This window comes from Dromiciops gliroides, chromosome 3 (genome assembly GCF_019393635.1).
Source record: "Dromiciops gliroides isolate mDroGli1 chromosome 3, mDroGli1.pri, whole genome shotgun sequence".
NCBI classification, from domain to species: domain Eukaryota; kingdom Metazoa; phylum Chordata; class Mammalia; order Microbiotheria; family Microbiotheriidae; genus Dromiciops; species Dromiciops gliroides.
This window is the reverse complement of record NC_057863.1, coordinates 575,091,919-575,668,634: the sequence shown is the minus strand read 5'-3', so window position 1 is coordinate 575,668,634 and position 576,716 is coordinate 575,091,919. Positions and strand designations below refer to the sequence as shown.

Here is a 576,716-nt window from a genome sequence, read left to right as displayed (position 1 = left end):
TGTGCAGATTGTTGCCAGGGAAGTCTGTGGGAAGAGTGATCGATTGGCAATCAGGAGGCCGGGGTTCAAACTCTGACTGACATTTTTTAGCTGGGTGATCCTAGGTAAATTCATTAATCTCTCTAAATCTCAGGTTCCTCATCTGGAAAGCAAAGGTTATAAATGTGCTGTCTGCTGCATGGTTTTATTCTGAACCCTAAAATGATATATAACTGTAAGTTATTCACTTACATTTATATTTCACTTTAAATTTGCCAAAATACTTTATAAACTTCAATTATCTCACTAGAGCCTCCCCTCACAATGGTCCTGAGAGGTAAGTGAAATAGGTATGATTATCCCCATGATAAAGATAAGGAAATTAAGGCTCAGAGAGGTTAAATAATTTATCTAGAATAATCTAGGTAAAAAAAGTATCAAAGTGAAGGTTTGAAACCAAGTACTCCTAATTACAAACCTCTTTCTCACCATACCCTACTGCTTATTCCAAAAGTTAATTTTAAGTTAGGTATTAAGAATTCACAATATCTGTAGAAATGTAAGGTGGCCAGTAAGTCTACATAAGTCCATTTAACTGATGGTACCTCTGAGCTATGGTACTATAAAACTTAATTGCCATTTATAATATTTTATCTATAGTAAAAAACATTCTATGTTTAAAATGTAAGTATCAGAGATCATCAAGCTTAGCTTCCTCATTTTTCTAAAACTTAGGGACTTGCATAAAGATATATAGCAAGTTTAGTGGCCATGCTAGAAGTGGGAACCAGTTTTATTGACTTCCAATCCAATTTTCTCTGCTAGGCAGCGTTGTCTTCCGTACAGTAGTCAGCCCATTCATGAAGAATGCTTTCTTCAAGGTAATATGGTGCCTTGATTGTGCTATTTCAAAAGCCTCCTGGGCCAGGGATCAAACTAGGCCAGAGCAGTGGGTGGGCTGCATATTTCTCTCTTTGTAAATGCATTTCTTTCATGTGGCCCAGAGTTATACCTGGAATAACTGCTACCAATTTCTAAGAAGTGCTACTTTGACTTCTCAGAATCAGAGAAGGCCTGAATAAGAACTGTAGAAGAGGAGAGGAATATAAGCCTTCAGGTCTTGCATGCCTCTTTATGTTACCCTCTTTGTCTCTGCCTCTCCTTTTATCTGTCTGTCTGTCTATGTCTTTCTCTCCTCATCCCTTTCTGAAGAGTTCTCTAGGAACTCAGTGTTTCTGTGCCACTCCCTGCCTACAGCCTCCCATTGGGACATCTAAACACACACTAGTCTCCCATTTGGCAACTCATGCTCTGGTCCTTTATTAAACCTACTTTTCCTTCCATCAAAAGTGACAACCTCCTACCTAAATTTCATTAATGTACTAAATTAATTGGAGCTCAAGTTTTTGTGAACTTTACGTGTTACAACTTCCCAGACAACATTTGCATTGAATTGAATTTGAATTTGGCCTTAACTCCAAGGCCAAATGATCTATGGATTTTAGGCCCTCTGGTGATTCTTGTGGAAGATGGTTGGGGACAGGGTGAGAAGTCTTGGTGCTTCTTCAAGTCACACCACACAGGTAGTTACTTGCTTTGCCTCTTCATAAAGCTGTCCCTTCCTTAGCCCTTAATGAGAAATAAGGAAATCAGTCTTACTGCAGCCACAACATGAATAGATCACAGGGCTGCTGTACATATCAAATGAGGTCACATACTTACAAACTCCATACACATGTAGGTAATTGCCCCTGCTAATTGAACAGGACCGGGACAAAAGGAGGCAGTGAAGTGGAAATGAATAAACCCTGGACTTGGCATCAAAAGACCATCGATCTAACTGTGTGGCCTTGGACACACCACTTTTTCTTTGTGACTCAGTTTTATGTCTAAAATGAAAACGAGAAACCTTAGACTACCTACTGCCATAGGGTTGTTATGCGAATCAAATTAGATCATGTATGTGAAAGTACTATATTCATTTAAACAAATATTTATTAAGTTCTTACTATATTGGAAATCAAAAATCAACTGAGACACAGTCCCGTTCCTCTAGGAATTTAAATTCCAGGCAGGGAGATGATATAAACACAAATAACTACATATAAGATAAGAAAATAGGAAAAGTACCCCCTTGCCCCCCCTAAAAAGTTTTTTATGAGTGATTCAGGGATGGAGAAATCACTTCTAGATGAAGGTCATAGGAATATTCATGGAGGTAAACACCTAAGCTGGGCTATGAAAGAAGAGGGAAAAAATTGAGTGGGTACATTGAAAGTCCAGGAAATTTTAAGGGGAAGGGAGCCCATTCCAAGCATGATGACAGCATGAGTGGATAGTGGAGTCAGATGAGAGCAGAGGAGACCTGAGCATGTTCATAGGTAGAATGGAAGAAGTCAAGAGAGGGGTATAGGTTGAAGATTCAAGAAATAAATACGATGGTCAATGAAGTAAGGTAGAACCCTCTGCTTGTATAACAATTATAAAACAGACCTCAGTGTTTTTTTCAAAATGTACATTGTGACTTTACATTCTCACTATCTTGGAGAAAATATGTTTCCAACACTCAAATGCCACCTCCTCGATGCAATATTTGCTGATATCACAATGAGGCACCAGGATGGGACTTATGTGTAACACAAATAACTATAATATGTTATAAGCACATAAGAGAGGCAAGAATAAAGTATAAGACATCCCTTTTTTAAAAGTTATTGCCAACTTTTTGGCCATGGAGCTCTATGGAATGGATAAAAGTACAAAATGTCCCTCAGTTCTATGTGGTGTTCTTGTACTTCTGTAGTGATGGTAGTAGAGTGGTCAAAAAACTCACAAGATCATAGAATAAAAACTGGAAGGAACTTAGAGGTCATCAAGATAGAGGGTCATGAGAATCATGGTTTTAGAATACTTAACAATGAATTTAATTGTTGTAATTCTTAATAAGTAATTTTTGTCCAATATTCCAAGTCTTTTTTAATGACATTTTCCTCAATTATATGTAAAGGCAATTTTAAACATTCATTAAAAAATTTTTGAGTTCCAAATTTTCTCCACCTCCCCCCTCCCTGAGACAGTAAGCAATTTGACATAGGTTATATATGTGCAATCATGCAAAGCATATTTCCATTATTAGTCATGCTATGAAAGAAGAAACAGACCAAAAGAAAAAAATGGAAAAAAAGAATAAGTGAAAAATAGTATACTTTGATCTGCATTCAGACTCCATCAGTTCTTTCTCTGCAGGTAGATAGCATTTTTTATCGAGTCCTTTGGAGTTGTCTTGTCTCACTGTATTCAAAGTTTATCATAAAACAATGTTGCTCTTACTGTGTACAATGTTCTTCTGGTTCTACTCATTTCACTTTGCCTCAGTTCACATAAGTCCACATTTTTCTGAAATCAGTCTGCTCATCATTTCTTATAGCACAATAAATAGTATTCCATTAGAATCATATATCATAAGTTGTTAAGCCATTCCTCAATTTTTGGGCATCATCTAATTTTGTAAGGGCCAAATTTAATATGGGAAGAGTTAATTGGGTGGCTCGCTGTAATATTGGGGTTCAAAAAATAATGAGGGACCTCCAGGTCCAAAGTTTCCTCCCTTACACACTGCCTTTTTTAGTTATTTCTCCCAGGCTAATAAGAAAGGAGACTAACAGCCTCTTTTCCACCAACAAATCAGGTTTTATTAATGGGAATGAAATATATAACAAAGATGAAATTAATAAGGCCAGTGACAAGGGAATAGGTGAAGAGAAAAATGGATAAGTTCCCTGCCTCTAGCAAAGACTGACTCAATGCCCAAAACTGCTTCCAGCTCAGCTAATTCAAAGAGCTGGCATAGTTTCTATTAACTCACCACCTGGAGTTCATAGTTTCTATAGGAGTCAGCTGTGCAGCCCCTCTCCAGTCTGCTCTCACAGGAAAGCAAGCTCCCGAGCTCCCATCCTCAGCGTTCTCTTTTCTACCTTTTATCTCCCTCCCCCAAAAGGGAGGTCCTTCAAGTTGCAAGGCTGATATTGGTCCCCCTGATGATGTCAGTAGTATATGTCACTGAGGGCAGGCCAGGTGTGGCCTTTATCTAATCATCTCCAGTAGGTACTTAGTCAGTTTCTCAAACAATACTAGATCAATCAGGTGGGATGCCTGGGTGTCTGCCAAATTCCATTATTTTATCACAATGTCCAGTTCCTTGCTACCACAAGAAGAGTTACTGTAGATATTTTTGTATAAATAGGTTCCTTTCCTTCTCTTTTTATTTCCTTGTGATATAGACCTAGTGATGGTATTGCTGGATCAAAGGGTATGCATAGTTTGAGAGCCCTTTGCTCCAGATTGCTCTCCAGAATAGTTGGATCAGTTCAGAACTCCACAAACAGTGCATTGATGTCGCAATTTTCCTACATTCCCTCCAACATTTATCATTTTCCCTTTCTATTATATTTTGATAACCAAGTCTTTTAAAAAAGGCAAATTTAGACTTTATGGCAGGAAAAACTTCTTAACAACTAAAATTGTCCAAAAGTGTAGCCTCAGGAAGGTAGATTCCCCATCCCCAAAAGGTGTTTCAAGCAGAGGCTAAATGACCTCTTGTCACATATTTTGCAATGGGGATTTCTTCTGAGTACTTTTTAGGCTTATTGGACCCTGATACCACTTCCAAATCTCAGATTCCATGATTATGAGTAGATACATTCCTAGAACTGACTTACATTGCTATGCCCTCCCCATAAAAGAGGTGAAAAGGCATAAAGAAATTGTATATAAACATACACTATATCCTTAGAAAGGGGAATAAAAGATTAACAGAGTTGACTTTTCCCAGAAAAGCTGGTACTGACAGAACAATAGAGTTTATTTCATCACACACAAAATTGAGTTGTTTTTTTTTCAATCTCACCTCATGTTGCTCATCATGAGTATGTGTAAACACACCACTATGAAGGTAATTGAAGGTTATGTACTGACACCAATTACAAGAATGTAAAAGTCAAGAAATTCTTTTTTTTTTCTTTTTTTGCAGGGCAATGAGAGTTAAATGACTTGCCCAGGGCTACACAGCTATTAAGTATCAAGTTTCTGAGGACAGATTTGAACTCAGGTCCTCCTGAATCCAGGGCTGGTGCTTTATCCACTTCACCACCTAGCTGCCCCAAAAGTCAGGAAATTCTATCAAGAACTTGACAGCATGCTTAAAGCCAAATATACATATTTTTTAGTTTATATTGTAGTTATATTTTGATACTGTAAGGAATTAATTGTGATTTAGGATTTCTATGACCACATCTTTGCTTCATTATGGTCAGACTGAAAAGATATAATCTTGAAAAGCCTAAGAAAAGATGGGTGTGTACTTGAAAAGATTATAGAAAAGAACAACTAAGTATCTAAACCTCCTCTAGTAGTTCCCCCTATGCCCACGTGGGCCTGGCCAAAATATAATGGGGACAGCCCAGGGGGTATGTTGAACCAATTGGAGACTCAGCATGGCTAATAACCTCCCCTTCCTGTGGGAGAGGCAAAAAGTAGGAGAGAGGAGCTGTGTGGTAGAGCTTCGACCTGAACCAGGGAGAGACTGAACAGCTGACTCTCATTGAAACTATGGACCCCAGGTGGTGGTGAGTTTGTGTTGTGAATGTGAAGCCAGATCTTTGAGATAGCTGAGTTGGAAGCAAGTTTGGGGTTTGAGTCAGTCTTTACTAGAGCCAGGAAGCTTATTTGTTTTCTCTTCCCATATTCCCTTGCTCATTGTCCCTGGCTTTATTAACTTCACCTTTGTTGTAAATTCTGTTCCCATTAATAAAACCTGGTTTGTTTGTGGAAAAGAGGCTGTAATCTCCTTTCTTATTAGTCTGGGAGAAATAACTAAAAAAGCCAGTTTGGAAGGGAGGAAACTTTGGACCTATAGGTTTCTCATTATTTTCTGAACCCCAATATTACAGCGAGCCACCCAATTAACTGTCCTCATATTAAATTTGGCACTTAAAATACTTGACTAAAGTGGGCATGAGAATGACTGAAAACTATTAGGAAATGTTTTGGTATGAGGCAAAGAAATGGGCCAAAGATTTGTATATTACAATTGTACCACACAAATACTTTCTACAAGAAGAGAACTGGGAAGCAAGGGAAGTTGCAAAACCCAACATCATAAAAAAAGGAAACTGACTACATATTAATGGACAAGAAATGACTGGTTACAGATGTAGCAGTCATTTTAGAAGCATATATCTTTGAGCTGTTAGAGAATTGATGATTAGAGCAAAGGTCAATGTTAATAACAATTTAGAAGAGATAAAGGCAAGAAGATGGCATTGAACACCAATTACAGGAGCTAGAATCAGACATTTAAACAAATCCACAGCTGAAAATGAGAAATGGGCAAAAGACACTTTATCATCACTTCTTAGAGAAGTTTAACTTGGGCAAAACAATCACCACAATAAGGAGACGAGAAGAAATTAGAAAATGTATCTATCACCAAACATGTCGTCTCCATTCCAAACAGAAAGAAAAAGGCAGCCAAAGGCAACATTGGTTTAGAATACAAGTTCATTTATAAAATGTTGTAGAGGAAGATTTTGATGAACCATGAGCAGCATCTTCACAAAACAATTCAAAGCTGTAAAAGAAAAAAATGAACTTACAGATAATGTGGCAATGCAATGGAACTAAGCCATATTATCCCAATCACATTTGTAGCTGATTCCAGAAGGAAGACTACATTGAAGCTATGCAACAGATGTATTGGTAAGCTTATAGTTATGTTTTCATCCACGACAATACTGGCATCCCCACATTTGAACTTTACTGCCACGGTATCTGATATATTCTCTGAAGAGTACAAATGAGGAAGACTAAGTAGAGGAAAACAACTTGGCATGACTAAGTCCATACTGGAGGGATCAATCCCCACACTTGGGGATCAGTTTTTACAATATCTCAAAGGGGAAAAAATTCCAAAAGAATGGAAATAGAGATGGTTCTTCTTACAAAGAAAAGCTATTCAGTAGACATAAGTAAGCAAAGACCCATACATTTTGTTTTCTAACCTCTGTGAAATAGATATAACCAACCAACAATCATTTATTAAATTATCTACTATGTGCCAGGTAGCATGGGATAGTGGATAGAGAACTGACCTTAGAATCAGGGAGACCTAGGTTAAAGTTTTACTAATGCCGTACACTAGCTGTCTGACCCTGGATGGATAACTTAGCCTCTTAGTGTTCTGGTCAACTCTCTAAGGCTATAGGTTTTAGAGAAGGTGCTGACTTGCATAAGTAGAAGGAGCTTCCTCATTTGGAAGTTCCCCCTAGCAACAAAATGATCAGAGTAGTCCCTATCCCTATAAAATCTTTTCATCAGTGGTTTTTCCATACATTGACCATATCCTCATTGAAAAACATGAGAAGGGAACAGGCAGATTTTTGTAGACAAGTGTATGCATAAAAACCACATGTTCATCTACATCAATTACACAATTGATAGCATTTAGAGCAGTGGTTGCTAACCTTTTTTGTGTCATGGACTCCTATGGCAGTCTAATGAAGCCTATGAACCCCTTCTCAGAATAATGGGTTGTTGCCTTCCTTCCTAATTGGAAGAAATGCTAAATTTCTGCTAAGGCTAGTGAAAATACATATGTATTTTCCTCCTGTCAATTTCCTAGACCCCTCACATCTATCCACAAGCATTTGGGGTATTTGGGGACTGCAGGTTAAGGGCCCTTAGTTTAGAAAGTGTAAAATACAATCTATTGCTTAAAAAAGATTTGATTCAATGGCACAAAATTCAACCATAAAAGTTCTCCTTAAACAAGGTGTCTCCTACAGTTATGTTAAATTTATACTAGACTCTGTGACAGATGTGAATATGCATGAACTATGTTGAATGATCTGCAAAGCAAAACAGGAGGCATCGGCAAGTGTCATGATGGTTTGCTTGGAAGCCAAATAAAAGAAATATCCCCTACTGATGGTGATATTCTCCATATGGTTCTGTTTGCAGATAACATATTAACTGCATCGAGTCTTATAATACTACAAAGCCTCCTCAGGGAATTAGACAGCACAGCTAAGGTTTAATCATTTATCATGGAAAAAAACAAAATGAATGAGAAACAGGTATTGCCACAAAATCACATGTGAAAAGCGCATATTGACACAAAACTAGGTGATCATAAAGTTAGAGCTGGAAGGACCCTTAGAGGTCATCAAGTACAATTTCCTTATTTTAAAGATAAGGAAACTAAGATCCAGAGAGGTTAAGTTATTTGTCAATGCTACATTTTGCAACCGGATTTGAGCCCAGGTCCTCTGACTAGGAGGGAGCAGGTGGCAGGTAGGCAGCTAGGTGGTACAGCACCTAGAGCACCTGTTCTGGAGTCAAGAACACTCATCTTCCTGAGTTCAAATCTTGCCTCATACACTTACTAGCTGTGTGACCCTTGGCTAGTCACTTAATACTGTTCGCCTCTGTTTCCCCATCTGTAAAATAAGCTGGAAAAGGAAATGTAAATCCACTCTAGTATCTATGCCAAGGAAACCCCAAACAGGGTCACAAAGTCAGACACAACTGAAACAACTAAACAACTTGTCCAGTGCTCTACCCACTATACCCATGTTGTCTCCAAAGGAGGCATGTAGGAAGAATATGGTGAAGATTAGTAGATTTTGACAAAGATTATGAAAGAGGGATACAATCTGATGGCAGGGACAGAGTAGTTGAGTTGTAGTAGCAGAGTGAATATCTAGAAATGGCAGAGGAGAGAAAAGAGTGGTTTGAGATCTACCTCCTTACTCTGTGAGTTGGTGGAAAGGAGGGGTGGGGGAAGGAGAGGCCATATTGTAAAAGGTTATCAGAGATTGGGTGCTTTCAGGAGATATCCAGGTTTCAAGTGTTGCAAGGAGGTAGAAAGAATATGAGAAAAATAAGACATCAAGGATTTTAGGGAGTTAATTTGCTATGGAATGTAGTTTCAAAAGCACACAGTGAAAACAGCTTATAAAAGGGCAAACAAGAGGATGTGATAAAGAGGAGGCAGGGCTGCACTGAAGAAGTCTGAAAGTATGAAAAGGCAGCAAGGGAAGATGGATCAGACAATCACCCATTAACGCTGTATGCATATATATCTATATCCAACTATATGCACATGCACACACATATTTATATACATGTATGTGCATATACATACATACATATACAGAGACTTACATATATACTGTATGCATATATGTCTATATCTAACTATATACACATGCACATATATTCATACATGTATGTGCATATATATATGCATAGACTTACACATATGCTATATGCATACATGTCTATAGCTAACTATATACATGTGCACATATATTTATATATTTATATACATGTATGTGCATATACATACACACATACATAGACTTACATATACGCTGTATGCATATATGTCTATATCTAACGATATACACATGCACATATATATATATAAATGTATGTGTGTATATGTATGTACATACACATTTGTACATAGTTACATGTTATGTCCCCCATTAGAATATGAGTTCCTTGAGAGCAGGGACTATGTTTTTGCCTTTTTTAAAATCTCCAGAGCTTAGCATAATGCCTGGCACTTAGTAGTGCTTAATAAATGCCTGTTGATGGGTTCATTGGGATTATGGGAGCAGTGGGTTAGTTTTAAAAGTTTATACAATTAATTAGTCCCAAGGTTTCAAAGGTAGGCAGCTGGATGATTCAGTGGATAGAGTGCTGGGTCTGGACTTAGGAAGATCTGAGTTCAAGTCCAACTTTAGTCATGAGTTAGTTGTGTGATCCTGAGCAAGTCATTTAACCTCTGTTTGCCTTAATCCATTGGAGAAAGAAATAGCAAACCAGTAGCTTTGCCAAGAAAATCCCATACAGGGTCAGGAAGAGTCAACCATGACTGAAAGAATGAACAACAATAGGGTTTCTAATAGATAGTTGGCATAATTACAGTTTGATGATAGGGGAAACTTCCTCACCATTAGAGCTGTCCAAAAGTAGAATAGTCAGTCTTTGGGAGATAGTGGGTTTCCCATTCCTGAAGATCTTCAATCAGCAGTTGGATGACTGTGTGTTAGGGATTTGGTGGAAAAGAGACTTGGTCAGTTATGGATTGGTCTCTGAGGTCCCTTTCAGATCTGAAGCTCTATGAGTCATTGATAATATTGCCTTTATAAACTGGCAGGGCTAGGTCTTAGCAGTGTATCCTGAATCATAATATTTCTCAGAGTATGTATGTTATTATGTATGTATGCCCTTTGCTTTTTATCCTGATTTGGGGGATTGGGAGGAAAGGGGCAATGGACTAATGGTTCTGAAGCATTCTACAGTTAAATACTTGAAGCTCCAAGTTATACTATTAGAGATGGAGACGGAACAAAACTCAGCTATCTGAGCTCTCTTCCTGCCATTCACTCTATCCTTTGACCATTCTGATACTGCTCAACTCCCAACCATCTGTAAACTATATCACCTTTGACAAACTAAACTGAACTAATAAGACATCTGTCAGGAATTGGGCAGTTTCTACCACTTTTTCTTCTCATTCAGGCATTTGGTTTTTAAGAGGCTTGAAATATGAACCACTCTGCTAATGTTATGGCACTCAGTTAGATTTGATTCATAACTCTGAAGCTCTTTCTTTGTAGATTTCATTAATAAAACAAAGGATTATGATGCTTCACAAAATATTCTAAATATACCTTCATAAGTTATTTACTATTGATCTAAAAGTTTTAATTTTTATTGCTCATTTCCATTAGGAATATATTGAATGGTACTCTTTCTTACGAATGAGTTGGACAATTGTGTGGCCCATAGAGTAAACTGTAAAAACAAAACAAAACAAAACCTCACTCAAGGGAAGTTTTTTGTGTCAGATAAATGTTTCCCCCATTTATTCGTATTTTTTAAATGATCAATTCTCTCACCATGTCATGTATTCCTGGCCTAATTTGTGCACCGTGTGTGTGTGTGTGTGTGTGTGTGTGTGTGTGTGTGTGTGTGTGTGTGTGTGTGGTGGGGGAGAATCAGTTTGTTGTGCATATTTTTTTTTCTTCCAATCCGGTTTATATTCTTCCATCATTTGTTTGCCTTTGGAGCTTGGCATATGTAACATGCACACTCCAGTCCAACTTTCTCAGGGCCAGCTGGTGTCTATTTGAATCTTAAAGTTCTTGAGTACCTTGAGGGGTTGGAGGTGTCCCTTTTCTTTACCATAGTCCACAGCTCCTGCCAGCTACATTCCCCTATCTGTTAGGGGCCAGTCACTAATACCCCAGTTCTATTTAACTACTTAACAATGGGTGGCTTTTATAATGGGCTGTTTATTTCATAGATACAAGATAATACAAATAAGACTACAAACAATTTCCACAGAACTTTGGAGCATAATCTTCCCCCCTCCCCGAATATACATACACACTGTAAACACCACACTGCATCTTGGTATCTGGGTAGGATAAAGATTTATATTTAGCTCAGTTCTTACTTAGCATTATTCCTACCAAACTTACAATCAAAGGTTGCTAGATGAGTCCTTCTGTTGGGCCAGGGTCACTGCATATTGACCCTTTCTCCTCAAAGTATCTATGCTGGCTATAACACATAGAACTCCTGGAGTTCTGTAACTCATGCTTCCAACCCAGATCAGAGAGTCTGATCATTTTACCCAGAACAGAAAAGAATAAACAGACTGAGGAGGGTTTTTTTGTTTATTTGTTTGTTTTTATCAGGGACCAAGTGGCCTAAAGGGGTAAAGAAAGACTTGAGGCCTTTCTCCTTACAACATAATCTCTCACTTGTCACTATGAGAAAAGTCACCTTACTCCTCTAAATGTGAATGAAACAAAAAGAGGCAAAGAGGAAATAAGTGAAGCTGAACGTCCTTTTGGAATGCCTATAAATACAGCCAGAAGGTCTCCCCTTCATCACGTGGCTATCTGACCAGAACCATACCCAGATGTTTCAGGCACGCTTCTGTTTCTCAAAGGCCCAAGTCATCACAATTCTCCTGTAAGCAGTCCCTGAACATCCTCCATTAGGAGATGGACTATCTCAGGTGGTCTGGGCATGCTCCAGACTCCATTATACATGCACAAAAGTGATTCTTTATTCCTGTAACTCTAGCAGGAACTCGTTCTCCTTGGTGCCTTATTCCCTGAGGAAGCCACAAGTGAACACTGCATTTTAATCATAGGGGCCAACTTTAAAAGAATTCAGCAGTAGGAACGAGATACATCAAAGCAATGTTGACCAGTTGGCTAGCTATTTCATTTTCTTTAAAGCCAGAACAACAGGTCCTAATGGATGTCGTTCCTTTCAAATGTGGGCTCCTTCTGATCCCGGGTTACTTCTCTGCTGCTGGTGGGGATCACTAAGTATGGATTATGGCATAATTGAGACTGGGTGTTCTCATTTCTCCTAACCTTTGGCAGCTTGTTTCAATTATAGTCTCAGCATCAAGGAAACTAGAATATTAAGAGAGCTTGTTTAGTTCTCCCAGCCCACGCCACAGTGAAGAAGCTAGGCGGTAGTGTAGATTTGAATGAAATATGTGTGCCCATAAAAATACTTCAATTCACAAGGCTATTGACTCTTAGTAATGAAACAAAAACACCTGCCAAAAGAGTTTTATTTTAACTTGTTAATGATGCTGCGGATAGACAGACATAGGACGAAGCCATCATTTAAAAGGACAGATTTACACGATCGGCTTGCTACCAGGGCCTTTCAGCATGCCACAGGCTATCTCTAGATCCTAATTAGAAAGGCAATTTCAGGGATGTTATAAATCAGTTGTCATCAGAGACCTGTCTTCCCCTCTATTCAAAAAGTGTTGTGTCTATTAACAGAGAGACCAAACCCTTTGGTGATTGTCACTGTCTTGTTGGTCCTGGAAGGGAATCATTGCACTTTAGATACCTTACTATTTTCCTCTGGTTCTTGGAGGATCAAATGACTTGTTGGGTGTCATTTTGTCAATCATATCAAGGTAATTCTCATCACACCAAAGCTTTGAACTTGTGAGAAACAACCTGCCAAAGCTGAAATTCCTGGCCATGTTCTAATATTAATAGCTAGCTTCTACCATTCTAACTTCATGTAAGTTTCACTGGGAAACTGGGATTGGCTTCTGGTCTTAGCTTGTTGTATGCATATTATAAAAAACAGTTGTCATTTTCCATTCCATAGGAATCACACTGGATAACAACACTAATGATGCTGCCCCAAAGGTTGTTTCAGCAGTGATGTGAACCACCAAAAGATGTACATTGTTGGTAAGTAACTTTACACAATGTCTATGTAAATGTTTCTTTAAATGAATCTTGAGCATCTGATAATCAATTTGCCTAATCTGGAGGTGTTGAAATAGCCCATGAGCAAAATTTTTCCAGATTCAGGACACGTCTACACACCCACACCCTACACTTAAAAGTTTTGATTAAATTGACCAATTGGTTTTAGTCAAATGAATGGTTAGATATTGTTCTGTGACTGGTGAGTGAGCAATCATTTTAGTAAAAATAGTTCAACTAGTTTTTGTTTAAGTCAAGTCAATAGGCACTTTAATTAAATACTTGCTATGTGGTAGGTTACATTATCAGTTCAAATATAGCTTTAAAAAATTGGGGTTGGAGTACTTAGTTTGCCTTGAGAAACTCTAGTTTTTCAGGAATCCTATGGATTCCTTTAGAAATGGCTGCTTTGAGGAATAACTATAGAATCTGTCATTATTCTAAACATTTCCCTGTGGTACAGTGTGGCAGATGAGAGTGAAGAGCATGGAGAGATGGATTTTAGAGGCTGTCAGGAGAAGAATGGTATGTGTTGCTCTCTGTTGCTGTTCTTTGGTAGGTTGGATTTCCCCCCACCCTCTATACCTATTGGGCTTGTGATCTCTCCATCTGGTAAAAACTTCACTGTGAATATTCAACAGAAATGTAGCCAGGGAAACACAGTTTAACTTGGGCCTCTGAAAGGATTGTTAGATTATTATTTTTTAGGTACTTCCTCATATGTATCTGTCACTTTCAAGACAATGGATTTGTGTGTGGGGTTATTTATTACCCAAACCAAAATGAAATTATAGAATCATAGATGTAGAGCTGAACGGGGCCTAAGAAGTCATCTAGTATAAAACCATCATTTTAAACATGAAGAAGCTAAGGAACAGAGAGGGAAGGTGACTTAATGAAGGTCAAACAGGTAGTAAATGGAAAAGCTAGGATTCAAACCCAGCTCTTCTGATTCCCAGTCTAGCACATCTTCCCCACTCTTTAAACCTCACCTTTAAACAAAATTGGGATTGCTTTTGGAGAAATAATGCCTACATTTTATGCCATGCTCTTTATTCTAGAGGTCCTTTACAGATGTAAGGTCATTCATTCAGTTCTGATATGCAACATGCAGGAGGCCAAAACTAAACAGCCATTTGAAGCCAAATGGGTACGATTGTTTCAAAGTAAAGAAACTGAAAAGTAATGTAGATCTTTGAAAAAGAGAGGAAGAATGTCAGCGTACCAAATGTCATTGCCTTGGGTTTGACTTTTACAAGGTTTGTTTTTTAAATTATTGGGGCTAAACTGTGCTTTTAAAAAGTATTATTACTTATATATTAATAGCTATTTATATGATGGTGGATATTGCATCCATCTTGGCAGTATTTATTATTAATTAATATTGAATATCAGTAAAGAATTGACTGCATAGCAGTTTAGCACAATCAGGAGAAAGGCTGCAGAGAACTCATGCTGTCTCTCAGAGAGCTAGCATGTGGTCTCAAGCAGAGTTCAGAAGCCCTACATTACCTACTCTGTCCTAAGAGGAGTGGGACAGCATACCTAGCCAAGAGCACAAACCAAGATGGCAACCTCATGGTCTCAGTTTTTATCCTCTTTAGAGGTGGGCCACACCATACACTGATCAAAGATAATTGGCTAGCATCATTCAGTTCCATTGGTTGACATGATCTGAGGGTTGTCCAAATTAAAATAGGTTCTACAGATGACATCATGGCCTAATGGGAGAGACACCCTGAGGGGTAAAAGCAAAGTCCAGTTAGGGTGGTACAATCCCATCAGTTCACTGAGTTAGACAAAAGAGTTTATCTCCATTCCTTTTGTTCCCTTGAGCTTGACCTGGACAGGATTAAAACTTTCTGGGGTCAAGGGGAGAAAGCAACTAAGCTAATCTTTCACTTCCCCCAAGAAATCCATTATTAAGAATTATTTTCTCAAAAAGGCTAAGTAGGGTGACTCCTCTAACCTCTAATTCAAGTTATGGTGGGTGAAACGCAATGTTAATAGGGCCAACACCATGGTGTCAAACTCAAATATGACTCAAATACTCAAATGGATTTATAATTGTCATTGATTCTGGAGTTCCCTACAATAAAGCAGATCCTAACCCATCCATACTTACCCATCTTCTGTTACTATTGTCCATGTCCTGCTGTAAATATACTACCTCAGGGCATTTACCCAACATATAGAAGCCTTCCTCACTTTCCCCCTACCATTTCCATGGTTTCAGTAGAACAGACTGGCTGTCCACCTGCCATCTCTTGCCCTCCCCATGTGACCAACCCATCTTTTCTTCTTATCATAGGTTACTCTAATGATTTTTTAAAATTCTTATCCTTCCTTTGAATCTCTTATTGATATTCTGAGTCTCTATAGCCAATATATTGCAGCCTGCTCATATTTGCCATAAGTTTCTCTATTGTTCTCTATTCAATACACTTTTTAAATCTTCAGAAACCTGTATCCTATGCCTCAGTCCTATACAGCAGTACTAGTAGAATGCTCGCAATAACAAGACAAGGCAGCTAGGTAGAGCAGCCCTAGAGACCTGGGCCTGGTGTCAGGAAGACCTGAGTTCAAATAGAGGCTTCAAATAGTTACTGGCCATGTGCCCTTAAAGAAGTCATGAAACTTTGTCTTCCTCAGTTTCCTCAACTATAAAATGGACATAATAAAAGCACCTACCTCCCAGGGTTGCTCTGAAGATCAAATGAAATTATAATGTATTTAACACAGTGCCTGGCACAGAGGAGGCATTTAATAAATGCTCTCATGAATATGATTAATTAAATTTAATTATTATTAAATATTATTATTAATTTCCATTGGAAGCTTGGGGTCATTGAAGGGACTTTGCAATTTCTTGAAATTTCCTGAAGGCAGTCCAGCCTATCCTCCTTTTTCTGTTCAACTAGAAGTCTCTCTCTCTCTCTCTCTCTCTCTCTCTCTCTCTCTCTCTCTCTCTCTCTCTCTCTTTTTTATTGGTGGGGCAATGAGAGTTAAGTGACTTGCTCAGGGTCACACAGCTAGTAAGTGTCAAGTGTCTGAGGCCGGATTTGAACTCAGGTCCTCTTGAATCCAGGGCTGGTGCTCTATCCACTGCTCCACCCAGTTGCCCCCTCAACTAGAAGCCTCTATAAATGTGTGTGTGTGTGTGTGTGTGTGTGTGTGTGTGTGTGTGTGTGTGTGTAAGGAATACTAAATGGTACACTGGATAGAGAGCTGGCTCTAGAGTCAGGAAGACCTGAGTTCAAGTCTGACCTCAGACACGATTGAAAACAAAGAATTTTATATATATATATATACACACACACACATATACATATATATACACACACAAAAAATATGTACATGTATTCACAATGCACATATACATACACACATGCATATGTAATATATTTCTGTATATATGTATATACATACACATATGTTCATATACATACATATACATATATATGTATAGTTGTTATTGTTGTTGTTGTTTGTCCTTTGTTATTAAAGAGGACCATGGCATCAGGAAGTGATATCATGACTTGCACTGAATTAGATTCAAGTGAGGGAGGTCACCTTGTGAAAGGTCACCAACCTCACTCTCTCCTCCAGATCCATCTGGGTCCAGTATCAAGATATACATCAGGATGACTGGAGATGGCCCTGCATATTTAAGGCAATTGGGGTTAAGTGACTTGCCCAGGTCACACAGCTAGAAAGTGTCTGAGGTGTTATCTGAACTCAGGTCTTCCTGACTTCAGGGTCAGTGCTTTATCTTTTTTTTTTTTTTTAACAGGGCAATGGGGTCAAGTGACTTGCCCAGGGTCACACAGCTAGTAAGTGTCAAGTGTCTGAGGCCGGATTTAAACTCAGGAACTCCTGAATCCAGGGCCAGTGCTTTATCCAGTGCGCTACCTAGCCGCCCTGGGTCAGTGCTTTATCAACTGTGCCACCTAGCTGCCCCCCTCCCCCATATAGATAGGTAGGTAGGTAGGTAGATAGATAGATACTATTTAAATGAATTTCATTATCTCAGCAATAGCATTAAATATTCTTCATCCACTTGGTCTTTCCTATGTGAATGGGTATGTTAAACTCTTTTGCATAGTTATAGATCTCCCTCAGGATGCTCTATAATTTTCTAAGGTTTAATGTCATTCACAAGCAAGAACATTTGGAGGACTTCACCATTCATAGAGAATACTTCTTCAATTTACTCTGCACTGGATCTCCTATAACACAAAGGCATAAATCTTTGGTAAACATACATCTCCCTGTTTTATGCCTTCCTTGATGTTTATGGTTATGGTTATTTCTGTTGTATTTTTCAAAGATTCCTAAAAGATTGGGTATTTTGTTGGAAAAGAGCCTTTAAGTTGGCATTTTCTCCATACATATTCTTTTTCTTATTATCAACAAAAAAACCCACTGTGAGATGTTATATTCTTTATAGTCAGTTATATAAGGGTAATTATTTTGTTCATTGTTAACTAAGGAGTTGAGACTAGGAAGGGAGGAGAATGCATACCAAGAGCAAAAATGATATATTGGGGAATATAATAATGAGGGATGGAATCATTGAAAATTATGGGGAGGATGAAGAATAGGGTGAGGAGGATCAAAGCATGGGGAGAATTGGAAAGGATTATGATTAGCTGTGATTAGAAAAAGGAATTTCGGAGATCTTGATCAAAGAAGTAGAATACCTACAGATGACAACAAGATCCAGGGTATGCTCAGACCTGGGTAGAGCTAATAGATTGAGGAATTCAAAGGTTAGGGTGTTTAATGGAAGATAGATAGATAGATAGATAGATAGATAGATAGATAGATAGATAGATAGATAGATAGATAGATGATAGATAATTGATAAATAGTATGGAGATTGATATACGTTTATTTGTACACATATTAATATATCTCTTAATATAATAATAATAATAGCTAAATTTAAACAGTACATATTATGTGCTAGGCATAATGCTAATTGTTTCCTAATTATCTCATTTGACCTTCACTATAAGTGAGGTAAGTGCTATAATTATCCTCATTTTACAAAAAAGAAAATTGAGGAAAACAGAAGTTAAGTGACTTGCCCAGGGTCACATGGCTAGTAAATATCTCAGGTGAGATTTGCAGGAATTGGGATACAGAGGGAGGCTATGAGCCCAGAACTGATCTCATCGAGAAAGGAAGAAGAATGTTTCCAATGAGTTTTTGCCAGATCATGCAAAATGACCCATGAAATGAGAGCAAAATGCATTTGAATAAAACAATGCAAGGTAATACATTTTTACAACTTATAGTGACATCTTGCATAATGTATGCCATTTCCTTGCAAAATTTGCAATAGTTAACGTTTGAGCTTCTTAAGTATGACCTTTTCATAATTTCTGGTAGCAATGACCTAGATTTATACTGACCTAATCAACCCTACATTTCTGTAAACAAATATTCACAACCAGAACATCTATTTGATACTTCTTTATTAACATATCCTAAATTGAATTCATGTGGTTCCCCAATGTGGGGTTTTTTGTTTACATTCTTGAATATTCGCCATTTCACAGATTCCATCTTTCTGTAAACCTGAATTGGTTACATTAAATAAGATCAATTGCAAGTACCTGTTGCCAGTCTTTACTATTGCTCTGAGAAGCAGTGTCTATTTTTCCAAAATTTTGTGTAAATGTTTATTTATCATGTGATCTAACATGAATCTATCAGTCCATTTCCTCTCTTTCAGTGAGGTGGTGTCAATAATTCTATAGTTATCTTGAGGCAATAGGCCCTGTGTTTTGTTAATATTATACAGGAGTTTTGATATTTTCTAAATCCTTTGTCATCTTATTTTACTATTCAAAAATATATGTTAAAACTGGTATTGCATATTTGAGTTTGCTATTTGTCATTTAGTTGTTAAATTTAACTACTCTATTATCTTGGAGTTTGCAGTGATTTTGTTTTTTGGAGATTTGTGGTGTCTTTATATAGATACATTGTTCTCTGTGTTCACAAGTTCTGGGCAGTTTTGTTGTATTAATTATTATATTATGATGTTTGGGTTTTTTGAAACTTAACATGTTATTTTGAGAGACCTAGGGTCCTTAAGTTGTTTTTACACATCCTGACTTAAAACTAATTGTGTTATGCTTGCATAGAGATCATGGCTGTGATATTTGGGTTGGAAACAAGACTGGTAGACTTGGTAGGTGTGTTGCTACTCCAGGGATTTTATGCTCATTTGTCCTTGATTTCTTTCCCTCTGGAAGGAGGGATAGAGTTTGAAATTCAAAACTTTAAATAAAAATATTAAACATATATATTGGGGGCAGCTAGATGGCACAGTGGTTAAAGCACCGGCCCTGGATTCAGGAGGACCTGAGTTCAAATCCGGCCTCAGACACTTGACACTTACTAGCTGTGTGACTCTGGGCAAGTCACTTAACCCCCATTGCCTAAAAAACAAAAAAAACCAAAAAAACATATATATCAAGGTGTCACAAACAGATTTTCATAACACTGGAGAACAGTTGGCACACTCCTCAATCAAGGTTTCATTTATTCCTTGATCATCATCAATTGAGCCCATTAATTTGAAATAAACTGCCTTCTTTCCTTTGTTACTATCATATTACATCTCAGTAAATAATTGAGAATTTGAATAAATAATATTGAAATTTTTAAAAAGAGAAAGATTGTGAGGATCAAAGAAATGGTCTTGTCTGCCATCTTATTGATCATGTGACCTTGTAAGACTATTCTTTTCTATAAATGTGTCTTTCCACTGAACTTTGATTTCAGGATGCCAGTAAGTCTCTTGAGATACAACATTATAACTTTCTCTCTGGTAAATCTTTACCAGATTTAAATTGCTTACCAAAACCCAAGTTATTTTAAAATATTATTTATAATAATTGATTGTATGTTCTATCAAAAAAAAAATCAAGCTAAAAGCCATTAGTCTTTATTTTTTCTTGATACCTTATCAAGTCCAAATGATATTTTAACATTATTGAAGAAAGTTTTTTATAAAATGAAGAAACTGTTTAATGTGTGTGGGGGGGTTGGTTTAGCTATCTTCATTTCACTTTTGTATATTATATAGTTAATATATTTTGTATGAAATATCATTTATTATTGTTATTTTATTATTTTGTAAATGTTATCATTATTTAAGGAACTTGACATAGAAACTGCTTCTAGTGCCTTGCCTGTGGTCACATAAGCAATATATGTCAGGATTACTACCAGTATTAAATAAAGCCTTTCTCAGTCTAGGCTGGCCTTTTATCTACTATATCATGCTGCCACTGTCAACTATTTTTATAATCATGATATTAGGAATTGTTAAACAGAAAGTAAGTAGGGATTATTTCATTCATTGTATTTATCTTCCCAGTGCCTAGCACAGTGCCCGGCACGTGGTAGGCACTTAAACAGATGCAGATTAATTGTTGTTGAATAGTTTTGATTCTCACAAAGGCCATTTAGCTTTCCAAAATGATAAACTCTGTGTTCTACTGTCACAGGCTAAACCCTGCTGGCTCTCAGATCTGAGAAAATGGGTTCAAAACCTTCCTTTAATGCTTTATGTCCTATATAACCTTGAGGAGATCACTTCACATTACTGGACCTCAGGTTCTTCATTTGTAAAATGAAGAGGGTAGACTGGAGGATCCCTGAGTCCCTTTCCATCTCTTGACCTCAAATTCTATGATAATCAGCAGTTTCACAGATTCATTCTATTGGTCTCAGTGGATTTAACTAAGAGACCGTTGATGGTTCAAAATAACATTCACCTCTGGGGAAGGGAGGGTTAGGAAACAACTTAGAGCATATTTCAAATGAATGTTGTCCAGGAAAGCAATCTTCTTATGTGCAGAGCAGGACATTTGGTGAGAGCATACAATGTAAATATTTAAGCATTTTAATGTCAATCCAATGGGACTAACACTTACTCAAAATGGATTTAGAATAAAGCTCTTGGAAGGAACATACTGCGGAACTTGACATCTCCCAAAAGTTCACAAGGGAAAGTTAGAAGGATCATAACAAAAGGAAATTAAGGAGACAAGCCAGTGTGGGCTATGCCTGCCAAAGGCTACAGATTTGATTTCCAATGGCTCTGCTAATATTTGGGGAGCTGGAGTTGGCTGTTCTGTTTAAATAGAGAGAAATAAATAGAAGCTGACATGGAGCTCAAACTAAGCATAGGGGGTGAGGGGCCAGTTTTCCTTTCCATTTTAGCAAAGGAGTTAGCATCTCAGGCCTGTCTAGAATCTTGTCTTTCAAGAGACATTGTAATGTATTATCCAGAATAAATTTCAGGAGCTATTGGTCCCTGAAAATGGGCTGCCTCTGCAGAATGACCTGTACAGCTCTTCCCCTGGCTTTTTGGGATTTCTTTTGGAAATTGGAGCCATAGTCTTAACCCAAAGAAAAAAGTCTTGGGTTGGTGTGGGAACCTCAGCAGTATTTCATTTAGCATTCTCATCTGTTAAACAACAAGGTAATTGTATTTGAAATCTGTCAATCGACATAATTTGTGCTAAATGAGACCATACAGAAGGCTAGTTATAGTCCCCATAGCAGAACACAAGAGGAATACCCAAGGTAAAGTCACTAGGACAATCTAGGAATGAAAAGTCTTAAAGACTAGAAAGTGTGTCCTCTCTCAGGTTTCCTTGTAGCTTATTTGGAATTATATGTACACAATGCTCATTTTCGTTTCCCTTATCCTATTACTATCACACCCCTAAAAGTCTGTTCTTGATTTGGGGGACTGACCCTATCCTCTTCACCATTGGCAACCAGACCTTCCCCATTCCTGAGCACACACATTCATATACACTGACACAAATTCAATCTTGAGCTCACATAATTGAACTCCCAGTACATCATAATCTCTTTGAGGTTAAGGACTATTTGGTCTTACCTTCATATTGACAGGACTTTGCTCAGTGCCAACCCCAGGAGAATCACTTTTTAAAAATGCTTGTGCCAATAACAGCTGTAGGACAAATGCTCTAAATCACAAATAAATAGAGAGATTCAAGTTGAGACAGCTCTGATATTCCACCTCACACCCATCAGAGGGACAAAGTTGACCAAAAAAGGAAAATGACAAATTCTAGAGAAACTGTGGAAAAACAGGAACTTTAGTGAACTGTTGGTAGGATTGTGAACTGGTCCAGCTGTTCAGGAAATCAGTTTAGAACCATTCCCCCAAAGCTATTAAACCCTACATACCCTTGGACCCAGGCTTCTAAAAAGCCTATGCCCCAAAGAGATCAAAAAAAGAGGAAAAGAACTCATATGCACACTAATATTTATAGCAGTTCTTTTTGCGAAGACTTGGAAACTGAGGGAGTGCCTATCAGTTGGGGCATGGCTAAACAAGTTATGGTATGTGAATGTCATGGCATATTATTCTGTTATAGAGAAAGAAAAGGATAGTTTCATAGAAACCTGGGAAGATTTGGATTAGCTGCTACAACGTCAGGCGAGGAGAGGCAGGAAAATGATTTCTATAGCAACAATATTGTAAAGACAAACAACTTTGAAATACTTAAGAAATCTGATCAACTACATTTCCAGTGGAAATAGTGAAGCTTGCTCCCCACCTGCAGATAGAGAGTTGATGGACGCATATATGTACGTGTATGTGTGTGTGTGTGTGTGTGTGTGTGTGTGTGTGTGTGTATACACACACACCCCGCTACATTATCCTATATCCATAATACACATACACATATGGGCATGGATAATGTGAGAATTTGTTTGCTTGACTATACATGTTTGTGGAATTTTTTCTTGCTTTTTTCTGTGAAGGGAATGGGGAGGGAGAGAGATTATTAGGACTGGGAATAAAACATATTTTTAATTGACCCAAAGTGACTTCTACATTCAAGCACCCCAATATCCCTAACATTCATTGACTCACATATGGTCCTACTTGTTACTTTGTATTTATTGAGTAGTTTCTCTCTGAAACTCCAGAAACTATTTCCACTCGTTTTCCACCTTGCTGTAACAGAGACATCAAATGCCAAGCAGCCCATGGGCCAAACACAGCCTGCCCAACTCTATCTAGAGTGGGGCGTGCTGGAGATTTTTAGCACAAACATTTTTACTAACTAATACATGAGAACTAATACAATTTTAGGAAGCCTAATCCATGGAAAATTTTGGCTGTGAGTCTAATTTCTGTTCAAAGTCTGACTCTTTGAAAATGTTCCTTTCCTTAAGTTGTTGGATTGAAATGGAAAACCACTAGCGATGTTGTAAACCTTGGAGTATCTCATTTAGCAGACTTGCCACATCCAGAAATCAACTTGATATAAAAGTTTAGTAGTAATAAGTGTAGATAGGGCTGGTGGGATTAAGAGGGATAATAAAACCTAGGAGAAAAAAGTTTCAAATAAAACAAAACTTTGTTTTACACCACTATTTTTAGGGACTGTGATGTATAGGAGAAAGTATATGTCAGAGATAATGCCAGTTTGGTTCTAGACTACCACAATAAAGCAAATATTGAAATAAAGAGTCACATGAATTTTTTGCTTTCCCAGTTCATATGAAAGTTATGTTTATTCCATACTGTAGTCTACTAAGTGTGCAATAGTATTATGTCTAAAAAAAATCCCAATGTACACACGTTAATAAAAAAAAACCATTATTGCTAAAAATGCTATCATCTGAACCTTCAGAAAGTCATAATCTTTTTGCTGGTGGAGTCTTGCCTCAATGTTGATTACTGATGACTGATCAAGGTAGTCATTGCTAAAGATCGGGGTGGCTGTGGGAAGTTCTTAAAATAAGATAATAATGAAGTCTGTCACATTGATTAACTCCTTTTTTTTGGTTTGTTTTTGTTTTTGGATTTTTTGGTGAGGCAATTGGGGTTAAGTGACTTGCCCAGGGTCACACAGCTAGTAAGTGTTAAGTGTCTGAGGCAGGATTTGAACTCAGTTCCTCCTGAATCCAGGGCTGGTGCTCTATCCACTGTACCACCTAGCTGCCCCACATAGATTAACTCTTGCATTCACTTGAATACTTAGAGACTGTTGGACCATTGTAAGGTTATTAACTGGCCTAAATTCAATATTGTTGTGTGTCAAGACTAGGGAGGCTGGAGGAGAGAGAGACACAGAGAGAGAGACAGAGAGAGAACAGCTAGTTAGTACAGCAGTCAGAACACATACAACATTCATTAATTAAATTAGCCATTTTACATGGGTGCTTTTTGTGGCACCCCAAAACCATTACAATAGCAATATCAAACATCAATGATTATGGATCACCATAATAGACATAATACTCAAGGTCTGCCATGTGCCACTCAAGGTGGGCCATGTGCATGCACAAGTATGCTGCACCCAAAACCCAGATTGAAAGGAAAAAGAAAGGGAAGGTGCCTGCTGCCATCTCAAAGCCAGTTGGTGGGGAAAAGAATGAAGGAAATCGAGTGGTGAAGATCCACAAAATGCCTAGGTATTACCCTACTGAGGATGTGCCTAGAAAGCTGCTAAGTCACTGGCAAAAAGCCTTTTAGCCAGCCTGTGGGGATACTCCAATCTAGCATCACCCCAGACACGGTTCTGATCATGCTCACTGGCCGCCACAGGGGCAAGCGAGTGGTTTTTCTGAAGCAGCTGGCTAGTGGCTTGCTACTGATGACTGGACCTCTGACTGTTAACTGTGTTCCTCTGCGAAGAAGCCATCAGAAATTTGTCATTGCCACCTCTACCAGGCTTCACCTTTCAGGTGTGAAAATTCCAAATCATCTTACTGAAGCTTACTTCAAGAAGAAGAGGCTCTGCAAACCTAGACACCAAGAAGGAGGGATTTTTGACACAGAGAAAGATAAATATGAGATTACAGAGCAGTGTAAGGCTGACCAGAAAGCAGTGGACTCTCAGATCCTGCCCCAAATCAAGAAGATTCCTCAGCTCCGTGGCTACCTGTGTTCTGAATTCTCTCTCTCCAATGGAGTCTATCTTCACAAACTGGTGTTTTAAATGCCTAGAAGAGAACTCTTATTAAAATATTTGGAATAAGAAAAAAAATCCAATGAGAGATTATAGTAAATTACTTTTTCTACCCAAGAACTATACAGAGTCAGCCAGAAGACTCCTTGTAACAGGAATTTGCCAGCATAGGCTTAAAAATAAAGTCAGTAGCATCCCAGAGTGACCAGATGAATCAGAAAAATGTGTAGCTGGTAAAGCTCTACGTCAAGAGATAAGAAAAATGGAGGGCTCCCTCAAGAAATCCCTGGCACATTGAGGCAGCTAGGTGGCATAGTGGATAGAGCACCGGCCCTGGAGTCAGGAGTACCTGAGTTCAAATCCGGCCTCAGACACTTAACACTTACTAGCTGTGTGACCCTGAGCAAGTCACTTAACCCCAATTGCCTCACTTAAAAAAAAAAAAAAGAAATCCCTGGCACAGTTAGAAAGCCTCAGGGTCTGGAAGAATCTATAGTGGAGAAACTGGAAGCCACCCATGTGACTCTAGAGCACTGAGGTGAGCCCAGGAATTACGAGGTCCTTGGCAATCTCTCCTGAAATACCACAGAGTATCCTTCAGGAACGTCAGTTCCAGTACTCTGAACCGCAAAGATCCAGTGGGGCCTAACCCTGAGAGACAGAGGTCAACACAGGAACTCAAGTGAGCCAGAATGAGACCAATATTGGTCAACAAGGGTCCCTTCATAACTTTAATGTCTTCAGTGTGTGTTGGGGTAATTAAGTAAGGAAAACAGAGGATATGGAAGTGGGATTAGTTCTATTCCGAAGGGCTTAAAGAGGGAAATAGAAGGGAGGATAAAAGTACTACGGGAGTGTAGAAAGGAAGAAGAAGGGGATAAAGCTTGCTATTTCTTATAATTGGGGCTTCATGAAAAGACTATATAAACAGGAAAGAGTTAGGGGAGCAGACATAGTCAGAAAGACCTGAGTTCAAATGCAGCCTCACACTAGCTCAGTGACACAAAGCAAATCACTTAACCTTCATTTGCCTCAGATTCCCCATCTGTAAAATGGGGATAATAATTGTACCTACCTTGCAGGGGTGATTTGAGGATCAAATGAAATAATAATTGCAAAGAACTTAGTACAGCAACTGATGCATAATAAAGGCTATATAAATGTTAGCTATTATTGTTATTATTAAATGGTTAAAGGAGAGCTTACAATACCTATGCACATGGATTTTTGAGGGGGGGCAATGAGGGTTAAGTGACTTACCCAGGGTCACACAGCTAGTCAGTGTGTCTGAGACCAGATTTGAACTCAGGTCCTCCTGAATCCAGGGCTGGTACTTTATACACTGTGCCACCTAGCTGCCCCCTACACACATAATTTAACATAAAAGTACATCAGATTCAACAGAAAAACAAGTGCAGATAGGATTGGAGGGGATAAAAGGGGGCTTAATACATGGGAAGAGTCTCAAAATAAGGTTCCGTATCTTTAAGAGGGAAATACAAAGAAAAAAAGTAAAAGAAAATGACTGGATTCTAAAGAGGTATCCATCAATTGGGAAATGGCTGGACAAATCGTGGCAGATGGATGTAATGGAATAATATTGCATTTTAAGAAATGAAAAGATGATTTAAGAGAATTCTGGGGAGTATGAACTGGTACTGTATGGGGCTAAAATTCTAGCTAGTCTGTCTAAAATATCCAATGAGTGGTCACCAGTAAATTATAAGCTTTAGCAAGAGTTAGACTTTTAAGCATTTATTAAGGAGAATAAGAATTTGGTGAAGAGAAAGAGACAGGCCTAGATTCATCTATCTATTAAAGGGAGAGCACGTTTCTTGCTCCCTTCTCCACTGAGTCCTGAGGAAAGAGAGTGAGAGAGCCAGCCTCGCCCCCTCTTCCTCCCACAAGTAAATGGCACTTCCTGACACCAAAGAAAAGCTACATGGCCTTGCCCTCAGAGACCTTCTCCTCATGGTGGAGCTTTTCTACAGTGAGTCTCCAGCAAGTGGCGTCATTCCAATTGTTACAGTACAGAATGAAATAAGCAGTACTAGGAGAACAATTTATACAAGGACAATAAACATTGAATAGAAAAACAATTTTGAAAGACTCTAATTGAAGCTCTCACTAATTATGTCTCCAGAGGACCTATGATGAAGCATCTCCTGACACTAAGGTGATGGATTCAAGTTGTGTAATACTCCTTTTGCTCCACTCTTCTTAATTTTTTAGTTAGGGTTTTATTTTGTTTTTATCTCAATCAAAGTTTTTAATTGGGTAAGTGACAGGGTCAATTAAGAATAAAGATGCTAGTGGTGCAGTGGATAAAGCACCAGCCATGGATTCAGAAGGACCTGAGTTCAAATCTGACCTCAGATACTTGACTGCTTACTAGCTGTGTGACCCTGGGCAAGTCACTTAACCCTCATTGTCCTGCCAAAACAAAAAAAAAAAAACAAAAAACAAAAACAAAAAAAAACCCCAAAGCAAAAACAAAAAAAGAATAAAGATGCTAAAAAAGAGGTCTACTGAAATAGTTTTTTAAAAATATGCGGAAGAGAACAGAAGGAAGTTCAGAAGGAATCACGGATAGGCAGGGCAGTTTTGAAAGGAATGTGTGGAATTGATATATACTTTAAAAACAAGATAGTGATAGGAAATGGAGATTCACTGTTTCCTATGTAATCTTCTTTTTGTGTTTTATGGTATATGTGGAAATGCTCTTTCTTATGATAAGTTCAAAATTTTGGTTTTTTAACACAGTAAACATTTTTTCCCAATAACAATAAAAATATGGAATGCTTCATGAATTTGTGTCATCCTTGCACAGGGTCCATGCTAATCTTCTCTGTATCGTTCCAATTTTAGTATATGTGCTGCCAAAGTGAGAATGATCATAAATATTTTTATTTAAGGTTCTGAGTTCCAAATTTTATGCTTACTTCCCTCCCTCCCTTCCTTCCTTCCTGAGGCAGTAAGCAATCAGGTATAGGTAGGTATACATGAACAATTATGTAAAACATTACCGTATTAGCCATTTTTTTTTTTTTTAGTGAGGCAGTTGGGGTTAAGTGACTTGCCCAGGGTCACACAGCTAGTAAGTGTGTGTTAAGTGTCTGAGGCCGGATTTGAACTCAGGTACTCCTGAATCCAGGGCCGGTGCTCTATCCACTGCGCCATCTAGCTGCCCCTGTATTAGCCATTTTGTATAATAAAACTTGAATAAAAATGAAGGAAAGTGAAAAATAGCCTGCTTCAGTCTGTGTTCCATCAAAATCAGTTCTTTCTTTGGAGGCGGATAGTATATTTCATGATTAGTCGTTTGGAACTGTCTTGGAGAATAGCTGTCATTCACAGTTCTTCATCAAACAATATTGCTGTCTCAGTGCACACCATTCTCTTGGTTCGGCTCACTTCACTATACATCAGTTAATACAAGTCTTTCCAGGTCTTTATGAAATCATTCTGCTTCTTTCTTATTTCTTATAGCACAATACTATTCCATTACCATCATATACCACAGCTTGTTTAGCCATTCCCCAATTGATAGGCATTCCTTTGATTTCCAATTCTTAGCCACCAGAAAAAGAGCTACTAGAAATATTTTTGTACAAATAAGTCTTTTCCTCTTTTTTGGGATATCTTTGGGATATAAACCTTAGCATTCGTATAGCTGGATCAAAGGGTATGCACAGTTATATAGCATTTTGGGCATAGTTCCAAATTACTCTCCAGAATGGTTGAATCTTTTCACAACTCCACCAACAGTGGATTAGCATCCTGGTTTTCTCATATCCCCTCCAACATCCAATATTTTCCTTTTTTGTTATATTTGCTACTCTGATAGGCATGAGTTGATACTTCAGAGTTGTTTTAATTCGCATTTCTCTGATCAATTCTGATCTAGAGCATTTTTTCACATGCTTACAGATAGCTTTGATTTCTTTGTCTGAAAACTGCAAAATAAAAATTTTAAAACCTCCAAAGAGGAAAAGCAACAGCCAGACTCCCTGCAGGATGGAAAGGTTTACTCATCCACTCATTACCCACCAGTTCTCCTCCATCTGCTCACCCTTGGCCTCTGGTGCCAGTTTGAGTAACACTAGGTTGTTATGGCTACTGCTGCTAGATCTTTAGAAGGAGCCTGGGGAGGAGTAAAGCCCATTCCAGTAGTCTCCCCTACCTCTCAGCTCAAGAGGGAAGAAGTTCCCTTTAGATGTACCATAGATTTGTGTTGAAGAGAAGTGGTCAGTGCCTGACCTTCCTCTTCAGGGAGATTCAGAAAAGAAGACTGAGAATGAGCCAATTTCAGTTAATATGATTTCTCAGTTATCTGCCAATAAGTCACAGTGGTGAAAAGGGGGTAGGGTGGGGGAAGGGAAGGCTGTGTATGGTAAGGACAATTCTAAGACAGAGGATCATGGAAACAGTTGGTGTTGCCTTGATGAAAATGCTATCAATGCCCTGTTAGAGAAGGATCCATCACCCACAGGGCAGAGTGGGCTGGTCCAAAGTCCTTTCTCATGGGAACTTAGCATTCTCAGCAAGGAACTTAGCAACAGACCTTGGAACTTCTGTATTACCAAATATAAAACCAAGATTAAAAAAAATAACAAAATAACATTGCTCTAAAATAGTGTCAAAAAAGGTCTTTGTACAAACACTAAATAAAATTTTATTGGTAAATTATTGTTCATTTCATCTTTATCTCATCCATTTTTTATTTCTATTTTTTGTGAATATTTTATGGGATAGAGATCAGGACTTCATTAGCATACAGAACTCTGGGTGAGGAAACTTGCAACCAACAGCAGTACTTCCTGTGCAATTTATAGTCTTAGAAAGTTGAAGACTGAGAGGTTAAGTGATTTGTCCAGGGTTATACTGTCAGTAGACAAGGCATCTAGGAGGCTCAGTGGACAGGATGCTACACCTGGAGTCAGGAGGACCTGAGTTCAAATCCAGCCTCAGATACTTACTAGCTTTGTGACCCTGGGTAAGTCGCTTAACCTCTGTTTGCCTTTGCCTTAATCTGCTGAAGAAGGAAGTGGGAAACCACTCCATATTTTTGCCAAGAAAACCCATGGACAGTATGATCCACAGGCTCATAAAAGGTCGGACACAACAGAACAACAATGATGCCACCAGTAAGTGGTAAAGACAGGTGGTTTTTTGTTTTTGTTTTTGTTTTGGTTCTCTGGATGTTTGATAAGACACATGTACATAGATATCTTTATAGCTAGATATACACATATATTAGTTCAGTAGTATGTGTATATAAATTCACAAATAAATAGATATGCAAATATTGGTGTTGCCATGCTCAGACAATGGGTTAGTGATAAGGGTTCACACAGAAAGAGGTCTGGTATGTGGGATAAAATTCAGAAGGGAGTCAGAGCTTTATGAAAAAGATCATAGCCAGGGGGAACAGTTCAGGGTAGAGATGGATTATTCATCAGCAAATTCCTAATATGTTCCTGCTGCAGTCTGAGAACTGTATAACGTGTTATTGTGATGTGTAGAAGAAATAGAAAACGTGATTGCTGCCCCCTGGGTACGTATAAACTTGAGGAACCTAACAGAATCATCACTACCCTCGCTATCTCTTATCAGGACTCCTCCTTACAATTTCTTTTTCCCAGAGAAAAACTCATGGTTTCTCTCATGCAAGAGAGAATGACAGTGGGAAACAGGAAACGAGGCTAAAACAAAAAGGGAAGCAGGGAAGAGATGAGGACCCAGATAGATTTAGATAGAATAGCGACCAGCCTGAAGATTAAGATCAGAAGAGAGAAAAGAAGCAAGACCTGCCACTGAAGAGAAGATTTCACAAATTGGAACCAGTTTCTGAAATGTCAAATGACCGATTTGTTTGACTGTATTTTGCTCATCTAATTCTATTTTCATTGTGAAATAGAATGGATGTGTGCATAGAAATGTTCTAGAAAAGAAGGTTGATAGGGAAGAGACTATAACAATTAGAAACTATAGAATTTCTCAGAATGAGAGAAGAGACAGGCTGCAATTACACACTCTTCACATACCCTGTTTATCTTAATGCCTAGAACTCACTCAGCTAAATCCCACAGAGATCAAACAAATAGGCTTTGTGCACTCTCAGCCAGTAAGTACTGATGTACAGATATATGTGAAAGCTGTTCTGAATTATTCAATTTCAGTTCTTGCTAATGCAGAGTTGCTTTCTGAATGTGCTCAGAAGTCATTTGTCACATCAATTTTAGAACTGGCTTTTATGAGGAGGGGTTTTCCATAACATCTATCTGAGTTTCTCTCAGTTCATCAACAGCACATCTATTCCTTTTTATCCCACCCCCAAATGACCCAAATGTTTTCATATCGCCTTAAAATATTTATCCTGGACTAGTTTCCCATCTTACTGGATTCATCTCATCTTGCTTCAAGCAGAGAACTTCCTTTGAAGTCAATAGTAAACCACTCTCATGAAAAGCCCCATGGGGGCATCCAAGAGGACAAGAAAGAAAATTAATTTGATTATTCCATCGTTGAGCCAAGTAGTGATACCTTCAATTCTTTCCAACTTAACCCCAAGAAAGTTTTCTTAAAACCTTTATCTTTAGTGAATTCATGTAGTTCTATTTCTCAATTCTTTTCTTTCTTTTTGTTACTGAAATACTCTGAGAGATATGCCAAAACAGTCATAATACTACTCTTCATGGTAGCAAAGAATTGGAAACAAAGTAGATGCCCAACAATTAGGGAATGGCTGGAAAGGTATGTTATATGTATAAGAGGGATGCTAATCAATGAGAGCCCAATACTTAAATCATGTACAGTATGCTTTCATTGGTCCCAACCCACACCAACATATACCTACTTCCAGGCATTTGTAATGGAGAGGTCCTGATTCACACTTCATAGCATATGGACTTTTTCTTGATTGTTTCCTTTTTGCTTATTACATAATGATGAAGAGACTTTTCATTGGCCCCTGAGCTGGAAGTGAGTGTAGATTTAGGGATCTCTCTCTCTCTCTCTCTCTCTCTCTCTCTCTCTCTCTCTCTCTCTCTCTCTCTCTCTCTCTCTCTGTGTCTCTGTCTCTTTGTCTCTCTCTGTCTTTCTCCCTCCTTCCCTGACCTCACCATGGTGACTTTTGAGTAAGATGAGATGTTATAGATGTTTTGTCTCCCTATCCAGCTTCCATATGCCTCTGAAGACGTGGTAACTCATTTCTTTTGTTTCCTTGAGGTCATCATTTCCTGATCTTAGGTGAATGAGTACCAGAGGTAGAATAAACAAGCTCATGCCCTTGTAAGTTTTTAAAGATTGAAAGAATCAGAGTTTCTTTCAGCAACTGGAACTGATAGAAACAGTAACCAATCTAGGGAAGAACAATCCCTGAGAACCCACCTGCTTGACTCAGGCCAGCAGTAAATTGACCTGACAGTCAGGATACCATGTCCAAGTAAGAGAGAAACTTGCCCACTGGCTTTTCCACATCCGGAATGAATTTGTTTAGTGGTGGTGGGGAACTCCTAGGGTCAGGAAGTACCCTTCCCCCTTGAATTAGTGAGAGTGGATGTTTTATAGCAACAATTTAATTCTGAGACTCCTTTCCCCAGGACCAGAATGGGATAGAAGGGAGAATGTGTACCTGGTTTGGAAGGAGATGTTTTTGTACTTCAATATTTACTATATTTTCTCAGTAAATATCCCTTTGTAAGGGTTAATTAGTATCTATTAGTTTGTTGATATTGGGGAGAAGTTGACTAGTTAAATATTGGTATTTTTGAACACATCTAGCCCATCAGGCTTATCCTTAGCACCCTGAGGAGGTAGTAGCCAGCTATCTCATAGGGACCCAACCTGCAGCTGGGGATTGGGGTTAAGAGAATGATCCCAGAGACTGCACGATATATGAATGTAGTGAAACCTTAGTGCTCATAAATATGATAAATATAAAGAATTCAGAGAAACATGGGAACATTTGTCTAAATAGGTGCAGCATGGAATGAATAGAAGCAAAAGAACAAAATGCAAAATGACTACAATAATGTAAATTTAAAAAAAAAACACTAAAAGGAAGTCAAACTCTGAAAAATTGTAAAACCAGTGAAGGTTTGAAAGAAAAAGATAATAAAATATATCTTCTTTCTTTTAACAGTGGCGATAAGGAGCGAATAAGACAGAAAGTTGTATACATTGTCAAACACAGTCAATACATCAGATGTTTCTGCTTAATTTTTTTTGTTTGATCACATGGGAGAGTTCAATCTTGAGTGAGGGAAGAGGTTTCAGTCAGAATCAGTGATATAAACATAAAAGTTATCAACAAAATGCTGAAGGAGAAAGAAGAAGAGGAGGAGAAAAATGCAATGAGTTAAGTATTATAATCCGTTAAGGAAACATTTACCATCTCTTTCCCTTACACAATAAAAATACAAAATAAATTTTTAAAACCCACAATGGGAACCATTTGAAACTAATTTGTGCCCTGCCTCAGAGGTTGGCTCTGTCTCCTATATCATACTTCTCTACATCAATAAAATCATCCCTATCCCTCCATTGTGCCCAACAACAGAGAGGGTCAGAAAGGGCATATATATCATTGTTGTATATAGAAAAAAGAAAAAAATGTTTCCATACAGCACCTGGTTAGGTCCACACAGTGGTAGAATAGCCAGGAATAAGCAACACCAGAAATCAAGCTAAAGAGTCCAAGAAGGCCAGCTGTTTATTTCATCTGTGCTATTTCTTGGCAGGATCATTGAAGGGGTCAGGGACAAAAGGGAAGCAAACCAGCTTACAATGTGCCAAGCACTTTGATATGGACTTTAAGAGATATTATCTCATTTGACCTTATTTGATTATTGAAGGCCTATATTCATGTTCCGGACTCCCCCTGAGTCATCGCTTTACTGCTAAATGCAGGTCAAAGTTGTCCGCCCTAGTTAACTTTGTCCCTGACTCACCTTTGGTTGCTTTTCACCAAGTCACTTAAGTCAATGTGATAAAATTTCAGGAAAAAAGGGCTTTCTCTTTGTAGCTCTCCTAGCTCTCATTCTAGTCACTGCCTTAAGAATAAATGATGGCCGGCCCATTCTGTGCTCTACTTATGTGTCTCATCACGGACTAGATTCATGTAGTTCCATATCCCACCTTCTCTGCCTTCTATATCATGAAGAAGGAAACCAGCTTGTTCTTTTCAGAGTGGCCCATGAAAGCCTATAAACTTTTAATAGGCTTATAAACAGGATACATGCAACTTGGTAAATATTTCCTGTTCTTTTGAGTGACTGTCTGTCTCTTCTACCTCATCCCTGATGGCTGTTCAAGCAATACAGTATGAAGAAAAGAGGGATCCAGAGGAGGCTGGCTCTTGGTAATGCATCAGGCATTAAAACTTTGAGGCCAAAGCATCATTAGAGTTTACTACTCTCATTTTTCGCCAGGGATATGAGGCATTAAAATTCTGTTACTGTACCATATTTTTGTGACAAAGGTTGTAATGGGAAGGAGGCATCAATCCAAGTGAACCTATTCTAATGGGACTGGCAATAACAGGAGCAAGAAAAGGTACCTATACAACGAAGGTTTGTTTTTGTCTTAAAATGAGATTCTTATACTCTTTCTCCAGTCTATGAGCTTTGAACAGTATATCAAAAAGTAGCATTATTCGTTGATCAATAATGTCAAACTATAAGGCATGCTCTGTTAGTGACCATTACTCAAATATCTAAATATATCCATGATCTCATTGATTCACATGTTGCAGATTGAAACTCATCCATGCCTGCCCATCCTACGCAACTCCAGTTCATGTCCTCCCCAGAAAGGATTAATCATTCTAATAATAATAGCCAGTGCGGCACAGTAGAGAGAACACTGGAGTCAGAGTTGGGAAAAATCTGATTCTTGTTTCTGACATTTGCTAGGTATATGATCATGGGCAGTATGACTCATTGGATAGTGAGCTGGCCTTGGAGCCTGCGAGGCCTGCATTTATATCCTAGGTAGACAACCCTGGGCAAGCTATTTAGTCTCATAGTATTCTGGTACTCTAAGTCTATAAGTTATAGAGATGGTGCTGACCTGCATTGGTAGAAGGAATTTCCTCATCTGTGAGTTCCCTATTTCAATGAAATTACAAGCCTCATTTCTATCCTTATCCTATAAGCAAGACACTTAATCTCTCAGCCTTACTTTCCTAATTTACAAATTCGAAATAAGAAGTCCTGTAGCACTTGTCTCTCTAGCTGGTGAGATAAATAAACAAGAGGTATAGAAAATATTTTGTGAGCTTAAGGGTGTTATATAAATATCCACTATTTTGATCATATAATAATGCCTATGTCTAATCTCTTGCTTAATTTTATTTATTAATTTGTTCATTCATTCATTCATTCATTTGCTTGCTTGATTATTTATTTATTTGTTTGTTTGTTTACTTCTTTGTTTGTTTGTTTTTGCAGGGCAATGAAGGTTAAGTGACTTGCCCAGGGTCACACAGCTAGTAAGTGTCAAGTGTCTGAGGCCAGATTTGAACTCAGGTCCTCCTTCATCCAGGGCTGGTGCTTTATCCACTGTGCCACCTAGATGCCCTCGTGCTCAATTTTAAACCATGCAAACTCTCATAGTAGCAAAACCTATGTCATACTGTCAGAAGATAGGAACTCAGGTTCAGAGGTAAAATACTGTGCAAATAATTGGGCAGCAAGGTGGTACAGTGAATACAATGTTGGGTCTCAATTCAAGAAGACCTGAGTTCAAATCTGACCTCAGATATTTACTAGCTGTATGACTCTGGGGAAGACATTTAACTTTTGTTGGCCCCTCTTTCCTTAACTACAAAATGGGGATACGAACAGCATCCATTTTTAGCCAAGTCCCTGGCATATAGTAAGTGTTATATAAATGCTTTCTTCCTTCTCTAATTGTAAACAGCAGAAGACTTGGAGTTAGAGGATGGGGGCTTAAATCTCTAACTCTATTACTTACGAGGTAAGTTATCTCTTTCTTTAGAGGTAACATTGGATAATAGATTTAGGGCTAGAATGGAAGTTGGAGACAATCTAGTCCAACTTCAATATTTTATTGAAAAGGATACTGAGGCCCATGTGAGGCTGAATGAATTGGCCAGGGTCCCAACTAGCAATTGGTGTATTGAGGATTGAAACCCAGATACACATTTAGAATTCAGCACTATTCATACTGCATCACATTGTATCCAGCTTCCTCATCTCCAAAAGGAGATAGTTGAACTAGATCAATGGTTCCCAGCATTATTGTTCTGCAAACTCCTTTCAGAACAGCAACAGTAACAAAATATATTACATGAATCCAAGATTTAATATACTAATCACAATATTATTTTAGATTTTTTCATTAAGTCCTTATAACTACCATGTTTTTTTTTTCCCAAAAGCTCCATATGTGTGTGTGTGTGTGTGTGTGTGTGTGTGTGTGTGTGTGTATTCTTTTTGGTAACATGATTAGGCAACTATTTGGTGCTTAAGGTGACATTAGAGGATTTTTTTAGCACAACCTCCTTGGACCATCACTGGGAACCCTTAAGGGTAAGCAAATTGCTAAATGGGAACCACTGAACTAGATTATCTCAACATCAAAATCCTTTCCATTTCTAAATACTATAAAACACAATCACAATGAAGCTCTTCACATAAGAGAAATATTTCAAAGTTCTAGCCTATGACCTACTTATTTAATTACTTTTATGCTTTGGTCAATCTGTAATCTCCTCAATGTGGGTACTCCATCAAACAGAACAGATTGCAATCTATACATGACCAGTCATCCTAGGTAACACTTTTCCATGTTCTTTCATAAATCTCCCTTAAGAAGGCTGACGTCCTTTCTATAGAGCTCTTGATATTACATGAACACTAATGTAACACACAATTTATCCATCTTTCATCTCTCATTCCTATGACTAGGATACATAACTTGCTTTCTTCCTTTTCCAGTCCTATCTCTCCCTAATGATATTCTTTGAGTCTACTAAATTAGGTCCATAATTACTCAAAAGAGTTTGACTCAAATACACACTCAGGAAAAACCAAGTGTATGAAGAATGTCTCTTGTCCCAAACATAATATTCTATTGAATAGACAACACATAGAGTCAGTCCATCAATACACATGTTTTGGATTGATGCTGTGGAAGAACAATGAACTGAATAGGAGGAGAAGAGTGGACTGGATTGTCCCAGAAAAATGATGTTTTTAAAGATCAGTCTTCTATTGATACTTTATCTCTATGAATTATGGGATACTGCTTTCTCCAAAGAGTTAAAGTTATGGATTGGTCAAAGGGCAATAGAATGGTATGTGGCAAGTGAGTAGGCTGTACTATATTCTTGATGAATGATCATGAACAAAGCTATCATAAAGGTTAGAGTGTCCCATTTATTTTAAGCAGTATTTCATATAAAATTCATTACATAAAATAATTATCTACTTGTAGTTCTTGGTAACAGACTTTGGAAGGTACCAAATAGGTATCTTTTACCTATGAAAATGATGCTACTGACTCTGCATCAGTAGGGTATGCACTTGAGTTGGTTTTCCAAGTGATGAATTTGCCCTGATGATAATTAATAATAATAATTAATAATAATGATAATACCTAACATTTATGTAGTGCTTACTATGGTCCAGGCATTCTGATAAGTGCTTTTCCAATTATTAACTCATTTGATCCTTACAACAACACTGGGAGGCAGATACTATTATTATCACAATTTTACAGATGAGGAAACTGAGGCAAACAGAGGTTAAGTGACTCACCCAGGATCAAAAGAGTGTCTAAGATAAGATCCGAACTTGAGTCTTCCTGATTCCAGGTCCACCATTCTATTCACTGTGCTGTCTATCTATTTGATCCTCCTTATTATAGGGAAGAGTGTGTGGTCAGAGAACAAAATTAATTTTCTCATAAGGAAATAATAAAGAACTATATAGAAGCTTCACAATATACTTTATATACATACATACATATATATTGTTTTATATATAATCTTTTAGTTTACACAACAATACTATGAGGTAGGCAGTGTAAGAAATAAGAGCCAATGCTTCTTGTCTCTCTATCACAGAGATGACAGATATGATCGCAGATTCATTAGTACTATACTTACCAAATGAGCTAAGGAAAATATAGGGCCCACATATTTAAACACAGTATATATGAATCTTGAGTTTTAAATTTGACTAACTCCTACTTTTAACTCCCTCTGGATATTTAAACTCTCATGTCATATCTATAGATATGATTGATTATAGGCAAACTTGCCCATTTGGCCCATTATATTGATTGGCTGGCCCAAGACACCAGACTATATATCATCTTCACATATTATAAAGCTAATCACCCAAGCCATCTCACCACTGGTTGCTACCATACAAGAACCTTCCCCACCCCAAGCTCCTTTCACTTCCCCAGAGTCAAAACACACCTCCCCAGTCACCACTCCCTTATATGTATGGTCTCTCTCTTAAAATGTTTCTTGAGTTCAGGGACTCTCTTTGTCAAAACTTCTATATTCCATAAACATAGCACTGTGCCATGCACAAGAGTTGGCACTCAATAAACACTTTTTCATTCATGTATGGTCAATGCATGGCTTTTCTTTGGAACTATGTTAATAATGAGATATGATTCATCAATTGGTCAACCTGATTGATTTTCTTTTAATCAGATTTCTTCTCTGTGTCAAGCACTGTGCAAGGTGATAGGAACATAAAGATCAGAAAATCAAGCTATTCTTACTGTCATGCTACTTTCCAACCATCTTCAAACTAACATGTTCCTGCATTCTAGGCTCCACTTCTGACCTATAATCATGCACCCTATCAATGTTCCAGCTCTTGTCCTGGGAAACCTCAGTCACTTCCTGTAGACCCAGGCCCACTAGACTATCTACCACAGTCATTTCCCCTTCTTATATAAACACTTTTCTTTCCATCTCTAACTCTGAGCACAGTAATAAAATCAACAGCACCGTTACTTGAGAAGACATGTCCCTCAATTGTCCCAAGGCTAGTTTCCATCCCTCTCCTTTCCCTATCTAAAACACTTCTCCCTGGATGTCACTCTTCATATATATTTTTCTCGTTCAAATATAAGCTTCTTAAGGACAGAGATTGTCCTGCTTGTAATTATATCACCAATAATCAAAATCAATAAACATTTATTAAGTGCCTACTATGTGCCAAGCACTGTGCTGAGTGCTGGAGATACAAAAAAGAGGCAAAAGACAGTCCCTGTCTTCAAGGAGCTTACAATCTAATTGGAGAGGCAACATACAAACAAATATATACAAAGGAAGCTATGTATTGAATAACAAATGTAAAGCACTGAAATTAAGAGGGGTTAGGGAAGGCTTCAATAGAGGTTAGGATTTTAGTTGGGATTTAAAGGAAGTTAGGGAGGTTAGTAATAGAAGCAGAGGAGAGTGTTTCAGGCATGAAGGACAGCCAGAGAAAATGGCCAGAGTCCAGAGATAGAATTTCTTGTTCATGAAACATCCAGGAAGCCAGTGTCACTGTACTGAAAAATATGTGACAGGGAGCAAACTTAGCACATAGTAAGTGCTTCATGAATACCTTAAAATTCATATACTCAGCCCGGGGGGGGGGCAGCTAGGTAGTGCAGTGGATAAAGCACCAGCCCTGGATTCAGGAGTACCTGAGTTCAAATCCAGCCTCAGACACTAGACACTTACTAGCTGTATGACCCTGGGCAAGTCACTTAGCCCCCATTGCCCCCCCCATTCATATACTCATCCTCAAGAAGCTTACATTCTCTCAGAGAGACATGGACATTTATAAATATATGTAAAATAAATATATACTGAATAAATACAAAAATAAATAAGAGATATATAATTATTAGGTAATTATAGAGGGACGACACAAACAATTGAGGGACATTAGAAAAGACAATGTTAAAGGTGCTGTTTAAGCTGAATCTTGAATGAGGTGAGAGATTCCAAGAGGAAGAGATGATGAAATGGCACATTATAAGCAGGAGGCATGGCCAGTGCAAATGTATGGAGAAGGAAGTTCCATGTGTCATCTGTAAGAACTGTCCCCCCCCCCCATTAATCAACTGAAAAATGATCAGTTTGGTATTGAAATTTTTTGCTCCTTTTTTCCCTCATCTAGTAAGTTTGATAGGAATCCTTCAGTCTTGTTTGACCTGAAACACAATGGAAAAGGGTAAAGTTTTTATATTCTTGAGATATGTAGCATGTTTCTTTAGGCACACATCTGTCCTGCCTATTAGTCAATATAATATTAAACAACACTATAATCATCATACTCTACTTGTGGAAACATTCCCTTGAGTTATCTTTTTCATTCTAGTTGCCAATTAGTTGATATCAGAAGATGTAACTCTCTAACTCTATGTCTGGAATATCATGTAAGACATACTCCATTTTTAGTAATCTATGTTACTGTAGTGCTATCTCAGAAAAGATAATTTTTTAAAATGGAGAACAGAAACCAGCCATTATTTCTTGTTCAGTCATCCAGTTGTGTCCAACGATTCATTATCCCATTGACCACAGCATGCCAGACCCTTCTATCCTCTGCTATCTCTTGAAATCTGTTCAAGCTCATGTTCTTTTTTTCCATGACACTACCTAACCACCTCATCCTCTGCCATCACCTCTTACTTTTGACTACAATCTTTCTCAGCATCAGGGTCTTTTCTAAAGAGTCCTGTCTTCTCATTATATGACCAAAATATTTAAGTGTTTTACAAGTATTATCTCATTTGATTCTTGAAATAACTCTAGGAGATAGGTGCTATTATTATCCCCATTTTACACCCCAAAAAACCGAGGCAGACAGAGGCTAATTGATGTGCTCATTGTCACACAGCTAGTAAAGATCTGTATTTGAGGTTGGATTTGAATTCAGGTTTTCCTGACTCCAGATCCAGTAATCTATCTACTTTACCATCTGGATAGCCAAGACAGTTAGTAGACACCAAGATATACATGGATTAAACAGAAAAAAAGAAGATATTTAGCTTGATGAACTAAGACTTACAGAGTAACATACAAGTCTTCAAACGTGGGGAAAATTATTAGACTTCTTCTGCTTGGTCCCAAAGGATAGAACTGGGAAAAATGGGTAGGAGTTGTAGAGGAGATTTGATCTAGATATATGGTAGGGCAGGAGCGGGGAGAATTTCCTAAACATTAGAACTATTGAAAAGTGGATCTGGGCTTCCTTAGAAGGTATTTCACAAAGGATAAACAATGATCACTGGGTGCTTAGGATTATGGTACGAGCATGTGTTGGACAAAATGATCTCTATCTTCTGAGTGAGATGTCCATATGGACTTCCAGGGCCTATTCTTCTGTGTAACTAGCTCTCACTTGAGTACATAGCCACTGTTCTTATTTGCTGCCAGAGATGTCACTCTTTGAAGCTGTTTCCAGATTCAAATGACTGATTTTTTTCTTCCTACCTAGAAAGTATATGTCTCTGCTTTATCAATTATTCCTTGAATTATCTTGAACTGACTTTCCGATTTCTGTTGTTTGACCTTCCACTCTCTCTTGAATTAACTCTCCAACTGATATTTCCTCCTGGTTGAGTAGTTACAATGTTGGACCTCATAGTTAATAGGAGGGGAGAGAGAAATCTTCTTTTTTCCTACACACTCCACAAAATACTCTGGCTTGGACTCTCTTCAATTCCCAAATTGCCTGCAAGTTGATTGACTCCAGCTTTAGCTATATAAATGCTTTCAAGGGTATAGCCAATTTTCAGCTAAACCAATGGTATAGCTGCTTCAAATTAAATTAAAGTGTTCTTATTTTGTAAAGGGATAACAGGGTGTTAATCTTGCTAACATGTTAACACCTTATCATCTGTGATTACATTTGGGTATTCTTGGGCTTGTGGGTTGGTTTAAGACCAAGCACCCTATATCGTCATAGAGTTATTGAAATAGTTCAGTAAATGATTATTAAGTGCCCACTGTACATGGGGATTTTTGTTAGACACAGATATGGAAAGCTAAATAACATAGTTTTACCCTCAAAGAAGTTCTCCTCATTTGGGTGAATGAATTCAAGAATACAAGGTTTTTTAAAAAAATCAGTCTTCTTATTTATAGTCACACTTTGTGTAATTTTAAAAGTTGCTGTTGGGGCGGCTAGGTGGCGCAGTGGATAGAGCACCGGCCCTGGAGTCAGGAGTACTTGAGTTCAAATCTGGCCTCAGACACTTAACACTTACTAGCTGTGTGACCCTGGGCAAGTCATTTAACCCCAATTGCCCCGCCCCCCCCCCAAAAAAGTTGCTGCCTTCCTAATTCTATTATAAAAGTTCCTTTTTTCCTCCACTTCCTACCCACTTCTATACCATTCAGCTGTTGCTCACCTTTTATTGGAATACAAGAACACCTTTTCACCTGATATGCCAAAAATAAGCTATGAGTAATGATGTTAACACTTCACCTTTTTGAGAGTATAGGGTGGTTGTTTCACTAATAATACCTAATCTAACATACCAGGATTGATTGATTAGCAAGTTTTGAGAAGCAGAAAAACTCCATTTCTAATTTGCAAATTTTTCACTTAAATGAAAGTAATAAAGGGATAGAAAAGGAAAAGTCATACATAAATACTATAAGTGGTATGGGATAATGGAACAAACATGTGACCAGGAGTTAAAAAGTGTGAGTTCAAATCCTAACTCCATCAACTCATATAACCCCTCACAGCCAGAGTTTCTTTTTAAAAAAATCTTAATAGTATTTTGTTTTTTTCTAGTTACATGTAAAGTTTCCAACCCTTGTTTTTATAAGATTTTGAGTTCCAAATTTTTCTCCCTCCATCCTTTCCCCTCCCCCCTCCCCCAGACAGCAAGCAATCTGATATAGGCTATATATGTACAATCACATTAAACGTATTTCCACATTAGTTATGTTGGGAAACAAGAATCAGTACAAAAGGGAAAAACCTCAATTAAGGAAAAAACAAAAACAACAAAAGTAAAGATAGTATGGTACAATCTGCATTCAGTTTCCACAGTTCTTTTTCTTGATATGGAGAGCATTTTCCATCATGAATCCTTTGGAATTGTCTTGGATCATTGCATTGCTGAGAAGAGTTAAATCTATCACAGTTGATCATCACACAAAGTTGCTGTTACTCTGTACAATGTTCTCCTGGTTCTGCTGCCAGAGTTTCTTCTTTGGCACATTGGTGGTTGTAATGCTTGCATCACCTCACTGTGTTGTTATGAAAAGTGTCTCTTTATTGGTATATAATACAAATTATTATCGTAAGGATGATACAACTAGCTTACTTCAAGGTTCGCCCCAAGTGCCACCTCATAATGAAGTTACTCTTGGTCCCTAGTGCCTCCCATCCACCTTCCCCCAAATTACCTTCCATTTGCTTTGTACATAGTTTCTACACATATGTGCACACATTCTCTTTTGAAAAAACATAAATTTCTTAAAGGTAGGGACTGTTTTATTTCTGCTTTGAATTTCCTGTTCTTAGCATAGTACCTGGCATATAATAGATGCTTAATAAGTGCTTATTGACTGATTGTGTAATAGGGCAAATGGTTGAGATAACATTCTATCAGAAAAATTTTGAAGGCGGAGAAAACTTTCAGCCTGGGGATCTAAGGCATGGTTAGCAGAGGTAATAGCAACTGAAATGGACTTTTATGGAAAGCAAAAACCATATAAGAGCAAGATAGAGCAAATAAGAGAGGATGATAACAAAGAGGGGGCTCCTTAGGAGCTTTGGAAAAAGGATGGAGTAGCAACAAGAAAGTTAGTTTTCCTTATGCAACTTAGCAGTAGTGAGATGCTCCCCCTCTGAAGACCTTACAGGTAGTCACCTTGAATACCCCTCCCCTCATATCTGAGGAGATGCAAGAGAAGAACCTTAGAGAGTGTGCATTGTTAAAGTGAGATGATCGTGGGTTAAAAGTTGAAATGTCAGTCCTAGGGGGTTGGTTGTGACTACCTGCTCTTCCATTTAAGAGGGTCTAAGATGTATATTTGTTGCCGGTGTTAGGCTTTGTGGTAGAAATAATCCCTACCTGGGTCTGAGTCAGAACAGTTCCTTAATACTTTATGTTTGTAGTGACTATGCCCTTGGGCCCACTCTCCCATTTTCTTATTTTGTCAATCAAGTGATCACTCAAAATCTAACAAATGGTCATGGAATAATGTGACTCTAGTAACAGTGATGGTCATAGCTCACATTGTAAAGGTTACAGAAGATAATCCTGTGAAGCAAGTAGTGCAAGTATTTCTATTTACAGATGAAGAAACTGAGGCTCTGAGAAACTAAAATAGGACTATTTATGTTTCTGATTCAATGTCAGAACTGGAACTCAAACCCAGGTTCCCTAACTTCAAGCAAAGAATTATTTCATCATTTTGATCCAGGCCCACTTATCAGTTCTTTTGTCTTTAGTAAAAGAAAACACTATGCTGTGTGGGTGGGTGGGGGGAGGGGTGCATCATGTTTTTGTGACTAATTTTAGGAAACAAGAGAGTTAAACTCACTCTAGGGCTCATTGAATCTATTCCAATGTAGTCACAGGAAATTTGGACCCACTCCACTGTTTCTCTTTGAAATGGTTAGTACTTTATATTTTGGTTTCCTTTCACATACTCTATTTAACAAAAAGCACATTTTCTACTGAGCCTGTAGTTAACATTGTACTGCTCTTGGAATTCTTTGAACTCCTAAATCTGGAATCAAAACAGGCCATTGTTCCACTAATTAAGTGCCACTATATTTTTTTGTTCTACTCCAAATAACCATTATGTGTTTGTGATGTCTGTGGCTGTTGCTTTGAGTGATTAGGGTCTCTTGTTGTTTTTTAACATATTCCCAATGCTTAAACTTCCCAGTTAAGTATTTCCTTGGGAAAATTATTTTTCCCCCAAAAGCCATCCTTTGCATGGGAAATAATCTTTTACAGAAGAACACATCTGTTTTCCTACTGTCCTTCTAACCAGTCCAAGTGGCCCAGATACTGTTTGATCTTCTAGCAGAACCATTCAGAAATTAAGCTCTTAGTTCTAACAGACAGAACACACAGGGAAGAAATGACTGTGGAAGCCTCAGGCTTCTTTCCATCGACTAAGGCCCTTGTATTGTGGTTTTATTTCGTGTAAGTACTTTAGGTGACATGGTTCATGTGACTATCAGTTAGACTGTCTTGAGGCATCATGGAGACAGTGATGGATTTGTTCAATCTTTTCGATACACACAGACTTTGGCCTTAATCCTTGTATAGTACAAGAGTGCTGAAATATTAAACTAGTTAAATACTCTCAGATTCCTTTTCTTTCCTCATGAGGATGGTAATGAGGGTACTGCCTAATTTGGAATTATGCCACCAAAGTCAGGAAAGTACATACCCTTTGACCTAGCAATACCAGTACAAGGATTAAATTTCAAAAAGATGAAAGAAAGAGATAAAGGATCCATATATAGGAAAAAAATATTTTAGCAACAATTTCATCTTATGGCAGACATGGAAAACAAAGGAGTTGCCCATCAGATGTGGAACAGCTGAACAAACTATGGTTATCTGAATGTAGTGGAATACTTCTGCAGAAGAAATAAATAAGAAATATTAACATAAGAAATGACAAAAGGGATGGTATCATAGAAACCTAGAAAGACTCTTATGAACTGATACAGAATAAGGTGGGCAGACCAGAACAATCTATACTGTAACAATGACATTATAAATCAGGCAACTTTAAAATTTTTAAGAACTCTAATCAATGCAATGAGCAAAAATTACTTACTCCAGAGAACCAGTGCCGACACATGCTACCAACCTCCTGATAGGAAGGTGAAGAATAAAACACACACTTTTGGACATGGCCAGTATAAGAATTTATTTTGCTTGACTTCACATACTTTTTGCTTTTCTTATTTTCTCCCAATAGGGGTGAGTGGGAAGGAGATAGAGACTAACATTAGGCTAGCCAAGATAACTAAAGATAGAAAAAAAGAAAATTGGGTTATTGAATCATTTTTAATGCAGAGAAGAGAACAGAAGGAAAGTGATAAAGAATTACAGATGAGGAAAGCTTTGAAACTTGCCTTTTGAATTTATTACATATTTCAAAAAGAAAAACAAGCTATGAATAAGATATACATAGTTTCATTGCAAATTTTTGTCTGTTCTGCTATGTATGTGGAAATACCCATTTTATTTGGTGTTTAAATTCAGAATATATATTTTTTAACATTCATGTTTTACATTTTTAGTTTCAAATTTTCTCCTTTCCTTCAGTCCCTCTCCATCCATTGAGAAGGCAAATCATATGGTATCAAATATACATGTGAAGTCATACTAAACATTTATATATTATTCATGTTGCAAAAAAGTAAGAAAAATAAAGTGAAAAATAATATGCTTCAATCCACTCAGATTTATCAGTTCTCTCTTTCTCTGGAGGTGGATAGCATTGTTCATTAAGAGTGCTTTGAGGGGCAGCTAGGTGGCGCAGTGGATAGAGCACCGGCCCTGGATTCAGGAGAACCTGAGTTCAAATCTGGCTTTAGACATTTAACACTTACTAGCTGTGTGACCCTGAGCAAGTCACTTAACCCCAATTGCCTTACCAAAAAAAAAAAAAAAAAGAGTGCTTTGAAATTGTCTTGGATCTTTGTAGCAGAGTAGCAAAGTCTTTCACAATTGGTCATTGTTACAATATTTCTGTTGCTGTATACAATGTTATCCTAGTTCTTTACTTTACTTTGCATACGGTCATAGAAGTCTTCCTAGGTTTTTCTGAAACTATATCCTTTGTCATTTCTTATAGTATAGTGATATTCCATCACAATCATGTAACAGCTTATCCAGGCATTCCCTAATTGATGGGCATTCCCTCATTTTCCAATTCTTTGCTATCATAAAAAAAGAGCTACTATGAATATTTTTGAATATATAAGTAATTCCCTTTTTTCTTTGATGTCTTTGGAATACCAACCTAGAAGTGGTATTGCTGGGTCATAATTTTGTAGCGCTTTGGATGTAGTTCCAAACTGTTCTTCAGAATGGTTGGACCAGTTTACAATTTTACCAGCAATGTGTACCTATTTTTTCACATCCGCTCAAGAATTTGTTCTTTTCCTTTTCTATCATGTTAGCCGATCTAAGAGGTATGAGGTGGTATCTTAGAGTTGTTTTAATTTGTGTTTCTCTAATTGTTAGTGATTTATAGTATTTTTCATATGATTATTGATAGTTTAAATTTTTTCTTTTGAAAACTACTTGTTCACATCTTTTGACCATTTATCAATGAGGGAATGGCTCTTATTTTTATAAATTTGGCCCTGTTCCCTATATATTTAAGAAATAATAAGCTTTATTGGAGAAAGTTGCTGTAAAAATTTCCCCTAGTTTCCTGTTTTCCTTCTAATTTCTGCTGCATTGGTTTTGCTTATGCAAAATCTTTTTAATTTTAAGTAATTATCTATTTTACTTCCCAGGATCCTCTCTATCTTTTGTTTGGTCTTAAACTCTTCCCTTATCCAGAGTTATGACAGTTCATTTCTTCTATGTTCCCCTAATTTGCTTATGATATCACACTATATGTCTAATTCATGCATCCATTTTGACTTTATTTGGCATACAATCCTGAATAAAAGTTAATAAATTTATTTGAAAATAAGATTGCTGTCTTTGTCACATGGTGACTCTTTGTGTTTAAGAAAAATTTATGTACCCATGTTCATCAAACAATAGATTTAGAATTAGAAGGGACTTTAGAAATCATGTAGTCCATCTCCCTCATTTTACAGAAGAAATTGAGGTTCAATAAGGTAAGGTGACTTGTTCAAATTCACTTTGGTAGTAAGTAGGACCCTAGATTTAAACACTTTATCCTCTTGATTCCAAATCTAGTGTTCTTTACAACACACCACTCTCCCTTTCCTGGAGATATAGAAGCTGAAAGGCTTAGCCAGCATGGCATCACTTTCAGGGGCCTTACAGCCTTTGGATGCCAGAGTAATTTAATTAAAAGCTGAGGCAAAGGCCATGTTGAATGTACCAGCCACCCATTTATTCATTTATTAATAATTTCCTACCTGCAGTTCACTGTATTGGGTGATGGGAAATATAGAAAGGTAGGATAAGACATAACACCCATCCTTAATGTGCTCATTGTAGATTACACGACCTCAGTGATGAAGATGTATTAAGAACACCTCAGAAATGTTGCTGCTATTTTTGCTGTCTAACTAGGGTTGAGGTTGAATTTTTTCTATCTTCCACTGATTTGGTGATTGAGTATGAGGGACCATATTGGTTTACTTGACTTTTAGGTCTTTAAAGTGGGTCACTGTTTCCAGGCTGCACTGTCCCAAATTTCAGGGGGTCCCAGGTGGTATGATTTAAGGAAGGGCAGGTTCTTCACTCACCTTGCCTGTTCCCTGGTCTGTAGATAACCTGAGGCCAAGTTGCTAATTAACCAGACAGCAAAAATTTGTGTGCTGTGGTTGTTAGCTCTGACAAGCCTGCTCCCCTCCCCCACCTGGGCCACTGCTACTCAAGTTTACTTCCTGGTTCCTAGCAGGGGTGAAAAACCCAAGTTCTGCCTCAACACCAGCAGAGACCCCTGCAATCTCCTCCCCTGCCAGCCTCTCAGCCTTCTCACCAGACTGTGAGCTTAGTTCCAGACAACACTGGGTCAGCAGCTGATTCAGAGGCTCTGGGGGTCTCTTTCCCAGGCTCAGCCTGTCTGGGACTGGATCTGTGTCAGCATGACTGTGGGGTTGGGCTCTACTTATGCCCCAGCACAGCAGCCCCCTCCTTTTGACCTTCTAAGCTGTCTGGTTGGAAAATGTTCTCAGCATGTTCTTTTGTGGGTTTTGGTGCTCCAGGAATTGTCCTATGGCATTACTTGGAGGTTTTTTGGAGCAATTGTGTCATGAGTTTGAGGGTTTACTGCCTTTCTCCGCCATCTTGAGGGACTATATTGATTTATTGAGGCTGTGTGGAAGCTCTTCATTTATATATATATATTTATATGCACATATTTATTTATTTATTTTAATTTTTCTCAATTACATGTAAAGATATTTTTTGAGTTCCAAATTTTTCTCCCACCCTTCCTTCCCTCCCCCTCCCAAAGCCAGTAAGCAATTTGATTTAGGTTATACATTACAATCATGTTAAACATATTTCCACATTAATCAGAACAAAAGGGAAAATGCAAGAAAAAATAAACAAAAACAGTAACAAAAAAGCAATTTCAAAAGTGAAAATAGATGCTTTGGTCTGCATTCAGACTCCATAGTTCTTTTTCTGAATGTAGAGAGCATCTTCCACCCTGTCTTTTGGCTTTGTCTTGGATTGCTGAGAAGAGTCAAGTCCATCACAGTTGATCATCACAAAATATTGTTGATACTATATACAATGTTCTCTTGGTTCTGCTCATTTCACTTGGCATCAATTCATGTAAGTCTTTCCAGGTTTGTATAAAATGCATCTGCTTATCATTTCTTTTTTTAGTGGGGCAATGAGAGTTAAGTGACTTGCCCAGGGTCACACCGCTAGTAAGTGTCAAGTGTCTGAGGCTGGATTTGAACTCAGGTTCTCCTGAATCCAGGGCTCGTGCTCTATCCACTGTGCCACCTAGCTGCCCATGCTTATCATTTCTTACAACACAATGATTACATTCATATACCACATATACTATTACATTCATATACCACAACTTTTTCAGCCATTCCCCTATTAATGGGCATCCCCTCAATTTCAAATTCTTTGCTACCAGAAAAAGAACAGCTATAAATATTTTTGTACATGTGGGTCCTTTTCTGTTTTTCATGATCTCTTTGGGATATAAATCTAGTAGTGGCAATGCTGGGTCAAAGGGTATACATAGTTTTAAAGCCTTTTGGGCATGGTTCCAAATTGCTCTCCAGAATGATTGGATCAGTTCACAGCTCCAGCAACAGTGCATTAGTGTTCCAATTTTCCCACATCTTCTTCAAAATTTATCATTCTATTTTTTGTCATATTAGCTAATTAGATAGGTATGAGGTGGTACCTCAGAGTAGTTTTAATTTGCATTTCTCTAATCAGTAGTGATTGAGAACATTTTTTCATATGGCTGTAGATCGTTCTAATTTCATCATCTGAAAACTGCTTGTTCATACCCATTGACCATTTCTCAGTTGGGGAAAAGCTCCTCATTTTTATGACAATACTTTGAGAGAACCATATTACAGCTATCGGCACTCCTTACATACCTGAACAGAGGATCTTTATGAGTATTTACTGCTAGGTGGCACAGTGGATAGAGCACTAGGCTTGGACTTGGGAAGATCTGAATTCAAATTCAGCCTCAGATCTTACTAGCTGTGTGATCCTGAGCAAGTCGTTTAACCCCTGTCTACCTCTGTTTCCTCAACTATAAAATGGGGATAATAATAGCACTTACCTCCTCAGGTTGTTGTGAGGATCAAATGAAATAATAATTATAAAGCTCACAGAGCCTGTCACAAAATAATTGCTATATGAATGTTAGTTATTATTATTCTTTTTCTTTCTTTCTTTTTTGGTGAGGCAATTGGGGTTAAATGACTTGCCCAGGGTCACACAAGCTAGTAAGTGTCAAGGGTCTGAGGCCGGATTTGAACTCAGGTCCTCCTGAATTCAGAGCTGATGCTCTTATCCACTGCACCACCTAGCTGCCCCAGTTATTATTATTCTTAATCCTCATCTACTGGTCAATCTTCCAGTGACTCTCTGAAACCTAGGATGTCAGCCACAAAGTCTATCACTGAACCCAGGGCTGCACCTAAAGTCCAGAAGTCCTAAGTTCAAATCTGACCTCAGATATTTAGTAGTTGTATGATCCTGGGCAAATCAATTAACTTCTGTCTGATTTAGTTTCTTCAACTGTAAAATGGAAATGATAATAGCATCTACCTCCCAAAGCTGTTGTAAAGATCAAATGAAACACTATAAATAAACTATACATATATTCTATCTATATATGTATAATTATCTATCTCATTTATTATGAGCTGAGCATTGTACTAAGTGCTTTATATAATGTAATATGTGTGTGTATATGCATACACATATATCCCAATGCTTTCATTTATATTACTTAACAATATCTGCCACAAAAGCTTTTGGGCTTCCTTAGAATGTATTAGTAACTAAAAATTAATTTTTTTTAATGGTCTAAGAACTTGTCAGTTCCTTCATGTGTTTTGTTATTCCACAAGAAAATCTTTAGTTGGGAGATTCAGGCACAGCTGCTAAGTACCCTCTCTGGTTATTAACACTTTTATATGCACCATAACTATTTTATAAGGACCTCATTAGTTCAAAATTCTTGCATGGCCCCTTCCCAGTTTTACTGTGAATACTGCAGCCTTGATCTTCACTGTGTTCAACCCTTTAAAGTTAAGGACTCTGCTGCTAGAGTGTCTTCCTTCTCCTGAAGTAGCTTGGATTGAACTCAACTGAAAATCTTTCTGGTGAAAAACAGACCTGATTTTTTGTGAGAAGAATCTCCCCTGGAAGTAAATGGCAGGCTCCCTGACTCTTTGCTAAACCTAAATCTCATTTGTGAAAATGTTTGACCTTTGACAGCAAATGGTACTTGAATGCTAACATCTGGGAAAGAGTTAACAAGTTCCCAGTTTCTCTTGGCAATCCTTTCTCAAATTAGACTCTGAGACAAGGAGAGTAAGTGACCTACTTTGGCTTCATGGTATAGCGGAAAAAGCAGACTTTGACATCAGAGGACTAAGGTTCAAATCCCACTTCTGACATTTATTACTTGTGTGACCTTGGTCAACTCACTTAACCTCTATGGACATCAATTTCCTCATGTGTAAAATATGGGTGTTGGACTTAGATGGCTTCTGAGGTCCCTTTCAGCTCTAAAGCCGTGATTTTGTGAATGCTCCTCTCCAGAGTGAGCATTTTGGTGCCAAAGGATAGATAATCTATTAAATGGAGCCACCCACCTCTGACACGAGGACCATTAAAGCATCACTATGGCTACCCTGCTGGAGTTCCGTCGAGCCACATATGTAATCATTTCCTATCATCAGAACCATATTGAGCTAATAAATTCAATTGTTTGGGTATTCCCATACTTCATTGTGAATAATGGAATTGAAATGAAAACCTTTAATTGGCTATATCATTCTTCTTAATGATGGCCCCCAGATCACATTGGAAAAAACACAAGTTTCAGAAATACTGAGTTCTGACAATTGCTTAATAAAGAGTCAGGATATGTAGTAATTCTGATATTAGTTAATTATCATATTCCACAAGGCTCAGACTTAGAGGTTAAATTACACAGACCAATGCTAATACTAATTAAAGAAAAACAGTGAATTCCCAGTGTGTGGATAGACAAAGCCTCCTTCATGCACAGAACTCAGAGCTCTTCACAATACCTGATCCTAGACACTAGGCAAAGGACAGAAAAGAGGTGAAGTTCTCTTTTTTTTTTTAATTTTTTTTTCTTTGCAGGGCAATGGGTGTTAAGTGACTTGCCCAGGGTCACACAGCTAGGAAGTGTGAAATGTCTGAGGCTGAATTTGAACTCAGGTACTCCTGAATCCAGGGCCAGTGCTTTATCTACTGCGCCTCCTAGCTGCCCCCTGAAGTTCTCTTTGATGCTCACAAACTTCTTGCTGTCTTATTCTTCTGGGCTGTCCTGCTTCCAAATTTTCTCAAGTCATAAGGTGATTAGCATGAATCATTACTGTTAGTCAGCCATTTTTAATGGTTCTTTAACTAGAAGCCTGTGAAAAGGTGTTTTGTTGTTGTTGTTGGGGTTCTTTCTTTATTCTTTTTTTTTTTTGGTGAATAGTTTTAAAGAAAGGATTTAACCCTAGGCCAGAATTAAGGCAACATAAAGAATGCACGAAGCTGGGTCACTAGAATATCCAGGGGAGTTCAACTCAGCTCCCAAGGATGCCCTCTACTCACTATTTGTATATATAGGCACATATGCACAGTGCATGAATATATGTGGAGATATGTGTATATGTATGCATATATATTATATAACAACACATGCACACATACTTCCTTTCAAAAGAAAAATTTTAGAGGAACAGCCTATATTTAGAGGTAGCATATATTCAGACCAATATTGATAATTAGTTGTCTCATTGGATAGAATGTTGGAGTTGGAGTTAAGAAGATCTGAGTTCAAATCCTGCCTTAAACATTTACTTAGCTGGGTGTACCTGGGCAAGTTACTTATTTTCAGTGCCAGTTTCCTCTTTTACAAAATGAAGCTGATAATAATGCCCACTTAATAGGATTCTTGAGAGAATCAAATGAGATAACATTTTGCAAATCTTAAAGCACTCTATAAATGCTGCTGCTGCTGCTGATATGGAGCATGGGAGTAGAGAATAAAAAAATCTGGCACCAGAATCATGAAGACCTTTGTTCAACTGATCCCTTTGAGATATACTGGCTATGTGACTGAGCAAATCATCTAAACTCTTAGTGTCTCAGGAAACTTTGCAAAACTCTAAGTTACAGAGCAGTTTCCAATCTATACTGGTGGATAGTTTCTTAAATGAGAGTTCTTTACCTTAATAAAATTAGAGATCTAATAAAAATTGTTAAAAGACTTATTGTGGGGGGCAGCTAGGTGGCACAGTGGAAAACACACTGGCCCCGGAATCAGGAGGACCTGAGTTCAAATCCAGCCTCAGACACTTGATACTAGCTGTGTGACCCTGGGCAAGTCACTTAACCCTCATTGCCCTGCCCCCCCAAAAAGTAATAAACATTTTTAAAAAAGAATTATTGGTCTTATTTTTCAGTTAGGCAATATAATATCACAGTTAGAGAACTGGCTTTGGAAGCAGGAGCACCTTGCTGGATATCTTTGATACATTAGAGACAAATCATGTCAACTATCAGCATCTCAGGCAACTGAAACGAGAAGTTACAGAGTGTACCAACACAAATTAGCAGAGGGAATTTCCTCAACCAGGAATTCCCTATACCAATGAAATCACAAATCCAGGGTCTATCCCGATTTTATAGATGAGGAAGCAGATTCAGAAGTTGACTGACATGCACAAAGGTACATAGAGATACATGCTCAGTTCAAGCTTTATGCAGGTCATGATCTCTCTGGATAACAGAAGTAATGGCTGGCAACTGAGGAACCAAGGATTTGATCTTTGAAAGTAGTGAGCTCTGGGGGCGGCTAGGTGGCGCAGTGGATAAAGCACCGGCCCTGGATTCAGGAGTTCCTGAGTTCAAATCCGGCCTCAGACACTTGACACTTACTAGCTGTGTGACCGTGGGCAAGTCACTTAACCCCCACTGCCCCGCAAAAAAAAAAAAAAAGAAAAAGAAAAAAAGAAAGTAGTGAGCTCTGCCCACAGAAATGAGCTGAATGAAAAGCATAACCTTCTCAGATGATACTCACCAGGAAGGCATTTTTGCATCCTTGTTTCCTTTGAGGTAAAAATCTCTGGCTTTTCAGAAAAAGAGTTACCAAGGAAGTAGACGACCAATATTGTCACTTTTCTTGGAAATCACTTAATGGATGTTCCATTCTTCTCCACGTGGAATCCCACAACTCCCAACCCAAACAAGTAGAAAGGAAGTGAAGTCAGTGGATGCACTGCTTCTTGTGTCTCGTTCACCTGCTTATTATTAATAATTTAATTTTAAAAGAAAGAGAAGAAAAAGAATAACAACAATGACAATGACAACAACAAAAGATATTTTTACTCTGCACTGGTTGTGATTTCAGAACAGCTACTGATGTGACCAATGTCAGCAGGTAATGTGGAACACTATTCTCCAGTTCCAAGGTACAGCATAAAAAGGAAGAATAAATATAAAAATACAAAATGAAGATAGAGAATAACTGCATTCAGTCGCATGCATAGTATATCTTATTGGGAATGACATCTAGGAAATTTTATTTTTTAAGGCAAACATTTATACATTATATTTTATTTATCAAACAAGTAAAATTTAAATTTATTTTTATAGATTAGACTTACCTCAAAAATATAGACTTTAAAAAATGAGATTTAAAAACTCCACATTTTTTAATGTGACATTAAGCTGTTCTGCCTTGCACATTTAGCTATAAATATACTATAGAGAAAAGAGTGGTAGTTTAGGAGCATAAGCCCTAAATTATAGTCCCATATTTACTGTTTACTGTGCGATTTTAGTAAGTCACTTAATTACTTAGTATCTTCATCCTTTAAATGATAGAGATTAGGCTAGATAAAGTCTAAGGACCCTTTCAGTTCTAAAACTCTATGAGAGAAAGCAAGATTTTATATAAGCAACATTAAAAGAGCAGAATGTTAAAGAAACAAAAAAATGGCTAAGAAGTATGGAAGCACATCAGGGAAAATGAAGAACTCAATGCTTAGTTTTCTATCGATCTTAAACATGAAGTTTATCACTTTTATGATTTTAATATCAGATAGAAGTTCCAGATAATATGCAATTACATATATTTTCTCTTTAGTGCAGGATGCGGGCAGTCTACTCAGAGTATACCATTTCAGTCGTCTGTGAATACCATCCTTTAATGGTTCATTGATCTACAGCCCCTTATTATCTTGTGTTATCAGCACAAAGCCACACACTTATCAGCCATTTTCCATTGGAAATGGAACAGTCTATTTCTGTCTCTGAAAACAGAGGTTGTGGGGTCCAATTAATATAGAGGTACTTAGTCCATGTCAGAGATCATTGAACAACTGTCAAAAAGTGTTTAGCCAATATAACAACATAATAGTGTATGTATGACACCCATTGCTACCCCAGGGGCAGCCTTCTGAGGTCTGTCCAAGGAGCCTGCCTGCATTTATAAAGAATTATGATTGTAGGGAATCTTTCCAAGAAGAGTTTTGGGTGATGCATCTGTATCTCTGTCTTAAGGCTACTGCAAAAGAAATAATCATGTTGAAAATATTTTCATTATGGTTCATTCCTTCCTTTTCCCCTCTTGTACACTCTTCCCTCTGATGCACTTTTTCTAGCTCTGTCCATCAGATGGACAAAAAAATCCTACAAGGGAGACTTCTTTGCAAGGAAAGAGTTTTTCTTTGGGGGCTAACTTGCTAATGGGAAGTATTCATCAATACTTAATAAAGTAATTTATATTGGACTTCAGCTGAGGCTCTCAAGGGGCTTTGCAAATATTATCTCATAAATCTTTACCCAAGAATATTATTATTCTATCAAAAGATGGAAAGACTGAGGCACAAAGGTATTAGGAGATTTTCTCCAAGTACCATACCAAGCTAGTATCTGTGCCAAGAAAAAGCATACCCCACATCTATTTTGCTCTTTTAGGGGAATTGAGAAGCAAGTCATACACAAGAAGATGGATGTAGTTAAGCCACTGATGCCTTCCTCCCCCAACTCTAAAGACTGGACTGATTCTGACCTTGCTTGGGTAGAGTGGCTATGAATTAGGGCAGACTCAAGTAATTTGTCTTGTGCCCTGGAAGGTCTCACAGTTCTAGTTCAGATGACCTTGTCTGGGTTATTTCTAGGAGCCCATGTAGGTTTCTGGGGTGGCAGGGTGGGGGGGGCTTAAAGTTTAAATTTACTGCATTGTCAGCTTGAATTGAGTTTTAGGAAACCTGCACTGTCAAATTACCAGGTCAACCATGAAATACTCATGTCTCATTCAAACCAAAGACTGGCCTCGATTTTTCTGGACATTTTCTGGTCCAAGATTTCTGAAACTCCCTAAAATTTTTCTAATGGAGTTCACAGTCACATCTCAGATGCTGGGTTCAAACTAGTGTTTCTTCTGGGGTGGGAGAGAAGGGTGTTCTTCAGACTTCTTTTTTCTTTCCAATACCAACTCAATGTTCCTTTGGAAATCAAGCTATTTTTCAGTCTTCCAAAGTGATCATCATAAGTCATCATTTCAGTATGGGATAGAATGCCTTTATAACATTTACATTGTTGTTCAGTTATTCAGTCATGTCAGACTCTTCATGATCCTGTGGACCATACTGTCTATGGGGTTTTCTTGGCAAAAATACTGGAATGGTTTGTAATTTCCTTCTCCAATGGATTAAGGTACTCTACCCACTGAGTCATCTAGCTGCCTTTTTATAAAATGGGGGATGATGATGATGATTTGTCATATTTGAATATAAATTAAATCCTCCCCATTGCCCCTTCAAAATAACTGCATATACTAAAAACCTAACATGCCTCAATTATTCTAAGGTAATTAACTGATCAACATCACTTCTTAAGTAGCTGCCATTGGTGGGGGTACAAAATCATATATGTTAAGTTGTTTCCCCAAACCAAAGTTATAACAAGGATCATTGTTCTATCAGTTGTTCTATTGTCAGAGCATGATGTGTAAATAGACATTTATGTACATATTTTGTGTTACCATATTTATAAACAATTCCAAGAACATTTAAAATAGGCCCCTTTTAATATAATGCCATTTTCCCAACTAAATAGAATGTAGTCCTCTTTGAAAGCATCACGAACATCTTTTCAACAGATGTGTGTACTTATATTTGTAAATATAGATGTGAGAAAAACCACATTATATCTCTATTTAAAAACTGAATGATGTTCCATTTAAATGTACTGTGAAAAAATGTGGTAAAAGGGATGTATTATTTTTTAAAAATCAGAAATAGGTTTGAAAGTAAATGAAGTCGGCTAAAGCAATTAATAAGGACATCAGTTGTATCTAGGTGTAAATAATTAAGCAAAAGAAGATCTAATAACTGCTTAGCTGACAGAAGAGACAAAGTCCTCTCCACTGAGGACCACCCTGTGTTCATATGGCCAATATAACAATGCATGGTGGGGCCACTTTTCTTATTTCAGTTAACTCACATGGAGCAAAAATCCAGTTTCTTGCTCATTCAAAAAGACAAAAAGGGATCAGATAGTGGGATAGTGATTTTCTTGAGGACAAATCAACAAAATGAGAGCCTGCAGCAAACACATCACATAGTTAAAACCTGTAGCAGAGGAAAACCTGTAAAAAAAATTCTTAATACTTGGTGGCATCAAATTGGGGTTCCATGATAGTGCAAAGTTCTCTAATATTTTGGGGGAGGATGAAGCAATTGGGGTTAAGTGACTTGCCCAGGGTCACACAAGCTAGTAAGTGTCAAGTGTCTGAGGCTGGATTTGAACTCAAGTCCTCCTGAATCCAGGGTCAGTGCTCTATCCACTGCGCCACCTAGATGCCCCTCTAATATTTTTTTAAATTCAAGTAAGTCATTGTACTCAAACTCAGAGTTCCAACCAGGGCCCATTTAGCTAATAACTCATATTTCTAAAACACTTTAAGCTTTGCAAAGTGCTTTCTTCATAGTGATCCTGGGAAGGAGGCATTACAAGCATTAGTATCTCAGCCTAACTGGCAAGAAAACCCCAAATTATAAAAGTAATACAACGAAGGAATATTATAATCCTTGGAAGGCTAGTCTTGAAAAACTAAACCTATAATGGAGCAACAAATGTGTACAAGAAGATTTTCATAGCTGACATTACATGTGTGGATAGTATCTTCCAGATAATATTTGAGTCATTCTTGCCCATACATTTAAAAAGAGAAATTCCTTTGAATTTCTTAGAACCTCAATAAATATTTGTTCGGTGAAATTAAAAGCCTACAATTATAATGGCCAAGCTTGCCTCAAAAGAGAAAAAAATGTACCTTCCTCCCTTCTATGCAGAAGTATGGGATCACATGGGTGTGGAACATTACTTACATTGTCTGACTCAGCTTCTCTGTAGGTTAGTTCTGATGACCAGAAATTTAGATTTTAAATCTCTCTTATTTTATTCTTTGTTATAAGGGATGGTCCTCTGGTTGGGAGGAGAGATATTTTTGGTTTGCCCAAGGTATTGAATGCTACTGTTTAGGCTAAAATTCTAGCTAAACTGTCTAAAATATCTAATGAGTGGTCACCAATGAATAATAAGCTTTAGCAAGAGTTAGACTTTTAAGCATGTATTAAGGAGAATAAGAATTTGGTAAAGAGAGAGAGAAAAGCCTACATTCATCTATCTATTAAAGGGAGAGTGCATTTCTAGCTCCGCTCTCTGCCAGAGTCCCCAGGAAAGAGCCCTAATCAGAGAGCCAGGCTCCCCCCTTCTTCCTCCCACCAGCAAACGTCACTTCCTGATGCCAAAGAAAAGACTCCTGGTCTTGCCCTCAAAGACTTTCACTTCATGGTGGAGCTTTTCTACAGTAAGTCTCCAGCAGGTGGCGTCATTCCAATTGTTACACTACCCAATCCAGGATTCCCATTCACGTTCCATGTCTATAAATTCGATGTTCTTTTTAAAAATTTTTTTGCATGTGTGAGGCAATAGGGGTTAAGTGACTTGCCCAGGGTCACACAGCTAGTAAGTGTCAAGTGTCTTAGGCCAGATTTGAACTCAGGTCCTCCTGACTCCAGGTCCAGTGCTCTATCCACTGTGACACCTGGCTGCCCAAGGAGAGGTATTTTTGAAAATGAAAGTGATAGTAAAATGGTAATAGTAAAAAAATGAAAGTTTTTTTATAAAAACAAAGGACATCAAGAAAAATTGAAAAATGTGTATTTGGGATATTTATGAACATGTCAATTTGTCACAGTGATAGGTTAATACATTTGTTATCTAAGAAATCACTATGATTGTGTTTGTCCACAAAATAAAAGCTATCGTTCAAATAAAGAAATCCATGAATGTGTGTTGTCGGTATATAATGAATTGGGAGTGAAGGCAAGGGAAAACAGCAAGTATTTATTAGGCATTTACTATGGGCCAGACAAAGTGCTAAGTGCTGGGGATACAAATGTAAGGAAATAAGAAAGACAATTCATACTTTCAAGGGGCTTTCATTTTAATGGTGGAAGTCAACATAGAAAAGGGAACTGAAAAGCAGGGGGGTTGTGATGGGAAAAATCGAGGGTATTGTGAGGCTCAAATAAGATAAAGGATATAAAGCACTTTGCTAACCTTAAAGACATATATAAATGCTAATTATTATTATTAATATCATTGATGTTATTATTATCATTAACCAATAGTCACCAGACTTCCAATATGGTGTTGACTTCATTCCCTGAGCCTTCTATTTTTTTGCTGAGCTCAAGCAAAGTTTATTGATCAATACAGGGGTGTGCTTATAAATGTTTAACAACCAGGTTGCCCAGGAGAAAATGTATATACCCAGACTTTTTAGTTTAATCTGCATTATCAACATTTTCTTAAATCTAGACAATCAATACAATAATACATCAAACCCTGATTTGTAGGATTGCCAATTTCTGAGGTATAAATGCTCACTCTGAACCAGCAGAGCTTCCCAGCTGACTGATAGTGGCAGAGTTTAACAGAAGTCAACTGGAACTCCAATCAGGGTATGCTCACAGTCCTGTTGTTTAGACCTAAATCCAGGTCAGAAACTTGTTGATCTAGGATTAGGGAGGCAAAAGTCAGACTTTGTCCTGGATCAAACCACTTTAAGAGCACTGAAAACTTTCAAGTTTTCAGTCTGAACTAAATCAGATATCTTGGAATAACACAATACTCAATACTCTAAGAAAATAGCAGTAGGGCCAATTCGGACATTCTCTCCAGAAGTTCACAGAACCTGGACCTAGGATCAAGTCTGAAGTCCAGAAGTAGGCTAGAATAAAAACAAACAAACAAATGGAATCCCACCATAAAAAACTATTATGGTGACAGGAATGCACAAGACACAAACCCAGAAGAAGACAATGACTATAAAACACACACACACACACACACACAAACACACAAACACACACACACACTTAGAGCTTGGGCACAAATTCAACTAGAATTCCTAGAAGAGATTATGCAAGTTTTTTTTTTTTATATAAGCAACAAAATTGAAGACAAGACATTTTTTTCTTTTTTTCATTCCTCTCGAGCCTCAAAAAATAGAAATTATGCACAAAAGATAAATCAAATTTGACTATCTCCAAGAGTTTAAAATGTTTTTATAAATGACATGAGAGTACTAGAGTAAAAAAAAATGGAAAAGAAAGTATAGAAGAAAGAAGTAGAAAAGGAATTAAGAGTTTACCACAAAAGGTACAAAACTTTGTCTAAGCAACAAGCTCCCTGAAAAGTTGAATGGACCAAATCAAAACTTATGACTCCATGAAACAAAAAAAAAATATTAAAAAATCAAAAGACTTAAAAATTCAAGAAAAAGTAAGATATATTATTGCAAAAACAACTGATGAGGAAAAAATCAAGGAGAGAAAAATCTAAGAATCATTGGGCTACCTAAAACCATGACAAATAAAAAAGAGCCTAAAGAAGTCATAAAAGAAAATTGCCCAGATCTCTTAGAATCAGAGGGAAGAGTGGAAATAGAAAGAATCCACCAGTCATTTTCTAGAAGAAACCCCAAAATGAAAACCTCCAGGAATATTATAGCCCCAAATCCAGAACTTCCAGGTCAAATAAAAAATTATTGCAAGCAGTTACAAATAAAGAATTTAAGTATCTAAGGAGCTATATTCAGGATAATGCAATATCACATACACACAATAATAGCCACTATTGTAAAGAAATGAAGAACTTAGAATATAATATTCCAGAAAGCAAATGATGTAGGCTTACAACCAAGAATAATTTACCCAGCAAAACTGAATATAATCTTATAGGTGTGATAATTGGAATGGCACCCCTGCTGGAGAGATACTGTAGGGAAGCTCCGCCATGAGGAGAAAGCGTGTGATTTAGAGAACATGTGACCTTAGCGCCTGGAAGTTACATCTATAGAACCACCTGTGGGACTTGTCAATCAGAGCTACCAGCCAATTAGCTTGGAGCTGTGTGTGTGTGGATGGCCCTGTTTCCTCTTGAAGAGGAGGTTTCTGGGAGAAGGAAGGAGCAAGTGAGCTCTTTTTCCGGGACCATTCTGAGTGGAGCTGAGATGCTAGCTCCCTGAGATAGATAGATGAAGGAATCTTGGCCTCTTTCTCTCTCCTCACCAAATTCTTATGCTCCTTAATAAATACTTAAAAGTCTAAACTCCTGCTAAAGCTTATAATTTATGGTGACCACTCAATAGATTTTTAGGCAGTCTAGCTAGAATTTTAGCCCCATACATAGGAGAAAAATGCACTTTTCCTGAAATGGAGGACTTCCAAACTTTCCTGATGAAAAGACCAGAGCTGTGTGCAAACACAAGATTTAAGAGAAACATAAAAAGGTATACATGCATGAACAATTTTAAAGTACTGGAAAAGCTAAATTATTTATATTCTATGAAGAGATGTTATATATGTCTACTCTGAACCCTATCATCATCAGGAATCATACAGGGAGACTAAATAGACAAAAGGCCTGGGAGTTGTCCTGTTATGTTTTGATTATCTTAAATGAAGAAGAGAATGGAACTGGAGAGGAAGAGGAACACAGTGAGGTAGTGGAAGAAGTAAAGAAAAGTTAGGGAAAATTATCTGATATATTCAGGGTAAACAAATTGTTTCATCTAAGAACACCTGTTCCTAGAAGAAACAAAGGGGGAATGTGATGAATTAATGGGATTTAGCAGATACTCAAAGACCCACCTGGAGATTAATCTATACTGATTGAATCAAGTGAGAGTGATTGACTGCTGATTAAGCCTACTTCAAGTTAATTGGATTGTAATCACACCTGGCTATCTCTTAAGAAGGTATTGTTCTCAGAAACTAGACTGTGAACTCAACTTGAGAACACCTTCAAAGCCAATGGATTTAGATGACGCCAACCAATCACTATAAGGACCGCCTCTGTTCCAGATCTATAAAAGAGTTCCTGATTAAAGCAGGCTCGTGGAGGAGGACTTCAGGAAGAACCCAACCAGGCTGGAACTCTAGGCTAGGTAGGACTTTTTTTCCTTAACTCCTTGTGAATACCTCTATGCTTTAATAAATGTTTAATGCCCAAAGACTGGTGCTGAAGCTTCTAATTTAAGGGGACCACAATTTATATTTTAAACATCACAAAATATAAATCAATACTAATGAAGAGACAGGGGTGAGGGAATAGAAAAAACTTGAACTTCATCATCTGAATTGATCAAAGGAAACATATAGAAATGGGTACAGAAATAGATTGTAGGATAACAGAAGGAAAATGACAGAAGGAAAAGGTGGACAAAGAGGTAATGCAGATTAAGGGAGGGATTCGTCCTATGCAAAATAAACTCTAAGAATCTACAAAAATATTTGTAGCAGTTCTTTAATGGTGGCAAGAAATTGGAAACTGAAGGGGTGGTCATCAGCTGGGGCATGGCTATACATTTGAGGGTATTTGAATGGGATGGGATACTCCTGTGACCTAAGAAATAACAAAAGGAATGTCTCAGAAAGACCTGGGGAGACTTGTATGAATTGATGTATAGTGAAGTTAGCAGAACCAGGAAAGCATTTTATACAATGGCAGCAGCAATATTGTAAAGACAAACAGTTTTGAAAGATTTAGAAAGTGATCAGCACAATGGCTAACCATGATTCCAGAGAACTAATGATGAAACATTTTGCCTTTATTCTGATAGAGAGGTGAAGGACTCAAAGTGCAGAACAAGACTTTTTTTTTTGACATGGCCAATGTGGAAATTCATTTTGTTTGACTATACATTGTTTATAATAGGGGATTTGCTTTTCTTTCTTTATCAGTCAGAGTGGAGATGAGATGGGGTTAGAGTCAAAGAACATGGACTTTTTTCCATCTGAAAAAATAATATATTATTTTAAAAGGAAAACAATAAAAGAATTGGAAATATGCAGTACTGAACAGAAGGAAAATAGGTCAATGTAAGATTTTACAATTCTAGATACAAAAGAAATTACTGACATATTCACTGCCCTGAATTCATTTGCTCATTTAACAAATGAATATATCCATTTAGTGCTTTATCTTTTTGTTTATATTTGCCTTTTTATGTTTCTCTTAACTCTGGTGTTTGCACACTGAAGCTTCTACACAGCTCTGGTCTTTTCATCAGGAAAGCTTAGAAGTACTCTCTATTTCATAAAAGGTCTATTTTTCCCCTATAGGATTATAGTCAGTTTTGCTGGGTAAATCATTCTTGGTTGTAAGCCATATCCTTTGCTATTTCCAAGCTCCCTGCTTCTTTATACTAGTGGCTACTAAAACTTATATCATCCTGACTGGGACTCCTTGGTACTTGAATTCTTTCTTTCTGGCCACATGTAATAAATTAAGCACTTCTTTAAATGCTTACTGTAATTGAAGACCAGGACATGGACTCTGATCTCATGGAGCATATAAACCAGAAGGAGATATAAATGTATGTAAATATATGTGATATATACACACACATATGTATGCAAATAATTATAATACAACATAGTCAATACTTCAATATTTCAAAAGATCCTTGATTTTATAAGGGTGGATCCCGGTCCCCATATGCATTAGTAAATTAGTTCACAAGTTTTTGTAGTCAAACAATAAAATCAGCTGATAGCCAACATTCTGGTGATAAGTCAGAATGGACTGAATTAGGCTAATCATTTGAAAACAGGTGTTTGTTGAATTAAAGTGAATTGGCAGAAATAGAGTCCATGGGTCCATAGTTAATTAAATAAATGTAACATTCTTTCAACAAAACTGAATATACTGGCTATATGGCCTGAAGTAAGTCACTTAACCTTTACATGACTTAGGTAAATCTCTATGGCTACAAGTTGAAGAGAAAGTGGCATCCTGCATTGGTACAGGAAGTATAATTTACACCCATGAAATCATATTTAATATTACTTGTTGTGTGTTTTTTCTTCCACTAAAATTTTGCTCCAATATCATATTGGGTTATAGAGATGAACAAAGACACTTAAAGGATATGTCAGGGCATTGTAAGCTCTGCCAGCTCCTACCAAGCTGGACAGGCTTCAAATATAGGCTGGGCTATGGCCTGCATGCCTACTATTTGAAGACCATTCTGGCCAAGCTTAGTTAAAGAAGTTCATCACCAGTTTGCCCACAGGTTAAAGGATTTTTGGTCACAATAACTCTTTTTTTGTTTTGTTTTGTTTTGTTGTGAGGCAATTGGGGTTAAGTGACTTGCCTAGGGTCACACAGCTAGTAAGTGTTAAGTGTCTAAGTTCAGATTTGAACTCAGGTCCTCCTGAATCCAGGGCTGGTGCTCTATCCACTGTGCCACCTCGCTACCCCTCACAATAATTCTTTAAAGCGATCTATAAAGTTATAGATGGATTGTAATCTGCAAGGCAAAGAGGGAATATTCGTGCTAATGAAGTTAACAGATCTTAAAGTAAGTGCCCACTGTATAGGGAAAAATGGTACTGAAGTGAGTGCCTACACATAGCACACTGGGAAATACAATGATAGCTACTTAGACTCTTTCCAGCTTGGTTTGTCCTGACGGAGTTTTGAGAGCCCAGAGACATCTCCAGACCATTATGAGAGAATAGAGTAGAGCTTCACTGAAAGACTCAATCAACCAATAAAACATGTATTAAGTGCCTACTATGTGCCAGGCAAAGTGCCGGGGATATAAAAAAGAAGCAAAAGACAGTCTCTTCCCTCAAGGAGCTTACAATATAATGGGGGAGACTGAAAATAACAGCTTATATTTATATAACCCCTTAGAATTAAAAGCACATTGCATATGTCATTTGAATTGATCCTCACAACAACCCTGTGAGTTAGGTAGAACAAGTGTTATACCCTCTCCCTCTCCCCACCCCACCCTTTTTCTTTTTAGAGCTGAAGGGGGAAAAGTATAGAGAGATTAAATGACTTACCCAAGGTCACACAGCTAGGAAGTGGTAGAAGCAGGAGCTCCTATTCAGGTTTTCTTACACTTAGTTTGATGTTCTTTATAATACTGCATGAGACCTCTCAGTACAAAGTCTCATGGGAGGTCAGAGGATGGAATGACTACTTAGGGGAGTGGGTAGGAAGGTGATTGGGGGTATGAGCTCATAAAGATGCTGCCATATGAATTAGGCCTTGAAACATAGGGAGAAATCAGACAGGTAAAAGTGGGGATAAAGGGTATTGTAGGTCAAAGTGCGTGAGAGAAGGTACAGTGGCAAGAATGTGGAGAATATATTTGGAGAACATTGAGTACTGCCTGTTCCAAGGAAAATTTCTTTTGTACTTTTTTCTTCCTAATTTATGTGGCATGTGGGGACAGAGTGAAAATCCATAAAACCTTCTTTGCAACTTTTAAAGTTTTCTGTTCCTTATGCCCCTTGTGAAGTATGTGGTACATTTCAGTACCATCACCTGCATTCTACAGATAAAGAAACCAAGGTTCTGTAATTTGCCTAGTCACAAGGTCTAGTAAATAGCAAAGGTGAAATTCTAATATTAATCCTTTTAATATGAGGTTGGGAAAAAAAAGAAAAAAATATAAGATTGGGATTCTTTCTACTTCACTTTACTGATGTTCAACCAGAAATGTTGCTGTAATGCTTTTGGAATTTAGAGCTGAAAAGGAGACCTAGAGAGAGCAAGTGACTTGACCAACATCAGACAGATATAAGTGTTGCGGCCAAGATGCAAATCCAGGTTCTCTAATCCTGAATCCAGTGGTAAATGTACTGCCATGTGAACAATTACTAATTTAAAGCAAATTACCAAAGATGAATCCCCTGTTCCCTTAAAGACACCATTGTGGACAGATCAGAATGTGCAATATCAAATTGTCCTATATATAAAAATAAAATTCACATGCACTTTACCTGTATCCCCTTCAATAGGTCATTTCCCTGAGCTTTAATGACCTCATCTGTAAAATGAGGGATTTGAACTAGATGATTCTTTTTAAATTCACATATCTCTATGAGAGTAGGTAGCTCTGCCATCTATCACAAAAGCCCCAGAACACTTCCACCTGAAAAATGTTCGTGTTAGACATAAATACTCCAATTTACAAAATTCTACCACCCTAAGATTGATCTGGGAAAATGTTTGTTTGTAGTAGTGGGACAGTACCTCTGCCATCCACTGTACATGTTGTTGATGAATGACTATTGATAAATTACCATATTTTGTGTTCTGAGTTATTTCTTTGCCTTAATTGGGTATATGATGTCTCCCTTCACTGTTGCATTGTTTGTTGGTAATATACACCAACCCCTCCCCCAATTCCAATGAGCCAAGATATATTGAGAACACTGCCACGTGGTAAATCACAGCTGGCGGGGGGTGAAAGCTCACAAAAGCATTCATCATCCAGGCACAACCTGAGACATCCCTGCATAAGCAACTTATTTCAGGTATGACTCTGGAGTTACCCCAGCAGAGTCAGTCTTTTCTATTTCATGTTATCTTGGGCATCAGGATGAAGTTTTAGACTACAGATGTATGTAGTGGACTTTCACACATGCCAGTTCCTAAAGCAAACTTGCTGGCAACTCTCAGGATTTTATTTTATTTTATTTTTTAGTAAGTATAATAATACAACAGATTAAACTTGTACAGATTCAGTGCATAGTTTCATAGTTTGATATTTTAACAAATGTTACTAGATTATTCACAAAAAAAGGCATCCCCAAATTTCCCCTAAACTTTGCTAGTGAGTTTTTTTCCTTGAAAGTTTCTCAGAGATATTTCACATCCTAATTAAGGATGTGCTGCAGCCAGCTTGAATTGGCTCGAGAGCCAACTTAAATGTTTAATGTAAGCATTTATACCTTGGAAATCAGCAAATAATACAAATAAGGACTTGTTTTATTGTTTTGTTGGTAGTCTAGACAGAAGAAAGTGAAGTAGAAAACATTATTAATGAAGATTAAGCTTAAAAGTATGTTGTGTGTGTTATTATTTTTTTCTCCAGAGAGCCAGTTGTTAAACTTTTACTAGCATACCACTAATAAAATTCTTCAAAGCTGTATTTCCCATGTTAGCCTAAGTCTCAAAGCAGGCTCCTGGTAATTTATTTCAAGTGATCATTAATGCCACTCTGCAGTAGATAGTTCGAATTGATGCTTTTAAATCTAACAAACATTGATTAAGCTCCTACAATATACAAAACAAAGTGCTAGATGTTGACAATGTGAAGATGGGGAAAATGATGTAGGCTTGTCCTTGAAGAACTTGATATCTAGAGGAATGAGACAAATAGAACACTCATATATTCAAATGGATTTGGGATCTCACCAATTTAGGAGTTTCCTTCAATGGTACAGGTTATAATCCACCCTTGCTTGTCCATTCTATTCAATTTCTGTCCATATCCTCCCATAAATTTATGACAAGGGAGTCTACCCAGCACTTGTTAGGCCTTATCCACTTTCCTCTGACATTGTAAAGATACCTGCGAAGCATTTTGTTCTCCTGTCATTTGTTGCTCTTGCACTTGACCAGTCTATCTTTTTTTTAATTAAAATTTTTTTTTAATTTTTGTGGGGGGGCGGGCAGCTAGGTGGCACAGTAGATAGAGCACCAGCCCTGGAATCAGGAGTACCTGAGTTCAAATCCAGCCTCAGACACTTAAGACTTACTAGTTGTGTGACCCTGGGCAAGTCACTTAACCCCAACTGCCTCACCAAAAAAAAAAATTTGTGGGGCAATGAGAGTTAAGTGACTTGCCCAAGGTCACACAGCTAGTAAGTGTCAAGTGTCTGAGGCCAGATTTGAACTCAGGTCCTCCTGAATCCAAGGCCAGCACTTTATCCACTGCACTACCTAGCTGCTCCTATCCATCTTTCATGTTCCTCATTTTTTATATGTCACTGCTTGCTCACATTTCTCTATTCCTTTCTGTGGTTTTCTTTTTCAATTACTGTTGTCTTCAGTGCCCTCCTTCAAGGCTGGTAAAATGTTGGAATTAATAAGATGGATTTTGGGGGCAGCTAGGTGGCACAATGTATAAAGCACCAGCCTTGGATTCAAGAGGACCTGAGTTCAAATCTGGCCTCAGACACTTGATACTTACTAGCTGTGTGACCTTGGGCAAGTCACTTAACCCTCATTGCCCCACAAAAAAAGATAGATTTTTGTTTCAATGGGAAGTATGGAATCATTATAGGAACCTTGTAATTTCCTGAAGGCAGTATAAAGCACTTCTGCCCTCCCCTTCAACTCTAGGTCCTTAACGTCCACAAAGAAACACTCTTGAACTTGATTCTTAGTGTCTCTCCCCTGACTCAATGGCAAATACTTTTGTGAACATATATCTTCCAAATGTATGCCTCACCTGATGCTTGTGATCAGAGTCATTGAACAGAATTATTTCTGTTGTTATGTATTTCATGTACTCTTGAATGATTTTGATTTATAGATGGAAGGTATTTTGTTTAAAAGAGCCTTTACACTGGCATTTTGGTCTATCAAATCAAATGTGTTTTCATAATCAACAAATTATAAACACAATGAGTTTTTCTCTATAACTTTCAGAAAAATATAAAATGTACCTCAATCCTACATCATTCCAGACCACTATATGGCTCCAGTCCACTGTAGTGATGGTAAGAAATGAGCAGAACAATAGACAAAACATGTTAAGAATCAGTTTTTATGAAAGTATTACCTACCAAGGAGCAATGTCAAATTCTACAAAAATTTTGAGGACCTCAAAGATTAAGAGGAATCCTTTGATCAGTCACCAAAGAGGTGACTTTGTATAGTACAGTTTCAGTTGAATGATGGGACAAGGACCAGGTTGCAGGAGAAGAGTGAGTGAATGTTGAGGAAATGGAACATAACTTTTAATTTGACTGACGGGACTACAAAAGTGAAAGCCTTATCCAAGGACCAACAAGTAGACCTACTTCCATAGGCATAGTATAAATATTAACAGTCTTTGTATAAGCAAAACCAGAAGAAAGTCAAGTCAACAAAGAGTTATTAAGTACCTACAATGTGCCAGGCACTTCACTAAGTCTGGTACTAGGAGGGAAGTTACAATTCTCTTTTAGAACCAGGTCATATGAGCGACAAGATGAAGAACTAGACATTTTCTCTGATCCCAACAACCTCTCTAACGTCTCCAAAATAGAAATTATGTGTCAAAGATACAGCAACCTCAGCTATCTCTATAGTCTGGGATACCCAGTATCCAAAAGAAGGTTAAAAATGCCTCAAAACCATGAGCTGATATTCACTGACCTTGAGCTCACTCAAGCATTCCTCCTCCACTTCCCATACTACTGTCATGGAGGCTTCACTCATAGATCCAAGAACACAATAAGGTTTACAATAAAACCCACTCCCACATTCCAGTCCCCTATTTCTCTTTCCACTGAAACTCTATCTCCAGGTGCATAAATTTGCCCTGGTTGCAATAGAAAGCCAGGCAGCTACAACCCTTTAGGATCAAAAGCCTTTCAAGGGCTACAACCCAATAACAGCAGTGCTACAAAACTTGCAACTTCTTATTCCAGACCAGAGAACTAAGAAACAGGTCATCAGGGCAGGAAACCATATGTGTGTGTGGTGGGGGGAAGGGGTGTTGAGGGGGAGGATCAACTGTGTAGCACTCCACTAAGCCTGAGGGAAAGAGCACATCATGCAGCTGGCACCAATGCTGACACCCAAAAGTCACTTGGGGAAGAGACCTTGGTTGGTGAACAACAAATAGCCCAGTGTAGGAGAAGGCTGAGACACTTTGAGATCCAGGTCCCAATAGGAGTGAGGGAGTTAGAGAGTATGTGGTAGGAAAAATATGGAGGGGAGAAGGAAGACTGGAATTACTAAAGATCACAGGAAGAGGAAAACAAAAAAAATTAAACATAGATAAAACAAGAGGAAAAATAGTAACAACAGAAGAAAATTTGGCCTCCCATTCTAGTAAATGAGTTTAGGCAATCAAGAACGAATACTATAAAACAAAGGAAAATGATACAACACTTGATAAAACAGAGAACTTTGTGAAATTGGAAAACATGAAACCACAATATGATATTCCTGAGTGGGAAAAAAAGAAAAATGAGAATTATGAGAACAGGCTTTATGGCCCATACTGTAAAAAATACTGAAAAATAAACACATAAACAACAACAACAATAAAAACCCTGAAATCTGCGAATCACCAAAGAAATAGAAAAATATATAGGGAATACCAATATGCAGAAGTGAAAAACAATCTAGAATAAGAGAAGGGGGGGGAAATCCAATAATGTTAACAGAAAATATACTCACTTTGCAAGCAATATGTGTGGATTTCAAAGACAGGATGCATAGAGACAATCTAAGGATCGTGTGGCTTCCCAGAAGAATACAGCAGGAGGAAAAATCTTAACACCATAATGAAGGAAATAATAGAAGATAACTGCTCAGAACTGTGGAACATTGAAAATGAAATTCCAATTGAAAGTATTCATAGACCACCTCCAGAAAAAAAACAGAAAAACAAATGAGGTTCCAACGTCCAAGACATATAATGGTTAAATTTAACAATTCAATTCAGAAATAAAAAGTTATATGTGCCATCAGGAGAAAAACCTTCAAATACAAAGGAAAGGACATTTGAATAATGTAAGACTCTTCTGCATCCCCTAGAAAACATAAGAGGGAATGAAATAATGTATTCCAAAGAGCAATTTAACTCAGGATACAGCCCAGGTTGACCTACCTGAAAATCTGAGTTTAACCATATGAGGGGAAAAACATGGACTTTCAATAATAAAGAGTTTGAAACATTTCTAGAAAGAAAACCAAAACTAAAGAGATTTTTTCCTCAAACATCTCAAAAAATAGAAAGGCAGGAAAAGTAACAGAAAGAGCAACACAGTAACTTCTTTCTAAATGTATATGAGACTTCTTTCTAAACTGTATGCAAGAAGACAGAGGTGAAAGTGGAAATCTGGTAGAGATAACAGTGAAAAGGCTAATGGGGGCATCATTCAATGAATCAATAAACATTTATTAAGTGTCTATCACGTGCCAAGCACTGTGCTAAGTGCTTGGGATACAAAGAGGCAAGAAATGGTCCTCGACCTCAAGATTTTTTAATCTATTGTTGTTGGGGTTTTTTGTTGTTGTTTTTGTGGGGTAATGAGGGTTAAGTGACTTGCCCAAGGTGACACAACTAGTAACTGTCAAGTGTCTGAGGCCAGATTTGAACTCAGGTCCTTCTGAATCCAGGGCTGGCGCTTTATCCATTGCACTACCTAGCTGCCCCAAGATCTTTTTTTTCTTCACATTTCTGCAACTGTCATGTTATAAAAGAAGAATCAGAGCAAAAAAGGAAAAACCTCAAAAAAGAAAAACAACAGCACCAAAAACAAAAGAAGTAGTATGGTTCAATCAGCATCCATATTCCACAGTTCGTTTTTTTCCCCATGGATTTGGAGAGCCTTTTCCATCATGAGTCCTTTGGAACTTTCTTGTAGCATTGTATCGGTGAGAAGAATCTAGTCTATCACAGTTGACCAACACATAATGTTGATGATACTGTGTACAATGTTCTTCTGGTTCTGCTCATCTCACTCATCATCATTTCATGCAAGTCCTTCCAGGTTTCTCTGAAATCCTCCTGCTCATTGTTTCTTACAGCACAAAAGAATTCCATTACATTCATATACCACAACTTGTTCAGCCATTCCCCAATTGATGGGCAACCCCTCAATTTCCAATCCCTTGCTACCACAAAAAGAACACCTATAAATATTTTTGTACAAGTAGGTCCTTTTCCCTTTTTTATGATCTCTTTGGGAAAAAGACCTAAAAGTGGTATTGATGTGTCAAAGGGTATGCACAGTTTTATAGCCCTTTGGGCATAACTCCAAATTGCTCTCCAGAATGGTTGGATCAGTTCACAGCTCCACCAACAATGCATTAGTGTTCTAATTTTTCCACAGCTTCTCCAACATTTATTATTTTCCTTTTTTTGTCATATTAGCCAATCTGATAGGTGTCGGGTGGTACCTCAGAGTTGTTTAAATTTGCATCTCTTTAATCACTAGTGATTTAGAGCATTTTTTCATACGGCAATAGATAGCTTTGATTTCTTCATCAGAAAACTGTGCCAAGGGGCATTGATGTGGCACAGTGGATAGAGCACCGACCCTGGAGTCAGGAGTATCTGAGTTCAAATTCGGCCTCAGACACTTACTAGCTGTGTGACCCTGGGCAAGTCACTTAACCCCAATTGCCTCAACAAACAAACAAACAACCAAAAGAAAGAAAACTGTGCCAAGATCTTTTTTTTTTGGTCAGGCAATTGGGGTTAAGTGACTTGCCCAGGGTCATAGGGTCACACAGCTGGTAAGTGTTAAGTGTCTGAGGCTGGATTTGAACTCAGGTACTCCTGACTCCAGGGCCAGTGCTCTATCCACTGCGCCACCTAGCTGCCCCACCCCAAGATCTTTTAATCTAATGGGGGAGACAACAGGCAAATAATTATATACAAATCAAGCTATATGAAGGATAAATAGGAAGTAATTAGCAGAAGGTGGCAGTAGAATTAAGAGGAGTTAGAGACAGCTTCCAGTGAAAGATGAGATTTTAGTTGAAAGAACTTGACATCCCACTGAATACAGGTGAATCAATGTTTTGTTTTGTGGAATTACATTATAACATTGGAAGGTACATAAAGGGGAGGGGGATGCAGGGCAATAGAGATAAGGATGTGAAGTGTTGGGGTCAAATCAAGGGCTAACAATGCAGGGAAGGTGATGTCTGTGGTCTCAGAAAGAGAAGAACCTACAGGAGAATGGGCAAAGGACATGTAAAGTAGAAGGAAAGGAAGGTTCCACTGATAAATGCTCTTATGGGTAAATAAGATGGCCTGTGAAAGGAAAGGAAGCCCTTATACTAAGTAAGCTTAACTTGGGGGATTTGGTGCTTGAAAAGTCTACTCATCCTACATTATGTGTGCGTGTGTGTGTGTGTGTGTGTGTGTGTGTGTGTGTGTGTGTGTGTGTGTGTGAGAGAGAGAGAGAGAGAGAGAGAGAGAGAGAATCTCTGGGAGGCGACTGGTATCTGAGGGAGTAGGAAAACATGGAAACAAGAAAGAGGTTTTGAATCAAATGTGTAAAAAAAAAAAGTAGCTGGGGGAGGGTATAGATCAGCAGTGGGCTGAATGATCAGGGACGTGATTAGAGAAGGGCCCTGCCATCGAACAGTGTCCTTTCTGACCCCTCCAATAATTTACATTATTCTGGGAGTATGAAACAATGGAAAGGGGCAATTTCAGAAAAGGAAATAGACGTAGCTATAAAAGAACTAAGGACTTTCGGTCTTGATGGATTTACAGGAGAATTCTATCAAACTTTTAGAGAATAGTTAGTACCCATACTTCATAAATTGTTCTCAAAAAGTGAGAAAGCATCCTACCAGAATCTTTCCATGAGACAAATACAGCCCTAACCCCTAAACCAAGGAAAGATAAAACAAAGAAAGAAAACTATAGACCACTATTATCAAAGAACAAACAAAATCCTACCAAACAAATTACAGATTTATCCTAAAAATCATTCATTATGATCAAGTGGGATTTATACCAGGGATGCAAGAATGATTCAACATTAGAATAATAATCAACATAATTAATAATATTAAAAACTAAAACATTCCAAACCACATGACCACCTCAATAGAGGCAGAAAAAGCCTTTGACAAAATACATCATACTTTATGCTAAAAACCCAACAAAGTATAGGCTTAGAGGGGTCCTTCTTAATATTCTAAAAACATCTTTCTGAGACCTAAAGCAAGTATTTTATGCAATGGGGTTACACTAGAACCTTTTCCAATAAATATGAGAGTTAAACAAGAATACTTACTCTGCTATTATTTGCTATCATTCTGGAAATGCTAGCAAAAGAAAGATAAGAGAAAGAAATTAAAGGAACAGTAATAGGCAAAAAAGAGATAAAACTATCTGTATCTGTTGATAATCTTGTTTAAAGTCATTTTGGAAAGCAATTTAGGATTATTTATATATTATAAAATTATATATTATAAAGTGATTAAATGTCCATACTCTTTGAACCAAAAACTCCATTATTGGACTCATACCCAATAGAAGCTATTGATGAGAAAAAATTTTATATATATACTCTAGAATTTAAGTTTAACAAAATTATAAAGATCAGGGAGGACTTGAATGAAGAGATATGAGAAGGCACCCCCACCCTACCCTTTTGTGGTGGTGGGAGGTCCATAGGTATTACACATTGCACATATTTTCAAACTTCTCCACTGTATCAACAAGTTCTGCTGTCTTTTTCCCCCTCTTAAAATACTATTTTTATATGTAATGGATCTCTTGGAAGGAACAGGAGAGAGATACTTGGGATAACTATGAGAAAATATTAATGAAAACATTTAAAGATTTAAAAATGAAGAAGGAAGGTAAGTGGGAAAATGGCTCATAAGTACTCCTTGAAGAGGCAAATAAGGGAAGTTGGCAGAGTTGATTTTATCAAATGTCCAAAGATCTCAAGAAACATTTAATGTTATGTCTGGCCATTTCATATTGTAGTATAAGTATTTATGAAAAGACCACCACAAAAGTAATTGTGGCTCCTGACTTATCACAACTATCACACAGATTGTAATCTGATGAGCTACACAGGAAAAAGAGATTTAAGTAATGAAGCATTTCTTACATCCATCGCACACAACAAATTCATAGTATGTAATCTCCGCTGGCACCTTTTTGCTACTTGGAAAACTTTCTCCTCTCCCCTGATATGCTGTTTATCTTATTCCTCGCAATAACTTTACCAAACCTTTTCCTTTCTCCTCCTACAATCCATAACACTCTCAACTACTTATATAGTGGATAGCCCCCATCACAGACAAGATTGAGGCTATCTGCCATGAATAAAAATCACTGACTGTCAGGCACTTCAGAAACCATCTAGTACAATCCACATCTGAACAAAAACCTCCTCAACAACATACCTGACAAGTGGTTATCCAACCTTTGACTGAAGACTTCTGGAAAGGGAGGAACCTCCTACCTCTTGAGGTACCTCACTGCATTTTTTTTTTTGATAGCTCTGATGGGTAGGAAATTTCTTTTTCACAACTTCTACCCATTTTTCCTGGTTTTGTTTATTGGAGCCAGACAGAACAAGCCTCATCCTTCTTTCACCTGAAAGCCTTTCAAATACTCAGACAGCTATAACCAAAACGGCTTTAAACTGAAAGAAGGAACATACACCCAGTGAGGCATTATAGAGAACAGCTGTCATGTAGGAAGAATAGAAGTGAGAAACACAGTTCATAGGAGATGAAATTCAAGAAAGGAGAAAATAATAAAAGCCTATGGTTTATATACAAATTTACCAACTATAGGTAACAAGCAAGATGAACCTGAGATCCTAATGCAAAGGAAAATTTGATCTTACAGGTATCAGTGAAACTTGGTGAGGTAAAACCCATGACTGGAATAAACTCTTACCCTTGCCTAACTCAAAAGAAATACAACAGATAAATGGGGTAGGGAGCAGAGAAGCATGCTATAAATGAAGACTATATAGTCCTGAGTAAGTCCAGGCACTAGAATGGAGAAGTACTGTGAGAATATTTGAGTAAAAATCAATGGACACAGAAAGAGAAGTAATATATCCCTTGCTGTATATACCATAGACTACACAGACAGAAAGAGGAAGTAGATGATAAGTTCAGTAAATTAAACAAAAACTCATCCCAGGGAAGGCTTGTGTTATATATTAGCTACTGGGTCTCTTTCTCAATGCCAAAAGCATAATAGCTAATAACTTCTTGCTGAGACAATGAAAAAGTCATTCTTTGAAAGATAAGAGATTAAAATAGGGAAATGTTTTTTTTTCACATACAGCCTCTTATCACTATCTTTTTGTACTAGTGTTTAAGCTATGCCGGGAAGGGGAAAGGAAAAAGCAAGGAAGAATCCTACTACTTAGACTCTTGGACTTAAGTTTCTCTCCAATCAAGGTTCAATATACCGAGAGAATGAGGCAGTTCATTCCAGTACTCACACTCTTCCTCATTCACTCACTGCTTTCTTTTAAAGTACTATAGATATTCTTTCCACTCAGATGCTTATTAAATCCTCTCATGTAGAGCTTACTCCCCACTTGATTCTCCAGCCATGCTGACTCTATCTTTCACTACACTGAGACCTGTTTCTACTTTCCAAAAACCAACACCAAACCTGGAAGTCACTTCCTGATGCTCTTAAATAATCCCAGGCGATGAGGGTGGGAGCCTGTGACTATGGAATCCTGCAGCTTTGGACAGAGAGCTGTTCCTCCTTTTCAACACAGCCTCATAAAACCCTAAACTTTTGACAGCCAAAGGAGATCCCCACATTTACAGTGTTGGATGGAGAAGATAAATCAATGAAAGGGACCCAAAGGGTCACTCAGAGAAGTAAGAAAATAAGTAAGATGCAAGAAGCAAACCAGGAAAGCACAGTGTTATGGGAATCAAAGGAAGAGTATCAAGTATCAAGAAGGAGGGGATGGTCAAGAGTCAAATCCTGCAGAAAGATCACGATCTGTGAAAATTGAGAGACCATTGGAACTGAGAGATAAGAGGTGACATTTAGATAAAGCATTTTCAGCAAAGTAGTGGAACCAGACCAGATTTTAGAGAGAGGAATGAGGGCATGGTGGGGAATGGGCATGATTTTGTAAGTGCAGTCTAGTGAAAATCATTTATCCTGACATAATAGTTGACCCCAAAATGTAAAGAATCAGGATTTACATCCAATTTAGCTGCTGCAGATCTGAGAGCCTCATTTGGAACGAAGCAAAAAAAAGGGGAAGTAAGGCTCCAGGATCATTATAAAATTGTACCACATGTCACAGTAATGAAATGCTTTTGCCATGATTTCAGAATTGTGATTTTAGTGAGAGGCAACCTGGTGATTTCTCTTTTGAGGATGACAAAACTTATTAAATCAGCATAACCCTAAATTATATGCCTGACACAATCTATTCAACAAATATTTATTGAATTGTATGAGTTAACAATGTGGCCTGGTAGCAAAAAAAAGCTAATGTAGTTTAAAGGTACAAAAAGAGAAGTATTTCTATGCCTATTTGTGTCTAATGGTAGCCATCTCTAGGGTGGGGGGAAGGAAAGAAAAAAAAGGGAAAAAAAAGAAACTTACATAATTTTGTTGTATATTTGAAAGGAATAGCAAGTTGTGCATAATAAATTTGCAGTTTCATGGACAATCATTTTTTTGTTTATTATGTTATGGAAATGCTTGTTTTATTCCATTAATTAAAACAAAATAAAGTAAAAAATAAATAGAATGTTTATTGAATACCTGCAATATGCAAGGCTGGATATGGTAAGGATAAAAAAAAGATGATAAATTCTGCCTTGAAGGAGCTTATCATAGTTAAGGGCTAAGACATGCACACGAATAAAAGGAATTGAACATGTTTGAAGTATATTTATGATATATTTATTAAATACTTCTTATGTGTTTTTTTATGACCAACACAAGTGAATTGGTTTATTTTCCCTATGTTCTATTTGAAGGCCATGAAGTTACTTTCTTCTCATCCCTTTCCCCCACAGAAACACTTATTTTAGTAGTATAAGGTTAGATGGCCATGTGTCATGACAGTATTTAGAGATTAACCTAGTTAATCAACTTTTAGCAATATCCATACTTTGAAAAAAGTACATCCTAAGTCTTAGTCTCATTATTTTTGTCCAGCAAGTTATTTGCAGTAGAAATGGCTCTCAGTGGGGAGAAGCTGAAAGAAATAGAAAATCACAGAAAAATAGATAGGGTATTAGATTGCCACTGGAAAAAAGTGGACTTGTTGAGGACAATTCAACAAGTTGTCTTTCTGTGCCACAGAGAATCACAAATTATTTCTGACATATAGTTCCCTAGAAGTTCTCTAGTCCTGAGGGCATAGATTATTTGACATTGAAAGAGATGTTAGATAGCTAGACCATTTCAAATTCCACCAGAGATACTTACTAACTGTGTGATCATGAGCAAATCAACTAACTTCTTCAGGCCTCAGTTTCCTGATGTACAAAATGAGGGGATTGGACTAGATAATCTTTGAAGTCCCTTTATCTCTGAATCTATGACCCATCTTCTGAAATATTGATGGACTGGGTAATAGGGAAATGGCACCTTTTGAATTTAAAAAAGTTACTATTTTTAAAATTATCTCTCTATGATGAGTGATATGAGCAGAACCAGGAGAACATTGTACATAGTATCATTAACATTTTGTGTTGATCAACTGTGATAGACTTGATTTTTCTCAGCAATACAATGGTCCAAGATAGTTCCAAAGGACTCATGATGGAAAAGGCTCTCCAAATCCAGAAAAAGAAAAAAAAAAAGAACTGTGGAATATGGATGCCGATTGAACCATACTATTTCTTTTGGTTTTGGTGCTGTTGTTTTTCTTTTTTGAGGTTTTTCCTTTTTTGCTCTGATTCTTCTCTTATAACATGACTAATGCAGAAATATGTTTAATGTTATTGTACATATATAACCTATATTAGATTACTTATTGTCTTGGGGAGGTGGGGAGGGAGGGGAGAGGGAGAAAAATTTGAAACTAGAAATCTTATTTAAAAATGTTGAAAACTCTATGTAACTGGAATATGATAAAATACTTTTATAATTTAAAAAAATATCTCTCTGATCAGGGCACCTACTTCTAAGCTATACTGTCCTAAGCTTTAGAGGGTCCCAGGTGTTTCAGTTTAAGGAAGGGCATGTTCTTCACTCACCTGGCCTGTTACTTGGTCTGTAGATAACCCCAGGCCAACTTGCTAATTAACCAGACAGCAAAAATTTGTGTGCTGTGGTTGTTAGCTCTGACAAGCCTGCTCCCCTCCCCCACCTGGGTCACTGCCACTCAAGCCTACTTCCTGGTTCCCAGCAGGGGTGAGAAACCCAAGTTCTGCCTCAGCACCAGCAGAGCCCCCTGTAACCTGCCCCCTGCCAACTGCTCAGTCCTCTCACCAGACACTCTGGGTGTCTCTTTCCCTGGCTTGGCCTGCCTGGGACTGTATCTGTGTAAGCGTGACTGTGGGGTTAGGTTTCACTCCTGCCTTGGCACAGCAGCCCCCTCCTGCTGACCTTCTAAGCCATCTTTGGCTGGAAAATGATCTTACCACGTTCTTTTGGGGGTTTTGCTGCTCCAGAAATTGCCCTATGGCATTATTTGGAGGTTATTTGGAGCAATCATGTCATGAGTTCTAAGAGCTTACTGCCTTTCTTCCACCATCTTGGCTCTGCCCTGAAAATCCCTCTGATCAGAGGAAAAGGAGACAAAACAATGGCTCTTGCTGACTACATACAACACTTGCATTTTCTCTTGGTAGCAAGGAAAAAAAGGGAGAAAAGAGAAATTTACTCCACTCACCAGGAAAGGAGTTTGAGTGAGGTAAGTTTTTACAATATCGTCCTTTTAGGTGTTACCTATTACTCTCCCCCACCTCCAAGTCCTGTCATACTGAAATTAGAATAATTGTTTTTAGGTATAGATCTGATCATGTCATTCTCTCGATCAAAAAATTTCAAAGGCTCTCTATTGTCTCCCAAATAAAATTTTGATTCCTGTGCTTAACATTCAGAGACCTTCATAGGTGGGCATCATCATTAACATCATCACATGACTGTATCCAGTCACTCCATATTATTGCTCTCTATATTCTACACTTTAAATAAACTGAACAATTCTCTCTTCCCCAAATGCACACTGCATTCTCATGCTTGCAATGCTCTGTCTTCTTACCTTCACCTTTTGAATTCCTGCCCATCCTGCCCAACTCAAATCCTACTTCTTTCATAAAATAATCCCCGATGACTCTATTCATTAATGACTTTCCTTCTGTAAACCTCACACATCAGTCTGTTTTGTAATTCTGATGTGCTTATCACTTAACATAGTATATTATAATTATTTTTGCTGGTGTCTTATCCTCCCACTAAACTGAAACTTCCTTTAGGACAAATACTATGCCTTATTAAAACTTTAATCTTAGCTCAACATTTTGTATATGGTAGGTGTTTTTTAAAAGTTTGCTATATTTTGTTTTATTAATTGCCTTGCTCCCTCTGTTAGTTAGTGTAAGCCAGTATTTGAGCTCAAGTCTGTTATTCATTTTATACATGAAGAAATTTAAGTCCAAGGCAGATGCTTTTCAAAGTTACACAGTTATTAAGTGGAGGATGAGGGAAAGGAGGGGAAATGGAAAGAGAATATGCATTTATATAGAACCTACTATGTGCTGGGCGCTGTGCTAAGAACTTTTTACAAATTTTATATCATTCGATCCCCACAACAACCCTACAAGGCAGGTGGTATTATTTATCTGTATTTTACAGTAAAGAAAACTGAGTCAGAAAGAAGTTAAGTAGCTTGCCCAGAGTCACACAGCTAGTAAGTATGTAAAGCTGGATTTGAATTGAGGTCTTCCTGATTCTAGGTCCAGTGCTCTATTCAACTGTGCCACCAGCTGCCTCAGCAGTAGCACTGCTGGGATTTCAGGCCTAGGTTCTCTGGTTTTATATGCAGCATTTTTTCTAGTAAGTACTCAAAACGATAAAAAATTCTGATGGTGATAAACTAATCAATTATAACAAAATATTTGACATTAACTACCTGTATGTTTGGTTGTTTTTTCCTTGTTTTTCAGCTAATTAAGCAATGTGGACTCTGAATTATTAATATTATTCTGTGGCCCAATTCACTTAGTAAAGGAAGTAGCAATGTTGCTTCTGTAAGTTAAGGATATTGTGAATAACTTATTCTTCTCAGTATTATCAATGGTAGATGAAAATTTAAATGTCATTTAGAATCAATGTGAACCGAGTGAAAAAAAGACAGGTTGAACAAAGTGAACATAGAAAAGGATGAGGGTAACCCTAACCAGGAGGCCACAGGACTTCTATCCTGAGTAATGCAAAAGGGGCCTACTGCTTTTTTTGCCAGCTTCCAGAAAATTCTGCTGGTGAAATTTTGGGGAAGATAGCCAGACCTGGTCCTCTAACCTCTAGGACATCCCTGGGATTGGTTGCCCTATCATTTGTACACAATTTTAGCTGCTTTTAGGGGGTCTGAAAATTAGCTTGGATGGCCACTAAAACTCAGAGGTAGTCACTGGTTGTCAGAATTGCAGTATGTAAGAAAAATAAGAGTGGGAACTATCATTTATTTAAAAAGGCATGTTCTAGATATATGAGTAGACCAAGTCATCACAAAACTCCATGGTAGGCAGTAGGGTAGAATAATGACCTTGATGGCAGGTGGCCTGGTGACAAAGATACTATTCCAGAGTTTAGTTTTGCTCTCTGTCCATATGAGTAGGGGGATAAGTGGGCAGGGGCTCAGAGAATCACAGAACATTAGAATTTAAGAACTTTACAGATTGCCTAGTCCTACCCTCTCATTTTACAAAAAAACCCCAAAACCAAAAAAAACAACCCCCCCCCAAAACTTCCTTAAGCCTCACAAGAGACATATATGATCCAGACCAAAAATGGGAGAAAAGTTAGGGACCATGGTTATATGTGATGTGAGAGGGAAGTCTATGGAATCAGAAATTTTCTTTCAGGAAATGGTGGGCAGCCTTAGCTGAGATGGAAAGTTAAACATAGAAGAAGGGAGTCAACTTGGTCAGGGTATCTACTTCCACCATTAGATAAGCGAAAACCTATGACAAAATCTAGCTTTATTACCACCCTGGGATGTATGGGAGTTGCAATAGGATTATTGGCAACTCTACCACATGTCCAGACAATCTAATCAATTATCATTGTTATGGCCAGGTGAAGACTCACAAGGTTGTTCTAGTAGACATGGAATCTTTCCCCCTGAACCTGACCAGAAAGGAAACATAGGCTTAAGCTGAGGTACAGGAGCCAGTCTGAAATTGCTCCTTCCTTGAGAAGGCATTGTGCCTTCTTGGAGGACAAACAACTGGACCCTGCACATGTGACTGGAAGGTCAACATCAGTAGATCTGATTGAGTTTTAGCAGTTGGAAAGTTTACAATTTGTAGAAGAACTTGTCATTGTGATTAATCTGTTAGGCTCCCAACTTCTGGCTTTTGTGACAGTACATCTACCAATAAATTATGATATCCAGGAATAAAGGTGATGTTGAAATTGAACCTACTGAAAAATAATGTCCAGCAGATCTGACATTGATTGAGCTGCGGTGGGGTCTGAAGGTGCCCTGGTTTCATCAGAGAGTGTTGCTGTGCTCCATCAGGTGGTGCCTTCACATCTCAAATATAACTTTCCCTGTGGCTCAAGGCAGATCTCCCATTTTATAAAGTTCCTTCCTCTATGGTCACCTTTCAGGAGAAGCATGCTCAGGATTGTGGCGTGGAAATGAGATGCTATGGCTTTTGAGTGGATGACTCCCGAAGTGGTCTTGGATACATCAGTCTCCCCATCTCATTATTTCTGCAGATTCAAGTATACCAAGATAGTAGATAAGTTGAACTAGTACTTCAGTGCATTAAATGCACATTCTTTCTTTGATATCCAATGGAAAGTGTCGGAGGCTTTAGGATATTGGCAAGTTATGACATCAGGACATGGAACCTGGGGATAAAATGAGGGTGAAGCCAAGAAACCATTACAAGTCTTTCACTGAGGCAGGATGCCACTATAGTATGTTCCCCACCTCCCATAATGCCCCCCCAACTCCACCCCCCTTTATTAAATTGATTTAGCCAATTTGCTAAACAGTTGGTGCTGGCATAAGTTTCAGAGACTGCCTCAGAAGCAGCCTAAGAGTAGATCGTTTATGTAAAGCACAACTCTAGTCCAGTAGGACTTCAAACACTGGATTCATGAAAGTCTAGGGTCATTGTGCAGATCAAATGACATAGGATGACCTATGCTATTTGTTAATATATGCCATACCAATTCTGAATGGCTATCTTAAATATTCTCTCCTTCTGTATCTGGACTGTTTGTCTTCTGATGGTCCAATCTGGTGAATATCACTTCTGTCAACTGGTTCAATAAGTCAGTTATCAATGTTATTAGTCTGACATGGTGAAGACATTTGGGAGCTTTACAGTTGTGGCAGAATTTATAGGAACAGAGGATCTTAGATTAGAACCAAAAGAGACCTCAGAGGACAGCTGGTCTAGCTCCCTCATTTTACAAATGAGGAAACTGAGGCTCAGAAAAGTAAAACGATTTACCCAAGGTCACAGAGATGGCAAGCTATTGTAATTCTCTGCTTCTCTTTAAAAACACCATATCTAGGGGCAGCTAGGTGGCACAGTGGATAAAGCACAGGCCCTGGATTCAGGAGTACTTGAGTTCAAATCCGGCCTCAGACACTTGACACTTACTAGCTGTGTGACCCTGGGCAAGTCACTTAACCCTCAATGCCCTGCCAAAAAAACCCAAAAAAACAAAAAAAACAAAAAACATCAAATCCTCTTCCTGACATGCCCTCCTCCAATGCCTATTTGTTATCATGGATTCTTAGATGATTTGTTTCTCCACATTTCCTTATATTCCCCAACTTCTTATCCTGATTCTGACTTTCTCTATATATAAAATCTACAGTCAACCGTAAAAGCTGCATGTTGCATGTTTTTATATTGGCAGAGTACAGAGAAGGTTGATGGGAGACCTGACTATTTAGTTGAAATTCAGACATGATTGTAACATGGCAGAAATTGCAGATAATTGCATAATCATTAACTGGGGGTTCAGGAGCTATATTATTATTTTATTAATAATATGATACATTTCCCAACAGTAAAAATTTAAAGTGGACCTGGGGTTTTTCTTTCCCCCACTGCTTAACAAGCCTATTGTTATAACAAAGTGATTCTAATTGAAACTCTAGTCCAGACTCCAACTAGAGAGAGAGAGAGAGAGAGAGAGAGCGAGCGAGTGAGAGCAAGCAGGTAGGGAAGGAAAATCATGAGGGCATTAGATAATAGATTTAGCAACTGAGGAAAGGAAGTGGAGGCAACAGAAGGTAATTACCAGAAGAAAAAGTTATTCCAAAAAGCCAAGCTATGTGGGTGGAGATAAGTAGGGTCTTCTGGGCTTTAGCTCCATCTCTTTCTAGAAGGGGGAAAGGATTAGAAATTAAGATATTGGGAGCAGCTAGGTGGTGCAGTGGATAAAGCACTGGCCTTGGATTCAGGAGGACCAGAGTTCAAATCCAGCCTCAGACACTTGACACTTACTAGCTGTGTGACCCTGGGCAAATCACTTAATCCTCATTGCCCTGCAAAAAATGATGTACCACCCAGCAAACCATTCTTCACAGCAATCTCTATATTAGTTTTATCTATATCTTGTATTAACTTACCCATGAAAATGTTATATCTCCCTAAAAGGAGGTAAATAATTTTTTTCTTTTGGAGGTAAACTTCTAATGGCAGGGACCAATTTCATTTTGTATTTGTCTCCCCATCACCCATCACAGGGTCTGGCATACTAGAGACACTCAATAGGTATTACTTGGAATGGCCTCCTGGTCTCTGGCCTGGTTAGTGAATAGATACAGCTGGTAGATACCAGGGCTCCCTGAACATGGTTGATCACACAGTGACCTGTCTGGTCTATATGGAGATGCATTCTATGGTTGAACCACACTAAACATTCCAGTGATTCTGGGACTGAGCAAGAAACTTTGTTTTGGGAATTCAGCTAGATTTTATGCATAAATCTATTCTAGGTTTTTGAAGGTCCTCCACGATTTAGGCTATACTTCAAGGCAGACCATGATTTGCATACTTTGTTAGATAAGTGGGAGCAAGTGAGTAATCATGTCCAACCAGATTATTTAATCACAGGTCAAATACTGACTTAAAGTGTAAATGGTATTGGCACGTTCTACCCCAGCCTTCTCCCCACTTCCCCAATCTGGATCTGGTGAATTTGCTGTTTTGTCATCTCGGTTTTAAAGTGGGAGAGTCTCAGAAATCCCCATGAGCTCCTAAAGAAGCCTTTCACCACATTATGAAGGCACTATTTTGAGTGAGGTGAGGTGAGGTGGAGAATGACCCAATAGGCATCTTGCCCTAACAAGAAACCACAAAGGCCAGGACAATAGGGAATCCCTAGTTGTAAAGGTCTTGTGTTCTCTGCTCACTCGAGAAGAGTCAGCGGAAACTCCATATATTGTCATGGGCCAAGGCTGTTGATTCCAACTGCTGCTTGAACCAGGAGTTTACTACCTTTCGAATAGAAAATGTACTTTGTAGCTCAGCTAATTCTACCAGTTCCAAGGTCTCTGAGAATTCCTGACTTATAGAGCTTACAATACAGCCAGCCAACATCTCAGCGATGTTGTTCACAAGCAAGCTACTCAGTAGTCTGAGAATATTGTCATACTCTCTATAGGAATCATTCAGGTGATCATAGATTTTGGTGTGGGCATGGAGGAAGAAGAGGGACTCCCATCCTTTTCTGATAAGAGATGGGCAGAGTCTGAAACTAGAATCCAAAGAAGCATAATCTGAATGCTGGACTGAATTGGGAAATGTTTCTTCAGAGCATCACAATGCAAAATGCTGATAGAGAACTGGAAGTTAGTCACAGGGGTGGAGATTCAAGGCCGACTTGAGTACTTTGCTAGATAAGACCAGGAGGCAAGATAGCTAGCATGCCAAAACCTCAGTTTTCTTCACTCAGTCCCCCTTCTAAAACCTTCACCCTTTTCAGGAAGCAGAATGCATCATCTACCCCTTTGTTGACATGGCCCAGATGTATCTGTCATGCCCAATCCTGGTTCAGCTGTGTGTGAGATTGTAGGTTCTGACAACCAATGGATAGTGATCCATCTGCTGCATGATAACTTCCTTTGTTAAAAGAGTCACTACCTTCCAAGGTAATCCATTCAATTTTGGGAAGTTCTAGTTGTTAAAAAATAGTTCCTAAGGTTGAGTTGAAATCTGTTTCCTTACCACTTCTACCCATTGCTCCCATTTCTGCCCTCTGGAACCAAGCAAAATAAACTTAATCTCCCTTCTACACTAGAATGCATCTCGCTAATGCCTTCATCATGTAGTATGCATTGTTACTTCTATACCTCCCATCACTTCATCCAAGGTCGGGAATAATGGTGAAAAAAACCAGATATATCTATGTTTTATTGTCCCACATACCTCCAACTAGCACCTATTGGCAACAGACTTTGTAGTACATAGCAGAGCAGAATTCCAACTTCTCCCAGCTAATTAATTATATTCATGAAAAAACATTGCTTCTTCCTTGACACATTCCAGCATTGCTGCTCCCTCACTTCTCCCCAAATGCTACTCAAACAAGGGTCCAAGATGCTCCATTTCTACCATTGCTTAACCTCTTTGTAATACCAATGACATGGTTCTGCATGTGCCCAGGTCAAATTCCTATGTAAATCCTGGTCTCAATAGTTTTAGGTGCCCCTGGGTTGCCTTGACTGGTCCTCATTAGTTTGGCATTCCTGTGGGCTCTGGAGGTTAGCTCTCCTCCTGTTTCTGATATCCACTGAGTTTTGTTTATGTATTGGCTCCAGGGACTTTTCTTTTCAGCACCTATATTTTTGAGATAAAATACTTGCTAAAAATAATAATGACCCTAGACAGCTATAAAGATATGCCATAGCTACCAAGGTTAAGTTCTAAACTATAAAGGACTTTGGGCCTGGGCCAGCCTCCTCTTTCCTAAAACAACTTTCTTCCTGGCTTCTGCTATTTCTCCTGTTGATTAACCCCTTGGTTATTATAACATTCTTCATGTTTTGATAAATGGGATGAAAATAAGCTATAATGCTCCCTCACTTTTTAGTAAATACAATGAGTAAAAAAAGTACCAACTCCAAGTTAGTTCTTCAATATGAGTCTATACTATAATGATCCATACTTATTTCCCTACTTAAGACCTATTATAGTTCTTCTAGAGACCATCCTAACATAGATTTTGGAGGATTTAACAACTAATCCAGGCAAGATCATTCCCCAGCAGAGCACTCGAAGCTACAATTTAATGAAATATCTACCCCCAGAACAGAGAGACCCAATCAATCGGGCCAAAACACAAGATCTAAAATAGTCCCAGGACCAACTCAAAACCTTTCCATCTGTATCCTTGTCTACAGCCTCTAGATGGTGCCAGAGGTTTCTAACCCAGTCCCAAGACAATTCTTTTAGAGAAGAACTTGCCAGGAAACTACCTGAGACTGAAGGGCATATTGGCTGGTTACCATTGGTTCTCCACACAAGTATTGTTATAAATAATATTACTCATTTCAGGGGATACTTAATGGGTATATCTATGGTTTCACAGACCTGATATTAGCACTCCAAAAGGTAACACAGAAAGCATGAGTCAATAACCTATAGAGATTGATTATTCATGAACCACAACTTCTTCTCATCTGCTGTGCATCATTCTGCCTTCTGTCAAAGGTCTCTCTAGAGGATTACTGACCAAGTTACCAAGGCCAAATATATGGTAACCATCAAGGTTAAATGGGACCTGGGAATCATTTATAAGTATATCCCTAGGGGCTATCCTGGTTCTGTTGCTTGAAACAACTCCCATGCCCACTAGGTGGGCTCTAAGGTCTTATGACCATTGGACTCTATCATTTCACATACTGACCAAGTACACTTGGATCCTTCTGCTAGATGTCCCCAACACCTCTGAACTTGTTCCTGGGCACTCTCTTAGATTAAAGCAAACAGATGAACGACTATTGCTGAGTTATTTAATGTTGATTTCTCCTATAATGTTACCTCATTGGGCCACTATTTCATGAGCTTACACAGCCATAGTACATATGAGGCTCAAATGATAGAAGATTTACAGACGACTTTCCAAACCGTAGAGTAGAATGCAAATGTCAGTTGTCATTGCTATTATCTCTATCTCTATCTTCTATCCTCCATCATCTTTGTCCTGATACATCCCATCCTCCTGTATTCACTTCCCAATTATTTAATTCTAGTCAATCTGGCTGAGTCAACCTATCTCTCAAATCTTACCTTGAGTTTGAGACCAGCTGGCTTGTGAAAATACTCCTAACCCACATTCCTTCCTCCCTCCCTTCCTCCCTTCCTTCCTTCCTTCTTCCCTCCTACTTAGCATCCTGAGAACAGTTCAAAGGGAGGCTAGCCAAAATTTAACGATATCTCAAAGAACTCTTGTAGTTGCCCATATAACTTGCCACATGATGTCTTGGCAGAAATGTAATTAGGAATTTTTACTCTAAAAAGGTAACACACGCCCAGGGCAATTGGGAAACAAAGAAAAAATAGCCTCTGGTGAGAGGAGATAACAATCCTGGCATGAAGAGGATACTCTGCTGGGGAGGCTCCCCTCCTCCTTCTCCCTAAACATACTTCTCTCTTCCACATGGAGGTCATTTGGTACCTTCCTATTTTAAATAATTACCTTTATAACCAGGTGCTAAGATTAGTTATTTCTCAATACCTAGAATCCAAGAAAGGACCCTAAAATTCTTCCTCTTGCTCCTAATAGGTCAGAATGCCATACTTTCCACATGGTCCTTCTTCCTAAACTCTCCAAGGAAAAAATTGGGAAACTAGGGGGGATAAAAGTTCCAAGGAAAGAAAAGGTTCCCTGAAATTAGAAATGCATTTATCTCCTGGAATGCATGGTGCTTCAATGGGTACTAAGAGGCCTGCTTCCTTCTCCCACCTTGCCCCTTTTCAAGCCCCTCTTCTCCGAGAGTCAAATTCTGGGCAGGGCTGCTTCCCAAGCTGATCATGTTCTCCAAAATATCTGGAAGGACAACTATGCATCAAGAAATGTTTCATGGCCTATGAAGGACGGCCCCCATCTATTCAGATCAACCCCTACCCTATCTCCAGGCCTGTACTAAAAATTGCATCAGTTGCCCTCTCTTCTTCCTAAAACCCAAACGACAGGTTAGCTATAACACCCACCCCCCCACCCCAAAGGGTAGTCTGTTCAGAACTCCACTAGGCCTAGCCACAGCTCCATCCCAGACCCACCACCAGCCTCTACCTTCAACCTCAAATCAAAATTGACCACAGCATTCTTTCTTTCTTTCTTTCTTTCTTTCTTTCTTTCTTTCTTTCTTTCTTTCTTTCTTTCTTTCTTGTTTGTTTTTGTTTTTGCAGGGCAATGAGGGTTAAGTGATTTGCCCAGGGTCAAGTGTCCAAGGCTGGATTTGAACTCAGGTCCTCCTGAATCCAGGGCTGGTGCTCTATCCACTGTGCCACCTAGCTGCCCCCCCCCCCCCACAGCCTTCTTTCTTCAAGGAATATAGGTATTGTCAGCGGGACTATTTAAACCTTTCATCCTTAGGGAAATTTTTTTTTTGCATTAAAGCACTTTCCACCAAGAGGGAAGGAATGATAATGACAACATCAAGAGTAAGCATTTATTTAGACTTAAGGGATTACCAACTACATGAGTTATCTCATTTGATCCTCATAACAAACATGTGTGAGATAGGTGCTAGTTTTTATCCCCATTTCACAGATGAATAAATTATGGATGAGAAAGAGTAAGTATCTTGTTCAGGGTCACACGCCCATTGAGTGTCTAAGACATGATTCAAATAACAGAGCTTCCTGAATCAAAACTAACAGTCTAACAACTGAACCAAAGTACTCTCTTTCCACAGGCAAAAACCCCTGTAGTCCTGGCCTAGTTATATATTTACCATTCAAATAGGTTCTCCTTCCCCATTGGCTGTCTTTATCCTGTTCCTGGTAGCTACTACCATTTCTACCATTTGACCCTTTGCAGACTTTAAAAGTCATTATCTCCATTCAATTTCTCATCCCTCACTAGAATTCAAGCTTCTTGAGAACACTATAGTCTATTTAAACTTTGAACTCCCCTTAGTACCACAGTCCCCTGTATACTCAGGTGCTTAATAAATGCTTATCAAATTACATCAAATGCTAGGTTCTCAAACACTGGAAGACAGAGATGGAGATCAGTACTAGTCTGGCTTCCTCCCTCTTCACCTTAAATCCCAAAGCTCTTGGATCTCCGTTAAAGAAATGAAACAAAATTGAAGTCTTCTTCAGTCTGCAGAAGGATACTCCTTCACCAGCCTATCCAACGAGTTACCACTTATAAGAGATCCCTGTTAAGCTGCTTCAACAGGCATGGGACAAAAATGAAACAGGAGAATGGCAGAAAAATGAATTTCCTAAGAGAGGTAGCTTTTTCTCCTCGTTATTAGAAGGATGTTGTTGGAACTGATAGCTTCTATGTCCTAATCAGCAAGTCAATTTATCTCATATCTCAAAGCAGCCAGCATCCCAGATTACTGGGCCTTACCACAGGAAAGCAATTTTTTTTCCCTTGATCAAACTTCCACTGTGATCTACAGCCCTGCCAAGGCTCACAAAGATTCTCAGTGTGATAACTCATACTTCACCAGTCAGGGAGAGAAAGGGCTAAAATCCTGCATGGGGGGAAATGATCAGAACATAAGCAACAGGCTCGGCACTTCCTGCCGGTCTCTAATTTCAGATATAAGAAGAGCTCCTCTGCCTAACTCTGTGTCTGTCTTCCCCGGGTGGGTCACAGATTGTGATATGTATATGCAGGTTTTATCACACATTTTCCCCCTTGTGTGTCAAAACACTCCCAATGCACTGAAGGAGGAAAATTTATTTTATGTTGCTCATTCTTAGGAATATTTTTTTTTAATCTGGGTAAACATTTTCTTTCTGGAACAAGCTATTATTTATTTATAATTGTTTATTAGCAGTATGATAGATTCAGCATGTGCTGCACAGCAGGAAACACATAATGGAATGGAGATCTCGGCAGCTAGGCTGCGGTGCAGCCAGATGGCTTATTTTCCTAAAGTGCCTTCGGAAGATATTAGGGTCATTTGTTAAACTCTGTCTTGTGTTGCTGATTTAAAAAAAAAAAATGTTTATTATCCGGGTTCATAAAACAAGGTTACCTCTTCCTGATTTAATGGCACCTCTCACACAGTGGCAGCTATAACCCACGAGCGATGAAAGTTAGTTCCAGAAAAGCCCTTGAAGGCCAAGAAGGCCAAGCTTTTGCTCTCAGGGCTATGTCTCCTCTTCTTCTCAGAGAATAGGATCAATGTTTCTATTGATAGTGTCCCAGTGACCTCTCCCTTTTTCCTTGCTAATGAATCTTGCTGTTCTGAAGCTTGTCCTTAGAACCTCCTTAACCTGCCCTGCTTGATTTAACATCATTGCTTCTGAGCTCACGGAACAATGGGACAACAAATTGTTAGATTCTTTTCAAAGACTCTATCATTAAAGAGAATGTGACAGTCTGTGTGAGTGTGAGGTTGGGAGCAGGGTACAGGGGGACTCATCTTCACTGGCAGCTTAGCCAGTGAAAGTGCTTTGAAGAGCATCAGATTCGAGAGTCATAGAATCTTAAAGCTGGAGAGGGCATTAAAGATCAACTAGCCAAATTATAAATGTGAAAGTTCTAAAATATTCCACAAAACATTTTTCCCAAGGACTTTTTTAGGTTTTTCTAAGGAAAAAAACCTTAAATACACAATATAGTATTACAAATTATGTGTATAAACTAGATATAGATATAGATATAGATATAGATATAGATATAGATATAGATAGATATAGATATAGATATAGATATAGATATAGATATAGATATAGATATAGATATAGATATAGATATAGATATAGATATAGATATAGATATAGATATAGATATAGATATAGATATAGATATAGATATAGATATAGATATAGATATAGATATAGATATATGTAGAGAGAGAGAGACAGACAGAGACCGAGACAGAAACAGAGACAGAGATGTATTATTGTTCAGTCATTTTAGTCATGTCTAACTCTTCCTGATCCCATCTAGGGTTTTCTTGGCAAAGATAATGGAGTGGTTTGCCATTTTCTTCTCCAGTTCATTTTACAGATTAGGAAACAAGGGAAAACAGGGTTAAGCAACTTACCCAGGGACACACAGCTAGTAAGTGTCTGAATCCAGATTTGAACTCAGGTCTTCCTGACTCTATGTCCAGTGCCTTACCTGTGCTATGTTGCTCTGCATTGTAATGATTGTAATGACTTCACCTACTGGAGACTTACTATAGAAAAGCTTCACCATGAAGTGAAGGTCTTTGAGGGCGAGACCAGGAGTCTTTTCTTTGGCGTCAGGAAGTGACGTTTGCTTGTGGGAGGAAGAAGGGGGGAGCCTGGCACTCTGACTGGGGCTCTTTTTCCTTTGGACTCTGGTGGAGAATGGAGCTAGAAATGTGCTCTCCCTTTAATAGGTAGATGAATGTAGGCCTTTTCTTCTCTCTTTACCAAATTCTTATTCTCCTTAATAAATGCTTAAAAGCCTAACTCTTGCTAAAGCTTATAATTTATTGGCAACCACTCATTAGATATTTTAGACAGACTAGCTAGAATTTTAGCCCTTAATAGCATGAATGCATGCATGTGCATCTGTGTGTACATGTATGTGTGTGTTTGTAAATATGCACATACACATATATGTGTATGTGCATATATGTAAATATAGGTATAAATATGTGTATCTATATCAATATCTATCTATCATCTATCTCTCTCTCCTTCCCACTGGTTTTCTGTTATACTACCCTTCACTGGAACATTCACATGGCTCAAACTATGTTATGTACTATGTCTTTCTGTTTTTAAATTAACAAAGTGCTTTAGATCCACAAAAGTATTTGTAGAGCAGCAGAGATGGCAGCAGCATTTACAACCAAGCTGCACAGCCAATATGTGTGACTTCACAGTGGATCAGACTGCTGGGTTCAAGGAGGCCTTCCAGCTGTTTGACTGCATGGGGGATGGAAAGATCTTATACAGCCAGTGTGAGGATGTGATGTGGGCCCTGGGCCAGAACCCCACCAATGCTGAGGTGCTCAAGGTCTTAGGGAATCCCAAGAGTGATGAGATGAATGTGAAGGTGCTGGACTTTGAACACTTTCTGCCGATGCTGTAGACTGTAGCAAAGAATAAGGACCAAGACACATATAAAGACTATGCAGAGGGGCTTCAAGTGTTTGAAAAGGAAGGGAATGGCACAGTCATGGGGGCTAAAATACGGCACGTCCTCATCACTCTGGGTGAGAAGATGACAGAGGAAGAAGTGGAAATGTTGGTAGCAGGGCATGAGTTCAGCAATGGTTGTATCAACTATGAAGAGCCAGTCTGGATGGTGCTGAACAGCTGAGAACAAAAGTCCCCTTTTCCACAAAGAATCCCCTAACTTTCTCAGTGAGAAAATGATCCTCTCGCCCCTGAAGCAACTAACTACATTGTCAGGGTTACTAATATCCTTCTTTCACGTCCTCTTTGGCCTACTTGCTCTCTGCTTTCACCAAATAAACTTTCTAACTGCTCCTAAAAAATTGTATTTACTCCACAACTTCCATTTATTTTCATGGTTTCAAAAGTTGCAGACGTTGTCCATCTCTAAGTTAATTTTAGAGCTCCAGAGGTGGATAGTGGGTAGGGTACTGGCCTTGGAGTTAGGAAGACATGACTTCAAAGTCTGGCCCCTGTTGTATACTTTGGCCATGAGAAGTTATTTAGCCCCTCAGCTACTCAGACAGATCTATAAGACTTTAGAAGTTACAGTTAAGTTGCTTGTCAGTGACTTGGAGAAAGGAGTTTCCACACTGATGACATTTTAGACTTGGCTGTCCTCCCCCCTTTAGGTTACAGCTAAGGTACCTGAGGGACAAATGAACTAATTTATTTACCCAAGCTCAGTCACACAGCTGAAAATAGAAATCTTGTCTCCTGATAACAAGTCCAGTCTTCCTTCCATTTATACTCTACTATGTGAGAGAGGATTGGTATTATAGGCAGTGAGATGGTACAATGGATATAATGGACTTGGAGTCAGGAAGAATTGACTTTAAATCCTACCTCAAGACACTTATTAGATGTAAGCTCCGAAACAGCTCACTCAACTTCAGCAAGCCTTGATTTTCTCATCGATAAAGTAGGGATAATAATAGCACCTCCATCATAGTATTATTGTGAGGACCAAATAAGATAACATATGTATACATGCACATATGTGCATTATACACACACATATTTTATATATATATGTGTGTGTGTGTGTGTGTGTATACACACATGCACATATATAAGCAACTAAGTGGCTCAGTGAATAGAGTGTTGGACCTAGAGTCAGGAAGACTTGAGTTCAAATCTTTCTTTAGACACTTACTAGTTGTGTGACCCTGGGCAAGTCATTTAATCATATTTGCCTCAATTTTCTCAGCCATAAAATGAGCTGAAGAAGGTAATGCCAAACCATTCTCATATCTTTGCCAAGAAAACCCCAAATCAGATCTGACATGACTAAAAGAAGTAAACAACATCTATATGAATATAGATATATCTATATAGGTAGATCTAGAAAGACATAGGCTTTGAAAACCTTAAAGCATTATATAAATGCTAGCTATTAATATAGTTATTATGAAGGATCATCAGCAAGGTTTATTCTTGGCACTATTTTTCTCATTATGATTATGTCATTGTACTGACCCCTTTACACACTTGCCCATCCTGTTTTCCTACCAAAGATATTCATTTGTTTTATATTCTTGTGACTCTAGAACAGATTTTTAATCTATGTAGACCAACTAGCTCACATAGTAACTGTTGCTATAGCCTCATGGAGTTAGGAATCTGTCTGACTTCCCAAGATCTTGACAAAAGGAGGCCTGTGGGTCAGCAGATGCCTAGTTCTCAGGTGGTAGAGGTCATTAAATTACCACACACGACAATTTCACTTCTCCTTTTAGAACATGTTTAGGTAGCCTACATCCTTTATTTATGTTAAACTTGTAAGAACAGCACTGACAGGAGTGTGTGCTTCAGTTCTAGTACTGAGGTAATACACCTTTGAATGAAGGTTGCATTACTGAGAGCATGCTCACCACTGTCATCAACAAGGTCTGGTAAAGAGTTAAGGTTGAAGAGGAACTCCCCGTGGATGAGGGGGGCAGGATTCTCAAGAAAGTCCTGTTTATAGATAGCATTGTGCTGGTTGCATCAGGCCTAGCAAGATCACAGAGCCTTCTAGATGAAGTTCCTAACCACTCCGACAAATTTGTCATAACCAGCCCTGCAGAAAAATCTAGATGGATAAATAATGCTATTGTTCACATTATGACATGCAATTAGAAAGCTTATTCATTAGTATATATACACCTTTGACAGACACACCAAATGGACAATAAGTTGGGCCCAACGTTTTTAAAATGGGGAAAAGAATGCACTAGGCTGCCTTCAGGGAAGGCATTCCTTTAATGATTCTATTCTTCTCCCTGAAATGAAGGATCATTTTTTCAGAGCTACTCACATTGTTATATCATTGTAAATCATGAAACACTATGGTCTCCATCCAAAGATTAAAAGCTAAGAATTATTTTGAGGGCAATGGAGAGTCGTTTGGGGAATGTGAATGGGTTATAACACATAACAAATAAGAAATGATTAAGAATAAATAAATTTTACATGTATCTGTTTGGGGCCAGGTACTGGGAAATCAAATTCAAAGAATGAAACGATTTCTCCTCTAAATGAGCCTACAGTCTAACTGGAGGTGGGGGTGGGGAACCATAACAGGTACATATTAAAAACATATAACATAATTATAAAATTAGTACATGTATGTGTGTGTATGTGTGATGTACATATATCCATGCACATACATACACATGTATGTGTGTTAGTTTGGGAGGGAGCACGGTAACAGTTAGAGGCATCAGGAAGGGCTTAATATGTCTAAGAGAGAGACCCTATGAGGAAGAGTAAAGGTTGGAGAGCATTACACACATAGACAGCCAATGCAAAAGCATGGAGATAGGTAATGGAGTGTTGCAAGTAAGGAATAGAGATAGGTTCAGTTTGGCTGGATATTAAAGTGCAGAGGGAATAAGTGTTCACTGAGGCTGGGAAGGTGGGTTGGGTCCAGGTTGTACAAGGATTTAAAAACTAAAAAGAGGACTCTATATTATATACTACAGTCAATAAATAAGAAGGCACCATAGTTGGTCGAGAAGATTCTTATGGCCAAATCTGGGGTTAAAGAAAATGATTTTGCCAGCATTTTGTTGAATGGACTGGAGTGGTGATTTGTGGCAGAGACCAAGTAGGAGGCTGCTGTGATAATTTAGATGAGAATTGATGAAGCCCTGAGCTAAGCTTCTAGCTGTGTGAGTGGAGAGAACAGGGTGGATACGAGAGATGCTGTGAAGGTAGATATGGCAAGAGCTGGCACCTGATTGGATATATGGGGTGAGGGAGAATAAGGAATCAAGGACAATGCTGAGATTATGATCCTGAGCCACTGGAAGGATGACCATGCCTTTGACAAAAATAAAGATGTTTAAAAGGGGGAAAGTTAATGACTTTAGTTAAAATCATGCTGAGCTTAAAATATCTTTGAGACCTCCAATTTGATGTATCTCATAAGCAATTGCTTATGTGGGACTGAAACTGAGGTGAAAAGAACCAGAAAAAGAATATTGCTAAATGCATGTATGCTTAAAAATAAGATTAGCTGGTCACAAGGCATCAAGCAATGGATTGACAAGTATACTTTGCTGATATCCTCATGATACCAAGAGAAACTAAGGAAGGCCCCCCAGGATTGGGTATGCCTGCTTTGGAGAACTTAAAGGTGGACTTCAGCAAGAGACATACAGGATGAGCAGGCATGGATAGGTTGTGATCTGTATTGTTGTGGAGGCAATAGCCACATCCATGTGATCAAGAATCCATCTGAGAATGGGAGATCTGCTGTCATCAGTGAAAATAATGACTACTTTTCCCTTTTGGACAATGTGATAAATTGGCAAAAGTGCATTTATCTTCATGGGGTATCCCTCTACTAATGGAGCCACAGAAAAAAAACTGCCTACCTGCCCCATAGGATTGTCATAGAGAAACATTTTATAAACTACAAAGGACTATATAAATGTGACATCATATAATCCTTGTATATTAGAGCTAGAGAGGTCCCTGTAAAACATCTTGGTGAACATCTTCCTTTTACAAATGAATTAAGTGAAGTGAAACCAGAATGTTGAAGTGTCTTGCCCATGATCACTCAAGAACATTTTAAATGATGTGTTTCAAAAGCATCAAATTAATTTTTTATTCAGTCATTTCTGACTCTCTATGATCCCATTTTGGGTTTTCTTGGGAAAGACATGGGTGTGATTTGCATTTCCTTCTCCAGCTCATTTTGCAGATGAGAAAACCAAGGCAAGCAGGGTCAAGTGACACAGCTAGTAAAGGTCTGAGGCCATATTTAACTCTGGAAGATGTCTTCCTGACTCCAGGCCCAGCACTCTATCTACTGTGCCACCTATCAAATAGATGCTACATTGATGAAAGGGGATTTAAAAATGCATTTCTTTATTCAAAATAAAAAGAAGCAATGTACCTGGCAAACAGTTGCCTTGCCAAATAAAGTGCTGACTGAAAGACAGAGACCTGGGTGACAGTTCTTGATGCATATTGGGTTGCTTTTCTTCTTCTCTTAACTCATTTTTCCCCCAACTATCATTGACCTCTCTACTACCTGTTATCCTTTCCAACATACAGGAATATTGAGTGATTTAATTTTAATTAGAAAAAGTAGTTCAGAATGACTTTCAGATTGTTTGCCAAGAGTATGCTAAAAATATAAAGCAACATTAGCTGTTTAATCTGAAGGAACTGTTCAAGATCCAAATGCACCCCCACCATCACCCCAGGATTTCTGCTAAATTCATTAACCTGACAATTTAAAATTCCCACCTCTGAAGAGATTGTTGCATGCTGCCCATCCACTCCAAATATTCAGGCCTTGAGAATAATAAACTTGTGTGAAATCAACTGCCTTGATCTAATTTATTCTATTCAGAATTCACAAAGTCCCAGTAAACAGAGCTCCTAAGTGGTTTACCAATTATTCTTAAGCATTTTATAGCAGTCATGCAAATTACCCCAGGGCATGAGCTGCATTAAAGCCCACTGGAAAATATGTCAAGCTGTGAATATCCAAATATTTTAGTAAAAATGTGAAAATATGGCTGATAGCCTTGAAGAAAACTAGCATTCATGGCTATCAGATGTGTCATTCTCATGGTGTCACTGGTAAACATGGTGAAAATTGGCTTTTAAAATCATTCATGTCTCTTGATGTGGTTTTAAATCTCATCAAAAAGACAGGCTTAGAATTATAGTTGTTGTAGGTAAGAAGTTGGTGGTTCCACTCAACTCCTTTGAGGATGTGGGAGGTCCTTGGCTGTGGTTCATTACATACATTTTAAGACTTTTTAATACACTTCTCAGTTTTGCTGATATTTTCCTTTATCTTCTTTCTTTATTTTTCTTTGTTTCTTTTGGTATATGGGTTGGCTGGTTTTCTGGGAGGGGAATATATAAGTCATGCTGGATAGATTCTGATATAAAACAACGATGTCAAATTCAAGTAGAAACACCAGCCACTAAACCTATACATAAAGATCCCTGAGGACCACATACAGAAAGTCGCATATTAACATTACCTGTATTCTATTGGGGTTTTATTTCTTTTGTTCTATATTTCCCAATTACATCTTAAGCTAGTTCAGGCCCCACTCAGGAGTGTTTTGATCTGCAGTATTTGATATTTCTGATACTTAAAAAAGAAGTTAGGAACAGAGGATAAGGAGGAGGAAACTAGTTGTTTCAGATTGCTCTTCTCTTGGGTTTGAATCTCACTAGCAACACTGCTGGTCTAGTGTCTAAGTCTTCTATGTTCAATGACTCTATTTGATCAGTTCACACACATGTAATCAGTTTCTAGCAAATGGGTTCATGGTGACCAAACTCACAAGGGACTAATGAACAAACCAAAGAAATTCCTTCACAATGGAGAGTGTAGCTTTTTGGTGACTAGAATATCCACTATAGAACACCTTCTTCTTAGTACCTAAGTACCTAGAAAATCTTCAGAAATCACTCAATGGGCAGAGAAACAAGGCACCAGTATTTATACAGTTTCTCTAGTACATTTCATCCCTGACTATGGTAACCCTGGTACTGGCTACTGGGGTAAACAAACTCTATTCCACTATAGAGAACTCTCTCTGGACAGCTCATTCCTTCTACAAACAATGTTTCTTTCCTTTAGTCAGTGCTAGCTCACAATTGACCAAATCACCACCCTTATATTATGACAGCATTCCCTCAGAAATGTTAAAGTTAATAGAATCACATCTTATCTTAGGTATGAGCAGATTTGGAGTGATGGATTTTATATTGGATGAGGGTTCAAAGGAAATTTGTGCCTTCTAAATATGATCAATTAAAATGACACACAGAAAATCCTAGAGTATAGTCTGTTTTCTCTGCCAAAAGAAATCATTTTTGTACAGGAAAGGATCGAATAAAAATGTCTAATGTATTATCAGGTGCCCAAGATAAGTAGGGAGAGAGTAAGAGAATATCTAGCTGCCTTTTATGAACTCCAATCACTAAAACCAGACAGGTCACATCCCTGAGTGCTGAAAGAAGCAGAAGATATAATTGCTGAACCACAGTGTTTAAAAGATACCAGAGGGGGCAGCTAGGTGGCACAGTGGATAAAGCACTGGCCTTGGATTCAGGAGAACCTGAGTTCAAATCCAGCCTCAGACACTTGACACTTAACTAGCTGTGTGACCTTGGGCAAGTCACTTAACCCTCATTGCCCTACAAAAACAAAGAAAACAAAACAAAAAAGATACTAGAGAAGTACCAAGACTGTCCCAACATCCCCAAATTGAAAGAGAAAATAAGAAACAGAGGTGCTTGCAATCCGGAGCCCAATGAGTTTGCCTTTGATTTCTGGAAAAATTCTAGATTATATAATTTAAAGGATGTTTAGTGAACATCTAGAAAAGGAAGTGGTGGTCACATAGATCTAGCATGGCTTCATCAAGAATAGGTTATGATCAATGAAATAGATTGCTCTTCTTGATAGGGTTACTAAACTAGCAAATCATGGGAAATAAAGTACAGCTTCTCCCAAATCACTGGACAAAGCCTTTTCATGGAATTCTTGGGGGGTAAATATGATAATATAGGGAAGTGATTCAGTTGGTTGAATGGCTTCATCCAATGAGTAGCCATTAATGGTTCAATATCACCCTTTAAGGAGGTTTCTAGCAGAGAATGAAAGAACTGTTGGACATCATCATGGAAAACTGGAAAGATAAGTGAACCAAGTCTGAAAACTATATTGATGAGCCTGACACCAATTCCTAAAAAAATTCCAGAATGGATCATTAAAAAGATGTTTGAGAAACATTTAGATAGGAAGCACCGATTACAAAGAGGCAATATGTACAATTTACCTTATTTCCTTTTTTGACAGAACTACTAAAATAGTAGATGAAAGGAATCCTGGGGATATAGTTTTCCTAGATTTGAGTGAAGCTTTTGATAAAATATATCTCATACTGTTTTTGTGCAGATGGGAAGATGTAAGTTAGACAATAATGAAGTTCACCAGATTCAGAACTAGTTGGAAGATGAAATCAAAGAATAATTGTTGATGGGTCACTGTTCAACACAGCAGGTGTCTCTAGTGGAGTGTCCCAGAGAACTGTGCTTGACTCTGTGTCACTTAACATTTTTTATCAATGGTTGCATGAAGACATAGTTGGCATGGTTATTAATTTACAGATGATACAGAGCTGGAAAGTTGACTAATACAATTGATGACATAGGATTCAAAGAGATTCTGGGTGTCATATTTTAGTAAGGATACTGGTAATCTAGAAAGTGTCCACAGGAGGGCATCTAGGAAGGTAAAGGAACTCAAGGTCATACAAAACAACACAATATGGTATAATACAATACACATTCAAAGGCCTATTCTGTGCCAGGCACTGGGGATACAAAGAAGAAATGAAAGACAATCTTTGCTCTGAAGGAACTCCTCATCTAAGGTGGAAGACAGAACAGAAAAGGAAGCTGAAAAGAGGAGGGGCAGGGAGAAGTGATTCAGTAGTGGGAGCTTCATGATGTTGGAATCCAGAAGAATCCATAGTGCAGCTAATAGGAAATTAATAGTTCACTGGCCAGTGAGACCTCTTTAAATGGAGGCTTTGGGAGGAGTGTTTGGCTCCACCCTCCAACTTGCCAATCAGAAGGACCGAGGCTACTGAGGGTCCTGATGAGATGTGAGTCTCAAAGCTGAAGCAATGATCAAACCGCATGAGCATCAGTTGAAAGAACAGGGGATGTTTAGCTGAAAGAATAGAAGACATAAAGGACATGTGATAGGAGGTATTTGGAGACCTGTTATGTGAAAGGAGGATTACATCCGTTCTACTTAGCCACCTGGGAAAGACTAAAGACCTAGATGTACTACCAATTGCCTTGTGACCTTGGAGGAACCTAATTGCATAATGCAGAGTAGTAGGACTAGGAGGCAGGCACAGCTGAATTTGATTCCTTCCTGAGGCTTCTTAGCTGTCTAACGAAGTTAAGTTGCTTAAACACTCTCACTTTCAATTTCTTCATCTGTAAAATGGGGGAAATAACAGCACCTCCCTCTCAGGGTTGTGAGATCAAATGATAACTTGTTTCACTTTGCAAACCTTAAAGTATTATATAGATACTAGCTACTTGGGTTGGGCTGGATGAACTATATAGTTTTTCCATCTCCTCTCTGGTTTTTTTCTACTTTAACCACATAGTTACAAATCATCTCCTAGGGTGACATCTTACTGCCTTTTCCCCCAAGACAAGAAGTAGATTTTTGTTTGAAACTACTCAGTGTAATGATTTTATGTTATATTCAGCCAGATGTTTCCAGAGCCCAAACCCTTGAGCAGCCATCAGAGAGGAAGTTTGCAGAAGTTCATTCTGTTCGATTCAAAATACCACAAACATTTGACAGATGCCAACTACATGCAAGGCAGTGGGCTTCATTACTGTAGACCACGTAACGTGGTTTTCTTTTGTTGTCATTATTTTTTGTTGTTGTTGTGTCTGACTCTCTGTGGCCCCACTTGGGATTTTCTCAGCAGAGATACTGGAGTGATTTGCCATTTTTTTCTCCAGCTCATTTTGCAGATGAGGATTTGACGTAAACAGGGTTACCTGACTTGTCCAGGGTCACACAGCTAGTAAGTGTCTGAGGCCAGATAAGAACTCATGAAGATGAGTCTTTCTGGTTTCAAGTCCAGGACTCTATCTACTGTGCCACCTAGCTGCTCTGTATAAATTGTATCTAATACCAAAAATAGACTAAATGGTGACAGCTTGAAAACTGAAAAGAGTGTTTCTTTTGGAAGTTGTAGAAGCTTTATATTGGTAATTTTTAAAATGAATCCTTTGCTCCTTTTATTATTTTTGGAATCCAGTACCATGATACCACCACAATACAAAAATTCACCTGAGGTCACTGGAACTTGGCTTAGAGAATTGAAATACGTTTGGTATTGTTAGTTGGTGATTAGGATTTGCTTGCGGAACCAGCAGGGTTTCTAGAACATCAATGGATTTCAGGCAGTATCTAGTCGGTCAATGGAGCTGTTTGCAAATGTATGGAAAAGCTTGTCAAGATCCACCAGTCAATCCCACAGGCCACTGCATCTTGCTAAAGGCATGTTCTAAAACTTCTCCTTTAGTGAATTAACAACAAGGAAGAATCAGACAGGAATTTTCCTGATAAAGTTAGATAGATGACAGAGTTGCTAAATAAGAAACACCAGAGTCTTCACATGCAGCACAAAGATAAGGGGCTGGCTAGAACTACCCATACATTTTATACCTCTGTCCATACATTTTTAAATAGAGGATGTTTGAGCCGAGCCATCTCTGGCTCAGGATTTTAAACTTGCAGCTGTGTTCTGTGATAAGAAGCACTTTGGTGAAGAGGTCAGTGAGGGCTTTGTCAACTATAGTGAGGACACAGCTCATCCTAAAAGTGTTTCCATATCCCTACGGGGAGCTGTTCAGATACTGCGGTATCAACCTAGTCAGAGGAGAATAAATGGCATGAACTTATTAAAGACTCCTCTATTTCCATTTGAACATTCAAAGGACCCTAAGAACTGCCGTGGTAATAAAGGTAGGATGACATCGTGCAAAGTGCACCAAACTTGGAACTGGAAAACCTGGATTATGATTCCTCCATGAGACTTGCTTGTTAGTTGAACAGCAAAATCCCTTCGTTTTTAAAAATAGGGTTTTTTTGAATCTTCCTTTTAGCCCTTTTTATATTTACTTTTTGTTTACCAAGACGTAGCTTTAAAATTTTTTCACTTATCAAGCATTTATTTTCTCTTTCAACTTTCCCACCAAAAATAAAAATAAAAGAGGAAAAACAAAACCCTTATAACAAATATGCATAGTTAAACATAATAAATTCCCCCTTGATGAGCCTCAGCTTCTGTATCTGTAGAATGGGGATAATAATACTCATACTATCCACTCAATAGGGTTATTGTGAGGAAACTGCATTATAAACTCTAACATGCTGTAGAAATGTGAAATATTATTTATACTATAATAAGTAGACCAAATGAATAAGCAAACAACAAATAAACAAAAGTTTGTTTATTTATGGACTTGGAGTCAGGAAAACCTGAGATCAAATCCTGCCTCAGATACTTTCCAGCTGTGTGACTGTGGGCAAGTCATTTAACCTCTCTGTGACTCAGTTCCTTTATCTGTAAAATGCTATTCTTCATCTATAAAATGAATAATACCTTCCTTATAGGGTTGTTGTCAATATCAAGGAGTTAACATATGTAAAGCATTTTGAAAACCTTAAAAAATTTATAAGCAGAACCAAGAGAACTTTGAATATAGTAAGAGCAATATTGTTTTAAGAACAACTTTGAGCAAATAGGTAATTTTTACCTTTATAAATGCCTGTGAGAAAATGGGTAGTTGTCTCCTCTCAATGAGGATATAACAGTCAATCATACCCCTCCTGACCTGCTTGTAGGACAAAGGTCTCAGATACTTTCCTCCCCCTCTGGTAAACAAAATCACATGGTTCTAGGAGCCCGAGCTGCTTTCAATTAGGTCCAACTGGTCTCAATTAGGTCAATAATTAGGTTTGGGAATACTGCATTCTGATTAGCTGGTCTTTGCTGGTAGATTGTAACCCTTGAGTAATGAATTAGTGATGAAAAAGGGGAGGGTCTATTCGCACTAGGGACTAGGGGATAAAATGGGGCCTTCGAGCCTCCATTCTGAGGTACCCATTAACTGCACACTAGGGTGCCTCCTTCTCATGAGAAGGAAATAAAAAGAGCCTTTGTCACATTGCTGCTGAGTTCCTGAGAATTATTGAGAAGAGGACTGAGTTTTCCCTCTCGTGCCCAAATTAACTACAAAGGTCATATGAAGGAGGATGCTATCTGCATGCAGAGAAAGAACATCTCTAGGGTGGGTGGGAAGAGATTAAAAAAGATTTTTAAAAAAGAAACATATATGATTTGCAGTTTCACGTGGAATCATCTTTTTATTATTATGTTATAGAAATGCTAATTTTATTCTACATATTTAAAATATATTTTAAATAGCTGTATGCTATTGTTATTAGTATTATTATTATTATTAGCTATTACTCACTTTCACGATCACAAGGCACTGGAAAAACAAAGTATCATGAATTTAGAAGTGGAAAGGACCTCAGAGGATATCTCATTTGGGCCCTTCATTTTACAGATGAGAAAACTGAGGCTCAAAAGATTAAATAACTTACCTATGATAATAGAACTAGTAAGCAGAAGTATCAGGATTTGAACTCAAGTCTTCTGATTCTAAAAGCCAGCTAATTCTCCTATGCCACAAGGAAACTCAATTAGAGAGAGAGCAGTTGAGAAAATACAGCATTAAGGGAACTTAAACTAAGTAAAACTCATGGTTGTTTTTTTTTATAATATTTATTTCTCAAAGGAAGTTCAGATGGCAGAACTTACTCCTTTGAGGAAGAGGTAGCACTGCACCTGAAAACTCCAACTGAAATCAGAAACTAGACACAGATTATAAACTTCAGTGATTTTTGGCACCTAGTAGTAAATGTTGATTGATTGGCTGAATTGATTAATTAAGAGAAACTTCACCACATCATGCCCTCCCAACAACCTGGAGTTATCTCTGCTTGCAGTAGCTACATGGTACTAACAAGGAGCAATTCCTGATAGAGGTCATATGTTCAACAGAGACTGCATTCCCAGCAAAACTGTATATCAGAAGGGAACAGGGCCAGGAGTAAAATAAATATTACCAAAAGATACTAGCAGCCCTGAAGGCTTGGAAGCATGAGAAACCATTCCACTCACATGCCCTTTCATACATATACCCTTGAAACACATGTTCCCTTATTTGTATGATCATCCACATATATACCATGGCCACATATTTCTTAAGTGTGTGATCCTCTACATGTGTCTTATGTGTGTACATTCTTCTCACTGATGGTGTGTCTATTTACAAAAGTGCATTTCATGTTTATGGGCTAACTGTTTTATTGCTATTTTCTTACTTTGCTATTTTATTAAATGTCTTTAATTTGAATTAATTGTGTACTCTGTTTACTAGGAAGGTAAAATACAGATAAGCACTTCTTATATTATGGTTTTAAATACAAGAAGAACAACATGAATTTGTTTTTCTTCATGCATTTTATCAGAGTATGTGATACTGTACCTTGAAACTAGGGAACCCACTTTTCAAGTCAGGACATGCCATGAGATGCTCTACTATTTATGATGAGAGTTAGGCTCTCTCCTGGAGAAGATAAAGTGACTTAAGGAAGATGTCTTTACTCTTTAGCTTATGGGGGGAAATGAAGAAGAATTCCTTAAATCAAAGCAAATAAACAAAAAAAAACTAAGAAAAATTACAATGTGAAAATCAAAAAGAAAAAGCATCTTACTAGGCAGATAGGAATCCTGACATGTACCAGTAAGTTAGAGGTTGAAAGTGTCACACAGAGAAGAAAGGGAAGAACTACTAAAAACTTGAACTAAAAAAATAGATATAAGGTTCTCCCCAAAGAAGAGGGAGCTACAAAATCTGAAGAGGAAACTTTGTCCTCCAAGGGAGGATCTTATGGATTCACTGGTCTTTTCAAGAGGAAGATCATCCAGTTAGAATAAAGTAAAAAAAAAAAATGACAGGCAGTAATGTTTGGTTACATTGTGTTCTGGAACAGTGACACAGATATTTGTTGATCTAATAAGATCAATAGATAGGTCTGATGTCTTCCAGGATCATTGATCCAAGACTTGACAGGGAATCAGCAAAAGATTTATCAAAGTATCAGGTAATTAATACCCCTTTCCAATGATTCATATGGGCACAAATGAAGATACTAGAAGGAAACTAGAAAGCTACTATCTGATATTACTAAAGATTATGAAATTTCGGGTAACAAACAAAAGAGCCTTCAGAATATAGGTGATGTTTTTGTTAACACTACCTAATGAAGGTAAGAGATTTAGAAGATGAAGGCAAACTTGGGAAGGGAACAGCTGATTAAGAAAATGTCTGACAATGAGATTTGGATTTTTGAACCACATTAAAATCTAGAAATAACAGGTTTCTGATCAGGGATGGAGTAAACTTAAGAAGGGATGGGAATAAAGTATTTGTAGGATTCTAAACATAATCAAAAGGTCTTTAAATGGAAAAGAAAAGGCAGGGAGAAAACCATTTATGTCCTTCATATGAGAATATCTGCAGTAGATAAAGAATAAAAAGAATAGAAAAGCCCAAAAGTTCACAGGAGACAAAATCCAAGAAAGGAATCAATAAAAAAACCTGTTGTTATATGTCTATACACAAATGAACTATAATGGATAAACAAGTAACATGATAACAATAATTCAAGGAGGCTCATTTGATCTCATAGGTATCACTGATACTTGGTAAGATTTATGTCTATGATCAGAATATGATTATGGAAAGGTGCTGTTTTTTCAAAGATAGCATAAATGAAAGGTATAAGTGATGGAATAACCTTGCATATTAACACTTATTTGTATGAAGAAATCATCTGAATATAATACAGACCAACTGAAAGGAAAGAATCATGAAGAGTCTGGAAGGAAAAATTGCAATCCTAGTAGAGAAACAAGATATATCAATGTCATGGGATTTTGATTATGCAGACATCCTCTGTGTGGTAAAAAAAATATGAAAGTTTTTTAACAGTCAGTTAGGATAACTGAAAGACACCAGTTTTTGTTGTTTTTTTAAGGACCACCCTTTCGGGGAGGAGACCAATGGCATGAGCTACACACGCCAGTCCGCCTGCTTCGCACGTCAGACTGCCTGCTAGCACTCCACTTCCGGGGTGCGAGCTTAAAAGGCAAGGAGAGAACGGAAGTGGAAGTTTTCTTTCCTGCTCTGCTGGTCTCCTGACTGCGCTGCACAGGCTAATGCTGATGAGAGTTCGAGTGGGCCCGGCTCGCGGTTAGCAGCAGCACACGCTTGACACAGTCTCTCTCTCCCCAAAGGTAGCCTTCAGCTTTTGGTGAGTTTTATACGGAATATAGACTAAGCTTAGACTTAAGATGATTTGTATTGTGTTTCTACTTTCCTATCCTTCTAATCAACATCACCTTGTGAATACCATACAATAAAAGCTCTAACTAGAAAACCAGAAGCTTCTTCCATTTACTAGTCTGGGAGATAAATTAAGGGAAAGGTTAAAGAAGGGAGATTTATGATCTAATATCCAATTTTAAATCTCAAATCTGGAATGTTCTCTCTGCCAAAAGCAGAACAATAAATAATTTCACATTGTGCACTAATAATAATTTCATCATTCAAAAAGTGGAAAAGTCCAGAGGGGTGAATTCCATTCTGGTGCTACTTTTGGCCAAATTGAGGAACTGGTTGCTGAAACAGAAAATGAGGAATGGATGGGCTTGGAATATGATATTCAAGAAGGCAAAGAAGCTAGGCTTACAAACAAGAATAACCTACCTAACAAAAGTGAGTATAATCCTTTAAAGGAAAAAATGTATATTTTAAGAAATAGAAGAATTGTAAGAAATCCTGATGAAAAAATGAGACCTAAATAGAAAATTTGATATTCAAAGACAAGATTCAAGAAAAGAATAAAAAGGTAAACATTAAATAGAAATCATAAGAGATTTAATAAGGTTAAACTGTTTATTTTTTATACAGGAAGATAATATGTGTAACTTCTAAGAACTTTTTCATTATTAGGGCAGTCAAAAGGAGTCTACATAGGCAGTAGGCATGGGTGTGATGTTAAGATGTTAAGATGATCTGAAAAAAATGGAGGGATGAGAAAGAAGTATGCACTGGGAGAAGGGGGAAGAGAGGAAAATGTGGAAGATTATCTTACACAAAAGAGGTGTGCAAAGAAGAGCTTTACAGTGATGAGTGAAATTGGGGGGCAATGCTTGAACCTCATTTTCATCTGAACTGTTTTAAAGAAGGAGATGGGACAGCTAGGTGACACAGTGGATAGAGCACTGGCCCTGGAGTCAGGAGGACCTGAGTTCAAATGCAGCCTTAGACACTTAATAATTACTAGCTGTGTGACCGTGGGCAAGTCACTTAACCCAAATTGCCTCACCAAAAAATGTGTGTGTGTGTGTGTGTGTGTGTGTGTGTGTGTGTAAGTATACTCACTTGGGCATAGAAATCTATCTTACTCAATATGATCTTATCCAATATGGAAGAAGGAGGGAAAAGGGAAAAGAGAATGGGGAGAGTGATAAGAGAGAGGGTCAACTAAGGGAGACAATAGTCAGAAACAAATGGACTTTTGAGGAAGGAGAGGATAAAATGAAAGAGAAAGAGAAATAGAAGAAAATAGGATGGAGGGAAATATAGTTAGTAATCATCACTGTGAATGTTAATGGGATGAATTCACCAATAAAATTGAAGTTAGCAGAATGGATTAGAAACAAAAATGCAGCAATATATCATTTTAAGAAACATTTGAAACAGAAAGATACACAGTTTGTGTATATAAAGGGCTGGAGAAGACTTTATTATGCTTCAGCTGAATTAAAAAACAACAACCCATGGGTGGCAATCATGATCTCAGAGAAAGTGAAAGCAAAAATAGACCCAATTAAAGGAGAGAATTAGGGAAACCACATTTTGCTAAAAAAAGTATCAAAAACTATGAAGTATTGATATTAATCAATACTAAACATATATACACCAAATGGCACAGCATCCAAATTCTTAAAGGAAAAGTAAATGAGTTATAGGAGTAAATAGACAGTAAAAGTATTGTGATAAAATAATTGAATTTGGCAGATGCCCAGGGGCCCCACCTGATTGATTTAGTATTGTTTGAATTGGGTGAGAATGAGAAACCAACTAAGTACCTACGTGGGGATGATTAGATATAGACCACACTTGGCCTGCCCTGAGTGATGTGTTAGTGTACTACTGATGTCACTAGGGGACCACTCTCAGACATCCAGCTTGTAGGACCTCCCCTTTGGGGGAGGGAGAGAAAAAAAGGTAAAAAGGGGAATGCTTGTGCTGAGGGGTTCTTTTCTTTTGGGTGAGCTTTGAGAGTGGACTGGAGAGGAGCTGCACAGCTGACTCTCATTGAAACTACGGACCCCAGGTGGTGAGTTATTAGAAGCAAGGCCAGCTCTTCAAGCTAGCTGAATTGGAAGCAAGTTTGGGGTTTGAGTCAGTCTTTGCTAAAGCCATGGAGCTTATCTGTTTTTCTCTTCTCCTATTTCCTTGTCCCTGGCTTTATTAACTTCACCTTTGTTGTAAATTTTGTTCCCATTAATAAAACCCGGTTTGTTTGTGGAAAAGAGGCTATTAATCTCCTTTCTTATTAGCCTGGCAGAAGTAACTAAAAAGGCAGTTTGGAAGGGAGGAAACTTTGGACCTAGGGGTCTCTCATTATTTTCTGAACCCCAATATTACAATGAGTCACCCAATTAACTCTCCCCTAATAAATTTGGACCCTACAGTATATTCGTGGGGGAATTAACTTCCCCTCTCAGAATTAGATGAGTCTAAACATTAAAAATTAAGAAAGAAGTTAGAGAGATGAATAGAAATTTAGAAAAATTAGATATGTAGACCTCTGGGGAAAATTGAATGGGAAAGAAAGGAGTATGAACAAGCCATAAATGATCTCCTTAGAAAAAAATCCTCAGCATCAAATGAATTCACATGTGAATTCTGCCAAACATTTAAAGAACAACTATGTCCAATAATATATAAACTATTTGAAAAAAAAAAGGAAGTAAAGGAGGTTTGGGGGTTTTGTTTTGTTTTGCAAGGCAATGAGGGTTAAGTGACTTGCCCAGGGTCACACAGCTAGTAAGTGTCAAGTGTCTGAGGCTGGATTTGAACTCAGGTCCTCCTGAAACCAGGACTGGTGCTTCATCCACTGTGCCACCCAGCTGCCCCAAGAAGGAGTTTTACCAAATTCATTTTATGGCATAAATATGTTTTTGATATCTAAACCAGGGTGAGCAAAACAGAGAAAGAAAACTATAGAGCAATTCACTTAATGAATAATGATGTAAAATTTTTAAATAAACTACTCACACTCAACATTTTAAAAATAAGAGCAACTCCTCAATTGATAGATGTTCAAAGGATATAAATAGGCAGTTTTCAGAAGAAGAAATCAAAGTTATTGATAGTCCTATGAAAAAGTGCTCTAAATCACCATTGATGAGAGAAATATTACATGACAGAAAAGGAAAATGATAAATGCTGTTGGGAATGTGGGAAAATAGCCATACTAATGCACTGTTGGAGTTGTGAACTGGTCCAACAATTCTGGAGAACAGTTTGGAATTATGCCCAAAGGGGCTTAAAACTGTGTATACCCACTGATCCAACAATGCCACTACTATTTCTATATACCAAATAGACCGAAGAAAAAAGAAAATTATATACATATGTGTGTAGAAAAATATTTAATAACAGCTCTCTTTTTTGGTAGCAAAGAATTTGACATTGAGGGTATCACCATAAAATGGAGAATGGATGAATAAGCTGTAGGATATGATTTTGATGGCATACTATTGTGCCATAAATAATGATGAAAAGGTTGGTTTCTGAAAAATCTGGAAAGTCTTAGATGGACTGATTCAGTGTGAATAGAACCAAGAGAATACTGTATACCATAAGAGCAACATTGTAATGCTGATCAACTGTGAATGTCTTAGTTACTCTAATCAATGCAGTGATTCAAGACAGCTGCAAAGAACTCATGATGAAAAATGCTATCTACCTCCAGAGACAACTGATGAACTCTGAGCATATTTTTTCATTTTCTTTGTTTTTCTTGCTCTTCTTTGTTGTTATTTTTTCAACATGGCTAATATGGAATGTTTTGCCTGATTTCACATGTATAATTTATACACAATTCTTGACTTCTTAAGGGATATGAAAGGGACAGGATGGAGGGAGAGAATTTGGAACTCAGAGTTATTAAAAATGAATGTTATTAAATAAATAAACAATAAATTTATGAAAGGAACTAATGGATGATATTGCTAAGTCATTATAAATGATCTTTGAAAGATCTTAGAAAAATGGAGAGGCAACACACAATTGGCAAAAGGTAAATATTATACAAGATATCAAAAACAGAAGGCAATTAGATATTCAAACTATAAGACAATGAACTTAGCTTAATTTGTTGGCAACATTTTAGAATTTAATATTAAAGGAATGTTTCATTAAAAGCAAGTTTTGATCACAACTTGCCATCCTAGATTCATCAAAAACATGTCATTCAAGGTGAGTTTTTATTTCCTTTTTAAAAATAGTTCCTATACTGATAGATTAGGGAAATGCTGCAGGTATAGTTTATCTAGACTTTAGCTAAATATTTATGTCTCTCATAATTGACAAGATGATACCTAGAGGCAGATAGGTGATGAAGTGGGTAGCATGCTGAACCTGAATTCATGAAGATCTGAGTTGAAATCCAGCCTAGTTGTGTGACTATGAGCATGTCACTTATCCTCTGTTTGCCTCAGTTTCCTTATCAGTAAATGGAGATAATAATAGCACATACTTTTGGGGGTTATTGTGAGGATAAAATGAGATAATTATAAAATGCTTTAAAAACTTCAAAGTGCTATGTAAATGCTAGCTATGATCATCATGATCATGACTTTGAGGAGGAGGAAGAAGAGGAAGATGTAGAAATGAAGGTTAGATGATGAAAGAGCTTGGTTAATTTAGAACTGATTAAATAGTTAGACACAAAGAGAAACCATTAATGGTTCAGGCTTGACTTAGAAGGAGGACTCAGGGATTGTGCTTAACTTTATGCTGTGTAACATTTTGATCAGTTACTTGGATAAAAATACAGGTGGATATGATGGTTTCCAAATTTGAAGGTGGTGCAAAGCTTCTGGGAGCCACTTAATACACTGGATGACAGAGTTAATATTGATAAAGATCTTTACAGGAACAATAGAATGAGTCAAAGATGCTGAATTTCACTAAGAGGAAATATAAAGTCACATATAGTTTTGAAAATTCAACTTCACAGATACAAAATAGGGGAGATGTGTCTAAATAGCAAATAATCTTTAAAATATTTAGTAGTGATAAATATGAGTCAATAGTACACTTTTGCTGTCAAGAAATTAATACATTAAAAGAGAGATAGGCTATGGAACTTGGGAAGTGATGGCCCTATGGTACTATGCCTCGATCAGAGACTACCTCTGAACTTTGTTTAGTTTTGAGGGCCACATTTTAGTTTGGATATTGGTAGGCTGGAGAACAACCAGAGGATAGTAATTCCAACCAGGATAATGGCGTTCATGCCCTATTAGGATCATTGAAGGAACTGGAGATGCATATCCCAGAAGAGACAATACTTAGCCTATATGTTTTAGCTGTCTTCAAATGCTTGAAGGTTTATCCTTTGGAAGAATTAAATTTGTTCTGCTTGAGGCTAGAGAACAGAATTAGGAGCAAAGCACAGAAGCTGCAAAGAAGCCAATTTAGATGTGATATAATAAAAAGCTTCCAAATTATTAGAGCTCTCCCAAAGTAAAATGGGCCAATTTAGGAGGAAGTGGGTTCTTCCTCACTGAAGGCAAAAGCTAGATGACCCCCGAGAAGTGTGGTGGAGAAAGAATTCTTATCCAAATATTGGTCAGACTCAGAGGTGATTTCCTGCTCAGAAATTCTATGATTCTGTTTCCATTATTTAAATATAAATTCCTCACATGAGAAGTTAAATTTAGAAATATTCAAGTGGATTATCAGGTATTTTGCAACCCTCATGCACAGCATGTAATGTGGCTTTGGACCTGAGTTTTGTGTGCACTCAGTATCTTGCAGAATGAAAGATGGATTAATCCACTTAAGTCTCTCTTCACTTCTTGCTTTCATCTTCTGAGTCTTTTCATCTTATTCTTATCTCCTCCTCCCACCCTGTGCTTTTGGAATATAAAGTGATGCATTTCCAGAAAGGCAATTCCTATAGCAACTGTAAATTTAACCACATTGTATCATATGCCATAGTAGAAAACCAATTTTAAACCACATTTTCTAGTATAAAACATTGCATGTTGTATTAATACAATACTGAGCAAAAGAAGTTAATAGCCTTTGGAGATTTGTGTCTCTATATGTATATATATATGTGTGTATGCATATATAATCTGAAATTTTACTTCTTTCTCCAAATTCACTTTGACCATCTGCACATATTTTGTATTAAACACCCACACCCAGGTGGTATTGTGTGTATCACCATATCCCCAACCAGATGAAACTGCCGAGTTAGCCCAAGAAGTTCCTCAGAATCTCAGGATTACTTTGAATAAGATCACATTTTCTGGTTCTTCTTGACTTTGGATCAATCCCCTTGGACCCAACTCATCCTATGTTAGTACAGATGTGAGTTTAATTTACTTTCAGGGTTTTATCAGATATCCTTGCAGACAAATAAGCAGAAGAAGAAGCTGGAGCTAATTCTCACACCCCTGACATGGGATTTAGGAAGCCTTGGTACTAATCTGGGTTCCAATTTGTCAATCAACATTTGCCGATCATTGCTAATGTAACAGTTTTGGAGCTAATCATCTGGGACCACAAAAGAGAAGAAAAGGATGTGGTCAGTACAACATCATTCTTTTTTTTTTCTCCCTCCCTTCCTTTCCTTCCTCTTCCACAATACAGCAACCAATCTGATATAGGTTATATCTATATACAATCCACAAGTGCTCTTTTTTTATCAGTTCTTTCTATGGGGGTGGATAGTATGCTTCATCATTAGCCCCTTGGGATTGTCTTGGATCATTGTATTGCTGAGAATAGTTGTCATTCACAATTCCTCATTGAACAATACTGTTGTCACTATGTACAATGTCCTCCCAGCTGTGCTCACTTCACTATACATCAATGTTCATTAGTCTTTCCAGGTTTTTCTGGGATCAAACTGTTTGTCATTTCCTATAGCACAATACCATTGTACTACAATCATATACCACAGCTTCTTCATTCTTCAACTGATGGACATTCCCTTGATTCCCAATTCTTAGCCACCACAAAGAGTTGCTATAAATATTTTTGTACAGTTTCCCCCCCTCTTCTCTTTTTCACAATTACTATTGTTAACTCTTTCCCTCCATCCTACTATTCCCTTCCCCATGATATTTACTCTATTATCTATCTTCTTTCACTTTATCCTTCTTCCAAAGATATTTGCTTCCGACTGTCCCCTCCCCCAATCTGCCCTTCCTTCTTTTGCCCCTCTCTCTTTATCCCCTTCCCCTTCTATTTTCCTGCAGGGTTAGATAGATTACTCCACCCATTTGAGTGTGTATGTTATTCCCTCCTTGAGTCAATTCTGATGAGTGTTAGGCTCATTTACTGCCCAGATTAAATAGATTATTCCACCTAAATGGGTGTGTGTTAATCCCTCCTTGAGCCAACTCCGATGAGATTAAGGTCTTTGAGCCTATTCTGATGAATGTACAGTTCATTTACTGCCCTGCTCCTCCCCCATCTCTTCCCCCACTCCATAAGCCCTTTCCTGTTTTTTTCATGTGGGATTTCACCCCCATTTTACCTCTGCCCTTCCCCCACCCCCAGTGCATTCTTCCCACCCCTCAATTTTACCCTAAAGATGTCATCATAGGGTGGCTATGTGACACAGTGGACAAAGCATCCACCCTAGACCCAGAGGCACCCCAGCCAAAACCCAGCCTCAGACACCCCCTGCATGACCCCAGGTATGTCACCTAAATCCAATTTTTAAGAATTTTTTTTTTGAGGCAATTGGGGTTAAGTGACTTGCCCAGAGTCACACAGCTAGTAAGTGTCAAGGGTCTCAGGCCAGATTTGAACTCACATCTTCCTGAATCCAGGCCTGGTGCTCTACCCACTGCGCCACCTAGGTGCCCCTAACTCCAATTTTTTATTGTTCTTGTATTTGCAAGTCAAATTTTCTATTTAATTCAGGTCTTTTCATCACAAATATCTGAAAGTCCTCTTTTTCATTGAAGTCCTATTTTTTCCTCTGAAAGATTATACTCAATTTTGCTGGATAGGCTATCCTGACTGGGGCTCCACAGCACTTGAATTCTTTCTCTTTGGAAGCTTGCAATATTTTCTCCTTGATCTGGGAGCTCTGGAATTTGGGTATAATATTCCTGGGAGTTTTCCTTTTAGGATCTCTTTCAGGAGGTGATCAGTGGATTCTTTCAATTTCTATTTTACCTTCTGCTTATAGAATATCAGTACAGTTTTCCCTGACAATTTCTTGCAAGATTATGTCTAAGCTCTTTCCTTGATCATGGTTTTCAGGTAGACCAATAATTTTCAAATTCTCTCTCCTAGTTCTATTTTCCAGGTCAGCAGTTTTTCCAAGAAGATATTTCACATTGCCCTCTATTTTTCTATTCATTTTGTTTTGCTTTATTGTGTCTTGGTTTCTCATAAAATCACTAGCTTCCATTTGTTCAATCCTAATTCTTAGGCAACTATTTTCATCAGAAAGCTTTTCCATTTGGCTTTTCAAACTGTTGATTTTTTTCTTATGTCTTTCTTGTATCACCCTCATTTCTCTTTCCATTTTTTCCTCTGCCTCACTTAACTTTATCTTCAAAGTCCTTATGAGTACCTTTATGGCCTGAGACCAATTTGTATTCTTCTTGGAAGCTTTAGATATAGGGACCCTGAAATTGGGCTCCTCCTCTGAGGGTGCACCATGATCTTCCTTGTCACTAAAGAAACTTTCTATGGTCCTCACCTGTCTCTGTCTGCTCATCTTGCCTTTCTTTTACTTGGCTTTTAGCTCCTTAAAGTGGGGGCACTGTTTACAGGCTGCACTGTCCCAAGCTTCAGGGGTCCCAGGTAGTATGATTTAAGGAGCGACAGGTTCTTCACTCTCCTGGCTTGTTCCCTGGTCTGTAGATGCTCCCAGACCAACTTGCTAATCAACCAACTTTGTGTCTTGTGGTTGTCAGATCTGACGAGCCTGTACCCCTCCCCCACCTGGGCCACTGCTACTCAAGCCTACCTCCTGGTTCCCAGTGGGGGTGAAAAACCCAAGTTCCACCTCAGCACCAGAAGAGACCCCTGTAATCTCCCCCCTGCCAAGGGCTCAGCCTTTTCACCAGACTGTGAGCTTAGTTCCAAATAACACTGGTGCTGCAGCTGATTCAGAGGCTCTGGGGGGGGGGGGTCTCTTTCTCTGGTGAGACCTTCCTGGGACTGGATCTGTGTCAGCTTGACTGTGAAGTTCGGCTCTTCCCCTGTCTCAGCACAGCATCTCCCTCCTTCTGAGCTTCCAAGCCATCCTTATTTGGAAAATGATCTCAGCACATTCTTATGTGGATTTTGCTGCTCCAGGCATTATCCTATGGCATTATTTGGATGTTTTTTGGAGCAACTGTGTCATGAGTTTGAGAGCTCACTGCCTTTCCTCCACCATGTTGGCTCTGCCCTGGAAGTCTATAATTCCTTTTCTTTAAGTACCTCAAATAGAGGACTTATGGGGATCAAACTATCACTTCACCAAAAGCTGCCACTCAGATGCACATTGTGTTTAATCCATTGTTTCTTTCCTGGCTTTGGACTGCTGCTACAAACTCCATGTTCTACCTCCTTCCTAGTCTTGGGTTTGGTTACTTGTGATTGCTGACTATGAGCAGCACCTTCATTTCTTCTCTTAATTAATGACTTTGGACCTAATGTTCTCTCCCTCAGACATTTCTACTAATTCATTTTCAAACACACTGACTTAGATCAGTCCCATTCCTTCCCTGAAAGTTTTTCACTGTGAGTTAATGGGGAGAATTTCCACTCTGTGACAGTGTAATATAAATTAAGACCAATGTTTATAAGCCTCAACATCCTGATCTGTGAAATTGGATGATAATGCCTGTGTCCTACTTAATTGTAGAGATTAAAATGTGTGCAGTGTATGGTATGTTTCAGAAAAAAAAAAGTGGGATTGAGTATTATCAAAGAATAAATTTCATCAGTACCCAGATCAAGAACTAACCTGTCCAAAACTATTTCCGACTATGAGATGTTTCTCTTAGGATTTCAGTAATTAGATACTATACATGACCCAGTCAAATTAATTTTAGTTTCGGCATTATGAAATTAGGAATTCTAACCATAACTGAACATTAGTTCTACCTTCCCTCCTCCCCAACAGAGAAAGAAAGCATCCATTAAAATGCTTCCTGATCACTAAACTACTTGTTTCTGGTGTGAACATTGTTACAGGCCCTCACTGATGCCAGATCAAATGTTATAAGAATCTACAAGTGATTGAATATTTTATCCAGCATGGGAAATATTGAAGGGAAATCATGGATAAAATTGGAGCAGAGCATACCCTTTTTAAATAGGTATGAAATGAAGGATTTAGAAATGCTCTCTAACTTGGCCAGGGCATACCCTGCCTATGAGCATGCACGTGCAATTATTAAATCCATGATACAGAAGCAATGTGTCAAAGGAAATTATACATCAGATAAATGACAAATAAATCATGTTTAGCCTCCAGTGTGTAATATGTACCTCTTCTCTAACTGATCCAGAAATCGTGAATCCCCCCCCACTCCACACACACACACACACACACACACACACACACCATCTATGGCATCTAATGACAGATCATGCTAATTATTGTGGAATATTTCGATAAAATTCAAGGATACTGAATTTAAGGAAATATTGAAGTGAATGTTACATGAACACAATGATAAGGTGTTAGATTTCTGATTATCTGGAATCCTGTGGCTTTCCTATCCTCCTTTTTTTTGTTCTAAAAAGAAAGACAGAGGAGGCACCAATGTCTCTGGTTACACTAAGAATTATGGTGCTAATTAAAGCTGAAATGTGCATTACTACATGAATTACACTATAATATTAATGTTCACTTCTCTTAATTGATGCTTTCAGGGCAGTATCATCAGCAGCTTGCTTATCAGTGCAAATAGCAATAGCACTGTGCTGTCCCATTTTCTATGTGCCATCATCCCCTTGAGCATGTGCCATGTAAAAATAAGGATCCCAGTCAGGACATTTGTGCTGCAAGGAAACCAGTTTTGGAACATGTTATTCAACCCCTTGAGCTCATTACCAGGCATCTGTTACAAGGTCAGTGAAGACCAATCCATCCACGAATTTGTTTTGGCTGAGTAAGCAGAAATGTGAGAGTCCTTTGGAGTCCTTGTTGAAAACGCCTGAGGATGTCCTTGTGTAGCTGCTTCAACCCTTAACTGATATTTAAGACTACATCATATCCCAAAAGGGCAGCACAGTACAATAGAGCATAAGGCTGTCATTTAGGAGACATGGATTCCAGTCTTGGATCTGCCATCAACTGCCTATGTAACCTACAACAAACCATGTCTCTGCTCCCCAGTTTTCTGATCTATGAAAAGTGACTGAATGAGATAATCTCCAAGGTCCCTCCAGACTTTATAAGCCTTTGTCTTTATTAAGGATAGTACCATAATAGTCGCAGGTGCTGTAGGTGGCAGTCGGCGGGGCTGGCCAGGAGAGATGCCACTATGGCAGATGAGATCAGCAAAGCTCAGACTGCCCAACCGGGAGGAGACACCATATTTGGGAAAATAATTTGCAAGGAAATCCCAGCCAAAATCATTTTTGAGGATGACCGGTGTCTTGCTTTCCATGATGTTTGCCCACAAGCCCCACTCATTTCTTGGAGATTCCTAAGAAAGCCATTACCCAAATATTTGTAGCAGAAGAGGATGATGAAAATCTTCTTGGACACAATGATTGTTGGGAAGAAATGTACAGCTGACCTGGTACTAAAGAAAGGATATGGAATGGTGATCAAGGAAGGTGCAGACGAGGTGGGGGGCAATCTGTCTATCATATCCATCTGCATGTCCTTGGTGGACGTCAGATGAAGTGGCCTCCTGGACAAATTGTTCAAATGATTTCTTTTATTTAGGGAGCAAGGCAGGTTTACAACATATATGTTAAACTGAATATAATTAATGTTTCCTGTAAAACAAGAAATTGGGTAATTACTTCAAAATGTATACAATAAAAGACAATTATATGTTTAAAAAAAGGATGTACAAGACTCCCTCATGGAATTATGGATTATGATTATGGAATACTATTTTGCATAGTGGCAGAATTGTTAGATTTGTTTGCTGAGTCATTGTCTTTGATTTCTTTTTTTAAAATGTTGGAGAAGAGAAAAAGTGCTTCAGAATTAGGGTGAGGCAAAAAGGGTAGAGTATAAACAAAATGAAGAGTGTGAAGTCTATAAACTAAAGATTATCAAGTTTGACTTTGATTTCTGGTAAAATTATAAAACATTCTAAAAATTCTAAAAAAAATTCTAAAAATTATGAGTCTAAAATTTCTCCAGCTATGCAGTCTAGTTTGGGTATAGTCTATGAAGCTTGTCTTTGATTCCTGGTAAAATTCTAAAACATTCTAAAAATTCTAAAATTTCTCTCTAGCTGGAAAGTCTAGTTTGGGTTTCCAATCTGACTATAAGATAGGGTGGTGGCATGCCTTTAAATCCCATTCCCATCTTTTGGGGGTACCTCACCTGTTCATGCTCCCACTAGTTTTCCTTTTATTTCCCCACCACGTGTGTGTGTATGTGTGTGTGTGTGTGTGTGTGTGTGTGTGTGTGTTTAAATCATAAACCTACAATGCCCAGAACTTATGGAGGGAGAATAATGGGAAGACTACTCAGCTGGGGAGAAAACATGCAAGCAACTGCTTGTTTGTTTGTTTTCCCCTTGTACTTCTAATTTGTCCTTTTACAGGGTCTTGAGGTTCCTCCTGTTCTCAAAGGGCCTTCTAGGTCCAGAACTGAAGGTTGTACATCTCATCCCAGCCTACTTAGGGCTCCTGGCTAAGCAAAAATCACATGTTCCGGGGGTCAGGTGTTTACTGATCCTTGATGACTGGCTGATCAGTCCCAATTCAATGCTCATCTCTTTCCTTTGAGCTTCATGCCTGATTGGTAACTCTCCCCTGGATGCACTAACTTCCTTTTATTTCCTCTTGGACTGGCCTGAGTGTGTGAAGATCATTGTTTAAGGAGAACTCCCTATTTTTCAAAACAAAAGTTCAGTTATTATACTAATGTGAAATAAGCCCTGTTGCACCTTTGGATAAAAAGAAAAAAAAGTGGTTTTATGAACATTTAGAAAGTGCAGTAGTGATTATTAAAAGGCACAGCATGGATATAGCAAGAGAGAGAATAAGTCATAGCAGACCAGTTTTGGGTTTGTTTGTTTGTTTGTTTGTTTTTATGGGGCAATGGGGTTAAGTGACTTGCCCAGTGTCATGCAACTAGTCAAGTGTCCTGAATCCAGGGCTGGTGCTTTATCCACTGCCCCACCTAGCTGCCCTCAGACCAGTTTTTTTTATAGCAGGATTGCTAGATTAGTAGATCTATGACTTATTCTTGCCATAGATTTAGTATACCTGGATTTTAGCAAGGTATTTGACAAAGTCTTATGTTGTCCTTATGGATAGGAGTAAAAGATAATCGAATAGATGATTGTATTGTTAGATTTAGATTTTATTGAATGAATGAAAAGTAGTTATCAATTATTTGATATGTGAGATTTAAAATTGACTATAAGAACATTAAACTTCCCCTTTAACTTTTTTCCTTATATATCTCCCAGACCACAAAGAAAAGAAGCCTCTAAATTTTAATCAGTGAGGGATTAGCCTTTATTGTTTAGACAACAAACAGGTGATACCAATTAGGGAAATAGGAAAGTAGAAATACAAATAAATAATCTTAAATCTAAGCTTAGTCTATATTCTTTTATAAAACTCACCGAATCCCAAAACTGCCTGCCAGGACGAGAACCAAAGCCGATCACCAGAACTCGCCATCACCGCTAAACTCGGAAGCCAGAGTGTGCGAGACCGAGCTCCAACTTCTGTTCTACCCTCCCTTTTAACTTGGCGTCCTGGAAGTATGGCATGCTTGGCCACGGTCTCCGGGTAGCAGCAGGCACATGGCTGTTCTTCAAGGTCTCCTCCCCAAAAGGGCAGTCCTTCAAAAGCCGTTTTAGTAGTATGCTGTTTTTTACCACAATATCACCTACTGTGATGTTTTCTAGTGGAGTGCCCATTCTTTCCTTGGCCTTGTGATATTCAACATTTTCGTCAGTGACTGGGATGAAATCGAGGAAGCACTTTTCAAACTTGCAGATGACAAAAGGGATCACCAAAACAGTGAAGGCTTGGAGCAACTAGGTTGCGCATTGGATAAAGCACTGGCCTTGGATTCAGGAGGACCTGAGTTCAAATCCGACATTAGACACTTGACACTTACTAGCTGTGTGACCCTGGGCAAGTCACTTAACCCTCATTGCCCCACAAAAAATAAAAAATAAATAAATAAAAATAAAACAGGGAAGGCTGATATCAGAATCTGAAATTATGTCAACAGGTTAGAAAGATTAACCAAAATGAACAGGAAGAAACTTTCGGGCTTTGGGTCTGGTAGATCTGTGATCTCATCTCTCCATGGCATAGTTGCAATCCACTCATCCATTCTCGCTCTGTTAAGTCTTGTCTGTATTCTCCCCATAAATCCTTCACAGGGGGGTCCACTCAATCTATTGGAGGCCTTCCTCTAGATCTTGTGATATTACATAGACACCAGTGGAATGTGGAGGCCACCCAAGCAGGCAAAAGTAGTCCTTACTTTTGCTTTATGAACGGTACCTCTCCTTTCTCAGTAATACATCTTGGATGATGTCTTTTACCTCTGTTTCTACTATGTAGTTCTTTATTGGTAATGTGTTGTGGCCTACTCATGCCTACCACAGATTTCTCCATTGCCCTTGATATCACTTTCGAAGTTTGAGATGATTAAAAACACTGTATGATTTCCCAAACCATTCCAGTTCACATTTTCAATTATGGCCTAGTTCATTGTCCAACTGCAATATCTGTCCAAGGTTGGCCTGGAGTAAAATCTGGCTTCAGATATTTATTAGCTGTATGACCCTGGGCAAGTCACTTAACCCTGCTTGTCTCAGTTTCCTCATCTGAAAATGAGCTGGAGGTGCAGGTAGGTGGCACAGTGGATAGAACACCAGCCCTGGATTTGGGAGGACCTGAGTTCAAATCTGGCCTCAGACACTTGACACTTACTAGCTGTGTGACCCTGGGCAAGTCACTTAACCCCAATTGTCTCACACACACACACAAAAAAAAGAAAGAAAAAAAGATCTGGAGAAGAAAATGGCAAACCACTTCGGTATCTTTGCCAAGAAAATCCCAAATGGGGTCACAAAAAGTTGGACATAACTAAAACAACTGAACAACAAATTTTACATATATACACATATATATATATATATATATATATATATATATATATATATATATATATATATATATGTGTGTGTGTGTGTGTGTGAGTGTGTATACATAATATATGTATATTTACACACATATATTTATGTATATATACATACTTATATGTATGCACATATACATGCACAAGCATGTGTGTATAATGTTTTTTATCCATCTGCATATCATGTTCTGGACAATGGGTATTCTTCATCCATTTGAGATTCCCTGTGTGGAAACTTAACCTTGAACTCCTTTGAGTGATTATGAATTTCACATAAGGAAGCACCATTATGTTCTTGAGTTAATGCTATCAGAATAATGCCACCCACAAATAGAAGAACATGGGGAATATTACTATCTACAATGAATATCTTTGCATTTTAAATCCATGCTGGACATCCTCCAGTAGAGAAGTAAACACCTTTACTGAACATACATTTCCTTTTTTTTTCCCTTGGTTAATATCAACAATCAGATGGAGCATTTAAGAATTTCCGGGGGCAGCTAGATGGTGTAGTAGATAAAACACTGGCCCTGGATTCAGGAGGACCTGAGTTCAAATACGGCCTCAGACACTTGACACTTACTAGCTGTGTGACCCTGGGTAAGTCACTTAACCCTCGGTGCCCCACCAAAAAAAAAAAAAAAGAATTCCTCAAACCCAGAATTCAACATTGGACCACACTTTTCATTCTCATTCTACATAAATTCAAACTGATCTATCTTCCTGTCTATCTGTATGTCCATTTGCCTGTCTCCTGTTCTGCTTTATTCAATCAAAAACAGCATGTGTTCACAAAAACTTTTATGACTCAAGTGGCAAGGACCTATTGGAGAAAGGTACACAAACATGCATTCTTCTCCATGCTGTTTGTTTACTGTCTTTCCCTGAGAATTAGGAAGAAATTGTGGCTTGCCTCATCTGGTCCAGGAGGTGGGCAATGAGTGGGAGCAGGCTCCAGTCCTTTATGGCATCGAAGACCAATAAACTATAGTTCCTGCTCTCTTTTTTAAACAAATACCACTAGTGACACAGTAGGAAAGGAAGAGGAAAGGAAGAGAGTTCAGTCAATTGCTTTTTATTTTACAGTTTAGGAATTTCTCCAGTTTGGGTGTTTCTGTTCCTAGGGAGGAATAAACACTGCATGGTGAATACCCCTGGAGCTGGGTTGATTGTAAAATTGTGGGTGCAGAGAATAGACAGTGTATCTGTTTTGATAGGGTTAACTATGTACTGGTATTCCCAGCATTTGTTGGGAGAAAAGGAGCATCTGTGTCTATTGGGTTGGTGTGGCTTCCAGTTCTGTGAATTTATTAGAGATATTACTGAGAGAGGGGGAGACAGAGACAGACAGAGAGACAGAAACAGAGAGGGACAGAGATTAAGACAGAGACCGAGAGAGACAAAGAGACAGAGACACACAGAGAGAGACGGGGGAGGGGGAGGAAGAGCAAGATGGAGGGAGCATGCAAAGGAGGGAGAGAGGGACGGAGAAAAAGTAGAACAAAATTCATTTTAATTCTCATGAAATGTGGGTATCATGCAAGGTCATTCAGCAGATTCTATTAACTACTAAGGGGAGAGAGACAGAGAGGGAGGGGGGGAGAGAGAGAGAAAGAGAGAGAGAGAGAGAGAGAGAGAGAGAGAGAGAGAGAGAGAGAGAACACTACAATAGTGAGGACTTTTTTTGGCGATTCCTCATATGGACTTTAAGGGGGCAAACTTCATATGTAACTGTGAACATTCATTTCATTTCCATTTCTATTTGATCACTAGGCAGCTAGGTGGCACAGTGAATAGAGCACTGGGCCTAGAATCAAAAATCAAAAAAAAAAAAAAACCCCAACCCTCAGTTCAAATCTCAGTTTAGATACTAGAGATGTCATCCTGGGCAAGTCACTTAAACTCTATTTCCCTCAGTTTCTTCAACTATCTGATGGGGATAATAATAGTGCCTACCTACTTCTGATGATGAAACAAGATAATAGCTATAAAGTGCTTAGCACCATGCCTGGCAAATAGCAGTTACTTTATAAATGATTATTGCCATCGCTGCTTGCACCAGGGTGTTTTCACTTTTTCTTTGTATGACCAGTGCTTAGCACAGTGCCAGGAACATAGTAAGTGCTTAATAAATGTTTGTTAATTGGTTGGTATAAGACTCTACAGGGACACGGTCCCAATGGGTTTTGTCATGGACAATGAAATTGCCAAAAGCCTCTCTCTGTGATGATACGGAGTTCCAGAACAAGACGCCAGTAAGTAACAAAGCTGATAGAAATAGCAATCAGTGCCTGGGTGGCTCTGCAGCGGAGTTTCTTCATGCAGGACTCAGGCATTTCCATTCTATTCCATCAAGGTTCATTTTCTTGTACGTAAGTGTTTCTCCGTGAAGCAACTTCTACTGAAGTGCCCAGACTGAAGCCCAGATGAAGATAGTACAGACTGAGGCCTTAGGCAGGTAAGTACCGTGTCAGCACCATGGAGGTCTTCACCTCTTGCAGTCAAGACCCCTGAACTACATGCCTCCAGTGTCCATGGACGGGGTGTGGACCTGTAGCTTCCAAAGTGAATACAAAAGTCACCCCTTTCTGGGTTGTGATCACAAATCTCTCTTAGTTCTCATAAGCTCTTGTATGAGGGAGCAGCATTTTGTGGCATTCATGAGCCCTTTGGATGGATAATTCCTTGGAGTTGAATAGACCTGAAATTAATTGGTGAATAGCACTATACCCCAATGTTAATGGTCAGGAAAGAGTTGATACATTTTTTAAAAAACAAAGAAGCAAAGCCTGAGTCTTGGGATAGTTGCTAGATCTCATTGTCAAGAAATAGCCTGCAGCCCTCTTCCTTTTTACTTCATTCCAAAGAGGTGAGCTAACCTCTGGGTGCAGGCCAACCCACAGCCTGCTCTCTAAGACTAGTTGTAGCCCTGGTAAAGTGGTGGGCAAGGAGCCTCTGTCTCAGAAGTCCCCAGACCCTTTATCAAGCGGCATTCTTACTGCAGACATTCTATATCTTTTACTCAAACTGCTGGTTGCCCTGACCTTTGGTTGGATTTGTGAGCCTTTGTTCCCCAGTTTCACAGCCCAGGTTCTCAGTACCTACTGCCTAATTTAGTGAAGACTAGACTTTACCTGCTAGGCCTTGTGTTACCTGACTGATTCCCCTGGATTTTACTGACTTTTCTGGATTTTACTTCTACCTCCTGTGACTTGGGGTGTCCTCCTCATACCCTCCTATCTAGCTTGTCTTAGACTTTCCTGACAACCTGTGTCCTATTACTATACAAGCCCTGGAATGGTGAATGCATACCCCTAAACCCACAATGGGTTGTGCTCTACTGGCTTACTTGAATGACAGGGAGTTATCTTTCCTTCCTACATTCAGTGGTTCTACATATAGCCATATATTCCCATTCATTTGCCCAGCTCACAGAAAAATGTATATTAGATGGTTGATGTGGATAAGGATCATGGGAGGAAAATATACATGATTCAGGAATCCCCCAACCAATCACAATGCCACTTCTTTAAGTATTTCTCTCTAAATCATATTCAGAACTGGAAAACCTTAGAAAATATATTGTCAAATCACCTCAAAAGACAGACTGAGGCTTGGAAGGGTTAAGTAACTAGCATAAAGTCATGAAAGTGGTTTAAATAGTAGAGCCAGGATTTGAACACAGATCCTCTCATTTCAAAACCTACACTCTTGAACCAGATGAGGAGCTGGTGTGAGCCAAAAAGTTGGGATGGAGGAGAAAGGAAGATTTTTCTCTCCTCTGCTAGAAGAATAAAGATTTCCCAATGCAAAGGAATGAAAAGAATCATTGTGTGAGGTCTATGAAGGGGAAGTATTTTTAATAACAGGTTTAGCCTTTTAAAAAAAAAATGGCACCAGCATCTGGGAAACAGAACGAGTTATCTATAGCTATCAGTTTGTCTCACAAATAAAGTGCAGCTTTTAATGGGGATTGCCTTTTATATCCACACTTCTCCAAGAAAAATAATTATCTCGGAAGTTGCATAATGAATTAGCAATAAATACAAATGGACAAAAATCATTTTTCTCTCACTTCAATAAATGATAGCTTTCAATATGACTCACAAACATAACTCTATAAATGTGTTCTTTTAAAAAACCCCATCGGTGAAGGGTTCTGAATTCCTTGCTGAATAAACTCTTCATGCCACAGGGGCAGAGAGTTTATTGTTCACAACAATGTTAGCTTATGGCTTTAGGCCTTGGAGAATCTCAAAAGCATCATTTTGCAATAATCTTTACCAACCAGGAATTTGGATTTAAGCCAACATTTGATACAGAAGTGCTGTGGAGCAAGGTAATTTTTTTTTAAATGAAGAGCTACCCATCCATGTTCATCCAATTCATTTTGCTTGAAACCATAAAAGCAAATGCAGAACTTGTTGTTACAGAGAATGAATACACAATGACACAGTGGAGACCTTTCAAGCAGCAAGCATCTAAGTCCCAAAGTCATTTAGGGACTTGTCATACTGTTTCTCTCTGATCATTGTGCCTCTCTCATTCACCTGTTGGTTTTTCATATTTAAATATTTTTCTTGGTTTCTGAGGGGTTTTTTTCATCCTAAAAGTCTCCTTTATTGTCCCTAGTAGGATCTCTGAGATATGTTTATGTGTGTGCATGTCTCTCCATATATATGTGTATGTATGTATAAGCATATGTGCATGTGTACATATATACATGCATAGTGTACACATATAACATACATATATATTTCATTGTGTTATTAAAATATGACTTGATATGATGTGAAATGACATGATATATAGATGTTGTAATGATATAATAACATGACAGAGTATAATGTAATATAAAACACTATGATATAATATAACATTATGCTATATTATAATGTAATATAACATGACACAATATGACATGGTAGGACACATTACACATATACATACATAAATGTATACATGCCTACACTGGCTGAACAAAGGACAGTGAACTGTTTAAGATACTTGAAGATAGGGGGCAGCTAGGTGGGGCAGTGGATAAAGCACCAGCCCTCCTGGATTCAGGAGTACCTGAGTTCAAATCCTTCCTCAGACACTTGACACTTACTAGCTGTGTGACCCTGGGCAAGCCACTTAACCCCCATAACCCTGAAAAAAAATAATTGAAGATGCTGCAAGCATCCTGATTTGAAATTGAATCAAATGAACTCAAATCAACTGAATCAAATCAAATCAACTGAAATCAAATTGATTTTGGTTCAGTTCAACTTTCCCATTTTATTCATAAGTTAATTGTAGCCCAGTTAAGTTCCAGTGGCTTAACTGTGCCAAATAGCTGGTTATTAACAGAGTTAGAATTTGAACCATAATCTCCTGGCTTGAGTACAATATTCTTTATACTGCAATATGTTTCCTTCTCTTCAGATAAAATTAGGCAACATTTAAGCATCACTCCTCTTTTAGATGAAGCAGTTAAAGCCAATTTTTCCTTGGTTAATAAAATCTGGGGCATTGTAGTTTAAATTTCAGCTTTCTACATTAGTTGATGTGGAAGACTATATTGACAATGCTCAGTGAAAGTTTCTAGTCCAAGACAGTCTGATCCTTTTATTTAATTAAAATACTAAAATGTATTTTTAATATTTTAGGCATTTTTAGATGAAAACTCATATTCAAATGAAAAGAAGGCATTTTTACTAGAGAAAAAATTTCCCTCCTCCTTCCATAGTTTTCAGGATTATATTTAACCTTTAGAAATGCCTACAGGGTACAGAATCTACAGAGTTCAGTACTACCTTCCCTTTTGCAAATATATAGACCTATGTAAATGTTAAAAGGAAATCACCTCTGAAAATTGGGAAAAGCCCCAAAACTGGGAGTGAAAAAAAGAGTCACCTTTTGGAACCTTATTGATCCTGAAGACTGGGGTCTAAAACTAAACTGCTTCAAAATTTTTCATAAGGTCTTGAGTCTTCATAAATCTTAACCTCCAAGGTGGGAATTTTCCCTCTTTGTTTTAAACAGCCCAACTCCTGGATCAAAATCACACCAGAATGTCAGAATTGAAAGGAGCCCTTGGGGGGGGGGGTTAACTTATCCTAGCCTATCCCTGAGTCATATATAACCTGCCTGACTGGTGGTTATCCTGTCTTTATTTGAAGACATCTGGTGAGGAGAAACTCACTGTTTCCTAAAGTGGTCCCTTCCATCCCAGGAGAGCTTTAATTCTTAGGAAGATTTTTTTTTCTAATTGTACTGAAATCCATCTCTCTACAATTTCTACATATTCTCCCCAGTTCAGCCCCTTGGGACCAAAAAAGAGCAAGTCTAGTCCCTCATACATAACACAACCCTCCAGATATTTGAAGGTAAGCATCTTGTGCCCCCCATGAATCTTCTCCAGACAAAAGCTCCCAGTTCTTCCACTGAGCTTCCTGTGGCATGGGCTTCAGTGTACTCTTCCTCCTGGTCACCCTTCTTAGTCACTTTCTATACTGTTCATGTGTTCCCAAAAGATGGTGCCCAGAAAGAAATATAATACACAAGATATGGCCTGACCTAATGGACAGAATATGCCAGGACTATTACTTTTCCAGTCCTTGAAACTAAGTCTTTATTAATACAACTTAATATCCTGCTAGCTTTTTTGGGTTGCCATATCCCACCTGTCAAACATTAAATTCACTCTTTCTATAGTCTTCAGATCTTTTCCTTATGTTTTCTAGCAAAACTTCCCCCATTTTGTAGCTATGAAGACAATATCTTAAACCCACATGTAATGCTTTTTTTATACTTATTTTTTCTTTTAGAAATGATTAACCTGAGAAACACAAGCATTTTAATAAAGAATAGTAAAGATGATTGTTTATGAAATGATGACCTATGTGAGGTAGCTAGGTGGCACGATGGATAGAGTGTGGGACTTGGTTGGAATCAGGAAAATCCAAGTCTGAATACTTCCCCTGAAACTTACTATCTTTGTGACCTTGGACCAGTTACAGAGCTTCTGTGTCTCAATTTCCTCATTTGGCAAATGGGGATAATAAGTATGTGTGTGTGTGTATATACATATACACATACATACATATATATGTGTGTGTGTATATATATATATATATATATATATCACAGAATACTCATGAGGATGAAATTAATGTATGGAAACTACTTTGCAAAGCTTGAAATGCCATATTATGTTATTATTGTTATTGTTATATTTATTATTCCATGGTTTTCATGTTGGCTATTATTTTTTTTAATATATAATAAAATTTAAAAGGGAGCAACAAAACTGCCCTCTTTATGTCAAGTAATCGATCAACAATCATTTATTTAGTGCTTTTGATGTGCCAGGCCTGGAGTCAGTAAGACTCGTCTTCCTGAGCTCAAATCTGACCTCAGACCCTTACTAGATATGTCACTCCAGGCAAGTCACTTAACCCTGTCTGCCTCAGTTCCTCAGCTGTAAAATGAGCTGGAGAAAGAAATGGCAAAGCACTCTAATATCTTTTCCAAGAAAACCCCAAATAGGGTCACAAAGAGTCAGACATGACTAAAATAACTGCAATGCATTTCATGTTTCATTGACACTCTTCTCCTCCTCTTTTTCCACTCCTGGTACCTCCCTCCAACTCCTCTTTCTCCCAAAAGAAGTATTCTCTTGTAACAAATAAAACAAATCAGCACTTACTATATCTGAATATATGTGTATATATATATATATATATATATATATATATATATATATATATATATATATATACACACACACATATATATACATATATATATACACACACGTATGAATGTATGTATATATGTATATGTATTTGTATATATCTTTTTCTTCAACTCTTGTCCAAGTCCTCTCTGCTAAGAGATGCATCTCTATTAAATTTCATTTTATGATACATGGTCTGGTCCCAGACTGTCAAATCCTGATGCTGTCATGCAGTGTGTTAGCTTTCCCTCCTAGCTTTGTATCATCTGAAAAAATAGCTTACCACTATGACATTTAAAATAATATGTGGTCGCCTTATTTCTGTCCCAAGTTTGGGGAAAATTAACTGGGGTTCCTAATATAGTGCTATACCAGTTTGGGGTCATTAAGCATTTATTAAAGCATACCAAATATTAGTAAAGAGAGAACATTTGGCTCAGAAAGTTAAGAAAGGCCTATCTAGCCTAGATCTCAGCCTGTCCTGCTTCTTCCTCCAAGTACCCCTCCACAAGTGCATCCAAGAGCCTACCTGAGAGTAGAAGCTTCCTCTGGGTCCGGAGGAGAGGTGGCCCTTCCACACTGCTCAAAGAGAATTGGCTATCATCATTCAAGTCTACTGGTTTACTGGACTTGAGGGTGGTCCATGAGCAGAATGTGCTGAGGTCAGAGTTTTGAAAACACACCCCCTGAGGGCCAGGCTCTCAGGTCAGTGTGGTTTCAATCAAGTCAACTTTAAGTGAGTTAATCAGTAAAATCAATCCAATCAATCTTAATATTATCCCCTGTAGAGGGCCTCTGGGCATCCCAAAACCTATTATTTTCTCACACCACCTACAGCTACATACATGTCATTGATAACAATGTTTAACAAACCCAGAACCTTGAGGAATCTCTCCTGTAGACACAGATCCTTCCAAAGTGAAATCAAACTATTATGGACAACTCTTTGCATCCAATCATTTTTCTGGTTTTAAATCCACAGAATTGTACTACCAACTAGCATACATCTCTCAATCTTGCCCACAAGAATATGAGACTTTATAAAAATGTTTTTCAAAAATCTAGATAAACTGAATCACTATTCTCCTGATATATCGTATAGTGACTATTTTTAAAAGTGTTCTTAGTATAACATAGCCTGTTTTTTTTTTTTTAATTTTAGTGAGGCAATTGGGTTTAAGTGACTTGCCCAGGGTCACACAGCTAGTAAGTGTTAAGTGTCTGAGGTCGGATTTGAACTCAGGTACTCCTGACTCCAGGACCGGTGCTCTATTGACTGAACATAGCCTGTTTTTAATAAAGCAATGCTACCTTTTTGTGATCATTGATTTCTTTTCTAGGTGTTCACTAACAATTCCTTTAATAATACATCATTGACATTTCCAAGGTTCCAAAGTTTCTTGGTCTATCATTTGTAGGTCCCACTCTCCTTTCTTTTTTGGAAATAGGGAGAACATTTGCTTTATTCTAGTATTGAAGTAGCTCTCCTACTCTCTAAAGTATTTGAAAAAGCAATTGATGGTAGCTTAGCAAACATACCTAACCTTTCTTTCAGTACCGTGGGATGGAGTTTGGCAGGAGTCTTCAAGGACAATTAGGTGTTCTGTTACTATCTTCCTATTTGTCTTGGGTTTTGATTCCCTATTAGCCATTTTTGCTTTGTCCTTTTCCATATGAAGATTTTTCTCCTTAGGTGTGAAAGTGAAAGCAAAATATTCATTTCCTGGAGGTGATGGTATAGACGAGTCAGAGGCACAGAGGTGGCAAGCAAATGACAGATGGAAAAGTTGCCACAGTGCCAGGAAACAAAGAGAAAATTAGTGACAATCATACATGAAGGACAAAATGAGCAAAAAGATGTACCAAGCGTTTTTAACCCACCTCCATTCCAAACCCTGTGAGGGGACCATATAATATATTCATATTGCTTCAAAACCATAACTATGAGAGTTCTTGATTTTATTCCTTAATTATAACTTCTAATGAACTTATTACTCAAAACTATATATTTAGCATTTTTCTTCATTTTATTTGTCTTGACACTCAAAGACATGTCTTTGTTGGAGATGTTGTAAGCACACATTTGAGGAGAGGTAATGCACTTAGGCTGGCAGCTCAGTGGTGTAGTGGATGGAGCACTGGGCTTAGAATCAAGAAGATTCATTTATATGAGTTCAAATTTGACCTCAGACATTTACTAGCTGTGTGACTGGGCAAGTCACTTAACACTGTTTACCTTAGCGCCTCATCAGTAAGATGAGCTGGAAACAGAAATGGCAAACTACTCCAGTACCTTTGCCAAGAAAACCCCAAAATGGGGTCACAAAGAGTCGGATACAACTGAATCACCCTCTTGGATCATTGCCTTCTCGTGACAGAAAGGCTTGAATTGCTCAATGAAACTAATGAGCTATGCCATGCACACTTACCCAAGATGGACAGGTCATAGTAGCAAGTTCTGACAAAAGGTGATCCACAAAAGAAGGAAATTGCAAACCACTCCAGTATCTTTGCCAAGAAAACCCCATGGACAGTATTAAAGTGATAAAAGAGATGACATCAGAAGATGAGCCCCTCAGCTTGGAAGGTTTCCAATATGCTACTGGGGAAAGTAGAGGACAACTACAAGTAGTTCCAGTACTAATGAAGCAGATGGACCAAAGCCAAAAAGAAGCTCAGCTCTGGATGCACCTGTTATCAAAAGCAAAATCTGATGTTATAAAGATGAATATTACATAGGAACATGGAATTTAAGAACTATGAACCAAAGTAAGCTGGGTATGGTCAAATAGGAGATGGAAAAATCAAACATCAACATCTTGGGTGTCAGTAAACTTAACTGAATGGGAATGGGTGAATTTACTTCAGATGATCATTACATCTTCTACTATGGGCAAGAATTCCTTAGAAGAAATGGAATAGCCCTCATAGTCAATAAAAGGGTGAGAAAAGCAGTACTAGAGTATAATCTCAAAAATGACAAAATGATATCTTTTTGGATCTAAAGCAAACCATTCAATATCATAATACAAGCCTATACTCCAACCACTGATTACAAAGAGGCCAAAGTTGATCAGTTGTAGGAAGACCTACAACATCTTCTAGAAATAAAACCCAAAAGGTGACTCTACATATGGAGATCACCAGATGGTCAGTATAGAAACCAGATTACTTACATAGCCAAAGGTGGAAAAGCTCCATACAGTTGATTAAAACAAAACCTCGAGCTGACTGTGACTCAAATCATGAGCTTATTATTACAAGATTCAGGTTTAAATTGAAGAAAGCAGGGAAAATCATTATACCATATAGAAAGCAGGGAAAACCATCATGCCATCACTAATATTCCTTATGAATATGAAATGGGAGTAAAGAATTAGAGCTGGTAGATACTATGGACAGAGGTTTGCAATACTGTGCAAGAGACAGCAATAAAAAGGCATCCCAAAGGGAAAAAAAAACCAAGAAAACAAAATGGCTGTCTGATGAGTCTTTACAAATAACTGAGGAAAGAAAGCAAGCAAAAGGTAAAGGGGAAAGGGAAAGATATACCCAACTGAATGTAAAATTCCAGAGAACAGCAAGGAGAGAAAATAAAGTTTCCTTAAATGAGCAATGCAAAGAAGTAGAAGAAAACAATAGAATGGGAAAGAAAAGAGATCTCTTCAAAAAAATTAGAGATATCAATAGAAAGTTTCATGCAAAAATGGGCATGATAAAAGACAAAAACTGGTAGAAACATAAGAGAAGCAAAAGAGATTAAGAAGAGGTGACAATAATACCCAGAGGACTACACATGAAAGAGTTTAACTTCATCAGTAACCATAGTGGTGTGGTTATTGATCTAGAGCCATACATCCTGGAGAATGAAGCCAAGTGGACCTTAAGAAGCATTGCTAGCAATAAGGCTAGTGGAGGTGATGGAATTCCATCTGAGCTATTTAAAATCCTAAAAGGTGATGCTGTTAAAGTACTGGAGTCAATATACCATCAAATTTTGACAACTCAACAGTGGCCACTAAATTGGAAAAGATCAGTTTATGCCCCAATATTAAAGAAGGGCAATGCTAAAGAATGTTCAAACAATTTCACTCATTTCAATGCCAGCAAGTTTATACTTAAGATTCTGAAAGCTAGACTTCAGCAATATGTGAACCAAGAATTATCAGAACAAGAAGCTGGTTTTTTGAAGTGGCAGAAAAGCTAGAGACCAAATTGCCAGCATTTGCTAGACTATGAAAAAAGCAAGGGAGTTCCAGAAAAAAAACATTTACTTCTGCTCCATTACCTGCACTAAAGGCTTTGACTATATGGATCACAACAAAATGTGGCAAATCCTCAAAGAGATAGGAATATCAGATCACCTTATTTGTCTTCTGAGGAACATGTATGTGTGTCAAGAAGCAACAGTGAGAACCAAATATGGAAAAATTGATGGTTTAAGATTGGAAAAGGAGTATAACAAGGCTATATGTTATCACTTTATTTATTTAACTAATATGCAGAGTACATCATACAAAATACAACTCTGGAGAAATACCAACAATCTTAGATATGCACATTCTGAAGGGAAAAAGTAAAAAGGAATTAAGAAGCCTCTTGACGAGAGTAAAAGAGAAGAATATAAAAGCTGGCTTGAAGCTTAATATAAAAAACAAGCAAACAAAAAGACTAAGATCTTGACAACTGGTACCATCAATTCCTGCCAAATAGAAAAGAAATGGAAGCAGTGTCAGATTTTATATTCTTAGGCTCAAAGATCACTACAGATGGCTAAAAAATGTTTGTTCCATAGAAGAAAAGCTATGACAAATCTGGACAGCATATTAAAAAGCACAGACATTACCTTGTCAACAAAGGTCTGTAAAGTGAAAGCTATGGTTTTCCCAGTAGCAATGTATGACTGTGAGAGTTAGCCTATACAGAAAGCTGAGCAAAGTAGGAGCAACGCTTTCTAATTGTGGTGCTGGAGAAGACTTTTGAGAGTCTCCTGGACAACCAAGAGATCAAATCAGTCAATACTTAAAGAAAGTAATTCATACTATTAAGGTTAAATACTTATGTTGAAACTTAAATACTTTGGCCATGTAAGATAGGACTCATTGGAAAAGAACCTAATGTTGGGAAAGATTGAAGGCAAAAGGAAAAGGAGACTACAGAGGATGAGATGGATAGATAGTGTCATGGAAACAGCAAACATGAACTTGGACAGACTTGGAGAGATAATGGGAGAGTAGAAAAATCTAGCATGCTCTGGTCCATGGGGTGATGAAGAGTCAGACACAACTGAGTAACAACAACCAAAAATATACTTAGGCAGATGCAGTGAACAGGGGGTTGGGCCTAGAGTCAGAACGATCTAAGTTCAAATCTGGCCTTACTTATTTGCTGTATGACCTTGGGGCAAGTCATTTAACACTTTTGGCTCAGTTTCCTCATCTGTAAAATGGAGATAATAATAATAGCACCTACATCTCAGTGTAGTTGTAAGGATCAAATGAGATCATAATTATAAATCACTTAGCATAGTGCCTGGCACATAATAAGCACTATATAAATATTAGCTATATTATTATTTCATTGTATCTATTATATGAAACTCAATAGGTATTGCTCTTCATTTTATTTGCCTTTACCCTCTAACGTTATTGTTGGGGATGTTGTTGCAAGCATATATTTGAAAAGACATGGGTACTTAGGTGAAAGAGTGAATAGGAAGCTAGACCTGAAATTAGAAAGCCCTGAGTTCAAATCCTGCCTCAAACACTAGTTGTCTAACCCGGGGCAAGTCACTTAATTTCTGTCTACCTCAGTTTCCTCATCTGTAAAATGTACTGGAGAAGGAAATGGCAAACCACACCAGTAGATCTGCCAAGAGAACTCCAAATGGGGTCACAAATAGTTGGTAGATTGAAACTATTGAACAACAACAGGTACTGTGTTGAACACAAGGGATGCAAATATAAGCAAAGAAGACAGACCCTACCCTCAAGTAGACTGCATTCTAATGGGGATAATTTAACATATAAAAGGAAGCTGGAAAAGGGAAGAGGTTGAAGTGGGGAAGGTTATATGCATAGGAGGCAAAGTGACAGGTGAGGAAGATAGTAAGTGAGTCTAGTAAATGAGTTATGGTGTTAATAAGGTGAAGAATGGTTGGGATCCCTTCTAAAATTGTGATCCCAAGGAAGGAGTCACCAATCAGAAGAGCAGGGCTTCAGGGCAGAGGTTTTTCCAGTGTGGCAAAGCCACAGTTAATGAGGAAGCCAAAATCCATTATGAGGCCTAGCCCATCAAATTTCAGTAACACTTAATAAGGCTAAATTTACTTTAGTGCACTTGGCTCTCTAGTTCATCTTACTTGTTTCCTTTATTTGTGTACAGTAGTCTGAAGTCATGGGCTTTGTTACTGTTCAATGTTTTATAGGCCCCTGGGTACCTCAGAATTCTCTGGGGTAAATCAAAAACCTTCTCCTTGAGAAACTAAACCAAAGGACAGACACACCTAAAGAGATAAGTGGCACTGGATTGGGACTGAGCTAGCTCCAGGACCACCACCCTTCATTCCAGTCTCCCCCACCCCTCAGGGAGATAAGATTAGGTGTGGCTGCTTCCTTTGTGGCAGGAGGAGGACAGAGATGGCTTGAGAGATCCAGAGCCGCCCCTCACCTAACTTCCCCCAGCCACCACCAGTGAGGGATGGTCCTCCTCCAATAAGGGAACTTTCCACAGTCAGATAATCACCCCCATCAGGCCTCTATAAAAGTATCTGCATGTCTCCTGCTTGAGGAGATAGGTATCTCATAGCCATGGCTCTGTGCCATGCCTTCTCCCCATGAGAAGAAGTCCAAGGATTTCTCTCTTGGTTTCCTTTCCCTAGCACCCTAAATAAACTATTATTTTATCCTAATTTGATTTGTGTGCAAGAGGGTGTAATTCTTTAAAGAAGAATTCCTAAGAACCTCTATCCCAACCCCCCATCTATTTCCCCATAACACATTATTGGATTTTTGTTTCTTATAAATTTTCTGAGTGTCACTACTACTGTTCTGGGCAGTAAACAAGATGAACTAGAGATTCTAGAGCTCTTACTCACTTCCTATTTGCTGCTTTCTATTGCAGATTTCTCTCCCTCCACCCCTTACTTTTCAGTTTAAAACACTTTTGAATGATTCACAAAACTCTAGGTTAATATGGGGTGGGGGGGTTGTTTGTTTTTGTTTTTTAAACTGAATCTTGTTAGGTGAATTCTCTTTCTGGCCAAGTTTGTCATTTTTATATTTTAAACAAGGTCTTGAAATCCAAAACCTCTTCTCAGGTACCTTCTTTTTAACCATCTGTTCATTTCTCCGATCCTTTTTCTTTTGAAGTACTTGCTTTCAATCAGGAGCAGTGATTAAAATGCCACCAATGTCCCTAAGATATGAATTTCTTGCTGAGGACTTGATAATCCTTTATAAAGATTCATAATCCATCATAATATCCCTTAACTCTAAGTTACCACTAGCATCCTTTGGCAAAATTCAGAAAGAAGAGCGAGAGAGAGAGCGAGAGAGAGAAATGAGAATAGGGTAGAAGAAATTACCTGAAAATCAGAAAATATTTTCTATTTACAAAGACATTTGGAGCACTTTGGTATGTACTGGAAATATGTAGAATGTCATTGTTTAATAAGCTATGTGGAAAGTCTTGCTTTTATAAAGTTTTTCTTAAATAATGTTAATATGCAATGCAATTAATTCCAGTAAAATGCCAGTCATAAGTATGTGTTAGACAAGCATTTATAAATAAAAATTTATATATAAACTGTGAAAATGTGTTGTCTCCTTCAGAAAAGCAGTAAATGTCTCATTAGTAAAGTTGTGAGATTGTTTATCTGTTCTTGGTAAGAGGGAGAAGTTGGTAACAAATCTCTCATAGCTTTTTTGGAGGGGAGGGGAAGGGCAATGAGGGTTAAGAGACTTGCCAGGGTCACACAGCTAATAAGTGTCAAGTGTCTGAGGCGGGATTTGAACTCAGGTCCTCTTGAATCCAGGGCTGGTGCTTTATCCACTGCATCACCTAGCTGTTCTCTCTCATAGCTTTTAAAATATACTTGTTAACTATAATTTCAGATATTCCATTGCTGATGGAAATTTCTCCCAAGGGAGAATAGCCAAGAAAAATTTATAGATTGAAGAATGACTTTTGGATTTGGAATCAAAGGTTGTGGGTTCAATTCCTGATTGTCATTTATTATCTGTGTGACCTTGAATACTAAAACTATATGGGTCTCAGTATTCTCAACCATAAAATGCTTCCTCCCTTTGGTTTCTGGATTGGACTAGAGAAGCTTTAAGATCTAAAGCTATGGTACTATTAAGAAAGAAGAAGAAAAAGAAAAAGAAAAAAAAACAAACCTTTGTCTTAGGGCAATGTCTTTATTTGGAATATCTTTCTACTTCACCACCTGGTCTTTCCTGCATGCTAACGTTGTTGGGTTTTAAATATTAATTTCTATGCTTCCATTTTAGGGAATTGGGGGCAAAATGTATTTACCAACACTGGTTTTACATTGAAGCCAAGGTTTAAAATATTCTGAAATGCCCATGAGTTTAAATTTTTTTTTAAATCTGCTCAGAATGCTTACTTTTAAACAAATGTTATCTTTCTAGGACAGCTGTTGACACTTGTAAGTTATGTTGTTGCCTTGCAGTGGAAGCTATTGTCCACAAGGGACTGAGCTGAGCTAAGCCTGGGCCTGGGCCTGTCTGCCTAAGCCAAATTCCAAGCCATGCCAAAGCAGAGTTCAGAGAGTGCAGAGTTTCTGCCCTTTCACATGCTTCACACATCACCAGTCTTTGCAGAGTTGGCAGTTGCAAAGCTCAAAAGCCTCGACTTGCCTCTATGCTGATCTTAGCAATAAACCTCCTTATTTATTTATAGGAAGTCTTTTCACTTCTCTTTTGCTCTGAGTATCCCAAATAGCTTTCTGGGCAGGGAGGCAAGAGTATTCCCACTGTACATGATTAGGTCAAGATCTTACCAGTAGCCATCATCTTTGGATCATTTTCAAATTAAATTTTCCAGAACAAAAGAATTCATAGGGGTGGGGAGGGGAGTACTTTGGGGGGAAATTGGGGGATTAAAAGCAAGCACTAAAATGATCTCTTTGTTCTTTTCTGGCCAAAGTTGTGCTCATCAACACAAAAATGAGAACTATAATGGCATTTCCATTGACTCCATTAGATTGTGAGTTCCTCAAGGGCAGAGACTATCTTTTGCATTGTTTAGCACAATGCCTGGCACATGGTAGGTGCATAACAAATGGTTACTGACTGACTTGGAAAATGTCTCTTTTAACATTATGTTTCCGACTGCATTGAATTTGGTCTAGACCTGTGATTTTATTGGTGGAGGAAACTTCAAATGAAGAAACTCCCTCTGCCAATGCAGATTGGCAACTTTGCTGTAATTGATTGTCTCAGGAAGTTGTTGAGGGCATTTGAGGCTATGGTAACACAACCAGCAGGCATCAGGGGTAGAACTTGAACCCTAATCTTCTTAGTTCTGAGGTTGGCTCACTAAAGCACTGTGCCGTGTTGCATCTTTGATGAAACATAGAAGTGTGCACTATTAGGGCTATTAGATACCCTAATCACTTCACCCACTTCCTTCATTTTACATGTGATGACACTGAGGCCCAGAGAAAGTAAGCACATTGTACAAAGACACATAGCAACAAAGTAACAGCAAATTAGCAAGAGAGCTTGGAATAGAATTCAGCTCTCTCAATTCCCAGACCAGAACACTTTCTACTTTAGAATGTTCATCTAATGTCTCCTGGTTGAGCCCAATGCCAATTGATTTGACTAAGTGTAGCTGATTTTCTTTTTTTTAAAGTGATTTAAATAAACAAGCTGAAGTTGTTTTAGCTGCAGTATGTCAAATCAGTGGGGTTTTTCTCCACTTTGAAGTCAGCTGTTTTGGTAGGTACCACCCAAACCATACCCATATATCTTGGCACAAGCCTTATATTGAAGAATAATTGTAAGTTATCAGGAAAATTGTCAAAGATGAACAGGCTGTCCACATGGTCATTTTTTTGTTGAAGCAAAACTCTTAGACTTCATCACAGAATCACTATAGGAACCCACCCAGAACAAAGCCTAAACGGAAATCCAAAAGACATGAAAACATTCCCATTAAACTACATCACCTATCATGTATATACCACCACTACCCTGGCTTAGCTAGCAGAACTTTTAAACCATCAAGGAGATCTAACTTGGCAAAACTTATCTCTGAATTTTATCAGTGGGTAGCAAAACATGAGATGACTCCACATGAGAATTGTATTGAGGAAAGGATGAGCTCAGCTTCCTTCATTTTTTGGCTCTGGTGACCCTTCAGGAAGTAAAGTGGAAGATCAATGTCTGATAGCATTTTGGGAGAGGTATTGCTCATAACGATGCCATTCTCAAGGCACCTAGTTTACTGCTTGGCTATATTAAATGTGATCATGAAAAATTAAACAGGGTCTCAGCCTAGTCACTTTTTTATGATGCAGCCTTGGCTAGGCCTGAATGACTATATCATATCAGACTTTTGGTTATGAAATAGAGTCCTTACTTCCCTCTTATCCAGCATTGCTCCACTCTTGGGAAAGTACCAAAAACAAGGGATGATAGTGTACAATGGAAATGTTTTTATGTCTTTTCAACTTCTGTGATGTTTTTGGTCCCTATGGGTTCCTCTAGTTGTATACTGACATAATTCTATGATGGAGTTTGAGCAAAGACATTAGACAGTAATAAAAAATGTCCATATAAACACAAGTTGCCAATGAGAGAGTAGGAGATACAAGCATATCATAGCTGCTGTCCCAATCCCCCAGTCCCACTTACCTTCACTTAGGTTAGTACAATAGCAAAGCACAAAGAAATATCCCAGGGCACAACCTTCACAGTACATTCACCATGCCTGGAAATCTCATTAGGTTCAACTTCTCTTTCCAACTGTAAATTGGGTCTTTCCAAAGGCAACAACATTGAGAACAGCTTTATAAACATTAGCAATAATCACTACCCTTCTCAATGAGCCACAAAGGTGGAGAAACCTGGTCTCTGTAGATCTGTTGTTTTTTCCTCTTGGTATTTCTAACCCCTGAAAGTGTTCATAGTTGATCAGGAGAGATGCTATACCATGTTATCCGTATGCTGGACCTCAGAGTACCCCTTCTGGTACCTGACTTGGCATCAGATTATGTGAGATGTTTCTCTTTCTGCCTTCCTTTTCAGTTTAAAACCTCCTTGATAGGATTTACAAATGTCTGGGCAAATGTTTTTAAAGACCGATAACTTATTATTCTTATATCTTAGGACTATGATCCAGAAATTCAAATTTAATTCTCAGGTGCCACCTTCTTAACCAATTACTTATTTCCCAAATCTGCTATTACATTCTTAATGCATTACCCTTGATGTATACCTAAGTGCTTCAGGTTTTTTGGTTGGTTTGGGGGGTTGGGTTTTTTTGGGTTTTTTACCCAGGATTTAAAAATCCCTTATAGGACTTTCTCGGTTCCTTCCAGTGTGATATCATGTGGATCAGAAGAAATAGTTAAAGGTCATCAGATCTGAAAAGGTCTCCTTCTTCATTGACCAGTATTATACTATTTCTTTATTACTATTATTTATAGATGCTTGTTATTTCACAAGAACTGGCTGCTTCTTCATAGCATCCAAGTCTACCTTTTATGGGGAAAAATTTCAAACAGGTCACATAGTTCCAGAGGACTAAAAGCCCTTATTCCCCTCCTTTTTTTGTGTCACTTTTTTTTTTTTCGTTTTCTAACCTTATGACAAAAATTCAGATTTTTTCCCCAGGCTATTCAAATTCTTTTCCCTCTGTTTTCCCTTTGATTCTTTTTTTTTAACCTTTTAAAACCAGTTTTATTTTGCTTTTTATTTGTACATCACAATAATTTCTAATTAACTTTTTTACATTGAACCCTTCCTTGAAACAACAAAAAACAACTAAGCAATGTCACAGCAAATGACCAACACAGCAAATATATGTGACAGTATTACAGCATTCTACATTTATAATCCCCTCCTCAGCCTCTCTACTTAGAGGAAGAAGGTGTGTTTCATTATTGGCTTTCCAGAATTAACATTATTCATTACAATTAATTCTGCTACATTTTAGTGTTGGTTTATATTATTGTTTATATTATTGTAGTCATTGTATGTATCTTACTCTTGACTCTCATTCTGTATTACTTTATAGAACTCCCTCCATGTTTCTTTGAACTCCTCATATTTGTCATTTCTTAATGTAAATAATGCTATTTCATTACCTTCACACATAATTTATCCAACTATTAAAAATTGCTAAGTATTGTCTCTACCTCTCAGCTTCTCCTGCCTTTTTTTTTTTTGGCTTAAAAATACTATTATGAAGATTTTGTTTTTGTAAAACTGCTAACGTCCTTAGGATATATGCCCAGTAGTGATAATATATATGAACAGTTTAATTCCTTTCTCAAATAATTACAAATTGATATCCAGAACTGTTGAACCAATTGTTAGCTCTATGAATGATAAATTAGTGTTCCCATCTTCTGATAATCTCTACCACCGTGACTATTTCTGTTTTTAAAATTATCTTTGCCAATTTAATGGATATGAAGTGAAACTTCAGAACTTTTAAAATTTGCATTTCTCTTATTAGTGATTTGGAACAAACTTTCATCTAGTTTTTGATCATTAGGTTTTCTCCTGGAACCTACTTTTTCATGTCTTTTGATCATTTATCTGTTGGGAAATAAGTTCTGGTCTTATGTATTTGTGTTAATTGCTTACATATCTTGGACATCAGATCTTTATCAGAAATACTTAATGAAAAGATTTTTCCCACTTAGCAATTTCTCTCCTTTGACTAGCTGCATTATACAAAAGCATGTTAATTTCATGCAATCAAAAATCTATTTTCTTTTATGATCACCTGTATCCCTTGTTTGTTTAAGAATACTCTCCATATCATAATTGTAAAAGGAATTTCCTTTAGTTTTCCTCTTTTTAAAAAAAAATGACCTTTTAAATTTAAGTATACATAAATCATAAACCCATTTGGAGTTTATTAGGTTATAACCAATTCCCAGCTCTACCAATAGAGTTCCTATCTTCCTAAGCCTCTCTATAAGGGACTGTTTCAGTTTTTATTATCTTTGACAGTTTGGTGAGAATGAAGACTAAACTTCACCTTAATTTCTACCAAATTTCTTTGCAATTTTCCCAGTTATTCATATCCACTAATGAGTCCATCTCCCTCCCCTCAAGCCCCATTGATTTGTGTCCTTAGGTTTAGCAAACACTGAACTAATACATTTACTTATTTCTGGGGTCTTGATTATCTCGTCTGTTCTACCAATCTTATTATCGTTTGTTTGGTTTTTTTTAACCAGGACCAAATAAATAGTTTTAAGGATTACTGGTTTATATTCTACTGTGAGATTTGAAAATGCTATATGACCCACTTTTTCACTATATCACTTGAAATTCTAGATCTTTTGTTCTTCAAATAAATTTTATTTTTTAACCAGTTCTAATTAGAACAATGACCCCTTGGCAATTTTACCATATCTAAATATTAATGTATTTATTTATTTATTCATCCATCCATCCATTCATCCATTTATTTATTATATTATTGTGACCTAACCATGAACCAGGGGTGTCCCCAATTATTTAAATCTTTATTTCTAGAAAGAGTATTTGTAGTTATGTTCATATAAATATTGATTATATCTTAGTGGGTGACCTCCAGGACATCTTTTATATTACATACTTAATTTGAATGGAATTTCTCATCCTATAATTTCCTCCTGTGTGTGGCTTTTTTGTCATTTTTGTATAGAAATGCTGATTATTTTTGTAGATGTATTTTGTAATCTGGTTTATTATTGTAGCTTATGATGATTTTGATCAGTTTCTTTACTTATTTTCTGTTGTTCTCTAAAAAGAGAGATGTTTGTCTCTTCTTTCCAAATAAAAGTATGCTAAATTTGTAGTCAAAGGACAAAATTCAAATCTTGTCTTTACCACTTACTATTTTGTGACCTTAGGCAATTCATTTAACTTATCTTGGCCCCTTTCCTCATCTATAAAATGAATTTTCAGTAAGTGGCCTCTAAGGGCATCTAGTTTTTTCTATTTCTAACTCTAGGATTTTATGATAATCTCTTTTTTCTAATAGTATGGTTCAAAGAAATATGTTTAGGTGTGGGAAGAGAAACCACCTTTGCTTTACAGCTGAAAAAGTTTTTAGTGTTTTGCCATTGCAGATAAGACTAAATTTGAGTTGTACATATACTTTAAATGTCTATGCCTATTTTAAGAATTTTTAGCATAAAAGAGTGTTCTTTTTCCCAAAACTTTTTCTGTGTCTACTGATCTAACCATATGGACTTTTTGATTTTGTTGTTTATAAGACTGGTCATATTCATTGACTTTCTAGTGACAAGAAATCCTTACATAACTAATATAAATTTATCTTTGTCACAGTGAATTAATGTTTGAATATATTGCTATAATTTCTTCACTAAACTTTTTTAAAATTATACCAATATTCATTAGGGAGATTTGTCTATAGATCTCTTTCTTTGCATTGTCTCTCTGTGGCTTGGATATCATAGAAGAAATGTTATTGAGTGTTTTTTTTAACAAGAATTGGGAATAATTTTTTAAATTCAGTATCTTATTTTAATCCAATTACATGCAAATTGTTTTCAATATTTGTTTTTTTTAAATTGAGTTCCAAAGTTTTAAAAATTGAGTTCCTAATTCTCCCTCCCCACCACTCTCATTGAGAAGGCAAACAATTTGATACAGGTTATACAAGTGTAGTCATGCAAAACATATTTTCATATTAATTATATTATAAAAGAAAACAGACCAAAATAAAAAACCCAGGAAAAAATAAAAAAAAATTTAAGTATGTTTTGATCTGTATTCAGACTCCATCAGTTCTTTCTCTGGGGATAGATAGCATTTTTCATGCTTTTCTTAGATTAATGTATTGCTGAGAATAGATAAGTCATTCATAGTTGATCATCGTATAATATTACTGTTACTATGTACAGTGTTCTCCTGGTTCTATTTCATTTTACTTTGCTTCAGTACATGTAAGTCTTTCCAGGTTTTTCTGAGAGCATTTATCTCATCATTTCTTATAGCACAATAGTATTCCACCATGTACCACAACTTGTTCAGCTATTTCCAATTGAGGGGCATCCCCTCAATTTCCAATTCTTTGCCACCATAAAAGAGCTGCTACAAATGTTTTAGTATATATTTGTGTGTATACATATATATATACACACATATGTGTATATGTATGTACATATATATTCATACACACACACACACACTTTCTATTTTTTCATTATTTTGGTTTTGTTTTATTATTTATTGATGTCACATAAAGTTGGTAGCTACCACAAACTCAATCCTAATTTTTAAGGAATTATTTTATTTTGTGAGTTTTTGTGCCTCCTTTTCCATTTGATCAATTTTGCTTTTTAAGGAGTTCTTCTCTTCAGAAAATTTTGGTATATCTTTTTCCATTTGGCCAATTCTGCTTTTCAAGGCATTCTTTTCCACATTGGGTTTTTGTACCTTTTTTACCATTTGGCCCATTCTATTTTTGAAGTTATTATTTTCTTCAGGCTTTTTTTTTTTTTTTTGGTGCCTCCTTTACCAAGATGTTGACTCTTTTTTTCATGATTTTCTTGCATCACTCTTATTTCTCTTTCCAATTTTTCCTCTACTCTTATTTGATATTTTTTTGGTGACTAACCCAGGGTCACACAGCTAGTAAGTGTCAAGTGTCTGAGACCAGATTTGAATTCAGTTCCTCCTGAATCCAGGGCTGGTGCTCTAACCACCACACCACCTAGTTGCCCCTCTTACTTGTTTTTTTGTTTTGTTTTTGTTTTTTTGCAGGCAATGGGGGTTAAGTGACTTGCCCAGGGTCACACAGCTAGTAAGTATCAAGTGTCTGAGGCCGGATTTGAACTCAGGTACTCCTGAATTCAGGGCCGGTGCTTTAACCACTGCGCCATCTAGCTGCCCCTCTTACTTGATTTTTAAAAGCCTTTTTGGGGAAGCTAGGTGGTGCAATGGATAAAGTACATACACACACACACACACACACACACACATACATATATATATGTGTGTGTGTGTGTGTATACATATATATGTATATACATTAACATTCATTTTTTTAAATTGTGAGTTTCAAATTATCTACCTCCCTCCTATTTCTCCCCTACCTATTAAGAAAGCAAGCAATATGATAACAATTATATATGCAAAGTCATGAAAAATGTATTTCCATAAGAGCTATGTTGGAAAATAAAGTAAGTTTTAAAGGTTTGCCTTAATTTGCACTCAGAGTTCATCAGTTCTTTCTCTGGGTTTAGATAACATTTTTCATCATGAGTTCTTTGGAAATGTCTTATATCATTGTATTGATTAAAATAGCTGAGTCTTTCACAGTTGATCATTGTTACAATATTGTTCTTACTGTGTACAATGTTCTCTTGGTAATACTTACTTCATTTTGCATCATCAGTTTATATGTCTTCCCAATCAACTAGTATTCTTGGAAGAGAAAAAGCAAGAATTTTTTAAAAGAGTTTTTAAATATGGTTATAAATTAAATGAGAGCACTTAAGGGAAATGATGGAAAGGATATAAGAGCTCTTGAAAAAAGAATTAGAAAAGGAATTAACAGCTTGGCACAAGAGGTACAAAACCATGCCAAGCCAAAACAAAACAAAACAACTCCCCCCAGATCAGAATAGACCAAATAAAAGCCAATGACTCTATGAGGCAATAAGAAATATTAAAACAGTCAAAAGACTGAAATATAGAAGAGAATGTAAGATATCTCATAGAAAAAAATCTGTGCCTGAAAATAGATTGAGAAGAAAAAAAATCAATAATCATTGAATTATCTGAATGCCATGATAAAAAAAGGACTTTGATATCTTATTTTGAGAAATATTAAGAAAAAACTGCCCAGATCTTTTAGAACCAGAGGGCAAAGTAGAAATAGAAAGAATTCACTGGTCACTCCCTTAAAAAATCCCTAAAATGAAAACTGCTAGGAAAATTATATTAAAAATCTGGAATTTTCAAGCCCAAGAAAAAATACCACAAGCAGTCAGAAAGAAAGAATGAATTTGGGTACTGAGGAGCTATAGTGAGAACCATATATGATTTAATAGTCATCATTCCAAAAGAGTAGCGAACTTGAAATACAATATATCAGAAGGCTAAGGATATGAACCTACATCCAAGAATAACTTACTCTATAAAACTGAATATAGTGCTATGGAGGAAGGGGTGTGTAGAATGGACCTTTCATGAAATAGAGAAATTATAAATATTCCTGATGAAAAGAACTTAACTGCATAGAAATGATGAAGTTCAAACACAAGAGTGAATAGAAACAAGAAAAGATAAATATGAATGAACAATGATAAAGAACTAAATAAGCATAGACTGCTGACATTCAAATATGGGAAGATAATGTGTCCCCTCTGAATTTTATCATCATGGGGGTTAAAAGAGGTTCAAAGAGGGTCCAACTAGACAAGACCTGGGAGTGGTTCCATTATGTTTTGATACTTTTAAGAATAGAATGAGAGGGATACACTGGGCAAGGGAGGGAAGGGATGGAAGGTAATATAAAAATAAGATCTTCATAGAGATGTGCACCTATTAAGATAGTAGGTAGAATGAAAGGAAGGGGGAATAGAGTAGAAAGTGTAATGGATCTGAAGTATGAACACCTGTGTTCTCAGATCCTCCACTTACTGGGTGGCTTTGTGCAAGACATTTAAGTCATCTGAGCTGATATGAGGAGCAAATGAGATAGTGTGGAAAAATTTTTGCAAAAAAAAATGTCGTATGAATGTGAGCTGCTGTTATTTTTTAGAGATATTATAGCGTAGTTGATAGAAGAATATATATATATATGTATATAAGGATCTTATAAACATATATATATATGTATGTATATAAGGATCTTATAAACACTATCAGGGACTCCCATGGCCTCTGACCCAGACATACTTGAGAGAATAACCCAGGGATTATAATGTGCTATGAAGGATGCAGCTGTTGCTAATTTTGTAAGAGTTACTCACTTCCCTTTAGCCAGTTTAATGTCTGAAACATTAAACAGCTTATTTTGTTATTCAATCAATTTTCAGTCACATCCAACTCTTCACAACTCCATTTGGGGTTTTCTTGGCAAAGATACTGGAGTGGTTTGCCATTTCCTTCTCCAGCTTACTTTACAGATGGAGAAACTGAGTCAAACAGTGCTAAGTAATTGCCCATGGTCACAAGCATGTGACTAAGGACAGAGTTGAACTCAGGAAGATGAGTGAGTCTTTCTGACTCCAGGCTCATCACTCTATTCATTGTTCCACCTAGCTATTCACCAAGCAGTTTATAACACAATCCATTGTCTTGTTCCCAGGAAAATAAATATATAGGGCAAGTCATCCCTCTACACATAAGGAATAGAAGGTAAGCTCCTTAAGGACAGGGACTGTCTTGCTTTTGTATTTTTATACTGTGATGTTTAAAATCTAATGTGTGGTCGCCTTAAATTAGAAGCTTTAGCCTCAGTCTTTGGGCATTAAGCATTTATTAAAGCATACCGGGTATTCACTTGGAGTTCAGAAAGTTAAGAAAAGGCCTATCTAGCCTAGAGTTCCAGCCTGGTTGGGTTCTTCCTCAAGTTCTCCCCATGAGCCTGCTTCAACCAGGAACTCCCTCAAATTGAGTATGGAATGGAAGCTCTTTATAGGTCCCGAGCAGAGGCGGTCCTTACACACTGCTTCAAGCTGATGGGTAGGCATCATCCAAATCCACTGGTTCACTGGAATTGAAGGGCATCTCGAATTGAGTTCAAAGTCCTTAGCTTCTGAGAACAATACCTCCTTAAGGGCCAGCCAAGTGAGGTTGCAATCTAATTAACTTGAAGTAGGTTAATCAGCAAAGTCAATCACTCTCACTTAATTCAATCAGTTTAGATTAATCTCCAGGTGAGCCTTTGAGTATCTGCCAAATCCCATTATTTTCTCACAATACCCAGTGCCAGACTCATAACAGTCACTTAATAAACGTCATATAGAATTATATATAAGATAATTTTACATCTATATGCAATGCATAAATACATATACATACATAGATGCATACACACACCTATTTGTGTCTAATGGTGGCCATTTCTAGGTCAGGGGGAGGGAAGAAAGAAAGGGGGAAATTTACATGATACCTTTGTTATATATTTTAAAAGAACAGAAAGCTGTATGCAGTAGACTTACAGTTTCATTGCAATCATCTTTTTATTACACTATGTTATAGAAATGATTCTTTTATTCTACAAATTAAAAATAAAATACACTTTTTAAAAATTTAAAGCAAATGTTTGTTGATTGATTTCATACTGTGTAAATTTCATACCTCAATGGCACTGAACACTTCATTTTTTCAACCATTTACAACCCTCACATGGTTATGATTAAAAAAAAACAACATGAAAAGTACTTTGTAAACCTTAAAGTGCTATATAAATATGAGACAGGGTTTTTTTTGGGGGGGGGGTATGTTGGAGGAGTGTTGCTGAAAGAGAAACATCTTTTGTATGATGGAAAGAAAGAGCAATGGATGCAATCTTAGCTCTATTTCAGAGTTGTGAGGAAAGGCAAAAGGGAAAACGGTATAAGTTATATAGTGCCTACTATGTGAGAAGCATTTTAAAACTATCATCTCCTTGGACCCTCACAATAGCCCTGGGAGTTAAGTACTATTATTATCACCATTTTTCAATGGTGGAAACTGGACATTAAAGAGCTTACCCAGGGTCACATAGCTAGTAAGCATCTGTAGCCATATTTGAAATCAGGTCTTCCTGACTCTAGGCCCAGTGCTCTTTCCAATGAATTACCCAGGTTCCTCTAAGAAAAAAGGAAGGAAATAGATGTCTTAACCTTCAAGTGCTAGAGAAATATGTGCTGTTATTATCATCATCGTATTGTTATGTGGACGCATCAGACTTTTCTTTCCTTTGGTATTCCCGAAAAGCCTTGAAAGTTGGAACTGCAATCTAGGCAGCATTTTTGTTTCCTTTCCATTTCCATACCGTGTATACCCTAGACACCTAATAAATGCTTGTTGGATTGAATTGAGTCTTTTTTAATCTTTGACAGCTTGGTTATTTTGAAGCCAATGAAGTAGAAAAGGCAGCAAGGTTCCAACCATTTTTGCCCCTTGTTGTTACTGATCTGTAATTGGTTACTTTTCCTGAAAAAGTCAAGTAATGGACAAATCTGTGGCTCTGGGTTGTTAAGTTGTTCTTTGTGTTTACTTTGGCTCTAGCTACCCTCCACTGAAGGGCTTGTGATAGATTTAGTGTTGACTAATAGGGTCCTGTGACAGATGGTATGCATTTTAGTTTCTCAGACAGATAATGATTACTTACACACAGCAGTGGAAAATATGTTAGTTGAAAGATTTGGAAGGGTCAAGGGTCTTATTCAAAATGTGCATATATAAAATGCACAAATATACTCACATATATATATATATATACATACACACACATATATATGTATATATGCATGTGTGTGTATATGTGTATCCATTTATGAAGGGTCATGTGGATTTCATTTCCCTACTAAATGTGCAGATGTGGAATGTATATAAGTTCATGGCTAACTCCCTACCTCGGGGAGTGGCAAATCTGTGGTTCTATAAGTTATGAATATATTTGCCAAGTAAGCAATAATGTCTCAACCAGATAACAGAGTCTGAACAAGGAAAACCAGAATTGTGTGCCTCAGTGACCCAAATGAATGCACTAGTGAATGGGGCCAGACAGACAACCCCTCTGAGGTCTTTAAGGTAATTTGCTTTAATAATGTTGTTTATAGAGCCAGCAAAATTCAACATATAATCTGTGTGTTCTCATTTGAAATTCTTTCTATTGACCTCCCTCCCTGAATAAACTCCTATTCTCACAAAACAATGAAAATTTATCAGCTGTGCCACCAGGAAAGGAACCAAGCAATTGCTAGTGAAGTTGTTTTTCCTCCTACTGTTATACTGTTTATTATTATGATAGTGAGTAGTAGCAAGAATTAATACAAGATTATTCTTATTATAATTATTGTGATTATTCAGTTATGCCCAACTCTTCATGACCCTGTATGGGATTCTCTTCAGAAAGATACTGGAGTGGTTTGCCATTTCCCTGTCCAGTTGATTATGCAAACAAAGGTTAATTGACTTGCCCAGAGTCACACAGCTAGTAAGTGCCTGAGGTCACATTTGAGCTCAGATTTTCCTGACTCTAGGCCCAGCACTCTATTCCCTGTACCACCTAGCTGTCTCCTTTAAGTTATCTCCTTTCCACTATTTGTTACAGTCATTATTTATTGACTGCCGAGAATATTCACAGATTTATAGAATGGAGGAGAGTTATCTTATTTATTTATTTATATCATAAAGCTGACCAACATTTCTTCAGTGTCCTGTAGGCAAAACACCTTGCCAAAGGTAGAGGTAGGGATTGAGAGGAGGCAAAAAAGTGGGGAAGCTATGGCTCCTACCTCTGGAATCTCGCCAAGTACTCTTGCCACAAGAGAACATGCACCAAAATATGGAAAGAAAATCCAAGGCATATTGCCAAGAAAAAATTGGTCCAAGGCAAAGTTCTTAATTTACTTATGCCTTGTTTCTACCTCTCTGTCATTTATCAAGGGGAAAAATATACCCTACATTGTCATGGTAGAGAAGGATAAGAGATATTTTAAAACTTTTTCTTTTCTCTCCTTTCCTCTCCTCTCCTCTCCTCTCCTTTCCTCTCCTCTCTTCTCTTCTCCTTTCCTTACCTTACCTTACCTGACTGTATCTCCATATCTCACATGCCCTGGATGTGCAATAGCCACTGATGGGCCTGATCCTACTGCTGATTGACAGTTGACCTGCTCTATTGAGGACTTGAGCTGATTTACCCCTTCTTAGGCAGCCTGGTGACCCTTTATTGTCTGGGGCTTATCATATTACTTTGAGCTCATTGGCTTATTTTACTGCAACTCAGAACCCCTGATCTGGAGCAACCCACCAACCTCAGCCTATGCCATAGTAGTAACAGGTCTATACCACCAAACATGGTTGAGGGACCTTTATAAAAAAAAAATAATAAGTTGAAACACAGTCAAATGCTAACAAATTACAGCATTACTTGTAAATTACTTTTCTGTCAATCATGAAATTTTCAACATTTAAAAACTGAGAAATCTTTGAAAGCAGTATATCTTTATGAAACAACCTAACGTGAAAAGATCTTCCTTCATTTCCTTATTCACTTCAAAGACAAGTCAGTTGGAGGAAAAAAACTCACACAATCAGATTTTTTTAAACCTACCTTAATCTTTGATTTGAATAAAAACTTGACTAGTACCTGCAGATACTTTGCAATGAACCCTTCTGTGAAAAGAGGTGCTCTTACAGCGGTTAGTTAAAATGAGAGGCAGAAGATATAAGGGAAGGAAATCCTCATTGTCTTCTAAAATTGGTTAAGTGCTCTCCAGAGTCATCTGGGATCCTAAAATTTTCACTGGAAGGCAGGCAGTAGAGCAGTTTTTCTGAGCCCTGAGGGATGTCATGGAAGGAGCTCATTAGAATGTTCCCTGGTGGCTATTTGGAGAATCCACCCACCTGTCATATGCTGCATTGGCTCATTCTTTAAAGCAGAATTTTTATCAAGTAGAGAAAATGGCCTCTGTTCACATCAAAGTAGAAGTGCTGGAGAGACAGCTAGGTGGTGCAGTGAATAGAGCACTGGCCCTGAAGTTAGGAGGACCTTAGTTCAAATCTCACCTCATAAACTTACTGTGTGACCCTGGGCAAGTCACTTAACCCTGATTGCTTTGAACATTTGGGGTCATATCCAGTTACCCTGATCTATATTTTTTCACTGGACCCAGATGGCTCTGGAGGAGAGAGTGAAGTTGGTTACCTTGCACAGCCCTCCCTTACCTAAAAATCCAATTTACTACAAGTAAAAAAAAAAAAGTAGAGGAAATAAAAAGTTAAGAGTTATAGCTTGGGGCAGCTAGATGGCGCAGTGGTTAAAGCACCAGTCCTGGATTCAGGAGTACCTGAGTTCAAATCCAGCCTCAGACACTTGACACTTACTAGCTGTGTGACCCTGGGCAAGTCACCCAACCCCCATTGCCTAAAAAAACAAACAAACAAAAAACAACAAAAAAAGAGTTGTAGCTTGCCTTTCATCAGAGGAACCCAGTGCTCATTTCCCAAATGATCTCACTAATCCTTACATTAGTCCTCACGTAGGTGGCAATTACCATTATTTAACATCTGAATGACCACAACAGGCTGGATGAGACTTAGAACACCATCATCAAATACGGACCATGTTTAGTTTTATAATATTATCATTTGAGATATGGTGAAGAACAAAAGGAAGGTAAACACAAGTGTTTCATATTGCATGGCAATTGATAAGTAGGTTGACAATAGAAGCTTGGTTTTGAAATTCCCTGTCTTTTAGACTATCTGTGACTTCAGAAAAGGTGAATTTCCAATAAGCATATTTGTTCTGTTTGAAGTTTACCAGGGAGTGACCTCAGACAACTTTCTTGCCTAAAGTAGTGAGGGAATGAGATCCATAGGGCAAAATTATTGTAAGTTTCCTATGGGGCATACATAAAACTTACTGGAAATACCCATCAATATCAACAATATACTCCTTCATTCTCTCACTTCTCTCCTTTATAGTAGGTTCAGAAAAGAGGTGATGGTAATGGGAGGAGGTTCAGGGGGCTTAACTATTACTACTATTACCAGTAGTTCTCATTTATATAGTACATTAGGGTTTGCAAAGGATGATTCCACGGTGATGATCTCATTTGTTACTAAAGGGAAAGCTCAAGAACATCTCTTTAAGAAATCAAAGAGGGGGGCAGCTAGGTGAAACAGTGGATAAAGCACCGGCCCTGGATTCAGAAGGACCTGAGTTCAAATCTGTGTTATCCTTGACAGGTCTCTTAACCTCCATTTGCCTCAGTTTCCTCATCTATAAAATGGGAGTAATAATAGCACCATAATATATGTAAAATGCTTTTCAAATCTTAAATATATAAATGCTATTATTATCATTATCACCATATGAGTCAACAGCTTGATATGATAGGCAAAAATGCTAATGAAATCTTAGGTTGCACTAAGAAAGTGATCATCTCCAAGAATAAGGAGGCGATGGTTCTTTTGTAGTATGCTCCGCTCAGTTCTGGGCACCACATTTTAGAAACAAAATGATACGGTTGAGAGCATCCAGAGAAGAGCAACCAAGATGATAAAGGGCTTCGAGTTTATACCAGTGGTTGAATGACTAGTTATCTTTGGTTTGGACAAGAGAAATGGGGTAAATATGGTAATTATCTTCAAGTGGGTGGAGGACAATCATATAAAGGAGGGGAGGCTTCTTTGTTATTGGCTCCAGAGGGCAGAGCTAGGAACAACAAGTAGGACAACGCTGCAAAGAGGTAAGTTTAGGATCAATCCTGACAATAAGTGTTCAAGAGTAGAATGGGATGACTTGGGAATCAGTGCCTTCTTCCCCCCTGGAGATCTTCAAGTGAAGGTTGGCACACCCTTTTATTCAGTCAAAGGTTCTGCTAAGTAGTTGCTGAAACTCCTCCCAATCTGGAGCCTTTGAATAATTCTGACTTTTCCATGTTTGGAAACTTTTGCCCCTGGATTGTTTCCCATAGTCATTTAAAATACAGACACATGGAAAAATCTCCAAAGGATTGTGTGCCTGCTTCAAAGATAGGAGGGAAGAGAAGAAACTGAGATGCAGGTTTCAGTTTGAAAATAGGCATGGAAGGGGGGCAGCTAGGTGGCACAGTGGATAGAGCACCGGCCCTGGATTCAGGAGGACCTGAGTTCAAATCCAGCCTCAGACACTTACCACATACTAGCTGTGTGACCTTGGGCAAGTCACTTAACCCCAATTGCCTCACAAAAAAAAAATAGGCATGAAAGGAGAAAAAGGTAGATCAGTAGTTGTTGGTGGTGTAAAAAGTGGGAACGGGACAAAAAGCTGTTTTAAAGACAAAGTCTGGTCTCATGGGCTTTCAGTGGAAGATTTTGTTGTTGTTTGGTCATGTCTGACTCTTTGTGACCCCATTTGAGTTTGTTTTTTGGCAAAGAAACTGGAGTGATTTTCCATTTCCTTCTCAGCTCCTTTTACAGATGAGGAACTGAGGTAAACAGGGTAAAGTGATTTGCCCAGGGTTACACAGCTAGTAAATATCTGAAGTTGGATTTGAACTTAGATCTTCCTGACTCTAGGCCCACTGTTCTATCCACTGTGTGATCTAGCTGCTCCTGTGCTCAGTGGCAGAAGGGTATGCCAAATATAGCTGTGTGGCCAAGGTAACTCTGTGGTGCCATAGTCCACACAACACTAGGCCTAGAGTCAGGAAGACTTGAGTAAAAGTCTAGCTTAAGAAACTTACTACCTGTATGACCCTGGACAAGCTACTTCACCTCTGTTTGCTTCAGTTTCCTAATCAATAAAACGGGAATGATGATGATAGTAGCTACTTCCCAGGGTTGTTGTGAAGCTCAAATGACATAATATTTGTAAAACATTTATCATAGTACCTGGCACTTAATAAATGCTTATTCCCTTTCCTGTAGAAAATGATGGTAAGTAAGTAACCCTTATTAAGCACTCACTTACATTTGTAAATGACTTATAAAGAACTGAAAGGCTTATATGTGTGGTCATCCGTATTAGAATGTGAGCTCCTTAAAGGGAGGGAATAAGCATTTATCAAGTACCTACAATGCAGGCAGGCATTGTGCTGAGTGCTTACAAATATTACCACATTTGATTTTCACAACAACCCTGGCAGGTAGGTGGCATTGCTATCCCCAATTTACAGTTGAAGAAACTGAGGCAGACAGAAATTAAGTGACTTGACCAGGGTCATATCTTAACTCATTTCTTTCTTACTCCAGGCCAAGACATCTAGCCAAATGAGAACAAATGTTTAATATAAATGTTTTATATAAATAAATATCAATATTGATATATCTATAACTACATCTATGTATATGATATACGGATCTACTTAAATATGGTTGATGCTGTTAACTCAAGCCTTGACTGACTCCATCTCCCTCTGCCTCCTCTGCCTTATGATTAGAGGCCTGGAGGGTGGACTACCAAATTCCTCCCAATGCCTTCATTAAAAATGTCAGAAACTGGACTTTGGGGCTCACTCCACTTTGCATATACTTCTTTGTCTGGGTTCAACAAAACCATGAAACAAAATATTCTCTGGTCTTCACACACACAGACACACCTGCTTTCCTGACTCTTTGTGTGTTGTCTCCCTTATTAGATTGTAAGCTCCTTGGGGCAGCTAGGTGGCGCAGTGGATAGAGCATCGGCCCTGAAGTCTGGAGGACCTGAATTCAAATCTGGCCTCAGACACTTAACACTTACTAGCTGTGTAACCCTAGGCAAGTCACTTAACCCCAATTGCCTCACCCCCCCCAAAAAAAAAAAAGATTGTAAGTTCCTTGAGGGCAGAGACTGTCTCTCTGTTTTTAATTGTATCTCTAATGATTAGCACAGTGCCTGGCATATAGTAAGCACTTAATAAATGTTTATTGAATGAATGTACCAGTTTATTTTGCTTAATTGTTTTTTTAATGAGGTAGAATTCAATAGAATGGTGTACCATGAAATGACTGATGCAAAAAAAGGTCATTAATAAAATATTAAATATGTTTAAAAAGAAAACACAAGGCTTTTCTTTATGAGTACATCTGTATTTCACATGGAGAAAAGTACACTACTACAGTCTTATTTAAATGGCTTGATGAAGCCATGATCTCATCTATGTGGGTAATCCTTCCACATGCTATGCATCTGCCATATGATAATACCTTTTGTGAGTGTTCGTATGTGTGTATGTGTGTATGGGTGTAGGTGGGTGCTAGTCAGCCCAGAACTAGACACAATACATTAAATGTGGTATGACTATAACAGCCCAAAATAGTACTATCCCTATTCTTGTTCTGAATATTAAACTTATTTGGGCAGCCTAAGATTTTAATGCTAGCTTTTTTTTTTTGGTCTTTTTCTTTTTTTTGGAGCCAAGGTCACACCATTGGTTAATATTAAATTTTTAGTGAATTCTTAGCACTTTTTCAAATGAGCCACTGACAAGCCAGGTATCCCCTTTCCTGCATTTGAACTTTTAAAGTTAAATACAGGTTCAGAATGACTTTATATTACATAAAATAAAATTTGCCTTGATAGAGTTAGGCCACTATTACCTCCTGTTGAAAACATTTTTTGAAATTTGAGCCTGTTATTCAGTATCTCTTACCACCCTAGATTTATGTCATGCAATTATGTGTGAACTGTGATTTCTTTGTATTTATTCATGTCATTGAGAAAAAATGTTGAATATTATAATATCAAGGGTAGAAGCCTATATTGTATGCTAGTAGAGACTTTTTTTTTCCGGATTGACAGTTATCAAAATTGTTACTCAGCAAGTTTCAAAATTACATAACTGTACTATTATCCAAACATTAATTCTTCATTATATTCACAAGAATATTATAAGATTCTTTGTTAAATACTCTTTTGAAATCAAGATATATTATGTCTACTACTACTAGTAGTAGGAGTAGTACATTTTCTATATTTAAAACTCTAGTCATCCTTTCTAAAAAGGAAATTAGGTTAGTTTGGAATGACTTGTTATTAGTAAAATCCTGCTGGTTCTTGGTGATTATAGCTTTCTTTTTTGCAATGCCCATAAAATATTTTTGTTTTTAAGGGGTTTTTTTTTGTATGTCAAATAGCTTTCACTATGGAAACAATTTCACAAATGACAGCTTTCTTGTCCAACTTACAAACTATAGTACCACAGATCAAAGAGCAGGTGAGTGATTATAGATTTTCTATCTGGAAAGGACCTTAAAGGTCACTGAGTCCAGACTTCTCATTTTACATATGATAAAACTGAAGCAGAAAGAGAGTGAGTGCTTTGTTCAGGGTCATACAACTAGGTTCTGATTTAATAGCTAATGTACTAAAGACTACTAAGAAAACACAAATATCTACTGTGCCAACAGGACTTTCTCATCTTTGCAAACTCATTAACAGAATGATCCTTATATACAATACATAGGTATACTTGATGAAGACGTGAGAAGGAAACAGACAGGCTTTCAAAGATGGTTTTCTTCAGTAGATAATAATCATAATAACTAGAATTTATATAGTGCTTTAAGGTTTGTGAAGCTCTTTGTACTCTGGGGGTTCTTATGCCAACTGCCATTCTCACTGTCAAGTCAAGTTCATAAAGTCAAGTTCATCTCCACTCCTTGGTTTGGGCCCAATCCCCCATTCTAGTGTGTCATCCACAATATTAATTGCTAATGATTATCATCCCAGTGCTATTTAACCAATCAATCTCAATTAGCTTTTACAAAGAGCTATTTACTGAGAAGATATAGCAAGAACAAAATTTAAAGACACGCCCCCCAGTGAGGGCATGTTCTCCCTTCTACCACCTCAGTCTCTGAGTAAAGAGGTCTCAGACTCAGAAAGCACATGTGGCAAAGTGGTAACTCACAGCCCCTGCAATTCCTTTTGCTAGACTCCTCAAGATTTCCCCCTAAATATCGTGTAGCTTTTCTGCAGAGCCTTGATCTATATCCATTTTCTATTTGTCTCCTGATATAAACATCACCATAAACTGAGCTGGGGAGGCTACTTACAGGATAAGGGGAAGATAGAAATTCCTTCTGACCTCTCAAGTTCACAAGGTCCTTTTTCAGTTAGAGGGTAGGACAGAGATTGAGAATGAGGCTGAGATCTAGGTCTTTTCCTCTATCAAATCAATTCTTTTTCACGGTTGTAGCTGGAATGGTTTCTTTTCAACACTTTCTCACATCTCTTGGATTCTTTCCAGGTCTAAACTTGCTCCTTGTTATATTCAGATCTCACAGGGCATTACCATATTTCCTCAGCTAACCCTAACACTTTCTGTTTGATTTCATTTTAATTAAGCAAGGACTATTTTTTTATACTTAAAGTCTATAATTAATGGATTAAAACATTCTCTTATTTGATAAGGTATTAACTGGAGCATTTTGACACTTTTGAAAAATGGGGTGGGGTGACTTAACTGACGTACGTGTATTTCATATTATTCTCACAACTCTGTGAGGTAGGTACCATTATTATCCTCATTTTGCAGATGAGGACAACTGAAGCTGAGAGGGGCCAAATTGTTTGTGCAGAGTCACACAGCTAAGAAGTATTATAGGAATAAATAAAATTCAGTTCTTCCTAATTCTAAGTCCAGTGCTACACCTACCATGCCTATTTACAGTTACATAGTTGATGGAGAAGCATAGAGAATATAAGGTTCTTTAGGGTTTATTGCTGGTTAATTTCAAAAAGTATTGATTTTTGTAGAGCAAAGAGAGTCTTTGGGGAGCCTTTTCAATGTGTCTCCCACACATGTGTTAAGGTTGTACAAGATTTTGTGATAGATACAACCACAAAGATGATCTTATTCAATGATCCTAAGAGAATTAGATTTCTATAAATTTAAAGTGAAAATCTACAAGATTTGAAAGCTATATTAATGCCACCTGTAGTCTCCACAGTGCATAAACAACATGCATTATTGCCAAAAATATACAGATATAATAGATACCATCCTTTGCAAAGCACACATAGAAGAATTCCATATAGTTACTGATGTTTTCGGGTAGCTAGGTGGTGCAGTGGATAAAACACTGTGGCTAGAGTCAGAACGACTCCATGAATTCAAACCCAGTCTTAGATACTTACTAGTTGTGTGACCCTGTACAAGTCACTTAACCCTGTTTGCCTCAGTTTCCTCATCTGTAAATTGAACTGGAGAAGAAAATGGCAAAGCACTCCAGTGTCTTTGCCAAGAAAACCCCAAATGGGGTCACAAAGAATCTGACACAAATAACAATGATGACAATGACAATTTTTCACATGGCCCTATATGTGAATGACATTGTATTGATTGTATCAAGCCCCCAAATGCTAGAGACCCTTCTTAACTGATATCTATCTAAAGGATCATAGGTTTACTCATTCACAAAGCAAAAGTCAAATGGAAGATAAGTGAATATTAACCAAATTATGGTAAGTTGCTGGATTGAATTAGTCGCTTATTGAATTAGTCCATCAATAAATATATCTTGGATAGATACTGCTGATGGTCAACAATCTCAACTTAGAGTTGAATAGGAGGGTTACAGCAGCCCACATCACTGTTAGGAAATTGGATAGCACTTTCAATGATTCCTAGTTGCTCCCTGCTGAAAAAGTCCCTCTCATCTAATTGGCATATTCTCTCATTTATATCCTATAACTGAAAATCATGGAGTCCCAGAAGAACCAAAATTTTAGGTGACCCAAAGAGCAATTGAAGATACCTACAATGTATAACTAAGCTCCAAAATGTTGTCAGTGATGACTTGGACATTAGACATAATTTTTTTTAAATTATGCACACATGACTGAAAAAGAATTTAAGTCAAGACTGTAACAAGAGTGAAGGATAACAGAAAGATAGCCTGAGTGGTACATTAGAGTCCTTCACACGGATTAGATTTTCCATGTCAGATTTAGGAAAATTCTTAGTCAAGAATTTCACAAAATGATAAGATGTGGACGGATGTATTGTGATTTACTCCAGTGGAGGAAACAAATCTCAGATTCAGCATTTTCTACTGGAGATCTTAAATCAACACAAGGAGAACTTGATAATTTGATTAGTTCTCTGGTGGTAGTGAATGAGGTTGATGGAAAAGTGCAGAGTTCCTAGAGAGGAAACAAAAAAAATCACTTTAAGAAATCCCAAGAAGCCATTGCTCAGGAAGGATGGTGTCTCATACTTAGCATACACTTTTTTGTGCTATTTGTTGAATCTGATGGGGTACTAGAAGATTCCCTTTGGTAGATTTAACATCATCTACAAAGATAGCCATTATTGAACAGTGGAGTCAGGAAGACCTGATTTCGTATCTGGCATCAGACACTTACTAGCTGTATGACCCTGGACAAATCAATCCCAATTTTTCTCTGCTTCAATTTCCTCATCTGCAAACTGGGGATAATAATAGCACCTACCTTTCAGAATTATTGTTATTATTACTGCCAGATATTTGGATCTGGTGATACAAAGCAAAAAAAAACCCAATTATCAGTGAATCATAATTGCCTTTGCAATTAACTCAGATAATCAATTTTCCCCTTTCACTAAAAGATATGTTTTGATCAATCATAGTGATTAGATGGAATGAGAAACACACACTCACACACACACACACACACACGCACACACAACTTCTGCTTCCTCTGTCTTTCCTTACTGAAATTTGCAAATGCAGAGATCTCTAATCAAGAGCAAACAGCTGGAATGTGAAGTTGGTGGTGTGCCTCAGCAATTATAGGAAAAGGCAATGGCTCATTAATACTGCACAGCACTTTCTACATGTTATTGCAACAGATAAGGTGATAACAGCAAAGATTACAATAATGAAGAGAGTAGACAAACCTAAACAAAGGATGAGTTGCAACAAACACGTAGCCTTGCTTGCTCATGTATTTGTTCTATTCTGAAAGAAGTCTTGACACGTTCTCTAACAAGATGAAACACAACTGAGGAAGTAGGCATCGCCACTAATTTGAAAAAAGACCTAACATAGTTGTTGAACATTTTGGGTGGGAATTAATGACTTCTTTTACTTTGAGATGAATTAGCCAATTCAATGAATTAATCCTTACTGGTTGATTGAATTAGAAATACTTAGCTTTTTTTCTGAGCAGAAGAAAATGATGAGCTTTACATGGCTGGGATTTTATATATCAATAATCCTATTCTATTAATTCAATTTAATTCAATTCAACAAACATTTTTTAGTCCTTACCATTTACAAGTATAATATCCCATTTGCAGCTACTTCTGCCTTTCTCTACTACCTTTAAAGGAGCAGTGGAGGGCTTTGAGGTTGGCAGAAGAGGATGTGACCAAAGTGAGCAGTGTCAGTAACAGCAAGGTGTGGTGGTCAGGGTCAGAGTGAGAGAGAGAGAGAGACAGGGACCTGTGAAATGACAGTGATGTTACTGATACTTATCTGACCTCCCTACTAATTCTACCAGCCATGCCTTGTGATGGGTAACCTTTAGCCAAGTGAGGACAGAGGTACCCCCGTTGACTAGACAGAGCACCAACTTTCTTGAATTCCAGTTACCCCCAAATAAGCTACCAACCTTCTCTAGTTACAGTTTACATTCAATAAGGCATCAATCTCCCTGAGTTCTAGTGTGAATCAGATCCTGTATGATTAAGACCCTGACTCTAAAGTGCCTGCATCTAAAATTAATGACAGTCCTATGAGAAATGTGAATAAAGTATCTGGTGGGATTTTGGTTACATTCCATTGCCTATTGAAGGGAGTACTCAGACTATGAATGTCCTAGAGCTCCTGAGTTCTGATTCATTTTATGTGTGTATGTGTTTGGGGAGGGAGGGGAGAAGAGGACTTTAGCATCTAGGAAAGCTGTATGAGTCCTCAGCTGACTGGTGTATGTTTATATGTTTTAATTATGTATGTGTTCTCTTTTTATTAGATAACACTATTTACTTACTTATTTTGTACCAAGACTAACAACATGGTATACAGAATTCTATCATCTATATCAGCAAGCTTGGGTAACTAACTCCATTAGGGCAAAGTCATTTTAACAAAGGCTCACTGGAAATACTGTAGGTTTCAAAAGGAAGTGAGGTTAGCCTAGGTTAGCTGGATACCTAAAAGCTAATTTTGGTGGAGAAGATCTATAAATCTACATACCTCCTAGACAATGGGAGAGATAGAACTGAAGGATAGAAAATAGCATAGGCTTTGGTAACCGGAGAGAACATGGCACTATCTCAGCACTTTGGCCCTTCTCCAAGAGTGGCAATCATCACCATCAGATGCTAATACAAGGTAATGTGCTGAACATTAAAGATAACAATTGATAAAACACAAATGTTGTTCTTACAATCTAATGAGTGTATGGGGGCTACATACTAATGACTGTGATGTAATGGAGAACGTATTAAGTTTGCAAAGGAGAGAGCCAGGCTAAATGCTGTGAGAAATTTGAGAGATAGGGATCAAGTTGGAGGTTTTAGGAAAGGTTTCATGGAAGAGTTGGCACCTGAACTGGATCTTGAGAGAAGGAAAGGATTTCGACCAATGGAGATATGTGAAAGAGTTCATTTCCGGATGGGAGATAGCATGAACAAAGGTAAAGAATGGTGAGAAATAAAGACAAAACCAGGTGCAGTGAAGAGTCCAAGTGTACTAACAATAGGCAGTAAATCTGGAAAGATACTTTAGAACTAGATTGCCAGGAGTTGCAGTAAGCATTTGGAATTCACTAACGGTCCTTGAATACACAGGTGATGTAGTCAGAACAGCGAATTAGGAAGACTACTCAGCCAGCAATTTGAAAGATGGAGGCAAGATTAGTTAGGAAATTATCACAGTAGTGTTGGTTATAAGAAAAGAAGTTGGAAGATTATCATTAGCATTAAGAAAAACAAAAGTGGTTTTTAATCAGGATTTAGTGGAGATAAACACCTGTGCATCTTTCCTCAAATGCATGACCCTTTTGACTGTAGAATTCAGTGGGAAAGGAACCAAAGATAGCATTTCTTGGGAAACTTATGGCACTTCCTGAATTGCAGGCCAATTAGAAATTCCATAGTCCATCACATGGTTATTCTGGTATTTCTGTCGTTTTTTTCCCAATTGGAATTAGAATGTTCAGAAAAATTTGAAAAATGAGCCAACACTCCCACATCCCTTTCCTTCTTTCCCTCTTCTCTCTCCTCCATGAGTCCCTCAAGGGAATCAAATATCTCAGACATCATTTAAAGAGCAGTTAAAAAAAATTCCAGGGAGTTTGTACTTTTTCAGAATCAGCAAGCCCTCTGGTACAAGGATCAGTGGACAATTATCCATATGGCATCAGCCTATAGTTTCTATTCATGGGTGCTTTTATGAAAGTAGGTGAAACACATAATATTCAATTAAAGAGATTGAAATACCTCAGAGAAGATAAATACTGTAACCTTGTTTTTAACCAGCTGATCTAATAGCAAAACATTTAATTGCCTTAAGGAATAATTCACAAAAGCACTAGTGTAATCTATTTGTTCAGCCATTTCAGTCATGTCTGACTCTTTGTGATGCCATTTGGGGTTTTCTCAGCAAATATCGTGGAGTCGTTCACCATTTCCTTGTCCAGCTCATCAGTAAACCAGCTCACAGAAAGAATGGATGTTAGTCATTGGGAAGCAAATGGCCCAGGAGATGTATGGCGCTCAAGGCCCCCAAAGCACTGGTAAGGTCTAAGTCCAGAAGAGGTCGTTTAAAAAAAAAAAGTCACCTGGAAACCTTATGGACAGTGAATTCAAGCAAGCAAGTAGGGATGAATTGTCATTATGACATCTGGAACTGATAATAGTAATGAGGGGTGGGAAGAAAGGGAGTGAAAGAAAAAAGCTCATCGTTTCCTCCTGTTTCCTCTTTTTAAAGAACTGCCCCAAGTTTCTGTCTCCAGCCCTCTTTTCTGTGTATACCATCTCCCTGATCTTATTCTCTCCCAGGGCTCTAACCATGGGTTTTAAGAAAATAACTCCTAAATTTACATACCCAATTCCCCTCTTCATCACTGCCCCCAAGCTTTAGTTTCATGTTCTCAAGTACCCCTGGATATCTTCATCTGGATATCGTGGCTATGTTTCAAACTCCACACATCCAGATGAAACTCATTGTTCCCCCCCCACACACACACACACACCATCCCTTTGCTTCTTTATGCCATCACAATCCTCACAGCCTCACCAAGTTTGTGACCTGTGGGCCATCTTTGATTCCTCCCTTTTCCTTACCCTGAACATTCAAAAATCCAAGCAATTACCAAGATCTATATTTTCTCCTATAGTACTTATTTCCAGCCTCTTCCTTCAATTCCCAATACACCTACCTTACTTCACTAATATTCTCTGATACCAGTTTTCATGTTATCCTTTTGGGTGTGGGGTAGAAATGATAGTACAGTAAGGTGGATGCAGAATTCATTGAATGAACTGACCCAACAAGTCATCCTTAATGGGTTGATGTAAGTTTGGAGAGAGACCTCCCGCACAGCATCTCTGGGATCTGTCCTTAGCTCTGTAAGATTCAATCTTCTTATTAGTGACCTGGATAAAAGCAGAGATGGCATAAATATCAAACCTGAAGATTAAACAAAGGTAGGAGAATGGCTAGCACATAAGTGGCAGGAGAAAGAGATCTTATCATCTTAGAAGAATGGGTCAGGCAGCTAGGTGGTGCAGTGGATAGAGCACTGGTCCTAGATTCAGGAGGGCCTGAGTTCAAATCCGGCCTCAGACACTTAACACTTACTAGCTGTGTGACCCTGGGCAAGTCACTTAACCTCTAATTCCCTCACTAGAAGAAGAAGAAGAAGAATGGGTCAAATATAATAAGGCAAATTTCAGTAAGGATATATGTAAAGTCCTACAGTCAGTCTCAAAATAGTCAACTGTATTAGTACATAACAAGGAGGCATGATAATTTTTTATGTTAACTTCAACAATAGTGTGACATTATAACCAAAAATTATTATATTAGGTTGCATTAGGAGACATGTTGTCCAGAGAAAAGGAGGTGATAGTCCTGTTCTAAACTAGTCAGACCACATTGAGAATCTTGTATTCCATCATAGGAACCGCATTTTAGGAAAGATATTGACAAACTGGAGTGTGTCTAAAAGAGACAACCATGATAAGAGGGCAATTGGAGACCATGTCATTTGATCAGTTGAAGGGACTGTTGATGTTTAATCTAGAGAAAACTAATGGGGGACATCCTATGTGTCATCAAGCATTTAAAGGGCTATTAAGTGGAAGAAGGATTAGATTTTTTTCTGCTTGACCACAGAGGACAGAATGATGGATGAAATCTTTTAAATACCAACTTTTTACTGGTGTAGCTGTATAGCCTTGAAACATGGACTATAACAGTTTCCAAAGAATTAAAAATGAATATCACATATAGAGGAATATGGCAGGCATGGAACAGGCTACAAACAACAGGAATTCAAGGAAGAACAGGAATAAGAGGAGAATATGTGATGGTCATATGGAGAAGGGTAAAGGATGGACAGACACAAAGCTCCACAGGTACTTCTGAATTGAGGAGAAATTATAGATAAATCCTTTGTAGTGAACTTGTGAGAGTACATGGATAAGAATCATATAGGATGAGCATGGATAAATGGATATACTGAATCATTGGAAGACACTTCCAAAACAGTGAGGTCACAGATCCATTCGACCATTATCATATTTTAGTTTAAATAAGGAAAAGCTTCCTAACAATTAGAACTGTTCAAAAAGTGGAATGTCATGCCTTGGGAAATTGTGAATTCTTCATTAGTAGAGATGTTTAAGTATTTATTGGTCAATAGTCAATAATATTGAATAAATATTAACTAAGTACCTACTAAAGGCCAGACTGTGCTTAGCCTAGATCTAAGATTTATACGACCACGTTTTAGAGATGTTTGGGATCTCTATTATGGTACATATTGGACTATGTGACCTCTGAGTACCCATTCACTTCCAAGATTCTGTGCTTGTGTGATGTCATAATTACACTTCATTTATTATAATTAATTGGTATCCACAGATTTTTTTTTCCATTTCTACTCTTACCTCCATTTCTTTGCTTAAACCATTCCCAACTTTTATGATTTGAACTAAGTCAGGTGACATGTCCCCATACCTCATGCCCTTCATCTATCTCCTCTGAGTGAATACAATTTCTTCCTCCTTTAATATCTTACAGCCCTTTGCCAGGTATATTTGCATTTATCTCAGTCTCCTCTTATATCATTGTTATTTATATACATGTTCTCTCCACTCCTTCAATTAGATTGCAAGGTTCTTCTTTAAGTTACATAATAAATTCTGTATTTCTGGAGCCTTGAACAGTACCTTCTAATTTAAATTAACATTTTTATTAAGTCCCTATTATGTGCCAGGAATTGTGGTTGTGCCAGGAATACAAAGACAAAAACAAAACCATCCCTTCTATGTGTCCATAGTTGGTGCATGGTCGATATTGATTGAAAATTTCAGTATTTTGTAGGAAGAAAGGACATTGGATTTGTAGTCAGAGGATCTGAGTTTGAATTCTATATTTGTTACTTTTAACATCACATTGGGAGTTAGAAGGATTCTTAGAGGACAGCATAGTGCAACAGAAAGAGTACTGACTCTAGATTAAGCAGATGGAGGTTCAAATCCCATCTCTGATGTTTACTATTGTAATGATTGGAATGATGCCACTTGTTGGAGATTTACTGTAGCAGAGCTCCGCCATGAGGAGAAGGCGTCTGAAGGCAAGGCATGCGGCTATTTGGCGTCAGGAAGTGACCTTTGCGTGTGGGAGGAAGAGGGGGCGAGGCTGGCACTCTTGCTCTCTTTCCTCAGGACTCCGGTGGAGAAGGGAGCTAGAAATGCTCTCTCCCTTTAATAGATAGATGAATCTAGGCCTTTCTCTTTCTTTTCACCAAATTCTTATTCTCCTTAATAAATGCTTAAAAGACTAAATTCTTGCTAAAGCTTATAATTTATTGACGACCACTCATTAGATATTTTAGACAGACTAGCTAGAATTTTAGCCCCTTACACTATGTACTTAACCTACCTCAGACTCTGTTTCCTTAACTGTAAATTAAGAGGTTGAACTAGATGGGCTCCCAGTTCCTTTCTAGTTTTAGAGTTATGATCTTATGATTTATTCTAACCCCATCATCTTACTGAGGCCCAGAAACATTCATAAATTTACTCCAAATTGGGCAGGTAGTAAGTGACAGAGCTGGCATTCATTTCTGGGTCCTCTGACTCCAAATGAAGTATACTTTTCTTCCAGCCTTTATTTTTTATTATGCAACATCTCTTTAGTATTTATATTAGTATTTATAGGATTGAAAAAAGAACACTAGAATGTTATAGAGTCACAGCATGTCAGCTTGAAGAAACCTTAGAACCATCTTATTTAACTCCTTTATTTTACAGATGAAGAAACTGAGGCCCAGAGATGTAGTATCTGTTTGAAAAAAAAATCCAATTACTTTCTACCAACACTATTGACTAACACATGTACTCATTGCTTAAGCCACACACATATGAACTCATATTCTATTGGAAATTCAAAAAGCACAAAATCTGAGCTTCCATTTAGAATTAGACTTTATATGGAAATGCGATCAAATGGTTGATTGCAAGTCTAAAGCTCATGTCCATGTAGGAAATAAAACCTGAACACATTTAATTCACTTCATTAAGTATTTATTAAGTGCTTACTATCTAGACAGCTCTGTGTGAGGTCTCAGGAGAGATTATGGAGTTTATGGCTTGGTTGGAGGTTGTGACATAAATGCAGATAATCAGAATACACCAAAAAATATGTTAAGTACAGAAGAGAGGTGAAAATTAAGTGCTATGTGAGGTCCTAAGAAGGAAAGATTGCTGCCACTAGAACTTAGTAGAATATGTGGACAGGTGAAGTAAAAGGAAAATCCAGAAAGCCTGAATAATGCCATATTGTGAGACATCTGAAATGCCAGATTAAAGAATTCTAAACTTTATTGAATAGTTAAAAAGGAATCGTTGAAGGGTTTTGAGCATGGTGATATTTATGGATGCATGGATCTTTTGATGGAGCTGGGACCTCATTGATAGGATCTCTTCCCATGGGAGCATATGGCAATTCATCCATTTCTTTTACTATGTAATTCTTGTCCATGGCCTTCAATAAGTTCACAGAGGTGTGTGTAACCCATAGAAGTCTTTCTCCGCTTTGGTTCTTTTAATATTTTATCTGCTTATGGGATCATGACATGACAGACACATTTCCTTTTCTAATTGTGCATGTTCTTAATGATGGTTTTCTGTGACACATTCCATAGCCTACTTAAACCTTCCTTAAATATTTCCTTTGCCTTTTGGATTACTGTCAATTTTGATTTTTTGAAATCACATAGTATCCTTTGGATTATATTTGCTGACTTCAAGGCTCTTTGATTTTTGTCTATGTGACCACTCTTTCCATAGATGCACAAGCCCTTTAAAGCTTAGTAGATAATATATAAGAGCTGTTAATGAACCCCATAATCTATCACTCTATGACCTACCTGGTAATGATATTATGGAGGTAGATTTATGAACTTGGTAACTGATTGTTTATCATACATAAGAGAGATGTGTTGCTGTTGTTGAGTCATTTTTCAGTCATGTCCAACTTTTCATGACCCCATTTGGGGTTTTCTTGGCAAAGATACTAGAGTGGTTTGCCATTTCCTTCTACAGTTCATTTTATAGATGAAGAACTGAGGTAAACAGGGTCTTGCCCAATGTCCCACAGTTAGTAAGTGTCTGAAGTTGGATTTGAACTCATGGAGAGGAATCTTCCTGACTCCGGACCTATTGATCTATCTACTGTGCAACTTAGCTACCTAGGTGAGAGAGAAGGAAGAGTCAAAGATGTCACCAAGATATAGAATATATGAAACTGGATGACTAATGGTGTCAATTACAGAGATACTGAAGTCAGAGAGAGCAGTAGGTTGTTGGAGAAAGTTAATCAGCATAGTATAGGGCATTTGGAGTATGAGGAAATGATGGGACACATAGATATCCTTTACATTGCATTTCTTCACCTATTTTTGTACAGTGTAGTTAGTGAATCTGCATTATTCTGCTTACAGTTCCCTGTAGCTCCCCAAAGTTGTCATCATGAATCCTTTTTACAGAGGAAAAAATATCTTTCATGGACCTTGTATCACTATGGCAGAGAAGAGTATTTCAGCTTCCTTATTGTAGTGGAGATGAACCTATTTTCTCCTTGTGACAAGGTACTTCATGAGTATATCCATTATGAAACTTCTCCCTTCCCAGACACCCTGATACCACAGAACATTCACCCAGGAATCAGAATGCTCTTGGGAATATTTTAGCTTCTTCAATTCGGCTCAAGTGTACCTTCTCCATGAAACCTTTCTTCATCTCTCCAGACAATAATACCCCTCCTCCAAAAAGTCTTGTATTTATTTTGTATATATTGTGTGTTTGCATGTATCTGTATTGTTTCTCCTTGTAGAATTTGAGATTTATATATGTATATGTGTGTTGTTTCTCCTTGTATAATGTGTTCCTTGAGGATAAAGACAATTTTGCTTTTGTCTTTGAATCCACAATATATATGTGGCATATAGTAGGGACTTAGTAAATGCTTGTTGGCAAATGGATTGATCTCCATCAACAACACCATAGTCTAATGTCCTCCCTTTCCTTCAGGCACCAGAACCATGAATTTCTTACCTGAGTGGACACTTCCTCTGGGTCTAGAAGTTTGACAAAGCCCCTAATTTCTTCCTGATTATTTTAAAAGCTCTGTATTTCTCACCATTGCCAACTGGATAGTGTTCTTAAAATGATCTGGAACTTCTTCCTGCTATATCTAGGGACTTAGCTGGGGAAGGCAATCAATTCCTTAAAGTGCTACATAAATATCAGCTATTATTGTTATTACTATTATTATCAATATGAGGTGAGGCTTAGATTTAAATTTTTTCATTTGTTTTGTTTTTTGTTTGGTGAGGCAATTTGGGGTTAAGTGACTTGCCTAGGGTCACACAGCTTGTAAGTGTTAAGTGTCTGAGGCCAGATTTGAACTCAGGTCCTCCTGAATCCAGGGCCGGTGCTCTATCCACTGTACCACCTAGCTACCCCAGATTTAAATTTTTTGGTGCCACAGACAGGGCTCTGTGTACTGTACCACACTGCCCTTTGTATGATATTATTTTTCATTTTTCACTTTTCTTTCCAAAGCTTCAGCACCCTATAAAAATAGCACATTTTTGTTATAGCCAAGCTGTATGGAGTCCTCAGGGTTTTTTTTTCTCTCACCAATATGACTCTACAGTTTGCCCCATTAGATTTTCTTTAGTTTCCTCACCTTAAATATTAGCAAAATAAAACTCCCTCCCACTGGGGATATAGGGGACAGTGGGAGGTAGAGTAGAGATTTCTGAAATAATGAAGAATTGAAATAATGCTTGTAAATCATTTTCAGCAATTTGGAACAAATGATACTGACCACTATTACCTCCTTTAACTGCTCTCCCCTCAACCAATGTCTAACTTGGAAATGTAATTTGTAGCTACATTCTTGAATCCATTTTTATTCCAGGGGGGTTGGGAATAAACATGATGGTGGGGAATTAAGCAATATGTCATTGGCAGAGTTCCAAGTGGCAGTGCTGTAGAGAATTACATGAAACTAAATTGAAACTATACAACAGCAATAGTGTGTAATCAGTCCTCACATGCAGAACAGATGTGACAACTGCAATAGACACAAGGGAGGGTGGAGCCTGAGGCTTGCCCCATAGCTTAGCTCAGGTTCAGTCTCAGTGGAGTATGGAAATGGCTATGTGGATAGTTACTCATCTTTCCACAATGAAAGCTACAAATCTCCTGAGGTCTGAAAGAAGGGCTGGCTTAAGAATCAGAATGTAATCAAGGGCTCAGGAGGATTCGGGGGAACATATGGCTTTGGAGAGAATTCATAGGCAACTGTTTTCACAGTATAGTACTCTGTCTGTGTTCACTCTCCCAAATCGAACTTGCACTGGCAGACCAGGTCCCTAAAGGATGGCTGATTTCTACTCCCTCCAGGGTTCTGGATGGAGGAAGCCTGCAGGATCATGGCTTCTAACACTGTAGTGCCAGAGCCCACATTGTTATGTTCCCCTTTATCAATCAAAATAAACGGAACTCCATTAGCTTATAGAATAGAGATTCACTAGGATATACCAAGAATAGTAATTATAGTAGCATTCCATATGTGAACTCTGAATCTCCCGAGTTCTTAGTTTTCCTGGCTCTTCAACTAATTAGAAGGCTTCATAGTCAGTTACTTGGTCACAAATAGCTAGCATTAGGTTCTCCCCCTACTTTCCATGCAGTGTCTTGGTAGGGAAATATTTGTGCATGCATCAAGGTTGGAATCCTGATTGGCCAGTCCCCCCACCCCATTACAGTAGTGTTTCTGTGTGTGTGTGTGTGTGTGTGTGTGTGTGTGTATGTGTAGAGGAGTGTTAATGTGTGTAGATAGATACATATGAATCCAGATAGATAGACACATATACATATGGATATGTAGATACATACACACCACTATGACGGGATGGGAGGACTGACCAGTCAGTACTCCAATCTTGAAGCATGCACATATTATAGTTAGATAGGAATCTGCTTTACTAAATGCTAATCTCTCACACCCAAGTATGGACATGGAATTAGGGGCAGCTGTCTATCCTGATTTAAAGTATGTAACTGAATGAGAGACTGACAGTTGGTGGTTAGAGAGTCAGCTTTAAAGCCAGGAAGATCTTGATTCAGGGCTTGCCACTGACACACACTGACTGAGTGATCCTGGGAAAGTCACTTCACTTTTCAGTGCTCTGGGCAACCCTCTAAAACTATGAATTGTAGAGAAGGTGTTGATCTACATTTGTAGAAAGAGTTTCTTTACCCAGGAGTTCCTTATGTGACAAATAAAACTATATGTGGTCGCCTTATTCCTGACCCAAGTTTGGAGAAAATTAGCTGGGGTTTCTAATATATTTGTTACTTATAAATTAGAAGCTTTAGCACCAGTTTTTGGGCATTAAGCATTTATTAAAGGATATTAGATATTAGTAAAGAGAACATGTGGAGTTCAGAAAGTTCAGAAGCCCTACATACCTAGGATAGAAGAGTCAGAAAAAGGTACCCTCACTACTTCAGAGTCTCAGGCCAAAAAGAGGAAGTTCCTGTGCCTGTGAGATCGGAAGCTACCTCTGGGTCCAGACGAGAGGCGGCCCCTCCACACCGCTCCAAGCTAGTTGGCTAGCATCACCCAAATCCATTGGTTTACTGGACTTGAGGGCAGTCTATGAGCAGAACGTGCCAAGGTCAGAGAACCCACCCCCTGAGGGCCAGGCTCTCAGGTAGGTGTGGTTTCAATCAAGTCAACTTCAAATGAGTCAATGAGCAAAATCAATCCAATCAATCTTAATATAATCCCCTCCAACACAAACACAAGGCGGGGAGGGGCCCTCTGGGCATTCCAAAATACATTATTCTCTCACACTTATACCAATAAAGGTGCTGGTGGATGGCTTGATTAGTATCCTCCTCTTGTATCTCTCCCACTTCCTAGCAAAGTGTACACAGTACACAATAGTTGTTCAGTTAAATACCTCATCAGGCTCCATAACTGAATGAAGACCTATACTTTCTTAAATGGATGACAGAAGATCATCTTTTGATGTGGACTCATAGTTTTTGTTGCTGTTGTGCCATTTTTCAGTCGTGTTCAACTTTTTGTGATAACTTTTTTAGAGGTTGTCTTGGCAAAGATATTGGAGTGGTTTGGCATTGCTGAGGTAAACAGGGTAAAGTGACTTGCCCAGGATCACACAACTACTAAGTGAGGCTGGATTTGAACTCAAGTCTTCCTGACTACAGTCCAAGCACTATCCATTGCACCACCTAGCTGCCCATGGTACCACCTTCCAAATGACAGACCTTTGGATTTGGGACCATCTTTAAAACAGGAAAATGTCCTCTGGCAACGTGCTTTCATAGCTCTAAGTTCATAAACTAATTGAGTAAAGACAGTCCTAATCACCTAAATCCTGTTTCAGGGGAAGTTGATATATTTGCCCATTTATGTAATGTTTTTCTATAGTATAAGAAAATCACTGTATTCACAATACACTTGGCACAACCCTATTGGAAAGAAATTTATGGCAAGTAAAAGAAGCTGTCTTATGAATCTTTTTTTTTTTTTTTTGCTAAGGAAACATCTGAAGTAAAGAGTCCTAAATTTTGTGGGATGGAATCTGCCCTCCTTAAACATTCTGCTTAATATGTAACATATAAAGAATGTGGCTTTCCCTAGCATTTTCATGCTCTCTATAGTCAGAAGAATTGAGATGAACACAGACGATTATATGAATGCAAATATGATGATCATTACTCATCCTGAACAGTGGAGCCTATTTTAATTACATCTGAGTGAATTTAGTGTTCTGAAAAAGTATTTATAGTTTCCCATACAGAACAGCAATGCTGCAAATCTCTCCAGATCATCTTCCAAACTTTTACTCTAAAGAATATGCTTTAAAAAAAATAGGAATTGGGCTAAAGAATTCGGCAGCATTTAAAGTCCTGTTTCTTTTTCTCTAATAGAATGCTTTCTTCTGTTGGTGTAACCTTCAATGCTGCTGCAATATCTCAGCATATATTCTGGGATGTTCACAGTCAACCAATCAATAAGCATTTATTAAGTGCCCACTATATAACAAGCATTTTGCTAAGGTCACAGATGGACAGTAGCAGAGTAGAAATCTCAAAAAGATCTATGATCTCCAGGTTCTTAGGTATAATATCTTTTTCAGGTGTTTGTGTTGAGTGCTTATGGTGGGGTGGGGAGAAGAGAGGGATGCCAATGGAAATGAGTTTGTAAGGGTGGCATGCCTTTGGCTCTGGTGCCCAAGTTAGGGGTGGTTCTTGGTCCTTAAGCAGAAGGCAAAACTGGTGTCTTTGGTTTTTATTATTTAAAATATTTCTGGACGAGACTTTCCTCTGACTAAGCTGAGTCTAGGACCAAATTTGGATGTATGGGGTTGACGGAGTTTCTGTGACATACTCTGCTGCTCCCTCCTCAGTTCACTAGCTATAACACTTTCAGCACTTGATAACTCAGGTCCCCAAAGCTCTTTGAGTGGGAATGTTTAATGACAGTCTGTCCTCTTGCTTCTGGGAAGATGCTCAGCAATCCTATATACATTTGCCCAGACAGGCTCCAGGGAGAGGCAAAAGGGATAGGAGTTTAATATTTTATCAAATGCTGGGGACAATTCACAATCCAGGAGGGCTCAGAGCTTCCGATCTGGGTTGCTGTCTTCACTCTGACATTCTGCCTGATCCAGGAATTACTAGGTCAGCAGTGAGAGTGTTAGACAGTGGAGTCACACTCACACTGCCTGTGAGCAGAGAAATTTAGAGACTCACATCTAATACACTAAAATGTAACAGCTGCAGGTGGGAAGAGATCAGGAGACCACACTTACAGATTCACACTGAATGAAAAGGTTCTAAATAGATATAATCCATCTTTTAACATTAAGGTTAAATTTTTAACAGGCAGGAAAAGTCTAGGGTTTGACTGGAATTTGAATTTCCAGAGGTACAGCTTTTTTTTTTTTTAAGTAAAACAAAATGTTTATCACTATTTATAGACTTCAATCAACACAAGTGGTTATCAGCATTTTATATTTTGCCAGGCCAGTAGTCTCCAGGTCCAAAAGGGAGACTATTTTTTAAAATGCTCAGCCAGAGAAAAGTATATGCATTTTTTACTTGGAGATTGCAGACAGCCGAATTTGGGTAGATTAGCTAATTATTGGGTTCTCTTCTCCTCAGGGGCTAAATTACAACAATTTCTTGATAGAAAGTCTACTCCATTAAACCAGGGTCAGGAACCTATTTAACCCCGAGTGTCACAAAAAGGGTTAAGCAATGACTTGGTTGGGGGCAGAGGGTGAGAGATGAGGTGGTATCTCTGGTAGACCCATAGTATAGAATGGAGACTAAGAAAAAAGGGAGAGATAAATGAAAGGAGGTATGAGCCAAGAGGGAATAATTGGAAGGAAAAAGTAAACACACCTCCCTGTGTGCTTAATTTACTATCAATTAGAATAGAGAGAATTTCATTCCAATTCTGATGGAATCAAAATGAATTTCCAAACTTCACTTCAAATTCCATTGACCAGTTACTAAAAGTAGACTTAGAGACTAGTTCATAGTAAATGGCAAACACCACACAGAAGAAAGTTCAGTGTATAAATTTACCTGGAGACATGGAATTTATGGTATAAGTGGATAGTGTGCTGGACATAGACACAAGAATTTGGGGTCTGAATACCTCTTCAGAGGTTCCCTAGCTGATACCCTGGGAACCTCCTTTAATACTGCTTCAGCCTTGATTTGTTCCTCTCTAAAATAGTAATAATTAATCCCATAGTATTTCCTTTAATGGATTGTTGGTGAGAATCAAATGAGATAATACAGCTAAAGGATTGGGAGAGGTTTAAAGTGCCATTAATTATGTGACAGTTATTATCATCATTAAAGAATGAAGATAGCTACATAAAACCTTCCAAGTAGAGGGGGTGTGTGGGTGGGTGGGGGTGTATGTCTGTTTACCAGTATCACATGCCTGACATCTTGTCCATTATTTCTGAGTTCCTCTGGGAGGTCTTCATCCCACAACCAAGATGACACAACTATTGTTCTGCAATTCCCAACTCTGGTGGGAGGATAAGGTCAAGATCCAGAATTATGTATGTGTTTGTAAGGTTGTGATGTGGACTGGAATTTGGGGTCAAATTGATGGTGAGTTGTCCCAAAAGAATTACAAGACTCAGTGACTCAGTTTACCAAGTTTTATTGCAATTCTGTGAGTTATCACAGAGAGAGAACCAGAAAAGTGGAAGGGTATTTCTCAAATAGTGAAAGAAAAAAAGACAGTTATATTGATAGTATGGATAAATTGATTATCAGTCTCATTATAATATTCTCTACCTTTGAGAGGTACAGGGGAGGGCCTATCCTAATTTGGAGTTCTTGGCATCTTAAACCAATCCCCAAGGCGGGTACCTTTTTCAGTGGAGGTGTGTTTTGGGGGTTTACATGTCATAAGGTGAATCTGGGAACAAATTTGGCCTTTTTTGCACATGTCTCTTTCTGGTTCCCATAGCTAGTTTAAAAGCATCTTCAGGGGGCGGCTAGGTGGCACAGTGGATAAAGCACTGACCGTGGATTCAGGAGTACCTGAGTTCAAATCTGGCCTCAGATACTTGACACTTATTAGCTGTGTGACCCTGGGCAAGTCACTTAACCCCCATTGCCCTGCAAAAAAAAAAAATCTTCATTTTTCATTTATTTCTAGTCTAAGTTTCTATAGCCTGTCATTTTCTTTATTCTTAAACTTTCAGGTCTTCATGGCTTCTTTCCCTTTGTTCCCACTATAGGCACTGATTTCTGTGGGTAAGAGAACCTAGCATCCTGACTTGTAAGTTATCCATTAACTGGGGTCTGAATCCTTCTTAGAGCTCATATCTGAATTAGAGCTTGGGGCTTAGGTTTTTCTGTTAACCCCTTTTTTGCCTCCTATACCAGTTGGAAATTCTGTCATACTCTTCCCCTTGTCCCCAACTAGGTACTCTTCATGGAATTCTCTTCTATTCATTTATTATTTTTAACCAAGTTAAAGTATCTGAAGATTTAGGCAGCTGTTTGTGAACCAAGTAGGAAGAATGCATCCAGGCAGAAATTATACTTCTTTTACAGAAAGACCTCAGAGAGAGAATCTCCTCCACCCAAAACATTCAGTCATGTACTGAGAGGTCCCCAATGGGCCAACCCAGTTTGAAGAAAATGTCTTATTTTGACTGCTAGATGAGGCCACAAGAAGGGAGGGAGAGCCCTTAAGATCGTTGTAGAAGTTACTGTTCCCAATTTAACGGCATAAGGCTACTCAGGAGGGAATAAAGGCCGTGAAAGAGTTCATTGTCACTATTGAAATCAGTTAAACTCTAGAGATGGCACAGCTGCTTGGAATCCAAATGGATCTTTAAAAAAAAAAAAACCAAATAGCAATTAAATGCATTGATTCTCTTTTTCTGAGGAAGTTTACTATGTAGCACACATTAGGAGTCTTTACTGAATGTTGGCTTTTCTTTGAAATTTTCGACGTGTTTTTTAACTGCTTTATTCCTTAAGCTATTTGTCCAAAGAAAACTCAGTGGTTAAGCCTTACTACTCTGATTCTTAGCAGCCATATGCAGAGAATGTGGGTTCTGTGTCTCTTAATAAAGAAAGCCGGGCTAGTAATGGAGATTCAGATTTATGTTTTAATGGCGCTTATGGGTCATAAACTCACATTCTTCAGGAAATGGGCAGGCACCGGCCTTGATGATACACTGATGGTTCTTTCTGGAGTGAGAGGGGCCTAGACAGAGGGGCCCAGCATATTTCCCCTTTATCCTTGGACTGTTTTCCACTCCCTGGTGATGAGATCTACTCTTTTCAGTTTCATTTCATTGCCCACCCAGTAAGTATGGAGGGGAAGGGGAAGAGGAGGGAGAAGGTAAGAAAGCCAATGAATCAGCCTGAAAAGTGAAGGCTACCAGAGGGAAATGAAGGGATTACTTTACAAAGAACTGAAAACTGTGAGAAATTTGGAAAATGCCAAAACCTGGTCCTGTCTTAGTATAAAAAAATGTCTGAGTGACATGATTTCAATGGCCTGTGAGCTCCCAGACTCCTACAAATATGGCTCCCAACAATTCACTGGTGCCCAGTGTTTATCAGGGACAAAGCTATGATAAATGTTTATCGAATACTTGATACACTCAAGACACTGTCAGAGATTGTAGACTTAGAGCTGGAAGGACCTTTAGAGATCTACTCCAATACTCTCTATCATTTTACATACAAAGAAACTGAGGCCTAGAGAGGTTAAATGAGGACATACAGTTACTACATAGTAGAATCAGGATTGCAACTGAAATTTGACTCTAAATCTGATGCTCTTTACTCTGTATCACACTGTCTTCCAATAACTGAGGATATATTATTATAAAAGTAGACCTCCGACATGAATGGAACATGCTAAAGAGAGCCATTATACCTGACCCATAGGATTCAGAAACAGAAGATACTTTAGAAGTGATTAAGCCCAATCGCTTCATTTTACAGATGAGAAAACTGAGCTCAACAGAGACTTACAGACTTGTCCAATGCTACAAATAGCTGATAGAGCTAGCCCAGTTCCAGATCTGGTGCTCTGCCCACAGCACCAGACCATAACAGCCTTCTAACAGACATAGACTTTTCTGTGTATGTCTTTTCTGTTTTGCCAGAAGCACTGGGAAATTTCCTTGTTCCAAACAAAAGACAAATAAGCAGACGGTGAAGATCAAAATCAGTCTAATAAATCAATCCTGAACTGGGTCAGAGGTTTTTGTTTTTGTTTTCTTCTTCCCCAGGAATTCCAGGCACCTATCATCTTTTGCCAGATAAGTATCCTTAACTAACTCATTGGAGGCAAAACAAAATCAAAGGATTGAAAATGACTGCCTCAGCAATGCACCCCTATCAGCCAAAGCTCCATCAATATTATCCCAGGAAAGCTTCTCAACTTCAGGTACAAGGCCTGTAGTGCAGGGAAACAGGTGTTTAGAAGTCCGAAGTCAGAGAAGCAGAAGTACGGCTGTGAAAGGGCTTTATTCCCCAGGGCCTGGCTGAATTCCTATAGAGTTTCTTTACGTAGGCAATAATGAAGTGTTAGTTCTAGACAGCTGCTCTCATGACCTTGGTATGTGTATAATGTTTAGTTGGCATATTTCTGAGGCCTTTGATGCTTTCACAACCTCTACTCCTTCCTTCTATGCCAATGCTTCTGGAAGGTTAGATGAGTTGTCCTTTCCCCTCCTCATAGTTCTCTTGCCCCTTTTCTATTCCTTTCACTGGGCATGTTCTGCCCAGCTACTCCTCCCAGGTCCTGATCTCGCATTTTTGCTAATGGCTGTCCTCTACCAGCTGACAAGTGAGGCCTTGAGAGCTCTTGCTACACACTGCTTCTGTGACATCCTTCCTCATGAAGCCAAAGGCTATGATCACCTGAGGGAAAAGGTCTTCACCCCTTAATGACATCTCAGCTTCAAATCCTGCTTCAGGATGCTCAGGCATGCTCTCCTACAGAGCTCAGCTCCAGAGGAGGCCTGAGCTGTGTCCTCAGAAAATAGCCTATGCAGATTCAGACCTTTCTCTTTGAGTAGCTCTGCTCTTCTTAGAAGATTTCACACATATAAACAAATAAAGACTAGCATGCAATCGGTAGAGCTCCAAATTGGATGTAGTAAATGTTAGACTGAAGGATATTTTTACCCAGAATAGGTGTTAGAAAATGTTAATTTTTACTTTTCAAAATGCACCTGTCCTTCAAAGTTTCCAGGAAAACACACACACACACACACACACACACACACACACACACACACACACACACACACACTGTAAAGACAAACCATTACATCAGGACAGAAAAATAACATTAAAAAACACACTAACACAAGGAAAGGTCAAACTTGCTTAGGAGCCTAACAGTGAGCAAACTGGGGCCAGGAAAGGAAAGAAACACCCAAAGATGAAAAATGTGGAATTTTTTTTTCTCCAGACTCCTAAAGGGACAAATGCAACTACAACAGCTGATATCTGCTTGCAAAGAAAGAGCAAATCCACCATGTCTGATGCATAGAATTCTGCTGTAGCCATTTTAGCTTTATCAGTAACCTGAAACTCTGAGCAAAATCCTAATTTTACACTTAACTTTTTGCTTTTATCTCTTACATTTTGAAGAGCAATTAGTCATTGAGTTAGGAGTTTTAAAACTAATAGGATTGTAGCTCAGAACTGGAAAGAACCTTAGAAGACACCTAGTCGGCCTCCCTCCCCCATTTTCCTGATGAAGAAACTAGAATTTAGAGAGGCAAAACAACTTGCCCCACCCAGGTCATACATATACTAAGTAACAGGGTCAGAATCTGGATTCAGATTCTTTTACACCTCTAATTTTTACACATTAACTCTCCATTGTGCTTCAAAAGAGAAAGTAGGAAGCTTAAATTTCAGAAGACTTCCTTTCAAGTTCTGCCTTTGACTCACACCTGCAATGTCACCTCAGACACAAGTCACTTTAATTCTCAGTGCCCTTCTCCCCTCCCTCCCTTCCCCAGTCAACTCTCTAGGCTAGTGGTGTTAAATTCAGTGGGCCACATCTTGGCTTTGAAAGCCATACATTAACATTACCTATGTTGTATTATTATTTATTTTTGTTAAACATTTCCCAATTACATTTTAATTCAGTTCAGGTCATACAAGGGAGTTTTGGACAGCAGCAAAACTTGATTTGATACCTCTGCTTGAGACTACAAATGGCAGAGTAATTGCTGATCTGTAACAGTTGAGGGAATTTTATCATTGGAATTTTTCTAAACCAGCCATCCCCATTTAGTGATTTACAAAGCTCCTTAGGGGCTCACTACAATGCTCTAAGGGGTCCATGCTAAATATCATCTAATAGAGCTTTAAGCTCTAATACCCTGCCAATTTTTGTAAAGGTTTCAACATCACTTACAGGTATGTAAATTGCTTTCTGTTCTCATCCCTTAATCACCCGAGATCTAATGATTTGTCTACATCTGAAAAGGATATGCTGATGTTCCCCACAGTTAGAGTTTTTCTATCTATTTTTCCATCAGATTTGATTGAATTACAGAAATGATTAATCAAAGGTATAAACTAGGTATGAATAATTCCTGGTCAAATCTGTTGAATCAATTAATCCAAGGCACTATCTAAGTATGAATTAAATGAAAGCATATTATACTCTATGGGAAATGTCTTGTGACTGGTTGAATAAAATCAATCATGCTCTCTTGAAATTTGGATAAACAGAAAGCCAGCCAATTTGGAATGCTGCATTCTAACACCAAGTTCTCACTAACCTTCTGAGAGAGAGTTTATTTGTGAGAGAGGAGAGTTTCAATCTTCTTTCCTTGCCTTTGAGCACAGGAAAACTTCATGACCTTTAAAAGGTTGAGAGATTTGTACTTCTTGTTGGTTTCAGTAGCTGCATTCCTAGAAGAGCAAAGGCCGACGAGAGAGCATGGATCCAGGGCCTAGAACAAATTAGACCCATTGCATACAGGCAGACCCAGAACACTACAGGGGAAATTTTACAAGGACTCCACAATGGGAGAAAAGGAGTAGGGAATTAGCTCTTTGCCCCATATGCTTTCTAAGCCTGAGCCTACTCTTCTTGGGTACCCTACTTGTGTGAGGCAAAACTGTATTTCATATTTGGGAGGGGAATGTTTTTGTAACAACTGTCTTTGCTATGTTCATTGCATGTTCCAGCAGAATTCAAGCTTCTTGAGCACAAGGATTATTTTTTTGTCCTTGTGTTTCTGATGGAATATCAATCAACCAATAAGCACTTATTAATTGCCTGCCATGTGCCAGATATATTTCTAAGTGCTGGTACTAGGGATACAGAGACAGAAACGAAACAGAATCTGCCCTCAAGAAGCTTTCTCTCCAAAAAAAAAAAAAAAAAGAAGCTTTCTCTCCATGCCATCTTGGAAAACAATCAATACACCTATAGGTAGATACAACAAAGTGGTAATTATGGTAGGGAAAATACACTAAGAGCTGGGAGGCTCAGAAAAGACATTATGTAACAGGCAGCATTTAAGCTGAGTTATGAAGAAAGCTAAGGATTTTAAGTGGCAAAGCTGAGGAAGAAATGCACTTTTAAATAAGTGAAAGGCTTTGCAAGTCCAGAGAGATGGAAGATGGAAGATCATGTGTGAAAATGCCAATTTGATTGGACCACAAAGAATGTGAAAGGAAATAATAAGGCTAAGACAGGTAAGGTGGGCCAGATTATGAAGATTTTTTAAAGGTCAAACAGAGAAGTTTGCGTTTGATTCTAGGGGCAATAAGGAGACACTGGAAAGTATTAGTTAAGGGAGTGATAGGATTAAACCTGTGTCTTAGGAAAATCATATTGACACCTGTGAAAAGGGTGGGTTAGACAAGTGAGAGACCAAAGGCAGGACACCAAGGGGCTATTGCAGTAGTGTGGGTGGTGGCTATGTAAACTGAGAGAAGGGCATGATATGAGAGATGTTGTATGGTGAAGAGTAAAAAGGGAGAATGTGGTTGGGATGAAGAGCAACAATCCTGTACAGGGTCAGTGGTTAACTAAATTTTTACTCACAAAGATAGGAGAATAGATGCCAACAGGAAACAATAGCAGTATAAGACCTTCGATTCCCTTAGTCCATGGGGGGAGAGGAGGTGTTTCAGATGATAGTATTTTCAATCTCATCAAAGGCCCCAAGCCAATCATATACAATTTTAGAAAAATAGCTGATGTGGAACAAATATGAGACTGACCCATCATCCATGAAGGTGGTTTGGGCCACTGAAATCAGAATATTTTCTGAGCTGCCCTGGGGAATAAGTTGCAGGGATCAAGAAACTTAATGTAACTGTACCACAGCAAATAAGTGGTCTTCAGGTCGGTTGAACCTTAGTATCCTGTTGGCTGGAGCTATACCAATCAACCAGTTTTCACCAGCTTACAAGTGGGTAGAATCAATAAGACTTGGCAACTGATTGGATATTTGGAGTGAAAACAGTGAAGAGTTTAGAACAACTGCAAGGTAGTTGCAAGCCAAAGTAACTAAAAAACATCATTATATTCTTGAGAGAAGCAAAAAAAGATTAGAAAAGGGATGAGAAAAGATAGTGAGTTCTCTTTTGGACATGTTAAGTTTGAGGTGCCTATGAGACATACAATTAGAAATGTCCAATGGTGCATTAACACTGTGGGATTAGAGTTCAGCAGAGAGTCTTAGAGATGGATGTGTTGGTCTGGGAAACATTTGCACAGTGATAACAAACATCTGGGACAATGAGTATTTAAGAAATATTTTTAAAATGAAATTCAGAGGGGCAGCTAGGTGGCACAGTGGAAAAGGCACCGACCCTGGATTCAGGAGGACCTGAGTTCAAATGCAGCCTCAGACACATGACACTAGCTGTGTGACCCTGGGCAAGTCACTTAACCCTCACTGCCCCACAAAGGAAAAAAAAATGAAATTCATCTGAGCTTTCTTAAAATATACTTAATTCATTCAATTCAACTGAACAACAACTAGAAAGATTGCTATGGGCAGAGCACTCTGTCATGTGCTAGGGGAGATACAAAGATAAATTAGATGCAGGCCTTCCTTAATTGAGTTTGTAGGCTAGTAGAAGAGTCTAGCACACAAATAACTAGAATACAATACAGAATTTACGAATAGAATAATTAGATACACCTACCATTGTGTCCATTGTGTATTTTCTTCTTCTTTTTTTTTTTTTTTGGTGAGGTAATTGGGGTTAAATGACTTGCCCAGGGTCACACTAGTGTCAAGTGTCTGAACCTGGATTTGAACTCAGGTCCTCCTGAATCCAGGGCTGGTGATCTATCCACTGAGCCACCTAACTTCCCCTCATTGTGTATTTTCATCCTTTTCCAATATTTGGCATTTTTTGTCTGTGTCTACTGATCTGGGACTGGGTTTAATTCTGTGTTCCTTTCACTGCCTAACACACTGTTGACACTCCATAAATGTTAAACAATAATCATCCCATGTACAGCTTACAAGGCAACCACAGAAGAATACCATAAAAGGAAACTAAACCCTTAGAAGATGAATACCCAGCCTCCTGATCACTGTTTACTTGATAAACAAACCAGATTTCACAGAATAATAGACCTTTGTATCTCTCCATATGGAGTTAATTCACAGCACCCGTTCCCAGCCTAATTTTCTGGAGAAATTCACTCTGTTTCATCCTCTGAGTGTCTTCTCTTGCCTCACCTTTAACCCCTCTTACCACTTGCCAAGAGTTCTGCAGAAAGAGATAGAAATGCACTGACTATTCTTTCTTTTGAATTAATTGAAAATTCATTAACTATGATCATAAGTCATTAAAGGATAAGGAACTTTATTGATGATTACCTTACTCCCTTCTCCTCATTGTATAGATAAACAAACTCAGGCTTAGAAAAGAGAAGTGAATTATTTAAGGTCAAACAACTAATTAGTAGTAAAGCTAGATTTCAATCCAGGTCTCCTGAATCCTTGTCCAGCAGGCTCCTGACTGAACCACTCACTATGGACCTGTATTTCCTGAATGCTCCTTCATACTGACACATTGCAGTGAGCAGAGACTTTGGAGAGGTCTTGTTGCATATCCTTGCAAAATGTACCTTTTTTGTGAACTGTCCAGTGGCTTATGAGTGCTATTTCATCCCCAAATAGAACCTGAACTAAGAGAATGCTAGTGTTAGAGCCATGCCTTTAACATTTGGTGAAGTTAACAGGTTATGGTGAAGGACATAGTTACTGAGGTTGTTTTTAGAAATCCATGAAGCCTGGGGGCAGCTAGGTGGCTCAGTGGATAAAGCACAGGCCCTGGATTTAGGAGGACCTGAGTTCAAATCCGACCTCAGACACTTGACATTTACTAGCTGTGTAACCCTGGGTAAGTCACTTACCCCTCATTGCCCTGCAAAAAGAAAAAAAAAAGAAATCCATGAAGTCCAAGGAGCTTCTTGTGTCTTTAGATGAACAGAAAGCTGCATCAGGGAAGCTGGGGCTGCATCAGGTCTTGGACCTAACTTTTTCCTCTTTTAGGTAAAGCCTCCTTACATTGTGGGTAGGAAGAAGGAATCTGCATCAGGGAAACTCTGGTTTTGACACATTGAAGAAGTACAAACCAACTCCCTACTCTTCCATTTAGTGACTATATCAACCCCTGTGGATTTAATTTTCATGCCTATACAAATGGCTCCCAGATCTATATGTTCATCCTTAGTCTATGTCCTGAACTGTAGTCATGCATTTACTCCTTATTGGACATTTCAAATTGAGATGTCTTATAAACATCTCAAACCCAGCATGTCCAAAACTGAATTCTTTATCTTTCCCCACTAAATCTATCCAACTTTTGAATGTCCCTATTCTAATGGGAGTCCCATCATCCTGAGAGTTACCTAGGTTCACAACCTCTTCAATCACCTTCACCCCATATATCCAATTGGTTGCCAGATCTTAGTGATTCTACACCTAGATCTCTCACATCTGACTACTTCACTCTATGCACTCTACTTACCCTACTTCTAGCCCTTAAAATTTTTCTTCTGAACTAATACAGTAATCTTCTCATTGGCTTCTCTGCCATAAGTGCCTTGTCTCTCCAACCTACCCTCCACACATATGCCAAAATGATGTTCCTCAAGTGTATATTTGACCAAGTCACTCTCCAACTGAGTAAACACCAAGGTCTCTATAATCAACCATAGACTCTTCTTTTTATTTTCAAAGTCCTTCAAAACCAGCATTCAACTTACCTTTCTTTTAAAAAAGCATTTATCCAAGACTTGACAGAAACCATGCCAAACTTGCCAAACTGGGTGACTATCTACTTCTGGTGATTAAAAATAACAGTAGCAAGCATTCATATAGCACTTTAAAGTTGGCTTCACATACATTATCTCATTTGATCCTCACAACAACCCTGTGAAGCAGATGCTCTCATTGTCCCCATTTTATGGATGAGGGAACTAAGGCTGAGAAAAGATAAGTAACTTGCTCAGAATCAAACAGCTAGTAAATGTCTGAGGCAGGATTTGAACTTGCATCTTCCTGGCTTCAGGTCAGAATCTAGCCTCCTACAGTATACAAAGTGAAGAAAATGGAGTCTATAAACTATATATCAGTAAGCCAATTACTGATAAAATGCTAACACAAATTTTTAAAGAGACAGTAATCATTTTTTTAAATGAACTAGTAATTACAACAAAACAATTGTGGCTTTCTTTTTTTTTTAAATCAAATCTGGTATGTGTAACCCCATTTTCTCATTTGATAATGTTCCCAGACTGGTAGACCAGGAGAATGATATTTGTTTGGTTCGGTCATTTCAGCTGTGTAGACTGTTGAGGTCTAAGTAGAGAGCTGAGTATAACCTATCTGTTTCAAATGACAGGAATTCCAAAGAAAATCCTTCCACTTTTTGAGGTTGTCCAGTTCACAGAATGGCAACAGAGGGGCATCCAAGCTCTTATGTTCCCTTCACAGTTGTTCTGAATCTTCTGCCCTTGCCATCTGACACTGCTTCAGAATGCAACATACCAAGTGTCTTGGAATGTGGGAATGAAAAAAACACAAAGTCTTTCTACTCCAGGCAACAGGAGATAAGGCGATTAGGGACCCTGTGTGTGCGTCTGTGTTGCAGAAAATTTTTGTAATGCTTACCACTTGCCACAAAACATCTGGTCACATATGTATAGTTATTTATAGCAGCTCTTTTTATAGTACCCCAAAACAAGAAACTAAGGGAATGCCTACCTTTCAGGGAATGGCTGAAGGAATTTTGGAATATAGATGCAATGAAATATTATTGTGCCACAAGAAATGATGAAAGAGATCATTTCAGATGGAATTATGAAAACTTCTTTAAACGAATGCAGAGCAAACAATTCATGCAATGACAATATCATAAAGAAAAAGAACTTTGAAAGATTTTAGAACTCTGAACAATGCAATGACAAAGTCTAGCAGCCCGAAGGTGAAGCATGTTAGCCATCTCCTGGCAGAGACATGAAGGACCTAAGATAAAGAATGGGACATACATTTTGGGTCATGGACAATGTGGGGATTTGTTTTGCTGGAGTATGTGTATTTGTTGTGGGAAGTCTCTTTTTCTTCATTTTATTTTATTGTTCAATGGGGGAACAGTGGGAGGGAAAGATAGTAGAGATTTGTATAATAAACAAAGCATCTGGTCATGCTGGTGAGAAGTCACTGACCCCCATGATAAGTGTTAGATCCTGGCATCTCTGAAAATTGATCATCTCAGGGTAAACAGATTCCTGTCTTAAAAAAAAATCTTGGGGCAGCTAGGTGGCATAATGGATAAAGCACCAGGCCTGGATTCAGGAGGAACTGAGTTCAAATCTGGCTTGAGACACTTGAAACTTACTAGCTGTGTGACCCTGGGAAAGTCACTTAACCCTCATTGCCTTGCAAAAACCCCCCAAAACAAAAAACAAAACAAAAAAATAATTCTTTCCTCTCTCAGGAACTGAGACTTGCATCACATGATTAGATTAGATTTTCCATGGTTTATTTTTTCTCCTTGCAAAAAGGGAAACTATTTCCCACTCATCTTAGTGCTATGCTGAAGTTTGGGTTTTCATCCACTGAGTGTACTTCTGTACCTGCCTATATATATCCATTATGACATGGTTTTGTTTCTCCATCTCTCAAAATTTATCATGCTGTTGCCTTGTGTGAATTTTCACAAGTATAACTTAAATGTTTTCCCAAATGCTGGGAGATCTTGGACCAAAATATATGCTGTGGTCATCTAAGGCAGAGGTATCAAACATAAGGCCAACAGCCCCATGCAGCTGGCAGCACTATCAAGTTCTGTTGAAGCAGATTAAAATTTAGATGGTACAGTGGATAGAGCACCGGTCCTGGAGTCTGGAGTACCTGAGTTCAAATCCGGCCTCAGACACTTAACATTTAATAGCTGTGTGACCCTGGGCAAGTCACTTAACCCCAATTGCCTCACTAAAAAAAAAAAAATTAATTGGGAGGGGCAGCTAGATGGCACAGTGGATAATGCACTAGCCCCAGATTCAGGAGGACCTGAGTTTAAATCCAGCCTCAGACACTAGACACTTACTAGCTGTGTGACCCTGGGCAAGTCACTTAATCCCAATTGCCTCACCCCTCAAAAAAATTTAATTGGGAAATATTTAAGAAAATAAAAATATAATAACACATAGATAATGTAAACATGTGGGGTTTTTTTAGTCAATATGGGCTCCCAGATATTCTTATGTATGTTTAGTGGCCCCTGTTTCTACTTGAGTTTGACATGGCACCATATCAAGGTACCATGATTTAATTCACATAGCCAGAAATTTGCAGGGACTCAGGAATTATAATGTGACCTCATCGATGGCAACATACTGGTCAGTACACAACTTTCTTTCATCCCTGGGATATTCACTATTGCTCTGAAACCTCAAGGATAACATACCCATGACCAGGTATTTACCTTCAATTGGCCCAAGGAATTAGATCTTTGTGAATTCTGTGAAGAGAGCCATCTATATTAACAGGACATAAGTATTCATACTACATTTCTGAGAGGAGAGTTCAACTTTAAAAAAAAAATTAAGAAAGAAAGAAAGAAAAAACAAACCATGAGATAGGAAAGTGATGGCTAATCTGGGAAGCAAAGTACAATCTTCTCCTCACCACAGGGTACAGCAGAGTGAAGAAGCCTCTGCTCAGCAGACAATGAGGTGCAATCAAATGCAATTCAGCATGATATGAATTAAGCATTAAGAAGCTGCCTGACTCTTTCCATAGCAACCGAGCCTTAGAAAGTCCAGAATTTTATTGGCCAGATTCTTGTATTGTTTTCAGGGAGCAGCATGGCTCCTTTGCCTGGGATTATTAAAGGTGTCCAAAACAAGAGTGAATCACTCAGATAGTCAGCTTTTCAACCTCCATTTAGAGTCATGTATGTGACACATACAAAACACTTTCACACAGACATGGACAAAATTAGAAGTGTCCTCAGGAGAAAGGCAATTTGTTTTAAAGTTCTTTGGAAATTAAACTTTTGGTGTTTCCATTTTTCCAACCAGCAGGCTTCAAATTTGATAGGATAAACCCAGTTTACTTGTTTCATTAATACTTTAATTTCATTAGGCAATAATGACTGTTAAGAGATTATCCTGCTCAGGAAAACATTAAAAATGTTCCTCTTTATTCATACTCTTGATAAAATCTGGCCAAAGGTGTCAGAGGAAGACGATGAAAGTAACCTTCTTCATGGAACTATGTATGATTGGTGATGGGAAAAGCAAGGAGTGGAGCTTTCAGTGAAAGGTTTTGTTGCCTCTCTGCCCAGAATTATAAAAGCTCATATCGAGCTTGTAGTATACCCAAACCTCCAGATCTTTTCAAGAAACTGCTGTCTAGTTGTACCAGCCTCATTTTATACTTGTGAGGCTGATTTTCTGAAGCTGAATGCAAGATTTTTTTATTTGCAATGTAAATTGCAATTAAATTTAAAATGTCCTGTTTATCATTTAGGCTATGAATAATAGATTTGGTGCATAAAAACAATATTTTCTATTAAAAAAACCATGGGTACAGATAGGGAGGAATGCTAAATGAAGATGATTAATTACTAAAATGTCATCTTTGGCTCATTCCAACGTCCCACCCTGCTGCAATCCTTTTGTTTGTAATTCTTCTCAATCTGGCCTCTGTCAATTCAGCATGTTAGTTACCCTTCTCAGTTTGGTGTCATCTCAAAAGTGGAGATGCAGAGCACTGGGAGGCTTGTCACCTGGCCAAAATTTGATTATATAGCTGTCAACCCAAGTCTGGAACTGATGCCTCAGGGGGCTAGGGTTTGGCTGTAAGTCTCCTAGTGGCTTAATTTGGGCCCAGGGGTCCTATGCATACCTCTTGAAGGCCATCATAACCAATCACTCAGTCACCAAGTCCTGTCAATTCCACCACCAGAATATCTCTATTATCTGCCTTCTCCTTTTCATTCCCACTGACACCAGTCTGTTCAAGCCCTCATTATTTTAACTTTGCAGTAGTCTCATAACCAGTCCCTCCCTTCCCACTGGCTTTCCCTCGTTCAGTCTACTTTACACAATGGTGAATCTTTCTAATAACTCTGATCACATCACTCCCTTCAGAATGAATCCCAGCTCACAAGACTTCAGTGGGTTTTTATTGCCTAAACTATAAAGCCTAAAAGTATTTAACATAACATTTAAAGCTCTTCATGATTTGGGTCCAACCGATTTTTCCCAGTTCTCTTTCTCTCTACTTTCATACGTGTAGCCTATACTTCAGTCAAACTGGGTTTTTTTGGCCATCAGTCAAACCAAGTAGAAAGGTCAAAAGATGTGGAAGGAGAAAGAAGTAAGAGGTAGGTCAAGTTCATTCACAACATTTCACAAATAAAGCCCGGATTTGGGGCTACCAGAGTTCATTGTTAGGAGACAGACCAGGAGGTCAAGCTTAATAAATGATGTGGATTCAATTTACCGCATTCAAAGATTTCATGGTTCTGTTGTGAGTTTTAAACACAGTCATGTGGCAACTGAGCTAGTCTACTTGCCCCAAACCTCCATTAACTGTAGAAACTCTTACAATTGCTACTTTTATTCATTCACTGCGTTGGTATTGAGAAAGCATCAAATTTGCTCATATTTCTCTCTCAATGATCTGTCCCCCTCTACCACACTACCCTTTTTATGTCATTTGACCCTACCAACTACCAATACAACCCCTTCATGAATCTCCATGAAACTTACATGGTAAAAGACATTCATCTGTAGGCTCTCTTCATCATCTAGCACACAGGAAGCATTCAATAAATATTTATTGAATTGATAAATTTATTATTTACCCCCAGATAATGTTTTGGTGTTTCCAAACATTCAAAGTCGTTCTCAGATAGACAAGTGATAATTCCCTCTGCTACACAGAAATAAGGAATTAACTTACAGCCCCTGAAGCAAGGAAAACCAAGTCTGATAAGGGTCCTGGACTTTGGTAAATGGTAAAGTGTAAGCCTGGGGTAAAATGGGATATTTCAACCTAAGGGAGCAGGCAGGAATAGAAATGAAAATAAGAACCAGGCTGAAATAATAGAGCATCGGAAATGAAAGCAGAAAAAGCAGCAAGAGACATGGGACAGAAGGACAAAAATCAGTCAGGAAAGTAGTCAGGAGTGCTTGAGGTTTCGGTGGTCATGTATACCCACCCACAGCACAGCACAGCACAGCACAGCACAGCACAGCACAGCACAGCACAGCACAGCACAGCACACAACACCTGCATTGCCCAGGGACAATGTACCCCTCTTCCACTGCTTCCCTTTGATGCAGAACTAGAGCACGCACAGCTCATGCCTCTTTTTGCATCTTAAAAGTGTTCCCTGGGCCCCAAGAATTCAACACAAGGGAGGAATTGTTCTCTCATCTTGATCTGAGCACATTTTGCTGAGACCTGGGTAGCAGATAATTACACTGGGTAGGTAGCTAGAACTCTGGGTTGGCAGTATATAAGGATTTGAAAGTTAGTGTGAGACCCAGAGGCCACTCAAAGGAAGACAGATTTCACAGGGATTATTCATATGAAAGGCCATATTTGGGGAATAAAAGAAGCAAATCAACTCATCCAATTACCACTCTACAACCCACTTAAATATTGATCAAAGAGAAATTTATTCACAGAGTTTTTAAAATACAAACATAAAATAGCACTTTTATTTTTTTTACAAAAATGAATATTGAAACAAATGACAGTACAACACATGTATGACAATCATGAAACGAAAGCAAATGTTCTCTCCTTATACTTACTATCTATCACAAAGTAAAGTCATCCTTCTGCTGGACAGAGAACTGTCCCTTTGTGTCATGAGTTTCAGCAGCAGGAGCTGCAGTACATAGCGTAAAATATGGCATTCTTAGAAGAATGCTGAAATTACAGAAGCGTAATTTTAAAAGTCTGAATAAACAGTGATTACATGTTGAGGGAGTTTATGCAGGATATACAAAATACTGATAAAGTGGCTTATTGGTCCATTTATTAGGATTAATGTATGATTTATAATGGGATAACACTGAACTTTAAATGATAAAAAAGAAAGGCAAGAATAATGCATTGTTTAAATCTCCATTTTAATCTGTGCCATGATTTTGCATGTGTGTGTATGTGTGCAGGTGTACTCATGTGTGTTTACTCGTGTGTGTGTGTGTGTGTGTGTGTGCGTGTGTGCGTGTGCTTTCAGGAGTGCCAAGCCTAAAGGGGATTTTTAGGGATTCCCCTGCCTTCCAACACAATACTGTTTCCACTGGTCATTTAATATACTGTCTTGCTTAGTTTGAAATGTTACAGCTAAAGAGAATTTCCTGCATGTATAACTGCATTCTTATAGAGCAGACCAGTAATACTCTGGGGGAGGGGGGAGCATCTCATTCCCTACAATGTCTTTAGACTTTGGTCCATCATTTATGTCCCCCCCCCATCTTCCATATCATCCATTCCTCTTATAAATCCCCCTCTCCCTCCCATCCCCCCACCCCACCCTGTGTCATATCTCATGTTATAAGCATTGTGTTAGACAAAAAGCCATAAATCCATCTTTCCAAACTTGCTTGCTGCTTGATTCTTCCTTCAGTCTCTCTGAGCTCTTTTCTTCCCACCTGGGTCTCCTTGCACCATTCTTGGCACCATCAGTATGGGTACTGCTTTTGTTTCTTGCCAGAGAAGCAGGCAAGCCAAGTGCAGAGTAGCATGGCCGTAGCAGCTCCCCCACCAGTGCAGTAGTAAGCCCAGCCGATTTCACACTTACCTAGGAATGAAAAAGGAAAAAAAATATACACATAAGTTCTCAAACTCAAATTCCTCAGAGATTCATTAATTTTTTAATGGTTCCTTTAGCTTTCAGATTACAATTATTTCTGGAAATATTCCTGATCCTTCTAAAAACTGAACCCTCTCTTGTAACAAATAAAACAATTGAGCAAAAACATTTGACACAGTGAGCACCTTAAATACTGTATATGCCAATCTATCCTGGTAGTCCTCAGACTCTCTATCATAAGAGGAAGGGTGGTTTTATTATTTTTTCTCTGGAAACACACACATTTTTTAATTGCTAGAGCTTAGCCTCCTTTCAATATTCCATTCATCTATGTCATTATAGGTATTGTATTTATTGGGTTTTTTTGTCCTATTTATTCTGCATCAGTTCATTTAAATCTCCTATGGGTTTCTCTCAATTCTTTATATCCCATTATTTCTTAATGCACAATAATATTCTATTATAGTCATATGAACCCAAATCAGTGGGCAACCACTGTGTTTCCAGTTCTTTGTCACCACATAGAGTGCTGATATTTAGCTTCTGTCTTTGATGTTTTGGGGGCATCTGCCTTCTAGTGGGATGGACATTCAGGGGCTTTTTTTAAGAGATGGGAAATGGAAATATCAGGCTGGAATATAATGACACTGCACCTTTGAGGAAAAAGAAGGAGCACATATACTAGAATATGCTTTTCTAGTTTTACTCTTCTGACACTTAATAACACTCATCCAGAAAGCACTTTCTGGGCAACTACAGTGTCTGCTATAATGGCCAATGAACCAGAAACAATGAATTGGCCAACTTGCAGAGAAAGATCTGAGCAAGGTAGGGTTTCCAAACAGCTCAATTTGAGGCCTTTGTTCTGGGATCTGGATTTTGTAAAAGATGTCAGGGCCAGGAAGCTAGAGCTCTCCAGTGGTCATCCAAGGCATTCTGGGATCATATAGAAGAGCAAGAGTGACTTTGCACATTTGTTCTGGAAGGATCTCTAGACTTATCATCACTTTTCACCTAAGGGGACATGAAACTTAACCCTCCTTCATCAATACTTTATTCCAACCCATGAAGAAAATGTGAAACAGCAGCAGAATCTCAGCTCTGATACCATTCTTTGAGAAAAAGGGATCTGGGTATCAACTCTAATGCTGGTTCAAAGATGTCACATACACTTTTAAGATATTGAGAGAGTAGGAAGACAAATGAGGAAGGGGGAGGGGGAGATAAAGCAACTTGTTTTCCCTTTAAAACTGCACGACCGGGGCAGCTAGGTGGCGCAGTGGATAGAGCACCAGCCCTGGAGTCAGGAGTACCTGAGTTCAAATCCGGCCTCAGACACTTAACACTTACTAGCTGTGTGACCCTGGGCAAGTCACTTAACCTCAATTGCCTCACTAAAAAAAAAACAAAAAAAAAAACCAAAACTGCACGACCTAAGAAGAGAGATCCATTAGAATGTTGAAAATAACATTGTAATTTCCTAGAAATCAGAAATGTACACATTTCCCTCTCTGAGCAAAAATTTTACTTGTGCAAACACCTGTCCTTGGTTAATCAAAAGACAATTACCTCATAAGTTAAATTGTCACGTATGAAATAATACAATGACAAGGGTCTAATTCTATCTTCTTTACTTGGAGTCATGATTCCCAAAGCCTTTAGGCTCAGAGTGACCCATTTTGGGTCAAAGGGATGGATTTTCTGTGTTTAAGGACTTTTTCTATAGGATATAGAAACTCTGAATGTAGTAGAGTTTTGGGGAGAAGGACCGAAGAGAAGGGAAAGGGAAGAAATTTTGCAGAAGCAAATTAGCTCATTGCTTCTTCTCTCTTTCCCTCTATCTCTTGCCAGTCTCTCGTCTTCCTCCTGCCAACTGTTCATCCTCTATTCTACTGTTCCTCCTTCTAACTTACTGTAACCAATCATTGTGAAGACTGATGTATTCTGGCTTTTGGTAACAAATCCTGGATTTGTCACAGGATTGTGATTGTTTCTCATTGCTTAGGCTTTGTTTATTCATATAACCTTCAGATCCATGTATACTAAACTTTAATCATTCTTGATCATCATAAAGAAGAAATAAATTCTGGATTCAAAAGCCTATCTTTTTATTTCAGGGGGAGGGAGGAGGCAATTGAGGTTAAGTGACTTACCCAGGGTCACACAGCTAGTAAGTGTCAAGTGCCTGAGGCCAGATTTGAATTCAGGTCCTCCTGCATCTAGGGCAGGTGCTTTATCCACTGTGCCACCTAGCTGCCCCCAAGCCTATCTTTCTTACTCAAATGAGGTAATATTTGCAAATCTCTTAGCACAGTGTCTGGCACATTGTTGTTTGTCCATTATTCTTGAAGAAGACCATGACATTGGGGTGATGTCATGACTTGCATTGAATTGGATTTAAGTGAAGGAGAGCTGTGCAAAGTCACCAATCTCACTCTGTCCTCCAGAGTCATCTGGGTTCAGTGGCAAAATATACACCAGAATGATTAAAGATGGCCCCGGATGTTTAAGGCAATGTGGGTTAAGTGACTTGCCCAGTGTCTGAGGTCAAATTTGAACTCAGGTCCCCTTGACCCCAAGCCCAATACGCCAATGCTCTCTCCATTGCACCACCTACTTGCCCCTGGCACATAGCAGGTACTTAATAAATGCTTCTTCTCTTCACTTTTCCATTCTCATAATATATTCATTTTCATAGGCCAACTGTAGAGTTAGAAGGGATCTAAAAGGCCATGTAAAGCTATCTACCTGAACACTCATTTTAGAGATGAGGACAATGAGGGGAAATGATTGGCTCCTGGTCAGACAGGGAGTAAGCATCAGGGCCAGGAGTGGGTACCTTGTCCTCTGATTCCAGAAGCAGTAATCTTGCTATTTAAAAAATAATAATAATAAATGCCTTTCTACTGTGAAATTCAGAAACCTATAAACCTCATTTCATGAAGGGAAGGTAATTTGACTCATATATTAAGATACCATTTCACAAGCAGAGAAGAAAAGCTACAGCCTGGCAAAGATAAGTAAGTTGCACATAGCCATTGTAACTCCAATGCAGAAGGACTGGAATTCATAACCAATGATCCTCTTTATCTCTGTAGACCATAACAAAAAAGTAAATTTACAACCAGAGAATCATCTTTCAAAAGAGAAAATACTCAGTGTTTCTGAAGGTAAACACCTCTATTTCTTCACTAAGCTCTGTGGAGGGCAATTTTTAATTCCAAGCACATTTTGAAAGTCTTTACAGTTCCTGTACATCATGTTTAACATTAAAACAATAATAGATACTGAAAGATCTCATCTCCTCAGTCTAAGTTTCCCAGGTGCAGGACCTCCCATTATTGCTAATGGACATCATATACATTTTTCAAGGGCACTGAAGTCCCCTTCATAGAACAGAATTTGCTGACAACTCTGGGACAACACTGCTTTATGTCATGGGAATGACCTCCATTTTGAATTATCCTCCATTGAATCTCTCAGTTGTTCCAATGATTTAAATAAATCCAGGAGGGGAGGATAAATGGGCAATGAATCGACTGTGACTGGTTTAGTATCTTTCAAAAAAGTCAGCAAAATATGTGGGAAGTGTGATCAGCTTGAGGCTGAACAAAGAAACACGATCCAGGGTTAATTAATAACAGTGTATTGACCTAATCCATAGTTTCATGATCTAAACTAGAAAGACATAGTATATAACATTCCTTATTAAGTATTAGACACTTTAGCATGAAATATTATTTGAACTGGCATATCATTTTGGGTTACTATGTGTCAGTCAAAGTATACAAGTCGATGAATAAATAATTCTACTGAAGATGAAATACAGTGAGTTGAAGAGACTGGAGTATTAGAGTGCTTTCTTTAGCATAGGAAAGGAAATCTGAAGACAGAAGGCTAAGCTCTATGTCCCCTTAGCCAGCAGTTGGACTATGGTCCCTTCCAGAGTCGAATTCACAATGTCCAGCATTAGTTCCCAGATAAGATATTCAACCACATGAGTTTAACAAAACCTACCATTCTGGGAAAAATCCTGAAGCCAAAATAAAGCACTCAGACTGGCCAATAGAAAATCTACTGCACTAACAATTCCTGCTGGAAATGTTCTAACTTTGCTATTTCTTTTTTTTCCGTTTTTCTTTCTGCAGGGCAATGAGGGTTAAGTGACTTGCCCAGGGTCACACAGACAGTTAAGTGTCAAGTGTCTGAGGCTGGATTTGAACTGAGGTCCTCCTGAATCCCAGGCCAGTGCTTTATCCACTGTGCCACCTAGCTGCCCCCACATTGCTATTTCTTGAAAACTGTTTATAGTGACAGCTATAATGATTTTTATTTATGTACCTTATTTATGTCATGAAATCTATAGTTAACTTATGTAACCAAATGCCAATCCAAAGCTGAAAAGTGACCAATGTTTTTTTTAAATACTAAGAGTGTACAAGAAGAAAAAGGTAAACCAATTATTCCATGAGATAATGTCATTGATTAAATAAACGTGCATGTATTTATGTGCATATGTTATGGTTAATATTGACAAACAAGGTCTAATGTTAACTTGTTGGGCTAATACCCAGTGTCATTCAAAACACAGAAGAAATAAATCTCCTTCTCTCTTCAGATGAAAACATTCTCATCTGCCAAGACAATTACAAATGATATAATCATTAAAAGGATGTTCTTGATGCCACCTACAGATAAGTAGGCCCCTTAAAGTTAAATTTCGGGATACTGGTTTGCTAGTATTGGGCATTAACCTGTTCCCAACTAATGTCAATTCAATTCAATTCACATTGATGAAGTGCCCACTAAGTGCTGAGCACTAGGGATACAAAAGAAAAGCCAAAGACAGTTCCTCCCATTAAGGAACTTATAATCTAATGGGGGAGATAAGATGCAAAGAAATATATACAAAGTGATCTATATACAAGATAAATAGGAAATAATTAACAGGAAAGTCACTGGAATTAATAGAAGTTGGGGAAGGCTTACTGCTGGAGGTATCATTTTAGCTGGGATTTGAGGAAGTAGGTGACATGAAATACTATTCATATGTTACAAAGTCATACACATTTGAAGATTTTGTAAGAAATGAGGAAATAGATAATTTCAAAGAGACATGGAAATAAAATGATCAGAGCCAGAACAAATTAATCTATAACATCAAACTTATAATAATGAACAATTTTAAAGATTTATATAAACTGAAGAATGGAGCAAGCAGAACCAGGAAAATTTATACAATAATAATACTGCAAAAACTAAACAGCTTTAAGATCTGTAAGAATTAAGACCAATGCAATTACCATCTATAATTCCAGAGGACTGATGAAGAAATATACTATTTATTTCCTGAGACAGTACTTATAGACTGTGGGTACAGAAAGAGACCTATATTTTGGGGGGCATTGTCAATAAGGGAATTCATTTTACTTCTCTATGTGTATTTATACAAGGGATTTGTTTTTCTTTTTAACATTTTAATAAACATTTTTATTTGAAGTTTTGAGTTCCAAATTCTATCACCTCCTGTCCTCCTCCCCACTTCCCTGAGGCAATCAGATATAGGTTATACATGTGCAAATATGTAAAGCATAACCATATTAGTCATTTTCTATAAATATAAACCTCATTTCATGTATGGGAGGTAATTTGAGTTATATATTAAGATGTCCATTGCAGAAGCAGAGAAAGAAAGACAACCTGGCAAAGATAAGTGAGTTGCACATAGTTACCGTATACTCAAATAAAAAGAAAAAAAAAATGAACGAATTAAAGTGAAAAAGTAGCGTGCTTCAGTCTGTGTTCCATCAATATCATTTCTTTCTTTGGAGGTGGATAGTATGCTTCATCATTAGTTCTTTGGGATTGTCTTAGATCATTGTATTGCTGAGAATAGTTAAATCATTCACAATTCTTAATTAAATAATATTGCTATCACTCTCCTAGTTCTGCTCACATCACTATACATCAGTTCTTATTTCTTTCCAAGCCTTTCTGAAATCATCCTGCTTGTCATTTATTAGAGCACAATAATATTTCATTACAAACATATACCTCAGCTTGTTTAGCCATTCTCCAATTGATGGGCATTCCTTTGATTTCCAATCCTTAGCTACCATAAAAAGAGCTGCTATAACTATTTTTGTACAAATAGGTCTTTTCCTCTTTTTGGGATGTCTCTGGGATATAAACCTAGAAGTGGTATTACTGGATCAAAGGGTATGCACAGTTCTATAGCTTTTTGGGCATAGTTCCAAATTTCTCTCCAGAATGCTTGGATCTTTTCACAACTTCATCAATGGTGGCTTAGCATCCCAGTTTTCTCACATCCCCTCAAACATCCAATATTTTCCTTTTTAGTTATATTTGCTACTCTGATAGGTGTGAGGTGATACCTCAGAGTTGTTTTAATTTGCATTTCTTTGATCAATAGTGATCTAGAGCACTTTTTCATATGATTGTAGATAGCTTTGATTTCTTTATCTGAAAACTGTTAATATCCTTTGAACATTTCTCAATTGGGGAATGACTTGTATTTTTTATACATTTGATTCAGTTCTCTATATATTTTAGAAATGAGACCTTTATCAGTGATGCTTGTGCAAAAATTATTTCCCAGTTTCCTGCTTTCCTTATAATTTTGGTTACATTGGTTTTGTTTCTGCAAAAGCTTTTAAATTGTATACAATCAAAATAATCTATTTTACGTTTTGTAAGGCTCTCTCTATCTTCTTTGGTCCTAAATTCTTCCCATGTCCATAAATCTGACAGACAAACTATTACATGCTCTCCTAATTCGCTTATGGTATCAGCCTTTATGTATAAATCATGTACCCATTTTGACTTTATTTTAGTATATTGCATGAGATGTTGGTTTATACCTAGTTTCTGTCATACTGTTTGCTGGTTTTCCAAGCAGTTTTTGTCAAATAATGAGTTTTTGTTCCAAAAGTTTAGATCTTTGGGTTTATCATATACCAGATTACTATAGTCATTTACTATGTGTAATTTCTACCTGTTCTATTCCACTGATCCAACCTCTCTATTTCTTAGCCAGTACCAGAGTGTTTTGAAAATTACTGTTTTACAATACAGTTTGAGATCTGGTACTGTTAGTTGATCTTCTTTCTCATTTTTCACTGATTCCCTTTATATTCTTGAGCTTTTGTTCTTTCAGATGAATTTTGTTATTATTTTTCCTAGCTTTATAAAATATTTTTTATAATTTGATTGGTATATCACTAAATAAATAGATTAATTTAGGTAAGATTGTCATTTTTATTATATTGGCTTGGCCTACCCTTGAGTAATGAATATTTTTCGATGGTTTAGATATGATTTTATTTGTGTGATAAGTGTTTTATAGCAGTGTTCATATAGTTCCTGGGTTTTTCTTGGCAGGTAGACTCCCAAATATTTTATATTATCTACAGTTATTTTAAATGGAATTTCTCTTTCTACCTCTTGCTGCTGGACTTTGTTGGTAATGTATAGAAATGTTGATGATTTATGTGTTTTTTTATATTCTGCAACTTTGCTAAAGTAGTTAACAATTTCAAATAATTTTAGTTGATTCTCTAGGATTTTCTAAGTAAATATATCATCTGGAAAGAGTGAATAGTTAGGTTTGTTTTTCTTTTCTGTTTTTAGTAGAGTGGGCAAGTGTGAGAAAGACTTTTTTTATTAAAAAATAAAATATAATTTTAAAAAACCCTACAAACTACTTATTCAGGAAGCACATCCTCATGTTTTAAACTATTTTTAAAGTATTCTAGGTAAATTTAGAGGTGAGACTTCTAATAAGTTTGGACAAATCTACAGGCATGCTGAAAAATTTCCTCTTGATAAAGAGTTAGAGCAAATGGCATCAAACTCAAACAGAAATGAGCACCTTTAAACTATACATAAAGATCTCTGTAGGTTGCAAAATGACTTAGAAAAGCACACATTTATATATTTCTTTTCTTATTAAAACATCAACACATTAAAATTAGATAGTAACTATATTTTAATCTAGTTAGGGCTGCACTGGAGAGTGTTGTGGACCATGTGTCTGACATTTCTGTTCTAAAGCATCATTCTTAACCATTGATGGTCAGTTTGGACGTAAAGTTTTCATTAATGCTTTTGATAGATATATCACACGACCATAGAATCACAGACTTCAAGCTGAAAGATATGTTGGAGAGAGGCATGATACAATAAAATGGATATTCACTTACAGAATTAATCTCATTCCTTTAAAACCAGTGCATGTCTCTTTTCAGACTCATTCAGGAAAGTAAAATAAATTTAACTAGGAAGCGAATTTATGCAAATGGGTTTGTTCCTTATTTTGGTGAGGAGAGTTTACATTATAAAAAATGTGTGATAAATAAAATAACAAGTTTGCAAAGGATTGTAGTGAATTTTCCAACTATGTAAACCAGTACTATATCACTAACTTAACCAAAATGGAAAAAAACGCCTTGAATGCTTCTTGCATAACAAGAACAAGAGTGCCTCACTGTCTTTTCACAAAACGGGAAGAAAACCTTTTCTTAATACTTGGGCTGGTGGAAAACACTACCTTTAAGACTGATAATTTGTCTTGTGAAAGAACATAGAGCATTCTGAAAAGCAATAGAACTAAACAGAACTAGGAAATACAGGGTCATTTTTTTGTGGCCATATCATCCTTCCTTTTCAGGGTAATATGTGCCAGTCTTTATATATTACATTAATGTAAAGAGAAAGGATTTTGATCAGAAGGCTAGGTTTGTCTGCCATCTTTTCAGGAAATTGAAGAATTAAATCTATTTAAACCCTTCCATTTTGCTCTTTGTAATGCTCCATCAAATAGGCTTCCAAGCCTGGTTGGCAAATTACTGCTTTCAACATTGGGGAAAACTACACTTGACAGATAAAATAAAGGTTACTGGCACTGAAAGATGTTACATGGTGGAGCAAACAGTGCCTGCCTGCCTGCCAAGTCCACAGAAAAAAGACATTATGTGGCTACATTCCAGAGCTGCTCCAAACCATGGCCTTTTGCAGCAAGAGAATGGAATGGAGTGGAGGCTGTAGGATGTTATCAAAGGGATGAAAGGATATGGAGGGCTTTTGGAGTTAGCCTTTAGTCATGTCAAAGTACCATGTATTGCTTCCTATAACGTCACTGAAATTTTATTGCTTCCTTTCCTCTTTCCAGGACATATTAATTTTGGACTTTCTCACAGTGAAATAAAAAAAAAACTGAACCAGAAACAGAATTCTCAGGGGAAAAAAATTACATTATTTTTCCATCTCTGTCTTTTGATTTGGTCAGTCATTTTCAAGAGGCCCTGTGCCTTGATATGGGTATGTTTCATTTAGGGCAGGAATTAGATTTTTGGAGCATAAACCTGTTAATGGATATTAAAGTTGATTTCACATAGAAATTGATGAAAGTGTACTCTCAGGAAGACTGGACAAATAATGAGGGCTGAAGGTAGGAGGAGTGGACAGAGAAGGAAAAGAAAAACATTTGATGCAGGGGAAAAAAAAAACCTTGGAAAAAACTTTGGTCAATTTTCTTCTTGAATAAATCTTTCCATCACCATTTACATCTAGACATCTGATTTGCATATACATTAATAAAAGAAACAGAAAGACTCTGTCATTAACACCAGTCACCTTTGTTTTTATGTAAAGCTACCAGACAGAGACAGAAAAGCCACCAGCAGAAAAGAAACAGGGATCAAAACCTTCGATCTAAAGAATGTAAGTTTCCATTCAATTTTCTGTTGAAGGGAGAAGTCAAGGAATAGGCCTCATGGGCTAGTATAGAAAAAAAAGGAAAGGGAAAAATAAACAAAGGATCGAAGAAAACACTGACTTAGCTAGCTTTCATGCCAAACTCTCTGTAGGTTTGTTTTCTCCTTAGCTGCAATTCACTGTTGGGTGCTTGTAACAATGTTATTCTCCTCTGTAAATGTTTTGCAAATGAGCTTGTAGTTTAAACTAGTGTTGGCTTTAGCTGTCACATTCTTTTGCTTGGCAAGACGATTAAGCTATTGCTGACTGAGTCAGTTTATGGGATCTTTCAGCCTCCTCATTGTGGTGACTTTTTCATGGTTAACATTTCTTAAGGAACAATGAGAGAAGCAATGAATTTGCTTGTGCTGGTTTCCAGTTTTTCAGAGTTGACAGCTCTTTTAAACAAACTTAGCTAAAACTGCTGAAATTACATATATCATTTACTTACTTTTATCATCTCTTTTAACATGGAAAGAAACCATGGGTGGATATAAAGCTTAAAGACTTGGGTTCAAGTTCTGCCACTGATACATACTGACTGTGTGACAATAGCTAAATCCTTTAATTTCTCACAGTGCTCCAGGTAACTTTCCAGCCCATAAATTGCAGAGAGGATGCTGAACCTTCCTGAGGAGTCCCTGATACCAGACAGATCATCAGTCCAGTCTTTCTTTCTTTAATTTGTAAATGGAAAGTTCCTAATGACTGTGTAATGAGGGATTGATGTGTATATGTGCTTATGGATATATCTATATAGGTATAGATATATATTAGGGGCCAAATTTAATATGGGGAGTTAATTGGGTGGCTTTCCATAATATTGGGGTTCAGAAAATAGTGAGAGACCTCTAGGTCCAAAGTTTCCTCCCTTCCAAACTGCCTTTTTTAGTTATTTCTCCCAGGCCAATAAGAAAGGAGATTAACAGCCTCTATTCCACAAACAAATCAGGTTTTATTAATGGAAATAAAATATATAACAAAGGTGAAATTAATGAAGCCAAAGACAAGGGAATAGGGGAAGAGTAAAACGGATAAGCTCCCTGGCTCTAGCAAAGACTGACACAATCTCCAAACTTGCTTCCAGCTCAGCTAATTCAAAGAGCTAGCCTCGTTTCTATTAACTCACCACCTGGGGTCTGTAGTTTCTATAGGAGTCAACTGTGCAGCCCCTTTCCAGTCTGTTCTTGGAAGGTCACCAACAGGAAAGAGAGCTCCCACCCTCAGTGTTCTCTTTTCTACCTTTTTGCTTCCTCCCCCAAAAGGGAGGTCCTTCAAGTTGCAAGACTGAGATTGGTCCCCCTGGTGATGTCAGTAGTATACGTCAATCAGGGCAGGCCAGGTGTGGCCTATATCTAATCATCTCAAGTAGGTACTTAGTCGGTTTCTGAAACAATACTAGATCAATCAGGTGAGACCCCCTGGGTGACTGCCAAATTCCATTATTTTATAGATAGATAGATAGAGAGAGAGAGAGAGAGAGAGAGAGAGAGATGTATACACACACACACACACATATACATATAGGTATATCTGTGTGCACACGTGTCTTATTTTTCAAATGTCCACTCATTATTCTCTGACCAAGTGATATTTCCTAGTTATTCATAAGTCCTGACTCTCTTGAATGTGACTTCCTCTTCTAAAGTCGCCAACTCTACTCTCTCCTCCATATTTTCAGTAAATAAATTTCACCTACCTCTTTGCTGTGAAGATTGAGGCATCAACCTTGGTATCATACCTGATACCTCAGTTTCTCTCACCCCACATAACCAATCAGTTATCAATCGTATCAATTCTATGTCCAGAACATCTCTCATATCTGTCCCCTTTTTTTCCACCCACATGGCCACCATGCAATTTTAGATACTCAACACCTCTTGTCTGCATAATCAAAATAACCTTCTAATTGGCCCTTGTGCCTCAAGTTTCTCCTATTTAATCCACTCCTAGCCATCTGCCAAAATGGTTTTCTACAGCACAGGTCTGATCACGTCACTGAAATACAGCTCCTACCTATTTAATTTCTAAGGTAAAACACACTATCCTTTGGCATTTAAAATATCAACAACAACAACAACAATAATAGTTGACATTTAGATAGCACTTATTATGTACCAGGCATTGTGCTAAGTGCTTTATAATCATTACCTCCTTTGGTCCTCACAACAACAATGGGTGGTATGATTACCCTAGTTTTACAGAAGAGAAAACTGAAGCAAATAGAGATTAAATGACTTCACACAGCTAGTAAACACCTAAGGCCAGATTTGAATACAGGTCTTCCTGACTCCAGGCCCAGGGCTCAATCCACTGAGCCACCTTGCTATCTCACTCAATCTGGATCCAGCCTAGCTTTTCAGATTTATGATATTACTCCCTTTCATAAACTCTATAACCAAGCCAAACTGTCCTTTTTTTTCAACAAACATTTATTTTATTTTTTTCCAGTTACATGTAAAGGTAGTTTTCAACATTCATTTTTAAAAAGATTTAGAAAAAATAGATTAAAAAAAAAGATTTAGAGTTCCAAAATTTTCTCCCTCCTTCCCTTTCCCCCCCTCCATAAGACAGCAACCAATCTGATATAGGTTATATATGTATAATCCACAAGTGCTCTTTTTTTTTAAGTCTATGTTCAATCAATATCAGTTCTTTCTCTGGGAGTGGCTAGCATGCTTCATCATTAGTCCCTTGGGGTTGTCCTGGATCATTGAATTGCTGAGAGTAGTTGTCATTCACAATTTCTCATGGAACAATACTGATGTCACTGTGCACAATGTCCTCACAGTTCTGCTCACTTCACTATACATCAGTTCATATGAGTCTTTCCAGGTTTTTCTGTAATCATCCTGCTTGTCATTTCTTATAGCAAAATAATATTCCATTACAATCACACACCACAGCTTCTTCAGTCATTCCCCAATTGATGGACATTCTCTTGACCTCCAATTCTTAGCCACCACAAAGAGCTGCTATAAATATTTTTTGTATAATTTTCCCCCCTTTTCTCTTTTTCACAATTACTATTGTTAACTCTTTCCCTCCATCCTACTATTACCTTCCCCATGATATTTACTCTACTATCTATCTTCTTTCACCCTATCCCTCTTCAAAAGATATTTGCTTCTGACTGTTGCCTCCCCCAATCTGCCCTCCCTTCTTTTGCCCCTCCTTCTTTATCCCCTTTCCCTGCTATTTTCCTGCAGGTTTAGATAGATTACTCCACCCAATTGGGTGTGTGTGCTAATCTCTCCTTGATGAGATTAAGGACTTTGAGCCTATTCTGATGAGTGTAAAGTTTATTTAGTGCCTTTCTCCTCACCCATCTCTTCCCACACTCCATAAGCCCTTTCCTGTTTCTTTCATGTGGGATTTCACCCCATGCTAATTCTGCCCTTCCCCCTCCCCCAGTGCATTCTTCTCACCCCTCAATTTTACCCTAAAGATGTCATCATGGGGCAGCTAGGTGACACAGTGAATAAAGCATCCACCCTGAACCCAGGAGGACCCCAGCCCCAATCCAGCCTCAGACACAAGACACTCACCCACTGCATGACCCCAGGTATGTTGCCTATCTCCAACTTTTTATAGTTCTCTAGGGTCTTGTATTTGCAAATCAAATTTTCCATTTAGTTCAGGTCTTTTCCTCACAAATATCTGAAAGTCCTCTTTTTCATTGAAGTCCTATTTTTTCCTCTGAAAGATTACACACAGTTTTGCTGGATAGGTGATTCTTGGTTGTAATCCCAATTCCTTTGCCCTCTCAAATATCATATTCCATGCCCTCTGGTCCTTTAATGTAGAAGCTGCTAGATCTTCTGCTATCCTGACTGGGACTCCACAGCACTTGAATTCATTTTTGGGGGGCAGCTTGCAATATTTTCTCCTTGATCTGGGATTTCTGGAATTTGGGTATAATATTCCTGGGAGTTTTCCTTTTAGGATCTCTTTCAGGAGGTGATTGGTAGATTCTTTCAATTTCTATTTTACCTTCTGCTTATAGAATATCAGGGCAGTTTTCCCTGACAATTTCTTGCAAGATGATGTCTAAGTTCTTTCCTTGATCATGGTTTTCAGGTAGACCAATAATTTTAAAATTCTCTCTCCTAGATCTATTTACCAGGTCAGCAGTTTTTACAAGAAGATATTTCACATTGTTCTCTATTTTTTTATTCATTTGGATTTGCTTTAATGGGTCTTGGTTTCTCATAAAGTCACTAGCTTCCATTTGTTCAATCCTAATTCTTAGGCAATTATTTTCATCAGAGACCTTTTGTTTCTCCTTTTCCTTATGGCTTTTCAAACTGTTGACTTTTTTCTCATGTCTTTCCTGCATAACCCTCATTTCTCTTCCCATTTTTTCCTCTACCTCTCTAACTTTATCTTCAAAGTCCTTTTTCAGTGCCTCTATAGCCTAAGACCAATTCATATTTTTCTTGGAAAATTGAGATATAGGGCCCTGACGTTGCCATCCTCCTCTGCGCCTCCATCTTCCTTGTCACCAAAGAAACTTTCTATGTTCCTCACCTTTCTCTGTCTGCTCATCTTGCCTTCTTTTACTTGGCTTTTAGCACCTTAAAGTGGGGCACTGTTTCCAGGCTGCACTATCCAAGCTTCATGGGGTCTCAAGTGGTATGATTTAAGGAGGGGCAGATTTTTCATTCACCTGACCTGTTCCCTGGTCTGTAGATAACCCCAAGCCAACTTGCCAATCAACCAGAGAGCAAAACTCTGTGTGCTGTGGTTGTTAGCTTTGATAAGCCTGCGCTCCTCTCCTACCCGGGCCACTGCTACTCAATCCTTCCTTCTGGTTCCCACCAGGGGTGAAAAACCCAAGTTCCACCTCAGCACCAGCAGTGACTCCTGTAATCTCCCCCTGCCAATGGCTCAGCCCTTTCACCAGACAGTGAGCTTAGTTCCAAATGACACTGATACTACAGCTGATTCAGAGGCTCTGGGGGTGGGGGGGGTCTCTTTTTCTGGCAAGGCCTGTCTGGAACTGGATCTGCATCAGCGTGAGTGTGGGGTTGGATTCCACTCCTGTCTTGGCACAGCAGCTCCCTCCTTCCGACTTTGTAAGCCGTCCTTGGTTGGAAAATCCCTTATTCTTTTTCAAACATGACATACCACCTCCCACTTCTGTACCTTTTCCCAGGCTATACTCTGTCACCTGTCCCCTTCTCAATGCACTCCTCTACCTCTTAAAATCCTTAGGTTCCTTAAGGGCTCAGCTCAGTTGCTATTTTCAATATTAGGGTTTTCCTAACTCTACCTCCTAGCTGCTCATTAATGCCTCTCCCTTACAGTTATCTTATCATATACAGTTTGTACGTACTTGTAAATGTTTATGTTTCACTAATAGATTATAAGATCTGTGAAGGCAGAAATGATCCCATATTTGTCTTCATATTCCCAGTGCCTAGTGTGAGGGCCAAAATTGGATACACGGAGCATTAATCTCCCCTTTGAACTTTCCCTTTTATATATTCCTCCCAGGCCAATAAGAAAAGGAGCCTCTGAACTTTAGTTCATAAAGGATCAGGTTTTATTGTGTAAAGAATTAATTGTTATTTGAGGTTTTTATGCCTTGGCACACACTGGCCTGGGGCTCCACAAACTGCACGGTGCTCCACCCACTGATTGTAGCCATTGCCATGGTGCTGGCACCTCATGCCATCACCACTCGCTGACACCTACACAGGCCTGGCAAAATTATAATGATAGGAAGCCTAGTGAGGGCAGTCATGTGACTGTTAGAGTGGCCATCCAATTGGCTGGGGGCTGGGAGGTTTCTGGGATGGGGGAGAAGAATTCACCATTCTAGCTGGATGCTAGAAGGCGACAGGAGCTCTGCTGTGTATTCTCAGCTGATTCCTGGGTGGTGGTATTTCTTCAGGTTGTATAATTTCCCTTTCCCCATTTTATTTCCTTTCCCTTGATACTACTGATCCTGTTTGTGTTTTTTTTTTAAAGTTAGTTCTTGTTAAAATAAATCCTATTCTCTTTTTAGGGAGGCTGTCAGACTCCTTCCTTGCCCCAATATCGTGGCGAGCCATTTAACTAACACTCCCCAATTAAAAATTGGTCCCCACAATTGCTTGGGAATTAATTAGACCACAAAAGTGAAACCAATCAGGGAAATAAGGAAGTAGAAATACAGATGGACAATCTTAACTCTAAGCTTAGTCTATGCAATCCCAGAGAGTTCCCAATTAAGCTAGTTCAAAGGAATTTAGGATTTCCTTTATAAAACTCACCAATCCCAAAATGCCCGTCAGGCCGAGAACCAGTACGCCCAAGACCAAGTACGGAATACCCCACCACCGAGCTGAGCGCCATCACACTGAACGCCAGGCCAAAAAGCCCGCAAACTTTTTGAACGTGCCCCTCCTACTGGAAGTTTCCTCCCTTCTGGTCGCGTCTGGCGTTTTCCTCCTCCAAAAGGGGAGGTCCTTCTTAATAGCATACATAATCCCAGGGTGGGCCAGGTGTGGCCCCTCCCAAATGATTCAGCTAAAACTTTTGATATTAATCTTTACCACAAACAATTTTTACCATACTAGGACAGTGCCTGGCACATAGTTGATGCTTAATAAATACTGATTGATTGATTGAAGCCCCTCATTTTTGTCTAGTCCTCCACTCCCTTCACTATCATTGTCCCTCCTTTCCCAAGTCTCAGAGAAAGTAGTGCCCAATATTCTTGTCAAAGCTAATCTGTTAAAAAAAAAAGGGGGGGGGGCAGCTAGATGACGCAGTGGTTAAAGCACTGGCCCTGGATTCAGGAGTACCTGAGTTCAAATCCGGCCTCAGACACTTGACATTTACTAGATGTACTAGCTGTGTGACCCTGGGCAAGTCACTTAACCTCCACTGCCTGCAAAAACAAAAACAAAAACAAACAAACAAACAAAAAGCTAATCTGTTTACCCCCAGACCCATCCCCTCCAATTTCCTCCATGATCTATAGATTATTCTCTCTACCTCATGCACCTTCATGCCTTTTCTCTCTACTAGGTACTTTCTTCCATCCTATAAATATGCTCAGGTCTTCTTTTTTAAAATAAATAAAACCATCCCCACAACCCAAAACACAATCTTTTCTTTCACTCTGCCATTCCCTCAAGTTATAACCATATCTTTTTCCTTCCTATTACTGCCAAACTTCTAGAAAGAGTAGGCTACATTCACTGCCTTCTCAAAATCTATTAATTGATCAAGCCCTTTCAATCTATCTAATACTCCTACTGTTGTCTGAGTCTAAGGAGAATAAAGCTACATAAAACTCTTCAAATATCTGAGGACAGAGACAATATTCCCTCACCCTAAGTCATGGCCAAACTTGTGGACAAGCAGTATATAAATTGCTGGATTTGAGTAAAGGTCTATTGGTAGGACAAAATAAAAATTGTAACCTGGAAATAGAATAACTATAGCTATTTTGAGTCATATTTTTCTTTCTTGTAACTATAATAGCTCCTGGGAGAGCAAGTTTTGTGCTCAGGCATTGTTTTCTTAGTGAGCATTGTCTTCATATCTTGAGAATTTAGATATTGCTCATATATGTAATACAGGCACACATCTGTGCATATAGGGATTGCTGATATATGAATGTTGATTATTATTTTCAAGGACAAAGCTAAAAAAGCAAGAGAAAAGTTTGACACATGAAACATCCAGGATGAAGAAAAATCTGAAAGTTGCACACTTTGAGAACTAATTTTTAGAATAGTAAACTGTGATTTTCCCACACTATATCATTATTTTTAAATTGATGTTATGAATTATTTATATTGGCATGTTTTTTACAAGTTCATGGGGGGAGATAAATGGGCTGAAAAATAGTTGCTTCCAAATCACTAAATGAATGGTGGTGACATTTATTTTATTATTATTATCTGTAGAGGGGAAATGAACTGGATCCAGAATTGAAACTTGAGGAGGATGAAAACAAGCTGGATCACAATTGGGGAAATTGGAGAGCCCTCTCAAGATCCCCAAACTTCTCCCTGACAAGGTGTGTAATTTAAGACTCTAAATGTGGGTTCTAATCTCTTCCCCCAGTTTTGGGGGAAACTGACTAAAATCACTGATAAAACGAGTTTAGGTTTTTAAGGGTTTATTGAAAGATAGAAAGAGAAAGATTGAGAACAGAATTCCAACAGCATGGCAATCCTATCTTTCCTCAATTTTCCTGTGAAGACCTCTGCTGACACCACCACCACCATAAAGTCAGGAACCCCAAAAAGAGAGAGCCCTCTTCGAGCAGGCCCTCCTTCCTCCTTCCTGTCCCCTTCCCAGAAAATGGGAGGCTCCTCAAGTTGATTGGCTGGTAGCCTTGGTGGACAGTACCCATGCGCAAACGTTACTTCCTGACGCCAAGGAAAAGCCACATGGCCTTGCCCTCTGAGGCATTCTACTCATGGTGGAGCTTTCCTATAGTAAGTCTCCAGTAGGTAGCGTCATTCCAATCATTACAAAGGGGTCATCTAGCTTCCATCTGAAGACCGTAAATGCAGCTTTGATTTGTTCATACAGTACTTCTATTGGTGTGAAAAATTGCATTGCTATTTTAAAATTTTTTCTGTCATTCCCCAATCAGTGGGCATGGACTTGTTTTCCAGTTTGACTCTTTTGGTACATGCATGACCTTTTTGTCTTTGTGACATCCTTGAGGTATACAGTCAGTAGTAGCCTCTCTGGTTAAATGATTTTACACAGTTTCATGACTTTCTCACATAATTCCAAATTGTTTTATAAAACAATTAGACAAACTTGTAACTCTACCAACAATGTGCCTATTGCATTGGGAACAGAGGATACTCATCACTCAGAGAATTATTGAACAAGTTATGGTATATGATTGTGATGGAATGCTACTATTTCTGCATGAAATGATGAAAGGGATGCTCATCACCCCTTATTTGGATGGTTGCAACGGCCTTCTTTCTAATTGACCAGCCTGCCTCATGTCTCCTCACAGCAATGCAACTATACTCAGCTACCAAAATGATTTTTCTTAAATGTTATGTCACCCCCCAATGCAGTAAAACCCAGTGACAAAACTATTGTTGTGGGCCCAAAGTTCCCCAGAAGTTCTCTGGGGCACATTGAGGAATATTCTCCTTGAGAAACTAAACCAGAGGACAGATACACCTAGGGAGATAAGCGGAACCAAATTGGACAGAGCTAGCTTTGGAACCTCCACCCTTCATTCTGATCTCCCTTACCCCTGGGGAGATAACTTGGGGTGTGGCTTCGGCCTTTGTGTCCTGAAGAGAGGGATGGCTTGAGAGATTCTTAGCCACCCATCACCCAATTCCTCTAGTCACCACCAGTGGGGGATGGTCCTCCCTCACTAAAGGAACTTTCCACAGGCAGCTGGTCCTCCCCCACCAGCCCCAAATAAAAGTACCTGCCAGTCTCCTGCTGGAGGAGATTGGTACCTCAGAGCCACATGCTTTGTTCCATGCCTATCTCTCCATGAGAAGTCCAAGGATTTCTTTCATGGTTTCCCTTCCCCACCCTTTCCCTTCCCTTGCCCCTAAATAAACTACCATCTTATTTTAACTGCTTTTGTGTGCCAGAGGGTGTAATTCTTTAAAGAGGAATTCCTAAGAACCCCTACCCCTACCCTTAACCCAAACACGGTACTTCATTTTCCCCCATAACACTATGAACTCCTGGATCAGAGGTAAAACCCTTTGTTTGGCATTAAAAATTCCATACTCTGACCCCTTATTACTTTTCTGCAGTCTTTTTATATGTTATTTCCTTCTTTGTATTCTGTGATCCAGCTATACAAGCCTATTTGCCATTTCATCTCTTATCCCTGCTTTATGGCTTTGCAATGGCTGTCCCCCATGCTTGGAATGCTCTTCTTCTCAGATCCCCCTCTTAGTTTGTCTAGCCTTCTTCAAGGCTCAGCTCCAACCTCACCTTGTGTAGGAGGCCTTAATAGAGTCCCTTGTTGCTAATGCCTTCCCTCTTAGATTACCTTCCTTGTAGTTTGTATATATTTTGTAAATGCAAAGTTACTTACATTTTTGTCTCCTCCATTAGAATGTGAACTCCTTGAGAGCAGGAATTGTACTTTTGTCTTTTTTTGTATTGCCAGAGCTTAGTACAGGGCTTTGTATGTAGAGGGCAATTAATAAACACTGGATATTGATTGATTGATTGGATAAAGCAGAGGCCTGACAAATTGAATCACCATTCTTATTTTCTCATATGTAGGCACTAATGTCTCCAAGCACTGATAGAGGAAAATCAATAAAAAGATTCTTAACATTACTTGGTAATTGAATTAAAAGTTATATGGTAAGGAATTGTTTTTATTGGGAAGATGAAAATATTAGGCACTAAAATATAAGATATGGAATATTCACTGGCAAAGTACAGAGAAAAAAGAAACACCAACTTAACCCAATAACCATTTATGAAATTCCTACTATGTATCAGATACTGTCTAGCCAAAGACAAAAACAAAACACCCAAGAAACTTTTTTATTTTGGGAGGACACATGTTCATAGATTAGTATATAGACAAGATGGAAGGAAGGAAGGAAAGAAGGAAGGGAAGGAGGGAAGAAAGAAGGGAGGGAGGAAGGAAGGAAGGGAAGAAGGGAGGAAGGAAGGGAAGGAGGGAGGAAAGAAGGGAGGAAGGGAGGAAGGAAGGAAGGAAGAAAGGAAGGAAAAGAGGGAGGGTGGGCAGACATGCCAGATCTTAAAAAGAAATAAATGAATTTGAGTTTATAAATACCAGCCCCTGAAATCTCTCAAGAATCCTCATATTCACCAACCATTATTTAAAAGAAAATAATCTGTGGAATAGTAGGAGCTTCCCTAAATAATCTTACACTATAGTAATATTACATTTACATAAAACAAACATGGCATCTGGCTATACTATAATATTTTTTGCATGGCTGACTTCAATCTAGACCTCTTGGGAAAGAATATTTAATAAAAGTTTTACTACAACTAATTTCACCCTGGAGATGATCGTATTACTCTATTAGATTTATATATAGCAATTAGCAGGGGGTATCCTGTACGTGAGTGTTGCAAAGATGTGCACTGGGAAGAGATAAAGGACTGTTTGCTTTGAGGATATGGCTATCTGCAGAAACAGGAACTGCTTGAAGCTCTGACTGAGAATTAATGGTTGGCCCTGTGCATAGTTTTAAAGGAGTAAGGCCAACCCTTGTTGATCTCTAGTTTGGTCTCTGCCTCCTAGTAATTTTCTAGTAATCTAATCTGAAGTGGTGCTTCAGGATACCTTTATAACCTCTTTCAGCCCAACCAGTTTACAGTTTCGATCGTCAGAGAGCAAATGCCTGGATATCTTTCTTAAAGATTTTTGTTTTGTTTCTTTTCTCTTCCAAGGAGTGTAAGTATTGCACTGAAAAATGGCAGAACAAAAATGGTTACAAAATGGCTAACAGAGAGATCATAAGAAAGGACTTAGTTGCACTTAATGAATTTAAGGTCCAGATGAACTATCTCCTTGAGAATTGAAAGCACTAAGACATGTGATTTTGGAGCCACAGGCAGCAATATTTGTAAGATGGTAGAAAATGAGAGGGGCATTACAAGATCGAATAAAAACAAATGATGCATGCTTTCAAAAAGGAAGAAAATAAAATATATCTACAAACTATAGGCTAGTAACCTTGACTTCTATCATTAAGAAATTTCCAGAATGGATAATAATGGAGATGGTTGATGAACATCTAGAAAAGAGAAGCAATGATTACAAAGAGCTATCATGGCTCCATTAAGAAAAAAATCATGTGAAATAACTTCATTTCCTTTTAGGGGCACAGGATTATTAATTAATCTAGCAGATAAGGGGAAAGCTATAGATATAGTTTACCCAGGTTTTAGCAGAGTTTTGATAAAGTATCTTATACCATCCTTTCTTATTTAATAAACATTTTTCTTCAAAGTTTTGAGTTCTAAATTCTACCCTTCCCTTCACTCAGATATAAATTATAAATTTCATTTCAATCTTGAGGAGAAATGTAGGATAATAATAATATAATCAGATGGCTAGATTAGTCATTAACAATTTTATGCCAGTGTATTATGAAGTTCACAGTGCAGTATTCCAGAGATCTGTACATGGCTCTGGTATTTAAGATTTTTATCAGTGACTCAGATAAGAAAATTGATAGCATGCTCATCAAATTTTTAGAAGGTACAAAGCTGGTATGGATAACTAACTCACTGGATGACACAGTATGCAAACATTTTTACAAGCTAGTGCATTGGGATTAATATAAAAAGAACGAATCCTATAGGAATAAATAAAACATCTTATAATTGGGTACAGTCAGTTTCACAAGTACAAGAGTGCAGAGGTATGATCAGGCAGCTTGTTAAATAAATAAATAAAATGATCCAGGGATCTTAGTAGACTACAAGCTCAATATGAGTTAGCACTGCAAGCTAAAACAAAACAAAACACTCTAATTCAACCTTGAGCTGCATTAAGAGAAGGATAGTTTCCAGGAATTATGAGGTGATGATGCCTGCGGACACTCCCTTTTTAACACCTAATCTGAAATCTTTGTTCAGTTTGGTACAACATGTGTTGGGGGAGATAGGAAGTCACAGTAGTTTATTGAGTAGGGGTGTCACGTGGTTGGATATGTGCTTTAGTATTTGACTTTAGAATTGTGTTGGACTAGATGACTTGAGATCTCTAATTCACAAGTTCTGTGATTAAAAAAAAAAGATCCAGTTCCTCGGAACATGGTTACTGCAAACTGTTCTTTGATACGACTAGCTACAGCCCTGGTGATCCCTGGTGATCCTGCTGCGCCATTCAGTGCTGTCTGATTTGTAGGTGACACTGATAAGATCCAAGTGCTGCATCCCCTTGGAAGAGTCAACACTTGGGAATTTTAAAATGAGATTTTACTAACTTCCCACAGCATCTCTACAAACTATGTAGAAACATAAATCACAGGATCATATGGCTTAGAACCAAAAGAGATTATGGTGATCATTTAGTCCAAAATTGGGGCAGCAAGGTGGTGCAATGATAGGGTTCTAGAACTGGAGTCACCAAGACTCAGTTTAGTGAGTTCAAACATGGCCTCAGACACTTACTAGCTGGGTGATCCTGGGCAAGTCACTTAATCCTGTTTGCCTCTTTCCTCATCCATAAAATGAGCTGGAGAAGAAAATGGCAAACCACTCCTATATCTTTGACAAGAAAAGCCCAAATGAGGTTATGAAGAGTCAGACATGACTGAAAACAACTTAACAACAACAGTCCAAAATTGGGGCTGGAGACCCTGGGGGCACCATAGTATGATCCCAAGGGAATTGTAGCTTGACTCTAAGGAGTATGTGATCAAGAAGTCAGAGGGTAGAAAGGAAGATTGCATCATACCTTATTATGATAGCCAATCATGGGGCTAGTCTCTAACATAACCATGACTACCTTTCAACCATTACAGCCTCCTATATTTCATCTTCCTCCCATATTTGTTGAAGGTCCCAACCATCTTCCTGAGTGAGTCATCTGATTTTCAGGACAATTATAATAAAACTCCAATGATTAGCAGTTTCTTAAGTGCCATAAGAAAAAAATATATATCTCTACCCCCCACCCCACCCCTCACCCCCACCAGCTCCCAGAATCCCTACGGAGGAGGAGGGGAAATTATTGATCATGGCATAAGACCAAAAATGTTTAGAAGAAAGTAAGTCCTAGAGAGGGGAAATCTCCTGCTTAAATTCACACAGGTTTGTTAACAAACCCTGGATTAGAATACAGGCCCAGACTCTTCATCTAATTCTCTTTTCACTATACCACAGTTTTTTCAGTGGTGTCTGACTCTTTGTGACCCCCTTTGGGTTTCCTTGGCAAAGATACTGGGTTGGTTTGCCATTTCCTTCTTCAGCTCATTTTATGGATGAGAAAATTGAGGCAAACAGGGTTAAGTGATTTTGGGGGGGCGGGGCAATGAGGGTTAAGTGACTTGCCCAGTGTCACACAGCTAGTAAGTGCCAAGTGTCTGAGGTCAGATTTGAACTCAGGTCCTCCTGAATCCAGGGCCGGTGCTTTATTCACTGTATCACCTAGCTGCCCCAGGTTATGTGTTTTGTCCAGGCGGCACACAGCTACTGAGTGTCTGAGGCCGGATCTGAACTCAGGAAGATGAGTCTTCATAATTTCATGCCAGGAAAGTGTATTTTACCATGCCACTTTGCTACCCTACGCCACAGTTACTAATGCTAATTTAGAGGAATCCAGACAGATGGGGAAAATTGCTTTTCCAGGACCTCTGAAGAATTACATTGCAGCATTCAGGATAGAAATCAGGAAATAGGATGTCCTAACTTTTTGCAGAGGTGAATGATACAGCATTAGCCAAGTATAGGATGACGCTGAGACCATTAGTGATCTCTGTTTAAACAAAATGTTACCACCCCCTTCCTACTTATCCAGAAATCATCTATCTAGCATCCTCAGCTGTGTATGATACAAACACAGAACCAGTAAGAAAGAACTACTCCTATTTCACATTTCAACAGTACTCTAAGGTTTATAGTATAGGGATTATATATGTACATTATTGATATACATTATATCATATGAGCTTCATAATAGGCCTCTTAAGTAAGCTCCGATTTTACTGACTCTTTGACGATAAATGCTTTGCCTATGATCATGTAGTTAATAAGTTTCAGGGTCAGAATACATATTAAACTCTTTCCTTACTCCATTTTTAGTATTTTTTTATTGCACCATAGGCCTCTGGGATGCTAAAAGTGTATGCTTGTAGCTTTCAACAATAGAATGTGAGCTACTTGAGGGAAGGTACTGTCTTTCTTTTGTAAATGCCTGGAACATAGAAAGATAAAGACTAATCCTATGATCCCATTGCTATAAGGAATTCCCTGGTTAAGAAACATCTCTTTCCCAATGCAGGTCAGTAACTTTTTTGTAACTTACAGTCTTAGAGAATTTCTGAGATCACTGATTTACTTAAAGTTACATAAACAATATATGCCAGCTGCAGGATTTGAACCCACATTTTTGTGACTTTGAGTCTAGCTCTTTAGAAACAAAGCAACATGGCATCTCAGCACAGTTTCAAATTTAATAGTGGTAGGGGCTCAATAAATGTTTGTTGACTGAATATAGTAGGTACATAAAAGATCCTAGTTGATTGATCAATGCCACAAAGACTATACCAAAGGTCAAGCATTTTATAGAAAGATGAGCCCCCCAGGTTCCAATTCAGAGCCTATTCACTCTTTTCTTACAAAAAACAATTCAGAAAGATTTGTTACCAGCTTTGTTATCCAGCTCACCTCAAGTTAGAACCAGCCAATTAGAAGAATGTAGGTATCTAGCAGAAGCAGATATACTGACAATATTGAGAACTGATTTCCAACATTTCAGGAGACAAAAAATATAGGAGACATAAATTCAAAACACTCCAGTTTTGGGCTATTTTATAGATGGGAAAAAAGTTCTCTACTCCCATGGTTCTTGAGAGAATTCTAAGTCTACAATAAGATACAAACACAGAATAACAAGAACTCCAAATAATTCAGAAAAGCTTACTTTTGGTTCTCCATACTTGGTGGTTTAAAAAGGGAAATGTAACATCCAGAGAAAGAAACTGATAAATAGAAGTATATATAGAATACTTTTACATACATACATATATACATATATATACACATACATATATAGATACATACTATATGTATACTTATTTGTGGCTAATGGTAGCCATCTCTAGGGTGGGGGTAGTGGAAGACAAAAAGGATAAGAAATTTACATAATGACTTTATTATACAGTTATCCTTTCCACATCACTATTTTCCTTGTCATGCTTTTAATGTATTATGGGTTGGCATAAGAAATTAAATGGGAATTTTGGGTTTTTGTGGGTTTTTTTTGTGTAAGCCACAGGTAACACACAAAGGCCAGCAGATGACACAGAAAAAGTTTAGAAACTCAGAAATGCATAAAATATGTGTATAGTATTGTATAATATCAACCCTAATTTTATAATAAGGTACTATAAACACCCCATAAAGGAAAAAGAAAAAACTCAGATTTCTTCTCTGGTATAAAGGGAAGGCCAAAAAATTTAACATGGATGTGTAAGGGATAACTTTATATTTAAAAGGAATAGCAAATTGTACATAAGAGATTTGTAGTTTCATGGGCAATCAACTTTTTTTCATTATACTGTTATGGAAATGCTTGGTTTTTTCCATGAATTAAAAATAAAATAAATTACAATTAAGAAAACGGGAAGTGTGTCTGACGTTTTAGAGAGATTTCCACCAAAAATGGTAAAAGGTTTTTGTTTCTCTTTTTTCAGGTATCTGGATAATCCACTCATATGGAATAGCTCATTCCCCAGTGGAGCAAACTAAATGAGGTGTTACTGTACGTTCAGCAGCTCTGGTGTCAGGACTCTATCAGACAGGTACTAAACATCAGATCAGCCCCTTGATGCTTTGACTCCCTGTTTGGTTTCATTCCAAATACATTTTCGGGATCATTACCCAGTATCAACAGAATTGGCATGAGGAAATGGTTGCTTGTTATGTAGTTATCTTAAAGACCTATCTTCCAATATGCTCCTATGTGAAGAAAACTACAATTGGGTCACTGACCAACATGCTGAATCACTGAAAGGACTTCTTAAGTCTGTAACAGCAAGTTGGAGTACATTTGTGCAAAACTCTATTCCTCTGTGGTCAGAGAACTCCAGTAAAAAAAAAAAATGGGCAAATGTGATCCTTTTAAGTTCACGTAATTAAATCTCCCAGCAGCATCAGTGAACATTTTTCCTCAGAGTAACTATTTTAAGCTCTAAAGGATGTTCCAAAGTCAGAATATGACCCTACTAGAGGGTGAGGAAGAAGATGAGAAGAAAGAACAGTAGTAGAAACAAGGTAAGAACAAGGATGAGGTGATGGAGAAAGAAAAGGGAAATGATTCAAATTTGTATAACACTTGCCCCATTGCAAGTCTGTGAAGTGGGGATTGCAACTATTATGGCCATTTTACAGAAAGGAATCTGAAGATTAAGGGACTTGCTTGTGGTCATGTAGAAAGTGTTAGAACAGGATTTGGGTGTTATTATTTTAACTTGTGGGTCTTTTCCCTCTCCAAAGCTGCATAATAAATAAATCACATTTTAGGGGAGTAGAATAGCCAAAAATCCTGCTATTCTTGTGTGTGTATGTGTGTGTGTGTGCGTTTTATGTCTGAAAAGACAGGGTGACCAGCCATCCACTGGACAAGGGTCCATGCAGTGCCAGAGATCTTTTTTTCAGCTCTGCCTAATCGCATATAGTTTGCAAAACACTTTAAATATATTAGCCGACTTGATACTCACAATTGCCTACAAATGTAATTAATGCAAATATTATTTTTTTTTACTTAACAAAAACAAAATGTTATCACAAGGATCTTTATACATTCTAATTTTCCAGGGAATCTATGATTTCCCTGAAGTGGGAACTCTCTGTGTATGGGGTTCTTTTTATTTTTTTTCTCTAAAATAGTATTTTATTTTTTTCACATTTTTTTGTGTAAAGAGTATTTTGAACAATTATTTTAAATGAAATTTTGAGTTTCAAATTTTCTCCCTTCTCTCCCTTCTTCCCTCTCTAAGATGATAAGCAATTTGATATAGTTTATATATATGAAATAATATAAAACATATTTCAATATTAGTCATGTTGTCCAAGAACAGAACAAAAAGTAAAACTATGAAAAAAATAAAGTGAACATTCAATCTGCATTCAGACTCTAGCAATTCCTTCTCTTCATGTGGATACCATTTTTCCATCAAGAGTTTTTTGGAATTGTCTTGAATCATTGTATTGCTGAGAAGAGCTACATCAATCACTGTACAATACTGCTGTTACTATGTACAATGTTCTCTTGCTTCTGCTCACTTCACTCTGCATCAGTTCATGTAAATCTTTCTAGTTTTCTTTCAGTTTGCCTGCTTGCCATTTCTCATAGGATAGTAGTGTTTCATTATACTCGTATACTACAACTTGTTCATCCATTCCCCAATTGATAGGCATTCCCTCAATTTCCAATTCTTTTCCAGCACAAGAAGAACTGCTATAAATATTTTTGTCCATGTATATCCTTTCCCCCCTTTTTTATGATTTCTTTAGGATACCGACTTAGTAGTGGTATTTAATGCAATTATTATTATTGCCATTTTACAGATAAAGACACTAATATGTACCTACATTCTGCTTTAAGTTATATTTATAAATATAATTAAACTCCCCTGGGGCAGCTAGGTGGCACAGTGGATAGAGCACCGGCCCTGGATTCAGGGGGACCTGAGTTCAAATCTGGCCTCAGACCCTTGACACGTAGTAGCTGTGTGACCTTGAGCAAGTCATTTAACCCCAATTGCCTCACCAAAATGAAAACAAAAAACAAACAAACAAAAAATAATTAAACTCCCCTAATAGGTTATAATGTTTTGGAGAGGAACAACTAGGTCTTATTTTTCTTTGTATCTCCCCATGAACCTAGAACACTGAAATACATATAGATGATACTAAAATATTCACTAAATGAACGAATATTGATGCCGCAAGTCCTCAATTTCTGATAAGCTTCTCACTCAAATAACCAAAAGCGAAAATACAGCTTCTAGTTAAATGAGGCGCACATGCAGATTTTGTTGTTGTTCCAAATCAACAATTAAATTTATTAAATCTGTAGATAACAGAACCTTTCTGAAAATGACACAAAATCTGAAGCATTAGTTAACATACTGAACAGCAAAATCAGGATCCAAAAAGATCTTGCTAGGATTAGAGTATTGTGCCAGCTAAAATAAGATAAAACAAAACGGCAATAAATGTAAAGTGTTATGTTTGGGTTCAAGCAATCAACTTCATAAAGATAGGAAAGGTGATGACTAACAATTTGTATGAAAAATATCTTCAAGTTTACTGATGAGCTTAATGAGTCAATATTATGTTATAGTATTTCTTGTGCTGCGCTTGGAGTCAGGAAGAACTGAGTTCAAATCTGGCCTCAGACACTAGCTGGGTAATCCTGGGCAAGTGACTTATTTGCCCTGTTTGTCTCAGTTTTCTCATCCATAAAATGAGCTGGAGAAGGAAATGGCAAGCTATCCCCGTATCTATGCTAAGGAAACCCCAAATGGGATCACAAAGAGTTGGACATAACTGAAACTATTTAACAACAATCTTTGGTTGCTGCATAGAGAGTACAGTATCTAGAATAAGGGATATTTTAGCTTCACTGCATGCTGTCCTGTTTTGACTATATCTACTCAGTTCTAGATAGTATACATTACTCAGAAATACCTCTAGGGTCCTGGAATTCTTAATAAAAATGTTCAATCTCTGGGCAAACAATGATTTTCACTTAACAACCTTTAGTTTCTGCCATGTTACCAAAATCCTCAGCTGACTGAATCTGGAAGCATCCTACATATATTTCAGCTGAGTTAAATTAAAAATTGATACTTTTTCTATCTCTGTTTCTAACATCTGGGTGGAAGAGCTCAATAAACAGCAAGGAGCACTTTACATGCCAAAATGGTAATCAGTTTTAACCAATCAATTTGATTTGCTGACTATCCTTAAATGCTTCACAGTGTAGTCTAAATATGTCTAGAGGGCAAAGCAATCAAGTGGAGGCTGTTTGGGGAAAAAGCAGAACAGAGCCCAATCAAACAAGTAACCTTTGAAAAGGAATATCCCTAGCATTGACAGCCCCTTCTAGTAAACCCCAGGAGCTTGGTGCTCACAGTACTGAAAGTCCAATTTCCAACAGGTTTAGCAATGTCTCTTTCTACAGAGAACATTATCAAGCCAGCCTTCTCCCTACCTGCCTTTGCTGCTGACTTCATCTGATGAGTTTAAAAGGTTTTAATTCACTGGTGGGGATTGCTCTGTTCTCCAATAAGCCACCTATAAAAGAACATTAGGAAAGGAAGAATTCTAGGCAATTTAAAAAATGTCTGCACATGTATTTGGATCTTTAAAGTGACTCAGGCACTCATTTCCTTTCCACTATTATAGTTTGCTAGCATTTCCTGTAGTTGAGGCCATAAAATTTTCTATATATCAGATCAAATCTGTGACCAAGTATATTCAGGATAAATTGGACAGTTTTCTTTTCAGGGGTCAGAAAGGAATAGTTGGATGCTCATCTCTCTCTGGAACATCTGCAGTCATGTATTCAGGCTGGTGGATATTATTTTCTCTATAATTACTAAGAATGGAATACTTTGCATCTAAAACTGAACTTGAGGTTTACACAGGAAAGATTTTTTGAGTTGAAAGTCTTAAGATTGTAAATTATACCATCAGTAGAGCCCAATGGTACAGACCTATTCAATTAATTCTATTGAGAATCAGCATGGTATGTAATGGAAAGATGCTGAACTTGGAATCATGAGCCCTTGCTTACTATATATATATATATATATATATTGGAGGGGGGGCAATAAGGGTTAAGTGACTTGTCCAGGGTCACACAGCTAGTGTCAAGTGTCTGAGGCCGTATTTGAACTCAGGTCCTCCTGAATCCAGGGCCTGTGCTTTATCCACTGCGCCACCTAGCTTCCCCCCACAATACTTATATTTAAACCTGAAAGAATTATATACAAATTGATCATCAGTATTATTATTATGATCCTCATTCTTCTTATTATTAAACATTTCTTTTTTTTTTTTTTTTGAGTGAGGCAGTTGGGGTTAAGTGACTTGCCCAGGGTCAGTGTTAAGTGTCTGAGGCCAGATTTGAACTCAGGTTCTTCTGAATCCAGGGCCGGTGTTCTATTCAACGTGCCACCTAGCTGCCCCTCATTTTTTTTTTGAGGCAATTGGGGTTAAGTGAGTTACCCAGGGTCACACAGCTAGTAAGTTTTAAGTGTCTAAGCTCGTATTTGAACTCAGGTCCTTCTGACTCCAGGGCCGGTTCTCTATCCACTGCACCACCTAGCTGCCCCTTATTGTTTTTTAATATAGAAAATATTTCTTTTCTCTTAGAGTCCTGCTCTTCTGGTTGTGCCTGAAAGGACAAGGTGACCAGTTGTTTGCTGGACAGGTGTCCATGCAGTAGCCAGACCTCTTGTTTTCAGTTTGGTCTTACTGCCTTATAATTTACTCAATATATTTTACTTAATCACCTTATCTCTAGTTGATAAACACCAAGACAATTGGAACAGGTCTTTTGGCCATTCTTCTCCTAGGGTACAGTTAGGTGCTAGCCCTAGGCTCCCCATATCAAGAGCTATGATTCACTTATCCTTCATATGAGAGTCTACTTTCCCCTGGATACCTTGATATCTATTTCTGTTACACCAGCATTGTTGGTTAATTTTGGTGTGCCCATATGACAAGAAATGTCATAAATAATTTCAGAAAAAAGTAAGTTCCCTGAGGGCAGGAATTCTTCTATGTTGGTCTTTGAATTCTCAGTGCTTCCACCTAGCATGTAGCAGGTACAGAATACATGATTGCTATTTGCTTTATATAGCATTTCCAATTATAAAGTTCTTTACATATGTTATTTCATTTGATTCTCAAGGCAACTCTGTAAGGCAGGTTAATTAAATGGGATGGTCCCCATTTTACAGATAAAGAAGCTGTAATTCGAGGAGGTAAAGAGACTTATCTGTGGTCACACAGCTAGGAAGGGAGAGAACAGGTACTCAAGACCCCAGGTCTTCTGACTTCTGGTTTAAAGTTTTCCATTACACCACATTTTTCTTTGCTCTGCTCACTTTGGGTTTTGGAGAGCACAGCCTAATGTCAGCAGACTGCTCATGCATTTTACTTTCAATCAATCCTGTTAAACTCTGGAGACACAAAAAGAGGCAAAAGGCAGTACCTGCCCACAAAGAGTGTACAATCTAATAAGGGAAACAATATGCAAACAAATATATACCAAGCAAGCTATGTACAGGGTAAAGGGTAATTAAGAGATGAAAGGCAGTAAAACTAAGAGCCATTAGGGAACACTTCCAGTAAAAAAGTGGGATTTTAGTTGAGTCTTAAAAGAAGTCAGGGAGATAGATCAGGAGGCAGAGAAGGGAAGGGAGAGTTTTGGAGGCATGGGGGACAGCCAGAGAAAATGCCTGGAGCTGAGAGATAGAGTGTCTTGTTCATGGAACAGCCAGGAGGTCAGCATTACTGGATTGAAGAGTACATGGTAGGGAGTAAGGTATAAGAAGACAGGAACAGTTATCAGGAGAGGGCTAGGTTGTGCCTTTCTTTGAACATTTTCTATTTGATCCTGAAAGAAACAGGAAGTCACCGAAGTTTCAAAACAAAATGGCCCTTTTGCCATTCCTTATACATGATGTTCCATGCTTGCCTTGTTCTCCTTCTTCACCTCCATTGCTTGGAATACTCAGGCCCTTTCAAGCTAGAGTTTATTATTTTTTTGTGAATAGTATTTTATTTTTTCCAATTATATGTCAAGATAGTTTTCAACATTAATTTTTGTGAGATTTTGAGTTCCAAATTTTTCCTACCTCCCCAAAATAGCAAGCAACCTGATATAGGTTATACAGTACAATCATGTTAAACATATTTCCACATTAGTCATGTTGTTAAAGAAGAAACAGAAAAAAGGAAAAAGACTTAAAAAATAACAACAACAACAAGAGTGAAAACAGTACGTTTGAATTTGCATTCAGACTCCACAGTTCTTTCTCTGGATGTGGAGTCTTTTGCCATTGTCTTGGATCACTGTATCATCAAGCTAGAGTTTAAATGTCAACTTCTATTAGAAGACTTTCCAATCTTCTACGATGTTAGTGCTCCTGAGTCCTGAAATGGTGTTTATTTTGTACATATTTTGCTTTGGTTTTGTCGCGAAAATTTCTAAGTCCAACGAAGAAAAAGAAACAGCAGAGTCTCCAAGCCATAGAAAATAGGTTTATTGAGAGAGGGATCCTGTCTCACAATAAATCCAGTCTCAAAGACCCCAAGCAGTGCTGGTTTCAGACTTTTATACCCCTATGAGTCTTTTGTTTGTTTGTTTGTTTTTTTGGTGAGGCAATTGGGGTTAAGTGACTTGCCCAGGGTCACACAGCTAGTAAGGGTTAAGTGTCTGAGGCCGGATTTGAACTCAGGTCCTCCTGACTCCAGGGCTAGTGCTCTATCCACTGCGCCACCTAGCTGCCCCCACTATGAGTCTTAAATGCTTATATACCTTACTATTTTCAAACAAACTCCTCCCACAATGGAATACACCCCAAGTGGTACATGTACATAAGTTTACCATCAAGACTTGCTATCCCCTTGGATTTCCCCTTTTCCACTTAAACAAATGCCATGTTAGTTGCTAAAATTTGCCAACTTGGGTTGCTGGCCACTTAGTTGCTGAATACTGAGGTGGAACCAGATGATTGCTAGAGGAATAGATGAATGGTTTCTAGACTTGATGGTCATATGGCATTGGATTTTGCTCTACTAGTATCTGTCTTTCTCCATTATTATTTGATTAAGCTACTAAAGAATAACTAAACATATTAAATTACAATTTGTAGGCTAAATACTGATAATTACCATAGTGAAACCATTTATCTCTAAGGTTTGGGGGGAAATCTCACTTGCAGTTTAAAGGACAGAGAGCCTACCTTGGAATAGAGAAGACTTGGGCTCAAGTCCTGCTTATGAAACATATAACTACCGTGATTGTGGGTAAGTCATTTAATCTCTGCCTACCTCAGTTTCTTGAACTGTAAAACAGGGATAATAGCACTGGCAGCCCAGGGTTGTTGTATCAAATGAGATAATATTTGTAAAGCTCTTAGCACAGCATGTAACACATAGTAGGCACCATAAATACTTGTTCCCTTCCTGTTAAAAAGGCAAAGACCCAACCATGATCCCATGGTCTACTGACCACCTTCCCAAGACAACTGGTACTCAAGGAAGCAAAGCGACTCACGAAGAGGAGGACTGGCCATTATGGCTTGGTGGCTTCCTTCATACAGTGAGGTTCTGGCCTTCATTTCCTTCTCATTAACAATCATTCAGTGAACATTAAGCACTTACTCTGTGCCAGGCACTGTACTAAGTGGTGCAACTGTTAATTCTGCATAAGAACTCTCTGTGCTGCTTCCTGTTATGGGAACTCCAACACTGAGCATGGCTCTATCCCTGGGCAGAGATGCTGAAGCCCTTTATTGCCACCGCTCCTTTCCTGTTAGCCATTTGCTATCTGGAAAATTTAGGAGGTTAAGATGCTGGAAGGAAGGAAGTTACAAGGTCATTTGCACTTGACAGCAGGACAAATGAAGCATGAACAGCTCACCCAACTGCAATGTAAAATAACCCACTATCAAGCAAGTACAATCTAATATCAGAATGGGTGGTTGCTTAAAGCAATAAGTTCCTAGTCTTAGAAGTATTACAAAGGGGTTAGATAACAAATTGTTAGGGATATGGCAGAAGGAATTTCACATGAAGCAAGGAACTGGACTACTCAGGTTCTTTTGAAATCTAAGACTATTTGTTTTTCAGAGAGCCTGTGGGGTACTGCATGATAAATCTAAGCACAGAAGGTATGACTGCATCTTAATCAAATTAAATAGCAAAAATGAAAGCAATAATTACTCAAATTTGTCTGTAGAATTAGTGAGACAAATTAATTGAAACACTATTTTTGATCATAAGTATATAATGATAAAAATGATTTTCAGTGGAGGAAAGTGAAGAAGGTTATAAATAACTATGAGGCACACATTAAATGAAACAGATTATCTGCTGGAGATAAGACCCCTTGCTTTGGGGCAAATCCAATTTAGTGTTTGGGAGCATTAAAAAGAAATGTGCAAATTATTACTATTTATTTAAGACAGAAAGAGGATGTAGATAGAGTGCTGGACCTGGGGTGAGGAAGACCTGAATTCATATTTGCCTCCTAAATTTACTCACTCTATGACCCTGAGCAAGTCACCTAACCTCTCTCAGCCTCAGAATCCTATCTTTAAAATGGGGATAATAATAACAATTATTTCACAGAGTTCTTATGAGTATCTTATGAGATGACACAAGCAAAAATCTTTGTGAACCTTACATTGCTCAGTAAATGCTAGCTGTTGTTGTTTTTTTAAATAAAGAAAAATAGGGTTTTGTGTCACTTGTAACACAATATCTGTATGACTACAGGTAACTCACTTAGCCTTTCTTTTTTTTTAAGGGTAGTTTTCAACATTCATTTTCATAAGATTTAGAGTTCCAAATTTTTCTCCCTCCCTCCCTCCCTCCCTTTCCTCCCCCCTCCACAAGATTGTAATCAGGTTATATATGTACAATCCACAAGTGTTCTTTTTATCAGTTCTTTCTATAGGGGTGCATAGTAAGCTTCATCATTAGTTCCTTGGGATTGTCTTAGATCATTGTACTGCTGAGAGTAGTTAAGTCATTCACAATTGCTCATTGATCAATACTGCTGTCACTACGCACAATGTCCTCCCAGCTCTGCTCACTTCACTATACATCGATGTTCATTAGTCTTTCCAGGTTTTTCAGGGATCATCCTGTTTGTCATTTCCTGTACAACAAGACCATTCCACTACAATCATATAACACAGTTTTTTCCATCATTCCTCAATTGATGGACATTCCCTTGATTCTCAATTCTTAGCCTCCACCAAGAGTTGCTATAAATATTTTTTGTACAATTTTCCCCCCTTTTCTCTTTTTCATGATTACTATTGTTAACTGTTTCCCTTCCATCCTATTCCCTTCCCCATGATATTTATTCTATTATTCATCTTCTTTCATCCTATCACTCTTCAAAAGGGATTTGCTTCTGTCAGTCCCCTCCCCCACTCTGCCCTTCCTTCTTTTGCCCCTCTCTCTTTGTCCCCTTCCCCTCCTATTTTCCTGCAGGGTTAGAGAGATTACTCCACCCAATTGAGTGTGTACATTATTCCTTCCTTGAGCCAATTCTAATGAGATTGAGGTCTTTGAGCCAATTGTGATGAGTGTTAGACTCATTTACTGCCCAGATTAAACAGATTACTACACCCATTTGGGTGTGTCTGTTAGTCCCTCCTTGAGGCAGCTCTGATGAGTTTAAGGTTGTTGAGCCTTCTCTGAGTGTAAAATTCATTTACTGCCCTGTTCCTCTCCCATCTCTTCCTCAACTCCAGACAAAACATCACCCCTGGACCCAGGGGGATCCCAGCCAAAACCCAGCCTCAGACACAAGACAGTCGCCCACTGTATGACCCCAGGTATGTCCCCCAGCTCCAATTTTTTATGGTTCTCTAGGGTCTTGTATTTGAAAGTCAAATTTGCCATTCAGTTCAGGTCTTTTAATCACGAATATCTGAAAGTCTTCTTTTTCATTAAAGTCCCATTTTTTACGCTGAAAGATAATGCTGAGTTTTGCTGGGTAGGTGAATCTTAGTTGTAATCTCACTTAGCCTTTCTAATTCTTAGAAAAATCTCCAAGGTGAACTTTACTGATAAAGAGACTCTCCACACCAAGGAAATCACCAATAATTGACAATTGACAAAATTTTATTTTAAATGACCCTGCATAAATTTCCCTGATAAAGGTCTTGTATCCAATATATGTAAAAATTCATTCAACTTTCTAAGAACATGACATCTTATCCCAAGGATAAAGGTCAATTACAGCGAAAAGAAATTTTCAAGGGAAGAAATACAATCTATCAACAACCACATAAAAAAGTTCCAAATCACTAAAAGAAATTCAAATGAAAACAACTCCAAGGTTCTTCCTCATACCCATCAGACTGCCAAGGATGACAAAAAAAAGAAAATGACAATTGTTGGAAGGGCTACAGGAAAATAGTCACATTAATGTGCTGTTGGTAGATGATAAAATGGTCAAACCATATTGAAAAGCAATTTGGGAACTATGCCCCTCCCAAATCATTTAACAGTGAATATTGTTATGATCTAATGATACTCCTACAAGGCCTCTATTCTAAAGACATCAATGAAAGAGAAAAAAAAAATATATATATATATCGAGCAAGAGAGAGAAAGATGTTTGTGTGTAAATGTGTGTATATATTTGTATGTGTGTGTGTATCAGCTCTTTTCTATTATAGCAAACTAGAAACTAAGAAGGCATCTGCCATTTCAGAGATGACTCAACAAATTATGGCATATGAATTTATTATAATATTATTTCACCATAAAAAAATTATAAGGAATGGCTTCAGAAAAACGTTAGAAGACATATAGGAATTTAAATGCATTTTAAGTGAATAGAAGGGAGGTTAGAAAGAATCACAGACAAGTAGGACAGCTTAGAAATTAACATGTTGAGTATATTTTAAAAGAAAATTAAGCTCTACATAACTGAGATCTAGTTTCATGTATGCTGTTTACATGTAACCTGTCCATTTTATTTGATGTTTGGGAAGTTCAGAATGAAAAAGTAACACATATTTTTAAATGAAACTACTTTGCATACTTGAAAGAAAAAGAAACGACTAGTACACCAAATGTTTTTTTCCTTGCCCCTCTCCCTCTGATTCTAGCAAAAAGCTCAACAAAACCAATAAAACCAATATGTTTCCTACTGTTGATGTAGCAAAATGAGTCATGACCAGCCCAAGGCAAATGAGCACTAGCAAAGCTGATTGAAGAGACACCGAAAATATAACGACATTTAAACTATAAATATCAGTACTGAGTGGTCTGTTTTAACCTTAGACTGTGACCTTAAAGCACTTAAATCTCCCTCTCATATGTTGTCTGTCTAGAAAACTGAGTTAATGTTAATTCTTACATATAAGCCAATGTGCTGCTCAGCTCTACTGGGTAGGGAAAGCAATCTGGGGGCCCAACAGCTGAGATCTTTGTTGTCAAGAACGAATGAATGTTGCTATTTACTGCTTAACCTCTCCAGGCCATAGTTTTCCCAACTGCAATGTGTGGGTCATTCTCTTATCAAGTAAGTTCTTCACAGGGACAATGAGAGAATAAATGGTGTGATATATACCATCTGGTTTAAATTTTTTAATTTAAATTTTAATGTTATCATTATTTTGCAAAAGCTGTGGTGCTCAACAAGCCTGTTAGATATTCATGAAACTAGGATGGCATGGTCAACTGACAGCCTTAGTAAATTATATTGTAAAGCATATTAAAAGAAGTTGCATCAATATATCCCTACCTTAAGTAAGGCAGCTTTTAAAAGCTGTCTTATAACTCAGGAGGATAACAGAAAATTGCTACACTTTTTGTCATTAACTCGTAGAGTTTCCTCCATAAAGAATCTATAGAAAAAGCTCTACTTTCATCATCTTGTAGATGAACTGTGGGTATCTGTGATGGCACATAGGAAAATTATTTTTATTCGAGACTGTAGTTCAATCTGGCACTGAGTGGAAAAATTGGGATGATAATGCCAATTTTGTTGGTAGAGAGGTAAACTAGTTCAACAATTCTGGAGAACAATTTGGAACTATGCCCAAAGGGCTATAAAACTGTGCATACATACCTTTGGCTCAGCAATATCACTACTAGGTCTGTATCCCAAAGAGATTTTTATAAAAGGGAAAAGGACCCACATGTACGAAAATATTTCTAGCAGCTCTCTTTGTGGTGGCAAAGAATTGGAAAATGAGAGGATGCTCATCAATTGGGGAATTGCTGAACAAGTTATGGTATATGATTTTGATGGAATTATTGAGTCATAAGGAATGATGAAAGCGATGGTTTCAGAAAAACCTGGGGAGGCTTAAATGAACTGATCCAAAGAGAAGTGAGCAGAACCAGGAGAACATAAGGATAATCAACTGTGAAAGACTTAGCTACTCTGAATCAAGAAAGTGATACAAAACAATTTGAAAGGACCCATGATGAAAAAAAAAATGTTATCTCCCTCCAGAGAGAAAACTGATAAAATCTGAATACAGATTGAAGGATGCATTTTTTATACTTTTTAAAATAGTTTATTTTGTTTGTGTTTTCTTTTGTAACGTGTCTAATATGGGAAATATGCACTATGACCTCACATGTATAATAAAAATCAAATTGCTTATCTTCTCAAAGGAATGGAGAGTGTGAGAGAAAATTTGGAATTCAAAATTTGAAAAAAAAGTGATTATTAATTTTTTTTTTACATTGGGAAAATTTAATGAAATAAAAATACTTTAAAAAATCCGACACTGAGGATGATAAGGAACAGTGTTGGCAGACAGTCACCTAGCATTTACTAAGCTCCTACTGTACTAATTATTAGGGATGCAGGGAAAAGCAAAAGACAGTCCCTGCACTCAAAGAGCTCACAATTTAATGAGGAAGACAACATGCAAAAAAAACTATGCATAAATAACTTATATACATGATAAACTGAGGACAGTCAATGAAGGGAAGTCACTAGAATTAAGGGGGATTGGAAAAGACTTTGTGCAGAAGGTAGAGGTTTTGGCTGAGATTTCAGGGACACCAAGGAAACTAGAAGGAAGAGATAGAGAAGAGAGTTCTAGGAACTGGGGACAATAACTGGAAATGCCCAGAGTAGGAAGATGGAATATCTAGTGCAAAGAATAATAAGTTGGCTGGTTTTCAGTGGATCACAGAGTATGAGGGTGGGGTGGGGTGTGGTAGAAAGTATAAGGAGACTGGAGAAATAGTGTCTAATTGTGCCTACTGGTAGCCATCTCCAGGGGAGGGGAAAAAAAGGCGGGGGAGTAAGTTACTTGCAAACTTTCTTTTACCATGATATGGAAATGCTTGTTTTATTTAATAAATTAAAAATAAAATAAGAAAATGTAAAAATAGGAAAAGTAAGGGACAAGGTAATGGAGGGCTTTAAAATCTAAACAAAAGATTTTAAATTTGATTCTGGAGCCACTGGAGTTGATTGAATAGGGGAATGACGTAGTCAGACTTTTGCTTTAAGAAGATTAATTTTACAGCTGAGTGGGGGGGGGAATGGAATACAGTGGATAGACTAGATGGACTAAGGAGAGAGTATTAACCAGTTTTGTACAACTTCTAATGAAACCAGTGGAGAAAACCACTTAGCCAAAGGTCATACAAGCTCTGGCATGGACACAATTGAGTGGCACCTGAAGCAACTCTGGCTAACACTCTTCTACTTGCCATTACTCTCTTTCTCTGCTTCTCTGTAACATACTTTTCATTTTTTTCTACTCCATTTTCCCCCTTTTCTTGTATTCCTGTTTCTAGTCCTAGGTCACCAAATGCCAGGTTTGTGACCTGACTGAGGCATCACTCCGTAGTTAAAGTGATTTTTAAAAAATCCAGATCTGTGAACTCTAGCATAGGAAATGCTGATGTGGTATCTCCTGCCAGCAGAGATTGACAACTATTTGACAACTTAATAGTTGTAAAAAGTTGCATGGGGCACTACTGAGGGGTTAAGTGACTTGCCTATAGTCATTAAACAACATATGAAAAAAACAACAAAACAGGACTTGTTTCCAAGTCTTCCTGTCTCTAAGACCAGCTTTCTATCTGCTCTGATCTCTGTTTTTATTGACATTTGGGGCAGAAAAAGTGTGTTGAAATAATCAGCAAGACTCCAAATAATTGGTATATGTTTTCCCTGTAGAATGTGGCTCTCATGAGGTGGCACAATGGACAGAGCACTGGTCCTAGAGGTAAGAAAACCAGAGTTCAAATTCTGCCTTACATGCTTCCCAGCTGTATGACCCAAGGCAAATAATTTAACCTCTGTTTGTCTCAGTTTCATCAATGTAAAATGAGAATCATAATTGCACCTACCTCCCAAGGGTTTTGTGAGGATTAAATGCAATAATATACATGAAGCAATTAGCATGGTGCCTGGCACATAGTAGGTACTTAATAAATGTTTATCCTTCCCTTGCCCAAATGAAAGAGCTAAGACTTCCTTTCTATGAGGAATTTTTGTTCAAAGGTTGGCAACCTTTCAAAAGTGTGGTAAAAAGTTTTAACAGTCGGTTAGATAATGGAGAGACACCAGTTTTTTTTTAGGACCACCCTTTTGGGGAGGAGACCAACGGCATGAGCTACACACATCAGTCCGCCTGCGACGCATGCCAGATTGCCTGCTGAGCACTCGACTTCCGGGGTGTGAGCTTAAAAGGCAAGGAGAGAACGGAAGTGGGACTTTTTTTTCCTGCTCCGCTGGTCTCCTGGCTGCGCTGCACAGACAGATGCTGACTGGAGTTTGACTCGGCCTGGCTCTCGGTTAACAGCACGCGCTTGACTCGGTCTCTCTCCCCAAAGGTGGCCTTGGGTTTTGGTGAGTTTTATACGAATATAGACTAAGCCTAGATTTAAGACGATTTGTATTGTATTTCTACTTTCCTATCCTTCTAATCAACATCACCTTGTGACTACCATACAATAAAAGCTCTAACTAGAAAACCAGAAGCTTCTTCCATTTACTAGTCTGGGAGATAAATTAAGGGAAAGGTTAAGTAGGGGAGATTTATGATCTAATATCCAATTTTGATCTCACAAAAGTGATGCGCCAAGTTAACGACCCTGCTATGGGGGTAAGAGGAATTGGAGAGTGGTGTCTATTGTCAGGAGAGAAAAATGATGACCATGCAATGACTTACAAGTGGAAGGGGTAGTGAGTGACTCTTTCAAGGAATGGGGGATAGCCGCAAACAGAGGTAGAGGGGTCACCTAGTAGCAAAGCCTTACCAATAGGCTACTGAAAAGACAGCAGTGTGTGCCATCTTTAGCTCGCATGTTAAATTTGACACTTTCCAGCCAAGATGATTTTCTAGCCTACCACTATTGCTTTTGATTTTCCTGGAATAAATCTGTCAATTTCCAGAAACAAACAAAAAAATTGTAGAGCTGGAAAGGACCTCAGGGATCATTTCATCCGACTACATTTTTTGGGGTGAGGGAGGGGTTTTGTGGGTTTGTTTTTTTTTGTGGGGCAATGGGGGTTAAGTGACTAGCCCAAGGTCACACAGCTAGTAGGTGTCAAGTGTCTGAGGCTGGATTTGAACTCAGGTACTCCTGAATCCAGGGCCGGTGTTTTATCCACTGCGCCACCTAGCTGCCCCTAATCTGACTACATTTTACAGGTGAGGAAATTGAGATTGAGGCAAGTGAAGCGACTGATCCCTGGTTATAATCCTGATTAACAGTAATTTAGGAATAGAATCTAGGCCTTCTGACTTTGGGTTGGATTCTCTTTCCACTATGAACAGCATAATCAAGAATATTAATCAGTGTTTAGAAACAGAAAACAAAAGAAGAAATCCAAAGGAAATAGGTAGCTAAATAGGATTAGCATGAGGATACTGCTGTGTCCCAAGTCCCTTTAGGATTTCCCTTTTTGACCTTGAATGTACACTGATTCAGAGATGGAATATACCCAGGGGGTTATAAACAGGATATACAAAGCCCAAAGAAGCACACAGACATTGTGAAAAGTATATAACAACGGGACTCTAGGAACACAAAGGGAGATAATTAGGGAAATTAGAGTTCATTAATACAAAAATAGATGAAGCTAGGTGATTCTTTTTACTGTCCAAACTATGGGAAATACCCAGCAATGAACATTAGCAACAGCAAAAACTGAGATCTTAAAAAATGATTTGGTGGGAAATGTTCAAAATGAACTGTGTTGTCTCAGAGGATAGTGAATTCCTGCCCCTGGCAATTCTCTGATGGAGGCTGAATGTTGAGGATGTTACAGAATGACATTTTTCTCTGCTAAGAATTGGACCCAATGACCACTGGTCCGTACCAATGGTAAGATTCTATAATTTTGTGATTTTTCTTTACTCAGGCAAGGAGAATGGATTTTTTTTCAGAGTTTTAATTCTACATCCCAAAATATCAAACCATAAATTAAAATTCAGTGTCAACACACTAAAAAAAGTCAAAGTGAAAATTGCAACAGCAAGATTTGGGTTTCATTATAATCTGCTAATTAATATGGCTACATTCGATAACAACAGACCATCAAGAAGAGAATTCTGGGCATGCTGAGGCATGCAGAAAAAAGCCAAGAAAACTATAAACTTCAGAAAAGGAAGCACTCAACTCTTCCCAAAAAATATAACCCCTGCACATAGCTCACCGACCTGAAAGGGAAAGAGTCAGCTGGTTGTGAAGCAGGCCTGTGTCCCTGTGCACAGGCTGACCCAGATTCACAAAGACCTTGGGGTCAAGGAGGCAAGAAAGGATTGCAGAGAATTTGCACTTCCTACACAAACTCCTTTTAGTTTGGCCGATCCCCTGCTCCATAGCTGGCAGCATAACCATTTTCAGTGAAGCCAAGGAGGGGCTCTAAACAAAGAACACTTGGTTCTAACCTCAAACTCACAAAGCCTTGCTATGAATAATTCTGAGTAAATCAATTTATTTCTCTGTTTCAGTTTCCTTAGTTTTGTTCTAATCAGAATAATGTGGCAAGAGGCACCGTGATATAGTGAACAGACATCCAGCCTTGAGATCAGGACCACCTGATTTTAAATCCCATCCCAGAAACCTGCTGACTGTGTGACCCTGGCCAAGTCACCTAACCTCTCAATGCTCCAGGCAACTTTCCAAGGCTGTTTTAAGCCACAGAACAGGTATAGATTTGCATAGGTGAAGGGAATGTCTTCAGTAGTTCTCTGTAGAGTGGAAATCACAGATCCTATATAATAGTATACACACACATATAAATAAAATAGGTATACTATATGTATATTATACATACACATACATGCAATGTATTGTATGTGTAGGTGTCTGTGTGTATGTACATACATACATGTTTATTTGTTAACATATATACACACTATATATAGATATAGATACATATAGTGTATATGTATTGTTGGTATACACACAGAACACATGCATTTCTGTGATAGTTCCAAGGGTCTTTCCAGAATGGCTGGCCCAATTCATAGCTCCAGTGGAAGGATATGAATTTCATGGACTATTCTCCTCCTTTGGCAATTATAATGAATCACAGTTTGGTTAGTTTGTAGTGTTGTTTTCACTTTTAGCATGATATATAGTGCAAGTATGTATCCTTTACAAGATCTATACCTATACCCATACTCATACCCATACCTATACCTATACCTATACAATACCTATATCTATGGGATACATATCTATATGTATCCTTTACAGGGAAAAGTTCTACAGAGGAAAGATAAAAGAACAGAAATATTTTTCTTAAGGATGTATTTGCTTTTAGATATGGATAAAAACATTAAAAACTCACATATGGACTAAGAGTTCAAGATCCACACGGAAGGTTAGAAACCTTCCATCAGCCAGCCACAGAATGAGGGGGTGTCATGAATGAAGTGAGCTTTAAGCGTTCATTTCATTTTACAAAGAACAATCCCTGGGTTATCAAGGTGTTAAGTGGCGCCCCTTTAACTCTCTAGCCCCATCTCTCAGGAGGCTTTTTTAGTCTTTTCTGTTCCACTGAAGATGGTTTCTAGATTTCCCCACGACATAAGTAGTGTTAAGGCCAGCCTTTTTACCTTCATTCATGCTGTTTTCTATATCTAGAATGTCCTCCTACCTCCTCTAGCCAAATTATGTCCAGCACTTTCTTCAAGACCAATTTAAAGACTTCTCCACTAAAAAGCTTCTTTGACTAATATCAACCCACAATGAAGATGTATTGTATTTCTGATGACTTATGGGGAATTTATACCATATAATCTTATTCTGCCATTGGTCCTCCTTTCTTTATCCCATCTCTCAAAACTGACCATAAGATGCTTGGGAGGTAGATAGAACAGGATACCTGCACTAATTGCATAATACATGCTTGCCCAACAATGAATTTGGTGACTTGATGATATACAGTATGTGTCATTTTCACTGGCTCCTTTTCCCTCATTCACCTCTCAAAAGCAATAGACAAGATCCTTTTCTGTAAGGGGTACCACCAAAAGAAAATGCAAAGTAAAAAAAAACAAAAAACATTGAATTTTCACCTCACACCCAATGAGTTGGCAGAGATGACAAAAATAGATAGCGTTACTTTTAGAGGAACTGTGGAAAGATAGGAAATATATTGTTGGTTAAATTGTAGATTGGTTCATCCATTCTGGCAAACTATTTGGAATTATGTACAAAAAGTAAAAGAAAATAAAAATAAAAAACACTATTCGTAACTTTTGACTAAGTAACCCCCCAAACTGGGTATATGTATCCCCAAGGATGTCAAAGATAAAAAGAAATGTCTCATACACCCTCCACAGCAGCACTTTTTATGGTAGCAAATTTTTGGAAACAAAGGTGGTATCGATTGAATGGGGAATGGCTGAATAAACTGAAAAAAATATTTAAAAATTGGAAAAAACATAAAAAGATTTTAATGAACTAATACCAGGGGAAGGACAATATATAAAATGACCATTCTAACATGTAAATGAAAGAAACACTAAAAGACATTAAAAATTGTGATTCATTTTAATTACTGAAATAGGATCATAGTCAATGAAATTCAACCAAACTATACCACTACTAGACTTATATCCCAAAGAGAGCAAAGAGGGAAGGAAAGGACCAATGTGTGAAAAAATATTTATGGCACCTTTTTTTTTGTAAGAGAAAAAAACTGAAAACTTGAAGGGTTTTCCACCTATTAGGGAATGTCTAAAGAAGGTATGGCATATGAATGTAACAGAATATTATTGTGCTGGAAGAAATGATGAAGTCGTTTCAGAGAAAATTGGGAAGAGTTCTATGATCTGATGCAGAATGAAATCAGGAGAAATAAAATGATTTATGCAATGCAACAATATTATTAAAAAACAGCTTTTGAAGATTTTAGACATCTGATCTATTCAATGACAGACCATGAGTCCAGAAGACTAAAAATGAATTATGTCACCCACCTCCTTCCAGAGAGAGGATAGACTTAAAAATGAAGAATGAAATATATTTTCAGATATGGCCAAAGTAGGAACTCATTTGCTGGATTATGTGCATTTGTTATTAGGATTTTCTATTTTCAATTTTAAAAATTGTTCTCAGGGGAGAGAATAGGAAAGAAAGATAATAAATGCCTGTAAAATAAATCAATTAAAAAAAAAGAAATGCACATCCTTCCTCATAGTGAGATGGGGGTATGGAATGTTAGATTTGCTGTTGGATATATTCACTGTTAGTTTTGCTTAATTGTTTTTCTTTGTTACAATAAGTGTTCGGTGCTGGGGGACATATTGGGAAATGATTGATGTGAAAACAAGAGGCGTCAATGAAACTTTAAAAAGAAAAGTAGTGAAATTAAGTGAGAGCACTTACCCAGGTCAAACTGGTCAGAAATGTAACCACAGGTCTGCCGGACTTCTTCACTGTCCCAGCCCAGAGGATAGAGAGCACAGCCAGATCCAATCAACAAGCCTGTGAAAAGATGAGAAAAGAAGGTTCTCATACAACTCCCCATTGTTTCCCTAAATAAAAGCTTTGGTTAAAATGAACATTCAGTGACACAATGAAAGATCACATTGGTCTGCATTTCATAAAGCACCATTATGGGTCCCCTTAGCAATCAAGGGTCAGTTTGATAACAATTAGAATTTCAAACCCACTTTAAAAAGAAAAAGAAAGCCTGGAAGTACAACTTAGTTTGGTTCCAACTTCACTCTTAAAACTTCAAAGCTCTTAATAAATTTCGTTCAGAGAGTCCAGTAAGGAAGGTTGATGTCATTGCTGTTGCTGTGATTGTTTCAACAAGCAAGTGGCAATTCTACCATCCATCTTAACACAGCAAGTTTGCTGTTGGGAACAAGTAATCCAGAAGCCCTTAGGAGTGACTATTAGGCTACACTTCACCATTCATCATTTTTTTTCATTTACACAAGATTCAAAATGGAATACTCCAGCAATATCCAATTTCAGCAGGGCAAAAAGAACATACAGATTTTCATGAGCAATTTCAGGAGAATGAATGAACTCATGAACCATACATGACCCATTATTATGCTCTGTTGGAAATTTTTACATTGACAGAGCATCCAAATGCCTCCAAACCACTTGCTGTCTGACCACAGAAGGCAGAGGCTTATTTTAATCTCAGTCCTCTTGCTGGGGCTAAAATTGAGAGGTCTGAAGATTACACTGAAGACAAGTGACATTTTTATCTGAGGTTATACTAAATTATCTTGGCAACAGACATCGAGTTGATGATATTCAATTGGTTTCACTCTCATTTTTCTCTAAGATGTAATATGGTTTTGCAAGAGAGTATAGGATACCTACATGCTCTAATTTGCAATCTTTTGGCCAAGTCTAAAAGCAACATTTTTCCTTTTTAACCCCGGTGTAGTTACTATTTTCAGAAAATACCAATAATAAGGTAAGTCATTATGATTCAGATATGTACACAAAAATTATATTAAGAAAAGAATGAGGCCCTATCCTGTTAATTAAAAGAATGGAGGTGCAAGGAATCTTGGAGCTCACCAAATTCCTCCCCCCCTCATTTTACAAGTAAAGAAACTGAGAACTAAACCTCTCAATATCACTTTCCTCATCTATAACACTCGGATAATAATACTTTCCCTGTCTAGCTCATAAATTGCAATATAGGAAAGATGTTTGAAAAATGCAAGTGTTACATAAATATTCAGTGGCATTATTGTTATTTTAATCATTACAATCATTAAGCAGGCAGTTGATGTGACAAATTAGTATTTTTTTGGGAAGATCAGTCTAGTTAAGCTGGATAGAATAGACCAGAGAATATTGTTTTTAGCCAAAGGCAGAGAAATCATCTATCTAAGGAACCTGGCATTTTGCTAAGTTATAGGGACATAAGAGATATAAAGGATCTGGAATGAGACAGCATTAGTGGGAATAAAAAAGGGTTAAACCTTTGAGGCATTTTGAAGGGTGAAGCAATAGAATTTAGTGACAGATTGGATAAAGGAGGAAGAGCTGTCAAAATGACTCTAAACCTATGAGACTGGGATGATTGTACCACTGACAAAAATGTAGTAGTTGGGGAGGGTAACCAGTAGAGGAGGATGGGGGTAGGGGAGGAGCACAGTATAAGGCAATGAGTTCAATTTGGGGCATGTTGTGTTTCAAGTGATGAAAGGACATTCAAGATGAGATGTGCCATCAGATGCAAGTATAAAGGAGAGAGAAGTCAGAGTTGGAGATGGAGATTTGGGACTCATCCAAGTAGAGTTGACAGATGAAGCCCTGAAAGAAGATGACGTAATGGACAGGATGAGCACAGAGAGAAAAGAGCAGAGGGCCAAGGACAGAAACTTGAAAAACACCCATGGCTAAGGGGTGGGCAAAGGAAAAGAGGTGAAAAGTCATCAAAAGTGATCAGAGAAGGAGGACACAAGGTAATTGTAGTGAAACAGATGCCAGAGAAAGTGCCTGTGTGCCCCAGGCTCTGAAGACTAGTAAGAATGTGGCAATGCTTCCTAATAAACTACAAAATATATGAGGGCTAGGACTGTGCTTCATGTCCTTCTCCAAGTGTCTAGCACAGTGTCCTATCCACATTGAATACTGGGTAAAGGACTGTTAAGTGACTGACTGAACTGGATTTGACAACCAAGGAGTATTAGAGTATTATCACGGTAAGTATAAATAAAACCACCCTTTATATATATATATATATATATATATATATATATATATATATATATATATGAACTTCTCATATCTTCAAAATAACCAATAATAATTGATAAAATCTGCTAATCCATGAGGTGGACCTGTAGAGGGAATTCAAAAGTCCTTTCCAATGGAGTACACTATAAAAATTATGGACATAGGGGGCAACTAGGTGGTGCAGTAGTTGAACAACTGACCCTGGATTCAAGAGGACCTGAGTTCACATCCAGCCTCAGACACTTGACATTTACTAGCTGTGTGACTCTGGGCAAGTCACTTAACCCTGATTGCCCCCCCCCAAGTAGACATAGTCCAAATGTGCAAAATTAACTATAATAAGTGATTTGAAGAAGGGCATAGAAAGCATATCAGATGTGCAATTAATATAAAGCTGGGCAGGAGAGCTATTCTACAAGACAACAGTACCAGAAACCTAAAAGATCAAAACAGGTCAGATGAAATTTAATATAGAAATAAAGGAATCTGAACCAACAATCAACAAGTAAAGGCTGGGGAGATCTTAATAATCATTATAATTTAAAAAGACAGAGTTATTAGTTGACTATAAACTTAATGCATCAACAACGTATTGTGGGTGCCAGAAAAACTCAGAATTATATGCTGCATTAATAGAAGTAATGTCCAGGAAAAGTGTGGTCATAATACTACTGTATACTGTTCACTGACCTGGTCAGACCACATCTGGAATGTAGTGCTCACTTTTAACATATTTTGGTGACTTCAGAGGGCAGAATGATAACTAAAAGCTATAGAGAGGCAACTTGGTTTCATGTAAAGAAATACTTGCTAACAACGAAGGCTGTCAAATTATGGAATGGGTTACTATGTAAGGGAATGAGTTCCTCTTTACTAGAAGTATTTTAGCAGAGAATGTCAGGGATCTTGCAGAGAGGAATCTTGCTTGGATTAGGAGATCAGGTGACTTTGAAAGGCCCTTCTAGATCTAAGATTCTGTGATTGTAGTTCTGGGTTAACAAGGAAAAATCTATTCTAGACCAATCCCTAATTAAACCTCAACTTTACTGGGTAGTACAGTTTACTCCACTGGAATAGACTTTTGGAGTTCCCTGTACAGAGCCACCTCATGGAGCAGCAGATTTTATAGATGATTGTTGGCTATTTTGAAGATGAGTCAGAAGTCCTCATGTACATATATGGAAAGTGCTTCACTTGGTGTTTTATTCACACTGACACTGATAATACTCCCAGGTTGCTTTAAGTGATTATGAACAAAAATAGTGAGTTCTATAATTCTTACAGATCTCACTCAGAAGCCCCATAGTGTAGTGAGAAGTACACTGTTACTTGAAGTTAGAAAGCTTGCATTCACATTTGACTCTCTCAAGTATTAGTTTTCTAACCTTGGGTAGGTATTTCACTTTTCTGAATCTCCATTTCTTTATCTGCAGAATGGGAATACTAAGACTTTTCCGTAATGGGCTTGTCATGGGGATCAAATGAGCTTAGAAGCTGACATTTAAACAATACTTTATGGCTTACAAAGCACTATTTCCACAATACTCCCATAAGTAAGTAATGAGACAGAAGGTTTGGGACGACGCTTGTGATTTCATTGGCATAGGGAAGTACCAAATGAGGAAACTCCCTCTACCAGCCAATTTCAGTGCCTTTCTGTAACCTATAGTCTTACAGAGTTTCCTAGGACATTTAGCGTTTCAGGGATTTGCCCAGGTTCACAGAGTCCATATGTGCTAGACGAACACCTGGCTTTAAGGTTGGCTCTCTACCCATGATGCCTTGCTGCCTTTCTATATGAGATAATATAGGTAAAGTATTATTCTTTATGCAAACTATTTTTATTGCTAACTAATGATTAGCATCTGGGGACCCTCAGTCTCAGTCATCAGTTCACTGGACAAAGTAGGACTAGATGCTGGGAATTTTCCCTTCTGTAAAATGTCTATTCAGAGTAAGCCCTAACACTCAGGCAAAGGAATATTAACATAACAATGGGATTCCTGCCAAGAATCCAACACAAGTCTCTCCTCAGCCTGTGCCAATCCCTCTCCTCAGGTGGTAAGAACAGAGTCTTCATGCTAAACTCATAAAGGCCTAGTTCTCTCCAGCACATTTTTTGGAAGATTTCCTATGACCTCACTTTTTTTCCACAACCATTACTCTATTCTTTTTCCACATTAAAAAAAAAATGAATGACTTTTTCCAAACACCATGTGCTCCGTGGTTACACTAGTGCCCAGCAGCCATTAATCTTTTATGTTTGCTGGATATATCTACCCACCCCCCAGGTCCTTTATCTGATATACTGTGGCCTCAAGAATCACTCAGGAGACTGAATTTCTCTACTTCACATGGATACCCCTCAATCTTGTGGTGTGTCATCTGGGCATTTTCTCTGGAAGGTGCTGACAGATCATCTCAAAGGCCCTGTAAGCTAATTTATATACAGATCATTTGCCATCCTCACTGGCCCAGAAAACTGCCTTTGCTTTTTCTTTCTTAAAAAAAATAATACAACTAAGAACACATGTGCTGAAGGAAGGGTAGAGCAGGGGGTGGGGTGGGGTTTGATCCTTTAAGAGAACCATGCTGGTGTAGGATGCTCAATTTGGGGTGGGATGCTTTTTGTTCCCTATAAAGAAAGCTTGGTTGACAATATGGTCTGTTCCTTTTTTCTCATTATGTCAGATTTTTAGGTGCAGGCCAGAGTCAGTGCTCATCCTATTAACTAGTTAGTAAGCTCTTCTGCAATTAGCTAGCCAGGACTTCAGAGCAATTCTAAGTGGAGTCAGTGCAATGGCTTAAAGTCATTAGGCATAATTATCCAGCATTTTAAGTGAAGAAAAGGGTAGTTGGAAAGAGGTTGATTCATTTAAACCATGTGTACGCAAAAAGGGAACTTTTTTCCTTCCAAATCATGCATAAATGAGATCTACAATCTGGCCTTAATCTATATTTACAACAGCCTTTAGTAACCTCTCATGATACTGAGCATACATGGTTCTCCAAGGCAACTATGTGATGGGGTGAATAGAACACTGGGCCTGGAGTCAGAAAGACCTGAGTTCAAATTCAGCCTCATACACTTGTGTGATCCTGAAAAAGTCACAATCTCTATTTGCCTCAGTTTCTGCAAACTGTAAACTGGGGATAATAATAGCATCTATCTCTCAGGGTTGAGGAAGGATTAAATGGGATAGTATTTGGAAAATGCTTAGCATGCCTCGCACATAATAGGAGATTATTCCCTTCCCTTCTGCTTAAATATCTTCAGTGACTCCCTATTGCCTCTAGGAGAAAATAAAAAATTGCTAAGGCTCCAACTCCTAAAATCCATTCTTTCCTGCTTGGGACTACAAAAGGTAAAAGAGGAACAAACTAGATTGAAGAAGTCTGTTCCAAGACAGAAATTCTCCAGAATTTTCTGTGCTGCATCTCTAGAACACCATTCCATCCTCCCCTCTACCCTGACACCTCCTCCCTCTCCCACACACACAGAGGATGCATATATGCATACACAGGGCATGCTCTATTGTTGGCTGCAACTATATGATCTGAAGAGCAACTCCTACAGGCAATGTGATTGATTCTCAGGGCAAGCCAAACTTTCTGATATCTCCAGCACTTAACATAGTGCCTGGCACATAAGAGGCACTGAATAAATGTTTATGGACCAACTAGTGACTGATTAACTCCTTAATTCCCTCGGAATAAACCTGGGCTGAATGGGACAACAAAGGAGGGAAGGTCTGTCCCCTCTCTTTGAAATACCTAGAAGATGTTTCATCAACACAGGGGCAAGAATTCTGTTCTAGACGTACACAAGTCATTAAATACTTAAATACAAACAAATTGTAACTTGAAAATATATTTGTGTAAATGAAATAAAATAGAATACTTTCCTCCTTCTTTCCCTCCCAATCTGTCCTCACACAAGTGGCAAACTTTAGTTTAGTTTTTTTTATTACTTTTTTTTGCAGAACTGAAAACATCTTTAGTAAAATACTTCATTGTACAAAATTCCTACCAATGTTGTTTAATAATTGAAAATCTCACCCCAAAGATTCAAAAATAGAAACAGAAATTCTAGCTTAGAATGCAGACTCTTTATCTGCCATATCATTTGTCTAGGCAAACTTCTCCTTGTGTGTTTTATTATAAATCTTCTAGACTGGCACTCCAAACTTTTTATACTACATGATGGGGCAGGTAGGTGGCACAATGGATAGAGCACTGGACCTGAAGTCAAGAGGACCTGAGTCCAAATCTCCCCTCAGATACTAGCTGTGTGATCCTGGGCAAGTCACTTAACTCCAATTGCCTTAAACATTTGGGGCCATCTCCAGTCATCCTGATATATATCTTGCCACTGGCGCCACATGGCTCTGGAGGAGAGAGTGAAGTTGGTGACCTTGCACAAGCTTTCCCTCATTTAAATCAAATTCAGTGCAAGTCATGACATCACACCAATGTTATGGTCCTCTTTAAGAACAAAGGACCAGGGGCCGCTAGGTAGAGCAGTGGATAAAACACAGGCCTTGGATTCAGGAGGACCTAAGTTCAAATCCAACCGCAGACACTTGACACTTACTAGCTGTGTGACCCTGGGCAAGTCACTTAACCCCAACTGCCTCACCAAAAAAGACAAAAAAAAAGGACAAAGGACCACCAACGACAGCCAGGTGATGATAATGCTGGGATCCTGGTAGTTGCATTTGGATGTGCTCAGGGCAGCCTGCTTGTTTGCTTCTCGGTCTGTGGCTTGAGTGTATAACTTTATGAGCTGTTGTTTTCTAATTTGGCCAGCATTTTTTTTTCTTCTTATCCACATGACTCTTGGACTTGACATCCTTTCTCACTTTGGCATCAATCCTTGCTCCCTTTGGCTCCTGCTTTTCCATTACTAATTGCTCCTTTTTAGCATCAGTCTTTGCCTATAGATTTTGCATGGACTTCTCAAAAGTCTTGGGGAGTTGATGGGTAATGGTTGCACAGAACAGCTATGACCCAATTGGTTCCTTTGTAGGACAAAAATTTAGCTGCTATATTGTCTTCAGGATTGGTCAGTGCTTTTAATTGTTCCTGCAATTGGGACGGATGCATTATAAGTCCTGAACAACTCGCTTGCCAATCCATCCATCTGGTCCTGAAGATGTTTGTTCAAGGTTACCATATTAACTCTATCAAACAGATCATCCCCTGGAACCTTGTTCTCCATGAAGAGCTGCAAATTCTTAAATCCTGGCTTTTTAATATAGACTCAAATAACAGTCTTTTTCCTAGGAAGGCAAATTCAATATCTTTCTGCCCGTCCCATTCACAGTGTAGCTGTATATGCTCAACACAAAGAGAACACCAACCAGATTTTGTTTAATTTCTAATAGATTCCAAGTAAAATGCTTTTTCCCCCTTAAATCTCATCTCTCTTTCTAGCTGATGTGTCAAAAAAATATACAAGGCATATTGGACATCAGGTAAATATCTCCTGAGAACAGCAAAGAGAACATCCATCATCTGGCCCAGTGGAAAGATTACTGGCCTTGAAGACTGGGTTCGAATCTCATGTCTTCCATATGTGACTACTTATGTGACCCTAGTCAAGTAACACTGTCCTTTGGCCTTAGTCCCACATGTGTAAAGTGAGCAGGCTATACTAAGAGGCCTCTGAGGTCCCTCTGAGCTTTAGATCTAAGATCTTTGCAGCGTGCTTTATATTACGTGGCTTTAAAAACACATTGATGATGGTCTGCTATATGAAAACAAGCTTAGGCCGTTCTAATACAATTCTCTGGTAAATGAAAAATCTGAGTTTAACCCACTTAATGGTAATATCCTCCTACCCCAGGAGCTTGGCAGCTCAATATTTGAGTAAGATATATACACTGTCTCTGTGTGTGGGGAAGGAGGTGGAACAAGTATGGGGCAAGCTATTATTAACTCTCTGGGATGATCATAATAATACCTTATGCTTGTACAGTAATTTTAACTTTTCAAAGCACTTTCACATCTATTAACTTATTTATCCTCTCCAACTTCTCTGTGTGATAAGGAGAACAAGTACTATTATCTCCATTTGATAGATAAGGAAAATGAGGCACAAGATCATGTAACCAAAGGCACTTAAAGTAGGTGGGGGCACAGCCTGGGCTAGAATTCAGGACTCTCAACTGTCATTCCTGTATTCTTTTCACTACTTTTGTCCAGGCTTAGGAGGCCAACTCTGAGAGAGCCTTCAAATACTCTAGATCTATAAGGTTCCTGCATGTCCGGATATCTTACCTGCTAAAGAAAATTCCCTAATTCTTCTGGCTTCAATTTCAGTAATAGATATTTGGGATGTTGGCTTAAAATGTCCTATATCCCCTGCTAGAAAAAATGATATTGGGTTTTTCTAGTAAATAAGTGTTCTTTTTGTTATTGAGCACACGGAAGAGCCCCAGAACCACTCTAGTAGAAGAGTAGAGTGAATTTCCTTCCATTCTTCATTCTTCTTTCCTTCTTTGCACCTCAGTACCCTGCATAGAACATAAGCCACTAAGTAATCCACACTAGACTCCATGCTTTATCATTCATCTACCAACACCCACAAATCAGGTTCCCAGCCTTGACAACATGTCTGCAATAAGGAGTTATTAAGTTGCTTTAATGACTTGGAATCCACCCCTATGGTTATTTCATTTGGCCCAATCACCCGCTTGGACTTCTGACAGCAATCTGAAGATCAAGTACGAAGCCATCCGCGAACATCACAACAGCCCTACTGAAGAAGTGTTGGAGCTTTGTGGGTCTCCCTGTCCATTCAAAAGTGAATTTTCAGACTAGTCAAAAATAATCTCTATCTCAGACATTTTTCATGCTTCCTAAAAGATCTGCCCTCCTCAAAAAACAAAAAACAAAACCAGAAATAGAATCAGTTTTGCTATGACCCTGAGGTTCAGGGTCAGACCCCAAACTTGGACAACTGGCAGCTTTCTAGGGAAGAATTTTGCAAGTGTGTGTGTGTCGGGGGGACTGTTTGAAAACATCATAACCTTTTTGTATATCAGCTGTTCAGCTCAGAGACATACTCACATAGAACAATATTGAGACAAGGGCATTTATATTTCACAGACACATTTCATTACACAATGTTGTCTTAATCCTGACACTTGAACATGAAAGCTTTCCGACAGACAGCCTAGGCTCAAATAACATCCTGCTAGCCTGAAAAGTTTTGGCCAAAGTACAAACACTTCCATCATAGGTCTAATTACATTATATCTTTTCTCAAACTCTTTCTTTTAAAATTTCGGCATACCCAAATTACTGAGTTAAAGGATCAATCCAAACTTCAGTCAGCCTGCTGGTTTGCTTATTTATGATTATTATTTTTAATGGTGGTGTGGAAACTTATACTTCAATCCCCCAACCCAGCCATTGAGCTGTTTAGTAGAGTTCAGATGCCCATGAATCTTGGGAAGGAAAAAGAAGGGGTCAAAAGTGCAACTAAAGGCATTAGTCATGTTTTTCCATCTACTGAGGTCAGTGAGCCACTAGCACAGTAAAGGACAAAACTAGTATCTGTGTGAAAACAAAGCTTTTACCTAATTATTTGAGAGACAGAGACAGAGACAGGCAGACAGACAGAGAAAAACAGACAGACAGACAAAGGCAAAGAGACAGAGACAGCCAGACAGACACAGAGAGACATGGAGAGAGATGAGAGAACCAGAGAGAGACAGAGACAGAGACAGACAGACATAGAGAGACATGAAAGAGACAAAGAGACAGACAGAAACACAGAGAGACAGAGAGAATAGCAACTTTGAAGAATAGAGACTCACTAGTGAAACATGTTTAAATAGGTCTGTGTTCAGGATGATGTTTCTTCCACAGAATTCCACAGTATTCCATGTTCCAGCTCCAGGTTTTTGCCCAGATTGTTCCTAATGCCTAGCACACAATTTTTAGAATCACCAACTTCCTTTAAAACTTAGCTCAAATACCACTTCCCACAAGAAGTCTTCCAGATCCTCACACTCAGATGCTAACACCTTGCTTCAAAATTATCTACATTTTGTATCTCTTTTTATTTGTACACCTTGTATCTACTGGTAGAATAATAATAATGATAGCTAATATTTATATGAGCCAGGCACTATATTAAGTGCTTTATAAATATCTCATTTGATCCTTTACAACAAACCTCTGGCGTAGGGGCTAATATTATCCCCGCTATACAGATGAAGAAATTGAGGCAGACAGAAGTTAAGTGACTTGCCCAGGGTCCCACAGCTGGTAAGTTTCTAAGGCTGGATTCGAACTAAGGTCTTCCTGACTACAAGCCTGATGCTCCATTCATTGAGCTTCTTGAGGACAAAGAGTGATTCAGTTGTGTCTTTGTATCTCTGGGGCCTGGTAAAGTGCCTGGAATTCAGTAGGTATTTAATAAATATCTGTTGATCTAAGGAGCTTCCCACACAGAGAAGATTCCTTTTCTATCTTTTGACTATTACCAGTTGGTATTTTGAAAATAATTCTACCAGTTATGGAAAAATAACTATTGATCATCTGTGTCAAGATAATGGAACTCAGGGGTTCACCTGGAGGTTGATCTAAACTGATTGAATTCGGACTGACTGCTGACTGGTTTACTAGATTGTAAGCACATCTGGCTGGTACTTAAGGGCACTTAAGAAAGACATTGTTCTCAGAAACTAAAAACTTTGAACTTTACATTGAGACCACCTTCGGGTCCAGTGAACCAATGAATTTGAATGACACTAGCCAATCAGCTTGAAGAACCTCCCATTTCTGGGGGTGGGGAACATGAAGGAGAAAGCAGATGCTGGCGAAATGCTTCCTCCTCTTTTGGCGAGAGACATCAGCATGGTGACAGAGAACTTCAGGAGTGGGAGGTTTAAGAAGGTTAGGATCGCTAGGTTATAGGAAATCTCTTCTCAATCTTTCTCTTTCTTTTACTATCTTTCAATAAACCCTTAAAAACCTATACTCGTTTATCAGTGATTTTAGTCAGTTTCCCCTCAAAACTGGGAGGACAGATTAGAACCCACATTTAGAATTTTTAATTACACAATCCAAATATCCTATCTAGCTAGACCATTTATAGCTTTTAGTCTAATGTAACTAATGGAACCAGTTAAGAGTTGACTATAGATATGGTAGGCCATTTTCAGAGAAGAGGGAAATAAATAAGCATTTACATAGCACCTACTATGTGCCAGGAACTGATTAAATGTTTTTAAGAAATATTTTATTTGAGAAGATTCCCTAATGCCTGACTCAATGACTGACTAGGTAAACAAATACATCTCCCTTAAAAACGGACAAATTGAGAAAATGAGGGACCAGGACCCATACTTATTGAGGTTTTAAAATATTTTAACTCAAAAGGGAAAACCAACCCATACCATCTTCTACTTTAAAAATCATAACCAACACTATTATACACACACATACAGAAAGAAATACAGACACGTTACATACTTTTAGGTTAGCTCAAGTATAAACCTAAAAATAGCTCCTACCCCCCTCCACACCCTTCTTCTGCCTGAACAGCACAAAGCAGCTTTCTAAAATTAGGCTCCCACACAGGATATAGATATTGGAGAGAGACCAGTGAGTGTCCCATTGGGAAAAATGATGGGTAACAATTGGATCCAGAGGCCACGAGGATTGGACATCAAAGATGCTGATTCCCAAAGGATTTGGGCTTCCTATCAAGACAGATGGAGGAGGATTACAAGAAATATTTCTGCACAATAAAAGTATAGTTGAGGAGCATTTCAGTACAGTGGAAAGCATGTTGAGTAGTGAGGAGACCTGGGTTCAAAACTCAGCTCTGCTCCTCTAGACATGAGAAAGAACATCATCTATAGCCAATTGTAACCAGGATAGTGGGCAACAAGGTGGTACAGTGAATAGAACACCAGGCCTGGAATCAAGAAGACTCATCTTCCTGAATTCAAATCTGGCCTCAGACACTAGCTGTGCAACCCTAGGCAAGTCACTTAACCCCTTTTGCCTCAGTTTCCTCATCTTTAAAATGAGCTGGATAAGGAAATGGCAAACCACTCTAGTATCTTTGCCAAGAAAACCCAAATGGGGTCAGGAAGAGCTGGACACAACTGAAAATGACTGAACAAACAACCAAGATAAAGTATGGCAAGTCACCTCACTTCTCAGGTCTTCAGTTTCCTCATCTGTAAAATTAGGGAGATTGGACTTGATGGACTTCAGAGGTCTATTCCCCATCTACATCAATGAGATTTTTAAGAGTGATCATAACTGGGATAGACTGCTTTCAGCTTCTTTTTACTAGAAGAATTCAAACAGAATCTGGATGACCACAGGCCAGGGATGGTCTATAGGGAATTTTGGCACTGAATGAGAGGTTGCTCTAGGTGATAAGTAATATCGCTTGCAAGTCAAAGATTCTATGAGAGTTTATGAGGTTTGTGGATAATTTTTAAAGCTACATATAAAAAGAAAATATCTATTCCTAGAAGCAAGACTCAAGTGAAAAACAAAAGTGAATTAGGCCATCAGCCACTGCCAATGTCACATTCAAGGACCCAAAGGAATTGTTTGATGGTAAATGGAGTCAGTAAGAGTGATAAAATAGAAGAGTAAATCATCCCTATCAGCCCAGGAGACACACTGGCTGATGGAAAACAGACAATAACCTTTGCTCTTACTCTTGCTAAAGTCATAACAAGCACTCACAGTTACCTTCATCTTAGCTTTATAAAGTGATCCACCTATGGCATGGGAAATAACATCATCTGTATCCTAATTCACTCCTCATGTAATCCTTAGAGAGGCCTCAAACACACTGATACTACACAGTGACATTGATGATACCATTAAAGGGACAAGTGCCTCATATATAGAATGTGCCAGAGAAGCTCTCCAGTGAGAAATCCCTCCTCACCAATTACAGTGGATTTCAGGGCATGTCCAATCCAACTAGAGATGAAAAGATTGAACTATAATTAAGCTGCCAATGGGTGATTTTTCTATGCAAATGGAAAAAAAGGCAGGATGGGTGAACTGAATAAAGATTCTTTAGCATGCTAATGTACCTGGAATAATATAGCTCTGTGTTGATCCAGGTAGCCAAAGGATACTTATGCCCACACGTGTGTGTGTGTGTGTGTGCATGTGTGTGTGTATGTGTGTGTATGTGTTTAAAGGGCCATGAAGATATTACCAGCCCTCTGAATATAGAGAAAAGAGAAAGATGGAAAAATAGGAGTGTAAATAGGAAGTGCTGATTTAGATGGGTGAATAGTTCAGGTAAACTGAGTAAGCTGATGGAATGATTCTGAAATAAAGGAGAAATGACAGTCAGAGGTTCTATAAGCAGAGTTAAGAGTCCACAGTGCCTGGTTCATAGACTAATCAATTAATGTTAGAGTTATAGCTCCATGTGTCCATGAAGAATGTAGGTTGACCTGAGGTTCTTTTGTTTTTGTTTTTGTTTGTTTTGCAGGGCAATGAGGAATAAGTGACTTGCCCAGGGTCACACAGCTAGTTAAGTGTCAAGTATCTGAGGCCAGATTTAAACTCAGGTTCTCCTGAATCCACACCGGTGCTTTATCTACTGTGCCATTTAGCTGCCCCCGACCTGAGGTTCTAAGGAGGGAATTTAAGGACTCTCACAGAAAGGGTGCCTGTTTCTTCAAGGGTTTAGGGGAGGGTATAGAGCAAGTTTATGCCTGGCAATGGAAGCAAGGTAGTAACTTCTACAAAAAGATGGGCACTGTGAAAGATGGCAAAATATTGATCTCTGGTGGAGGTTTTACAGGAAGACATTGGACAAGGATCACACAGAATGAGACAATGTAGATGGCCCACAATCTGCAGCTAGGGCTATGTACAATAATAGATCATGAATGTGTCCAAGTATGGAGATAGGCTGGCACAATTATTTCCCTACAAGACAAAGGCTCTTAATTTGTTAATCACTGACCTTTTAACAAATCTGTGAACTTATTTCTAAAAATATTTTGAAAATTTTATTTCAGCATAATCAGTTTCCTTTGTCATCTTTTGCCTTTTTAATGTGCTCAAAATATTATTCTGAGGAGGGGTCCACAGGCTTCACAAGGCTGCCTAGAGGATCCATGAAACACAAAAAAGGCTAAGAGAGGGGCAGCTTAGATTCAGGAGGACCTGAGTTCAAATCCAGTTCAGATACTTGACACTAACTGTGTGACCCTGGGCAAGGCACTTAACCCTCATTGCCCCTCAAAAAACAAAGCAAAAGAAAACAAAAAAAGGCTAAGAGACCCTGCTGCATAGATCATGGTGAGGAGGGATCTTCAGACCAAAGGGGCACGGTTCACCAGGTCACTTCTGAAAAGGTGACAATTCCTACAAAGTTGGAGTCCAAGGGAGAAAGGCCTTAGGGAAGAATCTTTCTTGCTACCCCATTTTATCACAAGACATATATGCTTTAAGGTTGTCACTTCTCAGATCAGTTTTAATAGAGGCTTTTAGATTAGGTAGGCAGCTAAGCCCAGGACAGATCTGTCATTTGAGGTGTCCTAAAATTTGGGCAATGATTGGTGATTATTTCATTTTCAACTTTGGAATAGAGTTTGTTTGGAGATACAACATGGAAATCTGGACATTAAAGAGGGTGGGGTAAAAACTGAAGTATTTTAATATAATGCTATCCTTAACAACAATGCTTGCTACCATGCTATCCAAACAAAATTGTGAAGTTTTATACCTCAAATCCTTGTTGAAGGCTTTGAACAAATTTTGTCCTATTCTTATAAAGCCAGCAACTTGTTTCTCCACCCTTGTGCCCCATGCTAATCAAAGATATAATAGAAAACGTACCCATTTGAGAAAGAACAACTCACCTTATAAAGAGGTGTGTCAGTGTATAAATGATCATGATTTATGGTCTTTATTAGTACCTTTGACATTTACCAAACTTTCACATTAAGAAGGAAGTTCAGAAGTTAGCAGGACCAAGTCATAGCCAACCAAGAATTCTGTCTACAACATCCTCAAATTTGTCCAGCTGGAAAGAGTGTCTCTAGTATGATGTAACCCACCAAACCTACCACCTCCCAAGCCAGCCCCTTCTGCATTGGAAGCAGCTAAGTGGATACAAGATCTGATAGGAAAACTGAAGACCAAAGAATTCTGTTGTGACAAAGGCAGCAAGAAAATTGGCTCTTTATCCTTTGGTTCACTGCCCTTGAAAAGCTGAAAATCACATGCTTTATAATAAAATTCTATAGTAACTTGTTTCTTTAAGTAATAAACAACACTTTTACAAAATGTTTTCTCGGAAAATAACATCAAATCTAGGAAACATGCCATTTAAATATATTTATTGTTTATTTTTATATGTACAAACTTTGTACATTTGTATATGAACAATTTAATTTTTTAATGTATTTTTAAAAAATCAAAGTTTGCACACTGTATAAGTGTTTTGATATAAACGGTGAGTCAGATAACACAGGTGGCACCATCCAAAAGACAAGACTCTAGAGAATCTCTCCTTGATCCATATCCTGGAACATCAACAAAGTAGAGACTCCCTTTTTTTCCCTCAGGTATTTAAGAAGTGACATCAACTCCAGTAGAGAAGTGTCAGGCCATCTGGAAAAGCTGACAGAAAATAATTTGGAAGCATTTCTTTTAAAATAGTTAAAATTATTTTCTTTTTCTTTCCTTCTGAAATATCAAGGATGACTGAAACATTTCACATTTCCATGTGTCATCCACTGTACATTCCCTGACTAGTTTCCAAAAGCACTATGAGGTCTCTGTCTCCATCCAGCTTGATTGTTCTACTGGGTTTTAAAATGATCACATCTTGATGCTTCTGAAAAGTTTGGTTTTTTTAGAGCAGTGGTCTCAAACTCAAAACATTATATTATAATGCATTTTCATTTTTAAAAAATTATTCCCAGTTACATTTTAATCTGGTTATATGGCCACACTGGGGAGTTTTGGGGGCTGTTTGAGACCCACAAGCCCCAAGCTTGACATCTCTGTATTAAAATATCTAAAAACATTAGGTAGAAAGACAATTACTGAATATTTTGTAGCAGTAAGATGTTAAACAAAATATAAAATGTTACTACAAGCACATGTAAATAAAACCCCCACTCCCCTCTTTAAGTGGAAAATGGCTTGTAATAAATTTACAGGACAGACAAGAGAAATGAAAGGAAGGGAAGTTCAGTCCAATATCTAATTCACAGAGGAAGCTGAAAGTAGTGAGATAACCAAGAGATCTATTCCATTCCTCACCTGGTGCCCTAACTATCAGCACACAAGCTTTTCACAAATAATAAACCCTAAAGACTGAAAATAGATTGGAAGAAGCTATTATTTTTACCCAATCATGGTTGTTGGTTTTTTTGTTTTGTTTTGTTTTGTTGTGTTGTGTTTTGCTGGGCAATGAGGGTTAAGTGACTTGTACAGGGTCACACAGCTAGTAAGTGTCAAGCGTCTGAGGCCAGGTTTGAATTCAGGTCCTCCTGAATCCAGGGCCAGTGCTTTATCCACTTTGCCACCTAGCTGCCCCCTTTACCAAATCATTATTGATAGTAATACTAATACTAATGATAATGAAGATGATTTATAGATCACTTTAAGATTTGAAAAGTACTTGACAAGTATTATCACATTTAATCCTCAAAACCACCCTGTGAAGTATGTACTATTTTTATCCTCCTTTTGCAGATGAAGAAACTGAAGCTGAGTGGTGAAATGCTTCACCCTAGGTCACATAGCTAGTAAAGTGACTGAGGTGGGATTTGAACTCCGGTCTTCAGATTCCAAAATCCAGAACTCTATCCACTGAGCTACTGAGTTGTCATGATTAAATTTAAAATGGTAACAAGACACATGTGAACCATAACAAATGTATGAAAGCTTAACTAAGAAAAAACACAGCAACTATATTTGCTTCATCCATACATTTTACAAGGCACATTCATTAAACAGGGAGCAGTTGATTAGTTTGGCTTAAGCACAGAGTATGAGCAAGTGAGCAATTGGAGAAAAGTATACTGGAACCAGAGCATAGAAAACCTTGACAAGAATTCTAAGGAATTTGAATTTATTCTATAAACAATGAAGAACCATTAGAAGTTTCAGAGTAAGGAAATAAAAAGAAAGCATCTGATATTAATATCTGGGTACCTGTCTACAAAAGCAGCTAGGTGGCACAGTGGATAGAGTGCCTGGCCCGAAGTCAGGAAGACTCATATACTTACTAGCTGTATGACCTTGGGCAAGTCATTTAACCCTATTTGCCTCAGTCTCTTCATCTGTAAAATGAGCTGGAGGAGGAAATGGCAAACCACTCCAGTATATTTGCCAAAAACAAAACAAAACCCAAATGGAGTCATGAAGAATCAGACGCAACTAAAATGACTCAACAACAACAACATATATCTACAAAGATGGCACTTCAAGAGCCTTCCAAGGAATCACACTAACTTTCTAAATGAGATTCGAGATCCTCTCATTGGGTATCCTCCAGTCTATCGGTGATGGTTTGGCTTTCTGGTCAAAGGTCACTCTAAACCTTCTCCCAAGTCTGATTTAGACTCACATGTATAGAATTATAGAGTCTCACTGTTGAAAGGGTTCTCAGAGACCTTTTATTCCAATTTGTCCCGACTCTACAACATTCTCATATACTTATTCAGCCTCTACTCTAAGAGCTCAGATTCTCTCCTTCTGTATTTTGGCAGCCCATCCCACTTTCAGACCAGAACAGCCTTCTGGAAGGAACAAAGACAAAGTGCTCTCTACAGGTGAATTCTTCCCAACATCAGATTGGATCAGTCCATTTGCGATGCACGAACAGTATTGCAGATAAATGTCTGATCAGAGGGGAGAGGAACAGCTGCTAATCAAAGGCTGTCACACATGATTTGCACCACCCTAAGCATCATGAGAGGCATAAAAATAAAGATCACAAAACCATGTTTATTTCCCTTCCACTGCTGTTTCTGACATTACCATTGCAGTCAGGCAGGCTGAGTCAAAACAGTTTTCTAAAAATATGGATCAGCTGAGACCCTTAAAAAGTCTCCTTTTATGGAGTTATCGTTAAGGACTTTCCCCTGAGGGTTTGCTTTGTATATGCCTTTCCAGAAGAGCTCCTCATCTGCCAGAATCCTAATCTCTACTTCAGTCCCGACTCATCTAAAAAGAAAAAAAAATAAAGCTTTTTCCCATTGTACAGGGATCCCAGCCTCCCAAAGGCTGATAAGGAAATTCAGTCTGGCTAAAAGTAGCAGGAACCACACCTAACACAGTGACATCCTCCACTGAGGAGCACAGGACAGACATGTCAACAAGGTTTCTATTATACTGTAATTAGTTTGGGGGCAAAGTGTCAGGCTAGGTGAGGTATGGAAATGGCCACAAACCAACTTGTGTTAAACTCTTTGAAAGCCACCGTTTTCAAATTTTCAGAAAAGGGTGGTGGGCAAACTTTCATTGTGAAAAGGGAAGAAATTACAACCTAATCTCTATCTCCCTTTACACTAAAAGCCTGGTGGACTGATAGGTGGGGGGAACAGAGTTTGATGGCCCCATCTGAGGACCTTTGCATTCCTAAATTGGTGTGTACAACTCCTGGGTCTATTAAAGTCCTTTGCCTTTCAACTGATCAACAGAGGAAGTGGGAATTCTTCTAACAAGCCTTGTAAGTAGAGTCTCCCTGAATTTGCATTCCTTAAAAGATTCCTGTTTTTAAAGCTCTTTCCCTCTAAACTATTTTCCTTTCTCTTTGGCATCTGAGTTCTCTCTGGTAGCCAGAAGTTACACACATACACACACACACACACACACACACACGCATGCATGCATGCACACATGCACATGCAAACAGGAACAGAACAATATAGGTATATGTACATGTATATGATGTATGTGTATATATATACATATACATATATACATACATATATATATATATACACACACACACATACATAGGTGTTTGTAAGTCAAATAGAAATTGAGACTACTAAATCATATATGGGGTAGCTAGTTGGATAGTGTGCCCCACCTGGAGTCAAGAAGACTTATCTTCCTGAGTTCAAATCTGGCCTCAGACACTTAACTAGCTGTATGACCCTAGGCAAGTCAACTTAACCCTGTTTGCCTCTGTTTCCTTATCCATAAAATGAGCTGAAGGAAATGGCAAACCACTCCAGTATCTTTGCCAAGAAAAACCCAAATGGAGTAGAGACTGAAAACAAATGAACAACAACAACAACAACATATATAAGGATTCCTGTGAGCCACATATTGACTTAGAAAACAGCATATTAATATCTTTTTATTTATTTTATTAAATATTTGTCAATTGCATGTTAATCTGGTCCAGAAAGCCCTAGAAAAGGTGTGTCATGGGTCTTGTGCTCCTGTAGACTTATGTTTGACACCTCCGGAAGAGAGGTTTGCAATGCAACAAAAATGAAAAGCCTCCTCTTCTTCCTACTAGCCAAATTCCCATTAATATCTCAGAGAAACTATCCCAGAAAACAAGAAGTGTGCATACTGATAGGGAGGTTCTAGTTTTCTTGAGCACCCAAATGAACTTGTAGATATAACACATTATCTTTGCCCAGAATATTTTCTTCTGTCTGGTGCTGCTCATTGCTCCATAAATCTCCACTGTACTATTGGATCAAAGAAAGAAGGTCAATTGAGGGATTTACATCTTTATAACCTGAAGGCATAACTTACATGTAAGACACAGAGTTAACCATGCATGTTTGACATGTGAGATGCAATCTGCATTATAATTTATATTTAAATGGCACTTTTCTCTTAAAAGTTCAAGTAAATCTACAGACTTTTAGTTAATTCATTCTAGCAATGCATCCATGGAGGAGGTAAATGATATGTATATATTAACCTCATTTTCCTGACAAAGGAAGAGAAACTCATTTAGAGAAGCCAAACCAACAAGTCTCTTTCTGGTTGTGCTTTACAACTTCATGCTTCACAACATACCTCCACGGGCAGCATCCAGTGACATCTCTGGCATCTAAGGGTAGCCTTTGATTGATCCAAGAGGAAACAACCTTCAAAGGAGGAAGGGAGGCTAAGGGGTGTATGGATGCTAAACCTCTGGCTTCTGCCCTGCTCTATTCCTTGCATCTGCTTTTACCATTTTTGAGGAGAAGCCATTAAGACCTGGGTTTCAGGCTTTGCCTTAGAAACACAATGGCTCTGTGACTCTGGGTAAATCATTTAATTCTCAGGCCACTCTCTAAGATTCTAAATTGGAGATCCACATTGATAAAGAGGTTACTCAGTCAATAAGCATGTATTAAATGCCTAAGATCAGCTACCCACTGTGCTAAGAGAGTGGGTTTCCTAATAGGGAACTCCCCTATACCAATAAAATCACAGGTCTAATCCAAGCATTCTGTTTTGTTTGTTTAGAAAGGATTGCCATTTTCCCTAGGCCTTTTTCCCCCAATTGAATGCAATTCTTATTTTATCATTGGTAAAAGATGCTTTTAAGTTAGATTTTATTTTCCTTTCAGTTCTGAATTCTCTCCCTCCAGTCACCCCTACCCACTGAGAAGGCAAGAAAAACCAATCCCACTACAAATATGTATAGGCATGCAAAGCATATTCTTGGATTGTTCCTAGGTCTTTACTGGACTTTCAGGTCCAGGAAAGTGTGTGTGTATGTGTGCGAAAAGCACCTATTTTTGAGGGGCACATGGTGGGCAGATAGAGTTATTCATGCTTGTTCGCTTTCACTTTATTTCATTATGTGGATCCTGTAGGGTAAAGAGGAGTATTTGGGGAGATGCTCTGTTTAGGAAATAATTAAATCCAATAATCTGCTCAAGCAGGATACCACCAAAATTCCTATAGACATCGGTTATGTATGACCTTCCCCTGGCTTTATCAAAAAAAATTTTTTTAAGTTAATAAACTACACTTCAGTTCTAAGATTGCCCAAAGCCCTTTATAAACAATTAACTAATTATCAAATTTTGCCAAGGGTACAGCTACACAAAACTACATGATCTAGTCCAGTCTCTACTTGCCTTAAGGTGAATCAGCCCAAGTCCTAAATTTTACAAAGGTTGGAATTTTTGCTTTTATTGGTCTGTGTTCTTGGATGGTGTGAAATGAAGGAACTCTGCCAAGTTCATCTGGCTCTCGCTCAGAAGTTGTCTCCTACCCACCCATCCCCAACCCTATTTGGAGTCACATAGGAAAGATTCAGCCAATTAAGAACCTGGAAAAACTATAAATTTTTCTACGTGCTTCCAAGTTTCATTTAATTATTTATTTGTTAATCCCTAGTTCAAGAACACATTTTAAATAAAGCTACGGTTGTCCACATGCAATAAAAACACATTTACTCAGGTTTTTTTTTTTTTTTTTCCGGTAAGGCAATTGGGGTTAAGTGACTTGCCCAGGGTCACACAGCTAGTAAGTGTTAAGTGTCTGAGGCCGGATTTGAACTCAGGTACTCCTGACTCCAGGGCTGGTGCTTTATCCACTGCGCCACCTAGCTGCCCCATTTACTCAGGTTTTAAGAAAGGTTCCCGAGCCAAAAAAGCTAAGGATCAAATCTAGCTAACCCCACTTCTCTTTGTATGTCTGGAATTAACCTGACTAATCTAGTTGTTGCATCTGGGTGGAGAGGTAGAAAGGGGGAACTCCTGACAACTAACTGTTCTGTTAGATTCCTTGGGAAAAGTTTAAAAGGCTCATAGAATAACAAAAGAGGGTTCCAACAGATTATAAAGTGGTAAATCAGCAGGAATCTGATCTTACTTAACTAAGTATCTGTTACAAAGGAAGAGGGGGCTTGACTAGTAGAAAAGGAGAGGACTAGGTGCTTAGTCAGTTTTGCAACTTCCCAGACTTCTCCATGTACCAGGGCCACTTAAGCCATGTGTCCCATTTCCTTCCCTGTCTGCACATTGTGATGGACAATTAACTCCGATGGTTAGAGCCCAGTGATAATGAGGCCAAGGTCATAACTGCCTATAAACACTAGTTAGCTTCACTTGATTACACAGTCCCAGAAAACACCTACCCTTGAAAGTATGTATCACAAGTAGAAAAGGGCATGGATAGACCATGGGATCAGATATCTACATCTGCAAGGGCCCTCAGAGGCATCTAATCTAAGCCCTTCACTTTATGGATGAGCAGACTGAGGCCCAGGGAAATGAAATCACTTGCATCAAGGCAATGGGTAGACTGGTCAAGGCAGGTACGCCATCATGCTTGCAAAAAATCATTTCAATTCACATGGCCTTCTAATAGAATTACAGAATTTTAGATCTGGAAGGGAATAGGGAAATCAATTTCAACTCCATCTCACACATAGAAAAACTGAACCCCAGAGATGTGATTTGCTCAAGGTATCTATCCTGGGTAGCTGATGTCAGAGCTAGATCTTCTGACTAGAAGACCAACCCTATTTTCATTACCTCATGCCTCCGACCTCATGATCATGGATCAAAAACATCACTTTCACCTCAGAAGGGCAGGGGGTTACTGTTATACACATGAATGCAGGTTAAGCTGTAGCACTGGACAGTTAAAATTCAGATTTAATAAGCTTAGTTGCTCTAGGAAAAACATTCATTGCCTTTGCCTTAATTTTGCTTGACACTGAATATAAGTCTTTGTTGGTTCAAAGTTTATAGAGAAGAGAAGGTTGCATCTGTAACCCTCAGTTCACAAACATGGGGTCTGTTTTTCAGAACCTGTAGTTACATACCTATGGCATGGGCATCAAGCTTGGCTGCTACACAGAAGCCACTTGCATTTCAGCTTTGTACACCAAGTCTTTTTCTAAATCTCAGTTCTCATCTTACCAGTTAATCTTACTTTATGAATGAGCTCAATCACCAGAATTACATTTCTTGAAGAATTGTTTTCCTCCTATGGCATTTTGACAAAATAGACAGTAACCAATTCTTCTTGGCAAAAGATTCTATGTACTGTAGGCTGGAACATATATTTAAAATGTGTACGTCTGAAGATGGAAACAAACTTTTTTTCTTCATGTAAGAGCTTGTTCAGAATTCTCCACCCCCCAAAAAATTAGATGCTAAATATTTTCATAGTCACTTGATTAGGACAATCTAGAAACTGTTTTAAAGATTTAGAAAATGAATTGATTTTAACCAGCCTTCCATTGTGCAGCAACATATAATGAAGAATTTCAAATGGAACAAGAGATGAACACAAGTTAGTAGATAAGGAGATAGGTGGTAGATAGATAGACACAGATACACAGGTAGATGATAGGCAGGCAGATGATTGATAGATGAAAGATAGAGAGATAGATAATAGACAGATGGATAGATGATAAATAGATAAATATATAGACAGGTAGATAATAGATGATAGGTAGAAAGATGATGATGATGATAGACAGACAGATAGATAGCTACTTACTTATATTCTAATGGGAGAAGATAAGAACCATGGAGAAAACCCTCATATTCCCTCATAAGGGAAGGCTTAGATCCAAGGAAGGTAAGATGAAAGCTCACCAACCAGAAGAGTCTGGAAAATAGCTTCTCATGTAAGCAACTGGGGGTGTGTGGCAAGGACTGTAAGGGAAAGAAGGTGGTCCTTAGACACCCCAAGCAGAAACATATACAGGGACTACGGAGGTGCCTTGCATATCTCTGGTACACAGCAAAGGTAGGAGCTAAAGATGGATCCAAAATTGAATAACTATACAGTGACAAAAAGAAATCAAACACAGTTTTCTAAATCCTTGTCTGGTCTTTTGAACTGACTGTGGGAAATGAGTTCTCACAATCTGTTGGAGGTTGGGGCTGTTACTCAAATCTGCTCTTCACTTTGATATTCCTTTGATTAGAAATGGCAGCCTCATTACTGCAAAAGAACTCTACTCTCCTAGAGGGAATTCCCTAACATCGGCTACACTATGACCCTGGGGGAATAGCAGCACAGTTTGGTAATTGGGCCTGATGATTTTGTGAATACCATTAAAGTCCCCAGATATCACAAAAAAGGGGGGGAGAATGAGAATCAATACACAGTTGTGTGATTAGATGACATGGGAATTAGCTATGCTTTAATCAAATGGCAATTCATTCATTCATGGAATTAGTAGAAGCATTTGGCAATTATGGAAAAGGAAAAAAGAAGCTACAAAAGAGACACTACATTTCCCCTTTCTTTCTGCAGTTTAAATCATTTCCCAAACTCTTTAGCTGCGCAAAAGGGGCATAAGAGAAATTAATCAACGGCATTTGTAAAAAAATATGGCTCAAAACTAACCTTCTCCATGCTGACTTTCCCAACAAAGTAGCATGTCATCTTGTGATACTTTTCACCATCTCCCCAAACCTCAAACTAAAATTAGCTAAGAATCTTAGTAGCTACTATTTTTTAAAGTTGGATTTATGTAATAGTGGTTTACAAAAACCTTTTTCTACAAAAGTATTGTGAGATTTTAATAATAATCCTTTGATTGTCTATTTTGCACACAAGGCTCAGTCGCACAGCTAGTAACTGTTGGAGTCTGGGTTTCAATGTAACTTCCTTCTCATTTTGCAATGCCCTCACCCTAGTGCATAAAAATATCACTATTATTATTGCTCAGTCCTGTTTGCCTCTTTGTGACTCCATTTACAGATGAGGAAATTTAGGCAAACAGGGATGAGTGAGCTGCCCAGAGTCACACAACTAGTAAGTTTCTAAGATACATTAAATAACAAAAGAGCAAGACAATCAAAAAACCAAGTACTAAATGGTGTGGTCCTTCAATATGTTAATGAATCTGTAATCTCAGTGACTTGGAGACACTCTTTAATAGTACAGATTACTGCCTATAATAATAAATAATAATAATAATATCTAACCTTTATATGGTCTTTTAAGATTTGCACATGACTTTACATATATTATCCTTACAACAGCCCTCTAGCTAGAGCTAGACCCATTTTAAAGATGAGAAAAACGAGGCTGAGAGAGGTTAGGTATCTTGTCCATGGTTCACATGCCTAGGGACTTGAAAGCAAGAGTTCTTTATCTATATAACCTTGATCATAACCCCTTCAATGGCAAAAACTATAGCTACCCTTTCTCGTGTAACCCTTTGCAATACCTAGGATATATACTTAGTGGTTCAGGACTTCATTTAGAGAGTGCCTTTGTTGTCTGCTTGTTTGTTTTTAAATGAAGTTTAAGTTAAGACTTTCATCAAAACTGACTCAATTCTTCTTCCCATAGAGGGAGGATTTATTAACTCTAAAATGATACCAACTCAAGAAGGCAAATATATTCTCAAAGCTATAAGGATTGATGAATTCAAATAACCTCATCCTTCTTTTCTGAAGGTCCCTATGAACTCAAACCAAATCATGACCCAATATATTTGAAAAATTCCAGGATTCTTATGGCCATGTGAATTACCTTCTGTAGATATGTTCTTCCTTCCTAGTTTTGTTTGTTTGTTTGTTTTTCACTGATTTTGAACAGTTTCCTTAATGCTAAGGATTTACAGATTTTCTGAAAAATTTTGGTTAAAAAAATCAATGCTTTCAAAAGGATAATACTTACTTAACACCACACAGATCATCAAGCCAGTGTTAAGTACCCACTCTATGAGCTTAAGCTTTTTTAGTCTTCAACACTGGATGACTCCCAAGATGGGTTTTGTCCTTTTTGTACCCCTCTCCATGTCACGGCTCACACGACAATGATCGTGTTAACATAAGCACATCATGAGTTCAGTTGAGTATCAGATAATTCATAACAGATGTGTCTTAGATTACTAAAAAAACACTGGAATGGATTTAGATTGGCAGCCTTTTCCTTTAATAAGACTAGAACGAGAACAGCAGGCAGCAGCCAATAAGAAACAAAATACTTACAGAATTGAGTAAATTAGAAGACTGTATATGGTCTCCCTATATTCTATTCATCATAATATGAGCCCAGTAGCCATTTGATTTCATTAGTTAGAAACAAAAAATACTGCATTCAGAAAAATATGAAGAAAAACTCTCTATTTAGAACTTTGATTAACTGGGGTTTTACTTTTGGATTAGGCAATAGGGACTAGCTTAAGTTATTAGTCTAATGAAGCATACAGTTATGAGAAAGGAAAACAGATTTTTTTCTCTTCTAAAATATCCTCTTGTTCTTCCCACACACTTCTCCTCAATCCAAATACATGCCAATGTAAACATCATCTGGAGTGTATCTATAAAGCAAGATCCTTACATCCTGTGTGAGCAAGGGACTCTTTAGAGAGTGGCACAGGCATCTGAATTACATAATGCTTGAAAAATACTCCACTAATTTCACAGGCCCAAAGTGTAAGATGATTTTGCCTCCTTTAAAAAAAAAAAAAAGCTCCAGTGCTCAGTTTCTCTGTAAGAATGTAACTCGAATTAAGGAAACACTCTCAGGTCATATCCCAGAGAGAGACTGGCAAAGTTCTAGGGAGCTTCAGGGGTAAAAGGGGGAATGTGGTGAAGTACTAATGAGAGACATTTAAGATTAGTTAGAATCAGGGCAGCTAGGTGGCACAGTGGATAAGGCACTGGCCTTGAACTCAGGAGTACCTGAGTTCAAATCTGGCTTCAAATACTTGACACTTACTAGCTGTGTGACCCTGGGCAAGTCACTTAATCCCCATTGCTCCCCCCCCCCACGAAAGAGATTAGTTAGAATTGCTGGGGGGCAGTAATAGCCCTTTTCCTAAACTAAATCTAAGTTAATAGCAGGGTTTAGCCTGTTAAAGCTTAGGATGGAATTTGTCCAAACTGTTTCAGCAATGGCTAATATTAACCAAGCTCTCTTAGGCGTGATTGACATCAATTTATTTTGTTGTATAGTTAACTGAACTCTTCCAATGTTAAGAATGAATAGGAATTGGCCAGAAAGGAGGTCAGGACAATTTCATCTAATAGTCCAGCTCTGTGTCTGAGCTTTAGGAAGGAGAAGAGACTTTTTTGTGTCTTCTTTTGTTTGTCACATTTTTTTCCAACTGAATATTTTTTCCATTTACGTGAACTATGTACAATTGGAGAGGAAATTGTGTCCAAGAAGAACAGATGGAAAAGAGTACATTTCACTTGAGACCTTAAATGTATCCATGGCCTATTAGTATAGTGATGATGGGCTTTTTACCACATCATGGTTCTTTCACTGAAAAGTCTCCTTAAATACCAAGTATGATTATATATCTATATCTATATCTATATATCTATATTGATATATATCTGTACTTCTTATTTGCTAGTCCCTTGAAGGCTAGAGAAAACTGCTCACAAATGTACACCGGATGAGGCTGCCTAAGTATAACTTGATGTTTTCTGAATGCTGCATCAAGTAGCTTTTAGATATTGAAATACACCATTTTGCATGGAAATAGAGAATTTTAGAGCTACAGGGCCATTGAGAGAATCACTAGAATCTTATAGCCCTTTATCAAAACATAAAATAACTGAATCCATTTATTTCTCTGATGGCTAACTATAGAACATGATAATTTTTTCAATCATATGATTTCCATATGACAGGGGTATAGAATATACGCCCCCTAATCCCTTCCCCTTGCCTCCATAGACTGATTATGAATGTCCATGCATCCATTCCCTTTATATCCCAATCATTACCTGGTGACTAACTCCCTAGTCACGTGGTTTTCTGAATTTGACTAGGCTGGTCATTGGACAGCAGACCCATGCCTTGTTTCTGGGCTCCTACTTCAATTCTCTCCCACAAGGAGGAACCTGCTATAAGTTTTATAAGCTTTATGGGCAGAGCCTTTGAGATCCCCAGGTTAATTCCATGTCATTATAAAAAAACTGAAGTAGAACTTTAATGTAAATTGCCTTTTAATAATATCATAATATTGGGGTCATAGAATTGTAGAGCTAGAAGGGACTAAAGAGATTTTATAATTCAACTCATCTTCCTCTCCCAACTTCTACAATCACCATTTTAGAGATAAGGAAACTGAGACACAGATCCAAAGTCAACTGAATCTCTGGTCAGAATAAAAATAGCAGCTTTCATTCTTGTCTCTCTGCCTTTGGAATATGCACTAGCCCAGGGATAAATGGCTTATTAAATACCACCAATATTGCCAAAGATTCCTTATTATTTAAGTTCTGACAATAGATGGATTCTAATTCTATTATACTGATGTGCCAGACACCTAGGTTGTTTGCATTTAACTAGAAACTAAATTCATCTTGACAAAATTAAGGACCCAAACATCCCTTATCCAAGCCTGCCATTTCACAGGCTTCAGCTACCAACATATTATATTCCTCGATATTCCTAACCCCTAAGTTAATGCCAAATGGGACATCTCTTCCCATCTCTCCCAATCTGCTCAAAAGATGAAAATAAAAAATAAGGTGACTTATTAAAACTCAGTATTCACTGGCGCAAATAACTCAGAGACTTACGAAGCTTGAATATAATTGGCAAAAGGCTCTGTGAGGCAAGTAGGAATAGAATGCATTCATATATGAAGGTGACACTCTTCTACATTGTAAACATTTGTTTAACATGGTGTCTCAGCTTTGAATTCACTGATCAATTCATATACATATATTCACAGTACATATACCCATGCACACATTATTATTAATGACAACTGATTTATGTTCAGAGACTTCCTTTCCTCAGAGGACCATTTTATAAAAGCTGACGCATTTTATTAACCATCACTGAATTCTTACCAGACCAATAATTAGGTTCAGGCAAACAGTATTGGATTTATTGGAATGAAGCATGAATATTTACTTTCTGAGAATTATTGCAATGCTAGTTGACAGCAAGTATGGCAATGCCAAAGAGTGTCTTATTTATAGCCCTATCTCTCATGCTGCTCCCCCACTCCCACCCCAAGATAGAAGTTATTCTTACATTCCTGAATATTGACCTTCTCAGTTGAATATATCACTAATATACTTAGCAAATTCTAACTTTTGTTGTAATTATTTATGCATGTGCATTAACTCTGAGTGAGATTTTCCCCATTCCTTAGAATAAAAGTGATTTAACTATAGCACTAATCAGTTTATAGACTACAAATTAAGAGTTAAAATATTTAGATATCCTTTGGTAGCTTAAGAGTTAAAAAATTAGATATTCTTTACTAACTTAAGAGTTATTATATTTAGATATTCTTTACTAACTTAAGAGTAAGTAAGATAGATATGGAAAGGAGCTAAGACCCTGAAAAAAAAAGAAAAAAAAGAAAGGAGCTAAATCAAATGCTAACTTGTCTACTCTATAAAGCTTAACCAAAGATGCAATTATTTGACTTCCAATTGTGGTTAGGTATACCCACCAAACAGCTTAAAGGTCAGATGCCTAAAATAGTAACTTCTGAGCTATAACGGACCAACCAGAGAGGGAGAGAAGTTGGAAAGCCAAGCTGAACCAATATGGTAGAAAGTCCTGATAGCTGAGAAACAATTCAGAGAAAGATAGGCCAGAGAGGCTACTTCCAAGATGGCAAAGATGAAATGCAGTAGATGGCTTCTTATGAGCCTGTTACTTAGTAACAGGGCTATTTTAAGTAGGATATATAGAATGCCAAGTGATTGCACTAGTGTATGACTGATAGTTTCTTTCTTCCTATTCCATACTTATTGTATTTGTACCCCTGAGATTATGTGAATTTGTGGGAGGAGTCACGGTGTATAAATATCCATTGATCCTGAGGCTCAGGGACTTTGGGTCCTAGACCTGAGACTGGCTTTATTGTGAGACAGGATACCTCTCTTAATAAACCAAAAAAAATTTTTTTTAGTTTGGAGACTTTAGTTTTTTCTTCATCTAACACTGCGACTTAGAAATTGTTGCAACAACTCACTACTGGGTCATGAGTACCTCGATGGAAGGGGCAGTGTTATTTCTCATGATCATATTCCTAGCACTTAGTGTAGTTCCCTGGTATTCAATGTAATCTCTCTTTCCCATAATGCCTTGCCCAATGCAAGTGCTCAATTGTTTTTTAAACTTTTTATTACTTAAAAATCATTAACACATAGATATTACAAAGTATAAAGGACAGCTCCCTAAAAGATATGGTATATGAAACCAAGAACATCTGGCAGATAGTTTGGTTTTTTAAATGTATATTAAGCTTAACAGTAGTAATAAACCTGCCCTGTTTGTATGGCTTCCTAAATATTTTATTTTCGTCTATGTATTTTTTCATCTTTTATTGATACTTTTCTTTCTTTTTTGTCTCTTTACAACTTCCCATTAACTCGCTTTCTCAATAAATATTGTTGAATAAATGATGAAATTATGCTCAGAAGGCTAGATTCTAGCTAAACTCACTGATTCTAAAAACCTTGTATTTTCTAATTCTATTTTGAGTATTTAGTATGATTTATATAACATTTGGAATGTATTTGGAATATGAAATATTGTTGTGTAGGCAATAATCTCACCCCCAAACTATGCAACCAATGGAAGGTCAGAGAATTGTTATACAATAATGAAAAGCCCTTTTTTTCATCTTCAAATTAAAATTAGCCTTCCAGTACTCCTGGCATAATCACTTTAATTATTTCTAATTTATTTGCTCCTTAAATAGACCTTCTAGGATTATAGTCAATTATAAAGACCTCGTGACTTTTTTGTTCTTATTATATGGAACCCAAAATCCTTAGTAAATAATGCTTCATCCTCTCTCTTTAGACCCATTCCATACTGGTATTGGTTATTTCCTATTTTCCACAAACAACAAACTTGTTTCACACAGCTTTTTTTCCTTCCAACCTGACTCCTTCCCTGGCTTCCTGAAGTTTGATTAACTCAGAGAGCAAAAGCAAATTGATATATAAGTAGATCATGACAGACAAATTGTCGATGTCCTGTCACTTGCTTCTGACAGCATATCATATGCAGAGAAAAGAAAAGAGGTGTGGCAGAGAGGGATGCTCAGTCTGAATAGAAAAGAAACTCAAAAGAGAAGAGAGGAACTTCTCCAAGTTCCAATCCTTCTTTCCTCTCCTGATCTTCCATTCTCGCTTTTGCTGGTTGAAAATATTGGACAGTAAGATGTGGCTCCAGAACACCCCTGCTTAGCATCCTCTATCATGTTAGTTCTTGTTCTTCTCATTATTCTTGTTCTTGTTCTTGAATTCTTCCCCTTCCCATTCCCCTTCCCCTTCTTCCTCCTGGTCCTGTTCCTCCTCCTCCTCCTTCTCTTCTTCTCCTTCTCCTTCTCCTTCTTGTTTTGCTTATTATAGGTCCAGGATGAAGAATGAGTATATTTCTTATGTCCATAGCTGTAAGGGAACCCAGAAACCAACCTAGTCTATCCCTTGGTCTTTACAAAGTAGGAAACTGAAGCCCAGTTAGGTTAAGTGATTTATCCAGAGTCCCACAGGCACTATAGTGTCAGAAGTGGGATTTGAACAGAAAGTACACTTTCCAGTTTACTATGCTTCATAGTCCCTTCCAATACTTTGATTTGTTGTCATCACTGAACTATCTCTTCCAATGAAGTTCACCCATCTGAAGACATTACCCTCTCAATCACTGGCATTGCTTTTGTAGACTACCTTTCCCAGTTTAATTTATGCCTGGCTTAAAGTATGCCTTCACACCAACAGCTACAGCCATCCTCTATAAATTAGGAAAAGAGGATCATAGATATAGAGTTTGAAGGGATCTCAGAGGCTGTCTGACCAGCCCCCTCTTTTTAAATCTAGAAATAAAGGGAAACTGAGATCCAAGGAGGTGAAGTGCCTTGCCCAAGGTCACACAGGTCATAGTAGTGGTGGGAACTAGACCTAACTCCTTTGACCTCAGTGCTCACACCAATGCTTTTTTATAATGCCATCAGTTTCTCTGGTGACCTTCATTTCCATGCTACTTCAATCACCCACAGTAGTGGTCATCTTATAGCTCATTAGCACCACAAAGTGCTTTACTTCTAAGTTCCTGAACTCTGATTTTTCCCTGTCTGATCACAATTTACTGTCTTCATCTCTCCATATGCCTTATTCTTTTTAAAAAAACCAATCAACAAACATTCATTCGGTTCCTACCATGTGCCAGGCTCAATATCAGGGCTCTGCCTCACTCTTAATAAACCTGTGGCTTTCCCTCAACCTTCATCTAGGTGCAGCCAGGTGGTACAATGGATAAGAGTCTTGGCCTGGAGTCAGGAAGACATGAATTCAAATTCAGCCACAGACACTTACTAGCTGTGTGATCGTGGCCAAGCCACTTACTCTCTGCTTGCCTTAGTTTATACAACTCTAAAGTGGGTGTAATAACAGCATCTAACCTGCATGGTTGTTGTGAGGATCAAATTAAATGATATTTTTAGGCTCCTAGCACATAGAAAGCGCAAAATAAATACTTTTTCCCTTCCCTTTTCCTCCTTCATCCAACCTTTTCTCTCTGCACTTCTGATATTGTTGTCCACCCTTTAAGCATCCACATTCTCTGCTCTTTCCTGTTCCTCCTCCTACCAGTGTGACTACTGTTTCACAGACTTATTTGCTGTACCATCACTTATTTATCTTTGACACTGTCTCCCCTTTATTGAAGTCAATTCTAAGGCTCTGCCTTGAGTGCTCATCTTCTCTCTTTACAAGTTCTCCTTGGGTTATTCTATTTGCTTCCTTGGGGTTTAGTGATTATCTCTATGAAAATATCTCAAAAACCTAAATCTAATTTGTATTCTCTCTGTCTCTCTGTCTCTCTCTCCACCTGCTGTGTAACTCTACCTGAAAGGGGCAGCTAGGTGGCGCAGTGGATAGAGCACTGGCCCTGAAGTCAGGAGGACCTGAGTTCAAATCCAGCCCCAGACACTTAACACTAGCTGTGTGACCCTGGGCAAGTCACTTAACCCCAATTGCCTCATTTAAAAAAACCCAAAAACCCAAAAACAACAACAACAACAAAAACCCTCTACCTGAAAGTCCCACTTCCATCTCAAACTCACTTAAAGCCATCTCTAACTTAGCTCCAAGCTATTTTTCAAGATTTCTTTCATATTACTCCACTTCATGCACTCTATGTCCCAAATAAACTGGCTTACTAGCTATTTGATTAATGTTGCATCTCTTGTTTCTGTACCTTTCCACAAGTAATTTTTTTCTCCCTGACTGGAATGTATTCCTTTGCCTCTTAGAATCTCTAGCTTCCTTGGAGGCTCAGCTGAAGTGTCATTCCCTATGCAAATCCTTTCCTGATCTCCCCAGTGCTTACATTCTCTCTTCCTCCTCAAATTACCTTGTATTTATTTATTTCTGAACATGTCCTATTCCCCAAGTAGAATGTCAGATCCCTAAGGGCAGAAACTCTTGGTTTTGCAACCTCAGTGCCTTATACATAGCGGGCTCTAGCAAACGCTTACTGGCTTGAGTGGGGCTGCATATATTTGCATCGTTCCTTGGTTCTCAGTCTATTACCCGTCTGCTAGATTCACTTCCTTTCCTCATATTCTTGATTCTATAGTTAGCCATTTCAACAATGCTCTCCGTTCCCATCTGTATCCAGTGTCTTTACCCTGTCAGTAACCAAGTTTGGCTCACCTCTCCCAGTCTGCCTTTTCTTTCCCTGCTCCAGAGCTATCAAGCCCTGATGGAAGAAGTGATGAAACAAGGTTGAGGTTGCTACAAGTTTTCACTATCAAACTTCAACTGGGTATCTTTGCATCCTTTAATTCAGCTCCAATGGATGCATTGTTACATTCTCCTGTGGGCCACAATCTGGCTCCAACCTACCTATCCAGTGAAATTTTACCTTATTCTCCTTTACTGGGCTACAACCCAGCCAAACCATGTTACTATCTTGCCTTGCTTAGAAAAGATTCCTACTACACGTGTCTATTTAAATCTACTTCCTTCTTTTATGAAGTATTCCTGATCTATCTAGTTGAATGTGATTCTTCAAATTTCTCATAGCACTTTTCTAGACCTCCATATGTATGATTTATCCAGTTTTCATTATCACTTATTTGTGCCTATGTTTTAGTCTTCTTTCTCCATTCCCTCCACCTTCAATAAACTATAAGCTCTGTGTTGAAAGAGACTATATTATCTTTCATCTTTGTTTTCTCAATCCCAAGCACAAAGCTTGGTACATTTAGGAGCCAAGGATCTCAGGATATATAAATTTATTGATGTAAGGAACTCTTTATGAAGAAACTCCCTTCACAAAAGCAAATTAGCAACTCATTGGAAATTTAGAGTATTACATTATTGTTTGATGTTGCTAAGAGGTTAAGTAATGTACAAATTTACACAGTTGGTAGGGTTGAAGGGACTGAAGCCAAGATTGGTTCTCTACGCAATACCAAAGCTGCCTCTCATTCTTTCCATTGTAGGAAGACCCTTAATAAATTCTTATTAAACTAGATTGAATTAGTCACTTTAGGGGGATCAATAACTTTTGGGTTGGGGGGCTGAACCTCGTAAATTCACAGACAACAGTAGGGAAAGAGGTCAGAATGGGCTTAAATCATCCACTGTAATTAAATATGGAAGCATGTTAGAATTTGAAACTCTTTGCAGTCCTTAAAATGATTAAATTTTCTCCGCTCAACTTCATCATATGGGATTGTAATTAATAGGATTTAAAGCTGGTGTTAGATCCCAAAAGGCATAATGTCCAAAGAAACTGGGAATGCATTTCAAAACCATTTATTGTGCAGCAAACATTATTTTAGCCCCAGTCACCTTCTTGGGGGAAAAAATCCCTATGGTTTATCAGTCAATGTAGTAACAAGACAATACCATTTGGACTTTGGTCCTTTGATTAGAGCCAGCAACCAGGGAGGGAACTCAGTTTTACAGGTCAAGCAAGCATGTTATAAAATGGCTCTTTGGTCAAAATGAAATTCTCCCAATGACCTTAATTCTTGAGTAAAAGTATTAGACACCCAAGATTGGTTCTGTACCACTGGCTTTCATTTCTTATGGAAATGTCTGCTAAACTGCATTTTAAATCTTCTTTTGGATAATTGGGCTCCCATCCAAAGAAGACAGAAAGTTTGTAAATGTGATAAAGCTCTCACACACACAAACTTCTTTCCAATACTTCAAAATGCCTGCAGCCTAATTTATTCATTCATTTGGCTTTCAGCAGTGAAACTTCATTGTCTACAGCAGTATTATCAGAAGCTGTTTTAAGTATCCAAAAGAGCTCAGGGAGCTAAAAATTCTATTCCCATTGCCATGGTGAAGGGAGGAAAATGACTACTAAAGAGTGGCTAACTCCCAGGGCAAAGGCAGGCGGTGGGAGGTGGGGGTAGGTTCGCCATGTGATATCCCTTTTGAACAGGACCACTGTTTTCAGATACGGCACCATCACAACGGCACTCATTCTTCTCACTAAATGCTAAAAAGTCACTTCAAACCTCATTTATAGAAATAGTTCTTTCCCTTTAAAAAAGTTGATTTAAACAAAGGAGTAAAGTTTCAAACTTCTGAAAAGATACTAATTATCTTGACACCTGCTTTCCAAGCCTTGGGGATGAGATGACCCTCACTTATCCAATCTATACACCAGGAAAGCTTCTTATAAAACTACACAAAGCAAACTTGCAATATGGACAATATGGATGAGCGCTCCTCCAAACCCTCTACAGAAGCTCCTGGATGTTTTCCAAGATTAGAGTCATGGAAGGAGGTTAACCACACTGATCATTTCTTTTCTGAAGCATCACCAGGATCAGGAAGTCATCGTCCCTTTTCACCTAATCCAATCTTTGCAAAAAGAATAGCAATTTCAGTAATCTACAATAGCTCTCTGACAGCACAGATGCTCAGCTTCCAAAGAACATGCCATGTTTGAAGCAAGTCCTCTTTATTCTGGTTTGCTTAAAATAACAGAAGTATATATAAATGGATTAATTAAAGTGAAACCTGTCAAGGACACCAATCCTATTGGAAGGATTCCTACTTAAAAGTCTAACACTCTCAAATATGGATAAAAAAACACAACAAACAAGACATAAATGATCAAGAAGTTGTACTTGAAATTTGACTGTTAAGAATACAACAGAGTATCTGAGGGCAGATTCTATAAGCAAATACTCATTCACTATACTGTAAATAAGTTTTTGACTGCCTAAGTCCCCCACAATCTGATTTTTTCTTTCCTCTTCTGGGCAAATTTTGGTATTTATGAACTATGTCAGGGGCAGTACATGAAGTAATAGATAAAGGACTGAGCTTGTGGTCAAGGAAAGCTTGGGTTCAAATCTTGACTATGAAATTGACTAGCTATGTGATCCAAGGCAAGATATTTTACCCTCTAAGTGTCTCCAGCTATCTAGGACTTACCCTACTTTGTCATTAATGGGCTATGATATAGGTTGACTGAGGGAATACCCACATGAACAAGTTCCTTACACTGATGAAATCATAGATATTTTAGTATGTGTAAAATAGCAATTTTTTTAAATCTGTAGACAATATTAAAAATACCCTCCTTTTAAGAGTGTAATTCTTATCTTCCTGATAAATATGATGGTAAGAATAAAATGAATCAGACTTTACCATACACTTGACTAGAGAATGGAAATAATCTATCCCCTATTTCAAAAAGGGTTTAAAATGGTCTGAGGTAAATGGGTTATTTCTACTATGAAAAAATCTAGATTGGGTTCCTTTGTCTATTTGTTTTTATACACTGACAATTTCAGAGAAACAAAGGATTAGAACTAAAAGAAATCTTAAAGGTCTTTAAGTCCCACCTATTCATTTTTACAGATGAGGAAAGTGAAGTCCAAAAGGATATGCTTGAGGTCACCAGAAAAAAAATAGTTGGCAATTTTATATATTATACTTCCGTTTATACTTCTATTTCCAATGCTATCCTAGTGGCTTATTAAATAAAAGATCCTCCCTTCTTCAAGGTCATTAATAAGTGAAAATATATTTGCATTTTTGCAAATTTGCAGAAATTTCAAAGTTCTGATGTTTCTTGCCTGGTAATTAGAATATGCTTTTATTTAATAATAGTTCTAATCAAAAGGTCTTAGTTAAACATTTATTACCTCCACAGCATTGAATTATCAGTTGGAAGGAGCTTTAAAGACCATCCAATCCAAAGCTATGTATTAGAGATGGGAAAACTGAGGCTCAGAGAAGTTAGATGACTTGCTCCAAGTTATACATCTAGCCAGTCGCCAAGTTGCTATTAGAACCTAGTTGTTTGCTGTGTTTTTTTTAACCCCCAATCCACTGCTTTTCTACTATAATATTCATATGCCAAGAAATGCCAAAAATTACAATATAATACCTTATTAATTATGCTTCTCTGCTTTGGATGTTGGTCATGGCTCATCTTTATACACAGACAGCTAGACCAGTGACTGAGACAGACAGATTGTCTCATTAAACTATGCTTCAAGATGCACTGGAGCTTTGTTTGCTTTTATGTGTGCTTTTTTGGATACCTTATATATTTGAGACATTTAATGTTTATTAAATTAAACTATTCGGATCCCCGAAGCTGGTCAAAATATAGAAGAAAAGGACTTTATGTCAATATCACTAATGAATATCAATTCAATAACATTGAATATTATGTTGACCGAGAATTCAGTAATATTCTTTTAAATTATAAGTTACATTCCATAAGATTTATACCACTAATACAAGGGTGTTACAAATTAATAAAACAAGCAGCATAATAAATTGATATTAACATTTATAAAACAATGTTTATATTAATACTGAAAAAAGCTTCTGAAAATATAGGATTCACTCAAAATAATAAAATATAGGAATAGGGTATTTTTCCTCATATAAAAATTATTTGAAATCAAAAGCCAATATAATATGTGAAAGAGAAACATTAGAAGTTTTCCATTAAGAAGGCTTTATAAATCAAAGTTGTCTACTCTCACCATTAATATTTGACATATCTGTAGGTACACAATAAGAAAAAGAAACTAAGGGAATAAACACTGGCACAAAGGAAGTTAAAAATATTTACTTATGGGACAGCTAGGTGGCGCAATGGATAAAGCACTGGCCCTGAATTCAGGAGGACCTAAGTTCAAATCTGGCCTCAGACACTTGATACTTACTAGCTGTGTGACCCTGGGCAAGTCACTTAACCCTCATTGCCCTGCCCAAAAAACACAAAAACAAAAACAAAAAAATATTTACTTATAAATGATTTATTTAGACAACGTAAGAGATTCAACAATAAGTTAAACAAGATAATATGTTGATTTAGTAGAATAATGATGTATATAATAACAAAAAAATGAAATTCTGTGCTAACTGGACTGCATTAAAAACAAGCATAATTACTATATTACTGTTAGAGATCTTTTATCATATTTCTAGAAATTAATAATACAAAAGAATCATGATGTAATTCATACATAGTAATGAAAATAACAATAACTACACAAGCTGACACTTCAGTAATACAAAATGACTAATTAAAAAGCACTATGTAGATCACTTAAGCTTTAGTATTCACATCATTTCATCAGTATTCATCAGCTACTTCTGTGCCTCTGATTGGAGGGTAAAAGGCAAAACAAAAAAACTCCTCCCCAAACCTACTATTATAAAAAACTCAAGGGGGCAGCTAGGTGGTGCAGTGGATAAAGCGCCAGCCCTAGATTCAGGAGGACCTGAGTTCAAATCTGGCCTCAGACACTTGACACTTACTAGCTCTGTGACCCTGGGCAAGTCACTCAACCCTCATTGTTCCACCAAAAAGAAAGAAAGAAAACCAAAAAATTAAAAAAAAAATTAAAAGCTCAAATCAAAAAAAAAAATACACAAAAAAAAATCTTTTCATCTGCCTCCAGCTGCTTCTTGTTTTTCACTCCCCTATTATCATATCCCCCTGTCAAGCCAGCCACACACTCTGCCCCTTTTCAATTTCCTTTTGTGTCTTGTCTTCCTCTATTAGATTGTAAACTCCTTGAGGGTAAAAGCTGTCTTTCTTTTTCTTCTTTATGTGTCCAAAGTTTAGCACTTCGTATCTAGTACATAGTGGGCATTTTTTTTGGTGGGGCTAAACCCAAGGTCACACAGCTAGTGTCAAGTGTCTGAGGGTGGATTTGAACTCAGATCCTCCTGAATCCAGGGCCAGTGCTTTATCCACTGCACCACCTAGCTGTCCCCATACTAGGCTTTTTTTTGAGTGGGTCAATGAGGGTTAAGTGACTTGCCCAGGGTCACACAGCTAGTAAGTGTCAAGTGTCTGAGGCTGGATTTGAACTCAGGTACTCCTGAATCCAGGGCCGGTGCTTTATCCACTGTGCCATCTAGCTGCCCCATAGTAAGCTTTTAATAAACATTTGTCGTATCATATCATTGTTGCATTATTTTATTTCCAGCTCTTTGGAGTAGGACAACTATTCATCCTGGCATAAATGCTTAACATTCTTTTACTGGTGCCAACAGAGAAACACCTTGGAAAATACTGAATAGGTTGTTTCCAACTTTTCCCTTGTCTATTACAAATAATCCTGCTAAAATAATTTTGTGCAAATAGATAATCTCCCCCCTCATGAATAGCATTCTTTGGATATAAATACCAGTGGGATTACTGGTTCAAGAGACATGAATTGCATTGGTCTGGTTAAATTTAAAAGGAAATGTGGAAGTCTGTTCATTCCTGGGAATCAATATACTATAGAATAAAATGACTGAACTAGAACTAAGTACTAGAATGGAACACTAACCTGCCTCAACAAGAAGATGAAGTCTTTTAGAAATAAAAATTAAAACAAAGTTGTGAAAGAAGGTGAGCAGAATTGCAATGCTCATTACTTAGTAGATTCACTTCCCAAACATCAAAGAAAGCAATAGGGATTGGACCTTTAATTTCATACGTGCAGGAACTTCTGAGTTAGAAAATTCCCACCACCCGTGCAGGTTGGAGCCTTTTCTAAAGTGAAGATTGTAGAGAGTTACCCTGTTCCTAAGAGAGTGACTGGCCCAAGGGTCAAATGGCCAGTATATGTTACATTCTGGACTTGAATTCTGGTCTTTCTGGCTTTGAGATCTACTCTATCTACTCTATGTTATGCCTTGCTGCCTTTCCTAACAAAGATTTGTTGTTGTTCAGTTGTGTCCAATTCTTCATACTTCCCCATGATGTTGTCCATGGGGTTTTCTTGGGCAAGGATACTGGGGTGGTTTGCCACTTTCTTCTCCAGTGGATTAAGGCAGAGATTCAGTGACTTGCCTGGGGTCATGGAGCCAATAAGTGTCTGAGGTTGGATTTGAACTCAGGACTTCCTGGCTCTAGGTTCAGTGCTCTATCCACTGAGGCACCTAGCTGCCTCCCTAACAAACGTAAGTTTCAGTAGCTGTATGAATGCACAAAAATTCGTTTCTCATAGCCTTATAGGGAAAACCGCTTGTATAAAATACAGAAACAAAATAATTAGCAGATAAATACACACTTTTCTAAGTGAGCCCCCAAATCCAATGGAGAATCTCTTATTAAATGGGCAAGGAGAAAAATAAACATATAATTGTGATACATATTTGAGGTTACCATATTTATAACACTAAGAAGAATCAGAGTAGAAAAGAAATAAGCGTTGATCTAAGAACTGAGTGGGGCTGAGTAAAGGTGAGGAGAGTAGACGTGAGTCTCTGTCCCGGCTTGGCTAGTTCCCAAGCATGTGATATTGTCCATATCACGTATCTTCTCTGGGATTTCTCATTGACAGAATGTACATAATAACACCTTTACCAGCCACTTCACAGGTGTTATGAGGATCAGATAAGACAGTACTTGTAAATTCAGTGGTGCCATTAGTACACAAGAAGTGAAAGTCTCAGTGCTCTGGAGAGAGATTAGTAAATTAAAATAGCAGGACATTCATAAGATTATAGGATTTAGAGCTGAGAGGGGCCTTCAAACCTCTTCATTTTATGGATGAAATCAATGAGGTCCAAAGACCAATGTCACACAGTAAAGGCAGAGCCAGGATTCAAACTTTGGTCTTCTGCCTCTTGATTTCGCCCTATTTCATTATTTCGTTCTATTAGTACTAGACAGGCAGGATAATGATGAAAGTACAAAGGTCTGATAGTATTAAAACAACATACATACAAACAACAAGCCAAATTGTTTAATTGGTCTCCTTAAAATCATAATCCTTGCTCAGCTCAGAAAGCAGCCTGACTTGTCCACATCCCTGTTATAAGGCAGGCACTGATTTCTATCAGAAAGACTAACCTGTTCACTGAGAATTGTCCACCAGTTGCCCCAACCCCCTCCCTGCCCCTCAAAGGACTAAGTCTTCAAGGCACAAAGCAGAGCCAGGGAAACCATTCATTCACTCCTCCTCTTGGCTAACTTATCTGAGATCCTTAGACTGACAAGGCTAAATTAGGTCATAGCAGCTGCATAAAATTAACTATTAGGCACAGGCTGGGCCAGTGAAATCCATGAGATGAAGACTGGATGAGCGAGTGGGAATTTCTATTTTTCTTTCTTTTCCTCATCTTCACCCCTTCATTTAGCTATAGTCCCTTTGGCTCCCTCCCCCTTAAAAAAAGCCAAGGGTAAAGGGGGAGGAAAAATCCACATCAATGAATATGTTTTCTTCAATAAAATCCTATCCTTGTTAGTCTGTCCACAAAAGTTCATTAGTTGAATGAACTATTCTCAACAGACCTCATCTTTATTCCTCATTCCCCTCCCCCACCTTTTCTTTTTAACCTTTCAGTACAGAATTAAGTCTTTGTGATATTCAGCACATCAATGGACCCTTACCCAGCCAAGAGAGTTAGTGGGCTGGGGCAAGGGACAGACCTTGTGGGCCATATTTCAATTCAGTGAGGTGGTGACAAAGAAGGAAGACCGATCACAGCAGTCAGATCAGTCTGATGTCTGAATATGATTCATAACATAAATGTGGTGAAAAGAGGGAAGGAAAGGGGGGATAGGGAAAGACAGAGGGGAGAGAAGGAAGAGGGAGAGACAGGGGAAAGGAAGAAGAGAAGAGGGAAGAAGAGGGGAGGAAAGATAAGAGAAATGTAATAGATTTGGTGTCAGTAAATCAATAGTGTTGTAAGATTTACATAAACAGAGGGGCAACAACAAAGCAGTGTGGCACCCTGACCTGGCCTAGTGCCTTAGATTGGGCCCCTGAGCAAAAGAAGGTCCTTATGTGTTTGAATGTGGGAAGTATTTTTTTGTTTTAAAATATATTTTTATTGATATATTTGTTTTTTTATAGAACCTGGATTTCATCCCATTACTCTTCAGTTGTTTTCAAGTTGTGTCCAACTCTACATGATCGCATTTGGAGTTTTGGCACAGATACTCAAGTGGTTTGCTATTTCCTTCTTCAGCTCATTTCACAGATGAGGAACTGAGGCAAACAGTGAAGTGACATGCCCAAAGTCACACAACTAGTAAATGTCTGAGACCAGGTTTGAAGTCAGGACCTCCTAACTCCAGGACCAGCGCTCCATCCACTGACCCTATTTCACCCTTTACCACTCCCATCCCAGTACTCCCAGAGACCTATTCTTTTTTTGTTTTTTATTTTTTATTTTCAGTTCCAAATCCTCTCCTTCCCTTCACCCATTTACAAGACTCATTTAGAGAATAACCATTATACATATAAAGTCATGCAAAACTATTTCCATATTTAACCATGTTATGGGATGGGGTGGGGGGAAAGCAAGAAAATTAAAGTGAAAGAAACTATGTTTTAATCCTTACTCTGGGTCCATCACTTGTCTCTCTGGAGATAGATAACATTTTTCATCATGAGTCCTTTGGAATTGTTGTGTATCATTGTATTGATCAGAGTATCCAAGTCTTTCACATCATTACAATATTGCTGTTACTATGTACAATGTCTCTTGGTTACGCTCAGTTCACTTTGCATCAGTTCATAAAAGTCTTCTATGGACTATATTTTTAAAACACTAATCACATTCCCTGTATATTCTGAAGGAACATTAATTCATTGAAATGGTTGCTAATTTCATTTTAGGGGTTTAAAACTGCTGAGGGATATTTAAATTTTCAGTAAACTTAAATTATGAATTTAGGTAAACTCATTTGTACATAAAAGTTTCCACACAGGTCCATTAGAGTCAAAGCTTAAATTATTGATTGGATAGAAAAAGACTCTATTTCCTAATTGAAATCTCCAAAGCAAGAAAGATTAAAGCTTATATTTAGAATTCAATAAACATAATATTGCACTGCAAGAAATGTGCCTTTTTTCACATTTCATGCTTCTGTACAGAGGACCCCAATATTTATTTAAATAGCTGTGTTTTTTTATCAAAGAGTTTCCTTAGAATCCAAGTGGCAGCTGGGGTAAGTGTAGATGGCATATTAAGAAACTGCAAAAGCTAAGATCAGTTTGAATTGGTGCAGACACTGATTATTATCATAGACTTTCAATGATAGACATCTGCAAGGCCCTCATTAAGACAGAATTCCTTAAAGCTTGAAATAGCAGCTGTGAATTTTCTTCAGTTCTCCAAATAAAATATCTGATTTAGCCACATCAACCTCAGAATATTGTCTTATCTATGGGAAATTAAACACCTCTGGTTCTTCTATCTTTTATCCTCAGAATCTTCCTGATGTTAACATAACATTTACATGGAGGCCAACCACCACTACAGAGTAGATGATACATAAACTTCATATTTATCTGAAAAAGCAGGCAGGGCAGAGAAAAAGGGAAAGAAATAGTATTTTTAACTAAAATGTTATCTATAGGGGCAGCTAGGTGGGTGGCAGAGTGGATAGAGCACCGGCCCTGGAGTCAGGTGGACCTGAATTCAAATCTGGCTTCAGACACTTGACACTTACTAGCTGTGTGACCTTGGGCAAGTCACTTAACCCCAACTGCCTCACCAAAAAAAAAGAGAGAGAGAGAGTGAAATGTTATCTATGGTGATCAAGGCATGGATCTAGTAAAAGATATATTTATTTTATTGCTCCAAAATAGTTTGTTTTAAATCAAAGGTAGGCTTTCTTTTTCCTGCTGGTGAGAGGGTGGAGAGGTGAAGATGGGGCAAGGGAAGGAAGAAAGCTGTTCTTTATAACTAGTCTTGGGTTCATATATAGTTTCTAGTAATAGCATTTACTATTCAGTTTAAATCCAGCCTATGGCACTTAGTACTCTGAGCCTCAATTTATTCATGTGTAAAATGAAAGGTTTGAAGTAGTTGGCCTATAGAGGTCCCTTGGGGCAGCTAGAGGCCCGGTGAGTAGAACACTAGGCCTGGAGTCAGAAAGACCTGATTTCAAATATGGCCTCAGACACTTACTAGCTGGGTGATCCTGGCCAAGTCACTTAACCCTGTTTGCCTTAGTTTCCTCATTTCCTGGAGATGGAAATGGCAAACCACTCCAATATCTCTACCAAGAAAACCCCAAATGGGGTCCCAAAGAGTCAGAAACAATTAAATGACAAGGGTCCCTCATAGTTCCAGGTCTATCATCTGTGATTCTGTGACTCTATGACATATCTATATTTTAAATGCTGCCAGCTAGTCCATTCCTAGTATAACATTACAATAGGCTCATAAGTTTGGAGCTGTAAGAGACTCCAGTTTTCATTCAACCCCTTCATTTTATCAAATGGGAAACTTAGGCACAAAGTCATCAAATGCCTTCCCTATGGTCATTCTGGTAGTAAGTGCCTGAGTTATCCCTTGGACTCACTTTAGCCCTTCCACCAAAATTAGGACAGCTTGCTATCCCTCTCAGAGCTGTCAGCTGACTACGGCTTGCAAAGCTTCTCTACCTAATATACTGAATCTTACCTCTCCAGTGATAACCACCACTCTTTTCCCTTTCAGCAGCAAGTTTTAACTGATCTCATTGGTATGACTATACCTGTAAGTTGTTTAACTGTTTTCCATAGCACTCAAACTAAAAAAGAAAGAAAGTTACTTCTCAGGAAGCTTCTGATTAAATAACATCAAGGAGATATTTGATAATATTGACCTTCAGGAGAAAACATTTAGAAAAGAACTTTCAGAATTCATTAAGAAGCATCTATTCTATTCTTTCCTCCTAAAGAATTTCTAATATCAGGATCTCCTGGAGCTGAGATTTACCGTTCATTAATCAGAATTGAATTATTGCTCTATTAATTTGGAATTTTTTTAAAAAGTTAATTTACATATTGGCTTAGTGGTCTTGACTGGTTTAGTTTTGTAAATTAAAAAAAAAAAGATGTGTCAGATTAATTAGTAAATGTGTCTTAGTTACATATCAAAGCTTAAAGAATACATGATTCCAGGGCAGCTAGATGGCACAGTGAATAAAACACCGGCCCTGGATTCAGGAGGACCTAAGTTCAAAACCCGTCTCAAACATTTGACTCTTACTAGCTGTGTGACCTTGAGCAAGTCACTTAACCCTGCCCCCTCCATCAAAAAGGATACATTATTTCATCAGTGTGAGAGCCCCCTCCACAGATGCAGGTTGTAGAACCCCCAACAGCTCCCTCACAAGCCTTCACAATCCTTCTTCCTGAGTTGATGTGGTGCAGTAGTAACAACAACAACATAAAACAAAAGTCCCAGTTATCTGTTATTGGCTAATCTACTGGTGATACACCCTTCTAAACCTTCTATGGTCCATACCAGAAGGTTTTCTAGCTCCTCAGGGTCTCTCCAAACTTGTCATCTGCTGGCATAAAGTTCAAGAACCTAAGAAGTCTCCATGGTATGATAAGATGTTGAAATAAGACTTTAGCCAGAGATATTACTTATATTTTTAAAATGGCTATTCATTTGTACATCAGCACAAGATCAAATCAAGATATGGCAATTGAAATACTATTTGCCTATCAGTTCATGAATCCCATAGGGATGCTCCTTCCCTCCCTCCTCACCTGCTCTCATACCAAGGAAAAGAAGACAAGGATAGATGGAATTAGAACTAATCCACTTTTCCCCATAAACTGTTAATCATCGAGCTCCCCTTGGTCCCAAGGTTAAAAAAGATAAAAATATAAGAAAAACGTTATAAGTATAGTCATTAACTCAGAAGAAACACAAAGGGGACAAATACATGGCTAAAATCTTACCAAAAAGTCCACAGTTAAAAATCTAATAGCTACTTAGCAGGTTAAATTCATGCCTTCAGTTGACCTTGCTAAACTAACAGTGACCTTTTAAAATAACACATTTTAGTAGTGAAAGAGGTTTTAGAAATCATCTTCCAAGCTCTTCTCTTTGTTTTTCTTTAAATTTTATTTTTCTATCAACAGCTTTTTATTTTCTCTCTTTCCAACCCCAATTAGAAGAGAAAAGGGGGGAGGGGAAATCTTGTAACCAATATGCATAGTTATTTGTGCATTGTCTATGTTTAAAAGTGTATGTTTCATTCCCAACCCTGAGTCCATCACGACTTTCAGGAAATGGGTAGTTTACTTCATCATCCATCTGGAATCAACCTGGAATCAGAGTTGGTCACTGCATTGATCTGCATCCATAAGTATTCCAAAGGTCAAATTAACAATGTTGTTATGTTGTTCTCCTAGCTCTGTTCATTTTACTCTATACCAATTCATATAAAGTCTTCCTATGTGTCTCTGAAGCCCATCTTTTTGTCAATAATATAGGGTGAAGTAATATTACCTTCATATACCACAATTGTTCAGCCATTCTCCAATTGATGGGCAACCCCATGTTCTTCATTGGGCAGCTAAATTCTACAGAGGTAAAGTGATTCACTTGCTAGTACATGCAGTTAGTGGTAAACCTTGAAGTCTTATGTGAATTTTTTATTTCTTAGTGACATTGCTAGTACTAGGACCCAGGTCTCCAGGTCTCCTGATTTATAGTACAGTGAACACTCCACTTTATTGCATAATATATCTGTCATTAGCTTAGTTTTTCTTACACATGTTGCATGTACCCATTGCCCACACATGGCTCCCTTCCTTCCTAAGAGATGCAGAAGTCTCATTCACTTCTAAGGAAGTTTAGAATGCCCACACATTATAAAGAGAGTCATTATATAATCTTAACTGTAGAAAGATGATTTTTTCGCTTACCTAAGTTAAATCTGAATCTTCACCAAAACCTTTTCATTTGTCCCTTTTAGTTCCTTCCTTTAAAAAATAATCAATATTCGGGGCAGCTAGATGGCACAGTGGTGAAAGTGCTGGCCCTGGATTCAGGAGTACCTGAGTTCAAATCCAGCCTCAGACACTTGACACTTACTAGCTGTGTGACCCTAGGCAAGTCACTTAACCCCCATTGCCCCACAAACAAACAAACAAACAAACAAATCAATATTACCAGGAAATATCCTGGACCCATGATTTCATTCGTGTAGTAAATTCCCAGTGAGGAAATTTCCTCTAATAATACAGGTTAATGATTGTTCTCAAACTTAGAATCCTAGAGAATTTACCTAGGCCACTGACAGGTCATGTGACTGGCCTGGAGCGGAGACAGACAGTATTTGAACCCAGGTCTTCCTGACTCTGAGACTGCCTTTCCACTACTAAGAAGCAATTTTATATTAGAACTGGAACACAGTGTTTTGGTATACTGTCTTTTGCCAGATAAAAACATCCCCATGTTTGGTGCTTTGAGGAACTGGTGTTTCTCTATTAAATCACACACACACACACACACACACACACACACACACACACACACACACACACACACACAGGATCATGCACATGGTAGCCCATTTTATTCCCTGTTTCCTCTTGAAGACAGAAGTTGTTTATCACAAAGAGAAACTAAAGGCAACTCCATTCCTATGCATTTTCAGTGGGCTTGAAAATGAACTTCCAAGGTGTGCCATTAATGGTAAATGCCTACTGTAATAACTTATTATTTCAAAACACTTCCTTTATCATTGAAAACATTTGCTTAGGGGACAGGAGGGGGGAAAACCTACTCCAAAAATACAACAAACAATAAAACAAAAGCACTCTTAACAGAATTCTTCATTCATGCCTGTAGGCACTAGGTTCATAAAATATCAATCATGCACTGCAATGAAATAGATTTCAGTTTTATGACATGTCTTGAAACAATTTAGAAAATACCCCCAAAATGTCATTTAGGGGATTCTGTTCAGTGAATTACAGCTCATTGTTCTGCATTTTGCTTTATAAGGTATGAAATCAGATATACTGAGCCTGTAATCATTACCATTTCCAAATGAACATTCACCTGGCAAAAGACCAGATGAACCAACTGAGAGGTTCACCATTTCCACTGGTGAATAATACCACATTTAATCTGAAGGTTTGGGGGAACCCAAATCTGCCATCTGTTTCTACTTAAGAGAATCAGGACAATAAAAGCACCTTTTTACTGGGAGGGTGGGGAAATGGATGGGCTGGTTTCAGATCTTTATGATCTATTATCTGAAACCTAGCTGCACAGGTAATCAGATAATAACTTTTTATTGAGGGTACTAAAAGATCTCCTCCTTCTCATGGGAGAATATACACTAAACAAGTAACTGTGTCTGACTGACTAGAGACAGGCAGCTATCTCCCATTTTAAGTTTCAACCCTTGGCTGTACCTATTAAGACACTAAAGCAGGGGCCAAGCCAAAGAAATCAGCTTTGTTTAATGCGCAGAATGTGACCTCCTCTGATCCTTTTCTGCACAGATTTTGTCAAAAGCCACATTTCCATCAATATCTTGAGGGCAAGTACTAGAATTATAATATCCAGGTAAGATAGAATTATTTCACACCGTGTCCCACGGTTTGCTTTTAGAATGGACTTTAGTCATTACCATGGGTTATGTTTTGTGTGTTCCAGGAAAACGATCCTATTGAATTGTTATTTATGAAGAAAATACTATGAGATAGCCACAGTTCCCTTTTAAAAAATGGACTCTATTATCTAGATAGAGAGCTTCCCGTGCTTGTCATGCTCCCTAGCCATTTATTTTGAGTTAGGTACCTACCTCATTTGTGTGGCTCAGTTGAAACCAAGCTTTCCTGAAAGGATTGATGAATGCATGTATATGTATGCATTCATAGCATGTATTTTTATGTATTAGATATATTTAATGTATAATAGCATTTATATATCCCTTTAAGGTTTGCAAAGCACTTTACAAATATCTCCTTTTATTTCCCAACAATCCTGGGAAGTGAGTATATGCTCTTATAATCCCCATTTTATAGATGAGCAAAGTGGTTTAGTGACTTGTTCAGGATTATATGGCTAGGGAGTATCTGAGTCTGTATTTTAACTCAGGTTTTCCTAATTCCAAGTCTAACACTCTAACCATTACACCACTTAGCTAACTCTGTGTGAATCTATATCTATATCTATATCTATATCTATATCTATATCTATATCTATATCTATATCTATATCTATATCTATATCTATATCTATATCTATATCTATATCTATATCTATATCTATATCTATATGTAGATATACTCACACAGATATATAATACATGTATGTGTATATGGAAAGGCAGTGTATTTGTATTACATATTGTATATGTTATATACATATGTTTCATATATGTATGTGCACGCACACACACACACACACGCACACATATATATGGGTATATTCTTTATGCTTAGCTTCTCAAGTCATTAGATGAAGATAAACTTGGTTGGAATATCAACAATAATTTCACACAGACTAAAAGGAATTTTTATTAAGTCTTATTTTGGGGGCACTACAAGCAAATACAGGTTGTCCCCAAAGTAGCTGCACTAAGACTTTTGAGGGAACCTTCCCTACTCCAAAAACTGCTGCTTTTTAAGATGCACCAAGACTTTTGGGACGAACTGTATGCCTTATACTCCCAAAGTAATATAAATCCTCAGAGATAGTAGTAGTCTGTAACCATCAAAAGCTAATTCATGTGTGAGAAAAGTGTTCCTGTTTCACCCATTTATTTGCCTAATGTATGTATCCCAAGCTAACCAGAGACTTATCTGGAGTTTACTGGACATGACAAGAACTAGAAGCAATGCTGGTAATGTTTGTACTGATATTAAATTAAGAGGAGGGGCCTATTGATTTGTTCAAGAAACAGACCCAATTTTTCCCAACAAGAATTTCCCTTTCTTCTCTGTCTTGACTGTGAAGACACAATTTTGTTTCTAGCTCAGTCACTCTGGACTCTCTATGAGGGACTGCTGTTAGTTTGTAACAGGACTGGTGCCACATGTAACATATGTTAAGTGGTCATCTGGCCAAAGCTTCAACTCTATTTCCTAGAATGGACTATCAGACAACCGCATCTGCAAGATTCATTTTGCCATTTGTTATCCTTGTCGACCGATATTTGTTAGGAAGCATAATAGTTGTCGTCAAGTATGTGAAGGGCCCTTATGTATAAGAGGCATTAGATGTCATTAGGCTTGACCCTGGAGGAATGAACTAGATGCCACTCAATCAATTGTCTACTTTGTTCCCAGTTCTTTGCTACTACAAAAACTGCTGCTTGGAATACTGGTGTGTATATGAGACCTTATTTCTGTCTTTGACCTCTCCAAGTATATGCTTAGAAGAAAGATCTTAAGGTCAAAGGGTACAGATACCTTAATCATTTTCTGAGCATAACCCTAAATTACTTTCAAGAATTCATAGCACTTCCAAAAATATATTAGCATGCTTGTCTTTCAACAGTCCTCAAACATGGATTATTCCCATCTTTTGTCATCTTTGCCCATATGTTGGATGTAAGGTGAAATCTTGGAGTTGTTTGGATTACTCTTTTTATTGATCTTGGAGCAATCTTTCATATATAATTACTAATAGATCATAATTCTTCTTTTGAGAATTGCTTATTCATATATTTTGATCAGTTATCCATCGGGAGATAGCTCTTTGTCATCTATTTTGGTTACTTCTCTAAGTCTTGGATATTAGACCTTTACCAGAAATATTGAATGCAAAACAAAAAAAAAAATTTCCCCAGTCAACAATGTCCTTTTTTATTCTAGTTGCTTTGATGCATCAGTGCAAAAGCTTTTAATTTCATGTAATCAAGTTATCTTTTGTCTTATGAGGTCACTTTTATCCCGCGTTGAGTTAAGAACTTTATCCCTAGAACAGCTGTGCAAAATACCTTATTTGGCTTATTTTGTCCCAGCAGTTCTTTGCAAATAAGTTAGTGATTCTTAACCAAGTTAACTTACATTCTTAGGTTCCTTAAACATGGGGTTATGGAATACAATTGTTTCTAACTCTTCCTTACCTAGTCTGCCCCAGTGATCTACTTTAAAATAAATTAATCAGTACCAAATAATTTCAGTGGAGATTGCCATAAAACATAATTAGTTGTCTAAGAAATGTTATTATTCTCTTTATTCATATTTTTCTGTACTTTGAGATTCTTGACATTTGTTCCTTCCATATTAGCTGTTATTATTTTGTCTAGCTATATAAAGAATCCTCTTAGTGTCTTAGTATAGCATTAAGTATACAAATTATTTTAGGTAGCTTTGACATTTATGTCACATTGATATGGCTAAACCATTAAGCAAACAAGTTACTCTTAAAAATAAGAAACATTTACAATGTTTCTGTTTGAAAACCATTTTTTTTCCAAACAGTAACCCAAAACATTTTTGAAAAATCTGTTTCTGGCCAAAATTAAGTAATTCTGAATGACAAAATGATAGGGTTTGGTTGCAAAGCTGGAGAATGGATTTTGCGATTAGATCAAAACTATACAGAACCAAATTTATCTGTTTCTATTTGAATCTTTTGTTATTTTGGAGATCAGAGATTTCTGAATGCCAATGAAAAGTGTCAGAATCATACCACAAGCTGAGCTCCTCAACACTGATTATGAGAATTAGGACTGCTTTGTAAGAAACACAAGAAGCACTGTGTTGTAAGATATGAAAGCACAAGGACACACTGGTAGAGGAAATTGAATGGGATGTACAGAAGAATATCTGTTATTTATGTGCCACGAACTCTCATTTTATGTTCACATAAATAGCTGGTGAGATACTGTCCTGTTTAATATCATAGGGCTTTTATAATGTCTTTACCATCACAAAGTTAAGAAACCAGTGATTGCTGTTTGCATGAAGATAAGAGCACCCTTGCCCAGCTTCCCCAATTTAAAGTCAGAGTACTCAGTATGCGTTTTTTCACCTCACATCTCTCAATCCTACATTAATGGCAACTTTAGCAAAGACAATTTTATCAAGAACAGGAACTAAATAAAAGGGAATGCAGAATAGGGGCACAATGGAGATCATTTAAAAATATCATTTTGTATAAATACATTTTACATACATACATTTCAAAATATCATCTTGTATAAATACATATTAGAAAAGGACATTCTCCATGACCATGGTATTTATTCTGTAATAAGCTTTATATACAGGAGATAATAACACATAGTCAATTCTTAACCTTAACTAGACCACACAAACACTTTATCATGGTTCTATCATTTTCTAAAATAGAAAATAATAATAATTGTTCACATTTACATTGTCTTCTAAGATTATCAAGCATTTTTCTTATAATAATATTGCAAGCTAGGGAATGAATTATCATTTGATGCACATTATTACTGTCATCTTGTAGATGAGATAGCTGAAGGTCATTAAAGTGACTTATCCAGGGGCACAGAACTATTAAATTACTTCCTTAATCAAAATTCAGGGTTAGTTGCACCCAGTGCTCATCAGTGTTCTTCTGTTGGTATACATAAACACATACACATACATATACACATATATACACACATCAATTCCTTCATTCCCTAAATATTTATGGAGTATCTCCCATGTACATGTCTACCAGGGATGGCAGAGATAGGGAGAGAGCTCTAGATAGTAAGATCTCCCAGGCCCAGTAAATGAGCCTAACACTCATCAGAATTGGCTCAAAGACCTCAATCTCATTAGAATTAGCTCAAGGAGGGAATAATGTACACACTCAATTGGGTGGAGTAATCTCTCTAACCCTGCAGGAAATAGGAGGGGAAGGGGATAAAGAGAGAGGGGCAAAAGAAGGCAGGGCAGAGTGGGGGAGGGGACAGACAGAAGCAAATCCCTTTTGAAGAGTGATAGGATGAAAGAAGATGGACAATAGAATAAATATCATGGGGAAGGGAATAGGATGGAAGGGAAACAGTTAACAATAGTAATCATGAAAGAGAAAAGGGGGAAAAATTGTACAAAAAATATTTATAGCAACTCTTGGTGGAGGCTAAGAATTGAGAATCAAGGGAATGTCCATCAATTGAGGAATGATGGAAAAAACTGTGTTATATGATTGTAGTGGAATGGTCTTGTTGTACAGGAAATGACAAACAGGATGACCCCTGAAAAACCTGGAAAGACTAATGAACATCGATGTATAGTGAAGTGAGCAGAGCTGAGAGGACATTGTGCATAGTGACAGCAGTATTGTTCAGTGAGCAATTGTGAATGACTTAACTACTCTCAGCAGTGCAATGATCCAAGATAATCCCAGGGAACTAATGAGGAAGTTTACCCCTATAGAAAGAACTGGTAAAAAGAACACTTGTGGATTGTACATATATAACCTGATTGTAATCTTGTGGAGGGGTGAGGAAAGGGAGGGAGGGAGGGAGAAAAATTTGGAATTGTAAATCTTATGAAAATGAATGTTGAAACTACCCTTACATGTAAATGGAAAATAAAATAAATGTTTGTTGCTAATAAAAAAAAAAAAGAAAGATGGAAGGAAGTCCAGAGACACATAACAAAACAATAGAAAGGATAGAAAATTGGGTCTATATGGGAAGGCTAAGGAAGTAGTAATTATTGAACACCAATAAAAAAGAAATCCCAAGTGTGATTTTATAATTATACCCAACTAAATGAAGAATTATTATGGCCAATTAAGTTCATATCTCTACAGAGGACCAAATGAAATAAATTTAAATTTCAAGATGAATTGGGTTAGAAAAGAGGAAAAAAAAACTTGAAAGAAAAGCAACCATTAGGATTGTTTATTTTTGTCACTAAAAAAAAATACAGCCTCAGGATTATAACATACTGGACAATACTGCTGGTCTGTCTGAGGCCCAACACACACTCTGGTGATCAACTCTCATTTTGTAAATCTAAATTTCCTATTTTCCCTCATAAATATAATCTCTTTGATTCACGAAATTGTGCTTTTAAAAGCCCATGTCAGGTTTTTAATACAATTTGTCTCAAACCATATTAATATCTTTTGATATTGTGTTGAGGCCTTTGGGTCTAAGGGCAGTGAGTAATACAACCTGTCCCATTATTTTCATGTGTCAGCAATGCCTGGAAGAGTTCTTCAGAGGACAGGAGGCAGAAAGATACAGCAAATGAGGAAGAGGGAATGAGCATTTTAAATCCCTACAAGGCTCACAGGTCTCATGTCAGTATGAAGACAGTAAATCAGAGTGATAGGTCCAGAGGTATGAGCCCCACTGGGGAGGCCACATGGAACTGCTTGTGGTGTCCTTTGATTTGGGCTGTATTAGATGAGGTAAAGTGAGTATTGGCAGAGTTTAGGGAATAAAGAAAATTTTGTAAAAGAATGCCATTCTGGTGTGTTTTTCAGGAAGAAAATACATCCAAGGTGTTTGTTACAGTCTTGCTCTTGGTGGGGGGTGTTTTATGTTGTTAATAGGGAGAGCTAGATGAATTTCTGGGTAGCTCAGCACCACACATTTGTCTAATGTCCTCATCTTCACTTCCTTGGTTCCTTCAAGTCCTTGCTAACATTCTACAGGAAACCTTTCTGGAGCCTTCTTAATTCTAATACCTTTACTCTGTTGATTGTATGCAATTTATTTTGTATTTAACTTGTTTGTGCATCGTTGTTTGCTTGTTGTCTTCCCTATTAAACTGTGAGGTCCTTCAGAGTACTCACTGTCTTTTACCTCTTTCTATTTCCAGTGCTTAGCACATTGCCTGGCATATAGTAGGTGTTCAATACATGTTTATTGACAGGCTCATTGATAACTAAAAATAATCCTGCATACTCTAATTCCATTTTCTGACTCTTAAATTTTACACACATTTATGCAGCATAGTGCCAGATTTTGAGTCCGGAAGATCCGAGTTGACATCCTGCCTTAGTAACATCCTAGCCATATAACCCTGAGCAAGATATATCATTTTCTTGGCCTCAGTTTCCTGATATGTAAAATGGGAATAATAATAGCACCTATCTGATAGGGATGTTGGGAGAATCAAGTGAGATAATAGATATAAAGCATTTTGAAAACCTTAAAGTGCTGTATGAATACTAGCTCTTTCTTTGTTAATCCTCCTCCTCCTCCTTATTATTGCTATTATTATTATTATTATTGTCTGAAATGTTAAAGTCAAAAGAATGATGAGTGTAAAGCTCAGGGCTTTGGAGAGGGATGTGGTGAGTGTTTAGATTGTGAAGAAAAGAGTAAAGATGAATCAACTATTTTAGTCTGAACGTACGTACTTCTGAAAAACATTGAGGTCTGCAGTAGCAGTTTCACTTCTATTATTAGTGCCCAGACCCTCTCAGGGCTTTTGCACAGATGCACCTCATTTAATGAAAGTAGTGGATTCCTTAAGAATTGTTTATTTATTGAAAAATATTGTAAAGTTAATTATACTTTTTCATTTATTTCAGAATTTCATAGACTCATTCCCAGGGAAAACTTTTATGCTCCAAGAAAATATATTGCTTGCTGCCCTAAATATCCAAGGTCTCTGAGAGCCAAATAAATTTTATTCCTATTAGATTTTCTCACCTGCCCAACCATACCCCTCCTCCTCCCACCATTGTATAGTACAGAATTGGACAAGGTCCTGAATAAATGTTTGTCAAATGAATAAACTATAGATCTAGTTACCCTTTGTACAGTGTTCATTCCTCTCTCAGAAATCTGCTATATAACATGACATATATTCTTTATATGTTTGTTGAATTGAGTTGAATTGGCATACAGCTGAGGTGTTTGTTTAAAGAGGTGATGGCTTTCATCCCACCATATATCCTTTGTTACTCATGATCCAAGGTGTATGAATCAGGCCTGTTGAGACTTCTGAATTACTCATTTAACCTCATAATTAAGAGCACATATTTCTTACCATCAAAAGCATAAATAAAATATTCAGCTGGGAAGAGAGCTGTTTCTAGCTCTTTAATACATCTTCTAGAGAAATTCTTCTGTTTGTTTGAATTTTCATGGCAAATGCCTAATAGAACGGATGACTAAGTCAGTCAAACAGAGCTAAATCAAAGTTAATAGACATTAACATGCAGCTATTACTCTAGTCCCAGAAATCTGAAAAATAAACAACTTTAGTAAGGCCTAGTAAGCCACATTTATTGATCTCAACTCCAGTGAGTATACTTTGCTACCTACAAACATAATAAAAGGTCAACATATCATCCGACCTGTATAGTTCCATATTTAAGTACATTTCTATTTTCTCTTTGTGGTATTTCTAGCCATTCTTTGGACTGAAATAATTTTTTTCCTCTAAAAATAAATTTTTAGAACTAATGATGAAGCTTACTATGCACCCCTATAGAAAGAACTGATAAAAAGAACACTTGTGGATTGTACATATATAACCTGATTACAATCTTGTGGAGGGGGGAGGAAAGGGAGGGAGAGAGGGAGAAAAATTTGGAACTCTAAATCTTATGGAAATGAATGTTGAAAAGTACCCTTACATGTAACTAGAAAATAAAATAAATGTTTGTTGCTGGGGAAAAAAAAAAAAAGATCTCCCAGGCCACTCACTGTATTTGTTGCATTGGATGGCAGTTTCCGTCCAAAGAGGCAGCAAGTAGCAGTTGCTAGTGGTGGTGCCAAGCAGGTACAGTAGCTCTCAGCTCTTGTCCTCTATCTTAACTCTTCTTGAACAGCTAGAAGATCCATCAAAGATGGTATAGTACCTTAGCACCATCTCTAGAGGGAGGGGTTTATATCGCTTTGATGCTACTTTTTTTTTTTCCAGGCAGGGCAATGAGGGTTAAGTGACTTGCCCAAGGGCACACAGCTAGTAAGTGTCAAGTGTGAGGCTGGATTTGAACTCAGGTCCTCCTGAATCCAGGGCTGGTGCTTTATCCACTGGGCCACCTAGCTGCCCCTGATGGCACAACTTCTTAAAGACATTTGTTCAAAGCCTTCTAAAGTTTCACTAGAGAAGTAAGCCTGTATAACAAGTAATACAGTTATCCCTTCCACATAGCAGGGGTTAGGAGTACCATACCTTGGCAATCTAGGAAATCAGCATAAAATTTTTTGACCCTCCCTTTGTATCAGAGAAGTCTGAATTTTTCTTTTTCTTTTATTGGGTGTTTACAATGACTTATTGTAAATTTGGGTTGATACTACATAACACTATACATATATTTTATGCACTTCTGAGTTTCTAAACTTTTTCTGTGGCATCTGCAGCTTTTGCAAAACTCCACTAAAATTCACATTTAACTTCTTTTGCTGACCAGTGATATATTGAAACACTCTATATATTGAAACCACAGTGGGGAAAGTCGGATGTGGAAGGGATAATTGTACTATATGGTGGCAAACTCTAAGTTTATCCCTCAGCCCCCTTTTAGGATCACACAGCTTTAGATCTGTGCCCTTAGGTGCACTAATTTGGCTCAGGATGCATTCTCATATGCTCCAAGGGTGCTCCAATACTTTACAGCATATTGAGAACTCAGCTCTTTCCTTCAATGTATCTAGGACACAGGACAAAAGTCTAGAACTTCTCATTATGTCCCTTTGACCCCCTACTGGGACATTTATGTAAAATAAGTCGTAAAAAGATATTTAAAGAGCCCAGAATTATGTAAATTAAGTATAAATATGCAAATGTGACTCCACTAATGAGTCTGAATTCCTTTTTTGTGGAACTTTGTATCACTGGTCTGGCTCCTTTCCTTTATCATTCTTTTCATTATCCTATTACAATCAAACACAAATCCTATCAGGCCCATCTCCTTTCAGGCCTTTAGTAAGTCTCCAGAGCCACCTGCATCTGAGTCAATCACCCTGACTTTCCAGGCTATTTAGAAGCCTTTTCATACTGCTTGTTCTCATCACCACAGTCAAGAAAATATAGTTTTGGAGAAGAGGGATGTGGATGTGTCATTTTTTTGCCCTCTTTAGGCTTTTCCTTTTTTTCTATGATGTCTTATGTCTTTTTTTTTTAACTTTTTTCTTTTTTTTTAGTGAGGCAATTGGGGTTAAGTGACTTGCCCAGGGTCACACAGCTAGTGAGTGTTAAGTGTCTGAGGTCGGATTTGAACTCAGGTACTCCTGACTCCAGGGTCGGTGCTTAATCCACTGCACCACCTAGCCGCCCCAATGTCATATGTCTTAAACAGTCTACAAACTCCTATTGGTTAGATAATTAATTTTTTTTCTCAAGATGTGGGTTTGAAGCTCAGCTTTGGCTGCTTATTGCCTTAATCTCTCTGAGTCTCAGTTTCCACATACGTCAAATGAGGGAGTTGTATGATATGATCACAAAGATCCCTTCCAGCTTTAAACCAATAAGGCAATGGTTCAATGATTCTATTTAGTCCCTTTGTTAAAAACACAGCCTAACCAACTGGGTGAATCAGTTGAAGATATTTCCTGCAAAACTTTATACCTCTGGACTGTCACCCTGAGATATATTTAAATAGGAAGTCAAAGACTGAACATCAAGAAATCTAAAAAGAAAAAGAAAAATGGGGAAAAAAAAACTCTAAGCACATACATACTTGTACAGGAACTTTATCTACCATATCATTATATGGTCATCTACAAATACTTTATTGGCTGAGATCCTTATATCTTCCTATGTGAGCCCTTAGTTGGAATCCCTTCTTTATTAAAGATTATTAAGCAAAAGAATAAAGCTAGATCCTGATTAGTTGAACAAGAAATCCCCTGAAGTCATACATTATTTGAGTATGCACTATATATTTCCTTTGTTCAGGAACCAATCACCATATTTTCCATAATTATAATAAATAGTGTAGGTTCAATACATGCAAACACTTTATCCTATTCATTCCTCACACTGATATGTACCTAGCTATAATCCTGATGTGTTTATTCTTCTTTGCTTTGTGATAAAGATAAACATTATTTCACCTTAGCATACATTTTCCTAAAAGGCAAACACCCTTAGCATGTATACCTTGTATGTTCTAGCATAGCATGGATGCTCAATAAACATCATAAAACAATAATTAGGTCTAGGGGAAACTCTTCCTAACATCTGTGAGAGCACATCTGCTCAAAAGTCAGTGATCTGAGGAAAAATCCCTTGAGGATGAATTAGTGTCACTATGCTATTTAATGATAGATGATTATTACCTAGATATCTAAAAACACTAGGCATAATAATAAAACTGATAAGTGGCAACTAGAGTGACCTCACCTTTCATGAAAATTCAAAATTTTGATTTGTTTTTGAAAATTATCTACAGAGAAAATTCTCATTTAATCCCTTTCAAAATTACTTAATGTGAAGAATATTATCAAAAGGGTAATGTATCTAAAATGCTTTGCAAACCTTGAATTACTAGATAAACGTTAATTATTATTATGACTATATATGTTATAATCATGTACAGTTTGGTTAAATCATCATAAAAATGATAGTGTTGTCATAGTGTCATCAATTTTCATCATTGAAAATTTTGGCCCCCAATTTTGCCCTTACTCGTTTTCTCCAACATTTTAATCATTTCAATATCCAGTTAAAGGTATCCATTAAAAAATCTCTCATTTTATTGCTTAAATATATTGGCTACATAATGAGACGACAGGACTCATTGAAAAAGAACCTGATGTTGGGAAAGACTGAAGGCAAAAGCAAAAGGGCATGGCAAAGGAAGAGATGGATAGATATAGTATCATGGAAATAATGAAAATGCACTTGGACAGACTTTGAGAGATGGTGAAGGGTACAAGGGCCTGGCTATGATCCATGGGGTCATGACAAGTCAGACATGACAACAACAACATTTTATTGCTAATTTGGGATGTAAATCTCTCCTTATCCTTATTATAATCAAATTCTTCATCTTTTTCTGTGTCCAGGAGGACAAAGTAGATTCCTTCTTCACAATTCCTACTTGGTGTTACTTGGTCTGGATTCCCTGTCCACCTGGTTTAAAAGTGATCTTAGAAGTGAACCTTGGGGCAGCTAGGTGGCACAGTGACCCTGGATTCAGGAGGACCTGAGTTTAAATCCAGCCTCAGACACTTGACACTGTGTGACTAGCTGTGTGATTCTGGGCAAGTCACTTAACCCCTACTGCCCCATTAAAAAAAAAGAAGAAGAAGAAGAAGAAGAAGTGGACCTTGAACACTCAACCAAATGAATGACTCATTTGTTTAAAGTTATCAAGAAATACATAGTGAAGGCAATGAGTTCCGAAACTATTAAGTTTGCATCTGAGAAAGGAAAGTAGGAAACTGGGTAAAAACCACTGTGGTAAGTTTCTTTGATAAAGGCCTCATTTCTCAAATTTATGGAGAATTAAGCCAAATTTATAAAAATAAGAACCATTATCCAATTGATAAATGGTCAAAGGATATTAACAGGCAGTTTTCAGAAGAAGAAATCAAAGCTGTTTATAGTCACACAGAAAAATGCTTTAAATCACCACTGATTAGAGAAATGCAAATTCACCCTGAGGTACTACCTCATACCTATCAGATCTGCTAACATGACAGAAAGGGAAAAATGACAAATGCTGGAGGTGATGTGGAAAGAATGGGACATTAATGCACTGTTGGTAGAGTTGTAAACTGAATCAAGAATTATGAAGAAAAATTTGGAACTGTGTCCAAAGGGCTACAAAACTGTGAATACGCTTTGATGCAGAAATACCACTACTAGATCTATATCCCAAAGATATCAAAGAAAAGGGGAAAGGACTTAATTGTACAAAAATATTTATTGTAGCACTTTTTCTGGGGGCAAAGAATTGGAAATTGAAGGGATGCCTATCAATTGGGGAATACCTGAACAAGCTGTGGTATATGATTGTGATAGAACATTATTGTGCTATGATAATAATGAGCAAGATGGTTTCAGAAAAACATCTGGGAAGGCTTATGTGAACTGATGTAAAGAGTAGAACCATGAGAATAGTGTATACAGTAACAGCAACATTGTATGGATGATCAACTGTGAAAGACAACTACTTTGAGCAAGACAATGATCCAAGACAATTCCAAAGGACTTATGATGAAAAATGTTATTTACCTCCAGAGGGATGAACCCTTTAAATGCAAATTGGAGAATATGTTTTTACTTTTTTCTTTTTATTATTTTTTGTCTGTTTTCTTTTGCAACATGGCTAATGTGGAAATATGTTTTGCATACCTTCACATAGAAAATCAATATCAAATTGCTTTCCTTCTCAAGGAGAGGGGAGGAGCAGGAGGGAAGGAGAAAATGTGGGACTCAAAATTAAAAAAAAACATTAAAATATTTTACATGTAATTGGAATATATTTAATAAAATAAAAATATATTAAAAAGAAAAAGGAAAGAGTGCATCTGAGGAATATGGCACATCAACAGATTACATTAAGACAATCATTTCAGTTTCCTAGGTCAGGGCATTTTTCCAAAGACCTACCTTACATATGACATTAGTTGAGAGATATAGCTATAAACAGATATATTAGGCCCACCAAGCTACAAAAATAATGGACAACTTCATGGCTCTCAGGTTTTTATTTTTATCTTTTATGTTCATTGAGAATTCCCACTTCAAAAAAATATCTTTCTTCCAGGAGACATTTCCCACTAACTTACAACAGTGAGATTACTATTTTATTATATTCCCTCTCAGCATTTTTATATTGAACTCATGCTAAATGATCATTTTCTACTTCTTACATTCAAATGGATTTTTCTTCTCCCCTCAAGCAGACTTTAGAAGCCTTTCTTTTATTTCATCTGAAGCCTCTCCTACAATATCTCCTGGTGGTCGATGAATAGTTCTTAATTAAGTCATCATCAAATATTTTATTAGTTCATTAACTAAGATCTTTTAACTGGTTGGTTCAAAATCATAATATTCTGAATAATTCACTAATCACAATACTCATGGCCCATAAATGTACACTTTTCTAAGTGGGTATATAATATATATGTATGTGTGTATAAATAATAACAATCAGAATAATGATTTTTTTTTTGGTGGGGCAATGGGGGTTAAGTGAATTGCCCAGGGTCACACAGCTAGTATATGTCAAGTGTCTGAGGCCGAATTTGAACTCAGGTACTCCTGAATCCAGGGCCGGTGCTTTATCCACTGCACCACCTAGCTGCCCCCAATCAGAATAATGATAATAATAGCTAACATTTATTTATATAGTGCTTAGTATGTGCTAAGTGCTTTTCAATTATTATCCCATTTGATTCGCACAACTATGGGAGGTAGGTGTTATTGTTATCCCCATTTGACAGAGGAGGAAACTTAGGCAATAGAGGATAAGTGACTTGCCCAGATCCTATAGCTAGGTTGGATTTGAACTTAGGTCATCCCGACTTTAGGCTTAGCACTCTATCCACTGAGCTATTTGGCTGCCCATGTACATATATATGTACACATATATGGCTATATTTGTAACAGATTATAAAAGTTTTTTTAAATTTTCAATATCCAAAGCTCTTGAGGTTTTTAGACAAATATTAATAGAATGCATTTACAGCACGCTTTAATGTTTACACTCCTTATCAATGTCTGCTGGAGGCCACTAGGGCCCTGGAGACAATGAATAACTGAAGAAGGAATGGAAAAACATTTGTTATGAGCTTACTACATGCCAGGTATTATGCTAAGCCCCGAAAACTCAAATACAAAAGAAAAGGCTATACTAGAGAGTGGCAGCCAAGGAAGGGTTATTTTGATGTGTTGAATTAAAGGGATATGGATTAGAGCTTTAGTGGAGTGGATTGATGCACCCTTTCCAGGAGCAATAGTAATACTGATTTGATTATGCTTCTAGAACTGAAAGGAGGTGAGGCAGTTGTGGGGTGGGGGTGGGGGGCTCAAAATAGAGAGGAAAGTGAGTGCTTTACAATTATTGCTTCATTTAATCCCTATAACCCTGAAAGATAGGTGTTATTATTGTCCCCATTTCACAAATGAAGAAACTGAGGCAAACAGAAGTTAAGTTACTTATTCAGGGTCACAGAACCAGTAAGTATCTGAGGCTAAATTTGAACTTCCTGACTCCAGGCCTAGCACTCTATCTATCATACCACCTGTCATTAACCAAAGGGCTGAGGGCTGAGGATCAGTATGAAATTCAAAAAATGACTGAATGATGCTCCTATTTATGAGAGAATTCATAAAAGAAAAAAGGATTAAGGAATCCATGTAGCAACAAAGAATGTGGAAAACAGAATTTCAAACGTTGGTGGAATAATATTTTGTATTTATAGTCATTTGTTTTATGTATTTTACTGAATTGATGTTTCTGCTGAATCTTTTCATGAATTAATAATAATAAATACAAAATAACTATTATAATTTTGCCCCTTCTTGATTAACAGCAGAGATGCATTTTTTCATTAACTTAAAATTAGTAAACCTTTCTTTTAATGCCTCCCAATATGGAGGAATGGAAATAAACTAGACATAAACTTAGAATAGGCCATCGTATACTGTATATTTATATTATTATTTCTATCCTGGTTATCCTCCTCTTGACATCCTCTAGCTCACCAATTTCCTTCCTAACATATGGTACCAAGAATTGAGCACAAAAACACACTCCAATTGAGGTCTGAGCAGAATATAAGGAGACTCACTTTTCACATTCTGGACACTAAACCTTCCTTAATGCAGCCTATCAGCGTTTGGACTTCCATGTCACACCATGGACACTGGGTTGTCTTCTTGAAGAACTCTCTTCCTTGACTTCTATGATACCACTCATTAATTCTTTGTCTTACACCTAGCTCCTCTTCTTCCTCCAACCATCTATCAATGGGTATTTCCTAAGGATCATTTACAGTCCTCTGTATTCTCCCTATATTTCAAGAGAGATCTTTTTGTAATAGAGTTGGCAATCACATAAAGGGTCACAGTGCTCCAGGGGATACGTCCTCCTGGTTGGCATATATGTGACCTATTGCTCAAGTCCTGCTTCCCCTATAAGGCCTTCTCTGTTGATGCCAGCAAGCTCTTCTTGCACTTGTCTGAACTATAAAGTTATAACCTATTCAGTTTTCTAGTTATAGCACAATATTTGGCACTTCATGTCAGTTTATGATATTGCTCTATAAGATAAAAATTTAGAAGCGATCTAGTTCAGTCTCCTCCTTTTACAGATAAAGAAACTAAGGCCCAGATAGGTCAAGGGACTTCTTCAACCAAGGTCGCTAATGAAGAAGAGTCAGGGTTTGAACCCAGGGCCTCTGACTCCAAATCCTGTCTACTTTCCATTGTACCATGCTGACTCCAGATAATAAACAACAATGGCATTTATGTAGCACTTTTAAGGTTTGCAAAGATCTTTAAAATAATTGACCTTAAGAAAACAGCCATGTGTACAGAAATGTTCATAGTTGTGATACATGTCCAACAACATAGGAATGGATGAACCAATTATGCCTGAAAATATATGAATGTAATGGGATGTATGCTAAAGAATGATTAACACAAAGAATTTTGGTAAACATGGAAAGATTTGTATGAAGTGATGGTGAATAAAAAAAAAGATAATATGGGGCAGCTAGGTGGCGCAGTGGATAAAGCACTGGCCCTGGATTCAAGAGGACCTGAGTTCAAATCCAGTCTCAGACACTTGATACTTACTAGCTGTATGTCCCTGGGCAAGTCACTTAACCCTGATTGTCCCACAAACAACAACAACAACAGAAACATAATAGAGAGAACAATATACACAACTATAACACTGTAAATAAATTCAACCCTAAAAGACATAAAAAATTTAGTCAAAAGTAATGTTCAATGCTAATGTCATACTGCCATTTCTCAGTTTCCACAGTAATTAATATATGGAATACTTGGTGGGGGAGGGGTCTGTGGTTTTGTTGGGAAGCATTGGTTGTATGAAAACAAAATAATGTATCAGCAAAATATATTCAAAAAATATAAAAATAATATATCAACAAAAACCAATAGGTACCATTTACAACATGAAAATAAGTTTAAGGAATCACTGCCCATTCTTGTTAGCCCCTCTCTCTGAAATAGAGAGTCTGTATACACACACCCAAACTAAAGCCATTTATTCTCCATTATAGCCAAGAAACTCATTATACTCAAGAAACTACTACTCATTAGTTTCAAAAGCAAAAGATGAAAAAGTACAGGGTTCTGTACCTTACATCATAAGTTTAGGTTAGTGGTAAGGCTGAGAATGTAAGGGTTTTTTTCATAAAATGTCAATGCAAATTGAAAATAATTTCTAGGTGGCTAGTCATCAAAGATTCATATAATCAGAAATACAAAACCCACTTCAAGGATCATAGCTCTGCTTTAGAGACATTTATCCCTTCTATGCTACATCATTTAGAAAGTGATGATGAGCAATCTTAGCACTAACTCTTAAGAAAGCATCATAATTCATTAGGAAAAATGGATTTCAAATAGGAAGGCTTGGGTTCAAACCCACTAATCAGACTGAGAAATTTGCTAGCCACTTAACCTTTCTAAATCTTTTTGTAAAATAGGGGTAATAAGCATTCTTGTCTTAAATTAGAAAATATCTATCAATTATTTTTTTTTTGGTGAGGCAATTGAGGTTAAGTGACTTGCCCAGGGTCACACAGCTAGTGTGATTTGAACTTAGGTCCTCCTGATTCCAGGGCCGGTGCTCTATCCATTCTCTGCACCACCTACCTGCCCCATGTCAAGTAATTTTAAAGTGTAAAGTGCACATTTATATTATTTATTATGGATTTGATATATATGGTCTATGTGACATATGTATTCTGGATTTGACATATGTCCTTGGGCATGCTAGTGCACATAATCTTTTCCTAATGACCACAACTGTTTTTAACATAATATTATCCACTCATTTGCATTATGGATAAAAGTTAGATTATAGTAAATTATTTAGAAAATAAATGATTTGGGGAAAAAGTTTCGACAATAATAAGTCTAAGAATTAATTCTGGACTCAAAGCTGGTCTTGGGGTTATCAGAGAAGCCTTTTTGTCTCTGGATATACTGCTTGGAATTATGTCTTTGTAAAACGAGACCCAAAGAGTTGGGAAGTTAACATGTCCCAGGGTTGATTTATACTAGAGCAAGCGTGGTACAATAGAAAGAGCACTGGACTTGGAATCAGAAGATGGGTTCAGATCTCATCTCTGCCCCATACTAGCTATGTCACATTAGATAGATGATAGATTGATTGATTGATCGAGAGAGAGAGAGAGAGAGAGAGAGAGAGAGAGAGAGGATTTTATTGAAAGATGCTATATAGACAGATAGAAAGAGATTATAGATTGAAAGATGATAGAGATAGCTACATAGATATATAATTGATTGAAATATGATAGAGATTGATGATAGACAGATTGGTAGATAGACAGACAGACAGACAGATAGAGCATTTGTTAAGCACTTACAATGTTCCAGGCATTTCTAAATACTGGAGATAAAAATACTGGCAATAAGTACAGTCTTTGCTCTCAAATAGCTAGCAATCTAATAGGGAAGACAACAGGTAAAAGGAAACAGGAAAGTAAATTAGGCAAACCTGGAAATAATGGGTGTGTTTATAGGGAATGGCAAGGAAACCTGGTTCCTAGCAAGATAAGCATATCGCCTATCAAAGTAAGGCAACTCCAAGAGAGTCCAACATTGGAGGGAATAGAATTAAAAAGATAAAGATGCGGACAAGAGTATAAGCAGCATTGGGGTCAGCGAGGTGGCACAGTGGACAAAGCACTGGCCCTAGATTCAGGAGGACCTGAGTTCAAGTCCAGCCTCAGACACCTGACACTAACTGTGTGACCCTGGGCAAGTCACTTCACCCTCACTGCCCTACCAAAAAAAGTATAGGCAGCATGGTGAGGAAAGGATGGGCAACTCCCTTTACTTATTGTGAGCCTTAATTTCCTCAGTTATGAAATAAGGAGATTAGATTAAATGATGTTTAACACCTCAAATCTAATAGGCTCTCTCTCTAAATTTGAGGTAGAATAGGAAGCAATACTACTGTCAGATAAATAACTATAGAGACTATTGGCCTAGATGAAGTTAGTTCAGCTACAGGATCTCAGAAGTAAATGCTTTTTGGAATACTTACTAGGTTGAACATTAATGAAGGGACAAATATTTAAGAGAATCATTGACTCTTCTGCAGATTCTTCACGGATCAGTAGTTAACTACCACTTACTTGCCATAATTTACTTAACAGCCTTTCCAAATACTACATTAAAATTCAGCCTCAACATATATTTGGTACATTGCAATAAACATATTTGCCACAGGTTCCAGAAGAGATTGTAGTCTATGAAGAACGAAGTAGCATTTTCAGAGTGGAAACTCCACATCCTTGAAATCGTCCTGGTACCTCAAAAGACAACAAAGCTTGTTTGAGATGTGAACAGCTTTCTCCAAAGACGGTTTTCAAAGCTGAGAATTTGCCATAGAACAGCTTTAAATTTAGGCCTTCTTCTATGGTACTTTAAGAATAGCAGATGGATCTACATCATTAGCATCCCATTTGCATTTTTTCTATCCATAAGAAAAAAGACAGCTAATAATCTCACAAGAAAAATTACAGAGCTTTCATGCACGGTATATTATTGTTCTAACTTAGAATCTGTATGTATTGTCTTCTTTATAGTAGCTATTGTTCCCAAGTCCCTTTAGAAAGAGAAGCCATGTATCCTTGACAAATGAGGAAACATAGTAGTTAGATGGTGAGATGTAGTAGGAGCTGGAACTAGACCCTGGATGCCTTTCTTTGATAAGGAAGGAAACCTGGGATTCAGGTCTAGATTCAAGGCAACCAATGCAACGATTTCCTATATAGCATTTGTATAGTGCTTTAAGGTTTGCCCACCACAACTTTAGGCTGTAGGTACTGTATATTTTTGTCATTGTCTTCTCTTTGTAATGAGACATCTAACATCTAACATCTGCTGTTGTTGTCTCCTACAGCTTCCCCATCTCATTCCCCATCTCCACTTGGCACTTCCCCACAAGGAGAGTTGAAGCCAATATCTTTGATAATGGTCCTGGAAATGTAGAGGGAAGACACGGAGGTAAGGAGAGTAACTGCCTAAAATTTGTTGATGGTACCAGCTTTGGTCTTCTCAGCAGTGTGCCTAAGCCTGTACCATTTCTTAACTTCTAAGTCAAATATCTCTTTTTGCCACGGAGTCTTGTTCCATCCTAGGTTTTTGATAAAGAAATGGCTAATTTTCCTCAGATATGTAGGTGAAACTTAATGTAGCAGAGTTTAAAGATGATAACCCCATCTCTAGTGAAGATGGGTCATCACTCCTCTCTACTAACTGTTGAGTTATTGTTTATATTCATCACAGGCTATAATGGAACAAAAAGATAGGTTCAGATATACATTACAACTTACTAAAATTGCATCATTTCTCTTAATAATTATTGAGCTCTGATATCTTACCTCATTTTATTAAATAAACTTTCCTCCACCTTCCTCTCCCTCCTTCCTTTTCCTCCTTTTGCTCCTCCTCTTCCTCCTTCTTTTCCCTACAGCCCTGTCATAGCTCTTATTCTTTCTCCTACTCCTCCTCTTTCTACTTCCTCTGTCTGTCTGTCTCTGTCCCTATCTCTTTCTCTCTATCTCTGATTCTCTGTATGTCTCTCTCTCTGTCTCTGTCTCTGCCCCCCCTCTCTTTTTAGAAAGATAAGCCATATAACCTTAACAAATGAAAAAACAAAGTAGTTAGATGGTGAGATGTAGTAAGAGCTAAAAGTAGACCTTGGATGCCTTTCTTTGACAAGGAAGGAAATCTTGGACTCGGAGAGAGACAGAGACGGAGAGGCAAAGACATACAGAGAATCAGAGATAGAGAGAAAGAGATAGGGACAGAGACAGAGAGACAGAGACAGAGAGAGACAATTACATACACACACACATGCACACACAGAGCACAGCATTGTGACCTAGTGAAGTGATCAGGTGTTGAAGTCAAATCCTACCTCTGATCCTTACTAGAGATGTGACCCTGTTCATATTACTTAATCTCTCTCTACTTTAGTTTCTTCATCAAGAAGATGGAGATAATAATAGCACCAATCTCACAGGGTGGTTACAAAGATTAAATGAGATGATATATGTGATGTGATGTAAATGCCATTCATATTATTCTTATTAACTGTTACATAAAAAGACACTGTAGGGGGCAGCTAGGTGTTACAGTGGATAAAGCACTGGCCCTGGATTCAGGAGGACCTAAGTTCAAATCCAGCCTCAGACACTTGACACTTGCTAGCTGTGTGACCTTGGGCAAGTCACTTAACCCTCATTGCCCACAAAAAGATATTGTAAAGGGCCAGAAATCTGGGATCACAAATGTATAAGAGGAAGAAAGTGGGTTAGATTGAATTTGGGAAATTGCATAATGTTTTTAATGACTTTAAATTTTCCCCTTAAAGAAAATGCCATCTTTTTAATATAAATATTTTCCCAGTAATGACTACAAATCATGAAATCACAGCTTCCAAAGAATTAAAGTTCTAGGTCACCTGAAGGACAATGAAGAGACACAGTGGACATGAATGGATTGCAACATATTACCCCAAAATAAATCAAAGAACAACTGTACCAAACTGTACAAATGAAAGAGAAGGTAGCCTGGTGATTTAACTATTTAAACTTAAAACCTCAGTATAAAATAGGCTGTAACATTCTTTTTTAATAAGATATCACCTTAAAATAAAGTAGTAATAAATGCACACAAAAACCCCAAACATTCAACCATCCCCTAACATATATGCCTGATTTTTACTAATTTTCCCACTTGTTAAACACTTGCTGGTATCTGGGGTGTTACCTCCAATGGTTCCAAAATAAAAATCGAGGTCCTTGGTGGCAAGACAGGCTGAATGGTAGCCAAAGAAAGGGGGGAGAATGAGAAAGGGGAAAATCTATCTCCTGTCAATCCTTGATACCCACCTATCCCACTCCCTAGTACCATGGTCCAATCCTTAAATGGTCTGGCCCTGAACCCTAACCACCCCATACATGCCCAAACTCATCATTTCTGGATTTCCTGTGCCAAGCTACTAAAGATACCATTATGAGTTTGAGCTTTGGGAATTTCCTTTCTTACTACCACCTAGAAGTGAGGATAAGCAGAAGTTCCTGCTCCTACTTTAAGAAGAAGAAATAAATACCTGGTATTTCTTCCAGGAAGTTGGAACTTTGAATTCATTTTCCCATAAGTGATATTGTAAATGAGGGCTAGATTATATAGTGCTCTTCCTCAGGGACATTAAGGGTTCAATAGACTTTTGTAGGCTGCATTCGAAATTCATAACCTCATATAACATTGTTTCTACATGAAAATGTGTTCTGAGCCCAAACCAATGAACCCACAAATTAACTTTTGTAAACTGGGCAATGGCTATGTTAGATATTTCATATTAATTGATAAGACAGAGAAATTAAGGTGATGGGGCCAGAGGCAATAGCCTCACAGATGTGGTAATGATTGACACCATGCCAAGGAATTTGCCACATCAAGCAAATGTGGCATTTTATTGAAAGTAAGAATAACCATTGCATATATCCCAAAGTTACTATCTACTATGCAAACCCTAATTTTATTTTCTGTAAGCCAATTACTTGCTTAATAAGCATTGCTAAAATGATGTATAACAGTATTTCTGTGGTAACAGCTCTCAGCTCATTTTAAATATGGAGAAGTCAATTTTTAAGTTAGGGAAATTATGGATCTTTGTGGTTGTTTAGGAACCATCACTCATAAAAGAAATATGAACCCGAGGTCAAGTAATCTCCTAAGGCAGTGTTTCTCAAAATGTGGTCTGGAAACCCCTGGTGGTCCCCAACATCCTTTCAGGGAATCAGCAAAATGGCAATTATTTTCATATTAATACTAAAGACATTTTAGTTTCTAATATGGTAAAAGTCATTAGACATAACCCACATAAACAAACTATGTTTGAGGGGTCCTCAATAATGTTTAAGAGCATAAAGGGGTCTTAAAACCAAAAACTTTAAAAACAGCTACCCTAAATTTTTACAGTTAAACAGGCTTTCTTTATGATGTACTAAACAGTATTTTTTAAAACTGCTTATTTTTTAAAAGTTTATATCAAACTCACCAGTTATTTTATTTCAAGACAAAAATGGGAAATTTTGTGTTTCCAATGGGGGAAAAAAGTAATGGAATAATTTCACAATAAAGAGAATTTAGAATATGACCAATTAGAAGCTGGCAAAGTAAAAAATAAATATATAAAAATGAGCAAATCAACTGGAATCATCTGATCTGGGAATGAATGTTCTCAATGCTATCATTTGTACAGAAAAAGGCTCAACCATGTGTATATACAGAACAGAACATCCTCCCAGTTTAAATCTTTGGTAGAGCCCAAGGAAATTCTAGTTAGTTCACAGCAGGGACAAAGTTGAGGGTGTTGAAATAAATGCATATAATACATATTACTATACATAAGTGAGATCATATGGAGACTAACCAATTCACTAAGTAGATAAATGATGATTAAATCTTTATCCTAATACTAGAGTATCCTAGACTAGTGTATCCTTGAAATATATTTGAATGTCAAGCATCACAAAAAGATTTAATTAATTCAAAATTAGACAACTTGGGATGATGCATTAAGCTTTCCAGGACCCCGGGAATAATGCTATGGGAAACTACAACATCTGGAGCCCAACCATACATCCTGACTATGTTTTACTGATTTTATGAAATAAACAGTAGCACCTAGGCAACTAAGTGGGGTAGAGTGTTGGCACCTCTCTGTGTCTGAGTTTTCTTATTTATAAAAAAGGAGGGGATAATAATAACACTTGAAATAATTTTTGTAGGGAATTTTGCAAACGTTAAAGTGCTATATAAATGGTAGCTTTTTTATTAGCTGTGTCACAATATTTGACCTAAATTTTCTTCTGGAAAATACAACTGAACAGGAAACAAAATACCTGATCAAGTTCCAGTCTCCTTCCTACATTAGATTTACTTATTGAAGGTCCATCCCCTCAGAAAGCATGAGCATCCATAGTTAAAAGTGGGTTGTTGTTGTTGTTCAGAAGTTTTCAGTTGTGTCCAATTCTTCATGACATCATTTGGGATTTTCTTGGTAAAGATACTGGAGTAGTTTTCCATTTTCCTTCTCCAGCTCATTTTACACATGAGGAAACTGAACAAACAAGATTAAGTGTCTTGCCCAGGATCACACAGCTAGTAAGTATCTGAAGTCAGATTTGACTTCAGGAGTCTTCCTAATTCCAAGCCCAGCATTCTAAACTCCAAGCAAGCAGCTGCTTTTGTGATCTGGATTGAAACACTATCAGACCAGGTTTAAATCTACCCTGATCCCTATAGATTTCCACAGAATGCCAGACCTAGCCTTTATTGGTTGACTTTATGCCAAAATTAATGACTTGGATGTGGTCTTTGATTTTCTTCTCTACTTCTGCCTAAGCATCTGGGTCTATCATGTAGATTCTGACTACTCCTCCTTGGTTCACAAAACAGATGAAGGCTACAGAGAGACAGCTTTGGAATTAATGTAAAACAACCCTTTCAAATAAAAGGAGCCATACAAAAGTACAAGCGTCTACACAAGGGCAGGGAGGTGGAAAGTGAAGAAAGGAATTTTCCTTCTGGCCTGGGCTATATACCCCATAGAAGGATACAATTCATTGTGTTTAAATCCAGTGGGAAAAACAAGAGTTGGGTAGAAGCTGTAAAGAGGCAAATGTCAGGAAAAACTTCCTAACAATTAAATGCATGGTGGGATGGGCCACCTTGGAAGTATAGGGTTCCTTCTCAATGGAGGTCTTAAAGCAAAGCCAGGATGGACAAATGTGAGGTAGATTATAGGGAGCATTCTTCTTTCACATTGTTTTTTTTCTTTTTTCTTTTCTTTCTTTCTTTCTTTTTTCTTTTTTTTGCAGGGCAATGAGGGCTTAGTGACTTACGCAGGGTTACACAGCTAGTAAGTGTCAAGTGTGTGTGGCATGATTTGAACTCAGGATCTCCTAAATCCAAGGCTGGTGCTTTATCCACTGTACCACCTAACTGCCCCACATATTTGGGTTTTTCTAAAGCAGTTGTTCTCAAAGGTTTTGGTCTCAAGATCCCTTTGGACCTCTTCCAAGTTGAAGAACATCCCAAAGAGCTTTTGTTGAGGTGGGATATATATATCCTACACATATATGTATGTGTGTGTGTGTGTGTGTGTATATATATATATATATATATATATATATATGTATATATGTATGTATATATATGTATGTATATATATATATAAAATTATTTACTAAATAATTTTAAATAATAATAAAACTATTATATGACATAAATAATACTTTATGAAAAATAACTATATTTTCCAAAACAAAAAAATATTAACACGATTGGCAGTCTTACATGTTTTTGCAAATCTCTTCAATATCTAGTCTAATAGAAGGCATCTGGATCTTTACATTTGCTTCACCTTTCACTTTGTTGTGAGATATTATTTTGGTTGAAGCAAATGAAGGTAATCTGACCTCGATTCAGATATGTAGTTAAGAAATGGAGAGGTGGGGCAGCTAGGTGGCGCAGTGGATAGAGTACAGGCCCTGAATTCAGGAGGACCTGAGTTCAAATCCGACCTCAGACACTTAACACTTACTGTGTGACTCTGGGCAAGTCACTTAACCCCAATTGCCTCAACCAAAAAGAAAAATGGAGAGGTATTATAATATATTAATAACATCTTGGTATTATTCTAAAAGGGAGCAGCTAACTAGTAAATAGAACACGCAGCCTTGAATCAGAAAGGCCTGAGTTAAAATCCAACCTCAGATATTTATTAGCTATGTGACCCTGGGCAAGTCACTTAACCCCATTTGCCTCAGTTTCCTCATCTGTAAAATGAACTGGAGAAGGAAATGGCAAACCTCTCCAGAATCTTTGCCAAGATAACATGAAATAAGGTCCTGAAAAGTCAGATAGAACTGAAATTACTAAACAACAATTATTCTAAAATATAATTTTGACCTTTCAGACTTCCTGAATGGGTCTCAGAAACCCCAGGGCTCCTTAGACTATAATTTATGAACCTCTGAAGAGGTTCACACACTTCCAACTAAACTTCCAACTAAAAAATTCTGTGACAGCATAATAGCATTTATAATAATAATTCACTGATCAATCAGTCATCATCTCTCTAGAACATAAAATATCCAAATAAGGTACCTTTGAAAAGCCAAAATTGATGTCACAAAGTCAATGCACTGAGTCACATGCAATTTATTCTTTCAACAACCTGAAAAACCTTCTCCCTGGTTTCTAAGACAATAAATTAGAGTCAAGAACTACAGAGGAGAAAGAGACCTCAAATATCTTCTAGCACAACCCCCACAGACTATGAATCCCATTTCATCATCAAAATATGGTTATCCAGCTAGCTTCTGCTTGAAGACTTCTAGGCACATGGAATAGATTCTCTTCTAAAGTAACCCATTCCATTTTTGGACAATTCTAATTACTAAGAAACTCCGCTCTCTCCCCCCCCCCCATATTTAACTGAAATCTATCCCCATGTAATTTCTTTCTATCTGTCTAGTCCTGTCTTCTAGGGCTAAGCAGAACAATCTAATCTTTCACTTCTTGGACTTATTATGATCAGCATTTTAAGCAAGAATTGGGAAGAGTTAAAGCTTATAAAAGAGAACTAACAAAAGGCATCCAAGCAGATAAGATACTAGAAGAATTTGCCTCAATATGTTCTTCATTTGTGGGTTCTGTTCTCTTAACATTTTCCATTACAAGCCAAATATCCAAATAAATTTCCACTTACTAGGATTACCAGTAAATGGAAAATGTTTTCCCAAGCTTTCCAAAAGAATACATAAGAGTTGTAATACTCCTGCACATTTACTTAGTGTTTTAAAACTTACAAAGTTCTTTCTTCACAATATCTTTCTGAGGTAGATATCAAGCATATTCTGCATGTTTGGTATTATATTAGGCACTGAGGGAATTACAAAGAAATAAGGCAGAGTCCCTCCCCTCAAGGAATACATGATCTAGGAGAGGGGATTATCTGTACATCAATAACTTTGATACAAAATGGAATACCATTAGAGAGGTATAAGATAACCTGACATTTCATAGGAGGGAATATTCACTTTTGTTAAAAAAAAAAAATTTCCCCCCTCCCTCCCAGGATCACCATTTAAAAGAAAAGGAAAAAAAAAACTCTTGTAACAAATATACCAAGTTAAGCAAGACAAATACTGTCTATGACCAAAAATGTATATCTCACTCTATGTCTTCAGGAGGTAGTTAGCAAAGTTCGTCGTCTGACAACTAGGTGCTAAAATGAAGAGAGCTCTAGCCCTTGAGTCAAGAAGACCTGAATTCAAATATTGCTTCAGAGACTTACTAGTTGTGTGATTCTGAGCAAGTCACTTAAACTCTGCCTGCATCAGTTTCCTCAACTATAAAATAGGACAAACAATAGCACCTTCCTCCCAGGATTGTTTTGAGTATAAAATGACATATTTTTAAAAGCACTTTGCAAACCTTAAATGATGATATTAGTTATTATTAGTATATTATTATTGTTATATTATTAGTACATTAGCTATACTAGATATTATTATTATAAATATTACCATTATTACATGGAATCATAGGTCATCATTGCATTGATTAGCTTTCTTAAATCTTTCAAAGTTGTTTTTCTTTAAAATGTTATTGCAGGGGCAGCTAGGTGGTGCGTTGAATAGAGAACTGGCCCTGGATTCAGGAGGACCTGAGTTCAAATCCAGCCACAAACACTTGACACTAGCTGCGTGACCCTGGGCAAGTCAATTAACTCTCATTGCCCCACCCCCCAAAAATGTTAATGCATAAATTGCTTTGGGAGTCTTCCTCACTTTATTCTGAATCATTTCATCTTCACATGTTTCTCTCTGAAATCTATCCCCAATCTGAAACTATCACTTTTGTCATGTTTATGGCCTAACAGTATTGTACTCCATTATTACACCATATTTTTATTTAGCCATTGTCCACTTGATGGGCACTCTCCATTAATTTCCAGTTCTTTGTCATCACAAAAAAGAGCCATGGGGGTGGCTAGGTGGCGCAGTGGTTAAAACGCTGGCCCTGGATTCAGGAGTACCTGAGTTCAAATTCGGCCTCAGACACTTGACACTTTCTAGCTGTGTGACCCTGGGCAAGTCACTTCACCCCCATTGCCCTGCAAAAAAAAAAAAAGAGCCACTACAAAATTTTTTGGCACATATGAGTCCTTTCTTTGATGTCTTAGGGATGAATGATCACTTTTCAACTGGAAGATAATAGAAAGAAAAGGTGATATTTGACCTGAACCTTGAAGTATGGGAGAGAAGAGTGAAGATGTAAAAAGCAATGAAAACAACATAAACTAAGACTTGAAGAAGGTAAAGAGGCAGACTTGTTTGGGAGACAGCAAGTCGTCTAAGTAAGATGAAGCATAGTGTATGTAAAAAGGAATTGTGTGAATAAGAAGAGGTTGAAAAAGAAGCTTGGAACCAGCCCTGAATACCAGGTTAAGACAATTTTACTGTTTTAAATAAGCAATGGGGAGTCATTGATGTGTTTAGGGTTGTGCAGTTTAAGAAAGTTATTCTAGCATAGCATGTAGGATGAATTGGAGTAAAAAGAAACTGGAGGAAGGGATAACTGATGAAAGGCTCTTCAAAGAATTCAGTCAAGAAGTAATGAGGTTATGTATGAACCAGTGAGGTAGAAGTAGAAGTAGGAAAAAGAAAGAGTGGATTGGAGAGATCTAATAGAACTAGAATATGAAGCACTTGGCAACTGATCAGATAGGAGAGGAAGGAATACAAGATGACTTCCAGATTATGAACTTGAGTGATGGGAGAAATCAAATGCCTTTGAACAGAAATAGGAAAGTCAGTAAAAGAAGGACATTTCAGAGAAAAGATGATGAGTTCAGACTTTGACATGTTGAGCTTTGGGTTCTGGTGGGACATGCAGAAGGAAATGTCTAGTAGGCAATGGGAATGCTCAACTGGGACCCTAGAGAGAGATCAGGAATGAAGATACAGATTTATGAAAACTTCATAGAGCTAATGGTTGAAAAGAGCGAATCATATTGAAAATCATTTATATTTTACTTCTGGAATGAGTTATGTGGTGTTTCACAATGTGTTTACTTTGAAAACATGATATAATTAATTTGAAAGTAAAATATAATTTTTTTATATCCACTCTTTTCAACTGTTGGAGTGAACTTAAACTCAACACTTTATTTAGTTTGATACAAAAATTAGTTGGTTAATTTTCTAAATAAAAAGTGATTAATAGGTAAAGGGGCTCTAGATCTGGCAATGTTCTGGGGTGAAAAATGCATTATGGATAATCCAGCATGTAGAATTAAAAATCTTTTTATTAGACTATCTGTTTGCTATCTATTTCCTATGTAACCTTTAGAAATCTAATTACTTTGTTGTTCTATATTTCACTTTGCTAAGGATTTTAATAATCAAAAATTGAACAAAGTGATTTATAGGATACTGGGGTATAGTTGAAAAGAACTTGAAAAAGCATAGAGCCCAACCCCCTAATTTTACAGATAAGGAAACTGAGATCCAGAACATGTAAATGAATTGTTCTTATGTTTACCCTGAAGTGATGCTGCAGAAATGAGACTGGAATTACCAGATTTTTTCATTTTTAGTCTGGAAAAAATAAGTTTTCAGAGCCAATGGAACTTAAATAATTAGTAAACTAAAGGCATGATTTAGCATATTTGGTATAATTTGAGTTTAACAGTTTTGTTATACTCTCCAGTGACCAAGACATTTGGAGATCAGAAGTGGAAAGAACATCAAGGGACATTACCAAAGGTATTATAAATCAATTTCTCTCCAAGTTGAGTTCATTTCTTTCAGTTTTAAAGTAGACTAGATCATAATAGCACCCTAGGTAACATAACTTCCAACAGGAAATTACTGGAATAATACTCAAACTTCTTTTAGAAAATCTAAATCAAGAGAAAAATTAATAAACAGAAAGTTACCGTAGCAAACAGTTGGAACACTACATATAATACACACCACCTCATATGGATTTTTCAATGTTATATACTTCATTTTATGGCAAGCAAAAGAGTAGAATCTACTATTCTGGGAAATATGTAGAAATAATTTTGTTTATAGCCAAATACAATATTAATAACATCTTTCTTTTTCAATGTATTCTAATAACTCATGTGCCTGTTGCTAATATTCGATCTCCATTATTAGCCTTTAAAGTTGAGTTAAACTACACAGCATTTATTTTCTTAATTATTTTTTTCCTTCTAAAGTTGTTCCTTTCACTGAAGTAGTCTCTGGATTGAAGTACAATGAAATAACACCAGCTAAAAACAATTGAAAAAAATAAAGCAACCATAAGAAGAAAAGCACAAGAAGTAGGAATGAACAAATCATGTCACTTCCTACATAAGTGAAAGGCTTTATGTAGGAAGTGACATGTGAGCTGAACCTTAAAGGGATTCAGGAATTCCAAGATACAAGTGAGGAAGGAAAGTATTCTAGGCATGCATGATATGTGCAATTCCATAAGAAAGGCATGGACGGAGAAAGTGGACTCTCTTGTAAGGAGAGCAGCAAGTATGATAGTTTGGCTGCGATAAAATGTGTGGGAAGTAATATGAAATCCCTCTAGATTCTAGAAAAACATGATGAAGCTAGATTGTGAAGGGCTTTAAATGCCAAAAACGAGAAGCTTTCATTTTATCCCAGACACAATAGGAAGATCCTGAACTTTCTTGATCAGGTAATTAACATGCTCAGATCTATGCTTTAGAAATATAAGCTTGGTAACTGCATGGAAAATTAATTGCAGAAGGGACAGAGTAGAGGTAGGGAAACCAATTAGAAAACTACCTCAATAGTCCTGACAAGAGGTGATAAGGTCTTGGACTATGGCAGTGGTTCTGTTTCTAAAGAAAAGAGAACAAATGTGAAAGAGATTGTGGAATTAGAATCACGTCTCAACAAGTAGGTCGATATTGGGGAGAGGGCTAGTGAGGGAGATTGAAGAACTGAAGATGGCTTCAAGATCACAAATGAAAGAATGTTAGTGCTCTCTACAGAAATAAGGATGTTAGGTAGGAAGAGACCAATTTAGGGCAAAAGAAAATGAATTCTGTATCAGACATGTTGAGCTTAAAATGCCTATATGACTTCCAAGTATAGATATCTGACAGGTAGTTGTTGATACTTAACTAGAGCTTGGGAAAGAAACAAGCATTGGTGTCTGACCCACATGGAACTGTATTGAGTGATACTGGCCCGGCAGTCTGGGCAATCTCTAGAGCACTCATTTACCATATGTTTTGAATCCCTTCAAAGTGAATGGATAGAAGCATTCTGGTCATCTTCAGGGGTAGCCTGAGACATAAATCACAAAATACAGCAATATACTCTTCAAGCTACAATGCTACATAGAAAAATACAGGGGGCAGCTAGGTGGCACAGTGGATAGAGCACCGGCCCTGGAGTCAGGAGTACCTGAGTTCAAATCCAGCCTTGGACACTTAACACTTACTAGCTGTGTGACCCTGGGCAAGTCACTTAACCCCAATTGCCTCACTAAAAAAAAAAAGAAAGAAAGAAAGAAAGAAAGAAAAATACAACAGTGTCTATGTTAAACTCTAATCAAAATCACATATGAAATACTGGAAGTCACTGCAATACTGAAAAGTCAAAGTAGGCCAGAGAAGAAGGGGTAAACTCTTTATCTTTGCTGGAAATATGAAATCTTAGGAAGGAATCTGAAGTCCTGAAGGGTACACATATTATTTTTATCCCTATTGCTAATTAAAGGCATGGATTTAATAAAAGAGAATATGAAAAGTGAACAGTCTCATTAAGGGGATGGTATCAGAAAAGCAGATTTTGATTTCTGGACCAAGCTATGAGAATAACTCAGATAAAGACAAAGATGGCACACTTATTAGATCTGTCAAATTGTCATTTGTTTTACCAAATAAAAGGTTATTGGGGTAGCTAACATATTATAGGATAGAATTAGAATCCAGGAAATTCTTAACAAGCTGGAATTTGATTCATAAAATGAAGGTTAAAAGGGAGAAATAGAAAGTCCTATACTTGTCCTAAAAACCAATTGCATGGGTACAGGATAGGCCAGACAGACAGGAATAGTTCATTGGGAAGACACCTGGCTTGCTAGTAGAACAGGAGCTCAACATAAGTCAACAGTGTGACATGGCAACTAAAAATGGTAATAAATAGAAACACAGTGTCCAAAATTGATAATCTCACACTTTTATCTGTTTGAATAACATCCGGAGTACCATGTTTAGTTCTGGTACCACATTTTAAGAAGGACATTGGTAAACTAGAGCATATGAGGATGAGAGAATCCAAACTGGTGAGGAAATATAGCTTAGAAGTGATAGTGAAAGCTGTTTTCAAACAACTGATAGGCTATCACATGGCAGGTTCATTTTTCTGCTTGACCCTGGAGGGAAGAATCTAAAAACAATGGGTTGTTGACAGGCATATTTTAACTCAACATATAGAACAACTTTCTGACAATGATAGTCATTCAAAAGAGGAATGGGCTATCTCAGGAAACATTGAGTTTACCAGTAATGCCTTCCAATAGAAGGATGATGACCACTTAGCAAGGCTGGTATAGACTGTTGCATTATGGGTTGCACTAGATGACCTTTAAGAACCTTTTCAAATCTGAGGATCTTTGACAAAGCATCCATGTTGTCTCCAATAGGCCTGTTACAATGCAAAAGGAGAGGAGTAACTTTTTCTAACCAAGTTTCTCTTACTATTTCCAAAGAACAAATGCTGTATACATGTGTTTCTGTTTTGCTGACTCTGTGGTTTTCCCTTTCTCAGAGTAGAGATTAACTATGGAGAATTCTGCACTAAAATCTGGAGTGGCAGTAACAGCAAGCCATCCCGTTCAACAACTATTAATTCCAGAAATTTTGCCATCTGTTCTGTCACTCCCCTTTCCCACACCAGTCTCCATCTTTATCTGGGCATAGTAATCAAACCATCTCTGTGACTCACCAGACCAAAACTTCCTTCCCTGGTCACTATTCCCTTTTCTATGTAGTATCTATATATTAGAATATAAATTCATTGTGGGCAGTGATTGTTTCGTTTTTATATTTTTATCTCTAGCATCTAATACAGTGCTTGACACATAGAATTTAAAAAATAATTTTGCATTCATTCAACAACTGCTAATACATATAAATATCTAAAGGAAAAAAAATACAACTGAAATTTTGAAAGAAGCCATCAATAGGGATGACCAAGTTATCTTGGTTAGATAGCAGCAATCCCAATTAAGCAACATGACATTTTGGTCCCCTTCTCTTTAAAAATTACCACCCTTTGACTTGTTCTCTATTCTCCATCCTTTCCATTCATCCTGTAGCTTTGTCCATCTGTCCCAGTTTCCTCCTCTCAGAGGGTGGTGACCTCTGATATCCAGCAGAAAGGCAACAAATGCATGTTCCAAAAGCAGCCTGGGAACAATCGAGATGCTAGCACCAAAGAGATCTCTCTGGAATCCTGACCTTTCAGAAGCTCTTTGTGAAGACTTAGAAAAAAAGAGATGCCTGCTGTCCTCACTCACCTGCGCACACTGTGCAGAGGAGGGCACAGTGTACAATTCCTTTTACGGCTTTCTCTTGGAAGCTGTTCATTAGTCTACTTGGAGCAATATATTCTCAACCTACTTCACTACAAAGCAAATGCAAGTAACAATTTCAAATACTGACTTCATGGATCTGGCTGCAAATAGGATTGGCTGTATTAACCCTCACCCTAAGAACCTATGGAGTCTGAAACATTGTAGATTATCTGCTAGTGTGTTTCAATACCAAATTATTATGTGTATATCACTCACAACGCAAAAAAAAAAGTTGAACAGGTTAAAGAGAGCACCATTTTTGCTGCTATAATTATTCTGAGATATAAATAATCCTTAATAGCAACATAATTCAGAAAATAAATAAATACATGTCAGAGTATCTTACACAAAAGTCCTTTTGAAGCATCATAGTATAGAGAAGATCCTGGGATCTCCAAGGCTATTCTAGTGGACCCCAAGTCCTAGAAGTTTCCATCAAATTGGAATAGCTTTCAGAAACATGCTGGTAATCAGTGAACTATGTATCTATTGCACTTGGCCCAGTCTAGCTTGGTTTGGAAAGCCTCACTTCCTGCAGAATTGGCCAAGAGTTGATGGAATTCTTTAGTCTATCCCCTAAGCATAATATCAGTCTTATTGCGAACTATAATTTCGTCACATTTCCAATTAATGTTTAATGCTTGTCACTCCAGTAACCCATGGGAATTGGTTAAATAAAGTTTAAGGGGCTACCAGAGGTAAGCTTGATACCAGTGTCTTTGAAGTAATGGAAGTTTTTTGGGAATTCTCACTGGGGTGAAAAAGATAGACATATACAGATGTAGTATAAAATATAATTCTCTCTGTGTGTAGTGTATATATATATACGCACATACTAGAACTGGGGTTATGGTTATGGATATTTGTATATATATACATATATATAAATACACACCTACATATATGGTATATATGCATGTGTATATGTGTGTATGACAGCTAGGTGGAGCAGTGGATAGAACACTGATCTTGGAATCAGGAAAACTCATCTTCTTGGATTAAAATTTGGCCTCAGACACTCACTAGCTGTGTGACCCTGGGCAAGTCACTTAACCCTATTTACCTCAGTTTCCTCATCTGTAAAATGAGCTGGAGAAGGAAATGGAAAAACATTCTAATATCGTTGCTAAGAAAATCGCAAATATGGCACAAAGCATCAGATACAACTGAACAACAACAGCACAACAATCTTATGGTCAAAGTAGGTCTTTTGACATTGGTTGGTATTTATTATTCAATGTAAACCATTAACAACTAGCTCATCTGTAAAGATTAGAGTGCTGAGGAAGTCAAATTCACAAACGCAAACCCTCCACAGGTGAGTGAACTTTGTTCTGTTTCCTGTCCTCAGATATGTGTTTTCTAAAATTATTGTGGCTATTGTATTTTATAAATGAATTGCTATTTATGTATTAATGGCTATTGTACCTGTTTGGGCAGTAATCATCTATTATTAATTAATATAGATACCAGTAAAGAATTGACCGTGTTTCTCCCTAACTTCTCATAGTCTAGGCCTTCATACCTACATAGTCCTAAGAGGTAGAGTGCAAGAGAGAGCAAGGCCAGAGAGAGGGGCAAGACAGTGCAAAAGGGGTGTGACCCAAGGGTTTTATCCTCTTTAGATAGAGGCAAGTCATTATACATTGATCTAAGCTAATTGTTTAACATTATTCAGTTCCATTGGTTGACATGAGGAGGGTGGTCTAAATTAAAAATGAACTCAAAGACTATGCAAAATAAAGGGTAAATTCCAGTATCTTGGTGTGGTTCTTCACTTAGCTAAACAAAAGAATCAGTCTCCATTTCTTTTGTTCTGTTGGGCTTGTTCCAGAAAAGATTTGCTGAAGTTCCTCAAGAACTGGGCTTTCTGGAGTCAGGGGCAGAAAGGATTGAAACTGATCTCTGGGTCCCCCCCAAGAAATTAATTCTTAATAATTATTTTCTCACAGGCAACGGTCATAAACCTGGTCAAACAAAGTAAAAGAACAAACACAAAATTATCAACAGTGCTCAAGAAACAAGCCTTCCGGATTATTTTGATACAAGGATAGTAGAACCCAAAGTAATGAGGAGTAGGCTCTGATAATAGGTTCTTTTATGTCCTAGAAGGGTCAGCATTTCAAGAGCTAGACAGTGTGCCAGTGTGAGTGTGTATGTGTGTGAAACAGACATTTAAAGAAGCAATTCCCTAATGTATTCAAATGCTTAACACAGAGGCTACAATCCAAACTAACTCTACCAGGCCTGCATTAATGTAAACATTGGTAAATTCGCATCTTAAAAGCCAACACTCATCCAAATCTTACTTTTTGTGACACTCTCTTTGTAGAACCCTCATTAGAGACTGTGTCATGCTGCTAACATTCAGAACACCAGGGGGTTAAGATTTGCTTTAGTCTAATTCCAGTCTATGGGAAATCTTTTCTGTAAAAGTAATTGTTTTCTCGGGCAATTACTAAGGGGGTTCCTGTGCCAGATCAATAATACTGGAAGTGTAGAGGATAATTTACTTTTTTTTTACATTCACTTTTAAATTAATTCCCAAACAGTTGTTTGTTATGTTAAACTGCTTAAAACAGTTACTCTCTAATGATATCTGTGTCCTTTCTCAGTCCCTCCTGCACCTGTCGCCCCCTCCAAATCCTCCAAAACGTATATTTCATTCATTAATGATGAAAATGTTGTTATTTCATAGAGATGATTCATTAGGAGTCAAACATCCTTAGTTCAAGTTCTGTTTCCGCAACTTGCTACAGGTGTGGCTTTGGATAAATTATTGGGACTCAGTTTCCTCATCTGTAAAATAAGGAGTTTGGACCTCATGGTCTCTGAAGTCTTTTACAGGTCTAGGTCTATGATCCAGTATGATGATGATGATCACTACTGAGAGGAAAAAGACCCCTGCTCAATAATTCTCTGGAACTCAGCATCGAGGTGTCACAGGCTCATTTATTGTCATTTTCTAGAGAATGGACACTTGCAAATAAATACTACAGCCAGCAAGTGCAAGTGCAGAGAGTGAGGGTTCATAGGCCCCTTTTTAATCCCTAGTCCCTATCTCAAAATGGACGCTCCCCATGTTCATCACTGGCCAATTACTTATTGGTTATAATATACTCGGGAAAGCTAGCCAACCAGAACACAGTATTCTTAACCCTAACTTCCATAATTATTATTTGGGTTCTCAGCCAATGGGGAGGTGACACAGGGACATTTCTTCAATCTTCCCTTATATGGAAACAGCCCAGAAGGGGACCTCATTGAGACCAGCTCAGGGCTACTTGAACCATGTGATCTGTGGAGAGGGAAGGGGGACTGAGATCTTTGTCCTCAAACAAGTCCAGAGGAGTGTAATTTGAATGGTGATGGTTATATCCTTATTGAGAGGGGACCATTACCCATTTCCTTGCAACTTCTAAATACTTGTAGATAAGAACAATGTGCTCAATACTAAACACTTGAGAAGAATTGAAGTGGATTTATAGAAAACTCCTACTTGAAACTGATCCAGTGGTGAGATGGTAAATATTTAACAACTGGCTCTCCAGGGAATAAAATTTACATACAATACACTTTAAGTTTAATCTGCATTCATATTTTTCTCCAACAATTTCTTAAATCCAAACAACAAAACAATAAATCAAACCCTGATTTGTAGCATTTGTCAATTTCCAAGGTGTCAATGTTCACAGTGAAAATTTAGCTATCAGCTCTCATGAGACAGTATGAGCTTGTACTGGGCCTATCCCTGTAAAGAGAGAAATGCTACATAAACCTATTTAATATGAAACAAACAAAAATGGACTTTGATCTAAAAAAATACTCCTGTATGTATACATAAACATTCCTCTGTCATCACATCCATACATAATAGACATGTATCTCCAAACATTAAATATTTACAATTTGCTTCAAAAACATTTCTTTAGTGTTCACCATGAGTGAGGGACTGTTCTAGGTGCTAGGAATACAACTGAAATAGTCCCTAATATTGAGGAACTTTGGGTTTTCTGGAGAAAGAAAGAAGACATAGAGATGAGTAAATACAAGAACAGAGAGTTCCTGCTAGTGGAAGAGATCAGAGAAAGACAAAGTGAAGGTGACATGTGAGTTTGCATGATGTATGCATGTGTGCATGCATATACATATACACACATGTATATATTTACTATGTTCACATGTCAAATCGAGCCAACAAACTATGTGACAGGCACTGTTCTATGTAATAGGAATGCAAATATAAGCAAAATGAAAGATAGTCTGCCCCTCACAGAGCTTGCATTCTAATTGGAGAAGACAAAATATAAAAGAAAGCTAGAAAAGGGGAGACTAGAGTCAGAGGCTAAGGTACCAAGCTAGGACTCTCCTAGAGGAGAGAATCAGGAATACAGACTAGAAAGGAATGAAAACCTGGGTGGAATGAAGGAATGAAGCTCTGGGAGGAAGCAGCTGATCACAGGGAGAGGCAGTAGGGCCAGAGGCCTTAAAATGCGTAAAGTCCAAAGCAGCAGTGAGGTTTCAAATAAAACAGTTTATGGGGCATGGCAGGGAAAGTTGGAGAGGAGAGTCGGGATTTACTTCATTACAGACATGCCCAAGTTCAGAAAATCCCATTGAACCATTTACCTACCTCCAGTAAGACTGTTAATCCTGACTTGTGCTACCGAGAAAAGAAATTTGTAGTACTTTTAAATGTGTGCTCTTTTGTGTTAATTTTGCCTAATTTAATTCAGAAGTAAGGTGACATATGCTTTATTATAAGCCTTTCTTCCAAGTATATTGAATGTATTTTTTTTTAAATGGCTTTAAGTTAGTTTCTGAATCCTGGCAGCACCTGTTTGTGTGCCTATTCACAAAGGGGCAAATTTCTAGGTGTGCTTATATTAATCATACTGGTATATCTTATGCACTAAATCCTACTCTAGTACTTGATCACAGCATAGGGATAAACCATTATGCCAGAGTACAAAAACGTAGCAGGTCCTGCCAAGAGAGAAAGGTTTCAAATATAGCACCAGAGACAAGTTGGGTATTTGTCATCCAAGGAAGTGAACTGAAATAAGCTAAACTGAAGCCTGGACACCGGGTAATTGATTTCTTCTCATAAATTCTGTAAGGTCATCTACTAATATGTCAAGGGAGGTAAAATTGCATCAGCTGAGGGGACCCCCTTGCCATTAAAATCTCATCTTTGTTGGTTTGAAAGAATACATCCTTATATAGTTAGCTATACCTAGTTGATTGAATGAAGATGAAAGGATTCCACTGGTGTTTGTGCATTTTAGGACAAGTGTACTTCACTTTATGCAATAGTCATGCTTCAGAAAGACTGTATCAGTCCAAATTTTTGTCAATCAGATTCTACTTTAAATGAACTATGAGAGAGCCTTATGCAGTGAATCTTTTAATAATACTAATAGTCAATCAAGTATTTGTCTATTTTATAAAGTTGGAGTTTCCTACATCCATTTTCTTAAAGTAATACACATGCGCATAACACTAATCAGCTCTTAATTGTCCAACCTGCCTCATCAATCAATGTGACCTTTGGCAAAACATTTAACCCCTTGGGGGCCACCATTTCCTCATGTAAAATGAGGTTTTCATCTCAAAGTTCTATTATCCCTTTATTTCCTAGGTGATCAATAACAGGGTGGAATTGGGAAACTGACATGTAATTCAGCATAGCAAGTGTTACTACTTCTTTGGGGTGAGAGAAAGAGACACAAAGAGAGATACACAGAGAGACACAGTCGGAGATACAGAGAGACAGAGGGAGAATATGAATTACTTTAGTATTTTATCCTGACATTCCTACATCATACACAAACACTAAAGAGTTATTTAAACTAAACACTAAAGGATATTTTAGAGTTAACTATATGAATACAGCCTTTCAGAAACGTTGGGGTTAAACTTAGCAGTGTCCCCCCCCCATGAACATTTTCCCAAGTTACAAATGATTAAATTGAATACCCCAGGTGATTGACTGGTGCAGCATAATGAATTTGAAGTTAATGGAAATTATAACTATGTTTTTTAATTGTTTTTTATTTTATAAAAAGACTGCACACCTTCTGTGTTTCCAGATTGATGATTTTCTTATTCTTCCTCTCCCATCCACACAACTTCCTCATTTAGGACTTGTATAAATAAAGGGATACCGAAGAGATAGCTGAGGTCATCTAATGACTCAGAATTTTGACGTATGCAAGCACTTTACCTTTCTATACTTAATTTCAACATAAACAAATAGGCATAACATATCTAAAAAGAACCTTTGTGGGAATACATTGAATTAAAGAGTATACCCACTAACCATCTCTAATTCCCCCAGGGATATTATGTTTACAGTGCCCTCATGCAATATTTTGGTTCAAATTCTATCAAGTTCAAATTTCTGTCACCATTTGAAACAATCTTTTAAAAGGATCTTACAAAATGGAAAACAAATATTGTCATTATACCAAAAAGAAGAGCCTCTTATTCTTTCCCTTTCATTCCTTTGTGTTGTTGGAAGTTTCGTGCTCCACCAGCATCCCCATAGAATGAGGATTTTTCTTTTCTTTTTTTCCTATCAGTCAACAATGTTAATTGAATACTCAGGGTGGGCAGAACACTGTACAAGTAGCTGCTACCACCTGCAACCATTAACAGCAGGCCATTTACTCTGAACTCCACTGAAATCTGGTTTGGTCATTATAGAACAGAGGAGGTGTTGAAGCCAAAGTTTTCAGCAAAATGCAATGAAATGGCTGGATATGGAGTCAATCACCTGCTCCAGCTGGTGAAGAAAAAGCCCAGCTTTGTTGACACACACTGCCAACGTTTTTAATGCAAAAAGAATGAAATGCTTTGGATGTCAGCTCCAGCCTCGAGTGAGTCAAAAATAACATCCTTTCTGCTTTGTTCTGATTTGCCACAAGGTTTCCCTCATCCCAAAGAAAGCTTTATGTATAAATAAGCAGAGAAAGAGGTAGACATGCTGTCATCCAGACACAGACGGCAGCTCGGAAGCCTGAGACAGATAGGTACTTTTTATGAAAACAAAGAAGCAATTTCATTTCACCAGAGCCCAAAGCTTTGCAAATCATTTGACCCCTTCGCCTCTACAGATGCAACACGGTCAACCAATAGTATGGGACACGGGTCTCATTTGCTTGAGTCATCGCTGATGAATGTTACTAAGTAAGAAAGTGGAAGAAAGTTGTGATATTTTTTCTTCAGAGAAACATTAGTTTTGAGAGAAAAAAATATCATTTAAGTGTGCAAAACCCATATCAAAACCAGAGGAACTATGGAAAATCAATTATGTATGCTAAGCCATATAGTTTATCAACTTAATAATAGGTTTTCATTTCTCGGTTATGTTAACTATGTAAAATGAATCACCAACTTCTGGAAATTGTATACAAATCTACTAACAGTGAACTTTGTGTCTTTAGGGGAACGACTGCCATGATTGGCCAAGTGATTTAGGCTATAGTGCATTACTTTTATGTTACTGGATAAGGACAGAGGAATGATCCATCCAAGAGAATTTCAAAAATAAAAATACAATTTTCCCGTATAACTTGAGGCAGTATCTGATTTATTTGGGACTAGCATTTAACAAAATATCCAGCTCCTGAATAAATCCTAAGCCAGAACTGGCATAATATTAACTATATTTTAGGAATAAATGAGATTCTTAAGGAGGTACATTTACAGGCATATCTGTACCTAATGTTTTCATTATTTCCAGGAAAACACATTAGATGAAGTATCATTATGAAGGGGAATGGTGGGGGGAGGAAGGCAGGGGGGCAAGAAGGGACAACAATATTATAAATGAGTTCTGTTATTATGCAGAAGGGCTTCACAACCTCAATCATAAAGTATCAATTATGCTATTACAAAATAATGATGTTTTTTAATAGGGTACGCTGGCACCTTTTTGTGTTTCAAGGATAGCGTGAGAAGAGAATGTCTATATCTATTGTTTCCAGCATTGAGGGGACTCCTGGGAGTGGAAACTCCCTTCAATAATGTGAGTCCTCGACTCCCCCTTAGAGAGTTGCAATATTTAATTAAGTTTTAGAGGGTTGCCTGAGGAACCAAGAGGTCAAGTGAACTTGCCCATGGCTGCACAGCTAGGATATGACAGAAACAAGTCTTCCTGACTCCAAGGTTAACCCTCTCCTCTATTAAAACACTCTGACTCTCTAGGAATATTTATTGTTTAGAAAATTAGCATTAAAATCCCTGACTGCATGTTCAGGTGACCTCAAGGAAGCAGTTTACTCTATGGAATGATCCCAGAAACATAGAATGCCAGTCTGAAAAAGGAATCCCAATGGCACGTTTTTAGTTATCACTGAAATTATCTAAGGTTCTAGAAAGCTTAATAATGGGTATAATATATCTATCTATTCACATATCCATGAAACAGCAGACTTCTGAGAAAGACAATGGGATCTCTTCTCTTCACTTCTGACCTGTTTCTGCATGGTAAAGTGAATGACCCATCATCATGTGGCTAGTATGTTTTATAAGGCCTAGGTGATACTCAAAACTAGGTATTTCCAAATCTAAAATTAATCTACATCTTCTATCCCTATACTAATATATTTTTCTATGGATAAACTAAGAATAATTTCATTCAATTATTATTAAAATAATGATCTTACTTTGGGATAGGAGTGGAGGCTTTTGACAGAGATATTTCACACCGTATTGTCCCCATTTAAAAATAAATATTGCATTATACAGGTTTTAAATTTTCTGTGATGCATCCTGCACATTAAACACACCCTACCAGATTCACTCCTTACTATTAAAAGTTGATTGGTAGGAAAGAGAAATTGGCCATATAGAAGTCAGCTTGGTGCCCTTCTGAGTGATGAATATACCTCAGACTCAATCTCTCCCAAAAGATAGTAAGAATTCAGGGAAGAGGATAAGGCTCAAGATTCAGATTTGAAAGTTCACTTCATAGAAAGGAGAGTTGAAATTGTCAGCATGTCAGAAGGAAGTATTATGTAAAATATGCCATTAGATACATATAAGCCCTTAAGGAACAATTAACTAAATCTTTAGTGCACCAACTTTCATGTGCAATATAAACTTTGGGACCAGAAAGCTTTTAAGATGAAATTCCATGGAGAATTTTCCATCACTGATCAGTAGCCAGCCCTCTGAGGTTGCCAAATGCTTGAAGGAGGTTAATTTTAAGTGCTAATGTTAAGTGAAAAAAAAGAACAAAGTCTTGGGTTAAAATTCTTCCATTGTAGAAAGGCCTATTAAGTCAATTATCTTCTTCTACCTTAGTTTCGGTTGCTAAAACAGGGGAATAAATATATCTGTCATTTAACTAACCTTCAAAGATTTCCCATAGCTAAATTTTAAAGCCTTTAAAATGGATTTCTAATCTAACAAAAAAAGCCATAAAAAGTCAACACAAGACTGCTAGGTGCCATAGGTGATCTCTAGAATTATAGACCTAGAGTAAAGAAGACCTGTGTTCAAATCCAGGGTCAGATACTTAGTAGTTATGTGACTCTGGACAAGTCACTTAACTTCTGTCTGCCTCAATTTTCTTACCTGTAAAACAGCACCTGATAATAACATGATAATAGCACCTGCCTCCTAGGGTTGTTTTAGGGATAATAAGAAATAGTATTTGTAAAGTGCTTTGTAAACCTGAAAGTGCTAAATAAATTACACACACACATGTACACATATGTATACATATTATATTTGTAAATATACCTTTGGGGAAAGATCCATATTTATGACATTATCAATGTTGGGAACTCCCAATATGGAAACCTCTCTCTAACAATGTAATAAGCAATGGTGAATGAATCATTTGTAATTTAGTGAGTAACCTATGGAAATGAAAGATTAAAAAACTTGTTCATGGTTACCCAACAGTATGTGTTGAAAGCAGGGTTTGATCATAGATCTTCCTGACTCCAAGGCCAGTCCTGTATCTACAATGACACACAGCCTCCCTCCATTGTTATAGCTAGTAAATCATCCATGTAAAAGTAGGAGAACTTTCCTTAGCAGAATTCTTTTTTTGTTTGTTTGTTTGTTTTTTTGTTTTTTAGTGAGGCAATTGGGGTTAAGTGACTTGCCCAGGGTCACACAGCTAGTAAGTGTTAAGTGTCTGAAGCCGGATTTGAACTCAGGTACTCCTGACTCCAGGGCCAGGGCTCTATCCACTGCACCACCTAGCTGCCCCCCCCCCAGAGTTCTTAAGGAAGAAATAAGAACTTGTACCGAAGTTGCAGATGAATGATGAAGATCAGAATCTAGGTCTTAATATGTCCAAACAGTTCAGTCTATTCCCAAACTACTTTCTATTATTTTATGTAAGATCCAACAATACTTTTAAAAAATAAAAACCATGTAAGAGAACTGAAAAAAAAATACAGCACAAACAGCTGTTTCTGGGGATATTTTCAATGACATAGGAAAGGAGCAGCTTAAACTTCATATAGATTTACAATGACAGCCCACTACTGGGAGAAAACAAGAGGACAGAGCAGATGGGAGAGGGAAAGCAGTGGAGAAAGGAGAGAGGCCTGGGGGAAGAACATCTGGCAAATAAACAATTCCAAAAGTGCCAGATAGGACAAAGAGAAGAAAACAGGGGAAAAATCAGGAGAGAGTAGGAATAGAAAGAAAACTCAGTTGAATAATCAAAGTATTAATAATAAAAGAAAAGGAAGTGGGGAAAGGAGGAAAGAAAGAAAAAAGTTAGGAAGGAAGAGAAAGAATGAAAGACAGAAGAGAGAAGATAAAGTAAAAGAGAAGGAAGAGGGGCAGCTAGGTGGCTCAGTGGATAAAGCACTGGCCCTGGACTCAGGAGGACCTGAGTTCAAATCTGGCCTCAGACACTTGACACTTACTAGCTGTGTGACCCTGGGCAAGTCACTTAACCCTCATTGCCCCGCAAAAAGAAGAAGAAGAAGGAGGAGGAGGAGAAGAAGAAGAAGAAGAAGAAGAAGAAGAAGAAGAAGAAGAAGAAGAAGAAGAAGAAGAAGGAAGAGATTTAAAAAACAGGGAAAACCACTGACATACAAGTATCACAGAAACAGAGAAGAATCACAACTAGAAAGCATGAGGAAAATATGAAAGAAAAGAAACAGGCAGAAAGAGAATAAGACTATAGAATTTAGGGCTATAAGAGAACTTAGAGACATATATAGTTCAAAATTCTGAAAACAGGGTCAGAGGAAATGAAACAACTTGATCAATTTCATACTTATGATAAGCAAAAGATTCAGAAGTTGAATACAGAACCCCTTGTAACAAACCCACTGCTCTTTCCAAAATACTGGTGAAAAGAAAGGAGATTTAACAAGTTCAGAGATGGATGGAAATGTAGCAGATTAAAAAAATGAACAGAAAAAAGGAGAATTTCCTCATTCCAAAGTAACCTGGCAGTATCTTGGTTTTTTATAAATAAAAATTCTGTAAGAAAATGCTAAAATAACAACCTGAAGAATTTCATTTCCCAGGTTCCTGTTACAGAAGTGTTTTTCCTCTTATGAAACAACATTCTCGAGACACTCCTAGGTCTTACCCTGGTTCCCCTAAATCTATAGCAGCTGCATTCAATCTGAAGCATGGTTTTCCTGTCCAGGCCATCTGGTATTATATACTTTTTTTTGCCCCTCAAACTTCAAAACAGAATTCGTATTTATAGTCACTTAAACACAGAGATTATTTGGGGATCGAATGAGAGAATCTTAAGGGGCAATTCCTGGGTCTAGTCCCAGATCTGTCACAGACTAACTACGTGATCCAGGAAAACTCCCTCCACCCTTCCAGGTTTCAGTTTCCTCATATGTACAATAAGAGGATTTCTAGGTTTCTAATCTCTAACATATTCTCTGTTTCTGTCTCTGTCTCTGTCTTTCTCTCTCACACACATACACCATATTTCTGAAAGTATCCCCATTATATCTGTCATCTGTGGCCAAGTTAATTTCTTTTTAGGTTCTATCTAAAATCTTGGGTTGAGTACCTATCTTTTGGACTGGCAGGTCATCAGTTTCAAGGAGGAGCCAGAACTGATTGATGCAAAGTTCTGTCTTTCATTTCAAGATATTGTGCTTTCTTCTATCTCCAACACCAACCCTTTGCAGTCAAGATCCTTATATGGGAACCTGAGACTCCTTTAATATCCCATTTTGTTAGGTGAAGGCTACCTCATTTCTTCCCCCATTTTGCTAAAGGCAATGTCTTCATAATTGACTTTGGAATTTTAAACACAATCTGAATGCCTGAAGGTATTCTGGAGTTGAGCATTCAACTAAAGTCATATGAATATGAGAACAATCACTTATGGCAAGTACAAAGGATCTAAAATCCAAAAAAATCAAGGCTGTCAAAAAGATTCACCTCACTTTAGCAAGTGTTTTGATGTACACTTTGGGTACTAAGGCAAGACTGGAAGTGTCATGGCTGGTGTCAACATACTTAACAGTATCTTTCAAACACTTCAGACTCATACAGTTTCATTAAAGAATGTAGAATACTAAAGTCTTTATTCTTTTGTTGTTTTTTTTAAGAATTAGATAGTATGTTATTTAAATTATAGGGAGATTAAGCTGGGTTTTCTAAAAAATTACTAAATTACCTATTAATGGATATTGCACCAGTTTTGGCAGTAAGCATTTATTATTCATTAATATTACATATTATTAAAGAATTGACTGAATTTCTCCCTGACTTCCCCACTAGTCACAGGCTTACAGGCCTAAACATTTACATGCCCAGGATATTGAGCCAAGAGGGCAAGTAGCCATAGAGAGAAAAGGGCGCGTGAAAAGTAAAGGAATGTCCAGGGAAGAAGCAAGCAAGCCCTTCATGGTACAGGCTTTTTCCTCTTTTCGACAGAGGGGGCTCCCTTACACGCTGATCAAAGCTAATTGGCTAGCATCATTCAATTCCACTGCTTGGCATGACTTGAGGGTGGTCTACCTTAAAATGAACTGTACAGTGATGACATCAGGGTCTAATGGGAGAGACCCCTTGAGAGGCAAAGTCAAAGTCCAGATAGGTGTGCCTTAAATGTATCAGTTCACTGAGCTAGTCACAAAGACTCCTATCTCCATTTCTATTCTACGCCCTGCACACCCTACACAGGATTAGAACTCCCTCCTAAAAATTGAACTCTCTAAAGTGGGGAGGGGGGAGGGAAAGAGTCCCCCCAAAACCTCATTATTAATAATTATTTTTCTCACAATAGATATGCTTGCAAATCCTAACCACTTCTCCTTAGCCAACCCAAAGAAGCACTAGTCAATAAATTCCTTGGATACATTACCATTTTCTCTTTCTGAGCTATGACTAATTAATCCCTTTTCAACTTGGCAGATATTTTCCACTTAAACTTCAAGTCTGATGCTTGGTGACTCACTTGATAGGACCTGCAGAATATGGCAAGGGCTCAACAGAGATCAAAGCTCAGTTAACATCTACCTAAGCCAAGGTTCAAGAGATGAATGGTCTAGAAAGGTTCAAGGATTTAAAAACAAAAGATAGAAACTCTTCTGGCCTAATTGATTTTCTAAATTGAAATAATTCTTTTTCCTTGAGACATGAAGAGTAACACCCCTCTAGTCATAGAATAACTTTCATCTCCCCTGGAGCATTCAATGATACCAAAAAGAAGCTACTGAAATGAAGATCCATAGCATGGTTACAGAAAGGAATGCTCACTAAAATGCATTGGAAAAAGGAAAAACAAAACAAAGAAATCTCAGTTGCAGCACCCCAAACTTTGGGGGAGTGAATCTTTCAAAAGTCTTCAGTTCAAAGTTCTTTGAGCCCAATGTCTAATTGTTTTAACTTGCTTTGTAAAGAGTTCAGAGCAAGAAATGCAAGCACTCAGTGCATAGGGAAATAAATGCAAGTGGTATTAATTATTTGGAGAGCTGTGTTCCTGAATGAGTTAAACTCCCAACAGATAGTCTATGTAAGAGTTAGCCCCCTTAGAGTAGATATTACAATTGTTCTTTGAAAATATTAGTGGGAGGGGCAGCTAGATGGCATAGTGGATAGAGCACCGGCCCTGGAGTCAGGAGTACCTGAGTTCAAATCCAGCCTCAGACACTTAACACTTACTAGCTGTGTGACCCTGGGCAAGTCACTTAACCCCAATTGCCTCACTAAAAAAAAAAAAAAAGAAAATATTAGTGGGAAGAAAAGCCATCTTTAGTGATCCCAGCCCTTTCATCTTTGTATGCTAAGGCTGAGTGTGCAAAGGTTAAGTGCCAGTGAGATATGATCTGATGGGCTATTGTCACCTAGTGAAACTGACAAGCAACCAAAGTCTTAAGGGCTGACTTGGAAAAAAGTTCCTTCCTTCATGAGTTATTATTCATTTACTGAGTGAAAACAAATAACAAATATGATGGATTCAGAGAAACCTAAGAAGAGTTGTAAGAACTGATGAAAAGAAGCCAGAAAATGAACCAGGAGAACAAATGACATGATGACTACAATCATGTAATGGGAAAGAACTTCAAAACCCTTCAGAATCCTAATCAAGCCAGTGACCAATCACAACTTTAAAAGGATAATTATGATGTGTGCTTCCCATTTTTTGGCAGAGAAATGATGGACTAGCAGCACGGAATAAGATACACAATTTCAGGCATGGCATAATCAATGGCTTGCCTATGCTTGTCAAAAGGAAAGGCTTCAGAGGCAGTTAGGTGGTGCAGTAGATAAAGCACTGGCCCTGGATTCAGGAGGACCTGAGTTCAATGTGACCTCAGACACATGACACTTATTAGTTGTATGACTCTGGGCAAGTCACTTAACCCTCATTGCCCTGCAAAAATAAAAACTTATTTTTAAAAAGGCTTCTGTTGTGGGGTGGAATGAGGACTGGTGGATGGTGGTGATGGTGATTTTTAAAAAAAGGAAAACATATCAATGAAAAATATTTTTAAATATGGAAGAGAGTAGAAGAGAACAGAAAGTAGTTCAGAAGGGGTCATAGGGCAATGTTATGACTGCCAACTTTAATTCAATATTAGATAAGGATTGAACTTGTGATTTCAGTATTACAGGGGACACTTGGTAAGGAAACTACCTGTACCAATGAGGGTGTGTACCTTTTCTGTAAATAAGTGTCTTAGAGAATCACCTTAATCACTGAAAGGTTAAATGATTTTCTCATGGTCATATGATTAGAGACAGGAATTGGAACTGATTTTCCTGGCTTTAAAACCAGTTTACTGCGGTCATGCTGCCTCTAAATGCAATGGGTAATTTAAAAAAAGACTATATGAATGAATGAAAAAGTGTTTATCAAACAAATACTGCATGCAAAGTACTATACTAAGTGATGGGGAATACAAATAAAAAAGCAAGACAGTCCTTGCTCTCAAGGAGCTCACATTCTGGTAGAGGGAGATAACACATTTCAGCTCCAAGTTACAAGTAAAGGCCCCACAGTCCTTAGGGTGCTGTCAGAGCAGACAGTAATGCATCTCCATAAATGTTGTTTCCATTAATAAAACAATTTTTATTATTAACATTGAACTCTTTGACAGTGTATGTTGGTGAGAATATTTTTTTTTTCTGGGGCTTTAGTAGCTATGTCTGAGTGAAGTTGTGGGGGAGGCTTCAGTACCTGCAGAGGAAATTTCCAGGTCCCACCTCCTCAAAGATGTATTCCCTGGATAACTGTTGCCAGGGCTTGACTAGAAGCACAACCAGGGGAAGGAAGGGTGGAAGAGTAGGGAAGAACTGCTGTTCCAGAGGCTTTTGGGCTTAAATGCTTGTTGGTGACAGCTGGTTGGGCGACTGGTGTTAGTGGTTATAAGGACATCAGGTCTCTTTTACACAAGAGTAGCTCTCCTCAATTACATCTACAAAGGCCAACTTGGAAGTAGGGCTGGTTGTCAAAGTGGCACTACTAATTAGGGTTCTTAGATTCAGGGTCCTGGGCTGTGTCTCCTAGGGCCTGAGGGGAGGTAGTGGTCCCTCAGTGGAACCTTGCAGGTCACTCAGAAGCCATGCTGCTTCCCCTATCCTTCCTTATCCTTCCAGTGGCGATGGCAGTTGTTTGGCATGGCAAAAGTTCACCATATTATATAGAACAATTATCATTTTTGTTATTCTTTGTATATTGAAATGCACATATTTGTTAAGTTCATCATAAAAAATTAAAAACATCTTACATGTTTTTGTGAACTATTCTGGTTTCAAAGATGCTGATATCCCTTGGAGAATTTGGAGGGGAAAGGGAAGATAGAGTTCCCTCCACATTGCCTCCAAACTCCAAAAAATGATAGCAAAACAACTCATTTAGGACTTGTAGTGGTAGAATTTAAAGAAATTATTGACCTAAATGCAATTATAAATTCAATATTTCAAATGGTGATTTTAAAAAAATGCTAGATCGTACAGAGGGTAGAGTGGTGTGCCAGGCATGAAGTCAATAAGACTCATGTTCATATTCTGCCTTCTCCATTGGCTAGCTGTGCAAGTCATTTGAATTCTCTGCACCTTAGCTGCCTTGTTTATAAATTTGGAAAATAATACCTCTAGTATCTACCTCACTGGATTGCTATGATGCTCAACTGAGATAATGTAGCAATATTGCTTTGCAAACTTTCAAGTTCTACAAAGTACAGGGAGCTAGATGGCACAGTGGATAAAGATGGCATAGTGGATAAAGGACTTGGGGATAAGAAGACATGGGTTCAAATTCTCCCATAAGTAAAATGGGGATAATAATAGCATCTACTGCACAAAGTTGTTTTGAGGATCAAATTAAGTCAACATTTGTAAAGTGCTTTGCAAATCTTTATAAATGCTACCTAATATATTTTATATAAATGTTAAGTTATAACACTTATATATGTGTGTGTATATAAAAGTCCCCACTTTAGTTGTGTCCTAAGCAGTGACAAGGGGAAAACACTGAATTTTTACTTTGGGGGAATCCATTTTTAAAACATCTCTTTCCAACAGACTGGACAACTGATAAGAATTCAGGAGAACAGCCTCCCTTAGCTGGAGCTATTATTTTGCCATTATGCTAGGTAAACATCACTACTCTAGGTACCATTAAGCGGCAGTAATGATGCTGATATTGACTCATCCTTTGACCTTTGTGATGCTCCATACATCTTTAGACTACTAAGGCAGCTTTCTGGAAGTGATTCATTCATCCCACCCCAACCCATCCGGTCTCTTTGTTTTGGGTGGCACCTTCTGTAGATCATTTATTTTCTTTCTGCATTTCCTCTTCAGAGACACCAAGGAGTAACAGAGAGGTAACATTTCCTTCCAGGGGGAAAAAAGGAAAAGATTTAAAGCACCCAGCAACTCTTCTCCAAATATTTAACATAAAAGATTTAATAAAAATCCTCAGTAACCATCATATTCAAGCTAAAATATTTTCCTCTGGTTGACTTTTATGACTGTCTCATTGCAACAACTTAGACTCCTTGAGAAACACATTGCAGTAGAAAATATCTACTTCCTGCTTTCAATCTCCATAATAGGCATCATGGTTAAAGCCATTTTCATCCATAAATACCTCAAAATTGTATTATCTCTTCCTTCTTGAAATTGCAGGTCAGGGAGTAGTGCTTGTTTACACTTACTGTTTCCTCAGGAAGTATAATTTGGGCAGGGTGGGAGGAATTCTACTTACGCTTAACAAAATGTACCTATTCACCAACCATATGTAGGTAGCAATTTTAACAAACATCATTAAACATCTGCTACTTGCAAAGTGCTATACTAGGCAGTAGTCAATACTAGACAATTGACAGATAACGTTCAAGAGAGAAAGAGTAAGGAGAAAATGTGTCCACAAAGGAGCTTAAGATAAAAAAGACAGTGTGGAAGAGCAGTTGTAGACAGGTACACCAATAAGAAAGACAAGAGGTCTTGATGTGATGTATGCATTAGAGACATCCATGTGTGTTAAAAGAACATTTTCAGAACAGATTACATTTAGCTGGGGGGATTAGATAAAGTTCCATGGACCAGGTGACATAAGATGGATAGCTGGGTCTTGAACGAAGTGAATGGTTTTTAACAGGTAGAAAGAAATGTGGAGGGAGTGGTTTCCAAGCATAGTTGTGCAAGGAGGGAGACTGCCAATGTGAATGAAAGAAGGCAATAGGAGAGAAAGTGTAAGGAACTAATAGTCCAAACTAGTTATAGAGAACATGAAGGAGAATAGTATAAAACTTACCTGGAAAGGTAAATTGGAATCAGATTATGGAACAATTTAAATTCTAGATTTGTACTTAGCAATAGGGAGCCACTGAAACTTTTGGAGCAGGAGAGTGATATTCAGTATTGGTAAGATAATTTTGTTCACTATTAGGCTAACAAAAGGATATTCCTGGGGGCAGCTAGGTGGCACAGTGGATAAAGCACCAGTCCTAGATTGAGGAAGACCTGAATTCAAATGTGACCTCAGACACTTGACACTAACTAGCTGTATGGTCCTGGGCAAGTCACTTAACCCTCACTGCCCTGCCCCCCAAAAAAAGATGTTCCTGAAAACAAGTTTTCAACAGTAAAAATTGCACAACTTTCATTTGACCTTAGGGATATCAGTTTGTATCTTAACACCCAAAGGAGAAGTGAAGCAAGCCTGTCCATTATCACCACTATTATTCAATATTGTTTTAGAAATGCTATCTATAGCAATCAGAGAAGAAAAAGAATTGGAGAAATAAAAATAGGCAATGAAGAAACAAAACTATTACTCTTTGCAGATGATATGATCATATACTTAAGAGAAATCTAGAGAATCAACCAAAAAACTGGTTGAAAAAATAACATTACTAAAGTTGCAAGATATAAAACAAACCCACATAAATTATCAACATTTCTCTATATTGCCAACAAAGTCCTGCAGTAAAAAATAGAAAGAGACATTCCATTTGAAATAACTGCATACACTTTAAAATACTTGGGAGTCTACCTGCCAAGACAAACCCAGGAACTACATGCACACAATTACAAAACAGTCTTCACACAAATAAAGACAGATCTAAATGAGTGGAGAAATATCAATTGCTCATGGGTAGGCCAAGTTAATATGATAAAATGACAATTCTACCTGTTAATTTACTTATTCAGTGCCATACCAAAAAACCAAAGAATTCTTTTATAGAGATAGGGAAAATAATATCAAAATCTATCTGGAAGAATAAAAAATCAAGAATATAAATAGAATCAATGAAAAAACTATGAAGGAAGGTAATCTAGCAGTACCAGATTTCAAACTACATTACAAAGCAGTAATCATGAAAACAATCTGGTACTAGCTAAGAAATAGAGTGGTGGATCAGTGAGATAGATTAGGTACACAATACATAGTTGTAAATGACCAAAGTAATCTAGTGTTTGAAAAACCCAAAGATCCAAGATTTGGGGGTAAGAACTCACCATTTGACAAAAATTGCTGGGAAAACTGAAAAGCTGTTTGGAGGAAACTAGGTATAGACCAACATCTCACAAAGTATACCAAGATAAGATCAAACTGTATTAATGATTTAAACACAAAGAGTGATATGTGAAAATTAGGGGAGCAAGGAAAAATTTATCTGTCAGATCTTTGGATAAGGGAAGAGTTTATGACCAAACAAGAGATAGATAAGATCATGGGAAGTATAATGGTTAATTTTGATTACATGAAATGAAAAAGCTTTTGCAAAAACAAAACTAATACAGCCAAAATTCGGAAGAAAACAGGAAACTGGGGGTAAAGTTGCAGCAGATTTCTCTGTAAAGGCCTCATTTTTCGAATATACAGGAAACTGAGCCAAATTTATCAAAATAAGAGTTATTTCCCAGTTGATAAATGGTCAAAGCATATGAACAGGAAATTTTCAAAAGAAGAAATTAAAGCTATCAATAGTCACATGAAAAATGCTCTAAAATCAGGCAAGTCACTTAACCCCCACTGCTCTGCAAAAAAATGTTCTAAATTAGTATTAATTAGAAAAATGCAAATTAAAACAACTCTGAAGTGCAACCTCATACCTATCAAATTGGCTAACGTGATAGAAAAAAGAACATGACCAATGCTGGGGTGGATGTAGAAAAAATGGGACACTAATGCACAGTTGGTTGAGTTATGAACTAATCCAACCACTCTGGAGAACAGATTGGAACTATGGAAGAAAACATCCTATAAAACAGTGTACATCCTTTGACCCAGAAATGCCACCACTATGTCTGTATCATAAAAAGAAAAAGGTAAAGGACCTATTTGCACAAAAATACTTATAGCAACTCTTTGTGGTGGAAAAAATTAGAAATGGAGTGGATGCCCATCATTTGGCAAATGGCTGAATAATGTGTATATGATTGAATGAGATACTATTATGCTATAAGAAATAATGAGTAGGATGGCAAGACTTCTATGAACTCATTCAAAATGAAGTGAGCAGAACCAGGAGAAAACTGTACACAGTAACAGCAATATTGTAAGGATTATCAACTCTGAAAGACTTAGCTACTCTGATCAAGACAATAATCCAAGACAATTTCAAAGGACCTATGATGAAAAATGTAATCTATGTCCATAGAGAGAATTGATGAACTCTGAGTAGAGATTAAAGCATACTTTTTAAGTTTATTTTTCTTGGGGTTTTGTGTATGTGTTTTCTTTTACCACATGGCTAATATGAAAATAAATTTTGAATAGTTTCACATGTATAACTGATATCCCTTACTTGCCTTATCAAGGGATGGGTGGAAAGCAGGAGGGAGGCTAGAATTTGGAAGTCATTTTTTTTAAAATGAATTTTAAAAATTTTGTACATGTAATTGGGCAATATTTAATGAAATAAATAAAATATATTAAAAAGAAAAAATACTCAAAGGAGGTAGTGTGAAATAAGGGCAAGAATACTAATATTAGATTTTGGTCATTCATATTTTCTTTATATCTCTCTGGTCTAGATTCTTTTCATAAATCATCAGGGTGAGGACAATAATCTGAAGGCAAAATGATAGTGCATTAAAGTTCAGGAAGCATTATTTTACATTTTAACCCCAGCTAGCAAAATAAAATACATATATAACTCTTTAATGGCTATGCAATACTCAAACACGTAGCCATGATTTTTTTTAAAAGGCAATTTTACTTGCAACAATCATTGATCCATTATCTGTCACTCTCTCTAAAGCTGATGATAATCACTATTGAACGTAGGATGAAACCAGGCTATTGACTTCATATACAACAACATTTGTGAAAGTGCTTTTAAAACTAAAAAAAACACACAAAAATATAAGGCATGAGGTGTATGGGGCTAGTCAGAGGGTGCTCCCAAAGATAATTGTGCACCTGCTTCTGCCTTTGATTGATAACATATGAAGAGGGGTGAGAGGGGGAAGGAGAGAATGTGCTCTTAATGATTATTCAAGTTAATTATCCCTGAATGAAATCCCCTACTCACAAACTGAGAGTTCTTCCATACGGTAATTTGGTACGTGTTATATCTATGAATATTGTGCTATAATAAGGGCACTTATTAACCAAGGAAGAACAAAGAGTCAGTAATTTTCAGGGATGACTGCTATCAAATAACATAAATCAGGGAACACAATTGATTAACTAATTTAAGCACTAAGGAGAGATTTGGTTGCTATGGTGATATAAGGAAGGTCGAAGTTTTGATCACCTGCAAGACTCTTAACTCTTGGAGGATTTCACAGGAATCACAGATATTGGAGAAAGAAAATATCTACCAGGTCTAGTCCATCATTCTAGCAATAAAAATAATAATGCTCTACAGTCACTTCTTTTAAAGGCCTTAAATGTCTTTACCAATATTAATTCTCAATGTCTTAGAGATAGTTTTTGTATCCCCATTTTATGACCGAGAAGATTTAAATGGGGTGATTCTTGGAGATATTCTGATTTAGAATTCAGAATTCCTAGCTCTCTAATGTTTTCTTTAATCTCAAGACAACCCACACCCTTCATTAAGAAGCTACCCCAAACAACAATATTAATCGAATTTAAGCTCAAGATGAGCCAACAGCATGAGGTAACTGCCAAACTAGCTAATGACAGCCTGCCCTGCATTTAAGCACTAAGGACAGACTCCAGCTTAAGGGAGGTAATAGGTTCCTCTATTTCTTCACTGACCAAATCACATCTGGACCACTGTTTTCATTTGTTTGGGGGTTTTTTTGGTGAGGCAGTTGCAGTTAAGTGACTTGTCCAAGGTCACACAGCTAGTAAGTGTCAAATGACTGAAGCCGAATTTGAACTTAGGTACTCCTGAATCCAGGGCAGGTGTTCTATCCACTGCACCACTTATCTGCCCCTGGACCACTGTTTTCATATCTGAGGGATACATTTTGAGATGATATGGACTTTGGAGAGAAGTGGCATGGCTTATAGAGAGAATATAATACTAAAAAGTCATAAAGATCTGAGTTCAAACTCCACTCCCCTCTCTGACACTTACCAGCTGTGTTACTATAAATGAGCAGGTACATAACCTGGCTGAGCCTCAGGAAAAAAAAATCTCTTAAGATTTAAAATTGTAGACAGCTTATGATCTTCATGAATTTGGGAAGTCTCCATACCTAAAATATTAGAGGTCTTTGATATAATTGAAGGACTTTGGAAGATCCATGGAAGAGTAATGAGGATTGGCAGAAGTCTGGCCAGTATGTCATATGAAGAAATGTTAAAAGTACTAGACCAGGAGGCAGCTAGGTGTCACAGTGGATAAAGCACCAGCCCTGGATTCAGGAGGACCTGCATTCAAATCTGGCCTCAGACACTTAACACTTACTAGCTGTGTGACCCCAGGCAAGTGACAACGCTCACTGCCCCGCAAGGGGGAAAAAAAGTACTAGACCTGGGGGCAGCTAGATGGCGCAGTGGTTAAGCACCAGCCCTGGATTCAGGAGTACCTGAGTTCAAATCCAGCCTCAGACACTTGACACTTACTAGCTGTGTGACCGTGGGCAAGTCACTTTACCTCCGTTGCCTGCAAAAAAAAAAAAAAAATTATAAAAAAAAAAAAGTACTAGACCTGCTTAACCTGAAAAAGGGGGAGAAAAAGTAGAAGTGTATATAGCCTAGGAAAGTGAGGGTCAAAGTGATTAAATGGTTTGCACATAGTGGTCAGTGTCAGAGCTGGGAAGTGTCCCATCGGATCCAAATCTGGTTCTTTCCTCACAGCATATCACAGCTTCTTCTTCTGTTTTTTCCTTTTCCTTTTGCTTTCCTTTTTTTTTTTTGTGAGGCAATCGGTGTTAAGTGCCTTAACCAGGGTCACACAGGTAGTACATGTCAAGTGTCTGAGGCCAGATTTAAACTCAGGGCAACTTAATAATAATAATATATGTTAGATTTCCCTCTGTGCTAAGTGGGCTCTGTATCACTCCCCACAGGTGAGAAGAGAGGCAAGTGTGTTGGGTATTTTTATCTCCTCCAACATCTGCCATAAATGATATTTCTGTTGTGCTGATAGCTTGGAACCCCTTTCTATTTTTATCGCATTTGTGAAAGTAATTAAAGCATTCACTCTTCCCTCCTGTTCTCTCTCCTAAATAATTAATAATGATTTGATATAAGACCACATGGCTCATCACCAGATGCTTTACCTAACTGGACACATAAACATTCATCACATTGTACCACTTCAAGGTAAATTCCAGTCAGTGTTTTTAGCCAGTGCTATTTAAAACTAATCCACTGGGCAAACTTTCATGAGATGCCACACCAAACGCTTATCAAACCCATCACAACTAATGCATGTACCTATCCATTTCATTCCCATGCACACTGTAATATGTTCTTTATTAATCTAGCATGCTTATTCAGGTATATTATTAGAGACAGGGTGAAGCAACAGAAAGCTACTTTTGGAACTCCCATGCTAATTAATTTAAAGATGAATTCTGTGACTTGTGATTTGACCACATGGGTCATGTAATAAATGGCAGATCTAGGAAGAAAACCTAGGTCATCTGTTTCCAAAAAATAGAATTCTGAGGAAAATAAACACGATAACCATATTAGAGTGTATGGAGAATTTCAATAAGACCCGATATCTCAGTTCTGTCTCATATGTTAAAGAAGGGGGCTGAACTCAGTTACTACTAAGATTCCAAGAGCCAAAGCTCCCTTTTTTATTCAGTTGTTTCAGTTATGTCCCACTCTTGGCAAAGATACTGGAGTAGTTTGTCATTTCCTTCTCCAGGTCATTTTATAGATAAGGAAAATGAGGTAAATAGGGTTCAATGACTCTCCCAGGATCACACAACTTGCAAGTGTCTGAGGCCATATTTGAAGGTTAGTCTTCCTGACTCCTGGCCCTCTATCCACTGTGCCACCTAGCTTCCCATATAGCTTCCTTACTCAGAGTCCATTTATCAGTCTGTGGGTACTGGATTCATTTCTCACTCTTTCTCTAGTTCCTCTTCTCTCCAACTTTTTTTGGGGCATAGATGCAGAGGGTAACAATACTGTTGTCACTGTGCACAACATTCTCTTGGTTCTGCTACATTCACTATACCTCAGTTCATACAAGTCTTTTCAGGCCTTTCTGAAATCGTCCTGCTTCTCATTTCTTACAGCACAATAATATTCCATCACCAACATATACCACAGTTTGCTTAGCCATTCCTCAATTGATGGGCATTCCTCTGATTTCCAATTCTTAGCAATGGGTGTTTTTTTAAAGGCCATGGTTCTGACATTGGTTTAGAAAGTTATTCTACCTCCTTAATGCAAGTAGATTTGTACATGTTTGGATTCTTATATTCCTTATATAGGCTTTCTTCCTATAGCATTTCCTTGAGAATTCATTATTCCTTAATTTCCCATGCTTTTCCCATGATAGAAAAATGGATATTTAATAACAAATTTCTAGGCTTTTTTCTATTTATTATGAATTTCTATCTCACTTTAAGAAGAATCAATGTCTTAAAATATATGGCAGCACAGTAATGGTTCTGAACCACGGGCAATGTTATACCATGAAATTTTTGACATTTAGAAGATACAGCTATTTTGTATCCCTTCATCTTTAGATGTCTCCTGACTACAATATATTGATTCACAGCCAGAAGTCAATCAGGTTCACTCACAGCCCTCAGGACATACTCTAAATATCATTTCCTGATATTAAAATATCCATCAAGATCCTTCAACCTTTTCATTATCAAGTACTTATGGCTTAGATACGTGCTTGTCTGCTTTTATTTCATCTTTCTTATTTCTTCTAGAAAGAAAATATTGGAGTGTTGTGTGTTTTTTTTTCCATCACAAGCACATTTAAGTTTTGACAAGACAATACCACTTCAAATACAATAGCCTGCCTTTCAGCTTTCATGTAGTTTAAGGATCAGTTGGCAAATGCAGAAATTACTAAGTGGGTCAGATACTACTCTTTTCTTCAAGAAAATACCTGTGTTATTTTCCAAAGAGGTGGTGGTGATGTTTGTTTGGGCTTTTTTTAGTCTGATTTTCCTTCAATGTTCTTAACTAACATTTAATTTAATTGTATGTCCTCAACTAACATGGCTGTGTAAAGACTGGAAAAGCAGGAAGCAAAAACAAACAAAAAAACCCCAACCAAATAAATAGTAAATGTCTCCCCATCACCCATGATTTTAAGACTCATTGCTCAGATCATAAATTTAGAGCTGAAAAGGATCTTAGAAGCCTTCTAGTACAACTCCCACATTTTGCAGTCATTAAAAAAGTTGTTTCTATCCATTTTCTCTTCATTTTATATACACAAAAATGTAAGAGAACTCAATAAGAGGGAGTCCTGTGTCTGGTGCTTGACCATATATCCTTAAGGATGGTTCTAGTTACAAGAAAATACAATAAAACAAAACTCAGCAACTGAGGTAGTAATTGACATATGTTTGGGGCTTAAAATCAATATAGGAAAGAAGCTAAAGATAATATACCAAGAGAACACTGGTCTTCTGATGATTAATTCACCTCCAGGCTAAAATAAAATCTACACTGTTAGGTATTTAACGTCCCTCAGGACCTGGCTCCAGACTCTTTCCAGACAGTTCCCTCAACACTCCTCCTCATACACTCTAAACTCTGGCCAAATTGGCATAGTTTTTGCTCCCCCATACACATCATCCCACCTCCTATCTCTTTTCCATTGCAAAGGCTGCCCTTTTCCCAGTTTCTGGAGCATGATGCCTACTCATATTTCCCTCTTGGAACCCCTAACTCACTCCAGAGATCAGCTTCCATCATCACATTCTAGAGGCTTTTTCCAGAATTCCTGATTTGTTGGTGCTAAGCACCCAAATGACAGTATATTTTTTTGTATGTCTGTGTGTGTTTGTACATTTGCACACGTGCACTCCCCGCAAAAACCCCTCACATACCCCATATATTTAATTCTAAACATGTGGCACCCCCCAGCACAATGTAAACTCCTTCTTTCTATTTGCATCCTCTATGATGCTTGCATCGTAGAGGTCATACCTGTATGACCTTGAACAAGTTATTTTACTTCTGCAAGTTTCAGTTTCCTCATCTGTAAAATGAGAGAGTTAGATGAAATGTCCTTTAAGGTCTGCTCCACCTCTAGATTTGCAATCTACTAAGAGAACCTAGAACACAGCAATTGCTCAATATCTTTATTGATTACTTGAAAATCTGGAGCTACTTCAATGGGTTTTCCCTTTTAAAAGGTGTTCATTCTTTTATTGATTCCATAAATTGCATCCATATAGAAAACAACAACAACAACATAGACAACTGGATCAATTACCTGGATTATTCAACCCCTTTTTGAAACAAACAGGAAACTGAAGCAAAGGTGGATTTGGGACTTGAATTATTCAAATGATATTCTCAATTCTTTCCAATTTTTTTTTCTGTAAACACTGCCAACATTAAATTTGAACGCTCTGATTAAAATGTATTTATATATATATATATATATATATATATATATATATATATATATGTATGTATGTATTTAAAAACCCTTCACTAAACTAAGAGCTTAAAACAACTGTTTAGTTTTTTTCTCTAAGAATATCATGCTGAGAAATCTGAAGGCAGTATAAGTATCTAGTGTGCTTAATTTGCAAAGAAAGCTCCTATCAAATGTACAGGATAATGAACTTCCATTTCATTTGAATAACATAATTAGTTTATTATCTTTACATCTTCTGGGGGGGCATGTGTGAGCACCCATGCCTGTCGCTGGTATACTACCAATCTTGTCATTACCATTACGTTTCGGGACCAAATGGTCTTTTCTAGGTAGGATGTTAAGCTCAACTGACAACTTTTTTAAAACAGTTTCCTCTAATTACCAATAGAAAATGTCTTAATCTCACTAAATCAAAAGCAGTTTTCATTTCTCTGGGGACACCAGAGATTATCATTCACCTGCAAAATAATATTTTTACTTAGTGTGTTGAATGAGTAACTCCATGCATGTATTGATAATGTTGGGGATTTTGTTGAGATTCCATAGATGTTTCTGAGATAATTTGCTAGACAGGTAGATATTGAAGGCCCATATGTGGCAGCTAGGTCATTGATAAGTAGGCCAGTCCACTGTAAATCTACAAAAGGAAGCTTCTCGGTGGCACAGTAACATTTTATTTTACTTGTTTGGGATCAGGTCCCTGATTTCACTGGTTAAAGGAAATGTCTCATTTAGAAACTTCTTCCAACTATACAGAGCAGCAACTTGAATTTATAGTCTTAGAGAGTGGTTGATGGCTACACAGCTAGTAAACATTAAAGATATGATCTTGAGAGTAAGGAGTGTTTCATTCTTTGTATTTTTATCTCTAGGCCTTAGCATGGTATGTGGAAATAGTAGGTGCTTTTTAAAAGATGCTTATTAATTGGCTGATCAAAGTGTCAAGATTTAAGATTTAAAGCCAGATCTTCAGGACTCAAGGCCAACTGTCTACCTATTGTATAAAGCTTGCTGCTTCTCTCAATTTATTTATTAATTTAGTGGGGCAATAAGGGTTAAGTGACTTGCCGAGTATCACACAGCTAGTAAGCGTTAAGTGTCTGAGGCTGCATTTGAACTCAGGTCCTACTGAATCCAGGGCAGGTGCTTTATCTACTGTGCCACCTATCTGCCCCTACTTCTCTCAATTTAGACTCCACAGGAGCTCTTGACTTTTTTGATGTCATGGGACCTCCTGGCAATCTGGTGAAACCTGTGCATCCCTTCTTAGAATCATGTTTTTAAATGCATAAAATAAAATATATAGGATTATAAAAGAAATCGATTATATTGAAATACAGTTATCAAAGTAACAAGAAAAACACACTTGTAGACCACAGATCAAAATTCCCAAGAGTTTGGTTTCAAAAGTAATAGTAAATAAAAGGATTAACACTGATTCTTTGGTTCTTTATATTTAGACTGATGCTACTTCCCAGTTCATAGATAGGCCACTTGCACATGGGTGTGTTTTTTCAATAGTACTTTTTTTTTGTATAATATTTCAATAATCCTTCATTTCAAGAGTATGTCATTTTAGTAGATCTAAAGATTCACTCTGACATAGATTAGCTTACAACTTAGCAGTACAACTTCAAGTTAGTATTCTCTAGACTTTTTTCTCCACCATGCTTCAGCAGCTTTCTTCACCCTAGAAACTGCCTTTACTGCCATATGTGATATCTTCCCATGCTGAAAGTTCCTTCCATCCTGTAGCCTTCTCATTTTATTCCTCTGCTCCTTCCTTTGATTGGTCACTCACCTCTGAAACTTCTATTTTAATGACACAAGGACCAGCAGGCCATCCATCCATATTCTCCTCTTTATTCCACCATCTCCCTTCCCCCAACCCTGACTCTCAAGATCTCTTTCTCCCCTGTAGTCTCAAGGAAGTACCTCCTCCCATCCCGTCTTTTGCACATCATTTTACCTCATCAGAATGTATCTTAGAATACAAAGATTATCTTTCTTTTTTCTATTTGTATCTCCACTCCTACCTGGCCCGCAGTAAGTGATAGATACTTGTTAACTTGTTTACTAGACTGCCTTTCAGAGAGAAAAAAAATACATAAACTTGCTGGTAGCCTGGATTTTATGTAAAATGTGCTGTAGCAAAATATTATCTGAGACTACAATTGGTCAACTATATGAGCAAGCTAACTCAGAAACCAGAATTGGACTTTCAAAGGCATTCAATGTCATACGTACACCCCGAAAGCATTAATTTATCTCATATATATGAACATTTTAATTCATACTACCCGATGATACCTTGTAAAAATCCAGAGCTATTTTCAATAAAAATGGGATTTTTTCACTAACATTTCTTCCACATATGGATAGACCAAATTTATTTTCATTCTCTATTACATGGACAAAGAAGGAAGTATAAGAAATTTTTGATAGCTTTACTTTTCCATTCAAAACAAACTTTTTAATAAAACATTTTAAAAAATGCCATCCATAGGATTGTCTTCCTCTTTTTAAGTGAATATACTGAAGTAAAATGCCAAATTGCCAATTTGGACAGGAGAGAGAGTTAAAAAAAACAATCCAAATTGCTTTTTTTTTAAAAAAAAATCAATTACTGGGGCAGCTAGGTGGCGCAGTGGATAAAGAACCGGCCTTGGATTCAGGAGTACCTGAGTTCAAATCCGGCCTCAGACACTTGACTTACTAGCTGTGTGACCCTGGGCAAGTCACCCCCATTGCCCAGCCAAAAAAAAAAAAAAATCAATTACTGATGTCTCCTCAGTCATTATTGCTTACAATCATTTTTATAAAATGCCCAATAAGGAAAGGATACAGAAAGAAGAAAGCCTGCCCTGTTTTCTTCTTTCTTTTGGTGTATTCATTGTTGCTGGATTTGTGCTTTGAGATCTTATAAATAGTATATAATTCCTATTTGTTACTTACCTTGGGAAGTGCCAAAGCACAGCAGTGAGAGCAAGAAAGAAAATGTCTTTTCTTAATGAATTTGAAATATGAACATTCTCCCTCTCTGTCTCTCTGTCCCTCCCCCCTCTGTTTCTCTCCCTGTCTGTGTGTGTGTGTGTGTCTGTCTGTCTGTCTCTGTCTGTCTGTCCATCTGTCCTTTAGCAGCAAGCCACAGGGTTTGGTTTTTTTGTTTGTTTTTTGGGGGGGGGTTGTTTTTTTGGTGAGGCAATTGGGGTTAAGTGACTTGCCCAGGGTCACACAGCTAGTAAGTGTATTTGAACTCAGATCTTCCTGAATCCAGGGCCGGTGCTCTACCCACTGCGCCACCTAGCTGCCCCAAGCCACAGTTTTTTATTAACACAACATAAGAACTGCTACATCAGGCCATGCCATACTCGGAAATCATCTGATTCACAGGATCCTCTTCTTGTGAATCAGGCGACTCTCAAGTATGGAATGGCACCAGTAACCTTTACAAAGAGTACAACCCATGATAGGACACACTCGGTGCCATGGCTCAGCAGCCTGATTAGTGGGCTGGGGAGAAAGGAGAGTATTCCTGGGGGACAGAGTACAAGCAAATGAAGAAGCCACAGATCCTTATCACTACTATCATCAAGGAGCAGCAATGTGTCTGCAGTCAGCACCAGGGATTTGGAGACAAAGAACCTGGCTTCAAATTGTAGGTCTGCCTTTTCTTACAAGCCCTTTGATTTGTCTAGGCCTTAGTTACCTCATTTCTAAAATGGGGGTGGGATTGGGGTGAAATTAGATTATTTTTAAGATCTTCTCTAGCACTAAATCTCATGCTACCTCAAACATTAAAAAGGCATAACTGCGGGGCAGCTAGGTGGCACAATGGATAGAGCACCAGCCCTGGATTCAGGAGGACCTGAGTTCAAATCTGGCCTCCGACATTTGACACTTACTAGCTGTGTGACCCTGGGCAAGTCACTTAACCCCAATTGCCTCACAAAAAAGGCATATCTGTGATCTCCAATGTGGTAAGTTCAGAGACAAACATCAATAGGGATCCAACAAAGGTATGACTTTGTTGTCAAAAAAATATATGTAGAGCTGACAAGAAGGTCACCACATCAGGTGTATAGGGTCGTTTTGCTTTGCCTGTATACTTTATGTAGGTTGTCTTTTTTACCAAGTTTAATGAGCAAATATCTTAACTCATTTCATAGTCAAGATAGCCAGCATCTTAAGAAAAAGAGGAGTTATGGCCATATATCAATTGAAAGGGCATGAAAACAGATTTTCAGTCCCATGTGCCAGCAATGAAACAACATTTTAAGACTCAGTCATTTCTTCACAAGTCATTGAAAAAAGGGCTAAAACTTACATAGCAGTTGAAGTTGGAGATTCATGCTCTTAAAAAATATATGTATATGTGTGTGTGTGTGTGTGTGTGTGTGTGTGTGTGTGTGTGTATATATATATATATATATGAAGACTTATTCTAAATTACCTTGACAGAATCTCAAAATTTGAGAATTCCTAGAAATCTTGGTGACCACTGAATCCAACCCAGACAACAAAGGAATTCTCACTACAATATATACAATGAATGATTATACAGTCTTTGTGTGAAGACCTCCAAAGAGAAGCAAATTTAAAATGAAACTTTATTTACTCGACTTGATTAAATTCAGATTTATTTGAAAAATATAAAAACCATTCATAGTTTGTGGGCCATACAAATGCAGGCTGCAAGATGGATTTGGGATATGGGTTGTAGTTTGCCAACCTCTGTTCTATATCATTTGGAGAATTTTTACTTCGTTCAAGACATAAGGAAGAGGGAGATATTATAATGTGAAATTCCCTATTACATAGAGTTTACAAGATAGAAAAGCACTGCCTAAGCTACAGGATCAAGCTATAGAGATTTTGTGAACACTTGTAGTGGTCTGTAGGTATGGGTTGAATACTCCAAATGGAGTTCATCTAGATACAATGAGAGGTTATTCATAGAATCAAGTACTAGAAACAGTTCTGATTTTCAACGCCAACCAAGGCATAAGACAGAAATATATATTCCCCCAAAGTGTTGCCAACTGTCATGGAGGATGTCCTATGCAAGCCCAAATGGAGAAGAGATTCTTTGTAGAATGTTTCTATTTGTGGATGTTATGCTGATTGCTTCAAACCCTAGAGTAGTGCTCGGTCTGTTCAAAGAAATCTATTACTGTAAAGAGAAGTTCCTTTCATTCCATATTAAAAAAAAATCAATGGATAAAAAAATGCCCATCACTCCAAATATGTCAAGATTTGGAAGACTGGTCCATTGAGTGAGTACAGAAGGACATACATATCAGACAGGGTACTATAGATAGAAAATGAGTCATGGCCAGAAAAAAAAAACAAAAACCAGCAGGAAAAGAACAGGCTAAGTTGCATTTGGGAAACCATACAATGCTTTCAATGATGCTAACCTATTCCCTAATGCAAAAACCTATCTCATTAACACCGTCTCTGAAGAAGCAAAGTTACATATGACTAAAAGAAGTAAAAGAGAAATGCATGGTGGGCATAAATTGACTACAGAGTATTTTCAACTACGACCTATGTCCACAAAATATATGGGTTATCTTCAGGGAACTGTGATGAAAAAGGATTAGCACTGCCATGGAAAAGAACAAGGAAAAATAGATAGAAAGCTTGAGTAATTAACTCATGAGCTGTAAAGCAGGGATTCTTAACCTTTTTTCGTGTGTATCACAACCACCTTAAACAGTCTGGTGAAGCCCATGGACTCCTCAGAATAATATTTTAAATATATAAATATATAAAATAAATAGGCTAACAAAGGAAATCAATTATATTGGTATATAGTTATCAAAATATTTTTAGAACCAAATTCATGGACCTCAGATTAAGAAGGACTTTCCCTAGAGACAGGCCTCTAGTACACCAGATAGAACCTCGGATAACGATCTCTGGGATCCCTAAAGATGGTGATCATAGGATTACAAGGCAAGGATGAAACGAGACAATGAACAATACATTACTGACGTCACATTTCCATTGAAGTGGTGAAGTGAATACACATACCTCAAAGTGATTACTTGATCATTTTAATTTGCTACCACAAATCCTTACCTCAAAACTCCTACTATCAGAAGTTACTCTATTTTAGAAAACATTAATGGTTCAATTGGCTTCTCATCAGAATCACCACTAGCTAGTCTGTACAATATCTTTCCATGTGACATCCTGTGTTGAGTTCAGTTCCCTGCTTACTTTATTCCCCCAAGAAAAAAATAAAAAGAAAATACCTCCCAGAACTAAATGACCTTCCATTAGACAAAATCTTCCAGCAGTTTTAGAACCAAGATCCGGAGGAATAAGGATGTTCAATACAAAGTGATTGATTCTTAGGCAGACTAAACATTAGATGGTTTATCTTCCTGGATTAAAGTGCAATAGTAGAAAAGAATTCCTGCCACAAACCCTCTGCTTACAGATGTTTTATGTATATGCCTTTTTTATGACCCTGCTATTATACATTCTTTATCTTGTGGTCTGTGAAAATGTAATAAAAAAAGCTTTAAGTAATATCATTTCAAAAAGGAATAGATCGAATTGCCCTCTTGTTTTTAATATTACAGCTTTTCTATTTTATGGGTATGCTTAAAATAACAGTGGAGAGTAGTTTTTAGTTTCTTCAAGAGACTTGAGTTGTCTTTTTTATTCTATCATTGTCCTGGATCCAAGTACATTGGTCAATTTCCACTCATACAAAAAAGTTAGTGTGAACCATTTGGTTATAGCTTTTTATTGTTTTTAATTCATGACAGTACTGTCCTTTTTTTACCTGTTTGATATACCCCCCAAAAGGCATGAATTTTTCTCCTTTCTGAGTTTCTTAAAAGCCAGATAAAATGAGCCAAAGAGTTTACCAAGAATTCAGGAGTCTGGCACATTATAGGTCCTTAATAAACACTTTCTGATTGATTGACTGACCCGGAGTTAAGAACACAGCAGCTGTAAATTGAGGTGGTAGGTTATGTATGCAATTTGGAATTCACTAGCAATAGACACATACCCTGTGCTTGCAAATAATATGAATGCTATTGCTTAATCTGAAAATCTTCTCAATATTTCCTTATTTGTCTTTGGGGGCAGCACAGCAGTGGTAGAAGCCTTAGATTTTAAGTTCTGAGATAACACACTCCCCTGCCATTACCAAATCACTTCCTTATCCCCACTTCTTACTCTACTCACTTCTTTTTCTCTGAATTCCCTCAACACTAATTTAATCTGTAGTATTATCTAAGTTTTCCCTGGTTAAAGAAATGGTTTATAGATGGTTCCTGAATCTCAGTGGGTAGATATATCTTATGGTTCATATGGGGAAATTCAAAGGTCATAAAATCATTTCATTAAAAACTGGGGTATTTCAACAAACTCTGAAAAGGGGCTTGTAACAGAAAACAACTATAAAGATATACCTGATTTGTACTAAGTAGAGTTAAGCAGTGAGTTCATTGTGAACATTTAGCTTACTCCAAAATCCAAATTCATATATCTTTGTTGAGGGCACTACCATTTTTCAAGCCACACTCCAAGCCATGCTCACCATGTTCACAACCCTGGAGTCATCCCTGACTCCAATTTCACCCTCCCCCTCTTCCCACTCAATTAGTTGCCAAATGTCAATTCTAGCTTCATAATGTCTCTCATATGATTAACTTCACTTCACTCACATGGTTATCACATTAGTTCAGGCACCTGGACCATTAAAACAACATCTACCTAGTAGACTCCAGGATTCTGATGTCTCCCTCCTCAGATCCATCCTCCACATGGCTGGCTCAACAGCTAGGTAACTTTCCTTCTCAAGAACTTCACTGGATCTATGCCACTATGAGGATAAAGGATAAACTTCTTGGTCTGTTATTTAAAGCTCTTCACAATGGCTCCAACCTCCATATCTATACTTGTTCCACAGTAATTCCCTTTCATCAGCTCTACTCTCTGGTCAAACTGACCTACTTCTCTGTTGTCCAAACTCAGAATTCTGTTTCCCACCTCCATGTCTATGCACAGGCTGTCGCCCATAACTGGAATGGACTCTCTCCTTAGCTCTTCCACTTCTAAGAGATTTTCCCCCCAGTTGTTAGTGCTTCCTCCTACTTCAAATTCTCTTCTATGTGTTTATGGTGCTTTCCCTAGAACTAACATTGACAGAACCCTCTGATTTTGTCAACTTGACCTTGTGTCTTCTTTTACCATGCCTTCATATGCTGAATTGTGTCCACATTACCAGACAGGAAGCACTCTAATAACAGGTACACATATCTATATACACATATATGTATGTATGTATACATATATAAAACTACATCTGACTGCTTGTCATCTTGGGGAGGGGAGAAGGAAGGGAGCAAGGGAGAAAAAGTTGAAACTTAAAATCTTACAAAAATGAATGCTGAAAACAATCTTTACCTGTAATTGGAAAATAAAATAAAATACTAACAAGAAAAAAATGAATGAATGAATCACTCTTTACCTCCCTCCCTCCAAAAAAGCTCAGATTCTTAAAACATGTGAAAATGGGAAATGTAAGATTATGTGTACAGTTTCTAAATATTTTACCAAGATGAAGCCTGCTTCATTGAACCTCTCTGGGCATATGCTTTCTTATCTCCAAGGTAAAATCATAGGACTAAAATCAGAAGTTGACAGCCAGTAGCCTGACATGACAACTTTTAGTCAAAATAAGTGAAGCCATCTCTTTCTATTGACTTATCTCAGTATTATGCACATTTATAACTTGCTATGAACAATGAAACCATAGCCTTGGAGATTAATACTCCATATGATTCAAGAAAAATTGGTTGCAAATGTAAGCAGGAACCAAATACTGAGCAGCTGTATAGAAACAGACATGATAAAGTGATAGATTTGCACAGTGTTATCCTAACACCTGGCAAACTGTCTCTTGCTTTAGGGGACCCCAAAAGCCAGAGGGAAATTTCTTAGTAGAAAACAAAGACTTGTTCTCAGAACTTTTTCTTCCTCTTGTTGCTGAAGTTGGAGGGACTATGATTAGAACAATCTAAGTAAGCATATGTCCACTTGCACTTATACATGTGGGAAATCTATTAAATATTTACTGTGGACAGTGCCTCAATAACCCTAAGCCTCACTTAATTTGAATTTTCGTTTTCAAATATTGCCATTGCTAAGGGTTACTCTGTACAATATAATAATATAGTAATATTATGAAATGTTTTTACTTGGGGATTCAAATGACAAAAAAAGAGAAAAAAGATGAATACTGAAAATGTTCATTTGAATAGTCATGTATTTATTTGGTTTTGGTTTTTTTGTGAGGCAATTGGGATTAAGTGACTTGCCCAGGGTCACACAACTAGTAAGTATCAAGTGTCTGAGGCCAGGTTTGAACTCAGGTTCTCTTGGCTCCAGGGCCAGTGCTCTGTCCACCTAACAGCCCCTTAATAGTCATGTATTTATATCAAATTCTGCTGTAGTCTAAATATATCTCATTTGCAATGAGTAATTGGCCACTAATTTTTTTAAAAGTCAACTATGGTGGGGGGAGGGGCGGCTAGGTGGTTCAGTGGATAAAGCACTGGCCCTGGATTCAGGAGTTCCTGAGTTCAAATCTGGCCTCAGACACTTGACACTTACTGGCTGTGTCACCTTGGGCAAGTCACTTAGCCCCCATTGCCCCGCAAAAAAAAAAGTCAACTATAGAATAATTTGTAAAAAAGCATAGCATATTTGCCAGAAATTATCTGGCTGGTGATATATGCATAGAAAAGCAAAAGGCAAAATAAATAAATAAAATCACATCTTCCCATACTAATTGGAAAAAAATCAAATAAAACCAGGCCCATTAAGTTTTGTGACAACTACAGAGACTGCAAAACCAGAAAAAACATTAACATATGGTGCTTATATAAAAGACAAGTTCATTAATATATTAGAAGACCTCTTGAGCAATTTCCAAAATAAAATAGTTCAAAAAATAAAAGGCATGCCACTGATTTCAAAAAAAGAAACAAACAGAGAGAAAGAGAGAAGGAAGGAAGGAAGGAAGGAAGGAAGGAAGGAAGGAAGGAAGGAAGGAAGGAAGGAAGGAAGGAAGGAAGGAAGGAAGGAAGGAAGGAAGGAAGGAAGGAAGGAAGGAAGGAAGGGAGGGAGGGAGGGAGGGAGGGAGGGAGGGAGGGAGGAAAGAAGGGGAGAAAATAGATCTTATTCAACAAGTTATGAGCTAGACATTCCTCCTCTTATCCTGCACCTATGGAACTGATAGTTTGTTTTTGTTTTTTTTTAAAGTAACATCACATTTTTAAAATCAAATTTTCTTATTAGGTTTGGACTGTCATTCTAACTTGCTGAGATCATTTTTTATTTTAACTCCCTCATGAAATGTTTTAGCCTTTCTCTTTGCCTTGTGTATATCTCTTACAAATGTGATAAACAACCAAGTTAATGTTAGAGATATTTAAGATATTTAAGAGAAGAGGGACAAGGACAGTTCCCTGAAATTATTTTTCTTGATCAAGATGCCACTTAGTAACAGATACTTCCCTTTCTAAGTATTCACAGATCTTCCCTTTAAGGGATTATCTCAGAAATCAAAGTCAAGCTCATCATGCTATAGGTTACAGAATCTCCTTTACCTTTTTTGAAAATCAGGACAATTGCTTTTCTCTAGTTCATCATTTGTCAAAGAACATTCGTGATGATTCTGTAATTTCACTTGTTAACTCTTTCAGTAGTTTTCCCAAGTCTGTTGACTTGAATTCACTGAACATATCTAGTTGGCCTTTGACCAACTTCTCCATTGAATTTTAATTTTCTGTTATTTATTTGTTTTACTAGTCTCCACAATCTGAAGTATTCTTTTGAGCAGCATGCCACTATTTCATCTTTTATCATTAACCCATCCAACCTTAGTTGTAGAAGTTCCAAATCTAATTTGATTTTCTTTCCTTTAATATTCGTTACCCAGATCTTCATTTTGCCTTTAGCCTTCATTTCCACCCTCAGCTTGTTCAGGCCTGGAGTATTCCTAATGCCATCCTAACAATCATTGCTATCCATCATCCACTATATACATCAATTAATTCAATTTTGAATGCATCACTTTTTAAAATCTAAGTTGGTCTATAAATTCACATTGATCCCCTTCCCCTTAGGACACTCCTTTTCTTCTTCAACAGAATCACTTTTGTCTGTGTCATCAGCATTTCTTTTTTGAATGCATCCCATCCTTCAAAAACAAAGCTCCCCTACGGAACATTTGATCACAACATTTTACTCATTCTCTGAACTCTCTGCCAATCTTTCTGGGCATCAGTTTGCTCATCCATAAAGTTTTGAGGTTGGAATTGGTTGGTGACTACAAGCATCTCTTACGGTTCTAAATTTATGATATAAGTAAATGATCTTTGCCATATAATCTACCATGTCAAACACTAGGGTGTGTATCAGATTATAATAAGCTTTCCCTTCATCTATGAATTATTCTAAGCTCATGAAGTAGATACTTTCTGCCAAGGTGCCCATTATATCTACTTTGGCAACCAGACACACCAGTCCTACTTGTCAGGAATATTGTAAAGGAAAGAAATTATTATTCAATTTGGGGATGAATGGGATGATTTATTAGATGATTTATTAGATTTATTATGACTCTGAGATTAAGTGATTCTAGAGCATGTTATAGCCTCACCATTAATTTCCCATTATCAGCATAACAGCGTTGGCATAGGTGTATTCCTTGGTATGCTGTAATTATTTTGTTTAACATGTCTCCATAGAGATTGTGAAATTTTTGAGGACAAAGACTATACTGTTTGTTCACTAGCAAAACACCTTTAGCACCTATGACTATTTAAACAAGGGACATTCATAGTAATATTCTGTCAGTCAATAAACATTTATTAAAGAATAACTATCCAGGGGGCAGCTAGGTGGTACAGTGGATAGAGCACCGGCCCTGGATTCAGGAGGACCTGAATTCAAATCCAGCCTCAGGCACTTGACACTTACTAGCTGTGTTACCCTAGACAAGTCACTTAACCCTCATTGCCCTGGGGGAAAAAATAAAATAATAACTATGCACCAAACACTGTGCTGATCACAGGAGATATGAAGGTAAGATAAAGGAAGGTAAGACAGCCAGCCCTTATTCTCAAGGAGCTGATAGTCAAAACAGGCAAGATAACACGCAGATAACTATGCATAAACATGCTATATGTAGGATAAATTAGAAATAATCAACAGAAGGAAGGAACTAGAATTCTGAGGGATTGGGAAAGGCTTTCTATAAAAGAATTTTTTTGGAATGTATATGTTATAGCAGAACTGACTAAGAAGAGTTCAGTTTTGGACATGATGAGTTTAAGATGTGTACAGTATGTCCAGTTTGAGATGTCCAATAGGCAGTTGGAGATTCAGAATTGAAAGTCAGTGGGAAGATTAGAGCTGGACCTCTACTCTAGTATGTAAATTACAACTGATTACCATTTTTAATGGAGTTGGCTAGACACAAGGTTGTTGGGTGTTAGAAACACAGCTAACTGCTCTTCGTTTTGCACAGCTCAAAGTGTTAGCAGCTTGAGTGTCAGCAGCTCAAGTGTGGGCAGCCCTAATGTTGCTAGCAGGTCGCTGTTCAAAAATCCCAAGCAGGCAGCAGTTGGTGAGGAAAAGCTTTATTCATCTTCACAAAGATGGGCACTGTTCTGAATGTGCCAGAGAGTGCACTGAAGTGAGGTCCCTCACCTCTATTTATATCCCTCAAGGGGTCCTCTCTGACCAATCACATTAAGGCCTTTTGATACCCCTCATTTACATTTCAGTTATTAAAGTTGCTATTCATACAGAATAACAGTAACAGCCTAAGAACCCATCAGATGGTACCAGTTAACCAATCAGATTTACAAACTACAACTAACTGCCTTAACCTATTCTGGGAAAGTGTGTTGCCCACCCCCACCCCCTTCAGAACAATACTGTTAACATAACTTTTTAAGAAAGAAAACCTGTCTTGGGGTTTGACCAATGAGGTTGCTCCATTTACCCACCAATAAGATTGTGGCCTTAGGCCCCAGCCCTGTGCTAAAGTAAGAATGTCCCCATTCCCCACTAAACAGTGCTTGTGTAAACATAACTTTTGAAAATAAAACTCAAGTCAGGGCTTGAGTTCTGAGTCATGTGGGGATCACCTTGGGTGCCTTAAGGTGAACTCCCAGCCCAGTCCAACTCCCACAAAACCCAGGACCTTCTTTAGACCCTTATCAGGCCTAAGGCCCAGGAGCCTCTGGCTCGAAGCCCCTACTGGGAGGTTTGGGACCATAAAGCTGTTGGCCTGAAACCAGACTCACTCTCTGCCTTTAGGGATCTGAGAAGAGTCCAAATATAGCCATATGGTCTTTTCTCTCATTGGGTGGTTTTTGCTTTTTGGGTTTTTTTGGACTGGTGTGGGGAACTTCCAGTATATAAAATCCATCCATGAATATAGCTTAGCAGTTCCTAAGTAACAAAGTATTAGGGAGTTACCTGGGGCCCCAAGATGTTAATCAACTTGACTATGATCACACTGGAAGTATGTTTTAAAAGCAGAACTTGACCTGAAGTCTTGCTGACTTCAAAGTCTGCTCTCCATCTACTAATCTATGCTACCTTATACTGACGATTATAGAATATTACTAAAGTTATGAAGTTTAAAATTATAGGATTTAAAATTTCAAATCACTTATCTTAAATGTTTATCCCTCATTTTTATTTATTTTTTTCAAACTTAATATTTTTCCAGTTACATATAAAAATAGTTTTCAACATTTATTTGTTTGGTTTTTGTTTGTTTGTTTGTTTTTAGTGAGGCAATTGGGGTTAAGTGACTTGCCCAGGGTCACACAGCTAGTAAGTGTTAAGTGTCTGAAGCCAGATTTGAACTCAGGTACTCCTGACTCCAGGGCCGGTGCACTATCCACTGTGCCATCTAGCTGCCCCTCAACATTTGTTTTTATAAGATTTTGAGTTCCAAATTTTTTCTCCCTCCCTCCCTTCCGTCCCCCCTTCTCCAAGACAGAAAGCAATCTGGTAAAGGTTACAGATGTTCATTCACATTAAACATATTTCTGCATTAGTAATATGAAAGAAGAATCAGAACAAAAGGAGAAAACCTCAAAAATAAACAAAACAAAAACAAAGTAGAAATAGTATGGTTGAATCTTCATTCGGATCCCACAGTTCTTTTTTTCTGGATGTGGAGAGCATTTTCCATCATGGGTCCTTTGCAACTGTCTTGGATCATTGTATTGCTGAGAAGAGCTAAGTCTATTACAATTCATCTTCACACAGCATTGCTGTTACTGTGTACAGTGTTCTGTTCACTTCACTCAAAATCAGTCCACTTTAGTCTTCCTAGGTTTTTCTGAAATCTGCCTGCCCATCATTTCTTATAGCACAATAGTATTCCATTACATTCATATACCACAACTTGTTCAGTCATTCCCCAATTGATGGGCATCCTCTAGATTTCCAATTCTTTGCCACCACAAAGAGAGCTGCTATAAATATTTTTGTAAATGTGTATCCCTCATTTTAAAGAGACATTTTCTAATAATGCTAAATGGCACAATGGATAGAGAACCAGACCTAGAGTCAGGAAAACATGAGTTCAAATGCGGTCTCAGATACTTACTAGCTGGGTGACCCTGGCTAAGTCACTTAACCTCTTTTTGCTTCAGGTTCCTCAACTGCAAAATGGTACTAATAATAGCATCTACATTTAAGGGTTGTTGTGAGGTTCAAAAGGGATATTTGTAAAGTACTAAGTACAGTGCCTGGCATATAACAGGTTTTATAAAAATGTTTATTACTTTTCTTTTCTTCCCTGCACCAAATGTATCACTGTCCCACACCTATAGAACACATAACAATGAAAAAAAGTGAAACCATATAATAAAATGAACCATCATATCAAAAAATCCGATAATATATGCAATGTTCTATACCCATTGTCCCCCCATCTCTGCAAAGAAGGGGCAGGAGGTACTTTGTCATATGTCTTCTTTTCAGCAATGATTTTGGAGAAATAAATCATGTTTGATTAGTTTTTGTTGTTCTTTCAGTTTATATTGTCATAATGTGTATTACTTTCATCGTTCTGCTTACTTACTTCATTTTGTTCCAGTTCATAACAGCCTTCCTATGCATTTCTGTATTTTTAATATTTATATCTTTTAGCAAAGTAATATTCCATTATATTCACACACTAGAATATGTTTGGCCATTCCCTAATTGATGGGTAAATATTTTGTTTGTAGTTTTTTATTCTCTTATAAGAAGTGTTGCTCTTAGTATTTTAGTGTACATAGGACCTTTTTCTCTTTGGCCTGTTTGAGGTATATGTCTAGCAGTGGAAATCTATGGGTCAAAGTGTATGGAGAGTCTAGTCATTTCTCCACATTATTATAAACTTATTTCCCTATTGGTCAAACTACCTATTTTAAAAAGTACATATAATAACAGAAGCTTGAGCTGTTAACTCATTCTAAATGAGTTTTTAACCTCATAAATTATAAATATCAAACAGATTTATTTAATTGTAAATGATTTAAATTTCGCACACCTGCTACAAACTCTGCAGAGCCTATTCTTCCACCCCATCCCCCAACTCTCAACTATGTACAAATCCTCATCCATTTCCCTCAAAGGACGGGGGTAGGGGACAAGATCTAGGAAAACACCATTGATAGAGAGGTTACAGAAGAAAACCTTTAGAATGGCCCTGTAAAATTGTTTTTGTAAAGAAAAGAAAATCTTTCTCCCAAATTTTTAACATGGAAATATCCTAAAGAAAAAAAGACATAATAGGTAGCCCTATGCAGCCATTTTTCCATTTTACCATTGATAAGAAAAGCAATCTTTATTTTCATCTAATTTTTCCACATCAGGCCAATGAAATTTAATGATGTTATAAACCAGACAGCTTATTGATACTGATTCTTTCAATTTTCTTTTAATTTATTTAGATAAAATACTGGTGCAATTTTCTTCATTGCTTCTAAACCCATGTGGACTCACCTCTTGGATGTTACAGAAAGCAACAAAAATCAATGCAGGGTTAGGGAGGAAGGGTATGGAGTTGCAAGGGTAAATTGCCTATTGATTAGAAAACAGGAAGTGGCTAAAATGTTGAAGTTGCACATTATTTCTGACATCAGTCACCCTACCATATACTATAAAACATGCCTGATTCTCAACCTGCTGTGTTTAATTCTCTTCTTAACATTTATAATGAACTGTTGAAGTTTAAGGCAGTTAAACCTGCCTGCATTCCATAAGAAGGAAGGGTAATTACAGATCAAAGCAATAAGTGCGATTAGTTATCTTCTTCCTTGAACAGTAAGTTACTTAGAGGAGGTCAATTATACAAGTACTTTACACCTACACTCCCTTTCCTGAGAACAGCTGTACACTGCTCCTTAGCATGCTACAGTTTTAAGAAAATGTATCCAGGAAAAAACTGGAAAGACAAATAATTTCTTCAGTGAAAGTACTGTGTTGAATTATAAACAGCTTAGCTCCTCTTAGGGAAAAATCTTCAATCAGTACTTTAAATGTTTTTGTTAAGTCATTTTTCAGTCATCTGACTCTGTGACCCCTTCTGGGGTTGTCTTGGCAAAGATAATGGAGTGGTTTATCATTTCCTTCCCCAGTTCATTTTACAGATGAGGAAACAGAGATAAAGAGGGTTATGTGATTTGCCCAGGATCACACAGCTAGTAAGGATTTGAAGCTGGATTTGAATTCAGGAAGAGGAGTCTTCCTGTAATCCCTGCAACTCTTTCTGCTGATCACCAAGCTGTTTTAACTATTGCCTAAAAGAAAAGGGACAGCTAATTTTCTTTTTTTAATATAATACAATGATTTCCCTTCCATTTTAAAAGCTCTTGTCCTTTCATATAGATTCTTTGCCAAGTAGAGTCTCCTTAGCCAAGCCTAAGTGACTTACTAATGTTTGGTTGGGAGTAGAAGACTTCAGAGGTATTTTCTGTGGAAAGAGCAGATAACCATGGTCACTTTTTAATCTTGGGTTTCTCCTGGGTCCCCTTCCCTCTTGGCAATCAGAGAGAACTCAAGGAATGCAAAATGTTGAGTAAAAAACACTTAGGAAGACAAGATAGTTGAAAAATCATGTAGAACCTTATAAAATAAAGTAGAAATGATTTTTGAGTTTTCTGATATTTTAGATTATTCAATGTCACTGTTTCCCTCTATAATTATATACTTAGAAGCATTCCAACACATCAGAAGCAAGAGCATATATAAAGCAATATGTCTCCATTATTAATTTTCCAACAAGAATGGTAGTTAAAGTGTTAAAAGTCATCTAGTCAGGACAGCTAGGTGGTGCAGTGGATAGAGCACCGGCCCTGGAGTCAGGAGTACCTGAGTTCAAATCCTGCCTCAGACACTTAATACTTACTAGCTGTGTGACCCTGGGCAAGTCACTTAACCCCAATTGCCTCACTTTAAAAAAAAAAGTCATCTACTCAATTTTCAATTATTTCAGATTAATTAACTGATCCGTGAAATAGTTTAGTAGGTTCTTTGCTTCTCCCATCTATTAACTATCTTTTTGCCATTTTACAATTCCTTAGTACTATTACCCTTGCTAGAAAGTGGCAAGAGGCAAGGGAAATGGAAACCTAAACCAATTCATTGTCCTTCTTATTGGCTATTCTAGGGGAAAACAAATGTTTAGGGGGAAAAAAAGGACTGGAAAGATGGGTTAGAATGAGATTTTCCAGGGATCTATCTTTGGATTTCAATTATTCATGCTTTCTCTGGTCACCACTACAAACACTGATTGGTATGCATGCACATAGCCAAGAAAATAAACCTGTTCTTAACTCTCAAGAGGGGAAAAAGAAATTAAGATGGAACTAAAGCAAATGAGCCAATGAACATACTGGAAGATCTAATAATGAGACTACAAGAAATGCAGTGAACTCTGACCGACAGCAGTTACAATCTATAACAGCAAAGACACTGACTATCACTGTTATTTTAATTAAATATTTATTGATATGTGTTATTTTTATATAATTTTCATTTCCTAATTTATTCTCAACTTCTTCCCCTTCTGGAGAACCATACTTTATAACAAAGCATTAAAAGAGAGAATAAAATTATTAGCAGAACTAATGATCATATTAACTAAGTTAATCATCATATGCAGTATTATAACCTATAGTCCCCCACCTCTGTGAAAGAGGGAGAACTATGCATTCTCACCTTTCTTTTCTGTAGCCAAACCTAGTAATAATTTCATAGCATTTTATTTTGGGGGGAGAGGGGCTTATGTTGCTATTTACATTCATATTGTTGGAATTTTATATAATTTTCCTGGTTTTACTTACTTTACTTTGTATCAGTTCATGTAAATTTTTTCATGCTTCTCTAAATTCTTCATATTCATTGTTTCTTACAATACACGAAATTCCCTTATATACATTTAATACAACTTTTTTGGTCAATACAGAAATCTCTAGGCCATGTGACCAACCAGAGAGAAGATGAGATCTTCTTCCTTGTCCTCATGTACTCTCAAAACTTTCCAGCCATGTGACACATTGGATAGGGTGCTGGGCCTAGAGTCAGAAAGATCTGAGTTCAAATGCTGTCTTAGACAATTACAAGCAGTGTAAAACTCAAGTCACTTAGCCTCTATCTCCTCATTTTCTTTATCTGTAGAATGAGGATGATAATAATAGCACCTAACACCTAGAGTCCTTGTGAGGATCTCGTTTGTAAAGTGCTTGGCACAATGCCTGAATAAAATCTTGTTCCCTTCTTTCTTTCCTACTCAGATTAGGAATTATGCACAAGAAGTAAATAATTTCAACAGTCTCTTCAAGCCAAGAAACCTAATGATGAATTTACAACAGAGAACTCTAACTATTGACCAACAACACACTAATTCAGCAGCACTTCTTCCATAGACTTCCATGCTCCGGCAAAGAGCCACAGTGAGGTCCATAGACTTGTGTTCTGTGATCCGCTGAGGAATTTCCTTGCTGATGCTGTGGTCTCTGCCAGCACACTAAGCCCCTGCGCGCATCTCAGAATTCTGTGAAAGGCAATAGAACTCAATTCTGTCCCTCCCAATATACATATTAATAAGGTAAAGGAGGTACAAGCATAGGAAAAAAGAAGCTTGTTCTATCTCAGGCTGCAATATACTGTGTATCAGCCAGCACTTCCCTAGAGAATTAAAGAACAAAAGGAAAAGGGGGAAGCATGAATGTGTTTGGGGGGTGGGGGGTGGGAAGGGCTTCACCAGACCTGAAAGAAAAAAAAAAACTAGAATCCATTTGGGGCCAATTTTGTCCTTTCCAGAAATAGTTTGATTAGGGAGCATGGGAAGAGAGTGTAAAGCAAATTACCCTAATGTGGGAAAAGCCTGAGAAAACTGAGGTCCAACCAGGGGCAAAAATCTGACATTAAAAGGGAAAGAGTTAGAAAGGGAATGATAAGGGAGAAAATGGGGGTGGGGAAGACTGAAATAATCAGAAGTCTCAAAGGTTGTGCACAAGAGAAAAATCATAGGAGAATGGCAACCAGGAGATCTAGATATCAGAATAGCTCTGAATAAACATTGCAAGACAAAGGAAAAAGAATCAACATTTGATGTGACAGAAGACCCTGTGGACTCCTAAGAGAACATTGAACTACAGTGGGATGTTCCTGAATGGTTCAAGAGAGTAAGAGGTTTTCAGCATAAATTAGATACTTTTTCAAAAATGTTTTACCTGTAATTAAGTGGCTCTGGGTATTTTAGTGGTTTTTTTTTTTTTTTTAGTTTGTGGTAAAATAATGGAATTTGTCAGACTGATTGGAATGGGCCACACCTGGCCTGTCCTAAGTGAGGTATGCTGCTGATGTCAGCAGGAGGAACCACTCTCCAATCTAGTTTGATGGACCTCCCCTTTTGGGGAGGGATAATAAATCCTCACTGAGGGGAGCTCAGTCTCTCTGGTTGGTGAGCTGTGGGAGTGGAGGAGAGAGATTTTTTTCCTGGCAGTTTGTCCTGTGGGCCCTGGCTGCATAGATGTTTCCTATTGAAGTTACAGACCCCTGGTGGTGAGTTAATAAACGAGCCCAGCTCTTTGAAATTAACTGAGCTGGAAGTGAATTTGGGGATTGTATAGGCTTTTGTTAGAGTTAAGGGGATTATCCATTTTTCTTTTTCCCTATTCCCTTGTCTTTGATTTTATTAATTTCACCTTTGCTGTTTATTTTATTCCCATTAATAAAACCTGGTTCATTTATGGAAAAGAGGCTGTTAAACTCTTTTCTTATTGGCCTGGGACAAATATCAGTTCAGAGGGGAGGAAGATTTGGACCTAGAGGTCCCTCATTTTATGAACCCCAATATTATGGTAAGCCACCCCATTAACTCTCTACATATTAAATTTGGCCCCTAAAACTTTTTAGCATGGTTAAGTATACTGTTTTCCTAGAGTGAAACCATCCTGAAACTTCTCTTAGAAATAAATTTTTATCATATATTACACATACCCACACACATACCCACACACACACACACACACACACACACACACACATATATATATATGTACACATATACATATATCTTTAGGTCAAGATTTTATTTAAAATTTTAAAATCAATATTCAAAAAATATGTTGCATATTGGTTGATACAACTTTTTCCTTTATTCTTGATTGTTTTCAGTATTAGAACTATATTTCTCTCATTAATTTGATAGACTATTTTCCTAAATTGTTAAGAATCATTTGAGGGGGCAGCTAGGTAGAGCAGTGGATAAAACACCAGCCCTGGATTCAGGAGGTCCCGAGTTCAAATTCGGCATCAGACACTTGACACTTATTAGCTGTGTGACCTTGGGCAAGTCACTTAACCCTCACTGCCCCCGGGGGAGAATCATTTGAGTAGTACAATAATAATTGTTGTTTTGAAATTTGTTAGAATTCTCATCTAAGTCCATTTTGGCTAGTAGTATTTTTCTGTGGTAGCCACTTTAAAATCAGATGGATTTTCTCTTCTGAAAGTATATTGTTTAAGATTTCTATTTGGTGTTCTATCAATTTATATGTTTTATAATTTTGTAGATAATCTATTTTTTAAAAAATCCTCAGCTAGCATAACAATTCTGATAGGTTCTGACAGTTATTTTTATTTTCTCTGTTCTGATTTTACTTTGTTCATTTTAATTTTGTTAAAAATGATTTTCCCTCTGCTTTTAAATCAAATTTCTTAAAACTTATTCAATTTGTTAAATAAAAGTTTATTCTTTGGAAAAATTCAATTATATACTGTTTTGTTTGCTGAATTATCTACTTTTCCAATAATTTAAGTATTACTTTTTTCTTGATCTTCTAGTTTTTAAATTACATGTTCAGGATATCAATAGTCTCTTCTATTTTGTTAATATATGATCTCAATGACATAATTTTTCCTGAGGATTGTTTTAGTTGCATTCCAGAAATTTGATATGTTGCCTGTTCATTATAATTCTCTTTTACATAATTATTGTTTTTATGATATTTCTTTGATCCACTCATTATTCATGATACAATTATTTAATTTTCACTTGTGTCTTCATCTTTTGCTTTTTCTTCCTTTACTAATTATTTTCTTAATTACATTATGGATTATAAAGGATGTTTCTTTTTTTTTTACATTTATCTGTAATTTCTCTGTCCCCTAAGACATAGTTTCTTGTGGTAAAGGACCATGTGGTATTAAAAATATATATACAGGGCAGCTAGGTGGGGCAGTGGATATAGCAGGCCCTGGATTCAGGAGGACACAAGTTCAAATCCTGCCTCAGACACTTGAGACTTACTAGCTGTGTGACCCTGGGCAAGTCACTTAAACCCTCACTGCCCCACCAAAAAAAAAAAAAAAGAAAAAAGGAAAAAAGAAATATATGTGTGTGTATATACATATACATATACATTCACACACTATATTCTCACTTTTCCCTGTTTGTGTTGTAAGGGATTAATTGTGATTTGGAGTTTTTATATCCCTATCTTTGCTTCATCATAGTCAGACTGAAAGGATGCAAGCTTTAAAAGCCTAAGAGATTATAGAACAAACACCACAAAGAACATTTATTGAGTCAACGTATCAAACTTAAGTATCTAAACCCCACGTAGGAGTTTCCCCATGCTCATATGGGCCTGGCCAAATTATAATGGGGACAGCCCAGGGGGTATGTTGAACCAATTGGAGACTCAGCCTGGCTATAGAACCACCCTTCCTATGAGAGAGACAGGAAGGCAGGGAGAGTACTCTCAGAGAGGGACAGGGAAGGAAGGAAGGAAGGAAGGAAGGAAGGGAGAGAGGGAGAGAGGGAGAGAGGGAGAGAGAGGGAGAGAGAGGGAGAGAGAGGGAGAGAGAGGGAGAGAGAGGGAGAGAGAGGGAGAGAGAGGGAGAGAGAGGGAGAGAGAGGGAGAGAGAGGGAGAGAGAGGGAGAGAGAGGGAGAGAGAGGGAGAGAGAGGGAGAGAGAGGGAGAGAGAGGGAGAGAGAGGGAGAGAGAGGGAGAGAGAGGGAGAGAGAGGGAGAGAGAGGGAGAGGAGAGCTGGTGGTGTTTTTGATCTTCAGACTTACCAGGAGACACTGCAAAGCTGATTCCAGGTGGTGGTAACTTTGTGTTATTGAAGGGACATTAAGCCAGCTGAGCTGGAAAGAAGTTTAATGTTTGAGTCAGTTTTTGTTTGAGATAAACTGTTCTGAGTAGCTGAGGAAGTAGAGCTTATTCCAGGTACCCCTTTCTCATTGTACCTGGCTTTATTAATTCTACTTGTGTTGTATTATTGTTACCATTAATAAAACCTGATTTGTTTGTGAAAAAAATTGCTGTTAATCTCCTTTCTTATTAGTCTGGGAGACATAACTGGAAAAGAGGCAGTTTGGAGAAGGGGAAACTCTGGACCTAGAGGTCCCCCATTATTTTCTGAACCCCAATATTATGGCTATTGTGGGAAATTCTGACAGAGAAACCCAAACGGCACTCAGGAATAAGAAAGAGCAGTTTATTGATGCACCGACCCAAAGCAGAGTCACCTCTGATACCCTGGGCAGCCACCAAGTGTCCAAGCTGTAGTTTTTATATCTCTTATGCGTGAAAATGCATGCAGGTTTTCATAGGTACATTGTGATGAGCCACTTGGCAGACAGGAAGGCATATTTCAGTAAACAGAGGCATATGTCAGGAAGTTGGTACTAAACCACAGACTTCAGGGGAACAAACAGTATGTTCTACTTTCATTTTGGGGGTCTCAGCTCGAGCCTCAGTTTTATCCCCTGTATTTTCCCATGTCATGGCAAGCCACCCAATTCACTCCCCAGGCTAAATTTGGCCCTAACAGCATTAGATCTGTTCATCATTCATAGAGTATGATTCAAGTCTCCTACTATTATTATGTTACAATCATATCTTTTTGCAATTCAGTTAGCTTCTTTATTTTGGATACTAGGCTACTCGGTACATATATATTTAGTAGAAGTACTATAGTTCCTTTTAGCTTACACAGCAGTTACATCTTAATTACCTCATTTGATACTCTCAGCAACCCTGAGAGTTAAGCAATATATTACTAGGTTTATTTGGGGTAAGATCTAGTATATTATCTCCATTTTATATTTGAGGAAACTGAATTTTAAAGGAGTTAAATGACTTGGACAAAGGCACAGTTGCAAAGGTGAGACTTAAACCTAGGGAGTTCTAACTTTGACTACTTTTCCCAAATCTAGTGTTAGGATTTTTGTTGTAATAGTAGGATTTCTATCATTCTAACCACTTGTGGGGGGAAATATCCTCCTTTTTGGATAAAAAAATGGGAGTAGGTAGGTAGGGACAAACACCTTTGGAGACATAATTTTTTAAGAGTTCATTTTACTATTATGGTATTGTACATACTTACAATACCATTGAAACAAGTTAAACTGAATTAGCTCCTCTATAGTTCATTGCTTGGATCACAGTTGGAGTAAATAAATTATATTTCTCCAAAATGGTTACTGAGCATTTCTGGTAATGTAATATTCAACCAAGACATCTAGTTCTACTTGCTAGCCCATATTGGAAAAATACACACAGTTAATTAAGGAAGAAGAGACCTGGTTCCAACTTACTAGCATCACTTGGACTTACAATTCCTTCAGCTACAAAATGGAGATAATACTTAAACTAGTCATCTCATAAACCTCTTGTTAGGAAAGACTTTAAATTACATGCATACATGCATACACATGTATATGTGTTTGTATACACATAGACACATATCAAACATGTATACATATACATATATGTGTTATGTGTGAGTGAATTACTACCACTCATAGGACAGGTTGATTAATAAATTAGACTTCATGGTAAGCATCACTTCCAGACCCTTCCTCAGAGAAGTACATTTTGATTACATCAGTGTCTACTGTCAGAGGAAGGGTTAATGTAGGTTCAGACTAGGTTACCCTACTTCAATCATCTTATATGAATTGGTTTCTTTAATGGAAGAAAATGGAAGACTGAAACTTATGCCTTTTCTTGTAAACTGATTAAAGCAGTAAAAGATTTCTATTCTTCCACCCCCCCCCAAAAAAAGATGTGAATATTCCTGTTAATTGGTTTAATGATACTTAATCAGCTCACAACAAAGGTTTTAACACAAATGGTAATATCTTCTAAACCAGCCACAGCTTAAACAAGTATCAAAATTCAGGTCTATTGAAATGTAAATATTCTCTAGTTTTCCAAAGGAAATGCGTTTAGCTTTTAGATTGCTGGGATAGAACAGTTTCACACTAACTGAATTATAATTTTGGAAACACTTGGAAAAGACCATTTTAAAAACCAATTCAACTATAAATGGTTAATACTGATTACATCTTAATGTAATAGATGCAACATACTTTTTAAATGGAATCTATTATCCTTATTATACATCTGGTTCTCACAAACATTCCATGAGGTAAGGACAGGTATCCTTAGTTCCATTTTTCAAATGAAGAAACTATGACTCAAAAAACTTAAGTATCTTGCCTGAGGGCCAATCCTATCATTTTTACAGTGGAGGAAACTGAGGTCTGGAGCAGTTAAATGACCAAGGCTACATAAGTAATAAATAGCTGAGTCTGAATTTGAAGCTACTTACTCAGACTCAAAATCCTGCACCCTTTTCCATCCTATTTCACTGTTTCTCTATGAGGTTCCTGCAACCCCAAGCCCAATATATTTTCCAGTAGATATTTAGTGCTAGGCCAGTGAGATTTCTTAAGGTGTCCAGAAAATTTCCTTATATAATTTGACTCTTCCTCACCTATATCTCTCCAGCAAAATCACATCCCTTCCTTCTAATAACTGCACAATTTAGCTCCCCCAGGAAGTCTTCTCACCACATCCCTACCCCACCCCCCTCTTCATAATTTCAACAGTTGTCTTTACAGTACCATATACTTTACTCAGTGATATAGGACATGAATTAATGCATTTTGATTTATACTTGTCCTGGCTTCTCCATGTAAATTGCTCAAGCATAGTACAGGGCTCACTAACGCAGGTGGAACTTCATAATGCTGTTGGCTGACTGACTTTATTATTAGAACCACATTTTATAGCACTATCATAAGAGCAAGTATTCATTAATAAACTGTCACAAATAACCAAGCAATGAAATGAATTGTGACATGTGTGGCCTTGTCAGAACCAATTACCAGAACCACGGGAAGACTCTAAGTGGAAAGTTAATATTTAGTTTTATAAGTTTAAGAATGAATAAATACAAAGTCCTTCAATGGAACTCATCCATTTTTTTCTGCTTCCTAGCTCCTTCCCTCCCAAACGCCTGTATTTTATTAAAGGGTAACCAGATACCTTGCTCTTTGCAGAGTTCTTTAGAGGAACCTGCCTTCCTACAAGTGAAATTTCTGCCAAAAGCAACTATAATACATGGTTGTGTCTGCTGCCCAGGGTCCTCTGACCTCTCACTAAATAGTCTGTGGGATCTAGAAGAGGACCTTCATAACAGTTCTACAAAATTCACTGAGTAATAAAGTAAGCAATAAATAACCTGACAATGAATCCTAGCATTTCCTATGTGTGAGGTTTAGAAAACAAGCAACTTGCCTTTGAAGAATTATGTTGCAAAGCAGATGTTTTCCTTAGCTGTAGTAACTGAAGAATAAATTTGCCTTTTATGCATGTTAATTTACTAAGAAAATGTAATATAATAGAGAAATACATCAAAGACTTTGGATGGAGGACTATGGATTGACTACATAATAATATCTGAAAACTGGGATAGACTATATGGTAAATCTGGGCAGCTAGGTGGCACAGTGAATAGAGCACCAGGCGTGGAGTCAGGAAGATTTGAGTTCAAATGAGAACTCAAACACTTACTAGTTGTGTGACTCTGGGAAATAAATTTAACCCTGTTTGCCTCGGTTTCCTCATCTGTAAAATGACCTGGAGAAGGAAATGAAAAAAACCACTCTTTTCTCTGCCAAGAAAACCCCAAATAGGGTCATGATGAGTCTAACATGACTGAAAAGACTGAACAGCAATGTACAGTAAATGTAAGTTAGATATCTCCCAAATTATGGAAACTTGCAACAGAAACCCATATAGTGAAGAAAGAGCCAAAACGGTAATAAGCAAAGACCAGTTCGATAAAGTCCCAAACCCTTGGCCTTCATTATTTATGTATTTTAGTCCTTCAAAGGTAGCACTAACCCTTGAAAATGTGGATATGTCCTCCAGTAACATAGATTGGAACCAATTTATCCTCTTCCTATGGGATTCTTGTCCGTGTTCTCTCAGAAATTCTCCATAGAAGATCTATCCCAAATACTGAAGGGCTCTTCCAAGACTTTTTAACATTCTGCACTCATACCAACCCACTTCCCTTTCCAACCATACATTTCCTGAATGATATTTTTAAATCACTTCTTATGCCCAAATCATTGCTGAAAATTTCTGTAACTTGATTGCACTCACTATACCATCTCCTTATTGCCCTTTGGGTTTTCTGCTATTTTGAGTCTTCAGAGATTGTGTCTTTCCATAATTCATAGCCATATAGCACTGGCAGAAGAATCTAAGTGTTAAAAAAGACTATGGTAGTGGCAGTGGTGGTGGTCAGGTGTGTGTCTATGTATTCACATTTGTGTACACATTCTAGTAATCAGTTTGAAATTATAGAAAGCATGGCATTATTTCCTAAATGCAATTCAGCACACATTTTCCTTATGTACAATTCTGGACTCAGTTCATTGTGTATCTATAGCCCTTATCATATATGTCTATCTATAGATCTGTGCATATATAAACATATATTCATGTAAATGTATGCACATGCATACTTATGTGTATACATGCATGTATGTACACATTTGCACTGATGAACTCAGTGAGCTGCCTATCTAGTAACATGTCAGTCTGGACAACAGGGATTTTCACTCATTTGGTATTTTATATGTAATGTATTAGGCACTTTCTTATGAATATTCATGGACCTCATTAAGGAAGCCACCCAGCATTCTGGGTAGACTCAATGTATTCAGCATCATGTCAGCCAAAAAACAGGATCAAAAGGAGGATTCCCTATCTAAAGGATATTCTTCTTTCATTTGACCTTTATGTAAACTATCTTCCATGATAGTGGGCCAACAAGTGGCCCCATATATCTTGCCTTGTTTGATAATGACAGTCAGAGGATCCTTAAACTAGCTCTGTGGTTACATCTGTCAAGGTATCTTAATATATTCATAGGAGGTTCCTTGTTGGAGGAACTTCCTTCTACAGTTTCTTCTTGTTCCCTACTGTTCTTTGCTTGGTTGCTATCCGTTTTCTTTGTTTAAAAATCAAGGATTTGGTGATAGAGGTGGTTTATTGGCTCATTAGGCTTCCTCATTGTACCTGATGCTGGTTAACCTTCTGTCGGAAATGGTGATGGTCTATAGTGGTATCTTTTCTTTACTTCCTATTTTTTAGCAAAGAAAACCTGCTTGAATAGATTAGTTTGGAAACTGGTCTAATTGTGCTATCTTTGTCTCATGTTTATCTTTTTGTCTAATTTGAGGTTGATTTTGATCTTTTCTCTGAGTCAGACAGCTGATTCAAAAATGACTCACATCAGTAACCAGTCATTTACCATCCATTATTGTTTCATTTTTGTTATGTTATTCAGTGTTTGCCAGATGCTAAGACTCATAACTCTCTTCCTAAAAGAAAGTATTAATGATGTATTGGTCTAAGGCTTCTGAGTACTTTTTGTGTTCTTTTTTTGTTTGTTTGTTTGTTTTTTGCGGGGCAATGGGGGTTAAGTGACTTGCCCAGGGTCACACAGCTAGTAAGTGTCAAGTGTCTGAGGCCGGATTTGAACTCAGGTATTCCTGAATCCAGGGCCGGTGCTTTATCCACTGTGCCACCTAGCCGCCCCATGTATTCTTTTAACTATCAATGCAAAAAGCAAATGGGGCTACACAGCCATTTTGTCTTTTTTCCCTTCTTAAATTAAAACAGAGGGAAAATATGACTACTCAAAAGCAGAAATTGACCTTGTAAATGATAATGACCCACAAACAGAATGGACTGCCTTTTGATTTAATGAGTGCCCCATCTCTGTAGGTATTCAAGAAGAAGCTAAATGTGATTCATGCTTCAAGAGAGGTTTGGAATAGATGCTCTAAGATTCTATAAATCAACATCAAGCCAATTTTCCTTTTCCTGTCTCACTCCCTTTCTGCTCCTAGACCTCTCTTTAAAGGGCACAAGGTTTGCTCATCCATTTCTCCTCCCCTCTTCCTCAGACAACAGAGCCACAGCAAAAACACTGGAAAACAAAGCACTAAGGTCAAATAAGAATATGAAGCATAATTGACAAAGCAGATTTTAAAAAATGAGTATGTGGCTAAGATATTTGACCCAGTGTGATCTTTTCCTAGTTCAAATGGAAGAAAGACATTATCAAAGTGTGTATAGCACTGTGCCAATCTCAGGCTAAATTCAGCCAGAATACACTGGACACACCTAAAGTTGTTTTGCTGCAGAGTCCCTTACCCTGGGATTACTCCTACATCTGGAGTCATGGAATTAGATGTAATGCCTAAGTATCTGACACATGGAATCAGAACTACAAAAGTGTCAAATGATAACACCTATAATTAAAACAATAACACTGCAGTGTTGTTGGAGAAGTTTTAGTAATTCATTCCCCAGAAAATATCAAGGGACAGGGAGGGTGGCTTCTGATGATACAGCTTTTCTTTACCATTCTTTTCCTTTGCTTCAGAAAGCTACCAAGAAGGATTCTTTCAGATCTAATTCACACTAACTTTCCCTGAAAGTTTTAGAGAATGAATTTTGAAATGCAATACTGCCCATTAGCAATGAATGTAGCAATAGATAAGCTGCTAGTTATGTTCAATCCATTCTAAAGGCCAGTGGAAGATGGAGTACTGTCACCAAATGCATTCATACACATGACCACAATAAAGATAAGTCTGAGTAAGTTTTCTAAACTCATCCCATTATTTACTCATTTGTTAGTTAATTCAACAGATTTTATCTAATACCTTCTCTGTATTGTAAAGCACACTATTTGGGGAGTTAGAAGACTTATTTCTGCCACTTACTCCCTTTGTGACCATTAATAATCCAATCCAGTTAGCAAGTCATTTTATTTCCTTATCTATAAAACTGGGAAGGGGAAAGAGATTAGAAGATCCCTAAATCTAATGATTCTATGTATGAGATATTGTACTACTGTGTCTCTTGAAAAGCTTACACTCTAGTATAGGAAAAAAGACCCAGATACTACATACAAAAGTGCTTATGTGAATGTCACAAAATAAGTGCTAAGAGTACAGAAGAGAAGGATTACAGAGATAGACACTAGATACTAGAAGAAAGCGTGTCAGAGATCATCTAATTCAACCCCCGCCTCTTACCAATGAGGAAACTGAGGCCTAAAGTGCTTAAGTTACTTGCTCAAGGTCCCTTGGATAGTAATCCTCAGAAGTGGGATTTGGACTGAGGTCCTTGACCTCCAGACTTTAGGATAGATAATAATTGAACAGTGAGAAATTCTAGCACTAAGGACATTCTAGACAGAGAAAACATGATGAGAAGGGAAAAAGGTGTGATATATAGTATAACACATGTTTAGGAAATGGTAACTGGTCTAGGATTGACTGAAGCATAGGATTCGATTAGGGCAAGAATAGGAGATTAAAACTGGAGAGGAAGGGGCAGCTAGGTGGCGCAGTGGATAGAGCAGGGGAGATGTGTACATATATGCAAATCGGGTATATACAAACTAGGCACTAGATCATTTTGAGGGGTAAATGAGCAGAGTACCTGGCAGGGATAAGATCAGAAAATGCTTTACATAAAATAAAATGTGTAATCTGAGGCTGAAAGGAAATGAAGGATTCTAAAGGATGGAGATGAATTAGGATTACATTTCAGGTACTGAGTGAGGACAGCCAATCCAAAATCAGAGCAATTGAATGTGAAGTGCCGTGAATTAGCAATGGTTTGGATGGACCAGAGTGCATGTAAAGGTGAGAATTTATAAGAAGGCTGGAAAAGAAGGTTAGGGCCAGGTTGCAAAGGACTTTAAATGCCAAAGGGAGGAGTTTATATTTGATGTTAGAGATAATAACAAGCCCCGGGAGTTTACTGAATTAAAACAGTGATAGACACAACTGCAATCATTTTGGCAGCTATGTTGGGGTTGGATTGGAATAGGAAGAAAGGCCAGAGATATAGATACCCACTAGTGTTTTAGGGAAATTAATCTGGTGCTAGTGTATATTGTAGATTAGATAGGAAGAAACTGAAGGCAGGAAGACCAATTATAGAAGATGCACTTGCATCCTAATTCTTGTATTTAACTACAGAAAGAAGTTATTTTGTGCACCTGTGCAGTAGACCACAGAACATCAAATATAAAAGCACACTAGTAGAATAGATAACAACTTGTCCCTGGATATTTTCTGTATGATCTGCATTAAACAACATAAGAAAAATGGTTTTTCTACAGTAATAACTCATATTTGCAATGCACTTTAAGGTTTAGTTTCTGAAACACAGCTTCCTTTGTGAGAAAGCAATACAGATAAAACATGCTATCCTTAATCTTTACTAGAATTAGAACACTGCTTACATATTCATTCACTTCTTTAAAAAACACCTTTCCATGAAAATATGAATATCACTCTACTAATACTAAAAGGAAGATAAGGAAAATGAGAAAAATCCTCCCATCTCCTTCTCCCCCCCACCCCATTTCTATCCACAACTCACAGAGCTGTTGATCCATTGGAGAAATTAATTTTGGTTCTATTATTCTTATACTTAATCCCAATCTAATTCAAGCAATAATTGCCCTACTTATTGTATGACAGCATTTAAAGGAGGGTTAGGTTTTTCCAATGCCACCAATAAATAGATGCTTCACTTGGTGATACTACTGCCATTAATTTTCCCAATTAGGTAAGTATTTTCTACTCATTACCAAAATACTTCTATCACAGAGCACTTGCAGATCAAGCAAGAGAGAAGCACAAAACCGTGTTACCAGTGTGGATAAGAGCTGTCTGCATACATAGCCCTTACCAAGAGATTCCAGTTAGAAAATTAAGTAGTCCAGGTTCTTACCTCTCATGTTTTCTTTTAATTTTATTCTCAATGCCCTTTAAATTCAATGTAAGCCTTGCATGTGGAAGGAAGAAATGGAAAAGAAGATTTAGTTAATTAACTATAAGACTTCTTAAAAACACTTCTTTCAAAAACCAAATATACTTTATTCAAATATGAGAATAACTGTCCATACTGATGGCCATTCCAATTGTCTGAATTCACAGTTCTTTAACCTCTTTAACTTAAAAACTCATCATCTCCACTCCCCATTAATCTTTCATAAACCTAGCCACAGCTTGGGCCTCATTGTCATTCAGGATTTCTTTTCACCTCCAACATCTCAAGCTCTGAAATCCCCCTCTGATAATACCTCATATCATCCTGCTCTCTTCATACACACAAAACCTACTTATTGCCCTCATCATCAAGAATTCAAATCCTTACACTTTTACCTCCTCTTCTTCAATTGTCAAGCCTCTTTCTGCTTTTGTTTTCCTCCCTACATACACAGCCCTGACATCTTGATCATCCTGAAGCAATGAAGTATTCACTGCCTTAGAAATTCTGTCAACACACATTCTCCTACCACCCGCTTTTCCTGCTTCTACCCCTGGATTGTTGTCCATGCTGGAGGAGAGTGCCTAACAACACAGATAAGCTCCATAACAACCTTATGCTATAAAATGTTAGCTGGGCCTTCCATATCACTTGAATCCCGATGACAACTTTCTACACAGCAGCAGCTGAAAACCTTTTCCATTTTCCCTAATGCCTTATCCACACTCTGGTTCCCTCTCTGAATCCCAATCTCAAGAAGTAGTTTTGCTTCCTACTTTTTTGAGGACAACGGGACTGGCTTTGATTTTTTTAATGATGATCTTTCAAGCCTCTCTTCTCTACATAAGCATTTATCTGTATTTTCTTCTATCACATTTTCTGTTACATTTCAGTAATACAAGCACTTAACTTTTCTCCTTGTGCCTTTCATCCCATTTTCTCAGCCTCCTTAGAGCCATCAACTATCCCCTCTTTTATTGTATCAAATTCTCTTTCCACTATCATTTTTCTCTTTTACCTATAAATGTACTCAATTCTCCCCTGTCCTAAAAAAATACAATTTTCTCTTTCCTCCTCTTGAAAAAACTTTCCTTCTCTTTCCTTCCTTTTATCACCACACATCTAGATAGAGTAATGAACACTTTATCACTTCCTACTCCTCAATGCCTTATAATTGAACTTTCTTTCAACTGAAATTAGTACCTCCAAAGTTGTTAATGAACTACAAATCATCAAATTCAATAGTCTTTTCTTAGTCTCCTTTCTCCCCAATTTCTCTGGAGTATTTGATATTGTGATTCTCCTTCTGCTAGATATCCCTTTTCTCCCTTTGCTTATAAGAAACTTTAATATCCAGTACCCTAACTTTCTGATTTCTTCTTTGCCTATTTTGCTAACTTCCGTTCTTCCTAGTCCTTATGTTTAGGTTTTCCTAAGGTCCTTCCTGCTGTACCCTGCCATATAGATCTATATCTATATCTATATATCTATATATCTATATATCTATATCTATCTCTCTATCTCTATCTCTATCTCTATCTCTATCTCTATCTCTATCTCTATCTCTATCTCTATCTCTATCTCTATCTCTATCTCTATCTCTATCTCTATCTCTATCTCTATCTCTATCTCTATCTCTATCTCTATCTCTATCTCTATCTCTATCTCTATCTCTATCTCTATCTCTATCTCTATCTCTATCTCTATCTCTATCTCTATCTCTATCTCTATCTCTATCTCTATCTCTATCTCTATCTCTCTCTCTCTCTCTCTCTCTCTCTCTCTCTCTCTCTCTCTCTCTCTATCTAATGTGTTGTGTATGTATATACACATATATGTGTGTGCATGTATGTATGTATTTATATATGTATACACACACATATATATATGTGTGTACACTCTCTACCCTGGATATATCATGCGTATAACATTATTATATGATCACTCCTATGTAAATGGCTCCCAAATTTACTATGCCATCATTTAGAACTGCTTGCTGAACATTTCTAACTTGATATCCCATCACCACTTCCAATGCAACCTGTTCAACTCCAAATTCATCATCTTTTCCTCACAAATCTGTCCTCCCCCATTAGCTGTGAGCTTCTTAAGAGCAGAATGTCTTTTATGTTCCTTTGCATCACTGGCACTTAGCACAGGGTCTGGAATATAGTAGTAATTTGCTAAATGTCTACTGACTACTCCCCTCTATCTATTTTTCATGGTTGAAATCTCAGACTCATCATCATTTCCTCCTTTTTTCTTGACACACTCACCAGTCATCAAATCCTATTGATTCTACCTAAACAATATCTTTCTGAACCTCTTCATTTCCACTGCCACTACCCAAGTTTAGGACCTTCTCTTCTACACTATTTCATTACCCTTCCAAATAGCCTTCTGCCTTCAGTCTCCTCTAACTTCAATCAAGCCTATACCACTTTATGAGAAGAATTCTTCCTAAAGTACAGGATGGATCACAGGACCCCCCTTGCTCCCAAACCTTCAATGGCTCTCCGTTACTTAGAGAATAAAGGCTAAATCCTAAAGTCTCACATTCAGGGTTCTACAGAATTAGCCCCAAGTTAACTTTTACAGCCTTATCTTCCACTAATCTCCTCCAGGTACCCTCTTCATTAAGCAAACTGGACTACTTGAAATTTGTGATAGTATCCTGCCTGTAATAGTTTTGGCTCTTTAGATGTCCCTCTCAAAATCATCTTTGTTCTGCAAGGCCCAGGGGCTAAGATCTCAGTATAGAATACAGGAAAGACTCTTCTGGGGTGGCATGAAGCCATCTTTAGAAAGTAATGGGGTAGGGCAGGTAGGTGGCACAGTGGATAAAGCACCTATCCTGGATTCAGGAGGACCTGAGTTCAAATCCAGCCTCAGACACTTGACACTTACTAGCTGTGTGACCCTGGGCAAGTCACTTAACCCTCATTGCCCTACCCAAAACCAAAAAGCAAACCAAAAAAGAAAGTAATGGGGAACAACTGATAGTTGGTCGGGGATATAAACAAGTAGTTCTCAGAAGAAGAAATCAAAGTTATCTATATGCACATAAAATGTTCTAAATCACTGTTGATTAGAAAAATGAAAATTAAAACAACTCTGAGGTGACATCTATCAGAAATGACAGATACTGAAGGGGATGAGGGAACATAGGCACATTTATAAACATTTGGGCAGCTAGATGGTGCAGTAGATAAAGCACTGGGCTGGGAACCAGGAATGTTTATCTTCATGAGTTCAAATCTAGCCTCAGATACTTACTGGTTGTGTGCCACTGCGCATACCCTGTTTGCCTCAGTTTCCTCATATGTAGAATGAGCTAGAAAAGGAAATGACAAACTACTCCAGTATCTCTGCCGTGAAAACCCCAAATGGGGTCATAAAGAGTCAGACACAACTGAAAAAATGATTGAACAACTGAAAAGTTTTTACTCTGTGCCAGGCACCATGCACCGTGATTTACAAACATGTTCTAGGAAGCTAAGTGGTACTGTGGATAAAGTACTAGCCCTAAATTCAGGAGGACCTGAGTTCAAATCCAGCCCCAGACACTTGACACTTATTAGCTGTGTGACCCTGGGCAAGTCACTTAACCCTCACTGCCCCCCCCCCAAAAAAAATTAAGGCAGAGGGCTGGGGAAAGGAAGAGTCAGAAAAGGCCTGGAGAAAGAACAAGGGAAAGAGAGAGTATCTAGCTTAGTGCCTATGAATAGAGGCACTTCAGAAAACAATAAGTCAGGGTGTATAAGAAATGAAGGCTTCAGTAGGAACAGCACTTTAAAAGGCAGTGCACCCAAGATAATATTCAGTGACATTTAAATACTCTAATATGCTCCAATAAATTTTGTTGCACATAAGAAATAAGTCACCTGAATGTTAAGGAAACATGCTCTTGGAAAAGAGCAGCAGCCTCATTTGCCCACTGTAGGAAAACTATGGAGCAACAATATCCAGTTTCTCCAATGTCTAGGCTGAAAATAATCACACTGGGAACACAGACAATCTTTTATTAGTTAAAAAGCTAGTTATATCCCATTAAAAAATGTTTGCCCTGTGAGATTGCCAAGCTGATTCCAAGGTTTTCTGGTTTATTTTTTTTAAGATAGCTGTTGGCTACTTGGCATAATCAATACGGTGAATTAAACCATAGGTCTAGCTAAGTTCCGTTAAAGCAATGCACGAAGTATCTGCAGCTCCTCTGATATGCAGCCTGCAGGTGGCCACATGAAAGCTCAGCCCTAAAATCATTGCATTCCAATGTACAAAATGCAAAACCTATCCCAGACCTAACTGTCAGCTGTAAATTGAAGTACCATGAAAATAAAATTGAACAATCACTTTTTGTAGGGAGTGGAGATTGGGTGATAGATCAGTTCTATCATTATTTTGGAGAAGTAAACTCTTCTCTTCAGACTACTAATATGTCAGTGTTCATTCTTTGTGCAGGTTGCTGAGAGCTAGGGTATGATTTCAGTTGTCAGAGTGATGCTAAACAAAAGAGATTAAGGGAATCCAGGGGTCACTGCGGAAACTGTGTAAACTTTGGTCATGGCTGTTGATCAAAAGGAGATATGAAAATCAGACAACAAAGTAAGAAAGATCTGAAGGGACTTGCTGGCCTTCGGTAAAGATGGGACCCAATTCACCCTTAATGGACAAGCATGGCTCAGCTTAACTGCACAGGGATTATGGCAAGTGGAGAGGTTGTTTATACTAAAGAGAGCACTTCTCTTGCTCCTATGACTCACTTCTGTGTCAAGTGCGGAAAGTCTAACATGCCACACAAAAATTAAGAGAACAAGTTCCTGATAGGAAAAATTACATCTTTAAAATCACTTTTCTGAAATTCACCAAAGTAATTTCTTTTCCTAGAGCAATGAGCTCTTACTTTTTACTTCTTCTAGACAGCCAGAGGAAAATGAGGTCAGTGATGATGTATTTGTAACTTTTGGATAAAAGTTAATACACAACAAGCCTTCCTGTTTTAATTTCATGTTTAATCTATTAGTATTGTGACATCAATCTCAGGGGACAAACACACACACACACAATCCCCTCATCTCTCTTACTTCGGATTTCTTTTTCCTCCTCAGTACAAAGTGTTGAGAGTACCAGCAATGACAGCAGTGGTATTTTCTGATTTGATTTGAGTGGCAATGATTTCAGGTTAATAACTCTGATGTCAGCTTTTCTATCATTTTGGCAAGTTTAATTCCCACTTCTACACTTATTAATACTCTAATTAAAAGAGTGTCTGATTGTAGTGATGGTACATGCTTCTAAAGCACATCCGCCCCCTACTTCCCCCCACCCCTTACTTAGAATTGGCCTGTCTGGTTATAAGAAGCAGTGAGCTTATCCATTCCACCTACCATACATATTAAATCATGAGGTTACCAATGACTGTGAGAGTTTGTATTTCACCATAAGATCTTTCCTCGATACTGTACTGGTCTCTAGCACCATCCTCTATATTCCACCAGTAAAATGCTCTTCTCATGCCACATTGTTATATGAAGATAACTTTCAGTTCTTGAAAGGTATAAGATTCCAAAATGTCCTAAATTTTTTTGGAAAGTCTTAAAATACAGATCCAACAAAGATCAAGGACCTTCCTAGCCAAGTCTAGAAATCATCATTAGTAGAAAGTTCCTCACAAAGTAATGACTTTTTTCAGTCACAATAATTCATAAAGGCTATTTTCTAAGGCATAGAGAAGCTATGAGTTTTATCAATGGAGGACATACCCAAACCTAAGAAAAAAATGATGTGTCTAAGTACTATACTGGAGTTTTATTCATATATTTTTTTGGTTAAATTACCTACATTTCCAGCTTTTGTGTATTTAAGTAATATTAGCTAAATTTCCATGCTATCACACTACCTTATTCCGTATTTGTTATACCAAAGGCTAAAACTTTGCTTTTTGAAGAGGCCAGGATCTCTTTTCCTTTCTTAACACTGAACATAATTCAACCTCCTAATTGCAATAATAAAAATAAAGAAGTCTGGGCATTAAAAAAAAAAAATCACAGTCCAAGTAAAGCTGCATGATTTTCTACCCTCTGACAATTATTAGCATTTTCCCTATAAAACATACTGACTCTTCCCAAATACTCCATTTCTGGGAATCTTTTCTGTATCTCCTCCAGAGAAGAGGTTAAATTGAAGAATTTCCACACAGAGAACCCATTCTTTACGTTCTGTTGTTATTCCACTTACTTCCATCCCAACTCCAAATCGGCATGAACCATACAGGATGAAAGCTTTCTCTCAGGATGCCCTAGAGAGTCCCATAAAAACCATCCTATGCTAATCCAAACAAATGTTGGAGTACAACCTCAGAGTAATGCAGAGTATGGTAATACATTACAAAGAAAAGCAGGAGGTAGAATTCAAGTAATTAATATTTCTTTCATGTCCCAGCTGTAATTAGCCAGATCAAAGAAGCCCTAGGGTTGTAGCTTTCATCCAGACCGTATGATTTCTCTGAGAACACTTAACAAAAGAGTGGGGTGGGTTTCCAGTGCAAGCAATTTTGTTTTTAGAAGGAGTGACTTTTATTGTAACAACTCATGACTATGTTATCAGTCAGTCCCGTGTGGGCCCTCCTTACGAAACACCGTGTTACTGTTCGTTCTTTTCCGGTCATATCCAGTCCCAGTCATGACCCCATTTAGGGTTTTCTTGACAAAGATACCAGACTGGTTTTCCATTTCCTTCTCCAGTTCCTTTTACATATGAGGAAAGTGAGGCAAATAGGATAAAGTAGCAGTATTAAGTGTCTGAGGCCAAATTTGAACTCAAAAAGCTGAGTCTTCCTGACTCCAGTCTGGGCACGCTATTCATTGAGCTACCTAGCTTCCCTAAGAAATTCTGTAGCCATTCTAAAATGCAAAAATCTAGAGGATGCTCTATGTGATTGTTCAGTTCTGAAGAGTACGTGTCAAAATGACCACCCCCATTTTATGGGGGTTTGGAGGCAGTATGGGATGTTGTGGATCAGAGAACTCAGAGCTTGAGACACCTGGGTTCAAGTCTAGCTTTTGTCCATGGGCTGTGTGACTCTGGGTGAACCACTTAAACTCTCAGAGTTCTAGGCATCCGTCTATGTGACAGAGTTGATCAATTTCATTAACAAAGGAAGTTCCTTCCCACGCATTCCCTACACCATAGAAATGACAGGTCCAATTCCTATCCCTGTCTTGGGAAGTTTTATGGCATTAACAGCTAGGCAACATGGTGAAAACAGAAGAACTAACTTCTGGCAGTAACTTAGGGGACTGCTTTAAGTTACCAGACCCACATCTTGATGCCTTAGTTTTTTACCTGTTTACACAGGAAGTGCTTTTCCCTAGCACTCATTGAGGTAGACAACTCTGTGCAGCCATGAAGTGCTATAGAAATCCTGCTCATGTAGCAACATTTTAACTAATGGGATTATATGAGGTAAAGATGTAATAAATAAATGTCATTGTGTTGATCAACTGTGATAGACTGGATTCTTCTCACCAATACAATGGTACAAGAGAGTTTCAGGGTACTCATGATGGAAAAGGCTCTCCAAATTCAGAAAAAAAAAAGAACTGTGGAATATGGATGCTGATTGAACCATACTATTTCTTTTGTTTTCGGTGCAGCTGTTTTTCTATTCTGAGGTTTTTCCTTATTGCTCTGATCCTTCTCTTATGGCATGATTGATGCAGAAATATGTTTAATGTTGTTATGTATATGTATGTGTAAATGTGTGTATATATACACATACATATACACACACACACACACACATATATATATATATATATATATATATATATATAAACCTGCTGTCTGGGAGAGGTGGGGAGGAGAGGGAGGGAGAAAAAATTGAAATTGGAAATATTATGTAAACAAATGCTGAAACCTATCACTACATGTAACTGGAAAATAATAAAATACTTTTATTTTTTTTAATTAATAAATAAATGTCGAGTGCTTTGCACTGTATGGCACAAAGATTGAGTCACCAAAGGAATGATGAATAGTGAGCCTTTTTCTTTTTTCAAACTCAATCAATAAATTCACAGGAGGAAAAAAATACATTTGCAAAACATGTAGTTTAACCAAAATTCTTTTATTGAATTTCCAAACAGTTAATTGCAAAAGTAGATTGGCCTTATTTCAGATGAACAAACATTAGGCCACTTCTCTCAGGTAATCCATTCAAATATTTGCCTATTATACTGTTTCCTTGATGTAAGTTTCACAATAAATTTCAGTTTAAAATTAGTTTCTCCCTGTAGTACTAACCATGGGACATATGACATGTTTAGGGACTGAGGTACTAATCTGGAGCTTCATTTGCTACTAAACACAATGGAAGACAATGAAAAATATGCATGCAGGTGAGTTCAGTGAAATAAAGGTAGAACCCATGAACTATATAACTTTTTTCCTTTTTTTTGGTGAGGCAATTGGAGTTAAGTGACTTGTCCAGGATCACACAGCTAGTAAGTGTTAAGTGTCTGAGGCCGGATTTAAACTCAGGTCCTCCTGACTCCAGGGCCGGTGCTCTATCCACTGCACCACCTAGCTGCCCCGAACTATATAACTTCTAACTCTAAAATTCTACAATGAAATAAATGGAAGAAAGAGGCTGAATGAAATGAATATTCTGCAGACTCAAAAAAAGCAATTATCAATCATTACTAAAGAAAATCTAGAGGGTAACAAATCAACAAACATTTATTAAGTATCTACTATAGGCAAAGAATTCTGCTAGGTGTTAAACAACAATAAAAACAAAAATAAAAGTCCCTGCCCATAAGACTTGACTCAAATGTAAAATGTTGGTTAGATTCATCCTTTAGAATTGTCTTCCAAAACTATGTTCCCACAAATCTAGGTACTCCACAAGGATCTGAATAGAAGGTCTATATGAGAGAATTCATATTAGAAATTATTAGATATGAAAAGAAATAGATAACATTGCTGTTGTTCAGTCATTTCACTAATGTCTGACTCTTCATGATCCCAATTGGGGTTTTCTTGGTAAAGATACTGGAGTGTTTTGACATTTCCTTCTCCAGCTCATTTTACAGATGAGGAAACTGAGGAAAACAGGGTTAAGTGACTTGCCCAGGGTCACACAGGTATTAAGTGTCTGAGGCTGGATTTGAATTGAGGTCTTCATGACTTCAGGCCCACTATTCTATCTGCTAGGAAATTTGCCGTTCTCTAAATCTGAGAAAGAGAAGAAAGAATTTAGTCAAGTCATGAAATAAAGGATGAAAATGGTGGGGGGAGTATGAAGTGCTCCTGCCTGGCATAAAAAGCAAGAGGCAGGCTATGGTCTTTCATCTCAAGATGGCAAGCAGCACCAAGTGTCAGTAAAAAGATTAGTCAAGGATGCACTGGGTTCAATTCAGGAGGGTGTTATATTGACTACAGATAAGACAAAGGTTTCAGCATAAATCAAAGACACAAGTGTGGCTGAACTTAAGAAAGAGCCTTACAGAATGGTGAGCTAGCATTGAAGAGCAGACGCCCTGAACATAGAGATAGCACATGACAATCCTCCGAAAGGGAAATAACATGATGTGTTGAACCACTGCAACAGTGACTGGGGAGAGAATCACAAGCTTTGAGGTACTATAGCGGACTATTCTCTGGAATGCTACAGCTCTGCACTGTTTAAATTGAGGGCCAAAATACCTATTGTGTGGAGAATTTTTTTCTTTTTGGTATCAAAATAATCTTAATCCTTATAACATTAAAAAACCTTGTAGAATCATAGATTTAGAGCTAGAAGGAATCTTAGAAGCCAGTTACTTCAACCCCTTAATTTTACTGATGAGAAACTGAGGCTCAGCAAAATTGACAGAGATCTGCCCACAGTCACACAAGTAGTAACAGGTTCATGATTCAAACCCAGGTCATTTGACTTGAAATCCAATGCTTTATCTGCTATATCCTGCCAGTTTTCTATCCCTTTTTATACTTGAAGGTGTTCCTTAACTCCACTCTTAGAATTTATGGGTTTTATCAACAAATTTCAAGACCTAGACCATTCCAAAGCCAAATTAATTTAGAAAATTCTGGCTTAGATATACCAATTTACAAATGTGATTTACAATTTACAGTAGAATCTCATCCTATTATAGATGCTGGTGAATAAGGATCAAACTTATCATTAACTTCCTAAATTATACTTTAAAATACTCTATGTCCTCATGTACATGGTGAATGTACCTTGATTCACAAACATAATCACCTCTGTGGTATGTATCAAGTGCACTTTACTACACTTTTATAGGAGCATCATAAATTCTTTTCCCAGTCCTAGCTATTTATTGTAAGAGGTTTATGAAAATTCACATAGTAGGTTCCCATTCTTTTGGCTTTCTTCCGCCACTAAATTCTGATGAAATCCACATTGAAATCAAACAAGAAGCACAATTCCTTGTAGAGCCTACAATCATACACTTAAAGGAGAATTTCCATGCATTAGTCCACCAAAGTCTGTGATTTTTTTTTCCCTTACACTTGAGGACTTTCAAGGGAACAGTTGTGTTGGTTACCAATATTTTATACTGCTTTTTGTGCGTTGCCTTATATCCCATGGTTACCACTACATTTAATGGGCGTGATTAGGAAAAAAGAAAGCCTACTATGCAACTGACATGAATGAGGTACAGTGTCCACTGCTAAATATACTTTGCCAAGTCTTCTAATGCAGAATGGCTGGTGAGGATCCTACTGATGGTCAGTAAACAGTAATATGAAAAGCGCATCATGGATTTGAGAAAAGCAGTAGGACCCTGAACTCAAGAGAGTGAATATCTGTCAAAGTTAGTTTCATTCCGATTTCATGCTCTGGTGAGAGGTGGAAACTAAAAGTCACCTCATTTTACATCCAACAGGGCTGGGATGATAGCCCACAGTGTGTGAAACATTCCATAGTACAGTCATCGATTTTATTTTATTTTTTTGCTTGTCACCCCCTAATTAACAAGGACCACAGCCAGTCAGCTGCTTAATCAACAAAGCTCTAGCTTCCTGACAGCTACTTAAGAAAAAGTGATTGGAAAAGTCAGAGGGGAAGGAAAGGAAGAGGGAGAGTGAAGGGGGAGGGAAAGGTGTGGAAAAAACGTGAGATCTTACAGATTATCTGAAGCAAAGGCAGCCATGTAATTATAACCCTAGCTTTTCATTTACTTGACAGCACAAAAAAAGGAGGTGAGAAGCTTTTAAATGAAACATGACATTCCCTTATTAAAGTCTGAGTTAGATTTTCACAGGTTTACTGCTTGGTTTCTACTCCCATGCTCCCTTGCTACATATGGATTGTCAAAGAGTAGCTGTTTCAATAGAAAGAAAAATAGCAATTTCCTAAACAATGTGTGCACCTTTTCTAAGTAAACAACTCCTTTATAAACATTTTATAAAAGCATTTGGCATTCTACAGTGACCACACATTCAGTAAACAGAGGCACATTCTAGTTCACAGGGAAAACCCATGGTGTGCCACTCATTTTTAAAGATCATGTATCCATCAATGCACTGAGAATCTTTTGCCCCAATTGCTTTCTGCTATGGGTGACCTTTAGACTACTAGTTTCATCAAGCAATAATCTAAGCAACTGTGGCTCACACCACATTGTAGTATTGCATTCTGGGACTGGGAGACCCAGGGCTGCATCTCTGCAATGAAGAAGGGCAGCTGCAGTCAGTTTACCTTGTAAATCAAGCTCCTGTCAAGCTGCCAGGTGCTCTTTGCTATTGAACCAAGTGTGAACGTGCCTACCTCATAGCACCTCAGACATTTACCGATGCTTTATCATACTAAAAGGGCCCCCAGAGAAGAGCTAAAGAAATGGAGTGAGGAAAAAAACTGGGCAGAACAAAATGAAAGGAAAGGCTCACAGGGCATGAGAAGCAGGAGGGACCTTATGGCACAAACTCACTGTTCTGGGAGATTGCTAACATTTTTCAAAGAAACGCAGCTGATTGCATAGCACACTCGGGGAGGATGCATTGTTGTTACTCAATACTCCCACAAAGTTCACAGATACACTATAATAAGCATTTCTATGGAGACCTTTGCAAGCATGGCCTTTTACTGGAGATTAAAAACTAATTAAAGATAGCATTACCCATGAAAGGCACTGTTAAGACTGCCAAATTATACATTTTGAATTGCTTTTGTTGAATTTGGAAAGTGGCATTCCTCAAGCCCTGTTCTTTCATTACTGCTTCACGCAAGAGCATCTCCTGCCCCAGGGCAGTCTGACTTGGGATCTCTGTGGCAACTGCAGAGAATCTGTGAATAAAGTTTACCCTTCCAACAGTCAGTCATGTGAAGCAAAGAATCCAGAACCAATTGGTTTTTAGGTGGCTGGAGGCCAGTTACTTTCAGCATTCCAAGGTAAGAGGAGACTTAGTGTTCACAGAAGGATCTCCAAGAGCTAACGTCACTGGACTTTTCTTCTGAGCAATCGAAGAACAGGACTAAAGGAGACTTTCTGGGGCATTTCTCCAACTTACCTAAATACTTCAAAATTTTTCTGCTGAGTTCTCAAAGAACTATTGTTACCAGAACAACCCAAAATGCTCACTGGGAGGGAAACAAAATTAGGATTGGAAAGAAAATGGTTGAAGATAATGTGGAGAGTTAGTGGTGTTTCAATTAAATGAGCAACTGGCTGTCAGCTGAGGTTACTTATGGGATTGGTACCTAATGCTGTAGTCATTAGGTGCAAGAAAACCCAAGGAGGACAGAAGTTATTCTAAAGACTCTGGAATAGTATTCACAAGGATTCATCTTTAAAAGAAAGCAGTGCGGGGCAGCTAGATGGCACAGTGGATAGAGCACCGGCCCTGGAGTCAGGAGTACCTGAGTTCAAATCCGGCCTCAGACACTTAACACTTACTAGCTGTGTGACCCTGGGCAAGTCACTTAACCCCAATTGCCTCACTAAAAAAAAAGAAAAGAAAGAAAGAAAAGAAAGAAAGGAAAGAAAGGAAAGAAAGGAAAGAAAAGAAAGCAGTGTGGTAGAGTGGGATAATCCTTCGATTTGGAGTCAGAAGGACCTGGGTTCATCTCTCAGCTTTGCCACACACTACCTGTGAAAGCCTGAGCAAGTCTCAGTCATCCCCTCTTTGGTTGGATTAGTGGTCTTTCTGACATATCTTCTAGTGGTAAATCTATGATTATGCATAAGAGAATCTTGCTGACTATCGTCTAGTCAATTTACCTTTTTTACTTGTTTATGAGAGGCAGAATTGGGGAGCAGATAGAGAGCTGGCCTAAGTCAGGGAGAACTCAAAGGAAGTCCTACCTCTAGCATATACAACATATTGGCTGTGTGACCCAGAGAAAGTTATTTAACCTTCCAATGGCCTGGGTTACATTGTCCAAGTTTCATATGTGTTACTGATGAGCATTGATAGAGTTATTAGCAGATGTTCCTTACATGAATGAAATAATAGATAATGACAAAATATATGTGAATGTTGTACATAGGTATGCATATGATATATTTACATAGATATACACACATAGATATACATCATATATATATGCATATATATGCCCTAGCTATATATGAGAAAGAATCATCCAAAAATTACCAAGAATTAAAAGATAACAATCACTCTGTTCTGTCAGGAACATACAGGTATCAGGCCAAAACATCTTTTTTTCTGTTTGAAAGACATGTAGAAAAAGGGGAAAGAGAGGGGTGGTAAAGAGAGGAGGCAGAGAAGTGACAGCTATACTAAAGTTTTTCTTTTTAATCAGTCTCCCATTTGAAATTCCAGTCATCCTTTACTTGTTTGTCAGTATCATTCTGTAAAGGTATTAATCACTAATATATACCTTGCTTGTGTGTTTTATATATAGTAGAATATTACCTGATGTTAGTATTCACCTCTACCAAAACAGCACCAAGGTCAAGGAGATAATTAAAATACTTTTGGAGAGTGAGGACAATGCTTCTAATAACAAAAAATATTTTTATACGTGCTGTATTATATAAAGGTCCTGAGTTCAAATCCCGCTTTTGCACAAGTTAACTAAACTCATCCATAGAATGACCTTTAAGATTCCTTCTAGAGCTAAATCTATGATTTTATGACTCTGACTTTTCCAGGTTTCACCTCACTGGTTAGCCCTCCCTGTGTAAAACTTCCTTTCCAAATCCACCCCAGTTCTGACCCACAGATGCCCTAGGCTTAAGTCTGAGCCACCTATGTTGGATGGCAGCCCTTTTCAAAGTGGATTGGGCAGAGTAAGCAAAGAAGGCAAGATGATTCAGATTACTCATCTAATGCCACAGCACTGGGATCATTTATCAGTAAACCTGTTGGGAGAGCAAGCCAAATGATCATGTCTGCTGCTATACCAAAAAGAAAATCTTCAAGTAATAACAATCATAATAGATAAGGGACCACACCCATGGATCAAAATAGCATAGGTGGTGCAATGGACAAAGAACTGGCCCTGGATTAAGGAGGACCTGAGTTCAAATTTGGCCTCAGACATTTGACACTTACTAGCTGTGTGACCCTGGGCAAGTCACTTAACCCTCATTACCACCCCCCCCAAAAAAAAAAGCATATGTTTCTTATCCAAAGATCATCAGTAAATAGACATACTGCTGGAGGAAATGTCAATTCAACTAATTTTTTTTTTGTTTTTCAGTCATGTCCAACTCTGCGATAGCATTTGGGGTTTTCTTGGCATAGATACAGGAATGGTTTGCCATTTCCTTCTCTAGCTCATTTCATAGATGAGGAACTGAGGCAAACAGGGTTAAGTGACTTGCTTTAGGTCACACAGGTAGTAAGTGTCTGGGGCCAGATTTGAACTCAGATCTTCCTGATTCCAATCCTACCTTTCTGTCCTCTTCACCACCTAGCTGCCCAATTCAACTAAACAAGCATTTATTTAATGCCTACTATGTGCCAGGCACTGTGCTAAACACCAAGGATACAAAGAAAGGTTAAAAAGACTCCCTGCCTTCAAGGAACTCACAGTCTAATGATGGAGACAACATGCAAACAGCTATGTATTAACAAAACATAGACTGGATAACTTGGAGATAATTTAGGAGGGAAGGTACTAGGATGAATGAAGATCAGGAAAGGCTTCTTGGAAAAGGCAGGATCTGAGCTGAGATTTAAATGACATCAGGGATGCTAAAAGGTAGAGATGAGAAGTGAGGAAATTGTAGGCATAGGGTACAGCCAGTGAAGCTGCACAGAGCTGAGATGAAGTGTTATGGGAGAAGAACTGTGAGGAGGCCAATTGATTATTGCAACAACAATAAGAGCTAACATTTATATAGTACCTTATACCTGAGAAAGAATTTTCTTCACACCAGCCCAGCAAAATAAATAGCACCACCACCATCATCACCATCATACATTGCTCTTGCCCTTGCTTCTATTTTTCCCATTACTATTGGTAACTGTGTTTCCCTCCATCCTATTCGCTCCCCATGATATTTACTCTATTTTCTATTTTCTTTTACCCAATCCCTCCTGAAAAGTGTTTTGTTTCTGACTGCCCCTACTCCCAATCTACCTTCCTTTCCTTCACCCCTCCCCCCTTATCCCCTTCCCCTCTTACTTTCCCACTGGGCAAAATAAATTACTATACCAACTTGAATGTGTATGTTATTCCCTCTTTTAGCCAATACTGACGAGTGTAAGGCTCATTCACACCCCCTACCCCCCCATCTTTCCCTCCACTCCATAATATTTCTCTTGCTTCTTTTATGTGAGATATTTTAACCCATTTCCCCTCTCCCTTTCCCTTTATCCCACTGCAATCCTCCTACCCCTTAATTTTATTTTAAAGATGTCATCATGGGACAGCTAGGTGACAGTGGACAAAGCACCCACCCTGGACCCAGGAGAACCTGAGCCCAAACCCTCAGACACAAGACACTCACCAACTCAGTGACTCCAGGCATGCTACCCAACCCTGACTTCCCACACAAAAAATAAAATTATAAGCAAAAAAAATGTTTTAAAGATATCACTCCTTCATAATCAATTCCCAGGGGCAGCTAGGTGGCACAGTGGATAGAGCACCAACCCTGGAATCAGAAGGACCTAAGTTTAAATCTAGCCTCAGACACTTAACACATACTAGCTGTGTGACCCTGGGCAAGTCACTTAACCCCACTTGCCTCACCAAAAAAAAAAATACATAATCAATTCCCATCTGTGCCCTCTATCTAAATTTATTCCTATTATTTGCCCTAATACTAAGAAAGTTCTCATGAGTTAGACATATCATCTTCCTATGTAGGAATGTAAACAGTTTAGCCTTTTAACATCCCTCATGATTTCTTTTTCCTGTTTACCTTTTTATGCTTCTCTAGGGTCTTGTATTTGAAAGTCAAATTTTCTATTCAGTTCAGGTCTTTTCTTTTTTTTTTTTTTTTTTTTGCGGGGCAATGGGGGTTAAGTGACTTGCCCAGGGTCACACAGCTAGCAAGTGTCAAGTGTCTGAAGTCGGATTTGAACTCAGGTACTCCTGAATCCAAGGCCAGTGATTTATCCACTGTGCCACCTAGCTGCCCCAGTTCAGGTCTTTTCATCACGAATACTTAAAAGTCCTCTTTTTCATTAAAGTCCCATTTTCCCCCTGAAAGATTATAATCAGTTTTTCTGTGTAGGTGATTCTTGGTTGCAATCCCAATTCCTTTGCCCTCTGGAATATCATATTCCATCCTCTCTGATCCTTTAAGGTAGGAGGTGCTTAATCTTGTGCTATCTTGACTGTGGCTTCACAGTACTTGAACTGTTTATTTCTGGCCGCTTGCAATATTTTCTCCTTGACCTAGGAGCTTTGGTATTTGGCTATAATATTCCTGGAAGTTTTCATTTTGGGATCTCTTTCAGGAGGTGATCAGTAGATTCTTTCAATTTCGTTTTTACCTTGCTTCTAGAATATTGGGACAATTTTCCCTGACAATCTCTTGGGAGATGATGTCTAAGCTCTTTTTTTGATCATGGTTTTCAGGCAGTCCAATAATTTTCAAATGATCTCTCCTAGATCTTTTTTTCCAGGTCAGCTGTTTTTCCTTTTTTTATGTATACCTATTTTATTTTATTTTATTATAAAAGTGTTTTATTATTTTCCAGTTTCATATAAAGACAGTTTTCAACATTTGTTTTCATAGGATTTTTGGTTCCAGATTTTTCTCTCAAACTCCCTTCCCTCCCCCCTCCCCCAAGAAAGAAAGCAATATGATATAGGTTATATATGTACAATCACATTAAACATATTTCTGCATTAGCCATATTGTGAAAGAAAAAGCAGAACACAAGGGGAAAACCTCATAAAAGAGAAAAAAACATCCAAGAAGTAGAAACAGTACAGTTCAACCTGCATTTAGAATCCACAATTCTTTTTTTCTAGCTGTGAAGAACATTTTCTATCATGAGTTCTTTGAAATTTTTTTGGATCATTGCACTGCTGAGAAGAGCCAAGTCTATCACACAATGTTGCTGTTTCTGTGTACAATGTTCTCCTGGTTCTGCTCATCTCACTCAACATCAGCTCATGTAAGTCCTTCCAGGTTTCTCTGAAATCCTCCTGCTCATCATTTCTTACAGTACAGTACAGTATAGTATTCCATTACATTCATATACCACAACTTGTTTAGCCATTCTCCAATTGATGGGCATTCCCTTGATTTGCCACCACAAAGAGACAGCTCAGCTCTTTTTCCAAGGAGATATTTCACATTGCCCTCTATTTTTTCATTCATTTGAATTTGTTTTATTGTGTCTTGATTTCTCATAAAGTCATTAGCTTCCATTTGGTCAAACCTAATTCTTAAGCAATGATTTTCTTCACAGAGCTTTTGTACCTCCTTTTCCATTTGGCCAATTTGGCTTTTCAAGCTGTTGACTTTTTTTCATGACTTTCCTCCCTCATTCTCATTTCTCTTAACATTTTTTCCTCAAAGTCCTTTTTGAGCACTTCTATGTCCTGAGACCAATTCACATTTTTCTCGGAAGCTTTGGATGTAGGAGCTCTGACCTTGTTATCCTTTTCTGAGGATGTATTTTGATCTTCCTTGTCACCAAAGAAACTTTCTATGGTTCGCATTTTTTTCTGTCTGTTCACTCTGCTAGCCTATTTCTTGACTTTAACTCCCTCTTAAATTGGGGCACTGCTTCCAGGATGTACTGTCCCAAGTTTCAGGGGATCAACATATACTTTGATACGCAGTGACTTCATTGCAATGGCACCATTGTCAAAAAAATGTTGAAAAAGATGACTCAGAATAAAGAATGAGAGGCCTCAGTCTAGACTGCTAGATTTGACCATACAAATATTCTTTATGAATTCTTTCTTCTAGAAAAAAATTGGAAGATACTGAAGATGATAATCACACTGTTTGTTACTGATATGGGGGAGTCATTCCCCAACATTGACTAAGGACCAGAAGACCACTAACTTATTACACCAAGTTCAGAATAAATATAAAGCTAGAATAATAAAAATAGAATGTGATATGGAATTGTGTTGTTTAAAATCTAAATTGTGAGTTCTAATCTGCCCCACACAGTCTTGGGAGGAAGCCAGATAAAACACTGATAAATTTAACAAGAGTTTAGGCTTTTAAAGATTTATTTTAAATATATATATATATATATAATAAGTTAGTGAAGACAGAGAGAGATTGAGAATAGATTCCTTATAGCATGGAAATCCTAGCTCAGATCTAATTCAGTATAGGCAGAGAGAATGAGAGCAATTTTCATTCATAGCAGCCCACGTGAAATCTCTCACCACCAAGCCGGGTGTCCAAACGACTAAGAAGGGGCCCCCCTGTTCTTCCTCTGCTGCCACCAAGCCAATTCCTGAACTAAAGGAACGATCTTCCACTGCTTCTCCCAGAAGCTCTCTGTGAAACAAGAAGCAGGGCCATCCACACACACATACACAGCTCCAAGCTAATTGGCTTTGATTGATATGACTACAAGTGGTTCTATAGATTCCACTTCCAGATGCCAAGTCACATGCTTTCTCCTCAGGGTGGAGCTGCCCTAGTTCCCATTATTTTATCATAGAATGCAATTAAAATAATTCTAGTATGATCTAGTTAAACAAATAACTGTAGCCCAAATGGGAAATTAAAGTAGGAAAGAACATTTACAATGATAAGAATAATTTCAGAGAGCAGGGCCAAGATAGAGGAATAAAGGCAGGGACTTACCTGAGTTTTCTCAAATTCCCCTCCAAAAGCCTTTAAAATAACACATTAGAATGAATTCTGGAGTCTCAGAACCAACAAAAGAACGGGATGGATCAATTTTCCAGCCCAAGACAACTTAAAATACTGGAGTAGTCCAGCATAGGCCTACCTTAGCAAGTCAGCAGTAGGCCTTGGGGATGACTGAATCGGCAGTAGTAGCTTTTGGAGTTCTAGGCTCAAAAAAAGTAAAGGTGTCACAACTGGTCTGAAGATTACAGGGGTCCCTTTGTTTGTTCTGGGTGCAGGACTCCGTTGCATTGCCCACCAAAAAATCTGAGTGCCAATCCTGGGTTTCAGTCTCAGGGTGAAGAGGAGCACTAGCACACCAAATCTTGGGGTTATAGGGGAGTAGGGACTCTAGTCACAATTACAGGTGGGAAGGAGTACTTGTGGCTGCTCACAGATCAAAGAGTAGTTGATAGTCCTCTCCTGATATCATATCACCTTGGAAGAACTAAAAATTTACAGACACCCAGAACTAGCTCTAAAAGCAACAACACAAAAAATCTGAAACCCAGGAGAGTATCCCATCATCCCTAGAAGCAGAATCCAGCTGTAATATAAGGTTAAATGTCAATAAATAGGCTAGGAAAATGAGCAAACAACAGCAAAAAGAACCTGACCATAACAAGTTACAATGGTGACAGGGAAGGTCAAAATATAAACACAGGGGGAAGCTAGGTGGCGCAGTGGATAGAACACAGGCCCTGGAGTCAGGAGTACCTGAGTTCATTTAGAAATGCCCAAAAAGGATTTTTTAAAATCAAATAAGAGAAGTAGAGGAAAATTGAAAAAAGAAATGAGACGCAAAAGTGATGCAAGAAAAATCATGAAAAAAGAATCAACAGCTTGGTAAAGGAGGTACTAAAAAAATAGTGAAGAAAATAACACCTTAAAAACAAGAAGAGGCCAAATGGTAAAAGAGGCACAAAAATCCCTGAAGAGAAGGGCTTCTTAAAAAGTAGAAATGGCCAAATAGAAAAAGAGGTACAAAAGCTCACTGAAGAAAATAATTCCTTAAAATTAGACTTGGTCAAATAAAAACTAATGACACCACAAGACATAAAGAAACAACCAAACAAAATCAAAAGAATGAAAAAATTGAAGAAAATATGAAATATCTCATTGTAAAAACAACTGACCTGGAACACAGACCCCAGGAGAGAGAATTTAAGAACTACTGGACTACCTGAAAGCCACAATTTAAAAAACAAAGCCTGGATGTCACATTTCAAGAAACTATCAAGGAAACTATCTTGATATCTTAGAACCAGAAGGTAAAATAGAAATTGAAATAATCCACCTCTCACCTCCTGAAAGAGATCCCAAAATGCAAACTCCCAGGAATATTTTAGCCAAATTTCAGAGCTCCCAGTTTAAGGAGAACATATTACAAGAAGGCAGAAAAAAAACAGTTCAAATATCATGGATCCATAGTCAAGATAACACAAGATTTAGCACCTTCTATATTAAAGGATCAGAGGGTTTGGAATATGATATTCTGAGAAGGAAAGAAGCTATAATTACAAACAAGAATCACCTACCCAGCAACACTGCTTACAATCCTTTAGGGGGAAAATTGATATTTAATGAAATAGAGGACTTTCAAGCCTTCCTGTTAAAACAGACCAGAGCTAAATAAATAAAAAAGATTTGACTTTCAAATACAGTATTCAAGAGAAACATAAAATGGTAAATAGGAAAGAGAAATCATAAGGAATTCAATATGGTGAAACTGTTTACATTACTACATGGAAAGATGATACTTGTAAATTTATCATTATTAGGGCAGTTAGAAGATCAATATGCACAGAGTACATGTGTGTGAGTTTACTATGATGAAATTATAACCAAAAAGTAAAATGAAAGGGATGCACTGGAAGAAAGGGAAGGGAGCAGTAGAATGGGGCATATTATCTCACAGAAAAGAGGCACAAAATAGCTTTTATAGTGGGGGAGGTGAGCAACACTTAACTTACTTTCATCAGAATTATCTCAAAGGAGGAATAACATGCAAACTCAGATGGGCATGGAAATCTGACTTACAGAGAAGTAGGTGGGGAGGGGGAGAAAGGAAGTCTGATAGAAGAGAGGACAGATTGGAGGACACTGGTCAGAAGCAAAACAATTTTGAGGAGGAACAGGGTGAAAGGATGAGAGACAATGAGAGAGAGGAGGGGGGGAGGGAAGGAGGGAAGACAGAAACAAAGAAAAGGAGACAGATGTGATAGGACAGCAAATGTATTTAACTGGGATGTGTTTTCTGAATTCCAGAAAAGAAGATGCCCAATTTCCAAAACTGAAATCCCATGAAGGGTGTTCATATGATATGATATTCTAAAATCCAACCAACCACAAACCAAAACCAAAAATATGACAGTAAAGTGCTAAAGTATGTCCTCCTTCCCTCCCTCCTCAAAATAACTTATTTTGGGGAAAATTCAACCCACCTCAAATAATTGTTGAAGTTAAAAAAAAAACAAAACACCACAAGGTTGGTACATCTGAGTTCCCTGGGTACTTCCAAGAATAAATCAAACTACTTTCTGATGGATTACTAAAAAACAATCAGTCTCATACATTCCTTCTGGGTTCTAGCAAAACTCTATCACATCTTGATGCAGACCTAAATCCCCTTTAAATGAAATAGCTGTACCTTTACCAACTTCTCAGAGCAGTTCACCTGTTAAGAACCTTATTCTGTCTTGTACTTTAGTTTTCCTGATAAAATAGCATCAGCTTCTCTTAGTGCCATTTACAAAGTAATGCTCCTTAGAGATGGGCTTCGTTGCCATCAAGGTGTGACACGCTTTAAAACATCTGTGGTAACCTCAAGTGTTTTCTATCCTTCCATCATGAATTGAGGCTCTTCTCAAGAAACAAAAATAAAAGCTTTAGCTGTGCAAAGCTATAAATCAGCATCAGGGAGAAAGGTCATGCATTTAACAGTGCATGATCCAAAGACATGTTGTGCCAAATTGGCCTCTAGTCACTTGAATTGATATAAAATGTACCTAAGTTGACACTTTGTTTTTACTATCTGAAGACGTTGGAAGATAAAGACCCTCTTCTTGCTCTTTCCTTAGTCTCTACCTCAATCTAAACAGTTCCCTACCCATTCACCATTATTTTATAATCATTGAAAAGTATTGTTTTAAACTATCACTCTCACTTTCTTATTTATCTCTAACAGACTCAAGGGCTGCTCGAGTTATCTGTGTAGTGGTGATTAACTTAACTCATTGATTTGTCTGTGTATTTGTCTTTGTAGTAACATCAAAATTCACATGTCTTCTTCCAGAACACAGTATTCCACTAGGGGGTCGAGGGTAAAGGAGATAGGGCAGCCTACACAAATATTATTATTTCAGTCAATTCCAGAAAATATTTCCTTTCATCCACAGAAAATGCTGTTATGTTTGCACAGCTTTCAAAGGGAAGAGAAATATCATATTAAATATTCTGGTTTTATTCATTTTGGTAACTTTGTCATATTTTGAGATAAATACATTTTCCCCTTCTAACCCCCCAAAAAGACAGTAAATGAAAACCCATATAATTATCCTATCTCCGTCATGTGTGATCCTAGGCAAATCATTTAACCTTTCAGCCTCAGTTTCTCCCCCTGCAAAATGGTGATAATAGCATTTACCACCCCCATCCCGTGAGAATTAAATTAGATATCATATGTAAAACCTTTTTTATTACAGACCTTAAAGCTCTATGTAAATAGTCATAGTAGTACTAGAAGGAGGAATAGCAGCAGCAACAGAAGTCTACTAGTAGTAGTGAAAACTTATCTTTATTCACATTCAAGATAATTCACATTCAATTTCAATCAAGAAATTTTGGAAAAAAATACTTTTGCATGTTAATGACTATTGTCCAAAAGGGCCAAAGTGTTTAGAAGCTAATCATAGTTTTCCCATTGTCTAATCCTTTCTTGTACCTTCCTCATTCAGTCGTTGCAAATTTAACATATGGCATTAGGGCATCTAAAGCCTTTTGGAGTCTCAAAACAAAACAAAAACAAAAAAACCCAACAACAACAACTATGCTGCACATCCAAAGGCCCCTAGGAAATGAATGCAAAACATTTCCAGGCTGGAAAAGCCTTCATGCCACTGAAATGAGGTCATTTATTTACAGGCCACCTTACATTCTGCTGCTTCTACTGCTTCAAATACCAGACAGCACATGACTTATCATACAGCTCCACGCAAGCTTCACAGTTGTAAGTCAGAACACCCGGTGGCTTGATTTTGCTGGCATGAGGTTACAAATCCCTAGAAACTGCATCTGTCAAGCTGAAGATTAACATAATTGATCTCTATATGTTTCTCATTTTCAGATAAAAGATGAGGCATGTGAACACAGACTTTTCATAAATCCCACTTGCACTCGAGATCCTTAAATGTGGCCAGTTCATAGGGAGAGCAGAAAAAAATTAATTCAAGTGTTAATTACAGACTGATGGATATAAAATGCAGCACTGGAATAGAGTGGCAACAGAGACCAGGGAGAAAGCTCATTTGAGTTAAACCATTGACTCAGTGAATGACCTTGGACAAGTCATCTGACCTTTTAAAGCTTCAATTAACAGTAAAATTGGATAAAATAAAGACGATGAAAATTAGATGCTAGATCCAATTTATACAGATGAGCCTTCCTGGGTAATTTAATCATCCTAAGACAAAAGACAACAAAGCAAGCATCAAAAGTGTCTACATAAATAGAGTGATATTGGTTCAAGTAGCCAACTCATTACACAAATGTCATTTTATGTCAATCTGGCTGGGACTCTGATTTCTAGGTAGCCCATCATAAGATATTATATGATATTTACATAGACCCTTCACTGAACATAAACTCATCTTAGTTTTGAGATGAGAATGAAGTGGAAGGTAATTTTATTCCCCCTACAAGAAAAGAAAATTGTCTTCTTTCCTTGAATTTTAATTCAAGAGTTTCTATGGTGGTATTAGCAGAGAAACCTTGCGGAATGCTCCTAGGGTTCCAAAGAAAAAACACTATAGAAGACTGTAGGGGGGTAATGAGAATTTTTATACTTCTAAATTATACAATTAGTTCTTGGGTACCTGAGAGTATTTAAGATGCAATTTGCTGATTGGGAGAAAAAAATAATTAGAGTACAAGAGGGATAAATGAAATATCAGTTCACGAACTACAGAATGTTGTAATGTGCAAAAAAAATCTCCTAAGATCCTAAGAATATGAGACTTTTGAGAGAATTAAGTAAAAGAGACCTTTTGCGGGGCAACTAGATGGCACAGTGGATAGAGCACCGACCCTGGAGTCAAGAGTACCTGAGTTCAAATCTGGCCTCAGACACTTAACAATAGCTGTGTGACCCTCGGCAAGTCACTTAACCCCAATTGCCTCACTAAAAAAAAAAAGAGAGAGAGACCTTTTGCTTTCATATTTCAATTCTTTACAACATGACAAAAAGTAACATTTCATACTATCTACCCACCAAAGAAAACTTGGTACACTCCTACTAGTAAAGTAAAAGTAATAATTTCATCAAATACAAGAGAAGAAATATAGGTTTTTCGAAGGAGGTTCATGAAGGTTATTGGTGTATCTGATTTTTTTTTTACCAGCATTTCCCAAAATTGTCTAAATACAGTTTCAGGGTTGAAATATATTCTCAGGCCCAATGAATGCTAATCTAGGGACATGAAAATATATGATACCATAGGGATAAAATAAATTGGAACAATTTTAGAAGAAATTAAGCATATGTTCATAATAAAAGGTGTCACATATAATCATTTGGATGCAGAAATAACTTTATATATAATATTTTAGAAGGAAAAGTATCAGTAACATTTTTTCCAAAGGCTCACTACTTTGACCATGTGGAACACCAGAGTTTCCAAAATCAATGATGTCAAACTCAAATAGAACTTGTATGCAGAGGTTGCTGCAGACCACTTATTGACTTAGTTTTAACATGTAGTATTATCTATATTTTATTGTGTTTTTTGACATCTCTGCCATAAAGGTGTTTGGAAAATAGCCCTAGCTAGGGGAAATTTTGCTTTATATAACAAAATTATTATATGATGATTGCATATAAACTATTTGTAAGAAGTATTTTTTAATTCTATAAATTAAATTTTATATTTTTCAATTAGCAAAAATCCATCTTCTCTCCTTCTCACACCATCTCAATTGAAGGCAAACAACAACAACCCTGTTACAAATGTGTATAGTCAAGCAAAACAAATTCCCAGATTGGCCATATGAAAACGTGTGTGTGTGTGTGTGTGTGTGTGTGTGTGTGTGTGTGTGTGTGTGTGTGTGTGGTCTATCTAAAGTGATATATATATATATATATGTGTGTGTGTGTGTGTGTATGTATATATATATATACACATTTGTATATCACATTAGGTTGATATAAACATATATATATATATATATAATTCTTCCTTCTTGCGTCTTTCATCTCTCTATCAGATGAGTAGTATGTTTCATTATTAATTCTCTACTATCATATTTACTCATCATGGTGATCAGAGTTTCTAAGTCATTCAAAGTTCTATCTTTAACATATTCTTGTCATTATATACGTTGTTCTCCTGATTGTGTTCACCTCATTCTTCATCAGTTCAAACAAGTCTTCCTGAGTTTCTTTAAAACCATGCCCTTCTAGGGGCGGCTAGGTGGCACAGTGGATAAAGAACCGGCCCTGGATTCAGGAGTACCTGAGTTCAAATCTGGCCTCAGACACTTGACACTTACTAGCTGTGTGACCCTGGGCAAGTCACTTAACCTCCATTGCCCTGCAAAAAAAAAACCACAAAAAACAAACAAACAAAAAAAACCCATGCCCTTCATCATTTCTTACAACACAGTAATATTTCATCACATTTATATACCATGATTTGTTCAACCATTCTTTAACACCTCCAAAAAGAGCTTCTATAAATATTTTTGTACTTCTTTAAAGTTTGTTTTCCTTAAGGCTAATCCCTCCCTTAATCTACCTGCCAACTAATTCCCTCTTCTCCCTTCGCCTCTTTCCCTTCTATTTCCATGTGGAGTGAAATGTGTTTCTGTACCCGACACTCTGTGTGTGTGTGTGTGTGTGTGTGTGTGTGTTCTTTCCTCCTTTGACCAGTTCAGATTCACTATCAACAGATTCAGCTGTCAACTGATCCCTTCCTTCCTAGTTGTTTATATAGAATTCTACTTGTGCAATTTTGTGATAGTTTTCCCTAACCTTCCTTTCCTTTCCCCCTCTCTAACTATTGTGTATTCCTCTTTCCATTACTCTTTTAACACCATCAAGATATAACAGGACCACTACCAGGTATTCTGTATAATTAGATTCTGTAACTCCTGATGATGGCAGAATTCAGAGGAGACATGACTATCATCTGATATTTGAATGAAAGCACTTTATCACTGTATAGTCCTTCCTGGTTGTTCATTCATGATTGGCTTTTAATGTTTCTCAACTCCTGTGTTTGAACTTCAAATTTTTTAGGCAGCTCTGGTCTTTTCATCAGAAATACTTGGAATCCTCTATTTCATTAAAGTCCACTTTTTCCTCCTGTGCTATCATACACAATTTTTTTCTGGGAAATGTATTATTTATTGGAAATCTATATTCTTTGCCATCTGGAATATTATATTCCAAGCTCTCTGTTCCTTTATGGTAGTGATCATAATCATATGTAACAATGACTGTGGCTCCATGGTCTTTGAATTTTTTCTTCCTGTTTTTTTTTTGCCCTGGAGGCTCTGGGTTTTGCTATCATGTTCCTGGGAGTTTTCCCTTTTATTTTTTTCAGGAGGTGATTTGTGGATTCTTTTTATTTCTACTCTGCCCTCTAGTTCTAAGAAATCTAGGCAATTTTCTTTTAAGATTCTTTGAGATATGATGTTTAGGGAAAAAAAATCTGATTGCTGTCTTACTTGTCTGAGTTCTGCAGGTTCCTGACATGGGTTTAGTTCTGAGCAAGAGTAAATAGACTGCTGCTGAACTCAGCCAATATCAACCAATTGGGAAGTTTGTGACTTTTTCTTGGATTTTGCCATCAGGAGTCAGTCTGCTGTGTTTTCAAAAACAGTTCAGTCTTAAAGTACACTTGAGAGGAGAGGAAAGTTATAAATCTTTACAAAATGTGAAGGGCTACTCACTAATTTTTCCTATTTTAGGATTTCTGATGAGAGAAGCAGTGTAGTTGGTTATTGGTTTTAGATTGAAGCATAGCACAGTCCCTTGATGATGCTTTTTGCACTTTAACAGTGCAGAACTCTATGCATTTAAAAACAAGCTTCTGTCTGTTTGTTCTATGTTCTGATGTACTTCAATAAGTCTCCATACCATGTATAAATTTGAGAGGGGATCATATGCCTGAAAACTAAAATACATAGCCAATGAAAACTCCACTATATAGTTTTCCAAACCAGTCTCTCACTTGTCCAATGTCATTAGTCAGTACCAATTTCAAATCAAATGGAAAGATTTCAAATTAGTGGGGAAAGTAGTGAATTTGGAATGAGAGCTGCATTAAAATTCCATATTTTCTAATTACTACTTTCAGTGACCTTAGAAAGCCACTGGCTATATAGTTTGTACAAGCATTTCATCTAGAAAATGATGGATACAGTGTCACAGTATGAAAGTGTGACAGAGGACAGGATGAAAACCCAATCACCATATCCAAAACTAAAGGAAAGGGCAAAGTGTAGCCCTAGCACAAAGTCCAGGGCTAGGGAGAAAAAAGTCAGAGAACACCACAATACTTCTTGGCCATACCACTTAAGAGAGGGCAGAGAGGAGAAAAAAATTAGGAACCTAGAATCATTTACCCTATCCAGGACCAAGATCTCTGTCTTGTACAATAACAAGAGTATGTCAGAGGACAGGATTAAGAAATTATTGTTAGGTTTGCTGGTTGTCCTATATGCCAGGCCATAAACTGAAATCTCAGTGTGTCTTTTTGCACTCCTCTACTCCCCTTCATGAGAGACTGGGGGTTAAGATAACCCCCGGAACTGCCAAAGCAAGGGAAATTTGAGAGAAACCAAAAAGGAGACCTTTGCAAACCATCTCTAGCAGACAACCTGAAGACAAAAGCAACAAAAAAGTTCCAATAAAATGAAGAAATACTGTTGGTTAGGAGAATGTTAAGATATAATTCCAGAATAAGAAAATAATTACACAATAATTATAAGTGAATGGGCCACAAAAGTCCAACAATAGAGAAAAGAAATGAAATAAGAGATAAAGAATGAATTTATAACTCTTAAGGGAAAACTTGGAAGGAGAATAAATAGCTTAGAACAGAAGGTTAAAAAGCTTACATAAATTGTGAATACTTTGAAAATGGAATAGAGCAAAAAGAGCCCATAAATTCAATGACACAACAATAAATATTGGAACAAAGTGAAAAGACTTAAAACTTTAACATTTGAGTTTAGATTATTTTTTTAAAACCTGATCTGGAAAACCAAAGAAGGAGAGAGAATTTAAGAACCATTGGCTTTCCAGAAAACTATGCCCAACTAAAAATGTAACACATTTCAAGAACTCTTAAAGAAAACTGGCCAGAATTACAAGAACCTAGAATAATGTAAAACTCAAAAGAATCCCTATGTCACCAAGTAAAGGAAACCCTAAATCTATCATACTTTGAAATGTATGAAAATCTTTTTCAGGTCAAACAAAAAATAGCAACCACGACATTCAAATGCTTTTAGAAAAAAATAATGTAGCCAACATTGGAAAAGAAGCAGTTAATTGGAGGAAAATTGTTGTATCAAACATCTCTGATAAAGCTCTGATATCTATGATGCTCAGGAAATTGATATAAATACCTGAGAATCCACACTTTTCTCCAACAGATTAAAAAAATGGTCAAAAGATACGAACAGGCAATTTTCAAATGAAGAAATGCAAGCTATGATTCAAATCCCCAACAAGAGAAATATAAATTAAAATGGATCGATTAAGATAATGAGAGATACAAATAGTAATTTTGTAAAAGATAAGGAAAAACAGTTACAATAATGACTTGCTGGGAGAATTGTAAATTTGTCCAACTCTTCTAGAAAATCATTTTGCTTTATACTAAAAATCACTAAATTGAACATATATTTTATAATACCAATGCCAGGAATAAGCATGAACATAAAAAAGAGAGGACAAGCTACCATATATACAGAAATATTTATATCAGGGTTTTTCGGGGGGTTTTGTTATTAGCAAAACACTGGAAATAAAGTAGGTATCTATCTTTTGGGAAATAAATGAACAAAATATAGTAAATGAATGAAACAGTGAAAAGCAAACAGGACCTGGCTTCATAGCTTATCTCTTACACTTCCTATCTGCATCATCTTGAGCAAGTTACTCAAGTCTTTGAGTGTCGGTTTACACTTACAAAAAAGAGGTGGTTGTTGGACTAAATGGCATCTGAGGTCTTTTCCAGCTATAGATAGATCATCCAATTATTCTAAGATACCATAATTATTTTGCTGTATGAAATGACATATATTAAGAATTCAGAACTGGGGAAACCTTTTATGAATCAATGCAGAACAAAGTAAGCAAAACCAGATGACATGATAGCATAATGAAAACAATGTTGAAAAACTTCCCAACTCTAATCAGTGCAATGATCAGTCATGTCTATAGAAGACTGATGGTGAAACATTTCTCTTACCTCTCTGCAGAAAGGTGGACTGGAAGTACAAAATGAGGCATATATTTTCCAACATGGCCAATGTATTGACTCACTCTGCTTGACTGTATTTATTTTGTTTCATAAGGGAAATTTATACTGAGTGTCTATGTGTGTGTCTGTATGTGTGTGTGAGAGAGACAGACAGATAGACAGAGAGACAGAAAAATAATGAGCGTCAGTGGTGACAGTGACAAAATAAAAATAAAATGAGGGGGTTGGGCTCTATGAACACAATGTTCCCTTTCAGCTTGAAATCTGATTTCTATGATCTGTATATATTAGCTTTCTTTTCTGGGGGAAACACATGTGATATAACCTGTCAGAACTTATCAACTTGTAAAAAACCAAAAATGATTGCAAATGCAAGATCAAATTGGAAATTTTAACAGAAAGCAAAATAAAGTTATTGTTCAAGAAGTTAAAGCCCAACTGTCCAGGAAGACATATTGAATAATCTGGGGTTTGTCTGTAATAATTCAATTCAATTCCACAACTATTTATTCAGCATTGTGCTGACTACTGACACTTCCAGGCGCTAAATAATCTCATTTTATAATGTCCAAAGTAGTTAATCCTTATTCCATCCTATAATTATAAGATTTTTGTCTACACAAGCAAAATAAAGTGAAGAGCTGAAGAAAGCAAACTGTTAGTTTTAACAAATAAATATCCTACTACTAGAAAGGCAAGTTTGGATTTTCCTCTTTGCTTTATGTTATATGTGTAAAATTCATCTATCAATCAATCTATCTATCTTCATCTTCATCATCTATCTACCTATCTACACACATATATAGACATATACACATATGTATGTATATATATATATATATATTACCCTTAGCAAGTTTTAAAGTATATATATATATATATTCAACAATCTTTATTGACAAATGTATTAAATATGTATGACTAGAGTAGTGGTAACAATAGAAAAGGAGAATATTTGCTCTGTTCTACTATTAGTGTGTTCTTACGCCCTCAGTTTGAGAGCTACAACCCAAACTGTTAATATAACCAAAGCATAACAATTCCATTACAGGTTATTAAGCCGTCCTTGGAAAATGAAGAGGTATACCTTGAAATCAGTTTCCCTGGAATGTAATGTCTCAAGATGTCTCAAGATAAAATACTCCTGGATACTGGCATGAGAAATAATCAGAATTTTCCCCGTGGGAAGAGCATCCTTGCACAAGCCGACCATTTAATTTGAAATTCTACTATTTTAACTGATGACTTGAAAAAGCTGATTCAGCTAGTTACTTTTCTAAATGTCAGAGTTTAACTTGCCCATCAAATTCAGCAAAATCAGTGTAACCAGAAGCTTCCTAGCAGAAGAATCAAATGGCAGATGATTATACTTATCATAGTGTCTTTTTAAGCTCAGTAATGTAGTTTTCCCTATAGTCCCTAAGAGAAACAACAAAAAAGCAGTCCATACACTTAAAATATATTTTTTTAAATTACACCCTTGTGTACTTGAAACATTCTAGAAAAATACTCAGCAAGAGAATACTGAGGAAAAGTATGAATGAGCCTCAGACTATATTGGAACGCAGGAGTCCTCAAAATACTTGGTACTGGTTAGAAAACAGAAAAGTTGATTAATGGAACAGAGAAGATAAATAAGAAACAAAAATGATCAAAACTAGTTTCCCAGTGTTTGATAAACCAAAGAACTTAAATTACTGAGAAATAAAATCGTTTTTATCAAAATTACCAGGAAAACTGGAGAGTAGTTTAGCAGAAATGAAGTATTGATCAACACTTTACATCAAACACTACAATAAACTCAAAATGGATATACCTCAGAGACCTGACTATAAAAAGTCATATCATAAAAGAATTAGAAAAGAATATTTTCAGGCACCTAAATGTACACAGGGTCTGTAATCAAATCCAGCCTCAAACACTTAGTAGATTGTGACCCTGGGCAAGTCACTTAACCTCTTTTTGCCTCAGTTTCCCCAACTGCAAAAAAAAGCATTTTGGGGAGGATCAAATGAGTAATGTTTATAGAAAGCACTTAGCACAGTGCCTATCACATAGTTGATGCTTTACAAATGTTTATTTCTTATTCCCTATGGTTAGGTGGTTGATCTTTAAAATAAGCAAATGACAGGAGAAATAAAAAGAAAATAAACAAATTTGACTACATAAAACTAAAATGATTTTGTACAAGTAACATTGATGAAAACAGTCTTGGAAAAGAAATGAATACAGCAGGACTATATTTGCATCAAAATGCAAAGATAAAAGTCTGGTATTGCCAACATATAAGGAAGTGACACAAATACAGGAAACCATGGGCCATTCCTTATTAGGAAATGTGTAAAGGGATATGAATGGTTTTCAAAGGGAGAACAACAAACTCTAAATGGCAAAATGACAACACAGACGATGCTTCTTTTGAGTTAAAATTCTTCCCAATCAGCCTCTAGGTTACCTGAAGTCCCCCCCCAACACCCAGCCAACCTGGTTCCCTTTTACCTCCGCACATCTTTCCCATTCATCTCCTCTCCTTTCACATGGCCATCACCCTTACCCTAGTCTGAGGGCTTATCATACTTCATCTGGATTACTGAATGTGCCTCCTAATTGATCTCCCCAACTCAGGTATTTCCCACTCCTTCTTCCACATAGCTGCCAAAGTCACACTCCTGAAACATAGGACCGACCATTTCACTTCCAAGCTCAATAAATTTTAGGAGTTCCCTATTAACTCTCAGGTCAAATATAAAATTCCAAGTCTAGCTTTTCAGGTTGTTCATGATCTGGTTCCAACTTATCCTTAACACCTTTCTAAACATTACTGCCCTTCATGGACTCTACATTTCAGCAAAGTCAGCCTTGCAGTACCTCACAATAACATCCCATGCCCCATCTGTGAGTTTTTGTACTGGCAATTCATCATGCCTGGAATATGCTAGACTCCCTACTCCCTTCTACCTCAGCAAATCCCTAGTTTCCTTCAAGGGCCATCACAAGTTCTAGCTAAACCAGGGAGAGCCCTCAGTTGTTAGTGTCCTTCTCTAGACACTACCTTGTTTTAATTTTGCTTTTAATTTTATATGTACACAAAATGTGAAAATATTATTTTGGTCAAATAGAATGCGAGTTACTTCCAGGTAGGAGAAATTTTGTTTCTGTCTTGGCTTCTCCAGCAAAGTATATGTTCTATGTCTGTAGCATAAAAGGTATTTGGTAGATCCTTGTTGAATGAATTAATAAAAAATAAATAAAATGTCAATAGTAAGAGAAGATACATCAAAAGAATTTCATATTTCATCCCACATTGTTATTTGGCAAAAATGACAAAAGAAAGGAATACTCAGTTTTGGAGGAGCCAGTGGAATTATGAAGTGGTCCAATTATTGTAGATATCAATATATTTTTTTTAATTCTTTGAGTTTATTTTATTTATCTTTGAGGGAAACAATCTCCCAAACAACTCTCTATATGGAGTATCTATAATTTAAAATTTCTATTTTTTCCATTGCCAAATTATGCGATTTCAAAATATTACATAATGCATGAACAGTTCTAATGAAACTGTTTAGATACTCTTATTATATAATGGTATTTAAATTTCAGTAATTCGAAGTCAGTAAAGTCTCCAATTACTGGCTTTACATACCAGACAGAAATAATGCTTATACTTACAAAATGTTTAGGACAGTGGGCACCAATCATTTGGACTAGTGGTTACAAAAGAAGAACTTCATCTCTCAAGATTCAGTTCAGACTGTGCACCTTGTTTCCCTGTAATAAGCATTAATGTGAGACAAAGTGCCAGATTCCCAGAGGCATCCTGGAACACATTTCATCTGGCTATATCTTTTTTTTTTTTAATGTATGAGGTATTTTATTTTTTCCGTTACATGTAAAAATAGTTCTCAACTTTTGTTTATACATGCTTTACAATTTCAGATTTTTCTCCTTCCCTCCCCCCTCTCCTAGACAGCAGGTAATCTGATATAGGTTATATCTATATATCTCTATACATATACATATAGATATAGATATATACACACACACACATATATATATATACACATAATAACATTAATCCTATTTCTGCATTAATCCTGTTACAAGAGAAAGAATCAGAGCAGTGATGCAAAACCTCAAAATAGAAAAAAAACACAACAGCACCCAAAACAAAAGAAATAATATGGTTCAATCAGCATCCATACTCCACAGTTCGTTCTTTCTTTTTTTTTCTTGTTGTTGGAGATCCTCTTCTATCATGAGTTCCCTGGAACTCTTCTGTACCATTGCATTGGTGAGAAGAATATAGTCCATCACAGTAGGTCAACACTCAATGTTGATGATACTGTGTACAATGTTCTTCTGGTTCTGCTCATCTCACTCATCATCAGCTCACGTAAGACCCTCCAGGTTTCTCTGAACTCTTCCTGCTCATCATTTCTTACAGCACAATAGTATTCCATTGTATTCATATACCACAACTTGTCCAGCCATTCCCCAATTGATGGGCACCCCCTCAACTTCCAATTCCTTGCTACCACGTAAAGAGCAGCTATAAATATTTTTGTACATGTGGGTCCCTTTCCCCCTTCCATGATTTCTTTGGGCAAAAGACCTAAAAGTGGGATTTCTGGGTCAAAGGGTATGCACAGCTTTATCGCCCTTTGGGCATAATTCCAAATTGCTCTCCAGAATGGTTGGATCAGCTCACAGCTCCACCAACAATGCATTAGTGTTCCAATTTTCCCACAGCCTCTCCAACATTTATTATCTTCCTTTTTTGTCATTTTAGCCAATCTGATAGGTGTCAGGTGATACCTCAGAGTTGTTTTAATTTGCATCTCTCTAATCATTAGAGATTTAGAGCATTTTTTCATATGGGAATAGATAGCTTTGGTTTCTTCATCAGAAAACTGCCTGTTCATATCCTTTGACCATTTCTCAATTGGGGAATGACTTGGATTCTTATAAATTTGATTTAATTCCATATATATATATATATATATATATTTAGTGAGGCAATTGGGGTTAAGTGACTTGCCTAGGGTCACACAGCTAGTAAGTGTTAAGTGTCTGAGGCCGGATTTGAACTCAGGTACTCCTGACTCCAGGGCCGGTGCTCTATCCACTGTGCCATCTAGCTGCCCCTAATTCCCTATATATTTTAGAGATGAGGCCTTTATCAGAAGCACTGGCCTCAAAAATTGTTTCCCAGCTTTCTGCCTCCCTTCCAATTTTGGATGCATTGCTTCTGTTTGTACAAAATTTTTTTAATTTAATATAATCAAAATCATCCATTTTGCATTTTATAATATACTCTATCTCTTGTTTGATCAAAAACTGTTTTCCTTTCCAAAGATCTGATAGGTACACTATTCCTTTCTCTCCTAATTTATCTATGGTATCACCTCTTATGTCTAAATCATGTATCCATTTTGACCTTATTTTAGTATAAGGTGTAAGATGTTGGTCTATGCCTAATTTCTGCCATACTATCTTCCAGTTTTCCCAGCAGTTTTTGTCAAATACTGAGTTCCTATCCCAGAAGCTGGAGTCTTTGGGTTTATCAAACACTACATTGCTAGTGTCATTTACTACTGCATTTCCTGAGCCTAGCCTATTCCATTGATCTACCACTCTATTTTTTAGTCAGTACCAGATAGTTTTGATGACTGCCGCTTTATAGTAAAGCTCCAGGTTTGGTACCGCTAACCCACCTTCCTGTGAATTTTTTTTTCATTATTTCCCTGGATATTCTTGATTTTTTGTTTTTCCAGATGAATTTTGTTATTATTTTTTCTAGCTGTATAAAATAATTTTTAGGTAGTCTGATTGGTATGGCACTGAATAAGTAAATTAATTTAGGCAGAATTGTCATTTTTACTATATTAGCTCTACCTATCCATGAGCAATTGATATCTTTCCAATTATTTAGATCTGATTTGATTTGTGTGAAGAGTGTTTGGTAGTTGTGTTCATAGAGTTCCTGGGTTTGTCTTGGCAAGTAGACTCCCAAGTATTTTATATTATCTACCGTTACTTTAAATGAAATTTCTCTTTCTATCTCTTGCTGCTGGACTTTGTTGGTCATGTATAGAAATGCTGATGATTTATGTGGATTTATTTTATATCCTGCTACTTTGCTAAAGTTGTTAATTGTTTCAAGTAATTTTTGACTTGATTCTCGAGGATTCCTTAAGTATACCATCATATCATCTGCAAAGAGTGATAGTTTTGTTTCCTCCTTGCCTATTCTAATTCCTTTAATTCCTTTCTCTTCTCTGATTGCTAAAGCTAACATTTCTAGAACAATATTAAATAATAGGGGTGATAATGGACATCCCTGTTTCACCCCTGATCTTATTGGGAAGGCCTCTAATTTATCTCCATTGCATATAATACTTGCTGATGGCTTTAGGTAGATACTGTTTATTATTCTAAGGAAAGCTCCTCCTATTCCTAAACTCTCTAGTGTTTTTATTAGGAATGGGTGCTGTACTTTGTCAAAAGCTTTCTCTGCATCTATTGAGATAATCATATGATTCTGGTTGGTTTTCTTATTAATGTGGTTGATTATGTTAATAGTTTTCCTAATGTTGAACCAGCCCTGCATTCCTGGTATAAATCCCACCTGGTCATAGTGTATTATTATGGTGATCACTTGCTGTAATCTCCTTGCTAATATCTTATTTAAGATTTTAGCATCAATATTCATTAGGGAAATTGGTCTATAATTTTCTTTCTCTGTTTTTGCTTTGCCTGGTTTTGGTATCACCACCATATTTGTGTCATAAAATGAATTTGGTAGAACTCCTTCTTCATCTACTTTTCCAAATAATTTGTATAATATTGGAATTAATTGTTCTTTAAATGTTTGGTAAAATTCACCCGTAAACCCATCTGGCCCTGGGGATTTTTTCTTAGGGAGTTCATTAATAGCTTGTTCAATTTCTTTTTCTAATATGGGTTTATTTAAGGATTTTATTTCCTCTTCAGTTAACCTTGGCAGTTTGTATTTTTGTAAATATTCATCCATTTCATTTAGATTGTCAAATTTATTGGCATATAGTTGGGCAAAATAATTCCTAATTATTGATTTAATTTCCACTTCATTGGTGGTAACATCACCCTTTTCATTTTTGATACTGGTAATTTGGTTTTCTTCTTTCTTTTTTTTAATCAAATTAACCAATATTTTATCTATTTTATTGGTTTTTTCATAAAACCAGCTCTTAGTTTTATTGATTAATTCTATAGTTTTTTTGCTTTCAATCTTATTAATTTCTCCTTTAATTTTCAGGATCTCTAATTTAGTGTCTAATTGGGGATTTCTAATTTGTTCTTTTTCTAGCTTTTTAAGTTGCATGCCCAATTCATTAATCTCCTCTTTCTCTTTTTTATTCATGTAAGCATTTAGAGCTATAAATTTTCCCCTAAGCACTGCTTTGGCTGCATCCCATAGATTTTGGTATGTTGTCTCATTATTGTCATTCTCTTGGATAAAGTTATTGATTGTTTCTATGATTTCTTGTTTGGCCCATTCATTCTTTAGAATGAAATTATTTAGTTTCCAATTGATTTTCATTCTACTTTTCCCTGGCTCTTTCTTACATGTAATTTTTATTGCATCATGATCTGAGAAGGATGCATTTACTATTTCTGCCTTTCTACATTTGACTATGATGTTTTTGTGCCCTAATACATGGTCAATTTTTGAAAATGTGCCATGTACTGCTGAGAAAAAGGTATATTCCTTTCTATCCCCATTCAATTTTCTCCAGACATCTATCATGCCTAACTTTTCTAGTAATCTATTCACCTCTTTCACTTCTTTCTTATTTATTTTTTGGCTAGATTTATCTAATTCTGAGAGGGGGAGATTCAGATCCCCCACTAGTATAGTATTACTATCTAATTCCTCTTGTAACTCATTTAACTTCTCCTCTAAGAACTTGGATGCTATACCACTTGGCGCATACATATTTAATATTGATATTACTTCATTATCTATAGTACCTTTAAGTAAGATGTAATTTCCTTCCTTATCTCTTTTAATGAGATCTAGTTTTGCCTGCACTTTGTCCGAGATAAGGATTGCTACCCCTGCCTTTTTTACTTTAGCTGAGGCATAATATATTCTGCTCCAGCCTTTTACCTTTACTCTGTGTGTATCTCTCTGCTTCAAATGTGTTTTTTGTAAACAGCATATTGTAGGGTTCTGGTTTTTAATCCACTCTGCAATTCGCTTCTGTTTTATAGCAGAGTTCATCCCATTCACATTCACAGTTATTATTACTGACTGTCTATTCCCCTCCATTCTATTTACCCCCTTTGTACTTTTCCCCCCTTCTTTCACCCTATTCCTCCTCACCGACGTTTTACTTCTTACCCCTGCCTCCCCCGATCTGCCCTCCCTTTTTATCACCCCCCTCTCTTTTCTTTACCCTTTTCTCCCTTGCTTTTGTCCTCCCTTCTATCAGTCCCCCCCTTTCCCTTCCCCTTTTGTTTCCCTAAAGAATGAGTTGTTTCTTTATCCCAATGAACGTATATGTTATTCCCTCTTTGAGTCAAATCTAATGAGAATAGGGTTGAAACCATGTTCCCCCCTCCTTTCTTTCCCTCTATTGTAATAGGTTTTTTTCCACCTCTTCATATGATATAATTCATCCCATTCCACCTCCCCTTTCCTCTCCTCCCCATAGACTCGCTTTTTATCCCCTTAATTCTTTTGTATCATCACATCAAAGACAATTTATATTTATACCCTCTATATAAGGTCCTTCTCTTTGCCCAAATACATTTACAGTTCTTAAGAGTTATGAGTATTATCTTCCTGTGTAGGGATATAAACAGTTTAACCTAATAGGGTAACTTTTTTTCCCCTCTGTTTACCTTTTTAAACTTCTCTTGAGTCTTGTATGTTGAGATCAAATTTTCTATTCAGTTCTGGTCTTTTCACCAGGAAAGATTGAAAGTCCCCAATGTCATTAAATGTCCATCTTTTCTCCTGAAAGAAAATGCACATTTTTGCTGGGTAATAGATTCTCGGCTGCAATCCAAGCTCCTTTGCCTTCCGGAATATCATATTCCAAGCCTTGCGGTCCTTTAATGTTGAAGCTGCCAGGTCCTGAGCAATCCTGACTGTGGCTCCATGATATTTAAATTGCTTCTTTCTGGCTGCTTGGAGTATTTTCTCCTTCACCTGATAATTCTGGAATTTGGCTACAATATTCCTTGGAGTTTTCCTTTTGGGGTCTCTTTCAGGAGGTGATCGGTGGATTCTTTCAATGATGATTTTATCCTCTGATTCTATGATATCAGGGCAGTTCTCCTTAATAATTTCCTGGAATATGGTGTCTAGATTCTTTTTCTGGTCATGGCTTTCAGGCAGTCCAATGATTCTCAAATTGTCTCTCCTCGATCTGTTTTCCAGATCAGTTGTCTTTCCAATGAGGTATTTCACATTTTCTTCTATTTTTTCATTTTTTTTATTCTGCTTGACTGATTCTTGGTGTCTCATGGATTCCTTATCTTTCAACTGTCCCACTTTAATTTTTAAGGCATTGTTTTCTTCAGTGAGATTATGCACCTTTTTTTCCATTTGGCTAAGTGAATTTTTTAAGGTATTGTTTTCTTCAGTGAGATTATGCAGCTTTTTTTCCATTTGGCCAAATGAATTTTTTAAGGCTTTGTTTTCTTCAGCTTCCTTTTCCAAGCTGCTGATTCTTTTTTCATAGTTTTTTTGTTTTGCTTTCATTTCTCTCCCCATTTTTTCTTCTACCTCTTGCAATTGATTTTTAAAATCCTTTTTGAGCTCTTCCAGGAAGGCTTTTTGTTCTTGCGACCAATCCACCTTCCCTTGTGAGGCTTCAGATGTAGACAATTTCAGGCTATTGTCCTCATCTGAGTTTGTGTTGGCTTCTTCCCTATTGATACAGAAGCTCTCAATGGAGAGGGCTCTTTTTTGCTTCTTACTCATTATTGCAGCTTACTTATTTATTCTTTAAGTTGAGGTCTGCTCTGGGGGCACCAGGGTCCCTGTTTTGGGTTTCTTGTGCAGGTGTATAGGTGCTGTGTGACCAGGCTTTTACTCTGAGGCCTTTATGGTGTGTGGAGATCCCCCGCCCTGCACTTCCTGTCTGATTGTGCTCAGCCGGCCAGGCGCTAGACCCCGGCGTCTGATCCCGCTGCTCGTGGCCCTCTCGGCCGGTGCAGGTAGGTTTTTCCACTGTCCTTCTTGGGCACCAGATTTTTGAACCAGGTTCCGGGAGCCTCAGTTGTTCGGCTGTGGCCCGCAGCTCCTGCTGACTTGCCCCGACCCCCTCGGCGCTGGGTTGCTGCCCTGCGCTGGGCCTCCCTTTTGCCCGGGTCAGACCGACCTTTTCCTTAAGTCTTCTAAATTATCTCTGGTTGGAGGACTGTGTCTCTCTGTCTCTTTGCAGGTTCTGTAGTTTCAGAATCCGTCCAGAGGCTTGATTTAATGTTCGTTTTGAGGGAACAGAAGGAGAGCTCAGGCAGCTTGCTGCTTCCTCTCCTCAATATATTTTTTATAAATGAAAGAAAAATACTGTCATGCCATCAAAAATATTTACCCTCTATAGCTTCAATAGCATTTTATAATATCCATTTTAGTTTACTTCATTTTATTCACATATATCAAACAATGTGGGTGCAATTAGAATTTCTGCAATAAAGATAGATTCTCTATCTCACCTTCGTAAATTCTGTTTTGAAAGTTTGGATTTTTGTATACTAGATTTAAATTTCCCTCAAACTTAACAAACAGATTTTAAGTATCTAATATGTACAAATCACTGTGCTAGGCACTTATATTGATACAAACATAAATAAAAATGAACTTCCTCTGTGAACCAAAAATCTAGTTTTAAAAAAATGACAGAAGGAACATAAGCACAGGTGTTCTTGGGGAGGGGGAGCGTGGAAATAGTACCAATAAAGAAAAGGTGGGGGAGTGTCCCAAGGTATACTTCACCTAATTCATTAGGGTCAATGTTCTGAACTCCAATAAATATTGAGAGGTAAAGAAAGAAGGAGAAATATGGAGGGAGAAGGGGGAATGGATAGTGGGAGAAAGAAAAAGATAAAAGGAAGGGGAAATTGAAGAAAAAGGTAAAATCTAAGAAAGGAATAATGTTAAAGAATATCAGCTTTGCATCATTGAATTTGGTGATTTGGAATATGATTAGCCGTCCCAACAGAGAGTACAACCATATTACTGGCATCTTCAGTGTTCTAGCTAGAATAACTGTAATTCTAGTTGGTTCCGAGGAGAAATCTGACATTTTTATGTATCTTGCAAGTGCAGTTTTCTATTTTGAATATGGTTTTGCAATTGCAAAAGAATAACCTTTACAACTTTGAACCAGTCATCCCCATTCATCCCCATTCATCCCTCTTGTTAATGGTTTTCAAACCTGCGCATTTTGGGCAAACTCACACCACAATCAATATTTTTTATTTTTATATTAAATTCCATCCCTGGGTTTTGACCTAGTTCTGAGATATTTGAAATGCCTTTATATTTCTTGTGCTGGCTGGCTTCCCCTTCTAGGTAGGAGGCTTTGCTAGACATTTGTGGCCCATTTCTTTGTTCAGGTCATTTGACAGATTTAAAGCAAAGAAGGAAGCAGTAACTCTCCCAGAGCTTCAAACAATACTTTCTCTGACTTTGACGAGAGTCCTCCTTATTTTTTTTAAATCAAATTCTGGGAGTTAAAATAACTAAGTGATCCCTTCACCTTGACTTGAATCCTAGAAAGGGCTTCAAGAGGTTTCCTGCAAATCCCAAATATCCCACAGGGTCCACTATTAACCTAACATTTGCTTTTTGTGTTTCATAAACACTTCTTTTGACAGGAGTAAGATTTCAGATTTTTTTTAAATGAAAAGAAAATCTGTCATAATTGTACATTTGGTCACACATAAAGAAGTTTGTGGCTGCCCAGCATGCAATAGAAAGCCTAGGCCTAAGGGGGGTGATTGTTCTGTTCTACTCTGCCCTGCTCCAACTGCATCTGAAGGACTATGGTCAGTTCTTGGTGGCACATTTTAGGAAGGCACTGGGCATCCTCAGGAAGTTAACAAGGGTGGTGAAGCATCTTGAAGTGATGCCATATGAGGATTATTTGAAGGAAATTGAGATGCTTAACCTACAGAACACAGGGGACATATGAGAGAGGTTTTCAAGTATTTGAAGAACTGGCATGTGAAAAAGAGAGTAAGCTCGTTTCACTTGGCCCCACAGAGCAGTACTTTGAAAAAAAGGATAGAAGTTGCTTGTAGATTTAGGCTAGATATAAGGGAAAACTTCCTAATGACTCCTGGAAGCTAGATACTTCAGCGGGTATACTACTAGATCTGGACTCAGGAAGATGTCTATTCAAATCAAGCCTCAGACACTGATTAGCTGTATGATCCTGAGTTGTGTGCCTTGGTTTCTTCATCTGTAAGATGGAGATAATAACAGCACCTACCTCTCAGTGTTGTTGTGAGGATAAAATGAAATTGATATTTGCAAAGCACCTCACAAATCTTAAAATGCTATATAAATGCCAGCTATTGTTAATAACAATGAGTTGTCTAAAAGGGGAATAAACTAAAGTGCTCATTACCTGCTTTACTAGAGAGGTCCTTAATTAAAGGTTGGGTGAACCCTTGACAAGTCTATGTTGGGAGGATTCTTGTTCAAATATGGATAGTCAGTTTGAAATAGATGATCTCTGGAGTTCCTTCCACCTCTGAAATCTGCAATGCTATGATTGACTCTGCAGGACCACACAAAAAATAGAATTCCAAAGGTCACAGGGGGTAGATCCTGGAGAAATCACAGGGGATAGATCAAATATGCAGTAATAAATAGCCAACTAGAAGAAGAACAAAGTAGTATGAGCCAATGGTCTGTGTTTTGTTTTTTTTTAAATAAGATAGAAATGGCAAGAACAGGAACATTGATTCTGGTGTTTATTGACTCTGTATTCACATTGTCACAGATAAGGATGGATTCAATGTGTTAGGTATATGGGATACCTATCATTTAGTCAGTAACATCCAGGAGGTTTCTTTCACATGTGAACAATAAGAAAAGGACTCTATTGGACCACAATTACTGAGCCATCTTGGGCAAACCATTTAAATTCTCTGTATTTTAGTTTCTTCAACAGCAAAACCAATTGATTGCATAAAATGATTTCTAACATTCATTCCAACTGTAAATCTTAAGATCCTAACTTGTACATAGATCAGACAATCACTATTATTAGCATTTTTCCAAAAGAAAGATAAGATAACAATGATTCCAAGTTGAAGTTTCTAAGCAGGGTTAATGAAAGAAAGCAATGGCCCTACCTAGAATCACCTTAAAGGAAATGGATGATAATCTATGTTTGTAGAACTCTAAATGACTCTTCTGCAAGCTTACTAAGATGGTAAGCAAAAAGGGGTAGATCTAATTAGGAGAAGATTGTGTTAAAGCATAGAGTCTATTGAAAGTTTGGAGGGCTAAATAAAATAAATGCAGATTTAACCATCAATGTCATCTTGGGCTGGGATTCTCTAGTTAAGAATAGCAAATGTAATTCCGATTTCTGGGAGGAAGAAGATAAATGGCATAACACCATTTGTCTTGACTTTGGTAGAGACTTGTTACTATTTTATGTTCTGATGGGAGCATTTTGATAGTTTAAAATTATTCTGAGAGGGGTGAGTAAAACCACTCCCCTGGGAGGGCACCTTAATGATGAGTCATCAAAGAACACCTGGAAAACTGACCTGAATTACTGATTAATCTGAAAAAAAAGTCATTAGATTAAAGATTTAGGTATAAAGAGTAGAGATGTGGAGGTGCCGGTCAAAGAGGAAATGGGAAGCTACTTTTGTGTACAGGGTGGGAAGGGGAAGAGGGAGCAAGTATTTATATAGCACCTACTACTGGACACTGTACTAAGAACTTTTTACAAATATTACCGGGGATACCTAAGGACCACTTCTTCCCTCCCCATAGACCATGTGACCCCTAAGAAATTGGCTTGGGATTCTGGTGTGTTTCATTTGTTCTTTTCAGTTATAAGTGAAGGGATGGAGACTTTGACCTGGGAGCTAGAGTAATTGTGATCCAGCTGGATGCCAACACTGCAGGGAAGCCCTGGGGAGCATTGGTCTGGGATACATCTACTGGATTTGGGGACTTGAACCTAATATGACTAATCCTATATAAACTATGAGCCAAATACCCCTCCCCTCCTCAGAGAACAAGGTGGTATAGGGGAGATTATACCCTGAGGTGTTGGGAAAATGTATACTCTTGCTATATATTTAAAGCAAATATTCCTACTTAAAAACTAATCTAGTGTAAGTGGTTAAATGGAACTGAGATTCTAGTCAAAGGGCCCCTTCAAAGTGGGGAACATAACTGGTGGGAGCTCAAGGGTTGGTAAAAGAAAAAAAGACTTCCCCAACTCTCTCAAGGTACTAGGAGTGGGAACTGGGGGGAAGAAATGTCATAAATCAGACCCCCAGAATGAGAGTACAACAAATCCACATTACAAAAGGTTGCCATGCTAAGTAAGCTAATGAGCAGACTTAGGGCTCATAGACAGAAGGAAGTGGGACACAGAGAAGAAGCCTAGGATTGAGAAACATCTTTAAGGGGGTTTCATGAAACACCATTATGATGCAGTGAAGAGTGATACTAGGAGGAAGGAGAAGAGACTCTTTTTTCCCTCTAAGAGTACAAATCATGAGGAACAATGAAGAAACTATGGCTCTTCTCTGAAGTCCTCCTGGACTATTCCAGAAGAGAGCAATTTCTGGCGTCTCACAAGATGCCAGAAAGACTGCTGGTATGGTTCTGAGATCAGCATTGTGAAGTTCAAGGGAATAAATTTTTCAGCCATAGTAACTAGTACCTCCTGTGAGTATATACAATTATAGAAGAAGGGAGGACTTTGAAAAATTCTATCAATTGTTGTGACTACAATTTTGATTGTTGACCACCAAGGACAGGGTGTGGCTGACCAAAAAGAGTCAGGACTGGACTGAAGAGAAAATGACAGAAAAATAAACGTAGAAATGGGTGTCAACCATGTTCAAAGTTCTAAGAGCAAGTGAAGGGTTCCTAATAAAAGAACATGATCAAACTTGAAAACTATCTCTACATGTAACTAGAAAATAATAAAATACTTTTATGATAAAAAAAGAACACAATCAAAGTTAGCCCACGGGAGATAAGAAAAAGAGCTGCCAAATCAAATATCAAAGACAATTCTTTGCCTTCTTTCCAAATTGGGTCAAGGCCCTATTATTAGGATCTGCATTCATTTTTTTAAAACAGTGACATAATGATTCTGACTTCTAGTTTGATCTTAATTGTCCTTTGCGTTACAGACCCTAGGGGCAAACGACTGGGACAGATGACTTCCTGAATTTATTTTCTGAGCTACTGACCAAGAAGTAAAGTTCTTCAGTTATGTAGGTTTTCCACGATTTGAGCTTTAGAAGTAAAAGGTACCTCAGCATTTCTTCCATTTGACTTTTAAAATTATGTTGAAAGAAAATGAAACCAATAGCCATTTTAATCTGGAAACCTTTTTTTGTCCTCTGTGTATCCTTCCTGGTGGAGTTTTCCTGGATTCGAGACATTTCTGCTCATGTTGACTTTGGTTTTCTTTGATACTCTTTATTTATTTATTTTTTTAATGTTATACATGACAGTTTTGCGTTGTTTTGTTTTTGTGGGGCAATGGAGGTTAAGTGACTTGCCCAGGGTCACACAGCTAGTAAGTGTCAAGTGTCTGAGGTCAGATTTGAACTCAGGTACTCCTTTATCCACTGCACCACCTAGCCGCCCCCTTCTTTGATACTCTTAATAGTGAAATTGCCAATCTGACATTAGTCACTAGGTGAAAAGGACAGATCCACAGGTAAAGCCAACTGACTAGCCATTAGTTTTTCAAATAAAAGGTCCGCTTGTAGATATTACTTTTCACTCTTCCTCAGTAAGTGGCAATGATATTAGAAAACAATGATGACTGATAATAAAAGGAATAACTACTGGAATTTTAATAAACAAAGTACCTTTCCTCTTAAGAATTTGCGACTGTCTTCTTTTTTTTTCCTTTACACCTATAAATACTGGCTCAAGATTGTTTTACAGTATAGTGTTAGCATAATTAAGTTTATCATAATTATTATTTTTGATGATGGAAAGGAGGAAGGAAGAAGGAAGGAGGGAAAGAAAGAAGGAAGGAAGTAGTAAAGGAAGGAAGGAAAAATTTATTAAGTACCTACTATGTTTCAGGTGCTATGATAAGCACTTTATAAATATTACTTCATTTGGTCCTCACAACAATCCTGAGAGGCAATTGCTATTACTTATCCCTATTTTACAGTTGAGGAACATGATGTAAACTGAAACTAAATGACTTACCAAGTCTGAGTGTTATAGCTGTAAGCACTAAATTTCTCAAAAAGCATTACCCTCAGAATGACAGGGAGTGGTTGTATATCTTTATGCTCATTTTATTAAGGAAGAAATGACATAAGTGAGTTCTTCCTGGTGGGTCACGGAACCTGTCTTAAGTGCTCACAACACAGTTCAAAGTCCTGTTGTTGTTGTTTTTTTAATGACTCAGTTGATCCTTTAATCCAAGTTTTATAATGTTATCCTCATTCTACCTTTATGATGGATACAGCTAAATATATTTATTCTCACCATATCCCCTGTGTAGCTTATGCTAAGGACTTCTATGCCTCACATGGAATAGGTCTTATTTTTTTTTTAATTCAATGTAGGTGATTTTTCTGCTGAGTTTTTATTTCCCTAAAAAAAGAAAACAATGTTTAAGAAGTGCGTTGGGTTGTTACTTTATAATCATTTGGAGAAAAATATTGCTGACGATAGCCTAAATAATGCTATCCAAACAAAGTAGGACAGGGGTCTAATTGAGGAAAAAATTTGGAGAAAATTAACATTGACTGAGCAGTACAGGTTCTCACTGACTATTCTGCGCTTGAATCTCAGCTGCTAAGCTAATTTGCATTAAATATGCATGTCATTTCATGTTCTAGTTTATCCTCTGATATGTTAGTTCCAAAGGCAAGAGACTAAGAAACTAAAGCCAACATATAATACCTAAGAAGTAAACATCACCACTGAAATTATAAACGGCCTTATTTTACAGTTTTTTATCCATGTTTTGATTTTACACAATTGCAATTCATATTCTGCCTTTAATATTCTATAAGTATTTTGGTGAGAACTGCCACTTTTGAATTATTTAATTATTGAATTTTTTGCTAAACAAGCATTAGAAACTATAACACTGGATAGAAATGATAACATTTGAGATGATAACATTTGATAGAAATGATAACAAAACAAGCATGTAAAATGATATTACAAACTCCAAATGCCTGACCCCTCCTCTCCCCCAAAACTTACTGGTTACATATAAAGATTTATGATTAATTTATGAGGTATACTATTTTCATTCCTACTAATCCCTCTCCCCTACCCATTTGCTCATACACTGCCAGGCACTCCCTTAACCTCTGACTTTCAGAGCTAGGTTGCAGGTGGCCTGTTTTGAACCAGTCACTAGATAATATCAGGCATTAAGCAAAGGGAATGCTGCAGGGTACTGATATAGTACTAAGTGAGAAGGAATATAAATGGCTTCCTTTGGGGATAAACAAATGTTGATAAGATGGTTCTGTCTCATGTCTATCTTTGTCTGAACTGTTGACAATGTGGCTCCATGCAGAGGTTTCTACTGTCAAGGGGGAAAATGTGGATGTTCCACACAGCTAATCAAAACGAAAAATCCACTTCATTTGGCTACTGTTGACATGTCTGGAATTTTTTTCTTCTTTTCTTTCCTCTGACAGATTAGTCCTAGTACAATAGGTATTGCTTTATGTAGGATAATTCTCTCTCTAGAGAGTCACCATCTTAGCAATATCAGATGCAATACTAAATAGTGAGGACAGACATGATTCTAGTTTTTTTCCATGGTCTGAAAAAATACCCAAACCTCTTTCTTAGCTGGCATAGCGATGTTACTATTTTGCAGTGGCTTCTATTTATTATTATTTAGTATTTTGGCATTATTCAAGAGGAGGCATGAAGTGGATAGAATGCTGAAAATCCAGGTCCAAGAAAATCTGGGTTCAAGCCTCCACATATTGGTTCTGCAAGCCTGAGCCCATCACAGCCTCTTGGTGTTATAGGCATTTCTCCACTGCTATATATTGCAGAGACAGTGTCAATTTGCTTTGGTAGAGAGAGTTTCCTTACCAGGGAATTCTCAATACCAAAGAAACTGTAGATCCAGGCTTTGTCTCTACGATTCTTTCATTTTTGACATATGCATGTCATCTCTCCCCAACTAGACTGTAGTTCCTGGAGTTACCATATTTTCTATTTCTCTGTGCCCACTTCAGCATCTTCCACGTTTCAATTACTCAACTAATATTTTTTTGGGAACTGCAATCGATCTTTGTCATAAGCAGACCTATGAATTATAAAAATTAGAACTAGCAAAGATGAGGAAGTTAATGTCTCCTTTTCTAGGAATATCTGATAATTCTCAACATACTCTACTTCTAATCATAGAGATTGTCATGTCTTTTTTTGTTGAAATCACTTTGCAAAATGGTAGGCTATTATTTTGGTAGCAACTAATAACAAAAACCACCAAAAAAAGGGCCCAGTCTTGGCCTCAGAAATCAATCCAGGGGCAGCTAGGTGGTGCAGTGGATAGAGCACTGGCCCTGGAGTCAGAAGGACCTGAGTTCAAATGTAGCCTCAGACACTTAACACTTACTAGCTGTGTGACCCTGAGCAAGTCACTTAACCCCAATTGCCTCAACAAAACAAAACAAACAAACAAAAAAACCACAGTGGATAAGGCACAGGCCCTGTATTCAGGAGGACCTGAGTTCAAATCTGGCCTCAGACACTTAACACTTACTACCTGTGTGACCTTGGGCAAGTCACTTAACCCCAATTGCCTCACCAAAAAAAAAAAGAAATCAATCAATCCAGATTAAAATTTACCAAGTGATTTTGGCATTTCTCTTGGTTTAAATGACAAGAAACCAAATTATCGCCAAGATTACATATTCGTACTAGTCCCCTTTTTCATATGGCATGGCTCTTAACAGGCTCCAGGCAACAAAAATGATTCTGTATAGACACATATACATACAAATATATTGTATACACACATATATTCACATGAATGCTCTGTCTGAATTTTCCCAAGTACAGAACAAGATAATCAGGCTTTACTCCCATACCCTCCTTCTCAATGCCTCTACCCCACCAAAACCACTCTCTAAGAGGTCCTCCAGATTCCCAGGCCAAGTTCTGAACTGGCCAGGGAATCAATGATATCTCTAGGTTGGGAGGTTCCCTATGATTCTATTCCCAGTCCCAATTAAGTCCTACATCCCATGGGCATCCTTGTCACCAACTCAAGAACTGAAAAAGAACGTGCCCAGAGAAAATGAAAGACTCAGCAGGATCCTAAACAACAGGCACACTAGGCTATACAGCATTATCACGGTGAAGGGGTTCATCAATATAGACACTCGTCGAGAAATCCTAGCATTCTTTTGAGGTCCAGAATCTTAACGAGCCCTGAAAAATGCTGCTTTAAAAATAAGAGGTAAGGTACATTTTCCTATCCCATTTACTTAGATGAAAATGCTTTCTTTCTTAGGAAAGTAGCAGTCAAAGAATATGTATGAAATAGAGTTTATATGATTTTTCTCCCACATAAGGAATAATATAATGACACGACTTTACATTCTATAACACTTTACAGTTTATCCCTCATCTCATTTGATCCTCATAACAATGCTAGTGGCAAGAATGGCATGTAATAATATTATGCCCATTTTATTATACATATATATACATACACATATATGTGTGCCTATATATGTATACATAGATATCATATATTACATATACTACATATACATTTTCAAAGAATTAACAAATATATACTGTGTATATTTTAAAGGTTAATTTCAAAGAATTAATATATATATATATAATGTATATTATGTATATACATATATACATATATGTATATAAAATATGTGTGTATAAATTTTCAAAGAATTAATTTACCTGAGAACAAGAGGGAAAGTGTGGCTTAAGCCAGATGGCAAGCTGTTCCCTCATCTTTTGCCTACCTGGTGAGCACAGGTGCCATAACCAATGAGAGTTGTTAACATAACACACACGTTCTCTCCCTCAATTTCATCCAAAAGTACGCAAATGATAAATCCCAATGAGTTTGTTACTGGGAAGTAACCAGTGCTGAATGTCAAGGTATGTGAGGGATGCTGGAAGCCAGGGAAGCCAGGGACAAGAGGCTACCTAAGCAATATTCCAAACTTGTGACCATATGATACTGTTGCATACAAAGAAGTTTCTTTAGGGCTGTTTATTACTAAGACAGAATTGAAGTTTATAGACAATAAAACAATTGTTCCATCTGAAACCATTGCCTACTGCCTACTTTATAGATAGAAGATGGACATTCAGTTACTTGAAAGTGACACAAGGGCAGCATTCATATCTATTGTACCACAATCAACAACACACTTGCTTGGCTCACTTTACAGTTAACTCATGCCAAACTCATATATTATTTTGGCAAATTATCTCAATTGTTTTCTATCAGAACTGGCTACTAGACTACTTTAAAAGATAATATGCTAACATGTTACATCCAATTATTGTTACTCATTGCAATATTTAAAAATTTTCCCCTTACTATACATATTTGTTATAGGAGTTTTCTCTCTCTCTTTTTTCTTCTTTTTCTTTCTTTTTTTTCTTTCTTTTTTTTTTTTTTTTTTGGCAAGGCAATAAGAGTTAAGTGACTTCCCCAGGGGCACACAGCTAGTAATTGTCAAGTGTCTGAGGTCACATTTGAACTCAGGTCCTCCTGACTCCGGGGCTGGTACCCTATCCACTGTGCCACCTAGCTGCCCCAGGAGTTTTCTTTTTCTTTTTGTCTTTTTCCCAGTGGGGGAAGGCAGTGAACATGAGGGAAAAACATTTATATTCAATGAAAAAAATTGTTTCCTTTTTTTTAATTACAGGATATAACTGAAGGTCTCCTCCCATGGAGATATACCTGATTCCAATCTAAGTGGACACAGGGAACTCCCATGATCGGCCCCCAATTAAGTAGACTCTAGAAGATGATTGGCAACTGAAATTCAAAAGGAAGGGACTTTGTCAGAAGAGCCATCCTTTCCCCATGAAACAAAAATGGGGTTTGAAATCACCCCTTTCCTTTTTTCACTTTCTCTCTATCTCTAGCATTCCCTATTAATCTTTTTCTTCTGCCTTTTTCTGGAGGGCAAGAGATGGGGATGAGGATGGGGGTGAGGGGATTTGGTGAGAAACAGATTCCTCACATTCTCTTCATCCCTACCTCTTTCCCTAGATCAAGAAATGGAGACTGGCAGGAGAAGGCCATGGGAAACCGCCTATGCTTTCTAGCTGCCTTCTGCCTTTCTGCAGTTAACCTAGTCAGACTAGCATTTCTTAGAATGGGATTTCCATGCTAGAGTTCTCAAATTAAATAGTTCTTGAATTTTGTGTTTGGGCATTGGACCTTGGCCAGAAGAAAATTTCTTCAGCAAACAATCCTTGGAAGACAAAGAAGACTGCCAAAAGAAGGTTGCCTTGGACCTGGAGGACTAGAGCAATGTCATGAAGAGGGCAAGAGATCCCACCTTGCCCATGAGAAGTATTTGTGCTGCAGTCTCCCAAAGTATGTTTACTTTCTGGGAGGAGTCTAATAAGCAACTTGAGTTCTTTATGTTCCACTATTTGGGCATGGGCTCCTATGAGTCTTTGGAGTATTATGTGGTTTCTGTAGTGGAAATAGAGACTCCGCCCTGGGATATGCTAGAGCTCCTTAGTAGAGATTATTAAACTTTCAAAGTGAAGATTTATGCCTCAGAAATCAGCGTCTGCTAATACCAGCCTTTTCAGTCCAAGCATTTACACCTTCGAAATTAGCAAAGGATACAAATCAAGACTTGATTTGTACATTCTTTTCCCCCAGAAGATTTGTTGTTAAATATTTGCCAGAACTCCCCTAAGGGCCATCCATGACGTGCATATTGTACACTGAGTACCTACCTAAGAATTACGGACAGATCCATCCTGGGGGAAACACAGACCTAAGCAACCCCTCAGTGCTGGAGATTCCCCAGGCATTTTTAAAGTGGAAGGATGGGCCACAGAAAGAAAACAACTGCATGGGCTAGGGGAGGAGGTTCAGCGGCAGAACCATACCTGGGTCCTTATAAGCTTAAAGTCTTTGCTGCATTCTGAGGAGTGGGGAATGGAGTGGGGTGGTCCTGGATCATGGGGAGAGGGGAGATAGCTCTACATTTTTCTCTCTTCTCCTTACTGTATTGTAAACTCCTAGGGGGCAAGAACTGGGTCAGTTCCCTATTTTCTATCCTTAACACCTAGCAAAGACAGCAGTAGTGGTGGTGGGGAAGGGGGTGGCAGGAGCAGCATTTGGGCCTGGACTCCAGGAGAAAGTAGCAATGGGAGGATTGGAGCTGGACACTGGGCAGTGCCACCTCCCTGCTCCACTCAAAGGATTGTTGTGAAGAAAGCACAAAGTTATATAGCAACGGTTTGCTTGAAAGACAAGGGTGGAAGGGGCAGCTAGGTGGTGCAGTGGATAAAGCACTGGCCCTGGATTCAGGAAGACCTGAGTTCAAATCCGCCCTCAGACATTTGATACTTACTAGCTGTGTGACCGTAGGCAAGTCACTTAAACCTCATTGCCCTGCGCAAAAAAAAAAAAATCTGACTAGAAAGACGAGGGTGGAGGGAGACTCCTGCCTGCTTTCTTACCAAAAGGGAGGAGATAAATCCAGCAGCAAAATCTCCAGGAATAAAAGGCGTAAAAGGATTTTAAAATGTCTTCATGGGTTCAGTTTAACAGAGGATATAATTCAAAGACATGCTGTAGATAAAAGAACCTGGTGCTGTTTCCGTACCAGTAAACCTCAGGTTCTGCAAAGTCATCAGAAGATCTAGGTCCTAATTGTACAGTTGTTAACCAGCTGTATGAACTTGAGCAAGCATAAATCTTTATAAAACTCATCTGATCATTTCTCCTAGAGATGGTCACATAAAGGAAAGTGAAGACACTGAAAGTAACTTTGAAGAATCATTGGGGAAAGAGTATGATTATTCTAAACGAAGTGAAGATAACTATGAGAAATACCAATATTCCCATAAAGATGATGACCCCAGTAAGGACCACGTACAAGAGAAGCTCTATCAGCAGTTTTACCAACAGCTACAGAATGAATACGATAAAGAAAGACCTTCAGATTGCACCATTGTTTCCATCGACAAAGACCAAAGGGACTATGCAGTAAGTATAGGTCATTGTTTGCAAGACCATGGCCTTGTGGTGGAAATGATTGATCTGACATCTGAGGCAAGTCTCACTTGTGTACTGCAGGAAGTGAAAAATGATTGATCTCCCTTTTGTATTCTTGTTGAACAGTCCGATTTAGGGCTCTCCTCTTTCACCACAATATCTATCACAAGTCTATCACAATACACCATTATATGCCCTTGGAGGATGCATTGGCTCTAGGAGCTAAGGAATTTGGGACTATTTTGTCTGAGTGGGAACAGCAAAAAGGTGCTGGGATTTCACAAAAAGCATATGATCTGGTATCTGACTACTCAAAATGTGGGACCTTTGTGAAAGCTGCTCTGTGCCTCTGGGCATCAGACATCTCCTCTTCCTACTAAGTGAGGGAAAATATTTGTAACAGGAGTTGAACACCATCACCTGAAGACCAGGAAAGAGGAATTGGAAGGTTTGGTAGAGACACCAGACGCTTCACCTGCAGTTGTGAATGCTTTGATTGAAGCTAATGTGATGCCAAGATCTTATACTATGGGCAAACCACTTCCTCTTCTTCCACTCCTGGTAGGAATTCCTTCCAGGGCCAGCCTCTCCTTTCTCCAGTTAAGCTTCCTTTATTAGGTGATAGGTCTGGAGGACTCCTTCCAACACCAGGACATTCTAGGCCCAAAGGTAAACCTCTTCCCCTTCTTGTAGTACCCCCTAAAAGACCTGGTTTCCTGGGATAGGCACCATACCAGCTTACAAAGTATCGACTGATATGGAAGAAACCAGTCCTCTCGCCAACACCCGTAGCAGTGCAAACAGTACAACCTCAGCAGACAGCTAAACCTAGACCTTTTTGAACTAAGGAAACCTCAACTGGGCCAGGAGGAAAATGGCAAAGCATTCCAAGCAGATGGTGTCCTCTCTCTTTCCACTAATATCTGTGTACCAGGCAAGAAACTTTATTGTAACATACTTTCTGTTATAATCTACATTCCCACAGGATTTTTTTTTAACTTTCACAAGCTAGATGTTTGGGAAAAATTAGTGTTGTAGAGATGCTGGACCTTTATGTTGTTCCATTACAAATATTACACAATAAATTCTTTGTTTCACACACACACACAACACCTAGCAAGGTGCAAGATGCTTCATACATCATAGCTAATCAATTTTTATCGAATTAAATTACAAAAGGGGCAGCACTGGTAGACATGCTGAGTTTACTGAGTTGCTTCATGGGGTTAGCACAGAGTATGAACTATATGTCTAAATTTAGATAGTTGTGTTTCCTTTTTGTTCCATATTGGACACACAAAATAAGACACAATGGGATAGTTTCTTTTAAAAGAATAGAATGTACTTTGAGGTTAGGAAGGCAGGGAATTCAGGTTAAAAGATTTGTTAAGCAGATGTGGAAATCTAGATTAAGAAATAAAGTGGCAAAATATTGGGATTAAAAAACTGGAAAAGATGAGGTACAATAATGTAAGAATATAAGAATGTTGTAGGTGTTTTGTAAATCTAATAAAAAAAGACATGAAGCTAAAAAAAAGAAATAAAGTGGCTCAGATAGAAATGTCCATTTAAAATTAAGAACTTTTAAACCTTTAGCCATAGGGGGGCTTTTGCTGCTTGGATTTCAGTGGATTATTTTGGAGAATCAATGCTATCAACCTTCCATAGACTAACTGGGTGGCATAGAGGCCTTTCAAAACTTATAACAAAAGATCAAAGGCCTCATCAAGAGCACAGGAAATCCAACTGAAGAGTAAATAATTTCTGTTGTACAAATAACATACTACTGAACATAATTACATAATTCAACAGTACTATCATAGGTATACTCTAGTCAGGGAAATCGTGGGTAAATTGGTCACATGACCCATGGAAAGTATGTTGAAAACTGTTGAACAGTCTTCAAAAATAGCTGCCAAATGAAAAAAAAATACATATATACATATATATATATATATAATATGGATTGCCTTTTATTCAGAAGAATGTCTAGCTACTCTAAACTTTTAAAATGTGATTTATTTTACAATTTCTCAAATCCACAAATACGCCCTGAGGTTTTATAATGAATGGCAAAGAAAATATTTTAGAATTAAGAAATGTTATAGACAGAAGAAAAATTATTCCATCTTTTGTTAAATTTTTTATGATTAGCGTTGAAGCTGAGAAATGTATCAGGTGGGCCACACCATCCAATTACATGCACAAATTATCTGATCTTGACCTCGGGAATGCCTGAATGCCAAAGTACATCAGTCTTCCAGAGGAAAATGAATGAGAGTCCAACAACCTGATAAAATGAGGATAAAACAGGAAATTATTTTTCCCCAATAAGCCACCATTTGACCTTACTCCTTACAATATCTTTTTCCCCCTTCCCATAGGCAAACACAGTAGCTTTTCTCATCTGTTCTAGGCATTAGGCTAAGGCCCACCCCCCCCCCAAGATTCTGTCCTGGGTCTTCACTTTCTTTTTTGATAACCTGACCTGTCCTCATGAGTTCAGTTATCATCTCTTCACAGATGACTCCTAGATTTTTATATCCAGCCAGTTGTTGTCCCAAGCTCCTATTCTACATCACCAACTTATGGATATTTAAAATTGGATGTTCTGAAGGCCTCTCAGACTCAACAAAAGTAAAAAACTGAACTCATTCTCTTACTCCCTACAAAACTCATCTTCTTGCAAATTCCCTTGTTTCTCTGGAGGGCACCATCACCCATCTACCCTCCTCATTCACTTACTCCATATATTCAATATGGTGCTAAATACTGTTATTTCTATCTTCACAATATTTCTTATAGTTGTCCCTTGATCTCCACTCACATAGCAACTAACTTCCTACCAAAATTTTATCAACTCTCACCTGGACTGCCTCCATAGCCTCCTATTTGTTTGCCCTAGCTCAAGCCTTTAAAAAAAAATCCAACCTATCCACCAAAGTCACTAAAGTGATAATTCTAAAGCCTATATCTAACCAGGTTATCCCTCTCCCTGCTCAATAAACTGCAGTGGCTCCCTATTATCTCTAGGTAATAAGCACTTCTATTTGATACATAAAGATCTTTGCAATCTTACACTCTCCTTCCTTTCTGGTCTTCTCGTATTCTATACACATGCTATGATCCAGCTATACTAGCCTACTTAATGGTACTTGCACTCCACACTCTATTTCCCATCCCTATAGCTTCATAGTGGTTATTCCCATTCCTGGAACAAATGAGCTAATATTTTAAAACATTTAGCAAATTGCCTGGCACATAGTAGGTGCTATATAACTGCTTATTCTCTTCCTCTTGCTCCACTCCCTCAAATGCAATCCCTCCTTCCTCATGGATTAGAATCCCTGGTTTCCTTCTAGATTCTGCTCAAACACCACCTTCTACTTGATCCTAATCCAGCTACTAGGGCACTCCTGCCTCAAACAAAATTCATTTTGTGTATCTTCTGCATGTCTTCATATATGTCTCTCCCATTAGAATGTAAAGTCCTTGAGGATAGAGATCCTTTTAAATTTCTCTTTGTATTTCCAATGTCTAGTACAGTGTTGGTCTACTCAATTAATTAATGTTTTTTTTTAATAATAAACATTTTATTTATATTGGGTTCCAATTTTTATCTCTTTTTCGCTCCCTCTCCTCCCCCTTCCCTGAGGCAGCAAACAATCACATATGGGTTATGCATGTATGATTATGTAAAGCATTATCATATTTGTCACATTGTACAAGAAAGCTTGATTAAAAGAAAAAAATGAAAGAAAGTGAAAAACAGCATGCTTTGGTCTGTTCCATCAATATCAGTTCTTTCTTTGCAGGTGGATGGTATGTTTCATCAACAGTCCTTTGGGATTATCTTGGATCATTATATTGTTGAGAACAGTCAAGTCATTCGCAGTTCTTCATCAAACAATACTGCTATGAAGTGAGCAGAACTGAAAGAACAATGCTGGTGTCTAATAAATGTTTCTTGTGCATACTTAATATTGAAATATTAACTGAAAGATATTCCCAGTGTCCCATAATGATGATGCATCTTAAGTATGAGTGATCAGAATCATGGATGATCCCCAAAGGAAGAAAATTCAAATATAATTTACATTTTTTTAAAATGTTTTTCTACCTACATTTTAATAGGTGGATATGGAAATGTGGAGCTTGATAGCAAATAATTAAATTGTTCTCTGAAAACTTGGCTTCAGGAAGATCTAGGCAAGTGACCTGCTTCCCATCCATCATCTCCTCCTAAAAGCCCATTCCATCTGACAACTGAATGGTCCTCTCTCTGACTGTTAAGAATGGCAACTCAAGGGGGCAGCTGGATGGCACAGTGGATAGAGTACTGGCCCTGGAGTCAGGAGTACCTGAGTTCAAAATCTGGCCTCAGACACTTAACACTTACTAGCTGTGTGACCCTGGGCAAGTCACTTAACCCCAATTGCCTCACTAAAAAAAAAAAGAATGGCAACTCAAGAAGAGTTACCCATTCTCAAGCATTCTCTGGAGTGACTGCTCAAGTTTCAATGAGCTCTGTTATTATATTGCCTGGGTGTAATCATGGGTAAGCAGAATTTTACACATCAACGAAATGAACAATAAAGCAGAAGAACCATAACTAGTAAAATGAAAAAAAATCTCATTTTTTTTTCTCATCCCTGACAAGTCTATAGATAGAATCAGGAAATCACAGAATTTTAAAGCTAAAAGTAGATAATAGAGTATTATTGAGTGATTACTACCTTTAGGCCTAGATCTTCCACAAAAAAAGTGACTAGTTGAAAAATTGTTCTTAAACATAAAATGTGCACCTGGATTTGACACATTTCCAATTTTAACTATTATTTAACTATTTCCTCTATAGAAGTAGCACAATAAAGTAAATAGTGTGTTGGAGTTAAAGTTAGGAAATGCAGATTCAAATTATACCTGGACTATTTAATAGCTTAAAGGACAGAAAATTTAATCTTATTAATCTTGGTTTCCTTCTCTGAAAATTGGGATCATACCAACAGTATCTAACTGACAGGATGGAAGGCTGCTGGGTGGCACAATGAAGGGAGTACTGGACCTACAATCAGGAAGATCTGGGTTCAGATCTTGCTTCAGATACTCCCTGTGTCACCCTGGGTAAGTCATTTAATCTTAGTCTGCCTCAGTTTCCTCAACTGTAAACTGGGAATAATAATAGTACCTACCTCTAAGGGTTGTAAGGATCAAATGAGATAACGCTTTGCAAACCATTAAGCGTTATATAAACATTATCAATTATAATTATTCTACACTTTCTATAACTGCAATACTCACCCAATTTTCAAAGGAAATTGATTAATCAAAACCAAAATCTTGTAACAAAGAAAGAAGATTTAAGCAAAACAATTTTATATCATATGTTTGTGTGTATTATATGTGTGTATATAGCTTATATATGTGGAATGACGAAGATTCTGTAGAACAGCATATTTTAAAGCAGTGAGCCAGGGTACTTGCTATAAAAACAAAAGAAAGGCATTCTCAGAGGAATCATGCCGATTCCTTATTACTTGTTACTAATTCCTGTCTTCTACTCAGTGGTATCCACAAGAGTACACAAAAGGTAATAAAATGAATACTACAAATTCAGGCCTTTCAGAATTGAGATGAATTTTTCTTTTTTGTTCTGACTTAGAATACTTGAGGACTAGGCAAAAGTTATCTATTCCTTTAAGGTTTATTTTAATCCCCCCACTTCCTGCTTTTTCATCAATCCTTTTTATCTCTAAAAGAAAACATGTCTTTCCCATTCATGTTGAAGTTACCACTTATATTCAAGTCAACTTTTAGGCCTGGAAACATTTGTGCTGATGAACCCCCCCCCCTCCCTTAAAAGCACAAGATTAAACCAAGGGAAAAGAATATTATCTGTGGACTTGATGTATAGCATCCTATGAGTCAAAGCCTTTGGGAATTCTGTGATGTGAAGCAAAGGCCACTAGAGATGAGTCATATTGATGAGAGGCAATGAGATTGTCACCTTAATGGTCCTGATCAGTAAGTATCTGGATGAATGGATCTTGTAAGAACTCCATAACCAAAGTTATAGTTGACCTGAAACAAGTGGACAACTTCTTTCAATTTTTAGTAAATTCAGAGGACTAGAAGATGGGGATGACCATTGTCTTATGGGGGAGATGGAGTGAAAAATGAGAGGTCTGGTCATCTTCATATCTAGCATCATGGAGATAGCAGCTCTGAAATTGTATTTTGGTGACCCTACCAGATTAAGTAACTGCTATACTGACCATCTATACTGCTATTCTGAACATTTCACCTTTCTCCTATTCCTTGCTGCTGAAACCTCAATGGAACAGCCAGTTTTGAGCCCTAAGTAGTAGTAGAGGGACCTGTAATACCACCCATATCCAGAATCTCCTAAACCCCAGCATTCCTTTATAACATATACATTTCCTTGTCATAGCTTGGGTTATGGGGTGTTCAGAGAAATGAAAACCAGACTCTGCATCTATAAGCCTAAATTATGACTACCTAATAGGTACCAACAAAAATAAGATTTATAGCACCAAAGAAATGATACTTCCAGTGCTGACAAGTTAAAGACAAGAGATAGAGATTTTACATAAAGATAACCCTGAGATATTTTGGCAGATCTCACACCTAGCTATAAACAGTTTCCATTTTTCATTCTTTAAGACAGCCTGCAGGACAAATGCAACTTGATCCTTGTACCTATGCTATATACTTTCTCTATAACTTTTAGTTAAAGAAAAAGGTATACTTGTTGGGGACCTTTTTTCTTATGAAGAAATTTTCTACCTGCATTAGAGGGCCATGATGAAAGTATTTATTACTATTTTTCTACTGTCATATCCCTTATTTGAAAATTTGAACCTTCCCTCCTTTCTTATTTCAGTTTTCTCCTAATGCCCACTACTGAAAAACAGCAATGACCAGACTACACTGTTACAAAGATTTTAACCATCTTGAGGAATCCTTTAAGATTTTTTAAATATCTCTGTCTTATACTTTTAGGGGCAGCTAGGTGGCACAGTAGATAGAGCACCAGCCCTGGAGTCAGGAGGACCTGAGTTCAAATCTGGCCTCAGACACTTAATACTTACTAGCTGTGTGACCCTGAGCAAGTCACTTAACCCCAATTGCCTTACCAAAAAACAAAAAACAAAACAAAAACCTTTTAACACATTCATCAGGTCAGTCATATATTTGGAGTCTGAAAGGTCCTGAGAGGTCATTTAATTCAACTCCCTCATTTAGCACATGAGAAAAATGAGTGCTGATTAAGTTAGGTGACTTTCCTAAAGCCACATGAACAGTGAATAGCAGAAATACGATTTGAAGCTAGATATAATGACCCCAAATCTTAATTGTGTAATATACTGGCGATCAAGAAATAAACAAAAACATAGTTTATCAACCATTGCATTTAATAATGTACTAATACCTGCTAATTAGTCAAAGGCTGGTGTTTTTAAAATGTTCCTACTATCATTCTCTTGACATCAAGATATTCTTTACTCATCACCCATGTCACCATAACCATCTCTGCTATCATCCACTACAAAACCACAACATATAATTATTTCTCTAATGCTACCATGACTTTTCTAGGCTGAATGCCATATAGTCATGCCATTGTACTTACACTCAACTACCTGAGTACGCCTATGGCAACTGGATAGATTGTTGGACCTGGAATAATAAAGACTTGAGTTCAAAAACTGCCTCAGACACTTAGTAGCTGGGCAAGTAATTTGGCCTCTCTTTGCCTCAGCTTTCTCAATTATAAAATGGAGGAATTAGTAGCACCTACCTCCTAAGGTTGTTGTGAGGACCAAATGCAATAATATTTGTAAATTGCTTTGTAAACTGTAAGGCATAATATAAGCACTTGTTATCATCACCACCACCACCACCACCACCACCACCACCATCATCATCATCACGCCCATTTCTCTAACAAAGACATCTTTCTTAGGAAAGGTAGTAGATACAAAAAAATTTATTTTTAGAGGAAAAAAATTATTTCAGTCCAAAGAATGGCTAGAAATACCACAAAGAGAAAATAGAAATGTACTTAAATATGGAACTATACAGGTCGGATGATATGTTGACCTTTTATTATGTTTGTAGGTAGCAAAGTATACTCACTGGAGTTGAGATCAATAAATGTGGCTTACTAGGCCTTACTAAAGTTGTTTATTTTTCAGATTTCTGGGACTAGAGTAATAGCTGCATGTTAATGTCTATTAACTTTGATTTAGCTCTGTTTGACTGACTTAGTCATCTGTTCTATTAGGCATTAGCCATGAAAATTCAAACAAACAGAAGAATTTCTCTAGAAGATGTATTAAAGAGCTAGAAACAGCTCTCTTCCCAGCTGAATATTTTATTTATGCTTTTGATGGTAAGAAATATGTGCTCTTAATTATGAGGTTAAATGAGTAATTCAGAAGTCTCAACAGGCCTGATTCATACACCTTGGATCATGAGTAACAAAGGATATATGGTGGGATGAAAGCCATCACCTCTTTAAACAAACACCTCAGCTGTATGCCAATTCAACTCAATTCAACAAACATATAAAGAATATATGTCATGTTATATAGCAGATTTCTGAGAGAGGAATGAACACTGTACAAAGGGTAACTAGATCTATAGTTTATTCATTTGACAAACATTTATTCAGGACCTTGTCCAATTCTGTACTATACAATGGTGGGAGGAGGAGGGGTATGGTTGGGCAGGTGAGAAAATCTAATAGGAATAAAATTTATTTGGCTCTCAGAGACCTTGGATATTTAGGGCAGCAAGCAATATATTTTCTTGGAGCATAAAAGTTTTCCCTGGGAATGAGTCTATGAAATTCTGAAATAAATGAAAAAGTATAATTAACTTTACAATATTTTTCAATAAATAAACAATTCTTAAGGAATCCACTACTTTCATTAAATGAGGTGCATCTGTGCAAAAGCCCTGAGAGGGTCTGGGCACTAATAATAGAAGTGAAACTGCTACTGCAGACCTCAATGTTTTTCAGAAGTACGTACGTTCAGACTAAAATAGTTGATTCATCTTTACTCTTTTCTTCACAATCTAAACACTTACCACATCCCTCTCCAAAGCCCTGAGCTTTACACTCATCATTCTTTTGACTTTAACATTTCAGACAATAATAATAATAATAGCAATAATAAGGAGGAGGAGGAGGATTGACAAAGAAAGAGCTAGTATTCATACAGCACTTTAAGGTTTTCAAAATGCTTTATATCTATTATCTCACTTGATTCTCCCAACATCCCTATCAGATAGGTGCTATTATTATTCCCATTTTACATATCAGGAAACTGAGGCCAAGAAAATGATATATCTTGCTCAGGGTTATATGGCTAGGATGTTACTAAGGCAGGATGTCAACTCGGATCTTCCAGACTCAAAATCTGGCACTATGCTGCATAAATGTGTGTAAAATTTAAGAGTCAGAAAATGGAATTAGAGTATGCAGGATTATTTTTAGTTATCAATGAGTCTGTCAATAAACATGTATTGAACACCTACTATATGCCAGGCAATGTGCTAAGCACTGGAGATAGAAAGAGGTAAAAGACAGTGAGTACTCTGAAGGACCTCACAGTTTAATAGGGAAGACAACAAGCAAACAACGATGCACAAACAAGTTAAATACAAAATAAATTGCATACAATCAACAGAGTAAAGGTATTAGAATTAAGAAGGCTCCAGAAAGGTTTCCTGTAGAATGTTAGCAAGGACTTGAAGGAACCAAGGAAGTGAAGATGAGGACATTAGACAAATGTGTGGTGCTGAGCTACCCAGAAATTCATCTAGCTCTCCCTATTAACAACATAAAACACCCCCCACCAAGAGCAAGACTGTAACAAACACCTTGGATGTATTCTCTTCCTGAAAAACACACCAGAATGGCATTCTTTTACAAAATTTTCTTTATTCCCTAAACTCTGCCAATACTCACTTTACCTCATCTAATACAGCCCAAATCAAAGGACACCACAAGCAGTTCCATGTGGCCTCCCCAGTGGGGCTCATACCTCTGGACCTATCACTCTGATTTACTGTCTTCATACTGACATGAGACCTGTGAGCCTTGTAGGGATTTAAAATGCTCATTCCCTCTTCCTCATTTGCTGTATCTTTTTGCCTCCTGTCCTCTCCCTCTGAAGAACTCTTCCAGGCATTGCTGACACATGAAAATAATGGGGCAGGTTGTATTACTCACTGCCCTTAGACCCAAAGGCCTCAACACAATATCAAAAGATATTAATATGGTTTGAGACAAATTGTATTAAAAACCTGACATGGGCTTTTAAAAGCACAATTTCGTGAATCAAAGAGATTATATTTATGAGGGAAAATAGGAAATTTAGATTTACAAAATGAGAGTTGATCACCAGAGTGTTGTGTTGGGCCTCAGACAGACCAGCAGTATTGTCCAGTATGTTATAATCCTGAGGCTGTATTTTTTTTTAGTGACAAAAATAAACAATCCTAATGGTTGCTTTTCTTTCAAGTTTTTTTTTCCTCTTTTCTAACCCAATTCATCTTGAAATTTAAATTTATTTCATTTGGTCCTCTGTAGAGATATGAACTTAATTGGCCATAATAATTCTTCATTTAGTTGGGTATAATTATAAAATCACACTTGGGATTTCTTTTTTATTGGTGTTCAATAATTACTACTTCCTTAGCCTTCCCATATAGACCCAATTTTCTATCCTTTCTATTGTTTTGTTATGTGTCTCTGGACTTCCTTCCATCTTTCTTTTTTTTTTATTAGCAACAAACATTTATTTTATTTTCCATTTACATGTAAGGGTAGTTTCAACATTCATTTTCATAAGATTTACAATTCCAAATTTTTCTCCCTCCCTCCCTCCCTTTCCTCACCCCTCCACAAGATTACAATCAGGTTATATATGTACAATCCACAAGTGTTCTTTTTACCAGTTCTTTCTATAGGGGTAAACTTCCTCATTAGTTCCTTGGGATTATCTTGGATCATTGCACTGCTGAGAGTAGTTAAGTCATTCACAATTGCTCACTGAACAATACTGCTGTCACTATGCACAATGTCCTCTCAGCTCTGCTCACTTCACTATACATCGATGTTCATTAGTCTTTTAAGGTTTTTCAGGGATCATCCTGTTTGTCATTTCCTGTACAACAAGACCATTCCACTACAATCATATAACACAGATTTTCCCATCATTCCTCAATTGATGGACATTCCCTTGATTCTCAATTCTTAGCCTCCACGAAGAGTTGCTATAAATATTTTTTGTACAATTTTCCCCCTTTTCTCTTTTTCATGATTACTATTGTTAACTGTTTCCCTTCCATCCTATTCCCTTCACCATGATATTTATTCTATTGTCCATCTTCTTTCATCCTATCACTCTTCAAAAGGCATTTGCTTCTATCTGTCTCCTCCCCCACTCTGCCCTTCCTTATTTTGCCCCTCTCTCTTTATCCCCTTCCCCTCCTATTTTCCTGCAGGGTTAGAGAGATTACTCCACCCAATTGAGTGTGTACATTATTCCCTCCTTGAACCAATTCTAATGAGATTGAGGTCTTTGAGCCAATTTTGATGAGTGTTATGCTCATTTACTGCCCAGATTAAATAGATTACTCCACCCAGTTGGCTATGTCTGTTAGTCCCTCCTTGAGGCAGGTCTGATGAGTTTAAAATCTTTGAGCCTTTTCTGATGAGTGTAAAATTCATTTACTGCCCTGCTCCTCTCCCATCTCTTTCCCAACTCCATAAGCCTTTTCCTGTTACTTTCATGTAGGATTTCACTTCTGCCCTTCCCCCTCCCCCAGTGAATTCCCTTCACCTCTCAATTTAACCCTAAAGATGTTATCATCTAGCTAAGTGACACAGTGGACAAATGATCACCCCTGGACCCAGGAGGATCCCAGCCAAAACCCAGCCTCAGACACAAGACAGTCACCCACTGTACGACCCCAGGTATGTCCCCCCCAGCTCCAATTTTTTTATGGTTCTCTAGGGTCTTGTATTTGAAAGTCAAATTTGCCATTCAGTTCAGGTCTTTTCATCACAAATATCTGAAAGTCTTCTTTTTCATTAAAGTCCCATTTTTTCCACTGAAAGATAATGCTGAGTTTTGCTGGGTAGGTGATTCTTGGTTGTAATCCCATTTCCTTTGCCCTTTGGAATATCATATTCCATGCCCTCCAGTCCTTTAATGTAGAAGCAACTAGATTTTGTGCTATCCTGACTGGGGCTCCACAGTACTTGAATTCTTTCTTTTTGGTAGCTTGCAATATTTTCTCCTTGACCTGAGAGCTCTGGAATTTGGCTATAATATTCATAGGAGTTTTCTTTTTGGGATTTCTTTCTGAAGGTGATCGGTGGATTCTTTCAATTTCTATTTTAGCTTCTTCTTCTAGAATTTCAGGGCAATTTTCCCTGAGAATATCTTGGAAGGTGGTGTCTAAGATCTTTCCTTGATCATGGTTTTCAGGTAGACCAATAATTTTCAAATTATTGGACCTATTTTCCAGGTCGGCAGTTTTTCCCAGAAGATATTTCACATTGCCCTCTATTTTTTTATCCATTTGGATTTGCTTTATTGTGTCTTGGTTTCTCATAAAGTCATTGGCTTCCATTTGTTCAATCCTAATTCTTAGGCAATTATTTTCATCAGAGAGCTTTTGTACCTCCTTTTCCATTTGGCCAATTTGACTTTTCAAGCTGTTGACTTTTTTCTCATGTCTTTCCTGCATCACCCTCATTTCTCTTCCCATTTTTTCCTCTACCTCTCTAACTTTATCTTCAAAGTCCTTTTTGAGCACCTCTATGGCCTGAGACCAATTCGTATTTTTCTTGAAAGCTTTAGATATAGGGGCCCTGATGTTGACATCTTCCTCTGAGGGTGCCCCTTGGTCTTGCTTGTTACTGAAGAAACTTTCTATGGTCCTCACCTTTCTCTGTCGGCTCATCTTGTCTTTCTTTTAATAGACTTTTAGCTCCTTAAAGTGGGGCACTGTTTCCAGGCTGCAGCATCCCAAGCTTAAGAAGTCCCAGGTGGTATGATTTAAGGAGAATAAGGTTCTTCCCTTGCCCGGCCTGTTTCCTGGTCCTAGATGACCCCAGACCAACTTGCTAATCAACCAGCTTTGTGTGTTGTGGTTGTTGACGCTGATGAGCCTGTGCCCCTCCCCCAGCTGGGCCACTGCTACTCAAGCCTACCTCCTGGTTCTCAGCAGGGGTGTAAAATCCAAGTTCTGCCTTAGCACCAGCATAGACCCCTGTAGTCTCCCCCCTGCCCAGGGCTCAGTCCACTCACCAGACTGTGAGCTTAGTTCCAGACAATACTGGCACTTCAGCTGATTCAGAGGCTCTGAGGGTCTGCTTCTCTGGTGAGGCCTTTCTGTGATTGGATCTGTGTCAGAGTGACTGTGGGGTTGGGCTCAACTCCTGTATCAGCACAGCAGCTCCCTCCTTCTGACCTTCCAAGCCATTCTTGGTTAGAAGATGATTTCAGCACATTCTTCTGTGAGTTTTGATGCCCATCTCTCTTTTTTTTTTTAAAGGCAGAACCCAAATAGTCAGAGTTATCAGAGGAAGGGGACTGGACCTTTCCTATTGAACAATTAAGAAAAGATTGATCCAGGCAAGAATGCTAAGAACAGAGTCAAGGACACTTAGGTAAACTGTCAGACAGAGCAATGAAGATTACAGTCTGGGTTCCAAACCACAGATCAAGGTTGAATTCAGGCCCTACTCATCTCTCCTCTGAAACAGCCTCTTAACTGGTCTTTCCATCTCAACTCTCTTCTTACCAATCCAATCCGTCCTCTACTTTGCTGCCAAAGTCATTTTGACGGGCCTGAAAGCACAGATCAGACCACGTCACGATCCTACTCAATAAACTCCAGTGGCTCCCTATCACTAAGAAAAATCATATGCAAATGCTTCTGTTTGGCATTTAAAGCAATTTATAAGATTTCCACCTTTCCAGTCACCTTACACTTAACTTCTCTCCATACACTCTCTCATACATCTATGCTGGTCTATTTGCTATTCCACACACAGGATGCTCCATCTTCCAGGTCTATAACTGCACTGGCTGGGCCCCAATGCCTGAAATGCTCTTGCTCCTCATCTCCTCCTCCGAATTTCCAGGCTTCCTACAAGACTCAGCTCAAATCATATCTTTTGTAGTAGGCCTTTCTGGCTCTCCTTAGCTACTAGATTACCTTCCATCTATTCTGTCTAGATCTTGTGCATGTATAGTGGTTTCTGAGTTGTCTCCCTCACTAGAATATGAGCTGCTTCAGTTCAGGGACTAATTTCATCCATGCTTGTATCCCTGGTGCTTAGCACGGTGCCTGGCACAGAGTATAAACACTTAAGTGTTTGTTGACTGACAAGAGTAATGTAGATGCAATTAACCAAATATTATGAGGAACAAAAAAGCCAAGAATGAGACTATCAAGTAAATTCAAGAATAGAAGAGAACACCACTAAGTGTTGTGCCATTATCTAGACTGCTGGTCATCAGGCAGGTTGTATATGTGTATACATGTGTGCATATATATGTGTATATACATATGCACATAGATGTGCTATATACATTTATATGTCACACATATGTGTGTGTTTAGCCTGGGGTCAGTCAGGATATTACACACATATACACATATGTATGTTGTATACACACACACACACACACACACTTCTTAGCCACATTTTGTTTTTGAAACAGCAGTACAGTTCACATTAAGTGTGAGGTCCACTATGATACCATGATTCTTTTCTACCTAAGTAGTCCCTCCCCTAACCTGTGACTCAGATTTTTTTTTCATTCCCCTAGTCAGTTAACTATAAATTAGGTGAAATAAATGAATGAATGAGATAGGATATCTCATCCAAGACCTAAACTTCCCAGAACAGTTTGAAATCTAGTTATCTTTTCAGGTGAATCCATCATTTAAATGCCACAATAGTCTTCTCTTGACAATGGAACTTAAGTGGTACTTCTAGAAATGATTTAACTCTTTCAGAGCCATGGCATTCTGCTATTCAGTAAGGTACTGGTACAATGCATGCAATAAACAATCCCTTGATGAGCTTCTCTAAGGGCCCAAGTTAGTAGATAGAACACAGGACCTGGATTTAGGAAGACCTCAGTTCAAATCCAGCCACAAGGTACTTACTACTGTGTAACCCTGGACTTAACCACTTAAACTCTTTGTGCCTCAGTTTCCTTATCTGTAAAATGGAAAAAATAATAACACCTACCTCCCAGGATTGTTGTGGGTGTGAGGATAAAATGAGCTGACATCTATAAAGTGTTTTGTGAACCTGAATCACTATAAAAATATTAGCTATTCTTAGTCACTATACCTGGACATGGAAAACTTGAGGTCTATGTCATTGTGGATAAAGTTCAAATTCAATAAAATATATATTTGTCTGTGGATTTAAATCAATTCAGTATATTTTTATTAAGCCCCTACTCTGATTAAACAGTGTACTGGGTTCTAGGAATACAAAAATACAACCTAGTCAGTGCTTTCAAGAAGCTTACAATCTATTTTGCAAATATTAAAGAAAACACCTACTTTCTGAGAGAACAACACAGAGAAATTATCTTCTCTTCTTCAGGAAGCATGAGAAATATGGGATACCAAATTAAATATTTAAGGGGTTGATTAAAATTTCCCATTGGTTCAGGGATTTCTATTAAAAGGTTACTTGTAATAGAAGGCCTATATACTCTTGCTCCCAACTATGAAGTGGTTCTGTAATAAACTTTTATAGCATGTGTCATTTCATGAAATTTAAATCTGTTTGGCTCTTGACAAGTCTCCTGGATATGATGAGTGAACAAAGGCAGAAAATTCATGTTATAGGGTCTCTTGGATAACATAAAATGAATCAATTTTTCATTTTATATTAGAACACGGGTTAAGAAAATTTGTAACTTCTTTGTAGAGAAAAAAAAAGGCTTGTTGAGTTTCAAGGTCATAATATAATAGCTGAAATTGGATCCAATTTTATACCTAGGATCGAATTTCTTTACCTTAATAAGCTTTACTATGCAAACTCAGTTGTAAAGTAGCTGTACAAAAATACCACTCCAAAAAGCAACATATACCTAATCCTATGGCTTATTATAGAGCAATTGAACTTAACTAGATTAGCTTTGTTATAGTAAGAAACTGTCCACTTCTATTTTTAAATGATCTTGAGATAGCTGTTTTTATAGAAGACCAAATCATGACTTCTTTTAAGATGAGCTTGGTAGCTACTTATTAGGTGTTCTGTCAACTGTCAGAGATAAAAGTATCATCCTTGTAGCAGACGAGGGCTACAGTAATCTGGACCATGGAATTTGTGCTGATATGGGTAGAGTTGCCTTGAGGTCCTAAGCAAATGACATCGCTAAACAAATTAACGATGTGCAAAAACTTGCCAGAGGAACATATGCTTCAATTAAAATACATTCTTTTCAGCACTTAAGAGGGTGGAAAATTAGAAGGTCACAAGGGAAAAGGGGAGCAACTAGATGACTCAATGGATAGAGTGTTGGGCCTGGAGTCAAGAAGACCTGAGTTCAAATTCATGCTCAGACACCATGTGACCCTGAGCAAGTCACTTAACATCTTCTTGCCTTAATCCACTGGAGAAGGAAATGGCGAACCACTCCAGTATTTTTGCCAAGAAAACCTATTGGACAATATGGTCCATGGGGTCACAAAGAATTGGACAAAACTGAATGACTGAAGAACAAGAAGTAGAAAAGAGACCTGGACTTGGAATCAGGAGACCTACATTTGAGTAAAAGCTCTGCTGCTTCCTGACCTGTATGAGTGAGGGAGGGCTAGTCCCTGAACCTCTTTGAGTCTTAGTTTACCCATCTATAAAAAGAGGATGGTGCTTGTACCATCTACTTCACAGAGGTACATTGAGCAAAATGTTTTTTTAACTTTAAGAACCTATCTGAATATGAGTTACTATTATTACTAGCAGCGATCTTCACATAAATTAATCTTACTCACTTAAAAAAAAAAACACCACTTTACTAGAAGTTTAAAAATCATGGTGGTTGTAATGGATAGAGAGTTGGACTGGAAGAACTGTGTCCAGTTTTGGATCCCAAAAACTCTCTAAAACTATAAATTACAGAGTAGGCACAAGAAAGCATTGGTAGAGCATTGTTGCCTCACTGGGAGTTCCATATACAAATGAAATGACAGGTGGGAAATAACAGAAAAAAATAATGCTATTTATAAATTAATAAAATTGCATTTGATTAAAAGAATGTACAATACTGATTTTTCATTACTTTGGATCCACTTTCCTTCTTTATTATTTTAAATAATGAATTCAATACTCCAAGAGCCCAGGCTCTTTGACTGTCTTTGGTCCTACCTCTGATGTCTCACTGTGGTATGGCTATGTTAGAGAATAAAAAGAAGAGGAAAGAATTTTTTAGGAGAGGAAATATTTTATTATATTAAATGATTTTTCTATAAAAGAAGAGAAAGCAATCCCTTAAAATATTTTATAGGAACAGTGACTCCAGCTAGCCTTTCCACTGTGCCTTATGGAATGCTTGTTCCATAAGTAACAAATTTACCTTCATTTTAAATCTTTTCCTCTCCCACTCTTTCCATCTACTATCTTTTAACTGCAACCTAGCTCCCACCAATGACACAGTCTCTCTGGCCAACCTTTCCAGTACTGGCTGCATCTTGACTCATTCTCCTTAGCTCACTGGTCGAGGCAGGAAAGTTAGAACACTCTTGGCTTCCCATTGCCATTTCTAGGTTCTCCCCCTTTCTCCATCACTCAGTAATCTCTCTTACTTTGAGGTTCATGCTATTCATATCTACCACCCAATCAAAATCCTGGTAGCCGTTGTCATGTCTCCCCTTCCTTCCTCATTGAATTTGATGACTGGATTATAATTTTTCTCTCCTCTCCAATTCTAATGGTTACTAATTATGTCACCTTGAACAAGTCACTTAACCTTTGTGGATGGCCTCTGAGGTCATTTCAGTTCTAGATCTATGATCCTATGGAATCCATAATAAAACATTTAAAAAGAAAAAAGTAAAATAAAATCCATATATGGCTAGTCAATTAACTGTTTTTCTTATATTTTTTTTTCATCCTAGGGGAATAGTATTCTTCCATGGAAAAATATTTTTGGAGCAATATTAGTTACCTTCAAGCATTTTCTATTTTCAGCCTTTGCTTTCAAAATATAAATGTTTGCAGCAATATCATAAGCAATTATACTAATATCATAACCAGTTATATAATATGATATCATCATCATATATAACCAGTTATACTAATGGGCAAATATGTAACATTTAATTTACTAAAACTAGGAAAAACAAAAATCATGACATGATTTTCCTAGCTTGAAGCCTCTCTTTTGTCTTATATTCCTTGATTTATATGAGGTCAGGGTTCCCATAAAAACTAGGATAATCTACATTTGAAAATTTTTATCTCTAATTTACTACCTTCACAATTGAAAAATGTGTCACTTAGTCCATTGTGGCCTTCAGTCTTCATTTTAACTAGACTTTTAATAAAATAAATATCTAAGTGTCATGGAAAAGAGAATTTTCTGGCATTAAAATAAATACATATGTAGCAACAAATATTAGAAACTCTTGCTAAGTGTGTACTATGAATGCTGTGCCCAAGACAACTGTCTCCCTTGTCTACCCTTGGACTTGATTTTGGCCCCCATTCAAGTTTCCCCTGTCCCACATTAGCCCTCACCCCCCAAATTTAGGATTCAGGCTATGAGACAGGACTCCTTTCTCCCTGGAGATGTCTAGCTCACCTTATAGACAACACTCTCAATTCTTTAAAGCTTCCAGATAGTGCATATTATGACTTTTTTTTTCTTAACTCCCGCTTCCATCCTCATGTCCTAGTATACAAACTTTGCTAATTCCACCTCCAATCTATATGGACTGTTTTAGGTTCTCTTACTCGTTATCTAACATGTGGGGTCTTCAGTATTATTTCCAAAGTTTAAAATAACATCTGTAAATTAATAGCAGAAATTTTTATGAATGTTTCTACTACAATCTTATCAGCACATTGCATCTACAAGGTATTATCAACCAGATGGACAGCTGGAATAAGAATCCACTGACAAGAGTGGAAAGTATTCTGGATTATAAATCGGGAGACCTGGGTTAATAGAATTATAATTCATACGATTACATATATAGAACTGGAAGAGACCATAGAGGTCATCCCCTTGATGTTATAGATGAATAAACCAAAGTTCAGAGAGATATAGAAACTTGCCCAAGCTCACTAAAGCAGTAAGTCTATTAGGACTTGAACTCAGGTACTCATGTTTTCAATGTGCCACTAGTCTTAGCTCTGCCAATCATTGACTGTATGATACTGGACAAGCAATTTAACTTCTCTGTACCTCAAGTGTATCAAGTATATAATGGGGGAAAACTAGACTAGATCTCATGTAAGGTCCCTTTCAGTTCTAAAACTCTGTATTTCATATTTTGTTACTTCAGTGTATTCATGGTCTATTTATATGGGTACTCTCTCTACCCCCAACAAATAGACATCACAACTCATCTAAGCTTTCTTTTCCTAAGTCATTCTTGTTTCTCTCTTCCCAAAAATATTCCACAGGGGACTCTCTGGGTCTTACAATACACCAGTTACTATACTATAACATGCAAAATAAAACTCTGAACTATAGGCATCTCTAGACAGCAACAGTGACAGTTTCCAAAATAACACATTAAAAAAAAATTTTAAGTGTTGTCTATTATTAGAGTTTATCTACAAACTTTACATTATTAGTATAAAAATACCACTGTTATTTTCTTATATTCCTAAATTCTACAAAACTTTTTTTTTAATTTTCAGAAGGAAGAAGTGAAATTATTTCCATGAAAAGTAAAGGATGAGATGGTTATGCCTATTTTGCTTTACATATGTTGGACATTCAACAAATGTTGTTTGAATTCAATTTGAACCTAAAAGATTACAAAGCAAGAACCAACTGGTAAGAAAACCGCTAATAATTTAAGTTCACAAAGCATCATATGTGTGCTTTTTCACTGGAGAAGAATTTAGTTTATGATTTAATATGCAAAAGATAGTATCTCCTTTTATAATATTTTCTTGGGGCTAAAAATGTCTATGAATTAGTAATAAAATAATTAGTAAATTAAATATGTCGTTATGTGCCCATGTGGTGGTTTGCTTGCTAGTGTCATTAGTAATAGAAACCAATATAGAGCCAAAATCAAAGGCAAAAGTTTATGTATGTGACTACCAGGGAGAAGAAATCCACCACAGTAGGGGAAAACTGCCTTTCTTCTTCAGGTATCAATACATATCTGTAAGAGTTCTTCTTTGGGAAAGTTCTTGCCTTCTTCACTGTATCACAAGTACAAAAGAAATAGATCGAATAAACCAAATAGGTATTTATCTTAATACTAAAGATACCCAAAGAAATAGCATCATAAAAGTACACAGAAACCTTACACCTTCTGTCAAAAAGAGAAATGATGCCTTCCTTGTAAATTAACAAATAACTCTAATGAGTCTAAATGAGTCTAAAGATGCTTGCTCCTTGAAAGGAAATGTATGATAAGACAGCATACCAAAAAGCACAGATATCACCCTGCCAATAAGAGTCCTCATGTCCATATAGTTAAACTATAGTCGTTCTAATAGCAAAGTATGGCTGTGAGAGTTGGACTATAAGGAAAGCTGAGATCCATACAATCAACACTTTTGAATGGTGGTGCTGGAAAAGACTTGAGAGTCCCTGGGACAGCAAGGAGATCAATTCAGTCAATACTTAAATTAATTCAGACCATTCACTGGAAGGTCAAATACTGAAGCTGAAGCTTAAATACTTTGACCACATAAAGAGAAGATGGGACTCATTGGAAAAGATGCTGATGTTGGGAAATATTGAAGGCAAAAGGAAAAGGGGATGGCAGAAGACAAGATGGATAGAGTGTGACATGGAAACAACGAATGTGAACTTGGACAAACTTCAAGAGATAGTGGACAATAAAAGGGCTAGGGTCCATGGGGTCATGAAGAGTCATACATGACTGAACAACTAAACAACAAAAAAGGGTCTGAAAAGTGGTACAGGAGATAGAGCACTAGGTCTGAAATCAGGAAGGCTCATCTAAGTTCAAATATGGCCTCAGACACTTACTAGCTTTGTGACTCTGGTCAAAACACTTAAATCTGTTTGCCAGATTCCCTCATTTATAAAATGAGCTAGAGAAGAAATAGCAAATCATTCCAATACCTTGACCAAGAAAACCCCAAATTGGGTCACAAGGAGTCAGACACTACTGAAATGACTGAACAACAACAAAAGGGTCTAAAAAGAAAGTTGTTCTGAAGAGAACTGATCATTAAATTATTGATACCTTTAATAAGCAGAACAATCAAAAGAAGGCAATCCAGGAATTAATGGGTAACTGACCTACATGAGTAAATATTGGTATAGAACAAAAGAATTTTAGACCTTTTCAATGTTTCCATTGCTCACAGAATTATTACATTAGAAGTCTGACCACAGAATTTAGAGCTGGTTCATCTAGTTCAAAACTCTCAGAGCAATAAGAAAACTGAGGCTATGGGACACTCGGCAAAGTAAAGAGGCATTTGAATCTGTTTCTGCATTGGCCAATAGTAAGCACTTTCTGGACAGACACTTGAGGTAAAAGGTACATTTTATTGCTGGAGAACTTTTATCCTTTAAGAAGCTAACCAGGGCAGCTAGGTGGCACAGTGGATAAAGCACCGGCCCTGGATTCAGGAGGACCTGAGTTCAAATTCAGCTTCAGACACTTGACACTTACTAGCTGTGTGACCCTGGGCAAGTCACTTAACTCTCATTGCCCCACAAAAAAAGAAAGAAAGAAAATGCCTTTTGATTCTGTTTAAAAGTTTCTTTTTAATATTTTAACATATTTTAGTGACCCTAGCAAGTCACTTAACCCTCATTGCCCCATGAAAGGAAGGAAGGAAGGGAGGGAGGGAGGGGGGAGAGAGAGAGAGAGAGAGAGAGAGAGAGAGAGAGAGAGAGAGAGAGAGAGAGAGAGAGGAAGGAAGGAAGGAAGGAAGGAAGGAAGGAAGGAAGGAAGGAAGGAAGGAAGGAAGGAAGGAAGGAAGGAAGGAAGGAAGGAAGGAAGGAAGGAAGGAAGGAAGGAAGGAAGGAAGGAAAAAGCTACCCAGCCACTCCAAAGAAGTAGCCCTGGGATTTTAATTTCATCAGCACTATTTGCCAGCCAAGTCTCATTTTGATCAAGACCAAGTCTATTTACATCCCCAGTGCCTACCCCAATGCCTGACCCATCATATACACTAAATAATGGTTGTTGATTGATTGACTGATTTTTGCCAAGTAATGATAAAACAACTCCCCCCTTTACATACATTTATGAATAGGATATATACCATGTTATTAGATTTTGGCATATTAAGTATGTTCACTGAAGGTTTTTTTTTTCTTGTGCCTTTCTTTACAGTAATGAATTACATGTCTCCCTGGCATAATACTCATTTCAAATTCTGGAAGCATTAGGCCAATAGTATTAGAAATGCCCAAAGGTAGGCAAACCTATATAACTCTGTGTATTATATGCAAAAGCAAATGTCATTTCCTTCTGGAAGCCATCAGGGTCATACCTTTCCCCTTAAATATTCAAAAATGAAAAGGCCATAAATCTCAGTGGGCCTAAATGGCTTTTGACTATCAGACATTTTCCCTTCGTGGCTTAGAAAAAAGGAGATAAACAAGGGCATTATCACAAGGAAGAAAGGCCTCAAGTTCCAAATAAATAATCCTAGTTAATATGCACACATGTGTATAAGTATGTATATTTCTATATACATACATATAATACATATGTAATTAATAAGCAAGATCATTTGGCCACACTGATTTCTAAAATTATCTATTTTAAAATGTCTGTGCATCCAACTTTGTTTTCTAAGTTTTACGTTTTCTAAGTTTTTAACATCCTCTATAACTGAGTACAAAAGCACTGGCCGTGCTTTTTTACTGTACAAGAACAATTACTCAAACCCTTAGAAAAACTGCAAAATAATATGAAAAACTGAAATATCATCAAGGTACTGATTGCCAGGTAATCACTCCCTACCTGGAACAGAGTCTGACCCTGCAATTACTTTATCTAAAGGGGCTTTTAGTTCAAATCACATCAACTACAGGCAACTTAATTTCGATAGCATGAAACCAGCTGAAACATGTACCCCTTGAAGCATGCACAAGATGAGGAAGACAGCATTAATGTATAAGGATGATGTGAATTCATTAACTGAGGGGAACACACACACAACTGCATTCAAAGAGTCTAGCACTGACAGTAATTGCTGAACTGAATATTTTTCAAAGAGCCTCTTTGTTCTTAATGGCATCAAAGCCATTGTTGAACTGTAATATACTGTCACCAACATGAGCATCAGGAATGAAGATTTGTGCACACGAAAGATCAAAAGCTTTGATGAAGAGGTCTGTAATTATTAATAATTGCTTCCCAAGTGACCATTTTACATAAAGCTTTCTCATAACAAGTGATGTGCTGAGGTCTACCAATTGGACTTAATATTTTCACTGTATATTTTTGAAGGGAGGATGATCAACAGCTTATGCAGGCAGAGTTTATAAGCCCCCACTATTACTCTTTAAAATGTAAACAAGTTTTAATTAGCTATAACTCATATTTGCATAGGATAACACTGTACAGAAGACTGGCAGTGATCATTATTAACCTTTCATAGTTCTTGGCATCTCATGAAATGAAGACTGATGCCCAGAACTCATGATTAAGGCTTTTCTGGAAGGTATTTCTGAATTAGAGTGCTAGTCCTAGAATCAGGAAGACCTGAATTCAAATTTGACTTCAGACATTTATCAGTTATGTGACCCTAAGGAAGCACTTAACCCTGTTTGCCTCAATTTCCTCCTCTGTAAAATGAAGCGGATAAGGAAATGGCAAACCACTCCAGTACCTTTGCCAAGAAAACTGCAAATGGGGTCACAAAGAGTCAGAAACCACTGAAAGTAACTGAACAACCACAACAAGGAGAATATTTCTATACCCTAAAAAACGTTTTCTACAAACTTTGCTTTGTATTTTATGCCATTGTTTCAAAGAAAGTGTTTCCCTAGAGGAAAATGTTTTTGAATCATAAAAGTTAACCATGTGTCTGTTCTTTTTAATTGTATTTCATGTAGAAATGCTGAAGCAACTTCATGAGAAAGGGGGAATCAAAAATGCCCCTATGACGTCAAAAGGATGAAGAAGGTTTAAAAAGACAGCTTTCATGGTTCATATCAAGATTCAGGGGAAAAAAATTCATTCATGCTAGCTTTAGGAATAGTAATTAAATAAATATCACTATTGCTTTCAGAAAAGGGATATTAATTGAAATGTCTTATTGAATGTCTTATTGCATTATACTCATTGTGACTTCTAAGACAAAAGAATCATTCCATGGCTACCTCTTCACTGTATGTGTTGTGTCCCCCTTTATTATGCAAACTCCTTAAGGTAAGAACGGTCTCAGTGCCTGACATACAGTAAGTGCTTAATAAATGGGTTTTCTTAATGCATTTATTCATGCATTCATTAGTGAAATCCATAGATTTAAAAACTTGTTGATGAGTACATTAGTACAACTATGGGGTGGGGGAGAGGCTACATTCTTTTTAAAAAAATCAAAGAATGATGCCTATCTTTGACAGTGCCCTGCAAGAAGTATTCAATAAACATTTGCTAATCTGACATATCTCCTTTCCCCAGATTGTCCCACTTGTAACAAAGAAAATAAAACCTTCCAAGGACAAACACTAAATGGATCCCATTCCAATAGCCAACATATTATATCTCTCTCAGTTATGAAATGTAAAGATAAAATGAAAGAAAATGGTGGATGCATAGTACATCCTTTGCTATCTTATTCAAAAGAGATAGTGCGTGTAAAGCATTCTGCAAACTCTAGAGCACTATATAAACATATATTAGTTATCATTATTGTTTATCAACGTCATTAACATCATTAGTCACTCTATTAGGTGAGAAGATTCTTGAAAGATGTGGCACCTAAAATAGGTGTTTAAAGATGAGCAATATTAGAGCAGATGTACATGGGGGAAAGGGCATAGAAGAGAGCTCAAACAGTGTGAGCATGAAGCAGGAAATCATTGGGTTGTACAACATACATTTATTAAGAGCCTACTATTTGCAAGGCGCTGTGCGAAGCACTGGAGATACAAATAAGAAAAAGTTGCTGCTCTAAAGGAACTTATAGCCTAATGGAGAAAGACATGACAAGGAACTGTCTTGCTTGCTTCTATTTGTATCACCAACACTTAGCACAATGCCTGGTCCATAGTACATAATACACATTTAATAAATGTGATTCTCTCTCTCTTCTCTCTCTCTTCTCTCTCTCTCTCTCTCTCTGTCTCTCTCTCTCTCTCTCTCTGTCTCTCTCTCTCTGTCTCTCTCTGTCTCTCTCTTTGTCTCTCTCTCTGTCTCTGTATCTCTCTCTCTTTCTCTCTTCGTCCTTCTCTGTCTCCTAAAAATAATGACTCAAGATTCCTAATCATTACAAAGCACCTAACTGAATGAATGAATAAATAAATATATCTTCACATTAGATGCAGAACTTACTAAATCAGCAAAGTGAACTGACATCTTTTTGAAGGATTTTTCAACAAAAAGGACCATGTGCAAATCAATTACTTCTCCCCCCAAAATAAATCACTTAAATCAAACATTGTGTCCTACAGGCACCTGTAATGAACTTTTCATTTTATATCAGTTTATTCTTATACATTATATGTGAGTTTATTAAAAACATATTTTAAACAAAAGACCATATTTTGACTTCCAGTCTACTATATTTCTTTTTCTCAACAGACCACTCTTTCATAACACTGAAATATTTAGTTTACACAGGTGATGCTTTGCTCCCAGTCACTTACCACGTTGCTTACAAGACTGTATGATACCATAAAAAGTCAGTAATAAAAATATACATAAAAGGCTGACACTTTTAATGACTTATGTTCTATCATAAGTCACAAGAAGGATATGAAAAGCTGTGAGACCAGTTGAGACAACAATTTCAGTTGGTAACACTGGCCCATAATAGAAGATACTTCCCTTGGTCTGTCCTGACAAACCTAAAGCTACCAAGGTATGTAATCCTATTTTACATGGCAACATTTTACAAGAGACCTATTACTCCAGGAATACCTCAACTGCAAGAGTTTTAAACCTTTGCTTTCCTTCCTTCCTTCCTTCCTTCCTTCCTTCCTTCCTTCCTTCCTTCCTTCCTTCCTTCCTTCCTCCCTCCCTCCTTCCTTCTTCCTTTCTTTCTTTTGTATCATGGACTTCTTTGACTATCTTAAGGTCTTTTACATTCTCTTCAATGCTCAAACAAAGAACAGGTTCTCAATGAGTTACTGCTTACTCACAATGGCTGGCATGTTTATATCAACTGATGGTTTACAAACATCATCTTTTTGTTCTTCCTCACAGCCTTGAGAAGTAGGTAATACAAGCATTGCCTCTATACTACAATATCCACTTTGCAGATGAAGCGCAGAGTGGTCACGCAGCTTACATAAGGTCACAAAGCTTTTAAATGGCAGAGCAAGGACTAAAATCCAAACCTTCTCACTCTGAATCGAATACTTCGACAATACTATGTCAGATTACCATTTTTCTTCCCTTGTAAAAATGGCAATTCCTTTGATATCCCAAAGACTCTTTCCAGTTCTTACATTCTTTGTAGTATTCTATGGCTTAAATCAAGCAGAAGCTCATATAATCTCATCACCTCAGATAAAACTTAGTTTATGACTATATGAAAAGAATGTTGGTGAGAGGTCTAGAAAGTTAATCCTGTGATTGAACATATGCCCCAAGGAGATCAGTGACAGAAAGTGGCACATTTAACCAGCTATTCAGAGCTCCCTTCTTTATGGTAGCAAAACAAAACAAAACAAAACAAAACAAAACAAACAGAAACAGAACTGATGGCCATCAGGGAATGGCTGAACAATTCGTAGTGTGTGCAGATAATAGAGTATTATAGGGCCTTAAGAAACAACTATGAGAAATTCAGAGAAACAGCAGAATCCTCTGAAGTTATAAAGAGCCAAGAGAGCAGAACCAAAAGAGCAATATAAACAATAATTACAATAATGAATACGAAAATGACAATAAGAGATGCTGGAATTACTAACTAGCATTTACTTAGAACCTTAAATTTTGCAAAGCGCTTTACAAATATTTTCTTATTTTATCCTCATAACAACCCTGAGAAAGAGGTACTATTACGCTCATTTTATAGATGAGGAAATTGACACAGACAGAAGGTAAGTGACTTACTCAAAGTCATAACACTAGTTAATATCTGAGGTGGGATTTGAATCCAGGTCTTACTGACTCCAGGTCCAGTGTAGTGACCAATCTTATTCCGGATGGCCAGTGACAAAACATACTTCCCTCCTCTAGAGAGGTGGAGTACCACAGACACAGAATGTTATATTCATTATGTAACTTCTGTGTTGACAGGCTTCAATGTAGTAAGTGAAGAATGCTGGGGAACAACTGTGATGTAAAGAAAAAAGCACCAACTTCTTAGAAAGAAAGAAGTGCTACTTTTGAGAATTTGGTTCTCATAATCCTGACCTAGTATGGTATATTGAAATATTTATATACAACTTGTGTATAAATAGGCAGGACTCAAAATTTATCCAATAATACACATAAAAGCTAGCATTATTAAAACTTTCTCAATGCTATGTAGAATTCACATTAAAAATTTATAATTTTCCATCACTTCAAGATTTGAGGGGGTGAAGGGAGAATTCTGAAAAAGCTCAAACAACATATGGAGGGTACTGTAAAATAAAATCCAATGAGGTAAGATAGAGAAAAAGACACACCAGGGCTCTATTCTCTTTTCAATGCATCAAAGATTTACACACTCTTCCCATGATCATTAATGGCTTTTATACACATAATTTGTCCCCACGCACCAAGGGGAGAATAAACTCCTCACAGAGGAGAAATAGAGGGTATTCAAAGAAAAAATAATTTTATGCAGAAAGCTGATGGATGCCAGGTAGGAATGCAATAGGAGTGTGTGTGTGTATACACACACACACACACACACACACACACACAGATGTGCTTAACATATATAAAGCACATACACACATGTAACATATGTATGTGTGTATGAGGGAATACATGTTTATGTACTTTAAAAATTCTTCATTCCATGAGTCATAATGGTCAAAGGGTACAGATAGAAAAACACTGTCGAACAACTCAACGTACAGCAAACAGGTTGCAATGAGAAGACAATTTTTAGAAAATGGAACAAAAGGGCAAGAATGAAAGACAGTAAGGAAGACAAGGTGTTTTTTATTGGAATTTCAAGATACTGTGTGTATGTGTGGGTGTTTTTTATCAAAGCTCACTGCAAACTGAAAGTATGTAAGTGAGAAGGCACAAGGAGACCTCTTCTGGGATCACCCATTCTGCTGAAGCCAGTAAATGTGCTGATGACAGAGACAAAAGACAGCAAGATATCCTTTTGTAGGGGAACAAAGCTAACATATTCCTAAGTGACTCGAATAAATTAGCCCTATGGGCTGCTAAGTGACTCAGACAGTTCAATATATATGTTAGGTAATGAGACAAGAGACTGAGAATCATCTTGGAGGGTAAATGCTTACAAGTCACATTCTGGGGAGACTCTCAGGAGCGGTTGTGTATATTTTAATACCTTCTTTGCTAATAGGAAGAGGACAGGCACAGTGGAAGGATGGGGCCTGAAATTTCATTTCTACGTTCCTAGGAGCAGCATATCTTAAAGTAATTTGGAGGGGTTTTTTTTTCATTCTTCTAGTCTCACTGAACTTCCGAGGCTAACAGATTCCATTAGGGATTTTATCATACAAGGAGTCAGATTTTACTCAGGAGCCTAGAAGCATAACTAAGGATGAGATATGGGTAACAAATTACTTTTTATATTTAACATTAGTTATCCTTTAACTCTTTGCTTAAATTTAGTATAAAGGGTCACAATGCCCAACTTAGGGATTGATAAATTACTTTTCATATTAAAAATGAGTTTTCCTTTAACTCTCTGCTTACATATAATATAAAGGGATTCCCAATTTAGGGATTGATAAATGCACATCCTTGACAATAAAGCATCCAGGAAAGAAGAGATAGCAAATACACACAAATGTTATTTTGCCATTACCCTTTACATCTCCCACAATAAAATGTCTTGACACTAAATTTTTCTGTACTATTTTTAGCAAATGGAAAAATGGCTCTCTGCTATATACTTGGAATGATGATAGTGATGATGACAGACTAGTATTTATATAGCACTTTAAGATTTTCAAAATGTTTCACACATCACCTCATTTGATCCCCAACCCTATAAAATGGGTGTTATTATCCCATTTTATAGATGAGTAAATTAAGGGAGAGAGGTTAAGTGGCTTGCCAGTGTCTGAGGCAGGATTTAAATCCAGGTCTTTATAATTCCAAGTTAGGCATTCTATCCTCTAAATCACCCAAGGGCAGCCAAGTTTGAATACTACCTTTGCAAAAAATAGAGGAAGGCCAAAAGAAATATATCCTTTGGATTTCTGGGTTACTGTGTTGTTATAGCCTTCCATGCCAGAAAAGGGAAGTTGAGTCATGGTATCTCTAAAAGGATTGTCTAGTACAAAATCTGTCCCTAGAGGTCAGATTTTTTAGGTAAGGAGAGAGAATAATTATTCCAAGGATGCCACTTATCTTCACAGAATATAAAACAAGAAATGGGCTTATAATGTATTTTGAGGTGTGTCAATCATCCAGAAAGCAAAGCTTACAGATCTTAAACAATGGAACTGAGGACAATAAAAGGCAAATTATGAAATTTCCTCCTTTGGAGAACTTTCATTTTATATGGCAATCAAAATATGTATCTGTTAGAGCTAAGTTAACTACTTTTACAGGTATGTTGCCAGATGACCATGATAAGAGATGAAGGAATGATAATTTATTGAACATTGACTTAAATGTTCCAGGAACTTTACAAATATTATTTCATTTGAGCCTCACAACAACCCTGGGAGGTACGTGCTACTTTATCATCATTTTGTAGTAGAAGAAACTGAGGCAGAAGTTGTGACTTGTCCAAGGTGATACATAAGTAAGTGATCGAACTGAAATTCAAACCCAAATCCTCTTACTCTAAACCCAACTTACACTGTTTACTTATACTGAGATTGTAATAAAATTCCCAGAAAGCCAAACTACTATCCAATCTCAGCCAATCCTATCCCTATTGACATTTTGTGCTGGTTATGAATAATTGCTAGGAATCAGAAGGTTAAACTAAATGGCCTTGTGAATCCCTTCTAGCCCTAGACAGTATCTTTCTTTGGCTTCTTGTTCTTGTTTTTTGTGGAACAATGAGGGTTAAGTGTCTTGCTCAGGGTCACACAGCTAGTAAATGTCAAGTGTCTGAGGCTGGATTTGAACTCAGGTCCTCCTGAATCCAGGGCCAGTGCTTTATCCACTGTGCCATCTAGCTGCCCCCGCCCCCAGACAGCATCTTAATAGCAACCACACAATGGCAAGTATTTTTTGGAAAATAAAAAGGAAAAAAACATAAAAGATCCATAATTATTCTGACTCTAAAGCTCATGGCTTCAAAGCATCTCCAACAGGTTGCTTATGTGGGAGTAGGAGAGTCCCAAATACATGGAATACATTAGATGTATCTACCCTAGAAAACAGTGAAGTAAGAAAACAACAGGAATGACTGTGGCACCAAATGAAATTCCCATAAAACCTCACTGGGATTCTAAGCAATTTTAGTTTCCACAAGGAGAAAGTACATTGCCAAGCACGGATGGATCTAACTGCATGCACGTGAACTCTCTTTGCATGTTAGGAAATGCATGGTCTGACAAGAGGCAGAACAGACTTTCCTTCGATATGCTACCTTAAAAATACAGAGAGAGTAAGAATAATAAATGTGGGGCTGATGAAACCATAGAATTTTAAGCAAGATAAAAAGATTCATGGACAGAAGTTCAGAAGGTGTCATGATAGAATGAGAGCATGATTTATCCAAAATGGATAACTGGTGTAACATCCTGTAATATTATAGCATTGGAGATTTATTGGCATAAGCACAATTTCCAAAAAAATTAGTATTCCATTAGGAAACCATGCATTCCAATCTTTGTTTCAGAAAATATGGTCCCTATACAGCAATATTGACCTGTAGGATACATTATTGCTTGATCAGTATTAGCAGAAATAGTATAGTTTCAGTCTCACAGAGGACCTACATTGGATCAAGGGTAAATCTTATAGTCCATTCAACTTTTCTACTCTCTTCTCTCTTAGCTGCCCAGATCACACCACAAAGAACTGAGTGGGTGGATGGAACTCCTCTTTCCATTGGGTAAGAGTGTGTGTGTGTGTGTGGGGGGAATTGGATATAACTCAGAAAACCTTTTCATTCTATTCAGGCCTGAGTCTGCAAAAATACACAGCTGAACACATCTTTGCAAAGTTTCAAATGTCCTGGATGTATTCCCCCAACAGGAAAAATGTGGCTGTCCAACAAACCCTAATTAGCCAACCCTCATCCCAAGAGGATGTTCTCCTAAAATCAGACTATGAAAAATAGTTTGCTTAAGCAGAAAAACCATAATACATTGTTGCAAGCTTTAACATCTCATTGTGTGTCTGGTAGCAAGAGGAATCAAAAAGACAAAGAGGGGAGAGCAGAGAGGAGGCCAAAATAAAATTTAATAACAGTATGTCAATTCTTCTTAAAATTCGAGTTGATCACAATCAAGACCAATAGGTATGTAATCTGAGAAAAGAAGGAAAAAAAGGGAGTGATTGGGAGAGAAGCAGAGAGATGAAGGGGGGAGGAGAATGAGGGAAAGGTAAAGGAAGAGAGGGAGAAGAGAGCAGGTAGGAGGGAGATGAAATGGAAAAAGAAAGAGGGAAAGGAGATTATGAGAAGAAGAAAGAGAGGAAAAGAGAAACAGAAAAACAGACAGCAACACAGAGACAGAGGGAGAAATAGAGACAGAGAAAAAGACAGAGAAATGAAGAGACACTTTGGTCCCAAGGTCACTGCAAATTATTGTCTGAAATTGTGAAAATAAAAAGCATCTGTAATTTGGCTGCTCTGGTTTGGATATTTATGTACTAGTTAAAATAACATAGGAGGTTGGGTTAACCATCACAAATCAAAAGGCAGAAAATGTTGCACAAGGAAGGAAGTAGCCAGAAGAGAAATGCAGCACAAATACCTGGTACTCTGAGAAACATGGTTTCTAAATGGGGGGTGATTGGCCCAAAGATTCCCAAGTGCTTTTTAGTTTCTTTTGCTTGTGTGTTCCTAAGTAAAGTCTGTAGTGAGTCTAATTGTTATTTCTGAATGAACAACTGATTACTGCAAAATAGCATACAGCCAAAAAAAGAAAAAAATGGGGTGCAGCTAGGTGGCACCGTGGATAAATCACTGGTCCTGGATTCAGGAGGACCTGAGTTCAAATCCGACCTCAGACACTTGACACTCACTAGCTGTGGGACCCTGGGCAAGTTACTTAACCTTCATTGCCCTTCCAAAAAAATAGCCTCCAGCCTCTTATTTGACCTTAACAGGCCTTCTACAGCTCCTGCCACTTAGATTAGGATTTTGGGTCAGACTATCCGTTTCTGAATACATGAAGGTAGTTGACGTGGGAATTGCCATTACTATAAGAAGGGGAGACATAGTGTGTATACAAAGTCCATTCACGTGTACATCATCCACATGGGAATTCTGTAGGAGAAAGTTGTCCACCCTTCTATACAATGCAGAGCGCAGTCTCTACTTATTTCATGGTACTCACCAATTAATCAGCAAGCATTTACTAAGTGCCTACTATGTGCCAGGCATGGCTCTAGGTACTATTTAACAAGTGCAAAGAGAGAGAGAGAAAGAGAGAGAGAAAGAGAGAGAGAGAGAGAGAGAGAGAGAGAGAGAGAGAGAGAGAGAGGGAGAGAGAGAGAGAGAGAGAGAGGGAGAGGGAGAGGGAGAGGGAGAGAAAGGGAGGAAGGAAGGAAGGAAGGAAGGAAGGAAGGAAGGAAGGAAGGAAGGAAGGAAGGAAGGAAGGAAGGAAGGAAGGAAGGAAGGAAGGAAGGAAGGAAGGAAGGAAGGAAGGAAGGAAGGAAGGAGGGAAAGGGAAGAGAAAGGAAGAAAGAAAAAAGAAAGAGGAAGGAAAGAAGGAAGAAACAAAGAAAGGAAGGAAGAAAGAAAGGCATCCTACTCTCAAGGAACTTACTGTTAGATAACAAATATGATGGGAAAGTTTTCTTACAAAATTAATAAATCAATAAAAAAGTAATAAAACAATTTTATATATGAACTCAATCTTCAACTATTATACAGACATATCTTTATATACTCAGGGTATCCCAAAAAGATTTAGTGTAATTTTACATTTACACAATAAGTTTTAAGTTTAATAGCTTCAAATATATAGCCTTTTAGTATATAACTTTTAAAAATTTATCACTTAAACTAAATAACTTTTAAGTATTAATAGCTTAAACCTGCACTAAGAATTTTGTAATATGTTGTCTATAAATATGTGTCAATTATTATACATATATAGTCAAACATAAAGGCATGTGCATAAACAAATGCAAGCTAGAGTTCTTCTAATTCAAGAACCCTGTACTTATGTCAAGTTCAAATTGTCATGTGCATGTTTTCATTTGGAACAGGGAGTTAGAAAGTGGAAAGGAAGTAGCATTAATTTCTCTGTATAGAAACAAAATAAGAACCAACATTTTCAAAAAGTGTTTTAAGTTAAACTTTTACACTAAGGGCCTAGTTTTGCTCCTCCCTTCCATCTTCATCTTAAATTACAAGGTGGAGGACAGATAAGGAAGAAGGAGGAACTCTGTCTTGATTACTTAATGCAGGAGGCAAGAACATGTCAGTGATGAACACAGGATCATGGATATAGAGCTAGAAAGGACTTCAGAGGTCATGAAATCCAACCCCCTCATTTGACTAATAAGGAAACTGAGGCACAGAAAAGTGAAGTGACTTGCCCAAGGTCACAAAGCTAGTTAATATCTGAGGCTGGATCTTAAAGGTAAACTGAAGATGACTTTTATCTTTACAGCATGGCGAAGTGGGAAGAACATTGGATTGAGAGTCAGAAGAGGCAAGATCCCAGATCCCCTACTTGCTAGCTGTGTCATGCTAAGAAAAAGCACTTCTTCAGCTCTCTGGGGCCCGATTTCCCCATCTATAAAATGAGGGTTTGGGATTAGATCATTTTTAAGGTCTATTCCAGTTCTAAATCACCTAACCCCATGACTAAATATAATCAGAATGACAAAAGGAGTCTAGTGTTGTTACAGAATGTCCTGGGCCTGGAGAGGCCAAATTTCAAAAACAAGAAGGAATATATTATTACTCTAATATGTTTCTCATTCTTGTTAAAAAAAAATGTTTAAAAAAAAAACCTAATGTGCTTTTTTCATTTCCTGTAAAAAATGAGGGCCTTGAAAAAAATAAAATAGATGCAGAATTGTAACAATGCTATCTCTTGAGATATACAATATGCTATGTTTCCCTATTAGCTTCAAAACCTTATCTGTCTAGTAAATTCTCCTTCCCTACAATAGGGCACAAGCACACGAGCACGCACACACACACACACACACACACACACACACACAAATGAATAACGGGCAACCAATCAAATCTAGCACATGAAATAATGAACAAAGAACAAGATGTCCTGCAATAGGAAAAATTTTATCATATAGAACCTTGCTCCACTGCTCTCTATTATGGGAAGAACAGAAGGAAATTGATTTACATTGTAGAAGTAGAGCCAATAGACTCAGAATGAAGAGCAAACAACTTCTTGACTATCACAAAGTAACCTCCCTTGTGGATCTTAAAGGACAACGGGAGTATTTACCTCCGTTTCTATGTTTTGGTTGTTTTTGTCCAGAGTTTACTTCCTTTGGGGTAATGACTACAACACTTTGCATATTTTTGTACAGTATCACTATCGTTGTTCAGTGGCTCAGTCATATCCAACTCTCCGTGGTCCCATCGACCACACTGTCCAAGGGATTTTCTTATCAAGGATACTGGAGTATTTTGCCATTTCCTTCTCTAGCACATTAAAGCAGAGGTTAAATGACTCACCCAGGGTCAGTCACATAGCTAGTAAGTGTGTCAGACCATATTTGAACTCTGGCCTTCCTGATTCCAGGCCCAGTACTCTATCCATTAAACCACCTACCTGCCTTCTAGGTAAACAGAAGTTAAGGGCCTTGCCCAAGGTTGCACAGCTATAAGTTTCTGAGGCTGGGTTTTGAACTCAGATCTTTCTGATTCCAGGTCCAACACTCTGTCCATTGAGCCTTAGCTGCTTCTAGGCTCAGCATGCTATTAATCATAAGGTCATTCAAAAAATACCATCAGCCTAAAGCCAGCAGTTTTAGAAGATGGTCGGTCATAGAATACAACACATATCCAAAAAGAAGTTCAGGAGATTTTTTATTTTGGGTTTTTTTGGTGTTTTTTGTGGGACAATGGGGGTTAAATGACTTGCCCAGGGTCACCCAGATAGTAAGTGTCAAGTGTCTGAGTCTGGACTTAGGTCCTCCTGAATCCAGGGCTGGTGCTTTATCTACTGCACCACCTAGCTGCCCCTAGGAGCTTCTTTAAAAGAATGGACAACTATACTAAAAAAGCAAACAAACAAACAAGCAAAACCCCAAAACTATATACATACTACCAAACTAGTTAGACAGCCATAAAGCAATAAAATACTTCTGAACTTCTTGGATGTTACAAATTCTCAAGAACAGAAAGATCGTGCAGTACTGGAAAGAACACTGGATACAGAGTGAGAAAATGTGTGATCAGACCCTGGTTCTGCAATCTTCTTAATAAAGAAATATGAAATGTTACCTGATATTCTTATGTGACTTTGAACAAATCACTTCACTTTATGAGTCTTCGTTTGCTCATTTGCAAATTAAGTGGCTTGGACTAAATGATCTTTAAATCTTTTGGATGTAAAGTATATTTAACAATGACCCCATTAATATTCTCTTCTTAATAATCACTATACTCTTATGGTCCAAGTGTTGCCCTGGTATCCAAAAAAATATATGAAAAGACTCAGAGAAAAACCTCCAGTACAGGGCAAGTTCCCTATGGAAAATTTATGAAAGGACATAGAAAAGAATCACCCAGAATGAGAAGGTCTAGATAAGTTGTGATACACACCAACCCTGGCAGGGCTCACATTGTACTATGAAAAGAGACATCCTAACAGAGCAGAGCAGCTATGGGTCAGGGTTTAGTATTGTCAGTTTAAAGATCAGGAGACTCAACTACAGCTTCACACAGAATGTTTGTGTCAGGCATGTAAATTAAACACAGATAGCTCGCTCCCAGATAGATCCATGTGCCAACAACCCCAAACAAGCCCTCTCGTGATCATGAGGCACTAAACTTGCCTAGCTGAGAAACAAGAGAAACAAACCCCTGGGATCAGAATAGCACAAAGGCTGCCTCACTTAACACTCTTTCTAGCAACGTGTCTTCTTCTTGCAACTCAAATGTCTGTCTCTCTTGACACAGAAGAATAGCATCCCCACAGGTGTGTTAGTCCTTCTTTTCTAGGTGTGAATGCACCTATTCAGGGCTCAGTGCTTCTTTTGAATCTCCAACTAACACAATTAGTCCCTGCAGGGATGGGAAATAAACTTGATACTTTGATATTTATCGAGATTTATTTGTCACTACGCTAAAGAAAAAAAGTAAAGGAGTAAGTCCCTAAAGGAATGGGGAATAAACATTGTTTACCAAATTCAATACCTAGTGGAATGGCTTCTATAGCTGCTCCACCTGGGAGCTGAGCGAAACAGTAATGAAAAGAAGGGTCGTCAAACCTTGGAAATGTTTCTCCCCAAAATTAAACAGCTCATGAATTAATAACAGAGAAAATACATGGATAACACCACCAATGACGTACACATGTTCCTTTAAGAGGGCGACATATTTTGCCCAGTTCTTTGTAACAACAGAGTAAGGAAAAGATTGCCTGTTATTTAAGATGAAAAAGATGTAAAGCTAAAATAGTCTGCCCAAAGTCCCAGAATAAGACACGGAATATAAACATAGGAGGGGAAAACAACACACCCCATGTTGTGGCATAGGAGTGCTGGGTAAGTCAACATAAGACAGAATGTAAGATTTAGAACTAAGAGGGACCAGAGAGATTGTTTAGTTTTTAACCTGGGATCCAAGGACCAATGGCTCTGTGGATAGATTTCAGAGGTTCCTTAACTTATAGGCAGGGGAAATACATCTTTATTTTCACTAATCACCAAGGAAATTTAGCATTTCCTTCAATTATGTAAAAGCATTATGCTGAGAAGGGGTGCATGGGTTTCATCAGACTGCCAAGTCTATGACATACAAAAAAAGGTTAAGAACCCCTGGTCTAGGCCAAAGTCCCCTGTTTTACATATGAGGAAACCACATATACTTATTTATTTTATACAAGATACTAGCCTTTGTTGAATATTGATGATACAATTTATAATAACTAATTTGAAATCGGCTCAGGAGAGAAAGTCATTTCAATAAGAAAATACTAGACAATACAGTGCAGACAATTGTGGGAACATAAAATCTCACATCTATCTATCTCATCATTTTAGGTAATTCCATATTTATCCTAGAAATATTGTAGAAATTCTTTCTATCCTTGAATGAAATTTTTAAAAAACAAGTATGTTTTTTTTAATATGAATATCTACATGACACTAGGTATTGAACCAGGAACCTGATACCTGGATCTTCCAGCCTCTGAGTAGCTCATCATACAGCTGCACCTACTGTCCCCAGGTCATGCCTTCCCCCAGCCCTCTCAGCTTCATCTCACAATTCAGTCACCTCCCTCCTGCACACTGTGGAGTCATTGACTACTGGACATCTTCCATGAAGATCAAATTATTCTGGAACCAACTAACCCATGTCCCTGAACCACCTTCCCCTAGTTTGATCAGGTAGCAGAAAAGCATTGCTCATTACCGATTTAAAGGACACATACTTAAAAGGCCAGGGACAGCCACTGGTTACTAACTCAAATAGTGTCTGGCACAGAACTATACATATATGCATGTTTGATAAATATCATGTTGATGAATATGACAACTTCAGAATGTGTCAATAGAAATAAGTGATGCTCAGAATCTATTAACAAGGATAATTTCAGCAACTTGGCAAACTGGAGTTTATTCTCTCTTTTTCTCATTTCTATCACTGTGTCTGACACATAGTAGGTGCTTAATAAATGTTAACTGAATTGAATTCTTAATAAACATTCCTAATCCCTGGTTTATTCCACACATATTGATATTCAAAAAATGGGGAGCAGGGGCGGAATCTGAATATCTAGAGCCTACCTGGTTTGATAGACACAACTAACAAAATTCTAGAGTAAATTGTAGACAGATGCTAACAAATGTAAGCAGTTCCACTCCACTCCAGTTTAATGCTCTATCCTGGGATGGAAGTGAACCTGTGTCCTCAGAGCTCATTCCAACAGAATGTAAACTCTGACAGCTCATACCAAATTGGAAAGTTTTCAATCCCACAGAATTGGCCCTTTTCTCAACACATGATAAATATAGAAACTTCCATTTCAGTGACACTTCTATTCCAGTAGCTACTGAATATATGTTGTCTTTATTTTGTCGGCACTTACTTGGGCACATTTTATTCCCCTTCAGTAGAATGTAAGCACCTTGAGGGGAAGAAATTTCTTTTTTTCTTCCTTTCTTCCTTTCCTTCTTTCTTTATTTCCTTTCTTCTTCCCTTCCTACTTTCCCCTTTTCTTCCCTCTGTCTCTGTCTCTCTCTCATTCTGTGTCTGTCTCCGTTTGACTCTGTCTCTATTTTTGTGTCTCTCTTCCTCTCTCTCTGTCTCTCTCTTCATCTCTCTGTCTCTCTCTGCCTCTATTTCTGTCTCTGTCTGTCTCTGTCTCTGTCTCTGTCTCTGTCTGTCTGTCTGTCTCTCTGTCTCTCTCTCTCTCTCTCTCTCCATCTTGTTTTTATATTCCCAGCACCTTTCACAGTGCCTGGCACAAAATAGGCACATAATAAATGCCTATTCTATTCTATTCTGCTGACTTGAACTCCTTCAACTACATATGCCAGAGGGGCAAACTGTGATCAGGTGGAAAGAGGGCTGGACTTTACCTGGAGTTAGGAGACCCAGTCCAAATCCCAGTTCTGGTCCTTATTGGCTGTGCCGTCTTATGCAAGTCACTTGACCTTTCTTATTCTCAGTTTCTTCATCTATAAAATGGGCAATTCTTACAGGGTTATAAGAAAAAGCACTTTGTAGATCTTAAAGTAATATATAAATATGAATTCTCACCACCAAACCCACTGTCGTTATTATGTACTGGGAGATTTGAACAATAAGTATGTGCTCTCTACTTCCTATTCGTGTAAGGAAATCAGCATAAATGCAAAGCTCGAAGTAAAATTTAGGAAATGTCAGACTTTGAGTTATAAGAATGTCATAAAAGTTTTCCCCCCAAATTCAAAAATGCTAAAAAGTATACAAATTTTGATCAGTTTCAAACTCATCAAAGGGTTTACTATAGACTTCATCTTCTTTTTTCAAAATGCCACAACTATAATGCAAATTATCTTTAAGAAATTGGACCCAAGAAAAGTAGTTACCTCAGAAACTATCAACACTGAGCCTAAAATAAACATTTCTATTGGTACCTTCTTTTTCTAAACATACCCTTGGAAAGCCTCTGGTGACTTTAAGTAATATAAATAATAGCCTTTAAAAAAAAATCCTAACCACTGTTGATCTCAGTAAGCAAACCAACAAAATCAAAAGAAATAAAATCTAACTTCATTCTGTTTATACCCTTGAAAAAACTTTCATGAGATTCATTAAAAATATTAATCAATGTCAAGATTATGCTAAAATTTAGATGGGCATAAAAGAAAGAAAATGCAAATCCTTTTGACCATTGGAAGGCATATTTATAAGAGATAAGATGAGTGTTAGTCTCTCCATCAATATTTATGACAAAAAGGTCTTAAATATGATTCCAACAAAGATACTGAAGAAATCCACCTTATTTGACACAGTTCTGAGCTGTGTGCCCACAACTAAATTAATCTGAATTAGCTTCTCAGTTTCCCCAACTGCAAAATGAAGACAAGAATACCATCATTACCTACCTTTTAGTAAATAAAGTATTTTATTCATTTAAATGAATGGCATTTAACAGAAAATACCATATCTCTCTATATATTTTATAGATATAGATATTGTTCTGTGCGCTTAGATGCATCCATGTATGTATATGTCATCTGGCACCAATTTAAAGAGATGGCTGTTTTCAATGAAATATATATATACACACACATACATATACATATATATACATATGGCCATATATTACACATTACATTAAATAAATGAGTGAATTTTAAAAGACTTCTCAAACATATGTGGGTGTGTGCACGTGCATGCACACACACACACACACACACACACACACACACACACCTCTCAAATAGCCTAAAATTACCGAGGATATCATTCCTGGAAGAGTAATTCTAAAAATACCTAGCACTGCTAGAATTTCTTGGACTTGAGTTAGGACAGTCTATTACATGCTAAAAGGTAGAATAAACCTTAATCCCTGTTTCCCATCAAAAAACCTCTTTTATGGAGCTGCTAGGTGGCACAGTGGATAAAGCACTGGCCCTGGATTCAGGAGGACCTGAGTTCAAATCCAGCCTCAGACACTTGACACTTATTAGCTGTGTGACCCTGGGCAAGTCACTTAACCCCTATTGCCCAGGAAAAAAACCCCACAAACAAATAAGCAAACAAACAACAACAATAACAACAAAAACACCCCTCTTTCATGTAATTCCCAAATGAGGAATAGGAGAAGGGGAAAAGGCAGGAAGAAGGTGCTTTCATGCTACAGGTAGGGCTGAGCAAAACTATTTTTGCGACTGGCAGACATATGCAAAAATTATAAAGTAATAATTATAAGAGGAAAAAGAAGATGGGGGCCACTGAGCACAAGCTGAGCAAAGATAATAAAATGTTGGACAAGTAACTTCAAAGATATAATTTAACTGTCCTCTTATATAAGTAAAATTGAGTCAGAAGCCAAAGGAGTACGTTTTCATATAAATACTTGGAAGAAAAGACATCTTGAAATTAAATACAATCAAGTATGAAATAGGATATTTCATAAAATACATGGCTCATCTGACAGGAACCACCCACCCAAGTTATAGGTTTTGAAGGTTCGTTTTATGACACTGCTGAGACATATTCCATTATGCTCTAGTGGGGGGCCATGATGCTTTCTTTTCCAATGGGCCACAACACCAAAATGAGCCCACTGTCCAAGTGGGAAATGAAAATCTTAACTCCCTCTCTTCCTAGTATTTAAAAATTACATACTAAACACTCCAATTGTTTTTGGAAAAACCTCCCTACACCACCTTCCCTCAGGGTGTTTGTTATGATCTGATATCTGATGAAAGCAAGTTTTTCAACTTTTGTCTATACCAGTAGTTCTGAAAGTTTGACCAAAAAAACCCCTAGGGAGTCCCCAAGACCCTTTCGGGGGACTGTGAGGTCAAAACTATTTTCAAAAAAATACTAATACTTTTTTTTTTTTTTTTGCGGGGCAATGGGGGTTAAATGACTTGCCCAGGGTCACACAGCTAGTAAGTATCAGGTGTCTGAGGCCGGATTTGAACTCAGGTACTCCTGAATCCAGGGCTGGTGTTTTATCCACTGTGCCACCTAGCCGCCCCCAATACTTTTAATCTGAATATGGTAGATATCAACAAATATAACCCATATAAACAAAAGTTCTGTGGGGTCCTCAATAATTTTCAAGAGTGTAAAGGGGTCCTAAGACCAAAATGTTTTAGACCCACTCGTCTACATAATAATAAACATGGTTTGAGTCATAAATCCAATAAAGAAGTCGTCTTCCTGGTACCCTCCTCTCCTCTCCATCCCATCCACCCAAGTTAATAATCATTATCTATGTTTTTATCATACCTCCATAACTAGAAAGTCAACTCCCTGAGGACAGGATCATGTCTTACCTAAAAAAATCATTCCCACTCATATTAATGCTCAATAAACAGCAGGTGCTTAGCAAATGTATGTCAAATTGAACTTAACCTGACAAGGAAGTGATTTCATTATCTTTAAAGTTCTCCAGGGCTTATGCCAAAGTGTCTGTAGGTTCTTAATAAATGTTTATTGATTGATTGTTATTTTATACAATCGACACAATAAATTGCATAGGAGATAGAAAACAAATTGCACAATGCAATGGGGGTGAGGGAAGGAAAAGATGGAATTGTAATTTGGATTTAGACATTCTTCAACGAACTAATTCTCACTAAATTATCTAAAGAAAGAGACAGATTATTACAGGCAACTACTAGACTGCATTAAAAAAATTCTCTTCGATCATGAGGGAATATTTGTTTGCTTGATTTTCCAAAAGAGCTTGCTTGACATCAGGGTCAGCCTAGGAGGGGCTTAGGAAAGACTTGCTAAACTTTTAACAGAAAAAAAATCTTGGTGCAAAGGCATCATTTTAAAATAGAGTCATCAAAAATAATTTCAATTCAGGTTTCTGTATGAGTATCTACTCCACTCCCAATCCAGACAGTGATTTTAAAATCCCTGGTCTTGAAAAGGTGCAACAGAAAGACATAGTAACCAACCTTCTAGGTACTTTTATTCTTCCTAGCATCTTAAAATGCCAAGGTAGAAGGAATCTTAAAAATAATCTAACCTCCCTCCCCCTATTAAAAAAAAAATTAGGACACTTTATAAACTTTAAGCAGCATAAAATGTAAGATACAATTATTTTGTAATTTATGTTCCTACAATTTAAGTTTCCAAATTATTCTAATAATTACATGTACTCTTATGAAATGCTGCTCTGCAGAAAAGCATGAGAAACAGCCTTTCACTAAGAAGGAAGCAACCTAGAAGTCCTAACAAGTCTTCTCTAATCCTAATATTTACGAACATGTTTCCTTTGGAACTTTTATAGGAAATTCTGATAAAAATATCCAAAACAAAGGAAGTTTGCTCTTAAAACAGCCCATCAACTCTAAAGCATTTTAAGGGCTTCTTCTGATCATTCCAATCTTCCCTTCTTAGAGATCCTATTGCAGTCAGCCCATTAATGAGCATTTATTAAGCGCTTAGAGTGTGTCAGGCACTGTGCAACACTGGGGACATAAAGATAGCAAAAACAGATTCCTTGCAATCTAGGAGTTCATATTCTAATGGGGGGAGATGACCTGTTTTAAAAAAAAAACAACTATGTATATAAGAAATACTATTTGGGGCTGCTAGGTGGCGCAGTGGATAGAGCACCGGCCCTGGAGTCAGGAGTACCTGAGTTCAAATCCAGCCTCAGACACTTAACACTTACTATCTGTGTGACCCTGGGCAAGTCACTAACCCTAATTGCCTCATTAAAAAAAAGAAAAGAAAAGAAATACTATTTGGCTTTTAAAGCCTCTTCATCACCTGGCCCCTTCCTACCTTTCCAGTCTTACTCCCTTCCATGTATTCTATGAGCCAGTGTCAGGAAGACATGAGCTTAAATCCAGCTTTGATTACTCCGAAGTTCCCTATTCTGGTTGCCCTATCTGTGATAAAGCCTTCCAAGCTCATATTGGTCTGATCAGCCACAGTTGAGCCCACTGTACCTTGACTCCAAACTAGTGATGTCATTGGAGCTCTCCAAGAATGCAGGGCAACAACCATTCTGGTTGAACATGAAAACCTCACTAGTCATTGGCTTTCTTGTACCAGGAGTTTCCTTTTGTGTCTATTAAAGGGTTAGAGTTCCACATTAGAGTGTGGGCCATTTAACAGGCTGACCTTGTTCCTCTTAGATTTATTTTCAGGTGCTAAGGGGTAGGTAATCTACCCTGACAAATATGATTAGTAATCATGAATTTACTTTCAAGCCTGTGGATACTGACATGGTGCCAGCTTCACTCTTCTTTCCCATTTATATGCCATTTAAGCTGGCACTCACTATACCATTTAATTCTCTCCCCTTGGGTTATTACAATCCCCTTTCATTTGTAAACTAACCTCATACAATGTGACTTAAAAGCAAAGTTTTTCTCCCACTTGTTCCTGGTCCCAGGGAACCCTTAGAAACTCCATTTAGCTTAGGTCTTCTTTTTACCATCACAAAATTGAGGGGGAAAGTGCTCATATTCCACTGCATTATTGTATAATCTTTTTTTTTTTAATAATGGAGTTCATCCTGACTGGATTTAGGTCAAAACGATTTACTAGGACAGCATAGTTAAAGTCAGTAAAATACTGGCACCACAGTTGAGGATGGATCGCCTGGGGTGGTGGAGTTTACTACTCTAAATTTTCTGCTAGGAAAACAGGCAGAGGCCTACTTGGAAAGGCAGTAAATCAGGCATTAATCCAAATGAGAGGTGCAGGAGATATGATAGGCTAGAGGGCTTCAGCTGCTCTTTACAGTCAGGAATCAAAGAGGTAAGGATGAAGGAGAGCTCCAATTTTGGACATCTACACATTAGAGACATGAAAATTTGACGGAAAGAAAAAGAAGGTAGGTGGGCATTTCAACCAAACTGATTATTCTGCTGTCTTTGGCCCCCAGACAATATAGAAGGTTTTCTGTTCGAAAATTAGAAAAAAGACAGCGGTAGAAAAACCTGAACTTTCAAAGGAAGATTTTAAAGTGGATACTTGGTGGTTTTTGCAAAAATTCAGTACATCACAATTGTTTTTTCATAGCGTAATATATGGAGGACCAGCCATTGAATGAGGAAGATCCAGGTTCAAGTCCAATCTCTAATAATTTATCACTCTTCAAGTATTCATTAAGCACCTACTATGTGACAGGTGCTATGCTAAATGGAGGCACATAATGAATGTGTGACCCTGGGAAGTCACAACTTCTCAGGGCCTCCCAGGCAATGAGTTGGTATTAGTGGTGGTAGTTTCCTCACTTGAAGTGCCTCACACCAGTGAAAATATGGCACTGGTCTTTAAAAAAATTGTTGAACATAAAACATGCTCCCTTAAGAACATAGATTGCCCGGGGATGCTAGGTAGCTCGGTGGATAGAGCACCGGCCCTGGATTCAGGAGGACCTGAGTTCAAATCCGACCTCAGACACTTGACACTTACTAGCTGTGTGACCCTGGGCAAGTCACTTAACCCCAACTGCCTCACCAAAACAACAACAACAATAAAAAGAACATAGATTGCCCACTCTGTGTCATCCTCCCACCCCTTTCCTTGCTAAAAGACTGACTACAAAGTAGTGTGCCCCACTAAGCAGCACTGGGAAGTAAATACGTGAAATCTGGTTCTGATTTGCAAATTGAAGGGGTTATTTCATATATTCGAAAAAGTTAATATTTTCGAAATGAGCATACATACTTCTAAGAAATGAGCTAAAGAGAATGAAAGACACAATCCTACCCTTTTCCAAACGTCTATATTACTCTCAAGGGTACCTCTAACCTTCCAGTCACTCAGCCTCAACTCCTTATCACCCCCCTGTACTCAATCTGTTGCCAAGTACTGTTTATTTTTCCTCCATACCATCTCTCATATATGCCCTCTTCTCTCTTCTGACACTGCTGCCAACCTGGCACAAGCCCTCATTGTCCCACACCTAAACTCCTGCAGCAGCCTGCTGGTTGTTCTCTCTGAACTCAAGTCAAATTAATCTGCCTAAAGCATGCCATCCTCTATTCAATAAGCTCTAGTGGTGTCTTATCACCTCCAGGATCAGAGAGAAGATTTTTTGTTTGGGAATCAAAGCCCTTCACAAATTGTCCCCTCCCATCTTTCCACTCTTCCATCTAGTGGCCCTGCCTTCCTTGCTCTTCCTCCCACAAGACATTCCATCTCCCCACTCCAGGCATTTTCAGAGGGTGTTCCCTTATGACTAGAACACCCTCTCTCCTCACCTCCATCCCCTGACTTCCTTGGAATCCATCAAGTACCATTTAAAATGCTATCCTTTCTAGGAAACCTTTCCTGACACCCCTATGTTTACTATCTCCAATTTATTCCGTTTATATCTTGTTTGTATGGAATTGTCTGCTTGTTGTCCCTCCCCTTAGAATTTGATCTTTTTGAGAGCTCCTTTTTATCCCTGGTACTTAGAACAGTACCTGGCACATTTTAGTTGTTGAGTAAATGTGTATTGACTGACTTACTGAAATTCAGGATGCCCACTTCCCTCAAAAGTACCACTATGTCCTTGGGCTGTTTCCGAAACAGGTACATTTTTACCTCTCATCAGTGGGACATTTTGGCCCTCTAACTTTTAAATGCTTTAATATCAGGATTGATTAATGGCTTAAAAGCAGGCTTCTGAGATACTAATCTGCTTGGAAAATCTCTCCATTGTCACCTCAGTTGTGTGACACTTCAAAATAAAATAAATTGATATCACAGAAAGGGAGGATTTTGTGGCAGCTTGCCAAAGAGAACTTCCTACCTTTATAATAATTGCTGGGAACGGAATGGAAAAAGGAGACTGCTTTGGCATATGAGTGCTCTCCTTTGATCATTAATATGGCTGGTATCTTTAACATACACACAAGCATTGTATCACTGACAATACTTTTTCTTCTCTAGTTGAAGGGCAACCACGTTAGTTTTATCTAAATAAATTGCTCAATCAATCACCTTGGAACAATGGGACATAAAGACTCTGCTAAACGTATACAAAAATGATTAAATCCATATCCAATATTAATTATTCATTATTTTATTATAACTCTTTGGCTTCTTGACTCTTTCAGGGATGTCAGTTGCTATAAATGCAAGTAAAATGTAGGTTGGTTTAATATATAGAGACGCCTTGTTGGTATTTTAAGTGATAAATATGTTCACTTCAAAAGATTTGTGAATTGAAGGAGTCATTTCACATGTTCAAAATGGTTAACATTTTAGAAATGAGCAGACACTTTTTCACTATTCTTCATTTTTATTTGTCTTAAATTGTCCTGTTTTCATCACAGTTCATGTTGAACAGTTTTTTTTAAGTATTAGGGAGGGGTTTTTCTGAGAAATGAGTCAGAGATTTTTATTTTAAACATAGGGATTTTAACAAATGCAAAAATGCATAAGGATCTATCACTTCATCAATTTAACGAACTCTTGGTGTTAGAACTATCTCCACTACCAACACAGATAGAAACTCATCTATGACTTAATGGATAAGAACCAAGAGCTTCCTGAGAGACTGGGAGAGGCTGAGTCATTTGCCCTGGGTGACACAGGTAGTAAGTGTCTGAGGCAACATTTGAATTCAGGTCTTTCTGATTCCATAGCCAGCACTCAATCCATTATACCAGGCTACCTGCAGGGATATCATCATTTTGTTGTTGTTGTTGTTGTTGTTGTTGTTGTTGTTGTTGAGTCATTCAGTTGTATCCCAGTTTAAAAAATACTAATGAACATTTTGCTTATAATGAAACCAAACCCTGGAGAGATGAAGAAATCTAAGATGGGAGGGCAGCAGCATCTTTTATTTGCGGGCTGACTATATGATGAACAAAACCATGGAGCTATAATACTTGACTTCAGATGTTATTGTGATATTCTAAAACTTCCCAAGCAGAGTTGAGAAAGATTATCCAAGAAGTATGAATACAAAATTCTACATTTGGATTTAGAAAAGTAATCACATAGAGAGGATGGAGGAGAAATTATCAGACAACAGCATGTTTAAAAAAAAAAGCAAAACCTGAGAATTTTAGTGAGCTAGAACTTCAAGGAGACAAGAGTGTATGTAACATGAAAGGCAAACAAACCCTAATACTTGTTGCTTTAGACAAATCATAGCATCCTAAACTCCTTCATACAAACCCCTGTATTCTGCCCTGGTCAAACTACATCCAAAGTACTGTATTCAATCTCATAGACCATATTTAAGGAAAGAAATTGACAAGTCAGAGTAAACACGCAGATAATAACTTTTTGGAAGAAATAGGAATTTAAAGACATGTAAAAGACATGAAAGCTATCTTCAAGTATTTTCAAGGCCATCATACAGAAGAATAATTATACTTTGCCTGCCACTAAAGGGTACAACTAGGAGCAATGTTTGGAGGTTGCAGAGGGACCAATTTAGGCTTGATATAAGGAGAAACATCCTAAAAATCAGAGCTGTTAAAAAAAAAAAATAGAATAGCCTGTCTTAGGAGGTATTCAAATAGTAGCTGAATACCTACCTTTCAAGAATTCTGAGAAGATATATTCCAGTTCATTTATGAGTTGGACAAAATGACTTCTGGCGTCCCTTCCAAATACAGAGCTTTATGACTATAAGCAGCGTGATCCTTAAAGTGGTATGACCTAATTTCAGACTAGCCCAGAAAAGTATTTACTTGCCATTCCATTGTAATTAATAGGAAATGTCTTATTTTCCCCCTAAATTTTATCCTGGGGCTTTTTGGGAATTATAGGTGCACTACATAGTGACATCAGAGAGAATGATGCTTTAAAACCATCTCCCACACTCAGCTCCTATCACCTCCTCCTATTCAATAAATTCCAATGTCTCCCTATTACCTCTGGGATAAAATACAAAATCACGGGTTTGGCAATCAAAGTCCTTCATAACTTGATCCTTTCCGACATTTTCAGTCTTCACATACCTTATTCCTCATCTACATGTTCTGATTCAATAGCACTGACCTCCTTGCTTTTCCTCACACATGACACTCCATCTCTTGATCTCAAGCATTTTCATCAGCTGTCCCCCATGCCAGGAACATTCTCCCTTCTCATCTCTGCCTCCCGGATTCCTTGGCTCCCTTCAATCTCAGCTAAAGTCCCATCTCCTGCAAAACACCTTTCTATAGCCTTCTTAATCTTAGGGCCTTTTCTTAGAAAAGTATCTCCAGTTTATTTTGTTTGTTTACATGTTTCTTCCATTAGACAGTGATCACTGAGTGAGATGACTGTTTTTGCCTTTCTTTGTGCCCTCAAGGCTTAGCATAGTGTATGGTTTACTGTAGGTACTTAATAAATGCTTATTGCCTTTACCTGTCTTGACAACCATATAACATTTTCCATTTAAAGAATATTAACTTTTAGAGATCATTTCAAAGAAAGTGCTGGTCAAATTAGTACTCTAGGCATGCTGATCCAAATTAAAACTTTTAAGTAGAGGTAACATGTGAATAGAGAACAGGCTTTTGGGCCAAGACCATCACATCCTGCCTCTGACACAAATTGTCTATGTGAACCAGGGCAAATCACTTAATCCCCTGGTGCTCTAGGCCACTCTCTTGGTTGATAAATGGAAAAGAATGTTTTGACCACCACTGGGAGAGAAAGGTCCTCACCAGAAGCTCCCTGTATGAATGAAATCACAGACCCACTCCCTTTCCTTAGGGCCTTGCAGCCAGAAAAGTTTTATATTATTCAGGCTATAAAGTTATAATTAATGATGCTTGCAATCTATTAAAATTCCCATGGCTTTCTTAAATGAACTGTTGTCTAGCTGTTGTCTCTCTTAACCTGTCTTTCTCTGGCTGAATTTATGAAACTGAATATACAACCTTGGACACAAACATATATAACTACTCAACCTCCCCTCTCAAAGAAAGGTTCTGTCTCTTTTAATGATCTATATATTTTGTAATTTGGCTGGGGGGGAGGGTGCATAAGAGGTTACGAGCTTACATAAGGTTTCAACTTTCTGAAGAACCCCAGTGTGTCAATGACTGTAATCTGGAAGCATACACTCAAGATGACATGTTGCTTACTACAGCTTCCTGCTTCATGTGATTATTTCAATAATTACTTAGTGATAAAATAAAATGAAATATGTAATTATTCTAGAATCATGCCCTGCCATGGAATGAACCTACCATATAACTGGTTGGTGTTTTTGCCCCTTTTTAATTCCATTGTCAATTTTTAAAAAATCTTTTTCTTACGCATATACTTGTTACAATTTGAAAGAATTACATCTAGCCTTAAAAGACATTCCTCTGCTTTCATTCTGTTGAAGTCCTGTGAGGATCAGACATGTAAGTTACAAAATTCCTTCAAAAGAAGCCTTAATCTTCAAGATAATTGCTTCAATATAGATCTACAAATCTCTCTAGAACGGTTCAGTATCTGAAAATGAGAGTATAATCAAATATAACATCTGGGCCATTTAACTTAGTTGGCTATCCAATGGTGCTGCTGAAATTAAAATCACAGGGATACTTCCTTAGAATAGGCAGCTACCTTCTCTCAGCAAAATGTTCTTCGGTCACAGACTACAACAGCTTATGCTAGCTACCCATCAAGCTAGAGTACTTGCTAGTAGCCAAATGTAGGGACCAGGTAAGAATGCAATACAGGATAAAGAACAATAAATTTGGGGTCAGAAGACCTGAATTCAAATCCTGACTCTATTATTTGTTACCTGTGTAAACTTAGGCATGTTCTTTATAACCTCCCCTACCTTTCCATCCTTATTCTGTGATCCAGTAATGCTGGCTTCCTTGCTGTTCTTCACATAAGACACTCTGTGCATCTTCATTTATTATTCTCTGTGCCTGGAATTTTCTTGCTCTTCCACCTCCACCTCCTTAGACAATGGGTTCCTTGAGAGCATGAAGCACTTAGCACTGTGTCTAACCCATAGGAACTTAACAAATGCTCTTTCCTGGCTGGTTACAATAGTCACTGCTGTTGAATATTAAGAACCTAAGGGCTGGGGGCAGCTAGGTGGTGAAGTGGATAAAGCACCAGCCCTGGATTCAGGAGGACCTGAGTTCAAATCCGGCCTCAGACACTTGACACTTACTAGCTGTGTGACCCTGGGCAAGTCACTTAGCCCTCACTGCCCCACAAAACAAAACAAAACAAAACAAGAACCGAAGGGCAGAAGACCTAAAAGTGGCCACATTTCCAGATCATGAGATCTACGAAGCCAAACTGTATACAAACCTCAAACTTTGATCTGTCTGGGTCAGAACCAGAGAGTGGCAATCTATATTTGCTAAGCATTCTGTGGTCACAGATGAAAGGTGCTACCAACCTGAATATAAGAACATTATTATAGGCTCTTAAAATTAAGAACAGAATTTCTGATGGAAGCAAAAAAGAGGGGGAATATGAGAAAATATAATATTCCTTCTTATGAAACTAAGTTACATTTTTGGAAACTAAATCATGACAATAGCTATGGAACCATTTTCATAAGTTTTCCAAGGGAAAATAGACCATAGCCCTGTACTCACATGGAATGCAAAACAAATTATAAAAGTTTCTATTTCAAATATGTTTGACCTATAATAACCCAAAACACTGTTATTTAGAATATAGTCAAAATTCTGAACCATCTCAAAAAAAAAAAAGAAAAGCAGGGGAGGGGAGAACAAATCACTTGATTTTGCTACAAAATAGGCTAGCAACACACTTGCAAAATAAGTACATTGCCAACCATTTAAATGAGCTAAAGTTCAGAGAAATAAAAATACTCCCTCTAACAATGTTTTACACCATTCTACAATCTCCCTGGATTCAGATTTCCAAACCTGCTCTAACTGGACCAAAAGATTATTATTGAATAAGCACTCCAGACAAAGCCCAATTGTCTAAAATTACGTTGGAGTCAAATGTAGATAAAAAGGTGCCACACAGAGAATGAAAGCTAACTGCTGTGAAATTTAATGAAACCTACTGAGTGCCAAGGGCATCAGCAAGCCAAATTGAATTTTAAAAGTTGCCAACCAGGGGGGCTGTAATCAGAATAGCCACTGTGTGTAGATAAGCAAACTGACTTTCCTCAACGTGAAGATCAAAATAGAATTCCATTTTTATGCATGAGAGGAAAAAGCTAAAATATTCATGTGCATCTCCACTTTCCCATTGCCTCTTGGGCTCTGGAATTTGCCTTCCCTAACTCATGGCTTGTCAACATTCTTTCGTGTCAGTGAATGTCATAAAGGAACATTCTTCCCTGCCTGGGTTTTTATTTAATTTTCAGAGAAGGGAGCAGCTCCCATCAAGTGCAATTGATTGTATTCCTGGTATACCAACACATTGGCTTTTCAGAAACTGGCATCATACACAGTGGTGAGACAACAAACAGCGTTGCAAGTGGAAGGTAGGAACATCTGATGAAAATTTGGTCATTGAAAAAGTATTCCAGTGTGGGGAAGTGAATGTGGCTTCCTTAGAGTGGGTAACTTTGGGCAAATCACTTAATCTTTTTGAGCCTTAGTTTCCTTATCTGTAAAGTGATAGATTTGGACCACATACCCTCTAGATCTCTTCTAGTTCCATTAATCTAAAAAGTAAATGGGGGGGCAGCTAGGTGGCGCAGTAGATAAAGCACTGGCCCTGGATTCAGGAGGACCTGAGTTTAAATCCAGCCTCATACCCTTGACACTTACTAGCTGTGTTATGCTGGGCAAGTCACTTAACCCTCATTGCCCTGCAAAAACAAAACAAAACAAAAACAAAAAACAAACAAACAAAAAAGTAAATTGGAGTTTCACAAATAAAAACACCTCTCTAGGAATCTTTTGCATGAAAGTTTTTAGATGTATTTATGATTAAAAAGCAACATTATACCAGATTTTCAAAAATCCTTTAATGATCTGTGATTTTTTTCACTAATGTTAACATTCCTTACTTTTAGGCAGATCTTTGGCCCTTGGCACTTCCTCACCCTCATGAAATGTCCTCTCATGAAACTTCACAAACCACATCTTTTCCATATACAATCATATATTGAACCAAGTGGGCAATGATATTTTCTACTTTCAAAGTTAATAATAGTTTGCACAGTTACTCCATTGATGATGGAATTTAAAAACCACAACAAAAACCATTTGGTACTAAACCACCTCTTCTTCATTGTTCTGTAGCTCCTCAATATATCATCTTCTATGTGTGTGTGTATGTATGTATATATATATATATATACACATATATATGTGTGTGTATATATACACATATACATATATGTGTATATACATGTATATGTACATATACACACATATACATACATATATATATACATATGTCAGTTCTCCTCAATATATCTTCCCAATATATCCTAAAGCCACTGCTATTTACTCCAACTGAAAAAAAATCTCATAAGAAAAGGCAGAGTAAATACCAGAATCAGTATCATATAATGCATTCCTTTTCTTCTTACCTAAATCTTTTGTCGAATCTAGCCCATTCTCATTTCAAATTCTCTAGAGGAAGTTGGTTGGTACACTGGAGAGAGTACTGCTCTCAGAGTAGGATGATCTGAATTTAAGTTCTGGATATGACTCTTTTTTTTTTTTAAGGGCAATGAGAGTTAAGTGACTTGCCCAGGGTCACACAGCTAGTAAGTGTCAAGTGTCTGAGGCCGTATTTGAACTCAGGTCCTCCTAAATCCAGAGCCAGTGCTTTATCCACTACGCCACCTAGCTGCCCGCCTGGAAATGACTCTTAGACTCATCTATGTAGAACTTGCATGAACCTTAGAAGCCATCTAATCTAACTCCCTTCATATCATAGATTAGATTCTGGTCTTGTTTTGGTAGTGGTGGTAGTGGTGGTAGTGGTGGTGCCCAGCCACCCTCCACCCAAGACAAAGATTGTAGCTCTGGAGCTGGGAGGAGCTTGGAGGGATGTTATAGTTCACCTGGTCAAGCCCCTTCATTTTACATCTGAGGAAACTGAAGCCCACAGAGGTTAGGTTAGGTTCATTCCCAAAGTCAAACTGGTAGCAAGTGGGAGATATAAGATGTGACCCCCAAGAACTCTGATTTCAAGTCCATGATTCCACCATGCTACACCACGTGGAAGTAGTATGCCTAGGGGAAGAAATGATATGGGCAAGCTAAAGGTATGTTCTGGTTACTGGGTGGCCAAGGGTGAGAAAAAAACCATCCAACTGCTGCCAAAATATACCTGTCTTCCTTTTGAGAATTATGAATGAACTGTCACCATACAGCACGCTCTCGGTAAAGAAGGGAGGGTGAGAATGAACGTAAAAATTACATTAGAGAAACCTTCTGTTGTGAAGCTTTGGGGAAAGAATACACTTAAGAAAGCCATTAATTACACTCAGTAGACCCCACCAAAGGATGTTTAAGGTAATATTCGCTCACTAAATATCCAAATTCTAATTTAATCACAAATTCAGAGAATCCTAAAGCTTGAAAGGCCTTCCTTTATGGATAATTTGACAAATCAAATAGACAGAAGCTATCAATTACATAAGATGACAACAACAAATCTAATTTTTATAGCCCTTTATACAACTGGCTCATTGAACATAACATTAACTCATAGATAACAATCAAGGAGAACCTGTTTCCATATTTGTTTTACTTTCTAGATACAGATGTACCACAGCTTTCATAAAATGTGATAACCATCTATCAGTTCCCCAAGCTCAGGAACTAATTTACTGCAGGTTTCTGACACTGATTTTAAATGATAAGCAAGCTGAAATATGAAACTCATTTGTTTCTGTGTGAGTGAAATAAAGACATGATTGAAAATGTCATTCTTTGTTTATGAAATGAAAATCTACAAAATCAATCTTTTGTCTGCAGCTTTGTTGTTGTTGTCCCAAACACCTAGTTCTGAATTTCCTTATTTGAAAACAGACAAGAGGAAGTTATTTGGTTGTATGTGACAAAAGCATTTCATTGTTTCTGAAATGTCTATTTTTAACTATTTATATGAAATCCCCCCATGTGCAAAGCACTTGGAGACCCAACGCACTAAGACAAAATTATTAAAAATTCTGAAAGCTGAATTATTCACATAAGAAAACAGCCTAGTCAGTAATATTCACATTCCACAGCAACAACAATATTTACTGCTTTTTCAAGCTGCTCGAAGTAGTACTGTGTAAGCAGAAATGGAGATACTTAGATTTAAATGTATTTCTATGAATTGTTTGAAAGTTTCCTGAAAAAATTAGAATGAAAAAAAATGCTGGGTTTTTCATATAACCACAACTACGGATTTGCCTGGGACAGATATATGACCTTCTAGCATCACTCCAGAATTCTTCTATCATTTGTAAATAACAACATTTTTTGTGGAAATTCGGATCCACATATTAGATGGATTTATGTTCAATCTACTGAAATACTGTTATCATATGTGTTAATTACCATCACCCTGGACTTATGCCATACCCCAAGTGCTTTCACGTAGATAGGACCACTCTGTTTTATCTTATTAACATTCCTTTCAAGTTGGGAATGAAAGGTATTCTTGTTATTAGGATTATTCCCATTTTATAAATAAGGAAAATGAGGCCCAGAGAGTGTAAGATGACTTGCCTAAAGTTGCTTAGTGAGTGGCTACTGCTAAAATCCCAGCCTCAGTGCTGCTGTTGAGTAAAACTTCCCATTACATATGTCTTTATTCATCAATCAGGAAACAACAAGCACTTGATAGATGTAAAGCTCTAAACTAGGCACCAAGTCAAGGTATGGAATAAAGAGATGAATAGATCAAGAATGAGTCCATTCCTGCTTTTAAGGAACTTACAGTCTAGAAGGCAAAGGGTGACACCCATGAAACTATCAAAGAAATAAAACAATTTTTTTTCCTCTAAGAATATTTGAAGTACTCAAAAATAGATATCCAACTCACTTCCACAGGTATTTATTGAGAATAAGATAAGATGATGATACAAAGATGAGTGAGCATAAAGGGGGTTGGGACAGTCCCTGTACTGAATCAGGGACTCATAATCTAGCTAGAGCAGGATAGAAGAATGAATATGGAAATAACCTAGTTTAAGGTAGAACAAAAGGAGCAGGGGCAGCTAGGTGGCACAGTGGATAGAGCACTGGCCCTGGATTCAGGAGGACCTGCATTCAAATCCGGCCTCAGACACTTAACACTCACTAGCTGTGTGACCCTGGGCAAGTCAATTGCCTTGTAAAAAAAAGAAAAACTAAAACAAAACAAAAGGAGGAAAAAGGTGGAGGTAACATTATAAGTAATCTGTTGGTAGTATTGAGGACTAGGATGAATAGCAGCTGGGAATAAGGCTAAAAAACTGGTTGAGACATTGTTGTAAAAGCCACTCTGGTTGGTCAAATCACCTTACCTCAGATCCTTCCAGATAAGGCCACTTAATCTCTTATCTGCAGCTTAATCTAGGGAGCCCAGTGAATATAGCTCTGGGTCCTAGAGTCAGGAAGCTCAAATTCAAAAGAGACCTGAGACACTTATTAGCTGTGTGACCCTGGAACAGTCACTTAATTTCTGTCTTCCTCAGTTTCCTCAACTCCCAGGGTTATAGTGAAGATCAAAGGAGATCATATTTCTGAAGTCCTTTGACAATTTTAAAGCTCTAAATAAATGCTAGTTATTATTAGCCCCAACCCAGGCCAACCCTAGGCAAGTGAGATAAAGGAGACATGCCCATAGTCCCACAGCTCAGGATCAAGTCATCTTCACTATCATTACGCCCTAGTTCTAGTGAGTGGACTCTTGGCTTGTCCGATGTGATTTAGCCTGCAGTGCAGAGCCCAGTCCCAGTTCTACGTGTATAACTTCTTTTGCTGTGTAACGATTGGAGTGACACCACCTGCTGGAGAGTTACTGTAGGAAAGCTCCGCCATGAGGAGAAGGCTTCTGAGGGCAAGCCATGTGGCTTTTCTTTGCGTCCGGAAGTGATGTTTGATCGTGGGTACTGTCTATCAAAGCTACCAGCCAATTGGAGCTGCATGTGCATGTGGATGGGGGATGTTCCCAGTTTCACAGGAGGCTTCTGGGAGGAAGGAGGAAGCGTTGGGTCCTTTTTGTTCCTGACTTCGCCATAGTGGATTGGATGATGGGGTCTCTTAGAAATAGTTAGATTTTTACCTTTCTCTCTAATCCTAATGCTCTTTAAATAAATACTTAAATACTCTTGCTAAAGCTTATAATTTATTGGCGACCATTCATTAGATTTTAGATAGTATAGCTTGAATTTTAGCCCCTTACAGCTGAGACCCTATTCTTATCTTGGTACCTACCTCATCTTTCATTTCCTCTAAGACTGGGACATAACATACTCTCATCAATTACCCCAGCAATTGGGATCTTACACACAGATTCTTTAGGTAAATTCTTCCTTATGTCAGATCTTCCTAATCCCAAACACCTGTTACTCAGACCTTGCCCTGTTACCTACTATCACTCTTTTCCAACAACCTTCAGGGCTCCTTTCTCTGCTGCCCAATATATTCCCTGTTGACTCACCCTGAGAGCCCAGATTCTCCTTTAGCAGCTGATGTTGGAAGCTTCCTTGATGAAGTATGTGCACTATCACAGAAGCTCTCTGTGGCCGCACCCTCTCCTCAGTAAAGTCAATCTGCTTGTTCTAGTATCAAGTTCTAGTATCAAGTGAAAGAAGAATTGGAATGGCCAACTCAGTAACAATGGTTAGCCAATGATGCTTCATGAGCAAAGGAATGACACGATCAGAGCCAGCTAATTAAGAAAATTAATTTGAATACAATGTGTAGGATGAGTGTTTGTTGCTTTGACAAAGTGGGAAACTAAAGGATAAAGCATAAACTGTCAGCCTGGGGTAGACTCAAGATATCAAATCTTAGTTCAGGAAAGCTAAGTTTAAACTACTGACTCATATAACCCATAAAGTAAGAAAATAGCAACTGGACCTGTGATTTCATCAAGAGAGAAAACTCTTGGGAGATGGAAAAATCCCTGCACTGATGCAGGTTAGCACGGTCTCTGAAACTTCTTAGACAATTGCCTAGCACAGTGACAGAGTGATTTGCAGTCATTATCTGTCAATGGTGGAACTTGAAGCCAGGTGTTCCCATCTCTGAGAGCAAATCTCTTCCCATTACACCAGGCTGCCTCTAGATAAGATGATTTGAGGGTAAAATGAGATTCTCCTAGTCAGGACTGCAGAAAACTCTAAATTAGAATTTGCCCAAATACCTGACAAGACCTGCCTGATCTTCATGATGTTACAAAAATGAGCCATCTTTATAATACTTAGATTGATCTAGAATATAAACAGTTTCATTATGGAAACAGTGTAGTGAAATTCATAGGGAAATGGATTTAGAGAAAGAAGTCTGAAATTCCAACTGTAGTTTTCCCTCATGCTACCTTGTGTGACATTGGACAAATCATTTCCTCTCTCTGGGCCTCATTTTCCTTACCTACAAAATTAGGTTAGATTAGATGACTATTATAGTCTTTTCCATCTCAAATCTATTCTCTTTTTGTGATTTATGTATTTATCAATTTTTTATTATATCATTTTGCTAACCCTAGATATAACAATTTATCACCCCCCCAAAAGATAACTAAATCCTTAGCTTGGTGACTTTAGAAATCATTCCCTTTGAATTATCTTTTGCCTTAACAAAGGATTCTTATAAGGTATCATAAGAGAACATTTGCATTGGGACAACTCATACAACTTCATACAATAAAGAAAAGGTCAAATTGTTCCATTGAAACAAAAACGACGGCATGTTTGTTCTTCCCCAGATGTGTTGGCATTCTCCCCAGGTGCTCTGTGACAGGCTACAAATGTCTATTCATGTTCCCCCGTCCTATGTATTTCTGACCAATATACTAAATCCTATTACTACATATAAAGGGGAAAGAAATAACAAGACCCAAATGCCACTGTAATCATTAAATATATTATTAATATGAATAAATATTTGCCTGAAACATTTTCATTTTACCTTATGACACCTGAGAAAAAAAGCCAGTTAGGAGAGTGGGACCCTATTCATTACATAAAAGTGAGAATCTAATAAATCCTCTCTTTTTTGAATAAAGATATTTTTACTAACCAGTGGGCTCACTGTGGTTCAATCACCTCTCAGGTGTAGTAGCAGACTGATAGGTAGCAAAGAAGGTAGCATGCTAGACTTAGAATGAAGAAGATGTGAATTCAAATCCTGCTTCAGACATGTTAGTGGTGAAAACCAAGGCAAATCACTTAACCTCTCAGTCTCAGTCTCCTCATCTGCAAAAATGGGGATAATCATAGCATATACCTCAAAAAAGTTGTTGTGGAGATAAAATATGGTAACACATGTAAAACACTTCACAAATCTTAAGCGACTATATAAATGCCATCTATCATTATTATTATTCAGTTAACAGTCTGTCAACAAGCATTTATTAAGCAATCAATCAATATCTATTAAGCCCCTGCTATGTTCCAGGCACTGTGTTAAGCCTCTGGGGATATAAAAAGAGGTAAAAGACAGTCCCTGCCTTCAAAAAGTTTGCAATCTAATGAGGGAGACAACAAGCAAACAAATATATGCACAACAAACTATATAGGATAAATAGGAGATAATTAACAAAGAGAAGGCACTGGAATTAAGAGGTGTCAGGGAAGGCTTCCTTATGAAAGTGGGATTGTAATTGGGACTTAAAGGAAGCCAGAGACATCAGTACTTGGAACAGAGGAGGGAGAGCATTCCAGGCACAGGGGACGGCCAAAAAAAATGCCCAACGTTTAGAGATGGAATGTTGTGTTCCTGTAATAGCCAGGAGGCTAGTGTTACTGGATTAAATAAGCACCCACAGGGGCAGCTAGATGGTGCAGTGGGGGGGGAAGCTAGGTTTATATTCTAGATCAATCTAAGTATTATAAAGATGGCTCATTTTTGTAACATCATGAAGATCAGGCAGGTCTTGTCAGAGAATCAGCTCTGGAATCAGGAGGACCTGAGTTCAAATCCAGCCTCAGACACCTAATACTTACTAGCTGTGTGACCCTGGGCAAGTCACTTAACCCCAATTGCCTCGCAAAAACAAAAAACAAAACAAACAACAACAAAAAGAAGCACCCACGATGTTCTAGGCTCTAGGCTAAATGTTAGGCTACAAAGAAAAGCAAAATTTTAAAATTGCCCCAGCTCTCATGTAGCTCAAAGTCTAATGGGGGGAGGAACACATGAACAACCATAAACAAGAAAAAAGCAAGATAACTTAGCAATAATCAACAAAGGAGGGGGCAGCTAGATGGCGCAATGGATAGAGCACCGGCCCTAGAGTCAGGAGTACCTGAATTCAAATCCGGCCTCAGACACTTAACACTTACTAGCTGTGTGACCCTGGGCAAGTCACTTATCCCCTATTGCCTCACTAAAACAACAACAACAACAACAACAAATCATCAACAAAGGAAAAACACTACTATGAAGGAGGATCAGGAAAGGCTACCTATAGAAAGTGAGATTTTTGAGGGGACTTGAAGGAATCAAGATGGAGATGAGGAGGGAGACGATTCCAGGCATGGGGGACAGCCAATGAAAATGCTTAGAGTCTCAGAGTCTTTACACAAGGAACAGCAATAAAGGAGGGGGTATTTGACAGATGTCTGAATGGCAGACATCTGTAAAATAAGAACATCTGCCATTTGCCCAACTGAAGTGAGCTGAGGACTAGTAAGTTAATGAGTAAAGCACTTTGTACTCCTTAGAGAGTGGCATTATCTAGTTAATAAAATTACTGTACCAGAGGGTATTCCTCTGCCACTCAGCCAAATTACAAACAACTCGTAAGACAGCCAGGCAGAGGTAGAAGGAGCTAGACGGATCAACTATCCACAGTCCAACAATGACAGTTTTGTTCTGTCTGCACTTTTTTAAATGTATCTTTAGATGTTATGGAGTTACCCTTTAGACCCACCATCCGTAGTCCACGTGTTCTGAGTTGGGTTTTTTTCCAAAATCAGCTGTGAATTTTCACTCATCACTTTACATTTTCTTAGGGCTCCCTTGTGATACACAGCACAAACTTGCAGGATGGTTGATTGGCACTGTCATAGAACAAAATGTGTGTGTTTGTGTGTGTTTGTGTGTGTGTGTGTGTGTGTGTGTGTGTGTCCTAGAAAGAGAGGTAGTATCATGCAGTGGAAAGAACTGCTGTCTCTAAAATCACTATGGTTCAATCAAGAAATTGATGAACATTTATACATTTATCAGGTCCCTGCTACATGTAGGGTGCTGGAGATACAAATACAAAGAGCGAAATAATCCCTACTATCAAATGCTGATTACTGGTAGAAATACAAGGAGAGACATTAAAAATTAAAAGAATCTCTCTACAATGTTTTTGTTCAGAAAAAGCAAAGTGAAGTGATCGTAGAAAATTTAGGTCATATCAAAATCAGTCTGGAGAATTCAAGGGGGAAACTCACAAATGTGACATTTAAATTTGCTTCTACAATAGTCTGGAATTCAGTAAATAATTCCCCATTATTTTTTATATTTTCAAAAGATAACTAAAGTAATATTTATTACATAATAGGGTTTTTAAGGTTTGCAAAGCACCTTACATACATTAACTCATTTGAGTCTCCAAACAACTCAAGAAAGGATATATCACAGGGCTTATTATCCCCATTTTATAAATGAGGAAACTCGGGCATACAATGCTTAAGTGTCTCATTCATGATCACAGAGCTAATAAATGTTAGATATTCAAGTTCAACATAGGTCTTTCTGATTCTTAGTCCTCCACTCTGCCTACTAGGCCATAGACTAAATCTCAAAGTCTAATGTTTCCTTGACTTGATTTTTTTTCTTTTGGTTTGGTTTATTTTTGCTATTCTGAAAGTAAAAACCAATTATGTAAAAAACAAAACCCATAAGTATAGATAAGAACTGATTTCACAGGTATAAAAAACTTCCAAGTAAAAAGTTCCCTCTTCTCATGTAGGTGATCACTTTATTGGCAACTAATAGACACAGACAGGGTAAGTGACTTGCCCAGGGTCTGGCATACAGTTCATGTCAGAGACAGGCCTGAAAGCCTGCCTTTCTAGCGTTAATGCAGATTCTCTATCCACTATTCCAGAGTCTATTCTAAATAAATATCCCTGAAGAAAATAAAGGGGTCAGGGTAGATTCCAAGTAGAACAATACCATCTTCCCACTACAGCCTGAAGGAATCATAAGGCAAATGTTGTGTTATCATTGGCATTCAAGGAACAAGTAGACCTTTGGTGGGACTGAATGTTATTACTGTAGAAACCACTGTTTGGAAAACCCATCCGACAATGGCTGTAGCAGCTGTAGGAATCAGAAAAGGCTTCATGGAGAAGCGGGAGCTTTAAAGGAAACTGGGGGTTCCAAGAGGCAGAGATAAAGAGGGGGTGCAGAGCAAAGGCATGGAAACAGGAAATGGGCTTTTGTATCTAGAGAACAGAAAGAATGTCGGCGTGGCTGGATCACTGGATATGGAAGGGAGCTGAAAAAGGCACATTGAGGCTGTGTTGTAAAGCACTTTAAATACCAAACAGAGGATCACATATTTGATTCTAGAAATAATCAGGAATCACTAAAGTTTATTGAGTAGGGTAGTAGCATGGTCAGACCTACGTTTTAGGAAAATAACTTTGGTCGTTAATATCCTCAGCAAGGATGCATGTACAGATTTTCCTCATAACAATTTTAGATGGCAAAGCAGGCACATGTGTTGGTAATAGATAGCATTTATATAGCACTTTAAGGTTTATATCTTATTTTATCCTCATAACAACCCCGAAGGACAAGTACTGTTATTACTCTCATTTGACAAAAGAGGTAACTGAGGTAGAGAATAAATGACTTACCCAGAATAATCTATTAAGGATTTGAAGCTGGATTAGAACTAAGGTCTTCCTAACTGTAGGTCCTACACAAAGATGGTATGATCAAGAGATCACCTATTTTCAATATAAATAAGATCCAAAATTTTATCCTTGTCTTTGGTATCTTTCCCTCCTTCAGGTACCTTTTGAATCAATCCCTTAATACTCTCACAATTATGCTGCTTCTACCATAGATTCTCTCTGTGTATATTTGGTCTAATTCAATTGTTTTTTACATCTTTGTTCTATTCAATGCCATCTCTCCCTCTTGTATATGCATACCCAGGACTGAAATGTTAAAAATCCAAGTATGGTGGTTCTACCCTCTTTGAAGGTAAAAAAAAAAGATTATTATAAAATTATTTGCAGATCTTTTCCATTTTTCTTGTATTTGATGTCCTCTCATTTTCATCCTCAAATACTCTCCCTATTACCTACCTATTACTCCCTATTACTCTCTATTATTAGGTTAGTCAAATCACAGCTTTCCATAATAAACAATGAAAGAGTCTGATATGTAATAATTCACCTAATGTGTTATGTGGGAACTGGAGGTAGGCAGTGATGAGTTCTAACATATATAATACAAATATATTACATAAGATTCTAGTATCTATACTTCAAAATAATGTGTTTGGTTGTAAAGGTCTATGTATGAGCATCACAAATAATTAACCCTCAAGGCTAATGTTTAGAAAGCACACTTTGGAAATGCTAGTCTACTAAAGAATATTGTGGGTGTGGTGACAGGTTTTTTCAAACATGATCAAAACATATTATCATGTACTAACATACATATAAAAAATATGATGCTCTGCTGGGTTAATAAAAGTTCACCAAACACCATTCCCATCCTCAAGGAATTTCCAAGTCTCAAAGAAATGACAAACATACAATAAAGGAAAGAAAAATCATGTATCAAGTGTCTGATATGTACTAAGCACTTTATAAATATTATCTCATTTGATGCCCACAACAACCTTGGGAGGTTGCTATTATTATCCCCACCTTATATTGTAGGAAAACTGAGGAAGAGAGAAGTTAAGTGACTTGCCCACTTAACCACATAGTTAGAAGTGTCAGGGACCATATTTGAACTCATCTTCCTGACTCTGGCGTTTAAAGTGCAACATGTTCTTAGGTTTTTAGATAATCTAGATTTGTTAACTTAAACCAAGTATGTTGTCCTTCCTCTACAAAGACAACACCTCAGGGGCAGCTAGGTGGTGCAGTGGATAAAGCACTGGCCCTGGATTCAGGAGGACCTGAGTTCAAATCTGGCCTCAGACACTTGATGTTTACTAGCTGTGTGACCCTGGGCAAGTCACTTAACCCTCACTGTCCCACAAAAACAAACAAACAAACAAAAAACAACAACAACAGAAAGAAAACAGACTCAAAGTAATTCAATATAAGCTAAGCAGTCATGCAAAGATAATGGCTCCAATCCACTATTAATGAGACGTTGACTTCAGCTATTTTCCCAGCCCGTGTTGGGTTAATATGAATCCACCACAATCTCACACATAATCCCAATACATTTGTGATACATACAGCTGCCTAGTATTACAGGTGTAATCTGTGGCTGTGGAACAGGGGTTTTCTCTTTGTGAAGCAAACTAGCCAAGGAATCGAGGGTTATGAAACCTGAGAGCAAATTACTGAGGGAAAATGTGTAGTCTCCTTCCCTGGAAATCTTTAAGACCAGGAGAGATTCTCATAGTCTGAAGTGGTTTAAATCTAATCCTTCCTAGAGGCAAGAGCATAGGCTCGGGGTCCCTTCTTGACTTAATTATTCTGTTCTTCCAAGATAGAAGTGGCTGATGTGGGTTGGCATCACTCTGACCCACAGGATTCAAAGATGGAAGTGTCAGCATCTCCCTCAGGCTTCATTCTTGCATTGTGGCTCATTCTTTCCAAATGCAAACTAGATTAAAATCTTACTTCTGGGCTCTCCATTTACAACTTCTTATGACTGGTGCAGAGATTCTTTTCATCTTAAAACTAACACTTCAGACCATATGCTGGGAGGTAGATAGTAAATAAGAGTGTAAGAACTGGAACAAAAAGTCAGGTCAAGAGAAATCAATTATAATAATTGTGTTTGCCACATGTCAGGCACTTATGCTAAGCACTGGGGATAGTCAAAGAAAGGCAAAAATAGTCCCTACCCTCAAAGAGCTCACATTCTGATGGAAAGAGACACAATGCAAATAACTGTCAGACACATATTGGTCTGATTCCCCAGAAAAGTGTAACTGGTACAAAAACAGTTGCAGAGGTAAGCTTAGGGCTGGCTTAGACAGTATCCTCTGGTGGGGTTAGGACGCCAGTTCTAAAATAAGTGAGGTACCACATGAAAAGGGAGCTTGGGTGCTCAGTGCACAAGGAATGCCTTCATTCTCACTGCATCTTGGTCCTTTAACTAAGCTGTGAAAATAAGTAATCAGCAGTCAACTCTTCTGAATGCAAATTATCTCAGTAAATAGCTATACTACTGCAGGTTATCCATTGAATTCCTTGAGTACAACCAAGGCAATCTTATGTACTAGTAGAGCAGGCAATTTTCTACACAGTATGATTTGAGAGGCACTGGAAAATCTTTGCCGACTGCAGAGTTACTAGCATGCTTAATGTCTCTAATTCCCACCATTTGCAATGATTAAACTGAACACCTATTTATGAAGTGTCTTTTATCTCAGGTTACAGATTTTCTAGTTGTAATGTCCAATAAAGGGACATTTTATTGATTTGACCAAAGTCACACAGGTGAGAGAGCCAAAATTTGAACCCAGGTCTTCCAACTGTTGTACTATAAGACACTCTGCTGGTACTTAAATTAGGGAATTATTTACAAATGGCTTCTCGTAAAATTTACCTGGATTACCCCGAGGGGACTACATTTGATGGTTTTTTTAATTCCTGTTTTTGTTCTGGACCTGTAATTTTATTGGTGTGGTGAATTTTCAATGTAGGGGCTCCCTCTACCTACCCATGGACAATCATAACTTCCTTGTAATTTAGTTTTAGAGAGATGCTTAGGTTATGGGAAATTAAATAACTTGCTTGGAGTATGGAGGGATAAAGTGACCTGCTCATGTTAATAATTATAACTATCATTTTATAGCACTTATTTAATATATATATAGTGCTTTAAGGTTTGTAAAGCATTTTACTCCTGTTGTCTTTTTGATCCCCACATCTCTCTGTAATAGGCTGAAAGGGGTTAAGTGATTTGGCCAGGGTCACACAGCTAGTAAGTGGCTGAGGTGGGATTTGAATACAAATCTTGAACCAGAACTTCTAAGTACAAGGCCAGCCTTCTAGTCACTATGCTACACTACATCTTGGTTAATATCCTGATATTGAGTAATCACATTAGTTGCTGTTCATTAATAAAGAACAGAATTTTTATGAAGTAATAGCCTAGGACCACTAAATTCTGATTATGAGTCAGGAAGTAAATGTTAAAGGGTAGGGAGAATTGAACATGGAGAAGATGCCAACATGGGCACCTATAATGAATTTGAAGGTACTGTGCACTTGGAATGAGAGAGCACTAAAAGATAAACAGATGGGGCGGCGAGGTGGTGCAGTGGATAAAGCATCAGCCCTAGATTCAGGAGGACCTGAGTTCAAATCTGGTCTCAACATTTGACACTTACTAGCTGTGTGGCCCTGAGCAAGTCACTTAACCCTCATTGTCCTGCCCCCCCCAAATGATAAACAGATTATATCATGTTGCCTTGGACCACCCTTGATTAAGGTTTGAGTACATGTTCTCACTACAAACCAAACAATGCAACATCTAGCCCAGAAATGAGCTTCTGCTTAACTGATTGTCTCTTAACCAATCCAACCATAGTGTGACTCATGTATAAGTAGCTAAATCATGATATTGTATAAACAAGAAACACAATGAGGTGAAACGTGGTAGATTCACCGTGCTTCCCACCACTGTACCACAATTTCCCTCAGATGAGACCCCAAATTTATATCCAAACCTCTCTACTCACCGGCTCCCAAAATTTCAACAAGATACACCAGTCTCTTTAACCTCTTTGCAGAGTACTTTAATCAGTTTCCCTATCCTCACTTCCTCAAAACAAGTATTTTCATTTGGCATCTTTTCTGCGTGGAATTAAGAGGAAACTAAGTGAAGGAATGAAGGCTTTATTCCACACAAATGAAGCAATTCAATGTGCATCATCAAGAAATTTCCTCTTAATGAAAACTCAAGTGAAGCACTTTCTGCACATAGCAATATTTGAAACTGCACAGTTGTATACTCCATATCAAACCAAAAAAGGGAAAAAGAGGAATTAATCCAAGTTTCCTCACAGCATCATACTGAATTGTATACATGTCAGCATATCTACTAGAAAGGAGTCTTCTAAAGATTGATCTTTTTGTATTTTAAAATCTCTTATCCTAGGGTTCATAATAGTTGGTGTAGTGGCTAGAAAGAGCACTGGGACTGGAGTTGGGAAGACCTGAGTTCAAATCTAGCCACAGATATTACCAAAGTGTTGCCTTGGGCTAGTCACATACTTTATTTGCCTCAATTTCCTCATCTGTAAAATGGGAAGAATAATAGCACTACCTCCCAGTGTTGTCTGAAGGATCAAATGAGATGATAATTGTAAAGCATCTAACATAGTGCCTAGCACATTGTAAACATTATATAAATGTTAGCTATTCCATAGTGATTTTTTTTAAAGTTTTCTGAGGCAGGAAAAGAGTATTAAAGGCTCATATGCCAGTGACCACAGGAAACGTTTCTGCTAAAACAGGTAGTGAATTTCAGTACATTTACTCTGGCTCCAATAATTCTATTTTAACCTTTAACCTTCCAAAGCAGGACGATTCTGATTTTAGGCTGAAGCTTTGTCCTCTATCTTATTCTCACTTCTATAGAGGTTTGACTCCCTGACATTACACCATCTGGGCCAAGTCTTTACACAGCAGGCAGAGTTGTTAAGTAGAAATGGTTCTGTCTTGTGAAATTCACTTGCTTCCTGCTGTCTAAGTAAATCTTGGGTTTACCTAACTCTAGGTAAACACGACCCTTCTGGGCCAGCCAGTTTAATAAGAAAATCTGCTTTCAGCATTGCACTCCATGAAGAGACCTGCATCCCCAAAGCTGTTACATCCACAGGTTTTATAATGGTTAGTTTAGCATGGGGCACAGTCTTCATAAACCTCTCATTCAGGTCCTTCTCTCCCCCATGCCTTTACTCCCTCATCTGTTTTCCATATTCATGAAGTGAAATCACTCACATTAGCCCTTCTGAAAAGATTCAATAATTAGGAAACAATAGGCTGAAGACTTTTTGCTTTGTCTCTCATTTTAGGAGAATATTGTGATGATCATCCTATAAGGAACTTTATAATTTTTTATGATATTTCTGAATGTTTAAAAAAAGTAGAAAGGCTAAACTTATGTTATCAATGAGAACCCTGGGTCTACTTACTTGCGCCCTCAAGAGGATAGAATCAGAATAACACTCATACATTCTCAGGATTGGATTCAGAATCATAAGAGTCATAATATAAATTGTGTCTTCAGGGGTAGATCTATTACAGAAAAATCAACTCTTTAGGGCAAATTACCCCTTAAGTTAAATGTCAGTCACCCATCAGAATCTGAGTCAAACAAAAGATAAACACAAGAAGAAAAATATAGCATAAAAAAGCTTTCAATGGATTTCTATCTCACGTTTTCTGCAAATGGTAATTTTTGGCTTGGCATGTGTTGGAACTATGTGAATTAAAAAAGGAAGAGTATGTGAGCATTTCCTGGGTTGGATTCACCTACTACTGTCTTTCATAGTTGTATACATTTAAAGATAATCAATGATAACTGATTTCTCTTCGTAAGCAATTTCCTGTACTGCCAGGAAGAGTAACAGTCTCTGTACTAATGAAGGAGAAACTGAAAGCAGTACTTACTGTAAAAAAGAAAAGTGAAAGCTACTTAGTCATGATTCTCTACCCAGGTAAACTGCCAAAATCAATCCAAGTTTATGAGTAGAGAAAAATAATGTTCCCGATTATTCATGTTCTCCAAAAATGTGTCATTCACAATCAAGCTTTAAGAATCAATACTTTCATCTCTACTCTCTGAAACAACTTTGTTGGCTGAGTTCCAGTTACAAAGGAGCCCACTCTTTGTTCAAAAGCTAAGTTGAATCTTGAAAGGATGAAGAAACAACAGTTTACCATTTGCCCACCTTCCCATCATCACCCAGCAGAGGAAAATCAGCAACTAGCATAAAAACCAAGGGAGTGGAAAATGCCATATTAAAAACTTTCATTTGTTCCCTAATACATTTGTTTTTCTATGGTTCTGTTCCTTGCAGGCTACGAAGAACTCCACCTTTCTCACAAAGCTCGTGGGCAGTTCCATACCAGATAACCTGATTGGCTATTCTGGGGATGAAAAGAGAACTCAAGGGATAAACATTCTTGGCTTGCATTTTTGGATCCTCTCAGTAACTCACACCAGAACTAAGGAATTCACTTTTCCTTCATAACAAAGTTACAAATATGCTTTGAAGGATTTTCCATTCTCCCTGATTTTTCCGCAATATCTATGAATGCCATATTTCCAGAGTGGACTCCAAATCTGACGAACTCAGCCAGTCTGCTCAAAGAATAGAGGTGAAAAACACACTGGAAAACATATAAGGTACAATTCAGACCATATGATCAAAGGAAGCAAACCAGCACTTGCTAGAGGAAGCTTTTTCTGTTCTTTATCAATAGAAATGTCTAATCTGGGACAAATCAAAGATCATTTCCATGAATATTCTCCTTTGTCTATGGCAAGGTCTCCAGAAGCAGGTAAAAACTTAAAGCTATAATCAACCCTCTAACTATCATTAATTCTTCTTTCCACTGGTCAGGCTTATAACTATGACAATATCATTAGGGCTGTGTGATTAAACTGCTTCCATTAGCATAGAGAAGAGAGAGCTGACCTTGGAGTCAGGAAAACCTGAGTCCAATTCTCATTCTAACACATAAGACTGGCTGTGTGACTCCAGGGAAGGGATTTAACCTCTCAGTGCTCCCAGCCAACTTACTGAGTGTAAGTTGGTGGGGGATCAGGGGGAGTGCCAATCTACGTTATAGAAGTACTTTACCAAGAGCTTCTTATAAGTAATGAAGTTACAAGTCCGCTTCCCAAAATGCACCATTTATTTAGGAATACAATGTAAGACCAAGTTATTTCCAAATTTCATCACCAAAAAAAAAAATATCATAGGGTAATGAAAACAGCACAGACCTCAAAAACCCTTTGAATTTCCATATAAAATCTTCATCACCATCAATTTTATGATGCAATTCATTGTAAAATCATGGTAAGATGATGACTGAGAATGTAAATTCTATCTTCCCTGATCTGTTTCTAATCTAATCCAGTACTCGTCCACTCCATACAGGTGAATTTGACAGGCCAATGATGCATCATGCTTCAATGGATATTGTGAAACTAAGTGCTGCTGTAATGTAGAATAATTCCAATGAATTCCTTTAATTCTGTCCTACATTATATGCACAACATTTATATAGTCCATCTAACTCTTAAGTTGTGTCTGAACAAGAATGATAGGGATCCTAGGGGAAAACCAGCAGCACCAATTAAAATAGACATTATAGGAAGCAACCTGGAAATTGTACAGAAAGAAAGTGGTCACTTACCCCCTAGGAACTGAATTCCTCCTGCCACCCTGCCCACTGTTCTTGAGATGAGCTCAGACACACAGCAACCCATGAGGGCAGTCAGTGCCACAAGGAGAAGAAGACCACAGCCCAGGCCAGTCACTACAGTACAGATTCTCCATTCTGCGCTGGGAATACCTTGAAACGAGGCATAACGCCCACATTCCTCCACCATCACCATCGTCTGACGATTCTCATCATGCACTGGATATGAGCATCTCCGGAAAGTGCCAAAGGACACCGGTTTCCCCATTTGGGATCCCAAAAGCCAATAAGGCATGAAGAATCCTACACAGGAGGCAGCAGCACAGAGGAAGGAGAGCAGCGCCCAGATCACACCTGTGCACGTTAGACTTGATGCCATGATTTCATCCAAAAAACGCTAGATACGGCAATGAAGACCCACAAAGGACCAGAACTAAGTGTTCCTGAGAATGAAGAAGAGTATTGATATGTCAAAAGAAGACTCACAGGAAGCCTTAATCCTTTAGCTTTGGAAAATCTCTTGAAAGGGGCAATCTTGAATCTTACTGGCCATCAACTTCTTTTCTTCTGCAGTAAGGATAATAGTCCCTAGTGAAACAACAGTGGAGGAAATAAAGTTAAAGGTATTGAGAAAAATGATCACACCAACTCAGTTGACCCAGTTTGAAACTGTAGAAACCTTTCAAAAGTGATTTTCAATATAACCCAAGTTGAGTGTGCCTGACACTGTCCTCCCACAGTCTTGGCCAAATAATTACTGACAGCTATTTACTTAAAGAAACGAATGCCATCTAGTTGCCAAGTTGATGAATTCACTTCATTTACTGGCAGTAAAATGAATACAGAAAGTTCACTAGCAGTAAACTTATCATGGGGTTTTAAAAAAAAACCAACCACACTATAGAGTGTTTACTTTCTTAGTTGATAGCCTCCAAACATTATTGTTTCCACCATGGTTTTCCCAGTCTTTTACTCTCCTAGTTCATTTTGAGAGTAGGTACAGACTTTATCTGAGTCCCCTTAGAGGTATATTAGTTCACCGTCGGTGTACAGTAGACACCCAAAACTGGGCTCCCTCCCCTTCGCACACCCACACAGGCACACAGAGTGGAGCATCTGGTCATTCCATTAGCCTTAGCAATGACTTTCCTCCAGTGAAAATGAAAGTATGTGTATGTGTGGATAATCCCAACGAAACCTACTTGCCCAGCCCGAGTCAGTATGTCAACTTGCAACCAGAGAAATAAAGCAAGCTCTTCATTCCCTTCACCAGGGACCGCAGACAGAGTCGGAATGTCCTTCTCCTTCCCTTGTCTGCCGCCTCTCTAGGTTTCTGACTCCCCAAAACTTTCCACAAAGGAGTGAGATTAAGAAAGAAATCCCCTCTAGCCCCGCCGCTCAGGCTTCCTCACTTAAATACCCAGTCTAGCTTTCGGCTGCCCTGGAAGGGTGCCTTAGGCTGGGCTCTCTCTCCCCAATGCAGCCCTGGGTGTCACTGGAAAGGTGATCTCTGGCTCCTTTCCTGACTCCTGTCAGCGGCAGGTCACTCTGGAGTTAGCCCGCGTGAGCTGTTCTGGTCACAGCAGAGGTAAGAGAGGAAGGAACCAGCAGAACTGAAGAAAAGGGCCCTTCATTTACAGCTGGAGGTTAGGCACCATCCTCACGCCCCCGCGACCCGGGACCCTCCAGCTTAAAGACGCACAAAGCCGCCTTCTTCCCAAGGAGTTGGAGAGTCTTCGCTCGCTCTCCCCAACCCCTAGCCCCGCCCTGCCCAGGAGAGGGAGGCAGGGAACGGGGACGCAAGGATGGGAAGCAGCACCTCCCGGGGGGCAGACACCGAAATTAGACCCTGCCGGGAGGGAGACACAACTGGAAAGCAAAGCTGGTTGGGTACCTGAACCCCAGAGCAGAAGGGTTCCCAGCTGCCAGCGGAGAGAGAGGTCCCCTTTCTACCCCTCATCTCCCTCCCGGTTCCCGTCCGCCCGCCTGAGCTCAGCGCTCTGCACTTACATGGTTCTCAAGGCGGCTGGCTCCTTTCCTTCCCGGTCCCGGACGCACATGCAACTTGCTGCCTTTCCCGAGCAGTAACATCCACGAAAAAGACGCCCCAACCTTCCCCTCTGCCTCCGGGCCAAAGACTGGGAGGCTGACTTTAGAAAGCTAGAGTCCTGTGGGAGGCAAGGGCGCGCCGGGTGGACAGGTTTTCCAGGGGGAAGGAGCAGAGATATTGCAAACTCTTCTGCTTCTGCTGCCGCTGCCGCCGCCGCTGCTGCTGCTAAACTGTGCTCTAGAGGAGGGATGTGGACGCGCCGGGGCGGCCGGGATCACACGCAGATGAACAGATCTCCCTTTGGCAGGCAAGGCACGCACAGCCAGCCTCCTCCCCTCTCCTCCCCAGCCTTCCCCTCGCTCTTCTCCCCTCCCCCTTGCACCCGGTGGGACCCTGCCGCAGACAGAGCGCGAACTGAGGCGGGCGGATGAGGACATTCCTGGAGAGCTGGAGAACTGTTGGGGGGCGGGGGGCCGGGGAGTGAGGGAAGGAGGCAGAGAGCGAGCTTTCAAACCCGCTCCCAAATGGGAGCGCCTCTCAGGGAATAAAGAGTCTAGTAGTCTTCCAGTACCCCCTTCCCAACCCCCACGTAGAGTCTTTACTAAGTGGTGGTGGGAGCCAGAAAAGGAAGACAGCCCTGAAGACCAAGACAGAAAAACGGGGAAGTTGGTTGCTTTCCTGTGGCCATCCTGGGGTGTTAAATGAAGACACACCCTCACCGCCTATATGCCTATGCCTCCTTAAGGGATGCTCCCGGGAGGCAAAGCATCTGAGTTCCAGACAAAGGTTGGAATCTCTTGTCTTTACAAGGCGAATTGCCTGCTGACAGGGCGCTTGGAACCCTGCTCCTTTGGAAGGGCTCTAAGAGCTGGGTGTGTATTTCATAATGGAAGGGGGGAGTAGTTGCTTTGTTTGCGGGTGGTCAGGGACAGCAGCCGCCGCCTCTTGTAGACAGTTATGGAAAAGGTCAAGGGAAAGGAACTACTGGCACATAGTTTCCCCGGGCAGAGTCCGGCTACAGGCGTGGCTTACTTGTGATGGAATGAAATTATAGCAAATCTACACTTTTCGTGCCTGTAGCGCTTGAAATTTTCCAGATACTAGCTCTAACCCTTTTGGAAACAGTGAAATTTTAAAGGAGTAATTAACTAAAGTTTGTGAATTCTCAGCTGAAGGTTTTAAAAATCATTGGAGAACAGAAGAACCTTCTGTGACCTGGAGTAAACTCTGCATGGCTAAGAAGTTATCAAAAGCCATGAAGGAATAAGAATATATTAAAGATACAAATGCAGATATATCTCAAATATATGGTTGCATATGTTTTTTTAAAAGTGGAAGAATTTTAATTACTAGTTACCCCTGAAATCATAGCCAATGAGTTTCTCACCAACAGAAGTTGGAGATATAGGTTCTTTTGCTTTGTGTTTTGTTTTATTTTGTTTCGTTTTCTCAAAAGGCTTTGAAATGAGTATTTCAACAGTTGCAAGAAAATACAAAAATTATTTAAGCTCCATGGTAGCACAAGCAGGCTTTTCTCTGATGTCCTTTTTTTCTCCCCTTAAGATATCAATAATAAATAAGACTAGAAGTGTAAACATAATATATTTGAAATATAAGGAAATATGAGTGTACATTGTAACTTGACAGTAAACAGCAGGGCCCCTGATCTAGTCTAGCTAGAGCACAATCCCGTATAGTGCTGAGTCTGTGTCCTCGTCACTGGAGAAATGACATTGCTGAAGAGCTTGAATCTTTGGAATAACACAGGAAACCCTGAGTAATCTTTTAGTTCCTTCAGACCCCTAAGGTTGCAGGAGGGAGAGGCTTTATCAGAAACGACTGGCCACTGAAGCTGGAGTAACCAATTCAGTAGACCTTAAAGATAAGTAATCTGCTATCTGGCTCCCTCTTTCTTCCTGTCAGACCAACCTGCCAAGACTCTTTTGAGCCTGTTTCTGGAAAGGTGGTGCCCTCTTCCCCTTTAGCAAAATGTCAAACTGATTTACTTACAATTGAAAGCCAGCAATTTGCTGTACTAGATGAGCTTGAGAATGTATCTCCAAGTCCTAGTCGCCTCTTCTCATGTGCATTTCTTTCCTGAGCATAAGTAACTGATTAGAGATATTGAGATGGACATGTCTAGCTTTGGAGGTTACCATGTGAGTTGGAGAGGTTGGGAACTCACATGGCCTCTACTGCAGTTAGCTGTACTTTGGAGAGATTGGTCTGCAACTATTGTAGTTCTTCTTGGAGAAGATGACCATTGGCTGGGAGGATGAGCCCAATCCCTAGTCTGGCTTGTGAGAAGACATGGTCATGGAGGGAAGTATTTGAACAGTGAAGTGAAATGTCAATTCAACAGCCGTGAAAAATACTTTATGGGGGGGGGGGGCAGCTAGGTGGCACCGTGGATAAAGCACTGGCCCTGGATTCAGGAGGACCTGAGTTCAAATCCAGCCTCAGACACTTGACACTTACTAGCTGTGTGATTCTGGACAAGTCACTTAACCCTCATTGCCCTGCAAAAAAAAATACTTTATATTTTGATATTTTAAGGTTCCTTGGAGAAAAATACAATGGTAGCTATGTCACTTATATAATTCTTTGTCAGTATATGTTTTTGAAACTTGTGTTAAACATTCCTTTTGAATTAATGAAAGAGAAAATTGTCCTATATCTGATTTACTTGCATTTCTTACATTTTGGGGAGTCCCTAGTCAATCCTAAACTTTAAGTGATTTTCCTTGAGTTTCTAGAGGAAGAGCATAAAGAGTCCACAAAAAGAGAATGTGATTCTTCTCTTTAAAGTTATAGGCCCAGTTCAGTCTAGTTCCCAGAAGACTGAATCCAATGTCACTGAAAAGGGAGAAGGTGAGTACCCCTGTAGTGGTTTTTCTGGAGGTAATGTTGTTCATTGGTGACATCAGTGGGTGTGTCTGAATGGTAGGAAATCATCAGCCTCACTCTCTCTTCTAGACTCATTGAAGTCCACTGGCAAGAAAAGAAAGTCAAGATGGCTGGTGATGGTCCAGAATGAAGTAGCTGACCTTGTTGTCATAGAAGACTGACCAAGCTCTAAGCACTCCACAATACATGTTTCAGCCATCTTCATGGAAGTTAGAACAAATTTGTCCTCTTCCCACCCCATTCCACAAGGAGAAGTCTTCGTATGCTTGGGATTGACATCATTCTACCTCACCAACAAATATGAAGCCTGTTGGATACCTTCAACCTCTTTTAGCCCTTTTGTCAGGGTGTGGCAACTTCTCAATCATTTTTTGGTGAGGTAATGAGGTTAAGTGACTTGCCCAAGGTCATACAGCTAGTAAGTGTCAACTGTCTGAGGCTAGATTTGAACTCAGGTCCTCCTGAATCCAGGGCTGGTGCTTTATCCACTGTGCCACCTAGCAGCCCCGTGGCAACTTCTCATACAATAGTTTCTTGAAGCCTCAGGTGAGAGTTGGGTGACAGGTAGACACCAAAGGTGGATGAGCAGCCTTGAAAAAGGCTCAGCAAACCCTCACAACAGAGATGCTAGTCCTCAGTGAAAACACATATACCCTTCCCTGGAGGTAGCCATAGCCTAGGCCCAGAACTCCATGGGGTGTGCTCTAATCATGTGTTTGCCCTCCATTACCTAACCATAATGGACTACATAAATTTTCTTTTTATTATTTTATTATCTTTCTTTTTATTATTTAATTCAATTCAACAAACATTTACTGTACTCTTGATATGTGAAGGAAGGAAACAAGCAGTTATTAAACACCTACTATATGTCAAACACTTAGAAAACATAGAGTAAGTTCCACACTATGAGACATCAGAATAGGGTTTTTGTGAAGGTGTGACATTCACAGTGTCTGAAAGACAGAACAGAGCATGCTGGGAATCACACAGTTAATAGGCTATGAATAAATATTCTTTGTTGGAACTCCAAATGTGAGATCCTTGTCCAAAGGTCAGTGAAGAAACAAATTATATCCATACTGATAGTTTCATTCCAAATGGAAACCTAAGTTATAATAAGAAAATTGCAGCTGAATGGAAGGAAGCCACACATTTTCCTCAAAGAAGCAAACCAAGGAATAGACAGCATTGGTGTATCCAAAGGCAACGAGAACCCAATTTCATAAAACAAAACAACAACAACAAAACATGGTTATCTCACCTTGTAATTCTCAAGAGGAATATAAATAAAGAAGATAACATGAAGATAATTGCAGTTTATTTGCCAAAATCTGTTACAGAGGATGAAGATGAAAACATTTATGAAGAATGTTGTAAGATCCTACAAACCAAGTCTTATTGACTTTGAAATTCGGTGACTTCAGTGTGAATATGGGTGGGCACAGGGGAGGATAAAGAAAAGTGTTTTAAACTAGGATTCGAGATTGAAAATGAAGGAGATTGGGGGAAGTTAGGTGGCGCAGTAGATAAAGCACCTGCCTGGATTCAGGAGGACCTGAGTTCAAATCCAGTCTCAGACACCTGACACTTACTAGCTGTTTGACCCTGGGCAAGTCACTTAACGCTCATTGCCCTGCAAAAAAACCAAAAAACAAACAAACAAAAAATGAAGGAGATCAAATTGTATATGTCATGAATATTTTCTTTAAAAAGAGAGTCAGTACTAGATGAGCCAAACACAAATTTAAATCACTGAATGTGAAATTGACTATATTTTCATGGACAAAAAAATAACTGGTTATTGACATGGGAGTAATTTCCAAATCAGCTGTTTATATTTATAGGCAGACAGATGGCTTACTGGAGGGAGCAAAGTTTAAAATGAACACCAAATTGAATGATTTAATAATAATAAAAAAGAATACATTGCATTCAGTTACAAAGGTTTCAACCTGAAATAAATAAATAAATAAGCTGTTATTATTAAATTAAATAAGCTGTTGATGCGTAACAATAGGAAATGGATAAAAATAGCCTGATTTTGATGATTCCTTATAGAAGTTTCAGTAATATAAAGCAGTCACCACCATAAGGTGACCAAAAGAGTTCAGAAACTGTTTCACTCAGGAAACTTTTTTTTTTTTTTTGGTGAGGCAATTGGGGTTAAGTGACTTGCCCAGGGTCACACAGCTAGTAAGTGTTAAGTGTCTGAGGTCGGATTTGAACTCAGGTCCTCTTGACTCCAGGGCCGGTGCTCTATCCACTGCGCCACCTAGCTGCCCCAACATTTTAACTTCTTTTCAAGGAGAAAGACAGAGGAACTAAGGGCAAAATTTACCTAGAGTGCACATTCATTAGTAAAACACTATGGAGAAAAACAATATGAGATAATGAACTTTATTGCTTCATAGAACATAAAAAGGAGTAGAAAGGAAAATGAGTCCACAAAAAGTTTTGTAGACATCAACCAAGCAGAACCATCCCAAGAAAAATATAGAAGGAACAATAAAAAGATGGAAATGAGATGGATCTATTGGCATTTTTTACATCATGAGAGAGCAACTATCCTTTTGGACTTTAATAGTTCAATACCTGATGTATATGAGGAAATGGAAATACTGAACCATACTGAGAAAACACAGAAGAAATCTGTGCTGGAGGCAACACGATCTTGAAAGCATTTCAGGAATCAATGTTTAAGATATCCAAAGAAAGGAATATATCAAATACATAAGAAAAACAGAGTGGAATTATCACCTCCCCTTTTAAAGAAATGAACAAAAGGACATCAACAATTATAAAATAATCCTGACGGCATTTGTTTGAGAATGACATTGTCATCAGTCCCAGATTGCCTTTAATCCCAGAATATTACAAGGTCTCCTTAATCACAACTGTGAAAACTCAAATCAGATTATAACCCATGCATTCCTGCTATCACAGACTGGGCCTAACTCAGGTAATTTAGGTCTGTCATTGGAATAGAATGAGATATTCATTATTTATCACTTAACAGAAAGGTTTATTCAGCCCTCGCAGGGGAATCACATTCAGAGTAGAGAAGGGATGTTCATCTAGAATAAAACATTGATTCAGTTGATTACAATTTCCATTGTTGATCTTGCTGCTGGGCCGTGGTCACAAACTGCAGGGAGGAATTCCAGCCCCTTATGTCCTTAATATTTTGTATCCAGATGACCAGAAAGTTGCGTCAATGGCCTGAGTTTTAGTCCCCTGAGCCAATTAAATCTCAGTGACAGTTTCAATACTTCTTAAGGAAAAATTATCTTAACTTGATTGAGAAATTGAGAAGGGAGACTTGGGACTTTGTCCATCCTATATGACTCATGACTATGTATTCCCATAAATTCATTAGAAAGAATACATCCAACATCGGGGGAGGGGGACTCTCTATCTAGTTATATTGACACTGTCAGTACATTTCTGTCAGTTATCCTTTGCTCTTGCCACCAGGTCATCGGATTTTCTTTCTCAATTATACTTTTCTTTAATAACATCCTTTACATTGATCCTTCATGATTTCATTTGTCTAATGTGTAGCAGACTGCTCACATCCACCATATCTCTCTCTCTCTCTCACTGTTTCATGACTCATGGCCATATAACATCACAAAAGGAATATTGGCATAAAAAAAGATGATCCTTTATTTCAGAGAGAATTATGAAGTTTTTCAAATGACTTTCCATTTTCCCAAAGGCAATCTTGCTCACTTTCCTCCTATTTAATTCTAGGGCCAACTCATTGTCTATTTGCAGTGCCTGTCCAAGATATACATATCGATGCATGAACTCTATTGATTACCCATCCAATTTTATATCATTGTCTCAACAAGAGGCATTCTTTATTCACTTAATTTTCCCATATGGATAGCTAGGCCAAATTATTTTCATTAGTTACAGTTCTCATTTAGAAGGCTCTGCAACATTTCAGAGCTTTATGGGAATCAGCAAAATCTCATGTGCAAATCTTAGATACCTCATCATCTATAGGTAATCAAAGTGGAATAAATTAGTAATAGGAAAAATCAGGTCAATTTCACAGAATCACAAATATTCATGGAAAGATGGAACAGATAAAGTCCTTGGATTATTTACTTGAATTCCCTAGTTTTACAGATAGGAAATTGGACCCTACAAAGATTAAGTGAATTCTTCAAGGTTACATAGCCAGTTGGTGACAGTATAGAATTGGAAACAGGCTTTATGATTTTTAATCTTATTCTCTTTTAACTATATCATGCTGCCAAATACTGTTATGCTTTGTAAAGTTATATATTTATCTTACTTTCCTTCTAGAATTCCCACATCTACACTTTAATTGGTAGAATGAGCAAGAATATTTTGAACTTCCTTTAGGGGTATCTTCAAAAAAATGTACATTCAGGGCAGATGGGTGGTGCAGGAGATAGAGCACCAGCCTTGGATTTAGGAGGACCTGAGTTCAAATCCAAACTCAGACACTTGACACTTACTAGCTGTATGACCCTGGGCAAGTCACTTAACCCTCATTGCCCCTCAAGAAACAAAACAAAAACAAAAAATGTACATTCGGTAATTTATATATCATATCTAGTTCTGCTACTGCAAATTCCTACTCAGGCTCTCTAGCAAAAGGCAATGCCTTTCCCAATTCACCAAAGGTGTGTCTTTGTTCTGGCGCAGGGAAGAATGACTTTGGCTGTCACAGTTTGGCATTTACCTCTTGGGAGTTGGAGTAATAGCTTAAATGACAGCAGATGTTGATGTGGGAGGTCCCACTTCAAAAAAACCCTAAAAATGCTGTCACCCATTTCAGTGTAGAGGCAGATTAATGAGGATATAGTCCTTCTGGTCCATTCTGATCTGTTTCATGCTGTGCAGGCCTCTTCTTAGTCATCATTAGGCAAGGAAGCCCCACAATCACCATCAAAAGGCACAAGAGAAAATATGGGGATAATATTTCTTATAGGCAGACTCCAAATACCAGCATTCTCAATTCTATTGAAAACTATGGGGTAGATTAACTCAAATTCCTCTATGCCTCAATTTATGCCAAAATTCCAGTTCAGTCTCCTTCTCATTATTCTTAGTTATCCCATCTCACTACCTTAGATCCAAGTGGCAAGTCCATACTACTTCCTGCTGAATCTTCATTCCTATACTGTTTCGATGTACTCCTCCCCAGGCCCATTCCAGCCATGTTCAGGCAACTCTAAGTACACTCCCCTGAGTCCTTTTGAGCTTTCTGTCTGTCTGCAACAAACTCCTTTACATTCCTGAACTTTTCAACCAATATTTCTTCTATCTCCTCGTTGTAACTTAAACCTAGCATTTCCCTGAGAATACTATAGCCCTCTTGGTATCTACGGTGTAGGCCTCTTCAGCATAATCAGCAGCAGCAGCACCACCACTAACACCACCACCACCACCATCACCAGCAGAGGAACTGGAGCCTAAACTGCCAACACTTTCTGGATTATGGAGAAAGCAAGGGAGTTCCAGAAAAATATCTACTTTTGGCTCGTTGACTACACTAAAGCATTTGATTCTATGAATCCTAATAAAATGCGGCAAGCCCTCAAAAAGATGGGAATACCAGATAATCTTGTCTCCTGAGAAACCTGTATTCAAGCCAAGAAGCAAAAGTTAGAACTGAACATAGAACAAATAACTGATTAGTTTAAAGGAATACAGCCTTTGAGGTGGTATATTGTAACCTTATTTATTTGACCTATATAGAGTACATCATGTGAGATGCCAGTTTGGACAAATCAAAGGCTGGAACTAAGGTTGCTGGGAGAAATATCAACAATCTCAGACATGCAGATGATACCACTCTAATGGCAGAAAGTGAAGAATTAGGAAGTTTCTTTATGAGGGTAAAAGAGAAGAGTGTAAAAGCTGGCTTGAAGTTTAACATAAAAAACTAAGATCTTGGCAACTGGCTCCATCCTTTCCTGGCACATAGAAGGAAAAGAAACGGAAGTAGTGTCAGATTTTATATTCTTGGGCTCAAAGATCACTGCAGATGGCAACTGTAACCATGAAATTAAAAGATGCTTGTTCCTTGGAAGTTTGAGAAAATAATTATTAATTATGGATTTCTTAGGGGACACAGGGACCCAGTCTTAGGTTTCTCTCTTAACCCCCAACTTCAGAAAGCATAGTTCTTAGAAATTTTGGCTAATCCCTTTTGGGACCAGCCCAGGAGCCCATGGTTTGGATCAATAGAAATGAAGATAGAAAACGCACCTCTCTTAATGCACCTTTGCCCTTAGAGGGTTTCTCCCACTAGACCTTGGTGTCATCACGATAGAGCTCATTTTAATATCATATAGTAAAATCACCTCCAAGTCACGTCAATCAATGGAATTGAATGACGCTGACCAATTGGCTTTGATAGGTGAGTAAGGAGATGCCTTTATCGAGGAGGAAGGGGATTGGACTAAAAGAGCCTTACTCTCTTTTTCCTGGGACTCTCTGGAGCTTGCTACATGCCTTCTCCTCTCCTTGGCCAGATGTTCTGGGTATGCAATTGTTTTATACCTGTAATCCTGTAACTACTGAAGAAATTAGAGAAATGCTACGTGGTCAATACTTTATTACTATGTGATATTAATTAATAATAAATGCTTACTGCCAAACTGGTGCAATAGCCATTACTTTTAAGCAGCAATATTTTAGAAACCCTAGCCTAGTTCCCCAATAATTTAGCCAGAAACAGTTAGTCCCAAAACAATAATTTTAAATAATACAATTGGAAAGCTATGGCAAATGTGGACAGCATACTAAAAACCAGAGGCATCACCTTGCCAACCAAGGTCTGTATAGCCAAAGGTAAGGTTTTTCCAGTAGCAATTTATGGTGGCCGTGAGAGTTGGCCTATAAGGAAAGCAAAAAGATGCAAAATTGACACTTTCTAATTGCAGTACTAGAGAAGACTTTTGAGAATCCCTTGGACAGCAAGGACAGCAAATCAGTTAGTAATTAAAGAAATTAATTCAGACTGTTCATTGAAAGATCAGGTCCTGAAGCTGAAGCTAAAATACTTTGGCCCCATAATGAGAAAGCAAGACTCATTGGAAAAGACCCTGATGTTGGGAAAAATTGAAGGCAAAAGGAGAAGGGGACAGCAGAGAATGGGATGGATAGATAGTGTCGTGAGAGCAACAAACATGAGCTTGGACAGACTTTGGGAGACAGTGAAGGATAGAAGGGCCTGATGTGTTATGGTCCATGAGATCCAGAGTTGGACATAACTGGACAACTGAACAGCAAAAGCCATTCAGGTTCAAAATGTGCTGTACATGTTATATTATTCTCCCTATTCTCCACTTACAGACCAGGAGGAGGGGTTGGCATTTCTTTTGCTTATGTACTTGGTTCCTAGACCATTCTTCCATATCTACTTCCATCTTTCAATAACATTTCTTTTCCCCTTTTGAAGTCCATATAAATCAATTTGACTTTATTCCCATACTTGTCAAGAATTAAAGATACAATGAGACCTTAGTATTCTAGATTTAAAGCTACAGGGAACTAACTTAGAAGCCACCCAATTTACCACCCTCATTTAACAAATGAAGAACTGGAGCCCCCAGTAGTAAAGTCATTTACCAAAGGTCATACAGGAAACAACAACAGCACAATTCAAATCCAGGTCTGTTGACTTCTATTACAATGCATTTTTTACTACCACAGTGCCTCCTAGGGGTTGGATAGAAAAGAAGCAGAAGTTGTACACAAGTCTGAGAGAGGTGGTTCGGGGTTGGAAGGCAAAGAAAGAGAAGATATACTTCTATAGTTATTCATTTTCATTTGGGGTTTTGTAGACAAAGATACTTGAATGGTTTGCAATTTCCTTTTCCAGCTTTTATTTTACGATGAGGGAACTGAGGCAAAAAGGGTTAAGCAACTTGCCGATTGTCACACAGCTTGTACATGTCAAATTTGAACTCCAGGCCCAACACTCAATCCACTGTGCCATCTAGCTACCTAGTCCTGTGGCAGACCCTATTACTGTTATCAAATGACTTGACACTTACTAGCTGTGTGACCTTGGGCAAGTCACTTAACGCTCATTGCCCTGCCCCCCCCCCAAAGAATGTTGGTTCCCTGAGGTGAGGTGAGAGGTGGTTTTCCTCTTTATATTTACATCTTAGAGATTTTTCACATATTCCCTCTAAGTGGGAAAAAGTTTAGTATACTTAATGTTATTAATTTTACATAGTAAAAAACAGTGACAACAAGTGACTTCTGAGATCTGGTTTTTGCTCCTGTACTCTTTTGGTATAACACCTGTTCATTTTATGTGTATGCATATGTTTTAGAACCATAATTCAATGGTTTTTTACCTGTTTGCATTTAAAATCTCAAAATCATATTAAAGTAAGCTTACTTCTTAAGATTTATATAGGGTCTTTTATGCGTTTAAAAGATTTAAAACCTCCTTTTCCATGTAGATGCTTGTCTAGTTATTTACAATTTCTAAATGTAATAATTTTAAGAGTATAAACATCAGGGACTCTCATGCATATTGTAGGTTACTGACTCCTAGGAATTTTGTGTGGGTTATTCATTTAAGGTTTGCAAATTACTCCAAAAATATAGAGTGCCATATAATTTCTACCAATTACTATTTCATGAATGAAACAAGCACACAGAGAATTTTAAACCAATAAACTTATTCATCAAAAGAAGAAAAAAGTATTAGAACTAAATCGCCTCTGAATCAAAAGCAGATCTCAACAGCATAGGAACAGAATACAAAAATATCCCTGGCACTCCTACTTATGAATTACTAGTCTGAGGCCCAATGTTTATTTACCTAGTTTGAAAGTAATATATAATTGTTGGATAATAAATTGCTGTCCTGTTTATGTTTCTTTTAACTTTTTTTTTGTTTCCTAAGAAGACCAAAGGATGTCTTGGCTTTTTGATGATGCCATTACATTTTTCCTTCCAAATTGTGCAATAAACTGTTAAATTTAGAAAGCATGAGCAAGCATAATGAGATTATGTGTTTATATTGTAAAATGCAAACAAACTTTTCAGTTTACAAAATGCTTTTCTCACAACAGTACTGTGAGTGAGGTACATAATTCTGCCTGTGGGATGATGAGCAGATCACTAATTCTTCCTGATCCTCAGTTTATTCATCTATAAATATAAGGGGGTTGGATTAGATGTCCACAGGTCATAGATGACCCCATTTGACAGATGAAGAAACTAAACCACTACTAATAATCTAATGACTCTTGCTCACTGGAGAGCTACTGAAAGAATCAATGAAGAGTTGTTTCTAAAGTACTTTTAAACTCTTGGGAGCAGAAAGGGGGTAGGAAACTTTTAGTAAAATTAAGTATATTAGCAATTGAAAAGTGATTTGTTAGGAAAAATCGAAAGATAACTATATTATAGGTCCAGGTTGAATATGATACTACAAAGTACACAATAAAATTTGTTTTATGATTTTTAACCATAATACTTATTGTATTATGCAGTTATCACAATGTTTATTAGATTCATTCTTAGCACAGTGCATGGCACATAGTAGGTGCTTTTATTACTGTATTTGTTAATACATTTATTAATGTGTGTTGACAACTTGTTGTCCTGTGTAACTTCAGAATTAAATGTGTTTCAATTCCACATATAGTAAAAAAAAGAAATGTGATATTTCTGATGGAAATCAGAGACTGCTAGCCACATTGTGTGTCCTAGCATGGAAAGTCTATGAATCCAGAAGTAATAAAAAACAAAGCATGTCAGGCAGAGAATAAAGAAACTTTAAAAGCAAGCTAAAATCAGCTGAAAATGATGCCTGATGCATTGTGGTTGGCTGATTTAATAGCCAAAAGGAAAAGAATGCTTTGGTCACTAATGAAATGATGGGAAACAGAAAAAAAAAGGTGACAATAAATACAAATGTTACCTAGAGATCCACATATGAACTCTTAGATTACAGATTCAGTGTTGAGGGCTACTCGGTAAATAATTCTTTGTTTTTGTTTGTTCCCTCCACCCCCTTGGATTTGACTTGAGAATATCAGAATTTGACTGGGGTTTACTATGCTACAACAGAGGTATCAAATGAGGCCTACAAGCTGTGTGCAGCCTATACTCTTGGGTACTGCCCAAACCAGGTTAAAATGTCATTCAGTAATATTTAGCAAAATAAATAAAAATAAAATAAAACATAGATAATATTAGTATTTAGGATTTTTAAATAGTCAACCAGTGTCCTTTAGGAATACTTATGTTTGGTTTAGTGTCCCCTATTTCTATTTGTCTGACACCACAAAAGGAAAAGGGCACTCACTTTCCATGTAAGCCCAGCTAGGAAGGATTTGGTATCAGAGGGTCTAACTCCAAATCTCATGTTTAGCCCTTCCTTTTTTGTAACTTTGGGTGATTTATTTAACTTCTGGGGGGCTTTGTTTCCTCATTTATAAAATGAGGCTCTATTAACTCTAAGACCCCTTCTAACTCCAGAGTTTGATCCTAAGTCTCTTATTCTAACAAGACATCAAATATAGGATGGCCTTTATTTAATACGACCAAAAATGCAAAAGCATATAAACAGACAGTATAACTCTTCTTCCTTCTTTGGTGAACCTCACTTTCTCTGAGACTTATAGACTTCCATAGTCCTCTAGACCAAGTGTATCAGCCTGAGTAGATCCCACCCTGACTCCAAGAAGAAAGTGCTCAGGATTGCTAATCAAGTAACCCACACCTCTGTTTAACTCTACCTCCCAAGAACCTGCATACTTCTCCAGACTTAAGATCTTATATTGAGAACCAGAAAGGACTGTGGCAGTCCTGGAGTCTAATCTCATCATTTTACTGTGAGAAAATTAAGATCCAGGTAGCCCATGTAAACTAAGAAGATCTTTATTCCAAATCCCACTCTCATGGATGACTCTCAGGTCCTGAAGCAAGGCTAGGGAGTCAGAACTTTCCTTCACAATTCACATAACCCACAATAGCGGTAATAGAGAAGGTTTGGGTTTGCTCCTTCATGTCATCTATTCATTTATTCATTCAACAAATACTTATTAAGTGCCTATCATGAATTTGGTGCGAGGGATACAAAAATATAAACAAAACTGTCTCTGACTTCAAGAACCTTACCATTTAATGGTAGGAACCCACGTGCAAGTAGAAAATAAAATAATGACCTTATAGAGAGTAATATTAGAGAAAAGCATATGGGAAACTTGGAGGGCTAGGATGAGTTTCTCAAAGCATCTAGTACTTAAGCTGAGCTTTGAAGAAAACTCTGGACTCCATGGGGTAGAAATAAAGACAAAGTACATTCCAGCCATGTAAGACAACCTATGCAAATTTATGGAGATAGTACATGGATTATCTTGTATGAGGAATAAATAGCCAGCCAGCTTAAATGGAATGTTTACTAGGTGACGGAGAGTAATGCACAATAAGCCTGGAAGGGTAAGTTGGATCCAGATTTTGAAGGGATTTAAACACCAAGGAGGAGAGGACTTTGTATTTTATCCTAGAGCCAAAAGGGAGCCACTTGTAGTTCCTTGAGAGGAAGAGTACATTGTATTTGTGCTTGAGGGATGTCAGTTTGGCATATATGTGGAGGATGAATTGGCCAGGGAGGTGACAGGGAGCACAGTTTGGATTTTTTGCAATAGTTCATGAGAGAGGTATTGAGAACCTGAAGTAGGGTGGTGGCTATGTGATTTGGGGTTAAAGGGTAAAAGAATTAGAGAAATATTGGGGCAGTAGAATCAACAAGATTTGATTACTGATTTGGTGTAAGGGGTTAGGAAGAAGAAAAAGTCTAGGATGACTCTGAGGTTATAAATGTGGGCAACTACAAAGAAGGTGGCGTCCCCAAAAGAAATAGGAAAGTTAGGAAGAGGGAATGGTTTCGGGAGAAAGATAATGAGTTATATTTTGGACATGGTGAAGTTGAGATGCTTATGTATAATGCACAGTTAATGCACAAAAATGATTTATTTTTACTTATGCTAAGTTAGTGTAATAGAAACATTAATTAAACCTATACTTCTCAGTGCTAATGGTCAAACTATTAATCAAATGAATGCAAATATTAGTTTATATTTCTACTAGACAATACAAACATTAATCCCACTAGGAACAAACCACCAACCTGATTTCCTAAGGTTTCCCATTAAGTATGTGTCTCATACTGGAAATCAATGACAAGATTCCCTCTCTGTCCAGCTGGAGATCACATGACTCCCTCTGGCAAGTCTGCAAATCTCAGTCAATCAGCATTGCCCTCAAGTGAACATGGACATGCTTGAGTCTCAAGTACAGGGAATGCAGAAGCCAGCCTCAGTTGTGGCCCAAGGTCAGGATGAAGACCAGTAAGAGTATGGGGAAGGGGGGGTGTGTGTCTAAAGTTGAGGCCTTTCTTTGCCTCCCTTCTTACCTAGCCTTAATCACAAAGTGGGTGTTGCCTCAGGCAAACTAAGACCTGTGAAAGACCTTAGTTTAAAAGGCCAAGGTCTCTCACTGCATCCAAAGCTATGTCCATTTGTACTGATATATATTTTGCCACTGTGCCCGGATGGCTCTGGAGGAGAGAGAGACTGGTGACTTTGCACAGCCCTCCCTCACTTAAATCCAATTCATTGCAAGTCATGACATCCTCCATGGTCATCTTCAAGAACAAAGGACAAACAACAAGTAGCATTACTCAAGTTCTAATTGGTAATTGATTAGCTAAGTTTATGATGAAAAGAAGCCCAATTTTATATTACAATTTTAGGTACGTGAATCATTAACAAATGGCTCATCAAGGAAATATCACTGTTTCAGCATGAAGCCTGGGCATAGGCACTACACAAGAAAGAATTTTAAAACCACCCAAGAAATAGTGATGAAAATCAGAGCCCCTAGGGATGGGAAGCAGCTATGGAAATAGTGAATCAGTGTATCAGGCTGAAGGCATGACTTTATTAGTACAGTTCAATAGTCTGGAGGGACATTTCCTGTATCTAGTTGTGCCACATACCTATGTTTCTAATTATATATACTACACAGTGATTAATGATCATTATGATGACACGAGTCCCTGCCCAAATAACTCATGTGACAAGGGTAATTTACTTACCTTCCATGAATTCCTATTTCTTCGTGCATAAAATAAACAGAGAATGTTAGCTAATATATAAAGACCTTCCTAGATCTGAAATTCTCTGTTTCAATGAAAATCTACTAGGGGGACAATGAAAATGTTAATATAAAGTCCCACAATTGAAAAGTAATTCTCATCTGAATTAAATTTCTGATACAAGAATAGGTAGGAGATTTGGTTTTTAGTGGAGGGGAGTTAAAGGGAGATAGACTCCAATTTGATATAAGGAAGTTAAAATTAGTGTGATCCAACAGTGGAAGAGAGGCTACTTTGAAAAGCTCCCTATCACTTGAAATATTCAAATAGAAACTATATCTAGTCATTTAAGGATGCCATTGAAAGGACTCTTGCACTGGGTGGGAAGGTAGATTTGATAACTCTAGGGTTAGATACCTTTCCAGCTATCAGCTTCTATAGAAATAAATGTCAATAGCACCTAGCAGATGCTCTGAGGTGTTCCATATAAGTAGATCTAATTGAATTCTTGAATATTTGTTTTCCCTTGAACAATCCTGAAATAAAGTAATATAAATTATTATGTGTTTCATATGGTTTCATTTATATGTCACGTTGTAGTAGATGTGAGAAAATGGGTGTGTAAAGTTTTTCCTTTACTTCTTATGGCCCATGAAAAGATCTAAAACCTATTTTTCTCCCTATGTTTACTATATAATTTCAGAAAATTAGACAGAAAAATATCTGAAGTTGAACCTCTACATAAAATAAAATATTTAAAATATATCACTAGACTAAATTACTAAAGAGGTATTTAAAATAGCACACATTTACATTAGTTCTTTGTTAGCTATTGTCTTCCCTGAAAGGAGAACTCTCCCCATTGACCTCTAGAAATGATGCAGTGAGTCTTTTCTAGTCCCTTGCTATGGAAATACCACAAAAGTTCCTTGCTCCAGATGGAACATATAAAAGACATGGCTACCTGTATGAGAAAAAGTTAACTTTTACATAATGCTTTAAGGTTTGCAAAGCACTGTACAAATATTACCTCATGTTATCCTTACAACAACCTTGGGAAGTAGGTGCTGTAAGGAATTGGTTGTGATTTGGGGTTTCTATGACCCGATCTTTGGCTGAGATTGGAGGCCCCAGTGCGTGCCCATGTGTGCTGGCCTCGTGCTAGACACCTGTGCACTTACATGGGCCTGGCCAAATTATAATGATGGCAAGCTGGGTGAGAACAGGTCAGGTGGTCTTCAGTGTCCAGAACTCATCTCTGTAGAGATGCTTGTTAGTTCTGTCAATCAGGGCTGCCAGTCAATTAGCTTGGGGCTGTGTGTGTGTGTGGTCAGCCCTGTTTCCTGTGGGAGAGGGGGCTTCTGAGAGAGAGAAGGGAAGAGAGCACACTTTGGAGTGAGTGAAAGAGGGAGAGGGATGCTGTGCAGCTGATTCTCTTTGAAACTGCTGTTTCTGGGTGGTGGTGAATTTGTGGGTTGTATTTTTTCCTTCCCCACTCCCTTTTTCATTGTCCCTAGTTCTATTAAACTTACTTGTATTTAAATTTGTTCCCATTAGTAAACCCTGTTTTGTTTTTTGAAAGAGGCTGTTAATCTCCTTTCTTACCCCAATATTACAGTGAGCCTCTCAATTAACTCTCCCCTTACTAAATTTTGGCCCTTACAATGCTATTGTTATCTCCATTTGACACATCAGGAAATAGAGGCAGACAGAATTTAAGTGACTTTTTCAGGGTCACATAGTTAGTAAATGTCCAAGGCTGTGATGGAATTTGGGCTTTCTTAATTCCAGGTCCAGAACTCCATTCACTGTACCACCAGGTTTGCCAGATGATTTATATAAATTATCTCACTTAAGCTTCACAAAAATCTTGTAAGGAAAGTAGCACAAGTATAATTATTTTCACTTTTGTAGAAGAGGAAACAAGTTTAGAGATATTGTAATTGTCCAATGGTCATATAGTTAATGAATGTTAAAGGTAAGATACATAGTTTTCCTCCTTCTAAGTCTAACATTCCATTTGGGGTTTTCTTGGCGAAGATATTGCAGTGGCTTGCCATTTCCTTCTCCAGTTCACTTTACAGATGAGAAAACTGAGGCAAATAGGGTTAAGTGACTTGCCCAGGGTCACACAGCTAGTATGTGAGGCCAGATTTGAATGCAGGCCCAGTATTCTATTCATTGTGCTACCTAGTTGACTTAAGAAAAGACTTTAGAGATCAATTAATTGAATCCTCACATTTCACAGAAATTCAGTTCTGGATCTGATTCTCATTAACAGAGTGGAACTGTTTGTTGGTCTCCCTGCCTCAAGTGTCGCTACTTTAGTACATACTCCACCCAGCTGCCATAGTCATAGTCATAGTCATAGTCTTACTAAAGAACGGGTCTGACCATGTCACACACACACACCCATATTCAATAAATTCCAGTGGCTTCTTATCACTCCCGAGATCAAATATAAAATCTTGTTTGGAATTCAAAGCCCTTAATGACTGTCTTCCATTCACCAACTTTCCAGCCTTCTTATATTTTATACCCCCATTCATCCTCTGATCCAGGGACACTGGCCTCCTGGATGTTCCCCGCACAAGACATTTCATCTCCAAACTCTGGGCATTTTCACTGGTTGCCTCTCATGCCTGGAATTCTCTCCCTCTTCATCTCTGGCTCCTAATTTCTGTGACTTCCTTCAAGTCCCAGCTAAAAACACCTAGAAAGCCTTTCCCAAACTCTCCCCACCCCATATTTCTAGTCCTTCCCCCCTGTTGATTAGTTCCATTTTTTCCTGTATATTTATTTCTTTTTATATAGAGTTGTTTGCATGTTGTCTCCCTGATTAGACTATGAATTCCTTGAGATCAGGAACTGATTTTTGCCTTTCTTTGTGTCCCCAGGGCTTAGCACAATGCTGGTATAGAGGGGGCACTCGATGTTTGTCGACTAAATTTATTGAGCAAGTGATTGCTGAGGGGGAAATGACAGGAACCTTGGGCAGACATACCACTCCAGCCTAGATTTAATAATAAAGAAGGGGAGAAAAACTGGGCCTGGTACATCTTGCACCCTACATTTCGAGAAAGCAGATTTCACTGAATTCATAGAAAAGATAGCAAGGATCCAATAGACTAAATTACTTCTAGGGAATCAACCTAGGAGAGGTAGGAGATGCTAAAGACTGAAATTCCGAAAACACAAAAGGAAACAATTTTAGTGAGGAGAAAAAATGGGACTTGTGAATACACAACATATTTAAAAGGAAAGAAAGAAATGTTCAGAAATGGGAGCAAAGCCAAGTAACAAATGAATACAAGGGTGGGATGTCCCTATATAAATATATAGTGGATATACATATTATATATAGTCTATATAGATCAAATATATTGTAAGGAATGTTAAAGCTCAAAATGAGCTAATGCTGGGAAAGAAAGCTAAGGACAAAAATAAAGGCTGCTTTTGTTTTTGTTTTGTCTGACTTCTAATGGGAGAAAACAAAAGAGCAAAAAACTGATAGGACCTTTACTTGGGGTGGATGAAACAATGAAAACCTGACAACAGGGGACAGGCAGATTTCTCAACTTTTATTTTGTTTTTGTTTTCTCTTCAAAGAAGAATGACTTTTAAACTGGAAATTATAGATTAGAAAATGACTAACAGGACATCCTTACTCAACATAAATAAGGAGATAGCTAGGGGGCCACTTGGTTGCCTTCCTTGAATTCAAATCACCTGGCCCAAGTGAACTATATCCTTGGGTCTTACAAGAAATGGGAGATATGATTGCAAATCCACTGACAGTGATATCTGAAAGATAATGGAAATGAGAGAGATACCATCAAATTGAAGAAGGGCAAATACTAGGGTGTCCCAAAATCTTAGTGCAGTTTAAAGCTTTGATAGCTTAATGGTTTAAAGACTTTTCAGACACTCTCTGTTTTCCCAGTTTTCAAAAAGCATAACAGAACAGAATCTGCAAATGATGGGCTAGTAATTTTGATTTCTGGCTATCTAGGTGGTGCAGTGGATAGAGTACTAGACTTGGAATCAGGAAGCCTCATCTTCATGAGTTCAAATCTGACTTCAGATACTCATTAGCTGTGTGCCCATGGACAAGTTATTTAACCCTATTTGCCTCAGTTTCTTCATCTTTAAAATGAACTGGAGAAGGAATTAACAAACCATTCCATTTTTCCAAGAAAACAGCAAGTGAGGTAACTAAGAATCAGACATGACTGAAACAACTGAATAATAAAACGCTTCATTTCAATTCCTGAGATAATTCTAGAAAGGGTCATGAAAGAGATGGCTGACAAATACCTAGGAAAGAAGAAGGTGTTTGTAAAGAACGATCATGGCTTCATCTAAAAGACATCATGATGGGGGCAGTGAGGTGGTGCAGTGGATAAAACACTGGCATTGGATTCAGGAGAACCTGAGTTCAAATCTGGCCTCAGACACTTGACACTTACTAGCTGTGTGACCCTGAGCAAGTCACTTAACCCTCATTGCCCCACACCCCCAAAAAAGACATCATGCTACATTAATCTTATTTCCTTTTTTGACAAGATCAGTACATTTGTAGATGAAGGAAATGCTGTGATTATATAATTCACCTAAATTTTAATAAAGTTTTTGAGAAAGTATTTCATACTAATCTTGTGGAATATATGGAGAGATGTGGATTATATGACACATACAATCAGATGGACTCAGAATGGTTTGGATGACTAGTTGTTCATGTCTCACTGACAACAGGTCAAAGGTCTCCAGTAGAATCCCTCCAGGGATCTATACTTGGGCCAGTTCTGTTTAACATTTTTATTGATTACTTGGATAAAGGCACAACTTGTATAATTATCAAATTTGCAAATGACATAAAGTTGGAAGTGATCATTGACACTGGATGACTGAGTCAAGATCCAAAAGGACTGATTATAATAAGTGTATTGGACTGATTATAATAAGATGAAATTAAATAGAGATAAACCTAAAATCATGTACTAAGAAGGTACAAAAATCAACTCTGCAAATGAAATATGAGGGAGATATGGAAAGGCAGTGGCTCTTCTGAAAAGGATCTGGGTGTTTTAGTGGTCCACAAGCCCAACATGAGAAAGGAATGTCATGTGGCAGCCAAAAAAGTTAACACAATATTGTGTTTAATTAGGAGAGACATAGTTTCCAGGAACAGGGAGGCAATAATCCCACTCCATTCTACCCTTGTCAAACTTCATCTGGAGTATCTGGGCAGCTTAATTCTGGGCACTATGATTTAGGAAGGAGTTATTGATAAGCTGGAGAGTATCCAGAGAAAGGCAACCAGGATGAAGAGCCTTGAGTTCATGACATATGAGGATCAACTTAAGGAACATTTTTAGCCTAGAGAAAAGAAGACCAAGGGAAGGATATAATAGTGATGTTTAAGTTTTGAAGAAGTGTCATGTTTAAGGGATATTAGATTGAGCACAATGCCTGGCACATAGTGTTGTTGTTGTTCAGTCACTTTTCAGCTATAATCTGACTCTTTGTGACCTGATTTGGGGTTTTCTTTGCAAAGATAGTGGAGTGGTTTTCCCATTTCATTCTCCAGTTCATTTTAGAGATAAGGAAATGAGACAATCTGGGTTAAGTAACTTGCCCAGTGTTAAGGGCTAAAATTCTAGCTAAACTGTCTAAAATAACTAATGAGTGGTCGCCAATAAATTACAAGCTTTAGCAAGAGTTAGGCTTTTAAGCATTTATTAAGGAGAATCAGAATTTGCTAAAGAGAGAGAGAAAGGAGGCAGCTAGATGGCGCAGTGGATAAGCACTGGCTCTGGATTCAGGAGTACCTGAGTTCAAATCCGGCCTCCAACACTTAACACTTACTAGCTGTGTGACCCTGGGTAAGTCACTTAACCCCAACTGCCTCACCAAAAAAAAAAAAAAGAGAGAGAGAGAGAGAGAGAGAGAGAAAGGCCTACATTCATCTATCTATTAAAGGGAGAGAGCATTCCCAGCTCCGCTCTCTGCCAAAGTCCCCAGGAAAGAGAGCCAGTCAGAGTGCAAGGCTACCCCTTCTTCCTCCCACAAGCAAATGTCACATCCTGAAGCCAAAGAAAAGACGTATGGTCTTGCACTCAAAGACCTTCACCTCAAAGACATTTTCTACAGTAAGTCTCCAGCAGGTGGTGTCATTCCAATCGTTACAGTCCCTGCTTTGTTTCTTCAAGAAACGGGGCATTTCCTTGATGAAACAGTCAAAAATTTCAGAATATAATAACCTATGTTAATATAATAACAATATGTTAATAATAATATAGAAAAGGGAGAGAGGAAAGTTTTGTCCAGAGGGGCGGTTTGGTTTTTTTTTTTTTTTGTCCTCATGAACAGCGCTTTGACATTGGTCTTGCAAAGGGAGGGCCTCTGCAGAGAGTACGTGTAACAGATGGTGTATATTATGACAGAAAGAGAAAAAGAAGAAAAAAACAACAACAACAAAACAAAACTGTTCATTTAAAGTCTCTGAAAGTCTTTTCTCAGATGTCTTCTAGGTGTAGTTGTGGAATGGAAGTCTTTTCAGGGGTTGATGTGTAGATGCTGGTAATCAGACAGGAAAGTTTCCTACAAAATTGAGCTTAACACAACTTTAAAATAGCTTTGTCAATAATCAAATCAAACAATGAAAGTTCTCAAAAACATGTCTAAGGGAATTCAGAATCTTAGTTGTTACACATGAAACATATAATAAAACAAAAATTGAAACATTCTTTAAAATTAATATTACTACTTATGGAGGGTAAATTGAGAAGACAATTGCTGTGATATTAATTTTTTAAAATAATTTTTATCTTTGTTTCATCACTTTTTGCATCATCTGCCTAATTATCCTCATGCCATTATGAGAAATTTAAAAATCTAATATAATTGGTAACAGATGTCAAGGCCAAATTCAACACTGTATTTATAATGACACCTGAGATAATTATGGGAGTTACCATAAAAGAACAGAGAAATGATGGGATTTGAGCATTCCCACACTTGAGCAATATATACTGCCCATGCAGTATGCCAGGCTTAAAATAGGTGGATGGAATATATATATATATATATATATCCATGCCACTGAACATATTGGAGGAAACTGAGTCAGACTTAATCAGATGCATGGGATTGAGATGTCCATGGCATCAGGCTTATAGGAGGGGGCATAGAAGCCAGGTGAAGAATGAGATGGGTGGGATCAAAACTTCCAGCCATCTGTACAGTATTGTGAGGAAAAGTAAAATAAAATATTAAACCAAGAGAATCCAACCTCAACATTTGTCAAAAGCCATTCCCTCGGCCATACCTTGATTTCATGCATGCCTCCCCTCATGTGACAATTCACTGTCTGCTCTTGCATGTATTCCTCTTGTGATTGGATAGCATCTTGCCCTCAGAGATGTTCACCTCATGGCGCAGCTTTTCTACAGTAAGTCTCCAGCAGGTGGCATCATTCCAATCATTACACCAGGATCACACAGCTAGTAAGTGTATCAGGTCAGATTTGAACTCAAGAAACTGAGTCTTCCTGATACCAGGACCAGTGCTCTCTCAACTGCACCACTTAGCTGCATAATACTAGGTACTTGGTAAATTTCTTGTTAACTTGGCATGTCTTGTTTTGATTGGACCAAGGGGAAAGAACCAAGAACAAAAAATGAAATTCACAAAGAGGTAGATTCAGACTTGATGTCAAGAAAAGCTTCTTAGCGATTAGAGCTTTCAGGGCAGTGACTTTTCCCTCTCATTGGAGGTCTTTAAGCAGAAGCTGAACAACCACTTGTTGGTTATGTTATAGTGGACATCCTTTCATGTATGAGCTGGATTCCATGGCTGTTGAAGTCCCTTCCAGTTAGCAAATTCTGTGAAACTGAGGCACATATGACTATGGTCTAACAGTTAATTAGTAGTAGAGCCAAGTTATTTTACTCATCAATTGTTGAGTTCCCTTTACACCACACTAAAGTCCTACCTAGAGCTTGAGAATAGGCTATTCTGTGGTCTAGATGTCCTTTATAAGTGACAGATGAAGTGTTACCTTTCTTTTAGTAATCTGAGCCCATATTGAACCTTGGAATAATTCTGTCTGATTTTCTTGTTGCTGATTGGTTGGAACATAGGAATTAGATGTATCCAATGTTATAAAACTTGGAGCTACCTTTGTAAGAAGAGTATGGTGCAGTTATCTTGAAAATGGTATTCCTTAGGGGGCAGCTAGGTGGCACAGTGGATAAAACACTGGCCCTGGATTCAGGAGGACTCGAGTTCAAATCCAGCCTCAGATACTTACTTGACACTTACTAGCTGTGTGACCCTGGGCAAATCACTTAACTCTCATTGCCCCAAAAGAAGGAAGGAAGGAAAGAAAGGAAGAAGGAAAGGAAGGAAGGAAGGAAGGAAGAAAGAAAATGGTGTTCCTCAAAAGTCCCAAGTGGAACAGTTTGTAATTATAATGACCAAGCTTGTTGACAAAGAAGGGATGATAAGATGAACCTCCCTTCTTTGTAGAGGTCAGGTACAATGGAGATGGAACATTATATGCACTGCCATCCTCAGAAGAAGTGTTAGTTTTGCTAAACCTCTCCCCCACCCCTTTTTAAAATATTTAGTTGCAAAGTATAGCTTGATGAATCAATAGGGGTCAGAGAGGATATATTTGAAAATGAAGTTAAAACTGAGAAAAAATTAATAAGTTTCTCTGATAAAGAACTCATTTCTCAAATATGTAGGGAAATGAGTCACATTTATAAAAAAATAAGAGCAACCAAACAGTCCCTGTCCTCAAGGAGCATACATTCTAAAGTGGGGAGAGACCACACATAAAGAAGAGCTATTGGGGCAGCTAGGTGGCGCAGTGGATAAAGCACCGGCCCTGGATTCAGGAGTACCTGAGTTCAAATCTGGCCTCAGACACTTGACACTTACTAGCTGTGTGACCCTGGGCAAGTCACTTAACCCCCTTTGCCCCGCAAAAAAAACCCAAAAAAACAAACAAAAAAAGAACTATTAAGGGAAAGAGGTAAAAACACAAGCAAACAAAACAGGACTCAGTTCCTGGAACTCTGGGCTCTGAAAGGTAAGCTTTCGCTTTTTTGATAAAATACTGTAATTTTGCTTATTCCCATGTCTTATTCTTATGATTCTCAGATATAAGCAACATTTCTGACATTTTCCCAGACTATGTATTCATCCATGCAGTAGAACCAATAACCAAATTTTCAACTAAAATTTTTCAGCATAGTCAGTTAATCTGAACCATTTCACTCTGGTGCTTTAAAAAAAATTAGCATGACCATGGAAAACATACTGAAATGATTTCATTGTGTTCAGTTTAATCATTTTCTAAAACATTTACGATGTATCTAAACCCTATTGTTTTCCTCATTTCCTGTCACAAAGGAATGGTTTTTACTATCTGAACACCATCATTTTTTCCCCTTAAGTTTAGTGTTGTTTAATTATGGTAAAGATAAGAAAAACTAAGCAGACTTTGAACAAGAAATATGAAAATGAACTTTTATCATGAAGATTAGCTTGCTGTTAAATCTGCTAGTCTTCCACAAGGGGTTTAGACTAGCCCACAGGACAATTGTTGCTTCTGCAGTGGTTTGCTTCCTCAGTCATTGTGAGATCCATTCTTCAGAAGCCAAGAATCTCCTCCCTGATTAACTCCATGTCCAGCCACGGAACACAATCTCTAGCAAAACTCCTATGAATAAACTTTTATAATTGACCAATGTAAGGGAGGAGTCTATTTCAACTGAACTGTTTGGCATTTCATGTTTATTCCACAGTAAAAGGTGTAGAATTCCAGAAAGGTAATTCAGATTGCCTGGATTTCATTCTCAGCTTGACAGTAACTATCTCAGTGAGCTAAGACATATCTAACTTTTCTGAGCTTTAGTCTCTTCATCTGGAAAATGAGGAGGGAGGACTGAATAAGGTGATCTCTGAGGTTCCTCCAACAGCTAAAACGCTATGGAGTTTTCAAAAGAGTTCATCAATTGTAGTAACTATGGTTTACTACCAAAGGTATCAAGATGAACACAGTTTTATTTGCATTTTGGATTGTTGAAACTGGAAGAAAAGAAATTATTTTCAATAGACATATCTCTATATGTGAAGACAAAATAATAGAAGCGATTATACATATGCATATGAACTATGATCTGTATGCTCTGATATATACCTTTATGTACATATAATTTATATACACACATGTATATAGAGCCACTGCTGGGCAGTAAGAAGATTAACCATAAGTCTTATTAATAGTTTAGTCTGGTGAAACAAAGTGGTAGACAATATAATTTTTCAAATGGACATATCTTCTATAAGTTTTAGTGGATTTCAATGACAATTGTTGAGTGGAGAAAGACTTCAAAAGAGGCAAGGAATAAAGAGGTGAGAAGAGAAACAAGGGCAATAGAAAAAATATGATATTTAATATATACTTGTATGTATGTATATAGTGACCTGCTTGACCCAGCCCAGCATAAATTATATACAATATTACATACAATATAAATTACATACAATTACATATGATAAAATTATATACGATATAAGTAAATTCTATAGTAAATATACATAAATGAATTATACAATATAAAATATACACAATACAAAATATGAACATATAATAACAAATATGCGATCTATTTTATATTATTTATGTATTTCTACATATAAGCAAACATACATATATTATCAATACTCAAGTTCCAAGTCTGCTGATATCTGGGTTGACTGGTCTGGGTTGAGCAGGTCGCTCTTTAGAGCTGTCTCCTCATCAGGCTTGGCTGCTACAACTACAAAGAAACTCTGTTATTGGCAGCAGTTGCTGGACCTTGTTGGCTCTTCTGACTTTTTGAAGCTCACAAGGTCACAAACTTTTCTGTTACTCTTATATCTTGATACTCATCCAAGCAGCAGCACATATTCATGACCACATGGTGCCCTGTGTGGGGAGATAATGGGTCACAACATTACCAGCTGCTGATATTACTTGTCCCCACCCAAAGCATTTCTTCTTCCTCCTCATGTGATATCCATCAGGGAAGAGAGATAAAATATTAAGAACTGCTGCTAAGTTCAGGGGGCTAGAGCACTCTGGTATCTTTCTCTCCCTAAATAATCCCTCTACTCTGGACCCACACATAAGTTCCTAACCAGTTTGAGTCCTTTTGGAGCCTGGTCTCTAAAGAAAAAAAGTTAGGATCCCTTTTCTCCTGTTGTTTCGCTCATTAAACCCTTCTCCACTCTGCCTTCACCCTGAGGCCTTGGATATTTACTTAAGGTTAGGTTTTGGATCCTGTCTGGGATCCCCCCAAAAGGGGGACTAGAATGGTACTCAATATACAATATGAATAAGGTTTAAAATAAGTATTTCTAATAAAAATACATTAAAAGATACAAAAGACTCACAGTGTGCATTAAGACAAGCAATCAGTTAACTTATTCCTTAAAACTACCTTTTAATCTTCTGGGAGGTTGAGTCATAAACATCAGGAAACAAATCAGTTTGTGGGATGTCTGGATAGTGGTTGTTACATTTCTCCTTAGTTCTGCAGTCTCTAAACAACTCCCAGTTCATATCCTCTGCCAATCTAGCCTAGAACTTTGGGCATTCCAGCTGCTGGGGAACGTTTTCTTCAAAAGCACTGGAGTAGTTGCCAGGGACCGTTTCCAAAGTGCAGCCAGTACTCACTGAGGAGCCAGGACTAATGGACCTCTTAAACTCACAAATTTCCAAGCCTAGACCCTTTGATGCTCAGTTATTTACTCAGGAAAAGAAACACAAAAAAGAATAGGCAGGGGTCAGCTAGGTGGCACAGTGGATAAAGCACTGGCCCTGGATTCAGGAGAACCTGAGTTCAAATCTGACCTCAGACACTTGACACTTACTAGCTGTGTGACCTTGGGCAAGTCATTTAACCCTCATTGCCCTGCAGAAAGGAAGGAAGGAAGGAAGGAAGGAAGGAAGGAAGGAAGGAAGGAAGGAAGGAAGGAAGGAAGGAAGGAAGGAAGGAAGGAAGGAAGGAAGGAAGGAAGGAAGGAAGGAAGGAAGAAAAGGCAGCTAAGGCTCTGATATCCAGGCTCTAGCTCACCTAGGCAGGTGTCATGTCTGTCATGGCTGTATGGTGTCATGTAATCATGGCTGTATGGTGGTTAAGGCGGGAAAAAGTGTTTGCTTCCCCTTCCATATTCCTTCATAGAAAGTCCCAGATTTGTTTGATGCTACCTGGAGAGTCAAAGGAAGGAAAGGGAGCTAGAGTCATTCTCTTAGAAGTCCATCGAGTCATCAGTGCTCAGTGGTTGAGTGTTCAGTGTCCAATACTATTTGACCCAGCTTTGATGCAACCTTGTCCTAAGCCAACAATTCATTCAGAAGGGAGCACATGTCTTTTTGGAAGAAGCAGACAACTCAAGGCACTCATTCTGGGATGGTTCTTATAGGCCCATTCCATGCATTTTCCCGGGGGGGGGGTATTTTAACTTAATCTTTGCTACACATATTATAAATTGATCACTAAGATTAAGGAAACTAATCTACAAAAATGTTAATAGCCTTCTGAATTTTCATTATCAATTTCCAAATCTTTCACTTCAAATGTCTATATAGTAATAGCTGAAACAGATGATAATAAATTACATCTATAGATTGAAAAAGTTTCACACCAGAACTGTATGAAAGATGTCAATTTTTAGTCAGGCTATTGACTACTAATTTTTTATTAAAGTTCTAGGATTATCTTCATTTTTATACACAATCCAATCCAATAAATCCGATTCAATAGGCATATGTGTTTGCTTACTATGTGCTAGGCACTATGCTAAGTACTGGAGATGCAATTAATAAAATGAAAGACAATTCCTGACTTCAAGGACTTCACAATCTGAAGGGGGAAATAACACACAAATGGGGTTAGGAAAGTGGAGGGGAGGACACCAGGGAGGCTCATCTTGTTCTGAGGAATTGGGACCAGGCAGAGCAGCAGATGCTTTTGTTTGTTGTTCAGTCATTTCAGTCATGCCTGACTCTTCGTGACCCCATTTTGATGTTTTCTTGGCAGAGATACTGGAATGGTTTTGCCATTTCCTCCTCTAGCTCATTTTATAGATAATGAACTAAGGCAAACAGGGTTAAATGACTTGCCCAAGGTCACACAGCTAGTAAGTATCTGAGGCTGAATCTGAACTCATGAAGATGAGTCTTCCTGATTCCAAGACAAGTTTTCTATCCATCATGACACCTAAATGCCCCCAATCAGATGCTAAAGGAACACAAACATATACATACTTATCCACACCATTTCTGAATAGTAATTTAATGAATCATATTTTCTTGTGATTTCACTGGCTGCCTACTGAATGATAAATGGGTATTATTATCAATAAACTTCCCCACCCCCCCCAAAAAAACCCCACAACCCCATGAAGGATTTGCAACACACATTTAGGTACACTTTAGGAGGTTAAGATTCTATGAAAAAGGATAGTCATGCTTCCTCTTGCTCAATGGTGACATCTACTGATGATTGGGAGTGGTGTTGCTTAAGTTATGAAACTATTTGGGCTGTGATCACTGACAGTAATAAATCCAAGTTATTAAAATAATTGATTCTCTACTTTGTGGGTTTTCCTTGTCATTTGCTTCACCTTTTCTAACCTTCTGAATTCTTTTTAATCATGTGACTATTCACGTGAATTCTAACTTGATGATAATCAAAAATTATTAAACTCAGATCATTCAATTTTGCTTACATTTGTTCATTAATTCAAGCATGTATTCACTCATTCATTCAGTACATGAGGCAAATACCCAATACTAATGTATTAGATAGTCTGGAGGACACAAATGAAGTCATATTTAAATTGTAATAAATAGCTTGCTACTGAAAGTGATTGAAATTATTGGGGGAAATGAGATTAAAATGTGTGTGTATGTATGGATTTGTTCAATGATACATTGTTTATTAAGGGAAGTAAGAAAGAGGAGAAGAAGAAGGAGGGGGAGGAGGAAGAGGAAAAGGAAGAAGAGGAAGAGGAAGAAAAGGAGGAGGAGGAACGGAAGGGGAGGAAAAGGAAAAGGAGGAGAGAAAGAAGAGGAAAAGGAGGAGAAAGAAAGAGAAAGAAGAGAGAGAAAAGAAGGGAGGGAGGAACAAAGGGAAGAAAAAGGAGGAAGGGAGGAAGGAAGGAATATAGGAAAGAAGGAAAGAAAGAAGGAAAAAAGGAAGGAAGCTCCTTAGGAATGGAGATTGTCTCATTCTTTGAGTTTGCATCTCCAGCATCTAGCATAGGGTCTGCCACATAGTAGGTGCATGATAAAAGCTGGTTAACTTTATTTTTTGATACATGAAAACTACTGTGCTAAGTAGTATCAGATATGAAGTTGGATGAAAATTGTTCCTGTCCTAAAGGAGCTTACAATGTAGTACAATAGATGACAGGTATAAAAATAAACAAATAAAGCAAAGCTGCTGTCCCCAAATAATATGGTTTCCATAGTTATATTGTTTGTGATTGAGCTGTGTTTGTGTAATAAAATGATGCTACCTAAATTAATTGTCAGATTTAGTGTTCTAGCCATCGAGTCATTAACATGTTATTTTTTAGAAGTAGACATAATAACAAAATTCATTTTGAAGAACAAAAGCTCTAGAATTTCAAGGAAAATGATGAAAAAAATAGAATGAAGGATTGAGGAATAGCACTTTCAGACCTCCAAATATATTCCAAAACACTAATCATGGAAACAACTTGGCACTGATTGAAAAATATAAAAACTGATCAATGGAATAGACTAGATAAGCAAGGATAAGAAACAATCAAAACAAGTTTAATCTCATATTCTAGAGGGATAAATGTGAGTTCTTATACCTGTGTTCAAAAAAATTAACTCCCCAATTACATAGTGGAAGGAAAGGGAAGATAATTAGCATATCTATATTTATTTAATCATTTATTTATTTATCTTTGTTTATTAATTTGTTTGTTTATTTGCTTATTTACCTGTTTGTTTTACTATATGTTAAATACTATGCTAATCGCTTTTTGCAAATATTATCTCATTTGGTCCTCACAATAACCCTTGGAGGTAGGTGCTATTAATATTACATATTAACATAATAATATTATTCTTCCCATTTTACAGTTGAGTAAATGGAGGCAAACAGAGGTTTAGTAACTTGCTCTGGGTCTGAAGCTAGATTTGAACTGAAGTCTTCTTAACTCTAGGCCCTGTGCTCTCTCCATTGTACTACTACCAAGGAAGGCATAAATAGAAAATAGTTTGAGCCAAGATAGCAGAGGAGAGGCTGTGACTCCTGCAAGCTCCAGATAAATCCGTCCACTCACTCCCAAATAATTCCATAAAAAATCCACAGAGTAGCCTAATGCACATAAGAACAGAGTGAGACTATTTATCAGCAAAAGATGGCAATTGTGATCACCTGCTGTTTGGGCTGAGCAGCTCAGCATGTGGTTCAGACCCAGCCAGGAACACAGTGCTTCCAGTGCACCTCAGAGTCTTCAGCACCAGTGGCTTCTTCTGAGGCTTGGCTTGCGGACTGGTGGGAGGGTTTGGTGGTGGACTGGGGTAAAGTGGCTGCAGTCTATGCTGGAGTTGGGGTGAAGCACCCTGGTTATGAACCAGTGGGCTGAATTGAGTGGTGGTGGCCCAGTGGGGGAGAATTTTTAGAACAAGGGAAATTATGGTTCTGTAGTACTCTGCCATAGCTAGACCATATCTTGATTATTATGTTTAATTCTGTGGGCTACATTTTTGGAAGAACATTGACAAGGAGGAGGACATCTGGAGAGGGTAATCAGGATGATAAGTGGACTCAGGACCATGACATTTGAATCTCAATTGAAAGAAAACCTGAGAATATTTAGCCTGGATCAAAGAATAGGGCAAGTGTAAGAATGGTCAGATGAAAACTGTCTTTGAAGCGCTGCCAGGCAGAAGGGGGATTAGATCTGATCTGCTTGACCCAAGAGTCAAAACAAGAAACAATGGGTTAATGTACAAGAAGCAAATTTTGGCAACTTTTAGAGAAATTAAAAAATATATATTTTAGTTAACTTTTCCTCTATGAATTTATTAATATGGCATTTGGAGAATATAAATTTAATATAAATATTGGTTCATGTTTATTGTTCCTTTAATGTAGCATGATAGTAGGGGGCGGCTAGGTGGCGCAGTGGATAAAGCACCAGCCCTGGATTCAGGAGGACTTGAGTTCAAACTCGGCCTCAGACACTTGACACTTACTAGCTGTGTGACTCTGGGCAAGTCACTTAACCCCCATTGCCCTGCGCGCGCGCGCGCACACACACACACACACACACACACACACACACACACACACACACAAAAGTAGCATGATAGCAACTCTTGCATTTTTTAAGTCAGCTGATGCATAGTAAAATTTTGTTCCAACCCTTCACTTGTATTTTCTATATGTATATGATTTTAGGTGTGTTTCTTGCAAATAGCAGATTGTGAGGGGTTTGTTTTTTTCCTCTAATCATTTGCTCTTGTTTATTACCTGGATTGTTTAGTCCATTCACATTTAAAGTTATGAGAATTATTTTTATATTTTCCTTAATTCATTCTGTTACTTTTGTAAAGTACTTTGTCTCTTTCATGATTTTTACTTAATCTCCTCTCTGTTCTTTTAGTTCTCAAGTCCTTTCTCTCCTGCTTATCAATTGTTTCCATAGTCTGGGGATTTTGTTTAACTTATTAATTCCTTTTTCTTTCTTCCTTTTAATGGCTCCTTTTTTCTTCTTAGTTAAATAATCAAGAAAATCCTCTTCCTTTCTTTCCCTTCAACTTCTTTTGTTTCTTAGTTTTTTATAATTTTATGCACATTTTTCTTTTAAAAGTTGTTTCCTTTCATTCTCTTTACTAATTTTCTTCCCTTTCTGTCAATTCCTGATTTTTACTCTTTGATTTATAACCTTTATACTTATTTATTCCTGCTCTAATGACTTTATATCTGATAGAACTAACATTTCTAAGATAGCTATTTGGAGTTCCCTCCTGCTAATCAATTCTATTGCCTTGTAATTTTTTTTTTGGCAGGGCAATGAGGGTTAAGTGATTTACCCAGGGTCACACAGCTAGTAAGTGTTAAGTGTCTGAGCCCATATTTGAACTCAGGTCCTCCTTAATCCAGGGCGAATGCACTATCCACTGTGCAACTTAGCTGCCCCTGCCTTGTAATCTTAAAATAATTAATTCCTGAACTAGATAGAGAGGATAAAAATATTTCCCCATGGTAGACATTATCCTGTGTCACTGATGGGCAGTACATTAATACTCCTTGTCCACTTTATGATCATTATACCACCAGCAGCTGCAGCAGCAGCAGCAGCAGCAGCAGCAGCAGCAGCAGCAGCAGCAGCAGCACCACCACCACCACCACCACCACCACCACCACCACCACCACCACCCCATTTGCTATGAAATTTCCTCTCTGAGTCTATGCCTCTTTATCCCCTTCTGGATGTCAGTGGTCTCTAGTTGCTCTTATTCTCTACTCCCTGAAGCAGAATGCTATCCATTCAGCAATATCCCTGCTGCTACTGTAGTTTCTGCCAGCACACACCTTCCTCTTTGCCCTCTTTCTCACCCAGCAGTCTATGGCAATATGCAAGAGAATTCAACTCTACTCCTCTATTAAACAATATTTTTTCTCCAAGATAATTGTCTCTCTAAGCACCGAATCCCTATAATTGATACTTATTATAAGTTCTCTATTATCTGTTATCATTTAAATTTAATTCAGGTGATCAATACACATACTACTCTGGACAAGAATCCTTTAGAATAAATGGAGTAGCCCTTATAGTCCATAAAAAAGTGAGAAAAGTAGTATTGTGATATAATCTCAAAAATGACAGAATGATATCTGTATGAATCCAAAGCAAACTGTTCAACACCACAGTAATACAAATCAATGCTCCAATGCCAAAGAGGCCAAAGTTCATCAGTTCTATGAAGACATACAACATCTTCTAGAAATAACACACACATGTACACACACACACACACATGTCACATTCATCACAGGGGATTGGAATGCTAAAGTAGGAAATAAAAAGATAATTGGAATAACAGGAAAGTTTGACCTTGGAGTGCAAAATGAAGTAGGGCTGAGACTAATAGAGGTTTGTCAAGATAACTTGCTGGTCATAGCATTCTTTTTCAACAACCCAAAAGGCAATTCTCCACATGGTCAATTTGAAATCAGATTGATTATATTTTGCAGCCAAGGGTGGAGAATCTCTATACAGTCAGAACAAGAACTAGAGTTTACTATGGCTCAGATCATGAGTTTCTCTTTGCAAAATTCAGATTTAAATTCAAGAAAGTAAGGAAAATCATCAGACTACATAGGTATGACCTAAATAACATCCCTCTTTGTGACCCTCATTGCCCTGAAAAGAAATAATATCCCTTGTGAATATGAAGTAGAAATGATGAATAGATTTAAGGGATAAAATCTGGTAGATAGAGTGCCTGAAGAACTATGGACAAAGGTTCACAATATTGTACAGGAGGCAGAAGTAAAAAAAAAAAATCCCAAAGAAAAAGAAGAACAAGAAAGCAAAATGGATGTCTGATGAGTCTTTACAAACAGCTGAGGAGACCCGAAGTCCAGATCTTAATTCTCTTTCTCTTCTCTCAAGATGGTGGACAACCCATCCCCACCAAATAACCAAAGTAAAATAGGTTAAAAAAAAGGAGAAAAGAAGAAAAGAAGGTAAAAAAGGAAGATGTGGCCAAAAAGGTGGTGAAAAATCTTGAAAGCACTGCAGATGGACCCCTGTCTAGGACCAAGAGATTGGTAGATACTTGAGGTCTGCCATGTATTCCTGGTAAGCCATATATAAGCAAAAGTATGCTGCACCAAAAACTGAGATTGAAAGGAAAAAGAAAGAGAAGGTGCCTGCTATTATTTCAAAGGCAGTTTGGTGATGATAAGAATGGAGGAACTCAAATGGTAAAGATTCACAAAATGCCTAGATATTACCCTACTGAGGATATGCCTAGAAAGCTGCTAAGTCATTGCAAAAAACCCTTCAGCCAACATGTGAGGAGATTCCAATGTAGCATCACCCAAGGCATGGGTCTGATCATGCTAACTAGCCACCATAGGGGCAAATGAGTGGTTTTCCTGGTGACTGGACTTCTAACCATCAACTGTGTTCCTCTGCCAAGAACCCATCAGAAATTTGTCATTGCCACTTCCACCATGGTTAACCTTTCTGGTGTAAAAATTCCAAATCATCTTACTGATGCTTATTTCAATAAGAAGAGGCTCCATAAACCTACACATCAAGGAGAGATTTTTGACACAGAAAAAGAGAAATATAATATTACAGAGCAGTGCAAGGCTAACCAAAAAACAGTGGACTCTTAGATCCTGCCCCAAATCAAGAAGATTCCTCAGCTCCGTGGCAACCTGCATTCTCTCTCTCTCCAACAGAGTCTATCCTCATAAACTGGTATTTTAAATGCCTTGCAAAGAACTCTTATTAAAATACTTGGAATAACTAAAAAAATTCTGAGGACAGAAGGAAAGTGAAAGGAAAAAATATACCCAATTGAAGGCAGAATTCCAGAGAACAACAAGGAGACATAAGGTTTTCTTAAAATGAGCAATGGAAAGAAACAGAAGAAAACAATAGAATGGAAAAGACAAGAGATCTCTTCAAGACAATTAGAGGTATCAAGGGAATGTTTCATGTGAAAATGGACATGATAAAATACAAAAATAATAGGGACTTAAAGGAAATATAAATGATTAAAAAGAGGTGGCAAGAATACACAGGAGAACTCTCCAAGAAAGGTCTGAACATTACTGATAACCATGATGGTGTGGTTATTGATCTAGAGCCAGGCATCCTGGAGAATGAAGTCAAGTATACCTCAGGAATCATTGCTAGTGGAAGTGATGGAATTCCATCTGAGCTATTTAAAATTCTAAAAGATGATGCTATTAAATTGCTGCACTTAATATGCCAGCAAATTTGGAAAACTCGGAAAAGGACACTGGATTGGAAAAGATCAGTTTACATCCCAATCCGAAAGAAGGGCAATGCTAAAAACTGTTCAAATTACTGAACAATTTCTCTTATTTCACAAGCTAGCAAGGTTATGCTTGAGATTCTGTGAGGTAAGCAAGCAAGCTGGTTTTCAAAGAGGCAAAGGAACTAGAGATCAAATTACCAACATTCACTGAATTATGGAGAAAGCAAGGGAGTTCCAGAAAAATACAAGTATCTACTTTTGCTTCATGGACTACACAAAAGCCTTTGACTGTCTTGATTACAACAAAATGTAGTTCTCAAAGAGATGGGAATACCATCTCAACTTACTTGTCTCATGAGGAACTTGTATGCAGGACAAGAAGCAAAAGTTAGAATTGAACATTGAGGGGCGGCTAGGTGGCACAGAGGATAAAGCACCGGCCCTGGATTCAGGAGTACCTGAGTTCAAATCCGGCCTCAGACACTTAACACTTAGCTGTGTGACCCTGGGCAAGTCACTTAACCCCAATTGCCTCACTAAAAAAAAAAAAAAAAAAGAATTGAACATTGAACAACCAATTGGTTTAAGATTGGAATTGGAGTATGAGAAAGATGTATGTTGTAACCCTATTTATTTAATTTACATACAGTACATCATGTGAGATGCCAGGTGGGATGAATCAAAAGTCAGAATCAAGGTTGCTGGGAGAAATGTCAACAACCTCAGCTATGCAGATGATACCATTCTCAAGTGAAGAATTAAGGAGCCTCTTGATAAAGGTGAAAGAGGAGAGTGTAAAAGCTGGTTTGAAGCTTAAAATAAAAAAACAACAACCTAGGATCTTGGCAACTGGTCCTATCACTTCCTGGCAAATAGAAGAAGGAATGGACGTAGTATCAGATTTTATATTCTTGGGCTCAAAGATCACTGCAAATGACAACAATAGCCATGACATTAAAAGACCCTTGCTCCTTGGAAGGAAATATATGATGGCCAATCTGGATAGTATACTAAAAAAGTAGACATATAACCTCACCAACAAATGTCTGTATGGTCAAATCTATGGTTTTTCCGCTAGCAATGTATGGCTATGAGAGTTGACCTATAAAGAAAGCTGAGAGTCACTGGATCAATGCTTTCCAATTGTGGTGCTGCAGAAGACTTTTGAGAGTCCCTTAGACAGCAAGAAGTTCAAATCAATCAATTCTTTAATTCAGGCTATTCACTGGAAAGTAAAATTCTGAAGCCAAAATTCAAATACTTTGACCACATAATGAGAAAACTTTCATTGAAAAAGACCTTGATGTTGGGGAAAACTGAAGGCAAAAGGAAAAGGGGACAGCAGAAGATGAGATGGATAGATAGTTTCATGAAAGCAATGCACATGAGCTTGGGCAGACTTTGGGAGACAGTGGAAGATAGAATGGCTTTGTGTGCTATGGTCCATGGGGTCACAAAGAGTTGGACACGATTAAATGACTGAACAACAGCAGCAGCAGCAACAACCACCACCAACAACAATAACAACATCCCCCATTACAGAAAAGTTTTATCTCCTTGTGGGAGTTTTATTCAGTGGGACTCCCTACCACCACTAAATTGAAATTTCCTTCTTTCTTTCCCCATTCCAATCCTTCTCTTTACCACCACAGCCTTTATCCTATAGACCTTCTTCTCCCTGAGAAACTGCAGAAGTATTTTCCCTTCTTTGTTTACTCTTGATTAGAAAATATCATACATTTCCCTTTAACTTCTCCCTTCCTCCCCTTTTGTTCATATTATCATTTTGCAGTTTAGCTCCACAAAAAACATTGATTTACCTGTAGGTAGAATATTGTAAGGTTTAATACCATAGTCTTTCAGGACTGTTCCTCCATGATCACTTCTTCTACTTAAATTCTGCTTTCAAACTTATATCCCTATCTACTTTTAGGAGGAATATTCTTAATGGTCTTTCCATAATTTTGTTGTTATTGGTGTATTGAATCTCATAGTTATCTTTCCCTTCCTACTTTATTCTTCCTTTTTTGGAATAATTTTATTTAATTACTTGTGCCTTCCTTGGTTGCTGTCTTTGTTTACCTTTCTTGCATTTCTGTTGTCTGGGGTGTTTGCAAAGCATATAATCTGTTCATATCTGTTTTTTGTTGTTGTTGTTGATTTTGGCAAAAATACCTCAAAAACCTCTCTTATGAACATTATTTCTTTTTCATTTATAATTAGGCTCAGGTTTCCAGGGCATGTCACCTTGGATGACATCCTGAATTTATTTATTCTTTATAACTTAATATTCTCCTATTTTGTGAAGTTTCTGGTGAATACAGAATAGTTCTGGGGTATTAAATTTTCATTGCCTTTATATTTGAAAGTCTTTCTCTTGATTACTTTCATAATTTTTTGTTTGCTATTAGAATTGTTAAATGTAACCTCTGTGTTTTCAAATTTACAGAATAAGCTGTGTCATTTTGCTGGAAGCAATATGTAGATTCCTTGCAATGATTCTTTGTTTTCTGTTTTCAGAAATCTTTATCAGTTTTCTTCTATTATCTTCTTCTTGGAGCTTATTATCTTTAAATTGTCTCTCTGCCTCCTATCTTCAAGATCAACTACTTTTCATATTTAAATATCACATTTTCTTTTAATATTGTTGCTTTTTATTTCTCTTCATGCAGATTATCCTTCACTTCTGCATCTTTGCATCCCCAATCAATTACTTTTTTGATTCTTTGGTAAGACTTGCTATCATAAATTCAAATTGTTCTTTCTGACAATGAAGTGCACTGTGTATAACATATATTCTGCTTTCATTATTATTATTTTTCTCCTGAACCATTCAGGAATATCTTGCTGTATCTTCTTGATCTTTGGGGAATCCATGGACTCTTCTACATCATGATATATTGATACATTTTTCTTTGTCTTGCTATATTTATTAAGAGGTTTTTGGACTCCTTTAGATGTTTGGGAGTTCACATTTCCTTGCTATTTTTCTGCTTGTGTTTATGGTTTTTCACTGAATTTTCTCACTCCTGATATATTTGGTTGTTTCAGTCTTTTTCATTTTATTCCCTATTACTTACTTTCTGAGTCTTTCTTTTTTAATGCTATATCCCTTGAGGGTTAGGCTTCAAAGTTATCTTAACCTTCTCCCACACTGGAGAATTAATTCACTTTTCACTGACCTACCTAAGTCTCTGCCAAAGTAACTTGTGGTGGGAGGAACAAAACTGATCTCAGCTGGATATCAATCCCCTTTCTTTCAGGCCTGGTAGAGCCCCTCTCACACACTGGTCCCCTGCTCTAATTACCTTTGTTCCCTAGTTCTCTGTCTGAGCACTGCTACAGTGCAGTGCCAGACCTGGCACAGCAAGCTTATGTTTTTCTAATCTTCTACCTCTTCCTAACAGGATAGTTTGTGGGGCAGAATTGTGTTATCTTGCTTGTTTTCATAGACTAGTGGGTGAACATAGGGGCAGAAGGAAGGGTGTGTGCTGGCAGAAACTATAGTAGCAGCAAGAAAATTCCTCAACAAATCCCAGAGCACAAACTTATGTGTCCCATTATGCAACCTTGACATGATATATGGGCAATTGGAGGAGGGGGTCCTGGGTTAATGTGTTAAGGATGAGATTATCCTTCTATGCTGTTAATTTATGAGGGTTTTTTGTTTGTTTGTGGGTTCCTTAGCCTGAGAAGATAGCTGTAATTAGTTTATGTCTTCCATATCATTCTTATTTTTTAGAGCTTTGAGAGATTGTAAGAATCAGATGAAATGTCTGGTCTCCTATCTTGTTTGTTTTGTAACTTAAAAATTCTTTTTAAAAATTTTTTAATCTGTGTTACAACAGGAAATTTACTAGGTAGACAAGGTAGAGGATATATTCAGAAATGAGGGTGATGAAAAACAAATGTTATCCATAAAATAAGATTAAGAAATAAAAGAAAAAGTTACATTGTCAGATGCCATACAAGAAATTATCAGTTATCATTAATGCTGTAGGATAAAGAGGGTATAAAGAAGTGAAATCCACAGATTATTAAGAATTTTCATTTGAACCAATAGGTTCAATATCCTTCCTCAGAGCTCTTAACATGTAGCAAAACTGACAGTGAATCAATAGGGATTTACTGAGTACTCACCTACTAAATAGCTAAATGTATATTGGGTTAAGTAGAAAATTTTCAGTCCACTGAACCTTTTATTAGAACCAGCAGTCTTCTAGTAAATCTCTGTACTAAATGTTATTCAAGGGTTAAGGAACAGGGTTGTGCTGGCAAATGTTTAACAACTGACTCTCAAATAAATAAATTAAATTAATAAATAAGTGAATGAATGAATAAACAAAGACAAAGAAAGAAATGAATGAATGGATGAACGAATGAATCAATAAATAAATAAACGAATGAATGAATATAAATAAACGAATGAATGAATATAAATAAACGAATGAATGAATGAGTTGTCATTTCAGTCACATCCAACTCTTCATGACCCCATTTGGGGTTTTCTTGGCAAAGATAAAGTAGTTTGCCATTTTCTTCTCTAGCTCATTTTCCAGGTGAGGAAACTAAGGCAAACAGTGTTAAGTGATTTGCCCAGGCTCACAAAGCTAACAAGTGACTGAGGCCAGAGTTGAACTCAGGCAGATGAGTCTTCCCGTAAAGCCTGGTTCTCTATTCACCAAGTCACCTAGTTAAAAGTATGCATGCCACACTTTAAAGTTTAATCTGCATTATTAGAATTTTTCCATTACTTTCTTAAGTTTAGACAATCAACATAATGATAAAGCTAGCCCTTATTTATACTATTTGCCAATTTCTGGGATGTAAATACTCACACTGAAAATTTCACAACTTTTATCACACTACTTAAAGGTATTGACTCAGGTAAGGGTATAGGACCTCTCCCCTTAAGCACTTATAAGGTATTCTATTTAAAAAGTTTGAAAATTTAACAACTAGTTATTGTGAGCCAATTTGAATAGGCTCTAGAACACAGCTGCATATAGAACCCAGATCCTACCTTTTTAGAAGTTTATAGTGTAGTTGGAAATATTAAACTAGGAAATATGAAATAAATAGAGAAAAATAACAAATTATGTGATGATGATTATAAGTTAGGAAGGATATTGTTGGACCTGGTAGCCAACCTAAAGACTGAGTTTCTTTCTCATTCTACTTGGCCAGAGAGAGAGAGAGAAAGTTATAAAAGTTTAAATAAAGTAGTAAGTTTGGGGTTCAAGATATAGATCCAAACAAATGTGGAAAACGAAGAAATATGGGCAAGAGTGATAGGAGAAGGTTCATGGGAAAAGTGGGATTGAAGTCCAATAGGACTTCAGTAATTGGAAAGCGACCAGATTTAAGATGGGCAGGGATTGCATGAACAGAAACAAAGATTTTAAAAAAGAGAATGATTATGATGTGTATTACAGAAAATACAGAAATTGCCCAATCTTGTTCACAGAGGAATGGGAAATAACATTGGATGTATAGGGGAAAGTGAAATTATAGAGGTTCTTGAAAAGAAGCCCAAGAAGTTTGAACTTATCAACAACATGATACTGCAGGTCCCTGGAAGAAGAATGACATGATGTCAGCAGGGTCTTAGGAAGATTAATTAACATGGCAATAGTGAGCTGAATTATAATATATAATTATAATATATAATAGAGATGAATGGGAGTGAGAAGTGCCTAGAGGCAGCTTCCAGATAAGAGAATAATATTAGGTTCAGCAGAGCCTGAACGAGAGTTGCTGAGTACTTACCTACTAAATGGCTAAATGTATACTGGGTTAAGTAGAAAATTTTCACTCAGTGAAAATTTCCCAATCAATGGAATTGGAGTGTAATGGGCAAATTAGATACTTGGAAGAACTAAAGGTCTCATGTGTTGGCTAAAATTAGGGGATAACAGAGAAGAATTAAAGATAATGCCAAGATTTCTAGCCTAGAAAACAAGAAAAAACAGAAAGCAATTAGACAATTAGTGAAATCCATTCAAAAGAGAAGAAAATTCCATTTCTAGACAAAGCCTTTGATATCCTTTGCAAAATAACTTTTACACTAGATCAACTGGAATGGAGGGATTTGGGGGGGGAGTAGATGTATGGTCATAGAGATTTTTTTCTGATTTTATTATCATTACTATTATTATTCATAAAAACATTTATATAGCACCTGTTAGGTGCCAGACATTCTGCTAAGTTCTTTGCAAATCCTATCTCATTTGTTCCTCACAATAACCCTAGGAGGTGGGTGCTATCATTATTATTATCCCCATTTTATAGTTAGGCAAATAGAGACTAAGTGACTTGTCCGGGGTTACACAGATTGGATTTTACACAAACCAATAGCATCAGAACTGAAAAGCGCCTGTCAGGGCTAGGCCAGAGCACTAAAGAATAGAGGGACCAGAAAAAGACAACAGGACAGTACATTATGTGTGTCTATGTGTGGAGTGATGGAGCTGCATAGCACTACTCTAAACCCTAGGGAAAGAGCACAGCATCCAGTAAGGCCAGTTCTGACCACCTAAAAATCAAATGGGACAGAAATTTAGTCTAGTGAATCATGAATTGCCCAGCTAGGGAGGAGGCTGGGATGCTTTAAGATCTGGCCTTTGTAGAAACCACCATCTGAAGAGATAGATTGAGAAAGTGAATAGTAAAAACTCAGGAAGTAAAAAAAAAAAAAAAAAGACTGAAATCACCAAAGATCTCAGGAAGAAGAGAACTCAAAGACTGAACATAAGCAGATAGATCAACAGGGAAAACAATAGCAATAGAAGGAAATCTGGCCTCCAGATCTAGTGAAGCAGTTCAAACAATCTCTGAATAAATACTACAAAACAAGGGAAAATGATCCAATGCTTGATGTGCCAGAGGACTCTTTGGAATTTGAAAATGTGGAACCATAACACATTGTTCCTGAGTAGTTCAAAAGAGAAATGAGAATTATGATAGCATAATTTATGGCCTGTACAGAAAAAAAAAAGGTCAGAATAGAAAAAAAACTAGCATCAGCAGTTGTGAGCCTTATCAAAGAAGCAAAAGAGGGAACAATAGGTTGGGAATGCAAATGTGCAAAATCTAAAGACAAGTTAGAAGAAGAGAAGCAAAAATTAATAATATTAAAAGAAAATTGCTTACTACAAGCAAAACATCCTGATCTCAAAAACAGGATGTGAAGAAATAAACTAAGGATCATGGGTCTCTCAGAAGAACATGACAGGACAAAAAACCCTTAACATAATAATGCAGGAAATAATTGAAGAAAATTGTTCAGGAATTCTGAACATAGAAAATGAAATACCAATTGAAAAAATTCACAGATCACCTCAAGGGGGGAAAAAACAACAAAACAAAGCCAAGGCTGTGAACTCCAAGACACATAGGGGTTAAATTTAATAATTAAATTCAGAAACAAGTTCTGCAAGCAATCAACAGAAAAACCTTCAACAAAAAGGAAAGGAAATTTGAATAATGCATAAATATTTTGCCCTCACCAGAAAATATAGGGAAGGATAGAATATGTCCCAAAGAGCAATGGAGTTCAGTATACAGTTCAGGGTGACTTACCCCACAAATCTGAGTGTAATCAAATGAAAAAAAATAATGGATGTTCAATAGCAAATAGGTGTCTGAAACATTTTTAGAAAGAAAACTAAAGCTGTTCAGATTATTTGCTTCTCAAACAGCCCAAGCAACAGAAATGCAGGAGTGAATAAATGCATCAGTCAAGGACAGCAGCAGCTAGAAAAGTAATAGCCAAGAGACCAGTACTACCAGTTCTACATGTACACTAGGAGACAAGGATGAAGACAGGAGTCTGGAGGAGGTAACAATAAAGAGGCAGGCACAGGGTATTGTGGGCAAAAATCTGGTGACATGATGCATTCAGGTGAATTAATTAAAAAAAAATTTGTGGGACTACATTACAGCATGGGAGGTTATATGAAAGAGAAAGAGGAGACCAGGGGGATAAAGAGGAAAGTATGATGTGCCTCGATCAAACTGAGTGCTAGCAAGAACGAGGTGGGGGGGGGGAATGCCTGTCTTCTCAGAAAGAGAAAAGTCTACATAGGAGTGTATGAAGAGAAAGGGATAGGGATCCAAAAAAGGGAGGAAAGAAAGAGATCTTGCTTCAGTGGGGGAAAGATAGTTCCATTCTTCAGTGCTTCTATGAAGAGAGATGGTCTGTGAAAGCAATTAGAAACTTTCCACTTGTGGTGAGGAAGCTCATTGAGTTCTACTTGTGCTTGAATAGAGACAGCTCTTTTTGTCTAGATAGACAGACCTCTCTGTCCAGGGAAGGGTCACTCAGCCCACCCATTGTAAAGGGTATACATGGGGCAGCTAGGTGGTGCAGTGGATAGAGCACTGGCCCTGGAGTTAGGAGTACCTGAGTTCAAATCCGTCCTCAGACACTTAACACTTACTAGATGTGTGACCCTGGGCAAGTCACTTAACCCTAACTGCCTCACTTAAAAAAAAAAAAAGAAAAAAAAGAAAAAAAAGAAAAAAAAAAGAAAAGGGTATACATTCTTTGAATTGATAGCCCAAGGCTGGGGTAGGTCTGATAACAGCCTTTCATTTTAGTATAGCCTACCTCAAAATTACATTAACTAATTATATTTGATTGCTGTTTGATGAAACACCTACTGTTTCAAGGGTATATAAGCTATGAGCCCCACCACCATTAGGGTCTTTGGTCTGAGAGAGACAGCCAGTGACCATTCTTTTATTAATGATCTGCCAGCCTTATTAATAAAATGATTAAATTACCCAGAAACTACATCTCTGAAACTTTTAATCATCACACACTGGGTATAGCCTGAGTAATTTGGTACTTGAAAAGTCTACTCATCCTACCTTGGGAAGAGGGGAACTGGAACTCCTAGGGACAACTAGTACCTAAGCAGTAGGAGAACATGAACCCAGGAAGGACATTTTGAATCAAATGGGGAAAGAAACATCACCAGTGGGTGTCATAATTTAATGATGGGCTAAATAAACAGTGATGTAGTAGGGGAAGGCCCCTAATATGGATGATTGTTTTCTCTGACACCTGCAATAATTGGCATTGTTCTGGGAGTGAGTCACAATGGAAAAGAGGAATTCATAGAGTAAGCTATACAGAGCAGTGGCAGAAACTACCTAGACAGAAAAGCCTAAAATGGATACCTTGGATACTTTGATTGTGTAAGAAATACAGAAAAAAAAAAGAGACCAAATAATTAAAGGGGTTATTAATCAGAGAACAATAGTCTATAGTGAACAAAAAGAGAAGAATGGAATGAGAAGAAAAAAATGAGAAAAATTATTTTTGGAGAGGGGTGCAAAAAAGGAAATTTTAAGAACTAATGAACAAGACCAGTTGAAGGGGAACATAGGAAGAATCTACCTGACTACCTCAGAGAGGGAAATGGAGATGTAAGAATTATATAATCAAACAAAAGTAGAAAAGAAAAAGAGACCAATGAACAAAACACCAAAGGGAAATGCAAGAGAAGGGGATCATGGTTGAGAAGAAAAGAACCAATGGAATCAGAGTCACCTTAGGGAAAATGTAAGTAAAATAACTGAAGGAACAAAATACTGTTTATAGCAGAAGAGAGGGGGAAATCATAATTAAAAAAAAACACCCAGAGACAGATGGATAAAAATATAAATCTGATTTTTATAATTTTAAAAGAGATTATATTAAACAATCCAATAAAATTAAAAAGTGATGGGTTGGATAAGAAAACAAAATCCTGCAATCTGTGATTTATAGCAAACACATTTAAAAAACATATACACAGGGGCAGCTAGGTGGCACAGTGGATAGAGCACTGGCCCTGGAGTCAGGAGTACCTGATTTCAAATCCGGCCTCAGACACTTAACACTTACTAGCTGTGTGACCCTGGTCAAGTCACTTAACCCCAATTGCCTCACTAAAACAAAACAAAACAAAAAACATATACACAAAATAAAACTGAGGGTATAGAAAAAAAAATTACTATCCATCAAGTGAATCCAAAAAAAGCAGGAATTGTAATCATGCTATCTGACAAATCAAAAAACAAACATTTAAAAAATAAAACTGGATAAACAAGGAAACTATATTATACTAAAAGAAACATTAGACAACAAATATCCATACTAAACTTATCCAATCTAAATGCCTTAGCATCCAAATTCATAAAGAAAACATTATCTTACCTGCAAAAAGACATAGATAGTAACAAAATAGTGATAGGAGATTTCAATATTGCTCTCTCAGTTTAGGAGAAGTCTAAATTATGGAAAACATGCCACTGAACAAATTGCTGGAGAAACTGGAGTTAAAAGATTTATGCTACCTTCTACATGGGGTAGCAAAAGAATATGCATATTTCTTAGCACTATACAGAATTTTTACATAAGTTGAACATGTACTGGGGCACAGAAATATTGTAAACAAATGGAAATAGTCATTAATAATCAATATATCATTTTAGACCATAACTCAATAAAAATAGAAATTAGTTCAAGGGCCACAAACAAAAGATACAGACTCAAATAGATAATGTGTGTATATATGTTTATATATGTATATGTGTGTTATATGTATATGTGTAAAGACAGAGAGAGACAGAGACACAGAGAGAATCCTAATCCCTAAATCAGGGAAGCATATAAAATATGTTCATCTTAATATATACAATACTTTTATGCTAAAAAAAAAACCCCAACCCTACAAAGTAAAGGCACAGAGGAACCTTTAAAAAATATATCACATAAACCATTTATCTAAAACCAAAAGAAAGCATCGTAAGCAATGGGATAGAATCTTTCCCAATAAATAAAAGATTGAAGCATATGTTGCTTATGTTGTTATTTGATATAGTTCTGGAAACTTTAGCAACAGCAATAGAACAAGAGAAAGAAATTAAAGACTTAAAGATAGGTAAAGAGGAAATAAAACTATCCCTGTCTGATGATGATATGATAGTTTAATTGCAAAATTTTAGGAAATTAGCAAAAATACTAATTGAGACAATAGTTTCAGCAAAGTTGCAGACTACAAAATAAATCCTCAAAAATCAACAGCACTTCTATATAATAAGAAGAAGACATAAGAAACAATAATAGGGAGATCCCATTGTAAACAACTATAAAATGCATAAAAACATCTGGAAATCAACCTACCAAAGCACACAAAAACTTGTATAGACTTAATTAAAAAATGTTCCTTAAAGAAATTTTTAAAAACCCTAAATAGCTGAAGGAGTATTTAGTGCTTACAGCTAAACCGAACCAATTTAATAAAAAATGACAATACTTCCAAAATTAATTTATACTTTTAATAGTATGCCAATCAAATTGCCAAAGGGATACTTTATAGAACTTGATGAAGTAATAATAAAATTCATTTGAAAAAGTAAATGATCTGGAATATCAAAAGAAATGATGAAAAGAAGTAGGGAAGTAGGGGGAATAGCACTTTCAGACCTCAAACTATATTATAAAGCAGCAGTAATAAAAATCATTTAATATAAGTTAAAAAATAGAAAGATAGATCAGTGGAACAGACTAGTCAAGGGAAAATCAGAAACAATAGAATGCAAAAACCAGTATTTGATAAAGTAGAAAACATAAATTTCTGAAGAAAAAACCCACATGTGATAAAAACTACTAGGAAAACTGGAAAGCAGTTTGGTAGAAATTAGATTTAGATAAACACCTTATACCACATTCCACAATACATTTTAAATGCACAAGTGACCTTAATGTTAAAGATCATACCTTTTAAAAATTAGAAGAGAAACCGTTCACAAACCTCTCACAGCTATGGGTGGATGTATCCTTTATGAAACAAGAGACAGAGGCAATTACAAAAGATAAAATAGGTACCCTTGATTACTTTATTACTTGATTATTTAATACCCTTTATTGCTTAATTACTGAAACTGAAAGACTTCTGCACAAACAAAAGCAATGCACTTAGGATAAGAAGGGAAATGGTCAAATGGGAAAACACCTTAACATCAGATTTCTCTGATAAGTGTTTGATATCAAAGACATATCAACAATATAAACTTAAGCATTCATAACAACATTAAATAATGCTCCTCACTTTGCAATTTGGCAAAAATGATCCCAAAAGTGGTGTTAAGGGCTAAAATTCTAGCTAAACTGTCTAAAATATCTAATGAGTGGTCGCCAATAAATTATAAGCTTTAGCAAGAGTTAGACTTTTAAGCATTTATTAAGGAGAATAAGAATTTGGTAAAGAGAGAGAAAGGCCTAGATTTCTATCTATTAAAGGGAGAGAGCATTTCTAGCTCCTCTCTCCACCAGCGTCCTCAGGAAAGAGAGCGAGACTGAGCGCCAGTCTCTTCCTTCCTCCTCCCACTAGCCCCTGTCACTTCCTGACACCAAAGAAAAGACTGGTCTTGCCCTCATGGGCGGAACTCTTCTACAGTAAGTCTCCAGCAGGTGGCATCATTCCAATCGTTACAGTGGAAAGAGTCAATATTGGAGAGGCTATAAAATGATAAGCATACTAATACATTTTTGCTGGAGCTATAAAAAGGTATAACTATTTTGGAAAGCAATAAAGTGTCCATAACTTTGAAACAGAGACTCCATTACTGGACTTATACCCCAAGGAAGTCATTGATAAGATGAAAGTTCCTATATACTCTAAAATATTTATAGCAACATTTTATGTGAGAGGAGTTTGGAAACAAAGGAGATTCCTCCATCAATGAAGGAGTGGCTAAACCAACTGGTACATGAATGTAATAGAATATTGTTCTGCTGTAAGAAATTATGTATACAGGGAAACATGGAAAGAGTTACATGAATTAATGTAGAGTGATGTAAGCACAAGACAATAGCAATTTAAATAGAAAGAACAACTATTTACCAACAAAAAAATAGATATAACAAAATTATTAAGATCAGACAGGGGGCAGCTAGGTGGCGCAGTGGATAAAGCACGGGCCCTGGATTCAGGAGGACCTGAGTTCAAATCTGGCCTCAGACACTTGACACTTACTAGCTGGGTGACCCTGGGCAAGTCACATAACCCCATTGCCCCGCAAAACAAACAAACAAAAAATCATTAAAAAAAAAAAAAAAAGATCAGACAGGACTCAAATGAAGAGATATGAGAACACTTTTCTAACCCTACTACTTGTGGAGATCAGAGTCTACAGGTGTAATACATTTTACATATTTTTGGACTTTTTCTGTGTGTTGATCAGTTGTGCTGATTGTTTTATCCTCTAAAAATACTATTTGTTATATGGAATAGTTTGCTCGGAAGGGAAGGGAGAGGGATACTTGGGATATCTATGGTGATATAAGAAACAGAAAATAGTAATAAAAACTTATTTAAAAACAACAACAGAAAAAAGAAAATGAAGGATTCTGGGGACAGTATGCCTTGTTCAAGAAACAACCAGGAGGGGGCAGCTAGGTGGTGCAGTGGATAGAGCACTGGCCCTGGATTCAGGAGTAACTGAGTTCAAAGCTGGCCTCAGACGCTTGACACTTACTAGCTGTGTGACCCTGGGCAAGTCACTTAACCCCAATTGCCTCACCAAAAAAAAAAAAAAGAAGAAGAAGAAGAAAGAAACAACCAGGAGGCCAATGTCATTGGATCATGGAGTACTTGGGGTGGAACAATGTATAAAAAGACTGGAAAGCTAGGAAAAAGTCAGGTTATGGAGGGTTTTGAAAATCAAACAGGATTTAAAATATGATACTAAAATTAATAGGGAGCTACTGACATTGATTGAGTTGGGGGGGTGGATAAAATTATAAGTTCTGTGCTTCAGAAAGATCATTTTGATAGATGAGTGGAGGATGGACTAGAGTTGGAAAGAAACTTGAGTCAAAAAGACCAACCAGCAAGGCTATTGTAATAATAAAGGCATCAGGTGTTAAGTGTTCACACTAGAATAATGGAAATATCAGTGCAGAGCAGGGGGCATATATGAGAGATGTTATGACTTGCCAACAGATCATACATGGGGGTGAGAGTGAAGAGTCAAAGCTGACATCTAGGTTGTGAGTCTGGGTGACTATGAGGATGGTTGTGCCTTCTCAACAGAAAGAGGAATAAAATTAGGAAGAGGGGAGGGTTGGGAGGAGTTTAAGATGCCTGTGTAATTTCCAGTTTGAGATGTCCAATTGGCAATTGGAAATATGAGACTAATGCTTGTGAGAGAGGTTGGGGCCAGATAAGTAGACCTGGGAATCATCATCAGAGAAATGATCATTGAATCCATGGAAGGTGATGAGATCATCAAGTGAATAGCATAGAGGGAGAAGATGAGAGAGTGGAGTAGAGATTCTCCTGGGGGGACACATGGCTAGCAGGAAGGAACTTGATGAGAATCCAGCAAAGGAGGCTGAGGAGGAGGTAAGTAGCAAGAGAACTAGGAAAGAACAGTTTCATGAAATCCTAGAGAGAAGTTTCAAAAAGAAGAGGGTAGTCGCCAGTCTCAAAAGCTACAAAAAAGTCAAGAAAGATGAGGATTGAGAAAAGGATTATTGGATTTGGCAAGTAAGAGATCAGCAGCAACTTTGGAGAAATATGATGAGGTTAGAAATCAGACTGTAGAAAACTAAGAGGGTGAGAGGATAAGAAGTGGAAGCACAGATTGTAGATGGCCTTCTCAAGGAATTTAGCCTCCAAAGGGAGGAGAAATATAGGACAATAGATACTGGAGATGGTTGGTTGGATGGATGGATGCATGAATGGATGCATGGATGGATGGATGGATGAAATGAGGATTTCTTGAAAATGGAGGAGAGATGGGCATATTTGTAAGCAGCAGGGAAGCAGCCAAGAGACAAGGAGAGATCTAAGATTAGTAAGAGTTGGGATAGTAGAGGGAGTAATATGCTGGAGAAGATGAGGTGAAATGTGATAACCTATATATGTAGAAGAGTTTGCTTTTGCAAAGAGATGGCCTTCATCTTCATGTGAGATGGGGGGAAAGGGGATATGGCAGAAGGCATCTGACTGACATGAAATGAAGAAATGGGAAGAAGAGGGGCCTTTTAGTGAATACACTCAATTGTTTTGTAAAACAAGAAGCAATATTCTCAGCAGAGAGAATAAGAAGAAGATGAGCCCCAGAAGGTTTGCCAAGGAATGAAAAGATTTGGAAAAGCCATTGTGGTAAGCTGGATAGTTCTGGGCTTCAAAATGGCATAGTTTTGTAAAGACTTGGGAGATATAAAAGGATTGCCTTGCTGTGCTAAGGCCCCAGTTGATACTATGTAACATCATTTTTTTGAGGATTCAGTCAGCAAAGTTTGGTGATTTTTCTCTAGGTTTCTTCAGCAGCATGTGAACAGGAGCAAATGAAGTGGTTGGTGAAAATGACCCAAACCTGAGGCCTGGCAAGGCAAGAGCAAAATAGTAGGATCCAATTTGATTGAGACTGACATCTGGGGCAGCTAGGTGGTGCAGTGGATAAAGCACCAGCCCTAGAGTCAGGAGGACCTGAGTTCAAATCCGGCCTCAGACACTTGACACTTACTAGCTGTGTGACCCTGAGCAAGTCATTTCCCTGCAAAAAAAAAAAATCGCAATGATATTGACATCTGATGCTTTCTGTAAAGACAGCTATCAGGAAATGCCACTGACCAGTAGTCTCTACAGCATGCAGGTAGAGAGGGGAAGGGGAATCAGAATCTCTGGGATGGGGAGAGTGTTATAGGATGGGTGAGGATTAAGTTCAAGTAGGTTATCATTATCCTCTGGGAGGAGCTTAGGTAGCCAGTGTCGAAATGAAGTAAACATTTGAATTATATTTTTCTAAGGGTAAATTTGGACAGAGATTATCATGCTATCCAGTGACCCCATAGGCTTAAGTTTCTTTCACAGGCTGCTAGGTATTGCTATGGATAGAGAATTGTGCCTGGGTTCAAGTCAGACTTGAATTCAAATCCAGTCTCAGATGTTTGCTATCTGTGTGACCCTGGACAAATCACTTAACCTCTGTTTCCTTCAGTTTCCTCCTTTGTAAAATGAGAATAATAATAGTACCTACCACCTCCCAGGGTTGTTGTGAGGATGAAATAAGATAATAATTGTAAAGCACTTATAGTGCCTGGCACAAGACATTTCCTGTTTCCCTTTCTTCCGTCTCTCCCTCCGTCTCTCCCTCCGTCTCTCCCTCCGTCTCTCCCTCCGTCTCTCCCTCCGTCTCTCCCTCCGTCTCTCCCTCCGTCTCTCCCTCCGTCTCTCCCTCCGTCTCTCCCTCCGTCTCTCCCTGCAAGGTTGTATAGAAAGTTGGCAAGACTGAAGAGGTAATTTGAGGTCTAAGCTACCAAACAGAAAATGCCATGGAGCAAAAGGTTAAATTCCCCCTGTAGCCATTTATAGGAGAAATTGGAACTGACAGCAGGAGTCCAGTCCTTTCTCTCTGATAAGATAAAGAGATATTTAAGAGGTTTTGACAATGCCTGAAGCTTTACAAGGCCCCCAAGCAGGTGCAACTGACTAATCAGAAAGGTCTGCAAAACTAAAAAGATTTGATGTGAAGCCAAGATATTTTGAAGCCCAGGGCAGTGATAGCAGTGCATTTACTCTGGAAGGATTCTGAATCTAATGAAAAATTTAGGAGAGTAAAAATTTTCTATTTTATCCTGGTAGAGAAAACTAGAGATAAGCAGTGATTAAAAGTTGAAATATGGTCAAAGAAGTGCTAGTCTGTACTTAGATATGTGTACCTTTAAACTGTTCTATATTCTTATCTTTTTAAAAAAAATTCAAAGTGAAGATTTATTGTTACTGATTTGCATTCTTATTTTGAATTCTATTTTATCTTAAAAGCATAAATGAAATGGAAGCCTGTTTTGATGTCATTCTGCTCCTATGTTTATACACCCAAGGTGAACATATCCTTTGGACCTATGCCCCCATCCTTTAAAAGTCCCCAAGTTAATTTAGTATTTTAGCTCCTAGACTTATAGGTAAAGTGCCTAAATACATAATTTTTAAGTTTGTTACTGCTTTTCCAAACCTGCTATATAATGGAAAACATCACAGAGAAGTAATATATAAAACTGCTATTGCTTTAGTATAAATTAATTTATCAGGTTGACTTTAATCACTATTCAGGGACTTGCACAAAGAGACACTTAAGAAGTCATTGTTTTGATGAGGAAGCTTTGGGGAAGGGCAAAGATACATATGGAAATTGCAATAGCAAGTTCTGGATAGCTAAGGGGAGTAATCCTTGAGTACTGGATTCTTGAATTGTAGACTGGGAAAGAAAGCTTCGAATGAAGCTAAGGGAAGTAGCAAGAAGAAGAGGGAGAGAGTTGAAGACAAACTTTTCAATTTGGCCTGAATTACCTATACTGGTTGTACCCATACATGGACAACTACATAATCTATCCTAAATCTAACCCAGTGTTTCTAACCCTAATTTAGAGTTAACTATAGCTTATTATGATATTTTATAAGTTTCACTGAATTGATAAGAATGAATATTATTAAAAGGCATTCACATATAGAGAATGCATAACAGAGGAGGTAGAGTTGACCTAGGTAGGAATCAGGAAGACCTGGCTTCAAGCCCCACCTCTGACACACATTGGTGGTGTGACTGTGGGTAAGTCACTTAGCCACTCAGTGCCTCAGCCAATTATCTAAGAATATGTTGTAAAAAACAGTTGCCTATCTGCATTGGTAGAGAACATTTCTTTCCTAGGAGTTCCCTGTGCCATTGAATTCACAAGTGTGGACAAAATAAAGTATATATCATAAGCAATGTGAAAGTCTCATTATCCACCTTGCTGAAAAAAATGAAATATCATTAAGTATGTTTTTCCCGATATTTTCATTTCCTGTTCCTCCTAATGGGAAAAAAAATCTAATTACTGAATCATTAATATTATTGCCTGTAAGGGGAACATTGTAACTCAATTAATGTTCTTATAGGTACTTATTTTAAATTACCTCTTAACCTTTTGGAAGGATATGGTAATTTCAACAATTAATTGCTTTTTGCTTTCTATTTTTAGGGAAATTGCCTACTAAATTGACAGCGATTTCTTTGGAAACATCCACTTACATACAGAATTCTTTAAAATAAATTAGCCATATGATATTTTCACATCCTATTTGCTTTTAAAAAATCAAATAAAGTACTGACATTAGTACAGAGTCCATAAATAAATTTTATATACTGTGAAAGGTTGAAGTTTGTGTTATATATGAAATAAGGTACATTAATTAAAATACTTTGAAAAACCTATCTCTATATTAAAATTCATCATCACAGATTTTTGCCTAGCATGGTACCATATTAGGCACTTCATACGTGGTTTTAATATTGACAAGTGATTTCCTATCAAAGGTTTTCTGGAATTATTACCAACAAGAGACCTATCTGACCTTCCACAAATTGGAATGCTGGCCTGGGTTACTTGGCATTATGGCATTATTATCACTGGAAAGGGAAAATTTCTCCTCAAACATTGTCACTCTACTCAGTTGCTTCCTTGGCCACAGAGCCTTAAAAAAAAAGGGGGGGGGGGCTTTATGCTTGCCTCATCTACCAGAATTATGAGGAGGGCAAGGAGCAGTACATGAAGGATCCAGCTGAAGCCTTTTGAGACCCTGCTCAGCCAGAACCAGGGAGGCAAGGCATTTCCTGTGGGGGACCAGATCTCTTTTGTGGATTACAACCTGCTGGACTTGCTATTGATTTATCAGATACTGGCCCCAGCTGCCTGGATGCCTTCCCCTTACTGTCTGCCTATGTAGCTTGGCTCTCTTCCCTGCCCAAGCTCAAGGCCTTCCTGGCCTCACCCCAACACAATGATCTCCCCATCAACAACAATGGTAAACAGTGAGGGCTCGGCCCACCCTTGTCTTGCAATAAAATCTTTCAAGCAAAAAAAAAAAAAGAATAGAAAAAAAAAGAAAAGAAGACTTTAGAAGGGCACATGGTCAATAGTGTAAGTGACTCATTATTCTTATGGTTATGGTGTCCTATCCCTAGGCTGTCAGCTGTCACATCTTTCCCATGCCACTTTCCTGGTGGTAAAGAGCTATAGTTCATCTTTCTGTCTCTCTGTTTCTTTCTCTCATCACTCCTCCTCCTAGCTTTCTATTCTCCCAAGCTATAGACCCTTATCTCAAGCTTCATATATGCCATCTTCCCTGAGATGTACCATTGGAACTTAAAACTAACCATGAGTTAAAGCTAACATCATGTACTTCACAACACTACTCACTCATCCTTCTGTCAGAAGCATTGCCATTTTCTTGGTGTGATAATTATACCCAGAATCGTAATGAACAATGGTCGTTTTATACTAGTTTGTGGGAAACTATAGGCCCCCCTCAAAAGCTGATTGAAGTTGTCTGGGGAACAATTAATATCTGGGAGATGAATTTCAGCTGGGAGAAGGGTCACGTTGGGGAGGAGTTTAGAGGGCTGCCCCTTTGACTATACTACATTCCGATTGGCTAGCGTTTGGCACCAGTGTCTTGGCCTGCAGATTGTAATTGAGGAAGAAGGGAGGGGCCAGCCGGATTAAGAGATTAAAGGGCTCCTGAGGCCCATGTCTAGCCATTTCCATTAGGGAGCTGGCCCATTTGTAAATAAAGACCTTTGATACTTCTCCAACTCTGAGTCCCAGAAATTTTTAAATGGGATTTCTCACATCCTTCAATTTACCCATTTGGTTTATTGACATGATTTTAGGGTCCTAGATTGACCACTTGACAGTTTCTCAGAGCCCCTTAAATCCAAACCCCTCATTTACAGATGAGGAAAACTGAGGCCCAGGGATTTTAAGGGGTTTATCCAATGTCATTTGGGTCATAAGTGTCAGAGGTAAGATTTGAATTCAGATTCTTTTAATCCACTGTATCATTCTGCCTCACTGTTATACCTACCAATTTAGTGGGCTCACTAATTTAAGAAGTATATAAGATTTGTGGACCCACCTTCATTGCCACCCTGTGTTTTGCCTGGTTCAGTAAAAGGAAGCCACCTGATAACTATAATCCAGGCAACCAGTTACATTCAAGCAATGTAACGGTTTTAAATGACCCTCATATTTTTAGAACTTTTTGAATACATTGATCATGAGTAAATCAGCTCATTCTCAATGCAGAGATCAGAAGAAAGGTCAGAACTAGAGCTATAGATCTGGGATACTTCCCATTCTATCTCCTCTCAATCCCTCCTTTGTATCACTCCAAAATTAATCTTTTATACTTTTATCTGAAAATTTCCTGCCTTGGTTCAAAAGCCTTCAAATTGTACCTAATCCCCAGAGAATGAAGTTAAAGCTCTTTAATCTGGCATTCAGGGCCCTCAAAAATTGCCAGGCATCATTAACATATCATGCTTTTCAGCCTCTGTATCATTATTCATCTCATTCCCCATTCCTGGAATGCTCTTCTGCTGAAATTCAATATAATTTCTGATCTAACTCAAATACCATTACCTGCACAACTTCCTTGATTTTTTTCTATCAGTAAATAGCTTTTCTCCTTTAAACTTTGTATAACAACTGGTTTTTAGCCTTTAGTGTGTGTTTGTGTTGATCATGCATTATTTAATATTATAATTAATTATGTAAATAGCATATTTACATATTAGACAATATGCTTTATAAAGTCAGAGATAATTTTATTTCATCTTTGTACTTCTCATAAGGCCTATCACAATGCATTGAAAATGGATGTTTAATAAGTGCACAATATACTTCCAATGTGCCTACGGAGGCTCATCTCATACTACTTTGCCTCCCGGTGGAATTTCATTTTCCATACCCTGATCTCCTTGTTTTCTCTTTTCCATCTTCATGCATTTGTTCACTCCATCCCAGCACTTAACACAGGGTCTAGCACACCATAGCTACTTAAAAAATGTTTACTAACTGATGGACTCCACCCCTCATGCCTAAAATGCATTTCCTTCCTCCCTTTGAGCTAGATCTAACTTAGACAACATCTGATCTCCCAGTCAAAAGCAATCTCTTCCTCCTCAAATATATCATAGCACTTTATCTGGGTCTCTCCTTTTCACTTATCTGACTCTCTTTTGTATCATAATTATTCATTAACTTGTTCTTTCTCCTTGTAGATGACAAGCAACTAGAGAACAGGGAATTCATCTTACCTATTTTTGTATCCTCAGTATCTGGCAGAGTGCCTTACTTATGATAGCTGCATAATCCACAGTTTTTGAAGTGAAATTGATGGCTTATTAGGTTTTTGGCCCCTTTGTCTTCTGTTTGTGGTTTCATGAGATACAATCTATTAGACTGTCTATCGATTATTGTTCATGATTCTTATTATGTGGCCTTCTTGGGGTCTTTGTGCAGAATATGCTGCCTCCAATCAGAAATATAACTTGCAATATTTGCATCTCAGGAAAGATAAATTATACGTAGGACAAGTATCGCAAAAATTCTTTTAAGTCAGCTTTTCTGGGGGGGGGCAGAATGATACTTAAATAATGTCATCTTTCTCTGGAATCTGCTAGTGTGAACATTGTGATTGTTTATATCATTATGGGTAGAATTAAGAAGACAACTATGTCTACCTTCATCTCAACTGATATTCTGTGAATGTGGTTGAAACTAAGTTGGACAGCCAACTATTCTGGCCTATTCTGTGCCTGTGCTGTTATCTTGCTGGAGAGCATGAAAGAGAATCCACCACATTTTTTGTTTTCAAGTTATCTAAGTGAAGTGCATCATACCTAGTGGACAATTTTCATATTGCACATTTTGTTTTATCTAGGTCAATATCTAGTTATCATCCTTCTGCAACTCTTTGGGCACCTATAGGAAAGAATCTGTGAAGAACCAGATAAGGTGAGACTTTAGCCGAGACTTGAAGGAAGCCAGAGAAGCTGGGAGACTGAGAAGAAGAAGAAAGTTCCAGACACGAGGGACAGACTATGAAAATGCTAGGAGTCGGGAGATGAAGTGTCAGTAGATAGATATTAAAGTCCATGGAGGGGAGTGAAATATGAGAAGACTGGAATAGGAGGAAGGCCAGGTTAGGAAGGACTTTAAAAGCCAAACAGAAGAATATATATTTTATCCTGAAGGTGACAGAGAGACATTGAAGTCATAGAGTATTTCTTTATTATCAGAAATGATGACTATGAAGAATTCAGAGAAACAGAGGAAGATTTATATTAATTTAAACAAAATGGACAGAACAAAAAAATATACTCCATGTAAACAAAAGAAACAAAAAAATGAAACTGAACACTTTAATTATAATGACCAAATTTGGCCCGGGAAAAGAGTTGAAAAATTCACAAGCCTTCCTTTTTTGTAGAAATGGGGTACGATGAGTATGGAATATTACATATCATGTCAGGCAATCTGTGTTTTGGTGGGTTTTGTGACATTGCTTTTTTTATAGTTCTTTTAAATTTTTTATTACAAAGAATACCTATTTAGGGGAGAGATTTATTTGGAAATGAATATGATATACAAACAAGAGGTATCAATAAAAGTAACTTAAAAAGGTAAAACTTAAAAAAAATTGCACATAAAAACGCTTAAGAATTTGGAAAAGGAGAGTTATAGAATGATTTGAGGAGGTTGTCATACAGTTTTCAATATTGTCTAGATCTACAAGGTCTGGTTGCTCATGAAGTAAAATATGAACCTCTCTATGAGTGCATTATGGAATACTGGATAAATAATGGAAAATAAGTAATAAATGAATTAAATATTCTCAGTGTATAAGGCAAACTAGAAAGCAATTACACATTGTTTTTGTCAAGTAACTCTGGGATTTAGCATGGGTTTCTAGCAATTTTCAACTTCTTTCAACTCCTTTCCTTAATAGTAGTGTTTCCCTCATTTTTTTTTTTTTTTGGCTAAATGTCGAGTGTTGAAACTGTGGAAGTCTCATATTTGGGATGCAAGGAGAATGTAATTATGGTCTGAAACAGTTAAATATGCAGGTTCAAAATATGAATTAATATATATTTTAAACTGTCATATTCTCTCCAAAGCCCATTCAGCTTCATCATCCAAGAGATGAAGCAAATGTTCTCCTCAGCTATATAATAAAGTAAAAATATGCTAAACTACTAATATTACAGAACAGTTAGCTACCTATATAACTAGGCTTCACACACTGGACTTCAGCTTTAGAGAGCGCAGTTGTCTGAGTAATCTGTATATTCTGCTCATACTGTGTGGTCAGTGCTTGGTCCTTGAGGTGCAAGATCAGGTATGAAAACAAATTGTAAATTGAGTCCCTAGTGAGTTTTCTAGCAATCCAGAGGAAAAGCTTCTCAATGTTGTAGTTACTTTGGGCTGAAATGCTCTGGAAATTCTTCTTCCTATGGAAGACAATTTCTCCTTGATTTTCTGTCATTATCCACCTTGCTTCCTCATGGCACTATAGGGATGTTGTCATACATTCATACTATATCTCTATGTCAGGTGCATTCTTGTAAGTATTACTTCAAACATTGTAATGTCACATTGAACTTAAATGTAATAATCATTTCTCAGAGCACCAAATTTCCCTTGGCCAGGTGTATCGTATATGTTAAATTTAGTAGGACCTCTGTTAGTATGTAATGCAAGGGAATGGACCTCATTGCCCAAAGTGGCTACGTACTTCTCAAATTCACCAAATGATGTTTTTACAAATGCAGTTTTTTCTACCATTTCTATCACTAATTAATATAAGTTTGAACTCTTCTTTAGTTGTTAGTCCAAAATGAATGAATGAGTAAAATAGCATTTATTGAGATTTTACTATGTACATAGCACTGTGTTAAGTGATAAGGATACACAGAAAACCAAAACTGTCTCTGTCCTCAAGGAGCTCATATTCTAATGGGGGATGGGGGAGTAATAACTTACATAATACTTTTCAGCTAAAAGTCAAATGGGAAGGTCCTATAGGCCTTAGGGTATAGCAGCAAAGCAGGTGGTCATGCAACTTTTTAAAACATCATTTCCAAGGCAGCTAGGTGGCACAGTGGATAGAGCACTGGCCCTGGATTCGGGAGGACCTGAGTTCAAATCCGGATTCAGACACCTGACATTTACTAGCTGTGTGACCCTGGGCAAGTCACTTAACCCTCATTGCCCTGTAAAAACAAAAACAAAAAAACCCCCATCATTTCTACTGATAATCATTTTTATTTCTCATGTAGAAGCACTTGACAGTGTCAAGGACTTTGGCTGTGCTAACTTTCTTTTTCAGGTTTAAGTAGCTATGGAGGACACAGAGGATGTAGCTCTCACAAAAGCAGTTTCTAGGATGTTAGTTGTGGGGGCTGGGCTGGAAACAGGACCTGTGATCTGGGGGGTGTTGCCACAGAAGTGACTGTCTTGACTTGACTTATCTTATTTATCATATCTACATATATTTGCATATCTTATTTAGCACAATAATCTTGTGAGGAAAGTCATCCTTGATATTGGACCAGTAATTTAATTACTATAGGGAATTCTCCTTAAGGAAATTTTATCTACCAATGTAAGCTCATCAACAGTTTGTAATATATAGTTTTTGTGGTGGCAAGGAACTGGAAACTGTAGGGATGCCCATCAATTGGGGAAATGGCTGAAAGGGTCATGATGTATGGTTGTGATGGAATACTACTGTGCTATGAAAAATGATGAACTCAACGATCTTAGAAAGGCATGAAAAAGTTGCATAAAATTATGAAGAGCAAAGTGAGCACAACCAAGAAAACACTACACAGTAACAGCAATATTGTTTTAAGAATGACTTTGAGTGACTAAGTCATTAAAATAAAGGACATATGAAGAAAGACACCATCTGTATCTAGAGAAAGAACTTATAAATAGAAGTATGTAAAGAATAATTATATATATATATATATATATATATATATCTCTGTATCTATATATACACATATGTATATTTGTGTCTAATGGTAGCCATTTCTAGGGCTGGGGCGGGGGGGAGGGGGTGAGGAAAAAAGGGGAAAAAAGAATTGTGCATGATAACTGTTGTATATTTGAATGGATTAGCAAGTTGTATGTGGTAGATTTTCTGTTTCATCTTTTTTATTGTACTATGTCATGGAAATGCTTGTTTCGATCCTTGAATTGAAAATAAATTTAAAAAAATAAAGATTAAATAGAAAAAAGAATAATTTTTAGTCTTAAAGAGTTGCTTATGGCACTGAGGGATTAAGTGATTTATCCAGGGCCATGTAGCCAATAAAAAGATAGGACTTGGATTTAGTTCTGACACCAAACTTAGCTCTTTAGATAGTATAGAATGGTGTCTTATAACAAGTACTTAATATAATAGGTAGTTTTCATTTTTTATTCCCATTTTACAATGAGGAAACTGAGACTCAAAAAGATTAAATTACTCACCCATAGACATACAGCTAATACATATTGGAACCAGAATTTGAAATCCAGTTCCCTAACTTCAGGCAAAGTACTTTTGACTACAACACTTTATCAGGTTCCAATTTAATGTAATTGCTTCTTGGCAGCAAATAGATTAGTAATAAGCTAAAAAAAACCACATAAAACATAACTCCAAGGGCCAACTATCCATAAAGAAGTTATCTATCACTTATAAATGTCTCCAAACTGCTGGTCAGTGGCACACAGTTTCTGATAGCCCATCCTTAGGGCTGTGTCCCAACCAACTCAGATCCTACTATTTCTTTGCCTTATTCATTATGTGGATAAGAAGAATTCCTTAATATTTCAAAATAAAATCAGTGAATGCTTAATCATTAATGCCTTGTTAATAAGTGTTGCTGTGAATATCATTGAATATCTCATTAATATTAATTTGTAGCTCTGTACCAACAGGAATTACTAACAGCTAAGCCACATAATGGCAAGTCAAATATTGATTAACTGAGCCATCAATCTGCATTCATGAAAGACCTGACTTTATCCACCAGTATTGTTTTAATCTTTCCAGTTAGAATCCAGCAGAATATAAAAATGACTACTGATGCATTCTTTTCTTTTTCATGACATAGTTATTGATTAATTTTTCAGTTTCTTAATAAGCAGACATTTTCCATCATAATGATTTTCTTTTATGCTATAAGGATGACCGTGAGTTTCATAATAAAATCCTTACCCAAAGGCATTATCTGATCAAAATCAATATCATCATAAAGAGTGATTTAACAAATACTTTTGGAGTTCATGGCCTCTAACTATAATCTTTGGAGAAGTACTATACATTGTATAAGGAGCAGGGCAGGCAATTGTTTCTTTTCCCCCCAGTGGTAGTAATCAGTTTGTAAGAGTAATGAGTCAAGTTCCTTACCAGTTAAATTCAGTTTAATTCTACAAACATTTATGAAATATCTTCTTCATTTATTGTACCGCGCTAGGTACAGGGTAGATAAAACATACACAAATAAATATGATGGAAAGTACACAAAGTACATACACAAATAAATATGATGGAAAGTAATTCATGGTCAGTGTATAAGAGAGGTGGGAACTTTAGGTCTCTTATGTAGGATCTATGCTAAAAAAAACAAAGTCATTTCCTTTTAGGTGAACCAGGGAAGGCTTCCAGGAAGAGGTATCATTTGAGTTGGGCTTTAGAAGATGATCACAAATTCAACAATCAAAATTCAGATTCAACAGGATAAATTTTTAGTCAAAGGAAATAGCCTGAGCAATGGCCAAGTTAGTGTATTGGAAAGACAACGGACTTGGGTTCAAGATTTTTCTGGTAGTCTTGTAAACAGTGATTTGAAGGGGGAAGAGAATTGTTACTCATAAACTGTTGATTCATATTGAGCTTAGACAAGACTCTCACATTTAAAATAGCAAAGATTAAATTAATTGCAGAGAAACCAAACTATGATTTTCAGCTTCTTTTAAAAAAATTTTTTTTTGGTTGGGCAATGAGGGTTAAGTGACTTGCTCAAGGTCACATAACTAGTAAATGTCAAATGTCTGAGGCTGGATTTGAACTCAGGTCCTCCTGACTCCAGAGCCGGTGCTCTATCCACTGTACCACCTAGCTGCCCCCTTTTCAGCTTCTTTTAACCAGCCTAGCTAGTCCTTGTAATTTTCAGCAAACAGAGGAAATCTCAACTGGATCCTCACTGTTATAAGCCAATCCTTTTACTCTTCCTGATTGATTCTGCAATCCTCTTCCAGTTGCATCTTTTCCCAAATCTCACTCTGTCTCTGTCTCTGTCTGTCTCTGATGAAGACCCTGCTTTGTACTTCACTATAAAAAAACTGAGCCCATCCTTCCTGAACTTTTTCTTCTGCTCCCCAGTTCCACATTTCAAATTTCAGCACCATCTCTCATTCTCTTCTTCTATCTCTGATAAAAGGAAATGGCACTTTTTCTTGCTAAGGTGGATCCATCCACTTATTCCCTCAGTCTTATCCACTCATCTTCCCTGCACACTCGTTCCTTCAATCTTCTCTCCCTAATTTTCAACCTCTTTATTTACTGCCTCCTTTCCTTTCCTACTGCCAATAAACATACCCAGATGTCACCCAAGACTAAGAAAACCTCCACTTGACTATACCATAATCTCAAAGCATCACCCTATAGTTCTCCCTTTCACAGCCAAAAATCCTAGGAAAAGGTTATCTGCATTCCTTTCTTTCATTCTTACCTCAGGCTCATTTAAGCCCTAGTAATACTATTTCCAAAGCCATTCATTTTCTTTCTTTTTTTTTTTTTCCTTTTCCTTTTTTTTTTTTTTTTTTTTTTAGTGAGGCAATTGGGGTTAAGTGACTTGCCCAGGGTCACACAGCTAGTAAGTGTGTGTTAAGTGTCTGAGGCCGGATTTGAACTCAGGTACTCCTGACTCCAGGGCCGGTGCTCTATCCACTGCGCCACCTAGCTGCCCCCATTTTCTTTTTATTGCAAATCTAGTGATCTTTTCTCGGGCCTTATCCTTACTGACCTCTCTGCAACACTTGACATTGTTGATGACTCCTCTTTTTGGATACTCTCTCATCTTTGGGTGAAGCTCTCTGCTGGGCTCCCAGGGTTGGTGCTTTTATAGAGTTCTAAATTTCTCTTAGCGTGTCTCTCAGCTCTCAATGCAAATGTCACCATCAATCACTGTGGCTCAAGGACACTTCTCCCTATGTTGATGGGGACCCAGATCTTGAAAGCCTTTCATAGCTCAAAAGCTTGTAACTGTCCAATGATGGAGGATGGAAGGGGCTGGGAGGAGAACTATAAAATGGGGATAATAACAGCACCTACCTCTCAGGCTATTGGTGAGGGTAAAATGAAATAATATTTGCAAAGTGCTTAGCACAATGCCTAACACATAGTAGGCATTGTATGTATAAGTTTATGCGTACATGCATGTGCATGTACACATATACAAACACACAATTTGCTAAATATTAATAATAAATCAGAAAAATGTTTCCATGATCAAAGACCCAATCCATACATAAGATTTTCTGATTCTGTCTTGAAAGAAATTTTAAGCTTTGTGTGAATTGGAAGGCTGTTTTTTGCTGATAATAAGTTATATGTGAAGACACAACAGAAAAATTATAACAAGCTAGAAGGTAAAGATTAGTTGGCATACTCAGAATGTCAGAAACTAAGGGACTTAGCATAACACAACTTCAAGCCAAATAGTTTACTAAGTGGAGGTAGGGAATGGGGATGGCCTATGTGATGCACACAGCTTTTTCTTAAGAAAGGTCGGGGTGGGGGGGTCAGGAAAGACAAGAGTGGAGCAACAGTGAAGAGGGCAGAAGGTAAGAGAAAGTAAAGGCAAGGGAGGTAGCCATATCTTTTTGTGGGAATGTAATGAAAATACGGCCTTGTGTATGAGTGAGAACAGGTGTGAGATTAAAATTGGATATTAGATCATAAATCTCCCCTACTTAACCTTTCCCTTAATTTATCTCCCAGACTAGTAAATGGAAGAAGCTTCTGGTTTTCTAGTTAGAGCTTTTATTGTATGGTAGTCACAAGGTGATGTTGATTAGAAGGATAGGAAAATAGAAATACAATACAAATCGTCTTAAATCTAGGCTTAGTCTATATTCTGTATAAAACTCACCAAAACTCAAGGCCACCTTTGGGGAGAGAGACCGAGTCAAGCGCGTGCTGTTAACCAAGAGCCGGGCCGAGTCAAACTCCAGTCAGCGTCTGTCTGTGCAGCGCAGCCAGGAGACCAGCGGAGCAGGAAAAAAGGCCCCACTTCTGTTCTCTCCTTGCCTTTTAAGCTTGAACCCGGAAGTGGAGTGCTAGCAGGCAGTCTGACATGTGCAGCAGGCGGACTGGCGTGCGTAGCTCATGCCATTGGTCTCCTCCCCGAAAGGGTGGTCCTAAAAAAAAAAATGGTGTCTCTCCATTATCTAACCGACTGTTAAAACTTTTTACCACACAGGTGATCAAGCCAGCCCAGAGAATAGGCAGGTGTCCACATACCCTACATAAAATGTATGAGGTGCTACAGTGGGTAGCACTCAGCTGTGACAAAAGGAAAGAAGAAACAGAAGTATGTCTGTTACACTCCAGAAAACATACAAATGTTGATATGTAAATAGCAAAATCCATATGGTACATAAATTCTACAGCACAAAACCTGACAAGAGATAGGAAACAACACATAGATTATGGATAGATATATGATAAATAGGAAATAAGCATTTATATGGTGTCTATCGTATGCCAGGTATTGTGCTGAGTGCTTTGCAACTTGATCCTCACAAAAATCCTGGGAGGTTAGTACTATTATTATTTCCATTTTATAGTCGAATTTGTGATTTCATACATAGGGAATTCTAAGGGGAGAAGGTCCTCTCTACCAATGTGTGATTGTACCTTCTCTGCAGTTTATAATCTTTTTTGGGGGGGTAGGGTGGGGTAATGAGGGTTAAGTGACTTGGCCAAGGTCACACAGCTAGTGTCAAGTGTCTGAGGCCAGATTTGAACTCAGGTCCTCCTGAATCCAGGGCCGGTGTTTTATCCACTGTGCCATCTAGCTGCCCTCTGCAGTTTATAATCTTAAAAAATTGTCCAGGGCATTGAGAGGGTAAGTGACTTCCTTAGGGTCACACAACCAGTCTGTCTGGGGCAGGATTTGAACTCACACCTTGTTGGCCAGCTCTCTATCCCTTCTGTCTCTCTTCTCCCAATATTGGAACTAATTGAACTAACAGAAATAAAGAACTGTACATTGATTGCAATGTCCAGATGTATGCTATAAGGTATTAATTTCTCTGATAGATAATGGATGTGGAGAAGGATTTACCCCTGATTTATGAGAAGAAGAACCTACCCTCATTGACAAGTGGCACCTCACTGATGGATCAGAATCAAACACAGAATGCATGAAAATGTCTGGATACAAAGATTTTGCTTCCTGAGAAATACACAATACTTGAAAACAGCAAAGAAAGGAGTATTTATAAACCGCCAGAGTGATCAATGAAAAATATATCTCATTCAGTAATCCTAAACATACTAGTTTAGTAAGTGGCAAACTGTACTTTGGTGAAAATCTTAAGATATCATAAAACTCTAGAATAATGAAGAAGCAACCCTATCCACCCTCAGCCTAGGAAAAAAATTAAAATGCTGCAGAATGTGGCTGCCCAGCCTACACTAGGGAATACAGCTAATAATTACCATTTATATAGCTTACTATGTGATAGGCACCACACCAAGCACTTTGCCATTATTATCTCAGTTGATCCTCCCAACAACCCTGGGATGTGGGTACTATTATTATCCCTATTTTACACAAGGGGAAATTGAGGCAGAGGTGAAGTGACTTGCCCAGGCTAGTGTCTGACTTGAAGCCAGATTTGAACTCAGGTTTTTCCTGACTCCAGGCCCAAGACTCTATCCACCGTGCTACCTAGCTGCCTCATAATATCACGGATCTGAAGATCAACCTTACCAAAGAACAGTAGCCCAGCTGCCATCTTATATTGCTAAGCCAGGTGAAAGACATCATGCACAATCATGAGAAATCATTTTCCAACTTCCAAGATAGGTAGAAAACCATCACACAGAAAAGTGTAGAGGAGGAGATAAAATCTCTCAATCCAAACAGAGCTTTAATATTTGGAAGATTGTCACCTGAACCAAAACCAAAACAAAATGAAACCCAAGAATGGGGTACAAAGAGACATTTAAAGTAAGGTAATGACACAGAGAGGGGTATATACTAGTGGCTATTTAGTATGGTAGATGGAACACTGGACTTGGAGACTAGAAAACCTGAATTTAAAACTAGAATTAGACTCCTGCTTTTGTGATCCTGGACAAGTCATTTAACCTCTTTCTGCCTCAGTTTACTCAACTGTAAAATGAAGGTAATAAAAACTCATATCTCCTACGATTGCTATGAGAATCAAATGAAATATCTGTTAGGAGCTCAGCATATTATAGGCACTTAGTAAATGTTCTCTCCCCTTCCCATCTCTCCCACCTTCAGAGCTAGGTTTATAGCCAAAAGATAAATCCAGAAATATGAAGAAGACTATTATACGTAACCCAATCCATCTACCTCATCTCCAATAATTTGTGCTTTTTGAATAGTTAAAAATACAACTTAATTAGGATAAATGTATTATTCCATTTCTTAAATTTTAATTGTTTTCTTATATCAAATTCTACTATCTGGGTGGCATTTATTGTGTAATAGCAAATGAGGTCACTTAGTCAATAAACATTTATTAAGGGTCTACTATGTGCCAGGCAGTGTGCTAAGTGCTGCCAGATAGGCAAAGGAGGCAAAAGACAGTCCCCTACCTAAAGGAGTTCACAATCTAATTAATTTTTTGCTATATTGCTTGTCAGTTTTTAAACCTTTTGGATACATCTACCAAATAAGATTTTATTTTCTACAGGTTTGTCAAACATTAAACTTTTGCTCCCTTTAATGTTGATCTTATGATTTCCTAGCTATCTTTAAAAAAACCCCTTTATTAGTATTTTGTCCTATTCTACAACTTTATATCACACTAAAGAATTCAAAAGACGTGTGTAACTAGTTAGCTAACCGTGATACTTTAAAAAAACAAGGGGGCAGCTAGGTGGCACAGTGGATAGAGCACCGGCCCTGGAGTCAGGAGGACCTGAGTTCAAAGCTGGCCTCAGACACTTAACACTTACTAGCTGTGTGACCCTGGGCAAGTCACTTAACCCCAATCGCCTCACTAAAAAAAATAAA

At 37.7% G+C, this 576,716-nt stretch overlaps 1 protein-coding gene, 1 non-coding gene and 3 pseudogenes across 4 annotated transcripts; 3 read left to right on the top strand and 2 right to left on the bottom strand.

Annotated features, from left to right (window-relative positions):
* Positions 1-24,639: 24,639 nt before the first annotated feature.
* Positions 24,640-25,336, top strand: LOC122751519 (annotated as a pseudogene).
* A 2,757-nt stretch (positions 25,337-28,093) lies between these two features.
* Positions 28,094-28,198, bottom strand: LOC122752171. The gene has a single exon (XR_006355965.1). It is a non-coding gene; the product is annotated as a U6 spliceosomal RNA (small nuclear RNA).
* A 65,794-nt stretch (positions 28,199-93,992) lies between these two features.
* On the top strand, positions 93,993-94,448 carry LOC122747968 (annotated as a pseudogene).
* Positions 94,449-120,279: 25,831 nt separating this feature from the next.
* On the top strand, positions 120,280-120,689 carry LOC122747967 (annotated as a pseudogene).
* Positions 120,690-195,037: 74,348 nt separating this feature from the next.
* On the bottom strand, positions 195,038-509,161 carry LHFPL6 (LHFPL tetraspan subfamily member 6). 3 transcript variants are annotated; one of them, XM_043990919.1, is made up of 4 exons: positions 508,410-509,161; positions 506,394-506,842; positions 241,367-241,465; positions 195,038-195,304 (listed from the first exon to the last, which is right to left on the bottom strand). In XM_043990919.1, the coding sequence occupies exons 2-4, from the start codon at positions 506,776-506,778 to the stop codon at positions 195,186-195,188; spliced, it is 603 nt and encodes a 200-aa protein (XP_043846854.1). In that variant the 5' UTR covers positions 506,779-506,842; positions 508,410-509,161; the 3' UTR covers positions 195,038-195,185. The 3 variants fall into 3 exon arrangements, with proteins under 3 accessions (XP_043846854.1, XP_043846851.1, XP_043846853.1); XM_043990916.1 differs by having other exon boundaries at positions 506,394-506,987; positions 508,410-509,160; XM_043990918.1 differs by lacking the exon at positions 508,410-509,161 and adding an exon at positions 507,602-508,097 and having other exon boundaries at positions 506,394-506,987.
* Between the last annotated feature and the right edge of the window lie 67,555 nt (positions 509,162-576,716).

Bases quoted from the DNA above. Each gene is read 5' to 3' on its own strand.
- LHFPL6 (XM_043990919.1), bottom strand. From the start codon at position 506,778: ATGGCATCAAGTCTAACGTGCACAGGTGTGATCTGGGCGCTGCTCTCC. The intron at 241,466-506,393 runs GTAAGTGACCAC...ATCTTTTCACAG, and splicing joins AGGAATTCAGTTCCTAGGGG to GCTTGTTGATTGGATCTGGC. The intron at 195,305-241,366 runs GTAAGTGCTCTC...TTTCATTCCTAG, and splicing joins TTCTGACCAGTTTGACCTGG to GTAAGTGTGAAATCGGCTGG.